Here is a 544,815-nt window from a genome sequence, read left to right as displayed (position 1 = left end):
CTAACACACAAATAAAGTTATTTTGGACTAACTTGAATTTTTGAAATGGTGGCGAAGTTCCATACTGTGTGCATTCGCACACTCTGTGGAAACAATGTTAAAGGAGGCAAAAAGTGAATGGTTAGGCTTTTGAATAGTACGTATTCATAATAAGGACCGGCTGGTATTAACTGATAACTCTACCTTCTGTTTTTAGTTCTGTTTTTCCATTCCCTACCTCTTTGTAAATTACGTATAACTTGAAAAACCACTCAGGTAAAGGCAAGTCATGATTTTTGGAGTTTCAACGGTATGAAATAAACTCTCATTCTCAAGAGTAAGTGTCTGTGTACTGGGGGGGCAGGGCAAGAAATCGTTAGTGTGCTTCCTGACTATGCAAGCGGTGCCCGCTCATTGGAATTTCATCAAAAGGTGGCAAAAGCACGAACAAAGCAAGGCCCACATACAGGAAATTCCAGAAACAGGAAATGTCAAGGTTTGCTTCTTTGGGGCCTGCTTTTCTCATGGGCATCTCTAACCTACACTTCTCTTTTACTATTAGAAGCTTCCTATGTGCATATTTCTGTACCATCTCAAAGGGTTTATCTCAATACTCGTGAGCATTTTTCTGCTTGAATAAAAATCGTTCTAAAATACTGTAAATACTCCCTGCCCAGTTCATCCTATAGATACTTATCATACAACCATTCCCAGGTGTCAGACCCAGAATGAGTCTGCCTTGACACTCCGGAAAAAAACAAGCAACAGTTTATTTCAGACGTGCGCCCAGCTGTGAATGTAGGCACTGGCTCCTGGGTTTGGAGCTTGGATCTCTGAGACGCCTCTGCACAAGCTGATCATCACACAGTGGAGAGGGAATGAGGCAGAGACAAAGTCCAGAGTGAGAAACGCGAATGCGATGAGCAAAGCTTGCTGAGGGATCTCTTCAGTCCTTCAGAGCAAGTCCCCACTCTCAGCGGAGGCTCGTCTTTCTTCCATGGGTATGTCACCTTTCTCTCCGCTCACCGTGACCCACCAGCTTCTGTCTCCTGTAATGCGGTGGGTTCTCTTTCCCATCAAAGGCAAAAAAAATATCAGATCCTGAGACACTTAGTCCCGACCCACCCTCACTCACGCACCCCTCCTGGCCAAGTTCTCTTCGTCTTTGGGATCCAGGCCATCTGCTCCAACAATTGTCCTGTCCCTCAGTTTTGTTACTGATTTAAGTTGCATTGGACTTCCCTTGTGGCTCATCCGGTAAAGAATCCACCTGCAATGTGGGAGACCTGGGTTCGATCCCTGGGTCGGGAAGATCCCCTGGAGAAGGGAAAGGCTACCCACTCCAGTATTCTGGCCTGGAGAATTCCGTGCAGAAGTCCATGGTGTCACAAAGAGTCGGACACGACAGAGCAACTTTCCCTTTACTTTGAGTCGCATGGACCCTGCTTGAGCCCTTGACCAAGCTGGGTTCAAGTAGACACGTAGCGTAACTGAAGCTGAGATTGACCGAGCACAAACTTTATTCAGTGGCCAAAGAATGGAGAAATGGAGACTGAGTTCACAGATCAACTTCTAACCCTCCTGGCTGAGAGAGATTTGATTTCAGAATAAAGACAAAAGGAGGTGGACTGAGGCTGATGATGGGGAAACATATGCCATCTACCCAGGTGGGGTGAGGGCTGTTTCAAGGAAGTGGAGTGCCGCTCTGCTTATGCTGGTCCTCGGTGTCCGGTCATGGCCATTGGTGGGGTATAATTTAATATGCTTATGATGCTAATACAGTAAAATCTGTGTATAATGAGACTCAGGGTCTGTCAGAGATCAGATTCTGCTGCCATCTTGGTCCCAGCTGGTTCCATCTGTCTGTTTGTTCATAGCTTCCTTGCTTATCTCTAGACCCTTTAAGATTTTTGCTCACACCTGCTACAGGTATGATTGGCAGGTTTTGAACAAAAACATGTTCATGTTGCCCTGACAACGATTTGGCTGTCTCTCTTCTGCACTTCCAGCACTGACCCCTTGGGTATTGAGGCTGTCCAGCTTTCCCTGGATCAGAAGCTCTCTGACCAGAAGCTCTGTATCCTTTTGTCCATTTAATTTCCAGAAGTTGGCCTCTCTGTGTTAAATGCCAGTTTAAAATCTCTTGGACTGAGAGGAGTGAAATGGAAGAGGCTGAGAACTGAGCATTCGGCAGGGATTTGAATGACCTCATTGACAAAGTCTAGTGTGAAAGGCTAGCTCTAAGGAACTATAACTTTTCCCTCCCTGGTCATTTCTACCCCCAACTTACACAGTGTGCCTTTGATGGGGTAAACCAGCAGTCACAGTGATGAGCACTCAGCTTCTTTACCTGACTCTTGTCAATAATCCAAGGAGGAAAGTGAGGTCGCTCAGTCATGTCCGACTCTTTGCGACCCCATGGACTGTACCCTACCAGGCTCCTCTGTCCATGGGATTTTCCAGGCAATAGTACTGGAGTGGATTGCCATTTCCTTCTCCAGGGGATCTTCCCGACCCAGGGATCAAACTCAGGTCTCCAGCATTGTAGACAGACACTTTACCGTCTGAGCCACCAGTAATCCAAGGAGAGCTCCTCCTAAATCCTCAAAAGATACTCTGGCCCATAAGAAGTGTTCTTCTTACGACTGCAGGGTAACATGAGCAACTCTTCACCTTGCAAAGCTCATTTTCCTCTCCTACGAAACGAAGAGAACATGAGACAAACTGAGGTCTTTGCAATCCTTTGTTTCAGGGTGCCTGACACACACCAGGTTTCCAAATGTCGAGTGGAGACCGGCTCCTCAACTGACTCTGATACTAACACTGAGTGTGCTTTACAGTTAGACAGGAACCACAGCTACGTGATCTCCACTGGCCTTTCAAGGGTAAGAGGAAGGCCTGAGGGGCACCAGGGCACTTTGATCATTAGAGGTGGGTTTTTAGACTTCCCTGGTGGCTCAGATGGTAAAGCGTCTGCCTGCAATGTGGGAGACCCAGGTTTGATCCCTGGGTCAGGAAGATCCCTTGGAGAAGGAAATGGCAACCCGCTCCAGTGTTCTTACCTGGAGAATACCATGGATGGAGGAGCCTGGTGGGTTACAGTCTGGGGTTGCAAAGAGTTGGACACAGCTGAAAGACTTCACTTTCTTTCTTTCTTCTTTCAGAGTAAACTTGCTGTAATCTTCCCATTTCTTCCAAACAGAATCAATACTGATGGGAGCCACCCTGGGTGTTTTAGACTTTGTTCACAAAACTTTGAACAGTGGCAGGTGTCATGGGGCAGGAGTGGCCAGGGGGAATACTTGGGGCCAGAGCCACCCTTTCCCTGCCCTTTCCCTGGCCCCCATTTTTCTGTGCTTTACACCTTTCTCTAAGTTCCAGGCTGATCAGTGTTTAACCAAAATAATTCACTGACTTTAACGTTGGCTGTGTTGAAGTATGATCCTATGTGGGTTGGGAGAATGTCTGAAATGGAAATGAAGTCCTTGGAAATATCAGGATTTCATTGCTTTTACCTAAAAGCCAGAATATTGGGGGTTTTCTGCTTTTTTTTGTTTTTTTAATTTTTATTTTATGTTGGGATATAGTTGATTTACAATATTGTGTTAGTTTCAGGTGTACAGCAGAGTAATTAGGTTATTTATATATGCATATCTATTCTTTTTCAGATTCTAATCCATGTAGGTTATTATAGAGTATTGAGTAGAGTTGCCTGTGCGTATTATACAGCGGGTCCTTACTGATGATCTATTTTATACATCCTAGTGTGCATGTGTTAATCCCACACTCTCAATTTATCCCTCCCTCTCCCCTTTCCTGTTTGGTAACCTAATGTTTGTTTTCTGTGTCTGTGAGTCTGTTTCTGTTTTGTGAATCAGATTACTTGCATCATTTTTTAGGTTCCACATGTAAGTGATATCATATATTTGTCTTTTTCTGTCTGACTCACTTAGTATGATCATCTCCAGGCCCACCCCTGTTGCTGAAGATGGCATTGTCTTATCCCTTTTATGGCTGAGTGATATTCCATTGTGCACATGTACCACTTCTTTATCCGTTGCTCTGCTGGTGGGCGTTTCGGTTGCTTCCACGTCCTGGCGATTGTAAACAGTGCTGCCGTGGACACTGGGGTGCATGTATCTTTTCAAATTATGGTTTTCTCTGGATATATGCGCAGGAGTGGAATTCCTGGATCACATATCAGCTCTATTTTTAGTATTTTAAAGGGACCTCCATCCTGTTCTCCGTAGTGGCTGCACCAATTTACATTCCCACCAACAGTGTCGGAGGGTCCCCTTGTCTCCACACCCTTTCTGGCATTTACTGTCTAGAGACTTTTTGGTGGAAGATATTTTTAAAAGTGGTTATAATGTCAGCCTATTCTTGTTTTGCTTCCACATGCCTCCATAATGTTTTTTTTTTTTTTTTTTTTGGTGGTGGTTCTTTATTTCTTTCAGGGTACTAAGATATTTATTTTGTGGTCTATTTTAGAATTTTTAAAAAGTTACTTCATTAAATGTATGTTCCAGCTTGATTTTTATTAACCATTGTAGCCATGCATTCTGGACTTTTTTTTTTTTTTTTGCAGCTTCATTTTTTTTTATGACAAATAATAGTGGTTAACATTTACTGGACCCTGAATATGGGCAGACGGCCTGTGAAGCACTTTACTGTGTCAAGTTTACAAGCATGTGGCCTTTGCAACAGCCCTATAGTGTAGATTATTGTTATTATTCTGATTCCACAAAGGAGAAAAAACAGGAACTGAGAAAGCAGGTAATCTGCCCAAGGTCACATCCACCATCTGGCTCCAGAGCCCAGGCCACCAACCACTACACAAACCTGCCTCTCAACTGCCAATGCTTACTGGACAGTGTGGATTAAATGAATTTAATCCTTATAACAATACTAAATAATGTCTTAATACCCCCATTTTAAAGATAGGAAAACTGAGGCATAACCAGCTTAATTAACTTGCCCACAGCCATAGAGCCAGCATGAACCGAAGCCCGTCTGAGCAGGGACGAGCGCCTGCCTCCCCGTCACCAGGGTGTCCAGTCTCCTTGTATGTCAAATGCAGACGTGTGATGGCGGGGCTGGTGTACCAGGTCCAAGAGCAGAGGGGGGGCTGGACTGAGGTGCCTCAGAGAGACGCGGTTCACCTGATACCCAGGTGGACACCCCGGGCCTGGCCTCGGTGAGCAAGATGGGCATGTATAGGGAACTGGGAAGTCCTGCTCTCAGAGGATTACATGGAAAAGGATTAAACACATTAGCCATCTTCGAGAGAGCCAGGCCCTCCTGTAAAGATCTCGTGACGTTCTGGAAACACTGGGACCCCCTCCCCAGTCGCTCTGGGTTTTGCACACCTCCAGCACCAGGGAGAGTCCATTACTGGCTCCTCCGGTGTCCTGGCAATCAGCTCTGAAGCTCGCCATGCCGGGCCCAGGGTCTCAGCTGCCGGGAAGCCAATTTGGGAGGTGGGGTGTGGGGGTGAGCCACAGAGGAGGGGCCAGCAAGCCACAGCGAGGGCCGTAGAGGAAGAGCAGGCTGTTTTGTTCTCTTTTTTTTTAGTTGTGGCAAAATACTGGGTTGACCAATACAAATATTCATACAAGGTTTTCTATAAACTATGAGGGCCCCCCCCTTTGGGGGGATCCGAATAAACTTTTTTGCCAACCCAGTACATACGAAATAAAGTTCACCACTGAGCCATTTTGCAGTTACAGAGTCCAGGGGTGTTATGAGCACCCATGCGGCTATACAACCGTCACCACCGGCCCACTCCAGAACTTCTTTGTCTTGCAAAACAAACTTATCCTCATTGAACCCCAACTCCCCACTCCTCCGCCCCTCCTGCTGCAGTTCTCCTTGCAGTCGCCTCCATCCTGTGATATGGGAGTCCTGGCAGGCGTCCTGGAGAAGTCCTGCCTGTCAGGGGCTCAGCTCACCCCCGATCACAGGCGATCAGTAAGACAGAGCCCGGCTGGCCTGGGGCTCTGAGGGGTGTCAGCGAGGACACAGCCCACCTCCAGCCCCAGCAGCCTTGTCCCTGCTTCCCAAATCCTGCTGACTTCTGACCAGAGCTCCAGGGTTTTTATCTGATGGAACGTTTGGTTCGTGCTAATGAAACTTGGAGGCTCCATACTGTGTGTGCACGCTAAGTCACTTCAGTCGTGTCCAGTTCAGTTCAGTCGCTCAGTTGTGTCCGACTCTTTGCGACCCCATGAATCACAGCACGCCAGGCCTCCCTGTCCATCACCAACTCCTGGAGTTAGCTCAGACTCATGTCCATCGGGTAATGCCATCCAGCCATCTCATCCTCTGTCATCCCCTTCTCCTCCTGCCCCCAATCCCTCCCAGCATCAGGGTCTTTTCCAATGAGTCAACTCTTCGCATGAGGTGGCCAAAGTACTGGAGCTTCAGCTTTAGCATCATTCCTTCCAAAGAAATCCCAGGGTTGATCTCCTTCAGAATGGACTGGTTGGATCTCCTTGCAGTCCAAGGGACTCTCAGGAGTCTTCTCCAACACCACAATTCAAAAGCATCAATTCTTCGGTGCTCAGCCTTCTTCACAGTCCAACTCTCACATCCATACATGACCACTGGAAAAACCATAGCCTTGACTAGATGGACCTTAGTCGGCAAAGTAATGTCTCTGCTTTTGAATATGCTATCTAGGTTGGCCATAACTTTTCTTCCAAAGAGTAAGCGTCTTTTAATTTAATGACTGCAGTCACCATCTGCAGTGATTTTGGAGCCCCCCAAAATAAAGTCTGACACTGTTTCCACTGTTTCCCCATCTATTTCCCGTGAAGTGATGGGGCTGGATGCCATGATCTTCCTTTTCTGAATGTTGAGCTTTAAGCCAACTTTTTCACTCTCCTGTTTCACTTTCATCAAGAGACTTTTTAATTCCTCTTCAGTCCAACTCTTTGCAATCCCATGGACTATAGCCCACCAGGCTCCTCTGTCCATGGGATTCTCCAGGCAAGAATACTGGAGTGGGTTGCCATGCCCTCCTCCAGAAGATCTTCCCAACCCAGGGATTGAACCCACGTCTCTTATGTCTCCTGCATTGGCAGGTGGGTACTTTACCACTAGCACCACCTGGGAAGCTCCTGGAGGCTCCATAGATGGGTTTAAAGGGAACAGGGGACAGATCTGTAAGGCTGCTGTCCTGGTGCCCTCGAGACAGCCTTGCACTGGCCGGGCTCTGTCCTGTTGACCGCCTTTGATCAGGGGTGAGCTGAGGCCCCTGACATGCAGGACTTCTCCAGAAAGCCTGCCAGGCCTCCGACATCACATCCCTGTGCTTCCTAAGGCCGGAGGCTGCTGTGAAGCCTTAAGAGCTTTCTACTTGTGCAGGAGTCAGAGGATGGGTCCAGACGGCGGGCCTTTGTGCCTGGGGACTGTCCTGTCCTCAGCACTGAGTGAAGAAGTGCTTCCCTGGACACTTTCCATCTCACGCACAGCTCCTAAAATGGTCTCTGCCCCCATCACCACAGGCAAGAAGAGTGAGGTGCAGGCCAACTCACAGAACTCACTCTGACAGGTTTCCCAGCTTTGCAATCACCAGCAAAAAGGTGCCGGGATCCATTCTCTAAAGGGTCCCTTTGGGCAGAGAGGACGTTCCCAGCTGCTCCCTGCTGTTTGGCTGATTTCTATCTCGGTAAGACTCATCCTCAGTAAGGTTAACCTGGAGTAAGACTAACCTTCAGTCGGTCATCCATCTTAACTTGGGTCCTTGGTTTGGTTTTCAAACCTGCAAAGAATTCTTCATACATCCCACTCAGCTACTAACAGCACAGCCCATGTGTGTCCAGTAAGTGCTGACGACCTACAGCAGGCGGCCCAGCTGGGAGGGAGCGAAGGAGCCCTCACTTTGGAATTCACGCTCTTAGAAGAAGTGAAAGCTCTCTGCCCCACCACACCGCTGCCCCCTCTTTCCCTCCCTCCTTCTCTCCAGCCCCCCAGCTCCCAGCACCCCCAAGCCAGAAAGAGAGGCCTCATCAGAAAGCCAACCCTGATGGCATCTTGACCTTGGACCTCCAGCCTCTGGAACTGTAAGTAAATGAATTCCTGTTGTCAAAGCTACAGTCTGTGGCATTTTAAGGCAGCACTAATACAGGGGCCAACTGTCCCTGTCTGTCAGGGACTGGGGGTGGAGGTGTTCTGGGACATTCTTGGGCAAACTGGGACAGGTTGGTCAGCCTAATTTAGGAGACAATGCGTATAAAGTGTTCGGGCTTCCTACCGTGCATGGCAAGTAGTAAGTGGGCTATAAATACAATTATTATTTCATCCCTTCAGCTATCTAAGTCAGCACCTACATGGTGCTCAATGCAGTTTAACATACTAGGGGCACAAAATAGATCAAGCATGCTGTCATGGAGGTGGCAAGCATTTACTGAGTCCCCAGACCAGATCATCAAAGTCTAGCTGGATGGGTTGGTGCAGGGATCTGTCAGAATGGGACTACAAAGGTCGAGCTGTCCTGAGCTCTGGGGAGGTGGCCCTCAGACACTTCTCTCTGCTGTCCCCCAGCAGAAGCCACCAATTGAGGCTATCATTTCGGTTGCTTCCTGTTTCTAAGAAACAGAAGCCGTAGAAGCTGGGTAGCACTGGGGTCCTGGTTAAATGACCACAGGTATTTTACCAAATGGCCCTGGGCAAGCCCAGCCCAGATTCTTCCTTTTGACTAAGCAGAAAAGAAAAAAGTGAATTGAAAGTAGCTCAGCCGTGTCTGACTCTTTGTGATTGTCTAGCCCATGGGATTCTCTACTCCAGAACACTAGAGTGGGTCCTTTCCCTTCTCCAGGGGATCTTCCCAGCACAGGGATCAAACCCAGGTCTTCTGCATTGCGGGTGGATTTTTCAGCAGCTGAGCCACAAGGGAAGCCCAAGAATACTGGAGTGGGTAGCCAACAAAGGTCCATCTAGTCAAGGCTATGGTTTTCCCAGTGGTCATGTATGGGTGTGAGAGTTGGACCATAAAGAAAGCTGAGTGCTGAAGAATTGACACTTTTGAACTGTGGTGTTGGAGAAGGCTTTTGAGAGTCCAAGTCTTGGACTGCAAGGAGATCCAACCAGTCCATCTTAAAGGAGATCAGTCCTGAATACTCATTGGAAGGACTGATGCTGAAGCTGAAACTCCAATACTTTGGCCACCTGATGTGAAGAGCTGATTCATTGGAAAAGACCCTGATGCTGGGAAAGATTAAGGGCAGGAGGAGAAGGGGGCAACAGAGGATGAGATGGTTGGATGGCATCACCGACACAATGCACATGAGTTTGGGTAAACTCTGGGAGTTGGTGATGGACAGAGAGGCCTGGGGTGCTGCAGTCCGTGGGGTAGCAAAGAGCCAGTCACGACTGAGCGACTGAACTGGAGCCTATCCCTTCTCCAGCGGATCTTCCCGACCCAGGAATCGAACCGAGGTCTCCTGCATTCCAGGCGGATTCTTTACCAACTGAGCTATCCGGGAAGCCAGGCCATCACAAACTGCTCTCCTGAAAGTTCCCCAGTTTGGCCACAAGATGGCAGAAGAGAGAACACCCTTGGAAAAACTTGGGACGACGTGCCAGCAAAAGGCTTTTGTAAATGTTGGGAATACCTTATTAGGAATGTTTCATGAATGCACATACGAAGGTCTCATCATACACTATGTATTTTTTTTCTAAACGGTTCATTCTTGGGACTGGCATGAATAGACTCTGTTCTCTCTGGAACTCGGGTACAGATTCCAGCAGGGGTCGCTGTTCCCCGATTTGGCACCAGGCAGCATCTGGAAGCCGCTGGCTTTGTGTAATTGGGGAAAAAACTCACATTTATCAAGCGCCGCAGTTTGCATTAACTTACATCCTCATCCACTCATTTATATATGTACGGTACATATTTATTAAGCTTCTCCCATTTTCCAGACACTGATATAGGCCAGATAAACTAATAAATGTAGTGTCAGGTGTTGATAAAGCGCTATGAAGAAAAAATAAACTGAGTGAGGGGTGAAGCCCGATATTTAGAAGGAGCAGCCCAGGAGGGCCTGTCTGAAATGGTGACATCTGAGCAGAGACCTGCATGGAGTAAGGGAGCAAGACAGGGACAGAACATTCCGGAGGATCCTGACAAGAGCAGGTGCTTGAGATGGGAATAGGGTTCATGGGTCTAAAAACAGCCAAGAGGCGCCCACATCCAGAGTGTGGTGAGCAGGGAACGAGGGCAGGGCGACCAGACTGGTCGTGTAGGGCCTTTGGGGGCCGTGATAAGACCTGAGGTTCTTTCCTGTGTGTATCGGGAAGCTGTCAATGGCTCTCAACCTGAGCTCCTCCTTAGCATCATCTGAGGAGCCCCAGTGCCTGTGCCTTCCTAGACCCAGATTCAGCATTCTGGGGTTGTAGCCTGGGCATCTGGGTTTTCTCCTAAACACAGCAGGGAGTATCTGTAACAGAGGCTGACACACAGCTTTCGCTATCATGGAAGAGCACAATAGAAGCTGTCAAACGCAGTGGAAACACTCTGCTTCTGTGTGCCCTTCAGGAACAACTTTGGAGCTAGTGAGTGTATGGAAGCGTGGTGTGGGTCACTGAAGACAACTATTCAAAACTATGAACTTTAGGCTGGAACTCCTGTCTCCCATCAATACTAGCGAATCTTTCCTGGGGAAAATGCAACTTCTAAAGCACCGTGAGTCACTCGAAGGTGTGTGAAGACCAGTGCAGAAAGCAGGATGGTTCAGCTGAAACACGGGCACGTGTCCGTTTCCGTAAATATGTCAGGTGTGTTTAGATGTAAACTCTCCAAGGCATGGTTCCGATTTCCTCGGTGCTGTTGTTAGAACAGATTATCAGGTCGGTATGTTATTTAGTAGTGATTGAGTGCGTGTGAAGCCTTTTGACTGGTCTTTGAAATTTCTATCCTGTTGCAATTTTAAAAAATTTCCAAGAATGGTGGACCTTAAACAATGTGGTTTTAGCAGCAGAGCTAGGAAACAGCACTGCACGAGCCCTTCCTTTGTTCTTCAGTAAACAGTGGTGTGAGGCTTTCAGATTACCGTTCCCTTAGTCAGTAGCTCAGCAAGATTGTGTGCAGAGTGGCCGGCCACCTGCTACCCCAAGTTTATTTTGACAAGATAGAGGCGAGGCACCCAGAAAGTCTTCTCACCAGAGATTTGGGTGCATGAAATCTGCCCTCACCCACCCGAATCAAAATGACTGTCCAAACACAATCCATCTTGAATACTCTGTACTAATGTAGTATATTTTTTTAATTAGCTTTTAAAATCAAATCAGTACATGCAGCCTAAAAAGGCAAAGATCTCTACAAGACTTGTTTTGCAAAATAGCAAGCCACCATTTTCCATCCCCCAGCCAATTTCCACTCCCTAGAGGCACCGCTTTGAACTGTTTCAGTCTGAGGGTTCATCTCCAAATAGCATGCTTACATAATACTTGCTGGTTTCTCAGTTGTTAGCTGTATATATTAGCTTCCTACTGTAGACCAAAGGGATTTAGCTCTTCTTCACAGACCCTGAAGGCTGAGCGCCAAAGAATTGATGCTTTTGAACTGTGGTGTTGGAGAAGACTCTTGAGAGTCCCTTGGACTGCAAGGAGATCCAACCAGTCCATTCTGAAGGAGATCAACCCTGGGATTTCTTTGGAAGGAATGATGCTAAAGCTGAAACTCCAGTACTTTGGCCACCTCATGCCAAGAGTTGACTCATAGGAAAAGACTCTGATGCTGGGAGGGATTGGGGGCAGAAGGAGAAAGGACGACAGAGGATGAGACGGTTGGATGGCATCACCAACTCAGTGGACATGAGTTTGGGCAAACCCCAGGAGATGGTAAAGGACAGGGAAGCCTGGTGTGCTTCAGTCAATGGGGTAGAATAGGATCAGACACGACTGAGCGACTGAACAACATCACACATACCTTACCATTTGCCCCAGCTGCAAATGCACACTTGTATCCACCCAATACAGCTTTAGAGTAATTTTAGTTAGATTAATACTTAGTTAGATTTATTTATTACTATATTGCGTTCTTCCCTGGTGGCTCAGACGGTAAAGCGTCTGTCTACAATGCAGGAAACCTGGGTTCGATCCCTGAGTTGGGAAGATCTGCTGGAGAAGGAAATGGCAACCCACTCCAGTACTATTGCCTGGCAAATCCCATGAACAGATTTATTTAGATTATTATATTAGATTTATTTAGTTAGATTAATATTAATATTCCAGGACTTCCCAGGTGGCTCAGATGGTAAAGCGTCTGCCTACAGTGCAGGAGACCTGGGTTCAATCCTTGGGTTGGGAAGACCCTCTGGAGAAGGAAATGGCAACCCACTCAAGTACTCTTGCCTGGAAAATCCCATGGACGGAGGAGCATGGTTGCTTACAGTCCACGGGGCTGCAAAGAGACACGACTGAGCGACTTCACTTTCTTTCTTTCTTTCAGTATTCCCTGTCACATTATTATGCTCACGTAAATGCTATTTTCACATAAGCTACCTAGTGTACTAAAACTAGTTTTTACTTCTCTGCATAATACCATAGTTTGGTTTCCCTGGAGTTAATTATTCTTTTAAAAATGTGCTTTCTTTTCTATATATTTTTACTAATTCAGCCTCCAAATCTTTCTTGGTTTAGTAAATCGCCTCTCAAAATGGTCAGATACACTAAACGTTCTATCCACTTCATCGTCTTAAAGAGGTTTCTCCTGGAAGCTTCTGAAGAACTCCAATTTGGAAGACAGAAAGAGCCTTTTAAAAATATCTTGGGGTCCTCTTTGCCTCTCTGCTTTGTCACCTCCTATATTGTGTATCCCATGTCTTTTTGTTTTGTTTTGTTTTCTTGATTTACTGCTTTTTTTTTTTTTTTTGGTGGGGAACTTTTCTGTATAGCTTGCTGAGAAATGAAACACAGGGGGGAGATTTTTTTCCTAAGGTCTTGAGTGAAAACATTTTTATTCTACTCTCCCATTTGATTGACACTGAGCTGGGTGTAGAATTCCAGTTGAAAGCCATTTCCCTGGGAACTTTGAAAGCATTCCTCCATTTGAGCTTTCAGTGTTGCTATGGCAAAGCCCAAACCATTCTGGTTATTGATCATTTGTATGAAAACATGTTTCTCTTTAGAAGGTTGTAGAATCATCTCTTGGATTCTAGTAATTTGAAATTTCATGGTGATGTATATTGCTGCAGCATCCATTTATAGCCATTCTGCTGGCGGCTCAGGGGGCCCTTTTTATGCGGAAACTCCTGTCCTTGGGTTCCAGAATTTTCATTCTCTCCCTTGCATGTCCCCTGCTTCCTCTGTGTGTGCATGCGTGTTCAGTCATGTCCAACTCTTTGTGACCATTAACTGTAGCCCACCAGGCTCCTCTGAGCGTGGAATTTTCCAGGCAAGAATACTGGAGTGGGTTGTCATTTCCTTCTCCAGGGGATCTTCCTGACCCAGGGATTGAACCCACATTGCTTTTTCTAGAACTCCCATTATTTTGACGCTATTCCTTCTTGACCAGGCTCTAATTTTCTTATCATGTCTTTCTTATCCTTTCTCTCCTCTCCCTCCTACTTTTTTGATTGTTTTACTTTTGAAAAATCCTCAGTTTATTTTCCGAATTCCCTGTTTATTTTTTCTTAATTCCTACAAGCTTTGATTCAAAGAGTCTTTTTAATTATCTAAATTATTTTTGATGTCTCCAGCACTGTCTTCCATGATGACAGTGTCTTCTCTTCTAGCTTTTAGACTATGCCCAGGGGTGTTTTGAAGAATTCTCCTCCTGTCTTGTCTCTGGTCCCTCCATGCTGCTTTTCCTCAAATGTCTTGTGGTTCTTGGCCATCAGTTCATGTTTAAGAGAAGGGATCTGAAGAGCTGCTTGGAAGTTCTGTGCGCATGGTTTTCATGCTAGGGAAATCTGCATGAGCCATTTTATTGCAGAACCCAGAAGTTGCCGTTTTTAGATATTTTTTGACTCAGACCAGAGTGTGACTGTCCTGAGCTCTGAGTCAGGTGGCAGGAGAGGAGGAGCTTAGCATTCGGTGTGTAGGCCTGCATTTACATCCTGCATGTGCCAGCTGTCCCCAAGCCCTTGACCCTGGATTTCACCCTCTCCAGAGACTAAGCCACCAGGGAGGTACTGGGGAGGAGATGCACCAGCTGCGTAGGAATGGGTGGTGCTGTGCTGTGCTTAGTTGCTCAGTCGTGTCTGACTCTCTTGTGACCCCAGGGACTGCAGCCCGCCAGGCTCTCTGTCCATGGGATTCTCCAGGCAAGACTGCTGGAGTGGGTTGCCATGCCCTCCTCCAGGGGATCTTCCCAACCCAGGGATCAAACCCAGACCTCCTGCATTTCATGCAGATTCTTTACCATCTGAGCCTCCAGGAAAGCCCAGGAATGGATGGTGGGGGGGGGGGGGGCACTTAACCGTCTGATTCCACGTGCTGCCCCACCTTCATGGATGCTTCCTGAGGTGCTAGTGCTGCTGATTCCTGCAATGGGTGTGCGTGTGTGCATGGGCGTGTGTGCGATTTGAGTTATTGTATAGCTTCCTTACTACAAAACTTTGAAGCCAGCTCTCTGAATGGACTAAGTTACTCACCACCCATCTATCTGCTTTTCAGCTTCTAAACTTGTCAATATTGACTTCTCTCCAACTCTTTGAATTGATACATTTTTAAAAAAATTCTTTTTTCACCATCCTCACTGTCATTTATTGAGTTGATGGAGTCGATGTAAATAAGTGTATTCAGTCCTCATCTCTTTCCAGAAGTCCACTGCCTCTGTGAGCCAGCTCTATAATTGCCGCCTGTCTTGTGATTGAACAGACTTGCTGTCTGTACTCTTTCCAACACCTTATTCCAGACGCCTGGAAAAGCTGCCTTCTCCCCGGGTCTAGTTTGGTGACCTGTTCTTCCCAAGCCCTACAGAGGTTAGCTCACCCCATACTCTCCTGCCTTTGGACTTCACGCCAGAAGCCAGTTTGTGGCACCCACTCAGGACGGAACTGCTGGGGCTGAAAATCCTGGGATCCAGGGAGAGTAGAAGTTATTTATCCCCATAGATATCCTGACACTGAGAACCAGGCGGCCTCAAATCCTGATCTGGCCACTCCACATCCAGAGAACTTGTTTTCTGATTTGTCTTTCATTTCCCCCTATCTGCTTAGACTTAGAAAAAAGGAAAAATATTCATCATGTACTTGTCTTTGACTGCAAGTAAGAGAAACCCCAAGCCACACTGACAGAGGTAGCATGGACCTTTTTTTTGGCTACATGCTTGAAAGTCCAGAGATGAGACAGGCTTCCGGGCTGGCTGAGCCAGCTGCTCTAGGACGTCTTCAGTGGCTCCGCTCTCTCAGTGTCTATTTCCTTTCAGTTTCTCCTCTACCCACATCACTCTCATTTCATTCAGAAACCGATTCCCCTCAGGGCTCTAAGGGCTATGCTGGTAGCAGCAGTTCTGCAGTCATGGTCCATTTCAGTGCAGACACGACAGAGAAGAGACTTTCAACTCAAAGTCCTTCCCTTCATGTGTATAGCATGCCGACTGACGACTGCACTCCTCCCTGTCAGCAGAGAAAGGGCACAGGCGGCTCAGGTCCGGGCGGTGGGGAGGATCCTCAGAAGACCGGGGCAGGGCAAAGAAGTGAATGCCCTAGGGCGGCGGTCACGGGGCCAGATGAGAAAGAAGAGTTCTCAGGGGGCTTCATTTGAGGCGATTGGAAAAATCAATCAGGGGAGCGTCTTGGGGGCCGGGAGGAAGGACCAGCGGAGGAGACTTGGTGGCAGGAGAGTCTGGAGGGAGAAGAGACACCCGGGGGCCTGGCATTGCTCCGGCCCTGGTGTGGGTTGAACTGAATCCCCAGAAGGAGAGGGCGTCCTCACCCCATTGCCTGGGAGCGTGACCTGATTTGGACATGGTCTTTGCAGGTGTCATCAAGTGAAGGTGAGGCCATCTAGAGTAGCATGGACCCTCTAGCCAATATGACTGGTGCCTTTTTTTTTCCTTAATATTTATCTATTTATTTGGCTGCACTAGGTTTTAGTTGTGGCACGCAGGATCTTTAGCTGCAGCACGTGGGATCTAGTTCCCTGAGCAGCGATCGAACCCAGGCTCCCTGTCTTGGGAGCAGTGTCGTAGCCAGTGGACCACCAGGGAAGTCCCAACTGGTGTCTTTCTAGGAAGAGAAGGGATGCAGAGACACAGTGTCATGAAGAAGGCAGAGACTGGAGTGAGACAGCTACAAGACAAGCCCACGATGCCCAGGCTGGCTGACCGGCAGCACCAGAAGTTAAGGGAAATGTCTAGAACAGAGTCTCCACTAGAGCCTTCCGAGAGAGCCTGGCCCTGCCAACAGCTGGCACTTGGCTGTTGGACTCCTGGACTTGAGAGCTTTGAGAGAATGAATTTCTGCTCTTCCAAGCCACCCAGTTGGTGGTAATTTGTTACGGTGGTTCTAAGAAACTCACACCCACCCCAGCAAACAACAGACGGCACCCGCAAGGTGGGGAAGTGAGACAAGTCTGTAGGAACCAGAAGCAGAGAAGCATGTGGGTGAGGCTGGGGGGAGATCACTTTAATCAAGCACCTGGTTGTGGTGGAGACCTTACCAGTGTGAGACTGAAGGAGGGAGCAGGTCCTGGAACTCGGAGCCGGCAGCCCAGCTCTGGGGGAGGGCTGAGGCCCTGAGGGGAGGCGGCCAACCCAGGGCCACCAAGGAGGAGAGATGCCCTGACCTCCCTCTCTGCCCCCCAGCCTCCCACTGGCTAAACCCAACCAGAAGCCCGAGCAAGGCAGCCTGGTGGGCAGTTCACCTAGGTAGCCTCCTGGGGCACAGAGCAGACTGGGGCTGGGGTGGGGTGGGCAGAGAATGGACCCGGAGAGGCCCATGGAAAATACTCCTCAGAAAAAATAGAGAATGTGGTTTTAGCTAAGACCTTCTGATGGGCTTCCCCAGTGGTTTGGTGGGTAAAGAGTCCACTTGCAATGCAAGAGACTCAGGAGACATGGGTTCGATCCCTGGTCGGGATGATCCCCTGGAGGAGGGCATGGCAATCCACTCCAGTGTTCTTGCCTGGAGAATCCCATGGACAGAGGAGCCTGGTGGGCTACAGTCCATGGGGTTGCAAAGAACCTTCTGAGAGAAACCATAAATAGGCTGGTTGCCTAACCAGCTGATGTGAACTCGCTTCTTGGTTCCTAGCTGGAATGGGTCTTGGGGCCAGGGGCATGGTGTGAGGCTGGGAGGCCACACCTCCCATCCCAGCTGGCTGCTCCAGACCCCTTCATGGGTCTTGCCTGACTTCTGTTCCAGCCTCTGCAAAAGGTTACCGTGCCTGGGAACCTATTCCCAACAACTCGGCACTCCCTTCACATTTCAGATGTAGGCTTGAAACAACAAAAGGCTAGCATATTACCCTGGAATCACTCAGACCCTTTATTATGGCATAAAAGGCAGAGTGTTTAATAGGCAAATAAAATAATGAGAATTGAAAACTATACCTTGGAATAAAGCAAATAACCAAATTCCAGTTAAAAACAGTGAAGACTGCTGTGCCCTCCATTGTTGTGGGATTTTTTGGTTTGTTTTTATTTCAAATTTGAGCTTTTTTACAAAGTTTTGCATTGTTTGTCATATTTTGCATTAATTTATCATTATGAGACGATAACATTATTTGGGTTCTACACATATCCAGAAAATGAAAAGCAAATGAGAATTTTTTTCTACTTAATTCTGAATTGCCTCAGTGGCCTGTTTTTACAGAGTATTTTATATAACAGCTCCAGTCAACATTAATCTGTGAAGCAAACATTTTCAAGGGCAGAGGACTCAGAATTATAATAGTTCTGATATAGAACAAAGCCATCCATTACTATCCCTTCTGCATAAGTCTTTCATCCTCATTAAATTGTAAAAATGATGAAGTGGTGGCCTCCAGGAGAAACGTAAAGTGTTTTTTAATGAAAAGATACATTTGAGGGAGAGGATTTTATTTATAGATGGTCATAACCATATTCATCAAGTTAATGTAGCCATGTTGGATAGGTGTCCAATAAATCATTCCTATTTTGTAAAAGCTATCCTGAGCTTCCTCACCAACAGATCTGCACATATTAAAATGGCTAGAGCTGGGATTTGGGGCGGGGGGGGGAGGGCAAATCACTATTACAAAAAAGAAATAATTATAAGAGCAATTGCTACCATTTATTGAGCTCTTACCATGCCTGATCCACACACATGAATTCATTGACTCTTCATGACAGCCTTGTAGGGTCTGCTCATTTTACAGATGAAACCCAGGCCCTGTCCAATGACAGGCCATGTTTTGGCCACGATGCATTTCATCCTGCTTTTGAAAAAGGGTTTTCTCCCTTTTTGTGTGAAACAAAATTCAATATATGATTTTAAGAAGAGCTATAGTTCAAGTGCAAACTGATAACCTGGATTACAAGACTGACCATGAGAATACAAAAAAAAAAAAGAAATCTTTTAAAAGTGAGGTCAGAGATTCACCCTAAATGACTTTGTGGAATTGTTGCTTCAGTCGCCAAGTCATGTTTGACTCTTTGTGACTGTGTGGACTATAGCCCACCAGGCTTCTCTGTCCATGGGATTCTCCAGGCAAGAATACTGGAGTGGGAGGCCATTCCCTTCTCCAGGGGATCTTCCTGGCCCAGGAATCGAACCCGCATCTCCTGCACTGGCAGGCAGGTTTTTCACTACTAAGCCACCAAAGAAACTTGTGAAATTAACATTCATGTAAAAATACAAGTTTTAATGACATTAACACTCGTATAAAAATACAAGTTCTTGTTTGACTAATTAACTTTGGGAACTAGGTGAACTACTTCTGAAGTTGACATGAACGAATAAACATAGAAGGACACCAGAAAATCCTAAACAAGAAGACTGCTGAGGAAAGACTCCCCTACAGGACAATGTCAAGAACTGGGAAGAGTGGGAGATTTTACCCTTCTTAAGAGCCAGGAAGCTACCCCACCACAGTTTCATGATGCTGGTAGAAGACATGGGACCCCCAAGTAAATCTGAAGTGTCAGCATTAGTAACGTTTTGCTGTGTGACTTCCCCAAGCCTTAATTCCCAGAGTGACTTGAATTGGCCAGGTGGGTTGCGTGAAGGGAAAGAGACCCTGCCCTCAGGAAGCCCGCATCTTTCATGATGGGCAGGACCACGCATACCCATGGCTTCCAGGAGACACTGCCTCTGTCTCCCAAGGCTGTCTGCTATACACATATCCTTGAAAGACAGCCCAGAACAAAGGCGTCTTCTGCTCAAAAGATGTGCCAAAATGCAAGAGACCCAAAGGAGACTGTCTCCCGGCAGGTAACACATTGTGCAACTCTGTAATTAATACAGGAAATATGGGTCATGAAAAGACAAACCAATGGAATGGGACATAAAGATCAAAACAGACCCAAATAGGGCTCCCCTGGTGGTCCAAGTGGTTAAGAATCCTTGCAATTCAGGGGACACTGGTTCGATCCCTCGTCCGGGAAGATGCCATATGCTGCAGGGCAACTAAGCCCTGGAGCCACAACTGCTGAGACCACAGGAAGCAACTAATGAAGCCCGTGGGCCTCGAGCCAGTGCTCCACAGCTAGAGAGGCAGCACTGCAGCTAGAGAAGCGCCCTCGAGCGGCAGTGAAGACCCAGTGCAGCCAAAAAAGGAATGAATAAGTATATTAAACACAGACCCAGACTTATGGGGACGTAGAATTTGATAAAGGTGTCGTATCAAATATTGGAGAAAAACATGGCTTTTCAACAAACGGTGTTAGGAAAATAGAGGAATTATCTGGGGGGAAATTAAGCTGGCTCCATATGTCACAATATACTCTGAATAAGTTCCAAAAGAAGATATTTAATCACTTTAAAAAATGAAACTGTGGAATCATGTACATCAAAGTCATCATTTATATATATAATATATATACTACCTCTGGGAAACTTGGCTTTATCTGAAACTTTCTATTCTTTTAAAGGCTAGTAAATATAGAAGAAATGATAGAGTGAGACACCTTGCTAGTTTGAACCATCGTCATATTGATTGATGAAAGCTAAAATTATCGAGGGTGCTAAAACCACTGAATGAAAGTTTGGAGAATGCGATGGCTAGTTCTATATGTCAGCTTGGCTGAGCCAGATATTTGGGGCAACACCAGTCTAAATGCCTTTGTGTGGGTATTTTTAAAGATGAATTAACATTTAAATCAGTAGTCTTTGAGCAAAGCGGGTTACCTTTCATAATGTGGGTGGGCTTCATCCGACAAGTAGAAGGCGGTTGGAGAAAAAGACCCAGGTTCCCAGAGGAAGTAAGATTTCTGCCCTCGGGCTGCCAGCCTGCCCTGCAGAGTGTGGACTTGACAGCCCCTGCAACTGAGCGGTTCCTTAAAATCAGTTTCTCTCTCTGTATGTGCGCGCAGGCAGAGATGCTCAGATGCACGTCCTGCTGGTTTGGTTTCTCTGGAAAACCCTGACTAATACAATGGTATTGTATTAGTTAAATTCCCACAACTTAAAAATGCTATTAATTACAAAGGAAGAAAAGGAAACTTTGCAGTTTTGGTTTGGGTGGAGGGTTTTGGCCACACTGTGTGGCATGCGGGTTCTTAGTTCTCTGACCAGGGATCAAACCTGTGCCCCCATGAATTGGAAGGGGGAGTCTTAACCACTGGACTGCTGGAAAAGTCCTCGGACGGCAGTTCCTTGATCACCAGTAATGAGAAGGACCAGCATCACAGCCCCCCGAGGTGGTGCTCTGAGAAGGATCCAACAGCACTGATGTAGATATCCTGCCAAAAAGGAGTGACCCGATTCTGATCAGGAGGGAAGCTGATCGTAATCACGAGGAAACACTCAGAGATAAAATGGAGCCAACTGCTACAAAGCACAAGGCCTGTCCTCTTCAAAAATGCCAGTGGCATTGAAGAAAAGGGCTGAGGAACTGGTCCCGATTAAAGGAGAGTAGGGAGGTGTGACAACCAAATAAACACGAAGCATGGTCCTGGACGAGACCCTGGATCAGAAAAAAGGGATATTACTGGACAGTTGGCTAGATAGTAGGATGGCATTGTTAAAATGTCTCCTGACTGACTCGTTGTACTATAATTAGGTAAGAGAAGGTCTTTGCTCTCACAAGAGAAGGGGAGGGAGAGAAAGCAGGACAGCAAAAGTGAAAATGTGTGAAAATGACTAATTGGTGAATTCAGGTAAAGGATATATGAAGTTCATTATATTATTCTTGTATCTTTTCTGATGGCTGAGATTTTTTTTTTCCGGGATAAAAAATTTAAATTTAACGAAGAATACATAAGCATTGTAAACGTTTTAATCAAATGTTAATAAGCCTGCTTTGAAAAGACAGAAGGATTTCCAATTCATTTAATTACATGGCAAAAAAAATTTTTTTTTGAGCCTTCCTGCTGCTATTCTAGCCACCTAATCAAGATGAAGATGCTGTGGCAGGAAGCTTTCTACTTGCCCTTCCCTAGTTATCTGCTATGAGTTCCCATGAGGGCCCCCCTCCCTATAACTGATACAATGGGTATCATCTCAAAGCCAGGTATTAGGAGGCTTGGTACAAGAGCTGTTTTTAAAAATGCCTGTACCTATGATATGTTTTTCTTCCTTTCCCTGTTTATTTTTAAAGATTTTTTAATTCCAGCTTATTTTGACGTAAAGCTCTGATCCAGTCCCCATTTCCATCCTTAATATGGCAGCTCTCCCATCACTATGGGGTTTCAGCTCAGACGAAATCAGGGGCAGAAACAGCCCATCCTAGAAACCTGGGACTCAGCCGAGGGAGGCGCGTGCAGTGAAAGTTCGTTCTTGTTGGAGAAACTGACAACAGCCAGTAGGGGCACAGGCCCAAGCTCAGGGTTTCAGGGTTGGCTTTGGAGACCCTCAAGACTTAGGAGACAAGGCAAGGTCCCAGCCCTGGAGGATCTCTGGACAAAAGAACTCAGAGCAGAAGTGAGGACAAGATAAGGGTCTGGGTGCTCAACTGCTTATCTGAATAGGGCTGTGCTGTGCTCTGTCATGTCCCACTCTTTGCAGCTCCACAAACTGCAGTCCCCCAGGCTCCTCTGTCCGTGGGATTCTCCAGGCAGGAATACTGGAGTGGGTGGCCATTTCCTCCTCCAGGGGATCTTCCCGACCCAGGAATCAAACCTGCGTCTCTTACATTCTCTGCATTGGCAGGTGGGTTCTTTACCACTAGCACCACCTGGGAACCCGTGGTCGCAAAACAAGTGCCTGGGGCATGGGTGTCCGGTGAACTGCAAGACCAACTTTGTCAGCAGCTCTTGAGCTCACAATTCCTTCAGATATTTTGGTTACCCTTTGATATTTGCCTCATTGTCCCTTCCTCACCCCTCCCCAACTTCCCCATGAACTGTGCAGACTCAGTGTGACAGAGTCCTCAATGACTACAGATGCATTGAATGTTCATTTTCGCTGAATGGGTGTGACTGGGTGTTAACATTGATACCTGGTTGATGCTGAAGCAGGATATCAAAAACCAAGTTCATGGGTTACAAAAATAAAAATCTGACATATCCTCAAAAACAATTTGATTGTTCTTACAAGGTTATATTAAAAAATTTAGAAGTTAATTTTTTGAATTTGACATTTCACTGTTGAAACAATTTCTCTTGTGGTCACAAAACTATATTTTTCTGATATTAGTCACCCAGTTTCAGCAGAACTTGGTGGGGGGAGCAAGATTTCTTCGGCTGAGTTTTGCAGATACTGTGTGCTTAGTTGATTCAGTCAAGTCCAACTCTTTGTGACCCTATGAACCATAGCCCGCCAGGCTCCTCTGTCCAGGATTCTCCAGGCAAGAATACTGGAGTGGGTTGCCATGCCCTCCTCCAGGGGATCTTTCCCACCTAGGGATCGAACCCTCATTTCTTACGTCTCCTGCGTTGGCAGGCAGGTTCTTTACCACTAGCACCACCTTTGCAGGACACGGTACTGATGCTGATAATGCTGTCACCAAGTATTAAGTTTCCCTTCCTCTCCAGTGGCAAGTGACAAAGGTAAGATTTATTTATTCTTTAACACCTGAACCTAGAGATTGATCCGTGGAAATGATGCAAGACCTTCTCGGTGCTCTGAGAAGGAAGCTTTATTACACAGTGATGTGTTATTGAACCAAACCTGGATCTGCTCGCCCTCGAGCAGTCAAGCCAATCTACTGACAGTGGTGGTGAAGGAAGGTGCAGCATTGTTTGCAGGGCATCGAGCAAGGAGTCCAAGGCAGCTTGTGATCAACCCCCCAAGCTCCCCCATGAGGTTCAGGCAAGGCTTTTCACAGGAAAAGTGAGGAAGGGGAGTTCCAGTTCATGTACTGTTCTCTGATTGGTTGATGGTGAGGTCATGGGGCAGGGTCACAGGGGTTATCATGATCAAATGCTCCTGGTCATCAAGTAGTTAACGTCTTCCATATTAGCACCTGCAATACAACTCAGAAAATGTGCATCACATCCTGGTATTACCTAGATACTTCAGAGAGGGGCAGGGGATATGCGGAAGGGGTCTGTCCCAGGAAGGCGCCATAGAGTCCTGCTCCATTACAGATGCCGACTCATATTCCAGAGTAAGTACTCAGGGATGCCAGTGAATGTGAACAGCATTCCTTGGATCACTTGCATCACCCGGCTGACTAGAGTTACTGGGAACCTAGGCACCCGAGGTCCGGGAGCCTGTAAAGAGGAAGAAGTTGCCCGGCTGCACAGCCGAATCACAGATTTGCGCTAAGAGCCAGGGCTTAGCCACCCTCGAAGGCTTCTCTGCTATTGGGTATGTTTCGAGAAAGCTTTTCCGGTCTCTCTACTGAACCTTCTTCAGGACGGTGGGGTGTAGCAGGATTAGACCGCATGCCAGGTGACTCCCGCTGTGCTCAGCTGTGTCGCACTCTGTGACCCCGTGGACTGCAGCCCACCAGGCTCCTCTGTCCATGGCATTCTCCAGGCAAGAATACTGGAATGGGTTGCCATTTCCTTCTCCAGGGGAATCTTCCTGACCCAGGGATCCGACCCACGTCTCTTGTGTCTCCTGCATTGGCAGGTGGATTCTTTACCACTAGCGCCACTTGGAAAGGCCCAGGTGACTCCTGGGGCCCCACTCAAGCCTCTCTGGGGGCTGGATGGCTCTGACCACCCCCACCCCCCACCCCCACCCCTCCAAACACACAGAGGCAGCATCTGTCCTATGTCCACACCATCAGAGCAATGCCCTTAACAAAGCTGACCATCACTCCCATTTTTGTGGAAAGAATGAATGAGTGCAGGAATGATTCGATGTCCAGTCAATGGCAGCAGGTGGCCACATTTTATTGGAGGTCAGACCACCAATCACCTGCCTGAGGACATCCGGCCAGGACCAATCTGAAGGCGGAGAGTTTGACCTTATGATTTACTGGAGATCTTTTCTTGAGCTCTGATTGCTTTGCTAGAAACCCACCTAGGGGCTCCTGAGGGAGGTTTTAGGAAAGCAGGAGGCTGGAGGGAGGCGGGCTCGGGGTGGGGGGGTCGGCATTTCCCGAGGGGCGGTAGGTTGCAAAGAGACTCCTTGTACGGAAGCAGAGAAAACCTGTGTGCTTAAGGCTCCCGCCCCTCTCTTCCTCCCCTCCCCTCCCCTCTCCCCACCCCACGACGTTCCGGCAGCTCGCGTTCTCCTTTGCTTCCCGCTGCAGCCCCAGCGGCAGCCCTTCCAGCAGGGCGTCTTAAATTGCTGTTGAATGGCTCTGACTCATCACCTGACGCTCGGTTTTTTTTTTTTCTCTCTCTTTTTCCATTATAGAAACCTTAGCTTGTGAGTCAGGATCAGAGAGAAAAACGTGAGCCTGGCCGAGGGTGGGGGCGGGGAGGGCGTAAAGGCTGCGAGGGGGGCAAGGAAGGGAGACCGAAGCCCGCCCAGTGAATCCCCGCTTTGCCCCGAGGGTTTCTCTCGCCAGGACCGCGGAGCCCCCTGCCCTCTCTCTGGCTGCAGGGGGCGGGGGAGGGGTGCACAGCTCATCCGAAAGGGGAAACCGCACCCACAACCCGCGGGTTTTTCCGCCTGCCGTGTCCTTGCCAGGCTGGTCCCTCTGAACCAGGAGTCCCCCGACTCCTGAGTCAGGTGTGGGTGGTTTTTTGTTTTTTTAATTAAGGTATAGTTGATTCGCAATATTATATTAGTGTCAGGTGTACAAATGCCGATTCAATGGTTTTATAGATTATACTCCATTTAAAGTTGCTGCTAAATAACGGCTGTTCCCTGTGCTGCACAACATAGCCTCGGTGCTAAACTAGTTTATATACAGTGGCTTCTGTCCCTTAATCCCCTTCCCCATGTTGCCCCTCCCCGCTTCCACTCCCCACTGATAACCACTAGTTTCTCTGTATCTGTGAGCCTCTTTTGTGTACAGTTATTTTGTTAGATTACACATACAAGTGATGTCTCCTTGAGTGTTCAGTCGCTCACTCCTGTCCGGCTCTTTGCGACTCTCATGGACTGTAGCCTGCCAGGCTTCTCTGTCCATTGGATTTCCCAGGCAGAATACCCGAGTGGGTTGTCATTCCCGCCTCCCGGGGAATCTTCCCAACCGAGGGATCGAATCCAGGTCTCCTGCATTGCCAGGCAGATTCTTTACCACCGAGCCACCTCAGAAGCCCCCATGTAAGTGACAGCATAGAATATTTGCCTTTGTCTGACAGGGGTGGCTTTTGTAAGGGCAAGTATAAGTGAAGAATAGAGGCTTACTCCCTGTAACTGAAAGGAAGGGGAAAAAAGCCTTTTCCAACCTCTCCCTTTTCTTTCAAAATTTCTTTTTCTCTATCCTTTCACACTTGGGTAAATCGTTTTAATGGTTAAGGGAGCCACTTGCCAATCTTATGACACAATTGTTTCCTCCAGGGCCTGGAGGTGTCCCTTTGCAAAGTCAGGGAAGATAAGGCCCTGGCTCCCAATGTCCGGGGAGAAGATGGGCCCGAACTGTCATCTGACTCCTTGTTGTGAAACCTGGAGATGTAATCCATGAGCCGCCTAAAAACGAGGCTACTTCCTGTCTGCATCCCTTCAGCAGACTGCCTGCCATACCCATCACATTCTGGTTTAACGCTTGCTCAATAGTCAAACCGTTTTCTTTCTCTTCTGCCATCATGGAGAGGTTTTCGGGCTTAGGAGCAGATTTTGTTTATAACGTATTCCCCACACTTTGCACAGCACCGGGAATGAATCTCAGGTCAGGGACAGGCAGAGACACGAATCCTCCTATTGACCGAGGAAGGCAGTCTGGGCCCAGAGGTCTGCAGCTTCTCTCCCAAAGTTTTCAGCTGCTGATTTTTTTGTAAGACTGATGTATTTATTTCCGGCTGTGCTGGGTCTTCGTTGCCGTGTGGGGGCTTTTCTCTGTGGCGAGCGGGAGCCGCTCTCTGGTTGCGCTGCGTGGGTCTCTCATTGTGGGGGCTGCTGTTGTGGAGCGCCGGTTCTGGGGCTCAGTAGTTGCAGTTTCTGGCCTCTGGCGCACAGGCTCAGTAGTTGTGGTGCTTGTGGTGCCTGGGCTTAGTTCCACATGCTCCTTGGCATGTGGAATCTTCCCGGATCAGGAACAAAACACAGTCTCCTGCATCGGCCGGTGGATTCCTAACCACTGGCGGTGGTGGTTTAGTCCCTAAGTCGTGTCTGATTCTTGTGACCCCATGAACTGTAGCTCGCCAGGTTCCTCTGTCCATAGGATTTTCCAATTAAGAATGCTGGAGTTGCCATTTCCTTCTCCAGGGTATCTTCCCAACCCGGGGATCGAACCTGGGTCCAATACACTGCAGGCAGATTCTTTACCAACCGAGCTGCCAGGGAAGCCCAGGGACCACCAGGGAAGTCCCCAGCTGCTGAATTTCTTACTTGTGGGTTTTGAACTGTAGGCAGAACATGCTCTGTAAGCATCAAAATATTGAGCCTAAGTCTACAGGAAGGGAATTTTGTAAATGTCCCAAGATGGTTGCTGATGGCCCACGTGTTTTGAGTCCATCTCCCACCTGAGAGGCCAGGTGGCTGGTGAAAGTCCTAGGAATTGTGTCACTCCACGTGACACCAAATCCCTTGCTACCTCGTCCCTGTGCAGCCTGCCCTTGGCTGTGGCTGTCCTCTGAGCAAAGCAGTGAAATCAAAGAGGCCCTTCCACTGCACAGGACATAATTTCCTGTGACCCAAGATACTCCCCTCTTTTACTGCCAGCATTCTTTCCCTGGGTCACACCCCAGGACTCCCTGGAGCTGCAGCTGAATGAGCTTTAATCAGCGTCTTCTTTAGAGTTAGAGACGCAGAAGCACCTGGGAAGGCACTGCGGGGTGCGTCACACCTTAACCGGGTTGCTTTTAGCAAATGTCCACAGAGACCTCACAATTACGAAGCTTTGCCAGGAGGAGGTGAGGACTGAAGAAAGATGGGTTAAGAAAACAGTTGTTTTAGAGTTAGGCGTGTAAATGTGGGGAGAGGGGGCACCGTGGGGAGGGGTCTGTTAGGACATTGATGTGCAGTCCCGGAAGCCAGCCAGCTGTGTACGTCAGACTTGTAGGAGGTCAGGCCAGTAACTCTAGCAACCAGTCCAGGAAGCAATAATCATTCTAGCAGTTGGGCAGAAAAAAAATAAAGGGCGGGGGGTGGGCCGGGACTCGCTTAACAACTGCCAGCTTCCCTAACTTTTGTTCTCACTTCCAACTCGCAGCCAACCGGAGAAAGCCAAACGTGGCCCCCAACCAATCACATAGGAGCTCCGCTCCTACTGGCCCGCCCCCAGCTTCCCACGGCCAGCAGCCTCCAATCAGGGAGGAGCCTTCCCTGTTTATATCTTTTCCACCCCTCTGCCTGCCCTTCAGTCTCTGCCAAAGGCAAGTGTTGGCTGCTGCCTCCCTTGCTACAGCAAGAGCTGACTTGATAGCCTCCCCCCTTTCTCTTTTCAGTTACAGTGAAAGTTGTTCTTTGCAACCCCTTGGACTACACAGTCCAAGGAATTCTCCAGGCCAGAATACTGGAGTGGGTAGCCATTCCCTTCTCCAGGGGGTTCTTCCCAACCCAGGGATGGAACCTAGGTCTCCTGCATTGCAGGTGGATTCTTTACCATCTGAGCCATCAGGGACACCCATTTGGTTGCTCTTTATTTCCACAAAGGTCAGACCAGCTGCTCAAGTTTCTGAAGAGAGAATGCTCCATCCGGGGTGGGGATGGGTAGAGTGAGTGAGGGCAGTATCCGCCTCTCCTTCCAGGGTAGGTGCCTCTGATGCATCCAGGGAGCTAGAGATGCTTTTGAGGACCAGGGACGTCGTCCGTGGTCACCACAGGCAAGGCTATGAAAGATATTTTGCCATGTGCCATCTTGGGCCTGAAGATCTTCTTTCCAGAATCCTCACTACCCTCCCCCATGGGCCAGCCACATCATCCCAGCCTGCCCACCCCAGGGGTGGAGAGGTGGGGAGATGATCAGATGGAGGTCTGGGGTGGTTTTCACTTATTTTGGAATCACCTCCCCCGTGTGGGTGCTCCGGTTACTGAGCCATCAAATCTGTGGGCATCATTTTGGAGTTTCAGGGGAAGTGACTCTCTGGCCCATCTCCTTTGGAAAGCAAACAAAATTCCCCCTGGAAGTCACCCTGCGGAGCTGTAGGCGGTGTGACAGGTGGCAGTACAGGCTGGGGGCGGAAAGGAGAATGCTATGAAAGACCATAACGGCATCAGCGGGGTTATGCTTGGCGACTGCTTGGGGTAATCTGATGGCTGATGCTAGCAATGATCAGATACAGAACACAGGCAGCCCGACCACCACCTTCAGGAAAGAATGAATCAGGTTCCCTACTGACATAGTGAATGAAACCTTGTGGAATAGTTTCATGTGCTTTTCCAGCTCTTCCTTCACAAAATAGAATAACTTTCCATGAAAGTATTCAGAGGAGGTGTCCCCTCCCCTGCCTTCATCTTTATGCTAAAGCCTCAGGAAAAACACTCTTATCGCCTTAAAGCTGATTCTCTCATGTTTTTGAGAATGTCAACTCAGCCATATCGGATGTTCTGGGAGTTATAAAGAAGCCTCCCTGAGCAGGCCCCAAAGTATCTGCACCCGTCAGAGACTAGACGAGACACTAAATGTCCTTGCTAACGCCAGTATTGTTCTTGTGGTGGTTTGATTTTGGTTTTGTTACTGTCCATAGACATCCGGTAGACATTGCAAAATTAAAGCACTGGGATGAAAAGAAAGTGAGGTCGCTCAGTTGCGTCTGATTCTTTGTGACCTCATGGACTGTAGCCCTCCAGGCTGCTCTGTCTGTGGGATTCTCCAGGCAAGAATACTGGAGTGGATTGCCATTTCCTTCCCCAGGGCATCTTCCTGACCCAGCGATCGAACCCGGGTCTCCTGCATTGCAGGCAGACTCTTTACCGTCTGAGCCACCAGGGAAAAGAAAGGAATCTACAAAGCATCTGTGTGCTGAGGCCCCTGGGTCAGAGGAGTGTTTAGACTTGACCTTGTCATCAAAATGTGGCCGAAAATGGACGCAGAGCCCTCCCCGTTGGGTGGTGACGGCAGTCACGTTCTCTTGGTCTGAGAATGTTCTCAAATGACACCCATGTGACCACTCAGCCTGGTGAAGTCTCTAAATTCCACTTTATGGACCTCTTTTGAGTTCAGAAAAATGTTTTCAGAAAGCCTTCAGAAGAGAGCGTGGAGCATTATCAAACTCCCCTGTCTCCACCATTATTTTCCAAACCCCTTTTAGCATAATTACTACACTGAAGACCATTGTCAGCTCTGGGAGTTGCCTTGGCCTTTCTCATTTTTAACTGTCAGCCATCACCCTGGAATTTTTTTCACTTCGCATTCCATTTTCGTGCTTACTCATCTTAATACTTGTCTGTTACTGAACCTTATTTTTGCCAAGGTTCAATACAGTGTTCAATGCAATTAAGACTCCATTTAGAAGCAAGCACATGAAAGACGAAACAAAAATGTGCTAACCAGCAGAAACTGCTCAACATTCTCGTTCTGGTGTTCTTTTCATTAGAGGCGCTCGGGAAAGGAAATGAGGCCTCTCTGACCTGGGTACCACTGCATTTTGGAGCACATGCATTGGCCCCATGGTATGAAGATGCTCCAATAAAAACAATTTACCAACTGAAGAGCAATTAGTTGAAAACTTTTTTCTTTGTTATGACGAAGCAGGGTACAACGTTTTTTCTTACTAAAAACTTTTAACTCCTAGGTTAGGTCATATTCCTTTTTCATTTAAAGCAGTGTGTCCTCATTTGGTCTGGAAATGTCAACGAGAGCCTGAATGATGGATGGCGGAGCTGAGGAGAGGCTCAGGGCCCTGCCAGCGCTCCCCTGTGTTCTCGGAGAAAATAGTTAGCCATTCCTGACCTCAGCTTTGCCATCTCGTTTGCTCCTCATCATAGTGGAGAAGAGCAAAGTGGAATTTCAAAATGAATGAGGGTGATGCTCCCCGAGATGGGACAACCAGCCAATCCAAGGCAGTGGGGCAGCTCTAGATCAGCCAGAGGAGCTGTGTGCTCACCGTCTCTGGCGGGTAAAAGCCACTGACATCTGATGTTTTCTACCAAAATGGTTTCTCAATTTCTTACCTTACTCAGCACCAGACAAAAAGTTTTAGATAACAAGCATGCATCCATCACACGGACATTTTCACATGGCTTTGGCACGGTTGCTTCCCGGGACTCTGAGCCCCTCCCAGTCCGAAGCAAACTACATAGTCATTTTCTGCCTCTTCTTCAGCTCCCAATGCAGGGGGTCCAGGTTAGATCCCTGGTCAAGGAACCAGATCCCACATGCCACAGTGAAGACCAAAGACCCTACGTGCTGTAACGGAGACCCAAAAACAAATAAATAAAAGGCTCTCTTGATGTTGGAGCCTTGCCTTTCTTCTGGACTTTGCTCTTCACTCCTGGCATGCAAGGCTTCCTTAACTGCAGACCATCCCTGTTCAGCCCTGGAAGTCGTCTGATCCAACAAGCAGAGGTTCTAGATCCCTGGTCCTGGCTCCGCCCAACATCACCACCTCAGGCACCTCCTCGTGGACCTCTGGCCGCGCATGACCAAAGAGAGGAGGAGTTCCATGACCAGGGCAGGCACGAGGTGGCCTCAGAATCACTGTCAGAATCACCAGGAATCAGCCTCACAAGGCCCAGGTGATATGGTGGCTGTGTCTGGAATCCAGAGTGGTCCCTGGACCAGCAGCGTCAATGTGACCCGAGCGCTAGTTCTAAATGCACAGCCGCGCTCCATCAGAAGCTCTGGGCGTGGAGCCCTTGGATGCTTTAAGAAGCCCCACAGGTGATCCTGACACACGGAACGTGGGCAGTGGGTTTTAAGAAAGGCTTTGCTGACATGCTGGGCCCTTCACACACCTCCTTGTGATCCAGAGTGTCCCCAGAAGAAGGCACAGCCCTCAGCCAGCCCACTGGGCCGACAAGCCGTGACCATAACCCCTGGGATGCATCAGTATGTCGTCAGGCTATCCAAATACAACAGTCAAAAGATTACCTTAAGTAAGATCCTCATGAAGACAGAGGCGATACAGCACAAGCTGTGCCCTGGATGGAAGGCCATCATTGTCTCGACTCCAGAAAACAGACTGCATTGTAGTGGCCCCAGAGGATCCCCCCTGGTGTAGACTGTGGCTGAGCGAAGTTGATCTGAGAAATCCAGGACTGGGGGTAAGTAAGGACACTGATTTTTATTTTTATGCATCAAATAATCACAGAAAAGGAACTTGATGCTTTCCGTGCTTTGGGCGGCAGAGGCTGGGGTTATGGAATCCAAGACACCTTGAAAGGTATAGGTTAGAATAAATTTCGTCTCAAGTTAACAATTCAGTTTTTCCATTTATTGTCTAACATGCTAGGCATTATACTAGGGGTGTCTTGGTTGATCTTTAGAACAACCGTATTTGAAACTGCTGACGGAGAGATGGCAGGCGGTGAAAAGAACTGTGCCTAGAGTCTGACCACTTGGGTTGGGGTCTCAGCTCTGCCACTAAGCAAACTAAGGGATAAATAGTTCTGGATTTGTGGACTTTTTCTGGTGACTCAATGAGAAAATGCCTAATCAGTGCTCAAGAAGTTTTGCTTGTGAAGGGTTACTCCCATTTTAAGGAATATAAGAAACAAAAAGCTTGGAGAGGCAAACCAAAGGTGCTCCATGCTGGTGGCACTTTGGAATCACCTGCAGGGCTTTGCAAAGCCGCCCAATGTTTGGCCAGGGGGGCAGCAGGGCCAGTGGGTGAGTGAGTTGCCCATGATCCCACAGCCGACAGGTGGCAGGGCTGGGACTGGAGCCCAGGTGTCCTGACACTGAAACCCACACTCTGGGTAATGAGCCAGGTCAGGGAAGTGCAGGTAACACCTCCAAGTCACGAGGCAGACGTGGTGTGAAGATGCTGGTCTCTACGGGGCTTTCCTGTGGCCATACGGACTGGTCACAGTGGGGATGGTATTTCTCAGCGGGTCCAGTTCAGAGTCTGTCTCAGGTGGTGCTGATCTCAGCGAGGGTTAACCCTTTGGGGAACAGACAAGTTTGAAGTCATGAGGAAGTGTCGGAAGTTTTCCTACTGATTAAAGGGAATATTTGGCCACTTAAAAAAGAAGGAAAAAAAGAGATAAAAGCTGTTCCTGACGTTATACAGAGCAGAGTACTAAACGAAGCACATTCATACTTATCTATCAGCTCTGTTACTTGCTAGCTGTGTGTCTTTGGGCAAGTTACTTAACCTGTTTCTCACTTTCCTTGTTTGAAAAATTGGGGTGATCATAATATCTATCCCCAAATGTTTCTGTGATAATAGGATGAGATGACTTATGGACAGCTCTGGGAATAGTAACTGGCATATGGAAAGTGGGCAATGATGCCAGCAATTATTGCATTCAGATTTCACAAACTCAAACCAGGGCTTTCTAAGTCTAGGTCTAAAGGTCTGTTCCTTCTATACCTGCGCTTCATCAGCCCTGTCTTCATCGTCTCTCACCTGGGCTATTCAGTGGCTGCCTACCTCTGTCCCTATCTCTAGGCCTCCATCCAATTCCTCTTTCTTCCTTTCTACTTTTAATTTAGTTTGGTTTTATTTCTATTTTATGCTTCATCATAAAAGTAAAAGTACTTCACTTTTCATTGTTAAGTAGCAGTAGCAAAAAGTGTGGGTTAAGAGAAATCCAGCAAGAACCCCCCTAAACTTGATGCACGTCCTGGTTGCAGCTCTGTGTCCTAAGCATACAGTTCTTTCTGCCGTGGTTCTCTTTGGAGTCCGTAAGAACCACCAGGATGACTTGGGTCAAACTCAGACTCCCGAGCTCTGGCCTCAGTTATTCCGATCCAGCGGATGTAGGAGATCTAGATACTTCTGATGGCGTCATCTTTGAGAAACGCCCTCTTGGCATCATGCATGTCCCTGTTCTGTTTCACCTGTTCATGGAAGTGCTTCCCCACAAACACCTTTCCTGGTTGCCTCACGGGCTTCATGACTGTAACTTGGCCTCCACAGGGTTCCATGGGTCCTGATGTTCACTTGTCACGGTGCTGTGTGCTGAGTCACTCAGTCGTGTCTGACTCTTTGTGACCCCATTGGCTGTAGCCCTCCAGGCTCCTTTGTCCATGAGGATTCTCCAGGCAAGAAGACTGGAGTGGGTGGCCATGCCCTCCTCCAGGGGAACTTCCCGACCCAGGGACCGAACCTGCATCTCTTATGTCTCCTGTATTGGCAGGTGGGTTCTTTGCATGGGTATCTTTTCCTAGCTGACCAGCTCAAACTCTGGCTGCGGTTGCTCCGATCTCAGATAAGGGGTGCAGGAATACACCATGCGGCTAAGGGGGTGCACAGTCATTTAGCTCTGATAGCACCTTTCAGCTGAATCTGAGTAAGCTGTCCAGGCAGGTCTGGGTGTGACTAAGCCAAGTGGAGGTCCAGGGTGGAGAAGCCAGACCCAGAGTTTGAGCAGAATCTGAGCTTAACCCACTGGGCACAGTCTGAGTCTGGAACAGGAGACTTAAGACTGTGGTAATTCTAGAAGCAAGTCACTGGAAGAAGACCCCAAACCACCAGGAGAGGGGTTGGGCGGGTGAGGGAGTGGCCAGGGCTCCGTATGTGAGCCTGCGTGACTCCAGGACACAGGGCTTTCCTCGCCTCACGTGGTCCCTGCTGTTAACTACAGTGTCTGTGACTTCTCAAGACTTCTTGTTGAGTTTAATGCAGTGAAAACCTTTCATGCCCACCGACCTACTCATCCATCTGTCCCACACCTCTGGGTTTAAAAGGCCCTCCCTTTTCCTTTGGAGAAGGAAATGGCAACCCACTCCAGTGTTCTTGCCTGGAGAATACCAGGGACGGGGGAGCCTGGTGGGCTGCCGTCTCTGGGGTCACACAGAGTTGGACACGTCCTTCATTACCTGGGTTAATTAATAAGATTATGTCCTCAGCTCCAAAATTTATTTTCTTGGGCTCCAAAATCACTGCAGACAGTGACTGCAGCCATGAAATTAAAAGACACTTACTTGCTCCTCAGAAGAAAAGCTATGACAGACCTAGACAGTGTATTAGAAAGCAGAGACATTGTTTTGTCAACAAAGGTCCATCTAGTCAAAGTTATGGTTTTTCCAGTAGTCATGTATGGATGTGAGAGCTGGACCATAAAGAAGGCTGAGAGCCGAAGAATTGATGCTTTTGAACCGTGGTGTTGGAGAAGACTCTTGAGAGTTCTTCATTGGACAGCAAGGAGATCAAATCAGTCAATCCTAAAGGAAATCAGTCTTGAATATTCGTTGGAAGGACTGATGCTGAAGCTGAAACTCCAGTACTTTGGCCACCTGATGGGAAGAGCTGACTCATTTGAAAAGATGCTAATGCTGGAAAAGATTGAAGGCAGGAGGAGAAGGAGATGACAGAGGATGAAATGGTTGGATGGCATCATCAACTCAATGAACATGAGTTTGAGCAATCTCCAGGTGATGGTGAAGGACAGGGAAGCCTGGCGTGCTGCAGTCTGTGGGGTTCCAAAGAGTCTGACATGACTGAGAGACTAAACAAGAAATATCCTCAGCTGGGTTGATGGAAGGAAAAGAAGCTCATGGCAGAGCATGTTCAGTCATTTCAGTTGTGTCTGACTCTTTGCAACCCCAAGGACCTCTGCCCATGGGATTTTCCTGGCAAGAATACTGGAGTGGACTGTCATGCCCGGCAGTTCTGCAGCCTTGTGGTCAGTGTCCCCTCCATCAGCACTGTCAACCGAAAGCCTCCCCCAGAAGAAAGACGGTCCCTCATCTGGGGCCATGAAGCTCCGCCACGGCCTCCAGCTCTGTTTCCAGGATCCTTAGCATTTCAGGTCCCGAAACTCAGACTCATCTGAGGGTGAAGGGGCCAGACTCCACAAAACCAAAATGCTCGTTTATTAAATTACAATTAAAAACAGGCATGTCTTCATTTCAGCCGGTCAACAGAAAACTATGATCTCAGAAAACCTCACTGAGGTCAGAGTTGCACAGTGAATACAAGATTAAAGTGAGAGAAGCCAGATGCTATAAGAAGTATTTCCACCAACCCGTGGTTCACTGTTGTATCCTGTCCATGAAGACTTCTCCACTGATTCCAGCTCTCTGACCGATTCCTTTCCCTGTCCTTCCCTTCTCGGTGCTGCGAACCAGCTCCCTGAGCCAAGCTCCCAGAACGGTTGTTTCCTGGTCAGCCTTTGGGTGCAGCCTGTGCCAGTTCTGGTGGCACTTCCTCATATGACTTGGTGGTTTTATGACATTTCTGATAGCTTCTCTTCTTGGCCAATTTCCCCTTCACCTAGTCCTGGGCTTCCTGGTTCTCTTGTGCCTTTGAGCTCACATCACTAAGGAAGAGGAGATTTGGAAATATGAGGGCTCGGCTGCCAGGCTTGAGAAACTGGTTTGACAGGAAACTTGCTTGGTGAGAAACAGGCTTTACAGAAAGGGCGGTCGGCATGAAGGCCTTTTGAGCCCGTGGGAATGTATGTCACAGGCACCACGTCAGGGCAGGGGCCAACCCCTGCCAACCCAGGCAGACTGGTGATGTCGGTCTTCATCCGGGCAAAGCTTCTGAATATCAGATTTCCAGGAGCTGATGTCACTGAGGCAGAACCACAGGCCTGGCCATGACACCTTACTTACTTTTTGTGTCCTTTGCAAATGACAGCTTGACATGAGGGACTAGGTCAAGAAACCCATCTTCACTTCTTTTGTCTCTAAAGCAAGGTTTCTGAACTTTGTCATTATTGACATTTGGGGCTGGGTCATTCTTTGCTGTGGTGGGGGTGGGGGTTGTCTTGGGATTGGAGGGTGTTTAGCAACATCCCTGACCTCTGCCCACTAGACAGCAGGCATCTTCCTCCTGTGTAACAACCAAAAGTATCTTCAGACTTCGGAACATATCCCCTGGGGTATAGGTGGAAGCCAACCACCCCTGGTTGAGAATCACAGATAGAAAGGCAACTCTGCTTTGAATCACACAAAGGAGTCAGGGAGAGAAAGCAGCTGTCACTAATTGTCTCTAATAACAAGTGGGTGCAGAGAGAGGGTGAGATTGGAGGGAGGGGAGTGTTGGAGAAAGAATATCCTGAACCAGAGGGCTCAGCTGGTCTGGCCCCCTGCCACTCCCTCTCAGAAACTGATTTATGCAGCCAGTCATTAAAATGTGCTAAGTACAGAAACCTGCTCTTTCATTTTATAGGTTCTGGCCAATTTCAGAGCTCTCTTGACGGCTTCCTGCGTACATTATGTATACTCACTCTGACTCAAACTAACCAGGATCTTGAAATATTTTTTTTAAAGAATAAGGTTTTACTTTTAAAAAATCCTCCAGGCAAAGTTCTCAAAGCCAGAATTCATCACCAGCATCTTAGAAAGTAGTATTTTTGTTGTTGATGTTGGCATTGCACAAACAACACTGAGAGGGATTGAAAAAAAAACCAACCTCTTAGGTCATCCCTCCAAGTCCAAGGCTTTCATTTTTCACTTTCCTTCTAGTTCTCAACTATACAAAGACAAATTTTCCCTACACACTATACTCTTGAGTAGATCCACCTCTTAAGTTCTCAACACCACCTTCTAAATGAACATTTGTGGAGTTGGCATATTTGAGTTGTTCTTTTGGTCTCTGAAGATATTTTAAAGAAAATATAAGGCAACACATGTACATTTGCAGCAATCATTTCAACTGTGGCATAATATTTAGTGGAGGGTGTCCAGGAAGACAGTTTCAGCCTTGATTCCCCAGACGTGTAGTCACTCTAATTTAACGACAGGACTTTAAACCAGAAAGGACCTTAGGAGTTATTCAGTGTTCACTTTACAGATAAGCTAACTGTGGCCCAGTCATGATGACCATTCTGCCAAGATAACATGGAGAGTTAACGGCAGGCATCCTGATTCCCTGACGAAAGCTGATGACTTCAGCTGCCCCCTCCCTCCCCTATACCCGTAAAAGTTTACTGAGGGGAATGACCCGTCAAAGCAAAAGCATGGCATCATAAGGAAGCTTGCACACAGCTGATTTTCACAAAGGATTTAATTTAGGTTCCCACACCACAAGGATTAGGGTTCTGAGTTTGTGGCATTTCATAAAAATGGTTTAATCTGCTTTCTTGTTTTGAATTGTGAGAGTCACTTTATTAAAAAAAATTTTTTTTGGGGGGGGGGGGGCCATGCAGTTCAACTTGTGGGCTCCTAGTTCCCTAAGTAGGAATCAATCCCAGGTCCACAGCAGGGAAAGCACTGCCTCTTAACCACTGGAAATCCCAGTATGAGTTGAATCTGACCTCTACAATTTATGAGCTCCCCGTGGCTCAGGGTTGAAGAATCTGCCTGAGATGCAGGAGACTTGGGTTTGATGGCTGGGTGAGGAAGATCCCCTGGAAAAGAGAATGGCAACCCACTCCAGTATTCTTGCCTAAGAAATCCCATGGACTGAGGAGCCTGGTGGGCTACAGTCCATGAGGCTGCAAAAGAGTTGGACACGACTTAGCGATTAAACAACAAACTCTAGATGAATTACTTAACATTCTCTTAGCCTTGATTTCTTAATTTGAAAAATGTCAATAATAACACCTACCAAGTATATATTGAGAATCTAAAAAACATTATATCCTTTGGACCAATAATCTCCCACTTGGGAAATTTTATCATTAAAAAAAATTCTGGCATACAGAAATAGTATTCCAGGTAATAGCACTCATTTTAAGAAACAGAACACTATCAGAATCCCAGGACCCTCTCACACCCACTCTTTAGCCACCTAAGGTTATCTACTATCGTGCTTCCTAGTGCCACTGGTCACTTTTGCTTATTTTGAACTTCATATAAATAGACTCATACAATATATATTCTTTAGTGCCTGGCTTCTCTCACTTGACATTAAGTTTGTGAGATTCAAGCCTATTGTTGTATGTAGTTAAAGTGGATTCATTCTCAGTGAATCTCATTTTATACACAACAGTGTGCAACGCCATAATTTCTTTGTCCTTCTGTTGATGGAGAGTGGGACACCTTCCAATCTGGGATTATTCCAGCAGTGCTGCTACGAATGTTCGTGTACATATCTTTTATCAGACTCATGTATGCATTTGTCTTGGATATCTGCCTAAGACTGTAATTGGTGGGTCGGGGGAGATGTATGGTAACAGCTGGTAAATATTACCGAATTTCCAAAGTGATTGTGCCAATTTACACTCCCAACAGCAGTGTATGAATGAACGTAGCCAGACTAGTCCTCATTATATTTTTGTCTTCTTTCATTTTAGCCATTGTGTTGAGTTTATAATAGTGTCACATTATAGATTTAACGTGCTTTCATGATGTCTAATAAGAATAAGAGTCTTTTCAAATGTTTATTGGCCATTCTTGAAATCAGACTCAAATTAGTCATGCCACTGGAATTTTATCTAGCTTTGCGTTAGTAAACAGACTCGTGTTAAAACTGAGTGTGGATGCTCTTAGTATCCTTGGTAATATGACACAGAGCTCTCACCCCCATGGTTCAGTGTCAGAGTGGAGTGTGACAAAGAAAAGAGTTCAGTAATTGAAGAATAGGCTTAAAGAACCTCAAGTTCTTGCACTGCGGTTCTCAGACATCATGAAAAGAAATACACAGACTACCAATTGCCTCTTTAAATCTCTTTTACTCTGTTATCCAGCCCTTACAGCTGCCCTGGCATCTTACTTCCAAAAAGGGGGGAAAAAAGAGAGTTACAAAATAATTTTCAGTGGAAAGTCTTCTTATCATTCATCAAAATCCAAAATTCATATAAGATTGATAAACGCAGTCTTGGCCAATAAAACAAACCAAGCCCACAAAGGCTTCTTCATTTTATTTAATGTCTCACTGGAAGCCCTGGCCAGTGCAATAAGGCAAAACATAGAAAGAAAGGGCACACAGATTGAAAAGGGACCCAGATGGTTACTCTGCACAGATGAGACGATTGTCTACACAGAAAATCTCAAGGAAACAAAACCAAAAAAAAAAAAAACTGCTAGATAATAAGTGAGTTTAATAGGTTGCAGAATAAAAGGTCAATATGAAAATCAATCATCTCTACATACTAGCAATAAATCATATACTGAAATGTTTAAACACACACATGTTATTTACAATAGCTTACTCGAAATGAAATGATAAATCTATAAAATGTGTATAGCATCTGTATGCTGAAAACTACAAAACTTTAATGCTGAAAGCAATTAAAGGAGGTTTAAATTGATGGAGTTTTGATAGACAGGAAAGACTCAGTATAATTAAGATGTCATTTCTCCCCAGACTGACCTACACATTTAACATAGCTCTAATCCCAGCAGGATATTTTTCTAGGTACCGGTGAGCTGATTCTAAAATACACATGGAGAAGCAAAGGAACAAGAATGGGAAAAATGATTTTGAAAAAAGAAAAATTCAGAGGAATCATTCCTCTCATTTAAAAAACTTATTATAAAGCTATAGTAAGCAAGACAGTATGGTCTGGCAAGGGAGAGTCATACTGATCAATGGAACAGAACAGAGCAGCTAGAAATAGGGCCAAATGCATATGGCCAATTGACTTTTAAGAAAGATGCAAGGCAAGTCAGTGGAGAATGAATAGTCATTTCAATGACTTTGCTTTGGTAGCTTTGGAGCAACTGAATATCAACACACACAAGATGAGCTTGGACCTAAATCTTACATCTTTTATAAAAAATAAACTCAGAGTGGATCATAGATCTGAATATATAACCAGATATCATAAGGGAAAGTCTTCATGAACTTAGGTTAAGCAGAACTCTTAGGCAGGATGCCAAAGCATGATAAATAAATGAAAAAATGATTAAGCAGACCTCATCAAAATTATACAATTTTGTGTAAAGCACAAAGAATTTTGATTTACAAAGATTATGTTAAGGAAAAGACAAGCCAGATCCAGGGGCAAAATGTTTTCAAATCACATATCCAACAATAGGTTATATGTGGCATATATGAAGAGCACTCTAAACTGAAAAGTCAGAGACAACAGCCTAATGAAAAAATAGGCAACAGATTTGAACAGATGCTCATCCAAGAGGACGTTGGGAAATAAGCATCAAATTGTTAGGGAAATGCAAATTAAAACTGCAATGAGATACCACTACATAGCTATTTAATAGCTTAAATAAAAAATATTATCAGGACTTCCCTGATGGTCTGGCAGTTAAGACTTCACTTCCACTATAGCGGGCATAGGTTAGATCCCTGCCCTGGTTGGGGAACTAAGAGCCTACAAGCCACAGGGTGTGGCCGAACAAAAACATCCTACGGACACCAATTGCAGAGGAAGAGGAGGGGCAACTGTGCTGGTGGGAATAGTTGGTCACTCTGGAAGGCAGTGTGCAGCTATTTAGAAAGTCAAATGTACAGCCCCAAAAGCCCACTCCTAGGAATTTACCATGCGTTCACATCCAAAACTCTTACATGAATGTTTGTTCAGCTCCATTCATAACTGTCGAAAACTGGGAACTACTCAAATGTCCTTGGTGAATGGATAAGCCAACTGTGGTACGTCCATACAGTGGACTCAGCAGTCAGAAGGAATGAGCTAAGGATATAAACACACTTTGAATGAATCTCAAAGGCATGATGCTAAAACAAGCTCCATACAGAATGATTCCACTTATAAAATATTCTTGGAAAGAAGAAACTATAGTGAAAGGAAGACATATCAGTGGTTTCCAGGGGTGGGGAAGACATGCCTACACATGAATGGCACCAGGGAGTCTGTGGGGTGATGGGATTGTCCTGTGTCTTGATTGTGGTGGTGGCGGCTCTACAACTATGCGAGTATAGAACTGTACCCCGAGAAAAGAGGTCAGTTGTATTTGATGTTAATTTTTTAAAAAACACCTTTTGCATGGCCAAAAGAATCATAAGCAAATTCAAAAGACAGATGACAGAGTTAGAAAAAGTATTTATATGACGCATATCACAAAGCACTAGTCACCCTAATATATAAAAAGCTCTTTGGTGTCAATAACAAGACCAAAACACCTGCTTCCTGAAAGAGCTAAGGGTATGAACAGAGTTTACATTAAAATAAATACAAATAACTTAAAAATATAAATAGACGGTCACCCTTGCTAAGTCACTTCAGTCGTGTCTGACTCTTTGCAACCCCATGGACTGTAGCCTGCCAGACGACTCTGTCCATTGGATTCTGCAGGCAAAAATACTGGAGTGAGTTGCCATTTCCTTCTCCAATGGTCACCCATACACATAAGCAAAATGCATACTAAAGCCACAGCAATATACCCCTGTTTATCTATAGGCCTGGCAAAAATGTCAAAGTTCAACAACACAAATTGTTGCCCAGGCACACTCATTTATTGCTAGAGGGAATGCATATTAGAAGATTTAGCACCATAAATATTTCCTTTGACTCAGACATATTTATTCTGGGCAAAATGCAGCATACTCAAGGTTATTCCTTACAGCATTTTTAATAGTAGCCAAAGAATGGAAACTAGCCAAATTCCATCACTAGGGGACAAACTAATAAATCATGGAATATATCCATTTATTGAGCTGCTCTGTAGCTATATAAGAGAGTGAAGGAAATTTCTATGCCCTGATAGTGGATGACTTCCAATATACATTATTGTTAAGTGGAAAAAAAAAAAAAAAACAAGGTGTGTAGTGTATGCTTGTTCTGTGTAAAAGGCGAAGGGTATAAAGAAGGATGGGGCTTCCCAAGTGGCACTAGTGGTAAGGAATCCGCCTGCCAGTGCAGGAGACTTGAGAGACTTGGGTTCGATCCCTGGGTCGGGGAGATCCTCTGCAGGAGGGCATGGCAACCCACTCCAGTATTTTGGTCTGGAGAATCCCATGGACAGAGGAGCCTGGTGGGCTACAGCCCGTAGGGTTGCAAAGAGTCAGACACAACTAAAGTGACTTAGCTGCACGCACACACACGTAAGTAAGGGTATTGGTACTTGTACCGCATACAGAAACTCTAGAAAAATAAACAGGATAAAATACTGGAAGTGCTTATGGTAGGGAACAGAAAGATGGAGAATAAAAGCAGAAACAAAATTTTCAGTCTGTGTCTCACTGTATGGCTCATTTTGGAGTCATTTGTGTAAATTACTTGTTTGAGAAAATAAATTCAGTTGTGTGTTCAAACGAGATAAAGCTTCAGTGATAAATCATCCATTCTCCCCGCTGGATACAGAGCAGACAGAAGAGTACGGGAAAGCTGAGACAGGAATCCAGAAGAAGAAGTACTTTCCTTGCTTGTTGTTTTTCATTCGCTAAGTCGTGTCTAACTCTTTGTGACCCCATGAACTGCAGCACGCCAGGCTTCCCTGTCCTTCACTATCTCCTGGAGCTTGCTCAGACTCATGTCCATTGATTTGATGATGCCATCCAATCATCTCATTCTCTGTCATCCCCTTGTCCTCCTGCCCTCAGTCTTTCCTGGCATAAGGGTCTTTTCCAATGAGCTTGCTTTCAAGAGGTAAAAATGCAGAAGGAAATAGAATTGGTGAAATTTATACAAAAGAAGCAGAAAGGCTGTGTCCTAGAAAGGGAGTGCTGGTGAGAGCAGAGGAAAGTCTTGACCCAGGTATAGGAGAATTGCTTTGGCCCTTCTTTGCACTGACTGGGGTTGGTTGGTCTTCTAAGTTCTCCAAGCCTGCTTTCTCACATGAAAAATGGAAAGAAGAATAAAACCTATCTCACAAGGTGATCGTTACGGTTTAAATGAAAGAAAAAGAAACACCTTGGAACAGGGAATGGGGCTGTGTGCCAACAATGCTGTGTTAAGAAGTAAACACGAAAAAAAAAAAAAAAGAAGTAAACACGAGAGGGACTTCCCTAGTGATTCAGTGGTTAAGACTTTACGCTTCCACTGAATGGTGCATGGGTTTGATCCCTGGTCAAACTTAGTGAACTTAGATCCCACAAGCCCTGAGGCGTCGCCAAAAAGAATAGAGAGTAAACAAAAGGGTAAACAAGGGACACAAAAACCTCCTACCTCTTCCTGCTGCCTCTTTCTTCCTGAGACCTGGGATCTTACACCAAGAAAATCTCGAAGAGAGGGACCTGCAAGGCTGAACCCACCTGGGACGATGGGGAGACAGGAAGGGATAGAAGGGCAAGGTGGGAATCCCTGTCGCAGACAGGGAGGAGGACAGGCCATCCTGTCCCAAAGGACTCTGCTTCCTTACCAAACTCCTTGAGTTTGTTTGTTTGGTGATCAGTGGTGATTACTGTGACCGATTTCAGAGAGTTCAAATGGTAAGGGAAGCCATCTTTGAGGGCTTTGAGTAGGGGTGGGGGAGGGGCACAGATCAAATGTGCTCTGTTCAGAAAGAATGGAGGCTGAACATCTCCAGAAACTGCTGCAGCAATGTGGGAGAATCGATGGTGGTCAGGACTGAAGCGAAGGGTTGGAAAGATGTGGATAGAACTGAGAGATGCTGAGAAGAGCCCAGAGGGTGTTAGAGAGAAACATAGCCAGACAGTAAAGTGGTGGAAACAGGTCTTATTCAGTTAACTACTGGCAGAAGAGGAAACTCCCAGGGTTCATTCTGATCTGTGCAGAGGTGACTGGCTATTTTAAAGGGAAAATGGAGGGGAGAGTGGGGAATGGCAGGGACTTGAGAAGAGTCAGGAAGTGAAAAATTACAAAAAAACAGAAAACGGGGTGGACACGTGTGAAGCCATCTGGGTTTGCTAAATTAGGCTTGTCCCCTCCCACAGAGGCTGGGAGCAGGGTCCTGTCTTCAGGCGTGGCTGCAACAGGCACTTCCCTGGGCAGCCTTGAGTTTTCTCAGAAGTCACTTTAAGGAAGCTGGGGCCACCCTAGGGATGCAACCTTAAGATGCTAGAAACCTTGCTAACATTTGACCAAGTCTTATGGGCCAACTTTTTTCTGCTTTTTGTAATGTCTTTTAAGCAGCGACATTACTTTGCCAACAAAGGTCCGTCTGGTCAAAGCTATGTTTTTTCCAGTAGTCATGTATGGATGTGAGAGTTGGACTATAAAGAAAGCTGAGTGCTGAAGAACTGATGCTTTTGAACTGTGGTGTTGTAGAAGACTTTTGAGAGTAGCTTAGACAGCAAGGAGATCCAACCTGTCCATCCTAAAGGAAATCAGTCCTGAATATTCATTGGAAGGACTGAAGCTGAAGCTGAAACTCCAGTACTTTTGCCACCTGATGTGAAGAGCTGACTCATTTGAAAAGACCCTGATTTGGGAAAGATTGAAGGCAGAAGGAGAAGGGGGACAACAGAGGATGAGATGGTTGGATGGCATCACCGACTTGATGGACGTGAGTTTGAGTAAACGCCAGGAGTTGGTGATGGACAGGGAGGCCTGACGTGCTGCAGGCCATGGGGTCGCAAAGAGTCAGACACGACTGAGTGACTGAACTGAACAATGGGCCAACATTGAGGCCTGACCAAGGAGAGGACTCAGAGGAGCCTGGGTAGAGTCTAGTCAAGGAGAGAATCTCAGTTGAGAATTCGGTGAGTGTCTGATGACCTGTCGTGGGTGAAGGAGAAAGGAGAGACATGATGCCTCCCAGGTTACCCGTGGAGCAGCCTGGTGGGGTGTTATTCCCTGAGACAGAGAAGAGAAGGAGGCCAAGGTTGATGGTGAAAGATGGTGAGTTCAGGTCTGAACATGGCATGGGATGGCAGTGAGGTGCCAAGTGAAGGTGGTTGGTGGTCAGCTGGGCATTAGGGTCTGAACTGAGCATAGCAGTCTGGGCTGGAGACAACCACCTGCAGATATCCATGGAATGTCTGTGAGAGGTGGCAGGGGCCTGTCAGTGGATGTGGAATGAGAAGGACCTGAGATAAAACCCTCAAGAATATTACTTTATTTAATCCTCCTCAAATGCTGTGTAGGGCTAGGAAAGTACATATGGTTCTTTTCACTGGTCCCTGTCAAATAGGACACTGGATCTGAGCCTCAGGTTGTGACTAAAGACAGCCAGTCGTTCCAAAATCTGCACCCCTAATAATTAGCTACTTAATTATTCACCTGTTAATTAACTCACTATTGATTAAGCCACTAGAATATATTTCTCCACTCTTCAGTTCAGTCGCTCAGTCATGTCCGACTCTTTGCGACCCCATGAACCTCAGCATGCCAGGCCTCCCTGTCCATCACCAACTCCCAGAGTTTACCCAAACTCATGTTCATTGAGTCAGTGTTGCCATTCAGTCGTCTCATCCTCTGTCGTCCCCTTCTCCTCCTGCCCTCAATCTTTCCCAGCATCAGGGTCTTTTCCAGTGAGTCAGCTCTTCACATCAGGTGGCCAAAGTATTGGAGTTTCAGCTTCAACATCAGACCTTCCAATGAACACCCAGGACTAATCTCTCCACTCTTAGAACTAGACAACTGTATTTTCTTTATATGGATTTTTATTTTTGAACTATTTTAGTATTTTTTTAAAAAATTTACCCACCAAGAGTTAACAATCAAAAGATAGGAAAAGAGGTAGAAGAGGCCACATGTTCCCCTAGAACTAATAAGAAATACTTCCACTTGTTACCTGCAACATCTCAAACATGCATTCTCTCTATCTTCAGTCCATTGAGCTGGTGATGCCACCCAATCATCTCATCCTCTGTCACCCCCTTCTCCTCCTGCCCTCATTCTTTCCCAGCATCAAGGTCTTTGCCAGTGAGTGAGCTCTTCGCATCAGGTGGCCAAAGTATTGGAGTTTCAGCTTCAGCATGAGTCCTTCCAATGAATATTCAGGGTTGATTTCCTTTAGGATTAACTGGTTGGATCTCCTTGTTGTCCAAGGGACTCTCAAGAGTCTTCCCCAGCCCCACAATTTGAATGCATCAATTCAATAGCATTAATCCAAGCAAAAACATCTGTAAGGGCTGCAGGGTACATTGTGAGAGCACACCGCCAAGGGATGAAATTTCTCAAGGTCTTCTAAAGGCAGCATCCTAGTTCTGTACTCTTGTTAAGTTGTATACGCAAAGGCTGTGGTGGGGCAATGAGCATCTTCTTGCTCCACATTTAAAGTTACCTCTCATGTCCGAAAACACACTTTATAGATTAAAAGAGATGATTAGCCTATCAATGCCTTTCTCTTGGCTTCCATCTGGGAAATTATTTTTCTCAGAATGGCTTTGTCATTTACCATCTTAAACCTATGATACATTGCCTGCAAAATAAAAATCCATTTATCAGTCCAATTAATTTAACACTGTTTTCTCCTATAGTGGGCAGCAATTCAGCCACTAAGATGAGGGAAACATTAGTTTTTATTTCTTTTAGTTTAACCTCCATCATTCCTCATTCACACTCAGAGTTATATATCACAGCCTGTCTCTAGTAAATTTGATTTCTGGGAATTGTACTCTTAAATCCCACTCTGCCTGTGGGAAATCTTTATCACATGTATAGCGTTGAAGGTGAAGTCACTCAGTCGTGTCCGACTCTCTGCAACCCCATGGACTGTAGTCTACCAGGTTCTTCCATCCATGGAGTTTTCCAGGCAAGAATACTGGAGTGGGTTGCCATTTCCTTCTCCAGATAGGGTTGAAAGAGTACACAACCCCATGCCTCCAAATTCATGTCTTTCCTGTAACCTCAGAATGTAACCTTATTGGAAAATAGGATCTTTGCACATGTAAAGTTAAGATGAGGTCATACTTGTAGCTATTGGAATGGTGGTGGTTTAATTGCTAAGTCATGTCTGACTCATACAACCCTATGGACTATGGCCTGCCAGGCTCCTCTGTCCATGGGATTCTTCAGGCAATACTGGAGTGGGTTGCCATTTCCTTCTTCCGGGGATCTTCCCAACCCCGGGATCGAACCCTGGTCTTCCACATTGCAGGCAGATTCTTTACTGACTGGGCTATGAGGGAGGCCCTATCTATTAGAATATGAGTATGCTATTATGGAGAAAATTGAAAACAGCAAGTGCTAATAAAGTCATTGAGAAATTGGAACACTTATGCATTGCTGGTGAGAATGTAAAATGGTTGTAGCCTCTGGGAAAATAGTCTGGTGGCTCCTCAGAAATGAAACATGGAATTAGCATGTGATTCAGGAATTTTTCTTCTAGGAATACACCCAAAAGAGGTGAAAGCAGAGATGCAGACACTCATGAACCAGTTATTCACAACAGCCAAAAGATGAAACAACCCAGATGTTGAAAATGTATGTACACTGGAACATTCAGAGCAGCTACTATTTTTCTTATGAATTTTTCAATTTTGTGCGGCCTGAGTTACTCTATTTTCTGATATTTATTTATTTAATTATTTATTTTGGCTGCACTAAATAAATAAATATTTATTTGAGTCTCAGTTGTGGCATATGGGACCTAGTTCCCTGACCAAGGATCAAACCTGGCCCCCACCCCCTGCATTGAGAGTTCGGAGTTTTAGCTCCCAGACCACCAGGAAAATCCCCTGAGTTACTTTAGTCATCAGAACAAATAATGAATGTGAAAACTTTTAAGTTTCAAATCAGAAATAATTCAGTTCAAGTTGGTTTAAGTTAGGTTGAAATTGGGCTTCCCTGGTGGCTCAGACAGTGAAGAGTCTGCCTGCAATGCAGGAGTGAAGTCGCTCAGTCATGTCCTACCAGGCTCCTCTGTCCATTGGGTTTTCCAGGCAATAGTACTGGAGTGGATTGCCATTTCCTTCCCCAGTGGATCTTCCCGACCCAGGGATGGAACCCAGGTCTCCCGCATTGTAGACAGACGCTTTACTGTCTGAGCCACCAGGGAAGTCCAGTGCAGGAGACCCAGGTTCAATCCCCGGGAAGATCCTCTGGAGAAGGGAGAGGCTACCCACTCTGGTAGTCTTGCCTGCAGAATTCTTGGGGGCCAGCTCTTACACACTCCAAGCCAGAGGTCCAAAAGTATGCTGCTGCCCATGGGCCCCGGCCCATGACACTTGGCTCAGGCCCCAGGTGCTCCTCATTCAGTGGTCTGGACGGGAGACCATGTAGGCATCGGATCCCCTGAGAAGTCCCTTTTATCCCCAGGCTCACAGCTTTGGATGCAACTATGTTCTGAGTTTTTCTCCAACCAGAATGATGGTATTCCCATGTCTATAGACATTCTTTACATTATTTTCTTACCAAGAGTAAGCCCTCTCTAAACAGTGTGGTTTGTACCGACAAATATTTATTTTGCCAGGCACCTTGCTAAGTGCCCTGAGGGGTGGTGCAGTTTTGTGATTAGGACCATGAGATCTAGAATCAGACTGCCTGGGGTTTGCCTCCTGGCTCTATCATTTCTCCGCACTGTGAAATGGGCACATTACCCAATTTCTTCATGCCTCAGTTTTTATATCTGTGAAATGGGCACATTACCCAATTTCTTCATGCCTCAGTTTTTATATCTGTGAAATGGGCATAATATATTTAATCAAGTCTCAGATGTCTTTGAGTAAAGGCATACATTATTTACTTCTCAGAAAGGTAAATGCTGCCATTTAAACTTTGGCATGTTGCCTTAAAAAAAAACAGCCCTGTATAGAGTATGAATTGGTCACAGCAGCCTCCGATGGCTTCCACGTCTCCTGCCGCATTGCTCAGTATGTGGTGGGCATTCCCTTTGTGCCCATCTCGGGAGCTAAGGTGACACAGCTCCATCCACCTTTGGGGAATATTCTCTGTTCCTGAAGACCGTGGTTGTTTCTTTGCAAGAAAGTGTAGAAGTGCAATCATTTCTCCACTAACCATTTCCAGCTCTGTTTCTGTACTTACATAGTCCTGGCAATGCATGTAACTCAGTTGAAATGCAAATATTAACAGCAATGACCGAATCTGTGTACATATAGGAGAAGACAGCTACTTATTGCTGCTGCCTAGTCCATCCTGATTGTAAAATGCCATCAGTTATAAGATGCATCAGGATTCTGAGAGGTTAGTGGAAAAAATATATTTAATACAAACTATATATTAGCATATATAGTTTATATTTATTCATAGCATGTTAGTAGTATTATTAGTATTGCTATATATATCATTAGGGGCTTCCCTGATATCTGAGCTGGTAAAGAATCTGCCTTCAATGCAGAAGACCCTGGTTCAATTCCTGGGTCGGGAAGATCCCCTGGAGACAGGATAGGCTACCCACTCCAGTATTCTTGGGCTTCCCTTGTGACTCTGCCTGCAATGCGCGAGACCTGGATTCGATCCCTGGGTTGGGAAGATCCCCTGGAGAAGGGAAAGGCTATCCAAGCCAGCATTCTGGCCTGGAGAATTCCATGGACCATATAGTTCATGGGGTGATAAAGAGTCAGACACAACTAATCAACGTTCACTTTCATATATCATTAGTATATATATTAGAATTGATGAAATCAATGTGGCCTCCCTCGTGGAGTTTTCTGGTGATTGAACAGTGCCTGGCATGCATTAAGCACTCATTCAGTGTTGCAGTTGTTCTGTTATTGTACACGTGGCTATAACACAACCCCAGTCCTCCAGAAAGGCATGGGTCCTGAGGCTTGGATCTCAAACTAGGTTTTGAGGGACTTCCTTGGTGGTCCAGTGGCTAAGACTCTGAGCTCCCAATGCAGAGAGCCTGGGTTTGATCCCTGGTCAGGGAACTAGGTCCCACATGCTGCAACTAAGACCCAGCTCAGCCACATAAATAAACAAAATAAAATAAAAAATAAAATTGGTCTCCGAAAGAGCTAATATGTGTGTAATAAAGTGAGTAGAATGCTTGTCCTTCCTTCCTATCCTGAGGGATCTCTGTACACCATTTCTCCTCGGATCCAGACACTAAGCCATTGTTTATTGAAGTCTTTCTATGTGAGGAGCTGTGCAAAGGGCCCTCCAGACTCCTGGTCAGCGTGCAACACATCAAGGGCAGGGGTCTCTGGCCGCCCCGGAGCGCCTAAGCATTGCTCATCTGGGTTTAAAAGTGGAAAACGATCAGGAAGTCCAAAGAGCAACTGAAAACAAAGGAACAGTTTGGAGAGAAAGCAGAAAAGATCCCGGCGTTAAAGATGCTGGAAAAATAAAAAGAAGGCATTGAACGGGGAATGAGAACTAATGTCCAGTCCTGTGCTTCTTAAGTCAGCATGATCCTAATATCTCCTTCCAGGTTTCCATTTTGAGCTTCACAAGGAATCATTGAGGTTTTAACGTCCACTTCATTGTTTCACTATGGAGCAATCCAAAGCCTGATTTTCTGTATTTATCAATTAGCTTACAGTGTGCTCTCAACACAATGGAAACACCTAATCTACTGACAGAAAAGTCTCTTAAGCAATATTCCTTTTCATCACAGACTGGGAGGAACAGCTATTGTACAAAGAAGTCCCTGACTTTCAGTAAAGAATCTTAAAAAACAACAGCAAATAAAAAATCTCTAGGTCAGCAACAAAAATATCTTTGTGAGGCAGGCTCTAGTAGGAGAAACATAAACACCAAATAAGGAACATAAGTCACTCTCTCTTTTTTCATTTTTATAAATAGACTTTTGGATGAAAGGGCAAAGGACATGAACTTGCCATTAAAATAATATTTTGAAAGCTGTTTATTGCAGTAAAAATTTTGCTCTAGGACAAAAGTGACACACACATATAATAAATTTGCATGTATATAAAATATTTACATATATTAAATATAGTTCTTTTATAAAAACAAATAAGTATAATGCATATTTAGCTTATAAAGTTCTGGAAATAAATATACAAACAAAAGCATGGCCCAGAATAACACTGATGAGTGACTGAAAGGTCTAGAAATTCTACTGGAAGTCACTTTCCAGTAAAAGCTGAGCCTCTCATAAATTCTAAACTTGTCTTGCTGATAATGTCATCTCCAAATGCTAACCAATCAAAAGTAAATAATTTATCAAAGTTAAAGCTTGGAAGCTCTGAAGGACAATGACCACCAGCAGCGAGGGCATGCTGGGTGACCCAGTTGGATCTTCACGGCAACAAGTCAAGAGAAATTGGCTGATTCAAGCCTAACCCTGCAGCGGGGTGAGTTGAAGATTTAGGAGCAGACCACGGAACCCACGGGTAAAAAGCTTCAGGCCTCCCGGGGGACCTGAACCAGTACTAGTCATCTTTCAGGCCCAGATGATTCTCTGCACTTCTCTGGCTACCAACTTTCCCATCTGTTTTACTCTGTGTGTGTGTGTGTGTGTGTGTGTGTATGTCTTTGTGTGTGTGTGTGTGTGTGTGTGTGTGTGTGTGCTCAGCAGTGTCTGACTGTTTGAGGCACTAGACTGTGGCCCACTAGGCTCTTCTGTCCATGGGATTTCCCAGGCAAGAACACTGGAGTGGGTTGCCATTCTCTTCTCCAGGGGATCTTCCTGACCCAGGAACTGAACCCATGTCTCTTGCATCTCCTGCATCATAGCATGGGGAGAGGAGGCATGGAGGGCATGGATTGGGGGCGGGGGCGGCGCTCCCAGACACCAGGGTGATTCTCCAACCGTGTTGCCCTCTGCCTGTTTCTGGGGATCAGTCCTCAAGTAAACTTTCCATATGCAAACTCTTGCCCCAGGCTCTGCTCATGGGAGGAGCGCAGCGTAAGGGAGTAGCTTCAGCACGCGCTTTAGAAGCATCCAGGCAAATAGCAGAGGCAAAAGCTAAAATTATTAAACTACAATTATATTGCAGCATTCTCTAACTTGGAGCCTGGAAAGGTTCTCTCTTCTCCCCATTCCCACCATATCCTCCTCCTCCTCCTCTCTCATCACTTCTAAGATGCATGTGAACTTCAGAAGTAGTGAAAAGTACAAGGTCATGCATCTTCTTGTGAATCCATAGGTTTTCTGATTGTTTACTCTTTGCCTGCTTCACGCTTGTAATTTCCACCGGAGCAGAGATGGAGTCTAAGGTAAATACTTACCAAAACATAGTAGGTGTTCAACAAGTATTTGTGAGTAGGAGAACAATGGACAGCAAAGAAAAGGGAAGCTGAGAAAACTGAAGTCAGTTTTGGAAGAACTCTAAGAAATAGGTACTTAGTGAAAGACTTGAAGAGGAAAAAAAAAGCTGATTGAATCCCCAGGAACTTGAATGAATAAATAAAGACGCAAGGGAAGGAGAGCCAGGACCAAGAAGTAGCTTCACCAGCCAGCAAAAGACCTAGGGAGGCTGGTTTCCCCGAGGACCCTCCTTCAGTTCAGTTCAGTTCAGTTCAGTTCAGTTCAGTCGCTCAGTCATGTCTGACTCTTTGCAACCCCATGGACTGCAGCATGCCAGACTTCCCTGTCCATCACCAACTCCCAGATTTACTCAAGCTCACGTCCATTGAGTCGGCGATGCCATCCAACCATCTCATCCTCTGTCGTCCCCTTCTCCTCCAGCCTTCAATCTTGCCCACCATCAGGGTCTTTTCCAATGAGTCAGTTCTTTGCATCAGGTGGCCGAAGTACTGGAGTTTCAGCTTCAGCATCAGTCTTTCCAACGAATATTCAGGACTAATTTCCCTTAGGATAACCCTTCTTCACTGGAAGGCAAAGGAGAAGGGTCTGAGAGCTTCAGCAGACGGTAATGCTTTTGCCACAGTCCCCTTCCAGGAAGTCAGAGAATAGGTTCAAAAAGGATTATTTTCATAAGCAGGCTTCCTAACTAGCTTATAACAATTTTGCCATAAATCCTTCGGGCGCTGCTTTTGTAATCCATGAAGGAAATTCTATATCTCAGTTCCTTCCGATGACACCACTTCCTGGATAACATAGTTGGATTTCACAGATTAAGACGATTACTGCTGCTTAATAGAACAATTACTGGGTCAACAATGCCATGCTAGTTAAGGGCAGAACCATTTTCAAAAAAAAGGAAACAGGTTTTGAGATAGCCAAAGGGTGGCCCCAGTAAATGTGCCTTAAGACTCTCCTTTTGGAAAATCTTGTTGGTTCCCCAAATTAGGACCCTGAAAAGGCAGCAGATGCTTTGTGTAAGGAGCCAGAGGGCTGTATATATGGGGGATGGGCTTCCCTGGTGGCTCAGATGGTAAAGCAACTGTCTACAGTGTGGGAGACCTGGGTTCAGCCCCTGGGTTGGGAAGATCCCCTGGAGAAGGAAATGGCAACCACTCCAGTATTCTTGCCTGGAAAGTCTCATGGACAGAAGAGCCTGGTAGGTTACAGTCTATGGGGTTGCAAAGAGTCGGACACGACTGAGTGACTTTTCTTTCTTTTCTTTCTTTAGGAAAATGAGCAGGTATTTTCCCCTTCTCTTCTTTAGGGCACTCAAAGCTGGATTTGCTTTTAGCTGAGTAGAAGAATAGTCCAGGGCCCTTGTCCCAAGTGTCGGGCAGTGACCAGGACTTCTGTTTATCAGCATGAAAAAAAGTCTTTATGGAGATCATTTTAAACATAACAGGCAAAGCTCGAGTTGATTTTGTGGTTGATGTTTTAAGTGGATCTTTCACCTTACATGCAGCCTTTCCAGAAAACCAGAAATAAGCCTAACTCTGGCTTGTGAGCTTGGGTAACAGATGAGACTGGGCCAGTTGAATTTCCTGGTTCAGGAATCTTAGCACCACTGTGTTCCTGCAGGGCAGTGGGGACCCACTGGAGGCTTTGGAGCTGAGGAGCAGCTTGATCTGACCTTTAACTGGAACAGTCTGTTGAGAATAGATCAAGGCACCAAGAACAGAAATAGGAAAACTAACTGGGAGGCCATTGCAATAATTCAAGAGGGAGTTACTGTGTCTTGGATCTGGGAATTGGGTGGGGATGGGTGTGGGTATCCCATGGAAGTGGTGAGAAGGTGTTGGGTTCTGGGTATGTTTTGAAGGTGGAGCCACATGGTTTTGCTGACAGATCAGTTATGGGATGTGACAGGGAGAGTGAAGTCAGCGATGCCTCCAGGGTTCTTGACAGGGAAAGCGGCATTGCCGTGTACTGAGACGTGAAAGGCAATGAGAGGAACAGATTTTGGAGGGGGATCTAGGGCTCAGTTCTGGACAAACTAAGTTTCCAATGCCTACTTAGATATTGGCTTCCCTGGTGGCTCAGATGGTAAAGAATCTGCCTGCAATGCAGGAGACCCAAGTTCGATCCCTGGGTTGGGAAGATCCCCTGGAGAAGGGAATGGCTACCCACTCCAGTATTCTGGCCTGGAGAATCCTATGGACGGAGGAGCCTGGAGGGTTCATAGCCCACAGGGTCGAAAAGAGTCAGACACGACTGAGCGACTAACACTTTCACTTTCACTTAGATCTTAGAGTATAGATGTTTAGTAAGCACTTGGATATGGTCCAAACTCCAGAAAGAACTCTGTTGGAGATATACATTTGAGACTCATCAATACTGAATATTGATCTTACCAAAAATTACAATACAGCTATAATGGGAGGGTGGTGAGAGGAAAAAGTTGACATGTGCATGGACGGGGTGGTATGTAAGAAGTGGAATCTTCATCTGTTGTGGCCAGAAGTTAATGGTTGATAGAGAACTTGGGGGGAAATAATCAAGAAATAGTTGTATATGCATCATAAGAAAGAATCCTCCCTATTACTTCTACTCTGTATCTCCGTATCTTAACATTTTTCTTCATCTTTTTTGGGGGATGGTATGTTTATAACTTAATTTTATTTATTTTTAACAGCTTTACTGAACCATGACTCACATACTGTAAAATTCATCTGTGTAAAGTGTACAATTCAGTATCTTTTAGTATATTCTATCATGACCACTGATTTTAGAATTTTTATTAAGCCAAAAAGAAACTCTGGAGCTTCCCTGGCTGTCAAGGGGCTAAGACTCTGTGCTGCTACCGCAGGGAGTGCCGGTTTGATCCCTGGTCAGGGAACTAAGATCCCACATGCTGAGTGGTGCAGCAAAAAAAAAAAGTCAGATAAGAACCCCTGAACCCCTTAGTCATCAACCTTAATCCCTCAGTCCCTCTCCCAGCCCTAGGCAATCAATCATCTACTGCTATCTTCTATGGACTCGCCTACCCTGTTTCATATACATGGACTCATACATTATGTCATCCCCTTTAACTGGCTTCTTTTATTTTGCGGTTTTGAATTAAAAACAACCCTCCTCCTCTTCTTCCCCAAGTTCTGTCCTTTCAAACCCATCCCCAAATTTCAGATTCTTTGGCCCCACTTTGTTGAAGCTGCTGTCTGTCACTCTGCTCCCCGGCCCCTGGAGCTGTCTTTAGAAAATCCTGCCTCTGCTCGCCGCCCTCCAGGGCAAAAAGACACTCCGCTGTAACTCCACCAACGACTGCCATTCAGCGCTTTGAATGAATCAGAGGTGTTCTGGGGAACCCCTTCCCTCTTTCAGGAGGTGTCTTGGACTCGGCTTCCTGAAATGTGAGCTGCCTGGTGATTTCAGCGTACATTCCAGGCACTATCATCAGCAGTTATCTCTTATCCGGTTGCAAATGATAAGGTATAGAGAGCTTTTGAGGAAAGTCTGCTTTGCATTTTATACTTTGGGTTGGGTGCTATAGCCTTATGAAATACTGCTGCTAAGTTGCTTCAGTCGTGTCCGACTCTGTGTGACCCCATAGAGAGCAGCCTGTCAGGCTCCCCTGTCCCTGGGATTCTTCAGGCAGGAACTCTGGAGTGGGTTGCCATTTCCTTCTCCAATGCATGAAAGTGAAAAGTGAAAGTGAAGTTGCTCAGTCATGTTCAACTCTTAGCAACCCCATGGACTGCAGCCTACCAGGCTCCTCCATCCAAGGGATTTTCCAGGCAAGGAGTACTGGAGTGGGGTGCCATTGCCTTCTCCCTATGAAATACTTGTATCCCCCAAATCCTCTTTTATGTTTGAACCAGTGAAAAGTGTTTTGTTTTGTTTTTTTTTTTCAGTTGAATTTTACAGGCTTGAGTAGTGCTTGTTTCCAAAGGCCTGTGACAACCTGTGGATTACCTATGACAACAAAAACATTTTCCACACTGGCATTTGACTCAGGATTGAAATAGAGTGCTGAACCTATTTTTAACATATTTGGGTATGTCAGATGATGTTCTTTCAAAGAAATAGCCATCACGTCCCGGATAGTCTTCCTAAAACTAAACAAAACAAAGCTAGAAAGAGTTCTATTTTCCATACTGACAACATTTGAATTTTGATTCTTTATCCAGAGGGGTTTCTCTCAAGCTTGCAGAGCATAATTTATGGCATTTTGCAAAGAAAACCATTTCTTTAATACTTGAGGGCCTTTTCCATGCATTTATTATATGAATTAACTAATGACTTGAACTGAGAAATGGTCCCATTTGCAATGCAAATATAACATTCGTACAAAGAAGGACAAAATCAAAGGAAACATTTCTTGGTTTAAGGTACTTTAAAAAAAAATGAAGCTGTCAAATATTTCTGGTCTTAAAAGAGATACAATAAAGATGAAAGTTAGACAAAGCACAACAGTATCTTAAACCACAGTATATTAAAGGCAAACTATACAGAATACACTTTATTCTAAGAAAAACAGGAGGCTATTGGAAAGCTTTTAGTATGTGAGGGATGTGATTTGTTTTGCTATGTGGAGAATCTATTGGAAGGAATCAGAGACAAAGCAGGAAGGTCAGGGGGAGAAATTACAGTGGTTTAAGAGAAGTGCTTCTCAAATTTCACATGCAGGCAAATCATGTGGGGCCTTATTAAGTGTGACTGCACAGGAGGTCTGGGGTGAGGTGGGAGACATGGCATTTCTGACAGGTTCCTAGGTGAATAGGATGCTCTTGGTCATGGACCCACACTTGAGTGGCCAGGGTTTAGCACAGGGCAATACGGCTTCCCTGGTAGCTCAAATGGTAAAGAATCTGCCTACAATGCAGGAGACTTGGGTTCGATCCCTAGGTTGGGAAGATCCCCTGGAGAAGCAAATGGCAACCCACTCCAATATTCTTGCCTGAACAACCCCATGAACATAGGCGCCTAGAGGGCTACAGTCCACGGGATTGCAAGAGTTGGACATGACTTAGCCCCTGAACTACCACCACCAGTAACAGCACAGAGTTCAGACCCATGTAGAGTATAGGATAATAGGACGAACCGATTAACCAGGAGAAAGTGATGCCCAGGTCAGGGATTTTTGAGTGAGTGAGTTTGTATGATCAGATTAGTCAATATTGAGAACAGAGGAGGAGAACCAAGTTTTTGAGCTTGGCAAACAGCTTGATGGATATCACAGACAGTTGACTTTACAAGTCTTGAGCTCAAAAGAGAGGGCCAGAGATATAAATTCAGGAATCATCAGGATAACTTAAATGGTATGTTGGACCCAAGGGAGTAAAGAAAAGTAACAGAATGAGGAGGTCTGGAACTGAGCCTTAACTCATTATGGACCAGAGCATTTTTGCAGAGGCTAATGCCTGTAGCCCCTGGTTTGTTATATAAGTGATACTGATAACGTCCCTTGGGGATGATCTTAATCACTGCCTCCTGTACAATGTCATGAACCTCTGTCCATAGTTCTTCAGGTACTCTATCAGATCCAATCCCTTGAATCTATTTGTCACTTCCACTGTATAATTGTAAGGGATTTGATTTAGGTCATACCTGAATGGTCTAGTGGTTTTCCCTACCTTCTTCAATTTAAACCTGAATTTGGCAATAAGGAGTTCATGATCTGAGGCACAGTCAGCTCCTGATCTTGTTTTTGCTGACTGTATAGAGCTTCTCTATCTTTGGCTGCAAAGAATATAATCAACCTCATTTCATTATTGACCATCTGGTGATATCCATATGTAGAGTCTTCTCTTGTGTTTTTGGAAGAGGGTGTTTGCTATGACCAATGCGTTCTCTTGGCAAAACTCTGTTAGCCTTTCACCTGCTTCATTTTGTACTCCAAGGCCAAATTTGTCTGTTACTCCAGGTATCTCTTAACTTCCTTCTTTTACATTCCAGTCCCCTGTAATGAAGAGTGTATCTTTTGTGGATGTTAGTTCTAGAAGGCCTTGTAGGTCTTCATAGGACTGTTCAGCTTCAGCTTCTTCAGCATTATTGGTTGGGGCATAGACTTGGATAACTGTAATATTGAATGGTTTGCCTTGGAAACGAACAGAGATCATTCTGTCATTTTCTAAATTGCATCCAAGTACAGCAATGGCACCCCACTCCAGTACTCTTGCCTGGAAAATCCCATGGACGGAGGAGCCTGGTAGGCTGCAGTCCATGGGGTCGCTAAGAGTTGGACACGACTGAGTGACTTCACTTTCACTTTTCACTTTCATGCATTGGAGAAGGAAATGGCAACCCACTCCAGTGTTCTTGCCTGGAGAATCCCAGAGATGGGAGAGCCTGGTGGGCTGCCATCTATGGGGTCACACAGAGTTGGACACGACTGAAGCAACTTAGCAGCAGCAGCAGCAACAGCATTTCAGACTGTTTTGTTGACTATGATGGCTACTGCGAAAAGGCAAAATGGTTGTCTGAGCAGTCCTTACAAATAGCTGAGAAAAGAAGAGAAGCACAAGGCAAAGGAGAAAAGGAAAGATATACCCATCTGAATGCAGAGTTCCAAAGCATAGCAAAGAGAGATAAAGCCTTCCTCAGTGATCAATGCAAAGAAATAGAGGAAAACAACAGAATGGGAAACACTAGAGATCTCTTCAAGAAAATTAGAGATTCCAAGGGAAAATTTCATGTAAAGATGAACACAATAAAGGACAGAAATGGTGTGGACCTAACAGAAGCAGAAGATATTAAGAAGAGGTGGCAAGAATACACGGAAGAACTATACAAAACAGATCTTCATGACCCAGATAATCACGATGGTGTGATCACTCACCTAGAGCCAGACATCCTGGAATGCGAAGTCAAGTGGGCCTTAGGAAGCATCACTACAAACAAAGCTAGTGGAGGTGATGGAATTCCAGTTCAGCTGTTTCAAATCCTAAAAGATGATGCTGTGAAAGTGCTACACTCAATATGCCAGCAAATTTGGAAAACTCAGCAGTGGCCACAGGACTGGAAAAGGTTAGTTTTCATTCCAATCCCAAAGAAAGGCAATGCCAAAGAATACTCAAACTACTGCACAATTGCACTCATCTCACATGCTGGTAAAGTAATGCTCAAAATTCTCCAAGCCAGGCTTCAACAGTACATGAACTGTGAACTTCCAGAATTCAAGCTGGATTTAGAAAAGGCAGAGGAACCAGAGATCAAATTGCCAACATCCATTGGATCATGGAAAAAGCACGAGAGTTCCAAAAAAACATCTGCTTCTGCTTTATTGACTACACCAAAGCCTTTGACCATGTGGATCACAACAAACTGAAAAATTCTTAAAGAGATGAGAATACCAAACCACCTGACCTGCCTCCTGAGAAATCTGTATGCGGGTCAGGAAGCAACAGTTAGAACTGGACACAGAGCAATAGACTGGTTCCAAATCGGGAAAGGAGTACATCAAGGCTATATATTGTCACCCTGCTTATTTAACTTATATGCAGAGTACATCATGAGAAATGCTGGATTGGATGACGCACAAGCTGGAATCAAGATTGCCGGGAGAAATATCAATAACCTCAGATATGCAGATGACACTACCATTTATGGCAGAAAGTGAAAAAGAACTAAAGAGCCCCTTGATGAAAGTGAAAGAGGAGAGTAAAAAAGTTGAGTTAAAACTCAACATTCGGAAAACTAAGATCATGGCATCCAGTCCCATCACTTCATGGCAGCTAGATGGGGAAACAGTGTCAGACTTTATTTTCTTGGGCTCCAAAATCACTGCAGATTATGACTGTAGCCATGCAGTTAAAAGACACTTGCTCCTTGGAAGAAAAGCTATGATCAACCTAGACAGCATATTAAAAAGCAGAGACATTACTTTGCCGACAAAGGTCCGTCTAGTCAAGGCTATGGTTTTTCCAGTGGTCATGTATGGATGTGAGAGTTGGACTATAAAGAAAGCTGGGTGCCAAAGAACTGATGCTTTTGAACTGTGGTGTTGGAGAAAACTCTTGAGAGTCCCTTGGACTGCAAGGAGATCCAACCAGTCCATCCTAAAGGAAATCAGTCCTGAATATTCTTCGGAAGGATTGATACTGAAGCTGAAACTCCTATACTTTTGCCACCTGATGTGGAGAACTGACTCATTTGAAAAGACCTTGATGCTGGGAAAGATTGAAGGCGGGAGGAGAAGGGGACGACAGAGGATGAGATGGTTGGATGGCATCACCGACTCGATGGACATGAGTTTGAGTAAGCTCCGAGCGTTGATGATGGACAGGTAGGCCTGACATGCTGCAGGCCATGGGGTCTCAAAGAGTCGGACACGACTGAGCGACTGAACTGAACTGAGCTGATATGTCTCTGGTCAATAATGTTCAGGTAACAAAAGACAGATTAATGCATCTCTGGTCAATAATGTGTTAAGAGCTTCCACTATTTAAAAGTTTGGTAAATAGACTGAGCCCACTGGGGAGCATAAGAAAGAGAAAGCTAAAAGGTAAGAGCAAGCCAAGAGGATTTGTGAGACAGGTGCCAGCAGAAGGGATGGTTGTAAGAAGGCAGTGTAGTCAGCCATGTCAGATGCTCAGATGAAAAGATGAATGTTTTCAAATTGCCCTGGAGATACATCTGCCTCAGTCATTGGTGAATTTAGTACTGCTTCAGAGCAGTGGGGGTGCAGAGATTGGCGAAAACTGTGGAGTAGGTGGGAGTGGGCGCCAGGTTGGAGGGCTTGGGGAAGGGAGGATAAAGTGAGGAAGTAGATCACAGCTCCAAAAGGTGGTCTGTGGATGGAGAGAGACGGTTGGGAGGGTAGCTGGAGGGGGTCCGTGGGGTCAAAGGAAGGTCATTTTTGTATCTTTTAAAACAGAAGAGACTTGAGTGTGTTTAAATGCTGATGAGAAATATTGAGCAAAGAGAAACAGAGAACCAGAGATAGCACAAGGTCACTGTAAAGAGCGGAGGGCGGGAGGAAATGGACTTAGATGCGGGAAAGGGCACGACATCCCTTCTTTCCCCAGAAGGGAGAAGTGGGGCCAAGGTCAATAGGATTGGAGCCTCGGAGATGAGATACTGAGAGATTTCTCATTTGACAGCATCTGTTCTCGGTGAAGCAGGAAAGGAGAATGTCTGCTGAGAGTAATGGGCCAGAAGAGGGAAGAAAGGCCTCCTGGGGTCTCAGAGGTGGTCTCCAGGGAGCCTAGGGTCCCACTGGAGACCGGTGATCTGAGGTCTGCAGCCCGTCCCCCCCCACCCCCCACCACCCTGCCCCGACAGTGAGGATTACCCCAGGTGGTCCACTTCTCAGGTGCCAGAGGGAGAACGTGGACATTTGATTCATCTACGATTAGAGACTTGCCAGGTGGATATGCAAGACAAAGGGCTTCCCAGGTGGCGCTAGGGGTAAACAACCTACCCGCCAATGCAAGCTAGACCTAAGAGATACAGGTTCAATCACTTGGTCAGGAAGATCCCCTGGAGGACGGCAGGGCAACCCACTGCAGTAGTCTTGCCTGGAGAATCCCAAGCACGAGGAGCCTGGCAGGCTACAGTCCAGGGGGTCGCACAGAGTTGGACACAACTGAAGCAATTAAGCATGCACGCACAAGTCCAAAGAGACGCAGAGTTTAGTTTAAGCTGTGGAAAAGAACATTCTGTGGGCTCTAGGGCCTGGTACCCAGTAAGGTCCCCAAGAATTGTGTTTATTATTAGGAGGGAAGAGAGAAAATTCCTTAGCTCCCCAAGCCTTCCACAGCTGCTGCCCGACCACCATCACCTACACACACAGCTCCAACCTCTTTGTTCCCAAGGTATCTGTACAGAAAGTAGAGGGGCTTTCAAAGGTAGATGTGATTTTTAAAAAATATATTAATAGTTGGTCATTTTTCAGTTATTTTCTGTATCCCCACTTCCTTATTATTCAGAGATGACTGTAAAGCCCCAGAAATTGGGTTCTTTGTTCAGGTGTTCAGTTTACCACTGGTAATCCAGTAATGTTATGCACAGCTGATTCTGACTTTCAACAAATGCTTCTGCTTAAGAAAAGTGATCATCAGATGAGCCACAGTATGTAATTTATTATAATCATAATAATTTTTAAAAATTCCTTATGGAGAAAATCACCTTTTTCTAAATATAGCTGGACTTAAGTTCTTTTTTTTTTTCCCTTTAAAGTGTTCTCTTGGTTACAAGTCTATAAGGAACTTTTGGTCTGCTAATCTGAAAATTAGAAGTTTCTATGTAAGAAATAGATTTCAACATAAAGGTCACACCATATATGACTAGTGACAAAACCAGGGACATGTTTTGGTACAAGGAATTAGGAAGTTGGGCAAATAATGTTGACTTCTTTTAGGCTGGGTTTATTCATCTGTAAAGGTAGAAAATTAGAAAATACAAGTTCTAATATCAAGAGTTTATCCAAATGGTAGCTCCTAACTACACGTGGTTACTTAAATTTAAATATATTAAATAAAATTTAAAATTCATTTTGTAAGTAATACTAGCCACGTTTCAGATGATCAGTAGCCATAGGCAGCTAGTATAACTACTGGGCAACCCAGATATAAAATATTCCCCTCACCAGAGAACATTCTAGTGGACAGCTCTGATCTATAATTCTAGTTTTAATATAAGTACAACAGAGGGATGGTGGTAAGATGCTGCTAAAAAGTCATCACATTATAATTTTCCACTTAATTATACTAGGACAACATTTCTAGAATATACCTACAGCTCACCTGGCCTAAAGGAGCAAGAGTGAGTTCAAGCAAACTGAACCTGTTGCAATGACATAATCTCCATATAATGGAGAGATGATACACTCTAGACTCCTCCCACTTTTCTTCCCTCCCTGCCCTTCTTTCTTTCTCATATTTTTTACTGAGTGCTAAGTCCTGAGTTGTCTACTCCCATAAAGTTAATTGGACCTGTCTACTCGATCAGACAGAAATGGGTGATGGTAATACAGTTTATTTGATAAGGAATATGATAGGATCCTTGAGGTTCCAGGGAAGTCTACAGGAGGAATCGTTTGTTCATTCAGTCGCTCAGTCCTGTCTGACTCTTTGTGACCCCATGAACTGTAGCTTGCCAGGCTCCTCTGTCTATGAGATTTCCCAGGCAAGAATACTGGAGTGGATTGCCATTTCCTTCTCCAGGGTATCCTCCCAGATCAGGGACTGAACTCATGTCTCCTGTGTCTTCTGCACTGACAGGCAGATTCTTTACCACCCTGAGCCACCAGGGAAGCCCCGAGGGCTTACCTAACTTTGATAGAGGAGACAAGGGAAAGCTTTCAGAAAGGGTGATACTTAAGGAAAGTGGTAAAGGATGTTTATGAGTTACAATGATTTACAGGTTTGAATATTGTGGTTTGACCATTAATTATGACCCTACTGAAACGCAACAGTGAAAAAAAGAGAAAATTGGGGAAAGTGAATAGCAGCTTTTTATATTATGAGCATTACAAAGTCTCTGTGGTATGGATGATTTTCAGAGGCACTACCTGCCTTCCTCAGTCTTTTTAGTTGCTTTCTCCTTTGCATTAAAACAAAAGTGAGTTGGTTCTGCTCCTATAGGCCCATTCCCTTCCCCAACTGCATTTCTCAAGACTACATTGATTCAATAAACGTTGCATCTCAAATCTCTTAGTTTCTCAGAACAAAATTCTTGGAGTTATTCTTGACTGTATTTATTTAGTTTTATATGTATTACATCTATTCCTTTAACAGATCCTATTGTCTTTGCCTTCAAAATATATCCAGAATAATATCCCTTTTCCCTTTTCCTTGTAATATCTTCGTGGTTCAAACCACATCCTGCCGAGAGAAGAGCAAGTCTTTTCATGATCTTGTCCACAGTTGCCTTTTCACATCAGTTCTCCACTCAGCAGCCAGAGAAACTCATTTAAAACTTAAGTCAGATCTGATCATGTATCTGTTCCAAACTCTCCAGCAACTTGTCGTTTCACAAAGATAAAAGTCCTCATCCCAGACCCTAAGTCCCTACGTGATCTGCTCCAGGCTGCTTCGTGTGTTACATTCTTTCTTGCCTGCTCATCTTTCTCCTGCCTGCAGCTTTAGGCGCAGTCCAAGCACACTGGCTCTTCCAGGACTGCTCGAAAGCCACGTAGATCACCTCATTCAGATGTGTGTCCCAGCGCCCCCAGACAAAGCGGTGTTACTCATGCACTCAGCTTGTCTAAAATAGGTGCTCTGTGTCCCCAACTCCACCATCATTTTTCATCCTTGCTCTGCTGTGTTTTTCCTTCATTGCACTTATCACCGCTTGATGTGTTATCTATTTGTTTACTGGACTGTAGTCTCCATGAGAGCATAGATTTCGTTTTGTTTACTGCAGTATCCCAGGCTCTGATTCAGAGTCCGACTTGTGTATACACAATTCATAATGGTTAGTAAGGGCATGAGTGGCATTTACTTTATCACATCTCATCTACATGTATATGACCCCCATAGACTGTAAGGTCCTAGAATCATGATTACATATTATTATTCCCAGCCACCAGCCCACTATGTGGAAAGTACACTCACTATAAAAGAAATTCCTTGAATGTATCCCCTTCCTCATCTGGAAAACTATAGGTTCACAGATGAAAAAATGAATCTTAAGAGGTGTTCTGGTCTACAGCCATGCCCTCAGGAGGAACATATTTAGCCATTATTCTATTCTGAAAGGTTATCAGGAAAGAAGAATCCATCATTTTCCCTGTTTAACAACTGTTAGTTCTAGGAGACTCTTAAGCCAAATCTAATCTCATTTTTACTCTGGGATCAGGAGAATTTGAATAAATAAAATTGGTTGGTTATACATCAGTTGTACCTCAATTAAAAAGCAAGGTCAAAAAAAAAAAAAGCAAGGTCAGTATTTCTTTTTTTTTCTTTTTCTCTTTAATTTCCTTTTCCGCAAAGAATCCAGATTATTGCAGAAAAACACAAAGAAAAGAAGAAAATTGTTGATAAGGCTCAAAGATAACCTATATTAATAGACTTTCTTATTTATAGGTATGTGTACATGTATATTTGGGGAAGGCGATGGCACCCCACTCCAATAGTCTTGCCTGGAAAATCCCATGGATGGAGGAGCCTGGTAGGCTGCAGTCCATGGGGTCACTAAGAGTCGGGCACGACTGAGGGACTTCACTTTCACTTTTCACTTTCATGCATTGGAGAAGGAAATAGCAACCCACTCCAGTGTTCTTGCCTGGAGAATCCCAGGGACGGGGGAGCCTGGTGGGCTGCCATCTCTGGGGTCGCACAGAGTCGGACACGACTGAAGTGACTTAGCAGCAGCAGCAGCAGCACACACATATATTAGTAAATATTTTATTGATATATAACATATACAGAGAGAAGTACACAAATCATAACAGCTTGAGGAATAATTTAGTCAGTGGATGAGTGTAACCACAACTTAGGTCAAGAAATAGCCTCTCCCATTCCCACACCTAACCATTATTCCCTTTATCTTCCCTAAATTTAACCACAGATGTCTGACACTGAAGATTATTTCTGTCTGTTTTTATTTTAAAAAATTTTTAAAAAATTTTTTGGTCATGTGGCATGTGGGATCTTAATTCCCTGACCAGGACTGAGCCACACCCCCTGCATTGAAAGCATGGAGTCTTACCCATTGGATCCCCAGGAAAGTCCCTATTTTTGTCTGTTTTTTAAACTTCATGTAAGTGGAACTATCCAGTGTTCTGTATGTACAGTATTCTTTTATGTCTGTCTTCTTTTATTCAATATTATGTTTAAGCTGCAGTGTACACATACACACACACACCCCCATACTTTTTCTATTAAATCTCTCTTTAGTTGTATCTAATCAGCGTTTAAACCCACTAATTTCAAAAAAATTCAATTATATTTTATTTCTAGAATTTTTATTGATTCGTTTCTGTAGCTTCCAGGGTTGTAGCAAATTCTCCACCTTTTAATTTCTTGACTATATAGCATGTGTGCGTGCTCAGTCGTGTCCAACTCTTTGCGACCCCAAGGACTGTAGCCCACCAGAGTCCTCTGTCCATGGGATTTCCCAGGCAAAACTACTCGAGTGGGTTGCCATTTTCTGCTCCAAGTCTTGACTATATGGCTAATATTTATTTTCATGTTCCTTCTGATGATAGCTCCTATGAATACGTTTCTATTGTATTTTTCTTCTCTTGGTTTTCTGTCAAGCCTTGCCTTCTTGCATGCCTGGTTATATTCTGTAGGTTCTAATTCACTATGCCTGGTTATTGACTCACCTTCCTCCGTCCATAGGATTTTCCAGGCAAGAGTACTGGAGTGGGGTGCCATTGCCTTCTCCGTGCGCTAGAGAAGTAGCGCTTTGTGCCCAAAGCAAAAGTCTGGATTATTTGCCTGAGTTTATCTTCCTTAGAGGGCACCACAATCTAAACTTTGCCCGCCTGGCCCTGTGAAAGTGCCAAAATTCTGTCTGTTTTGTTTTTTTGCCACTAAATTGTCTCTTTCAAATTAGCAATTGCTTCAAGGGAAAAAGCAGCCCAAAATGCCAGGCTCACCTCTCGGCTTCACTCTCTTCTGGATCTGGCTCCAGAAACTGCCTTGCTAGTTTTCTGGTAACTTCCAACACATGGGATTTTTTTCTTCTTTATTAAGTCTTCTACTAATCAATTTGTCTAGCTTTTCTTGTCATTCTTAATGGCAGGATTGTTCTAAAACAACCTACTGAAAAATCTGATTATACTACATTCCTGTAACTTACTTTTCTTACTTACCCTTATGTGAATCATGTGTATCTCAAATAAATGTCAATATTACTTTACGCAATAATTTAAAACCATTACATAGAATTTATACCATTCTATAAGTGCATCATAATTTTTTAGACAAGCCCTTATAACTCAACTGTTTCTATTTTTTCTCTATTATAAACAGCAACACAATACTCATCTTCGTATATACATTCATAAGTAGTTGTAATTATTCTCTAACTATTATACCTTGAAACAAAATATTTACTTTATTTGAAATAAAAATGTTCAATTCTGACTATTTTAAGGTTTCTGTTATATCACTAAAGATTCCTCTAGGATAATCATACCGATTTACGCTTCTGCCAGCACTATATAAGTGCCAGTTCCCTTATATTTTTAAACATTCTTTTTTTTTTCTTTTTTTAATTTTAAAATCTTTAATTCTTACATGTGTTCCCAAACATGAACCCCCCTCCCACCTCCCTCCTCATAACATCTCTGTGGGTCATCCCCATGCACCAGCCCCAAGCATGCTGTATCCTGCGTCAGACATAGACTGGCGATTCAATTCTTACATGATAGTATACATGATAGAATGCCATTCTCCCAAATCATCCCACCCTCTCCCTCTCCCTCTGAGTCCAAAAGCCCGTTATACACAGCTGTGTCCTTTTTCCTGTCTTGCATACAGGGTCGTCATAGAATTTTTAAACTTGCCTGTGTCTGACATAAATGAATAAGTATTTATTATATGATTCCTCTATTATCTCATACCAGGAACACTCTTGGGATTACAAGAGAAAGAAACCAAACTTGGACCCCGACCTTAATTCTGACCTCGTGGTTCTTCATAGATATTCCATGACTCTCTTTTTATTATGAAGATTTCTTGGTAATGTTCCCAGAAGGCTTGCATCCTCATAGGGAAATTGGCCTCCTCGTATTCTTGCCAGTTATGTCTGTATTTTGAACTCTGCCTTTATCTGTAACCTCAATCATGTATTACAGACTTATTTACAATACACAGTCCAGGATAGTTCCTTGGTCTCAACTCTTCCTATCCATGTGGTGTGGCTGCAGTTTTTTCCTCCTTCTTCCTGTCCTTCCCTGAACCTGTCCTGCTTGAACTCCATTCTGTGGTCTGACCACTCACCCAACTCTCCAAGTTACTCATCCATATCAGGGGTCCACAAACCTGCCAGCTGTGTTTGTAAATGACGTTTCCTTGGAACGCTTCATCTTGGGTTATATGCATATTGTCTGTGCTGGTCTGCTGACAGCAGAACTGAGAAACTGGGACAGAGGTCGTGTGCTCCACAAATGTAAAAACTACCGACTGTTTGGCCCTTCAGAGGAAAGATCTGCCAACCCCTGATCCATGGATCTTTGTGAAAAGATTCTGAGCTTAGTAAGAGATTTCCTGTCTACTAGATTAAGCGGCTGTGCAGAGCAAGCCTCCAGGCCCCCCACTCCAATGGACATAGGTCTCTTGTCTGCTCATTACCATTTCATTTAGTGTACAGTCCCCTCACCCGCCTCCCCTGATGACCTTGAAACTGTCTTCTGTCTCTGGATTCTGATCTGAATCTGACTGAGTTGTTACCTCTTAATGATTCAGGACCGGGATCATGTGTGTGCTTTGGACTCAGTAGGGACAGAGGATGAAAACTTAGAAAATCCACATCTACAGAGAGAAGGTTAGCATTTGTATAGCACGCTGGGCTGGGGCTCTGGGTGTCTTGGTACTGCCCAGCTGGTAATACCTTCAGGCATGGGCAGCTGCCATACAAATGTACCATTGCTCAACACTTAGAAGGTTATTGGTATAAAAAGGCCAGAAAATGCAATGAGATGGTAGCTACTAATTTGTTCTATCTGTGAGTCTGCTTCTTTTATGCTATATTCACTAGTTTATTTTATTTTTTAGCTTCCACATATATTACATCGTACAGTATATTTGTCTTTTTCTGACTGACTTTTTTCGCTGAGCGTCATGCCCTCCAAGTCCATCCATGTTGCTGCAAGTGGTAAAAGTTTGTTCTTTTTTATGGCTGAGTAGTATTCCATTGTAGATATGTACCGTATCTTCTTTCTCCGTTCACCTCTTGGTGGACACTAAGGTTGTTGCCATGTCTTGGCTATAGTAAATAGTGCTGCTTTGAACATTGGGGTGCATGTATTTTTTCAAATGAAAGTTTTTGTGAGGTTTTTTTTGGATTGTACCCAGGTGTGGAACTTCTAGGTCATACGGTGGTTCTATTCTTAACACGTAACATTTAGATGTAGATTTAACATTTCGGCGTAACTGGCCTGTGAAAAGCCACATCTAGATTTGATAAAAGGGAATGTGTATTATCCGGAGCATCTGGACTAGGAAATGGATGGTCTAATTAGAAGGCACTAGGGCTTGACCTGCTTTGGGGAAGAGGTAAGTACATGGTTGGATATGCGTAGCTTGGCTGTATCATGTTGAAGAAGAAATTACATGCATGGAAAAAGAGAACACGTACATGTGCACAAGTGTATGTGCGTGTGCAGGCTCCTGCTGGGCAGTCAAGGGGTGGGATGTATCAGGCCAAGCATCCTTTTTCCCTGGGTAAACCCCCTTCCACACTGCACGCTATTTGTATTGGACTCGTCCATGGCTGTGTCTTCTTGTCCTCTGGTTGGTCTCACAAGAGTGTACAGGCACAAATGTGAGTTTTTCCACTAGATGTAGCCTAGGGACACTGGGCAAGAGGAAGTCACTCTCTCTGGGGTTGCAAGGACCACTTAGAGTGACTCTTGTAGAGAGGACCTATGTGAGGATGAAGCCACACAGAGGTTGGCAGACGTGACAGAAAGACAGAGCTCTGATTTTATTATCATTGTGCCCACCGTCCTGGATATCTCCATGCCTGATTTAGCCAAGGTTGGATTTCCGCCACTGAGCTAAAATTTTCCCTTTGTGCTTATGGAAGCTTGAGCTAGGTTTCAGTCACTTGTTCGAGGGTCTCTGACTGATAGTATCACTAAGCATAGCTTCTTGGGAAACCAAATAAATCTGGGCTGGAAAATTATTGTATGGGACTACATGCTTATCTTTTTGAAGGTGGAGTCTTGACAGGGCAGTATAAGGCCAGTATTTTCATAAGGATTCCAAGTATGTACACTTGGTTCTGTGCATTTTGGAACTCAGGCTCACCATCAATGCCTGCATCTCAGAGGCAGATTTTACCTTTGTGTGGTTACACAATGTTCCTTAATTCCCTAGATCGCCTTGAAGTGAAAATTAAAATCATTTTCTACAGTTTATCTTCCTTGTCACAGAACAGGGCCAAGGGCTTTTAAGAACTCTTACTGTGGTTCCGTGATTGTAGGCTGGATGACATCACCCTTCTGGGGAGGATTTCATTTATGCCTGTTCACACACACACACACACACACAGGAACTATACACATACACATATACCACTTGATGAGTCTTTGTATACAGAAGCCTTTCTAAGCTGATTGGCAGGGTCAAGTGGCCACTATTGAGAGGGTGACGTGCTCGGTTAATTGGCTCTCTGCCAGGCAAAATCGCACAAGAGAATTTTTCTAGTGAGCCTGTTTCAGTGAGTCCTTCTGAACAGCCTAAGTTTCCCTCTTGTGAGCCCCTAGAACTGTCACGCCAGGATCACACAACAGAAAGCACCCTGGGGCCCCAGACGCCAATCCTTCTGGTGAATTGCATCCCCGACTGTGGTGATACTCAGGGGTGAAGGAGAACTAGGAAGAAAAACAGACATTACAAAAGAACAACCTTTTGGCTGAAATGAGTGGTTACGACTTTTAATGTACTCCCTGCAAAATACTCTGAACTTTTTTTCTGATAGGTGTTGCTATGTATTCCAGATGAATTCTCCTAATTAGAAATATTTTATCAAGCAAACACCTGCCACTGCTCTGAGTGGTCCAGTGATTAGAGATGGTGTTCTGGTTTCTGTGCAGCATAAAGTTTAGGGACTACGCCCAGGGAAATATGAAGCAATGCCTCTGAGCAGAAATGTGAAATATGACATGTGTAGAAGGGCCTTGGGAAAAGAGAAAGGAAACTCATGTTCATGGAGCTAAGCCTGGAAGAGTTGCTTAGAGGGGGTGACCAGAGGTCCATTTATAGTGAGAAGGGTGTGTTATGGGCTGAATCGGGTCCCCTCACCTGGTTCATATGTTAAAGTCTTGATCTGAAATAGCTTAGAATGTGACTCCATTTGGAGATAGTCTTTTTGGCTCTGCTCGGTCTTTGTTACAGCGTGCATATGGGCTTTCTCTAGTTGCCCCACAGTACACAGGATCTTAGTTCCCCAAGCGGGGATCCAACCTGCATCCCCTGCGTTGGAAGGTAGATTCTCAACCACTGGACCATCAGGGAAGTCCCTGGAGATAGTCTTTAAAGAGGTAACTAAGTTAACACGAAGTAATTAGGGTGGGGCCTAATCAAATATTATGAGCATTCTTACAAGAAGAGGAGCTCAGGACACATACACACAGATACAGACACACAGGAGAGGCCAGGTGTGGACACAGGGAGGAAATGGCCAGCCACCAGCCAAGCAGAGACAGCTCAGACGAGACCAACCCTGCTGACACTTGGACTCTGGACTTTTAGCCTCCAAAACTGTGAGGGAATGATGAATTTCAGTTTGAGTCAACTAGTCCGTGGTACTCTGTAATGGCATCCTTAGGACACACAGGCAGGATGCAACCCCAGACTGACTTAGAGTCATGCTCTTGTGAGAGCCTGCCCTCTGAGCCCCACACACCCAGAATCAAACTTCATGTGCACCACTCTTCAGTGTAGCTAGATCTTTTCCTAGGGCTTGAGAAAAGCCCTAGGCAGATATATTTTCTTGCTGTCCTGTCATCCGACTGTGACTAGACATGCTTCCTGTATACTGATGTTAATTATCTGTCTTCCTCTTTTGTGTCTTCACCTGCTTAACATGTATAGAAATTTGTTAAGCCTTCTGTTACTTATCCAAGCTACTAATATTTCTCTTTTAAAGTTCACCGTGTGAGTCCTTTTCTTTAATCTGTAAATTTAAATTGCTAATGTGCTACTTGTCTAGCTGTTCTTTATAAAGTGGCATTTGGGGGTGTTTATCTTTTCAACTCAGAAGGAGAAGTGAACGGACTGATTGTTGAATTCTTGTTTTCCACTGAGCTCTGCTGAGACTATGAGCTGGCTGAGGGGAAGTCAAACACAAGGGTTCTATATTTGGAGGGGTATGCAAATGTCCTTTGTGGTCCCGAATATATGTGAGAGCACAATTCATCGCCCAACTCATGTCTTTAAGTCAACACAAAAGACAAAGAGGGTCAGGGGATGAAAATAATTTCATGGGTTAGCATCTCCATGGAGACCAGGAAATGCATAATCTCTATGGAGACCCTCAAAATCTCTCCTTCTGAAATTACAGTAATGTATGATCTGTTGTCATTGTAATTGAGAGTGGAGGCAACGTGACAAGAAGAAGGGGATGAGAGGATAATATTCTTCTTAGTGGAAATTATGGCTAGTGTGGTTCTGATTTTAATCAATCGGTATTGTAAGATTCTGAAGTTAGGATGCTGCGAGGCCGTGTCACCAACGGTGGGATGAAGCACGTGAGGATCTGGTTGTTTGTATGCCCAGCACTGAAGTAGATGTCTGACATAAGTTGGCACTCAAAGAATGGGTTAGTATTGAAATGGATGCAGTGAACAATTGGCTAGGATCTCATCATTGGCTCAGGCCTGTCAATCATCTCTGCTCTGCTGAAACAAAGGGAGGCGGTTACTGTGGGCCATACTGGGGAATGTCTGCCTATGACTGAGCGAAACCAGTACCTCCTTTTTGGTCTCTCTTTTCTCTTTCAAGGAGCACGCGGCTCAGTTGTATATATATGGTCAGAGGAGGAAATGAAGTTTAGTTGGGATGAGGAGATAAGCAGGGAATAGGGAAACAGACCCGCTAATGAATGCAAGTCACTGTGTCCAGATAAATCCTATCCTGTTGTAACCGACATGGGCTTAGCCTCACTAGTCTCTGGGATTCTGAATACTTAAAAAAAAATTATTTATTTGGTTGTGCCAGGTCTTAGTTGTGGCATGTGGGCTCTTTTTTAAAAAAAATTTAATTAATTAATTTTATTTTTGGCTGTTCTGGGTCATGTTGTGCCAGGTCTTAGTTACTGCATGTGGGATCGTTTAAAAACATAATTATTAATTTTATTTTTGACTGTGCCGGGTCTCCGTTGCTGAGCATGGGCTTTCTGCAGTTGCGGTGAGCAAGGACTACTCTAGCTGTGCTGGGCACAGTGGCTTCTCCTGTTGTGGAGTGCGGCCTTTCAGTCGTTCCAGCTCCCAGGCTACAGAACACAGGTTCAATGGTTGTGGTGTAGGGGCTTAGCTGCTCCGTGGCATGTAAGATCTTCCCAGATCAGGGATCGAACCCATGTCTCCGGCACTGGCAGGTGGATTCTTTACTACTGAGCCCCCAGGGAAGCCCCAGTGCGCAGGACGTTTAGTTGCAGCATGCAAACCCTCAGTTGCGGCATGTGGGATCTAGTTTCCTGACCAGGGATTGAACCCAAGTCCTCTGCATTGGGAGTTTGGAGTCCTAGCCACTAGACCACCAGGGAAGTCCCCTGAATACTTTTTATGCCTAGATTACTATGCACCCCTGCCGCCTCCGGGTCATTTGTTGGAAACTAGCCCACTGCAAAGTGGGCCCAAGGGTTCTTTGAATTTCCTATGCTACTGTCTCAGATCAGTGCCTGGATATTCCTGTTCACTCGTCCTATTTCTTCCTCATCTAGCTGCCATGTTATTGGCCTGGTGGCTGACCCAAGTTCAGTTCAGTCGCTCAGTCGTGTCTGACTCTTTGCAACCCCGTGAACACCAGGCTTCCCTGTCCATCACCAACTCCCGGAGTTCACTCAAGTCATGTCCATCGAGTCAGTGATGCCATCCAGCCATCTCATCCCCTTCTCCTCCTGCCCCTCATCCCTCCCAGCATCAGGGTCTTTTCCAATGAGTCAACTCTTTGCATGAGGTGGCCAAAGTACTGGAGTTTCAGGAAAGACCTATTAGCATGATGGTCTCTATTGGTTGAATACTAACTAAAAAAAAAAAAATCATCTTTAATTCCAGGGCTAGCCACTGCTAAATCTTGGGGCATATACTTCCAGGTTTTTCTCTATTTATACATTTACACACAAAATTATATACATCCACATACACACACATATATGAAGGGTTATATATTCAAATATAACTTCATATATATGAAGTAACTTGAGATCAGACTGCTTTCTACCCTGCATTTCCTTAACAATATATCTTGAAAATATTTTCCCGTGTTAGTAAATATTGAAGTACATCACTTTAAATGACTGTAGGAATATATTATCATTTAAGTAAGTCTCAGACTTTTAATCGGTTCCCAATTTTACCACCATCATAAATATCACCACATTGCATCTTTTTATATCCATTCTTCTGCACTTCTCCGTTGTTTCCTTAGGAAAATGCCTGGGTTAAAGATGAACATTTTTTTATATTCACAGGCTTGTCTGATCTGCCGTCTATCTCTTTATGTACGCGTTTTTTGTGTGTGTACACAAAATTTACACAAGCCGGTGAGCGCCCTAAGCATCAGGGTTCATGCTTTTTTTTTAAGTTTGTATTTGCTCTGTTCTCTTCACAGTACTTGAGGGTGGCAGGGTTTCACGGCTCAGTGACGGTCGCACACCAGGGACCACCGTGAGGTATCTGAAAGTATCCTGGAAGATGCTGAGGATACAAAACATGCATAATTTCCCAAAGGAAAGCGGGGAGTAGGTTTTTAAGCACGTCATTGCTTATCTGATCCAGAGCACCGCAGGGAACTCTGAATCCAGTTGACACCTCTGAGAAGAAACACTCCTCATTCGGTGGAGGGCTTTTTAACTTCTTCCAGCGGTCTGCGAACTCTATGGGCTAATTTTTGGAGGTCCAGCCTCACCCAGCCTTGGTGCAACGTCATTCACGGGCACGAATGTAGACGTCGGGGTCCTAGCAACCGCAGCTGCAGCCGGTCCCTTCAGGGGACTGCCGCTGTTGGTCGTTGTAAACAGACTACTACTTTCTGGAGGCAGCAGTGACTCATTCCTTCTTGTTTCTTTCCTCTGGAGTCGGAGGAGAGGTGACTAGAAGGTGGAGGCAGCCGAAAGAGCGGGAGAGAGCCAGGGGAAAGTCTAGACATCGTTTCCTTCCATTGTCTTCCCTTCCTCCTCGGCCCTCCCTGCCCGCTTCTCCCTTCTGGTGGGTGGACGTCCCCCGCCCCCACGCCTTGGTCCGGGGCCCAGAGACGATGGGGTTCAGCCCCCTCACTGTTTGTTGGCTAAGTTCACAGCTCCTAGTATTCCAAGTGCTTTCAAGCAGCCAAAGCACGGGAAACGAACCGCTTTCGGCCTCTCCCCTCCCGGAGGGCTTCCTCCTTGGGTTGGTTTGGAAACTTCACCCGAACACCGAAGAAGCTCCGCCCCGGTAGTTTTGAACCGGCCGCTGGCCGAGGCCCCCGCCGGGCCCCCAGGCTCTGCCCTCGGGGAAGTGGCCTGGGGCCCGTCGCCAGGCCGAGAGGGGTGGGCTTCTTTGGAAGGCAAGCCCAGATCCCCCGGGGCGTCCGACCGGCCCGGGCCTGCAGGGCGGGGTGGGCGCATGGCCCATCCCTGACTCCGAAGATCCGCGCCCTCCCATCTCACCAACGGGGGGGGACCCCTGCCCCCCGCTAACTGAGGCCCCTAGCCCCGCACCCGCCCGCGCGTCCCCCTCCACCTGGTCTAGCCCGCGGGAGCCGCGCGGACCTCTACCCGGCCCGGCCCGCGGCGGCGCGGACCGCTGCGGCCTAGGGCGCCGGGCGGCCGCGAGCCTCCTCCCCCTCCCGGAAGCGCGGGGCGGGGTCCCCGGCCCGGCCGCGGGGGCGGGCGCGGGGGCCGGGCCGGGGCGGGGCGCGCTCGGCGCTCGCGGGCTCGGCCGGCGGTGCGCGCCCCACTCCAGCTCCAGGCGCCAGCGCGCGGGCCCAGGCCGCCCGGTTCCCGTCCGGCAGCAGCGGCGGCAGCAGCAGCAGCAGCAGGGCGGCCGCTCGCAGGGAGGCCCCGCGCTCCTCGCAGCCCGTCCCCGGCGCGGTGCATGGAGACGAGGCCCGCCGCCCGCCCCTGAGCCCGCCGTCCGGCCCAGGACCCACGGGGGGCTAGGGTGGCCTCGGGCTCCGGCCGGCCGGCCCCCCATCTCCCGCCCCCGGCCGCCCGAGGAGGGCTGCGCGCGGCCCGCGGGCCTCGTCGCCCGCGCGGATCGCCGCGGCCCGGCCGTCCCGTCCCAGGAAGTGGCCGTCCTGACCGCCATGGCTCACTCCCCGGTGCAGTCGGGCCTGCCCGGCATGCAGGTACGGGCAGGAACCGGGCCGCCGAGGGGCGGGAGGGATGCGCGGGCCGGGGCGGAAGCGGGGAACTTGGCGGTGTAAACACGGCCGCTCCCCCAACCCCCAGTTCCCCCGAACGCTGCCCCTTCCGGGGTCGCGCCGGCCTCCCGCGCCGCGCTCGCCGCCTCCGGGGCGTCCTGCCCGGCCCCGCGGCCCGGGTCTCGGGGTGGGGTGGGGGCCGTGAAGGGACCTGGGGGGCCGCGGCCCGGAGGCGGCCCTCGCGGGTCGGGAGTCCCGGTGGTCCGGGGAGGGGAGAACGTGCGCTGCTGGCCCAGTCGCCCTCCTCGCGTCCCCCTCCCGAGCAGCAGGCCCCGCGCCGGCCCATCCCCTGGGAAGAAGTGATGTGGAGAAATGCCCTTGGAGGCCCGGCTCGTTCTCGGGGCCCGGGTGCGGGCTAGCGGTGGAGGCCCTTGTCCCTCCCCACCCCCCCTACCCCGGAGAGGGGCCCCCGGGCGCGCCCCGGCTCGTCCCGGCCCGGCGGGCGGAGGAGACAGGGCGGGGAGAGGAAGGGGTAAGCGCCAGCTCCGCTTTCAGCGCGTTGCTCCGCGCGCTTCCTCCCGGTGCAGACGGACGGGAAGGTGCGAAGCCTGGAAGTCCGTTCTGGAAGGGAGGAATCGATCGGACAGCTTGCACTCGGACAGCGTGGGTCCCGGGACTCTGGGCTGGACTTGGAGACTCGATTGGATCCGACCACGGAGAGTCCCTTCCCACTAACCCTCTCCGTGGCTTCTTTGTGGCCTGTTGGCCTCCCAGCGGCTTAATAATTTTTTTCTGGAGTGGGGGCGAGGATGCATCAAAGAAAGTTTTTCGCCTTCGGGGATTATGTTTAGGCGTTTGAAAAATAAAAACCACCTTCCTCGGCTAGTTTGTGATGTGCATAAACGGGTAAATGGTGGCAAATGTTTGGGATTAAAAATCTCACGGAACGGTAACAGTGTCTCTCAAAAGTTTTGTTCCCCCCAGGTTAGCCGGGCGAGGGAACGTACGAACTTGAAGAAAACAATCACAAGTATCCGAGTGGATTATTTGCATTTTAGTGTTCAACGTACTGTTTCGTTTTTTTTTTTTCCTCCCCTCCCTCTTGAGGGCTGAGAAGTATTTGGACCACATGGGAGCCAGGAATCTGCCCCCTCATTGGAGAGAGATCTTTTCTCTCTCTAAATCCGAAGTAGAAAACTCGACTTCATCGTTCAGGTTTGATATCTAGAAAAAAGTTACCGGGATTTTAGCTTTTTTTTTAAGTTTAGTGACAGTTAACATTAATAACTTTACTGTACTTAAAAAGAAAACTGCCCTTGAACCTCCTGTAAAGAGCTTTTAAACAACACGCATTAAAAAACCTAAGCTACTGCTGACCGCTAGGTAGAAATCAGATGTGGTTTCTTGGTATTTCCTAAAATTCCTGCTTTGGTTTGGTTTGAATTTAGAGACAGGAAAGCAGGGTGAACTGGGTAAAAATGTATTTCTGACCAGTAGAGCAAGAAGGACCTCTTGTAATGATTTGGAAAAAAAAAACCCCACCAAGAACCATATTTGCTCAGTACTTTCTTGAGATATACTCTTATGCTGTTAATTAGGTTGTATGTAGTCTGGTACACATGGCTTGCTCAGTACTACTGTGGAGGTGTAGTCAGCCTTTGTGGAAAGTGAATCTATTTAAAAAGGTACTTAAAGCCTCTCTGGCTGATGCCCTCAAGTCAGTATCAGATGGTCACCAGGTCAGGTGGTTATCTAGTCTCAACACTTTTTTTTTTTGTCCTCACCTTTTAATTTTTTGCTTCAGGAGTGTGGGCCAGAATTCTTAAGTCTTGGATAAGGAAGATACATTTCTTCAAAAAAGAAAAGCTTGCCTCCCCAAACATATTTCCTCCTTAAAGTTACAAGGGAGCTGTTTTTATTTTGCTTTCTCAGTATAAAGGCTGGTAAGTTTTTATTTGGTTGAAACAACTAGACTTTCAGCTCTTGCAGTTTTAGGGGCGCGAGGTGGCTTTGGACAGAGTCATCCCTGTGTTTGAAGTGCCTCCATACAATCTATGATGATTGTTTCTGATGTGCCATTTGGGAAGGAATATTCTTTCCTTCTCCCTTCCACTCCAAAAGAAAAACAACACACACATTTTATTTTCTGCTTTGAATCAGCAGCTGCTGCTGCCCAGGGAGGCCTTCCTCAGAGTTGTTATTGAGGATTAACTTAAAGGCACACCTGCCTCGGACTGCTCTCCAGGATAAATCGGGAGGAAAGTGCTAACCCACCTGTGCCCTTGCCCTGTTAATCCCATCTCATTCCCTTTTTTCCTCTCTCATCTCCTGACCAGGATTTATGTGGAGATGGCTTAAAATTTTCAAGAAAGATAGCAGAGTGGATTCAGGCAGCCCCTAGGCAAAGATCCTTAAAAAAAAACCAAAACCTGATTTAAAAGAATAATTGCAGTTAAAACATCCTTCATTGTCTTGCAAATCATTTTTATGCCTCTTGATTCTTACTGGTACCACCTGAGGTGCAGGTGTAATTTATGTTATTGTCTAGATGTGGAAACCAGCAGAAACTAATTGAACTGACCCAAGGTGAGAAGGTGTATTATGTGGCAATTTGTGACTAGAGACCAGGTCTTTCCTACTTTTGAACTCATACTCCTACTGGCCTTGCTGAATTAGTCTTATTACTTTAGCAGAAAGTAACATTTGTTTCATCCCAACTTGGGTTTGGAGAAGAAATTAAAATATGAGACTGATATTTTGTTTGATCAGCAACTGTTACTGAACGCTGTTGTGCCAAGTACTCCATGAGGGGTCGATGGCTGTAAGTCTGAATGAGTTATCCTTTTTAATAACTGTTTCATAAGAGTTGGCAGGGGGAGGGGGGGGACACTTTTCCTTCTTTTTTTTTTTTAACCTCCCACATCCCAGTTTCATTAGCATTGGGGAAAAATGGAAATCACTAGCTGAATGTAGTAGTAACTACAAATAGACATAAAGAAATTAGGTTGAGTGGTAGATTTAATAACTCCCTGTCCTTCATTGAACATTTGTTGCTTCTCTCAATTTAATTCAGATTGAAAGAGGGGCAAGCATCAGCTGGAGACAGCAGCACTGATCAGCTTTTAGTTGCAGAAGTTGTAAGTTAGAATTAGATCTTGGTTTATAAATTTCTATCATGGAATTTTATGAGTCACCTTAAACCTGTTTTGAACTGTGACCCATGTAAGAAATACATTTTACATCAAGACCTGAAACTAAAAGTTTCAGAAGACAGTCCTAATCCTCACTGCTTGTGTGCTGCTTTGCCATGCGTTTTATTAAAGAGAAGAAAGCCGTTGCAAAACTAAATTGATTTCACAGCTGACTGAATTATTGTCGTTTAGTCGCTAAGTCGTGTCTGACTCTTTGTGACCCATGGATTGCAGCACGCCAGGCTTTCGTGTCCTTCAGTATCCCAGGATTTGCTCAAGCTCACTTCCACTGGGTCAGTGATGCCATCCAATCATCTCATCCTCTGACTGAAGTATACCCTGTTGATGTGTAACCCGTGTGTTAGGGCCCAAGTCAGCTCTAGCCTGTGTTGAGGATGTCATACATCCCAGGTGGCGCTAGTGGTAGAGAACCCACGGTCAGTGCAGGAGACATAAACAGATATAGGTTCGATCCCTGGGCTGGGGAGATCCCCTGGAGGAGGGCCACCCACTCCAGTATTCTTGCTTGGAGAATCCCATGCACAGAGGACCATGGTTTTCTGCAGTCCATAGGGTCACAAAGAGCCTTGATTGGAGCGACTTAACATGCAACTACATATAAGATACTCTCATATTTGACAGTACAGACCGTTTACAGGAAAAGCTGGAAAAGTAAAAGTCTCTGCTTGTCACCATCATCCTTCCAATTCTCTTGCTGCTTGGAGAACCCTCCGCTGAGAGTGCCTTTTGCGTGGGGAGCGAGAAACGTTGAATGGCCATTGGGGGTGAGTTGGAACACTTCGCCAGTGCTCTCGCTCCCCCGGGGGACACCCGTGTGCGCTGGCGATCTGGAGACAGAGGATGGCTACGCTTGATTGTGCCTTCAGCGCTGTCTGACTCTTTCCTTCTTGGTGGCCCATCTCCACAGTTCTTTCCTGTTTCCTGTGTTCAGCCTCTTGGCACCCTGCACGCTGAGCAGAGGTCGGCGTGAGTGTGTAGACTTGGAGCACTGGAAGGGAAGGCTGATCTGTGGAGTGCGATCCAGCATTGGGCTGGATGGGGAGCCGCCATACACGCAGTGTGTTTCTGTAGCAGCCCTGGCAGGTGAAGCTGCCTTCTGGCCTGTCCTCAGGAAGTCCGAAGCCTAGCGAGGGCTGATCAGGGTGCTCCGCCCAGGAAGGTTCAGAAGGGTAGGGGGCCGCACAGAGCAGGGCTCGGGGATGGGCAAGTGAGCTCGAGGGGCCTAGCTGGGACCCGGAGCTGGAGGGGTGGCACCCGGGGTGAGGCCCTGCATTCCCCACCGCATGGGGCCGAGTGCTGTCGGAAGCCTGCTTCCTCCGTGCTTTCTCCGGTGGTGGGAGAAGGTGAAAGAATGCTGGGCGCGCTGGTGCCTGCTCAGGAGGTGGTGGCAGCTCTTCAGTGGTGAGCTTCAGGCTTCGTTGCTCCGAGGGATGCGGGATCTTCCCGGACCAGGGATTGAACCCGTGTCCCCTGCATTGGCCGCGGGTTCTTACCCACTGTACCACCAGGGAAAGTCCATAATGGGGCTCTTAACCTTCGTTTTATAGTCTTTATTACTCTTTCATGCCCCTTGCATTTGTTCTGACCTTTCCCCAATGCGATGATGTTACAAGGAAAATAAAGACACATTGCTGTTATTGTTAGTAGCATGTTTTTAAGTTTTTTTTTTTTAATATTCGTTTCAAGACTTCAGGTTTCCTCTTCCCTGTCAGCAGAATTTAAGAAAGTTAAGAATTTGTTTTGCATAAAGTCAGCTCTTGAGGGAGAGGACTGTCAGAAGATTAGAAAAAAGAAAACAGCTTGGAGGAGTCCAGGACGTTTAGGTCCTAATCCTGTATCAGGGAACGTTCTTGATAGTATCTCACGTGGAACCACCTCGACCTTCAAGTAGAAATTGGTCCGATTAGATTTTCCTGGGCTGATAACATAGCCCAGTGTCCTGGAGGAGGGTGGTTATGTGTCCATCGGCCTTTCTTGTTCCTTTCTGTAATTTTTGTGGTCATCGTTCTGGTGTGCAAAATGGAGCTTACTTATTTGACGCAGATTGACACAGCTTTTCAGTTGAACAGTATTTTTCTAGGTCTTGGGTTCAGATTTCTCAGGAAATGAACCCGTTGGCAATGCTGTGTTTTACACAGTCAAACACAGGCCGGTCCAGGAGTCTGAGGGTTTCTTGTGAAACAGGTCACTTCATTCTCTTTTTGGGTAATTTCTCCCAGTGGTTCAGAGTTGCCTGCTGTGCAACTCCATACCTGCAGGAAATGGACCACACCCAACCAGCCCAGCTGGGCTTTTTTGGTGCTTGGGCTGGGCGCAGCATTGTTATCAGTAATGGAATATTGGGGCGGGTGGGAGTGCAGGAAATAAAAAGTTGACTCTGTTATCCCTCCATTGCTGCTCAGAGTCAGGCCCTGTCATCCGGCCAGCCCTTCCCCTCCCAGAACTTAGGTTTTTGCAGTGTAATGCCTTTCAAATTCTCAGTGCCAAATGCTTTGAGAAGGACAAAAACAGGGCTGTTATAGCACCTGGCTCCTGGGTGATGTGGAGTTTCCTAATCCTGAAGGGCTCCCAGGTTTCCAAGGTTTCATTTGTTCAGTCGCTCAGTCGGGTCCGACTCTTTGCGATCCCATGGACGGCCGCATGCCAAGCTTCCCTGTCCTTCACCATCTTGTGGAGTTTGCTTGAACTTATGTCCATTGAGTCGGTGATGCCATCCAACCTCCTCATCCTCTGTCGCCCACTTCTCTTGCTTCAGTCTTTCCCAGCATCAGGGTTTTTCCAATGAGTCGGCTCTTTGCATCAGGTGGCCAAAGTATTGGAGCTTCAGCATCAGTCCTTCCAATGAGTATTCAGGGTTGATTTCCTTTAGGATTGACTGGTTTGACCTTCTTGCAGTCCAGGGGACTCTTAAAGAGTTAGAGAGCATCAGTTCTTTGGCGATCAGTCTTCATGGTCCAGCTCTCATATCTGTACATGACAACTGGAAAAACCATAGCTTTGACTGCGTGGATCTTTGTTGGCAAAGTGATGTCTCTGCTTTTTAATATGCTGTGTAGATTTGCCATAGCTTTTCTTGCAAGGAGCAAGCATCTTTTAATTTTATGACTGCTGTCCACAGTGATTTTGGAGCCCAAAATCTGTCACTGCTTCCACTTTTCCCCTATTTGTCATGAAGTGATGGGACCGGGTGCCATGATCTTAGTTTTTTGAATGTTGAGTTTTAAGCCAACATTTTCACTCTCCTCATTCACCCTCATCAAAAGGCTCTTTAGTTCCTCTGCTTTCTGCCATTAGACTGGTACCAAGGTTGAGAGGAGAGAAATAAGATGTGCCTTGCTTGAGACAAATTATAAAACATCCCAGTTGTGGGTTAAAGGTACTTTGTGTACACCCCACTGGGGACAGCACTCCACTTACAGACCTTCGTATTTTCAGGAGGACCTCAGTCAGTAGAAGAGGCTGTGTGTTCAGCGCCCTGTTGGTATCTGAAGACATTGTGGGAACTTTCTGAGTTTTATATTAACGCTTACCAGATAGTCAGCCTGTGTTTATCTTCCCACTGAGTCCCTTCCTGTTTTTCAAAAGACTTTTCTGGCCCTAAGATTTGAAAGGACCCCATAGGTCCAGATATTTTGTCTTATGTTAATTATTTAGGTTTTTTTTTTTTTTTTAGTTTTTATTTAAAAAGTTATGCATGTGATAAAGGTTGGAACAGAGGCAGTTCCTTGCCCTTTGCTTCCATTTTCTCCTCCCTGAAGGCAGCCCCTTTGCTCTGTGCTGGCAGTTGCTGTTACTTCTTTGTTCACAAAGAGCATTTGCAAATAGGGTTTTCCCCTGTCTGTAGACTTTGGACCCTGACAACTATGAGGGTTTAGTTCTTGAGTCCTTGCCTCCTTCCCTGGCTTGTCCCTCCCCTCCCTGCGCCCAGTGCAGTTACAGGGTAACTTGGTCGGATGCATGTGTGTACATTAACGGGACTCCAGAATCTCTAAGCCCAGCCAGTCATTACTAAACCAGGATTACTTTTTCAAGTCTTGTTTGGAAGTTCTTTTTGGAAATGTAATTGTTTTAGCCTGAGCTGCTGTTACAAAATATCATTAAAAACTCTAGTGGCTTAAACAAACACTTGCCACAGTTTTGGAGGCTGGAAAGCCCAAGGTCAAGGCTCTGGCAGATTAGGTGTCTTCTGAGAGGCCAGGGGGTGGGGGGTTCTCTGGGGCTCTCCTTCCAAGGGCACCGTTGCCAATCCGGAGGGCCCCACTTTCGTGACCTAGTCATGTCCATCACATTGGTGGGGGGTTGGGTTTCACCATACGATGGGATGTGTGTGTTAGTTGTTCAGTCGTGTGCAACCCTTTGCGACCCTGTGGACTGTAGCCTGCCAGGCTCCTCTGTCGATGGGATTCTCCAGGCAAGAATATGGAACCATATGATGGGGTAGGGGGTACTCATAAACGTTTAGTCCTTAGCAGCACTTGGAACTCACTCAACCCCAGCCCCAGACCAGTTGTTGAAACCTTCCCTCGGGGAGTCCAGGTGGAGCACGCAGGCAGTCTGTCTCGTTTCACTTCTTTGGAGACCCCTTCCCATGAGCCTCTTGGCCTGGACCGCTGGCATCCTCAGTCGTCTCTACCTTCATCGCCCGGATTCCTCGTGTTGCTGTCTTGGGTTGGCTCGTGTTCTGTGACTCCTGCCATCGTGGCCTCCACCACCGAGTTGGTGGGACATACCTTGTTGTGTGGCCTTGTGAATGGGGTGCATGGGAGATAGTTTTTTTTTTTTTAGTCTTGGATATCTGCAAATTTCTTCTTTTTGCTTTTCTCCTCTGTTGATATTTTGGCAGGGTATTTAGTTACGAGTAGGAAATTATTTCCTCCAGAATCGTGACAGCATTTCCACTGTTTATATTAATATTAAACAGATGAATAAAGTAGAAGGTGAATTTCAAGGTCAGGACTGCCCAGTCCGTGGTGCAGGGAGGGCCTTCTGAGCTGCTGTCCGCTTCCTCGTGGAATCTTGCCTTCTGGTTTCTCTCTGTCAGAAAGAGGTGGTGTACATATATCCTTGTTTTTCTGTGTGTCTGTCTGTGACCCCCACCTCCCCGACTTGAATACCCCTTTTCCCTTCTGTCTCTCATTTTCTGGTCTCAGGGTCCTGTGGACCCAGAACCGTTTCCAGGGCAGCCCGCAGTGTCTTGTCAGAGAAACTTTTGCTTAAGTTGACTGCTGTTTGGGGCGTGCAGCTGTGGTCCCTGAGTGAGTGTGGGCTTCCTGGGAGGACGGGGGTGGCACTGCCAGGGTGGGTCAGGTGACCGTGGGACCCGGTCGCCCCTGCATGTGTGTCCGGGACAAATGAAGAGCGAGCGTCCCTGTGACCCCGTTCCTGGCTCCATGCTGCTCCTCAGATGCTTGCATTAGTGGGCATGTGGCTCCAAGGCTGCGCCTCCTACTAAAAACAAAGTACCTTTTTGGGGTAGAAGCACATGGTGATAAATGAGTGGAAATGAAAGGAATCTAGAACTTGGGGGCTGGGTGTTGGCCAGCAGCTGTTTTCGGCACAGTTTTCCCAGCATCGCTTTAAAAATCCAGTTCAGCGGGGTTGACTCACAGTTGTCAAACTGGCACCTGAACTCCTGAACCGGGAGCCTGCAGTAGAAGGCCCTGTGTGCACGCTTCCTCCCATGTGTGCAGTGCCCTTTCGTGGTACCAGATGTTTCTTGAGAGGTGATTTGAAAAGAAAAAGGGGTAGGCACGAAGAACTGCTGTCTTCCTCAGCTGTTGTTGCCGGGCGGCGGGGTGGCTTTTTCCTTCTGCTTCACTGGGGAACCTGGAGAGATAAGCAGGGAAAGGAGATGGTTTTTGGGCGTTCCCACGTTGATGCCTGTCAAGGAGACAGTGGGGTCCTTGTAGGAAGGGAACTTTGTTCTCTTGCTCTCCTCCCAAGGGCCCCACGCGGGGGCAGCTCATGCCCTCGGCCCATCCTCAGGGCTTCTGCTGCGAGAAGGGCTGTTGGACCAGTTTTAAAGACCAGAAAACTGAGGCTAAAGGAAACTGGACCAGGGCTCCGCACCTGGGAGCAGAGCCCTGATTTTTAGCCCTCACTCCACCAGAGTGCCTCCTACCTAGCATTTCAGATCCTGCCTCGCTGTCCACATGGCTGCTGTTCCCTAAGGACCTGGTTGCTCCTCCAGCTTCTCTGAGACCAACCCAGTTCAGGGCCAGTACCTGCTGGTATTTGGGGGCACTTTTATTTCCATGATTTTTTTTTTTTTTTTTTTGACTTTTGAAGAGTTTGTTCATGTTCCAGGGCTATTTTTAACGGACTTCCTGGAGTTTCAGAGGGTGGGTATCGGGGGAGGTGACCGGTCCCCATTCTCTTTCTCTCAGTTCTCTCTGCTGAGCCCTTAGGCCACCCTGGGGTGGGAGAGCAGCCTCTGGAGTCTGTTTCTTGCCTCTCAGGGTGTTGCCCTGGTGGTTTTGAAACCTGGTTGTGCCGAAGTAGTAACTGGAGAAAGCAGCCTGTAACAGTGGTTTTTCAGATTTCAGCATTTACCCTCATCCATCGCCTGGAGGGCTTGGTAAAATGTAGACAGTCTGGGGTGGAGTGTGTGTTTCTAACAAGATGCCAGGTGTGCCAGGGCCAGTTTGAGAACCGCTGCACCGCAGTTAAAAACCCTTTTCATGGACGCACACCGTAGTGGTGCCCATTTGCAGAGTGGCTCAGTGGGTAGTCAGTGCTGGCGAGTTGGGGCGTGTATTTCAGAAACCGACTTTGGAAGCACGGGTCTGACTTTGAAAGTTGAATAGGCTTTTCAGTGGAAAGAATTGTTGGACTCTTTACCAACAAAGGTCCATCTAGTTAAAGCTATGGTTTTTCCAGTAGTTGGATATGGATATGAGAGTTGAACTGTAAGACGGCTGAGTGCTGAAGAATTGATGCGTTTGAACTGTGGTGTTGGAGAAGACTCTTGAGAGTCCCTTGGACTGCAAGGCGATCCAACCAGTCCATCCTAAATGAAATCAGTCCTGAATATTCATTGGAAGGACTGATGCTGAAGCTCCAATACTTTGGCCACCTGATGTGAAGAACTGACTCATTTGAAAAGACCCTGATGTTGGGAAAGATAGAAGGCAGGAGGAGAAGGGGATGACAGGGGATGAGATGGTTGTATGGCATCACTGACTCAATGGATATGAGTTTGAGTAAGCTCTAGGAGTTGGTGATGGACAGGGAGGCCTGGCATGCTGCAGTCCATGGGGTCACAAAGAGTTGGACATGACTGAGCGACTGAACTGACTGAACTTAACCGTTTTAGTGTGTATTACACACCGGCTAGGGGGCAGAGGAAGACATGTGCTCCATGTCTGTTTGACTTTGGAACCTTGTTTTTTAAAAAATGCATCTCAGAACTAGCCTTCATGGTTCTTTTGGGAAACTCTGAGCCTGAACCAAGGTCGTGAGCCCGAAGCTTTTCCCCAGCGTTGTCAGGGTCATCCCTCTTAACTGTTTCCATCAAGTTCCCCCCTGCTTAAAACCCTTTGGTGGCTCCTTGACCAGGTACAAACTCCAGCTTAGCACCCAGGACCCCCTCACCCTGCAGGAGACGCTCCCTGCCCACCCTCAGGGTCACCCCTGTGTGACCCCTCAGGGTCCTGTGTCTGGGAGCCCCTGACAAGCCATTAGTGTTGATATTCTGTTGCTTTTTCCTCCCCCCCTTGATTGGATTGTGAGGAGAGACCTGCAGTGAAGGTCCCCATCCTCAGCCTCCCAGCTGGTGCTCGGCCCAGGAGGAGGGGCTGCTGCTGTGCCTGGTGGAGGGTGGGGGGCAGCTAGGAAATGAGTGGACGCCCCTGGGCACAGCTGATGCTCTTCTCTCATAGTTGTTCTGCTTAACACTTAGCAGATCTGCATGTCTCTGAACTGAGAATACTATTCCAGACCAATAGTCTTTTCCATGTTTTGAAGGTCAGAGGTTTTGTGTTTTTGTGTAGAATTAGTTGATTTGATTTTTTAATTAAAAAACAATTGATGTTTAGTCGCTAAGTCATGTCCCACTCTTTTTGCGACCCCATGGACTACAGCCTGCCAGGCTTCTGGGTCCATGGGATTTCTCAGCCAAGAATACTGGAGTGGGTTGCCATTTCCTTCTCCCGGGGATTTTTCTGACCCAGGGATCGAACCCTGAGTCTCCTGCTTTGGCAGGAAGATTCCTTACTGTCTGAGCTCCCCATTAGCGGCCCTTTATTAGCGTGTCCTGTGATTAGCTATACTTGCTTATCTGAGGGTGGTTTTTGGTGGTGGGCAAGGGGTAGGGGACTTTTTAAACTGTGTTGTAATTTTTTTGCGGTTCATTGTACGGGCATTTTCCTGTATGAGGGTGAATGGCATATGAAGCAGATTTAGGGGATGAACTGTGTCCAGAAAGGCGGTTGTGAGGTTTGGGGGCTTTTCTCTTTCCTTTGTTAATAACAGATCTGAAGGGTTTCTTTTTTTTTTTTTTTTTAAAGCCAAAACAAGAGAACTCCTCTTGTGTCATTCAGGGTGCCTTCCTCCCAGTGTTGTCTTCAAGAAAAAATGAAATGCTTACATGGAGTGAAACTGCTTGCATTTATTTCCTGGCCTGCTGACCCAGGCTGCCTGTATTTTTTGTGCTGTGGGTGGGAGGTGCTTGGATCTGAGTGGTGGGGATCTCAGATCACCCTCCCCGGTGGGCCTGGGGCCTTCAGCGACCCCAGCACCAAGGCGCAGCCCCGGCTGTTGCAGGATGGAGTTCTGTTTTGCCATATCGTGAAGCAGAGTCATCTCCTAAAGTGATCACATACATAGTTTAGAATAGTTTTTAGTGGAAAAGCAGTTTTCCCAGGAATCTACACATTTCCTGCTCTCGTGGATCAGTTACTGCTTATGTGAAGCAAACGGTTTCACAAGAGGAGGCCTTCTCAGCCTTCCTCCCCAAATAAATGCATACTGATATGTGTGTGCGCACCTATAAAATGGGTTTTCATTTTTTTACTTCTTTTGTATTTCCAAAAGGAATAAAATAAAACCCTCAGCATCCTGAAAATTAATTGGAGTGAGAAGTTATTAAGTTGGTAAAATACTTGTAAGCCTTTTAAAAATAATTACTTATTTTAATTGGAGGATAATTACAATATTGTGATGGTTTTTGCCAGAAGGCAGTATGAATTGGCCCTAGTTAAACATGTGTCCCCTCCATCCTGAAAACCCCTCCCCCTCCCTCCCCACTCCATCCCTCCCAGGTTGTCACAGAGGACTGGCGTTAGGTGCCCTGCGTCGTACGTCAAACTCCACACTGGTTATCTGTTTTACACTTGGGAGTGTATATGTTTCAATGCTCTTCTCTCAACTCATCCCAGCTTCTCTTTCTCCCACAAGCCTTTTTAATATGGCAAAATTCTCAACATTTTGAGATATTTTATATTTTATACCTAGCCTGTTGCGTCAGTTATTTCTTTATATGTTAGCTGAAGCCATTAAATGAGGCTGTTTTTGAAATTACATGAAAATGATTCTCTCTTGGTCTTTTTTGCATCAGAGCAGTGATGATCCGTCCGGTTCAGAAGGGGTGGGAGTGGGGGCATGTGCTGGGCGGGGCGGTGGGGGGGGGGGTTGCCGTGAGGACTTCTGGCCACTTTGCACATCATGAAGTGGGGGTTTGAGGAGGAGAGTGTCTGACTTACTCATGTTAAGTCCAGAAATGGATGAACACCTTCAGTCCATCGGCCATTAAACTGCTTTTAAAGCAGGAGCGTCTGTAAACCACCTCTTGAATATAGCGGTCTTTGAGTTGTCTCTGTACTCGTGTGTCTTTAAGCGATGGCAGTCACACATAGGTGCACTTCGCATATTGTTTTCCATCTAGAAATGGATCGTGAATATCACGCCCGTTTCCCTGCAGTTTTCCTTGTGACGATTTTAATGGCGTTTCTGACTCACCTCCTTAACGTGGGGCCTGCCCATCCTTAGGACACAGAGTTCTAGCCAGCAACGCGTTCCTGTTTGGCTCTGCTGGTGGAGATGGAATTACCTTGCTGCTTTTTCCTTTTGCCTTTGGAGAAAGAAAAATTGGTCATCCTCCCCCTCCTACAACAGTGTTATTGGAAAGCAGTGGTGGTTGTTATCTAACAAGTTTTTGTTGGTAATTGCTTCACTTAACATGAATGAGTTAGATGGCACTCCTCGTGTTATTACGCATTCACTCTGGGCCCTTTGCCCTGTGACAGATGTGTGTCCTAAAGAGCGGACCCCACATGTGGGCAGGGACCTGCAGAGACCGTGCGTGTGTGTGTACACACGTGTGTGACAGCATGAACTCAGAACAACACAGCCGGTCTCCTTTCCCGACTGCCTGTCCTCTGTGGATGGAGCACAGGGATGGACCTGTGGGATGTGGAGTTCTGTCTGGCTGAATCGCATTCTTCCTGGTTGTACTTCAGATGGATATTCTGTGTATGTGATAAAAAAAGTCCTAGTTTTAAAACAGCTTTTTATGTCCTGCGTGTCTCTTTTTAGTCTTTGAATGAAAAGTTGTAGAAGATGTAGAAATTAGCAGGTGCAGTAATAGGTGCAAATAATAATAGGTGCAAATATTATGACTTAAAAATTTAATCACTGCTGCGAATGAGCAGCCCTCCTGCCCCCCTCCCCCACCCCAGATGAGGATGAATATGTGTCTTCTAGTTTTGTCTTGAGTGATGGGGCCGCAGTCTGTGAAGTCGCGCAGACCGTGGGTACGTGTTTTCTTCCTGCCCAAGATGCACTCCTGAGTGCGGCTCTGCTGGTGGTAATGGTGCCTGCCTTGCCGGAGCCGCTAAAGGTTTTCCTGACATGTGGGTTCTGATCAGTTTAGGTCTCCCCACCTCCAGGGGAGTTACGAAAAACTCTTCATTCCCAGAGACTTTGAGGGTTTGGTTAAGGGGCACTGACCTGCACTACTGGACTTCTACCACGTTTGATGAATAGAAAAGCGTAGGGAAACATACACAGCAATGATATGAAAATATAGCATGACTGAATTTTGCTAGAACTGATTTGCTTTTTTCTTTATTCAGACTTTAAAAAGTTTTCCTTTTTGTGTGACTGACTGTCTTTAGTTATTTGTTTCACTCTTACAAAAGTGATCACAGAAAGGGAAACCTGTTGGGGAAGAGAACAGTGGAAGAAAAAGAGGACGTGTTGTCAGACTTTATAAGAGATCTTTGCTATTTGAAGCTGAAATTCTATGTAGTAATGTAGTCAGTGTGGCCATTTTACTTTATAGTACTTTGTAAAACCAAATTAATAAGGGATTTATTAATGTTTTTATTTGTAATTTCCATGAACACCTCTCTTACAGTTTGATACCAAAAAAAAAAAAAAAGCAGCAGATTGGTTTCGTGTGTCTGAAATATGGGCAGTCCCCAAGTACATTTCAGATTTCGTTTGTAAGTTTATTGGTTGAAGTGCCCCCTGTGTTTTTAACAGAATTAAATTTGTAAACTGGTTAAATTGTGAGGCTAGGCTAGAAAAGCCTAACTGAACTATGAGTTAAGAGTTTCTGGTTCTGCAGGCAGGAAGCTAGTTGGTATAAGAGAGCTGGAAAAGAAGGAAGACTTTCTTTGCTAGTGTTGGTGCAGGCCTGGGTCCATGCAACATCTAAGTTCAGGTTGGTCCCTTGTCCTACTGGGCCTCCCTGCTACCGCCAGGACCCTTGTTCCCCATCCTTTAATGCCTTCCTGATATTGCATCTCTGGCGTGAGTCCCTCTTTGCTACATGTCATTGAGAAGTTCTCAGTGAAAGTTCCTATTCCTATTCTTTGTTTTAAAATTGATTTTAGTTAGACGTTGGGAAAGCATTTATACAAGTTCATACTCAGTGAGAGGAAGAATGTATGTTGATCTAACCAGATAGGTAGAATGTGAGGCAGTGAAGAACTGATGGCATGGGACAGGCATGATGTCTAGGGCTGCAGAAGAGTCTGCCACTGTGCTGGCATTGATGAGGAAGAGGAATGATAACCCTGACTTCAGGGCGCTTACAGTTTGAGAGCAGAGGCATGCGAGTGAACACTTTGCACTGGTACACATGCAGTTGTAGAAGGAAGTATAAGGCCCAGAAGTAGCACAGAGAAGGAAGTAGATATACCGAGAGGTGGCAGTTTGAAGATCAATAAAGGAAATGATGCCTGAGCTCTTTTTTAAAAGAAGGCAGAAGGAATCCGGACTTCCCTGGCGACTCCTGCAGGAGACCCCAGTTCGATCCCTGAAGTGGGTGGGTGGCAACCAACTCCAGTATTCTTGCCTGGTTGAAATCCCATAGAGAGAGGAGCCTGGCGAACAACAGTCCCCGGGGTTGCAAAAAGTCGGGCACGAGTGAGCGACCCATACACATACACACAGAAGGAATCTAGACAGAATAAAGTATTTAAAAGCATAGCGTTTTTTGGTTTTGTTTTAATAGCACAGAGTGTTGGGAAAAGGGCAGGAAATTCAGTTTTGCAGGACTGTTAAAAAACGAGATAGACAAAATTGTAAAGGGGACCAGCTCATAAAGGACTGTGCTTAGCGTTTTGGGCTTTGGTTAAGTGATGCAGCATTGCGGGGAATGTTTGAAGGGGCAGAATGAGACCAGTTTTTGTTTTGACAGTTTGGTGCTTGGACTGGAGGAGGGGTGGAGGGTTGGCTGGTTGACTGTTGATGGACAGAGGTCTCGGTGTGTGGATGGGATTCAGGGAGGGAGCTGTGGGCGGAATGAGCTGGCTTGGTGATGGCCCCTTGGGATCTGGCCTCAGTGTGGGGCCACCTATTGGCATAGACAAATGAGTCATGGGGCCACCTGTTGGCATAGACGAGGAAGAAGCTACCCAGATAAAGAGTTTCTGTTTCAGAGGACTGGAATGCAGGTGGAGGGACAGAATAGGTGGTTACGTGCATGGGCCTGGAGCTTGGGCGAAGAGTCCAGGCTGGGGACCGACCAGACTGCTGATTTATGAATGAGGTCATTGGGATGGTTAGCCTCCTGAGGAGTGTCATGGGCACCGTGGGGAGGGCGGTTGGAGAGGGCGTAGCCTGCGTTTAGCTCTCAGAGGCATCTGCTGTCCCACCCCGCTTTACCTGTTAGGCACCTGAACTCCGCTGCCATCACAGCATCAGGGCAGTCACAGCATCAGTGATTTCCACCCTGGCCCTGGGTTGGGGGGCCAGGTGGGCAGGGAGGGGCACCGTGTGGCTTGTCTGTCTGTCCCCAGCGGGAGCATTTCATGAGCTGATTGTCTGAAAGTCCAGAGCAGCTTGTTGTTGCTTGGGTGATGGGAGTTTGATTAGATAAACCGTATGCCAGGGTTCCAAATACCTAGTATAGACTTAGTTTTGACCCCGCTAGTCTTTGATGTGTAGTTTTATGAATGGCATGCCTGAAGTGGCTCAGAAAATAACTTTCTGAGCTGGAGAGCAGAATTTTGCAAGAATGTCGTTCAGACGTCTTAGACCTCGGTTAAACCTGCAGAAATTGTTGTAGAAGCCCCTTGTTGCTCAGTTGATAAATCTTGTCCAACTCTCTTGGGACCCCATGGACTGTAGCCAGCCAGGCTTCTCTGTCCATAAGCTTATCTAAGCAAGAATACTCGAGTGGGTTGCCGTTTCCTTCTCCAGGGGATCTTCCCCATCCAGGGATTGAACCTGGTTCTCCTGCATTGCAGGCGGGTTCTTTACCGCTTGAGCCACTGGGGAAGCTCGTCGAAGCCTCTAGGTTAACTCTAAACCCAACTAAGCTTTCTTGTTACCCCAGACAGGTGGTGCTGCGTTTCCTATGGTGCTTCTTACCTGGCCTGGTGCAGCCTGGAGAGTAATGGGGAAAAAGGAAAGCCGTGTTCAGGGTGGATTTTTTTGGATTATGTTATTAGAATACTCTTTAATATTTGTACAGGTTAAGCATCCTAAAATGCTAGTTTTAAATGAGAAGGGGATTTTGGAGTTTGAGTCGGTTTACTTTTAGTCTATCTAATCTCTTAAGAGGCGCGATATTTTAGAATACTTGGGGATCTGGGGGGTGTCTGTTTATAAAACTTGACATGTTAAATCAGATCTCCTGTTTTATTACAGTTTTAGCCAGAGGTAATTTTAATAATTAAAATGAAGTGGCCCATTTAAAAATTCCCTTCGGTAAAGAGCGGTGGCCATAAGTATTTTGGGGAAGTATGGGCTGACTGGGGGAGTGGGTAACTGGAGCAATGAAGATTACTCATTTTTAAAAATAAACTTTATTTTTTAGAGCAGTTGAGGGTCACAGCAAAATTGAGCAGAAGATGCGGAGATTTTCCCAGGCCCTCTGTGCTGCTCGTCACTGTCAGCATCCTGCACTGGACTCTTGTTATTTTTTATTAGGGATGAACCTTCCGTGACACATACTTGTCACCCAAAGTCCATAGTTTCCATGGGGCAGTGCATTGCATTCTGTGGGTTTTATTTATTTATTTATTTATTTATTTGGTGTGTGTGTTTTAATAAATGTGTCAGGACGTGTATCCTCCCTTCTGGTATCCTGCAGAAGAGTTTCACTGCCCTAAAACATCAAGGATGTTTTCTCAAATGATGCGTTCTCAAATGATGTCACTTTGATCCGACTGAAGTGGTTTTCTGTGAATGTACGCCATTTCCCAAACCTCATCAGCTTCTGCAGTTTCTGGTGTCTCTTGGCGTGGTGGCCCCGCGGTTGCCTGTGTCCCTGTGACCACAAACGCCGCTCACACTTGGGGTTCTCAGGGCGCCCAGACCAGTGTGCCAGCTTGGGAAGAAGTGAGTGGCTCTTGGCAGCCACCCCCCCGACCCCGACAGGGAGGTTCTGTGACTGCGCTTCTGCACAGCTCATTTCGGTTCTCTGCCCCTTCAAGTACTTTGAGACTAAGTTAAAAATCTAAGTGTCCAAAAACTGAAAATGGAAGCACCTCCTTCTCTAAGTAGGTCTCCCCCCCTTTTTTTTGTCTTGACTCCCTCATCCTGTCCTTTCCCAGCTGGGTTGAGTGGATGGAGCTCTCCCCCAGGGATGGATGGGTGCTGACTCAGCCTCTGTGGAGCTGTGTGTGTGTGTGTGAAGAAGGGACAAACACCCACGTGGTGCACACCCCACCCCACCCCTACCCCCTGCCAATGTAAAGATTCCTGTTAAAAACAGTTGAGCTGTCAAAAATGTTACTTTATTAAAAATATTATAGAAGTAGTGTATAATCGTTAAAGAGAAAAAACAATGCAGGATTGTATGATTTTGTTCCCCAGGGGAGTAACATATGTTGAAGGCAAGGAGTCTGGTTGTTAATTGCAAAGGCTTGTTCACTGTCTTGCGTTTAGAACTGAAGGGAAGGCTGGGAATTCCATTTGACGGTTTTTTCTCTTCGCTTGTGCAGCAGTTCCATCAGAAATGGCACTAACCTCTAATCAGGACCCTTGAAGCAGTTGGATTTCTCCCAGCACTAAAGTGCTTTTCATGTTCCTAATGAGACATGAGACTCATTCGTCAACCAGCAGAGGCCTAGTCTGCTGTGTTAAGGCACCATGCGCTGGGCTGGGCAGGGGGCGAGCTGTGCCTGCTGTCCTTAATGCACTGACAGCTCAGTATGGGCAGGTTCCAGTGAGTGATGGCAGTCTAGGGTGATGTAACTAAAGTGAGTGAAAGCGAAAGAGAGGAGGCCTTAGGCAGTCTAGGGTGCTGTAAGCAAAGTGAGACAAGGGAAGGAGGCCTTCCTGGAGGAGGCGGCACGGAAGTGTGTATTTGAGCGGTTCTTTAAGGTGCCTGGGTCAGGACACTCCAGGCAGACAGGTCTGTTCCGCGAATGGGCTGTAGTTTGGGGTGACTGGTGTAGTAAGGTGACGGGTGTTTCCTTGCCTTCCAATCCTACCTGAGATGATGGGGAAGAGAAGGTATTAGTTTGGAATAGGATACAAGTGTTGAAAAACAAAGGGGAAGTATGATGGGGGCTTCAGATCAGGTGGTCTCTCCTGACTTGGATGGACAATCCAGACCAATCCTGAAGGGGTCTTAGCTTCTTTGTGATTTGCTTGAGGAAGAGAGAATAAGGAGCAACTGGAAACCTGGGTAGGCTTGATACTTACAGTATTCTGTGTGTCTCTTTTTAAAAAGTTGAGCTTAGTCTTCATTCCTGATTCAGAAGAGATGTTTTTGTTTTCTATTTTTAAATTGGGACTGAACACACTTGAAGTACAGTAGACAGTGTTAGATGGTCTCTCTTTTCTTTTTTTTTTTTTGCATAGTTAGAATTGGGCCTCTCAATCGAGACAGGACAGTTTTTGTTTTTGTTTTTTTTTTTTTTACAAAAATGACTAGCAAGTTAGTGATTTTACATAGGAGCCAAGAGCCCTGGGGCTGGTTTCTCTGGTTCAGGAAAAGGATGTCTGGGTCCGTGAACCCTCACGGGAGGCCAGGATATCAGGAAACACAGTTGGACTCGGTGACAGTTAACTGGTAGTTTGTCTTTTGAGAAGACAAAACTATAGGAAGGAGGCTGCTCCTATTTAAAGTGGGGGGTGGGGCGCGGGAAGAGGGGTAGGAGAATCAAGCTTTTATGTTTTCTGAAGAATTTAGTTGGCAACAACCAGTGGTGAAGTTTTGGTGAGTTAGGGTGACAGCCCCTTTTGTGGAGGATGGAACTTGGCTATCATGGAGGACCCTGCAGAGTCACAACTCCAGCCACTAGAAATAACATCTTCATGAGTTAAATGAGTAAGTGAGGTTTCTGTAGAAAAAGTCAGGGTCTTTCAGTTAAAGAGTTGTAAGGGGTGACAGCCTGGTCTGAGGTTCTGCAAGCAGAGGCAGGCAGGGAAGAGGTGTGTGGCTGATGGAGGAAGTCGCCAAGCTTCGTCGATGGTTAGCTGATGATATTCAAGGGGTTGCAGCAAAAAGTCCTTTTCGCTGAAACCTTTGCGTTTCACAGCCTGTATCACCTGTGGTCTCAGGATGGAGCTGCCCGTGCGGTTGTATTAGCAACAGCCTGATTGCAGAGGCCTCTGAGTTGGGACCACTCTGGTCCTAAACCTGGGTCATGATTCCAGGCTTGTCTGCTTACTGTTACTTAGGGTTTGCCTGAGAGATAAGAATGGACACTGAAGGTCATGCAGTTGATTAAGTAGTTCATTTGTGTTTCCTAGAGAAAGACTTGGCATGAGGGACGCGAGTGATGTGTGTATGTGGTCAGACGTGTGCTTTGAGGATAAACCCTTGAGATGGGTCATTTCCTTGACACTTGGTGATTTGTCTGTCCATATGCAGCCATTAGTTGAAATTTACGGGTGCCAGTTGTCTGCATTTCAGCGATGACTGCATGGAATTTGGCAGTCATGAGGCAGAAGAAGGATGCAGCTAAGGCTTCAGGTCAAACTGGAGTGGGAGCCCAGGATCATTTGTTACGTGCAGCTTTAAAAAGTTAATTTTCGTATTTTCTTCTCAGGAAAACTATAGTGTATATATATATATATATATATATATATATATATGCGCGCTTTTCTGTCCTTCTACAGTTGAGTAAACTAAGTCCTAGAGAATCGAATCACTAGTACGGAGGTCGATTTGAACCTGGGCATCTGGCCTTGGGCGCCATGTTTGTTTTTCACACTGTGCCCGGTGTTGCAGTGGACTTCCGTACTGGAGTGGAGACTTAAGAGTGTGAGTTGAGTTCTCAAGGGAGAAGGGAGGGACTGGTGACCCAGCCCCATAGATGGCATCCATTCCCTGAGGGTTTGGTTGTTGTTGTCCAGTTACTCAAAGAGTTGTGTCCGACTCTCTGTGACCTCATGGACTGCAGCACGCCAGGCTTCCCTGTCCTTCACCATCTCCCAGAGTTTGTTCAAACTCTTGTCCATTGAGTCTGTGATTCCATCCAACCATCTCGTCTTCTGTCGTCCCCTTCTCCACCTGCCTTCAGTCTTTCCTGGCATCAGGGTCTTTAGCAGTGAGTTGGCTCTTCTCATCAGCTGGGCAGTGTGTTGGAGCCTGAGGATTTAGCAGCAGATGGTTGAGTGTGGGTAAGACTTGGAGCTGGGGGCCCAATGCATTGGAGGGATTGATTGAAGCTGTGATGCAGACATCTAGAAAAGGTTAACTGTCTGTGTTGTGCTTTTCTTTTCAGCTTGTTCAGTTTTGGTCAGGAGGAGTCAGTAATAAGGCCAAGGTTATTGGGTTGATCGCTAAAATAACTGGGCGCCTTGCAGAGAAAACAGTGATGGGCAGTTAAAGCTGACAGCTCCTAACGTCCCCTCAGCAGACAGAAAGGTGTCTCAGTGCAAATACGGGAAAGCATCTCACATTGATGTTGATGTTTTCTTTTTATGGGCATCTTTTAAATTTCTATTTGTTTTTGGCTGCGCTGGGTTTTCCTTGCGGTGCACAGGCTTCCCAGTGCAGTGGCTTCTTTTGTGGAGCTCTGGCTCTTGGGGCCCGAGAGCTGCTCAGTCGTTGCAGCTGCTGGTCTCCAGAGCACAGGCTCAATGGTTGTGGTGCACGGACTTTGTTGTGTCCTGGCACGTGGGATCTTCCCAGACCAGGGATCAAACCCGTGTCTCCTGCATTGGCAGGCGGATTCTTTACCACTGAGGCACCAGGGAAGCCCTGTTGTTAATTTTTTAATGTAAGAAAATCATGCCTTAAAACAGCCCTGGTGGCTCAGACAGTAAAGCATCTGCCCGAGATGCAGGAGACACAAGTTCGATCCTGGGTTGGGAAGATCCCCTGGAGAAGGAAATGGCAACCCACTCCGGTACTCTTGCCTAGAAAATTCCATGGATGGAGGAGCCTGTTGGGCTACAGTCCATGGGGTGGCAAAGAGTCAGACACAACTGAGGGACTTCACTTCTCTTTAAAACAAGTATAGAAGGAAGGAGCTCTGAGGCTCTTACAGGGCCCCAGGGATCAAAGGTCTAAGAGGGTTCATATGACATGCACAAAGAGTCAATGTGTTATGTCAGTTTTTAATTGAGAAAATCCGTCGTCTTGGCTCTTCGGAGCTTGCTGCTTGGTTCTCGGTGCCTTTTTGGAAGTGAGAAACGGGACTTACGTTTCCAGGCTGGAGGCTGTAGCACCTGCACTTGTGGGGTTGGAGATAAGAAGGCCTGTTTGGGTAATAAAAGGCCCTTGTCTTCGGGGTGGCTGGAAGGAGGCCTGGTGAAAGGACAGAGGGCAGTCCCCAGCGAGCGAGGCCTCCGCAGCCTCTGAGAAGCGCCGGAGTTGGCCTCTGTTCACCGTGTTCTTGGCAGAATCGGTCACCTTGTGGCGATACCATCCACAGCACCTAAGCTTTTTGACAGATCTGATAATTTCATCATTAAAAAAAAAACCGGAAAAATCCAGAAAGCCTTTTGAAATAAATGATTCAAATGCTGCTTGATTTTGTGACATTATTGGAAAGGAGGGAAGCAGGTGTCTGATAGCAGAGGGTGGGGTGTCTTTTTCATCTGTGAGGCTGGCCCCTGCAGAGATGCCTGGACCGGGAGGGACAACCCTGGCAGGAGAAGACCGTCTTCAGGGAGAAGTGATCAGTGCCCCGAGCAGGCCCCCAGAGGGCCTTCGTCGGGGTCTGTGGTGGGAGGCGAACCTCCTCTCATCAGCTGGATGCCTGCATCCGCCTCGCATCTGTCTTGTCACGTCTTGTTCTCTGCCTGGAAGTGAGAAGCCACCTGTAATTAATTGTGCTGTCTTTTAAATGGAACGATGTCATAGAATGTAACTTATTTCTCTTCTTGTTCTCCTTGAGTGCAACCTAGAATGACAAAGATTTTAAAAGGAGTTCCGAATTACCTGTCTCTTGAGGAATTCCTATGGGCTCCCAATTTCTTTACACTCTCATGTTTGCTGTTTTGCTTTAGGAAAAAAAAATTAAGTGGATTTAACAATAAATGCAGATATGGCAGGAATTACGTTTTCTTGAGCTCTGTCAGGTGATTTATTTCTTAGTATTTTTGTTTTGTATATCGGTTCTCCTTATGGGAAGAATTACTTCAAATTAACTCAGTAATTAGTGTTTGGTGTAATATCATTCTGAATGTGTAATCTAATATAGAACGACACTGGCTGCTTTTAGCTTCTTTGTTATTGTCCAGATTGGTTTAGGGTAATGGGGTTAGAGATCTCTGATCTTCTGTAGCCAGAATGCATTAATCCAAGGATTGTGGACTGAAAACTGGAAATCTCCTTCCTGAACTTTTAACACTGGCATTTTTTTTTTTTTTTTTTTTTGGTCTTCTAGTGTGTGTTCTCTTTGTGGTTCTGTTCATTAAAAATGGAGATGCTATTGTTCTGCTCTTAGTAAATTCGCAAAATAAACTCGTTTTAAACAATGGGGACAATGCAGAAAAGCAGATGAAGTGAAACAGAACCACGGTCAGTGTGTTAGTGTATACACCCTTCCCCAGTTTTTCCTGTGAGCGTGTGTGACCTGGCCTCCCCAGTTTTTTCTGTGTGTGTTACCTGGCCTCCTCTGCACTCGCGCGACGGCAGCTGGAGCCGTCCTGCCTGCTGCTCAGTAAATCAACACTATTTTGAGTGGCTGCTTGGTATTTCATTGTGTGACTGCAGGGTAATTCCCGTAATTAATTGATGTCTGCTTAGGTAATTTGCAGCTTAAAAAGAAATTATGGAAATCTCCACTGACTCTGAATCTTTCCACTCGTCTTAATTATTTCCTGAGGATAAACCAGAAGTGAGATTTTTTTTTTTGCTTTTTCCTTATATCCATTTTTAGGTATAATACATATGTATATGTGGAATCATCTTTGCTTCCGTATCCAGCAGCTTCTGTGTTCCCTTTCATCTTCGCAGTTTTTCCATTTTTACACGATTTTATTTTTGTTCTGTCATTGTTTTGGGCAATGTCTTGTCTACTTTTTTGCTGCTCTTAATGTGGCATTTATTTTGGTAATGATTTTATTATCTCTGTCTCCAGCCTTGTTGATTTGGAGATTTTGAAAAGAGAGTCCCAGTTTTCTTTAATTTTGAGTCAAGAAAAGTATTTGTTTGAAATGTCTCCCCTCTCCCTTGGGGATCCCTTCTGCCTATTGCATTCTTTCACTGTCCCTTCCCTCTTAGAGGCGTCTCTGCATGTTTCTCTGGGCTTCCTCTGGCCTGAGCATCTCTGGAGGGGGCAGTTCCGTCTGTCTGGCAGGGTGCCCAGCACAGTGCCAGGCCCCCGGTAGCCTCTGTCCTGCACTCCTATCCTCTGTCCAGTTCGCTCTTCCTCCAGGTGACTCGGCCAGCATCTCCTAGTTTGATTGTAGATGGACCTTTTTTCTTATTTTCATTTTATTAACTTCACTGTGGATCAGAGAAGAGCAGCGTAAACGTGCTTTTCTCTTGCCTTCTTAAAAGACGCTATTTTTGTCTTTTTAATAGTAAAATACATATGAAAGTGTTAGTCCCGCGGTCACGTCCGACTCTTTGTGACCCCATGGGCTGTAGCCTGCCAGGCTCCTCTGTCCCTGGGATTGTCCAGGCAAGAATACTGGAGTGGGTAGCCATTCCCTTCTCCAGGGGACCTTCCCCACCCAGGGATGGAACCTGGGTCTCCCACACTGCAGGCAGATTCTTTACCATCTGAGCCACCGGGGACGCCTTCCTTTACCGGAAGTGTCACCTTAGTTATGTTGAAGCCTGGGCTCCCTCTGCAGGACTGGCTCCTTCGAATGGGAGCCGGGACGTCCACACTGGCCAGGGTAGAACCAGAGAGGACCCGGGAGGAAGTGCAGCTGTGCTTGTGTAATGGGCGGTTCATCTGGGGTGGAGCGCTGCGGGGACGACCTGACTAACGTCCAGCAGTAAACCATCTTGCCGGAAGTCCTGTAGAGACCTGTCCTTAGGTCAAAGCTTCCTTTCACAGTGTTTGCTGAACACGGGGTCCTGTGAGTCCTGAGTCGTTCCGGTGGGTGGGCTGGGAAAGGAGCCTGTGCTCGCAGGGCCTCTGATCCCCCCCTGGCTCTGTTCTGACCCGGCTCGGTCCCCCTGGCCTTTCTGGCAGGGACTTGTGGAGGTTGCCCCCCTGGTCCCCCTCTGGAGATTGTTGGAAAGAAGCTAGCTCTAGGGACCAGCTGTGTGCAGGGTCTGGGGTCTGTATGTCTGCAGCAGACCCTTTGGGCTGCATCTTGGCTATTCCAGTGTGGTATTTCCAGACTTCTCCCCATGGGAGCTGGCTGGCATTCCCACCCGCGCCCCCCCCCCCCCCCGGGGAGGGGGCAGGGTCCTGGGTGGTCCAAGATTCAGTGATGGATGAATCGGGGCACTGCCTGGCATGGCGGGGTCTGTGCCCTGGTCGCCATCAGGTGCCCAGCCTGCTGCTGTGGGTTAGGAGCCCCAGGACTTGGCCTCGCTGAGAGCGTGTTGACGGTGGACCAGAATGTTCTGTGGGAGAGCAGAGAGCCGAGGACCCCTTGTGTGAAGAGCAGCACGTGGGAGTTCAGGCCCGGGATTCGTGACGGCTATTTCTGTGCTCAGAGGCCTTTTTTTTTTTTTTTTTTTTTTTGCTTCGTGCTTCCGGAGAGTTGAGGTTTCTAACCTCTGACCTCCGAATCAAAGCTGGATAGTTGTGTGCGCTTCAGTTAAATATATGCATACTTGCCACCGCACTCCAGCCCTGGAGCGGGTTTGTTACATTATTCATTTGATTTGCCCTTCAAGTGTTAAATTCTCTTTTGTGGGGGTGGGGGGGGGATGCTCAGCTCCGGGGCGGCGCTGAAGGGGAAGCTTTGGAGGAGGTTGGTAGGGGCTGTCCTTTGTTACTCAGCCAGACTGCAGCTCGGAGGCCGACTCCCCACCCCCTCCCCTTTTCCCTGTGCTGGCGTTTTCCGGCCCGGGGCGGCTTTGGTTAGGTGGCTTCCCTGCACTCTGGCCGGAGGGTCTCAGACTTTGTTCTCTGTCCCGTTACCTCCACTGCAAACCTATTCTTGCCAGCCTGTATGCTAATGGTCTGGAGGTTGAAGATTATGGGGGCTGAACTTCAGCTAAGCTGTTGCAGCTGGGAACTGAAAGTTAGTACTCAGACATGTGGATGGAGAAAATACAGTGAGAGAGAGTCAGAAGGTAGGCTCTCTTGTCCCCTGTCCCAGGGGTCTGCGTTTCGTCCCCTCAGTTTCACTGCGTGTTTTCCGCTCCAAGAGAGGGAGATTTGATACAGATGCTCTCCTCCTGGAGATCAGGAGCCAAGAGGACTGAGTTGTGTGTTCCTAACTTAATCTGAAGTCAGTGGACCGACTTGTCCATTGTTTCCTGGATCTGAGAAGTCAGCTAAATGATGGTTTTCTGAGAGTCGGGTGTGAGGGTTACCGTCTTAGCAGTTGCATTGAACTCCAATCTGCAACGCTGGCTCCGTTTTAATGACCATCAGTAAAACAAGGCTGGGAGGAGGTTGGAACCAACCTTTAGGTAGAGTGTTTTGTTTTTATTTTTTGACTGTGCAAAGGATGAGTGTATCATATTTGTCAGTCGTTTGCCCTTTACCTAACATACAGAGAGACTTGGCACGAATGGTCCTTATTCAGCTGTATTTACTCAAGTTTGCACACCTTCCAAAAAGTTGCTTAGTTTGGTGCCCACCCCCACCCAGCAGTTGACCACCTGATGCGAAGGGCTGACTCATTAGAAAGGCCCTGAGGCAGGAGGAGACGGGGACGACAGAGATGGTTGGATGGCATCACTGACTCAATGGACATGAGTCTGGGTAAACTCCGGGAGTCGGTGATGGACAGGGAGCCCTGGTGTGCTGAGGTCTGTGGGGTTGCAAAGAGTTGGACACAACTGAGCGACTGAACTGAGCTGACAGAGCAGTCAGCACCCAGGCTGGTGGACTCTGGTGCCGTAACTCAGGAGCGTTACCAGTCCAGAAAGTGATGCAGGCCTGGGAAGGCCTTGTGGTGTTCAAGCTGGGATCAGAAATGAGAAGCCGTTAATGGCGTGTGATTAGAGGAAATTGGATCACTAATTCCTCCCCTCTTCAAAGACTGGAAAACCACACTTTGTTCAGAGGTCCTCGCCCATGAGCATCAAGCAGGCGTGTGGTGGGGCCTGGCTTTGAATCCATTGGTCTCAGAAGGCCACACCCTGAACCACGACGCCCCACACGCACGAGGAAGCCTTGCATTTCCTGTGTAAACGGCAGGTGCTGGCGTTGCTGAAACCTGGGATTAAGTGGAACAGGCCGCGTGAGCTCCTGCTAGTCTGCTGTGTAGAAGGCAGTCCGTGCTTACTCACGGCTTGCAGCCGTAATGGGACTAGTTCTGGGAAATAAAGCCCTGCATTTCAAAGATTGATGGCTTCTCCTTAATGATCACGGTCTAGCGAAATGCCAGACAGACAGATGGTGCAGAATGCAGGTGAGTCAGGGCTTCACTCACAGCATTTAATTCCCCCGGTACGCTTATTACACTGGGTGCCTCTGAGTCAGAAGCAACAAATCTTTCACGACAGAACTTAAAGATTTATCTTAAATTGCAGTTTTTCCTGAATTGTCACTGTGTTCGAAAATCTGATACTGAGATTGTTCTCTTTCTTCTCTCCCCACAGCCCCAAAGGTTTTTTTTTTTAAATCCTATTTCTCTTCCAAAGATAAAAGGAAAACACTTTTTAAACTTTGAACAGACACCGCACTTCATAGGTAGTTTGTCAAGGTCCTGTCACGTTTGGTCTTGAAGCATCATGAACATGTTGGCCAGTGGCCTCTACAGACCATTCTGTCGGGGTGCTAGATTGGGTGGGGAAGTAGGTGGAGTGTGAAGCTGAGGTTAATCTTGGAGCCGTGGAAGAGGGTGGAGCTATGTTTTGTTTTTCAAAAAAAAAATAAAACATTCCCTGGATGCTGAGCACTCCCTCCGTGCCAGAAATCTGGCAGAGTGCTGGGGTAGGATGAGCCAGGTGGCGTCTCTGCCCTTCCCCGCAGTCACTAGGGAGGCAGGTTAAGAAAGATAACGCCCTGTGTGGTTTTTCTTATAAACAGCCTCGTCATTGTGGCGTCTTTTACGTGTCATAAAATGCCTTCCTTCCAGGTGAACAACTCAGTGATTGAACAACTTTAGTAACTTTACCAAGTGGTAAAATCACCCCCGAGTCAGTGTAGAACGTTCTCCTTCCCCCAGTGTGGTCTCTCATGCTGTTTCTCTCCATCAGTTGGCCTTTTCTGGGTGTTTCCTATCCAGGGAGTTGTACAGCACGTGGTCCCTCATCGCTGGCGGCTTTCACCTGGATAGTGTTTCCGAGGGTCATGACGTAGCACGTGTGCGTAGTTAGCGCCCATTTCATGCTGAACAGTGTCTGTTGTTGTTAATCACCACGTTTCTCGGTCCATCACCAGCTGATGGACATACAGGTGATTTCCAGGTGGTTTTATGCTTAACTTTTTGAGAAATTGCCGAACTGCTTTCTGAAGCGGCTGCACCATTTCCTATCCCTCCAGCATATTGTGGGACATATTGTGGTTTTCGTAGATTTATTACCGCTGCTTCCAGTATAGCGTGGATATGGTACATCAATCAGTATGGCAAAATGGAGAAAAGCAAGCCAATAACCAAAAAGCTGTGATACAGTCCTGACTCTTCTGGAGGCATCTGCGTGTTAGAGCCAGCCTAACCTGCCCATGAGAAAGGAGTGTGCTTCAGGCTGACACAACTGGCGTGAACAGGTTGGAAGTGGAAGTGTTAGTCACTCGGTCACGTCGACTCTTTGTGACCCCAAGGATTATAGCCTGCCCGGCTCCTCTGTCCGTGGGATTTCCCAGGCAAGAAGAGTGGAGTGGGTATCCATTCCCTTCTCCGGGGAACTTCCCAACCCAAGGATTGAACGCAGGTCTCCTGCATTCTTTGCCGTCTGAGCCACTAGGGAAGCTTCTGCTTTGTTTTGGTGGGGCAACTTTTTATGTAAGTTTTGGTTATTAACCCGTTTCTTTCGGTCATCCCCGTGAACCACAGCTCTGGACTCATGTCTACTTGCTTAGTTTTCCTTATGGTATCTTCCAAAGTCCTGACAGATTTTGAGAGGGCAGGACAAAGTGATCCCTTTCCCGTGGTTTTCTGGGTAATGAGGAAATTCTTTCACCTCCGTTTGGGTCTAATTAAGGAGTGAGTAAGAAAGGCTGCTCTGGGGGCCTGTGGGAGAGGTAATGAGCCTGGGAGGTTGAGCAGCAGGTGAGCCACTGTGGGGAACCCATGAGAGCGCGGTGGTTCCCACACACGGAGTGCTCCTGGGCCGCGTGTGTGTCACACAAACACAGGCTGGGAAGAGGAGGAGAAACGGTCCACAGAGACGGGAGATGATGAGACAGATAAGATGAGCTGACACCTCGTCCCTGGAGCCGAAGGTCAGTGTAAGGTGGAGATAAGCCGCTGCCCAGGAACGCCGGTCTCTGCTGAAACCTGAAGTCCACAGTGATCCTCAGGGCGGAGGTTCTGGAAGCGGTGGGCACTTGCTGATTGCCTGTGGACCCGTGACACTGATAAGGGGTGACGGAGAGCAAGTAATCTGTCTGTCGTGATGGTGAAACCGGGGCGGCAGCTGGAGGCCGGGCGGGGCCCACCTACTGTGACCTTGAGCTGAACCCGGGACTGGGCTGAATAAGAGGGGACTGGGCTGAACAAGAGGCGCCTAGTCCTTCCGCATAGATCAGCTCTCAACTCCCCCTCCCGCGCTGCCTTGAATGGAGGCGCTCTTCTCCCCCGTTTACAGAAGAGGAAACTGAGGTCCGGGTCAGCTGGGTGACTTGTCCAGGGTCCCTCATCAGGTCTGGGAATCAGATGCAGGCGATTTTGCGTCTCCCCTCTCACTCCCTGGAGCTTCCCTGGTGGCTCAGGCGGTAAAGAATCCGCCTGCCATGCAGGAGACCCGGGTTCGATCCCCTGGTCAAGAAGATCCCCTGGAGAAGGGAATGGCAACCCTCTCCAGTATTCTTGCCTGGGAAATCGCACCGACAGCCCGGCGGGCTACAGTCCATGGGGTCTCCTACCTGGGAGGCAGCGCTGCCTGCCTGAAGCACCCATCTGTGCAGCTGGGTGCTACCTTCCGGGGAGGCCGAGCAGCCAGGGTGCCCAGCCAGGTCTCTGCTCCGGGGAGAGGGCTCCCGTCTGCCTCCTCTCTGCTGACACTCACTGAGGGTCCCCTCCATGCCAGGCCGTGGGCTGTGTGACGTGAGCCCCTTCTGTGCAGGAGAGGGGACCAGTGGGCACGTGATCTGCTCGGAACCCCCTGAGGTGGCAGAGGGTCGCTCTCGCCTGGACTGGTGCGTGCACCTTGTTATCTGAGCCCCGTGTGAGGACCAGCCTCCTCTACACTTCTTACCTTGTGTGAGTGAGCTGCCCTCTGCACCCCAGGTTCCTCCGCTGTGTGAGGTTCGAAGTCCCTTCTTTGTGGGCTGGCAGCCCCCCAGACAAGGCCTATGGCAGAACTGCTCAGCATGCTCCTTCTCGAGAGGAGCTCCTGGGAACGGGAGCGACAGCTGGTCGTCAGGGTGTCTCGGTGTCAGGACTGGTCAGTGTATTTTCAGTGGCTGGCTTGTTATTTGTGTTTTGGTTTAATAAAGAAGCTGCCAGGGTTCATTCCTCAATGAGCTATATACATAATTTCATTTGGAACACATGGCGTATCTTTCATCAAGTGCTTGCCTAAATGAAACCAGCCTGAATTTGGTCTTTGCTGCAACACCTGGGCCTGCTTGCCACCTCAGAGAAACCCCAAGCCTTTGTTTTCCAGCTGGGGAGCCTCTCACTGCAGAAAAGGGCACCCAGCATCCGCTGGGGGAGCTGGCCGGGGGGGTGACACATCCCTGCGTGGAGACTCTGGGGTGCTGAGCTCTCCCTGAGCTTTGTGACCCAGGGCGAGTTGCACCCCCAAGCCCCTGGCTCATCCTGCAGTCGGGCCTCGGGGTGCAGGGGCTGCGAATGAGGTGACCCCGCCGAGCGTCCAGCACAGTGTCTTGGAGCGTTTGGCGCTGGGCAGGCAGTTGGCGGGGTCGTACCCAGATTGTTCAGTCCATGCTGAGAAAGAGCTTGGCCCTAAGTGAGTGATGGCGGAGGGCTTCTCCAGGCGGCTTCCAGCCTGGATTCCCCCCCCCCCCCCCCCCCCCCCCCCGTCCCGCACCCCAGGAGTGCGACCTGCCTGAAACAAGTAACTTGAGTGTTTGCAATCACTTTTTTCCCCCCTCAGTTTTAATGCTTTTCTAAAAATTGGATTTTGTTAGAGCCGTTTCTACCTTAAACATCCACATAAAAGAATAGAATGCTGTTACTAGGATTCCCTAAATATTAAGAGTTTTAGGAGAATTTCTAGTAATTTGGATATGTAAGTGTAGACATAAGTTCATGCATTTAACATCTCCGTCTCGGTTTTCCTTCTTGTCACATTTTGTCGAGTGTTTGTCCAGGTGGCTGGAAACACAGGTGGGGGAGGTGGGTTTACTGACGGGGTTGTGGAGTGCGTGTCACATGCCTCAAAGCGCTGGGGTGTGAGGCTACACGGGCTGCTCATGGGAGGCAGCTATCGACGTGGAAACCAGCTGCGAGGAGCTCACCCAGAGTGCCGGGGGCTTGATGCGCTGCGCAGGGAAGCCCGTTTCTGTGCAAACCTGGAACTTAGGCCTCACCCTGAAAAAATGGCCTCCCATCAGTTAGCTCGGAGTGAGACTTCTTCTAAAAGACCATCTGAGGATAGAAATCTGCTAATGCTGAGCTAATTGGAGCCACCTGCTATTGAAAGAGCTCTATCTGGTAAATAATGGTTACTGATTCAATGGACGAGTTTGAGCAAACTCCGGGAGCTGGTGAAGGACAGGGAAGCCTGGCGTGCTGCAGTCCATGGGTTGCAAAGAGTCGAGCGACTGAACAACAACAACGGTTTTTATTTTGGAGACTTTAAGTCAGCCAACTGGTTAATGTGAAACACTTGGGGCTAGAGACAGCGAATGGGTGTCCTTGGTGGTCAGCCAGGCGGGAGAGGAAGGGGCTGGAGAGGAAAGACTGGCCACTCAAGCTGGGGGTGGGGGGCCCGCCCCCTGCTGCGCTGTGAGGAGAGCAGGTGAGCATGCTGTGGGGAGTTCTGCAGGCCTGTGACTGCAGGCGGCCTTTGGGGCCAGGCCCCTGCTCTCAACCTTGGCTGCACGGTGAAATCTTCAGGGCGGGTTACAGGGAGGTTAAATAATGCTGGGGCTGGGGCCCTTGCCCCAGGGATTGGGGTTTCCTGGTGGGCCCGGTGCACAGGCAGTCCTGGCTGGTTGCACCTGTGCTGGGAACCACTGGCCCTGCACCCGCCCCCACTTCCCCCCGTGGGGTCCCCCATGCCCTGTGGGTCTCTCGGGGTTGCAGTCTCTCCCCTGGGCCCCGAGTTCCTCCTGACAAGGCAGAGGAGACGGCAGACTCCTCGGGTGGTTCCTTCTTCCTCCTGGCCGAGACAGCCCGTCATGTCTCTGGTGCCTTTGAGGGGTGCGGGCTGATGGAGAAGGAAACCGAGGTAGTTTTGCTCTGGCTCCCCGGGTCCCAAGGCAGCATCAGGGGGTGAATGAGAAAGTCCTGCCCTGAGACCTCTCCAGGTTGGAACAAGGAGCCCGAAGTTCACCGTTCTGCTTGTGTCCAGCCATGTCTGGTGGGTGGGGGTAGGGGTGGGCGCACTGGCATGTGGCCGTGACCCATGTCTGGTGGCTGGATGCCTTCCTAGAAGTGTGGGAGGGGCTTCCCCAGCCAGGGAGAAGCAGGAGGTTCTGCCCCCCCCCGCCAAGTTTCTTTGTGCCTTTGCTCCTGGAGTTGATTGGGGTTTGAATGTTGTAGAGACTCCTGGTTATAGGATTTCTGGGAACATGCCCGTAAAAGAGTAGTTGGCTTTGAGGGGAGGGGTGCTTTTTTGGTTTATTAACTTTGCATTGGCCTTATGTGTATGTATATATATTCCTGTATGTATTTTATGAGAAGGCAGCTTGATTTTTCAGGTGGGCGAGGTGTGGGAAAGACCCTGGTATAGAGTGAGCTTTGCTTCCCCGGTGGCTCAGAGGTTAAAGCGTCTGCCTCCAATGTGGGAGACCTGGGTTCGATCCCTGGGTTGGGAAGATCCCCTGGAGAAGGAAATGGTAACCCACTCCAGTATTCTTGCCTGGAGAATCCCATGGACAGAGAAGCCTGGTAGGCTGCAGTCCACGGGGTCGCAAAGAGTTGGACACGACTGAGCAACTTCACTTCACTTCACTTCACTTGAGCTTGTTAGGAGGGAAACCCTGTTGTAGGGTCAATAGGCTTGATGAGACAAATGGCCCAAGTATACTTTGAGTCCAGAAAGCCTCCTGAAATGTAGTGGTTAGATTAAATTGATGAGGCAAGTTTTCAGGAGTTTTTATTTGTTCTAATTAGCTTTAAAAATATTTATGGGAAGAATAATTTGTGGTTTTTTAAAAAGTGGGAATATGAAGTTAAGCCATACTTTAAGACAATAATTTTTCATCTTGTCGGGGCCATGTGTTATGCATGGTTTGTCCTCTGTGTTTGGGCCGGTGTTTTCAGTTCAGTCGCTCAGTCGTGTCCGACTCTGACTCCATGGACTGCAGCACGCCAGGCCTCCCTGTCCGTCACCAACTCCCGGAACCTACTCAAACTCATGTCCATGAGTCGGTGATGCTGTCCAGTGTTTGCTGGGCCAGTGTCTTATAGTGATTTCTAAAATGTCTCCAAAGCCGAGTGCTGGTTTAAAACTGACCTCACTCGCCTTAGCTGTGCTTGCTGAGAGCCGGCGCCCGCCCTGCAAGGTAACAGCCGTCACCTGCGCTCTGCAAAAGGGTTTGCGGTGGGCCTCGCTTTCCCCTCTGCACTTGGTTGGATTTGATCCTCTGCCGCACCTGTGAGTTCAGTAAACACTCAGGCATTGTTGTTCCCTTTTACCCAGAAGTTAAGACCTTGCTCAAGGTCACGCAGCAGTGCGTTACTGCAGGAGGGAAACCCAGGTCTTTTCAGTCTTAATCTTGTGCTCTTTCTATCGCGATCTGCTGCCAGAGCTTGGAAGACCGTTACCAGTGTGCTCACTCTTTGGAGTCAGACGGCCCCGAGTTCCGTTTCAGCGTCTGTTCCAGGCCCTGTGTCCTGGGGCAGATCCCGTAGCCACCATAAGGCAGAGATAACCTCTCCGTCCAGGGGCGCATTTGGAAATGGAGGGGCTTGCAGAAATGGCAGCCGTCTTTCTCAGGGTTCGTTCCACCCAGGCCAGGTCTGAGACTGAAGAGTTTCACGGCCTCTGACCGCACCTGCTTTGTGACCTGGGGAGCCAGGATTCCAGCTCGGTTATGGCTGTCAGCATGCAGCGGCCTTATGCTTTCAAACCTTCTACAGATTGTTTTGCAAGATTTCTTAGATTGGGGTTTCTGCTCAGAAACGATTAACAGGATTCCTGTTACACAGACCAAAAGTATGTGTTTGTGTGGGGTGTCTGCGTGTCCCAAGCCTCTGCCTTTTGCATCTTGCCCTCTTTGCTGTAATTCTCCATGAACTTGGGCCTGTGTTCCTTTTACCACTTAAAATCCCTTCTGCTCATCTAGCTTGAGCCCCTTCTCCTGAGGCTGCTGATGCAGAGCGGACCCTTCTTTTCTCTTCGAATTTATTTTTGGTTGTGCTGGTCTTCACTGCTGTCTGAGGGCTTCCTCTAGTTGCAGCGAGCAGGGGCTTCTCTCACATGTGGTGCACCTGCTCCTCCTCGCAGTGGCTTCTAGGCTCTTGGACTCTGTAGTTGTGGCACAAGGGTTTTAGTAGCTTCTCGGCATGTGGATTCTTCCTGGGGGCAGGGATTGGGCCTGTGTCCCCAGCACTGGCAGGTGGATTCCTATCCGCTGTACCACCAGGGAAGTCCTTTTCTCTATTTTAAGGGATCTAGTAGTCACCATTATCGGCAAGTTTAAAAGGGAGGTTTATGAAGGCTTGGAAGGTTCTCATAGGCACCATCTTTTGCTTATTTATAGCTCCCAGGAGAAGGAAATGGCAGCCCACCCCAGTATTCTTGCCTGGAGAATCCTGTGGACGGAGGAGCCTGGTGGGCTGCTGTCTATGGGGTTGCAGAGTCAGACACGACTGAAGCAACTTAGCAGCAGCAGCAGCAGCATCCTTTCTTAGCCCTGAGAGCCTCATACTGGGGGTGGGGAGGTGTCATTGCCCGGGCGGCTCAGCATCCGCCCTGGACCCTCGTGTTAGAACACCACCCAGGCCACAGGGCCCTCTGGCCTCGCTGGCTAGTGCACCCCAGGGTGGCTTCTGTACTTGGGAGTTCACAGCTATTTCCTTCTCTCTCTGAGGATGTCCACTCAGGCCTCCTAGAATTCTCCTTGTCCCCTTCCTGAGGGAGGAAAGGGGATTTTAGCTGATTTTAGGATCGTGCCATGGAGGGTATGCCGGTTTGTGAGTCTCGTGAAATGGTCTGGACCTAACAGAAGCAGAAGATATTAAGAAGAGGTAGCAAGAGTACACGGAAGAACTGTACAGAAAAGATCTTCACGACCCAGATAATCATGATGATGTGATCACTGATCTAGAGCCAGACATCTTGGAATGTGAACTCAAGTGGGCCTTAGAAAGCATCACTATGAACAAAGCTAGTGGAGGTGATGGAATTCCAGTTGAGTTGTTTCAAATCCTGAAAGATGCTGTGAAAGTGCTGCACTCAATATGCCAGCAAATTTGGAAAACTCAGCAGTGGCCGCAGGACTGGAAAAGGTTAGTTTTCATTCCAATTCCAAAGAAAGGCAATGCCAAAGAATGCTCAAACTACCGCACAATTGCTCTCATCTCACACGCTAGTAAAGTAATGCTCAAAATTCTCCAAGCCAGACTTCAGCAATACGTGAACCGTGAACTTCCTGATGTTCAAGCTGGTTTTAGAAAAGGCAGAGGAACCAGAGATCAAATTGCCAACATCCGCTGGATCATGGAAAAAGCAAGAGAGTTCCAGAAACACATCTATTTCTGCTTTATTGACTATGCCAAAGCCTTTGACTGTGTGGATCACAATAAACTGTGGAAAATTCTGAAAGAGATGGGAATCCAAGACCACCTGACCTGCCTCTTGAGAAATCTGTATGCAGGTCAGGAAGCAACAGTTAGAACTGGACATGGAACAACAGACTGCTTCCAAATAGGAAAAGGAGAACGTCAAGGCTGTATATTGTCACCCTGCTTATTTAACTTATATGCAGAGTACATCATGAGAAACGCTGGACTGGAAGAAACACAAGCTGGAATCAAGATTGCCGGGAGAAATATCAATAACCTCAGATATGCAGATAATACCACCTTATGGCAGAAAGTGAAAGAGGAGAGTGAAAAAGTTGGCTTAAAGCTCAACATTCAGAAAACGAAGATCATGGCATCCGGTCCTATCACTTCATGGGAAATAGATGGGGAAACAGTAGAAACAGTGTCAGACTTTATTTTTTGGGGCTCCAAAATCACTGCAGATGCTGACTGCAGCCATGAAATTAAAAGACACTTACTCCTTGGAAGAAAAGTTATGACCAACCTAGATAGTATATTCAAAAGCAGAGACATTACTTTGCTGACTAAGGTCCGTCTAGTCAAGGCTATGGTTTTTCCTGTGGTCATGTATGGATGTGAGAATTGGACTGTGAAGAAGGCTGAGCGCCGAAGAATTGATGCTTTTGAACTATGGTGTTGGAGAAGACTCTTGAGAGTCCCTTAGACTGCAAGGAGATCAGCCCTGGGATTTCTTTGGAAGGAATGATGCTAAAGCTGAAGCTCCAGTACTTTGGCCACCTCATGCGAAGAGTTGACTCATTGGAAAAGACTCTGATGCTGGGAGGGATTGGGGGCAGGAGGAGAAGGGGACGACAGAGGATGAGACGGCTGGATGGCATCACGGACTCGATGGACATGAGTCTGAGTGAACTCCGGGAGATGGTGATGGACAGGGAGGCCTGGCGTGCTGCGATTCATGGGGTCGCAAAGAGTTGAATACGACTGAGCAACTGAACTGAACTGAAGAAGCTGCTCAGTCTTGACCAAGTGTTGTCAGAAAGAATAGCTCGGTGTTAAGTACACACAAAAGCAACCGTAACAGCCAAAGTGGTTTCTGTTTACTAAGGAGTGTTCAAGCAGATACCATTCAGGGAGCTTTCCTTAGGTTCTGATTTTATCCTCTCGGCATCCTAGGCAGTAAGGATGTACGTATGTGGAAGCTGGCGGGGTGTTTCCATGACTTGCTGGTAGTAGTGTAGAGCTGAGACCTGAACTCGGGTTGCTTAGAATGCAGGTACCTGTGGCTACCTGGAAGCCTGGATTTCTGGCAGATGATTTAAGCACTCAGAAGGACTGCATTGAATCTCTGTGTTTGGTAGTTTCTCTGGGGTAGGAACGGGGGTGTATCTAGTGTCTTTTCTCTGCAGGTCTTGTCCAGCCGCTGCCCTAAAGGATGCTTTGGAGAATCAGAGCCGAGCATCTGGTGTGCCCAGGACCTTGTAATGTTTTAGGCCATAGCTGCAAGGTTTTCCTTGTCTCCTCATTATGAGCTGAACTTTGGCTGGGTTTTTTTTTAATTTTTATTGTGATGTATTATTATTTTTTAAGATTGACTCATTTATTTTTTGCCTGTGGGGGTCTTCGTTGCTGCTCACGGGTTTTTTTTCTTGTGGCACACGGGAGCTCCTCTTTGTTGCAGTTCGAAGGCTTCTCATTGCCTGACTTCTCTTACTGCCCAGCATGGGCTCTAGGCCCGAGGGCTTCAGCAGTTGCCGCGTGTGGGCTCAGTTGCTCCAAGGCATGTGGGATCTTCCTGGACCAACCAGGGATGGAACTCACCTCCCCTGCATTGCTAGGTGGATTCTTAACCACTGGACCACCAGGGAAGCCCTTGATTTTGCTTTTTTTTTTTAACGGGGCTTGGGTGTCGCCTGCAGGTTCCCGTGCTGCTCATCTCTTTGCTGGGTTAGGTTGGCAGGATCACAAGATAACGTTCTTAAGTGGCAATTGTAGTCTCGAGGGGGGAAATACTCTGTAAAGTGTTGTGAATACGGTTTTCAACCAGTGTCATGAAGCACGTGCCCTGGCAAAAAGGAGCCCTGGGGCCAGGCTCCGGGTTCGCATCAGCAGACGGGAACTTTTCAGCTGTAACAGTGGAGTCATAGCAGCCTCTTTGGGGGCACAAGGAACCAGGTGTAGAAAGGACCAAGAATTCTAGTAGAATCACCCAGTCGGGATGAGGAAGCCCCGGAGTTGACCCTCACTCGTTCTGCCCCTGTAGAATTCTCTATCCACAGTCATGAGTACAGCCTGTAGGCCTGGGTGCTCGTAGACGGTGTTGAGAAGTTGGGTGGTTGGAGGGTCAGTTGGGGGAGCAGCAGGCAATGGGGGTGGGAAAGGGGCTGTGGGCTTCAGCTTCATGGCGAGTGTGTGACTTCAGCCTTGAGATGGTGTGCTGTCCCCACTGGTTTAAGCAGTGAAGGAAAAACCATGAGCTGTGAGGAAGCCGAGCTCTGGCAGCAGGGTGTGCAGGGGGGTCTAGGGGTGTAGCCGCTGTGGGTGAGCCTGGCGTGGTCGAGGGGCCGCACGCAGAGACAGTTTTGGTCGGTGGGCATAAGACGAATTGCAGGGCAGGGGTTTCCAGCTTTGGGAATAACAGATGGTAACATTGCTAATAATATTGGAGAAACCCACGTGGGAAGATGAGGTCGTGGGAAATAGCGCCCGCCTGGCTGCCTTGGGGAGGTGGGGAGAGCAGGGTTCTGAGGCCAACTTGGGCTCCAGGAGGAGAGTTCTGTCCTTCCCTCGGGATGCTTACCAAGTTCAGAAGAAGGAAGGGGCCCGCCTAGTCCAGACCCAGCCGAACCCCGCTGCCCTCTCGTCTGTTGCTTCGGGGATGGTGATGTGATAAGGAGCGGGTATTAGAGCATAGCAAACCTGGACCGTTCCTTTTTCTTTTCCTGGGTTTTGGCTTCAGCCCAGAGTGGTGCCGTGTGCACAATTGTACAAGTAGTACGTTTGAAGCTGAGGGCCTTTGAAGGTTGATTAGTGATGCCAGATGCAGTTTTTCATTGCCAGAAGTGATCAAAAGAACACAGTAATAGCTGTTCAGGTTTAAAAATATAAAATACTTAAGTCATCGCGGAAGTATTTTAATGAGTTCTCTCGATGGATCGTGAAATGGGCTGAATGACCGTAGAGGCCAGAGTTCCAGTGGGGCGCTCCGGTGGGGGCTTGGGGAGCAGGCATCGCACCCCGGGGTTTCTTTTCTCAGGGGGATCAGAATCCTTCCTCAGGGTTCAGGGACCGGACCCCTCCCTGTGCCGCCTGCACGGTGACAGCCACTTCTCCTGCGCTCACTCCTGTTCCCGTCTGGCTTCCGGGAGATCCCAGGCTTTGGGGTAGCCAGTAGCCCTGGCACTTCCGTATCATAGTTAGTGAGAAACATTTGCTGAACTGGTGATCCCAGATTGCCTGGGCATGTTCCCTTGGTTTTGGCTCTTCGATGATCTTGAGCCAGGCTTTCCTGAGCTCAGTGGGGAAGGGACCTTGGGAGCCTTTGCAGAGCCCAGACCTGTGCCTGGACCCCCTACCCCAGGGGAGCCGCAGCGTCTCCATATTTTGGTTGGTTTCAAGGATCCTGACCTTAGGACATGTAATGAATGCCCTGATTTTTCCTAAATTTTGAAGTTAAACAAGACAAAGTATGAGTGGGTAGAAAGGCTTAGAATTTCACTGACCAAAGTTTGCAGAGACAGATGGCTTGGAGTTGCCGTGGTGATGAGGGTGATGGAAAAGACTGAAGCCATAAGAATTAGGATAAGCCAGTGTCATCTCCTGAAAGTTTTCACTTAACCTCCAGGCTCCCCCAGTCGGCTCTTGGGCTGTTTCCTGACCCAGGTGGGGAAGGTTTTGAGGGATGTGGAGAGGTGCGAGCAGAGGAGACGTCAGTATGGGAGTGCCGAGAGTCTCTTACAGACGCATCCCTTGGTTGGTGGCTACCAGATCCCCGCTCTTAGGTGCATGTAATCTGGAGAGGTGCTCCTTTTTCTGTTATTTCTCTCTCCAGTCCTTCCCTCAGAGGGGGAAACACAAACCCAGGGGGCAGTTAGTTCAGTGGGATCACATAGGTTAGTGAGCGAATTTGTGAGACTTACACCCCCTCGGCCATGGAGTAATGATCTCCTGGCTCAGCTGCAGGACTGGGGAAGTTCCACTGGGCATCGAAGTGATGTTCTTGAGTGACTGGTCTGGAACCTGAAGAGCGGGCTGTGCAGGCAACACCGAACCCCTGCTCCCGCCCCCAGTCTCTGCCCAAGTCCCCCAACTCGTTGCCCTAGGAGAGGGAAAGGGTGGGGAAGGGTCCTGGCTTTCCCTGCTCAGAGGAGACCAAGCCTTTGTGTGTCTGACTCCTGCTCAGAAGCTGGTTGCCTTTCAGGCATGTGGGGGACGGGTGGGGTGAAGGGCAGGCCTTTCTAACCTCGGGTGATGACCAGCGCTTGGTTCAGCTTAGACCTCTCTGAAATATCGAGATGGTCGGCAGGATGATACCCCTCCTTCCCAGGAGATCTACAGTCTTCGGAGAGCAGATTCTGGCGGCAGAATCTTGACGTTCCTTTGTGCACTAGGTCATCTCTGGCTTTGATTTTCTGACCGCACTGCACGGACTGCAGCGCTTGGTGACGGTCTTGTGCAAGAACTGCCGAAGGGCGGGGACCCTTGTTTGTTCAGGGCTCTGCTGTCACCATCTTGACAGATGGCTCCCTTCTCCTTTTTACGAATGTATTTATTTTCCGGTTGCACTGGCTCTTTGTTGCTGCACTCAGGCTTTCTCTAGTTGTGGCAAGAGGCGGGGGCTACTCTTGCTTTGCCGTGCACTGGCTTCTCGGTTGCGGTGGCTTCCCTCGTTGCGAAGCACAGGCTCCAAGCTCATGGGCTTCAGCAGTTGTGGTGTGCAGGCTCAGTAGTGGTGGCTCAAGGGGTGTCAAGCGCAGCGTTAGTAGTTGTGGCCCACAGGCTTAGTTGCTCTGGGGCAGATGGGAGCTTCCCAGGCCAGAGATGGAGCCCGTGTCCCCTGGATTAGCAGGTGGGTTCCCATCTGCTGCACCACCAGGGAAGTCTGTGGCTCCCTTCTTGCCAGGGGTGGATTTTAGTTGGATTTATAGCTGGTTGCCCAATGGCAGAGGGTGGAATGCTGCACCATACTTGAGCAGGTGCGAGGCAGAAGACCTGTACTGACTTCATGGGTGCAGATGCTTGGGAAAGGGCCTCAGGGAGGAGGGTCAAGGCAGTACTGAAAACAGTTGTTTTTTCCTAAGTGGTTTTAAATCCAGCACAAGGGAAAGGGGCAGTTGATTGAAATGACGCACTCCTCTCCTGAATACAGAAAGTCTGTCTGTCTGGACCCTGTCCTCAGGAATGGACACTTTTGTCTGGCAGTGGTCAGCGATCTCTGTTGATTTCTGTTATCAGTAGGGTGACATATTGCCCCAGAACTTTGTGCCTGAAACAAATAGTGATTTATTGTTTCTCCCTATTCCTCAGGTTGACCTGGGGCTTTTGCACAGGGCTCGCTTGCTGCTCGTGGTCGGCGGGAGAGCTGCTGGCCTGGCCCAGGTTGGGCAGCGAGGACACTGGGTGTCCCTCCCTGTGCCTGCAGTTGGCCGGCTGGGTGACCCAGGCCTGGGTTCTCCCTGCCGGCAGCCAGCCCAGGCCTCCCGAGGGGCCGATGGAGGTGCAGCTGCAGGATCGCAGGCTTAGCCTAGCCCAGTGCCGCAGGAAATCCCAAGGCCAGCCGGGGTTCGAGGGGAGTGGCAGGCGCAGTGCAGGAGGGGCCCTGGCCTCGGGGAGGGAACGTTTCAAAGCTGGAGGCACGGTTGTAACAGTCTACAGGCTCGTCCAGGTCAGGGGAGGAGGCATCAGCCAGCAATTGAGTCCGGTGAGTCCGCAAGGCCTGGTTAACCCAGAGCCACCCACACTGCCAGCTCTGTGTCTGACCCCTTACTTTCTGTGGGTCTGTGTTCCTGGTCCGTTGTTCTTGCTCCTTTCAGCCCTCCTCCCCACTGCTTCACAGGGAAGGCGTGTCTGTAGGGTGTAGTCTGAGCAGCTCCTCGGGGTTAAGATGGGAAGGATCCCTGGCTCTCCCAAGTGTCAGCGCCACCTCTAACTCCCTCCTGGGGGGTGACAGGTGCTGCCCACGGAGAACTCAGCTGCTCACCCTTCTCTCTGGTCAAGGGAGCTCGTTAGGGTGGGTGCTGGAGAATTTAGAGCTAAACCTTACGAGGTGTAGGTGGTATGTGTCTTTCAGCTATTCAGGTTGGTGGTTACGAGCCTTTAGAAGCCATTTCAACGGTATGATGTTTACCTGATAAAAGAAAACAGTTCCTTATTGTTTCCCGGGATCCGGTTAAATATTTAGGCCAAGGCAGCTGCAGTTAAGTGCAGATGCATGGGGCTGTGTTTGCTGGACATGGCCTGCTCTGAAACAGGCTAGGGTGTCTGTCTTTTTCTCTGTTACATGATGTTGCTGGTTAACCTATGTTTCAGTATATACCTACCCAAATTAAGAAAACTGGGGGGCTGCGTGTAGGGAGAAATGTAGAAGTTTTGCTTAGACATGAGTGATTTATCAATAAATCCATATATCATGTTCAGATAAGTGATTTGATACTTGTTTACTTTATATAAAAGCTGGAGCCTTCCTCACTTCTATTATAGAACTGGGCCACTGTTCCTGTTTGCACATTTGCTGTGTGCACACGCAGGTGAGATTGAGAAATGCTTGTGTCCTGAGTGTGAAGACCCGTGATTACCACCAGCCTGATCCTTAAGTGAGGAAAACGAATCTGGCCTGGAAAGACCGTGGTCTAGCCGTTGTCAATACCCCTGTGAGTTGCTGAAGTCTCCCTTTTCCTTCTCTCCTGCAGAACCTAAAAGCAGATCCCGAAGAGCTTTTTACCAAACTGGAGAAAATCGGGAAGGGCTCCTTCGGCGAGGTGTTCAAAGGCATTGACAATCGGACTCAGAAAGTGGTCGCCATAAAAATCATTGACCTGGAGGAGGCAGAAGATGAGATCGAGGACATTCAGCAGGAAATCACAGTGCTGAGTCAGTGCGACAGTCCCTACGTAACCAAATATTATGGATCCTACCTGAAGGTAAGGCTCAAAGATGCTGCACCTGACTGAGATGTGAGCCGCGGTCCGGAAGGACTTCAATAGAGAGCACAGCAGCCTCTCAGGAAGAAGTGTCCTGACCTTTGCAGTCGAAAGGACCTGGCTCCGATGGTGCTCTCATCTTAAATGTCACTGACGGAAATGTATTTTCAGTAGAAAGTGGTTGATGTTGAAATTCTCTTTCAAATAAGCATAAGGTCTGAGTAAGACCTTGTCATCAAAAGTGCATTTTTTTTTTTTTTAAAGCTGTTTTAATGACAACCACTCATCAACTAATTTTAGCATGGTTTGTGATGAAGACTCAGGCCAACCTAAGAATATGAGTCTTTTGATATTTTCATGTCAAACGTGTTTTAATTTAGTGTTGTTTTTTTTTAACTGCTGAGAACTGAGAATGTTGATTAGTGAGCTGTTTTATCTCTGTTTGACTTCGAAGAATTCTCGGTTAGTAAATAATTACTTAAAGTGGTGGTTACAGTATAATACTACAAATAGTCTTCAACCTTCACGCAGTTCTTCAGGTGGGAAAGAATTCTGTTAAAGATGGTTTCCCAGTTCTGCGTGGAAAGTTTAAGATTGTTCCTTGTGTTTCAGGTTCCTTGACATATATCTGTTTTACTGCATTTTCAGATATCTTAAAAGAGTTGGTGAAAAGCTTTCTGAAATAATTCTTGTGGAAACTAGAACTTGGCAGATAGAAAGAACTTCCTGAGGGGTAGGCAGCAGTACTCCCGGGTAATGTAAGGCCAGGCCTTGTCCTGCCCCGGCTCTGTCCTCTCGGGTTGCCGTGTTGTAGGCATCTGCCTGCTCTGATGTCAGAGGGCTGCTTCAGGCTTCGATTTTGTGGAAATGTGGTAATAAGTATAAGTGGGAGGATGGGATATCGGTGAGCCGTTGATTCACTGAAATGCATATTTAAAGGAAATGAATATTGGATGGTAATGCTATCTTTTTCTCATTGCCTCAAGAGTGGCAGTATGTCGTAGGTCAAGTGCAGCAGTTTGAAATGGGAAGAATAAGTTTCAGAGTCATTTGTCCTGGACTTTGTGTTTAAACTTCCCTGCTTCCTCATTTGTAAAATGGAAAATCATGTTATTCACCTCATTGTGGCAAAGAGTAAATAGAATTGAGTATATGAAAGTACCTGGCGTGTTGTGGGTACTTATTGAGTGTTAATTTCCTTTCTTAATTGGCTGTGTTTATTTCCATTTATCTCAGATTACCTTGCAGTGGAAGATGTATCCACTGAGGTTGGAAGCAAGAAGGGAGGGGGTTAGCAATGACAGTTGCCGTGGGGGAGCATCCAGCTTGGGTCTCGATGGGGCAAAGGGGAAGCGCTGTAAAGAAGCTCTCTCATTTTCATGGTACGAGAGAAGGGCACACGTGACTTCCACACAGGAAGGCAAAGGTCTTCTTGACGTTAAATTTCTATTGAGAGGAAAAAACTAACAGCTGAAGAGACTCATCTTGAATTCTGTCTGCTGATTATCACTTATCCTTTGAGAAATGACTTCAACATAGTTTCGTAGTAAATCCAGAGTTGGGTTTCATGTGGTCTGCAGGCATTGTAATTTTAACATGAATTATGGTCGCTTTGGCAAAGGAAGTGTGGAAGAACCTCACGAATTTTTGCTGATGAATATACCAGCTAATATCTAACTATGGAAGTTCAGGAGCAGTGGTTCAGAGGTGTCCTTTTCAGCCTCAGCTCCTCAGCGGAATTTTTACTGCGTACCAAGTAGATTGCTTTATTGTGGCCAAACGTGGCATCACCACCTTGACTGTGTGTGTCTACAGAGAGAGTCCATCTGCAACTCTTGTCTCACCTGAGCCACTAATCCCAAGTCAGTCTAACCTCGTTCTAGAGTCGGCCAGTGAATGAAGTAACCTCATGTCAGCTGCTCCTGGAATGAACGCTGTAGGTTTTTAATGGCTCAATATGATAGAAGTTTATTTCTTGCCCATGCATAACCTGATCTGTGGCTGGTTTTCCTCCAGTTACTAGGAACCCAGGTTCCTTCTCTCATGTCGCTCTTCCCCTGCCCTTACAGCTGTGTTCAGCTTCCCTAAGTCAGCTCGGGGGTGAAAATGGAGGCTTCTGTGGGGAGTTCTCATGCACCCAGGCCAGGACCCAGGGCACCTTGTTTCTACCCACACGTCCTGGCCAGACTCGGCCTTGAGACCACACCCGACCGGGGAGAGCCTGGGAAGGGCCATCTAGTCGAGGGCTGCAGAGCAGACCGGCTTGGCGCTGAGCCAGGCAGTCCTTTCCAAGGCCATCTGCTCTCAGAGGGAAGCGGAAGAACCCCAGAGGTGACTTTCTCCGCTCCCTCTGCTCAGGCAGGATGAAGAGCGGTAAGAGTTCTGTCTGTGGTGCTTCATGTATGTCACCAGGCAGATTGTCCTGCAGAGAATGTAACTGCCTCAGAAATGCCAGGAATAATATCACTGTCGTGAAAAGTCGCCCTTCGTTTCTTAAACCTTTCTGTCACATTTAATGAAAACCGATGAGCTGCTCTTGTTAAGACAGTGTTAACTACTGTAACTTGAGCAGGACAAGAATCCAGACCCCTGGATTCTCTCTTTGGTGAGAGAGTCACATGAAATTCCTTGGCCCGGGGGAAGATCCTCAGTCATGAGCCAGAGGCTGTTTTCCTACCATCTCCGTAGGATTAGGTAGTTGGATTAGTATGGTCCATACTGTCAGGGGCTTCCCTGGTGGCTCAGATGGTAAAGCGTCTGCCTGCAATGCGGGAGACCCAGGTTCGATTCCTGGGTCAGGAGGATCCCTGGAGAAAGAAATGGCAACCCGCTCCAAGACTCTTGGCTGGAAAATTCCACGAATGGAGGAGCCTGGCAGACTACAGTCCGTGGGGTCGCAGAGTCGGACACGACTGAGTGACTTCACTTTCACTTCCCATACTATCAAGTAGCTTCCCCCGTGGCTCAAGACGGTAAAGAAATGCCTGCAATGCAGGAGACCCTGGTTCCATTCCTGGGTGGGGAAGATCCCCTGGAGGAGGAAATAGCAGCCCACTCCAGTATTCTTGCCTGGGGAATCCCATGGACAGAGAGCCTGGTAGGCTACAGTCCATGGGGTCTCAAGAGTTGGACACGACTTAGCAAATAAACCACAACCACCATACTGTCAAGTAAGATACACTTTAAATTGATGTGTAAGAGGAATGAATCTTTGACGCAAAGTTGAAAATAACTGTGCTTCATGGGGCTGTTCCTGCCTTGTTAAACTCCACATAGCTTTCAGAGATAGTGTTTTTAGTCCTTTAAGTGGCGACGGGGAGAGGACCTCAGGGTTTCACCTTGTGTTAAGGGACTCTGACTCACTGGAAAAGACCCTGATGCTGGGAAATACTGAAGGCAGGTTGGATGGCATCACCAACTCAACGGACATGAGCTTGGGCAGGCTCCGGGAATTGGTGATGGACTGGGAAGCCTGGCGTGCTGCAGTCCACGGGGTTGCAAAGAGTCGGACATGACTGAGCGACTGAATGGAAAAGGGACTTTCACAGAGCGAGACTGAGTAAAGAGGAAGTGAGCAGAGACTGGTTCCTCTCTTGCTGGATTTGCATTAGAAGGGCTCACAATTACGCTTTTGCTTCAGTGTTGTACTTAAGGAGAAATTAAAAAACAATAGGTGAGTGGTCTAAATATACTGAATGTTACTGCAGGTCAGCAGAGTGGAGCCAATTTTGACTGTGTAGCTATAATCAAATCACAGAGTTGCTATGTAGCCTGTCTCCCCTGCCTCGCCCCCATAGTAAAAACAAAAACCACCACCAATTTAGGGAGGAGGGGGAATAATGCGACAGGGAGAACTCATGTTGATGAATCTGAGGCCTGGAAAGGTCTTGAAAATGATCACATGCCACAGGAGTTTCATTCACTGTAGTCTGCTTAATTTGGGGAAAGTTAAAACCAGCTGGAATATTAACCAAACGCTTTTTCGTATCCCAACCGTTATGTAATACCACTGGAACTTTCTGCCACAAAAATACAAGGTCATAATGAAACCGCGTGTGTGGGGAGTGAGGAGTGGTTTGGGTGTGGTGTGCAGGAGAGGGAGACTTCTTCGGCTCTAAGTTACTCTGTGAAGACATAAGATTGTAACAATGGACAGTGAGGTGCTATAGTTCAGTCTAAGCCGGATTTCTTTTTAAGCAGCATTCATTAGAGTCATTCTGTTCAGCATCTCAACTCTGTAGGCCTTTTGGTCTTGGGAAGATTGCCAGCATTTTAGAATCTCTGAGATTCTTGCCTAAGAGTTTATAAACCAGGATTTTAGTCTTGAATCCTAGGTCATGATTACCTAACTGTCTCATATTTTATGGGATTACTGTAAAGATTGAAATCAGATAGGTAAACTGTCTCAGTTCAGTTCAGTCGCTCAGTCGTGTCCGACTCTTTGCGACCCCATGAATCGCAGCACACCAGGCCTCCCTGTCCATCACCAACTCCCGGAGTTCAGACTCATGTCCATCGAGTCCGTGATGCCATCCAGCCATCTCATCCTCGGTCGTCCCCTTCTCCTCCTGCCCCCAATCCCTCCCACAATCAGAGTCTTTTCCAATGAGTCAACTCTTCGCATGAGGTGGCCAAAGTACTGGAGTTTCAGCTTTAGCATCATTCCCTCCAAAGAAATCCCAGGGCTGATCTCCTTCAGAATGGACTGGTTGGATCTCCTTGCAGTCCAAGGGACTCTCAAGAGTCTTCTCCAACACCACAGTTCAAACGCATCAATTCTTCGGCGCTCAGCCTTCTTCACAGTCCAACTCTCACATCCATACATGACCACAGGAAAAACCAAACTGTCTAGCATGTTAGATTTTTAGTACATGCTAATTTAAGAATTTTTTTTTTAATTAAGGGAAAAGCTATCTTGGCAAGTTTTAAGCCTTAACATTTATTTAGCATATTTAAAATTAGGGTTATCACTTTCTTTTATAGTAAATTCTGTAATATTCTTAAATATCAGGCCAGTTTAACCAGTGCAAGTCAGGTGCAAGGCAAAACAAAGCTGTGTTTGTCAAACCTTCACTTTTCCCAGTCATTTCTGTTGTTTTATCGACATGAAGGAAGCATGTCCATTAGTCCTTGTCTAATAGTGCATTCAGATCATTGACTTAAGAGTAAGTTTTTCTTCAGTTCCCAGAACTTTTAGGGTAGTTTTATCAGTTGTATCTGTCAGCAAAGTAATACAGGGAAGTCCCTTCACATGTCTTAGTGTTGTATGCGAGTGTAGACGATTCTGCTCTGCGGTTGAGTGTACGTTAGCATGATGGTTTATTTACCCATTTGGTGGGTGATGACCATCTGGGGCTGTTTCCACTTTCGGGCTATTACGGACAATGTTGCCATGAACATTATTTTCTGGTTTTTGTGTTGACATGCTTGCATTTCTCTCAGGTATATGCCCAGGAGTGAAATTGTTGGGTCATATGGTAACTCTGTGTTTAACACTTTGAGGAACTGCCAGGCTGTTTTCTTTTCCAAAGAACCTGCACCAAGGGGGGTTCTAATTTCTCTACATCCTCTTTGCATTCCTGATGATGGCCACCCTCAGGGATGAGAGGTGGTATCTATCTCATTGTGGTTTTAGTTTGCATTCCCCCTCATGCTTAATGATGTCGGGCCTTATTTTTCTGCTTCCTTGCCAGCCTTGATATACAACTTTAAAATTTTTTCCAATTCCGTAAGTACAATAGAGCATTTTATTATGCTTGTTTGCATTTCTGTCAATAGTGGGTTTGAGTGTCTTCACAAATCCTTAGCCCTTGGGATTTCTTACTCTGTTCAGTTCTGTTCATATCTTTTTAAGTTTTCAGTTGGCTTTCCTGTGTTTTAATACTTGATATGTATATTAGAATGTTATCAGTTTTAGATACCACAAGTATTTTCTCTGACTCTGTTACAGTTCTTTTAACTTTAGGGTGTCCTTTGTTGAAAAAATCCTTAATATTAATGCAGTTATCAATTTTTACCTTCAGATTTCTGCTTTTGGGATCCTGTTTAAGGAAACTTTCAGTTACCTAACGTTAAGAATTATATGAAAATGTCCATCTTTAATCAGCCTTATAATTTTGCCTTTTGCATTTAGCTCTTTTATCTGTCTGGCATACAGTTTGAAGTGAGGATTTTATTTTTCTTCATGTAGAAATAAGTTTTATAATACTGTTGTATAAAATAGTATTTTCCCCACTTACATGTGATGTTATATACCAAAGTCCTCTTGTATGTCTAGGCCTGTTTCTGGATTTTCTGTTTTATTCCTGGGCCAGTATCACTCATGGTCTGTGTGTGTGAGATAGAATTATTGTTACCTTGGCCTTGTTTTGAGTCATAGTATCTATAATGATAATGGTCTCCACCTCTGCCCACATACATCCAAAAACTTTTGCTGTACATGAGGTCTCAGAAGATGTTTTTTCTTCCACATGTCTTAGAATGAGTTTGTACATTTTCAGTTTAAAATCTTACTAAAGTTTCAGAATTGATTTTTTGAGAATTGACATCTTATGTCATCCCATCCTTGGCTATTAATGTCCATTTTTTAAATTAGGTTTTCATATTTGAGCTTTAATGCAATGTAAACGTTTTCCTTCAGAAAGATTGTGCAGGTTCCCAGACACGTTTTTATTCCTGTTTTGAGTGATACATTTTCAGGTTGGTTATTGCCTGTTTAAGGGGACGAGTTTTTGTTTTTGTTTTTGTTTTCCCTCGCCACATCGTTTCTGGCAATCTTGCTGAGCTCTTACTGGTTTTCTATGCATATGCTCACGTCTGTAAATAATGATGGTTTTCTGTGCCCCTGTCCATTCACATCACCATCTTACAGCCTATGTTTTGATGACCGTGACCTCTAGAACTGTGTGGGCTGGCAGCGATTGGAGGGATACACTGGTCTTGTTCTTGATCTTAAAAAAAGCACATTACATTTTTCTTTAAGTAGGATATTTGCTATAGAATTTTGATGTGTGGCCTCTTTTTTTCTTAATAAAGAAAGTCTGCTTCTATTCCTGGTTAAGAGTGTTTTGGTCTTCGTTTTTAAACAAACAAACCATAGCATGTACTTTTTTCCCCCTGTTATTGTAAAGATAGGTATATGGTTTTTCTCTTTCCATCTCACTGTAAGTAGATGGCAAATAGCCAGATCTCCAGCATACCCTTTCTGATTTCTAAGAAAATAAATTGGTTTCATAGAGCAGGGAAAGTCTTCTGTAGTTGGCCGCTGCTGAGAGGCTCAGAGAGTTCCTTTATTAGCTGAGAACTGTCTGAGCCCCTTCTGTTACACGTCAGTTCTCTTCTGTTGAATTCTGCAGGGTGCTCACAAGACAGAACAGGAAAATAGAACCTGACCTTGCCTCGAACAGCGTTCCCATCGCCGACTCCCTCCCCGGGTACTTCCTTCCTGCTCATGGGTCAGGAAGGATGCCGATGCAGCATTTTTGCTGGTTGTTCAGTTGATCATCGATTTTTTTTTTTTTTTTTTGAATCATCGACTATTGACTCCCTTTTGGGCTGGCGGTTCTGCATCTTGACTCCTAAACTGTCTCTGGGTTCTGGGGTGGAGGACTAACTTGGCTCACAGTGACAGAGCTGAGCACACTGTGAACTGGCCAGTGTGTTACGTTGAGGAGACGTCTGCAGTTTGTGGACTGTTTGTGTCTTGGAACCAGCAAGAAGGGGTGGTCATGTGTCGGAGTCACTCAGATGACAGCAGGGAGGTGGTCCTCATTTCTGTGTGTGGCTTGAAACTGTTTCTGCCTTTGCTGGGATTGGTCCGAGACACACGGGTGGACGGCCTTGGTGGGCAGTACATATTCCTGAATTTACTGTAATATTAAGTCTTCTTGCTCCATTGCTTTCAAGTTCCACTTCAGTACTTTCCCTCCATGTTTCAGGCCAGGCAGCTTGGTGGGATGACGTGGCCCCAGCCTGACTGGGAGAGAGGAGTTTGGGGGTTGTGGGGCAGGGGAAAGGCCTGCAGATTTGGTTTCAAGAAAAACCACAAGCGAGCTGGAGATGAAGCCTAGTTAGAAAAGGGGGCGATGGTTTGCCTTGTGTCCCCACTTCTCTGTGCTTTTCTAGCCATTCTGACCCCGAAGCTCGAGCGCTGGAGATACTCTACCTGCTTCTGAAGATGGGGGTCCCAGCTCCGAGTTAAACCAGCCCCGTAGTTGGTCACTTGGTGTTGGATGTGTGTGCAAAACAACAGTATGGACACGTTGATCTTTTGAGTTTTTTTCTGTGCGATTCAGCATGGCTTGCTGTTTAATAAGGCTTCCCTGGTAGCTCAGTGGTAAAGAATCCGCCTGCCAACGCAGGAGACGTGGGTTCAATTCACGGAGCAGCTAAGCCTCTGCACCACAACTTTTGAGCCTGTGCTTTACAGCCTGCAAGCCGCAACAACTGAGCCCTGGAGCCCGTCTTCCAGCAACGAGAGAAGCTACAGTAATGAGAAGCCTTCACGTCGCAGCCAGAGAGTAGCCCCTACTGTCTGCAGCTAGAGAAGCTCGTGCAGCAATGAAGACCCAACGCCTTCAAAGATTAGATGAATAAGTAAAATTATTTAAAAAACAAACATGTCCCGTGCAGATAAATTGCTAGAATCGTAGGTTATTAGAGTGGAAAGGGACCCGGGAGGCTCCCAGCCTCACCTTTTGTTCTCTCAAGCAGAAAACCGCTGCTGGAGAAGCCATCTCAGTGGCTGCCACCAAACAAGGCTTTTCCTCTGGAGCTGGAAGGAGGGCGGGCTTCTGGAGTCCCAGGGCCGGGGCAGAAGGTGGGACAGCCAGCCGTCTGACTGGGCGGCTGCTGTGGGATCCTGCCCTGACGGCCGCCGTGTCTGTGTTTGCAGTGCCTGCCACCAGCACCCCGTGGAACCCGGCGTCTGCTCGCAGCTCAGCCTTTCCGTGGAGACCCCATGGGAAACTTGAGTAGGTGGCCAGATGGCAGACCTGCAGGCCCTGGGTCACCCTGTCACTCCTGTCTTGGTTCTCAGGCTGGAAGGTGTCGTCTCCACGGGGCCTTATTGTCCCCGTGTTGAATTTTTATTTACTGCCCCCTCATTTCCTGGGTAGTCCCACAGGAGAATTCTTGCCTGGCACGGGGAAATAGTTTTCTTCGCTCTCTGAGGCAGAGCTGATGGTCCCCTCTGTGGCGCACGTATGAGAACCATGTGGACTTGGACTTGATGCAGGAGCCGGGGCCCACGTCAGCCTAGACCCAGAGGCCTCGCCCATGCTGCCAAGACCCTTGTGGGGCTGGGCAGCTGGTCCCGGCCGCCCCGCCCCTCCCACTGCTTTGCCCGCGCCCAGCCTCGTCTCTGCCAGGAATCGCCTGGTGGCGTTTTGGTCCCGGCAGCACCGCCGGTCTGTTGCTTTGGCCAAGGGTGGAACACCAGGCGGCCCTCACCTGCCCACTGCCCGAGCCCGTCCCCTTCCTCCTCAGCTCAGCCCTCCCTGACAGCTGGCGTCTGATGCTTTTTGCTCTTGAATCCTGGGGTGGGGCCTTTGTGATGGTGTTGCCTTTTGGTTTGACCCTTGGGGTCTGGAGGATTGATTGCTGGAGAGTTAGTTAGCTCTTGGTCCTTTCAGGAGGGTTGAAGTGGTTGCGATGTTTTTGAAAAACCTACGTATGAAACTGAAAGGTTTCACTGGTACATTTGAGAGTCCTTTTGTCCCGGTCGTGACAATTCATCTTTTTAAAGGGCTTCCCTGGTGGCTCAGAGGGTAAAGCGTCTGCCTACGATGTGGGAGACCTGGATTTGATCCCTGGGTCGGTAAGCTCCCCTGGAGAAGGAAATGGCAACCCCCTCCAGTACTCTTGCCTGGAAAATCCCATGGATGGAGAAGCCTGCTAGGCTATAGTCCAATGGGTCGCAAAGAGTTGGATACGACTGAGCGACTTCACTTTCTTTTTCTTTTAAAGTATGGTGTTGGTTTCTGCCATACATCAACGGGGATCAGCCTATAGGTCTCCCATTTCTCCCCTCCTGTGATGACTCATCTTTAAAGAAGTAAATTGATCTGTAGGTGACTCTCTTCTTCTTCCTCTTTGGATGTCTGAAACGTAGATTTATTAAACTCCTCATGAGCAGGTTTCCCTGCTCTTGTCTCCGTATGCTTGACGCACAGATGACCAGACAGAGGGTTCTGATGTCTGTTAGTCGCATTACTGTGGTGGCAGGTAGCAGATATCCTCAGGCATTTCTTTGAAGGAAAGAGGAATTCTTTTTGAAGAAAAGGAGCTTGGGATGCGACATTCTGTAGAGCAGATGCAGACAGCTTTGCTAGCTGTGCGTTTTAAGTCGCTTCAGTCGTGTCCGACTCTTTGCAACCCTATGGGCTGCAGCCCACCAGGCTCCTCTGTCCATGGGATTCTCCAGGCAAGGATGAGTACTGGAGTGCATTGCCATGCCCTCCTCAAGATCTTCCTGACCCAGGGATCGAACCTGCATCTCTTACACCTCCTGCATTGGCAGGTGGGCTCTTGACCACCAGTGCCGCCTGGGAATTACTGATGTCTTGGCATTGGGTGGCTATTGGCCTACTGCTGGTTGAGTTGCTAAAAGCAGTTTCTATAACTGTTAAGTAGACCAAGCATCATTACAGTGGTTTAGGTCTTTAACTTAGTTGCCTGGATTTTGATGGTTGTTCATTGCCTTAGTGTGAGATTGGCTTTCTGATTATGTGCTTCAATTCCATCTAATGACTTTTCCATGTCGAAATAAATGGGAATCAGTGGAGATCAGCCATTGGTGAGGTTGGCTATAGACCAGTGATTATTGAAGCTAATCACCCATATTTTTTGTTTATATAGAAGCCTTTTTCCACTGCTTTTAACCAGGCTGGTATAGAGAGCCGTGTGGATTTGGGAATCATTATTGGGCACATTTTTAAAACGGCTGTGAGGAGGAGGAGTTTGCAGGTGTTGAAATGTTTGGTAGAAAACGGTTGGTTCTTTAAAAGTAACAGTTGATTTCTGGCTGTGTTTTGAGAAGGAAATGCTCTTAGGCTTGCTTTCTGTCCTGAGCTGTGGCATTCAAGACTCCTTGCCTTTCTCTCGCCCCCTTAACTCACCCCACCTCTAAGTGGAGCGGTATTTCTGGACACTGTGTTTCGAAAATGGATCTCCATTCAGAGGGGGACAGACTTGTCCCTAAAGGAAAAGGGGCATAAATATGCCAAATGCAAAACCACAATGATTTCTTTGGTTGCAGGGACCTTGGGGCCATCTTGCGCTAAGAACTTGCCTTTAGAAGATCCTTTGGTTCCCATCCATGTCTCCCTCTCCTCAAAGGGATGGCAGCCCGATGGACAGTGGGCACATGATCCCCCGCCTCGCCAGACTCCCGCGGAGGTAAGCTGCTGTCGGCGCTGCCCCGACAGACGTGCGCCCTCCATCAGCCTGAGCTCAGCCTCCACCCACAGCTGGTGCACGCGTGTCAGAGGCCCCGAGACTTTCTCTCTCCTGTCTCCAGCAAGGGCTGGGGCTCTGCCTCATCGGATAACCATGCGGGGCTTAGGAATGAGTGGAGTGCAAGGCAGGCCTGGCCGCTTTCTCCTGGTTGAGGACAGGTGTTCCCCTGACTGAGATGGTGGTCTTGAGTTCACGGTCAGCCTGCTGCGGGTCTGTGTCTGTCACTCACTGCACAGTGGACTTAATTCTGGTCACTCAGAGCTATTATTGCTTCAGGGGCAAGTTGCACAGAGTCTCCTGCCCATCTTGCTTGTATCGGGGGTGGCAGGGAGGCGGAACACACTGTTGATGGGATTGCTGTCAACTGTTATGAGTCTGGTGCCGGTGTGTGTGAATTAGAAACCGAGCTCTGACCGTCTGGGAGGTAATGGCTCCGGATCCGGACCCGGGGAAGACCCAGCGGACAACTCCGCGTCTCCCCCGGGAATCGGACCGCAGCCCCAGGGCCGGCTTGCCTTGGCTGCTGGCCGTCCGCATCACTTTACTCTTCAAGGAGCAGAAAGAGCGGAACAAATTACTCTGTTTTCTAGCAGAGTTGTCATTTGTGTTTTTGTCTTGAAGGGCTTAGGTGTCCGGGTTAAAAAGAGGAGAAATTTTAACTTGTCTTCCTTGGAGAAAGGTGCTGGGGGTCAAGCTTTCCTTGGGCTGTTGGAATGAAGTCAGACTTTGGGAGCCGAGGTGTGGCTGTCGAGAGAAGCGGACTTTTTAACCCGAGGGTTGTCTTTTGGACTTGGTGCATAGACCTCCCATCTCCCTTTCCGGCAGTAGCCGGCAAGTGGGCAGGCGGGTGTTGCAGGATGGCCAGCCGTGCAGGCTTGGGAGGTCACGGGGGTCGGATCTTTGCAGGGCTCAGTGCTAAGAGCCTGAGGGTGGGGCACGGAGGGGCTGCTGGTCGGTGGGGTCCCTGTCCAGGGTGATCCCATGTCTGGGGTGGGGCGTGAGGCGCCTCACCGCCACCATTTCCTTTATGACAGCTTGTCCACATTTTCAAAAAAGGAAGCGTCTTCATAGTTGACCTTTGGAGGGGGCAGGTAGCTTCCTCTAACCCGTGAGGCTCACCTCTGCCTGTCTCCAGGATCTCCCTCCAAGCTCCGGGCCCTGTGCTCTGGCGAGGCCCCGGGCCCATGTGGAGAGCGTTAGCAACATCATCTCCTGGTTCTCACGTGCTCTTGTACCTCCCAGGTCCCCATATCGTGTGTACTCACCAAGAGGCGCAGTAAGCCACCTGCAGCCCCTTGCTCTTTCTTTCATGGACTGTGACGAGGCGGCTGCACCTCTAATCAAAGGGAGTCCGTCCCAGCCCAGCGTCCGTGTGAGAGCAGCAGGTTATGAGCTCAGGTTTATTCAGAGAATTTTTAATTCTAGCTTCCCTTCTTGCTTGAATAATGTACCGAGTTTGATACTACCTTTTCCGGTTCGAATCAAGTTTCTGCCTCCGTCTGACATTCGGAAAATTAGAGCCGGTTCCCTGGAGTTGGCTGTCAGCAAGAGCGGCAAGTTCCTAGCCCGGCTCTCTGATGTCTTCTTTGATCCAGGGAGGTTTGGGGCTCTTGGTCCTGCCCCAGATGTGTTGCAGTGTGCAGAGCTGTGTCTGTCTTTACCTCATTTCAGGAAAGCACTCTTTGGGTAAACTGGGATCTTGGGCATTTGGGTTAAGATAAGGACTGGCCCCCCTAGAGCATATTTAACTAGTGTTCACTTGTGCTGTACTGGGGTGGGGGAAGCAGGAAATGTTTGCAACATATTCAGCGAGGTGTATGAGCCTTTAAGGACTTTGAGGTCTGAAGTGTCTTTCCCCACAGGTAACCTGACAGGTGCTTGCTTTTTAAAAACTTTGAACGGTGTTCTGTGTGTGTGCGCGCAGGGCCCTGGGGGTTCGGAGTCCGGCCTCTCCCTCCCGGAATGTGTTCTGACTGTGCCGGTCATTTGTGTCGGAAGCTTGTCCTCCCTTCATGCCGCTGCTGCTGACAGGAGCTCCGTCATGTCCAGCTCTTGGCGACCCCATGGACTGCAGCCTGCCAGGCTCCCCTGTCCATAGGATTTTTCCAGGCAAGAATACTGGAGTGGGTTGGCAGTTTCTTCTCCAGGGGATCTTCCCGACAGGGGATGAATGGAGCCTGTGTCTATGACGTCTTGTCTGCTTTGGCAGGTGGATTCTTTACCATTGGTACCACCTGGCCTGGGTTTTGGGGCCCTGGGCCCCCTCGCGTCGGGTCCAGCCACCCCTCCTGCCACCGTGTCACATGACTTGCTGCTTCTGGGCGCTCGGAGCCCGGCTGCCCTGCCTCCGTTGGGCACGGATGCAGGTGGGGGCCCTGTGCCCAGATCTTCTCGGGTTGGTGAAGGAAGGAGACGTGTGATCTGGCCATTGCCACCCCGAGCAAGTGCTCTGGTGGTCAGGGCCCCTGTCCAGGAAGGGGAGAGGGCATGTTAGGTCAGGGTGAGATGGAGCCTGGCCTTCTGGACCTGTTTCTTCAAGATTCCCCAGCTCTGGCTTCAGACTGCAGAGTCCAGAGAACAGCTCAAAGGCAAGAGACCGCCTGGCCTGGGAGACTCACCCTGGGCCATAGGGCCTGGAGATGGAGCGGGGAGATAGCAGGGGGGCTGCGGTGATGAAGACGCCGACCCAAGGAGGGAGAAGGGAAAGCCACTCGTCTTGGACGGTGACACATGTGACTGCCGCGTGCGGGTCGCAGCACAGGGCCACAGAGCAGTGTCGTCCGAAGCCAGATAACTTGGTGTAAACTGAACTCGCCCGCGTCAGACCGTTGCACACGCTCCTGAGCTTTCCGAGCTTGTTATAAAGGTGGTGTGGTTTCTGCTCCTCAATTATTTTTTTAAAAAATAGACTTAAAGCATTTGGCAGGGCTGGGTCTTGCCCTTTGATGCCCTCCTTCTCTCCATGCCTCTCTCAGCTGTTCTGGTGCCCCTCGCCCCCCTCCTTGCTGCCAGGTAGGTGGAGGGGCGTCTAGGGGTGTGAGGAGGGTGTGTGTGGGTCCGTGTGGCTCTCCCCTGGGGTCCTGCTCTCAGCCGGCCACCTTGGGGACTCCCTTGGTGCTGTGCCCGTGAACCCCACCCCAGTCCCTTGAAAACTGTGTTTCATCACTTTGGTTAATTAGAGACTCAGGAGTTTCAAACCACACATAAGAGGTGTGAATAATGTGATATAAATATTGTTGGAACCCTCTGTTGTGGTTTCCCTATCTTTTTTTTTCCCCCTTCTATTTTCATTTCAGAGTTTAAGCAGTAACATTGAATGACAAGACTCTTTCTAGAAAGACAGGTTTCTCGGCTCATCTGACATGCGTATACAGTTCTACTTATCGTGGATAGTAAGAAAAGGTGTGGGCACCGGAGGGCGTTGAGCTGTGACTTGAAAGTCTAGTGAGTGAAAGTCGCTCAGTCGTCCCCGACTCTTTGCGACCCCATGGACTATACAGACTATATTCTCCAGGCCAGAATACTGGAGTGGGTAGCCTTTCTCTTCTCCAGAGGATCTTCCCAACCCAGGGATCGAACCCAAGTCTCCCGGGTTGCAGGTGGTTTCTTTACCAGCTGAGCCGCCAGGGAAGCCCGTAGAGTTTAGAGGTGTCATGGAAGGTGTGAGCATGCATGGTTCTCATGAATAATGAGGTTGGCCCCCACCCTTCACACTGTATTCGGGCCTGTTGGGTCTTTGTGGGCCGAATCTCCCTGTCACCACATAACTGGAACATAATTGGGCTCCACGGATTGTTGGGGGTGGGGTGGACAGGGAGGGTCTCACATCAGTTGGAGCGCAGGCTGGCTACCTGCTGGAGGGCTCCGAGGCGGGGCTCGAGCCAAGGGAGTGTTTCTGGATGCGCCCCGTCCTGGAAGACGTTGGTAGGTGCTGCCTGGTGAGATGTTTGGACACGCTGGGTCTAGCAGGCTTCTGTTACAGTGTTCTCGGAGCTTTTGCGCCTTGAAGGGGAAGTTTAATATGTGGTATTCCTAAATGTATTTCTCTGTGGGACCCTTCTCTCTGTCTCTCTGTGTTTCTCGCTCAGTAGATTTCAGTTCTGTGAAATTCCCGACAGATCCCTCTGGAAGTAGCTCTCTAGTCAGCACTTGGAGGATAAGCCTTAGGGGACGAGTGTGGTGGAGAACGCCTGGAGACGCCAAGCTGGCCCTAAGCAGCTTTCTGTGGGTCTCCTGCTATTTCGCTGTCTTTAGAAGAGCATTCCTTTCAGTGTTGGTGGTTTAAAGGACCATGAAGCATGAAATAAAAGGCAGTTAATGAAATAGCATGGTAATGTTTTAAACAGTTTTATTTTCCAGTAGTTTTGTGAGTGAGACCATGGGATTTGAGAGGAAATAAGCTGTGAATTATTTGTGCACGTCTTGTTCCGTAGGAAACACAAAGTAATACGTTAGCACACACACAGAGATCACGAGAGCCAAAGTCTACGGTGGATTTAAAATAATGGACAGAAACGGTTGGGGGCTTGGTGGTGGGGGGGGGGTGATTAATAACCACATGTCCCTAAAATCTTTTTGTCTCACTTTTTCATAAAAGTTTGCCAAAGTCGTTCCTAAGGGTTCCTCAGCCCCAGTGGGGGTACAGTTCCCCTTTTGTTCATTGCTTCGTCCCCGAGCAGACAGTGTAACTGAGGGATGAAGGTACCGTCGCAGAAGCCGTCCCAGGCCTGCGCTATGGGCCTCTCTGCCCAGCCTGGACTCTCCTGGGCCCCTGTCTCTCCTGCAGGGCCACCTGCTATTGCCCAGTGTTGGGGCCGCACATGTGCAAGCCTGGTGGGTGGATGGGCACTCCCGCTTCCCCTCTTTGCAGTCCTCAGGGACCTCGACTCCTAATTTGGGGTGAACGGGCCACCCACAAGGAGAGGCTGAGCAGGGTGGCTGCTGCCCATCTGCCTCCTTTGGGCCGGCCTGTGCCTGAACCTGGTGGGGTCAGGAGGAATCTGGAAAACGCCTGCTGGTTCTAGGAGCGCTTGACCTATTGACGTTAGACTCTCAGTGTATTAAAACTTGGAAGGGAGCGTGGACTCTCTGCCAGGAAATGATCCGATTTGTCCATTTTATCATGTGTTTGCGAATCCTCTGGGTCACTTTCTTGGTTTTTGGCTCAAACTGTTTTTTAAACACAGTTGATTTCAGAGTTACTTCCAAATATCTGCCCCGTTCCTGTGCTTCTTCCTTCTGTGTTCACTATTTGTTGGCTCCAGTTAATTTTCTGTAAAGAAAACTGGCTTGGGGCTTATGATTCCACGTGAGCAACGTGGCCATGAGAAGGTAGAGTCTCTGAAAAGGGAGGAAATTCACGCACGTTTTCATAAACGTGAGCAGATGCGCGACTCTCTCGAACCTCCTCTGAGCGGCTGTTTCCCAGATGTTGGATTTTTTTTTTTTTTTTTTTTCAATTTTGTGGATGGGGGAGCCCTAGTGTTCTGCAGGAATGGCCAGATGGTGGGTCCACGCCCAGAGGGGCCCCCGATGCCGGCGCAGGGCAGAGCCTGTCCTGGGCCTGCGGAGTCCTTGGTGCTGGGTGTTTAGTCACTGACTTTGGTTGCGTGAAGGCCTGGCAGTGGCAGCCTGTCCCATGTTCCCCAGCTCTGCGAGGAGGGCCTTTCCCCCAAACGGGAGCCCGGGCCACGGACTGCACACTCTCCCCCCATCCACGTCTGCTGCCTTGTTGGGAGATGGTGCTGTTGACTCCTGTGTGTGGGGACCAGGGTGTCCTTGGCCCTTGTGAGCTGCCTGCCACCCTCGGGCTAGAGGGGCCCTCATTTCACTGTGCTGATCTGCGCGGTCATTCAGCCACGTGGGGGAGCCCCGTGTCCCCTCCACCCGCACCCACACCGTGACAGCCACCCTCCCAGCCTCCGTGGCCATTTGGAAGTCATCTGCCGCATTCCCCATTGTCCTGGAACAGCTGCAGCCTCTGCTTCTGGGAGAGGGGAAAGAACATCTGTTTTCTCTGAGAGTGATTTTTAGTTTGCAAGCATCTGTCCTTGCGTTTCTGGGAAAAATGGAAATGGCCCGGGAGCCCTTTGTATCAGACCCCAGGGTGACCGCGGGTAGAAGCAGAACAACTGACGGGTGGGTGGCCTAAATGAATCCCCAAGTAAAGCTGGCTGTGAAATCCCAGGGGAATATATTTCATCTCACAATCAGTCATGGGGATCGAGCAGTCGGCTCGGCACCAAAGAGAACAGAAAACGTTGAGATGTCTCGAAGGACAGGGACGTGGATTCCTTTCTCTCCCCGAACACACTGCCCGGCTGTAACGGAAGAACATCCCTGCAGACACTTGGCAGCTCCATTTTATGGTTTTCAAGAAAGTTGAATGAATTAAATTTCCAATTAGGCGAAATATTTTACTTCACCAAAAAGAAACTCAGGTCTGTTTTCTGGCTGATGTTACTTACCTATGATTTAAAATAAGCATTAATTGTATTCCTAGTTCTGTTTAACAACCGATGGAAAAACCCAAGTGAACTTTTTGGCCAACCCTTACCTTTTCTGCACATTCAAACCTTTGACGTATCTAAACACAGCTAATATATTTAGATACAATAATTACAATTAATTATGCCATATTGGGCTTCCCAGGTGGTGCTTGTGGTAAAGAACCCACCTGCCAATGCAGGAGACATAAGAGATGCCGGTTTGATCCCTGGGTTGGGAAGCTCCCCTAGAGAAGGGAATGGCAACCCACTCCAGTGTTCTTGCCAGGAGAATCCCATGGACAGAGGAGCCTGGCAGGCTACAGTCCCTGGGGTTGCAGAGTCTAACACAACTGAAGCGACTTAGCACTCACAGTTATGCCATATGCTTTTTTTTTTTTTTTTTTTTTTTAAACTTCTGTTGTCCAAGTTGGAGAAGGGAATGGCATCCCGCTCCAGTATTCTTGCCTGGAAAATCCCATGGACGGAGGATCCTGGTGGGCTACAGTCCATGGGGTTGCAAAGAGTCAGACAGGACTGGGCGACTAATCACATCACATTGTCTAAGTAAATTTCTTGGGGGGAGAAGAAAGGTATCCTGAGATGACAGCCCTTGCTTGGATTATGTAATGAGGAGCTGCTTAGCCTGTAACTACAGAGAAGTTTCCTGTGGGTGAGGGGGATGGACCCCTCCCCACCCATTGTCACACAGCAAAAGCGGGACTTTAAGGTGTTTGGGTGAATAAGGACATCAGAATGCAGACATGGAGTGCTCAGACCAGGCCCTCTTATCGAACCCTGTCCGGGAGCCGCGCGATGTGGCGGTCATAGCTGACCGCAGTTTGCCAATTGCTGGACCAGGGCACTTAGCGTGGCTGCTCTCTGGGCATCTGTACAGAGCTGTGTGTACAGAGCTATATGGCATTTGTATAAATGCCGCGATGGGGTCTTCTGGCCAAGGCAGCAGTGGAGCTGGGGGAGGTGGTAGCTGATGTCACAGTCGGGTGTGGGGGACCAGAACCACCGGTCTCGTCAGTGACCTCGGGTCTGCGCCCCGGGAAGGGGTTGCACGTCTGATGCGTGCACAGCTTGACTGGGTCCAGCCGCCCATCGTGAACAAACTGACTGTAAATCGGGTACCTGCGTCTGTCTGACTGTTACTAGAGCTGTGCAGAAGATAAAAGTGCGTGAGGTGGCTGGGAGGTGTGGAGGAAGAGGAGCAAGAATTTGGGTGGCAGAAACGTCTCCTCAGCACAACCCAGCTCTGAACAGACAGCACACTGAGAAGTCCCTTCCTTCGGAAGCGGTTTACTGTTGGGGTGTGGTGATTACCCTGCAGGATGGAAATAGAAGTATAAATACATAAGAGAATTCGTCCCCTGTGCATTTGAAATAATAGCATCTGTTATTCGTGAATATCCTAATTCCATAAATTGTCTTAACACTTTCGGCTCCTCTTCAATTTGCAAACCACAGTAAAGTCTTCTTTCTCTGCTGTGTTCACCCTCAGGCTCAGTCTTGTCCCATCTTTGGGCTGGACCTTTATCAGAGAATTAATTCTGCACCCTAGCAATCACTTCTTTGGGTTTTATGGTTTTCTCGCAGATATTTCTGATGTTTGCTGTGTTGTCATCATTCAGCCATTCAGTCGTGTCCAACTCTTTGTGACAACATGGACTGCAGCATGCCAGGCTTCCCTGTCCTTCACCATTGCTCACACTTATGTCCATTGAGTTGGTGATGCCATTCAATCCTCTGTTGCCCTCTTCTCCTCCTGCCCTCAGTCTTTCCCAGCATCAGGGTTTCTTCCATTGAATCGGCTTTTCATGTCATGTGGCCCAAGTGTTGGAGCTTCAGCTGTAGCATCAGTCCTTCCAATGAATACTCAGGACTGATTTCCTTTAGGATGGACTGGTTGGATCTCCTTGCAGTCCAAGGGACTCTCAAGAGTCTTCTCCAACACCACAGTTGGAGAGCATCAATTCTTTGGCGCTCAGCCTTCTTTACGGTCCAACTCTCACATCCATACATGACTACTGGAAAAACCATAGCTTAGACTGTATGGATCTTTCTCTGCAAAGTAATGTCTCTACTTTTTAATACACTGTCTAGGTTTGTCATAGCTTTTCTTCCAAGGAGCAGGCATCTTTTAATTTCATGGTCAGAGTCACCATCTGCAGTGATTTTGGATATGATGTGCAATGATACGAAAATCTTTGGCAGAAGGATACTCTTGTAATTATTAGAAACACTTCACTTTTAGGAAGAGTCCATTTTTAGCTTATCATGATTATGGCAGACTTGTTTGACTTGGCAGTTTATGCCCACTGACTGTTAAGTTTGCTCTTGGAGGAGGGGGACGGGGGAGGGGGAGTCCTCTTCTTTCACCCTCCCCGGGCACTCCTTCCACGCTCCCTGTTGTTTTGTTTGTCAGATTTAGGTTGTGAGTTTTATTTCCTTGAGACCCTGTAAGGATCTTTAGGCAGAGTGCTTTTATCCATCTTAGTTGCTACCAGCATTCAGCACAGAAACGTCGCATTAACACATCTTTTACTGTGTTGTGCCAGATTTGTGTTGATGCCAAAGTGCAGAATATCTCAGTACCCGTCTGGGGAGACTTAATTACTGAGACTCACGCACATACATGGCACGCAGTTAGAAGGCAGCCTCTTGCAGGAGAGAGACTCTCCCGACATGAACCCCGAGAAGAGCATCTGGGGGACGGCTCCGTGTCCTTTCCAATTTACTGCAGGACATTAGGGCAAAAGTTCTTCTTCTTGGCACAGGGGAGCGGGGCGTGGGAATGCCGCAAGTCCCAGGCACACATTACGTAAATTGAGGTCCTTTTCAGGCAGTCGGATTAGAGTTGGTTGCTTTCTGAAAGGAAAGCGGTTAAGAGCAGTTATGCTAGAACATGTCTCCCTCGCTGGCATCGCTTAGCAGTTGCTTAGCGTCTGCGCTGTTGGTTCCTGTGGTTCTTGCTGTTTCGGTGTCTGACTCAGCATTAAGTCTGGGGTTGATTCCCAGTTGCCTCCCTGCCCTGCACTCAGCCAGGTATGCAGTTCTGTCAAATGTAAGAGGCTGATGACCTGGATGCATATTTTCTGTGTCTGTGAGTCTTCCGGTTCTGTAGATAAGTTTCTGTGTATAATTTTTTTTTTTTCACTTGACTCCACATGTGAGTGATATCATATGATACTTGTCTTTCTCTGCCTGCGTTACTTTACCCTGTGTGCTCATCTCCAGGTCCATCCATGTGGCTGCAAATGGCATTATTTCATTCTTTTTCACGGCCGAGTGGTATTCCATCGTCTGTACGAGCCACGCCTTCTTTAGCCGTTCATCTGTCGATGGACCTTTGGGTTGCTTCCATGCCTTGGCCTTTGTCAATAGCGCTGCTGTGAACGCAGCGGGTGTATTACCTTTTTGAATGATAGTTTTGTCTGGATGTATGCCAAGAGTGGGATTGCTGGGTCATATGGAAACTCTTCAGTTTTCTAAGGCACCGCCATTCTGTTCCCTGTAGTGGCTGTACCAGCTTAACATTCCCACCAGCAGTTTCCAGGAGGGTTCCAGCAGTTTGGGAGGGTTCCCGTTTCTGTACATCCCCTCCAGCATTTGCTATCTTTTTAATGATGGCCATTTTGACCCGCGTGAGGTGATACCTCATTGCAGTTGTTTGATTTGCCTTTCCCTAGTCATTAGTGGGGAGAAGGCAATGGCACCCCACTCCAGTACTCTTGCCTGGAAAATCCCAGGGACGGGGGAGCCTGGTGGGCTGCAGTCCATGGGGTCGCGAAGAGTCGGATACTACTGAGCGACTTTGCTTTCACTTTTCACTTTCATGCATTGGAGAAGGAAATGGCAGCCCCCTCCAGTGTTCTTTCCAGGAGAATCCCAGGGACGGGGGAGCCTGGGGGGCTACCGTCTAGGGGGTCGCACAGAGTTGGACACGACTGAAGCGACTTAGCAACAGCAGCAGCAGTCGTTAGTGGTGTTGAATACCTCTTCAGGCGCCTGTTGGCCGTTGGTTTTCTGATTTCCTTCTCATTTCCTTCTCTCGCTATTACTTCCGTGGTGTCGGCCATTGATCAGACAGGCCCCTCCTCTGAGCGCCCACGGCATTTTGTCCCACCACAGGCCGCCTGGTGGTACTTACTTGGCGACTTTTCTGTCATGAAAAGTGATTCATTTAGGAAAAGAGCCTGGGCCCTGTCAGAGCCACGACACTGTGTGTATGGCAGGTGTCTGAGTCACTGAGGAATGCTGACGTCCGTGGAGAGGAACAGTTAAACCAGCTTTTGTCGAGGTCAGGGATGGGGTTCTTATGCCTGGAGTACAGTTGGAAGGTGCTGTGATCGTCAGGGCGTTGGTTTGACTGTAAAACAGGGTAGGGGTTTGGCTTTGAAACCAGTGTCTTGCCTGCTAGTTTCACAAGCCTCCCGGTGGACCTGGGTTCAAACAGGGGACACTGTAAAGTCCGTGTGGTCGTAACAGCTCAAGTTCACGGGCACTGTGGTGTGCAGGGCTCGCCCCTGAGGTGGCCGTCCTTCTGTCCCCGGAGCAGATGGGATGCCGAACATGGCTGCAAGCTTGCTCTCTGGGTCGCGGAGCTGGTGAGGGCCAGAGGCAGATCCGAGTCGGGGCTGGGAGCTCTGCATTAACGCCCGGGATCTTTGCAGAAGGCACCTTTGCTTTATAAACCATTCGCTGGTTTACTGAGACCTCCTGCACTGTTGAGACCTCCTGAGCCCAGCCTTTCCTTGCAGCACAGATGCACAAGCAGAACTTACTTCATTTCCGAATTCATGCTGTAAAATGTAATCCTTGTTAACGCCACCGAATCTGCCCCTTTTCTCATTTACCGTGTTTTAACCTTCCCATTGTCTGCATGTCTGTGAATGTGGGGAGTGCCAGCTTTCAGTCACCAACTCCAGACGGCACAGGGCAAGTTTGCCTGTCAGTGGTATCATCGTAGACATCGTGTCCACAGTAAATTAATCTCCGCAAGCAAAAATTGCCAAAAGCAAAATCAAGACAGATGAGGACATTGCTGTGTTTGTGGCTCATGTTACAGGGAGCTAGCTGCTTTCTCTAATATTAGGTCAACAGAAAAGCAGATAAAGGATATAATGGGCTTACAAAAAAGAAAACACACGTGACTCAGACTCAAGTCCCCAGTGTCCTCCGAGGCTTCTCTCCTTGGCTGGGAGATACCGTCTTCCTTCTCCCTGCGCCGTCTTGTGGTTGCCCCTCTGTGAGCCTGGGTCCTAATATCTCCTTAGGAGGACACCAGTCACTTTGGACAAGGCCCACCTTTATGACTTGACTTTACCTTTCACCTCTTCATGAAGACCTTGTCTCCAAACAGTCACATTTCGCGGTCCTCAAGGTTGGGACTTCAGCGTATGACTTTCGGAGGGGGACTACAATTCAGCTTCTAAGTTCCATGACACTGGTTAAGGGATAGAGTGTGTTGACGAAGCAAGGGGAAAAATGAGCACCCATACATTGTTGGAGGCAGGATGAAACTGAGCTGACCTCTTTGAAGAATCATCTGTCATTATCTGTTTAAATTCAAGTGAATTCCTTTGACTCAGCATCCAGGAACTCCTAAAGTGTTACCTATGGGAGGTTCTTCAATTGACAGCTGGCTCATGATAGCAAAAGAATGGTAATAACATTGTCAGCAGGGTGTGGGTTGTTTATGGCTACCAAAAAAAAAAGATTCCTTTATGGACAGGTATAGAGTGCTCTGAGGAGAAGTAAGGTATAGAACAGTGGCTCAGATGGTTAAAAAAAAAAATATCCCGCCTGCAATGTGGGAGACCTGGGTTTGATCCCTGGGTTGGGAAGGTCCCCTGGAGGAGGGCATGGCAACCCCCTCTCGTATTCTGGCCTGGAGAATCCCCATGGACAGAGGAGCCTGTGGGGCAACAGTCATGGGTTGCTAAGAGCCACTAAGACCCTACTGAGCGACTTAGCCCACAACATTGCATAGAGTGTTACGTTTGGATAGAAGTGGAGGAAGGGTTCATAGGTATCTGCAGAAGACAGTCTCTGAGGTTACAGAAAACGTGATGCAAAGTTGGATGTGGAGGCTGTGCAGCCAAGGGCCAGGGGTGAGACGGAAACTTCCCACTCCACAAATTGTGTGTGCGTGTGCCAAGTCGCTTAAGTCGTGTCCGACTCCTTGCGGCCCCAAGGACTGTAGCCCTCCAGACTCCTCTGTCCATGGGACTCTCCAGGCAAGGATACTGGAGTGGGTAAGCCGTTTTCTACTCCAGGGGATCTTTCCGACCCAGGGATGGAACCCACATCCCTTCCATCTCCTGCACTGGCAGGTGGGTTCTTTACCACTAGCGCCACCCGGGAACACTTGGGTACCTTTAAAATGTTCAATCCTGACGTTATTTATAAATAAATACTTTCTTTCCCTTATGAGGAACTTAGAACGTCATTCATAATTGACGTGGTTTGAGGTCATTTTTTAAAAAATGAAATATTCTGATTAAGATCATTCTTATTTTTAGAACTCTTACTTACTTTTCTTGGAGTGCTCCTGCGGGAGGTTTTATGAGGGCACTGAGTGCATAGCTGGATCGTGACTGTGCTGGGTCACCTGGTCAGCAGTTTGGTTCCCAAAACAGGTGCTGTGTACCTTGAGCAGACCTCCTTCTCAAGCACTCTGGCCTCAAGGCTTGTGGGGCAGTAATTATTTTTTCATTCTACCATAGAATGTGTATGAATCAGTGTTCCAGATTTTATTTGGCTCAGAAATCCCCATGCAGGGAAATACTATTTGGCCTTGGTGATTGGACTGCTTTGGTTTTATCAGGTTATTCTGAGGCGCTTCAGGGTGACGCCGTGGCAGAGGCTGATTGCTCTTCGCTTGTTTAGTTCCCTGAGCTTTGTAAAGTGCTTTCACATTCATGATCTCATTTTATTATGAGATGAACTGTGAGGTTTATTATTGCCATCTTTTTCTGGCCCACGCACTCAACCTGGCTGTCTCACAGTGAGTTGGTGACTAGCACCCAGCTCAGAGGCTGCCCGGTGTAAGCTGGCTTAGCCAAGGGCAAGAGGGAGTTGTCGGTCAGCACTGGTGTGCGGTTAACACTTGAGGCTGATGGACATCGATCATGCAGTTCATGCAGTTCAGCGGGGGCGACTTTGGCCCCCAGAAGACCCTGGCCGTGTCTGGGCTTCAGGACTGGGAGGGCGCTGCTGGCCTCTAGTGGTCGGAGGCCAGGGATGCCCCTCAACACTGTCTCAGGCACAGGGTGGTCCCTGGACAGAGGTTATCCCGCCACAAATGTCAGTGCTGCCCAGGATGAGAAATCCTGATGGAGCCTGCAGCCCTCAGGGCCAAGCACGTTGGCTTTCAGGGGAGAAGCACTTTGGGACTTTTGCTTGAAAAGAACCTGGGAAGCCATGGGGCTTCAGAAGGGATGGAAGGAAGAGACACAAGACACAGAGGCTGGGGAGAAGGCTGGAAGACGGGGAGCACGCCGCCCACTGCCCTCCGCCTGGAGATCTCCAAGGAGGGCACGCAGCCTTCCTGGGTGATGGGCCGCGCCAGCCTAGCCACCTGCCCCACCCATGCATCTCAGAGCGGCAGGCCGGAGGGAGGTGGCCCATCCCCGGTGCTGCGCTCCAGGCGCCTCCTGGCTCACCCCCAGGGCCGGACCTGAGTGGCTGCTGCTGGCCTGGCCTGGCCCTGAGGGCCGATTCCCTCCCCCTCCCCCACCCCCCTCCCGCCGACCCTCCTGTGCCCTCCTGTGCCAGAGGGTCACCAGCTGACGTTGTGTGCCCCCCTTGAGGCCCTGGTGCAGCAGGTGTGGAACTGGGTGCAGGGGCTCTGGTGCAGGGCCCCTCTGACACTCCAGGTTTTCCCACACAGCTCTCACTTGCACGTGCCTTGCTTGCTGTTACGTATTTATGAAATTTTCCAGTTCCAGAACCACAGTGGAAAATACCTTTAGGTTATTTAAAGTATTTCTGCCTTTTTTTTTTTTTGGTAAGTTTCATTCTTTTTTTTTTTTTGGTCTTTGCAGGACACTAAATTGTGGATAATAATGGAGTATCTTGGCGGGGGCTCTGCACTGGACCTTGTAAGTATCGCGTTGGATATTGAACATGCAGCAGTGGTCTTGGTTGTAAAGATGGTTCTGTTTACATTTCTATCTCTCTCTTCAGTTGCATGAAAAAAGGGCCAAAATACTCCTTATAACAGGTATTTCTGCTCCTGACATGATGCTGAAAAGTAGAGGTTCCCTTGTGAAGCCAGTTTTTGCTGTATCGTGGGAAACCAGTGAATTCATTCCACGCAGCCACAAAACATGTTGCCTGCTCAGTCTGACCTCAGAACAGTTTCTAATTTTCTAAAACTGGTTTGAAGTTTTGTGGCATTCAAACACCATCATTGTTTCCCGTTGCAGATGGTAACTTCACTTCTAAAACTTGCGTGGAGCATTTTAATTTATAATTCACTAGAATTTTTAAAAATTAAAATTTGGAAAAAAAAATTAAAATTTGGTTTCAGGGGTAAGAGGCAGGCACAGCGTCACATGTGGGAGCGGTGGTCAGGCCACATGTGAACGCACGTTTCCTGGGTGCACATGCCGAGGGGCCTTGCTGTGCCCGCAGTGTGTTTCTGAGGGAGCCGACCCCTGCCAGTGGCGGTGTCTCCTACCTGGCCTTGGACCCAGCTGCCTGGCCCCTGTTCACGGTAGTGGCAGCTCAGTGTAGGATGACCTCAGAGTCATAGTCTGAGATTCATTTCTCATGGTAAAACATGGTTACATGTTGGCCTCAGGTGAGATGCTCAGAGATCACCAGCAGATCATAAGCATTACTTGCGTCATCCTTGAAACACAGTATATGCAAAACAAAGATTTTTGAAAGATCTCACATGGCTGTTTAGCCCCCGACATCTCACCCCCACGTGGTCATGCAGTGAAATCAGCGTAATCAGCAATCTTTTATCCCTGACCGCGGGGGAAGGTAAACCTCTAAATCTGTGTGTATTATAAAAGGCTCTGTACCGAAGTTTAAAAAAAAAAATCACATAATGTTATAAACCATAAAAGCAATTGGTCAAAATAGAGTCTGAAAGGAGATTTCAAGAAAAAATTTAACACAGTCTCAACAATTGTATTTAAATGGAAAAGTGACAAAACAGCTGGATACACTTTGCGACTCGCTTTGCTTTTCCATAAATATATGTATCACACAAAGAGCTTGCTTTTTTACTCTTGAGAACTACTACAGAAATGTAGAAAATTGCCTCATTTTGTATAATTAGATTTACTATTATCTTAAGTGAATTTCATTTGTGGCATGTGTGAAGTTATTTGTGGAGACGCTTTCCCAATGCTGAGCTCTTCAGAGCAGCACTTCTAGCCTGTAGATGCTTTATTCATTCCTAATGCCACCATTGGAGAAGAAAATGGCAACCCACTCCAGCATTCTTGCCTGGAGAATCCCATGGACGGAGGAGCCTGGTAGGCTACAGTCCACAGGGTCGCAAGGAGTCGGACACGACTGAGCAACTTCACTTACAAATGCCACCATAATTGAATTTATTTAGTTGTACCTTTCTTTGGATTTTTGAGTTGAAGTCTGAAATCATGGACACGACAGTTTGCAAGGCAGCGTAGAATTCTCCTCTTATTAGATAAAATTCCATCTGGTGTGAGTCCCAGCAAAGAGCCATCCGCCCTCTTACATCAGTGGCTCCAGGCACCCTTTTTGAATGTCCCCAAATCATCTTATTTTAGTCGAGGAAACAAACATTCAGAAATTAGGTGTCCCAGCTAGCAAATGTCGCTGAGCTTTGCACATTGTTGTGACCAGCTACAAAGCCCTCTTTCTCATTTCTCTCTTAATCTCTTACCTTTTTTTTTTTTCCCCTTTTGCTGTCCTGACTCCAGTCCTCAAAGAAGATACACTTTAATAATAATGAGATACAAGAATTATTTATTTATGTTTTGAATGTTGAAGACTATTAGGATTATTTTGAGAGAGTCTATTAAGTGTTTATACAAGATTTAAAAAGCTGAAATATGGCTGCATATGACGGTAGTTGAATAAACGGGTTTGGGACATTTCTTTGAAAAATTCCACCTTGCTTTATCTAGCGTCTGTGTTAAGGGACACGGTGCTGACACGTGTGTGTGTGTCTTTGGAGTGGCCCCTGTACATGAGGCCCGTCGGGGGGAGATGACCGTGTCTTGTTAGGGCAGCTCTCTGCTGTTTCCTGGAGCAGAACGGTCTCACTGGCGCTCTCCTCGCTTTAGAGACATGACTTCGTCTTCACGCACCGGAGCTGCTCTAACCTAACGCCACAGGCCCGATGGCCTTTCTCACTCTGCATTTTAGACATCATGCCTTTTTACTGAGGCTGTAAGACATTAGTCTCGATGACACCTTAGCCTGGGGCAGGAAGACAGCGCCTTCCTTCACCCAAGATTACCTTTGAGTGTGTTCCATAGCTAACACTTCCTTCTCCTTTCTTTTTATCTGGAGTTGAGGTTCCGAGTGGAGGCAGACAGTGGATTATACTGCTTGTGGGGAAGTGTTACAAGGAAAGGAAAGTAGTGTGAGGTCAGTTGGGAGAAGGGGAATGAGGATTAGCAACAGAGGGTCTGACACAGAGAGATTTTTCAGTGATCACAAGATGTCAGCGTTACAGCAGAATCTGAGGAATCTAATTAAGAAGGAACTGGGCTACATGAAGCAACTGGACTAGGTACGGGGGCTTCCCAGGTTGTGCAGTGGCCAAGAAATGCCAGTGCAGGAGACACGATTCGATCCGTGGTTCGGGAAGATCCCCTGGAGAAGGAAATGGCAACCCACTCCAGTATTCTTGCAGGGAAAAATCCCACGGACAGAGGAGCCTGGAGGGCCTACAGTCCATGGGGTCACAAAGAGTCAGATATGACTAAGTGCACACACAACAAGAGCAAGGCTGCATAAACCGTCATTCAAGCAGGCAGAGACATGATTGACATATTAATGTTTAGGGCAAGCTGCTGTGGTGGCCGCCCCAAACAGTGTCTCACAGCAGATGGGAAATTCAGTTCTCTGCCGCACGTGGGCTCGCTGGCCTTCAGGCCACGTGGTCGTCAGGGCCCTGCTGCGGTGGGTGACTTCCTGTGGTGTTAAGTCCTTGTCCTCTCTGGCAGCCAGTGTTTCAAAGCCAAGACTAGGACTAGGAAGGGGCTCTTCTGCTCATATTCCTTTGGTGAGAGCTTGGTCATATGGCCAGACTTGGCGGCCGCAGAGGCCAGCAGACGTGGTCTGCAGTTGGGTGGCCGCCTGCAGGCTGAGGGTCTCATAAGAGGAGGGAGGGATGACAGACTTGGGAGAGGGATGAGTGGTCGGTCACCCAGAGACAAGGAGCGACTTGCCTGGTGGCTCAGACGGTAAAGCGCCTGCCTACAACGCAGGAGACCCAGCTTCAGCCCCTGGGTTGGGAAGATCTGGAGAAGGAAATGGCAGTCCACTCCAGTACTCTTGCCTGGGAAATCCCATGGACAGAGGAACCTGGTAGGCTGTAGTCCATGGGGTCGCAAAGAGTCGGACACGACTGAGCGACTCCACTGTCTTTCTTAGAGATGAGGAGCAGTCTGCATCCTTCCCCCCGCCCCCCGAATCTTTGTTTTATAGAGATTATTGGAAGAGTTCCACAGTCCTCTTAACTGAAGAGACTGCTTGGAAACGTGTTGTTAGTGGTGGAAAAGGCGAGTCCCCACGAATTGAGGAGCTCTGTGCTCCAGGGAACAACTGGACGCCCTTTACAGTGAATTTCTACCCTCGAAGGACCTCCCTGCTCTGTAAATAGTCTTTCTCTCCCCACCCTGACTGTGAATCACTGGTGGGTGAGGTCTGGGCCAGACCTAAAAGGGCATAACCATCCACGCATCAGTCAGAGAGCCAGCTCTCAAATGGCCCAGGGGAGAGGTTTCAGCTCTTACCTCCCGTGGCTGATGACTCCAGGCTGCCATGCCATTCCTTTCCGGACACTTGATTGTGGGAGGGAGGGGGTCCAGCCAGATGTTGCGGGCTGTCCGCCCGGGTGACCGTGCTGGCGGAGGAGATGGAAGCCCTGCACGGGGACAGCGGTGTGGCCGTCGGGGTGAGCCTTCTGCGCTCTGTGCTGGTGGAGGGCACAGCTGCCAGCTCCTCCGCCTCCTTCCTCTTTTGCCCCCCGGTATGAGAAAAGTGCATTTTTCTTCATCTTGAGTATCTCGACTATCAAAATTCCCACAATCTACGAACTCAGAACTAGACGTGAAGGCAGAGCTTCCAGACTTGTGTGCTTCGGAGCAGTCAGTGTCTTCCTTGAGAACAAGACTCCAAGTCAGATAACTCGGGGGGTGGGGGGGGAATTCGGTTCTGCAGATTGAGGTGTGTAGTGAACCGTCCTGGTCTGTGGTGACGGCAGGCAGGACCCTGTAGGCCACCAGGCTCCTGTCCGTGGGATTTTCTTGGTAGGAGTGGTGGAGTGGGTTGTCGTTTCCTCCGCCAGGGGACCTTCCCACCCAGGGATCGAACCTGTGTCTCCTGCATTGGCAGGTGGATTCTTTACCACTGAGCCACCATGAAACCCCCTGTGTGTGTTCACATGTCATCAGTTCAGTTCAGTAGCTTAGTCGTGTCCGACTTTGCGACCCCATGAACCGCAGCACACCAGGCCTCCCTGTCCATCACCAACTCCCGGAGTCCACCCAAACTCATGTCCGTTGAGTCGGTGATACCATCCAACCATCTCATCTTCTGTCGTCCCCTTCTCCTCCTGCCTTTAATCTTTCCCAACATCAGGGTCTTTTCAAATGAGTCAGCTCTTCGCATCAGGTGGCCAAAATATTGGAGTTTCAACTTCAACATCAGTCCTTCCAATGAATACCCAGGACTGATCTGCTTTAGGATGGACTGGTTGGATCTCCTTGCAGTCCAAGGGACTCTCAAGAGTCTTCTCCAACACCACAGTTCAAAAGCATCAATTCTCCTGCACTCAGCTTTCTTTATAGTCCAACTCTCACATCCATACATGACCACTGGGAAAACCATAGCTTTGACCAGACGGACCTTTGTTGACTAAAGTCTCTGCTTTTTAATATGCTGTCTAGGTTGGTCATAACTTTTCTTCCAAGTTGAGTAAGCAGCTTTTAATTTCATGGCTGCAGTCACCATCTGCAGTGATTTTGGAGCCCCAAAAAATAAAGTCTGACACTGTTTCCACTGTTTCCCCATCTATTTCCCATGAAGTGATGGGACCGGATGCCGTGATCTTAGTTTTCTGAATGTTGAGCTGTAAGCCCAACTTTTTCACTCTCCTGTTTCACTTTCATCAAGAGGCTCTTTAGTTCCTCTTCACTTTCTGCCATAAGGGTGGTGTCATCTGCATATCTGAGGTTATTGATATTTCTCCCAGTAATCTTGACTCCACCTTGTGCTTCTTCCAGCCCAGCATTTCTCATGATGTACTTTGTATAAAAGTTAAATAAGCAGGGTGACAATATATAGCCTTCATGTACTCCTTTTCCTATTTGGAACCAGTCTGTTGTTCCATGTCCAGTTCTAACTGTTGCTTCCTGACCTGCATACAGGTTTCTCAAGAGGCAGGTTAGGTGGTCTGGTCTTCCCTTCTCTTTCAGAATTTTCCACAGTTTATTGTGATCCACACAGTCAAAGGCTTTGGCATAGTCAATAAAGCAGAAATAGATGTTTTTCTGGAACTCTCTTGCTTTTTCATGATCCAGCGGATGTTGGCAATTTGATCTCTGGTTCCTCTGCCTTTTCTAAAACCAGCTTGAGCATCTGGAAGTTCACAGTTCACGTATTGCTGAAGCCTGGCTTGGAGAATGTTGAGCATTACTTTACTAGCGTGTGAGATGAGTGCAATTGTGTAGTAGTTTGAGCATTCTTTGGCATTGCCTTTCTTTGGGATTGGAATGAAAACTGACCTTTTGCAGTCCTGTGGCCACTGCTGATTTTTCCAGATTTGCTGGCATATTGAGTGCAGCACTTTCACAGCATCATCTTTCAGGATTTGAAATACATGTCATACCACATTACAAAAAAAATTCCATCGTGACGGATTTATCTTTCTGCTTTCTTTCCCTCAAGGTTTAAAATTTAGATTTATTAATAAAAAATTCTGGTGCAAGGGTAGCCTTGGATATCTGTCAGCTCCCAGGCCTTTTCTTGACAGCTTGTGTTTTGATACCCGTGGCCTGTGTTAGGACAGAGCCGGACTGTCTGGTCCCCTCCCTGGCAAGCCTTGTGAGGTGCCGGCTTTGGCTTTCTGGCCTGACCTCCCTCCTCGCTCGGGCTGCAGGCTTGGCGAGGTGACCGCCTTTATCATTGGCTTCACTTTAATTCATTCAGCGAAGTCGTTTTCTCTGGTTCTTTTTGTTTTTATTTTTATTTTTTTGGCTAGGAGGGGGATTCCTTTTACATAGGTTTTAACTGTGTGGGCCAAATATCTGTTTTGAAATGAAGATTTCAATCTTGATTATTCTTGTTCATTTAACATTGACTCTGTCCTGTCATCTCATACTTGTTCATCGAATCGTTTAAGTAACCTTAATCTTTTTTTTCTTGTTAGTTAGAACCTGGCCCTTTAGATGAAACCCAGATTGCTACTATATTAAGAGAAATACTGAAAGGACTTGATTATTTGCATTCAGAGAAGAAAATTCACAGAGATATTAAAGGTAAGAAAGCATCCTATTTATGGTCCTTTGAAATCCCTAAGGCAGATAGAAAGAAAGGTTTGTTGTAGCATTTTAACTGTGCTTCTCTTCTCAAGGGAAGTGGTTCTATGGGCACGTGGAGGGTGCCTTCGATGTGCCTGAGCGGGTGGGGACTCTGAGGGGGTCTCACCTGGGATGGGTGTGGGGCTTTGAGGGGGTCTTACCCACTGTTTGCTTTTGTCGAAATCTGATGACTCTGGGGGGCACACAAACCTGTTTGCAGGGGAGTGGATGGAAGTGTCCAGCTGCCAATGTCAGGGCGTCTTCGGTTTTATTTTGCAGCTGCCAACGTCCTGCTCTCTGAACACGGGGAGGTGAAGCTGGCGGACTTTGGAGTGGCGGGCCAGCTGACAGACACCCAGATAAAGAGAAACACCTTCGTGGGCACCCCTTTCTGGATGGCGCCCGAGGTCATCAAGCAGTCAGCCTACGACTCAAAGGTGAGGCTGGCACCTGGGCTTGCAGGGTCTGCGGAGAGCGGGGGCGTCCCTCCCGGGCTCCAGCCTCCCAGCGCATCCTGTTGGGGTGAAGCGGGCGCCTCAGTTAGAAACAGGGTTCTCTTGCCGCCTCATTCAGCCCCTTTTACGTGTCCAGTCCCCACTGCTGATAGTGTCTGACGGGGCAGGGGGCGTGCAGGGGCAGAGGCCTGTAGGGCGCAGGCCTGTGGAGAAGGGCCGGGGGTGCAGGTGGAGCCCGAGGAGTGGGTGAGGGCAGAGGGCCTCGGACAGGAGGCTGAGCAGTATTTCAGGGACCAGGGCAGAAAGGATCCCCAGGGGAAACCAGTCACAAAGCTGGAAGGCCGGAGCCTGGGAGGAAGCATACCTTTCATGGCCACTGCAGACCCTTTCTGTTGTCACATTTAGGGGGATCCCTCCCCCCCGCCCCCCTACACACACACACAAAACTGGGATTGTTCTCAGAGTCTCCTTATTCCGGTCTTTCTTGCCTGTCATGAGCTGCACTGTCCCATTTTGTCCTGTCTTCTCTCTTCCCTGTTGCCCTTCAGCTTGTTAAACTGTTTAGTATGGGCTTAAAAAGCCTACCAGGACCCCCGCCTCCTGGATCTGATTTCACACCTGCATGCCAGGCCACTCTGTCTCAGCCGCCTGGACGCAGCGAAGTCTCCACGTGGGCACAGAGCAGAGGCTTCTCTAAGCCAGGATTTCCAGGCAGACAAATAGTTAACTCAGATACTTCTATGTGCCAGATACTGCTACTTCTCTTTAAGTAGAAATCTTTTCAATCCCTGACCGATGCCCCCACCTTGTGAAACGTAGCACACACAGCGTGGAGTGGCTTTCCCTGGGGACCTCAGCTCCACGTGGTGAGCCATCACATGGTTGCTGAAGTTGCTGGTGCCCCTGTCCATCGGGGCCCAGGTGGCCCTGGCCTTCTTGCTGTTGAGGGCCGTGACTTCCGTAGGCTCATGGCCTTGGAAGCCACTGGCCAGTAATTGAGGGTAGGTTTTCAGCAGAGCTGCCCAGCCTTTGGAGTGTCTGTTGCCCGAGTGCCTTGCCCCGCGGCATGGGTTTGCCCCTGAGGCTACTCTAATCTCTGTTGGCCCTTTTCCTGGAGTCATATCATTTTTAAGACTCTACAGGAATTTATGTATTCAGTTCATTCTATTTTAAGCGGAGGCCCATTTATCATTGGCGTCCTTGGTGGCTCAGATGGTAAAGAATCTGCTGGCAACGCAGGAGACCCAGGTTCGATTCCTGGGTGGGGAAGATCCCCTGGTGGAGGGCACGGCAACCCACTCCAGTATTCTTGCCTGGAGAATCCCATGGACAGAGGAGCCTGGTGGGCTACAGTCCCTGGGGTCAAAAAGAGTCAGACAAGGCTGAGTGAGGTTCACTTTGACTTTTTTTCACTTTCGTTTATCCAGGTTCACAGGTCTAGATTTTTAGGCAGGGCTGGGACTAGAATCCAAGTTTCTTAACTTCTCTGATAACACCCCTGGTGTTTCTCTTTTCTTCCTTACTGATAAGTTAGCTGGTCAACTCCGGCCCCCTGTGACTCAGGATTATCTCTTTTATTCCTCACCGCCCACCTCACACTTCCTCAAGAACTATCCAGCCTTCCTGAGACTCCCCACTCCCCACCTTTCCGCCTGGGCGGGGGGCCTCTCCTCGTGTTTACCAAGGGCAACGCTCTGCGCCATGGAGATCCCAGGACATCAGCAAGCTTGGCTGTCTCTTCCCTGGAGCTGTCTAGATCAGAATGATATTCTGTGGTCAGCAGATGCTGCGGCATTCTTTTTTAGGCAGATTAGAAGATGTTGTCACAGACATACAGGAAATGCACGCTTGGTTGGGCAGCTTGAGGAAACATGTCTGACCTCTCGAAAACCTTTATCCACCTTATGTTAGACTGTGTTGTTGTGGAGTCACTAAGTCATGTCCGGCTCTTTCTGCAACCCCACGGACCACAGCCTTCCTGGCTTATGGCAAAAAGCCGATTCTTTGGTTCGCTTGGATCAGACCCAACAGCCCTTAGCTGGAACTCAGTGTGAAGAAGTTTGTGACATGCGCCTCCCAGGCTTATTGACACAGGAGGTGTGGGAAGCGCAGATAAGGCTCAGGGCGTGAGTGCGGAGCTTTGTCAGGGGCTGCTGGGCTGGCTGGGTCTACCAGCGCTTGTTTGTCCTCGGCAGCGCCTGACAAAGGGCCTCTGCCCAGGGGCCGCCTCCCGCCCGAGGCCCGTCTGGCAGGGCGGTTATGCTCTTGAACGGGCACCTCTGCTCACCTGAGACACACACTCGGCTTCTTGCCGGTGCCCGTCTCCTCCCCGCATCCTTTACAGTCCCCCCGCTGGTCTCTGTGTTACAGGTAAAGAGCGTGTCCCCCGGGGTCCCTGGGGAAGCCGGGTGCTCCTGGCAGTTTCATTTCAGGGCCCACGTCCTGATGGTTCTCAAAAGGGGGCGTGGGTGGGGTGAGGATGTGCTGTGCCTGCTTCCCCAGCGTCTTCATCTCCCTGGGCTTAAAGGGGCACCGGCCTCAGTGTTGTGTGTGTGTGTCTGTGTGTCTGGAACCGGCTTGGCACAGTCACCTCTGGAACCAGTACGTTTGGTCCTTTGTCTTTCGCCCCAGCTGAGAAAGCTGATCTCAGGTCTTGATCTGAGCCCGGCATTTCTAAGCCATGTTAGTTCAGGGGCCTTAAGAACTTTCTTCGTCATTATCGTTCTCTTTCAGGTGACTTAGTGAAGCTTAGTATAAGATGCCCATGGGCGCACCCGTGGAGCCGGGGCTTGGGCTGAAGACCCTTCCATCTTTTCCCTGTTTCTCTAAGGGGAAGGATGTCCGTGGGTGGGCTGGACTGGGGCGGGGACCTTGCCCCCTTCTGTGCTCATTCCCTTCTGCCCTTGCTGTAGCTGAGCCCAGCGCCATGCCAGGTGATTGACGCTTCAGTGAGCCAGTGTGGCGCTGGGCTTCAGGGGCTCTGATTGTGAGCTGGTTCACGGGGCCGAGAGGGTGTCAGGCTGCACAGCTGTGGGCTTCTCAGCCCTTCAGAGACAAGCTGGGAGGAGAGGAGAGACATTTGTGCTGGAATGTCGATCGACTTCCCTGCTAGCAACCCCTATGGAAGCTGAGCAGCCAGCACTGGTGTTCTCCTTGTAAACAACTTTCCCCTTTTTTGGTCTCAAAAGCAGCACTTAGTCTTTAATCTGGAAAATACTGGAAAAAATGAGTGAAGGGAAAAACATCTGTAGGCCTAGTACCCAAGCACAAGCTAAGTTATTTTGGTGTCCAGTCTCGTCCGAAATAACTGTTTGCAGTCACCATGGTGAAGGATGAAAACAGGTGATGTGTTGATGGAAAAATAAAGATGAGTGGAGACACGGTAGGACCGGCCCATCTGTTGGAATGTGTACAGCCAGCTGGTCCACTGGGTACGTGACCAACCCTCCCGTCCCGATGGCAGCCCATGGCCTCCCCGGCTCAATCCTCAGGGCCAGGAGTTTCCACCTCCTGGCTGGGAGGGATGCACTTTGCACGCAGGGGAAGGATGTGAGCGGAGAAAGAATCCAGCTTTGTCCAAGCGCGAGGTAATGGTGGGGCCATGTATTGCTACGGAGTCGGTCTCAGATGGTTTCTGTACCTCTCGTGTGACTTAATGTGTTTCTGAATATTGCATCTTATTAAATAGTTTCTATTAAATCCATTTTGGGCTGTGTTTTAACTAGTTATAACTGTTATTTGGGATTCTCCATTTTTTTTTTTCTCCTGTCTTCCTTTTTTTTTTGGCTGCCCCGCACACTGTGTGGTATCTTAGTTCCCTGACCAGGGATCGAACCCATACTCCCTGCAAGGGACCCATGGATTCTTAGCCACTGGAAGTCCCCCTCTGTGGTTCTTCATAGAATATTTTCTATACATAAATTTTTTTTTTTAATACATAAATTTTAAAATGCCACTAAAGTTGTATTTTGTCTGCAGAGGTGTAGCCAGGTGACTTTTGCTTAACTAAGTGTTACTGCAAGGATTTTGAGAGCTGCTGTTAGTGCCCCACTTGGGTCCCCTCACCCCCACTGCTCATCAATAATGGATAATTCTGCGTTGTCGCTTTTAGGAGAATGCGCCCCAGGACTAACCACATACGGAAAGAAAATCTGTTCACAAGTAAATATCTGCAGTTCAGTTGTGATTTTTTTTTACTTACTCTCATTTTTGAAAACCGCTGTTTGTTTCCCTTAACAGCTAATTTCCCAAACGACGGTAAAACAGGTTTCCTCTTAAACCTCAGTTTTAGTTGCTTGGAGAATGATTGCCCTCTCCCATATAATTCTTATTTTAAAATTCAGACCCATTTTAAAATCTGATGTTGTAAGTCCTAGATACCGTAATAGCCAGACTCAGTTGATTCTCTGTCAGCATCAGTGGTGAATATTTGATACTTCAGTGAAGTTAATGTGTCATAGCAATATAGTCAATCTTCTAAGGTTTTAGCATAAGTAATGCTGTTTTTGAATATTTTAGGCATCCCTTACCATTTTCTAAATATGAAATTTATTTAGGATCGATTCCTAGACGTGAAATTAGTTGGCTTTAACAAGTGTGGGTATTTCTGTGACTTTGACTGCATAATGCCGGATTGCTTGCCATTTATTCAAGTGCCAGTCAGGGTTTCCAAGTTAGTCAGCAGGATGTTAGATATATGCAGGCGGAGCCTGCAGTCAGGAAGACCACTCCGGAGCCCCTCACGGAAGCCCTAGGGACAGAAGACATTTCTGAACTAAGCCGGAGGCAGGAGGGGTAGGTGGGGACTCAGGGCGCCAAGAGGTCAAGAGCCACACACCTGTCAGTTGGTTGATAAAGGAGGAACCAAAGAGAAGTTCCAAGGGTTGGGCCCAGGCTCCTGGCCTGGCCGCCTGGGAACAGGGGTCTCATTTCATCCTGTTGTGGCTTAAGGGCTGGCTTCTAAGCATCTCTGGACGTGGTGGCTGCAAACGTGCTGTGGTCCCCAGACATGCCGTCTCCACTGACCTCAGGTTGCCTGTCCTGTTGACTCAGGGACTTAAACGAACGTGGAACGTCTCCCACCTCTGGCAGCAAAGGGAAGAGGTGTAATCATCAGAGCCAGCTTCCACGTCGAGGCAGAAGATATTATTATTACATGTCCTCCTGTGTGTTGCCTTTTTTGAAGTTACACCAAAGGCTTTATCTTTAACAAATTTTTTTCAGTTAAGAATGAGTATCTTATTCAAGACCTCAGAAGCACATGAGTTTTTGTTTTTGTTTTTTTACCTTCTAGGAAGTACGTTTCTTTGAACCGCCTCCCCTCCGAACGTGTAACTAGCTGTGTTTCGCTGTTGCAGGCGGACATCTGGTCCCTGGGCATCACGGCCATCGAGCTTGCCAAGGGGGAGCCGCCGCATTCCGAGCTGCATCCCATGAAGGTCCTATTCCTTATCCCAAAGAACAACCCCCCGACGCTGGAAGGGAACTACAGCAAACCCCTCAAGGAGTTCGTGGAGGCCTGTTTGAACAAGGAGCCGAGCTTTGTGAGTGTCTTGACCTGGGAACGGGCATCTCCCCCCACGGGGGCCTGATGGGTCTGGATGCGTCTTAGTGGTCTGTTTTCCTTCTCTGCTTTCAGCTGTCTTCATGATCTCATTTCTTTTTCTAAATGGGTATGATTGATTTTTCTGAAGTGGAAATGCTTTTTATTGTTATTTTATCTTTTTAAGGCTTCAAAGTCTACTTACCGTCTTTCAGATTTTCTGGTATCTCCTACCGCATTGAGCTTGAAGACTGTTCTCCTTAATATTCTATGTGGGATCATACATTTTTAATATTTATAGTGGAAGGTTGGGTTATTTTTAGCTGTTGGCGTAACTGCAAAGTCTGGCCGGAGAAACAGTGGCTAAGTAAGTCTTTAAAGTAAACGTTTTCGGTTTCTTCTTGGCATGTGTTAGGAAGGGAAAGAGGAATGAGATGTAAATGTAGTCCCGCCTTGCTTTCCCCTCTTCCTTCTGACTGTCTCTGCTATTGAGTTGACCCTGGCAGAGCCATGTGGCAGAGATGACTGCATGGCTTCAGCCTCATTTTCTCTCTGAATTAGGATATTTCTTGCAAAGTTGTCTGTGTATTTTGGTGTTGCATGTCACACCGTATGTCCTTGTTGGGTTTCTGAATTTTCCAGCAGGGTTAGCCACAGGTCAGGCTGAAATTTCTGAACTCATATCCCCACCCCCACCCCCCTGCTCCCTACAAAGAACTCTTATCTAAAAATACGCTTTTGTTGTTCAGCTGCTCAGTCGTGTCCAATTGTTTGTGACCCTCAAGGACTGCAGCACACTGTGCTTCCCGTCCTTCCCCATCTCCCAGAATTTGTTCAGACTTACGTCCATCGAGTCGGTGATGCCATCCACGCATCTCATCCTCTGTTGCCCCCTTCTCCTCCTGCCCTCCATCTTTCCTAGCGTCAGTGTCTTTTTCCATTGAGTCAGCTCTTCATATCCAGTGGCCAAAGTATTGGAGCTTCAGCATTAGTCCTTCCAGTGAATATTTAGAGTTGATTTCCTTTGGGATTGAGTGGTTTGATCTCCTTGCAGTCCAGTGGTTGGTTTTAATAAGACCACTATGGATTTCTAATACCATACCAGGTTTTGGTAGCGGAATTCAGTGAGGAATGCCAGCATCTTCTAAGACCCCCTTGGGGATGCAGAATACGCCACTCATCAGGTACCATGAGGGTCACTGTGCTTCATGTCCTTGCGCTCTGAACGTTGTCACCAGGAGTTTATTCCAAGCCCTAAGAAGATGCTCGCACACCTTCCCATTACAGATAATAGGTCTGGTATTGCTTGCTGGCCCAGTGCACACATCTCTGGCCCAAATATACCGAGGGGAAGATGAGAGGCTGAGGGTCTGGGCTCTTCTGAGGTGCCTGGAGTTTCACACTCGTGTGGACGGGGACTGAGAAATACCAGAAGTGACCCAGGCTTTCGCACAGGCTTGAGTCGGAGGAGCGTGCCTGGCTGTCATGCAGGAGCTGCAGTGGTTCAGTGCAAGTGGGAATGTGCTCTGACTCGTGTGGTTCGTGTGTTCCTGCTGCCCGCTCCTGTTGGGGCTGCATGGTTTCTCGGGAGGCATGTGCCCTGCAGGTGGTTTGGCCATTCTCAAAGCGAGCAGCAGAGTTCCATGCACACTCACTGGCTGGGGCTGTGCTGAGCCCGGGCCCTGGAGGAAGTCCTCACCCCCATCACAAGGAAAGAGGCAGACCCGGGAAACCAGCGTCTCTAACTCGGGAAGGCTGATGACTTAAGAGAACTTGCCCTTTCAGTATCCACGGAAAAGCTATCTCCTGGCTCCTTTCTTCCAGATGAATCCAAATGAACATTTATCTTCTTGTTTTTGAGGGATGGAGCGAAACAAAAAGAAAGTTAACGAGGTGATATACAGAACACGTTTTTTCTCTTGCCAGCATTAGCGATGGTGGTTGAATGACCTGTGAAATTCTCTGTAACATTTCTGTGTGAATGCATTTTCCTGGGGGAAAGGGCGTCTGCTTTCATTGGACGCTTAGCTCCAGAGTGTTAAGGACTCCAGTGGATACTAGGTACCTGTCCACACTGTGAGCGGGACCCTGCCCACCGATGCGGAATGACAGTCTTTGAATCAATCTTAAAGGAGAAAACTTTGAAATAGGACTCTGTCTGTATGTATTAGAATTGGTTGCTGGACACTTTGAGGCAGAAGCCTGTCCTTTGGGGCGGGAGTCGAGTGGAATGCCGAGAACCTGATCTCATGTTTTCCTCTTCGGTGTGTCGGTTGATGCATTTCCAGAGACCCACCGCTAAGGAGTTACTGAAGCACAAGTTCATAATCCGCAATGCAAAGAAAACTTCCTACTTGACCGAGCTCATCGACAGGTACAAGAGGTGGAAGGCCGAGCAGAGCCATGAAGACTCCAGCTCGGAAGACTCCGACACGTGAGTCGCTTAGCCTGAGTCGTTCGGGGTGTCTGTGACCTGGGGGAGAGGGGAGGCTTCCCCCAGCCCCAGGCTGTGTCTGAACCCCACGCTGTGCGTGACGTGGGCCTGTTTGCTCTTGTCTCCTGACTGGGCTGGGTTTGGGGTTCCTTTTTTCTTTAAGGAAGAACATCCAGGCTGACGGTGCTTCTGGTGTTGGTATGGGTCTGTGTTTGGGAGTCCTTGAGTCTCTCTTTGTTGCCAGTCGAGTTTCTCTGAGTAAATCTGTAACAGTTGTTCACTTGCGTCTGACTCTTTGGAGTCCCGTGAACTGCAGCACTCCAGGCTTCCCCATCCTTCACCATCTCTGGGCGTTGGCTCAGATTCATGTCCCAGATCTGTAAAGAGCTGGACCTGGTTTCTCTTTTTCGAAATACTGGTCAGGTGAAATGACTTTAAACACATCTTTCAGTTCAGTCGCTCAGTCATGTCCGACTCTTTGAGACCCCCTGGCCTGCAGCATGCCAGGCTTCTTAAACAAACACGCATTTTTAAGAAGAGACAAGTGAGGGTATTGGTGATTCTCTGTTGTGTGCCGGTATGTGCCTGGTGTTGTAAAAGCTCCGCCCCAGGCATTTCCTGTAACTTGGTATCAGGTTGAACATCTAGGCGATCTGTTAGCTGAAGAGGTGAACTGGGTCTGGGAGCCCTTTGGGTGCCTAGAGGTGGGGAGAGCTGGATGGACCGGCTGCACTGACTTGAGCGGAGACTGGAGCCGGGAGGGGAGGAACAGGGGTGTGGAGGTGCTCCCAGGGGTGGTGGCTGCTTGCCTGCGCCCCTTCACACCGCAGCCAGAAGTGCAAGCTGACCCCCGGCCCAGGCCCACATGCAGGGCCACTGGGGGAGACCCAGAGTGTGTTTCAGGGTCCCCAGGTGATTCCACTGCAAGGTCGGGGTGAGACCCACAGACTAGGACATGGTTGAGGTCACGGCGTTGAGCGACACTGGTGGTCGGGACAAGGATGAAGAGACGGGCGGTGCTGGGCCGGGGGGTGGTCCTGGACGTTTACAGTTGGGTCTGGGTAATGGGGGGCGTCCAACTTGAGCAGTGTCAGGAGTCCAGTGAGGGGATGGCCCTGGAGACCAGGCTGGTCTGGGGAGGCCAGGGGTCAGGGAGCCGGCTTTGATGAGGGCACGTGTGGGTCTCCAGGAGGATGTGTCCTGTCTGGAGCAGTGATGAGATTTGGCCTTGAGGCGAGAGGTATAGGCAGACCATGCAGGCTTAAAGCGCCACTCTGTGGATGGTCATTGGAGCCCTGAGGACACGCCTGCGGGGAAGGGCCGGGACCAAGCCCTGCGGAACAGCCGCACGAGGGAAGAGCTTGCGGGACCGCTCTGGTGGGAGGAGGTCTGGGTGCTGGGAGCCGGGGGCCTCTTGGGGAGGTCTGAGGGGGAGCATATGCTGCTGAGCCCCCAACGGCATGAGGACAGAGGGGGGCCTTGGTCACGGTGCATGAAGGTACAGGGTGGGTTTTGGGGGTGAGCGGAGGGTAAGGGATGGAGGCAGGAGTGGAGGCGGCTTGTCCAAGCTTGTGACTGAGGGCTGGGAGGGAGCTGAGTGGGCAGGGCTGCGTGTTCCTGTCGGGGTGGATGGAGCTGGTGGTGCAGCTGCTCCATGGGAAGTGATTGAAGCCACATCCCCACAGGGTCTCCCGCCTCTGGGAGGGTGAGGGCAGGGTGGGCTTCCTCAGCCCTGGAGGGACTGGATCAGACATGGAGCACGGGGGGCCCTGTCCCCACCCCCCAACCCCTCCATGGAGCTGGCGCCCACTCACGGGTGTACCTGGGTTTCTGTGTTAAGGGAGACAGACACAGACGGCCAGGCTTCTGGAGGCAGCGACTCGGGGGACTGGATCTTCACGATCCGGGAGAAGGATCCAAAGAGTCTGGAGAACGGAGCTCTCCAGCCATCGGATCTGGAAAGAAACAAGGTGCGTCTGTGCGTGCGGAGAGACTAGCCTTTGCCATCAGGACTGGCGGCGTTTTGGAGCCGCTTTGGCGTGAAGCCTGCTGTTCTCATGGGCTGCCTGTGTTGGAATTTTGCTGTCAGGAAGCCGGCAGATTAAAGGATTCTGTTCTGTCTGACTACCCGGCGAGGCTGGGCCGCGAGTCTGGGTGCCGGCCTGGTTCACAGTGCTCCCGCTGCTCTCTCTGGCCGCACTGTGAGCTCAGCGTTTCTGACACTGGCTTGTAGTGGGTGGGGAAGGGTGGCTGGGAAATGCTCAAGCTTACGAGCTTTTGACAACACTCTGCCTCTGGCGCACGATGGCGTTCCTCATCAAGGCACCGCGATTTGAGGATTGAGTTTTAAGGAATCTTAAACACATCGCTTTTGGTACTTCCCTGGTGGCTTAGGTGGTAAAGAATCCGCCTGCCATGTGGGAGATCCAGGTTCGTTCCCCGGGTCGGGAAGATCCCCTGGAGGAGGGCACGGCAACCCACTCCTGTATTCTTGCCTGGAGAGTCCCGTGGACAGAGGAGCCTTCGGGCTACAGTCGTCCACAGGCCACTGTCGCAAAGAGTCGGACACGACCGAGTGACTGACAAATGTAATTTTCAGTGACTTGGTTTTGTGCCTGTTGGCATTTATGAAAAACTGTATATTTTGAGGGATTGTTTTGAAGCACAGAGGCATAGTTTCTCCCCGGCAGAGCGGACCAGTGGCTGTCCCCTGGCGACCCTAGAGTCCCGCTCTGAGAAGCAGGCATCATTACGTGTTCAGGTGGAGGCTGCAGAAGAGGAAAAAGGCAGCGCTGTCCTGTGGCAGCCCCTTGTGGCAGCCAGCCCTGGCGTGAGCGCTGTCTTTAGGCCCTCTCCACGTGTGGCCCAGTGGTGCAGTTTCAGTCCTGCCCGCGTCCACACAGGACGCCGCTCCCTGGCACGCTGTGCCTTTCTACAGGGGACGGTATCTGTGGTCCCCCGTAGTCGAGCGAAACACAGTGAGGCAGCCCTAGGCAGCTGCCACTGCGGATGTGTCTCAGAGTCCAGTGAACCCCGACAAGTATCGATGTTAAAACATTTCTCATTATGTTTTCTTTCCTCCCAAGATGAAAGACATCCCAAAGAGGCCTTTCTCTCAGTGTTTATCTACAATTATTTCTCCGCTCTTTGCAGAGGTAAGATGCCCAGTGGATGGTTGGGGGCCAGGAGAGAGGGGAAGAAGGGGGCGCAGGCGCTCATGTCTCTGGCAGGGCTGCCTGTGCAATCGGGGAGGTTGGAGCTGCCAGCGCGGTGGGCTGTGCTCCCGGAGGCCGGCTGGGCCAGGCCCTGCCTTCCAGGAGGGCCTCCTGCTTTCCCAGGGTCGTCTTCTGTCCAGCCCGTTGTGCTGGGAGCTGTCGCCGTGGGGCTGCCAGCAGCGTTCACAGGGACTTAGCAGCCTGGCCCCAGTCCACACGTGGACCAGGACCACTTGAACTTCAGCTGTGCTGCTTTCCATAGAACCTGGTTGGGTGCAGCCTGGCGCCTCTGCTTCTGCCAGACTTGGGTTCAGTTCAGTTCAGTCGCTCAGTCATGTCTGACTCTCGATGACCTCATGAACTGTGCAGCACGCTAGGCCTCCCTGTTCATCACCAACTCCCAGAGTCCACCCAAACCCATGTCCATTGAGTCGGTGATGCCATCCAACCGTCTCATCCTCTGTCGTCCCCTTCTCCTCCTGCCCTCTATCTTTCCCAGCATCAGTCTTTTCCAGTGAGTCAGCTCTTTGCATCAGGTAGCCAAAGTATTGGAGTTTCAGCTTCAACATCAGTCCTTCTAATGATGGCAATGTGAAAAGTAGATGTTTACTTTAAGGGGATATCAGATTGCCTGGGGTTCTTAGGTTTCCTGGGGAGCCCCCACAATAGGGGCCTCACCCCGCAGGGCCCCTGATTGCAGCCACTGCATCCTGGTGCCCTCTCGGGGGACCCCGCTCCCTGTAGATGGGTGCGTGCATACAGCATTCAGAGGTGTTTCGAGAGTGGGTCTTAGGGTGAATGTTGTTCTTCATCGGGTTCGTACCGACTAGGAGATGAGTTGGAAATAGTCTCCTCTGACATTACCCTGTGGGTTCTCCTGGCTCACGCCGCCTTTAAGGTAATTCCAAGTGAGCCACCCAGCCCCTTCTGTTCAGGTCGGGATCGGAGCTCTCCAGGGAGACTCTAGCAGGGGCTCCTTGGTCCTGGCTGGGGTATCCTGGGTGGGAGGGACCCACAGGCTCATCCCTGGGCTCTGCTTGGCCTTGAATCCCCCTTGGGGAGTTCCTGGCTGGCAGAGGTGCTGAGGGGACACCGGCTCCCCAGGATTTAGGGCTGCCACCCAGTTCCATGGGCTTCCTGGTGGCTCAGCTGGTAAAGAATCTGCCTGCAGTGCGGGAGATCTGGGTGTGATCTCTGGGTCGGGAGGGTCCCCTGGAGAAGGGAAATCCTACCCACTCCAGTATTCTGGCCCGGAGAATCCCATGGACTCTGTTTTCCATGGGGTCACGAAGAGTCAGATATGACTGAGCGGCTTCCACTCACTTTTCACTGGTTCCATGAAGTCGAGTGTTCTGGCAGCACCCCAAGGCCTTAGCCATCTGCCTGGTAACCCCGGGAGCTCCGAGTTTTCAGCCTGTGCTGCAGCTGTGGCTGCAGACCAGAGCCGAGCAGGCATGGGATGGCTTTGCTGGTGGTTGAAATGGAAGAAGGGAGCAGAGGGAGTGGATGAAGAGGTGCACAGAAGCCCCCCTCCCCTGGGGAAGGCAGAGACTGGGGCCTGCCCAGAGCTCTCGGCCTCCCGGAAGGGAGGGGTCCGGGCTGAGGCTGCTGGGGCCCCATGGCCGGAGCAGGCATGGGCCACACATCATATCACAGATGCCTGTGGTTTCTTATCCTCGGGGGAGTCACGCTGGCCCCGCGTCTTGTGTTCGCAGCTGAAGGAGAAGAGCCAGGCGTGCGGCGGAAACCTGGGCTCCATCGAGGAGCTGCGCGGGGCCATCTACCTGGCGGAGGAGGCCTGCCCCGGCATCTCGGACACCATGGTGGCCCAGCTGGTGCAGCGGCTGCAGAGGTGAGCGGCGTCTGTGCCCAGTGCCCTCGGGCTGGGGCTGGCTGCAGAACCGGGAAAGGGAGGGGGTTCTGCCCTCGAGAAATCAGTTACGGGTGAACTGTGTGACTCTGGGCTCTCCTGGCAGGGCCCAGAGAGCTCTGTGGTTGTAGCACTTGTCTCATAAACACTGGATGACGTCAGGGGGCGGGTGCTCTGAGCTTTCCAGATGCAGCCTCTTGCCCAGCTGGAGGGGTGTGGTCCTGAGCCCCGTGTCTGTAACTCCTTGTTTGGGTTTGTGCTTTAAAGTCAGGAGTCCAGAAACCCCAGAGGTTGGGGCTCAGCAAGAGTGGACACAGCTGTGTTCTTTCTGGGCGGGTGGCTGTACGAGTTCTCGGTTCTGTCTCGCACCCAGAAGCCCTGTGGTGCCCCCTCTGTGGCAGCCTGCTGTGGGGTAGAGTGGAGGGCATCCTGGCCTTGCCAGTGGCCCTGGTGGCATGCCTTCCTGAGTGAGGAGGAGGTGGGACTGCCCATCTGGCCCCCGCCCGCTCCCCTGATCTTGTTTGTTGGGGAGCCTCTTCTGTGGAAGAGGTCACAGAAGCGTAGTCCCCCGGGGCTGCTGCGGAGAGCGGAGGTGGACAGTCCCGCAGCTCTGTGAGCTGAGCTCTTCTCCACACCCAAACCCTTTTCTTTTCCCTGCAAAACACCGGGCAGGTCATTGCTCTGAGGTTCACCTTCCAGGTGAAGTGTCCGGGCTGCCGAGCTCTTCCTAGAGGTTGGCCAGGCCTCCATGGGAATCGGGAGCATTTCAGATCTGTCCTGAGATGTCAGCTGGATGGCACGTGATGTTTGGGGCATGGAGGGTTACTGCTGCCACATGGAAGTGGTCATGAAGGGTCTGCCCGAGTTCCCCCAAAGGGGGCATCAGAGAAAACCTCAGTGCTGACCCTTCAGGTTGGTTCTCCAGAACTCGCTCCCTTGTGAGAACATTCTAACTTCCTAACCTGTTCTCATGTTCAGGCTGGAGGGAAGACTGTTTACTTGGCCACCATCAATTTTGAGGCAGTTGAGGGAATCCAGTATGGTGTTTGGGTAACTCCCCCCCCCCCTTTTGATACTAACAGATTACAGAAATAGAGGAAAATAGAATTAAAAAGTCTCCCATATGCTTACCCAGACACCGTTGTATTTCCCCAAGTTTGTGTCTCCATTCAGTGTGTGTGTGTGTGCAGTTACATTTCTAACATAGCTTTGGTAAAATTATTGGACATTTTATCCTGTGGTAATGTCACGTAGACTTTGCCCTATTTATTTAATAATGGTCCATCTTTCTGATTTCTCTGGTCCTGCTTCATACCTGCTCTTATTTCTCATTTGAAAGATTCTTCGAGTCCAACAGATAGAACCAAACCAGAAACCGGTGTGGTCTTTCGTTTCCTGCGTCTGTGGTGCCCCTCTGAGAACGGAGGTTTTCCACGTTGTCCTGGACCGCCTGAGGTTGTCGCTAGCGTCGCCTGTGCGTGACTCAGTTTCCCCGCAGCTCCAGGCCCAGAGGGGGTGGCCTCTGTGGCTTTAGTTGATCCCTGTGTCTGTTCCCTTCCTGTAGTTGCTGACACAGGTGATCTGTCCTAGTTCTGTTCAATAGAAAGATGGTGTGAGGCACGTGTGTGGCTTTAAATTTTTTAGTAGCCACATTATTAAAAAAAAATAATCTTTAAGAAAGTGAAATTGGTTTTAATAGTATAGTTCTTAACGCACTGCGTCTGAATCTTGTTTCATCATGCAGTCAGCATAGAGGCCTTTCCCCTTGTTGTCGGGCTGAGTCGCAGTAGCAGGTGTGTGTTTCACACTTTACGGCACGTGTCGCTGGGAGCTCCCTGCATCTCAATGCCGGCGTCAGCGTCGAATATGAACCATACGCAACACAGGATAACACGGGTTTAAGTGCCTGCCATCTGCATTACGGTTGGCATTTTATTCCCCATCCTCCCCAGTTCTCTCTTCTCCTCCTCCTCCTAATATTTCCTTATTTATTTGGCTATGCTGGGTCTTTGTTCTGGCCGCAGGATCTTTAGCTGTGGTCTGTGAACTTCTGGTTGCAGCGTGTGGGATCTGGTTCCCTATCCAGGGATGGAGCCTCGGCCCCCCTGTGTTGGAAGCATGGAGTCTTAACCACTGGACCAGCAGGGAAGTCCCCTTCTTTCCTCCTTTGATGTGGGGCTCTTCCCCAGCGCTTGGATGCCCTTGCTCCTGGTGGTCCCTGTCTGGTTCTCTGAGCTCTCTCTCTGTTGTCCCCCATCCAGAGGCCTGGCTGTCCACAGCGGCCTGGTCGTGGCTGATGCCTCAGACCCAGTTGCACTCCCTTTGTTTCATTCTAGTTGGGTCACTGAGGAAATAGGAAGGGCCGGCTTTTGTCTGAAGCATTTTGAAAGGCTTCTGTATGTTTTACTTTGAGTTAGTGTGTGGATCCTTTTGTGTAGCGTCAATCCTCCCATGACTTCAGTTGCTCAGTCGTGTCCGACTCTTTGCGACCCCATGGACTGCAGCACGCCAGGCCTCCCTGTCCATCACCAGCTCCCAGAGTTTACTCAAACTCAGGTCCATCGGTGATGCCATCGAATCATCTCGTCCTCTGTCATCCCCTTCTCCTGCCTTCAGTCTTTCCCAGCTTCAGGGTCTTTTCAAATGAGTCAGCTCTTCACAACAGGTGGCCAAAGTGTTGGAGTTTCAGCTTCAACATTGGTCCTTCCAATGAACATTCAGGACTGATTTTCTTTAGGATGGACTGATTGGATCTCCTTGCAGTCCAAGGGACTCTCAAGAGTCTTCTCCAGCACCACAGTTCAAAAGCATCAATTCTTTGGCACTCAGCTTTCTTCACAGTCCAACTCTCATATCTATACATGACTACTGGAAAAACCATAGCCTTGACTAGACGGACCTTTGTTGGCAAAGTAATGTCTCTGCTTTTTAATATGCTGTCTAGATTGGTCCTAACTTTCCTTCCAAGGAGTAAGCGTCTTAATTTCATGGCTGCAGTCAGCATCTGCAGTGATTTTCTAATCATTTGTTCCCTGGGTGAATGTCATACGTCCTAAATGCTCTTAAAAGAGGACCTGTAATTTGGAATGTTTGCGGCAAGTCCCATCTCGGCCATCTCCTTTGGTTGGGTCAGCCTCAGTTTTGAGGCAGCTAAGGGAATCTTGGTCATCAAAGGGACCTTGCCCCCCATCTTTGTGTCCCACAGTTAGACCATGTGCAGAATTCCTGGGGGAGAGGAGCTGTCCCACCATTGAGTCTAGCCACCACCACAATTTTTGGGGTGTTGAATCGCTTTCCATTGTTGCATACGAGCCGTGAACCTACTCAAATTTTTGGATCATCATATTTGGTCTTTATGTAGAATAAATCGTGTAAAACCAGACATGTATAATTTTGTGTATATTTCTTAATCTGTAGTTTTCATGTTGCTTAAATATTACTATGATTTGTAATCTGTTTCATTCAGCTCACTTTTACTTCACCATTTCTCTATTGTTGGACATTAAAATTGTTTCCTAATTATTTTAATTACTGAAAATCTAAGAGATAGTTTTAGGAAGCAGATTACTTGAACAAGCCATCAATATTTTTGTGGCCAAAAAGGGTTTCTTAGACTGATCAAATTGGAATGCATGTGCGCCCTTGGGATCTTACTGTGTCATTGGGTATTATCAATATTTCAATTTTTAAAAATTGATTGTAAGTAAAGGTATATCATTTACCTGTTTATTTGTATCTTTTTTTTTCTCTCTCCTGGAACACTGAACTAAATTATCTATGAAGCTTTTAGTGTTGGAATTGTGATTTTTGTAGTTTTCATGAATTCTTCATGTCATACTATAATTAGCTCACTGATAGTTTGTACCATTAATTAATTTGTTACAACTTGGAGTTGTCTATGAAAACTAGGACTTTGATCATTGCTTGAAGTTTTGCAAATTAATTTTTTTTTAATGTAGAGAAAATGACATTGACTTACTTCTGTTTCTTGTTTTGTTTCTTCCCAGATATTCTCTAAGTGGTGGAGGAACTTCATCCCATTGAAATCCTTTTGGCATTTGGGGTTTTGTTTTTCCTTTTATTTTTTTCCTTCTTCACCCTCTTCCTTTTCAAAACTCAACGAGAGCCTTTGCTGACTCCGCTGAAGAGGCGCACCATCAGGGGCCCGTTCCCGCCACAGGGTCACCTGTCCAGGGCCCCACAGCCCGTCTCTGCTGGCCTGGGGCCTGATGGACTCCCGGATGGGGTGGGGGAAGGCCAGCTCCTCCAAGCGATTATTTTATTATTCTCGTTTTTAATTTTAACCATAGTGCACATATCAAGGAGAGTGTCTTTGAAAACAAAAATAAACCCTGAAATGTATATCTGGGATTATGATAAGGCGACTGAAGAAATGAAACCTCAGGTATCCTGCTTTACGTTGATAAGCACCCCCCGCCCCCCCCCCTCACCCCCCCACCCCAGGAGACGGAGAAATCGCTCTGGTGGATCAGTGTACAGACTTGTAAATAGTGTCATTTTTACGGAAACCCTCTCGGCGTGCATAGGAATCACTGTGTACACATCGGCCAAGTGCTTCTGTAGATACCGTCAGTGGAGTGAATATTTGACAGGCCATAACTTGTCTATTGCCCTGCCTTTATTACATGTAAATTTTGAATTATGTGACCAGTGATTTGGGTTTTATTTTGTATCTGCAGGATTTGCCATTAATAATTAAATGCCCCTCTTCGGGAACACTCCCTCTGTTTGTACCTCAGCAAATGCAGATTTTTTTTTCCCTCCTGCGTGCCCTAAGACCCCTTCGGTACACTTAGAAGTTGATTTTCCTGTTTTCATTGATGGTACTATTTCTTAAGTGTTTTAAATGGAAACATATCGCGCCTCATGAAGCTTTAAGTTATTTCAAGTTTCTCCCCGATAAAGCGTCCTTGTCTCACTTTGGCTGGAGTCGCGCCCGGCCCGTGTCCCGCCGCACCAGCCAGCCCATCCTCCCAGGAGGGCTTTCTGTTGCATCTTGTAGTGAAACCTGCATATCATCTTTTGAAACCTCAACATGTCTGAATGCTTTCACGAATAAATTTTATAACAGGATTTTTGCACACTCTCCTTGGAACGTGACTCTTTAAGAGGGGGCAGTGTAGCTGCCATGTGTGTGTGGGTGTGTGTGTGTGTGTGCGCGTGCGTGCACCGATGAGGCTCCAGGAAGACGTGCCCACATTCAAGCTACGGAAATGTCCAAGTCAGCTCTCTATGAGACTTTAAAAAATGGCCCTCTGAAGAGATGGGTGACTACTGCTGGTTGGTAAAACTGTTCCGTCTTCCGAGTCGTTTGCTTTTTTCCTTAAAGGAGCGGGTGTCTATCAGTCAGCCAGCCAGGGGTCAGCCAGGTGTCTGTACTTTTCTCAGCCCGTGGCAGGGGTCTCTGGGATGGGAAGTTGAGTTCTGGCCACGATCCTTGACCAATCTGAGTTATATGTGACTTTCTTGTTTGTTGAGATGAGTCGTAGTCGACTCTTGCTGGAGTCGACTTGAGTTGGAATCCAAGGCTTTTTGGAAGGAGGGAGGTTACTGGGTAAACTTGAGGACAGGTCAGTTATCTGCAGGCCCAGTGTCCTGGAAGTCACCGGGAGAGACTTCTGAGGCGTGCTTCTTGTTTGTTCGGTAATAGAACGGAGCTAGTTTTTAAAACTCGAAAATTGTCATGACTTTTTAATTAAAAGTAGATTTGGGTTGTTGTTGATTTCTGTAAGGGATACATTTTGGTTAGGAGACATAGAACCAAATTGCGACTTCTCCTCACGCAAATATGTTAAACAGGAAGAATTGAGAGGATTTTGTTTAGTGTTTTGGAGAGTGGTATGAGGGGGCTGGCTGTTTCCCTACATGAGGCATAAGCCACAGGTGAGTTTCGTTCGCGGGTGGAGAAAAGTATCAGAGGACGGAGCCGTGTTCCCTCGGGGATGTGCCGCTCAGCTGGTCTCGAGAGCCTCGTCACAGCAGCTTTCTGACCTCAAGTTCTTCAGACCTGCACGTGGACAGTGGTTTCAAGACCAGACGCTGGTGTGAGATGGTGACGCTGATGGGTGGACAGGACTCTGGGCTCGGCGAGGTGGTGTGACCGATTAGCAGTCACTGGTGCGCAGCAATGCACATCTCCCAGGGCAAGCGGCCGACTGCTTTGTGATTTGGTTGGAAATATCTTGTTGATGGCCGCCTCGAGGGGGGGGGAAGGTGTGCTTTGACCGGCTTTGGAAAGTGGGTCCCCTTCCCCTGTGCATTCTCCGGCTTGCTTCCGGTAGACAGAGCATCTTGCCGAGGTCAGGGGGCTACCGTTGGCCCATGTCAGGTCCTTTGTTAAAAGACAGACCAGGCACCAGAGTTCCAGCAGGACCCCCTCGGGCCTGTAAATGGCAGGTGGTGTTCAGCCAGAGCTGTGAGCTCAGCACTCGAGGTGCATCGAGCGCCATGCTGGAGCCTCTGGCTGGTGAACCCCGGCAGCCAGCAGCCTGTCTGCCCGCATTGCAGACGGCAGGGGCACCCACGGGGAAGCACAGCCGGCCTTTTTGGGAGTGGAGGCGGTGGGCCGGCCGTGGCTGGTGGCTTACACTTTCAAAGTCGTGTCTTCCGCACGGGCTGCACCACTGCAGTCTGGGGGCCTCGACACCATAATAACCCTGGGGTTGCCTTGCTGTAACCCAGTGCTGCCCACCTTCCCGATCTGACGGTTTTGTTCTCCGATGGGTCTTTTGAAGCATTTTGTTCGGTTCTTTATGCGGCATTTTGTACCTTTTCGGCAAAACATGCGGTCTATTTATAAGCATTTTTATATTTTTCCTTCCTTAAAAAAACATGGCTTCTGTATTTCTGCTATAAAATAATGGCAATAACTGGGGAGTGCTGCTGCAAGGCGTGTTCTTAAGCACCAGGTCTGTATCATGCAAAGGTCAATAAAGTTCACAGAAACAAATTGTTTTTGGAATTGTGTCTGTGTGTGTAGAGGAATAGACGATGTTTGCATTGTGGTTCCGCCCCATTCCCCCCATCCCTGGGTCTGCATGTATGAGGCGGTGGTGGGCCTTGGAGGTTAGCGATGAGGGTGAAGCCCTCAGGACTGAGGTCAGCGCCACAGCAATCCGTCACCCCTTCCGCCACCTGGGGAGATGGTCTCTGTGAGCCAGGAAGCGGGCCCCCACCAGACACCCAGTCCGCCAGGACCTTGATCTTGGACTTCCAGCCTCCAAACTGTTAAGACAGATTGGTTTTCCTGCTTGTTTATTAAGAAATGTGTTTTATATGCAACCCCGTCGATGGTATGTTTGTTAACAGTAGCCTGAACAGGCTGAGGTGGGGGGTGGTCTGAATCAGCCCCGTGATCTGGACTTCGGTTCTCTTTGACATCGCAGAGGGACACAGGTAGGTGTGAACGGAGGGCTGACCTAGGAGACGCCTTCCCCCCCAAGCCTCGCAGAGGTGAGTGACCAGGGAGGCTTCTGGAGATGCTCGGGAATGGGATCAAATGGGCACTGGTCCCCCCATCTCGCCCTCAGCCCTGAATCTTCCAGGTCTCTTGGAAATACTCTGCTTCCCAAGTTGGGAGAAGCAGATGAAACTTATCAGATTCCAAGTTTTTCCAAATACGCTGTCTTTGCGAGCGGTTGTCTTCACCCCTTCCTCCCCCTTTCCCGTGACCAGCCGCCTCCCCAACCCACCAGCCCGAGAGGTAGTTAAAAGACAGGAGACAAGATTGGTTGTTTTGCCTTAAAACTTGAGTGTGCTGGATTGTGGCGTGAGGTATTTTTTTAATTCCCTTTTGTTAGTATTTAAAAGGATCTGTACAGATTGTAAGGCAAGTGATTCACACATCTCGAGTTCCTCATCCATTTGTGTGTTTCCACGTACGCCGGTCACAGCCCCAAGTCAGGCTCATCCTGTCGGGGTCTTGGGGGGGTGATGGGGAACCCTCCCCCTCACCCCCCCACAGGGGCTCAGCAGTATCAAGGGAATAGTGGCCACCTGATTCCCCACGGAGATAGGCGAACGGATTTTGACTGGCGGCCCCAGCGGTCACTGGAACCCTGTTCCCTGTGTCCTCCGACTATCAAGGATGTGCAATGTCACATGTCCGTCCATAGCCCAGGCCTGGGGGTGGCGAGTATCAAAAGGAAAGAATGGTTTGTGAAGACAGGCACGAGATACATATATACTACTATTGAGTGTGCAGTTCCAAACCACAGTTGCGGGAGGACACAGGTATGATTGTGGGGAGTACGGACCACGACTCGGAGCCCCCGCACCCACGCCCCAACACAGCACAGAGGGCCCTGGCCACTGACAGACACGTTCTCATGCTTGGGAAACAGCAAAACACCACGGCTTACTACCCTCCCCTCGACACAGCACTCGGTACACTTGACAGTCCAGAGAGCTTCTCGCAACAGAAAACAACCCACCACACCTCGTAAATAGCCATCACTTCAACAATTTGGTCAACCTACGCCAAGAAGTAGGTCTGGGAACCAGCGTTTCCCTGGAGCCTGAAGCCCCCAGTGGGATACAAGGATGCTGCAAATTGCTCTTTTTATCAAAGAAGTAAAATCCTACTAATTTCCTATCATTATAAAAGTAGAAAGATTGGGGCAGGGAGGTAAACCCAAATCTGGAAATGATCTCATTTGCTTATTAAGACTGCCACGTGTATTGCAAACACTGGGAAACCCATTTTGTAAAAGGCAGCAGCCTAGAAATCAAAACCCCCCAGAGTTTTAAGAAAAAAAAAAGCACTTGCCCTGTCTTTTGGTTGAACGGATGTGTTGGTACTGCTTTAAGGTGCAGCCGTGGAGGAAAAAAATGTCATTTGGCACTATCTCCATGACAGTGTTTTAATACTGGCACGGGCTGGAGAGAGCCCACCTAGGGGACGACGGCCAAGGTGCCGCCCGCACCAGAGATGGCGCAGGTGAAACCCCGTGCAAATGCGAGATTACCGGCTGAAAAAGACAAGGTTTAAAAATGGTCCTGTGGGGACAGGTGGGAGTTGCTGCGAAACCATGTTTTCTTTTGTTTTCCAGACAGGTGTTAATTTTACTAGGCTTCATTAATACAGAAGAGAGGAAACGCCTTCCAAGAGTCACTGCAGCTGAAGCAATCCACACGTGTGTCCCCACCATCAATACACGTGAGATTCCTTGTGACTCGGGGCGTGGGCACGTGAGGCCGAGCTGGTGGCACTTCGGATCACCTCCATCCATCTAGGACAAGAAAGAGAAATAACTGTCAAGGCCCATGAAAAGGTGCTTGCTTTGTTACAGCTCCTGACCCTTGGCAGTTGTTACTCACAAAGCCACACAGTCTGCTGGATAATCTTATTTTAGCAGAAAAGATTGTAAATGAATTCCTAGCTCCCAAGTAAAACCAAGGGGGGGTGGGGTGGGGTAAGGGTTCCTCCTGAGGAACCCACTTTGAGAACCCCTTACTTGGGCACGCTCACCCTGCAGAAGTGCCCGAGGTGGGGCTACAGCGCCCACTCCTAATCCTCCTCAGGACAATGGGTGGGGCTCCATCCTGCTTCGAGGGAATACCATTTTATACATTCAAGTATTTGCAGTATAACCAGTGTGCTGCTGAGCACATCCAAAGCCTCTGGTCCGAAATGTCAGTAGTGCCTGATGGAGAAAACTCGGGGCGGTGGGCCCAGCTTCCTGCCTTTGTGGGCTTAGAGGGCTTAAGAAAAAGAAAGTGAAGTCGCTGAGTCGTGTCCAACTCTGCAACTCCATGGAGTAGCCTACCACGCTCCTCCATCCATGGAATCTTCCAGACAAGAGTACAGGAGTGGGTAGCCATTCCCTTCTCCAGGATCTTCCCCACCCAGGGATCGAACCCGGGTCTCCTGCATTGCAGGCAGATGTTTTACCATCTGAGCCACCAGGGAAGATATTCCCTAATCCCAGGCTCCTTACCACTGCCAGGCTACATTACCCTTGCCATAGCAGCAACAGTATCTCAGTTTCCCAACCCAGAGTCACATTTGAGGACTGCTAACCCCTGGGCTCTCTTTTAGGCAGTGTCGCTTAGGGACCACTGCTCTGGGATGTCTCCAGCACCTTCAACCCTGGTTTTAAACCTCTGTGCTCTCTGCAGCAAGCTAACTTTACTAGGGCTTGTGCATGGATCAGAACCGGTGCAATGATCAGAAAGCCTCGTGGGCTCAGGAGAGAAATACCCTAATAGGGGTGGTTTGGGACTGACAACTGCTTTCACAGCTTGCCCCACGTTGTAAGACCCAGAAGACTCAGAACTTGTACTTGAATGTGGGCAAATGAGCTAGCCTGGCTCCTTTTGTTCTATCATCTCTTGGCTAAAAGGAAGACCTCTGCCCCTGGGTCTCTATACTACGGAGCCAGTCTCATTGGATCAGGGAGCTCTCAGAGGCACTGGGATTTTTTTTTTTCCTCATGTTGTCTTTTGACCTGAAACTTAGCCTTTGGGCCACTAAAGGACTAAGTGGCCCAAAGGACTAAGCTACTTTTGCCATTAACTGAAAAACAAGTTCAAGATCAAAAAGTGTGCCATGCGTAGTGTCTGAACCAGTGTCCAGGTTAAGGCCTGATGTTTCCAGGGAAAGTCATGCTTCCATTATCCTAGGGAAACAAGTGCATTCTTGCATTGGCCAGAGGGAACCCAGATCTTATGAGATACTTTCATTTTAAAGAAGCGGATGTCTGGGCTGAAGGTAGCTGCTGGTAGGATGGCCTTACAACGCTCACTCGCTTGGGAGACCGCCCACGGCTCAGGAGAAGTGTCCCGTCTGCAGGTGCCGAGGAACACTTACCTTTCAAACGTGTATTCGCTTTCGGCCCTGAAGTAGTACACGTGGGACTTGAAATGCAGCTTGAACACGTAATCTTTGTGGATGTCCTCGGACTCCGAGGGGATGGTGAGCGAGTAGCCAAGCAGAGGCAGGCTGGCAAGGGGGTGATTGTCCTGGAAAGAGGGTAGGGGGTGCTCTGGAGAGGCGGCCGCAGGCGTGGAGCCTGCCTACAGCCTCTTACCCTATCATGGTCAGTTTTAGCTGAGAGGTCCTGGCCTGGATGGGTTAGCTGGACACCAGCGTGTCAGCAACCTGTTAAAGCCATCCCCCCTCCCTGGTCCAACTGGCAGACAGATGGCCCTTTTCAAGGTAGAAGCCTCCACTTGGACCTGAGGGGTCTCTGACGGCTGTGCCCTCGCATGGCCTGGCTGGGTGGCTCAAGTTCTTCATCCTTCCAGAGGAAAGCTGCCTGTCCCCCAAGAACAGAGGGTGCTGGGGGAGGGTCTTTCAGCATCCACCTACCTGGTGCGATTTGTAGAAGAAGAGGCAGAAGTTCGTGAAGACCACCCACAGCTTCTGCCACCCGTTGCTGTTTTTGAATTTCCTCAGCAGGTTCCCAGACAGCTGATTCTGCAAGACAGGAAGGCCTGGAAGGAGTACAGGTTGGGGCGCCCCCGCTTTGGGTCCCCAGGTGGGGCTGCGACCCTGAGGATGGGCTTCCTGAGGACGACTTACCAAAATGACCTTTCTCCCTGGTAGGGGGCGAAACCCTCGGGAGAGTGACTATGTGAACCTGGTTTACTTTCCTGTCTGGTTGAATGATGTCCTCCAGTAATATCTTGAAGCCCTAACTACCCCCTCCGGTACCTCCCAATGGGACCTTACAGGGAAATAGGGTCATCAGATGTAGAATAAGGAGGATACAGGCCTGCATCCACTACGGCTGATGTCCTCATGAGAGGACGTGCCTACGTGGACCCAGACTGACTCAAGCGATGTGTCTACACCCCCCAACACACCAAGGCTGGCCTTCAACCCCAGAAGCCGGGGAGGCGAGGAAGCTTCCTGCCTCACAGGCTTCAGAGGGAGCCTGTGCCCCTAGCCACACTGAGTCTGGATTTCTGACCTCCAGGACAACCTGTTGGCAGTGCTTGTTACAGCATCTCTGAGAAAGGACCCCTCCCCGTCCATTCTAAGCTCTCGGGAGCCCCACGCCAGCCAGCGGCTCCTGACCGCCACCTGGTGGCCGTGGCTGGAACGTAGCTTTCAACGCAGTGCCTTCTGGCCCAGTCCTCTGCCCTGCCCAGCACTGGTGGGACCAGGCATTCCTGAACTCACATCACTGTGCACTCCCAGCCGAGTCCTCCCTCCAGAGCCCCCGTGTCACCTCTCAGAGGACCCTAAGAAGGCGCCTGCACGACTCTGATAAGCCAGCAGCTCCTTGCCAGGAAGACTCAACGAAAAGAAGTGGGTGGTGGCGATCGCATAGCCTTGTAATCGACACCACTAAATCGTTCACTTCAAAATGGTGAAATAGGCAAACTCACCACAATAAAAAAATATATATACAATTATACCTGTCTACTGTACTCTCTCCCTTTGGGACTTTTCTGTATTTACTCAAACAGGCACTTTTAATTAACGCCCCTAAGAAAAGAGTTTAAATGGCTCTGACGACAGGTTGCCCGTGGTCTGATGGGCAAACGGAGTGGTAGGCTGAGGGAAGGAAGGAGGCAGAGCTGTTGCCCATGGCCAGGGGCACTGCAGACAGTGTGCTATCACCCCTTCTGGCTGCCACTTGCCCACTGGCGAGAGTTTCAGCAGGTGAGCGTGGCAACCAAGTGGTGCTTTGATGCTTCTGCAACAGTGTTAAGGTTCCACACACGTCTCACTGTGGAGGAAGGAGATTAGCACATTTTTCTTTCTTTATGCTGCTTATTTTTTTATACTGAATCCAATAACTTCCTCCAGACAGAGTCCAAAAAAACCTTTCTCTTGGCTGCAGTTGTCTTTGGAACTGCCACCTTAAAACCACTGGCCTGGGGCTCACTTCCATGGGCTGCAGCCCTCAGCAGATTTTTCCTCCCAAGGATCATAGAGCAAGTATTTGGATCTCTATAGTAACCATTCAAAAATGGAAAACCCCATTCTTCGCTGACAGGCTAGAACCAGGCAGGAGGTGGGCAGGGTCTGGGCTGTGGTCACCACGTGCTGACCGGCTCTGCCACTCAGCCGACCCTGCACACGGCTGACTGACTGACTGTCACCCAGAGGGCTGTGTCTGGGCGGCGTCCTGTGTGCCTCCAGGGATTAAAGAGGCGGTTTCTTACCTAATTCTCTACTTCTCTATGGCCCTGACTACATGTAAAGATGAGCATAAAGTGAGGCAAAGAGGATTTCTCATGCACAGCATGGCCCTTCCCCCTGGCCTCGCCTGGACAGCAGATCTGATCAGTTATCTCTTCAGGGAAGATCACTGGTTCTTCTTCCCTGCTCCTTCCTTGCTGGAAACATCCCTGTTCCCTGGAGGAAATCTCTGGTTGGCAAGCTCTGCCAATAGATGCCCTGGGAAGTATGAAGGGAGGGAGGAGGAGGATGGGTATTTTCTTGGGAAGAGAGAGCCCCCCCCTCTGGAGGGGGGTGTGGGGTGGTTCACTGACAGCCCAGCCCATCCAAAGGCCAGGGACAGCAGGCACAGAGTCCCCTGAGGAGGATTTCAGAAGGAAGCATGGGTTTTAAAACATCTGTAGCAGGGAAACTCAATAAAAGCACTTGTCTGGAACTGACAGTCACTGCCAGAGAATCGTCTCAGACAACCCTATCCATCAAACAGCTTCCCTGGTGGCTCAGACAGTAAAGAATCTGCCTGCAATGCGGCAGATCCCTGGGTTGGGAGAATCCCCTGGAGGAGGGCATGGCAACCCACTCCAGTATTCTTCCCTGGAGAATCCCCATGGACAGAGGAGCCTGGAAGGCTACTGTCCACACGGTTGCAAAGAGTCGGACATGATTGAGCAACTAAGCACATCCATCGAGAAACCTTAGGCATAGTCCCAGTACTGTTGATTGAAAAAGTAAATGAACTGCTGTTCTTGGCTCACCATCTTTTATGTGACATCTTTTGGACCAGGCATACCTGGGCATCCAGAACTTGTCAGGTTTTAGAAAGATCCCCCTGTGCCTCTCCTCCCTAGCACCCCAGGCAGTGGAGTCTCGGGCCACAGCACAGAATCTGATTCTTCAGCAAAACAGGGGCGCCCACAAAACCAGTAAACAGCCTCCCGCCGCCAATGGGCTATGTCTGTAACTTAGCGGTTTTAGAACGTCCTGGGCTTTGTCTTTTCTGAAAGGTTAGGGATTATGAATCTGCACTGGGGGATGCTTACAGAATGGGGTTCGGAGAGTTCTGGAAGGTTCTTGGCCCCAGACACGTCAGAGAGCGGGCTTCTCCCATGACCGACACCTGCCGAGGCCCTGGCTGGCCGCAGCTTTCCGACCATACCGCCTCCCTGCACCTGACTCAGGGGTGGTGGGGGGCTCCGGGGTGCGGCCCAGCCCCGACTTCCCGGTGCCGACACACAAAAAAACCCACACGGACCATCTCTGTCCTACGACTGACTCCACGAGAGAAGAGGTCCGGGGGAGCAAGAGAAAACCATTAGCGTGCAGACAACCTGGGGGTGGACTGAGGCCCAGGCCCGCAGCAGCCCGGGGCGCGGCCCCGCAGCAGCCCGGGGCGCGGCCCCGCAGCAGCCCGGGGCGCGGCCCCGCAGCAGCCCGGGGCGCGGCCCCGCAGCAGCCCGGGGCGCGGCCCCGCAGCAGCCCGGGGCGCGGCCCCGCAGCAGCCCGGGGCGCGGCCCCGCAGCAGCCCGGGGCGCGGCCCCGCAGCAGCCCGGGGCGCGGCCCCGCCGCGCACGCGCAGAAGGCGCGCCCGCCCCGCCCCGGCCCTACCTCCACCGCCACGCTGAAGTCCACCATGGACACGCTGGTGTTGCGGTGCCAGCATACGTGCACCATGGTGTTGCCGCGGTGCGGGGCCTGGCGCTCCAGCGAGGTGCGCGACGCACTGAGGTCATCCTCCGACTCCTGGTCGCCCGCCGCCTCCTCGGGGGACTCTGCCGGGGGGAGGCAAGAAGGGGAGCTGACATCTCTGCCCTCCAAGAAGCGCGCAGGAAGGCCTTTCCCCGCCTGCTGTCGGGGGGCCTACGGCGATGCAGACAGAGCCTAGGCAACCCCCCTGGGTAGGAAGTCACATTATAGCGGCAAGGGCTTGCGCTTGGCCAAGGGGCGTCCCACCAGACCCCCCGGCCCGGGAGCCGCTCATAGTATTTTATCCAGCCCCCCAGATGCTGACAAGCAGCAGGGCTGGCCCAGAAAAGGGGATTTCTCTGCTTGCTCATAACTGCTCAGTTCCTGGATGTTTAGCTTAAAATACAAAAGCAGACCGTGGACATGAGGCACACTGGTAAGGCGATATTCAGTGCCTAGGATGCCCTCCGAGAGCCAGAGCGGTCCCTCTGCGTCCTGGCTAACCCCTCCGGGGCCCCAGGCCTGTGTGCCCCACACTTACTGTTGTCCGGGGGGCTGCTGGCCAGGAACTCAGGGGCAGGGCCGCTGCTTTTCTCGGCCAAGTCGATGGCCATCTGTATGTCTTCCACCCACTTGTCCATCTCCGGCCGAGAACTGGAGAAGAGATGGACGTCAGATTTTTTTCAGGCCACGGGGAGATGGGGGCTGGGGGAAAGAGGGTACCCAGGTCAAAGGTCAGGCTCCCCAAGTTACCTGGCGGCCACCACGATGGACTGGCGCTGGCCCCGCAGAGTCAGGCAGTGGGGGACACCCCATTCCTCTTCACTTTCCTCCATCTGTAGGGGCAAGTGTGGTCATAAGTTGGTCAAGCAGGGGGCGGGCCACACTCGGTGCGTTTTCCAAGTTTCACTGAACTGGCTACAGCCCCGAGGGACCAAGTCAGAAAAATCCCAATCCGGAGGGTAAATGCAAGGTGAAAATGCACTATCTTTTTCTCAGCAGAGCCATAGACTTCTCTCTTCCTGACCACCGAGGAGCATTCGGGGGATAAGCCAGGGAAAGTAATCCTGTGGACCTTGTCTGCCTCGCCCACCAGGGCTCACAGAATGTGGACACCCGTCTACGAGATATTTTGGGGAGAAAGATGGTTTCCTGGTCTTTACTCCCCGTGGGCAGTGTGGTCACAGCCTGTCAGGGCCTGGGGGCCAGGCACCAGGCAGTAAGAGGCACGTCCACTCCACGTGGCCATTACGGCTTGCCTCTTTACCCGACTCCAGAAGGAACGTGGCGTGCACCCCACTGCAGGAGGAGTGCTGTCCCAGGGCCCCTCTAGGGCAGCCCTAGCCAAGCCCAGGTTTTTCACGGAGCCCGTGATGCTCTCACTTCCTTATTAAGTCCCTCTGTCCCTTCCTTCCTCGTTGCAGTCACTGGCTCCTAGCCCAGAGGACCAGGTCCCCCAGCCTGGGCCCCAGGCGCATACTCACGGTCATGCCGTAGAGCGGGAGCTGCCCGTGGACTTTAAATTGATTCGAGGCTGTCAGCCCCCGGCTTGTGTACAGCAAGACGTCATTGAACTAGAGGAACGAGGACAAGAGCAGCTGAGACGAATGGGCCCCGTTTGAAACCAACAAGGGCAGAAACGACTGATACATTTTCAGAACTCTGTGAAAACCCGTGGACCTCAACATCTCCAGTCTGAGCAAGTCTGATTGCTCTTCCTGCCTCCCACGTATGCCTGCTCTGGGGTGGCCGACGCCCAGCCCCGTGCCCCTTGCTGGTTGCACGGGCCCACGTGTCACCGATCGTGGTGAGGACAGACAGCCCGGCTCTCACCACTCACCAGGAAGAACATGCGCTGCTGGAGCCCCTTCCCGGAGAGCTTGCTGAGGCTGCCCAGGCGGATGAATTCCTGCAGAGAAAACACACCTACGAGTTGGCTCAGAGCCTGCAGACCCGTGTCCACGCAGATTCAACAGCCACGTGAGATGCTTCCACCTACCGCGGTCCCTTTCACGCTAAAAATCGTAGCGATCACAGCCCCTGTTTACTGAATGCCCAGCTGTGCTGCCTCTCAGCACCTCCCCTTCCCAGCAACCTGCAAGGCCGAGGCTAACTTCGGCTCCAGTACCAGACGGGAAGCCGGCGGTCAGAGGTCTACAGGCAGCTTCATACTGGAACCTGTCACCGTGCACTTAACCTCCAGGCCCTTCGGGCTTCCGCTGTTAGGAGGTGACCAAGGACCCGGGAGGGATGCAACGGGGCAACAGGGGACCAAGGATGAGATGTATGCCATAGGCGAGAACTATGAGAGATCATCTTCACGATTTAAATGCTGGTTATCAAAAACTGGTAACTGTGTTCTAGAATTAAAGAGCCACAAGCAAGGAAGAACAAAGATCCTACAAGCTGCAACTAAGACTTGGCTTGACTAAATAAATCAGTAAAAATTACAAAATATTAAAAACAATAAAATTTTTATTTTTTAAAATAAATTTATTTTAATTGGAGGTTAATTACATTGTAAAAAACAAAATAAAAATTTTGAAAGTATTAAAAACACCCCCCCCCCCCCAAGCTCCTATGAAATAGGAGAAAAAGAAAAGGCCCTTAATATCCTTAAGCTCAATCGGCTTCCTTCTGGAATGAAATTCACACTGTCCAGGCCTCTGAGTTTTAACCAAATGAACCCCCACTGCATTCCTGGAAGGACTCTTTGGGCACACAATGCCTAGGACAGAAAACACACCCCCGGCCCTGGCTCAGGCCAGACTGTGCTGGGGTCCTTTGCCTTGGAAGAACTCCTGCTTCCAGGACGTGACACCCCCATCTCAGCCTGACTCCAGCAAGAGGGTGGCAGGATTAGGCCCGGAAGCATAGGAATTAGACTGCAGGAGTAGATTGTTAGGAATTAGACTGCAGGGAGTGTGAACATCAGATGCTCACTTATAAATCTCAATTTTTCAAATTCCACATGTAGACAAACCTCTTGGAGCCGTCTTTCCACTCATCAGGTTATTTCAATAATTTTAAATAGATAATCAACTAGCCTCGGTGTGTGGAACAGCCCACCTTAGAACGTGGCCCTCTGAGGGCCTCGGATCCCTCTTTCCCATTTCTGTCAGGGTTGACTTGAAACACTGAGGGGTCGTGAAGCTGGTTGATCCACAGAAGAACATACAGATAAGGCTGGTCCTGCAGTGTGTACCCAGCACCCCAGTTCTGACTTCAGCTTCATCAATAATGATTTATTGGCACATGGTGTGTTCCTGACATGTGCTGGCTGCTTATATTAGGTTCATGCACAAGCCTGTAAATTCGTCCCCATTTTTCAGATAAGGAAACTGAGGGGCCAAATGAGTAAGGAACTTGCCCACACCTGGTCAGTGGGTGAATAGAGCCCGCATCTGATGAAACAAGTCTGTGTTTCAGGGAACATGAGAGTCGCTCAGTCATGTCCGACTCTTTGCGACCCCAGGAACCATACAGCCCATGGAATTCTCCAGGCCAAAGTACTGGAGTGGGTAGCCTTTCCCTTTCCCAGGGGATCATTCCCAACTCAGGGATCGAATCCAGGTCTCCCGCACTGCGGGCAGATTCTGTACCAGCTGAGCCCCCTGGGAAGCCGGCTGCGCTGTGTACATTATACTAAGTGTAGTCTCTTCAAATGAGTGTAGGTGGGAGAAGAGGAAGGTAACATATTTACTATGTTAGTTTTGCAGATTAAGTCTCATTTGATCCATATAACCTTCTTGGACCTTTGCATAGGAATCAAATGTTTCTCTATCATAGGCATGATCCTATGCTAGTTTTAGAAATCAATCCAGCTATTGGGTTTGAGGCCAATTACCTGTGTCCAGTATTTCTGGGTTACCGTGATGAATTTCTACACTCCACGGTGCTAACCGGTTGGCCCTGAGGAAATTTACTTTGAGGGGAAAATGATAAGTCATGTTCAGTCATGATTGATATTCCTCTCAGCTGGCCAATTAATTAATACCTGTGCTGACCCTGGCCATAGAGTTAAATGTTCTTTTGGGCTCACTCAGACTCAATCAGAGTGATGAGCTATGTCTCAATCAAAAACTTAACCTCTCGTCTACCAAAAGGAAAACTCCTGCAACTGTGGGCTGGATCCATATGATTAACACCAGGCTATGGTCATTTGGAGAAAGAAATGGCACCCTACTCCAGTATTCTTGCCTGGAGAATCCCATGCAGGGGAGCCTGGCAGGCTACAGTCCACAGGGTCACAAAGAGTCGGACTGAGTAACTAACACGCACAACCTATGACAGAGAAAGTATGGTCCCCATGTCACAGAATGAAAGGAACATTCCAGTAGGTGAGACAGTCCAGTTCTGGTGGAGCCAGAAACTGAACCCAGGGCCACCTACTCCAATCCACTGCTCTTTTCACAGCACCGTGGAAACTATTTCTCAAAATAAGAAGTTCCTTACAGATGCTCTTGTTTGCCATGTAGAATATAATATGTTAAGTATTTTATAACATCCGAAGTTAAGAGAAAATTATACCAATTCTGTAAGGCTTTAAAGGCTTCTGCATGGATGGGTGAACACGGGTTGTGATGTGCTGAGTCCTGGCAGAATTTTCTCACCAGTAGAGCTGAAGTTAAGTCCCAGCTTTAATTTCCAGCTGACAGTTACCACATAACTCTTCTGACAATGTTTTATAGCTGATACTCTGCTCAGCTTTGTAATTAGGCTTCCCAACAGAAAGACCCAATACCCAAAAGGATGAGGGATATTTGTCTGAAGTTTAAGGCAGGTATGACAGATCAAAGAAGCTAAAATAAAATGCCTTTCTGAATCTGGGTTAGGTGTAGTTTGAGACAGGAGAGCTGGTAGAGAAAGTTCCCATATAGAGATCTGATGAGATGGAGCAAGTATTTTTAATTCCTGGTCAATGACTGTTTCCTAGGAAGAGTTGGAAAAAGGCAGGCTACCTGTATGTTTAAAATGCCCATTGGCCTGGAGGAAGCATGCTTGATATTGCGGTCCTTTACTGTGAATGAGCTACCTGTCATGCGCATGGAGAAAGTGGAAGTGTTAAGTCACTCAGTTGTGTCTGACTCCTTGTGACTCCATGGACGGTATCCTCCGTCCATGAAGTTCTCCAAGAATACTGGAGTGGGTTGTCATTCCCTTCTCCAGGGGATCTTCCTGATCCAGGAATTCAACCTGGGTCTCCTGTATTGCAGGCGGATTCTTTACTGTCTGAGCCACCAGGGAAGCCCCATGGGGAAGTAAAGGTTAAACAGTAAGTAAAATGTGTCTCTCTCCCAGAACTGTGTTCTGGCTACAGTTTTCATTTCTAACTTTCCCACTTACATGGGAATTATAGCATACTTTCGTGCACTAACTTCTCTGCTTTCTATTGCCCCTTCACCCAATTATTATTATTATTTTTTGGCCACACCACAAAGCATGTGGGATCGCTCCCCAACCAGGGATGAAGCCTGTGCCCCCTGCAGTGGAAGTATGGTGTCTGAACTAACCCCTAGACCACCAGAGAAATCCTCTACCCAATTTTTAAAAAAATTCTTTCCTTTTCTTCCATCTTCATTTACCTAATTTTTTTTTTTTAAACAGGCAATCTCAAAGCCTCTCAGAATATGGTGGGGAAAAAGTATATAAGCATATCAACCAATACGGAGAAAAAGCAGAAGATGAGGTTGAAGGATTCACTTATCTTCTTCTGACCCAAAATTTCTGAATTGCCACTGTAATATTCAAGGCATTTTCCCCAGTTGTCTCCCAGTCTGGGGAAGAAAGCCACTTCAGAAGGAGAGTATTTTAATTTGGGGGGTGTCCATATTCAAAAGGCTCCAATGTGTCACTGCAAGTCTTTCTTGGGGTTTGCCAGGTGGCGCTAGTGATAAAGAACCTAGCTGCCAATGCAGGAGACATAAGAGACACAGGTTTGATCCCTGGGTCGGGAAGATCCCCTGGAGGAGGATGTGGCAACCCACTCCAGTACTCCTGCCTGGAGAGTCCCAGGGACAGAGGAGCCTGGCGGGCTGTAGTCCATGAGGTTGCAAAGAGTCAGACGCAACTGAACTGAACTGAACTGAACTGAACTGAAAGTGACTTAGCACACACAAGTCTTTCTGGCTCCACTTCCAGAGCATACAGAGAGAACTTACCCTTCCTGGGATCACAAGATTGTCAACGCCAATCAAATCTTTCTTGAGTTCATGCAGCTTCTGGAAATTCTCCATCTTGATCATCGTACCGTGAAGCTGGGCCACCATTTCCGTGATCTCTGCCAAAGCCGCTGAGGAAGGAAACAGACACAAAAACTGCATCAGTCACAGCAGACGAGGGTCATTTCCCCTTACAGCTTGAAGCTTAATTCTCCAGGGTAATATCCTCTGGTAGCTGAACTATGTTAGAAGCCTTCCTTCTAGGGAAGACACTGCTATTTCTGAGTGATAATAAAAACTGCGTGATTTACTTTATGTATCGATTTGCTTTAGTTTCCCGCAAACCATCTTGAAAATGTCAGTGCCCCCTTCAGAGCTCGGTGGTGGACAGCTGTGCTTCAGTTAGAAATGCTTGTTGGCATAAAGGGGCAGCAGCAAGGGGTTAAGAGTGCCTGGAATTTTGCCCCCAGGGTAGAGATTTTTCTCCCCTCCCTGTTACCTGGAAACAGCAGAGCAAGCAAAGAGGCCACAGAAAAATCCCAGGCAAAGGAGAGAGCTTTCTGGCAGAGGGTCCAGCTGACAGTGTAACACTTTCGGGTAACAAACATTCCAGCGTGTCCTGGTTTTTCCTTCTGCACCCATTTATAGTGTTTACCATGAGCTGCCGAGAAAAACTGCAACTAACTTTTCCAATATTGGGCGCATCTCCCCTACACTGATGGGCATTCAGGGTTGAGGCCTCGAGGGTCAGGCAGACTTGAGCCTTAGAGGAGGAGGAGGATTCTGCCAGGGAAAGGACCAGGAGGTGGTAGTGGGGAGTCCAAGCAGAAGGAATAGAATATGCCAAGGCATGAGGCTGCATGGTTCGCTTTAAAGCCTGCTGTCTAAAGCAAGTCAAAACCACGTCTTGAGCCATTTCTGTTCCCGTTGCATGAATTACCAGTGTCTTCACTGGTGGTGGTATTGGTGATTTAGTCACTAAGTCGTGTCTGACTCTTGCGACCCCATGGACTGTAGCCCGCCAGGCTCCTCTGTCCATGGGATTCTCCAGGCCAAGAATACTGGAGTGGGTTGCCATTTCCTTCTCCAGGGGATCTTCCTGACCCAGGGATTGAACCCAGGTCTCCTGCACTGCAGGCAGATTTTTTACCAACTGAGCCACCAGGGAACAATGTCTTCATTACTCTACGAAATCTTCCCTTGGGTTGCCTTTCTAAAAACTAAGATTAAATTTACATACTTTAGGCAAGAGACACATATCGTGACATACTGACGGGTGTGCAAAGTCTCGTAATCTGTCAAGAACCACCTGGAGAGAGCGCACTGTGTACAGACTGGTGCAGAGTGTCCTGGCCCCCAGGGGCTCCAAGTTCAGGCCAGGGAGCGCAGACGGTAACAGACCACAAACAACATGAGAAGAGGATGTAAGTTCACAAAGACGACGTGTGGCACAGTGGGGAAAGCATGGTCTAGAGTGGCAACTCCCATCTTTGGCCAGCTGAGCAACGCTCACAAATCCTTTAGCCCCTCTGAAGCCCATTTTCTTATCTATAAGATAGGATAACAACCCTTCTCTCATGGGGTTGTTAAAGAAGTAAAGGTGTTAATGTGAGAAAGATACCTGGCAGAGTACCTGGCCCAGGTGCTGAGCGAGGGACAGTGAGTAATATCATCATCATTAGCTGGTAGGGAAGGATAGTCAAGAGTGTGGGTTCTGGGTTTAGGTTACCAGTCATTTACTTTGCAGCTGTGTGACTCTGGGAAGGTTCCTTAACCTCTCTGGTCTCAGCGGTCCCCATATGTAAAATGAGCTCACCATTCATTATCTTATAGGCATTTCTCGAAGACTGAGAGCTGATACACCTGAAATGCTCAGTGTGGTGACCTCACGAATGCCCCGCAGCAATGAGCAGTAGTGTTTATTACCAGCCATTTCCGGTGGCCCATCCAAGGGGAAAGTGATGAGCTTCTACCATGTAGGTGAATGAAGCTTTTTGGAAGGGACGGACTCTAAGTGGAGCTTCTCCAGGGTTCTTTGCACTAACCACCCAGGATAGAGGAGAAAATGCAGGCAAGAGGATGGAGAAGAGAAGCGAATCATTACTGCCTGCCTGACAGGACAGACCAAGAGGGACAGAAAATACCGGTCCAGGTCCTAGAAAGCGAGTCTGCCTGGCTTGGGACACAATCCCAGAGACCTGCCCCCCCACCCCGCCCCACCAACACACCCACCCACTCACCTCGGCAGTCCCTGAAGTCGCTGTGGCTGGGTGGGTAGTGTTTGCACAGTCGCTCCAGGACCTGCTTGTAGTGCATGAGCCGGTGCAGCGGGCGCAGGAGGAAGGTGTTGAGCGGCAGGTAGCACACCTTCTGCAGCTCGAAGTCTCGGCACAAGCTCTCCAGCCGCCGGGAGCCCCGGATGCCGGTCTCCAGCGCCTCCAGCGCCTCGCTGTGCTTCCACAAGTGAGCAGCCAGTTGCTGGTGGGGAAGACATGGGAGGGGGCGGGGGCGGGGGCGGGGCCAGGGAGAGGAGGGGAGTCTGGCTCAGCCACGTGGTCCACCCAGTCTGTCTCTCCCAAGGCATCACCTTTGCTTTCATTATCTCGTCCCACTTGTTTAATCTCATGCTTTTACTATTTCACTATTTAAGTTCTCAAGATGAAATAAAAAAGCTCTATAAAAGCACAGACCAGTTTAAAATACGCAGGGATCATTAAATATTTGAGATGTATATGGAACACTAGAGATTTAAGTGTCCTTTTAAAACAAGACTGGTGAAACTCAGGGGAAATAAATGAATGGGAGTGCCTGAGAGCTGATTACAGTCTCTCTCCCACTGTAAAATCCCCCTGCAGTGTCCCCGCACCTACTGCAAAGGTCCAGAACAAAGTCTGCTCTACCGTCCTTAACGACTGTTGCTGAATATCGTTTTCCTTTAATGGGCGGTGGTGGAGACAGCTGCAGGATAAGAAGTCTGATAGAGCATTCCAGAAGGGATTAATTCCTCATGGCAGCTATTGGCCTTGTCTTCCCCCTCATTCCCAGAAGCTGGCTCACTATCTGTGTGCTGATTCCCAGAACATCTGGATTCCCAATCCTGGCATCTCCATTCCCACAGCCCACAAAGAGCTGAAAATCCAGGAGTCCAGACATCAACCCTGCCACGGCCCCCACCTTACTGCAACTGAGGCTGCCCCCCGATCCTCTCACCCAGGATGGGTGCTCAACACAGAAAAACCGGGAGAAGATTCCAGATGCCCTCAGGTTTTGAGTCCTTCGCCAAGACCTACCGGTTCTACCTCCTGCAAACAGCAACCCTGTTCCTGGCTTCGCCCAGTGGTCACCGCCCTTGTTCTGACCACCGCCAGGGTCTCCATCGGGGTCTCTGCCTCACTTCTGCCCCCTGACTTTCAAGTGGCTCCAAAAGGAGCATCCACCAGTGCAATCGAGCACTTCACCTCCTGCTTGGGATATCCCAAGAACTCCCACCATCTCAGGACAACCTCTAGCGTCTTCAGCAGGGTGCATGGGGCCCTGATGAGTGATCTCTCCAGCCCCTCCACTGTGGTTTCCTGCTACTCACTCCAGGCACCTACTGGATAACCTGCCCTTGACTGTGCCGGGCTCTGGCACGGGGCACTGTGCTCCTAAGGACCCCCTGCAGGCTCAGCTCTGAGTCTTCCCCTGTTCTCCAGGCCGAGTTAGTGACTCCTCCTCCTGGACTTCCTGTCGCCCGTGGCCATTATCATGTGGTCTCCCTGTTGAGTTTATTTGGTGATTTTAAAAATATAAATATACAGATTCATGCGTGCTGTGCTGAGCTGCTTCAGTCGAGTTCGACTCTTTGTGATCCCATGGACTGTAGCCCGCCAGGCTCCTCCACCCGTGGGATTCTCCAGGCAAGAATACTACAGTGAGTTGCCATTTCCTCCTCCAGGGGATCTTCCCAGCCCAGGGATCAAACCTGCATCTCCTGCATTGCAGGTGGATTCTTCACCGCTGAGCCACCAGGGAAGCCCCGTATAGATTCACAGGAAGTTGCAAAGGCAAGTGTAGGGGGTCTTACGCATCCTTCCCCCAGCCTCCCCTCCTGCTCACATCTTGTCTAACTACAGCATGGAGCCCAACCAGGATGCTGACGCTGGGACAGTCCAGCGTTCATTCAGCCAGTTACACACACCCTCAACTTGTCAGTGTGTGTGCACGGGTGTGCGTGCATGTAGCTCTATGCAGTGTTCACACATGTGCGATCCCTTTTTTTGAGAGTGTCCATCCTGTCACTACATACACACAGCCAGCACCGCCAGGAAGGCTGCTGCCCGCCTGCAGTAATGAGTAGATGAACCACTGCAGGCATCCCGCTCAGGCAAGGGTCTTGCAAGGCCCTGAGCACCTGGAGAAGTGGGTGCAAGGTCCTTGGAGCACAGAGTAGAATATGAAGGATGGGGTGGGGTGGGTGGAGGGGTGAGGGATCTGGCAAAACTCTCCAGGGAAGGCTTTAAGAGTTTGGACTGTATTCTCTAAACCATAGAGAAACAAGGCGGGTTTGGAGCCTCATCAGGGTGGCCATGATGTAAATGGTGGCTGGAGAGGATAAGAGGTGAGTCACGGGGAAGAGAACGGAGAGCCAGAGGGAGGGAAGCGCTAAGAAATGAACAAGGAGAGGGGGCAGGAGGTGCCCGGGCCTCAGGGGGAAGGTCACAGCCTAGACGACAGGGGAAGGGTCAAGGTGCAAGGCGAGGGCCTCCTCTGCGTGTGTGGCTGATGCTGCCAGAACATTTCAGCCCGGGTGAGAGATCACCACCTGGGTGCCTGACTTTAGGCGGGATTGGAGCCCTGGCCGGCTCGCTCATCCTGTGTGGAGGGTCTGGGGACAAAAGCCAGTGATGTCCCCAGCCCTGCTGAACATCTGCACATGTGCAGGTGGATGCCCGGGTAGGGGGATGGGCAGGAAAGACTGCAAGCTGGGGCCTGTGCAAAGCACTGTGGACAGAAGTGCCAGCGTTGGCACTTCTCTGGAACCTTCAGCTGCTCCCCTCCACGCTTTATAAAAACTCCCTATAACAGACAATAACAGCCACAATAAAAAATAAAAAGAAAAACCAATTTCTCTAAAACGCTGCCAGAGTCTAAGCCTCCCATCTATTTTTATTTTGTTTGCACAGAGTTCCGCACCATAAATGCTTGTGGCGTTGGCACAGTAATTAAAATGCCAGCACAGCCAAGGAAGCCGACTAAATGCAAACATGCCAGCTCACTAGATGGAGGGGGAAGAATTGCCCTGGGCGGAAATCAGGTCTATTTTTAGGAGGTTTTAGGTGCTAGGTGACCGGAAAGGAGCGTGGATGTCTAGTCTAAGCAAGGGCACCCTTCCGTGGGAGGGTCGCAAGGGGAGCTGGTAAACAGGGAGAACTCCGGGGCTATCCCAAGGGGGTGGGACACTTTCAAACTTCAACAATAACTGTAACTCTACAAGTGCTTTAGACATTGTATGCTCTCAGCTAGTGTGGATGGATGGTACATATAGACAGACGGAAGAATGGTTGGATGGACTGAAGTGGTGACGGGACAAGCAACCTGCCTTCTTCAGGGGGTAAAGAATTCGCCTGCAATGCACGAGACGCAGGTTTGATCCCTCGGTTGGGAAGAACCCTTGGAGAAGGAAATGGCAACCCATTCCAGTATTCTTGCCTGGGAAATCCCATGGACAGAGGTTGCAGAGTCAGACATGACTTAGAGATTAAACAACAAGCTTAGTTATTAGTTAAGGTTGTTAGACAGGCTTCGGAGGCTGAGCTACAGGAAGATTGCTTTAAAATGTTAACTACAAATGTATTCAGGTTTCCCTGGCGGCTCAGACAGTAAAGAAGCCACCTGTAATGCAGGACACCCAGGTTTGACCCCTGGGTTGGGAAGATCCCCTGGAGAAGGGAAAGAATGTTGTTCGGTCACTCAGTCGTGTCTGACCTATGGATGCAGTCTTTGTGACCCCATGGACTGCCGCAATCCAGGCTTCCCTGTCCTTCACTATCTCCTGGAGTTTGCTCAAACTCGTGTCCATTGAGTCGGTGATGCCATTCAACCATTCATCCTCTGTCTCCCCCTTCTCCTCTTGCCCTCAATCTTTCCCAGCATCACAGTCTTTCCCAGTGAGTCAGCTCTTCGCATCAAGTAGTCAACTTCAGCATCAGTTCTTCCAACGCATATTCAGGGTTGATTTGGCCACCTACCCCAGTATTCTTGCCTGGGGAATTCCATGGACAGAGGACCCTGGCGGGCTACAGTCCATGGGGTTGCAGAGTCAGACACAACTGAGTGACTCACACACACAGATGTATTCATATTTGAAAGATAAACTGTGTGAGTTAAAACATTCCATTTTTAAAGGAATTACTAATGGATTCGAACGAGAGGCAAAAATAAAATTTCAGACCTAAGAGGTGGGAAGATTTCAAACAAGAGGCAGACTCCTGGTTCACTCTGTCCCGACATTTTGGGAGACTTTCATTCTTTGGTGTCAGTTAGATATCACTTAATGGTCAAAAATATATTTACCTTATAAACTGACTGAAAGTCACAGAATTGCCTGGAATTCCTACATAGCTCTGAATCCAATGTTTTTGTCGAAGAACCCAAAACAACTGACTACCCGTGAAATGCTCAGTCAACCAATGTTTTGTCTACACAGCTTTTTTCAAATGACTCATAGAGAATACCTGTTGTTCTGGTTACAACACAGAGCGTTGCAAAAGTACTGAACTGGATTTTCTTTTATGCCGCCAAATAAAATTATCCAGGGGAGGCAGGAGTTCCTCCAAGGCTGTGCTATATGCAGATGCGAATCCCAGGTGGGGATCAGAGTCCGAGTTTTCCTCCCAGGGGAGCCCCGCCCCCGCTTCCCCTCTCCCACCAGCAGCTTACCTTCATCCCCTGAATGTTCTTCAGCATCACATCTCCGATTCTTTGGTAATCTCCTCTGATGTGGGCATTCGAGCGGCCTTCCCTGGGAGCAAAGGGTTGGAAACCAAAGCGTTAGCAGTGCAAACATGACTGAATCAACATGCCAGCCCCAGATGACAAACCATCAACCTTCACGTCTTCCAATCCGCTAACCTATCTGTACTTTCCTTTCTCTGTGTGTCACAGGACATCAGCGCTAGAAGGAGATTTCAAAATGACCCCAGTCCTTCTACAGACAAAGAAGTCCACTTGTGCTCTGAAAGTGGCAGGGATGAGCCACATCCTGTTCACCTTAATTTGATCTCATTTTACATTTCTTTTTCCATCCACGCTTGGGTGATTTTCTCAGCGTTAGAACAATGAGGAGATGACTTGCAGGAACAAGCTCATGAAACTGATTCTTTCTCATAGACAGGGACTAACAGACACTTGTAAGAAGCCAGGCTTAGCCTCAAAAATCAAGGTTTTTGCTCCCAAGAGTCCTTACCTGAAACAGACAAAGGGCTGTGTGAAAAGCCCTTGGCAAGAGAAAAATATAAATGAGGGCGTGCAGGAGACCCCCTTACAGAGGTGGGTATGTGAAGAACGACCCAGAAGAGGGCAGGATGGGGTCCCAGGTATTGAGGTGGGTCAGGGGTCCTTCGGACATGCTGGGTGGCGAAAGACAAAGACATGGCTGTTTTGAATGGAGCATCTGGGTATATATTAATTTCTCTTTGGCTCTAGGCTGTATCCAATATTGATAATCTAGGGGCTTAAACAGCAGTGAGTAAAGGAATATTATTAATAATAATGGCAGCTTCGGTTACTGAGCACTGACCACACAGTGCTGAGCACATTACAGGTACTGACTAGTCACTGAATCCTCTTGGCAGCCTTGTGACCAGGTACCGCCATCACCCCCTTTGAACAGCTAAATACTGAGGCACAAAGAAATGAAGCAACATGTCTAATGTCAGTGATCACAAGGCTGGAGCTTGGACCCGAGCCCAGGAACCCAGCCTATACACTTCTAGCTACCATACCTGTGCGTATCTGCCAATTAACCCGCTGAATCTCCCAGAGAAAATTAAAACATGATTTTTCAACAACGAACCTGGCTAATATCTTCAACTGTTCAGGATAGCCAGAAGCCAATTTAAGGAAAAGGGACAAACTAAAAATGAAAAAAAGGTAAGAATCTGGGCAGGGAGGTGAGATGTGCTCAGGGTGGAGTAAATATCTGCAACCCCAAGTGTGGAGGACAGTAACTTACACCCACAGGCGCTGCTGCCTAAGCCTCCAGCACCGGGAGGGATGACCTCCCTCCTCTTGGCATTCAGAGCTTCCCAGAACTGCCGGCTCAACCTCTCACACAGCAAGGCTCTTAGGATGGGGAGAGGAGGCAGGGAGAAAGGGCTTTCCAGGTGGTGCTAGTGGTAAAGAACCCACCTGCCAATGCCCGAGATGTAGGAGATGTGGGTTCGATCCCTGGGCTGGGAAGATCCCCTGGAGGAGGGCATGGCAACCCACTCCAGTATTCTTGCCTGGAGAATCCCATGGACAGAGGAGCCTGGTGGGCTGCAGTCCATGGGGTCACAAAGAGTCGGACTCGACTGAAGGGACTTAGCACTGAAGCGGGTAGAAGCGTCGGAGCAGACAAACAGGAAGCCTGGCTCCTCTCCTAGCTCCCCTCTCCCCACACCAAACAGTGACAACACACGTACTCCACCGTTTATAACTGGGCATGGACTGGGAATTACATCACAGGGGAGACAAGCAGCCAGACCCATCAGGGCATTAAAGCTATAAAATAAAAGGAGCGAGGGTGCCCACGATGTTCCCAGCCCCTGCCAGGGTCTTCTATGGCTGTCTTCCTCTTTTTAAATTAATATTTATTGGAATATAGTTGCTTTACAACGCTGTGTTAGTTTCTACTGTACACCAAAGTAAATCAGTTACACATATAAACATATCCCCCTTTTTTTTTTTGGACTTCCTTCCCATTTAGGTCACCACACAGCAGTGGCCAGAGTTCCCTGTGTTGCAGTAGGTTTTTAGAGGTTACCTATTTCATACAGAGTAGTGGGTATATGTGAGTCCCAGTTTCCCAATTCATCCCACCCTCTCTCTCTCCACGCCCTGGCGTCCATACACTTGTTCTCTGCGTCTGCGTCTCTTTCTGCTTTACCAATAAGTTCGTCTGTATCGTTTTTCTAGAAGGACTGTCCTCTCGTTAACCTATTCCATTCTTTTCCACCCCGATGCAGAATTCCTCAATCCTCCTGCTTCCTCTTAGCTGCCAAAACAAACAAGCTGGCCGATGGCCTCAATTACTATGCACTTCTCTTCTGATTAAAGTATGGCTTCTCTTCTCGCCACTGCCTGAAATGGTTCTGTGCAACACTGCCGCTGACCTCTGAGCTACCTAATCCACCAAGGCAGGTACTGTCACTCCTGCTCCTGGTCACCCACTCGCGGCTGGCTGGTCCCAAACGCCCTGGCCCTGCTCTCTGGTTTCTCTCCCCGTGACATCTTCAGTCCTGTTTGCCAAGCCCTCCTCTCCGGGCCATTCCTAATCTGTTTCTGTGTTTTGAGGACCCATCCCTGGCTATCTTCTCTCTCTCCATCTCTACCTCTAGCAAGCCTTTCTAGTCTCCATGGTTTCAACTCACGATGCCACATCTATGATCTCAACGGGCTATGAAGCTACTGACCCAGGCCCTGAGTTTTATGACTTTCAGAGGTCGCTCCCCGAGTGACCTCAAGGTGGTGGATACGAAGATGCCACAGTGTATGCGGTGGCTTAGTCACTCAGTTGTGTCCGACTCTTGCAACCCCATGGACTGTAGCCCGCCAGGCTCCTCTGTCCATGGGCATTCTCCAGGCAAGACTATTGGAGCAGGTTGCCATTTCCTCCTCCAGGGGATCTTCCTGACCCAGGAATCGAACCCAGGAATCTGCATTGCAGGCAGATTCTTTACCAACTAAGCTCCAAGGGAAGCCACCTCACAGGAATCTCAAACTCAAGAGATTCTGCACAGAGGTATTTATTTGCTGCCAAAATCTAATCTCCTTCCTCCATTTCATTCCTTAATGAAGCAACTGTCCTGCCTCAGCCTCATGCCAGGAGCCTCAGTTATCCACACCCAGTCTCTCTCCCCCCATCCATCGGGTCATTCTCCCCCAAAGCAGCCTTGTGGAGAATGCTCCAGCGTCTGACTTAGACTAGACTCCCCTGGTGGCTCAGATGGTAAATAATCTGTCTGCTAATGCAGGAGACCCAGGTTTGATCCTGCACCAGGAAGATCCCTTGGAGAAGAGAATGGCTACCCACTCCAGTATTCTTTCTTGTTGAATCCCATGGACAGAGGAGCCTGGTGGGCTACAGTCCATGGAGTTGTTGGACACGACTGAGCAGCTAACACTTTCCCTTTCCCCTCCTGAGACAGCATTCGGTTCTCTGCTCATGATCAGAAATTATTCCACCCCATCAGCTACAGGGGTATGGTATCTTTGGATCTTTGGCGAAAGGTTCTTAATTGGGTCACAACAGAGATGTTTATCGTTTGGCTATTCTGTAGATCCTGTGAGTGTGCGGATGCAGTTGTGAATTACAGGTTGCTTCTTCTCCTTACACACTTCACGCAGGAAGGAGCTCCTGCCAGAAACGGAGGCTTCCTGCTGTTCAGAACCACCCAACCTCACACCTTCAGCATCACGGCGAAGCTCTCTTAGGAGCTGGGAAATTCTCCTTCCCTCCCCAACACATCTGAACAACAAAGGAGGACTGAATTGCTGAGCTAGAACAGCCTGGTTTCAATAAAAAGAGGGAAGACACAACTTATGCTTGATTTACAGGTATGCAGCTATCATCTCGGAACCTCAATCACTGACCCCAAACTTCCAAATGGGCGTCCCACTTGGCAACGCACATGAGACAGGTCTTCAGTTCATCCAAAGGACATCATCCAGATATTTTAGTGAGAATGCTCCGGACTGGGTGGAGGGAGAACTGGGGGTCTCGGCTCCCACTGGTACTGAACAATCCTCTGTCTCTCTCTCACAGAGAGCAGACTGACCCACGGGAAACCAGGAGCAGCGGAGCAGGCAGGGAGGAGGGGCAGGGAGCGGTGATGGAAGCCAAGCTGGATTGACTTCACTTCCTTTCTTCCTTTGCCAACTCTTTATTAAAAAAGAAGTGCACTGATGCTAAAACCCAGACGCAAGGGGGACGTTCCTGCTTTGGCTGGCCAGCAGAACCTTATCTGTTTCCCTCAGTTTTCAGAGTCTTTATTTCATTTGGGAAACTGCTCTGGGATGGCATCAGGGATCCTCTGTGCCCAGTCAATCCACTGAGCAGGGGTAGACTGAGGCCACGCAGTGAAACTAGGCTGGCGCACAGCCGGGGCCAGCCCTCCTTGGCCCCAGAGCACGGAGTCAGCCCTCGGGAAAGGGGGCGAGACCTGCGCCCCGGCTGCTCCGTAGAGAATTACCGTCACGCTTACGACGCTTCCTCTGCATGTGAACGCCAGCGAACCCGCAAGTCCAGTGCACTGGCCTTATTGTAAAGAGCTAAAAGGTCACTTGATTATGGAGAACATGGAAAAGTAATTACAGCGCTTCCGGAACAGCCTCTGGATGTTAACCTCACAAGAAAAGGGTCCTTGTTGGGAAGGTGGGGCCGCGTATTCACTGTCTGGCTAATTACTGCGCCGACAATTTCGCGCTGGAAACCCATGTAACAAGAAGCCTCCCAGATGCTGAATTCTGACCTGTGTACCATGATTAGTGTGCTCCAGGGCACAACTGTGTGTTATGTCATCTCAGCACAAGGTTGAACACACGCGCACACACACACACACACGCGCACACACACACACGCGCGCGCGCGCGCGGAATCTCTGACTCTTCCAGACCCTCTGTAAACGTTTCATTCACCACTACAGACAGACCAAGGCTCCGCCCTTTCCTCCCTCTCACAAAGAAGCAAAGCAGCAGCTCATTAGATTAAAACATAAAAGCAAAACCACATATCTTGGAGCTAAAAGGGCTGACTTTTTCAACTCAGCTCTGGGTCGGGGTGCTCTCTGACTCCAAGAAAATAGATTTAACTTTGTGAATTTTTAGGCTTCATTTGCAAAACAGACATCATGGCCTAATTCTTACCATTCCTTGTGGTTCCTATGATTCTAAGTGAGGGGGAAAGAGGCTGTAATTTTGTCTGTGGGTGTGTATCTGTGCTGTTATTGTGCTAAGTTGCTTTAGTTGTTGACCCTGTTCGACGCTATGGACTGTAGCCCGCCAGGCGTCTGTCTCCATGGGATTTTCCCAGCAAGAATACTGGAGTGGGTTGTCACGCCCTCCTCCAGGGGACCTCTTGCATTGGCAGGGGGGTTCTTTATCGCTAGCACCACCTGGGAAGCTATGCATCTATGTATCTGTATGTCTGTGTGTATCTATGTAAATAAAAGAATATGTAAGTGAGCAAATGAGTAAAGACAAATCTTCCACAAATATGTAGGGTAGGAAGGGCAGCTGGGTTCAAAAAGCAACCAATTAGCCAGAGTAACAGATTTCATATGTGTGTGTATATATATATTAGCTGCGTGTAATAGATGTGGATTTCAATATTCTTTGATGAATTTCAATAGCCTTTGAAATCCCTGGAGAGGAGAAACCTCATGAATGTGAATGTTAATTCACACTGCCACTTGCAGGGAAGGCATTTGTGAGGCGTTCTTGCTGGGCTGGGGTACACTATTTCCCCCCAGTAGCGACAGGTATGCGACCATCCTGTCCTCTGGCTAAGGTAGACATGGCAGCCTCAAGCCCTCAGCTACCTTGTGCTTGTCAGCTATGCATACATTATAGATTTGCCTAAAGCTACAGCTTTTCTTCTTCCAAGTTTACCAGGTCCAGTTTAATATGAGGCACAAGAGTTACAGCCCACTCACAGGCAGGCTTGATAGCACCGGATGAGACCTGGGTTTGGTCCTGTTGACGGCCATGCATTAAAACCCAGCACAATAGAAGGGCACTTTCAAACTCATCAGCGGCCTGTGTTCCAGCAGAAATGCACCTGCAATTGGGAAAATCATTTCCATTTTTCTAAACAAACAAACAAAAAGGTAGCTTGCTCTTAAAGCACAGTGGGTTATACAGACAGGAACAAGGCAAACAATTCAAGAAAAATAGCTCTTGCATATGCTTGAGAACAGGCAATTTTACTCCTGTGTTAAAAGGAAACAATCACCAACCACCACTGGCCCCCTGGGCGACAGAGCGAAGCTGAATCTGGGCAGGATACAGTGGGAAGATCCCTGCGTCCTTAAAGTGTTTTTCTCACCTTAGAAACAAAGATGAAATTTTAAATTAATTTATATAAAAAAGTGTACATGCATGGCCCCCCACGGTATACCCACGATCCATATCTTGCCCTAAGTTCCTTCCACCGTGTATTCTTCCAAGCTTTTTTTCCAGGTAGATCACACTGCCTTGTCTCCAGTGAGTTTCATGGTTTAATTTGAAAGTAATGATTTTAAACCCTTTTTGCACAGCCTTCTTTTAAAAACCAGTGAAACTATTTTCAAACAAAAGCTTTTACACAAGAGAAGCAGATGTGCCTGAAGCAGGGAGCAGAGGGCTCGGATGGCCCGTCCTTGAGTCTTGCGTTTTGAATACAACCTCAGTGACTCTGGACAGCTTCCCTGGTGGGAAGCACTAATGGTATTTTATTTTTAATATTAACATGTTGCAGACTTTGCATGTGAATACAGATTTTCTAAGTGTAAAAGCATGGTCTATCATCATTTGCCAGGCGCCCTGCTTTGAGCCTTTGAAACACAACAACAAACTAAATAATCTTTACGATTTACCCCAGAAGAAACCAAGACATTTTCATGAGTTTGTTTCCTAAGTATTTTGAGCAACTATTGTGTGGTGGGCCCTGTGTTTGGTGTAATGAGTACTATTCATTCTTTTTAATACCATTTTTAAAGGCTACAACCCACTTACAGTTACTACAAGATATTGGCTCCATTCCCCAAATTGTACAATATATTCCTGTAGCCGATCTTATACCCAATAGTTTGCACCTCCCGATGCTGTGGAAAAGCACTTTCTGTGATGATGGAAACGTGTTTTACGTCTGCTGTCCTAAACGCAGCCACTAGCCACTGGGTCTAATAACCCTTGAAACGTGGCTCGTGTTACTGAGAAACTGAATTTTTAATTTAAGTTATTTTAAACTGCTCCAAGTGGCTAGTGGCTACCATATGGGACAGGGCACCTTCGATGTCTTCACTTATCCTGTTCTTGTATTGTTTTCTATGTGTTAACTGTCTCAAAATCTTTGTGGAAGATGAAGCATAAAAGAATTTAAGTGAAATGAAGTGAAGTGAAAGTCGCTCAGTCATGTCCGACTCTTTGAGACCCCATGGACTGTCCATGGAATTCTCCAGGCCAGAACACTGGAGTGGGTAGCCTTTCCCTTCTCCAGGGGATCTTCCCAACCCAGGGATCGAACCCAGGTCTCCGGCACTGCAGGCGGATTCTTTACCAGCTGAGCCACAAGGGAAGCCCAAGAACACTGGAGTGGGTAGCCTATCCCTTCTCCAGGGGATCTTCATGACCCAGGAATTGACCCGGGGTCTCCCGCATTGAAGGCAGATTTCTCCTGATAACTGAGTTATCAGGGAAGCCCTAAGTAAAAATGAGCCTTCACAAGACTTGTGACGCAGTTTCCCAACGAGACTCGTTCTAACAGGCACACATCACCTGGAGCTCCACCCTAGACTAGGAGCAGGTCCGCCTGGAGGAAACCACAGTCTTGGCAGATGCTCGCGCATCAGGAGCTGAGATTCCAGGTGAACCAGGATGGGCGGCTCACACAGGAAGGTAAGTAAACGTCTCGGGAATTCAGAGAAGGAAAGACGGAGGTTGGTGGGGAGGACGCAGGGAGGGAGGAGTCATAGCTCACTCAGCCGGGCAGAGTCAGTTTTACAGGTGGAAAATCAATGCGGTTAATCGACCCTGCTGGATTTGAGAGTGACTTGGGGATTTCTGGCATGCAGGGTTGACACCCGAACTTCCTGCTCAGGACAAAAAACTCATTAGGGGTGGAGCTGCAGGAGCAGGTCAGGCCTGAGAGGCAGTGGGATCCCTCGTCACACGAGAACGTTCGTTCCACGAGACAAGGCACTGCAGCTGATTTTACTCTAAACGAGCAAAGTTGTCATTGCCGGTGGTAAACGCACTATGGCGACGACAGGAGCTGGCGCACGAAAGAATTAATCCAACCATGAACAAAGTGTGTGAGGCAGGAATAATTCCCCCGTGAAATAATTACAGGGCTTCTCTGCAGTCAACCTTTACAAATATTTTGATCTTGGGCGACAACAAAAATAATATGGAAATCGGATCCTTTCCTTTACGTGGATGTGGGAAACAGTCCACAGTCATCGAATTCAGGGGGAACAAAGCTTTCATGTCATATAAATGACCTGCGTGGCAGTCAGCCAGCGCTTCACAGTGTGGCAGGAACCACTTGCCACTGGCGACCTCTCAGAAGGATGGTGGCTGGGGTCCGGTCCATCCTCGGGGATCCAGAGATGATGTGTGGGGAGGCGGACTCTTGGGGGTGGGGGGGCGCGTGTCCATGTGTGTGGTACACGTGTGTGCACCTGACTCAACCAACCACAAGAGGGTGCTGTGAGAAACTGCCTTGGCTGGAGGGCGAGCGAGCCACCTTTGGGGGTGGTGGCCAAGAACACGGGTAATGAACAGTGCCTCTTCCCGCCCTGCTTGCAGGAGCCGCCGGCGCACACCAAGCTCATATGACAACAGGCTGTCCGGTCACCAGGCTCCTGACGACCCTCGAGCAGAGGCCAGATAAGACATGGAGTTTATTAACGTCAAAGGTCTCCACCTCGGGATAAAAGTGTCTGACCAGCCGGGATCATCGCCCACCACACCCCTCACTGGGTCACTTAAGAAAGGTTTAAAAAAAAAAGGCGGCCTGTTTTTACTTTCCCACCTGTTTAAAACAAAGCCCACGGACCTCACAGAGCGGTAGGGCAGTTAAGGGAAATAACAATGGGAGTTGAAAAGCACCTCCAAGAATGAGGAAGCTGCTGAGAAGTGAAACTGGAAATGCACCTGGACAGGTAAGCCCTGCCCATGCCAGCTGCATTCTGAATCCCCAAGCTCTGCGGGGAGTAAGATGGTACTCCTAGGTACCATTTTAGCTTCAAACTGAGGTCTTAACGTTCAACTTAATGTCTCAAGGCCTGGCTGCGAATGCTGACTGGGTCAGAATGGAGGCAGTTCAATCAGCCAATACACCTGTCACATAAGGCTCACCTGCCCGCCTCTGTGAGGTTCCAACGAGCTAATTCAGGAAAGCCCTTGGCAGCACTCACAGAGAACCTACAGGCATGGTGACCTTCGTGTGCAAAGCACTGTTTTGAAGTCTCTTGTCTTCTTCTGCATCAGATTCCCTATGATTTTTTTTTTCTATTTTTAAAAAATTGTGCCTAGATAAGGACTGTCGGCAAAGAGACATCTCTTTGCCAACAAAGGTCTGAATAGTCATAGTTTTTCCAGTAGTCATGTACCAATGTGAGAGTTGGACCATAAAGAAGGCTGAGCACTGAAGAACTGATGCTTTTGAACTGTGGTGCTGGAGAAGACTCTTGAGTCCCTTGGACTGCAAGACCAAACCAGTCAATCCTGAAGGAAATCAACCCTGAATATTCATTGGAAGGACTGATGCATGCTGAAGCTCTAATACCTTGGCCACCTGATGCAAAAAGCCGACTCCCTGGAAAAGACTCTGATGCAGGGAAAGATGGAGGGTACAAGAAGAAGGGGGCGACAGAGCATGAGATGGTTGGATGGCATCATCAACTCAAGGGACATGAGTTGGAGCAAACTCCAAGAGATAGTGAAGGACAGGTAGCCTGGCGTGCCACAGTCCATGGAGTAGCAAAGAGTCAGACACAACTTAGTGGCTGAACAACAACAAAAGAGCCCCTGGAGGAGGAAATGGCAACCCACTCCAGTATTCTTGCCTGGAAAACGCCATGGACAGAGGAGCCTGGGGGCCTACGGTCCACGGGGTCGCAAGGAGTCGGATACGACTGGGTGACTTAGAGTTCCTTTTTTCACTATAAAACCTGATCTCTACCACCACTTTGCAAGTGTACAGTTCTGTGGCATTAAGTATAATCACATTGTTTTCTTGAACCCAGCTGATATCCTTCTTGAAAGCTGTGTGCCCAGAGCCTACCCATGTCTCCTTGCATGCCCCTCCCTGGGTCCCAGTTCCCCACCAGCCAAGTTCCATCCCCGCCAGAACCTGGGGCAGGTCTGCATCCATCTCTGGGGAATGACTTGGCCAGTTTGTGCCCAGCACCTGCCAGTCATTTTAGGGCTGGAATGTGGGGCTCCTGCCCAAGGGCCAAAGCTCTTTAGTGGCTTTCTCTGAATGCGTTTCAACAGCTGAGTAAAATGTCCTCACTTTCAAAAGTAAAAGCACAATGAGTGTTTTCAGAAGTCACCGAACCTGTTTCCTTGTTTTTGAAGAAACGGGGTAACTTGGGCTTGGGCCTGAATGAAACGGTCCAGCCTCTTCTCCCAGCATTGACTTGGGAGAATGCACCGTTTAGACAGGTGCAGGTATGTTTGCTGAGCCAGGCTCCAGCCTAATCATACAGGAAAACGTCCTGGTAATTTTTCTGCCTTATAATTTCCCACTGCTGATGGAAGTATGTGACAGCGTAACTTAGGGCAGCAAAGAAAAGCACAGCGGCAGTGACATTTAAGCCCCAAATCTGGGGGACCCTGAGGTACATGGTAAACTTTAGATTTCCATTAACAATAATTAAAAATACCATCACTGGTTAAAGTCTGGAGTTTAGTTAATAATGTAGTGTTAAAAGAGAAAGGACAGGCCCCAAATGGAGTCACTTGGGCTAAAGCCAAGACTTAGTACCTAACCAACCCACAGTCACAACCTCCCCCAGGAGGGTCATCCTAACCAGTCAGCCATTGGTCAGCACCAATGAGGTCATTGGTCACATGGGCCCTCTTGATCCCCAAAGGAAGATGAGGTCATCTGCCACACAGACCCCTGCTGTCTCCCAGGTAGGATACCTACATCTGAAATAACGTGGTTTATTCCTTGTTTTGCTTGTAAAGTTAAAAGTGTTAGTTTTCTAACACTAGTTAGTTAACTAAAGTCGTGCCCAACTTTTTGTGACCCCATGGACTATAGCCCTCCAGGCTCTCTGTCCATGGAATTCCCCAGGCAAGAATACTGGAGTGGGTTGCTACACCCTCTTCAGGGCATCTTCCCGACCCAGGGATGGAACCCAGGTCTCCTGTACTGGCAGGCAGATTCTTCACTGTTTGAGTCACCAGGGAAGCCTTTCCATTTCTGGAGCGCCTCCCTCCTTGCCACCTGGGACACTGCCCATTCATGAATCATTCAATAGTGCCAATTAGACTTTTCAATTTTACTTGCTCAGATTTTGCTTTTTAACAGAACCACAAACACTGGTTTCTTAGGTTTGAGGAATGTGCCCAGTGATGTAAGAAGCTGACATCAAGGGGAGGGTCTGGAAACGGAGTGTGTAGAAACTATCCTCATGGCAACTTTTTCCCAAATCTAAGATTTCAATTTATAGGAGAAGTTTATATTAAAAAATGGTCAGCCTTTCCCCCTTCCTCTGTGGGGGACAGGACACCAAGCCTTTTACAGACACTGTCTCATTTAGTTGGTGTAACATCCTGGTGAGGTGGAGGCCACATCTTGTCTTATAGGTGAGGAAATGAGGCCGTAGACTGCTGGACGTGGACCTCAGGTGTTGGTGTGATGCAGACACTGCCAGCCCACTCTACGTAGGCCAGTCTGTGTTTCCCATCTCAGAATATCAACACACACACACACATATGATCTGTCAATCACCCAGAGCAACCTTTCTTAATAAACTTTATGTGATCCCTTCTTCTCACTGAACATATTTGCTCATGGCCTGCTTCTTCTGTGTGGGCATTAATGGCCCACATGTCCTCCAAGACAGAACTAGCCAGTGATGCCCTTGTTGGACACGGCCCATTCAGCCTGAGACTGCAAGTCTCCAGCAGACGAAGCCTGGCACTTGCTCACTCACCCATGTATTCATTCATTGCTTATAGAAGAAAAAGTTATAAGTAAAATGCAAAACAAAGAATCATAGGGTCGCTGGTTTCTCAGACATTGCACATGAGTTGTTCCAGGAAAATCATTCATCACAGTCATCTTAAGAAGCACTGAAGAAGTCCAAATTTCTGGATCTCACCCCAACGTTCTGATAAACGAGGGCTGGGTACAATGCAGCAATTTATAGGTTTTCAAAACTCCACTGGCCCACCAACCCCAGGTGACCCTAATGCCCTGCCAGGTTTGGGGTTTTGTCCAATAGATAAGTAGCTTCTGGAAATGGGCAACCTCAGCTCAAGAAACCCCGAGGCAGAGGAGCCAAATGCCTTGGAAGGCAGCTTGTCATTGCTAAGCTGCACTTGCTGTGAAACCCTTTTCTATGCTCAGATACAAGGTGCCTCTTCAGAAACTCACTCTTTTGTTTAAATTTTGTCCTCTGGTACAACTAAGATGATGCTGACACCCTCTTTCATACAACCAGCCTGAAAAGAGCCATCTTCTTTTCCAAAATCTTCTCTTTGAGGCCAAATGCCCATACTTCCAACTTTTTTTTTTTCAATGAAATGCATTCTATTAGGCCATTTCAAACATGACACTCAGAACTAGGTACAGTGTTTTGAGGGAGCTCTGAACCCTGAAGTTCCGAGGGGCAATACTTGGTCTCCTTCTAATGAGGCACAGTCTATGGAAGAGGTTCACGACCTTGGCTGGACATTGGAATAATTACCTAGGAAGCTTTAGGAACTACTGATGCTTACATTTCTGCCTCTCAGGGATTCTGATATGACTATCTGGTGTTCTGCCTGGTTATCAAGATACTTTTTTTCTTCAAGGTTCCAGGTGATTTTAATGAGCAGCCAGTGTTCAGAGCCACAGATAGAACCGACATTGCTCTCTCTCTCTCTCTCTCTTATTCTATTGGCTCACACTTAACTCATTCACACTCAGCCTTCTGCTGTGAATCCCTGCCAAGCCAGGTCATTTTTGTCATGCACTTGAGGAACTGATTAGCTGAACTTAATGGCACACTTGGACACTGACTCCCGATAAACGTCATCAGTATGCTGTGGGTCCATTGTCGCAAAGCTACTGAAGGTCAAGTTGATGGAGCTGCATATTGACTGTGTGCGCTCTCTCACTAGCCTTGAGTCTCTAACACGCTTCTGGCATCCTCATGGAAAACATGAATAAAATTATAGACCTTTGAAAGACACGCTACTGAAAATTCTCTGCAGAAATAAATGATAGCAGGTGCTTTTTAAAGCAGCTGGACACTCTTTCACAGATAAAGGCTAAAGATTTATGATCATGGATAAATCCAAGAGCGTGGCAGTCCTTCTAAAATGAAATGTGTTTCATACAGCTCAGCAAAGTTCTCTGGTGGCAGTGTCAGTAACGAGAAGTGTCAGTAGTTACAAGTGAGAAGATCCCTGCCCCTCCATCCCGGACGGGGTCATCCTTCCCTCCTCACTCTGGACACTGGGAATCAGGACATGCCCACAGATCCTCCCTCTTGTGGTCAAGGACCACCCTACAAGTTTCTAGCCTAGTCAGGACCAAGCGAGATAAAAGCACCGGAACAGGTTGCTGCAGGGCACATCAAGACCCAAGAAGTGACTCAGCAACCCAGGGTTCATGACACTGTCATTAAAATAAGTGAGCATTACAGTTTTTGCTCCCTCCCCTCTCCCACCCCGGATTTCGCTTGGGTGCTTATGGGTTGGTGCCTGCACACTAAGGGGCAAGTTATATAACCCAAGGCTGTCAACCAACTTGTTAGTCAAATGACGCACGACCACAGGGAGGGACCACTAAGCTAAAAACTCAACCCTACCCCAATCATGGGCTTCTCAGGAGGTGCAGTGGTAAAGAATCTGCCTGCCAGTGCAGAAGACATGGGTTCCATCCCTAGGTAGGGAAGATCCCCTGGAGGAGGGCATGGCAACCCACTCCAGCATTCTTGCCTAGGAATTCCCATGGACAGAGGAGCCTGGCGGGCTGCAGTCCATGGGGTCGCCAAGAGTCAGACACGACTGACTGCATACACACACCCCCATTGTGGGACTGCTTCTGGTTTCCAGACAGCTCACCCTCTTGTTTTCTCAGGAGCATACTTTCACTTTGCTTAGTAGAAGTCTTGCTGCTGAAAACTGCTCTATGCCTCTTGTCTGAATTCTTTCCCTTGAGGGGACAAGAACGGAGGCAACTACTGTTCTGCCAGCGACAGTGAGTGAGCTGAAGCTGCCACACTGGGCTGCCGGGCACTGCCGACTGAAGACACCTCCTGTGTGTGACCTCACCAACCTTATTTGAATCAGTTGCTATGTGGACCAAATTGCAGTATGACCCATCTCAAGAGGCTCTGAGCTTATGGGAAGGCTGTATGAACAGGCATCTCACTGGCCAGAAAATGAACTGCTGGAATGGTTTCTCCAGAGCTAGAATGTCTTCCGCTCCACGGCCAACGCATCACTCAGCTTTGCATGACTTGAGGAGGCAACATGGCAGAACACGAAAGCTTCCCAGTCAATTTTGGGAACACAGAGTTAGCTGTTACCGAGCATTTTTTTTTTTTTAAATTTCTAAAAGTGGTATTTCTCTTATATTCATAGCACCAATCTAGAGTAAGAGTCTAAACTGGCATTTTCAGTCTTTCATCATCTCCAGTGGAGCTGATTTTTATACCTGTTCTTCCTCAGTCCAAGCTGAGCTCTCCTGCCTGGGGCACGTGAGTAAAGCCTCCCACTTCCTTCTGTCACAGCAAAGAAAGCTGCACTGAATTCTCTCCAGGTATAAAAAACACACAAAGTTGGAAACCTGAGCACATTTGCTTCACAGCACAGTAGCTCTGTGAGCCTGTTACCCAGTGCCCGAATGCCCCGCTTGGAATCCCCCAGGGGGGGACCACCTCATCCAGGTCTCCGGCAGGCCCTACAGTCACTAAAACACCCCTGAGAACACCTTGAACCAAACTCTCACCTGTAGTGAGGATGGACACAGTATGCAGTGGATAGAAAGCTTCTGCTATTATCTCCTGGCATTTTTCAAATGCATGTTTACTAGTCAATTCCTCATGTGTCTATACATGTCTTAAAAAAAAAAAACCTGTAAGAATTTTCTGCAGAAGTTTCCATTTTGGGCCAAGGGACTTTGCATTCTATAGTACAGACGATATCTCCTGATGTTTTGCATCCAGAGATTAATATTTTATATGGTATTGAACAAAACAGACAGTATTTTAATCCAGCCTGCTCTTCCTGAGTATTTAGGTCAGTTCCAATCTTTTAATTCTGTCATGGATATCACTGCCATTTGTCATTTCACATATTAGAATGCAACTAAGATCAATTCTTAGTAGTGGGAATCAAGGTAAAAATGTATGCATGCGTGGGGTACAGGGTTCTGTTATTTCTGGCCATACCACTCAGCAGGTGGGATCTTAGTTCCCCAACTAGGATCAGACTCTTGCTCCTGCAGTAGAAGTGTGGAGTCTTAACTAAAAGACTGCCAGGGAAGTCCCTATGGGGTCTATTTTTCAAAGCACTCTTTATAAACACTGTGCAATACAATACTGAGAACAGCATGAGATGGATGATACTTAAATGACTATAAAGCAAGCACCAGTAAAATATTACCAGCACCCTGAAAGTTCCTCTTCTGCCTCTACTCTTTATAATCGTCTTCAACCTTCCAGAAGACATGACTATATTTGTGGGATTCGTTTCATTATCATCAGAAAACATGCATTTTGAAGAACTGTAAGCCAAAGGGGGGAAAAAAATTGGGGGTGAGATCTAACACATATAGATTTACTGGGAAATCACTGTAGGCTTGTCTTGTCTGAAGCCAGCTTCTTGCTTTATCTTTGCTCATAGCTACCGCTTATAAGGAACAACATAAAAATAAAATGAGAAATAGAGAAAGAAAGAGGAGGGTGGTGGGCATGAGGCAGAATGGTCACCCGGAATTGTACTCACCACAGGGCGAGTCGTTGCTCAATTTCCTTGAGAAAATTTGTATGAAATTTGTGCAAAGGTTCAAAATTCGGGAATATGAGACTTTTCAAGCTTTCAGGCATGGAGTCCTCTTTGCTCACTGTGCTCTGAAACCACTGGGAATAAAAAAGAGGGCGCATTTAGAGGCGTAGAGGTGAAGAACCAAGGTCTGCAGCTCTTCGGAGGTACGGCCCATCACGCTCAGAGACATAAGGGCTCTCCTGCCACATCCGTAGGATTTCAAGAGCGTCAAGAGCTTTGAGGCTTTTCTGTTTTCCCTCCTTTCATTAGATGGAGTAAGAAGGACCATCTCTGCATTACCGCTTCCTGAAATTTGTTACCAAGTACTGTTGAAGCCAGGACACATCTCTGAAGTGAACAGCTACTCAAATCAAAACTTCCATACGGCCAGCTCCCTGGGTCACCCCTGATTTATGCCCCCGGAAGCCCTCAGTTCAGTCCTGAAGAAACTTCTATCACTGTTCCTTTGCTGAAACGCTGAGCAGAAAGGTGGCTGAACCAACGAGGTGATGCCTCTGTAAGCACACACACCACTCATCTCACCAAGCTGAGGCTGGGCTGGGCCCCATGAGGACTGCTGAGCACCTGCTCTAGAGGCAGACACCAGACCATTCCAACTGACCTGCAGTTGGCTAGCTCCTTTCCAGAGCCCAGGGCCATAAAGACATCTGCCAGCACGCTTTGAATTTGTTTCTAAGACTGAACAAGACGGATTAAAATGATAAAAGGCAGTCTGTGAGGCATATTTTGCTGACATGGCTCAATTTATTATCAGAGATAAAACGAGGTTTCCCATGCACCTCTCAGGTCTCTCTCAAGAAAAATATGAGGCAAAACACACAAAGTTCTGCATCAGTGCAGGCAGTGAAACGTTTAATATTAAATTTCTCCACTTTAGAAACTTCCTTCCTTTGCACTTAAAAAATCACAATTATAAAAGCTTTTTAAGGCATATTCCAAATTAAACATACCATTACTGCCTAATTTGTACAACTCAGGACTAAAATCCTTTTAACTGGAGTCAGAGAACCCGATATTTAATTAGATCCAGCTTGTCTTCTAAAGCTGAGTATTAGTCAAGATAAATTATGTAATTTAACGCTTTAGGGGAAATGCTACACATACCGAAGTGATGACTTCAAGATCCTTCAGATATGTTCTCTCAGTGGTGGAGACTTCTTTAGCAATGAAGTATGCTTTGTCAGTTGGGAATCTCTGCAAAATTCATAAAAAGAAAAAAAGATGCAATAATTTGAGCCTCAGTTTCTAAGAGAGTCCTACTTATAAGAAAGTCCTAACTAAAGTGACGCATTGCTAACTTACGATCTTTGGTTGGTTGGTATCAAGGCTAAATAAACTCTTATTCTTTTCGTGCGAGAGGAACTAGAATAAAGAATGAGTTTCTATGATGAGAAAATTATCTAGGAATGTTTTCTTCCAAGTAAATCCCACTGGCAGTGAAAGAACTCAAGTGAGTGTGTCAGTTACCACTGAAGACTGTTCATTCAAAACTGGGCGCCTGAAAATCTAATTAATTAGGATAGTATCAGAGTGATGCAGCCTTCAAGGAAATGAATGAAAAAGAACCAGGGCAGCCTTTGTCCTGGGCATCGTGGGCTGGTGGTACTGGTTTTTAGGAAGCAGAAGTTACGTTGTTCCTGGGAACATGAAAGTGGCTGATCTAAAGGGTGGCAGCAGGCAGGGTCCCTCTGTTAGGTGGGCAGGTGGCACTGTCTTAGCGAGGTCTACCATTGGTTTTGCTTCTCTTTAAACAATAAACGTCAGTAAAAGGAAACAATCCCCTGTTGTTGCCCATCCCGCTTGCTTCCTACAGGAGTCCACCCCATTCCACCTCTGGGGATACACATGAAGCAGAGATGAGACCAGACACTTGTGCACCAGTGTTCCCAGAACATTAGGCAAAACAGCCAGATGGAGGAAACAACTCAACTGTCCATTAGTGGGTGGATGGATACACAAAATGTGGTACCTCCAGACCGTGGAAGACCAGCCAGCCTTAAAAAAGAAGGAAATTCTGATGCAGGCTACAACATGCATAAACCTCGATGTTATGCTCAAGGAAATAAGCCAGTCACAAAGGCACAGACACTGCATGATTTTACTTTATCGCTCTTGTTCTGTCATGAAGTCGTGTCTGACTCTGTGACTCCATGGACTGTAGTCCGTCGGGCTCCTCTGTCCATGGGACTTCCCAGGCCAAGTATACTAGGGTGGGTTGCTATTTCCTTCTCCAGGGGATCGTCCCATACCAAGGATCAAACTCGTGTCCCTTGCATTAGCAGGTGGATTCTTTACCACTGAGCAAATTACTGGAATTTAAAAAAAAAAACAAAAAAATCAACAGGTGAGTGCCTGCCAGTCCTCATACCTTTCTCCGGCCATCATCCTCGTCCTCAGCCCTTGGGCCTGACTGGTCATTCAGCAGGGGGCTGACCAAGGGGGAGGCCTGCTTGGTGTCAGGGCTCAGGTTGGGTGACAGGATGGCATTGGTGGGCGCTGTTCCTCCCTGCGAGTTGATGGACAGCTCTGAAAGGTGAGGGCTGCCAGTCAGGGAGCCTGTTTGGGGATGAGAAGTATTAAAAAAAAAAAAAAGTAATTTCTTCTGGGACCCAGTCTCCACTTAACAATTTTCACCTTTTCAAACCTTTAGAAGCTTAGACTACTATATTACTATATGGCACGCTTAAAATGCCCTCCATGACTTTCTAGTTGTTTTTTCCCTAAGTTGCAGCAGCCCTCACCCTTAAGATACCATTCAGTGGAACCACAGTTACGTCATTAATGATAAGCTGGAGAACTCTGCGTAGAGCATAATTACAATAGTTTAAAAAGCACTGTGTATCTGCAAATAGCATCTTCATCTCCCAACTACTTCCTTAATGTCTTAAGAATTACTTGAGAAAGACACAGGGTCTATCACAAGGAGATGTGGAAAAAGACTAGAAAATAGCGCTATTCTAATAGAAGACTAAAGGACTTGGGACACCCAGGACAGACTACATCTTGGAACAATGGGTCACAGCTAAAGAAAGGGAAAGCAGCTACCTCCCCATTCTACGAAGAACAGAAGCAAGCTGGTTATACCTGGTGATGGCACTCCATGTCTCTCTCACTGTTTGGGACAGAAACACTAGTATCACAATTATAGCAAAGGTGATCATTTAAAAATGCAAAGCTGGAGGTTATCACATTATCACAATTCCCCCTTTATAGTCAAAAATGACAGGTAACTAGTTATTCCTCTGAAAATGATACCAGATCGTAGGAAAATGTATAATTACCCATTATGAGTCAACCAAATGAGATGACATGCACATGGAAACTCTTTGCCAACAGCATTTTGCAAATATCAATACCTCAACCTATTGAAACTAAGTGGGATATTTCAAAATCTACTTCTAAACACAAATGTTTCGGCCTAACAGGTCTATAATTCTCATGCAGACTCATAGAAACTAGGATTAGGATGAACATACTTTAAGTAGCCTGTAGCCCTGTCAGTTACCATCATCGAGAAAAACTACGTGAATGCTTTCTCTATTTTCCAATATCCAGTTTCATGGTTGTGGCTACTCAGCCCAGGATCAAGAAGCTCGGGGAGAGAGGTGAAGGCCAATTTTCTAGGAATTCCCCCAGTTTTTTTCACCTCTATCCTGTCTCTCTGGATTCATTCATATTTGCTTGGACATTACAAGATAGGTCCACCTCTAATGGAGCTGCTGGAGTTGGGTCGTGAACGTGACCCCAGTATGAATGAGCCATGCAGAAACCCCCACCAGGCCCCACCCAGTCTCAGGTCTCCCAGCTAGCCGTGTCACCTACATATGGGGAGAAAGCCACCACGCCCACAAAAACAACAGAAAGCAGACGTCCTGCTCACTGACTATTGGTCAGTACAATCGCCCTTGAAGAACAAGATCAGTAAATGTCAGGAAAAGTTAGATTCCAGAAGTTTGCATTAAAAAAAAAAAAACCCTCCATTTCAATGCCTTGCATTTTCATAAACATGATTATAACAAAGTCCTGATGTTAGACAAAGACCCAATCGCCCCTCTCACACCACCAGACCCAGGAAAACCCGGAGAAAAAGGCCAGAAATTGCTTCACAAATGTCAATTTTATTGACACTAGTGTACATCTGAATACAATAATTTCGAGAGAATTTCAACTTGTCAAATAGAAATAGTGACAATCATAACTGCAATTGACTCAAGGTACTATGCTATTCTCTTAAGGGAAAAAAAAAGAATCACAAAAAGAAAAATGTTATCACTACAAAGAGGAGTTAGAAAAAGAGAAATTCTGGCAGTCTGTCTGGAGATCGAAACATTTCATGCATTTGTGAGTCGCTGCTGGAGAGTCACTTTTTATTTGTTCACATCTGGCACAATGTGGGGGCTTACCTTCAGTTCTCACAGTGAGTGAGACCAGGTGAGGCAGTTTAAGTGAGACCGTGCTGGGCCTTGAATCTGCGGTGACGCGGACAGAAAAAGCACTTGCCTCATCATTGAAAGAGTTGGAGCCAAGAACAAAAAGCAGTTAGAAGGCTAGCGTGGACGAGGAGTGTGGGTGGGGAGATAGTACCAAGGAAGCCTTGGACCACATCCAGCAGCAGATCAAAAACCAGCTGCCACATCGCGAGGGAGAGAAAGAGGGTGAACACTCTTGAGTGCAGCCACGTCCACCCTCCAAGGCCGAAGGCTGCTGTTGCCGCCCTTGTGAATTCCCCCACGGACGCTTCGGTTTGGTAGACCCCGGGGGCCGGAAGGACGATCTAACAGACGAGGGCTCTTGGAGAGGTGCCACGCTGCCAAGAAGGCAGGACACGTGGCAGAGAAGATAGCCATCTAGAAGGCTCCCCACTGGACCACACTGGAGACAGGAATCGGAAAGTGGGGCACTGAGAGTGAGCCCGATGGCAACTGTGCTCCTAGGTAGAGTCGGGGAGTTCGAGAGTCCTAGAGTTCTGGGTCCAGCTACGTTTTCACTTATCAGGTGGCCTAAAGATGTGTGTGCATCACCAACATTACACGTGCAATATACAACTCTGGGGGAGGACCACACTACAGTAGACAAAGTCTATTTCCAGAGAGGTTACTTCAGCTGGCTTCGTGCCTGATCATGGGGCCCGAGAAAGCCAAGGCGATAACAGTAAGACCAATAAATCAATAAATACCAAGCAGCCTGCTCTAGAAATCTATCAGCAATGCTAAGGAGGGGAAGGATCCAAAACTCTGACGCTGGATTTTACCAATGTGAGCCACATCTGTGGAGAATAGCCTCTTTCCTCCCCTTGCAAGAGAACTCCTCAAGGCTTTGCAAGTTCAAGGATGACAGGGTTGCAAACACAAGCAGGTAATTTACCATTCAGCAGCCAGTGGAATATGCAGACGGGAGTCATTAGTAGAATTTGGCAGCTTGATGAGTAATTAAAATTCTCTTTCGGCTATGAGCCAGTGTGTGGCAAGGGTCTGTACAAACTGATGTCCACAAGGGGCCTGCCCTTGTTCCAGTGTGAGGACCTGTGACCCAAACATCAATGTCTGAGGTCACGGTTATCAGAGCTAGACGTAACCAATTTTCACTGAAGTAGTCCATTTTACAAAAAATAAAAAAGGAAGCAAACATGGGGGTGTTAGATAAAATGAGTTTGCCATATTTCTGCAGCTTCATAAAGCCTGCTCTAATCACACAGTCTGTTACCTGCCTTGAAGGCACAGCCCTGCACGCTGAGGAGAAATGGCCACTGGCATTCACTGCTCCCCCTTGAACATATTAATGCCCAGGAATTGTATATTTTTCCTCCTTGACACAGTGTTATACATCTCCTTCACTGACACAATGGAACTTCTTTCAGCAAGGGGCTCTAGGTAAATAACTTGGGGGGCGGTGTCATCTAAGAAAAGCACCTGGTTATTAAGGCAATGGGTAGAAAGAAGTATAAGAGATTAGTAAAAGATCAGTTATATCTTGAAAATCTGGAAGCTTTTGATTCTTAAAAAAAATAATAAAAAAATTTCCCCCTATGTTTAGAAATCGCCCTGCATGTTTTTAGCATTCAGTTATATTTCTGGTTTATAACCGTCAGGTCCCTTACCTGTACCAAATAACTTCCTGACACCCTCCCTCCCTACCCTTCAGCTGTATCCAGTGGGATGAATTTATGTCACTCCCAAGGACTAAACACACCTTCACCAATGTTACTCTTGAGGGAGGCATTTCTGGTAATTGCTTTTAAAAACCCTTTTACATGTACACATTCTCATGGCACAGACAATTATGGAACTTCAAATTAGCACTGCAATATTTATGGACTCCAGTTTATCATCTAGCCTGGAAAATGGCTTATCACTTTAATGTAAAATACATTCATAATTCTTCTCTCTGGCTGCACACAGGGAAGCTGGGTTTGCAGCCTCGCCCGCACCGGGGCATCTCTCCACCAGCTCTCTGGCAGAGGCACATGAACAGCAGGAACATAGTTTATGATCAATGAGCCAGACTCGCACCCTCCTTCCCCTTCTGGCACTAGGCACAAGCCACTGGATAACCATCTCTTCCTCCGACTCTATTAAAGGCTTAAGAGCCAACTCACATAAGCCTGGGAAAAGAGAATTTTCTGTTTTTCAAGTCATTGAAAAATGGCATTTCGAACACCTAGTTGTACCTGCCCTGTTTTAAATTAGCCAATAAATTGGGAATCCTCGCTTTTAATTAGTAAGTGTTATTTTTCCTGTTAAGGAGTGAATCAGAAAACCTGACTTTAAAAACGATCATCCACAGGTTTGTGAAATACGAAAATGTCTGAGATCGAGAATCCTGATGAAAACAAGACCGTTGATGGCTTTCTCAAGTCCTCTTTTCAAAATTTAGAGAGTATAATGATTAAAAAATTATCCATGCAGGTTCCTCAGTATTTCCCCCAGAGTTACACATTTGGCAAGCTTCTAAACGTCATTCTTCCATCATTACTTATCTTCTGTTATTTGGTTCTAAAATATAGGAGATTGTATCTCTATGTACCCACAATGTGCTTCAAAGGCACATGTAGAAAATACATTACAGATGCAGGTTTTCATTTATTTTTAAAAAGGCTCTTTCTAAATCTCCCTCTAAAAGAGAAGACAAACTTTCTTTGGAGATGGCTGCATTTGAAAGCCAGTTATCAAAAAAAAAAAAAAAAAAAAAAAGGTCAGTGTTGTATTGATTCATGGCTAGTTTCCAGAATAAGCATGATTCACTCTAGTCTGATAACGAAGCTGGATCCCACTCCAGTGGAATATGTGAGGGGGAAAAAAGGGCTGACAGTATTTCACTGAAATTACAAAATTCCCTAAGAAAAACCAGATTACAGGATTACCAATCAGAGCAGGGTTGCCTTCTTCTTGACAGCTTAGGTGTTGTGGGAAATGTACGTGCTTCTTAGACCAAGTTCCTTGAAGAAAAGTTTTACAAGCAGCCAAACATCAGCGTTACTGTTCATCATGAAGCAATTCAGAAGAGCAACGGTGACGCAAGTTGTGGAAAAATAAAGAGAAACGCTGCGAACGGGAGAATATGGCAGTGGCAGGGGTCGCAGTGTCTGGGTTGGGGCACATGGTGCTTTGAACCAGTGAAAAACACCACCTTGTACTTAGAACAAAGCTTCAGGCATCAGTAGGAAAGAACAGTTACAATTGACAGTTTTTTACAGCAAGATACCTGTTAGGTCAAGTACAACCCTCCTTCGGCTGAGATTGACAAGAGCTATTAATCCCGTGCATACCCCATGACATGAGTTTGGCCTTCCCTGCTTAAAGAATCACCGAGTTCACTGTTACTGGAGAAACCAGCTACCATCCCAGTGGAATAAATCCATGCTTTAGTGAGATACTGTGCTCAGCCGTGGCGAGAAGATGGAACCAGACAGTATCTGTGAGAGCCTACATTCTGGGTAGACAGCAAACCATTACTCAAACAGCTCATTGGCCACAGGCGCCAGCTAGGGCGGAATCACAGAAAGTTCTCTCTACATTTCTACCTACCCAACTCCCTAACAAAACACACAGCTAAACTCTTATAAGCTATATAAACTTTGCTATTCCCTTGGGAATGGGGTGTGTGTGTGTGTGTGTGTCTGTGTGTGTGTGTGTCTGTGTCTGTGTCTGTGCGTGTGCACGCTTAGCTGCTCAGTTGTGTTTGACTCTTTGCGACCCCATGGATTGTAGTCCACCAGGCTCCTCTGTCCGTGAGATTCTTTTCCAGGCAAGAATACCGGAGTGGTTGCCATTTCCTCCTCCAAGGGATCTTCCAGACCCAGGGATCAAACCCAGTCTCTTGAGTCTCCTGCACTGCAGGTGGGTTATCACTAGCACCACCTGGGAAGCCTATTGGAATAGATGCTCCCATTGAGCAATAGGAAGCCAACCTTTTGGCTAGCTGTCTGAGCTCCCCTATGTAAGCTCCTTCACAGATGCTCTCTGTTTCCATGAGCCCTGCTGTGCCTCCCCCCCACTACAGAGATCCTGCTCACTTCCAAAGGCCACCCACACCCCCACACAGTATGAAATGCAGGCCTGAAGAAGATGAAGTCGGGAAAACGAAGTCCGTTCTGTTCATCTTCTATTTCCCCACCTTTAGTGAAATACGGTACCACTGAGCAAGACCGCTCAGGATGTCTCCGTGGTAAAGCTTGCTGTTTAGTGAGCAGGATCACTGTATTCTAGAAGAAACAGGTATTCCAAGTACAAATTGGTATTCAGTCATGTTAAAAAAAAAAGACGTCAAACAGTGCTCCAACAATGCAGGGAACAGAAGGTACACCATGCTCTGAGGATAAAGACAGAACGTTGGGGGAAAAAAAAAAGCTTTCTTTTAGGTAGGTACATGCTGACCATCCAGGGCATACCATGGCACGACAGAAAAATGTTTTCTCAACTCGATTAAACAAATGACAAAAATGAGAATGAAGTCCCCAGCCTTGTCTACTGTAAAATTAACTTAGCGTATTAGAAATTTTAATAAAACATTAAATATGCTCACAGAAAGAACAGAAGGGAATTGGGTTAATAAAGGCCAAGCTTGTGAGATGGGGTTAGTTAGGTTCTCATGGCAACTTTCCAGGCAGAAAGGAGGTGAGGGCAAGGGACTGAACCCACTGGCCATTCAGGTGCAAGTGTAGACGGCAGCGGGGGTGTGTCCTCTAGGGAAGGCTTATCTTTGGTCTTTCCATAAACCATTGTGGGCAGAGTGACAAATGCTTTCTTTCTTACAAAGGAACTTCCAGGCCCAGGAAAAAGCAATTGTTGGCCTAGTTTCAGGAGCCAGAAAGGTCATCTGTGAAAATGACAGGCCCACCACAGGTTCCAAAATGATCCCTCTATTGTTTCCTATTTGAGAGGCAGTCAACAACCCCAATTTATAATAAAGGAAAAGCATTGCTTTCAAACTCTCAAACTAAAACCTCCACCTCTTTCGATGCCTTTTTACCGCACACACACATCACACACACACACACTGATCCTCCCTCTCTCCTTACTATTTTGGTTTACATTGCATTTGGCAGCGATTTCTAACTACTACTCTTCAATAGCCTCAAGTCTTTGCACTTGGCCCCTAGCAGCAAGCTCACCCAATTCCTAGGACCATTTCCATGGTTACATCAACAGTATCTGCCTAGGAGCTAGCTAACCTTCCACACCGGCTCTTGAGTACACCCTTAGATCAGATAATCCATGTCAACTGCTATGAGGTTTCAATCCTCCTACTTTCAAATGTAAAACCACCCCAAGACATATCAGGGTAACCTGATCTAACACCCACACCAAGATGCCAAGGAGCTGTCTTCTACCAGAAGTTACAGCTAAACACCAGAGGCCAAGAAGGTTGCCAAAGGCTGTTTTCAGGCTAAGCTGTGATGTCTGCACCATTTAGTCCGTCCACACGGAAACGATCCTGAGCAAATCAGGGTCTCTGATTTTTAAAGCTTTTAGGAAAAGAAGATTTTCTCATTACTCCAGGTTCCGCCAGGGTTTTAACTGCTTTTATTGGAAAAGAAAAAAAAAAAGCTCCCCATGTTGGAGGGTTTGTCTATGCTTTCTGGAGTGATGTGTGGTGAAATTTTATGAAGCAAGACCTTTTTTTGTTTCCACAAGACTCAACTCATCTCCTTTCAGATATATCTATGGCATATAAATCAACATTTGCAACTTCCATTCATAGCGGAAATACTCAAAATCTCGCAAGTTTCCCAGGAAACAGTAATAGTCCTTTCCCAAGTATGTGTCCAAACAGGTGGAAATCAGGCCACTTTTGATCTTTGATGTCTAAAATACTAGGCCAAATCATGGGTATTTTTGCTTTTCATGATGATGTTTATTTTTTTATTTTTAAAAAGGCTGCCACATTAAGCGGCATGCTTATTTTGATCCAATAGTTATGGCTTCAATTTAGAAACCAGCAACTGGTGTTAGAGGTATACACAGTGTACACTAGAGACCAGAGTTCCCTGTATTGCATTTCACTTAACTAAACAGAAACAGATGGAATTAGACTAACAAGGAAAACACAGCACCAGTGAATTCTTTAAATGTCACCAGAGGCAAGTTTTTTAATCATTCCTTTCTTGTAGAGGCTCAGCCACTAGTACCTTTCTTTCTATACGTTCTTATGAGCTTGGAAAACATGGCTGACTTTAAAACTCATCTGAGAGCTATTAGCAATGGCTTATTTCAAAACATCCACCTCTTCCAGGTTAAAAGAAACTTACTCTATTGCAGAGGTTGCGCTAGAAGATTCTTCTGCAGTTTGATTTGTAAAATCTGCAGCAAGAGAGCTGACCCTTGGACAGTGCTGCAGGGGTCAGGGGTGCAGACCCTCCGAACAGTAGAAAATTCACATGTAACTTGGAATCGGCCCTCTGTTATATATTTACACTTCCGCATCTGCGGATTCAACCAACTTTGGATTGGGTAGTGCTGTATTATTTACTACTGAAAAAATATCCAAGCGTAAGTGGACCTGCATTGTTCAAATCCATGTTGTTCTTCTAAAGTCAACTGGAGCTTCATCACCGTAAAACTAGAGGAAGGCCAGCATTAGAGTCATTAAGCTCTTCAAAGGATGGATGTTTATACAGTACAAAGGAGAAGATGAAGAACAAAAAAGCCTTTCTTGGGGAAGCAACTCAGAGAGCTCTTTAAATTCTGGTTAATAAAAATAAGGACTCAGACAAAAAAGAGTGATCGAAACAGAAGCAAATAAACTCAAACCTAATGAGGAGGAGGACCCCAAGTTGCTTAATTTAAGGCTGGGCCTACCTGCAGTCCAATTACTCACTAATGACTTCGATGTCACCAAACCCATGAATATTCATTGGAAGGGCTGATGCTGAAGCTCCAATAGCTTGGCCTCCTGATGCGAAGAGCCAACTCAATGGAAAAGACCCTGATGCTGGGAAAGGTTGAGAGCAAGACAGGAAGGCAGTGACAGAGGATGAGATGGTTGGATGGTATCACCAACTCAATGGACATGAGTGTGAGCAAACCGTGGGAGATAATGAAGGACAGGGAAGCCTGGCATGCTGCAGTCCATGGGGTCACAAAGAGTCGGGCACAACTGCGCAACTGAACAATAGCAACATACTGTGCTGAGGTAGGGAATAGCATTTTAAGTGGAAAAAGTTGATTAAAAACATAGGAACGCTGGTTAAAGATAGGAAAAAGGGAAGCTGATATGCATGTTCACCAGTTTTAACAAAATTTAAAATGGCATCTTAATATTTTAATTGTTTCTTCTTTTAGAAACTGCTTGACAACACAGTCAAACTGATTCGAGAGCTAAGATGCAAGTGGGGTTTCTGATTCAACTGTGGACCCGCTGGGTTTTGTATACTTGGTGGAAATTTAATGAGGCTCATGTTATATTTTGGTTTTGCAAAAAAAAAAAAAACAAAACACATTGCTTGGTTTGACTCTTCAAAGTGGTTGTGAAGACTCAAGTGGGAATTATTCACATTGTAAGTGCAGGCCACAGCAGCACAACTTGGTGAGATAAATCCGTGAGAAGTTTCCAAATGAGTCACGCATGCAGGGAAGAATCTGGCCCACAGACGTTCTTTAATTAAATGTCTGTCTAATAAAATGTCATCAATGGCATACAGATGACCGGTAAAGGAGCCAGGGCAACCGGTTGTTGAGTTCTGGAACTCATAAGTGCATTTCTTTATGCCACGAGAATTTCTTGCATTTTTATCTTGCCCCGAATGAGCAACAACAAAGTATCTACCGCAAAAGGGTCTATAATTTACATATTTTGAAATATTACCGAGCGAAAGATACTAATGCAGGAAGGCCATGGAGTAGCCCTGAGTGGCTTGAACATTTCTGCTTCTATATCTGGCTTGTTTTCCATCCGAGGCCTTAAGAAGACATCATTGCATATAGCAGCCACGACGTGAAGACCTGGCTTCCTTGCTGATGCAGGCAACCCCTCCACTGGCTACTGCCTTAGAAAAACTGGCGGACAGGTCTTGGGAAACCCTTTGGAAATCTGAGAATTCATGGGTCTCTCATCTCTGCTGCCCATTCTGTTTATACTCAGGCCCATCTCTGACCTCCCTGCACTTAGTTCAACTTCATGCATGTGTCTGCCCTTCTTAGACCACACAGGGAGATTGCAAAGGCCAGAGAAGGGCTTGGGGACCAGTCTCGCTAGAGGCAGGGAGCATGGAAGGTGGGAGGGTGGAGGCTGTTGGCTTTCCCGGACAACCTAACCTCAGTGAACTGGCTCTACTGCCCGGCTCACAGAATGCTTAGGCTGACTCCCCCAGCAGTGCAGGCAAGCTCTCCCAGAGGCAACAAGTGAATATTCTGAGCACTTCAGAACACGGGGCTTTTGAACAAACTATACCCCTCCGCCTGTGCCCCTCTTTTCCTATAAGCACCATGAACCACAGCAAAATTGCCACTCTCACAAAGACTGGCTGAGAAGCAGAAACTGAGTTGTTTGGCTGGTACAAAACCAACCTGAGAGAAACCCTCCCAGTGACCCTAAAAAAAGCGGAAAATCTTGTCAATATGGAACTGCGCACACCACTGTGGATCAGTTGCTTTCGAAAACACTTTAGATAAAAGCCTACTTCTTCAGGCCAAAGCAAAACGAAATAATTAATGGAATATGTTTTGCTTTGGGATTTACATCTGATGATTCACAGTCTAAGCTGGGTAAGTTCATACCTTTTGCTCCTCCATATTTCATGATCAGACTGCTATATGATTAGAGGTGAAAACAAAACTCATTTGGGCAAACCACCTTCACAAATAAAACCACAGATTCCAAAGGTGACTCCGTTTAACTCACACTTGACTACTTTTTATATAGCAAGTTGACATCTTTTTCTAAGTTCAAAACAGGAAAAGCAAATTGGGATATAAACTGTAAAAATCCCACAAAATAAAAAGCAGAAGTTCCTCTTACCTAGTATGGACTCTTAACAACCTAAGCCTACATGATTACTAGTCTTCATGATTTTAATTATGAATCCACACGAGAAAAAGATAAAACATTGAATCCAAAAGTTCCTAGTGCATTAAGATGCCACAAAGAGTAAAACGCTGAAGTCCAGAGGAAGGCTCTGGTTTTAGCTTTGTCATGCAATAGCTATAGAACAGCACAAAGTCTCTTATCTTCATCAGAACAATGTTTCTCAACAATAAATGAAGGTTTAACCAAGGTGACCGCTAAGATCCCTTCTGGTTTTAAAATTCTGTGACTCTGTTAAATATGTAAATCTAAAGCAAGACATGAAGAGACTACTTCAATGAACATCTTTCAAGCTATCCAGTAATCAATTTGATTCATCAATCATGCACTGAATCAAATGACTAGGAAGATAAAGCCAAAGTGTGCATAAAAATGGATTAAGTTTTCAGAATCTTTAAAACCAATGTCTTGACATTCATGTGGACAGACAGTCACGTGTGAACCACAGGGTCTGTCAATATTTTTGCTTGTTCAACGCTGCTGCCAAATTCTACTCAGTTTTCTAAACATGCTTAGTTAGCGCTTCCTCATGACAAAGCCACATGATGAGTTTTTATAAGGCCACTGGCAAGGCGGCACCCCAGGGATGGATCACTGTTACAACTCTTTCCAATAGTTTTGTAGTTACTTAGGATCTAAAATTTTTGTTCTACAATTTATCTTAAAAAAAAAAAAGTACCAAAGACTAAAAAGTACCAAAGATCAGGCAAAGTTCCAAAACACCAAAAAACATTTCATTTGTAATGCTTTTCTTATTCGGCAAGCAAGCCAACACTTCAGCTAACACCTTCATCACATTCCACTAGCTTCTAGAAGGCAATAGCATCCGGCCGAGAAATGACCCTGGCTGCCTAGCACAGCCATCTGGGGAGCCCAAGAAGCACTCCAGAGCAGTTATATCTCAATTTCTAGGGTCAGGGCTCAGGCAGCAACCATTTTTAAAATGTCTCAGCTGATTCCAAAGTGCCGCTAAGGCAGAGAAGCAATGCAAGTTCAAACCACCTTCCATCTGAAATGCAGGAATACTCGGTGGAAGGCACTAGTATAGGTGGGACGATTTAAAAAGAAACCAAACCTCTCACTACTTCCACTTTCTTTTTTTCCTGCACAGAGAAACAGCCCGAAGTCACTGATCCGGGGAGAAGACACTGTTCCTGAGAGTGTGAATGTTAAGAATATGCATAAAAATCAACCAAAGGCCATGAGACTGGGAAATAGTCCTTCTCAGCAGAGTGCACTATTCAAAGGCAGGCGCCGGGTTTGCTAACTTCTTGGTGACAATCACATGCACCCTTCGAGATCTTACTTTCTCCTGTGTCATCACTCCAAAGCATCTCTGTGCTTCACCAAGAGGTTCTGACAGCCAGTTACAGCTTCTTCAAGCATCACTAACATTTGACTCACGAAAGCAAACTCAAACCAAACCAGCAATCCCACGCCAATTATAGTTCATGAGGATTTATATCATTTCACCGGAAGTCTGCAAAGAAGAGAAAGAATTCCACATACTTCTGATTTAAATATTCATTAGTCTTCACTAATATTTCAAGCATGCTTCATCTCAACAAGCAACCAACTTACACTGGGCCTTGAATTTTGTCAATTCCTCACTTTATGAGGTATAACAAAGCAGTCCTCCTTTTAAAGAAGGGGTTCAAAGTAAAGCCTGCACCTTTTCTGGGACCTCAATGACACTTTAGTCCCAACACTCAACCAAATGGGAGAATGATCTGTGTACATGATTGAACATACGTAGAAAATTTCCAAGTAAATACGACACACTATACACAGGATCAGATTCGTAACAGTATTTCTTCCTCGCCTTCAACCAGAAAGAGAAACAAGCTCTTGGTATAATCAGAGAAACTTGTCATGATACGTGAAGTTTTGTTAGTCTGAAAGATTTGAGAAGTCAGGCATGGCCTATCCAAACCCGTCTGCCCAAAACTCCCTGTGACCAATGTCAATTACCAATTAACAAGCAGCTAGGACTCATCCTCCCCTGGGAAACCCTGGACTCGGGACACCGGGTTTCCAACCTTTGGGGACTGGCCCTCTTGTCTCCTCATTCATCCTCCACTATCTCCTGGTTCAGAGGCAGGCCACCCAAGGACTTCTTTGTCCTCACCCTGGAGGGGGAGCTCAGCACGGCTGGATTGCCAAACACCAGGGGCCGGCTCAGAGGGTTCACCATTTCAGAATCTGAATCGCCGGATTCACTCCCACTGCTGGTTGAGCCCTCAGTCATTTGCAGAGGTGCCTTGCCAGCGGCACCCACTGACCGCGCCATCCTTGAGGTTGGACCCATGAGAGGTGTACCATTAATTAGCATTCTACCTCCTAAACCAGCCAGGCCTCCCTTTCCAAGGCCATCAGGCATATCCATTGCCTCCGGGGTTGAGGCTACTTGGCTAAGAATGAGTGGATCTGTCTCTGACTTGTTATATCTCAGATTCCTTAAGTATGGCCTTTGTGAGCTAGGGGAACCATTTTCATAATGGGGCTCCTGGCTTGGGAAACTCTCTCCTCCCACACTTCTCTCTCTGTGGTCATGTGTGTTTTCAGAAACATAGCCTTGAGACCCGGTCCTGTCCCAGCTCAAACTTGGACTTGAACTCCTGCTGCTGGGAGACAAGGGAGTGGCCAGAGGACTGTGACCGCCTGAACCTCTGAACATCTCGTCTATCAGAGAGCTGTGTCGTGGGAGTCTGGGGCTCCCACTCAGATCGAAGCTGAGGTCTGCTGAGTCATCATCAAGGAATTCTCTGGAAGGGGGCCGGGAGGACTTGGCAGGGTGAGGGGCAGCCCGGGGCCTAGCCTCTATTCGCCTATCATCCCTGGATGGCAGATAAACGCCACTGGTCACGTCAGCCTCATAGTTGTCATTTGTTTGGGACTGGGACGCGTGCTCCCTGAGCAGGTCGGATTCACTGTCTACGTCACTGCAGTCAATGAAAGGAATGGACGCGCTGCTGCCTCGGGCAGCCTCGGATGCTGGACCTGTGCTTGGCTGCGGGGGCCGCGGCCTACTCTGCTGGGGCCTGTCCTTAACCAGCTCCTCGTCTTCCTCCGCCGCCGCCCCGCTGGCCCCGTCTCCCTTCGTGCTCCCGGCCGGGCTCCTGGACGGGCCGGGGCCGCGCTGCCGCTCAGCGTCCTCGGCCGACGCCGTGGCCAGGTCCCCGCCCTGCGGGCAGCTCTGGCCGCCCGGGGGTTCAGAGCCTTCTCCGAGGGTCAGGCTGCCACTCTGCTGAGCCTGGGGGAAGAAGCGGGGTGGGTGGGGTAAGAGAAAGGGATGGGGGGAGATAGAAAAGGGAGCCGTGAGACCCCAGCGCAGAGAGAGCGAGCAAGACGCAGCGTCTAACTGAATAGCAGAGCTTTGCGCACCAAGTGGCCAAGGAAAGCTTGAGAAAGCCTACCCTCCGGTCCTGGAACAAGGCGCCCTGGCTCTAAGTGGGCCCTCCCAGGGGTGTCTTGCCAGGTTCCAGAATGTTCTTTCAGGGTCCCCGGCAGCCCAAGTGAGGTAGGGCCTCAGCATTCTAGGACCCGGGGTCTCCTGAGTTTTCTTTGGAACAAAAGCGCCCTTCCCGCCCACAGGGAGCTTCCCGAGGTGGTGTTGGGGGCAGGGGGCAGAGGAAAAGGCACCCGCCCAGGGTCCCCGAAAGCCAGTTGACACGGATTTCAGACAAATGACAGAAGCCACCTTTGTTTCAATGCCCAAGGGCAGGAATGAGCTGGTCACAGCTCTCTTTGGAGTCACACAATGAAAACCGCCTTCGTGTGCTTCCCCAACAAAGCTCTTATTCTCCTGTAGAGAAAACCCTGAGAGCACATCCAGAGACCAGCTCCAGGGCAAACCAGCTCTGGCCACCCTCAGAGCAAGAGTGATAATGGGTTCGGCTGCCAACTGCGGGCGCTGCCGTGTAACGCGAGCCCTGGGAACTGGCCACCCAGTCCTCTGCCAGCGTGAGGTTCTGACCTTGGCACCGAAGGGGAGCTACACCCATCCCTCGAGAACTACGTTCCTGACGCCCGGCCACAGCTGGAGGAGGATGGGCTTGGCTCTGGGGGGGCCCCACCAGCCCTACGCTGAGCTCAGGCCAACAGAGAAACATCCTCCGGAGCGAGGGCATGGGAGGGAGAGGGGCAGGGATACAGGCCAGGGTCTTGGAGCCCAGGCTTCAGGGGTGAGGAGCGCAGAGCCTGAGTCTGGTCAGGGTCAGAGCACAGAACTCGACTCCCCAGAAAACACCCCTGAAGGGTGAAGCACGAAGACCTCAAAAGCAGACCCGGTCCTCAGCAGAGGACGTCTGGTGGCAAACAGCTATGAGAGCGACTGACACCATCACTGACTTGTTTTGGCACTTCTGAATTTGGCTCTGATGGCTGTGTAGCAAGGCTTCTGATGGAATGGATCTTGCTGTGTTTCCTGGGAGAAATCATACAAGAAAGACCAAGTTAGATGACTTATGGGTTTTTTTGTTGCTAATAAAACAAAAACAAAAACAGCACTTGGTAGTGAAGCACTCAATAGTGAAGGCACCTAAAGTAGTCTGGATAAATGATCCCTGCAAACAGACCCCGCCACCCCTTCGGCAACACCCGTAGGATCCAGGGGTTGCTTCAACCTTGAGCTAGTTCTCGGCATCCCTAGCTTCTGCTGGATTGGTCCAGCTGGTCGGGAGCACCAGCTACTGAACGCCCACTCTCTAGTTATGGGAAATGTTGCCAGGAGGGAGAAGGTAGCTGCACTCGGGAAAGCTCTGAATTGCAAGCGATGGTGTGATGATATGAAATCAATTTGTGTCTCTGGGTAATGATTTTGTAGATCAGTTCTGTAATAGAGGCCACTGGCACTAACTGGCTGACTCCTTCGCAGCCCTCGGTTCAGAGAAAAGGCCCTGCCCCAGGAATGAATATACAGACTCCACAGTAGAAGATTTCAGTGCCACTAACACCTCCCCTTTAATCTTTTCTTTCCCTTAGGTGGGTGGCCCCACCTTCCCAGGGAGCAAGCATTAGAAACCTTTAAGGCATTCACACACTTGTGCTAAGCCACTCAGTTGTGCCTGACTCTGCAACCCCATGGACTGCAGCACGCTAGGCTCCTCTGTCCATGGGATTCTCCAGGCAAGAGTACCGGAGTGGGTTGTCATTTCCTTCTCCAGGGGATCTTCCCAATGCAGGGATCGAACCAAGGTCTCTTATGTCTCCTGCATTGGCAGGCGGGTTCTTTACCACTAGTGCCACCTAGGAAGCTCATTCATACACATGAAACTGCAGAGAGAATAAATTCCATTGTCTATCCAGCTTTTCTTTAAAATACTCCAAAGTAACACACCAAAGCTCTGGAGCACCCACATTCTGAGTCGGAGAGAGCAGGGCCCCTTCTCATACGATCCCCAAAAGCCTAATTTAAATCATCTGAAAAAATGATGGGGTTTGTTACATCTAGATAAACAGGCAAATAACCTTCTGAACCTTATGTCTCTGGATACGGGGAGGGAGAAACAAGCCCAGTTCTGAAACACGACAAATATACAAGGATGGTCACGGCAGCGTGTTTGTTTCAGCAAAGCAAAACACCCAACAACCTGAATGTTTGTCAACAGGGAATCAGATAAATTAAAAATAATACTTTCATGATACCATGAAACAATGAACCTAGATCTCCAACTCAGGGTAGGGTTTAAGAAGCAAGATGCCCAATTATGTACAATGTAATACTGCTTATTCAAATGAAAAAGGACATCCCTAGGGCAATTCTGCCTGTTCTCTTGGGTGCATGAATATTTCTATTAGAAGTAACATGAATCAGGTACTTTGCCTCTGGGGAGAGGAGGAGGGGCATAATGAAGGCTGTTGCTTAAAGAGGATTTTTCACTACATCCATAACCACAATAGCTACGAATAAAAGAAGAAATAAAACCCCAGGAACAAAATATTAAAAATGTCACTAGCTAATTCTAAGTAGTAGGAACATGCATGCTTGCTGTATTCTCTGTGTTTTATTATGCTTTTTTAATGTGTTCAAGGGAAAAAAGAAAAACATTAAAACAAACACTTGTAATTCTCCAGGTAGGAACACCGGAGTGAGTAGCCATTCCCTTTCTCCAGGAGATCTTTCAGATCCAGGAATTGAACCCCGGTCTCCTGCATCGCAAGCAGATTCTTTACTGTCTGAGCCACCAGAGAAGCTCTGTTACTAAACAGTCCTTGGTGAACCAACATTTCACCCCTTTAACCCTTTTCTTTCAATAGCACCCCACTCCAGTACTCTTGCCTGGAAAATCCCATGGATGGAGTAGCCTGGTAGGCTGCAGCCCATGAGGTCGCTAAGAATCAGACACGACTGAGTGACTTCACTTTCATGCACTGGAGAAGGAAATGGCAACCCACTCCAGTGTTCTTGCCTGGAGAATCCCAGGGATGGGGGAGCCTGGTGGGCTGCCGTCTGTGGGGTCGCACAGAGTCGGACACAACCGAAGTGACTTAGCAGTAGCAGTAGCAATAGGCAGAACAATGCTGAAGGGAAATGGGCTCTGGAGCTAGGTGACCTGGGCGAGTTACTCAGCATCTTTGAGCTAACGTGTCTCAGTCTTTAAAAAGGGAAGAAAACAGCACTGACCTCACAGAGATGGTATAAAGACTCCAAGAGTTCATATGTCTAGGGGACTTGGGACAAGGCCTGGCATATGACAAGAGCTACCAGCATTTGCTAACAACAATAATAATAAATTCTGTTTCTCTTCAATCAAACTTCATCGAGTTAAAAACTGTATGGAACTCTACTCAGTACAGTACTCTGTAATGACCTGCAATGTAGATTCTATGGGAGTAGGATACAAAAAGAGGAGATATGCGTATAACTGATTCACTTTGCTGCACACATCAGAAACTAACATTGTAAACAACGATACTCCAATAAAAATGAATTAAATAAATAAACTGAAGAAAAGGGTTTGCAACTTTTCCAATTAAAAAAGATTTCATAGAAATACTGTCAGTTCAAATCCCCGAATATCTAAGGACTCAAGGGTGAGTAGGTTTTCACAGCGCTGTATCCCCTCTGTAAGCTCCTGTTCCTCCTCCATCCCTGCCCCCTGCCCGCTTCCTCTTACCCCAGAGTGAGGGTCTGCAGCTGTTCTTAACACTGAACAGGCAGGGCCCACCCGTGGCCCACCGAGAACGATTCCTCTCCAATCAGAAGCAGCACTGACGTTTCTCTTACCTTTCAAACTGCACTTTCTTATGTCCACCTTCTTTAACATAGTCGAGAACCTGCTTCTGAGTCCGACCACTACAACGAAGACCGCGGGCGGGAAGGGAGAAGACAACAAGATGTTCTCAGGTCACACTCAGCCCAGCCCTGTGCCATCTTTGCCTCCCCTCCTCCCGTAAGCAGTCCCAGGAGAACCTGTGCTTTGCTGTCCCTTCTCCGTCTCGATACATCCCTTATCCATATAACAGAAAAAAAGTCCAACCACCCAATAATCCTGTGTTTGGTTATGGAGCAACCATCCCAAGAGCTTGTATACTTCACGAAAGCAGGACAGTTCTAGTCACCGTACACGCCAATGCCTAGGATGGAATCTGACACGGAGCAGACTCTCAAGGATTGTTGAAAGACTGAGAGAAACTGAAGCAACGATGGGCAAGTCTGCACAGCCTTTGGTGAAGATACAGCAAATCTTTCTTTAAGTTGTTTTTTTTTTCACGTGGACCATTTTTCAAGTCTTTATTGAATTTGTTATAATATTGCTTGCGTTTTCGGTTTTAGTATCTTGGCTAGTGAGGCATGTGGGATCTTAGCCCCTGAATCAGGAATCCACACCCGCTGCTTTAGAAGGCGAAGTCTCAACCACTGGACCGCCAGGGAATTTCCTCTACAGCGAATGTTAACGAGGCACTTTTGCTTCCACCTAGAAAGGGAGTTCTTTGTGCATTAGAGAGTTCCACTGGGAGCTGACCGTGGCTGGGTAGACAGCCTCGTGGCCATCTAAGATTCAAAGAGAACACAACTAGGAGCCTTCTAGGATGACCAAGCAAACACCCTATCTGCCAAGCTGTCTTCGAAGATAACTTGAAAGTCTTAGGGAAATGAATCCATGATAAACGTGCAGATGGGAAGTATAATCCTTACCTGAACCGAAACGATGACCCTCGGCTAAAGAGAACGGGCTTGGGCTTGGGCTTGGGCTCTTCGAAAAGTCTAAAAAAGGCATGATGTTCAACACAGATTTTCCAGAAGGACTTGCAAAAATCCCGACTGGCCATTAGGAATTCCAAGGTATCCTGGTACGAGCTCTAAAAAGAGAAGAGAGCATCATGGGTTTTCCCATTTCCACAGACGTTCAGTTGAAAAACAGGAAAGGGGGCAGAAAACAAATTTGTCCCATTAAGTTTTAGCCGTGTTATTTCATTATGGCATGACCATAAATCCACATACTGAGTAAAATTACAGGTGTTCCATTATGATGCCATATTGTCACCCTTCAACCATTTTCTTCCCCACTTAATTCCTTAGAGGAACAGACAGACAACGGGACACTTGGCAGAAATCAACATTCCCTTTGACTGAATTCATAAACAAATTCTGTTCACTTGGCTTACATTTCCTTCTTCAAAAAAACCCCAAGTATCAAAATTCCTTTTATGACTCCTCAAATGAAACAGTTTTTCTTTCCATTCTCTCTCTGGTGGTTCATGCCAACTTTGAATATTGTGCTTAAGCCTTCCTTCCATTAAATATCGTAAGATTCCAGCCTCCAGGTGGCCCCAGGACCATACAGGAAATGAACATTTTTTTTTTTTTCTGGAGCACAAAAGTATCAGTCAAGGCTGAAAAATTCATGTCCTTTGATTTGAGAAAGGGGATATGGTAATTTTCTAGTCCTAGACTGAATGCTCCCAATTTAAGTGGCAAGCTTATGTAAACAAAGGTTACCACAGTCCTTAACATTCCCAGCAGTCCCAGCTATTTTGGGGGAATCTCACAGCTCTGTTTCAACTTACAGACAAGTCAGGCTGCAGTATACAGTCTTTTGGACTCAAAACACATTTTCTCATACAAAACAACTTCCAAGGGTGCCTGCTTCCCAGGTCAGGTCATAAAAACCCATTTCATCCATACTGTATCCAAACTACTATAAGCCTTGTTGTTGTTCAGTCGCTCAGTCACGTCCAACTCTTTGTGACCCCCATGGACCAAGGCATGCCAGGCTTCCCTGTCATTCACCATCTCCCGGAGTCTGCTCAAACTCATGTCTGTTGAGTCAATGATGTCATCGAAATATCTTATCCTCTGTCGACCCCTCCTCCTCCTGCCTTCAATCTTTCCCAGCATCAGGGTCTTTTCCAATGAGTCACCTCTTCACACGAGGTGGCCAAAATATTGGAGCTTTAGCATCAGTCTTTCCAATGAATATTCAGGGTTGATTTCTTTCAAGATTGACTGGTTTAATTTCCTTGCTGTCCAAGGGATTATAAACCTTCAGTTCAGTTCAGTCGCTCAGTCATGTCCAACTTTTTGCAACCCCATGAACTGCAGCATGCCAGGCCTCCCTGTCCATCACCAACTCCCAGAGTCCACCCAAACCCACGTCTATTGAGTCGGTGATGCCATCCAATCATCTCATCCTCTGTCGTCCCCTTCTCCTCCTGCCCTCACTCTTTCCCAGCATCAGGGTCTTTTCAAATGAGTCAGCTCTCCGCCTCAGGTGGCTAAAGTATTGGAGTTTCAGCTTCAGCATCAGTCCCTCCAATGAACACCCAGGACTGATTTCCTTTAGGATGGACTGGTTGGATCTCCTTGCAGTCCAAGGGACTCTCAAGAGTCTTCTCCAACACCACAGTTCAAAAGCATCAATTCTTCGGCACTCGGCTTTCTTTATAGTCCAACTCTCACATCCGTACATGACTACTGGAAAAACCATAGCCTTGAGTAGATGGACCTTTGCTGTCCAAGGGACTATAACCCTAGACTGCCATTTATAATCTCTGTCCCGCCATGGGAAAAAAGTACTCCAGTTCTGGCTGGGGACACCAGTGCTCTGTCATCACCTCCTCCATCCCTATTTATGGTGGAAGGAGAAGATGCTTTCTTCCTTTTTTGACCCAGTGCCATGTGAGTAACATCTTTAGAGGGTCTGTGGGCAGCCTGTGTTGGAGGGGCTGGGTCAGTTCCTGAGAATGCACTGTCGGGGTGGGGGGCCCCTGGATGGGCAGAGACAGGGCCTGGAACACGGCAGAATGCTGAACAGGATCAGGAGTGGCTGAGGCTGGAGACACAGCAACTACAAAGCGGGGTTGGGGAGGGGGGTGTCAGATGTGCACACGTCTGTGCACAAGGAAGTGACTCCTCCCAGGCACACATCTGTGCCCTGTCTACTGATGGCAGTTGTAGAGTGGCTCAGCCTTTGGACACACCGCACAGACTAGCAGAATCCTGGAGGGCTGCTGGCTGCAGGTTCCACCTGCGCCCTAGTGAGACCCACTCCACCCCAAGGTGACTCAAGTTCACTTGAGGAACATCAAGTCCTGTCCCCACGGAGGTTCCTGAGAGGCACTTACGTTCACGTCTGGGCGGAGCTTGATAAGAAAGCGCTTCCTCTTGAAGCTCAGCTTCCGCACCTTTGCCCAGTTGAAGGCGTTGATCTTCGTAAAACCCTGAGAAGAGAGGCATCAGCTGGTGAGCCGGGAACTGCATGATAAGCAACACGGGAGATGGTCTGCTTTGCTCCCAGGGATCAGAAAGGAGAGCTGATGTGACCGTTCATAAGAATGCTTCCTGCTGCAGAATTCCAGGGCTCTGTGGCTGTGAGTGATACCCGCTCCCTTCCTAGATTCATTGTTTTGCACGAATTCTATGATCTGACTTTCACACTTAAGTCTGCCTCCAGGGAAAGAAGAGGCTGACCAAGTGGCTGATAAAAGAGAAAGATAAATAAACATAATAACCATGACAACCACCATAATTATTAGGGACCATCACTGAGCAAGTTCCAGGCACGGTCCCAAGTCCTTTACAGGCCTTTTCTTGTGAAACCTTCCATGAAAGCCCAGTGAGCTGGGTTTATCTTCATTCTACCCATGTGGAACTTGCAGCGTGGCAAGATTTTAATTTGTTCTAAATCATACGGTCCCTGCAGCAGAATGAGATTCCCAGGCATGTGCCTAAACCAGGAGCCAGAGAAGCAACAGACCAGCCGGCAATCACACTTTGTCCACATCGCTCTGCCCCTGGACCCGGCGGGCTTCCCGCAGCATGGGACAGAGGGAGACCCCACCCTCGGGGTGTCTCTGATACCAGAGAACAGTCTCTGGGAGGGATGCATGTATCTTCATCTTCGATCGCCAGGTGGGATGTGGGGAACCCATAGAGGGGAGCCCCCATATTCCAGCTCCCATCTGTCCCATCCTCTCAGCTGAAATTAGAATTCCTCCAGCCCACTGGAACACCAGGACCATTTGTTTAAATTGGCTGGAATGAAGCAATTAGGCACTGGCAGGAAGATTAATTCCAAGACACAGTCCTTGTACATGATTACATTACTGAGCAGTTCTCTACATTTCAAGTGTCTCAAACACAATCAAAGCAAATTAATTCAATTGTGAGGCACGTCTTACCCGGCTCCCTACCACTACCCTGATCTTTAGAAATGTTGAAGGGTTTTAATTTTGAAATGGGAGGCTAGGACTGACAACTACATTGTTTTATTGTCATTTTTTTCCCCCCTTCAGGGACTCCTAGATTATGTCTATGGGTCAAGAACTGTTAGGGATAGTCACCTCCTCAGACGCTACACTGCTCTTAAAATATTGCTTCCTACTGTCTCAGAGGAAACCGACTTCAACTTCTCTTGGGACATGAATCTGTAGTGATTAGGGTTCATTGTAAACATCTGAGGGCTTCCCAGGTGGCTCAGTGGTAAAGAACCCACCCTGCCCAATGTGGGAGACTCAGGCTCAATCCCTGGGGTCAGGAAGATCCCCTGGAGAAGGGAATGGCTACCCACTCTAGTATTCTTGCCCGGAGAGAGGAGCCTGGCATGGAGTTGCAAAGAGTTGGACACAACTGAGCAACTAACATACAGATGCAGATAAACACCTGATACAGGAGAGACAGAATCCCCGGTTATTTTGGTAAAATACAAAGGGGAGATGGAACTCAATCCAGCAGAGTTCAAAAAAGTTTTAGGTCATGCATGAGTTTACACATTCGAAACAGCGTGAAATCTGACCCTGCTTCATGAGCCAGGCAGATGCTTTCTTTATATCCCTTTGAAACCGAAGCACAGATGATCCACTCTTGTTTAAAAGAGAAGCCTTGAGGGATGCATTGCCCAGCACAGGGAATCTAGCCAATATTTTCTAACAGCTTTAAATGGAGTATAATTTATAAAATACTCAATCACTGTGTTGTGCACCTGAAAGCAATATAATACTGTAAATCGATTATAAAAAAGAAAATTAAATTAAAAGTTCTTCAATTAAAGAGAAGAAAAAAGTCTTGGGGAAAAGCTTTGAGGTGGTACATATGTTCCCTGTCTTGATTTCATGGATGGTTTCATAGGATATACAAGGTTAAGAACTTACCCATATTGAAGAATGGCACACTTTGAATGTTTGCACTTAACTGCATGTCAATAATACTTCAATGATATTATTAAGAAAAAGAGATGCATTCATCAATAACACTACAGCAGCACTGTGATCAAGGGTGCACACATTTCCGAATGCAGAGTATTATGTCCTTTCATAAAACACAGGTAAGGGTCCAAGAACAGTATGTTTTGCTGCAAAATTACAGCAGGACATGGACACAGCTTCTAGGAATTCATAAAGTTGCTGTATCCTCTAAGTTAGGTAAATGCGAAATCATAAACAAGCTGACTTAGGTAAAATCCAAATCCATTCAAACAAACAAACAAACTCAAATTAGGTTAACAAATAAGATGAATATCATGACCAAGTGTGAAAAAGGTGCTTACTTTGTGGATCTGAAATCTCGATTCCATTCAACTATGTTCTATGTTAGGTCCACAGAGAGATACAGATATCTGTGATCCTACAAGGTCAATGTGCTAAGTCACTTTGGTCGTATCCGCTTCTTTGCAACTCTATGCACCATAGCCTGCCAGGCTCCCCTTTCCATGAGATTCTCCAGGAAAGAACTGATTGGGTTGCCATGTCCTCCTCCAGGGGATCTTCCTGACCCAGGGATCAAACCTGCATCTCTTACATCTCCTGCACTGTCAGGCGGGTTCTTTACCACTTGGGAAGCCCACAAAGTCACTAAACACAAAGAAATCTGCAAGCACAGATTCCCCAAGCAGAGCAAGGGCAAAGGAAATCCAGTCTGCAAGTGTGAGGGCATGGAAAGAAACAGGAAACCCAGTAGCAAGGTTTGTCTGTTCCCTTTGTCATCTAAAAATAATTATCGGAGATCTTAGCCTGGACCACCCAACATGGAATCAGAGTTGAAGGTCAACTCTTATCTCTCCATCACCAAGGGAACCGAGCTGGTTCTAAACGCTCTTACCTGAAACACTAGAATCCCCGTGTTGGCCACAGCCAGGTTGATCTTCGTGCCTTCCCGGTCCTTGGCCGGGTGCAATCGGACGCCGTACATCTCCAGTTTGCGGGCAATCTCTAGGAGCTGGAAATCCGATTCTGCTGGTGTCTGTCCACTGAGAATACAAAAAAATCAAGAGAAAGGCCAGGAGATTTGAACTCCCTGTCTATGAACTCAAGATTAAGCACCTTCTCCTGGTAAATAAAAAGGTGTTTCATCACTAACAATGGGGCTACCTGATCAGACGACACCCAGCCTCCAGTTCTTTATAACTCACAGTCAAGCCAGTGGAACAAAAGCTGTATTGCCTGTGTAACACAAAACCCCCAAAGTCAATGTCATACTTGGCCAGTTTTTTTTTTTTTTTTGAATCTCAAAGAGTTTCCTTTAAGGTCATATGAAAGCAAAACTCCATCATGCTGAAACAACTTTCTAGTCACTTAACAATAGCCCTAAATTTGCAAAGTTCACAGCAACACTATCAAAGGCAACTATCAACCAGGACTCAAGTGCTTTCCTTGAAACGCAGTAACAAAAACAGGAGGCACAGAGGATAGTTGAAGATATTTTATGGATCAAAGGAAAGAAACCAAAATGGAGGTGAACAAAGGTTCCCCATTTCCACACTATTCTTACGTCGTCCTGACTTCCTGATTTCCTGGTACTTGGTCTTACACTCTTTCTCTTACTCAAAATCACAGGGTCCTAAAATGCCAGTGTTATTCTTATCTCACAAAAAAGCAAGGAAGGAGTCCAGGGGTTTGGTCTTGAGTGGGTAACCTGCACCTCTGAGAGTCCAGGATAAGTGAGAACACTGATTAAGCCTCTGGGCTCTCCTCCCTCCCTCTTTGTATATTTCTTCCCAATACTTACTCTGTGCGTGTGTACAGGTACTTAATGAGTGTCGGAGGACAGAGAGAAACAGCTCAAAGGAAGCAACAAGGGAGACTTACATGTGGTTATGGTGAAATTCCACGATTTTGTCTTCTAGCGCATCTTGCTGAGGTATGTACTTATTTTTCGCTAAGTGCTCTCTGTCCGATGCCTCATCAAAATCCCCAATCTCAGCTACAAAGAAAGGGAGAAAGAAAAACCAGCCACATGTGATTAACAGTTCACAGTTTGTTACATTCCCAGTGGACTGTTCCCCAGCTAGTAAACTGGAAAAAGTAGCCAAGAACATAAGGCGATCCCAGCTGGTGAGTATCCTAAGGGCGAGATGTGAGAAGCTGTGGACGGGAGGATGGATTTAACAGCTCTGCCAATGTAAGATGACAGTTTCCACTTTTTCTCTTCTTTACCCGTTGGAAAGAAAACTTCAGAATCATTCATCTTTGGCCATCCACGTTCCTGGTTTTCCTTCCTCCCCACCCAACTAGGGGTTGCTTCTACTTTAGGCAGTAAATTCTAAACAAGCGGATCAAAACATTCTGACTTTCAGGGCTTGACAAAATCGACTTTGGAAATGCACATATAACAATTAGTGAAATGTAGAGAAAAGATGATTGTAAATAGGGGTAAAAGTATATAATGGGCTTCCCAGGTGGCTCAGTGGTAAAGAATCCACCTGCCAATCCAGGAGACATAAGAGATATGGATTTGATCCCTGGGTCAGGAAGATCCCCTGGAGAAGGAAATGGCAACCCACTCCAGTATTCTTGCCTGGAGAATCCCATGGACAGAGTAGCCTGGCAGACAACAATCCATGGGGCTGCGAAAGAGTCAGACGCAACTAAAGAACAACAATGAAAGGTACCTAATCTAATTTGGTAAAAATAAATGGCTCTTATTATCAGAAATGACCCAACAGACTGCAAATCCTTACAAAATTTTCATCGACAAGAAAGAGGGTGCCTATTTTTCTCATGTAACCTCAACACAGTCCCCTAACTGCTCTAACCTGGAAAATTAAAGGATAGAGCTTTAAAGTAATCATTGTACCTTTAACAACACTGACTCCAGGTCAGTTTATAGCAATTCAGTACAGATGGGACAGTGTGCCTTATCATATAGTCTGTGTAACAAGCTTAATAAAATGAACGGAGCCCAGCTGTTTAGAGGAAAAGCAAGTTAACCGTTGCTATGAAACCCACCCTTCACTTTGTCTTGTGAAGCAGCTTGTCACACTTTGGGCAACGCACCCTGGTAATCACGCAGGATATGCACTATATGTTGCTATAATTCACAGGCCCCGAGAATATTTGCTTTGCACCCAACAGTGCCAACTCGCCTGGCACCAGCTGGGCCACTGGAACAATCAATCACTCACTAGCTTCCGACTGCTATGGCAAAATCAATATTATTTCCTAACTGCCCTTTCTTAACAAATTTCCTCCTCCCTAAGTTGCCACTTTCTATCACAAAGGACAACATGGAAGTGGGGGAACCACCACACTGCCACCACCCACTGGAGGCCTTGATGATGACGGCACTGTCTTTTCGGCAATCTCTTCTATCCTGGCTCAAAAGAGCCCAGTGCATCTCATTATTCATAGTAACAGTGTTCTATCAACTCCCTATAAAATATCAAATTAATGAATACCAAACCATCATTCCCAGGGGAAATAAGAGCTTAGGTTCCTCTAAGAACCTTGAAACACTTTTTCATCAACCAGCCGAGTTTTCTGTATGCTTCTGTAGAAATACATCCTCTTTTATGCACTGTGTTGATTCATTAACATTGAACCCACAGCCAACAGCGCTGTAACTCAGGCCCGAATGAAGCATATCTGCACCCACGTGTTTCTCCACGTGTGCGTGTGGGCTCAGCCGCTGTCATGTCTGACTCTTTACGATCTCATGGACTGTAGCTTGCCAGGCTCCACTGTCCAAGGAATTTTCCAGGCAAGAATACTGAAGTGGGATGCCATTTCCTCCTCCAGGGGATCTTCCCAACCCAGGGGTCGAACCTGCATCTCCTGCAACGGCAGGCAGATTCATTACCACTGAGCCACCTGGGAAGCCCTTATTTCTCCATAAGGCACGTCAGAACCTTCCCGCACTTGTGGTTCAGCAACGATACTTGGGGGCCATTTAAACAGGGAAGTCACCAAAAAGCACAGAAACGCAAGAAGTGTGGCACTGAATGGATCATGAAAAGGATACTTGTTTCCAGTATGAGAGCTGAAACCAGAAAGCAGAGCATCACCTTCTCTGGCCCCCAGCTGGGGAGGTGTGTGGGGGAGGTGACTCAGATGTTTTTACCATCTTGTGCATTGTCTGCACGTGAACCTGAAAGCACCAAAAATGCTAATTCTGGGGCTACAAAGAAACGTCAGAGAGCAGGTGCATTTGCAAACATGAAATCTACAGATAACGAAGACTGACTGCATATGGTGAGGGCGGGTGGGGACTCACCTAAACCCTGAATTTTTTTTTTTTTTTTTAATGAGTTTTGAGTTTGGGTTTCTTAACATACATGGATTTCAAAACACAGTCTTTTCCATAATTCAGTATAAGAGTTAAGACTTCCAGTTTGTCCTCTGGCATCCAGGTCAATACACCTGAACTGTCTTTTCCTTGGAATCACTTGCCCTTCAGCTCCTAAAATGCAAGGGCAACATGACTATGAAATTTACTTTGTCCCACATGCTTTCTTCTTGGAATTAGAAAGTGGCACCTGCTTATGTCTGGAGAGTTTGAGAATTGATGTGTTCAAGATATGACTTGCTATTTTTTAATCAGAGATGTCAGATTAGCTGATGCGTGCAAGCTAAATCGCCTCAGTCGTGTTTGACTCTCTACCATCCTGTGGACAGCAGCCCACCAGGCTGCTCTGTCCATGGGGTTCTCCAGCCAAGAATACTGGAGTGGGTTGCCATGCCCTCCTCCAGGGGATCTTCCTGACCCAGGGATCAAACCCATACCTCTTATATCTTCTGCCTTGGCAGGAACGCCACCTGGGAAGCCCTTATATCAGCTGATGTATATACTGAATTCCTTATCAGTCTACTCTCAGCAAAAGATAAAAAGAACAACTCCAGATCTTGTGATTTTCCTGAACTCTCATGAAGATGTGCTTGGGCAAACTTGTGCTTGTACAGCCTCAGACTGGATGCACACACAACCTGCTGAAATGCACCCCAGTCGGCCTCCACACTACATGAGAGGTCCTCTTATAAACAGGCCCACCTAGTGTTCGAATCTTCTCTTCATCAGCTTCTCCTACTGGTCTTCTCAGAGTCGATTAGGGAAAATTAAAAGCTCAAAGTTTGTACAGGGGATATCTAAGACGAGCAACAAAGGAACCAATGAAAAATATGTCTGAAAGATGACAGTGCATTCAAATGAAAAGAGGAAAATTTTTAAAAATCGGATTGTGTATATAGGAAAAGATGAGATGAAAATACAGCTCAGTAGAGAAAATTTTCCATCAGCACTAATATCACTTTCTGCAGAAGGGAGATGAACTGACCCCTTCTACAGTACTGATCATGTAAATAATGATCAGTCATTTCAATGAACACACCATTCACAGAAGATTCTCCTTTGTGACACGGTGTATGGTTTGGTTGCTAAGTTGTGTCAGACTTTTGCAACCACCTGGACTGTAGTGCACCAGCTCCTCTGTCCATGAGATTACCCAGGCAAAAATATTGGAATGGGTTGCCCTTCCCTTCTCCAGGGGATCTTCCCAACCCAGGGATCTAACATGGGTCTCCGGCGTTATAGCTGGGTTTTTTACCAACTGAGTCACCAGGGAAGCCCAATAAATGTATGGGATGCTCAGAAATACAGAAACAGGGTTTTGCAAGTATAAGAATATTGAAAGTGTGTCACCAAACTGCGTATCAGAGAGAACGGAAATAGCAGGAGTACTTCTGGACCCACCTATTTCACCTCCTGTGGAGAATTCAAGATTCAGGGGATTTTTGAGCCCTTGTTGATGTCTGGGGGTGAAGGGTCCCCTGGAGCGAGCACATGGCTTTCTGGACTTCAGTGACCCTCCACTTCCCATGTGCGTGGCTTACTCTAACCACAGACTTTAAAAAGGAAGGGGCCTAAGAGAAAGCGGCTACAAGACTAAATGGCATCAGAAATGGTTGAGTAAATTTTTCTTCTCTCACCAAAAGTCCAGGGTCGGAGACATTTCCTGAAGTGGCTGTTCCAATAAGGAAGTTTTATTTCAAAATTTCCCATTGTTTGGAAAGGGAGGGCCACAGGTGAGTGATAACAAAGAGAGGTGGATGCGTTTATTGAACTCCTAGCATATTCTGAATACTGATGCTATCATTTCATTTTCACAGCTGTAGGAAACAGCTTCTATTAATCCCCTGTTCCAAAGGAAAGAGAGGTGAGGGACTTTGTAACTTGCAGGCTGATCAGTCAACTAATAGAAACGAGGATTGCCTGATTCAAAACATTGCTCACTCCACTGTTACTGTAAGAAGACAGAAGACCAAACACATGAAAGGGAAAAGTTAGGTAACTGTCTGCACCGAAGTGTCCTCAGTTTAAAATGGGGAAAACAGCACTGAGCTCATGGGAGTTGTTACAAAAATTAAATGAGATAATACACAGATCTGAGATAATACAAAGAACTAGAACATAGTAAAGTCTAATAAAGATTACTTTTTTGGGGGGGGGGTGCCTGTCCTTTCTTTTTCACATTTTTTTTTTTCAAATTAATAAGAAAACACCCATCTATTAAGTCTGGTAGATATTCAACCATGCCCATGTACAAAAAGGGCTTCCCTGGTAGCTCAGTTGGTAAAGAAATCTGCCTGCAAAGCAGGAGACACCAGGTCGATTCCTGGGTTGGGAAGATCCGCTGGAGAAGAGATAGGCTACCCACTCCAGTATTCTTGGACTTCCCTTGTGGCCCAGCTGGTAAAGAATACGCTTGCAATGTGGGAGACCTGAGTTCAATCCCTGGGTTGGGAAGATCCCCTGGAGAAGGAAAAGGCTACCCACTCCAGTATTCTGGTCTGGATAATTCCATGGACTGTATATATAGTCCATGGGGTCACAAAGAGTCAGATATGACTGAGCGACTTTCACTTTCATGCACACACACAAAAGACGATAAGCATGGTTTCCACAAACACCTGGTCATTTTGGACTAAAGTAGTTTGTTGACTACTAGGAGTGACCCTTCCTACAAACCTGGAGTCTTGTTAACTGGGCACCTATGTGGACAGGCTGGGCCTGATTACATGGGATTGCTTTGTATACAATGGAAATTTTAAAATGGTATGATAGTATTTATATACTAGTGTTTCTATATGTTGACCCTGGTCTATGTACATACTACCCTTCCTGAAACATAATGTGTGTATTTAAAGTAACTTCTGCCTTACCAAGAGAAAAAAAAATGCCTAGGTGGGTAGTCAGTAAGCCTTAGAATGAGCACAATCTAATTATCCTTTATTTAGTGTAAGAAAGTTAAAATGTCTACTTCAAGCATCACTTGGATTCTATCCAGGGTCATGTGTCTTGGTTTACTGAACTCTTGAGCAGAGTACAGGAAGGGAAATCTTGGACAGTTTTATGTCTTATGTCTGAATGCTAAAGTGTCATATTCAATGATGAATATTAAATCCAAGAACAGGACTGAACTAGTTTCGTCTACTTGGCCACCATCCATTCAACTGAATCCGAGTCAGTTGAGTTTTCAACAATTACATCTTCCATCTTGAAAAGCATGGCAACCACCAGGACACAGAATTCCCAGGTCAACATCTGGGGGAAGAGAGTGAAAGTGTTAGTTGCTCAATCAAGTCTGACTCTTGGTGATCCCGTGGACTGTAGCCCTCCAGACTCCATGGAATTCTCCAGGCAAGAATACTGGAGTGGACTGCCATTCCCTTCTCCAGGGGATCTTCCTGACCCAGGAACAGAACTCAGGTCTCTTGCATTGTAGGCCGATTCTTTAGCGTCAGGGAAGCCCACGGAAGGACAGGAGTATTAAATGATGTTAAGAGTGCTACTTTCCAGCCTCTGGCTTTTGTGCTAATGCAACATCAGCCGAAAACATTGTTTGCGGTAGATGTCATTTCCCCTCACCAAGCAGATGGCTGTGTATTTCCCACACACTTCCTGAAGGAGATCAAAAGAACTTACATTGTACAATGTGCGAGATCAGGAGGGCAGCACTGTTGTCATTACATGCCAGCCTGCCTTGAGCCAGGTCCTGCTTCACCTGCAGAGCGAAGAGGTACCTACAAACAGAAGCAGAGACGGGCGTCATACACAGAGAGGTGGGCGTCCAGCAGAAAGGGCACAGAGTTTCCACAACAAAGTCAGGCTCAACCGTGGCAGTTTGCCTTTACAGCAAGGACGTGGTGAAAGGTACATAAACCAGAAAACAAGAAAAGTCTGCACAGGTGGGAGGAATTCCTGGTGCAACTGGCTGCAATGTAAATATTCACACCTCCCTAAAAACACTGGGAGACATATGCCGCAAGCCTCACACAATGAGTAATGCACTTCATTTTATATGGAGAGATAACAGCCATAAAAATTAAGACTATAACTTACCACCCTATATATTTTTGTGGTGTATAGCATGCATTTAAACTTTTCTCACAGATCAGTCAAATATACTAAAAAATGGCTCTATGGCCCAGACAATAACAGTAGGCTATTATGGTTAGGAAAAGCCTTGTCGATGGAACTGGAAACACATGAGTGTCTTTTTTTGTGGTGGAACAGTCACTCAGCTTCTTCCATAAGCTGCCAGATGTGTAAAAATCCATTTATTTAAAATTTCTTTTCTTTACGTGGTAGAATAAAGCTAGTAAACATTTTTAGTGAAAGAGAAAAATGGATTTATAAATCAAAGAAATTAAGTAAAACCAGGGTGATGTTAAAATCGATTTGAGAATATCAATTATCAACTCACAGATTTGTAGGAAGATATTTGCTAGTTTGGGGCTTCTCTGATGGCTCAGACAGTAAAGACTTCACCTGCAATGTCAGAGACCTGGGTTTGATCCCTGGGTTGGGAAGATCCCTGGAGGAGGGCGTGGCAACCCACTCCAGTATGGTTGCCTGGAGAATCCCATGGGCAGAGGAGCCTGGTCGGCTAGAGTCCATAGGGTCGCAAAGAGCTGGACACGACTCAGCACAGTTCCTTCCTTCCTTGCTAGTTTTGTCCACTGTCAAGAAGAAGCGTCACACTGGCAGCAAGCAACCCTCAGCAGCTAGATTCTGGCTCTCACACAATTACTATTTGAAGCATATAAAGGCAGGGAGAAACGGTCGATTCCAGTGAGCCTAGACTATCTAGGTATGCCAGAGGGCAAACAGCTTGCAAATATAAATAAATGGGCTCTATTATAAGGCGGAAAAAACCTGGAAGGGGTGTCCACTGGCCAACACTGTGACAACTTGAACAGCAACATGAAGGATTAAAGTGAATCAAAACACATGGAACTAATGAAATTTCATGAGTACTAATGAAATTTCATAATTTTACATTATAATACTCAGGAAAAAAAAGAGAGAAAGCAGAAAAAGTGAACTGTATTAATACTTGAGGAGTCTATTAAAGCATTCTGTATTAAAAGTTGGTGATAGTAAAAGTTGCTCAGTCATGTCCGACTCTTGGTGACCCCATGGACTCTATTCAGTCCATGGAATTCTCCAGGCCAGACTACTGGAGTAGGCAGCCTTTCCCTTCTCCAGGGGATTTTTCCCAATCCAGAGATCTAATCCAGAGGTCTCCCGCATTGCAGGTAGATTCTTTCCCAGCTGAGCTATAAGGGAAGCCCAAGAATACTGGAGTGGGTAGCCTATCCCTTCTCCAGCGGATCTTCCCAACTCAGAAATCGAACCGATGTCTCCTGCATTGCAGGCGGATTCTTTATCAACTGAGCAATCAGGAAAACAAGGAAGCCCAATATCAATATCAAGGAAGCCCAACAAAAAATTGGCAATCTAAGGCAAAAAACTGGGCATGTAATCTGTCTCTCCTGTAGGAAGAGTATTTCACGATATACAGATAGGTGGTTCTAGCGGTGAAGAACGCGCCTGCCAATGCGGGAGACCTAAGAGGTGTGAGTTCGATCCCTGGGTTGGGAACATTCCCTGGAGGAGGACATGGCAATCCACTCCAATATTCCTGCCTGGAGAATATAGAGGAGCCTGGTGGGCTACAGTCCATTGGCTTGCAAAAAGTCAGACACAACTGAAGTGATTTAGCATGCACAGATAATCCAGCTGGATAAGGCAAAATTCTACTTTACAGAAGAACACCAACAAAAAACACAACAAAATAACAATTATAAAACATTCATCCTACGGCCTCTAAAGAAATTATTGACTCTGGCAAGGATTGTTCTTGGCGTAAAAACCACTTAGGAGTTTGGACATTTGAATGCAGACAAACTCACAAGACTTTCCTTCAGAAAGGAAAGGTCAGAATGCTACCACCCTAACTCAGCGATCAATCTCAGCATCACTAATGAAACAGGAAGCACAGGACCCCACTTACGAGGGGATTCTAGTCAAGAATGTGTAACTCATATCTGTCAAGCTTTTAGAGCTGAGGTCTAGTTCGCAGGGAGTACAGAAGACAGAGAAATAAGTTATACAGGAAGCAATCAGACAAACTTAGGAGGTAGGTTATCTCACAGTACAGCTGGTCCAGTTTTTTCAACAGGATGGTATCACGAAGAAAAAGAGATTCTGCTAGATTAAAAGGGGTTCAAAGGCTGTAACAACCAGTTGCAATGTGGGGTCCTTCGGTGAATCTCACTTTAGATGAGCAGATATGAATGACATCTGAGCAACAAAGGGGGACATTTGAATACAGCCAGGGTATTAAACGAGATGAAAAGCACACATATAGACACAGAAAAAAAATCAGAAAAGCTCTCCCTGAGGGGCTAGCAATGCTCAGCTCTGGGCAACAGGTACATGGTAGTTTTATCTTCTTAGTCACATTTATCTAGATATTCTAACTTTCTACACTGTACATGGATTACTTTTGTAACAACAAAAGGGTCTTTTTAATTTTTTAAAGAAGGGCTTTTAGCAAGACTCACCACAGAGGTGTTGCGACGAATTCAATGAAATAACACACGGAAAGCACAGTGACTAGAATAAAAGCATTCAACACAAATTAGCAATTTAAAAAAGCTGAATAAAAATGAATCCCCTTTAAGTCATTTGTGTGTGTGGTTAATTGCTTCAGTCATGTCTGAGTCTGTGGGACCCTATGGACTGTAGCCCACCAGGCTCCTCGGTCCATGGGATTCTCCAGGCAAGAATACTGAAGTGGGTTGCCACGTCCTCCTCTAGGGGATCTTTCTGAACCAGGGATTGAACTTGTCTCTCTTGAAGTCTCCTGTGTTGGCAAGCAGCTTCTTTACCACTGCTGCTGCTGCTAAGTCGCTTCAGTCGTGTCTGACTCTGTGCGACCCCATAGACGGCAGCCCACTAGGCTCCCCCGTCCCTGGGATTCTCCAGGCAAGAACACTGGAGTGGGTTGCCATTTCCTTCTCCAGTGCATGAAAGTGAAAAGGGAAAGTGAAGTCACTCAGTCGTGTCTGACTCCTAGAGACCCTATGGACTGTAGCCTACCAGGCTCCTCAATCCATGGGATGTTCCAGGCAAGAGTACTGGAGCGGGGTGCCATTGGAGGCATTTCATAACCAGAGACACACAAACACCCAAAGGTCTACCAGTTGACAACAACCTTTCCCCAAGCCCCCATAATGTTCGTTCGTTCATTCATTCATTCATTCTCTTTCTGTGTCTCCCTGGGAAGTCAAAGCAGAGTAAAACAGAGCATATAAAAATAATCATAACATCAGCACACACGTTTAAATGGGAAGAGGTGACACAAACCGTCCCTCTGGATTGGGCTGTGGTTATTGTTTTTTGAAGCCAACACTTCTTAGAACTACAGGCTTTAATTCTTACCTGTTTAGTTAATTTCCAGATAAGCAGGAAGAACCTGTGTTTTAAAAGCATGACATTCGGAAGGTAACCAGCTATCAGTTTAAACACAGGGCCCTGTGGTCCAGAGACAGAACTCAGGGTTCAGGGCCTCTGGGGAGGGTCTCTTGTGGGTGCGGAGAGGGTGTGGGGTTCCGAGAGCTCCCCTCTTTCATTAGAGGGCAAAGCCCGAGCTGAAGGATGCAGGAGGAGCCTGTCACTCCCTGATTACGCTGACTCTTCCTGTCCTAAGGCCCTGGTAATCCCACTGGGCACTGTGTCATCTTGTAATGACAGCTGTAAGTCAGGCACACCGGCTGCAGGGCTAACTTCAGAAATTCAGCAGCACTTTCTGCACCATAACTGAAGCAATTCCCATCGAATTCACACAAAGTGCTCAGAGCAGAATCAACTGTCCTTGGCAGAAGGGTAGGCGTATGAGGGGGGAGGCGACAACAGTGGTGGGGCCAGAGGGCTGTCACTTCCAGGGACCTCAGGGGAGGAAGTCAGACCCCTCGGAAGCCATGTTTTAAACACGTCTGTTTTCATTAACTTCGTTCGGGAGCTCTCACTCTTTCTGCCACTTACTCAACGTACATGACGGTGTCCCAGCCAGCCAAAGGCAACACTGCAGCAGACCCTGCCCAGCAGCAAACTCAGACAGGTGCCCTCCGCGTAGAAGAACACAGCCAAGGGGCTTCCTTGGCCGCACAGTGGTTAAGGCTCCGCTTCCACCACACGGGGCAGGGGTCCAATCCCTGATGGGGGAACTAAGATCCTGAGAGTCATATAGTGTGGCCAAACTGCCTCCTCGCAAAAACACAGCCAAGCAGAAACTAAATCCTACTTAAGACGCGATGCTCAGAGAGTACTATGTCTGACCTCACCAGCAGAGCCAAATAATTCCCAGCTAGGCCAGAAGAAAGCCTGGTAATTTTCTTCTCAAAGACCCCTCCTAAGTGGTTTTAAATTTGCACCGAAGAGTCAGTACTTCGCTCCTTCCAGATGCTTGAGACCTGGTGTCAGGAGAGTGAGAGATTCAGCGAGAATGTAGTCCAATAAATAGAAAGGATTTCAGCCTCTTGTTTAACAGCGAGATGCAATTCAATCTTCGATCTATACAGACGGGGAGCTGCAAGCTATTCCTGGAGGCCCGAAGAATTAGCTCCAGCTCGAGTGCACTTCGAGTCCGCTCAACTGCAGGCCCATTTCCGTCTGTCTCGCTCTCATCCGCACGTCCCTCGCCTGAAGTACTGTCCCTACGGGGCTTCTCCCAGATCCTCCCTCCCTCACCATCTGCCATGGAAAACTGCCGGGAGTCTCAATGGTCACATTATTAGATTTCTCCTTAAACAGGACTCTGTGGGAGTGTGGGAGTTGACCCCTTGGATCTGGAAGGTCGCCTTCCCATCATATCTTGCAGCAAAGAGGAAAGTGACGCAGAGCTTCTAAACTTCCGATCAAGTTTATCAACCCTGAGCCAAAGGAATTCCCTCGTCCGGAAAGACTTCTAAGATGTCAGTTAACTCTGGGAGCCAGAAAATGGCAATAACAAAACTCCAAACCTGCTTGTGGCCGTTGAGGAATTTATCAGATTGGTCAGAGCAGCTGTCAAGATACCAGGAACACACACACACACAGAAGGCTGACTGGTCACAAGCTGTATGGAATTTTATAACCAGGACCAGAAGGGTAGAAAACTCTCAAGTTTCTAGAGACGAGGATTCACAAAAACTGAGAAGGTGCAAAACTCATTGCAAAGTAGAATGGGGAGAAAGGTGCGGAGAGTGGAGGTGGGGGGAGGGGGCGGGATTTAATGCTGCCAACTCCCTAAGCAGGATGAAGGCCCAGTGAGATGCAGGAGAAAAAGGCCCATTACTGACCAACAGCTGGGCTCGCCTTTAGATTCATTTCAGTGCTCTGAGCTTCGAGCAACGTACATTCCAACAACAGGAAAACCAGGCCCAGAAACTGACACACTAGCCCAATAATGACACGGCGTGAAGATGCTACTGGGGTCGGCCCTCCAGCCTGGAACTTGGGCGGGGGGTGCAGCCCCAACTGCTTCTTCACATGAAGGGTCCCAGCCATGTGGGTCCCAGAAGGCTGACGGTTTCTACACGTCCTGGTCACGTAACTGCTGCTTTCAAGGGATGGAAATGGAGGAAAACAACCAGTGGTGACTCACTGAGAACACAATGGGCTTTCATGGTGGTCCAACCGTTAATGAGTCCGCCTGCCAATGCGAGGAACACAGGTTCAATCCCTGCTCCGGGAGGAGTCCCCCTGACGAGAGGCGGTGGAACAACTCCACTGCGCCCGTGCTCTAGAGCCTGGGAGCCGCGACGAGAGAAATCCGAGTGCCTTAGAGCCCAAGAGCTGCAACCCCTCAGCCTGTAGCCTGCAACAAGAGAAGCCGCCACAACGAGAAGTCGGGCGCCACAACCAAGAGTAGCCCCTGCTTGCCACAAGGAGAGAAAACCTGTGCGCAGCAGTGAAGACCCAGCCATAAATAAATAACATGCAAAGCCACGGGAAGGGGCTTCCTGGAATCGCACATTCAGGTACCCAGTGCCCCTCTTGATGCAGCCCTGGGATGCTCGGCAGGGACCTCCCACATCACCTGGCAGCACCAGGCTCTCGACTCTCCACCCTCCCCAATCCTCTACCTTCCCTCCACCTGTCCTCATTCTAGTCATCACCCACCTGGTCGCTTAAGTCCAAAACCTAAGCATTCCCTCCACTTCGCTCACCGTCTCCACTTCCCACCCATCACTAGCTCAGAACGACTCCACCTCCAGCACACGTTCCACAAGCATGCGTCTTCCCCACTCCCACTCGTACCACCTCCCCTGCCACCATCATCTTGGCCTAGGTAGCTGCCATTTCTTCTTGCCATCCTCCCCTTGGTATCCACGGCAACTGGTCTCTCAACACTACTTATCATCCGGCCTTGGTCCCACCTCAATGCACTTCGCTCTCCGTGTGCCTGCCACGAGAGCCCTCTTTTTGGTCTTTGAACATCAGGTGCCTCTTGTGATCTTGCGCACTACCTAACTGTTCCTTCTACCTGGAAAGCCTGTCCTGCGAAAATGATCCTTGTTGCTTTCTCAGCCCCAGCATCCCGGATCCCACACTGTAAGGTCATCAGAAGTCAAGTCATCACCAGTCTCCTTCTATCACATAATCTTCTCCATTACCTAAAGGCGCTTACCATTATCTGATATTTTTCGTGTTTGTTTAATTACTGTGTCTGGTCCCATGTGAGTCAGGCCTGTCTTTTCAACCAGTACGTCCCCCGTTCCTGGGACAAGGCTTTCACACCATGTACATGTCATCACTATTGTTGATTGACTGCCTTTGCCCTTCTGATAAATCATGGTCAACCACCCAAGATACTGTGCTCTGTACCGAGGGATGAGAAAGATACGACAGCCTTCGCTGGGAGCAGCTAAAGCTGAAAGGCAAGTGTGGCAACAATCTGGCTGGTCAGACTAGCGTACTTAGTCTTGAAAGGGAGGCATTTTATCTTCACGTGCTGCCACCAGGCTCTGCTCTCTTTTAGAACAGCATGTGTCTTGCTTCAAATTATAAAGTGGGTAACGTAATAGTAGGGGTGAGGATGATGGCATCCCTACTGGGTTCAGAAAATGACTCCCCTGGCAGTTCACAGATGGTAAAGAACCTGCAAACAACACAGGAGACCCAGGTTTGATCCCTTGATCGGGAAGATCCCCAGGAGAAGGGCATGGTTACCCACTCCAGTAGTCTTGCCTGGAGAATCCCATGGACAGAGGAGCCTGGTGGGCTAACAAGTCCATGGGGTCAAAAAGAACTGGACACAACTGAGTAACTAACACACTTGTCTGATACTGGGTTCCAGGTGCTCTGTGTATATTAGCGCTTATCCTTAAAACAACCCTGGCAAAGCAAGTGTTGCAGGCACATTGACATGGCAATGAACAGAAGTGCAGGGGGATTAAGTAACTAGCTGGCCACACAGCAAGGGCAGGGCTAGGCTACGCTTTCGAAGAAACGGACAGTTCACAGCCATTCGGCAGCCGCAGCAACAGACAGAAACTCTGAGTTTACATCTTGGCTCCACAGAAGAGATTCATTTCCCAAAACTGCCTTGTGATGTGACAGACAGAAGAGGGAGAAATATGACAGTAACAGATTACAGGCCCAGATACTTCATAGCACAGCTTTTAAGAGATCAGCCTGCAGGGAAACCGTGGTACTTTCTTTCTTCCCATGCTTGTAAACACAACTGGGAGAGAGGAAGGTTAAACTGTCTGGCAGAGAGCACACGCTAGCGGGTCAAGGCAACATCATCATAGTGTTTCACCAGTCGACTTGTAACATTCACTCTCTCTCTCTGTGGCACCCACAGCAACAAGCACCCCGTTTCCAAACCACTAACCTTGTGAGTTCTTCTTGGAGTTGAGTGTGGTCAGGTGGAAAGAATTTCACCACAAACTTGACGACAACATGCTTCGGCCCTAAAAAGGGGGAAAAAAGCAGCAAAGCGTTTATGGATTTATCTTGTAAATGCCATTAAAGAAAAAGACACAAGAGGCGATATTATACACCTAATAGTGAGTCTCGTTCCAAGCTGCTAACAGGAGTTCTGCCGACATGCAAGTCACTTAATTAGTTGGTTAAGTTTGGTTATCATTCATATTTTCACATTGTGGGGAGACAAACAGCTCTTTTTTAATTAAAAAAAATTTTTTAAATTATTTTAAATTAAATAATTTAAATTAAAAAAACAAAACAAAACAAAACAAAACCAAAAAACCTCATGGCATGGGGCATCTCGGTTCCCTGACCAGGACTGAACCCAGGTCCACTGCATTGGAAGTGTGGATTTTCAACCACTGGGCTGCCAAGGAAGTCCAGATACCTGTTTTATAAAAATACTGTGACAAGGGTATTACACTGAGGCATCAGACCTTTTCCTCTGGAGACTTAAACTATATCCAGATTTTCAAGCAGACATGTTTCCAAATGGCGCTAGTGGTAAAGAATCCACCTGCCAGTGCAGGAGACATAGGTTTGATCCCTGGGTCACGAAGATCCCCTCGAGGAGGGCATGGTAACCCACTCCAGTATTCTTGCCTGTGGAATCCCACGGACAGAGGAGCCTGACAAGCTACAGTCCGTGGGGTCACAAAGAGTGGGACACGACTGAAGCAACTTAGCCTGCATGCACATTAGCCCAAATATAGGCTTTAGACAGCTTAAGGAAAACATAATGAAAAGGTATATCAGTTATGTAATTTATTATTTCTGTCTCCAAGCCACAGCAACTAATGTACTCACTGCTGTTGGTCAAAGCCTTTGTTAAGTGTCTGGTATACCGTTTTATTAATAATGCCCAACAAAATTAAGAAGCAGGTCTGGAAGCGGGTGGGCAGGGTGAGACTGGGAATGAGATAGGGAACTTCACAGAATTAGAATATCAAATCGATGATAAAATAACCATTTGTCACCTGAGTCAGAGTTTATTTTGCTGTATAAGCCACAATGCAAAAGCAATCCTACAGGTTTTGACATTTAGAATAACAGCAATAAGTTTATGTTCTATAAAATATAAGGTATTATGATGAAATCCAAATCTTAACAGCAGTGGTATAAAAGCAGAAAACGTCTTTCTGATCCACTTTTCACTATCACAAAAAATAGATGTTGTGCTATCGTTTCTATGATAACACATTCAAATATACAGAAAACTAAAACGATGTATCCTAAGGTGATGTTAAGTGATTTGTACAAAATGGAAGGAAAACAAGGCCCTTCAGCACTGAAGCCAAGAGCAGCCAGGCTTCTTTCCGCTAACCACTCCCCAAATTAACAGAAATTGAAATTTATTACAATTCCAGCTCACGGAAGAACAAGAACAAAATGGGAGAGACAGGAATGTCTAGCTAATTCCGCACAGCAATTTTCACAAATGGGGATTTAAACAAGGCTACTTGGATCCTTAGACAACCCGAGGCTAGGCAGATGCTGGTACTAAACGGAGAACGACAGCCTTGTCACACGAGGCGAGTCACAACTCACAGAGCTGGAAAACTGAACCTCTGCTCAGGTGCTGACCCAAGCCACAGCCGCGGTCCCGGCTCTGACATCCATTTCCACCATTTGCAGGTCCCATCTTGGGTTCCCATCAGGAACAAATGTCATCATTCGAGATGATACGCTCCCTCCAGCCTTCAGGCCTGGGGGCTTTTCTCAGCCATGTGTCCTGCACACTTAGTCCCTGGCCAGCTGCCCAAGAAACGCTGAACAATGGCTGTTTTGTTTTCTGCATTAATAATTGCTTAATTTCAACGACAGAAGATCAACACCAATTTCAATTGCATAAGGGCCCATTTAACACAGTGCGCCTGTTTATTACACTCACATAAATTGCTGTAAGTGGCCTGGTGGGGTTTCTTAATCAGACATAAAACCGACCCCACGAGGTACTGCGTGTTTCATGCTCAACTAAAGGCATGCGGCCTGGGTACCATTCTCAGACTCTTGCCTGGTGTCTGGCTGCAGTGAGGCACCATGTGGGATGAACTGGAGAACAGAGCTGTCTCTGAACCTGACCCCTCCAATCAGAGGGAGGGGAGAGCAGTTTGGTGCTGCTGCACAATAAGAGGAAGGGGAAATCCAAGTGTGTCTTTTTCTAACTTATCTCCCAGACCTCCTTAACCCTTTCTTTGACAACTCTGTTTAAATGCAGGCCAGACCTCCTCTGTTTTGCTTACCATTCAGACAGACACATTTTGGGGCACCTGTTCCCGCCCCCCCAATACCACTTGCACTCTAATTTCACAGGCTTTGAAAAGGCAGCACAGAAATCCTAATGGCAATATTATGAATAAATACTTCCACCTCCCTCTGCAAAAGTGACAATAAGGAACACAAGCACAGACAGAGACCAGCTCAACTGCTCTGGGCCTTAACAGCCTGCTTCAATCATTAATCAAAATGACATTTGACTTTTCCAGGCAAGGTTCTGATTACCAAATTGTTATATATTAAAATCGCAGAAGATGCATTTGAATAGCACGTAAATTAGCAGATGACAAAGCACAATTGTAAGGCAAAAACAGAAGAGGTGGCTCCAGGGCTACTCGTCTGCAGGGCCGTGGACGTCTAGACAGGGCTTACATCTGACATCACTGTTAAACAGGAGGGGCGCATACTTACTTCTAATCTGCTTGACAATAGGTTTTAAGAGATCCAGCCACACCTACAAAGGAAGAAAGAAGACACTGAGACACAAATTCTCAATGATGAGACTCAGAAGTATTTTGAGACTTCACTAGGAGCTGTTCAAAATCAAAATAATTTTGAGGGTTTGAGGCTGCCTGTGCTTTTTTTTTTCCTTCTCTCTAGAATGCTGTAACTTATATTGTCTCCCACATTTATAGAACAGACCCAGATTTGCTAAGAGTATCCCTGAGCTTGAAAATCAAAATCTCTCCTAGACGCAAATAGTTCACATGGCTCACTAAGAAGTTTTTATTCTCACTGGTACTTTTATCACAGTTCACAGTTTTATTCAGTAAACATTAATGCATCATTGCATGTCTGGCTATAAATGGAGTAAAATACACACGCTCTTTAGTGAAACAAAATTTATGTATGTAGACGCATCTACAGAACAGCACAGCTTTGAGGGGTATAGAAAGGGAGCATTTATAGAACACACCTCTGCACCAGACACCATCCATAAGCTATCTACCTCTCAAAGCAAGGCCAGAGGATTCCTGTTACTCAGGAGAGAAATCTGAGACTTGCAGGGGTTCAATAAATATCCCAGGCCCTCAGCTAGAGAGTGTGTCAGGGCTAGGACTGAAATAGGTCTGTCCAACTTCAAAGTCCAGACTCTTTTCACACACAGTCTCCTGAGCATGCAATCTCAATAGCAAAATTTTAAAGAGAGAGAGGGAAACCAATTGCCCTCCATAATACAGTGTAAGTTGACTCTTGAACTTGTGATCTTGTGAAAGGGTTCTACTGAAGCTCATATTTGCATATATGATAAAAACAAGGTTAATGGGCTTAATGGAAGAGGGGGTTTTATAAGCAAATACAAAAAAGAGAAACACTCCTAGAGAAAACCATGCAAAGAATAACAGGGTAACTGATGACAAAAAAATGCCAATCGCTCACATGAAAATGTCTAAGTTTAGAAGTAATTTGCACTATAAGTGCAATATCATTTCAATATCATTTCCACCCACTAAATATGCAACTAGATGTGCCTGTATGCAGTGCATGTGTGTATTTTATAAACCTGAAGTTGGCAAGGGTGCCAGGAAATGAACACTGCCTTACTTTACTGGTAGATGCATGAATCGGTACCATGTTTCTGGAGACCAATTAGGGAATGATTATCCAAAGCCTAAAAAGTATTCACAAAGATACTCTTTCATCCAGTAACTTGACTTTCGATGAATATTTGAGAGTGTGGGAAACTTTCAGAGGTGAGAAAGTGGGTTATTTCCTCTTTTCTTCTGCCTTTCTATATTACCCATATTATCTTCAATGATCATCGGAATTCTCATAATGAAAAAGGTAAAAATTTTAAGTGTTTACTTATTCAGGTTAATCTTCCCCATCACCTTTTCAAATAAATATGTTTTCCTAATGAAATTCTCATTTCTCCGTTACGTGAGAAAAAAAATAAAGGCGTTAAATTGCCTTAGGATCATCTCCACTGTCACACTCATAAGACCCAACCTTAAATGAGAGAGAATAACCATTCAAAACAAGGGTCCTGTGAGATGTATTATTTTCCTCTCAAGAATCTTAAAAGATGGCAAAAAATCCTCACTGATAGATGAAGAAACTGAGATTTGGAGCACGGCTGCCCAGGGTTGTTGGGATTCGAACCCTGTTCTTCAAACTCATTTATTCATTCAACAACACACCACTGTGTCCTTCTGCTGGGTTCTGGGAATGCAATGGTAAGAGACCAGTCACGGTCCCTGCTTCATGGAGAGTAGGGTCTAGTGAGAAAGACAGGAACCAAAACCTTCCCAAGAAAAGTAAAGAAATACCTAGGACAAAAGCACTCTGCCGACAGAGGTCCATATAGTCAAGGCTATGGTTTTTCCAGTAGTCATGTATGGATGTGTGACCGCCGAAGAATTGATGCTTTTGAACTGTGGTGTTGGAGAAGACTCTTGAGAGTCCCTTGGACAGCAAGGAGATCCAACCAGTCCGTCCTTAAGGAAATCAGTCCTGAATATTCATTGGAAGGACTGATGCTGAAGCTGAAACTCCAATACTTTGGCCAGCTGATGTGAAGAACTGACTCATTTGAAAAGACCCTGATGCTGGGAAAGATTGAAGGCGGGAGGAGAAGGGGACGACAGAAGATGAGATGGTTGGGTGGTATCACCGACTCAATGGACACGAGTTTCAGTAAACTCCAGGAGCTGGTGATGGACAGGGAGGCCTGGCGTGCTGCAGTCTATGGGGCCGCAAAGAGTCGGACACAACTGAGCAACTGAACTGAAGACTAAAGAAACCAGGAGGAGTCCCAGTTGATTCTGAGCGTCAGGACAGAGAGGTCTGACTCAGGTGGAGATGAGGCAGGAGGAGTGCTTGCCTGAACGTGACATTGTGCTGAGATCTGCAGGGGATGAGAGAGGTGAGGCGAGGCTACGAAGACCTGCAGCAGAAACACCCTTCCAGATGGCTCACCATCGTGATGGGAGACCAGCGTGGCTGCACAACAAGGCTGGTGGGACAGGAAGAGGCCAGACCCCATGTGAAGGCACTTCACTGTTATCCTGAGAACATGGCGAAGACTTCTATAAGTACAGGGCTGATACAATCAGATCGACACTTTGAAAAGATTAGTCTGGCAATGCGAGAACAGACCAAGGGGTCAGAACGGATGCAGGATGCCTCCTGTATTCGTGCAGGAAAAAAATGAGGGTGTTTTGGATCCGGAGGGGAGGAGGCAGACTCGAGAAAAATGTTCAAAGGTAAAATCCAGTGGGACTGACTGGTGGGCTAGATGAGGTGGCCGAGCAGCAGGCAATAACCAGAACGACACTGAGGTGTCTGCCGTAGGCGTCTGGATGTAGGCTGGTCCATGCCGAGACGGGCAGCGCTGCAAGAGGGCTGCTCTAGACACTTTCATTTTAGGAGGGGCCTTTGGATTTCATGAGGAAGAGAGAGCGTGGGAGCAGTGGGACACACACACCCGAAACTCAGAGAAGCCTGGATGGGAGATCTCCCAACGCCTGACTCCAGGAGGACAAGGCGGCCTCGTGGAGCCCAGAGGATGAAACGCATCGGCACTGATGACACGTCTACCAGAGAAGGGCCAACGGGAGCAGATGAGGACAGAAGGAATGAAAGGGGCACGGGATCACGGTGTTTCCGGAAGGAGGAAGAGCAAGAACTGTTGGACTATCAGACAAGGCGGGAACTACAGGATCTGTGGGTCAGTGGACTTGGAGATGGGTCTGAGAGTCGGGTGGACAGCAAGGAGACAGTAAGGATGAAAGGTTTTCCCAAGAAGCTGGGCTGTGAAGGAAGAAGCCAGAGACTGGGAATGGGGAGGTGAGAGAAGAATCAAACAAAGGTACTGTCTTTTAAATTTTTAATTTTTTAAAATGGGAGGATAACTGCTTTATTGCGTTACAGTGTTGTTAGCTTCTGCTGTACAACAACATGAATCAGCTACATGCGTACACACGCACGCACACTCACATGCATATATATCCCCTCGCTCTTGGACTTCCCTCCCACCCCTGCCCCATCCCAGCCCTCTCGGTCATCACAGAGCACCGGGCTGAGCTGAGTTCCCTGCATTATACAGCAGCTTCCCATTAGCTGCCTGTTTTACACATGGTTGTGTATACACGCCAACGCGTCTCTCGCAATTTGCGCCCCTCTCTCCATCCTCTCTGTGTCCCCAAGTCCATTTTCGACGTCTGTGTCTTTATTCCTGCTCTACAAACGGATCCATCAGGACCATTTTTCTAGATTCCATGTCTATGCGTCAATATATGATATTTGCTTTTCTCTTTCTGACTTACTTCACCTCTGTATGACAGACTCTAGGTTCATAAATGAAGGTACTGTTAACTGCTTGTCTCCCAAAGGAAAGACCTGCTGTGCCTGGAAAGGGGAGGGTTTGAGAATATGAGCAAGAAGGGATAACCACTACCCTAAGACATCTGAGATGGTGTGAAAAGACAGCTTGAGAACACAGGGCATTGGGGAGGGAGCAGAAAGTCTAATGGTAGACACGTCTGTCTCCACTTCTGCGTCGGGAAGATGAGACAGTTCCTCTGATGCCATCTGTCTACCCCTGTAACATCTGAGGGCTGGAGGATCCAGGCAAATGGAGAAACTCTGACACAGCTGTGTTTGCTGGAGTTGAATTAACTGGAGAATTCTAGAAGTGTGTCCCGTGACGGCTGAGCGCCCACTTACAAGCCTGCCAGGCTGTGTTCTTGTGGCCTCTGGGGCTGCCTCAGGGCCCATTCTGATGTCTCTGAGCTCATTCACCATCACCGGCTCTGTCGCAGAATCTGCCTAAACTTCTGCAAACCCGCTCAGGACCCAACAGCTATGCTCTGGCGTGGTAGCTGCCAATTTTATGAATTGTTTTGAAACATCTCTCTTCTGTTTTTGGCATTCCTGCAGAATGCACCAAATACAAGCACCCATTTGAGCCAACTGAGCATGTGGTTTTAGAACATGGAGGTCTGGGAACATCAGACTGGCCCGAATGAGCCTGTCGGGTAGAGCTCTACAGCGATGATGCTCCAGGGCCTCGGTGAGAACACTGGGCCTAAAAGAGCCTCTGTTTACCAATGAGATCGATATTTGCAGGGCTGAGAGAAAACACCTTGCCCATGGAGGATGCAAACCACTCTAAATGGATGAGCTGGAGGCAGCAAGAAGGAATACAGGGTTGCTGCTCGACTAGTTAACAGTACTGAAGCTTGAGATATAGAGAGGGCTCTGGTGTGCAGGGTCGCTCAGCCGTGTCTGACTCTTTGCAACCCCATGGACTACAGCCCACCAGGCTCCTCTGTCCATGGGATTCTCCAGGCAAGAATACTGGAGTGGGTTGCCATGCCCTCCTCTAGGAGATCTTCCCAACCTAGGGATTGAACCCAGGTCTCCTGCATGGCAGGTGGATTCTTTACCGTCTGAGCCACCAGGGAAGCCCATGAATACTGGAGTGGATAGCCTAACGCCTCTCCAGGGGATCTTCCCAACCCAGGAATTGAACCAGGGTCTCCTGCACTGCCAGCTAATTCTTTATCAGCTGAGCTATCAGGGAAGCCCACACAGAGGGCTACAGGGAAGCATTTGAACTAGACCAGGTCCTCCTAGACAACTCACTTGTTCCTTCAGCCTAAGAAGAAGAGATGTGGTTAAAATGCATGGGCTTCCAGAAATGCCACATCTGCTCAGGAAGACCTCATGGAAACAGAAAACTTGCCCCACTGGGCCTGGAAGGCCTGGAAGTTGAGAGTTAGCTCAGGCTGCCATCACGAAGGGCCACAGATGGAGCGGCTTAAACAACAGATCTATTTCCTCCCAGTTCTGGAGGCTGAAGGTGCCCCAGGCCTGGTTACCCCTGAGGGCTCTCTCACTGACTTGCGCACAACCCCCTTCTGACTGTGTCTTCAGCGAGTCCCCCCTCTGTGCACATGGGCCCAGTGTCTCCCAGGGATCTCCTAGCTTCCTCTTCTTAAAATTGATACGGTTCAGACTGGACTCGGAGAAGGAAATGGCAATCCACTCCAGTACTCTTGCCTGGAAAATCCCATGGACAGAGGAGCCTGGTAGGCTACAGCCCATGAGGTCGCGAAGAGACGGACACGACTGAGCGACTTCACATTCAGACTGGACTAGGGCCCGCTCTAACATCCTTATTTTAACTCAATCACCTCTCCAAAGGCCCTGTCTTCAAGAACAGTCACATTCTGAGGTGCTGGGTGTCAGAGCTGCAACATACACATTTGCTGGCGGGGCGGGGGTGACATAATAGAGCCCACAATACCTATGTTCCACAATTTAGTTTCAACACAGCTTTTCAGCCCCATTTTGCTCTGCTTGCCTGTATCTCAGCCAGCCTCCCTGTTTTCCTTTGATCTCCTATTAATGTTACTTTCCCCTTTTGGCATGTGTTTTCTGCCCTGAAATACACTTAGAGAAGAAATGCTTTAATGCCTAGGTTTCAAAGGCAAAGCAAGATGAATCGCTGTCCCCAAAGCCTTTTTGTTCTTTTCCTAAACATCTTTTTCCCCTATTGTTTGGTAAGAGGCATTTCAGGTGGGTTTTGTAGGCAACTGAAATATTTGAGGTACTTTTAGAAGGGGTCTTATGAAAAGAGAGTCACTTAGGAACTTCCCTGGCAATCCATTGGTTAAGACTCTGCACTTCCACTGCAGGGGGCATAAATTCAATCCCTGGTCAGGGAACTAAGATCCCTAAGATCCCCCTATTGTGCAGTGCAGCCCCCCCCCCCCAACCCCGCAAAAAAGAGTCACTTAACATGAGATTAGGCAGAAGGACAGGCAAGAGGTGATTTCATGATTTCTGTGTGCCAGGCACTGGATAGGTACTTTATACACTTTCATTTAATATTCACAACAAAATGGTGGTTTTACACACGAAGGAAGCCAAGTTCAGAGAGCTTATTTAAGTTGTCCAAGGTCAGACAGCTGGGATTTGACCTCAAATCCATCTGACTCCACACCTGTGCTTTTTCTGCAACATAATATGCTGCTCCTGTAAAAAGACTCAAACGTTCATCTTTCTTTTTCTTAATGTCAAAGCTGCATACAACAGAAATATTTCACCATCAACTATAAGATATATAGGAACCAGATAAAATCTGACACAAAAAATTATCCGGTGTCTAGAACTCACTGCAACAAATTAATCTTCCTGCAGGCTGGCTCCTGTAAGAAATGACTTTACTTTGAATTTTTGTTTGTAATAGTTTGCTTGAATGCAATTTTTCGTATTGATCTTAATTGGTGGCTCAAATGGTCAAGAATCTGCCTGCAATGCAGGAGACCCAGGTTAAATCCCTGGGTTGGGAAGATCCCCTGGAGAAGGAAATGGCAACCCACTCCAGTACTCTTGCCTGGAGAATTCCATGGACAAAGGAGCCTGGCAGGCTATAGTCCATGGGATTGCAAAGAGTTGGACATGACTGAGCGACTAACTTTCTTTCATTTCATATATGGCTATATATATAGATGATATTAAATGTGTCTTTCTTTTTAAAAACCTACCAATTTTTAGAGAGTTCTGATCAAAGCAGAGTAACAGGAACTAGATTTATCTTCCTACATGAAACACCAACAACAAAAAGAAAAAAAAATCATTACATCTGAAGATCTGAAGACCAGTGAGAAACTGAGTCATCCCCGAGGAACAAGAAACTAGAATCACGACCCTGATGACTACACCGGCCTCTGCCTTGAGCACGTCTTCAGGATATGGTGCAGAGAGAAAATACAGCAGAACCTGGCAAACTCCATGAGCCGAAGGGATGGGGCTGAGCATGCAAGGCATCAAGGCAGACAGGGTTTGCAGGAAAGTAGGAAACACGCAGGAGAGGGCAGAGCGTTACCAAGGAAGCAGCAGAGGATGCATCAGTGTGTGCTCACGCGGAAAGGAGCCAAGACGCGTCAAAAAATTTAAGAAACAGAACACAGGAGGATTAGAGGTAACAGGCTTGGTGCTCACACAAGGCCAGGAATGCTACCTATTCGCTCTTGATTCATGAACACTGGGTAGAGTACTGAAGGGTCATCGCTAAGGAGTAGGGAATAATTCACCCCAGATTGCACACTACACCGGTCCTACCTAACAAGAATTAAAAGCCAGTTCTGACAGGACTAAATTATTTCCAAATAACTTACACGCACCTCCCTCCCCAAACTCAGTTACATTCATAGGAATGCAAAATTACCCAGCACTCAACACAGTAAAATTCACAGTATCTGATATCCAATTAAAAAAAAAAAATCACCAGGCATACAAAGCAGCTGGAAAATATGACACATAATTGGACAAAACAAAAACAATCCAATCCAATCTAGAAAGAACACAGATGTTAAAATTAGTAAAATAAAAAGGATACAAAGACAGTAAGACTGTATTCTCCATGATCACAAGGTTGAGATATGGAAGATTTTAAGAGGAATCAAACTAAACTTTGAGATGAAGATACATAATGTGACATAAACACACACGTGCTCAAGATGAGACATGGCAGAAGAAATACTAGTGAACTTGAACCAGCAATAGAAGCCATCCAAAATGAAACAGAAAGAAAAACGACCAGAAAATTAACAGTGTCAGAGAACTGCAGAATACCTGTGGGCAGCCTAACACCCATGTAACTGGAGTCCCAAAGGAGAAGAGATGGCAGGGCAGGAGGAAAGAAATGAAAAAATACTAAAGACATAATGATCATAAGTTTTCAAAATTTGATAGAAACTATAAACCTACAGATCCAAGAACCTAAGCAAACCCCAAGCGTCAGAAACATGAAAAAATCTGTATGGAAGCACAAGCTATTATATGATCAAATTATTCAAAAATGATGATAAAAAGAAAAAATTGTACATCAGCCAGAGGAAAAGAGATATTACATACAAGGGAGCAAAGGTAAACACAACTTTAGCTTTCCTGACAGAAACAATGCAGATGAAAACGCGATGGTGAAAGATTTTTCAACATACTGAAATCTTAGAATTTCACACTCAGCAAAATACATCTGTCAGAAAGGAAAGCAAAATAAAAACCATTTCCAATGAAAGCTCAGAGAATTTATTATCAGCAGAGCCACATAAGAAGATATGTTAAAGGAAGCAGGAAAAAAGACAGTCTCAGATAAGAAATCTGTATCTACACAAAGAAATGAGGAACACCAAAATGGCAACTTCATGGTTAATATGTTTTAAGAATTTTTAAATTATTTAAGGCTCCATAGACGGTAACTGACTGGTAATCAAGTATACTTCAATAAAAATATAACTGGTAAACAAAAACAATGTAATACAGGTTTCATAACGCATGTAAAAGAAAAACCAACAATAGCAAAAGGGTCAAAAGAGAACGGAAGCATAATGCAGGCATGCTAAGTTGCTTCAGTCATGTCCAGCTCTTTGCAACCCCATGGCCTGTAGCCCACCACGCTCCTCTGTCCGTGGGATTCTCCAGGCGACAATACTGGAGTGGCTTGCCATGCCCTCCTCCAGGGGATCTTCCCAACCCAGAGACTGAACCCAGGTCTTCTGCACTGCAGCTGAATTCTTTACCACTGAGCTATGTGAAAAGAACCAGTATCACTTGAAGACAGGCTGTGATAAGATGAATACTATTAACCCTAACACAACCATTCAGGTTACAAGTCAAAGAGCTGTAGCTAATAAACCAATAAAGAAAGTAAAATGAAATAAAAACATTCAATTAATCAAAAGGTAGACGGAAAAAAGGAACAAAGAGGGATAAGAAACAGAAAACAAACAGTAAGATGACCCATTGCACGATATCAATAGTTAAGAGTAAATGTAAATGGTCTAAACACCTATTTACAAGCAAAGATAGTAGATCTGATAAAAAGGCAAGATCCACTCTATGCTGGACTATAAGAAACACACCGCTAATACAAAGACACACATAGTTAAACACAAAAGGATGGGGGGAAAAAGCACATTATGCTAACATTAAGAACTCTTAAAAAATTGAAATGGTTACATTAGTATCAAAGTAGACATTAGACTAAAGAATATCATCAAGAATAAAGAAGGTAATTTCTTAATTTAATGGTGGAGAAGTCAACGAATTAAGAGAACATAAAATCTTAGGTATTTATATGTTTAATAACAGAATTTCAAAATACATGAAACAAAAACTGATCAAACTGCAAGGAGAAAGAGGCAAAAACACAATTACAGTTGGTGATTTTAATACCACTCATTCAATAACTATGAGAACATATAAGACAGAAATTCAGTAAGGATAGAGATGATTTGAACATCACTATCAATGCATGTGGCTCACTGGTAAAGAACCTGCCTGCAATTCAGGAGAAGCGGGTTGGATCCCTGGGTCAGGGAGATCCCCTGGAGAAGGAAATGGCAACCCACTCCAGTATTCTTGCCTGGAAAATTCCATGGACAGAGGAGCCTGGTGGGCTACAGTCCATGGGGTCACAAACAGTCGGACATGACTGAGCGACTGGACACACACATATCAACCGATATGATCTAATTGACATAGACGGGATACTGCATTCCACCCACCAAAGTTTACATTCTTTTCAAATACACATAAAACATTTACCAAAACAAACCACATTTGGGGCCATTAAAGGGATATCAATAAATTATTTAAAAGCCTTTCATGTCATACAAACTACATTCCCCAACAAGCAGAGAATTACATTAAAACTCAGTAACAGAACTGTGGAAAATCCCTATATTTGGAAACAACATACTTCTACATAACTAACTTCTGTGTCAAAGGGAAACCAAAAGGAAATTAGAAAGTACTTTAAACTGAAATGAAAGCAAAAACACAATAAATTAAAATTTGTGACATGCTCCTAAAAGCCTCTTCATTTAAAAATAATCTATTGGTACAGAATCATCTATATGCAAGCTACAGATAATTATAGATAATTCACATAAGCAAAATTTTAAAAATTACAGTCTACTACCGAGAGATCATGATTAACACTTTAATGAAATTGTTCTCAGAACTGAGCTTGTATCCTCTGTGATGACCTAAACGGGAAGGAAATCTAAAAAAGAGGAATATATATGTATCCTAATAGCTAATTCACTTTGCTGTACAGCAGAAATTAACACATTGTAAAGCAACTATACTCCAATAAAAAGTATAAAAAAGGAAAAAAAGAATTGAGCTTGTATCACATTCACCCTAAGAGTTTGTTAAAACATATACCATAGGTATAACATGAGCCTGGTGGGCTGCAGTCCATGGGGTCACTGAAAGTTGGACACGACTCAATGACTTCCACTTTTCACTTTCATGCATTGGAGAAGGAAATGGCAACCCACTCCAGTGTTCTTGCCTGGAAAATCCCAGGGATGGCGGAGCCTGGTGGGCTGCTGTCTATGGGGTCGCACAGAGTTGGACACGACTGAAGCGACTTAGCAGCAGCAGAGTTCCTTATCTGGGTGAGGACCTGAGAATCTGCATTGCTAAGGTGATACTGAATGCTGTTGCTGCTTGTTGGCCTGGGGAGTGTGATTTAAGACCCACTGCCTTCGTGTATATCTGTTCTACATCTTCTACGAGCAATGTCCCTGGATACAAACATATGTATACTTTTTAAAATCCCAAATGAGGTCATATTGTTTATAACTTAGTTTTTGCTTTTTAGTCAATGATGTCTATCTTTCCATTCTGTAAATTTTTCCTCACCAAATACTCACACTACTCAAATTTTTGCATATGAATAAAGAACATCCTGAATGGTCTAGTGGTTTTCCCCACTTTCTTCAATTTAATTTTGAACTTGGCAATAAGGAGTTCATGATCTGAGCCACAGTCAGCTCCTGGTCTGGTTTTTGCTGACTGTATAGAGCTTCTCCATCTTTGGCTGCAAAGAATATAATTAATCTGATTTCGGTGTTGACCATCTGGTGATGTCCATGTGTAGAGTCTTCTCCTGTGTTGTTGGAAGAGGGTGTTTGCTATGACCAGTGTGTTCTCTTGGCCAGAAACCTGTTAGCCTTTGCCCTGCTTCATTCTGTACTTCAAGGCCAAATCTGCCTGTTACTCCAGGTGTTTCTTGACTTCCTATTTTTGCATTCCAGTCTCCTATAATGAAAAGTCTTGTAAGTCTTCATAGAACCGTTCAGCTTCTTCCGCATTACTGGTAGGGGCATAGACTTGGATTACTGTGATATTGAATGGTTTGCCCTGGTAGAAATGAGAAATAGATTTAAGGGACTAGATCTGATAGACAGAGTGCCTGATAAACTATGGATGGAGGTTCATGACATTGTATAGGAGACAGGGAACAAGACCATCCCCAAGAAAAAGAAATGCAAAAAAGCAAAATGGCTGTCTGAGGAGCCCTTACAAATAGCTGTGAAAAGAAGAGAAGCAAAAAGCAAAGGAGAAAAGGAAGATATACCCATTTGAATGCAGAGTTCCAAAGAATAGCAAAGAGAGTTAAGAAAGCCTTCCTCACCGATCAATGCAAAGAAAGAGAGGAAAACAACAGAATGGGAAAGACTAGAGATCTCTTCAAGAAAATCAGAGATACCAAGGGAACATTTCATGCAAAGATGGGCTCTTCGCATGAGCCCATATAAAAAAGGACAGAAATGGTATGGACCTAACAGAAGCAGAAGATATTAAGAAGAGGTGGCAAGAATACACAGGAGAACTGTACAAAAAAGATCTTCATGACCCAGATAATCACGAAGGTGAGATCACTCACATTCACCTAGACCTGGATATCCTGGAATGTGTAGTCAGGTGGGCCTTAGGAAGCGTCACTATGAACAAAGCTAGTGGAGGTGATGGAATTCCAGTTGAGCTGTTTCAAATCCTAAAAGATGATGCTGTGAAAATGCTGCACTCAATATGCCAGGAAATTTGGAAAACTCAGCAGTGGCCACAGGACTAGAAAAGGTCAGTTTTCATTCCAATCCCAAAGAAAGGCAATGCCAAAGAATGCTCAAATTACCACACAACTGCACTCATCTCACATGCTAATAAAGTAATGCTCAAAATTCTCCAAGCCAGACTTCAGCAATGCGTGAACCGTGAACTCCCTGATGTTCAAGCTGGTTTTAGAAAAGGCAGAGGAACCAGAGATCAAATTGCCAACATCCGCTGGATCATGGAAAAAGCAAGAGAGTTCCAGAAAAACATCTATTTCTGCTTTATTGACTATGCCAAAGCTTTTGTGTGGATCACAATAAACTGTGGAAAATTCTGAAAGAGATGGAAATAACAGACCACCTGACCTATCTCTTGAGAAACCTGTATGCAGGTCAGGGAGCAACAGTTAGAACTGGACATGGAATAACAGACTGGTTCCAAATAGGAAAAGAAGTATGTCAAGACTATATATTGTCACCCTGCTTATTTAACTTCTATGTAGAGTACATCATGAGAAACGCTGGGCTGGATGAAGCACAAGGTGGAATCAAGACTGCTGGGAGAAATATCAATAACCTCAGATATGCAGATGACACCACCCTTATGGCAGAAAGTGAAGAAGAACTAGAGTCTCTTGATGAAAGTGAAAGAGGAGAGTGAAAAAGTTGGCTTAAAACTCAACATTCAGAAAACTAAGATCATGGCATCTGGTCCCATCACTTCATGGCAAATAGATGAGGAAACAGTGGAAACAGTGTCAGATTTTATTTTTTTGGGCTCCAAAATCACTGCGGATGGTGATTGCAGCCATGAAATTAAAAGACACTTGCTTCTTGGAAGGAAAGTTATGACCCACCCAGATAGCATATTAAAAAGCAGAGACATTACTTTGCCAACAAAGGTCCATGTAGTCAAGGCTATGGTTTTTCCAGTAGTCATGTATGGATGTGAGAGTTGGACTATAAATAAAGCTGAGCACAGAAGAATTGATGCTTTTGAACTGTGGTGTTGGAGAAGACTCTTGAGAGTCCCTTGGACTGCAAGGAGATCCAACCAGTCCATCCTAAAGGAGATCAATCCTGGTTGTTCATTGGAGGGACTAATGTTGAAGCTGAAACTCCAATACTTTAGCCACCTGATGCGGAGAGCGGACTCATTTGATAAGACCCAGATGCTGGGAAAGACTGAGGGCAGGAGGAGAAGCGGACGACAAGGATGAGATGGTTGGATGGCATCACCGACTCAATGGACATGGGTTTGGGTGGACTCCGGGAGCTGATGATGGACAGGAAGGCCTGGTGTGCTGCGGTTCATGGGGTCGCAAAGAGTTGGACAGAACTGAGCGACTAAACTGAACTGAAGAAATGTCTTTTCTGTGAGCTGTTAAAACTAACATCCAATCCAGGACCATGCTTCATATCTGCTTATGTCCATTAAGTCTCTCTTAATCTAGACTCATCCCTTAAAGAAAAAAAAAGACTGGTGAAGGAACACATGAATAAAATTTGAACTGAAAAAATGAGAATGTACTTATTTACAAGGAAAGCTTTAAATAAAAGGGAATTAAAGACAGATCTGTAAACCAAAGTATGAGATGAAATGTATAAAGGTATTTACACATTAGTCCATTAAATTCACTAGGCAGCATTTGATATCCCAGGTGTATGCAAAGGGAGCTTACCAGGTGGCGCTAGTGGTAAAGAATTCATCTGCCAATGGACTGGCAGGCAGAGGAGGAGACATAAGAGACATGAGTTCGATCGCTGGGGTTGGGAAGATCCCCTGAAGGAGGGCATGGCAACCCCACTCCAGTATTCTTGTCTGGAGAATCCCATGGACAGAGGAGCCTGGCAGGCAGGTCCATAGGGTCAAAAAGAGTCAGACATGACTGAAGCAACTTAGCACTCATGCATGTATACAAAGGGAAGTTTTGGAAAAAGAACTAAGAATATTATAATCCAATGGCTGGGGCTTCAGAGGACCTTAGCCTGGAGGAAAAATTTAACCTTTGGGAATCTCAACTTTTAAAGAAGAGCTCAGCAGTAGACCTTAGGCATGGTACTCAGAACACATCAACTACTTGGTTTTAACCAATTTAAAATCATTTGTTCAATTTGCATTAGCTTTGAAAAATTCAGTTCAAAGGATTTCATTTGGGCATTCTGGCCACTTAATTGGATATTCCTCCTTTAATCTGTAGTTTGTTTCTTCTGTTTTAATTTTTTCCCTCCATTTTAAAGCTGTCTAAAATAACATACAAGTGCTTAAAACTACTGAAAACAAATGTATAGCTTAGTGAATTATTGTATCAACCAAGGCAAGAAATAGAACTCTGTCAGCCAATCAGCCGTCTTATCCTAAAACCAACCCCCTCCTTCTAAAAGGCACCACTATCTAGATTTTTACAGTAACCATCTACATTTCTTGATGTTTCACTTCATCAAGTGGTATATCTCTATATATTAGTGCTTATTCTTCCTTATTTTCAAAAATGTTATGTCCTTCAAGCGTCTTTTCACCTACAGGTTCTTCCTCTACCCCTCTTTTCTTTATAGTAAATCTGCTGATCTGTGGAATTTTCCGGAGTCTGGATTTTGCACATTGCATATACTCAAGGGTATCATTCAACATGTTCCTCTGTTCTCTGTATTGAGTGCAATTTGGCACCTGCATCCAGTTGGTCACTTTGGTAAGGTTATATCCATGGTGTGTTGGGAACAACCCACTTAAGGTGTTATTTTAAATATGACTGTGATACATTTATGCTGCTCATTTTTATGTGGAAACTGTTTTCTAACCTTTTGAGAAGAAGGTATGGGTCACGGTAGCTTTCCTAACCTCCCAGAGCTTCCTCTTCTATTGATTTTGGGCCATGCTTTTTTAATTTTTTAATGGCGGCTTGCTTTCTGAGATCCCCTGGCTCTGTTTCCTCCCTCTATTATTTGTCTCCATTGTCCTGACCTGACTCAATTTCAGTTCCATTCTCCATAGTTTCTCCTAAGTGGTGGCCTGTCCTGGAAGATTAATTACTCCAGCTCACTGGAGCTGGACTGATCCAGCCTCTACGAGCTCCCAATTCCCACCGTTCTTCTCAGACTGTCCCCGGTGCTTTCCAGTGGCTCTTTGAGGGTTCCCTTCTTTGGTCCATCGAATGTCCCAGTGCTCCCATCTGTCTCCTCCCGTACAGGCCCTGATACAGCACACAAGACCTTGTGTCCGACTTACGCTTTGTTTCGGGTTACTTGTACTTCGGGGTCTTGGGCTGACACTTTGACACCTAGCTTTGCCACAAATGTGGTTCATGGGTATTTTGATTTTGCCAAGTAGCTGTTTCTATGTGGGATCTTGGGTTTGTGAAGATCCAAAAACTATGATTCCACTTCCATCTTCTCAAGACTATCCATTTAGAAAGCCATTTCCCTGTATTTCTTTCTTTAACCAAACTAAGATGAGGGTCTTCATTACTCACATACTGTGGGGTGAGGAGATGACTGCCATTGAAAAGAGAGTTTGTTACTCATGGTCTCCAGGAGGAGGAGACACGTCACAGCATGCAGGGCCACGTGGGGAGGCACCAGGGTCGGAAGCAGAAAGGGCAAGGACCAAGCACGCGCAAGAGGCATTACCGCGGTTTCCATGGGGAAAGGCAAGCTAAGTCAGGGTGAGAAGCTTGAATCCTCGCAGTGGGCTCTGGGGTGTCGGGCCATCTCTAGGTATCTAATACCTGGAATAATTATGGGAAATGAATTCTGTCTTCTGAAGCCTAAGAGCCAGACAGAAGAGGGGCATTGGGCTCTGGATTCGTTCACTTGCATGTTGGAGGTGTGCTGGCAGGGGAACCATGTGCCATCTCTAAGAACTGGCCTGCTCTGGGAAGGGCAGTCTTTTCTCATTCAGCGAGGCCCCAGATGCTGAAGCATCTAGAACATAGAAAATAAGAAAATACTGAAGGGAAAAAAAAAATCAGTGGTTCTTAGGGGCTCAGAGGAAAGAAAGGGCTCAATACACAGAGTAGAGGGGATTTTTAGGGCAGTGAACTCTTCTTTACAGTACTGTAAGGATGGATAAATGTTATCATACATTTGTCAAAACCTACAGAAGGTACAACATGAAAAATGAACCCTAATGTGAACCTAGAACTGTAATAATAATGTATTACCACCCCAATAAAGTAAGATGTTAATAAGAAGGGACACGGTGTACGGAGAGACAGCACGGGGGACCACTCTTGACTTTCTGCTCAATTTTTCTGTAAACATAGAGCTTTTCTAAAAAATGAAGCCTATTAAATAAAACACAAAATGGTAACAAACAAAAACCTCAGATAGCTTTCTTCCAGTCTAAGAAATGGAAGATTATGCATAGCTGTATTGTTCCAGCAAGTTGCCCTTCCCCCGATTCTCTCCTGGAGGAAAGCTCTGCCTCCTCTGGGACCTGCCCTGTCACCTGCCAGTCAGATTGAACCACGGGGCTGCTCTACCACCCCACCTCTGCTGGCTCATCTGTTCTTAAGCCTGCAATGTTCTTTACCCTTTACTCCTCGCATGTTCTGTAAGGAGCCCCTCCTGGTTTCAGATGTCCGTAGGACCCCAGGAAGAAGCAAGGTCACAAGGCTGCAACTAAGAGATGACGGACATCTGCCCAACCCTAGAAGAGCTGGACAAGGAGCAGTAAGTGAGGCTGTTATCCCAAGTAGCTGTGCTCTCTGACCTCAAGCACTAGAAAGCATGCTTGCTGCTATGGACTGAATTGTGTCCTTCAAATACCTGTGTTGAAGCCCTAGCCCCCAAAGTGGCTGTATCTAGAGATGAGGGTCTTTAGAAGGTAATTAAGAACGTGGCTCTATCTAAAGATGGGGGTCTTTAGAAGGTAATTAAGGTTTAATGAGGTCATATAGGTGGGGCTCTGATCTATTAGGATTGTAGCCTTGTGAGAAGAGAAAAAGAGATCTCTCTCTTTGCTGCTTGAGGACACAGTGAAAAGGTGGCCGCTGACAAGCCAGAAACAGAGTCCTCACTAGAATCTGATCATGCTGATACCCTGATCTCAGACTCTAATACTTAGAGAAATGAAATGTCTGTTGTTCAAGCCTCCCAGTCTTTGGTATTCTGTTACGGCAGCCTAAGCTAAGACACCTGCCAATGGCAAAACTTTTTTCCCGGCATAAAGAAGATTATAAAATGAACAAAAGATTCTTCCTGAGCTTTGAAAGTGAAAGTCACTCAGTCGTGTCTGACTGTTTGCGACCCCATGGACTGTACAGTCCATGGAATTCTCCAGGCCAGAATACTGGAGTGGGCACCCTTTGCCTTCTCCAGGGGACTTTCCCAACCAACCCAGGGATCAAGCCCAGGTCTCCCACACTGCAGGCTGATTCTTTACCAGCTGAGCCACAAGGGAAGCTCAAGAATCCTGGAGTGGGTAGCCTCTCCCTTCTCCAGCGGATCTTCCCGACCCAGGAATTGAACCAGGGTCTCCTGCACTGCAGGCAGATTCCTTACCAACTGAGCCATCAGGTAAGCCCAAGCTTTACCAGTATTTATTTATATAAAACAGGGAATTTTTTATCAGGTCTCTGAGCATCATCACTTTCATGAAAGATGGGTGAGCCAGCCACACCGGTTTCTGAGCTAGAATGTAAGAAGAAAATCCAACAGATATCTGAGTGTCTTGCTATGCCAGAAATTCTGCTGGGCTCATTATTATAAAGCATCTGAAGAATTCCCATGATAACCTTGTAAAATAGTCATTTATTAATCCCAGTTTTCAGATAAAGCACAAAAATCAAAGACATTCAGAATCCACCCAGCTGCTAAATGACAAAGCAAAGGTTTAAACAGATTTACAGGCTGTAACACAGAGCTGTTCACACTCTCCCCAGTAACCACAAGATAAATCTTAGATACACACCCATCTCTGCGGCCTGGTGGGCACAGCTCTTTGCAGCGGGAAGACGCAGCAAAGGCAACAAGTGAAGTAAGGAGAACTCGCAACGCCTGAGACAGGTCTGCCTGTGACTCACGGTCACACAGTCCACACTGAATCTGCTCATTGTAAAACGTGGATGATTAAACTCCTACCTCGGAGAAATGCGGTAAAGCAGAGATTGGTAAACCAAGGCCTATGGGCCAAATCCAGCCTTTGATTGGCTTTGCTACAGTCCAAGAGCAATCACAGGCTGTTAAGTAGTTGGGGAAAAAAACAATGTATTTCATGACATGTGAAAACTCTATGACATTCAAATGTCCATGTCCATGCATCAAGTTTTATTGGAACCCAACCACCATCATCCATGTACACTGTCTATGGCTGCTTTGCATGGCAGTGGCAGAGCTGAGGAGTCACCACAGAGACAGCACAGCCTGCAAAGCCTAACGAATTTATTCTCTGGCTCTTTTTGCCAACCCCTAAGGTGAAGAACAAGGAGATCAAATTAGTCCACCCTAAAGAAAATCAACCCTGAATATTCAAGGGACGGACTGCTGCTGAAGCTGAAGCTCCAATACTTTGGCCACCTGATGCAGAGAGCCGACTCACTGGAAAAGACCTTGATGCTGGGAAAGATTAAGGGCAGGAGGAGAAGGGGACAACAGAGTGTGAGATGGCTGGATGGCATCACCAACTCAATGGACCTGAGTTTGAGCAAGCTCTGGGAGATAGTGCAGGACAGGGAAGCCTGGCGTGCTGCAGCTCACGGAGTTGTAGAGAGGCAGACACGATTTGGTGACTGAACAAGGTGAAGAACAAACCAGGTGCATTTAGGTTAATAGCAGAGTGCACGGCACACCGTAGAAGTTCAAGGACAGTGAGCTCTCTGAGTCCACTGGCAACCCAACCCCTCTGACCTTTACCAGCCTTCAGACTCTAGGTACCCACTAGCTGGCATGTCAGGTAGAGGGTCCTGATTCCTAAGATCCATAGTGTCCCTGCCATAGGAAGGCAAATCAATGGTGGGGAAAAAAGCTGATTGTAAGATTTCTCTGCTCCTATGGGGCAGTCCCATGGGTCAGCTGTTGGACTCAAGGACAACATGGGCCTGACTTGCATGTAAACCATAGCAATCAACTCTATTAACAGACAAGCCATGGGGCAAGTCTAATTAAGCATAGAGCACAATTGATTACTTACTAATTATCACTGGTTTATTCCCAGTCTTAAGAAACACATCTTAGACAGTGGAATGCATTCATTCTTAAGTGCTTAAGCTTTTTCAAATCCTTACTATGAAGAATGCTCTGATGTGGGCTATTTAATGATAGAAATGATGAGAAAAGGGTGGGAGGCTGGCTGAGCTGCAACGTGAATTGCCTGGCCTTACCACCTGGGGACAAAGGTTCACAACCTTACATGCTGGGGACCTTGGGGGAACAATTAGTTTCCAACACATCACATACAGATAAATAAAAGTAGTGACAGATAGCCCAGGTCTGGGCATTTGAGACCAACCACGCTTCCTGTTGAGCTTCCCAGACGGCATTAGTGGTAAAGAACCCGCCTGCCAATGCAGGAGACAAAAGAGATGTGAGTTCGATCCCTGGGTCTCAAAGATCCCCTGCAGGAGGGCATGACAACCCACTCCAGTATTCTTGCCTGGAGAATCCCATGGACAGAGGAGCCTGCAGGGACCACAGTCTTTAGGGCTGCACAGAGTCAGACACGACTGAAGCACACCCACAAGCTTCCTGTTGGTTTGTCAGTTATGTGAGCAGCCTCCCAAATGAAGCCTGGCAGAGGTAATAATCACAACAGTAGTATCAAAAATAATAATGACAACCCACCCATGTTCATTGCAGCATTATTCACAACAAGCAAGGGGGAAGCAACCTAAATGTCCTTCGACAGATGAGTGGGTAAGGAAATTGTGATGGCACCAACAACGGAATAGTAGTCAGCCTTAAAAAGGAAAGATATTCTGACACACGCTTCAACATCAATGGACCCTGAGGACATCACGCCAGGTGAAATAAGCCAGACACAAATGAACAAATGCTGTGTGGTGCCACTTACATGAGGTATCTAAAGTGATCAAACTCATGGAAACAGAAGGTAGAATGGTGACCACCAGGGGCTGGGGGGAAGAGGAAGGGAACTAGTTGTTGATCGGGTGCAGAGTTTCAGCTTTATATAATGAAAGTCCTCTCCAATGCACAACAATGAATATACGTCACACTACTGTACTGCACACTTACTTAAAAATGGCTAAGATGGTACATTTCGTGGTTATCTATTTTCGACCATAGTGAAAAAAATGGTTATGATGATAATGATAACAATAAAGTTTTATTGAAACAAATCCATGCCCATTCATTTACACTACAAGGGAAGGGCTGAAGAGCTGGAGTGGAAGCACTCTGGTGCGTAAAGTCTATTCTAGTATTCACTATCTGGCCCTTGAAAAACAAGACTTTGCTGCTTAGAATGTGGGCCTTGTTCACTACTTAGTCCACAGGAACTAGAGCACTCCGGTGTGCGGTAAGCTCTCAGGTAGTGGCCTCTATTTGTAACAGTTAGCTTCTATGTCTTTAAGCCGTCATTAATGGGTTTAGTGAATTTTGCAGTTGAACACACTCCAAAACAATATAATAAGCAAACAGTGAAATCCTAAAAATCAAGCCTGATAAAAGCTGAAACAAGTCATCTGTGAAAGATCAACAGGTTTGTAAACCCTAGTGAAAGAGAACCACCCACAGCCAATACAAAAGACACCAAGCCTGAGGTCAGAAGATGTGGTTAGAATCCTAGCTCTGCCGATAGCTAATTGGTTGACCCAGAAACGGAACAATCCTCTTGCTATCCAGTCTCGGTACCCTCACCACTGCCAATTTACCGTTGAGAAAAGAAACTTCAGGAGGATCAGAACAGGATAAGACTGGAGTCAGGAAAACCACAGGCAGGTTGTTAGAAATAATGAGAGAAGAAACCTTCAGGTGTTTTGAGAACCATTACTGTAATACAAAAACCAGTCTAAGAAACAATGTTCCACTGAAGTTGCTACATGGTATGATAATTATTTGTTTCCTTATCAACTTTCCTAAGCAGGCACCTCTAACGACTGCAAACAATAACTATTGCTGACAAGCTGTCCCTTCAAAGCATGTGTCTTCTTCTATATGAAGTTTGATGCTGGGCTTGGCATTGGCACAAATAATTGTTAGATGCATAAATGAATGTGGCATTAGTTGTGGCCCCTCTGTGGTCATCTGTCCCATCAGAAAGAGGACTGGGAGTCAGGGCAGCTTCGATTTAATGTGAGCACCAGAAAATGGCCAAGAAGGCTTAGAAAGGGAAAGTTAAAGTCGCTGTCACGTCTGACTCTTTACAACCCCATGGACTATACAGTCCATGGAATTCTCCAGGCCAGAATACTGGAGTGGGCAGCCTGTCCCTTCTCCAGGGGAATCTTCCCAACCCAGGGATCAAACCCAGGTCTCCCACATTGCAGGCTGATTCTTTACCAGCTGAGCCACAAGGGAAGCCCAAGAATACTGGAGTGGGTAGCCTATCCCTTCTCTATCAGATCTTCCCGACCCAGGAGCTGAATCAGGGTCTCCTGCACTGCAGGCAGATTCTTTATCAACTGAGCTACCAGGGAATCCCAGGAGGCTTAGAGGTTAGAAGTATGTTGAGAAAACCTAGTTTGTGCCCATCTTTAGATATATGTTAGATCCCCCGGTCTTCCCCTAATCCAATCCAGTGACAGTTCTCTTTCTACACCATAAATCAGATCATGTCACACTCTCTTTAAAATGCATTTACAGCTTCCCAAACGTATTAGCTCAGTACAGAGCTGTGCTGTCCCCACACACATGACCACCAAGCACTTGAAAGACAGCTGGTCTGGCTGTGACTGTCACATATATATCGGATTCAAAGACTGAGCAGGGAAAAAAAAAGTAAAATCACCCATTCATAGGTTTTGATGTTGATTTCATGTTGAAATGATAATGATTTTGGATGTTTTATATCAAATTAAATAGGCTATTAATTTCACTTACTACAAACTTTTAAAACATCAACTGCTGGAAAAATTGAAATAAAGTTTGTGGCTCACATTCTATTGCTACTGGGCAGTAATGGTACAGAAAGCCCTTTGAAATAGACCCGGCTCCCTGCTCACCTTTCAGGGCTTTTATCCTTCCCGCCTTCAGCAGAGCCCTCCTCCACCTACCTCTAAACTTCAGCCTCATCTGCAGGTTCCTGAATAGCCTACTTGCTACCTGGGCTTTGGGCATCTGGTGCCCACCTCCCTGGAACACCCTATCAGGTCAACTCCCACTGGCCTCAGAGGACTCCGTTTTGCAGTATCTGGGAGGGATTTCCTGAACACAAGTGTCGTTTGCTGTCCCCAGTGCCCCACGCCCCCTGCTTCCAGTGGACTGTGTGCCACACGTCTTGAACTGGTCACTGACTCAGTTTGATGGTTGTTATTGCTGTTGTTTAGTCGCTCAGTAGTGTCTAAAACTTTGTGACCCCACAGACTGTGGCCCACCAGACTCCTCTGTCCATGGGATTCTCCAGGCAAGAATACTGGAGTGGGTTGCCATTTCCGTCTCCAAAGACTCAGTTTGATGCCCCACCTGGATCCTACGTTCTCTCCATCTCACTCCTGCTGGGTCTGCAGTGACCAGCAAAAGTTCTAGGCACTCAGTGTGGACTGAATGAAAAGGTAAATAGAAATGCAGTCAATAAATTTACACCCTAAAAGGGTGCCTCTTAAGAGGCAGACGAGGATTCAACCTTGAGAAAGTGCCATCAGCCAAAAGAGAAAGAGTAACAATAAGTTATATTCTAAACTTTGGGATCAAGTCAATGAAACCTTTTTAAAGACCTACATGACATATTTAGCAACCTTCAAATGCTTGATCAACAACACTCTAAAGCAGGCAACTATACTCTAATTAAAAAAAAAAAGGCTTGAACTCATAGATGATACAATTCTGTGCCTTTGGATCTGAACTGAGATAAATCCTTGACCATGAATGCAAACACGAATGCATCAGTATGTTCACTGGAGCATCATTTGTAATAGCAAACAATTTAGTACAATCTATGTATCCCACCCTTTACAGCAAAGATTGTTAAGTGATGGTATATCCATTCAGTGGAATAGTACGAAACCGTGAAAAGGAAGGAAGTAGACTATGTGCTGAAAAGGAAAGGCCTCAGGATATAGGCATAGTGTGTTGCTTCTTTACATTATCATATTTCAAAAATAAGTGTTTGTGTGCACATATACACAGAGTTTTATAGGAAGGAAACCCAAGACTCTGGTGCTGGTGGCTCCTGGAGGGAGAGGGAGAGGGAGGCGGCCTGCACTGCGCACTCTCTGTGGACCTGCTCATCATGCGCACACATTCCTTTCAAAGACAGATCATCAAGGGCTTCCTGGGTACTTTTTCTGGTGTACACTTCCGTCAGGCCCAGAAAGGTCCCAATTACTCCCCTCTCTTAAGTCGAACAGATGGTAAAACAGCAACATCTCATGGACATCACCTACCGTGATCTTCTTGTGGTCGGGAAACTCGAGGCCAAAATAGTCTCCTTCCACGAGGTTGAGGTGGTTGCACACGGCGTCCAGCAGCACTTTCCCGGGGGCTCTTTGCTGGGAACAAAAAGAGCAGGCGTTAGGCCCTCGGAGACAGGCAGCTACGGAAACAAACCACGGCTCCCGCCGCAGGAGGCCTCTCGTGCCCGGGTCTGTAACAGCGCCGCACCCCCCAGCCCCGCCTGTGCACACTGCTGGTTCCCGGCCCACGCTGCTCTCATGCTTCCAGGCTGACCTCTGCCAGCTTTTCCTCACCCCAATGCCGAGCACTACGCCCCTTAAAAAACGGACAAATACCATACGAAATCACTTGCATGTGGAATGTAAAATATTCCACAAATGAACTTGTCTACAAAACAGAAACAGACTCACAGACAGACAACAGACTCGTGGGTGTCGAATGGGGGGGCACAGATTGGGAGTCTGGGATTAGCAGATGCAATCTACCATACAGAAGATGGAACAACAGCAAGGTCCTATTGCAGAGCACGGGGCACTCTATTCAATATCCTGTGATAAACCACCATGAAAAAGAATTGTATATATATGTATAACAACCCCTTTGCTGTATAGCAGAGGTTCAGGGTAGGGGAAAGCACAACATTGTAAAATCAACTTCAACACAATACATTTTAAAAAATACACTTTATTTTTTAGAGCAGTTTCCAGAAAGTTGAGCAGGAAGTGCGTACGCAGAGTACGTGTGTACCAGGTACCCTCCACACCCGGGGTCTCCTCTTACTGACATATTGGAATAGCATAGTACATTTGCTACAACTGCGGAGCCAACATTAATACATTATCACCGTGAGAAGACCACAGCGTACATTAGGATTCACTGTGTCTATAGCTTATGGGTTTTGACAAAGGCGTAACATCATAAAGCCCCCATCACAGGATCACACGGGCGAGCTTCAGCAGCCCTAAACATCCACTGTACTCCCCTCTTTCACCCCTCCTCCTTCCCCTACCCTGAACCCCTGGCAACCACTGATCTTTTTACAGTCTACAGTTTTGCCCCTTCCACGCCGTCACACAGCTAGAACCGTACAGTATGGAGACTTTCCAGATTGGTGCTTTTCACTTAGTGTCATGAATTTAAAACTCCCCACATTCTTGTCATGGCACGCTCATCATCTCTTTTTATTGCCGAATAATACGCCACTGCCCGAGGGGACTACCGTTTGCTCAACCATTCATCTACTGCAGAATATCTCAGTGGCCCAAGTTTTAGCAATTATTAAAGATGCTACAAATATTATTTGTGTGCAGTTTTGTGTGATGGTAGCCTTTATGATCCCATGCCCATTTTGTGACAGCTGAAAGCCTGTCCCTGGGTCCTCTCCCTCCCCAACAAATGTGGCAGAATGCATGGCTTTCCTCTCTAGACTTTGTACAGGCTCATCTAGCCTTCATATGCATGAGCGTAAAAGCCATAGGTTATGTTTCTATTGATTTAAATTAAAAAACAATTTTTTTTACAATGTTGTGTTGGTTTCTGCCATACAACAAAGTCAGAAAGAGAAGAATAAATAGAGTGTTTTTAAGGCCATAGGTTCTTAACTGCCTTACCCAGAGTGCCCAGTGAAAGAAGACATAAACACAGTCACTCATTCCATCATGGTCTATTAATATGCAGTTACGTATCCGTAAGTCTGTCTCTCTAATGAAACTCTGGGCTACGTGGTCACCTTTCTGTTCCTCCTGCCAGAGTCCCTGGCACTCCTTCAACATCTGCTGAAATCCGTATTACACATACATATTCTATACCTTGAGTCTATAGTGAAAGGGAAATAATATGCAAGAATCCATTTTCTACCCTCAACAGCTTAGCATCATATGCCTCGGTTTCTTTTCACTCTCTGGTCAATTCTTAAAGGAAAGAAAGTGAAAGTTACTCAGTCGTGTCTGGACTATACAGTCCATGGAATTCTCCAGGCCAGAATACTGGTGTGGGTAGCCTTTCCCTTCTCCAGAGGACCTTCCCAACCCAGGGATTGAACCCAGGTCTTCCGCATTGTGTGCAGATTCTTCACCAGCTGAGCCACTAAGGAAGCCCCCCAAATATGGAACACTTCACAAATTTGCGTAATCTGCTAATAATCTGCTAATCTTCTCTGTATCGTTCCAATTTTAGTGTATGTGCTGCTGAAGCGAACACCAATTCTTAAAGACTCACTTGCAAAAGAGATGCAATTCCACCACACAGATCAAACCCAGCAAGAAAAAATGTTTCAAAGACCTTGTCATCTCCAGTTACTGGTTTTATACTTTCACCTCCCTTCTGCGAAGACCAGAGCAATTTAGGAGCCACTTAGTAACCCAAGAGACTAAAGGCAGGAGGAGTCAGACCCTGACAAGCACAACGACAGGCACGTCCATCAGGCTGCCCAACAGTGTGACCTGAGGAGCCAGAGATAAAGAATGTTTCTTTTAAACAGATACCACTTTATGCTCCTATATTCCTCGTTGGAATTCATAAGATGCTCACAGCTATCTAAAGGCACGCAGCAGTCTCCATGCATAATCTCAGACTCACAAGGCTCTAGACACCGAATGCCTGGTCCAGAGGTAACTGGGAGAGTCGTCTCAATTACCCCGCTGGCACAACTAACACATGATGGTGTGTAAACCCCATTCGTGTCAATCAAACCGATCCCCGCCACCCTATCCAGCACACACACGCGTGTCCAACTCTGCGACCATAAGAACTGTAGCCCACCAGGTTCCACTACCCATGGGATTTCCCAGTCAAGAATACCGGAGTGGATTGCCATTTCCTCCTCCAGGGGATCTTCCTGACCCAGGGATCAAACCCGTGTCTCCTGCATTGGCAGGCAGATTCTTTACCACTGAGCCGTCTGGGAAGTTCCCCACCCAGCCGCGTGCGCACATGCATACACACACACACACACACACACACACACACACACCCACACCCACACCCACCCACACCCACACACACCCACACACACACACCCCTGCATTTATCCAGTGTTAACAGCTGCATGGATTACTGGTCACCAATCTTTTTTCCCACCTCCCTGGCAGAGCAATATCATATTAAGAGCACTTGGGAATTCACTAGCCAGGCCCATGGGGTCCTTGGGTTCAAATTCTCACACCTGCCTCCATAGAGTTACATGAAGAACTTAGACACAGCTCCTTGTTCAGGGGCCTCCTCTCCATCCAGCAGAATCTGCAGACACCAGCTAATAAAACCATGATAGGAATGTGTTGGGTGCCGAGAAGTTGTAGAGAAATTCCTGTATCGTTAAGTTTATTTTTTAAGAGAAGACCACATTCTAGTTTCACAATTCTTCTTTCTCACCATTCCTGACATTTCCTACTTGTCTTAAAACGCAGCACCGATTATCTGACCAGCTGGCAAGCACTCACTGTCTTCCAAAGAATTCCTGGAACTAAGTGAATCTGATAACTTCATTTGGATTTACAGGGGCTGGGAAATGAGATTTTACAATTCAACGCTGAAAGTCTAAACAAGTTTAAAAAAATCAGAAATCAGCATACCATGAACACCTTTACAGAACGATGATCAACTAAGCATTTGGTGGAACATACCAAGGAGAGAGAGTATTATTACCGCTGAATTAGGTCCTTGGCGGAGTTGACAGGGATTTTTGTGACCATATCGAGCACACACTGGTAATAATAAGAGGCTGGAAATAGATGCTCAGAGTCAGCCTAGTTAACACATGATATAAGTCTTGTCTCAAGCCTTAATAATTTCCTTAAAATTTATTACTTTGTACAAATTTTGACACAAAATGACTTTTCAATGGGACCCCAGTTTTTATATAAGGAGAAGTGAATTTCAAGTTTGGGCTTCCCTGGTGACTCAGACAGTAAAGAATCTGCCCACAAATGCAGGAGACGCAAGAGACGTGGGTTCGATCCCTGGGAAGATCTCCCGGAGAAGGGAATGGCTACCCACTCCAGTTTTCTAGCCTGGAGAATTCCATGGACAGAGGAGCCTGGTGGGCTACAGTCCATGGGGTCGCAAACAGTCAGACATGACTAACACTTTCATACTTTTCACTTGACTGATATTATAGCTCTTAAAATTGGCCTGTAAAATAGATGCCTTTAATGCATTATATGAATTCTCCCGTCAACACCGGCTATCTTCAGGGATATAAGGAAAGCCAGCGTGTAGCATTACTAGAAAGTACTTCTAAGGGTTGGAATGCAGTCAGTACATGACAACTGCATGGGAAAATGGACATGGCATTACCGTCTCAATGCACACCAGGCAGCTATGCCTAAAATGTTTCTAGACATCACAACAGCAAAGTTCAGGGACCCTATTCTCTTCTAAGAGGTAGTGTAGAAATGTGTGGGTTTCATTAATGCACCCAGAGCTGAATTCAGCTTCAGAGGAGGCACCTCAGAGAAGGGAAGCCAGAGAAGTTTAATCCACGTTCTTTAAGAAAAGTCATCCCCTCCTTCCTTCCAACAGTGGATTTACTCCATTAATCATCAACATCCTTCATGTTTGTCTCCAAGGAATTCTTTGAACTTCACATTCTAAGTAATTCTGCTCAAAAATCACACCACGGAATCTAAGATGGATGGTTGCACAACCCTGTGAATGTACTTAACACCTCTGAATTGTACACTCAAGAATGGCTAAAATGGTAAATCTTTTACTGTGTTCATTTTACCAAAATTTAACAATGCAGAAAAAGAAGACCAGGAAAAAAAAAAAAGTAAACAGAGGATGGTATTCATAGCTACAAATGATCGAAGAGGGTTACTCACAATAGAGCCTGTTTAAAAACTGTCTTTAAGAACAACAAAATAAAGAATCCACTTCCTTTATGTTAGATCTTAGAATAACCCTGAGGGCGGTGGGGCCCAGCTCAAGGTGAGTGGCTGCGAAGAGCCTTATCACATGGGGGAAATGAGCGATTATCCATGCGTGCGACGAAAGGGCTGTTAGTATTTGACAGCACAAAGGGCTCTTTTACCTGTCTGGCAAAAAAAAAAAGGGGCATGATATGAACATTGTTGGAAGTAACCACAAACTGTGCACCTGGGGCAGGCTTTGCACTGATGCAAAGATGCATTAGACGGATGATGGGATTCAACACCCACAAGTCCACCAGCCCTCTGCGGCTAAAACAAACCTGTGAGTGAGTCAATACAGTCTGGACGTGGGGAAAAGTGGCAAAAGCACAGATTAAGCTGTCAGAACACAAAGAAAAGACGCTCAGAACATTCATCTGTAAAGGCACTTTCTCAAAGAGCGACTTCCTTTAAGAAACACAGAGACTTACATTTACGACTGCACAAATGATCATACATGAGGAAGGAAAACCACGTCACGTAGGCATCGTTTGAAAACCTATACGTGTTAATAGTGGTTTAACATGAAAGGGACCTTACAATGAATGTTTTCCTAATTGTTCCCAAGTGTTTCTATTGGGGATGAGAGGCCAGACCTCTGAGACTCTCAGAGCCTTTAAGAAACTCAGGAAGAGTCTAGCCGACCCCACACATGGCCAGTCTGGATTGAAATAGTCCAGAAGCGTACTCCTTACAGAGAAGAAACCAAATAGTCATTTTATGTTATATTTGAGAGAACAAACTGGTGATTAGTGAAACCACATAATCAAATTTTGATCATTTTTTCTTATTGGCTACTTTCAATTATGCTCCAAGAGGCATGTGAATTTTAATCTGATGCACAAATAAGGTGGCTGATTGCTTACTGGCGTCCCCACCGCTTTCTCCATTTTGAACAGGCTTTTCATGCAATCCTATAAAATTAAATTTTAGGAGGAGGTTTACATTCTTGGGGAGTGTCTGGCGACGAAGCGCTGAATAATAAATAGTACGAATTCACAGAGCTTCAAGCTATTAAAAATGGTGAATCAAAGTCGCTTTGGTCTTTTGTGCCTTTAAAATATGTCTGTGCCTTCAGGTTATTTCTGTCACCTCAGGTTTTATGAGGAAGTATTTTCTTTCTCCTCTAAAAGAATAAAGACAATTCTTTCTGGGTTGGGAGTGTCTTCTACACCCTCCCCACCTCCTCGGTAGGGCTGAACAAAGGAGTCACCTCACTTGACAGAAGCTAACGTCTGCCGTGCTGAAATAATCTCATAGATGGAAATGGATGGAGATAACATTTGACCAAGTTCACAAAATGTGCATCTGCTGAGGTTTCAGAGAGTGGTTTCTGGGAAGTATTTTGTTTTTCTCTCATTTGGGATTAACGTAACCATGACAACCAGGGCTTGCTCTTCTCCTGCAAGAGGAAAAGGCTCTCTCAAAGCCCTCGGCCCCTTTTTGCTACCTTCATTACCCATTAGAACATTGTTCCCATTTCCATAGCCCACTAACCCTCCACACAGGCACTGTTAACATTGCAAATTCTCCTCCTGCCCCTTTGGCAGGTTTTGAACAGCTGGGTGGAAGTATTAATAGCTACAGTGGCTTAAGAAGCCTGGGGTACGTCTGTCAAGTGAGTAGCCACATACAGGCACTGTGCTAGGGGCCGAGGGAATGGAGATCAATTCAACACATCTCTCTCTCTCTCTCTCTGAGTCAAGGGTCAGACACTAAAGCGACAAAGCGACTAAATTAGAAGGTATGATGAGTGCTAACTAAGTTAGAGAGGCACACACACATGCAAAGTACACGCACACTCTGATGTCATTTCTTAGAAGGATACTAATCCTATGCGATCAGGGCTACACCCTTATGACCTCATTTGGCCCAACCTACACCTCCTTATTCCAAATACAGCCCCACTGGGAGTCGGGGTGGCCATGAACGAATTACAGAAAGCGGGGACACCACTCAGCCCATGGTACATGGAGCCATGAAAAGACTGGAGATGCTGTTGACCCCTTAGGATCAATGCGAGAAAGAAATAAAACTCTGACTGCAAATTATGTAGCAAAGAGCCTGGCACTGAACACGAGTTCTCTGGCACCGTAGCTTCCACTGTGATGGGGAAATGCTAGCTGATAGAATAAAGGGCAGGGGGATGGGTTGACAGTGAGGAGGATATCCTATTTCCCAGCCCCATGGGCATGTCTCTGCATGGTCGCGGGATGGAAAGCCCATGTCTGTGCTGCTGGGTGTGTGACCATGTCCCCAAGGGCAGAGTCCAGAGGTGGGTATGCTTCCTCTGCCCTAGAATTCCACTGGAAGTGACCAGGGTGGAGCCTCTCCCATCTGTGGGCCCAGCAATCAGCTGAGGACCCTGGTAAGCTACAGGAGCTGATTCGGGAGGGCTGGGGTGAGCCCGGAGAGTCTGCATTTCTAAGAAGCTCTCAGGGATGCTGCAAAGGCTCTGCTTCGAGAGCAAGGTGCCAGTCATATCACTACATGGACATGGGGCTGTCTGGTGGCTCAGATGGTAAATAATCCGCCTAATGCAGGAGACCCAGGTTCGATCCCTGGGTTGGGAAGATTCCCTGGAGAAGGGAATGGCTAGTCACTCCAGTATTCTTGTCTGGAGAATCTCATGGACAGAGGAGCCTGGCAGGCTACAGCCCATGGGGCTGAAAAGAGTTGGACACGACTGAGTGACTTAACACTCACTCACTCACCAGGCAGGGCTGGCCTTCTTGGAGGTCTCTGGCTCCAATCTACATTTGGGGATAACTTCAAGCTTGAGACTCAACCATAGCAAAAAATACCAAATCTACTGTTATGTGGTGAAATGTGTCTCCAAAAAACAAACAAACAAATAAATAAAGTGAACTGATGGTAAAAAATAAATAAATAAAGGCAATACATGGTTCCAGTTTGACCCTGGATAGAATCTTGAGATAAGGAGGAAAGATTGCTTTAAACAAAACAACACAACTTTGGGACAATTAACAAATTTTGCAAATGGAATGTAAATTGTAAAACAGTATATACAGGTTAAATTTTCTGAATTGGATAACCCTACTGTGTTCATGTAAGAAAATGTGTTTGTCCTTAGGAAACAGATCTGTAGTATTTAGGAATAAAGTGAAAAGTGATCTCTAACTTACTTCTCAAATGGTTAAGACAAAAATAATGTTGATCTGAGTGTGGGTGTGTGTGTGTGTGTAAAGAGAAAGTGAGAGAGAAAGACAGAGATTTTTTGTTTACAAAAAATCAACAATTCGTTATTCTGGACCAAGAGTATCTGAGACATCTTTGTACTACTACAATTCTGTAATTTTGAAGATAATAGAAATATAAAGTTAGAAATACTATTTTTTTTTAAAAAAGATATGATGTCCTAACTCGTGGTCCCTGTGAATGGAAGCAGGGTCTCTGCAGAGGTGACTGAGTGAAGTTGACGTCATTAGGGTGGGCCCTAGCCCAACATGATGCACGTCCTTATGAGATGGTGTGAAGACAGAGACACAGACACACGTGTCACGGACAAGGCAGAGACAAGCGATGCAGTGGTGAGCCGAGGCTCAGAGGGACTATGGTCCCGCAGATTCCTTGATTCTGAACTTCTAGCCTCCAGCACTGCAAGAGAAGAAATTTCTGATGTTTCAAGCCACCAGTTTGTGGTTCTTTGTTACAGCGGTACTATCCAACTCATACGGCCACCTTCCATGGGGCTGTTAGTGACCTTTCAGGCACGTGGGGGCACAGATCACACAGTTACATGATGAACCACACTGTCCCTTGTAAATGAAGAGATAATAGTGAAATAATAACAGGATAAGTGTGAAATAATAACAGGATAAGTGGACTGAGGGTAGCATAAACATTCTGGCCTTGAACATTCCTCCAACTCAAAAATCAAATAAACTCATTAAGTAGTAGACTAATGATTTCCTGCTAATTACTAAAAGGTGTTCCTCTTTTTCCTGTTGCTGTGCTGTTGGTCGCTCAGTCCTGTCCAACTGTTTGCGACATCATTGACTGCAGCCCGCCAGGCTCCTCTGTCCATGGGACTCTGCAGGCAAGAATGCTGGAGTGGGTTGCCATGCCCTCCTCCAGGGGACCTTTCCGACCCAGGGATCAAACCCAGGTCTCCTGCATTACAGGCAGATTCTTTACCGTCTGAGCCACTAGGGAAGCCCAAGAATGCTGGAGTGGGTAGCCTATCCCTTCTCCAGGGCATCTTCCCAACCCAGGAATCAAACCAGGGTCTCCTGCATTGCAGGCAGACTCTTTACCAATTGAGCTATCAGGGAAGCCCCGTTGCTGGTCTAGATATGAGCTGTGTTCTATGATCAAAATTCTTTTTATATTCTAGTCTCTTCTGGACCCTTCTGCCCATGAGTGGGGAGATGCAGAGTCCAGGCTGGGAGGTCACCCAGCTCACACATGCTCTCCCCATCCCAGCCCTCCATCCAGGGCTCCCCCTTCCTGATATAGCCAGGAGCTGCCACTGAATGAAGCAGAGAGCCAAGAATACAACCCAAGAAATCCCCTACGAACTCACTGATCTATCCATAAATACATTTTTCTTAGAAATTTTACAAGGCTATTGCCAGACTGTGTCTAATAGAAATGACTGGGAAGATGATACTTGGATTTCCCTGGTGGTCCGGTGATTAAGAATCCACCTTCTAATGCAGGGGACATGGGTTGGATTCCTGGTTCGGGAAGATTCCATGTGCCATGGGGCAACTAAGTCCACGAACCACAACGACGGAAGCCTGCAGCCTGCACACCCTAGAGCCTGTGCCCGCAACAAGGAAGGCCACCACGAAGAGAAAGGGGAGCACCACAACGAGAGAGCAGCCCCTGCCCTCAAGTAGATAAAGACCGTGGGAAGCAACGAAGACCCAGCGCAGCCACAAACATGTGCGTTCAGACGTGTCTGACTCTCTGCGGCCCTGTGGACTGTAGCTGCCAGGCTCCTCTGTCCATGGGATTCTCTAGGCAAGAGTTCTGGAGTGGGTGGCCTATCCCTCCTCCAGGGGATCTTCGCGACCCAGGGATCGAACCTGTGTCTCCTGCATGTCCTGCATTGGCAGGCAGGTTCTTTACCACTAGCGCCGCCACCTGGGAAGCCCAGCCAAAAGGAAATAAATAAAAGAAGAAGTGGTTAAAGACGGCAGACTGAATCCTTGCAGCTTATCTCCACAATACCCAGAAACCCTGCTTAAAAAAAAAAAAAAGTAAAGAAATGAAACAAGGAATAAATTCATAGAACAGGTAAAATGAGAAGACAGACAGCAGGTGACAGATTTCCCCCAATTCTAGAAGATGACAGAGGAGCAAACTGCAGCCTAATTACAGAGGAGAAGAGACGCGGCAGTAAGGGAGCAGCCTAATTCCGCAGAACTCCCCAAAAGGTCAGGAGTGGGAGACGCCAGGTACTTCCGCTGCTGCAGGGTAGAGTTAAAAACTTTTAAAAACACTGTAATTTGTATCCTCATATAGCTCAGAGTTTATAAGGAACATTACCCCAGGAGGTTATAAAAAGGAGTATTTGGTTAAGGAGAAAGAGCTCTTAGAAGGAAAAAAAAAAGCAGAGTAGAAATAAAAATGTCACGGGGAGAGTTTAAAGACACAGTTGAAAATTCTCCTGGAAACCAGACCAGGTGACAAATGAATGGGAGCGAAGGGAGGAGATGAAGCATTTAGAGGGTCAACAACTGAAGCAACCCTGGGACCCCTGCAACAGAGAGACCCCAGGGGAAGGGGGACGATGCAAGAATAACATAAGGAAGTTTCCAAGACTGAAAAAGGGTCAGAGGGTATCTCGCAGAATGAATGAGTGTAATCTATTTCAAGGCAAATCACTGGAAAACTTGGGAACACCAGGAAAGACAAAGGATTCTAAATGTAATGAGCGTGTGTGCGTGCTAAGTCGCTTCAGTCGTGTTCAACTCCTTGTGACCCCATGGACCGTAACCTGCCAAGGTCCTCCATCCATGGGATTCTTCAGGCAAGAATACTGGAGTGGGGTGCCATTCCCTTCTCTAGGGGATCTTCCCAACCCAGAGATCGAACCCAGGTCTCCTGCACTGAAGGCAGATTCTTTACCAGCTGAGTTTTTTTTTTTTTAACCACTAGTGCCACCTGCTGCTGCTGCTAAGTCGCTTTAGTTGTGTCTGAGTCTGTGCGACCCCATGGACTACAGCCTACCAGGCTCCTCCGTCCACGGGACTGTCTAGGCAAGAGTACTGGAGTGGACTGCCATTGCTTTCTCCGGTAACTGCATAGTGATACACTAATTCAAACTTACTGCTATGGGGGAAAAACACCATTTAATGAAAAGTGAAAGTGAAGTCGCTCAGTCGTGTCCAACTCTTTGTGACCCGTGGACTGTAGCCCACCAAGGTCCTCCGTCCATGGGATTCTCCAGGCAAGAATACTGGAGTGGGTTGCCATTTTCCTTCTCCACCTGGGAAGCCCAAAACTAATGAGAAAAACAAAGCCTAGTGAATTGGAAGGGCTCAGGATTTCTGGGTGGTAGGCTAGAAGCCAGAACAGAGTCCCAACCATATCCTCTTATGGGATATCACCAATAATGTCTGTGTGCAGGAGTCAATGAAGATGCCCCTGCCCCGGGATGTGTGTGTGTGTGTGTGTGTGTGTGTGTGTGTGTGTGTGTGGATGGCTGCCTCTGCACTCCCACGACGCACCTAAATTGTACCCCAGGGACACTCCAGGCTAGAGGGCATGGAGTCGGCACCATGGGCATGCTCACTGTGGAGCTGAGGTTCCAATGCAGCTTCAGAGAATCTGCTCCCAAGGCTGTATTTCCCTCTTTTCTCCTCTAAGACTTTCAAGCCCAGTTTTGAGGACACAAACTGTCCTGGAGAAAACGTGCTGATAAAACCAAAGGAAGAGACTGCATTTGCCACTGTTGCAACTTGGGGCACCCAGGCCAGTCAGTATGGCACACGGGCTGATACACAGTTAGTATGACACAGCCCCCGCAGGCAGGCTTAGTGTAACATAAACCAGCAGTGACCTGCTGCAAAGGCAGGAATCCTCAGTTAACCAAGAAATCGGACAGTTGACATGTGGGGGATATTTCTCATGCTGTGTCTCCAGCCCCTCGGGGGCCTTAGAGAAGAACTGTAATAAAATTATGAAGAACACAAACTCAGGGGCCATGTGCATTCTTGCAAATCCCATATCTCCACTTCAGGCACGGTGACCTGGGATGTGTTAAGTCTTTGGGCCTCAGCTTCCACTTCTGTAGAATGGGCGCATGACTGGAACACTTCCTAGGATGTGGGGAAGATGAAACAACTTAGTATATAGCAAACCTGAGGACAGTACAGTACCCAGAACAAAGCAAGCTCTCCCAGGTATTAGCTATGATGGGGGGGAGGGGGAGGAAGAGGAGATGGAAGAAGGCGAGATGGAGGAGGGGGGAGGGGAGAGGGGGAGAGAATGGGGGAGGCGGTAGGGGAGAGGGTGGGGGATCGAGGGGAGGGAGGGGAGGACAGAGGAGGAGGGGAGGAGGGAAATGACTCAAAGCCCAACAGCAGAGCCAGTGGCAGCCTCGACTGCGAATAGTGTGATCTGTGATCTCCGTTGCTGTGAGATGCCAAGCAGAGCAAGAACAGGAACCACAACGGTAAAACCAGAGTCTGTGGAGCCAGGACAAGGCTTTCATTCTGGGAGAATGGAGCTAAACGTGGAGGCCAGCCCAGCTCCTGGGCGCACAAACACCTAATTCTTCCTTGGCACCGCTGCTCCAAGGGTGGGCACAGCGTCTGGCGGGCCCACACTGAGCTCCTGTTCCCTCTGCACTGAGCCCCCGCGTTTAGAGTGCTCATTAAACACTCTTCAGATTGGGTTTCAGAGTCCCGGCTCTGGGCTGCAATGAGAAAGGGTCCTTTCAGCAACTTTGCTGCAATTTAGCTACGTTAAAACTGCCCACCTTCCTTCACCCCAAGACATCGTGTGTGTGTGTGTGTGTGTGTGTGTGTGTGTGTATACGTGTCCACATAAGGTGAAGGATTTCTGCTGCTTTCATGCAAACCTGTTATATGTGAACAAAAAAAGAAAAATATTGATGGAGAAATTGGCTACTCATAGTGCAGGGTTTGTCTGCCCCTGATGTTGAACAATTCACTGTCTTTCAATCACTTTTCGGAGTAGAGGAAAATGAAAAAGTTTGAGATTTACTGACACTTTGTTTCTTTAAATACCCACTAGACCCTGGAAAAAGGATCCCACAGGTAATGAAGGAGCCAAGTGTAAACCAGAGGGTTTTAAGAAAAAAGCACTGGACCCTTTCCAACAGCAGAAATATGCTCGCCTATTTCTCATGTCTCTGCAGTTTGGTGCTTGTCTCCCTGGACTCGATGGTCTAATTAAACCTCAAAAGTGCATTCAGCCCCTTGTGCCTAAACTCTCTGAAAATACACCTAATATCATAACTTAGCCTCCAAAATTTCGCTTTCACTTTTCATGCATTGGAGAAGGAAATGGCAACCCACTCCAGTGTTCTTGCCAGGGACAGGGGAGCCTGGTGGGCTGCCATCTCTGGGGTTGCACAGAGTCGGACACGGCTGAAGTGACTTAGCAGCAGCAGCGGCAGCAGCCTCCAAAATTAGTACCCCAAAGGAAGAAGAAAAGCAGATATTTGATTGAATTTAGCTTAACATTTTAACAGAAAGGTGAAGACTTTGTAAACCCAAGTCACCGAATGACCCCTGTGGTTCTTGGTTCTCGTTTTTTTCATGTGCAGACAGCTCTTCGATCGTGTTTCTGAAACACAGCAAAACCAATCTCTTGGAGAACCTCTAAGAATGTCAAGTGAAAGAAAAATCATTTTGTAGGTTTACAGACACTTTCAGCAGAAAACATTTTTAACATTTTCTAGTTAGTGGGGAGAACTAACCCGACTTAGTTCTAGAAAATGAAAACTAACCATTTTTTCAATCTTGAAGAGGAATTTTAAAATTATCTCTTCCGCAGAGGCTTTCAAATTTTAAAAATATGTAAATCAAAGGGCAAAAACATTGCTTTCTGCACCCTCTAAGAATCCTCGGCTCTGGGAAATTCCCGGGTTGTCCAGTGGTTAGGGCTCAGCGCTTTCATTCCCCACTAGCTGCTACTACTATTTCCCCATCTTTTTGATCGTCTTCTTAGGCTTGAGAGTCTGTTAACTGTGGAAGTGACAGGGGTAGGGTGGGCCCTAGCCCCAGGTTTATGTATTTTGCAAGGAGGTCAGAGTTTCAGGCGAAGAGCTAGGACTTCTTCTTTGAAAAACTGGAAAGCTCAGATGAATGGGAAGCACAGAGGTGCTAGACTTAGGGAAAAGAAACAAGGAAAGTCAAACAAGGCAAGTTGGTAACAAAAATACAAGATACATATCTGAGAGGCCAAAAGTAGAACGGAGGTCCCCAGGGGCAGGGAGTCAGTGGGGACCTTGATTAACGAGTACAGAGCTCACTCTGGGCAAAAGGAGGGAGATCTGGGGCTGGATGGTGGCGAGGGGTGCACTGCCACTGAACTGGATGCTTAAAACTGCTATAAAAGATGACAAATCTTATATGTTCATTTTTGGTGCATTTCATCATGATAAGAATAAATGGGGAAAATTTATCTTTTTTAGCTCTGACAATCTATGGAAGGAACTGCTAAGTTTAGGGGTGAGGGGTAAGAAAAAGGCAAGGACCATAGAAAGCACTTGTACCACAAAGGCAGAGGGGAATCTAACATTTGCGACATTTCCAATGGATGAAAACTATCACTATTACGTATTAAAACACAGGCTGTGGTGTCAGTCAGGTTACAACTACGATGCCTGGCTGTACGGCCCAGGCTGGACACTGATCTCCCCTTTAGAGCAACGGAGGAATGATGTCCTGGCAAGAGGTGGCTGGCGGAACTAAATGAAGGAAACACATATCAAGTGCCAAGCACCAGGGCCAGTGTTCAGCAGAGACTCAGTAAATCATAGTCAACCATTAACCTTCATTTTTAGTGGAAACCTTTCCCAAGTTATTTCCAACTTTTGGGAGCTATGCAAACTCCCTCTAGAGCATGTTTATGCCTCACAACACATTCACCACTACAAAACAAAATTCTCCTTTGCCCTTATATTCCAGTTATCTGATTTTTTCAATATACATATTGTTGCCTGGGTCTTTGTTGCTGCGGGTGAGCTTTCTCTAGTCGTGGCAAGCCAGGGAATACTCTATAGTTGCAATGCACGGCGGGCTTCTCATTGTAGTGGCTTGTCTTGTTGCAAAGCACAGGCTCCAGGGCACAGGCTTAGTTGCCCCACAGCATGTGGGATCTTCCCAGACCAAGGATTGAACACGTGTCCCTTGCACTGTCTGGTGGATTCTTTATCACTGGACCACCAGGGAAACCCTCCAGCTATCTTCTGATGAGGGGCTGGAGAATCCATATCCATTGATATTAGAAGATTGATGTATAAACTAGGAAAATACTAAAAAGCAAAAAAAGACAAAAACAAAAAAACACTCCAAAACTGTATGTGTTCACTGTTGTTAACAATCCTTTTCTGCCAGCAAGCTGCCAGAGTAAGACAAAATATGAGCACACAGGCCCTAGACTTCAGCAAAAGAAACTTACAAATACATATACAAAATTACAGAAAGCACATCTCAAAATACTAACATCTATCAGAAGGACTGAAAGTCTGAATAAGATGCATTTTCTCTTTAGGTATCAGACAACAAGCTCCTTGAGTGTACCACAGTGCTGACACACAAGATTTTCACACAGATTCTTTAAGTTCTTCCAAACTTCAATAGAAAGGAATGCTGATCACCAGCCTAGATGTAATTAAGGCACTAATTCCAGTATAGCAATGATTCCAAAGGGACCCTGAAGATCAGGTTCACCTGGAGACATCCAACCGTTCACATTCTCTATTCCCAGGCCTCCCCAGAGAGTCACACGAAAATGAAGAGTTTGGAGATGGAATCTGCCCTCTCCCCTACCGCAGGATTCTAATGAACACACACCTCACACGCATTTGTGGCACTCACAAACCTGGAAACCATTCAGCTTACCCTTTTACGGCATTCTTCTCAAATTCACCAGTTTGAATACCTTGCTGAATTTTTTTTTCATGACAATTCCTTCCATTTCCCTGCTGCTACTGACTGCTGTCACTTCTGGTTACCATCTGACTCATTAAATACATAAATAATTACTAAATAGCTTCTCAAGTCCATTCTATTAGAAACAATTAATTGACTAAATTAGATGTTGTCACTCCTCTGTTCAAAACTCAGAGTAAAACCAGAGTCCTGACAATGCAAAACAAGGTCCCAGGGGGCAGTCCCACCCGGCGCAACCACGCCGCCCCAGCACCGGGGCAGTTCCACACCGCGCAACCACGCGGCCCCAGCACCGGGGCAGTTCCACCCCGGGCAACCACGCCGCCCCAGCACCGGGGCAGTTCCACCCCGAGCCACCACGCCGCCCCAGCACAGGGGCAGTTCCACCCCGGGCAACCACGCCGCCCCAGCACCGGGGCAGTTCCACCCCGCGCAACCACGCCGCCCCAGCACCGGGGCAGTTCCACCCCGCGCAACCACGCCGCCCCAGCATAGGGGCAGTTCCACCCCGAGCCACCACGCCGCCCCAGCACCGGGGCAGTTCCACCCTGCGCCACCATGCCGCCCCAGCATAGAGGCAGTCCACCCGGCGCCACCTTGCCGCACCAGCACCCATGTGCATGCATGCTATCACTTCAGTCGTCTCTGACTCTTTGCGACTGTACGGACTGTAGCCCGCCAGGTTCCTCTGTCCATGGGATTCTCCAGGCAACAATACTGGAGTGGGTTGCCATGGCCTTCTCCAGGGGATCTTCCCGACCCAGGGATCAAATCGGTGTCTCTTTCATCTACATGCATTGGCAGGCGGGTTCTTTACCACTAGTGCCACCTGGAAGGTCAAATCCAGCTTCTCTCCCCCTTGTTCACTGGCCTCCAGCCACTCTGGGCACACCAGGAAAACAGCAGCCGCAGGGCCTTTGCACTGGCTGCTCCCTCTGCCTGACAGGCTCTCTCCCTAGAAATCTACATGGATAATTCTCTTACCTCTTGGGAATCTGCACAAACGTTAGCTCCCCAATAGGGCAGACCCTGAGCACCTAAGTTTAAAACTGCAATTTACCCCCACACCTCCAACCTCTTATTCTGGCCTATTTCTTTCATTTTTCACTTTCAGTTATCATTCTCTAGCACCCAACACAATGTATCTCTTCATAATATCTCTTGTATTTATCTTTTGGCTGCTTCTCAGCATGTGGGATCTTAGTTCCCAGACCAGAGATGGAACCCCTGCCCCCTGCAGTGGAAGCTCGGAGCCCTCACCACTGGACTGCCTGGGAATTCCCCATCATGTTCCTTATACGATACACGGCAATCTCTCTGAAAGGACACACGTTCTACCAGAACATGCATCTTCATCTGTTTTGTTCACTAAAAACAGCATGAAACACAGAAGGTGCTTGTCAAGAACTGCTGAATGGATGAATGAATGAGATCATTTTAGAACCGCAATTTTGACAGAGAGACTGTAATAGCACAGTCCTTAGCAAAAACAACTCTAAAATGGGGGTCTGGATTCTAAAGTCAGTTGGAGGATATATTCTGATTTCAAGAAATTGTTGTTCCAAGAGTTGACATCTTCCAAAAAAACATACGTGGAAACCATTCAGGAAGGGCCAACCTTACGGGAAATGTTAGAAGGAAAACAAGAAAATGAAAGAGCACATTCTGTTGATCAGGAAATACGTCAAAGTGGGCATGATACATGACAAACAGTCACACGGCAGTCGCACAGGCACAGAAACACCTACAGGAAGAAACGCTGTGCACCGCACAGTGAAACTGGCACATCACAGACAGCAATCGGCCAGGGGCCTCTCTGAATACACTGAATGAGTGAGTACAAGTGAAGCCACGATAAACCTAGACAGCAAATTAAAAAGCAAAGCCATCTCTTTGCCGACAAAGGTCCATCTATTCAAAGCTATAATTCTTCCCGTAGTCATTTTCGGATGTAAGAGTTGGACCATAAAGAAGGCTGAGCACCTAAGAATTGCTGCTTTCAAATCGTGATGCTGGAGAAGACTCTCAAGAGTCCCTTGAACAGCAAGGAGACCAAACCCATCAATCCTAAAGGAACTCAACCCTGAATATTCATTGGAAGGATTGATGCTGAAGGTGAAGCTCAGCTGCGGCCACAAGATGCGAAGAGCCGACTCATGAGAAAAGACCCTGATGCTGGAAAAGACTGAAGGCTGAACGAGAAGGGCAGCAGAGGATGAGATGGTTAGGTAGCACCACCGATGCAACGGACATGAGTTTGAGCAAACTCTGCGACATGGCGCAAGATAGGGAAGGACATGTGTGCTGCCGTCCAAGGGGTGGCAGAGTCGGACACAACTTAGTGACTGAACGAGAACCAACAAGTGAAAGAGAAGGAGGGCTTGCATTCTTTTAATGCTGTTCAGAGACCAGACAAACATGCTGGCAACTCCTGATGCAGTACTCCTAGGGAACCTGGAATTCCGGTTTTCTTCTGAACTGGTTCACTAACTTCTTGTCAAGAGTATTTCAAAATTTGGTACAGAGAAAGATGCCCTGCGTTTAGTGCATTCTTTGTTAATTCACACTGGCTCTCAGCTTTTGGCTTGTTGCAAGCCCCCTGTGACAATACCTTATTTGGAAGTATGGGGTTGGCTAAAAAGTTTTTTAGGGTTTTTCTGTAACGTCTTATGGAAAACCCTGAACATACTTTTTGGCCAACCCCAAAGGACATCCAAGCAATCCTCATTTTAGTGATCCTTCATTTTTCTGTACCATCACAGCTGTTCAGAGTGAGTGGTGCGAAAATAAAAGGCAAATAGATGTAAGGTCTATAATTAAAAGCACAGGTAGAGATTACTTCTTTTAGACGGAATCCTGCCCAATTCTAATTTAGTATTGTGAGCAGCCTATGGTCTTCCCAATGTAATCATCGAGAGAAAGGCCATATTGGAAACATGTACAGACATTTCTGAAAAACAAAAACAACAAGAACTGTTCGCTACAGTTTAAAAACATTCGAAACATTCACCTGCAATGGGGACAGACAAGAAGGGATGTGCAAACTGAAAACTCAGTGAGTTTCCCTTAATCTGAGGTTATTCAGGATGACAGCATTCTATCAATGCTGTGGACTCGTTAAATGCATTGTGTCCATATTTGCAAATTATTACATTAGTGCTAAAGCCAAATTAAACTAGAATACTGGAGGTCAATAAGCATGTTTCTGAGAATCTGTCATCTGTTGAAAATTAAATACACACTGATAAGAAGAAATAGAGTTCACAGGTTTGCCTAGAAACTGAATAGTTAGACTCATTCTCACTGAGAAAGACAGAAAAAAAAGGTCTAGTTTTTAAAGGTTGGATCAGTCTTTCGCCGCCTAATTTCTTCGTTCACTATGCAAGATGACTTTAACATATTTTAAACAGTGATGCCAAAAGAAATGCTAATTAGAGCTCCCTACACTCATGGGTACATGCTGGTTCTATTTTACGAAGCCTCTGTGAAAATTACGGATGGTTCTCTTTCCCTTACAGGCATGATGAGCCCAAATTGCACAGAAGCAAGAGAGAAGATTCAGAAATGAATATTTAGGAAAGAAAGCAGAGAACACATTCATAGAAACAGAAAGCAGAACAGTGGTTATCAGAGGGGAGGGGGATAAAGATCCAGATTTGCAAGTTGAGAAAGTTCTGAAAAGGAGTTTTACAGCATTGTGAATATACTTAATGCTTCCTAGGTGACAATCTCCATGCAATGCAGAAGATGTGGGTTCGATCCCTGGGTCGGGAAGATCCCCTGGAGAAGGAAAGGCTACCCACTCCAGTATTCTTGATCACGTACGAGAATCCCATGGACAGAGAAGCCCAGTGGGCTACAGTTCATGGGTGGTAAAGAGTCACATTTAGGACATGACTGAGTACACAACCTCACACGCTGACACACACACCAGATTATATACTTAAAAATGGGTAAAATGGACCATTTTATATGTTTTTAACCACAGTTTGAAAACAGAAAAGAAAGCAAGGAAGACTAAATCTCCAAGTTTGAGCCTGTGAAAATGAATCTTTCCTTCCTTAAGGATACTATAGGCCAGGCTGGTTTATTAATTGCACGGAACACAAGCAGAAAGCAGAAATAAAAGGCTAAAGGCAGGTGACACACCGGCATTTGAATGTTCTCCGGCGTGTTTATTCATTACCAAGCAGAGGGAGCCATTTGTGTCTTTATGTTTGATTTTCATTCATTTTTCAAAGCAGTCATCTACTGACGGATTGCCCGATGGAAAAATTTCAAAGGCATTTATTATATCATTAACAGCTCCATCTCAAGCCCAACGTGCATCCAAGCCTGTCAGACAAACCTGTGAAGAGCAGCGATAAAACAAGCTTTGTTTTCTCAACTGAAACGCCCGGTGGCTCTTTCAGGGTATTAGGAACAAAGCAGAGCTTTCAGACTCAGTGGTTCCAGCTTTTACTTTTTTAAACACACAAGACATTAACTCTAACCAACACACTACGTTGACACACTACGTGTTAGTGCGCTGGCGTAACACACTACGTCATGCCAACTCCCCAGCTACACTTTCTTCTTGTCGGACGGCTCTAGTAAGACCAAACTGGAAATGCTACAAACAGTAAGATATACATCCTTGAAGGATCTTCTAAGCATGTGTTCAAGAAGGTAAACCTCTCCGATTTGTCAAATGACATTTGACACGTGTAATGTTGAATTTAGGGAACCTGATTTTGCCTTCCCAGGTACGACAGCAAGATAGGTAAGCCTAGCATTTTCCCTGGATCTCAGCTTGTAACCCTCCACCTAGAAGTCTGCAACAGTTCACGGATAAAGAAGCTGGCAGAGCGCCGATAAGACTGTTTACTCCAAAATGACCAGTCTAACCTGAATTTAATCAGCAAGCCAGTGAGGCAAGCAGGAGTTTTCACTTTTAGAAACATGGTATGGTTACCCAAATACCACTAAGAACAGTACATAAGAGAGAGAGAGAGCAAGAGGAGCAAAGATCAATGGTTTTATTAATCAGATTGATAAGCTAAGTATAAAGATGGATCTAATAATATTGTGAATATATATATCTATTTCTAGAAGTACTGCCTCAGTACTTATGGGAAGACAGCTGTTGAAATATAGGAAATAATTTCTCCCAGAACATCAAATGCATAAACTCAACCTGCCTGGTGCAAAAAATCAAATGTACGTGTCCTCCCCAAATCAGTAAGTGAAAAGTGAAAGTGTTAGTTGCTCAGTTGTGTCTGATTCTGCGACTCCATGGACGTAGCCCACCAGGCTCCTCTGTCCACAGGATTTCCCAGGCAAGAATACTGGAATGGGTTGCCATTTCTCTAACCCAGGCATCCCGCATTGCAGGCAGATTCTTTAGTGTCTGAGCCACCGTGGAAGCCCACTCAAAAGCCATACATTGAAACCTAAGCCCCACTGTGATGGTATGGGGAGGTGGAGCCTTCATGAGTGGGATTAGTGCCCTTTTACAGAAGGTCCCCTAACCCTAAATTTAATGTTCTCTTGTCCCTTCCTCTGTGTGAGGACAGAGGGAGAAGAAGGCAACCGTCTATGAGCCAAGACTGGGTTCTCACCAGACACTAAATCTGCCAGCACCTTGATTTTGGATCTCTGGAACAGAGAGAACTCAATTTCTTTTGTTTATAAGCCACTCAGTTTATGATTTCTGTTACAGTAGCAGCCCAAACTAAGACCCTTGGGGGCTATATCCAAAACAATTTTACATTTGAAAGAAGAAAGTTGGGAGAGAAACTTTACTCGTATTATCTGAAATACATCTGCTTCCTGCAGACAGGTGTCATGAGTATGGAAAGATTCATGAAGAGAGGTAAGGGACACCAAGATTTAGCAGGCAGCAGAAACAGGAGCTGGCCAAGAAAATTTAACGTTAGCAACATTAACAACACATCGCTCTCCACTTCCTAAAAACAGAAGCAGGAAAGCAAACCCTGGACCATTCCAATGACAAATACTGTGGACGCAGTTGAGTCCAAACTCAAGAGCAGCCAACCCCGAGGCTGATAACAGAGACGCACTCTGCCGGTTCAGCCAGAGAAACTGGACAGGGCTGCGGCTCAAAGAATGAGGGAAAGGAAAAAATATTATAGAAAAGGAGACTTTAAGCTTAAAGAGAATGAGTATTCCAAAGTAAAAGCATTCAACTGCATAACAGTTTATCTTGGAAAGCAATGAGCTGTCACCTCCAACAGGGTTTAAAGATATATGAGATCAGAGGGAAGATGGGGGCTTCAGGAAGAAGGTTACAACTATAAGACATCACATGGGGCAGGATATTCTCTATCTAGATAAGTTCAGGTACCATCAGATGTGAAGACACTGAGATCTAGTGGGAAAACAAAGTCACTTGAAGCAACGTGGTACAAGAAACTCAGAAGGCATGAAGCCGACCTGTTAATTAATGGTGACCTGCATGTGTGTGTGGGAATGTGCGCACGTGCCCACAAACGATTTGCACAACCAAACTTACAAATGGCCTGGCGCTCTCTATCTTGAGTAAATATTTATCTCGTAGGAGACAGCTGGTTTCCTACTGTGCCGATTCGTCCCCTCAGCATCCAGAACTCAAGATCTTTCCACACTCCTTCCACACATCATCCCCCACCACCACTAAATAAAAAATGTTACCGTTACTATGTAAAAGGACATGAGGCTTGCCACTTTGTGAGGGGGGAAGAAAAGTTCCACTAAAGCTTAGTGAAGTCTAAGAAGGGACAGAATTGAAAACATATGACAGTAAAGAGACCTCTGGAAAAAAAAAAAAGATCTAAAGATTAGTAGGATTAGTAATAAAAGGACTGAAGGAGGAGGAGGCCCACAGTTTGGGCTTTCCCATAAATTGGATCCAATTTTTGGCCCCGAGGGGAAAGAGGAGACTATCAAATGAATTATGTTTATGGAGAGACTAAATCCCTTCGATGTTTCCCAGCTGAAAGAATAAAGTACTGTGATTCATCACAGTCATTTTGGTCACCACCCCAAAGAGGTCACTAAATTCTAGTAGGATGAACCCCTCTAAGGCACTTCACCTGATATTAAGGGCTTCGGATGCTCACAAACATACTTCAGCTTTGCAGGATGAAAAAAGTTCTAGGGTTTGGCTGCACAACAATGTGAACGCACTGAAATTCAAAGGGGTCAATTTTGTGTTACATATACTTTACCACAATTAAAGACATTTTGAAAAGTGTATTAGTGTGAGAAAGACAGACAATACTAAATGTTGGTGAGGATGTGGAACGGACAGAACTCCTGGGAAACGAAGCAGGTACCACTCCTTTGGGAAACTGCTAGACAGTTTCTAAGTGGAACACAGGCAGAGACCCAACATTTTCATAAACATGCATCAGAAATCGGTATATACATTCAGCAAAAGACACTGCAACAGGCCCAAGTAAGAAACAAGCCATCATCAATAGAATAAATTGCGGTGTTCATTCCAGTAATCAGAATGAACACACTGCGGCCAGAGTGACACCAGGCACGAATCTTCCAAACATAAGGCCCAATGAAAGAATTCACACAAACGGACACGTGCTGTTGGCCCTCTGAATTCACGGGTTTCACTTCTGCCAGTTCAACCAACACTGGATATGGGGAGCTGACTGTCTTCCGCCACTTTATATAAGGGACGTGACCATCCATGGATTTTAGTATCTAGAGGAGGGGATCCTGAAACCAATCCCCTGTGGATAACAAAGGATGACTGTAATGGATGCCACCGATTACAAAGCCCCTTGCCATACTAATCGACGGTGTTACAAATCAGGATAGTGGCTACCCAGGGGAGAAGCAATGATCCGGAGAGACTTGGGGTGGGTTTGAACATCTATTGTTTGGTGTGGGTGAAGGACGCTCGAGTTGTCTACCTTGTGATCTGGGCATGCTTCTGTATGAAATGCATTTAAAAGTTTTTACTATTATCACTTGCTAGAGCTCATTTATTTTTATGATTGACCTAATTCTATGCTCCTAAAATCTGACAAACATCTAAATCCTGGGTTCTTACTCCTCCAGCTGGGTTTCTGCCACATTAACGTTCAATGGTTCTGAACAGCAACCCACCACAAGGGCCCCACACACTGCCTGCTCGAGGAATGTCGTCTGGACAGCCCCAAGAATGCTGGTTCTGTCCTGTCCACAGCTTCTCCCTGCTGCCTTCTGTGGGTTTCTGCCAGGATCCCTCCCAGGCCTGGAAAGAAAAAGTCACCAGCCAGGGAAGTCCTGTTCACCCTGGGCTGTATTATGGAAACTTGATTTCCCAGAAGAGGAGCTCTAAAGTGTGGATAAAAGGGTGTAAGGACCACTCCCCAGCGCTGACCTTCTACCAAGGCATGTGTTCCTTGGCGAGCAAAAATAATAAAAATCATATGCGTCAAGGATTTCTAGGACAAACGGAAAACACAGGACTGGCAGAGCTGCTGTAATGTGCTAAAGGAAACCCTGTAACATCATGAGGTTTCAAGAGGGTGTCGTTTATTATTCCATAATAATAATGGCTATGCCATAGCCAGCAATTCTTTTTTTCATTTTCACAAATGTTCCTTCTAAGTTATTTGCCAACCAGGCTGGGAAAGCTTCATTGGCTCTCAATGGTTCACAACAAAGTGTCCAGAATTGCTTTACCAGTATCCATTTCACTTTCTCTACCCAGTTTGGCTAAGAAACTTCAATTACATGTTAACGTCTCAACAAACAGAACCCCAGGAGGCCCTGCATGATCAGTAGGAAGGCAGCCAAGAGTCACGGAAACCAGCAGGTGGGAGAGTCTGTCTTGGATGGTGACAGAAACATAGACCCTGACGACCTTCAGAATGGGGTCCAGCCCACTGCGACCTGATGCTTCCAAGGGTCTTACTGGCCCAAAGCCTTGAAAAAGGAAAGCAGTGAGGGAAGAGAATGGTTGTGAAAGAACAGGTCATGGAAGATGGTCAAAATACACAGCAGGTTTGGTCAACATGCTTTGACCACAAAAAATAGACCAGTGAGGTCTTCATATTTTTTCTGATGGTAGTAAACTATTTTCTTTTGAAGGCATTAGAAAAAGAGCTCTCTAAAAGTAACATATCAAAAGTAGACTCTTTCCAGAAAATGTCAAATCACTGTTACATCAAACTATTCAGACTCCACAGATGAATCATGAATTTCAGCTTGGTAACAATTTGCAGACAGTTATAAATTAAATGTGAAAACTCCGAACACCCAGGTTATCCACTACAAAATAAATCTTACATAAGGAGCAGTAAGAACTGTGCTTTCCTTGTCTGTGCTGCCAAAATACACAGGCTGGTTCAAATGTAACAAGACTTCCTCCTGAAAATGGGATTTCCTTCAAGAAAGGCTAGGCAATACAGTCTGAAAGCAACTTGACCCTTTATTCTTTCCAAGCCACAAATTATAACAAAGAAAACTACGAGTCACCTGCAACTGAGAAAACATCTTTGCAACCAAGACTATATCAAAATTCAAATTTATAGATGAAATAAAGCTTACTGGAACCCTTAGATCACAGACCTCAAGAGCAAACTTTTCCAGTACACTGAACATATTAATCAAGTGCTACAACTCTGACTTATATGAAATTCTTTAGACACAGTTCATCTGTGATGCAGCTCAGAAGGTATATTAGTTATAAGTACAAAGGCGACTAAATTCTCTTCTGATTCTTGAGTATTTAATCGTTTTGGAAATTAAGCAAAAATAAACAAATGGGACCTAACCAAACTTATAAGCTTTTGCACAGCAAAGGAAATCATAAACAAAAGGACAACCTGCATACTGGGAGAAAATATTTGCAAACGATGTGACCAATAATGGCTTAATTTCCAAAATGTACAGACAGTTGATACAACTTAATATCAAAAAAGACAACCCAATCAAAAAATGGGCAGAAGACTTAAATACACGTTTCTCCAAAAAAGAAACACAGATGGCCAACAGGGACATGAAAAGATGCTCCACGTCGCCAATTACAAGAGAAATGCAAATCAAACTACAATGAGGCACCACCTGACATGGGTCAAATGACCATTGTTTAGAAGTCTACAAATAATAAATGCTGGAGAGGATGTTGAGAAAAGGTAACCCTTCTCTACTGTTGGTGGGAATGTAAATTGGTACAGACACTACAGAGAACATTCTGGAGGTTCCTTAAAAGACTAAAAACAGTTATCATATGATCCAGCAGTCCTGCTCCGGGACAGATGCCTGGAAAACATGAAAACTCTAATTCAAAAAGACACACGCACTCCAATGTTCCTAACAGCATCACTTAACAATAGCCAAGACATGGAAGCTATCTAAATGTTTACCAACAGGTGAATGGATAAAGATGTGCTACACATACACAATCAAGTATTATTCAGCCATAAAAAGAATGAAACATTGCCATTTGCAGCAATATGGATGGACCTAGATTTAACATACTAAATGAAGTCAGACAAATATTATATATCACTCATATATGGAATCTAAAAAATAATACAAGTCACTTATTTACCAAGCAGAAACAGACTCACAGACATAGAAAACAAAGAGTTATCAAAGGGGAAAGGGGACAGGGAAGGATAAATTAGGGATATGAGATTAATAGGTAACACACAGCTATATGTAAAATAGATTAAAAAGGATTTATTCTACAGCACAGGGAACTATATTCAATATCTTTTAATAGCCTACAAAGAAAAGAGTCTGAAGCTGTATACCTGAAATGAACACAATATTATAAGCCAACTACAGTCAACTAAAATATATATATAGAGAGAGAGAGAGTACTGCGCTAGGTACAAAATATCAACCAGCCTACTTTCTTGGCTTATATGAATTAAATATAATAATGAATTCAGAACAATGAATAAATTATAGACAATACCAAAAAAAGAAAAAGAAAAATTAATGCTATGAATTTGCAAAAAAAAAAAAAAACAAAAACAGAAAAAGGGATGAGAACAGTGACTGCATTTTTTCAAAGGTCATTGTTGGAGGAGTTCTGACTGAATGACTGCTTTAGGACAATTCTGTTTACAATTCAAATTCCAACAAATACTGAAGTTTATCTAACGGTCTAAGGTGTCACTGGGACACCAAGGGAGCAAGTTGAATCTGCTCATTCTTATCTGACTTAAGAACCCACCTGAACAGCCCATTAGGCACTGACTGTGCCATCAGCTGCTGGGATAAATTAGGGATATGAATCCCAGTTCTCCCTTCCATTTCATCCTCATCTTCTAAAGATGATCCTAAAAATTCAGCCTCACAAAACTTAGGATGGGTACAGGTAGCCAGTAAATTGAGCAAAACTATAAGCAGACAAGCCAAAACAAGCCGGCAAGAGGGGCACCTCCAGATCATTCGGAGGGGAGAGGGTTGGGTGCAGAGACAGAGGGCGGGCGGCCAATCAGAGAGCCTTTTTGGGGAATTTGGAACTGCAGCTGAGAACATGACCTTGCCTCTCTCCTGGGGGCAGGGCTGTGACTCTGGGCTCATGTCCCAGGGTGGGCATCTTCCACCTTCCACGAGGCCTGGCGAAGCTGGGAATGCAGGTCAGCAGTTAGAAGAAAGAAGGCAAGCCCACGAGGGAGAGAGACGGTGTCTGAGCCCCAGACCAGGTTCAGGTAACATCAGAGTCCTCAACTGCACTCCCAACCTGGTGTCTGAGATGCCCTTGGAGCCTGAGAATCTATTTCCATTTTCTACTTAAGTTCTCTGTTTACAGGAACTCAGAAATGATGATTTCTGCCCTCTGAACAATCTGGAGATCCCTTGCTGCCTGGATTTTGTCTGATTATAGTTTTGCCCAATTTGCTGGCTACCCGTATCCAGCCTAAGTTTTGCAATTCAGTAATTCTCTTTTGTTGATGTAATTCAGAAATACATTTTTAGTCTTTTTTCCCAACTGACTTCCAGAAAAGAATGTCTTTTTCAGTGAATATAGGTATCCAGATTTCAAAAATAAAGGTGAGGCTTGTATCTGTTATTAAAAATATTCTACCATATTTTTGCCCTGGAGGGTCCTATGACAAGTGAAATAAGACAGGCAGAGAAAGACAAATACGGCACAGTATCACTTATACACGGAATCTTTAAAAAAAAAAAAAAAGTCAAAGTCATAGAAAGAGGCTCTACTGCAGGTTTATATATAAATTTATGGTAGGAAAATAGAGAAATAATGAAGACTGTAAGCTTATTCTTGGTTTACCATCATGGGTTGCAGTTTTCTCTTCCTAGTATATGGGGCTTCCCTGGTGGGAGACCAGGGTTTGATCCCTAGGTTGGGCAGATTGCTTGGAGAAGGGAATGGCAACCCACTCCAGTATTCTGGCCTGGAAAATTCCATGGACAGAGGAGCTTGGTGGGCTACAGTCCATGGGATCGCAAAGAGTTGGACACAACTGAGTGACAAACACTTCCTAGTATTTACTGTTTAAAAACTAAACTCCAAAGGGTGTACTATAAATACGTCTGAAAACATATGTATCCTAAATATTACACAGATGCACAAATGAAGCAACCACACACACACACACACTTTCCATATGCAAAAGCCACCAGAGGCTTAGACAAGCCATGGCAACCCCATCACCCACTACCTGGGACTGAAGGCAAGGCAGGGACTCTAGAGGAACACAGCAGATGGCAAAAGAAATGGAAGAAAAGGTGGGCTGCTTAGTAGGGGAGCTGCTGCAGCCTGGGTACCACTCCAGGTCCCCCCCCCCCAGCTCACCTCACCACCCAGGAGCACGCAACACCAGGCAGGGAACGTGGCAAGAAGCCCAGGAAAGCAACAGCCACCTTCAACTGTTAGATGCTAGGGAGACACAGGGGGATCTGGCTACCTCCCAGTCTCTCTTCTCCCTGATTACACGGCTTATGGATAAAATTGTGTGTCCCTGCAAAATTCCTGTATGTTGAAGCCCCAAATCCCCATGTGGCTAAGTTTGAGGTAAGCAAGTCATTATGGTTCAGTGAGCTCAGAAGGGTGGAGCTCTGGTCTAAGAGGATTAGTGTCCTTGTAAGAGAAGCCACCAGAAAGCTCTCTCTCCCTCTCCCCGTCTGCAAGTCAGGAAGAGAGACCTCACCAGGAACTGAATCAGCTAGCACTCTGATCTTGTACTTCCCAGTCTCCATAATAGTAAGAAGACACATTTTCATTGTCTAAGCCACCCAGCTCGTGGCATTTCCTTATGGCAGCTGGAGCTGATCAAGACAGCCACTTATCCCCAAAGATGGAGGGGATAAACGGGCAATTTCATCTTTACCGTCGTTGGAAAACAGGTAGACAGAAACAAAACAATCACCTTCATAGTGGAAAGGGGCCTTAGGGAAATCTTGTCTCAAGAATAAGACTTCCATTTCCAAATATATTTATAGAGTAGATGTCTCCATTTCTAAGCAACAGCACAGACCGTTCGAGGTGGGGTTTCACTAAAAATTTCTCTCGACCTCAAGATTTCCTTTACGCTTGTGTATGTTGTGTTAGTCTGCAGTCATGTGCAGCTCTTTGCATTGTGGTGGGCTGCAGCTCACCAGGCTCCTCTGTCCATGGGATTCTCCAGGCAAGAATACTGGGGTGGGTTGCCATTTCCGTGTCATTTCGACCCAGGGATCGAACCCATGTCTTCTACATTGTAGGCAGATGTTTTACCATTTGAGCCACGAAGGAAGCCCTTTGTACTGAACTTTGGTCAAAACAAGAAAGCATCTTTCCCAGATGCATTCAGGACAGGGAGTGGGAGCTGGCAGAAGCTTCCTGCATCCAGTACAGATGAGAATCGAGGGGAAGCCCAACACTTACCCTCAGAGTTTCTGACGCAAAAACTTAACATTGGGGGATATTTAGAATCAGCCTTGGTTTACCAATCTACCAAGAACAGGTTACAAAAAAGGATGAAAAGAACACCTATTTGATTCCCACTGGTTACTTCTAAGCAGGTCTTGACTCTTTACAATGAATCTCCTAATCACACATGTTCAAACATCAGGCCTCATTTGATCTCTGCCTACATCACATCACTGGCCACCCAAATGCCACTTTAAGGAGCAAGACCCATTTCACTTAAATTTCCCGATAATATAATCATTGGAAAAAATTATAAACAGACTTGAGATGTAGTCTTTTGGCATCAGCTTGTTACGAATGGAACTTTATAGCTCTGTTCACAGACGGCTTTGGCAATGAAGCCAGCTGTCACTCAAAGGTGTCCCAGTGGGGAAAGAAGGAGGAGGGGGTGCGCCTGGCTTGGGAGGCCCTGAAATGAGAGGAAGGTGACTGCAAATGCGGGGCTGCTCGGAGCTGGCTGCACCCTCTGGGTTGATGGTCTCATGGGTGTGGGGTAGAGACATGACTTAGCAACTGAGCACACACTCAGAAGTTCACAATCAGCAGGGGCTGATAACAAGGCGCTACGGGTGGGTGTCAGTGCCCGTCAGTGGTGGTACAGCTGCTCTTCCAGGACGCCCATGTGCTTCAGAAGCAGGACAATAGCCAGAGGCCAGGCAGGGGCTGTAGGGTGTGGGGCAGAGGGTCCCAGCCCAAGGCGGGACAGCCCTCTCTGCTGAGAGAATCCAACGGACAGGAAGAAAACTGCATACAAACGGGACCAAGACAAAAATGTCCAAGGGTGGCCACTGGATACAGGGATACCAACCTCATCCCAGGCCCAGCACAGTCCCAGGGGTAGGACCAGAAGGAAGAAGTGGACACGATTCTGATGCTCCGGCCTTGGTCCCGGAACAGAGCCAAGGCTGCAAGAAGGAGCTGAGCTGGTGAACTTGGGGGTGGTGTGGGGCTGCTGTCTCTGCCCGGAGAGGTCACCTTCCCCAAATCCATCCCACCCAAGGGGAGCGCTTCCTATCCCGACAATTGTGTGGGCAGCCAAGCACCTTCCTAAGATTCAGACTGACAACAAATCCTGAATTAGAAGAGAACCCAGCCAACACTGACAGAGACGGGCATTCAATCCCTGCCAGCGGAGTCCATATCATCCACCCGAAACCACCTCCTCTCACGGGCTCCCCCGCACTCCCTGGCCCCATTACATAAGATCGCATTTATTTTTATAGTTGAAAAGAATTGACTGCACTACCCGTAGGAGGGATAGGCCTGAATTTGCTAAGCATCTGAAACTATCTCAGATTATTAATGGTAATGAGGTGCTGAAAAACAAAGCTTTAAGAGCTATTTTATTTGAGGATAATAATTATGACTCAGACTTGAAACCAAGATCTGCCCAGCATTTTGTATTCCCCGATAGCTCAACAGCTGCTCAGAAAGCCATCAGTGAATTCTCCTCAAGATGGTGACTCAAACCTTAAGAACAACCTTTACATTGTAACTTCCCTGTAACATCACGAGGGGAAAGCAGGAGAAGCACAGACGTGTATCACTGGCTGGTACCACTGCCTGCATTGACCGTGATCTCCCAAAAGCAGCCTGACTCTCCTACAGCACACAGTCCTTTGATATAAGGCTGTGTATTTCCTAGTAGCTCAGTTGGAAAAGAATCTGCCTGCAATGCAGGAGACCCGGGTTTGATCCCTGGGTCAGGAAGATCCCCTGGAGAAGGGAATGGCAACCCACTCCAGCACCCTTGCCTGGAGAATTCCATGGAGAGAGGACCTGGAGGGCTATACATGTGATCACAGAGTCAGACATGACTGTGTGACTAACTTTCCTTTTTATCCTCATATTCATGCCCTGAAACTTCCTCTGGATGGGGAAATGGAAGGGCACAGGTAAGTTACTTGAATTTTGATGTTCACTGGCTTCAGTCAGATAAGCACTTGACAATACTCGGCCATATTAATAGAACATCTTTGCTTAAAACATTTCATCCTTAATTTGCTATCAATTGTCATTGTGCAACCATCTGCAAAGGCCCAAAGAGGCGTGAGCAGAGCCCCAGCGGCTCTCCACTCCCCTTTGTCCATCTGCCACTGGGCCCCTGGCCACTCTCTCCCCACATCACCCTGGTCCCCTTCTGGAATCCTCGCTCCAAATCTGCAAACCATCTGCTGCCTTCAATCTGAGGCTCCAGGAAACAAGAAGTTTTCTCTCAATGACACATCAACACAGCATGTGAAGATGGTCTGCTGGGCTCTCTTCCCTAACCTGATCAACCTCCTTCCCCAGTGGCCAGGTTGCCCCAGGAAAGGGTACCCTGTATTTGAGATTTCCTTACAGCAGGTAGTGCAGCCACATCAAATGACACAGGAATCCACCAGAGGCTTTTCCCTCTCTTTTTTGAGCCATCTCCAATTGCAAAATTAACAACAGTACTTTGAAGAATATAATAAGTACCACTTAGCACCGTCCCTTACAGTCTAGTATTTGATTTTTAGGTTGCCTGATGTGAAGAAACGAAAAACTAGTATTTATTGAGCACCCACTGAACGATGCAAATTGTACCAGACGTGGGCAGACCCCGTTTCACTGCACTTTGCCTTATCGTGCCTTGCAGATATCATGTTGGTTTGGTGTCGTCATTGTTGCTGTTGTTTTTAGCAATTTAACGTCTGTGGAAACTGCGTCAAACAAGGCTATGGGCACCACTTGCTCGCTTCATGCCTCTGTGTTACACTTCGGTAACTCCTGAAATATTTCAAACCCTCCACCAGCCAAGAAAATTGCAGTTCACTAAAGGCTCAGAAGGTTGTTAGCAATTTTTAGCAATAAAGTCCTCTTTTAAAGAAAAAAAAAAAACACATTTTTTGATGTGGATCATTTTTTCTTAAGTCTTTATTGAATTTCTTACAATACTGCTTCTGTTTTGGTTTTCTGGCCCCAAGGCATGTAGGATCTTAGCTCCCAGGGATCAAACCCACACCCCTTGTCCTGGAAAGCAAAGTCTTAACCACTGGGCCACCAGGGAAGATCTTATAAAGTCCTCTTAAATTATATATATTTCAAGATATGATGCTATTGCACACTCAGACTACAGTATAAATATGACTTTTACATGCACCGGGAAACCAGGACCATTCCTGTGACTCGCCTTATAGCAATATTTGCTTTACTGCAGCAGTCTGCAACCAAACCCTAAGCATCATCAAGGTCTGTACCTTATATACCTGACCTTGTGTATCCTAACATTACACCAAAAGGTAGGAATTATTTGCGGGAAATTTTAATTATTATTAGGTCATGTTGGAAGTACTACGAAAAATCACTGGCTTGGAAGTGTTTCTAAAAATTAAAGCAATACATTTTGGTGCCCAGCAGAGCACCAGATGTACCGCAGACTCTTGAGAAAATGCTCATGCCTTCTACTTTCTTAGCGGGGCTGTTTCACAGCGGCCTCCACACTGCACATGGAGGACAACAGCCAAGTTCAACCCCAAGTGTACTCACCCCTCCCTGGTCTGAACCAACTCCTCGTGCACACGGACCTTCCCACCCGACAGGGCAGTGGACCCAGCCTAGCCCATCACACACGCGGACACTGTGCTGGGGGAGGTCTTGGGACAAACAGGAGAAGGAGTCACCAGCATGTGACCCTCCAAGTCCAGTCTCTGTTTAGACCCTGACGACTCTCACAGTAGTTCTTCCTGACATGTACATCCTTCCCTAAAAGTGAAATATAATAGGGCCTCTGGTCTGGGGGGGGAGGTGGGCGGGTGTAAGTGGCCCTCACAGGCAGGCTGATGGGGTCTTCGCCTTTCTCCCCTTCCCGGTGCTGTGTGAGGCTCTTTCTTCCACATTTCTCGTCCGAAGGCTACTTTTCCCTTCGTCACAGAACACGTGTAGACTGACGCAGCAGCCTGTGAGGGTTGTAAAGGCGGAGGTAAGTGCCCGCAGCAGTCTGATGTGGGAGGTATGTATCAGCTTCCTATGGCTGTTGTGACAAGGTACCAGAAACTGGGCGGCCCCAAACAAAAACTTTATTCTGTCACAATGCAGGCGGCCGGAAGTCTGAGATCAAGGTGTGGGCAGGGCTGGTTCCAACCGGAGGCTCAGAGAGAGAATCTGGTTCTGGCTTCGCTTCCTGCCTTCTGGGGTGTCCAGCCATCCCTGGAGCTCCTCGGCTTGGAGACAAATCACTCCAGCCTCTGCTCCGTCTTCACCTGGCTCTCGGTTGAGTCTCTCTCCTCCTCTCGTCAGGACACTAGTCATACCTGATCAAGGACCTACCCGACTCCAGTCTGACCTCATCAGAGCCCATATCTTAATTACATCTGCAAAGACCCTTTTTCCAAACAAGGTCACATTCACAAGCACTTAAGGGTTAGGACGCCAACAGGCCGCTTGATGAGGGGCACAATTCAACCTCGCTTTCTGAACAGCCCATGAAAAATTCCACCCATTCCTCTTCTTGCCCTATTTATCCAAATTTTGCCTGCAATCAAGTCAGAAAGAACAACATAAATATATGAAGGCAGCTGGTGACACTGGCTGAGACAAAAGGCAGAAAGAGCCCAGTCTGGCAGGTCAGACCCTAGAGTAACCCAACAATAGCATTCAACTCTGTTCTGTGTCAAAATTCACTCTCACTCTTATGCCAGAGATGCTTCCTTTATTTTCTGAGTTTTCTTCTTATAAATAATGTCCCCAGCCTCCACATCTTCCTAAAACAAGGCAAAACACTCAACCCTGCCCTGGCTGGGAGTCACTGAACTATTCCATTGAGTTATGTGAACCTCTTTTCAAGTGGGGGAGGAAAAAAAGCATTCCAAAATGTCTTCACACATCATCAAAATTAGAACCAAAATGCTAGAAGAAATCTACCTTTTCTCCATCTCTAATCTTTATAATTTGGAGAGCAAACAAGAACCTTGGCAATGTAGCAAAGACCATCTTAAAAAGAGAGGTGAATTCGCAAGCAAGGCAAACAACATCATTACAAAAGGCCAGTCCTGCTCATCAAAATTTAGTTTTTAAAGTACAAGTTCTTTCTGGGAGCTGAGAGTTATATATAAAATTTCTCTTAGAAAGAAAAGATTTTTTTTTAGGTCGAAAAGGGTTACCTACCAAAACACTAGAATTGCATTTAAAGAGCTATCATTTTACCAACACACACACATACACCTGATTTACCAACTGTCACTTTTCCTTCTCTTTGTTGGCTGAAGGCTTCCCTGATAGTTCAGTTGCTAAAGAATCCGTCTGCAATGAGGAGACCCTGGTTCAATTCCTGGGTCGGGAAGATCCGCTGGAGAAGGGATAGGCTACCCACTCCACTATTCTTGGGCTTCCCCTGTGGCTCAGCTGGTAAAGAATCCACCTGCAATGTGGGAGAGACCTGGGTTTGATCCCTGGAGAAGGGAAAGGCTACCCACTCCAGTCTTCTGGCCTGGAGAATTTCATGGGGGTTGCAAAGAGTTGGACACGACTGAGCGACTTTCACTTTTCGCTTTGAGCTGGCTGAAAAAAGGTTTAAGAGAGCTTGTCATGAAACTAAATGACACTAAACATTTTAAAGGTCAAAATTCATAAAGTCAACGGGGGTGGTGGGGTTGGGGGGCTTCTGATCAGCTGGTGCTTTGCCAATCACATTCCTTCTGGAGTGAGAAAACCCGAGATAAAATTCCATTCAGCTGCTCCTTGGCCGTGACGTTGATACAGCATTCATCTTTCTGGGCTCCAGTTTCTTTGTCTGTAAAACGAGGATCATACAACCTCCCCTGCAGGGTGTGAAAGGGTGAAACTCTCACATGTAAAAAGTGTATTGAGGGGCACCAGGCCTACAGCGGAAGCTCAGCATCCAGCGTTGATGCTGTTGCTGATGGGTGAGTGGTATTGTTTCTGCTGTAACTACAGCTATCACTGATAATACTACCAGATCGTAAGGCCAGTCTCCTGCTAAACTTCCTACCTGCCCCTTCCAGACCTTCCACGGGCCTCTAAATGTGGCACCCTCTTATTCTCAGAACCCTGACAATTTCTGGGAATGCAGGTCCTTGCCCTTTAACCTCTCCTTCTCAGGTGATTGAGAAGAGGGATGGGCTGACCGCTGACCCCAAAGATGCCTCTGACTCCTTTGCAAGAGGGGTGAGCAGGAAGAAGAATAAATAAAGGTTTTTCTCAAATGCAAAATTTAAGACAAAATCTCAACAATCTCAATGAATAATTCGAGTGTAGTTAAATACCACGTGCCGTGCTAGCTGCTCCGTCGTGTCCGACTCTTTGCAGTCCTTTGAACTGCAGCCCGCCAGGCTCCTCTGTCCATAGGATTTCTCAGGCAAGAACACTGGAGTGGGTTCCCATTTCCTCCTCCAGGGAACCTTCCCGACCCAGGGGTTGAACCTGCATCTCCTATGTTTCCTGCATTGCAGGAGGATTCTTTACCCACTGAGCCATCTGGGAAGCCCCACTTAAATACTATATATATATCAATCACTTTGCTGTACACCAGAAACTAACAACATTGTAAATCAACTATACGTCAGTAAAAAATTTTAATACTTTATTTCTTGGGGAGATAAAGTTATTGCTTAAAACAAATCTATGTGATGACCCACTTTGCCACCACCTGTTCAGCTGCTGGTTACAGACAGCCCTTGCAGGTAACATTTCTTCCCATCACCCCAAATCTACAGTTTTCCCACTTCTGGCTCATATCCACCGCACTTTCAAATCTCAGGTTATAACGTCCACGATGAAGAAGCTTATGCGTTTGTAATTTTTAAATTCCTCTTTCCCCACATTTTCACTCTGTCAAGATCAGATGCACATTTTTGATCAATGACCAATCACATCACATCTTGCGGTTTCTAGGTGGTGGGTCACTGCCCACAGTGCCCGCAGACAGCAAAGCCTATGACAGTGTGACCTCCTCGTCTCCCCATGATAAATCCATACAACGTTTCACAAAAATGGGTCACATCAAAAGGGACTGACACACAGGAAAGTAGAGGCAAGAAGTGAACATAAAAGATGATGCAAAGTGAAGCAAAACGTGAAGGAACATACAAGATGTCAAAGAAATAGCTGGAACTAGTTGAAATAACATTCAACACAAGAATGCTGATGCTGCCACCACATATGAGACTCTAAAAAGGGGCAGCCAGAGATATCTACGGGCATAAATGAAGAAAGTGGTTGTGATGAAAAGGATGAAGCTGTCCCAGGAGGAGAGGCTGGAGAGAAGCTTCACGTGAAAGAAATTCTCAGAGATACATCTTGACGTCGAAAGCGCAAAGGATAAAGTGCTGGAAGCTGATCCAAACATTAAGAAAGGAATATGACAGCGGACGAAGGCAGAGCAAAGATGCTCACGCGGCGTCGTGTACTAATGACAGGACAAGGAGGCGGCAAGCACTGTTCAAACCTCTCTCATTCGTTTGAAAATTCTCACCTCATCCGTTTGAAAATGTAAATTATGGCATACTAAATATGTATGAGTGTTTGCTGTTTTCTTCATTTCCCTCTTCATTTATAACGAACAGCAATAATGTTTTTCATGTATTGATGCCAACTTTCAGAGGTCACAGAACAACTGTAATTTTAAATTCTGGCTCTGCCACTAACTGTGTGACTTGGGCCAAGTTACTTAATAAATTCGACCATTATAAGTGTCTTAACTCAACGATTTTTAGTAAATGTAGGTGGTGATACTACTATTACCACAATTCAGTTCTAGACCGTTTCCATCTCCCCTAAACATTTCCCTCAGCCGGTTTGTAAGTGGTTCCTGCTCCTGGCCCCGGACAACCATTTGCCTTCTGCCTCCATAAACTCACTTCAAGATGTAGTCATTTGGACCTGGCCTGGCTTCCCAGGTGGCTCAGTGGTAAAGGATCTGCCTGCCAAGCAGGAGACCTGGGTTCAATCCCTAGGGTGGGAAGGCCCCCTGAAGAAAGAAATGGCAACCTGCTTCAGTGTCCTTGCCTGGAGAACCCCATGGACAGAGGAGCCTGGCGGGCTACAGTCCACGGCGTCGCAGTGACTCAAACACGACTTGGCGACTATGTGCGCATGCATCCCTCACTTAGCATAGTGCTGTCTGAGGTTCACACATGTTGCGATGTCCCTTCAAGGGAAATTTTATTGCGATTTCCTTTACAGTCTAGAGCCTGCTACCCAGAGAGCAAGTCCAAGAAAAACTGTACCGAGTCAACTGGTCATCTCCAGAACCTCGAGCAAATACCCCAGGGGCACCCCAGCGCATCCTGGTTCCATGATCTCCCCCCACCAGGACTCCGGGGCCTCTTGGATCATTTATTCAGGCAGGCGTTATCACTTGCCTTCCTCTCCATCACCCTTGATTTCAAAGCACCCACAGCTGCAGATCAATACCTACCAGGCTACTCAGCTTGCTAATTTACTGGAGAGAAAGGATATATCCCATAACTCAGAACTAATGGCTGTATTTTCACCCTAATGAGATATGGAAGAAGTTCTTCCTTACTCTTCATCTTACCTTTTCTCTTGTCTGGCAAACAGGGGGAAAAGATGGTGTTTGCCTGACTATGCCTCTCAAGGATAGGTCTGGTAAACTAGATCCGCCTGTGGTTGGAAGAGGAGGCTTAGGGAAAGCAAAAGTGGCCATCTTTGGTGATTCGTGGCTGCAATGGTTACAAAAAGGCGGCGGGCGAGGGGGGAATGGGCAGGGTGAACGCATAAAGTAGGGAGTACAGGACTGAATGTGAGATACAAATTAATTCTTTGCTAGAGGCAAAATGACAAGCATCCAGAAAAAAGACACGCATCAGTTAGCACTGGGTACTCACAGGAGACTCTACAGAAGAGGATGAATGAATTTCTTTAAGTGCACTCCCCGTGTTTTTCTGGAGGCGTGACTACAGCTTTCCATCCAGGAGCAGAGTCACAGTTAACTGGCTGGGCCCTGCTTTTGTGTCAGAAAAAAAAAAGTGGGGCAGCAAAACCCAAAGCATGGAGAATTCCTTTCTGCTTGCTGGTTCTCAGCAGGGTCCACAGAGGATCTAGAGAGGGGTCAACACGGAGGTATGTCTACAATAAGTTTTCCTTACACAGAATCTGGCTTCCTAAGGGCAAAGAATGTTTGTCTGTGAATGTTCGTGGCTAGAGCCAGGCTGATCTGTTTTATCTGTGAAATCCGGTCACCCTAATTAACCAGGTTGCCCTGAGCAACCTCGTAGCCCTGGCCCAGGCTTGTGCTCAAAAGGGCAGTTTTCAGTTTCTGCTTTTTAAAGAGGTCTGAGCCATATGCCGCTGAGCCCATGTGCACTTGAATAAACAACGAAAACATTTGGTCCTTGAGCAGGTTAAGCGTTCCTGCGTGTGTTTTCCATGTACCACCATTTCTTGGCTTGTTTCCACCCCCTCCCCTGCCCCCCAAAAAGAACCCTGCCAAAACATTTCTACCATCACGTTAATTTACTTTGTTGAAGCGCCTCTTCTTCAGGCGTTAGCCCCTAGGAAGATTAAATGATACACTATAGTCTAGAAAACGCTAAGCTTTGAATAATCCAAGTCCCAGGAATGTACTGGAAATATGGAAGAGTAAACAAAGACATGTTGAGAAATTACTGCCAGGAAAACTCTAAATGAGAGAAGAAAACGAGCCACACATTTTTAACGTGGCTTAGAAAGCTGACACCTGTGTCCGTGGTAACTGCAGATTTCTCACACTTGGCAGCACACAATGGAAGCTCTGTGTCCTTGAACTGAGCCCATCAGACTTATCCCAGAAGCAAGCTCCTCCATCGCTTCACCTAGAAAACCTGCAGATGGCACGTGATCAATGGAAGCGGAGCACGAGCCAGAGAAACTGCAATCCAACAGGAGAGCGGAGCCTTGAGACAGGAAGGCAGGAGCCGAACCGGTGCACACCCTGGCTTCCTCCACGTGGGAGTGCCCCGACCTTCACACGACTGACACTTCAGATGGATAATGCTTTGCTGCAGTGGGGGGTCTTGTGTATTGTGGGCTGACTGGCAGTCTCCCTGGCCAGTGCCCACTAGATGCCATTAGGAGACAAGAGAACAGTCTTCAGACGTTCCCAAGTGGCCCCCAGTCGAGGACCACTGGGCGAGACCAACTATAGAATCATCATTTTCAGGGTTGGAGGGATCTGGGAGACCACCAGGGCCAAGGCCTTACTGTTTAGGAGGAGCTGATGGAGTCTGAGTTAAGGAGTTAAAGGGGCTAAGTCCTGGACTTCCTGGTGGCCCAGTGATTAAGGCTCCATGCTTCCAGTGGGTTTGATCCCTTGATGGGAGGTTCAGCACGCCATATGCAGTGTGGCTAAAAAAACTCTTTCTAATTTAAGAAGTTAAAAATAAAGGGGGCTGAGCCCCTACTCCATGGCAGCACAGAAACCAGACACCAGGGTACCTGAGCAGACCACCATTTTTGCAGAAGCCTTTTTCCCATGAAATGACTGAATATAAAGTGCATCATACATCTTCAAAACCACCGCTGGGTAAAATAAAATAGTATTAACAATGCCAGTCTGTCCTTCCCTATTTTACAGAAGAAAAAGTACAGAGGAAACAAGGAGAGGTGGCCCCGTGGGGACACCCCAGCTGCTGAGATGGTGGATTGGATGAGGCCAACAATCAAGAGAGCCCTGTCAGAGCACAAAAATAGCACGTATTAAAGCCGTTTTGTATACCTTTCTAAAATTACTTTGATGTAGTACAAAATTTCAATCCACTCCAAGAAGTGAACGCATACACATTCTAGATGCATTGTAGGCAGATGCTTGGACAAAAGGGGTCCCAACCACCCGCCATCCTTTCACCACTGTTCAAAGAACAGACTACTAGAAATAAGGGAATGGGGTGGTTTGGATAGTTACCACCACCTAGCCACAGGGCACACGCATGCCACCACGGCCCAGGACCTAAAGAATATGTTTCCAGCAATTGCCAAGTGACTTACGGTAAAGCCTGCAGCCATCACCAAACCAGGACGCCAGCAACTGCTAACCCGAGACCTATTTCCTCCTTGCCTAAACAAATCATCTGAATCAGGATATAGGGCTCTCAGGCATAGGTGTGGGCGAAGTCTCAGTCTGGTGGCATTCTTGCCATGCCCTGGGGACCTAGAGGGAGTTGATCAATGAGTTCTTTAGAAGATTATCTGGGAAAATACCAGTGACTATTGAAAGGTGAGCTCAGAAGAAGAGAGGGGATGTTCAAAGCTCCTGGAGTATTTTAGTCCCAATTGATTAGCACATTTTAGTCCCAAATGAAGCATCAGATAATCCGCGAAGCAGAACAGCAGCAAAGACGCTATGTAAAACTATTTCAAACCATTTAAAAATAAGAAAGAGCCAGAATCAGATGCATGGATGACTAAAGCAGGAATGATTTCAGGACACGTTTTTTGGTACAAGCAGTCATGGTTTACAGCCACATTGCTCCATCAAGCAACTTTTTGTTACTATTTTTTTCCATTGAAACTCTCAGATAGAATGATTAAAGAATTACATTTCTTGTTAAGGCTGCTCCTAGAAAAGGACAGGAGGGAGGGACTTCTGTGTAGCGTTCTTATAATTTGTGAACTTTGGTTTCCAAGTGGATTATTGGAGTTAAGACTTTAGTGTAATTCTTTTGGGTGGGACCAGATCTTTATAATTTTCCCTCCTGTAGTAATTATACTGTCCTCTCAAGGGCATAATCTACACCCAACACTCAAGGCTCCTGAGTTTTCTGTAGAAGAGGCAAGGAGAGAAATTGTGAGAACACAAAATCCTGCCTTCAACAGGCAGCCCCGACACTTTCATCCACTTCACCTGTTGGGATCTAGCTTCCGAACGGAGCTGGTCAGGGCACGCTTCTAGGTCTTTTAACCAGTAACAGGCTCATTGTCGAGGCATAGCAGAGATGGTATAAAGAGAAGAGGCTGCTTTTAGCAAAGCTCCAATACTTTGGCCACTCGATGCGAGGAGCCAACTCATTAGAAAAGACCCAGATGCTGGGAAAGATTGAAGGCAGGAGAAGGGGACGACAGAGGATGAGATGGTTGGATGGCATCACTGACTCAACGGACATGAGTTTGAGCAAGCTCCAGGAGATGGTGAAGGACAGGGCAGCCTGGCGTGCTGCAGTCAATGGGGTCAAAAAGAGGCGGACATGAACAACAACAATAATATTAATAAGATGTCCAGTGCAAGGAAAAATGGACACCAAAATTTTATAATAGTGGTCAACTATGCATTGTTGGGCTTCCCTGGTGGTTCAGACAGTAAAGAATCCGCCTGCGATGCAGGAGACCCAGGTTTGATCCCTGGGTTGGGAAGACTCCCCCGGAGAAGAGAATGGCAACTCACTCCAGTATTCTTGCCTGGAGAATCCCATGGACAGAAGAGCCTGGAGGGCTACAGTCCATGGGGTCGCAAAGACGTGGACGTGACTAAAGCAACTTAGCATGCATGCATGCATAGTAGAATTTCTTTTCCTTTCTTTGGCTTCAATTTTTTAAAAACAGGAACAGGTATTTCTTACTGTTCTATTTAAAATTTAAAAAAAAAGAAAAAAAAAGGATTGTTATTTTCCGAAGTTGTGAATTGTGGAGTCATGCCTGGGCCTGCTCACCACTCTCCCAATGAAAGCCCTGTTTCCCCATCCTGTCTCTCTGGCCAGATGGCATCTACTAAGCAGGACGCCTCTGCGCTTGGCAACCCACCCCCACCTTCAACACAGTGGTCTCAGTGAGCACAGTCTGAAAGCTCTTAGAGAGACACATAACCAGAGAATTAACAAATGTCTGAGGAAGAAAAGATTCTGGAAGGTCAAGAGCATAACACACAGATTAAAAACCAAATGAGGAGTGTGCTGTATTCCTAATAACAGCTGGCAGAACCAACTCACGACAGTTGAAAACCACAGGGATGGCTCAGTGGGTAAAGAATCTGCCTGCAATGCAAGGGACACAGGAGACGCGGGTTCGATCCCTGGGTCGGAAAGATCCCCTGGAGGAGAGAAAAGGCAACCCACTCCACTCTGCTTGCCTGGAATCTCATAGACAGAGGAGCCTGGCATATAGTCCATGGGGTCGCAAAGAGTCGGACCTGACTGAGCGACTAAGCACGCATGAAGAAAGCAAAAAGAATTTAAAGCTGATGGTTGCACCCAAACCAAACCTTTCATAGCAGCTGATGGTACAAAATGGAAAACAAAGTGCAAGTTCATGAGAGAGTATATCTACCGCTTTAGGACCTGGGTTTTCTAGGTGAGTCAGTTATATTTGACAAATACTTCCTGAGCCCCATCTCTGTTCGGGTATAGGGCCACCGCATGGCAGGCCCTTTAAAGCATGATGTTTAAGTATGAGCCACAGTTTCTTCCCTTGTCTTTGGCAAAATGGAGATAACCAAGTATCTTTCAAAATGCTGATATAGAAGTTAAAGCAAATGCTAGAAGTTAAAGTAAATACAAGGTGCCTGGTATATGACAGGTGCTCAAAAAGTGGGGTACACCTAGGGCTACCGTGTAACTCAGCTTTGGGGCTGTGGGGCATTCCCATCACAGTCTTGGCTTTGCAAGCAAATCCTGGATCACCCTTCTTCTTAACATCCAGCGCTGGGTTCATTTCATTTTCCACCTCTCTGCCTTTTCTCATCAGAAATGTTCAACAGGACGATGGCACAGCGGACCCCCATGAAATACGTGTGTGTGAGTTTACTCAGTCGTGTCTGACTCTTTGAGACCCTAAGGACTGTAGCCCACCAGGCTCCTCAGTCCGTGGGATTCTCCAGGCAAGAATACTGGAGTGGGTTGCCATTCCCTTCTTCAGGGGATCTTCCCAACCCAGGGATCGAATCCAGATCTGCTGCATTGCAGGCAGATTCTTCACCATCTGAGCCACCAGGGATGGCACACAAAATACAAGAAAATGGATCATTTAGAAAGGAGCAGGCTTCTGACAGAGATCTACTTCTATGTTGTAGAAAAAAGACAAGGAACTCGTTTAAGATCTGTCTTTAACTCCCAGACACAACTGACCACTTCAAAGAAACATGAATTGCTTAATCCTCTCATTTCTTTTGCAGACATGGAGGTGGAGGCTCCCAGGACCCTTTTGAGAATCTGATGAAAGAGAGAGGGCTCCTTCCTCCGACCCCAAATATACACATATATCCAAATTTTGCTTACATTTCAGGCAATTCAGAAACACACATCCCCGCCTATAGCCCCTCCCCCACAGCCATAATACAAGAGAATCAGGTCGACCTTCTCATGATTTCAATACAGAACAAGCTGACTTAAGATTATTGTACAGACAGCTGGCTGCAGTCCCAATAATTTTCTCTCTAGGTTGGGTTAAGATTCCAAGGAATAAAACAGCATGAAAAAAACCCTGGGAAGTTTGTGCAGTCAGTCTTCAGTCCAAAACGCCTGCTGCTTCACCAAATAATTAAGTCATTACTTCATTTCTGTTGCACACCTGCAGCATAATTGCTTCACAGGACCATGTTCACAGATGGCTTTGAGAGGCGTAAGTCTACATAATAAAAGTTCATGGGGCAGCTCAGCTATTTGCACAAGGTTTTGGAATTAGGGAGATGCTGCCCGAGGCAAACACATCATCTAATTAGCTCCAATTGATCAGCTGAACAGGATTTTGCTGAGACTGGGTATAGGGGGGAGGGGGTTGCGTATCTACCTAGAGGGTAAGCGGATGCCTTCTAAACAATAAATAACGCAAAACATCCTGCATCCTGACTGAAAGAAGAACAGAGTCTACAGAATGGTGGCATATGAATACCCAGGTGCTGTCATTTAATGATCAAAGCCGATGACAACTGTAAACCACTTGGTGTGTGTAAAATGCTTTGCCCTTTACAAGTCTTTAGTGGGGCTCAGAAGGAAAGGCAGCAAGCATCGCCAGTCCACTCAGCCGTTAGCTTTAGCAAATGCTTTCTGGACTCGTTGAGCTGGGCGTGAAGGATGCAGGTGAAGAAGGGTGGTCCCTGTCTTTCAACAGCCATGGAAAAGAGGGCCAAGTCTGTCTCGGGGAGGGAGAGGGGTTTTCACAAGGGATGGAACACTAAATCTGGTTCTTAGGGGGAAGCGATTTTGTGCAGAGAGCTGGAAGGGGAGGAGATCGGAGAAAACACAATCAAGGCAGAAAGAACAGGGAGAATACAAAGGGAGAGAGAGCTGAGAACGGGCCTGTGCCAGGGAGCAGAAGGAGTGATGGGGACGGACGCTGGAGAAGTAGATGGAAATCGACAAGGATCCTCTCTGCAGGTGACAATGGCCGTTTTTATAGGTGCGGTGGTCAAAGGCCCAGATCTGCTGAAATAACTGTTCTCAAAGCAAGACGTGCATTAAGTCCCCATGGGGGAGCTTTTTTAAGTGTACTGATGCCTGGGTCCCACTCTCAAAGACTCTGCTGCGGCATCAGCACTCTCTTTAAAAAACTCTCTAGGCAAGTCTACTGTGCAGTTCATGTACACAAGAGGTTAGGTAGCCACCTAAGGTCATGCACGCTCAGGGCTCTTCTAGGACTCTGAATGCTGCAACGATTTCCCTTTAATCTTGTATAAAAGAATGCAAAAGAGGGACTTTCCTGGTGGCCCGGTGGAATCCACCTGCCAATGCAGAGGACACAAGTTCGATCCCTGGTTCGGGAAGATTCCACATGCCGTGGGGCAACTAAGCCCATTAGCCTCAACTACTGAAACCCCCACGCCTAGGGCCCCATGCTCTGCAACAAGAGAAGCCACTGCAATGAGAAGTCTGATTTTAGCACCACAACCAGAGAGTAGCCCCTGTTTGCTGCAACTCGAGAAAGCCCTTAAGCATAGCAACGAAGACCCAGTGCAGCCATAAATAAATAAATAAAATGCAAAAAGAAAAAAAAATTAGGGTGGGAAGAAAAGGCTCCTAGAACAACCCACATACACATACCTCATTCATTACAACACAAAATGCTTTGTTATTTGTTAGGCAAGATGTCCTGATTAATATGAATGTTAACAAATCTGAACTGACCTTTGCTTGAGGAGCATGTGTTTGGACTGTGTTAAAAAACAAACAAACTCACTCAAAGTCTCTTTATCCCCTATACCTTTTTTTAAGGCCTTGATGCTTTGCTGAACAATATCAACAAGTCAAATAGGGTTCCTGGGCTAACTCACCCGCCAGCATGATGCAGGGGCAGAGAAGGTGAGCTGGGAGGTGAGGTTTATCTAAAGGACAGCAGAGCTTTCAAAGACCATCATATGGACAAATCTGGAGTTCATAAGCAGGCCAGGTGAGACAGAGGGAATGACCCCACAAACCTCCGTAAATCTAAATGGCTGCCACTCCCCAGGTAGTGCGGTCAGCGAACCTGGTCATGTCTCCTGCCCCTTGGTCCCTCTCACGGCCAACAAGGCCACTGCTCATCACAGAGCTGCCCGCTGTCTTTCTACACGCCGCTCCAGCAGCTTACTGTGGACCAACCAGACTCAGCAATGGAATCAAACTCGATTTGTGATCCCTGCCTTATGTATGACTTAACACCACTTTAAAAAGAACCACTCACAAGGGCTACTTTGAAAGAGCACCAATTAATACCAGGCAAGAGCCCAAGACATTGATTCTACTCATTTAAACTAACAAGACAGCCTCTGAGATTAGGAGAAGAGAACTTCCAAAACAAAAAACATTGGTAAATATAAATGTGGGGAAAGAATGAAATGCTTTTCACTGCTGCCAAAACAAGAAGAAGAAATAAGGTGGGGGGAACCCCTCAATCTCAAAACAGCCTCTGTTACTAACCTCTGAACACACTCTCTCCCAAAGTAATTCCGAGGACTCACCTTCATGCCAAGGGCCAGCTATTTAATTATGTAGCTATTTAATTATGACCTTCTCTGTAATCACATGAAGAAGTAATGAAGGTACTGCCTCTTGTGAGTTGTTCTGTGTGTGTAGATTCTTGGGTGTGTGAGTTTCTTTCATTGCTCAACATTAAATTTTTCTTTTAATGCAGTGTGATTTCTTTACAGTGTTGCATTAAGTTTTTGCTGTACAACAATGTGAATCAGCTGCAAGTATACATGTGCCCCCTCCCTCTTGAGGCTCCCTCCCACCCCTCTGCTGCTGCTGCTAAGTCGCTTCAGTCGTGTCCGACTCTGTGTGACCCCAGAGACGGCAGCCCACCAGGCTCCCCCGTCCCTGGGATTCTCCAGGCAAGAACACTGGAGTGGGTTGCCATTTCCTTCTCCAATGCATGAAAGTGAAGAGTGAAAGTGAAGTCGCTCAGTCGTATCCAACTCTTAGCGACCCAATGGACTGCAGCCTACCAGGCTCCTCCGCCCCTGGGATCTTCCAGGCAAGAGTACTGGAGTGGGTCACCACTGCCTTCTCTGTCCCACACCTCTAGGTCATCACAAAGCACCGAGTTGAGCTCCCTGTGTGGTACAGCAGCTTCCCAGTGGCTAACCATCTTACACGTGGCAATGTATGCATGTCAATACTTCTCGCTCAATTTGCCTCACATGCAAGTTTATTTTAAAATTAACATCTAGAACAACTCAACTGCCAGTTGAGTATACAGTTTTTAAAAATATTATACTGATATTTATCGGACGTGTGATAAGTGATGGTTGACCCTTTCAAGCCACCTAGGAATTCGCGCTCTTTAAGTTCACCGCTTTTGAAGTGTGTCATGGTGCTCCTGACAAACATCATGTTGGCATCACAGAGCTGTGCTCCCCCAGCCCTCATTGAGGAGGAGGCTGAGGGTCACGTGAGAGTTTAGCAAGACAACCCTGGGGCCAAAATGATGCTGGTCAACATGTGTGTTTATCCCATCCTTTCAGAAAGGAAAAATGATCAGCATGCTGAGATGGCTCCCATCTGGGGGAAATGGTTCAAGCCTACCGAAATTTCGCAAGATGGGTTTCTCCACGTAAAAATACACTGGCTGACTGTCTTTGGAAAGAATAAAGGCCAAGCAGACCAGCGTATCTTGAGGCATCACCACATTTATCTCATGTTCTAAAAGATGCCTGGAAACCCAGCCATGATCAAAAGCTTTGCTGACTCAAGAATGATCACGAGATGTAGGGAACAAAGAGGCCGTCTTGGCAAATCTAATGTCCTACAGTCCCCTCTGCCGGGTGGCCAGCAGGCTGCTGGTCCCCTCCCTCTGGCCCAAGAACATTTCCAGGCTAGCCTGGTCAATCCTGGTTCTGTCCTCGTCCAGACCCCACCATCACTGTGTGTCATTTCAGTACCCCTGCCCCAGGCTCATTCAACACACATGCTTGGTAAGTTGCAAACTGAGACCCTTTCATCACTGACACTGACTACATTTCAGGTTGTTTATTGACCGTTTCCCTTGTGTCACTTGAGCTGCTCCCAGACCTCTCCGTGGGGGGGTGGCCTCACACCCGGAGTTCTCCCAGGGACGCTGGGGTCACTTGAGGCATAGAACTGAGCACCCCAGGGAGTGGGGGTCCCACTTCCTTAACGGTCCCATCTTGGAAAGCCCAACTGCCCTCTGTCAGGTGGCCTGGAGTCACCTCCTCTGCAGGGTCCCCTCCAGGCCCTGGGGCAGCAGCGTCGTGAAGCAGCTCAGCTATGAGGGGAATGCACCCCGCACCCCGGCACCCCCAGCCCAGTTCTGCTCTCCCAGGCCCAGACAGCTTAGTCAATATTTATCCAGCAAGTCCAGCCTCAGCCAAAGCATGATAACCACCCTTAGCCTGCTTTTCATACCAGAAAAGAGAACAACTGACTCTGTTTAAACGTCACTGATAAATAAGGTGATAACATGTCGGTAATCCACAGTCCTGTTGAGAAAAGATCCCTCCGTCCGGTTAGCTTTTAATGAAAGTTAGATAATACTATCTACATGGGATTTTAAAGCGCTTCCTTGGTGGCTCAGATGGTAAAGACTCTGCCTGCTAATGCAGGAGACTGAGAGTTCGATTCCTGGGTCAAGAAGATCCCCCAGAGAAGGGCATGGTAACCCACTCCAGCATTCGTGCCTGGAGAAGTCTATGGACAGAGGAGCCTGGTGGGCTACAGTCTATGGGGCTGCAAAGAGTCGGACACGACTGAGTGAAACACACACATACACAGACACACGATTTTAAAGATGCCCTCTGCTTCTGCTTCCCTTCCAACATCTTAAGACATCATGGATTTAAACTATTCCATTGCCTTTTTACTACGATGGGTTATACTTCTATTGAAGAGTCTTGCAAAGAAGTGAGCACAGTACCTACATGGGCAACTTGTTACTGTCCTCAATCAGGGTTACCAGAGAAATAAACGTCCAAACCGAAGGGCGAAAAAAACCAGTCCTCACCAAGCACTTGCACCATTTTACAAGGTCATATCATTCTACAAGTGTGGAGATTTTCTTCAAGCCTCTCAACCCCTTCCTAGTCTCAGGCAGATTCAGACAGTGAATGAAATGTATGATGCTATTATAGGTGGTCCGTACTTTACAATGTAGACCAGCACTGCCCAGTACAATATTCTCTGATGAGGGCGACAGTCCAGTAGCCATGAGTCACGTATGGCTGCAGAGCACTTGAAGATGGCCAGTGCGACTGCGTCTTTAACCAGATTTCATTTAAACCAGAGCACTCACGTGTGGTTAGTGGCTTCTGGACCGGATGGTGTACTTCTAGGCTGTGAGATACATTTACGATTCCTTTATTTAGTAACATGTTTTAGCAAATACATTTTCCCCCCAACAGCCTTCCTACCAACTACTGACTAGCATCTTCTATCACTTAGGGTCCCCAGTTCTCTAAATCGAACAGGTCTCCTGCACTGCAAGCAGAATTTTTACCAGCTGAGCCACCAGGGAAGCCCAAGAATCCTGGAGTGGGTAGCCTATTCCTTCCCCAGCCGATCTTCCCGACTCAGAAATCGAACCGGGGTCTCCTGCATTGCAGGCAGATTCTTCACCAACTGAGCTATCAGGGGAGCCTGAAGCAAATGTTAAAGGTCGGTTTAATGGAATAACAGGAACCAATTCAAATGTGAGGTTTCGAGTTAGCGTTATTGACGGTCTATATTGAATTCAGTGATTCTTTCTCGTCCCACCTCTGTGATAAATGGCACTTTTTAGACAAGTCACAGCCTGGGGGATACAGCAAGGGGCTAAGGATGCACCCACATCACACACTCTGGGCACACTCTGCACACACTTGGCTCACGAACAGGAAACATGAGCAGAAAAGGTCCGGTGGGGGAGGAGAACTGCATTTGGCCTCCCACTCTTGGGAAAGCCTTTTCTGTGTCCACCCACCGAGTTGACAAGAACCTCTCTGGAGGGCAAACTCAAGGAACACAGGAGCTTTTGTTCCCTCCACAGCAACTTTCCTCAAGCAGGGCTCTGTCTCAATGCCTGCAAAGACGATCACTCTCGGAGAAAATGCCGCCGAAGGACTGGGTCAAGCGTGTCCACTTGGAGCATCTGCACATATTGCTCCTGAATGACCAAGGGTCCCTGGGCACCAAAGAGTGGAGACTCACAGGCGGGGTCCCGGCACCCCCGTTTCCACACTCAAACAGGAGAAAGCAAGTGGTCAATGAGAGGGACTCACCTTGATATCGAGAGTGGGAGGCAGGGGTAGGGAGGAGCTGGCTGGGGGGAGAGGTAACCTGGCAGGTGGGCGGTCCCAGGGAATTACACTCGGTAACGGGGCACAGCATCCTGCTGAGTGTCAGGAACACGTGGGCTGGAGTGAAAAGTGTCTGCTGACAGAAACCTGCCCTCCAGGAGACTTATGATGCGAGCCTGGAATCCACCCACACACTGTAGGATCACAGTCCCCTGCTGGGATGGGACACCAAAGCCAACTTCACAGACTCAGACAACCTCGAAAATCAGGCAATGATCATATTTCAGAGATGCACATCCTTTCAAACAAAGCTCTTGTAAGGAGCAAAGGACATACGTAAGATTCCGGGACCAACGTCCTTTTCCACGCGCTCGCCCCTTGGTCTGCCCCTTCTCAACACTGGTGACTCCATTTTGCCAGCGGCTCAGGCTAAACCCGAGAAGTCATCCTCAACTCCTCTTTCTCTCTCCTTTAATATCTAGTTCCTCAGCAAATCTGGCCAGATCCACCTTCGAAATACGCCCAAGACCCAACCACTAACCACCACCGTGGCACTCCTGGGTGACCACAGCAACTTGGTAATTGACCTCCTCACCCAGCCCCTGCTGTCTGCTCAACTAGGCAGGTGGTGTGATCCCTGTACGAAGTCAGGTCAGACTGTGTCTCTCAAAATAAAATCCACCCACTGTCTCGGGCTCACCAGGCCCCGTTATTTTTCTGGACAGCTCATGCACTGCCCTTTTATCCCCTGCTCATTCTAACCCACTCACTGTGCTTGTCTTTCAGTTCCTCAAATGCAATGACCGTGCTCTGGCCTCAGGATCTTGGCAAAGCCTCTTCTGTCCTTTGAAATGACTTTCACCTCTCAAATGTAGGGCTTGTTCTCTCAATCCCCTAGGTGTGTGTGTTAGGTGTTCAGTGACATCCGACTCTGTGATCCCATGGACTGTAGCCCACCAGGCTCCTCTGTCCATGGAATTCTCCAGGCAAGAATACTGGATTGGGTTGCCATTCCTTTCTCCAGGGGATCTTCCCAAACCAGGGATCAAACCCAGATCTCCCGCACTGCAGACAGATTCTTTACCATCTCAGTCACAGGGAAGCTGTCACTCCATCCAAGGGGTTTCCTGGACAAATTCTAAATAAAATATGGACACATAGACATCCATCCACATATCGCTACACTCTCTCCTTTCTCCCTTGCTTCATTTTCCTTCTTAGCACTAAGTACCATCGGCCTACGATGTATTTGGTTCTGTTTCTTTTCTACTGGAATATAGGTTCCATGGGGACAGGGGTATTCTCTGCTTGGGTCAACAGTATATACCCAGGCCATACTTATTTAGCACATACGAGGTATAGCTCAGTTGGTAAATCATCTGCCTGCAATGCAGGAGACCCGGGTTTGATTCCTGGCTCAGGAAAAGCCCCTGGAGAAGGAAATGACAACCCCCTCCAGTGTTCTTGCCTAGAGAATCCCACAGACAGAGGAGCCTGGCAGGCTACAGTCCACAGGATCCTAAGAGTCACACTTGGCTTAGCGACTAAACCGCCACCACCAGGGGCTAAGTATCTGAGGCTTTTCTCCTTGAATATTTTGCTTTCACCTTCATGAAACAGAGTTCTCTCAAAATGAGACTCATGTGACTATACAGAACACATCAGGAGGTTAACACAAATAAGTTACAGATCATAAAATCACTAATTTATACAGCTATTTAACTTACACAAAGCAAATGAATTTAAGACAAAACGGTTCTGTGTAACTGGATCTGGACTCAAATTTAGGTTCACTCGACTCTCAACTAGTTCTTTGAGGCTCTCCCTTGAATTCTCAAGAGGAGAGAACGCATCTACCCACCAGGCAGCTCAAGTCAGAGGGGGACTCTGGCTGGCCCCACCCCATCTGTGTACAGTGAGGTTTGGGGGGTCCGTGTAAACGTAAGGTCTGGGAGTCCTGGACTGTCCTCTCCTCTTGAAAAAAGGGATAAGTCCAGTGCCTACATCTACGTCAGAGGGTGGCTAAGCGACAAGGCACGGGAGTGAACACACACATCGTCTGTCACTCACTTTTGTATCAGAAAGTCCATTCAACAGGCACTGAATTCCCTTCTTCTCCATCAGCAAGGGGGGCTGTGTGCTTCTCTAGGCCTGCTCCCGGCTCTACCCTCCCCCCTCCCCAGGAGGCTGTAAACCCCATGAAGATATCAGACTTGTCCTTTCGGGTCATCTGACCTTCCATACCCAGGGCCAGGAACATTGCAGGGACATCAACAGAACGTCTGCGGAGCGATGAAGATGCCGGTTCAGATCTGGGGGGGAGCCATAGCTGCTGCTGCTACTGCTAAGTCGCTTCAGTCATGTCCGACTCTGTGTGACCCCATAGACGGCAGCCCACCAGGCTCCCCCGTCCCTGGGATTCTCCGGGCAAGAACACTGGAGTGGGTTGCCATTTCTTTCTCCAATGCATGAAAGTGAAAAGTGAAAGGGAAGTCACTCAGTCGTGTCCAACTCTTCACGACCCCATGGACTGCAGCCCACCAGGCTCCTCCGTCCATGGGATTTGCTAGGCAAGAGTACTGGAGTGGGGTGCGAGCCATAGCTAACCTGTCCCTAACAACCCTCAGGCTGAGTGGACTCGAAAGTATGTGAGATGTCATGGCAGACAAGGTTGCTTTGCCTCTTTAGAGAAAGCTGAACAAGTGTTAGCTGCTCAGTCATGTCCGATTAGGGCAACCCCTGGACTGTAGCCCGCCAGACTCCTCTGTCCTGGAATTCTCCAGGCGAGAACACTGGAGTAAGTAGCCATTCCCTTTCCCCAGGGGATTTTCCCCACCCAGGGATTGAACCCGGGTCTCCTGTATTGCAGGCAGATTCTTTACCATCTGAGCCACTAGGGAAACCTTGAAAAAGTTGGCCACATGGCAATGCTTTGGTCGTTCATTTTCAGGACAGCAGTCAGCGTCTCACTAATAGTCCCTCTGCTCTCTCTACTCGGGCTCATTGTAATCCCATCTCGTCGGTTCCTTCAGTAATCAACGCTGACAGTCCCAGCTGCCAGGCCCTCGGCGATAGCATCCACTTATCCCCTCCAGACTAATCTAAACATCTTAACCTCCAGGACAGCGGGTCTTCCTCTAGAGTTTTGCAAAAGAGGAAGCATACAGCACAGGTCAGGCCAACAGCCACACAAAAATCACTGTACTCAGAGCATCTCTTTACCCAGATGATGGAGATCTCCTTGAGAGCAAGGGTTTCTTTCCCATTCACTGTGGGCCCAGGTGCCTCACAGGAAGACCTACACCTAATAAAAGCTTGAAAAGTGTCTCTGGATGTGGTAGGTGCCAACCAACCAAAAATTAATAGTTAACCCAACAGTGTTTACTGCACAAGGATGGTTCAAATGAATGGTTCCAATAAATATCACTGGGAAAAGATGCATTTTTTTTTTCAGCATCACCCTATGGTGTTACCAGAATTCATATTAAGTATACAATCTTAGACACCATACATGCAGCCAGATTTGCACTCAGTAGGAATAAAGTTGCTTCCCATTTTCTAGGAGGAAAATCTCTTAGAATTTCCTATGCTGTGCTTAATTTAATTAAGTGCTGTGCTTAATTTAACTCAGAGTTAAATTAAGTTAGCCAAAGAAACATTAAAGTTCTTTCTTTGGAGAAAGAAAGATCCAGTTGGATTTACCTGCCACCATGTACATTTACCAGGCCAAGCATGTGGTTCCCATCTGTCACTGGATACATGGTGCTTAATTCTTGGCCAGTATAATTATAGAATAAAAGTACATTCTAATGGTCCATGGGATCAGTTCCAGTGGTAGCTGATGGCTAATCCTGAATATTTGGGTACACAGGATCACAAACATTAATGAGTTATAAAATATCATCCCACTGAGTCAAATGGCTCATTTACGGAAAAACAAAATAACACTAAGACAGCAATTCCTACAATACCCAGAAACAGAATTCATAACATATGATGGGCCCAATTAAGACATTTGGGAGCTTGGCAGAGATAAATAATTACATAATGGACAACAATTCAGAATCAGAGAATTCAAATGGCATGAAGTTCAAATATCTCACTGAATACTGAGGTTTCATTCGTCAGATCTCTGAAGGGGGTTTATAAAGTCTGACACTTATGGAAACCAGATGGTACTACCCACTTTGGGAGGCATTAATGAGTTATTAATGAGTTATTAATGTGTTCCATTGGTAGGCAGCTCTTACCATTAGACTTATCAAGCATCTGTTACACACTAGATGTCATGTTAGATTCCAAGGACAGAAGACATCATTTCCATCTTCAAGGGTCTCAGAATCTACTGGAGGAGAAAATAAATTCTATACCATCAGCAAGGAGACACAGAGGCCACAGGAGCACAAAGGAGAAATAGCACACAGAAGAAACTGGGAAAGGCTCACAAGAAGTCACAGTCCCAGCTTGAGGTCCACACTGAAGTTTGCTCAAGAAACAAAGGGCCAAGATGCACAAGGCACTTTCCAAGAAGCACAGACAGGAAACCCAAGAAGTGCAGCGAGCCTGGGGGATCTGTAAGTCTATTAATTCATCCTAGTTGGTTCATGAAGGGCCTTGTGTACAGGCTAAGGAATTTGGGGTTTTATCCCAAAGATGAAGAAAAACCAGTGAAGAATGACATGCTCGGGTATGCATAAACACAGCTACAATGCTTTCATCATTCTTGATTGGGCTGCTTACTACTTAAATGTCAATTCTTCCTCATAAACCTTGAGCTCCCTAAGGGCAGGGATTGAGTTGGCTTCAAACACCCATGTGTTCCTATTACGTAATAAATTGCCTGGAACAGGGAAGATATTGGGTGGACACTGAATGGATCAGTTAAGCCATCCATCCATCCATCCATCCATCCATGGGTGGTCTTGGGGAAGGGTGGGTTGAAAGGGGGAGATCTGAGGGAGGCAGAAAGACCAGCCAGTTACAGGATCGCTCTAAGACTGGTTAGGGGAGAATTCACAGATGCCCCTCGGTATGGTCTGTGGAGCTGAGTGTAAGGAACAAATTTTAGAGACAAGTAAGGGAGAGTAAGGGGCTTCCCTGCTGGCTCAGTCAGTAAAGAATTCGTCTGCAGTGCAGGAGACTGCCTGCAACATAGGAGACCAGGGTTTGATCTCTGGGTTAGGAAGTTCCCCTGGAGAAGGAAATGGCAACCCACCTTCAGTATTCTTGCCTGGAAAATCTCATGGACAGAGGAGCCTGGTGGGCTACAGTCCATGGGGTCACAAAGAGCTGGACACGACTGAGTGACTAAACCACTGCCGCAAGGGAGAGGAAGTTCCCTTTCAGACAAACTCAGCTCAGAGTATCTGGTATCTATGGAGCAGCCAGGGGGAGCTATCAAGTCAGACTTGGGTCTGCCTAAATGGGGTGGGGGAATGTGGCCTAAATCAATACAGGTGGTCATTAAAGGGGCCAGGAGGTCACCAGTGAGGACACAGTAGCCTGGAGAGAGGCTTTCATCTAGATGTTGTGAACCTGGGACGGTTTTGTGCCAAATAATGACTCCCTTGGAGTTCACTGTTATTACCACGAACCATCTTGGGAAAGCAAAGACTGACCTCACTGAGCAACTTGCTACAAGCAACTCATTTTCAACTCTGAAGACTGCCAAGAGCTAAAGCTTATATCCACAAGGAAGTCAGTGGCTTGAATGCTGGCTATGGGGTTAAAAAGCAATTTCGAACAAATATGCATAACAATATTACCCTAATGTCAGATGCAAAGAGGACAATGATGACTCTTTTCACTACAACCAGGATCCAGCCAGGGTTTTGGGTTTCTCTGAGAACAGGGGGACAGATGATAGGAAAGAGAATGAGCATGTTTTAATGTCTGGCACGCACCTGGCTTTTTCAGACGCTAGTGACGTCACCAAGCAGCCATGCATCTTCACGGAGCCTATTTGAGAAAATGCTCAGAAAGTTCTGAATAAAATAAAATGAATAGCTGATCCAGGCAAAAAGGAAATGCAGCTGAGATTCAGGACCAGAAAATGTAAAGTAACCTGTTTTCTGCCAATCTTGTTAACTCCTTACTAGTAAGGTCTCCAAGTCCATGGTGGAGAGAGAATCTCTCAATAGAACAAATTAAGGGGAAAAAATTAAATGTGTACATTTTTTCCCTTCAAAATTAAAACAGCTTTGTTAAGTCTGATAAGGGGAAATGTACCCTGTTACCACCTGGATTGCTACTCACAAGAGTCTTCTCCAACATCACAATTTGTGAAAATATTAATTCTGTGGTACTCAGCCTTCTTTACAGTCCAATTTTCACATCCATACATGACTACTGGAAAAACCATAACTTTGACTATACGGACCATTGTCAGCAAAGTCAGGTCTTTGCTTCTTAATACGCTGTCAAGATTCATCACAGCTTTTCTTCCAAGGAGCAAGCATCTTTTAATTTCGTGGTTACAGTTACCATACTTTTTTTGGAAAATAGCAACGGAGGCAACTTTCAACATCATTCGTTCTGCAATCAGATCAAGAGTCAGCTCATGTCAGATAGATGCCCTGTGGATTTCAGGCCCAAGGGAACTCGTTTCTGTTACAGGAATAACCATTCTCCTCTCTACCCAATAGGGAAAGAATACTCTCAACATCACCAAGATGTGTGCTTTAACAGGAGAGTCAATAGTTAGCAGTTGGTGATGGAAAAGCAGTTCCTGTGCCTGCTTTTAATCTCAGGCGCAAATCACCCCGAGACACAAAGAGCCTCATAACGTTAAAATTAACCTTTTCAATTCACTATGGGACCAAGTTTCTCTTGCAAATATAATCAGAAAAAGACAGCGAGGAAGAAAGGAGTCAGCAATCTGATATAACTGGGATTCGTATTTCTGGAACGTCCAGGAATCCCTAGTACAATTAGGAGAATAATAAAAGCAATCCATTCAACTGATTCTTGAGATTTTTTGTAAAGAGTTATTATTACTATTTTTTCCAAGCATCCTTATGTCTGCTGAAGCTAACTTGGCCACCTACTTCTGGGGATCAATTTCTAGTTCATTTCTTATACATGCATGCTTCTCATGAAATTTTTCATTGCCTAGATTCTACTGGGAGATGATGACAGAACTAGGGCAGGGCACAGGAGGGGAAATTAAGGTGTGTGCCTCATCTGACTTTTTAAAGACATTTATACATAGAGGGGAAGTGGTGACAGTGGTTATCTAAAGTGCTGCCCAACAGAGCTTTCTGCAGTGATAAAAATGTTCTACGTAAATCTGCCCTGTCCAGTATGGCAGCCACTACCCATATGGGGCAACTGAGAACTTGAAACATGACTGTTATGAACAAGGAACTAACATTTAAATTATAATTCAATTTAAAAAGCCATATGAGGCTGCCATATTGGACAGGGTAGCCTTTGGAAAACACAACCCAACTTCTTTGTGACTTGCCCATCCAAATACAAAACTCTCACCTTGAAAATGTTAGAATTTTATTAAGGAACGTATATTTCCTTAGGAATGGTCAGTAAAGGGCTTCCCTGACAGCTCAGTTGGTAAAGAATCCGTGAAACCCATATTTGGGGAGTGTGTTTTATGAACGAGCCAATTAATTAGCTTTCATTTTCAGAGATACACAGACTACCCATATGGAACAAATTTTCAGTTTACAGGTGTATCAATTATGTAAAAGCACAAATCTTTAATTACTTCAAAGTAAGAGCGAATACCTAGAAAAATTATAATGAACTGGCAGATAATATCAGGAGGCCTATTAGCCAAAAAGATATTTAAGGTAAAAAACCAAAACCAAGCGTTAATGTCTTAGAATCCCGTAACAGCCTCAGGCTCGGCTACTGTCAAACCACATGCCCTGGAATCTGTCTGGTTCCGTGGCCTTTTCTCCATTCTCTGGCTCTTCTACACGGTCTTCTGGGGGATACCCGACACCTCAGTGAACTCTGTTATACTTCCTTAGGCATTCAGAGGACATACCAAGGTTTTAATCACCACGCAAAACGCTTTCCAAAAGGACTGCCTGCTGTATTGTATGTTCTAAAGAGCTTGAGGATAGGTCAAAACCCCAAGTAATTTTAGCCTTTCTTGTCATTCATTTTGCATAAATAGCTTCCCCTCCAATTCCCCTTTGGTTTTCTCCTTGGAATGAATAAAGATGTCCTCATTTTCCTTATGAAAATTTCAAACTAAGTCAAATTACAGGAAAGCCATTTTCATTCACCGAAGCACATACACAGATTACAGCATTTATGTAGAGTTATCTTGTTTAATCAAGAAAAATGATCCTTTCTAAAGTATAGAAAGACAAATTCTCTCAAGTGCACATAAAGCCCTTCATTATACAGAGAAATGCATAATAACATGTGCATACTTAACATAATTTTAGTAAAATGCATCTTCTAAGAGAGAGTACAAAGGCATCTCATATTTACATTTAAAAAAATGAAGCATTCAACAGGAGAGAATTTTCTAGAACTTCCCTTTTATGATCAAATCTTTCAATCCTCTTTGATAGAAGCCATTTCTTAATATGTTTATAAGTCCTTTAGTTCTGAAAGAAAGGAATTTTACACTTTTCATTGAACATGCATTATTACTGCTGTCATTACTACTACTATCCTGATTGTAGCATTCGAAATACCCATGCCTGCTTCTGAATTACTATTTACTTCTTCAGAGTCAGCCATCACCCAGCTATCTGTTCTCTGCCTAGTCTTCTGACTGCTAAGCTTCCAGTTTTTTCTGTAGGGGAAACAACAGCCCAGCCTCTGTAGGTTAACTGAGTTAATCATGCTTTGAATGGGGAATAAGAGTGAAGTGCAGGACTGTGGGGGGGCGGCCTTCTGCCAAGTGAAGCATTCAGAGAAAGGGTCACTGGTCCCCTCCTCCCACCCGCCACCCACATCAGAATTTCACTTGTGCTAAAAGAAGCTGAGCAGGCCAGAACTGGTGCCTCCAAACACCGAAAGTCCAAATTCCAATGAACATAAAATGAACTGGCTAATTTAGCCTTAGCCAGAATTAAGTTTCCTAGCTGATTCCTGTAATAATCGCAGAGGTGCACAGCTTATCCGCAGCTGAGAGACAGCTTCGCTGTAAATCTTTAAATACAAAAGCCTTATCATCTTGAATGGTGACCACAGGGCAAATTTTCCGCGTGCTGTTGGCGCCATTGAACTTTTTCTCATTAAAATGAGTGGGGGTGAATACACTCCGGGGCTTGGGCTGGCTTCCTGGGCAGGTGGACACAGGGAGTGAACACACGAGGCTGTCAGGAAATGCAAGCCAGAGGGCAGACCCCGCGCTCACTCGGGAGAGTGGTGGGGAGCAGACTGAGTGCCACCAAAAAGCCATTCCTCTGAAAAGTTTCTTTAAAAGAAAAAAAAAAAAAAAACACTATTTTTATCACCTGTGATCCACTAATGTTCATTTCTGCTTTTATTATTTATAATTGTCCCAAAAAATTTTATAACAGTATTACATGAAGTCCTCTAAAAACTCACTCATACCAAAGGCAAGCCTCTGTATAGTTTTCTTTTTATAAGGGGAATCTAGCGGTCTAGAATAATCTAGATTGTTCTAGATGCATTCATAGCCATCTGTGAATAACATCCAATGGGCCCTGAGTGGGTGAATAGTACCCTGAGTAGAAGAAGGTCAAGTACACACTGCTATATTCAAAACGAATTACCAACAAGGACCTATTGTACAGCGCATGGAATGCAACTCAGTGTCTGTGTGCCAGCCTGGAGGGGAAGGGAGTCTGGGGGAGAATGGATACACGTGTTATATATGGCTGAGTCCCTTCGCTGAAACTGCCACAACACCGTTTACTGGATATACCCCAATACAAAATAAAAAAACAGAAGCTTGAAAAAAAAAAAAAGAGTACCCCAAGTAATAATGTCTTTTTGGAAAAAGAAAAATTTGAATCGAGTCAATGACATTGAGTAATCAGTAACTAAAGTCCAAGCAGTCAGATTTTCTGTTTAAAAAAAAAAATCATTAATTTATCAAACTTAGGACTTACAGAGATGTGAGCACAGATGGAAACCACCCCAGGGTTGAATGAAATGATTAACTTAGTCATGTCACTCATTCACCAAACACAGTCACAGGCCAGGCTGTGGCTCAGTGTCCCGCGAGGCACTGCCAGGCTTGGGAAGGCAACAGGGAAATAGGAGTGCTGGGGACACGTGACCTCTCTGGATGGGTGGGAGGGCTTCCTGTAGGAAGTGGCATCTAAACCATCACAAGAAGGGATGAGACCTGGATGAACTGTGGCTGAGCTCCGCATCACCCTGATTATCTCAGTGTTCTCAGTGAAGGGAATCAACATGGAATATAAAAATAAAAACCGTTTTGACATTCTCTTGAAGATACAAAAGACTCAAAGAACCGTAATTGAAGCAATAAATTTCAACCAGCATTGCTTTGCCAGCATTTTTTCCATTCTGCTTATCTAAATTTACTATTCATTTATTATGCTGCCAATGTGGATAAACAGCACTAAAATAATGAGAAACACTGCAGCCTGGTCATAGGGGGTGTCAGAAAGTTTTCCAAAATGTTCATAATTCATTTTTTAAATTTACAGTATAGTCCATAAAACCAAGCAGCATAAAACCAGAATTGAGGAACTGCTCAAAATAGCAGTTAGGGATTGTTAGATCTAACAAGTCCTATGGGTTTTTAATACAGGTTTATTGATGGATAGTAGTAGTTAACACCAATAAATACATGCCCTTAATATTCAAACAGTTACACTGTCAGGGTAGGGATAGGTTTGGAATAAGAATAAAGCACCGTTTGCTTTATTCCAAGGTCAGCTGGGGAGTGTCTCTCTCTCTCTCTCACACACACACACACATACATGCAGGCAACATTACTCATTTACTCATTACTCAAACCCAGACCATGCCCATCCAGTAGGTTGGGGATGGGAGGTGGGGACAAGCACTTATATTTTTTAAGAGCCCTTGAGGGGATGCCAACATGCAGAAGGAACTGGAAACGACATCAGGGATTAGACAAAGCTTTGCCGTCATTTATGTGCTCACATTAAAGCCTCATTATGGACCCATGGGAGCAAACACAGCCCTTCTTAAAAGTCACAATATTTTCCTTAAGCTCAATTTAAAGCAATATCCCATTATCAGCCAAGTCACTGGATTTTAACCCTTGCTGTGTGTTACAATCATCTAGAAGGCTCTTTAAAAATTCTAATGCCCAGGCCCCTTCCTGACCAACTGAATGAGAATTTCTGGTGGCAGAACTGGTGTGTGGTGTGTGGTGTGTGGTGTGTGTGTGTGTGTGTGTGTCTGTCTGTGTGTGTCTGTCTGTGTATTTTACAAGATTCCTAGGGGATTCTAGGAGGTAGCTAAGATGGAGAAACCCTGCGCTGGGTAAACCAAATGCCTTATTGCTTGGAAAATTGAAACAGCAGCCCAAATATGCCCAGAGCAATCAGACTCATTCCAATGAATCCATCTAAAATCATGCCACCAGTATAGGAATTTATCCCCGAGGCTGTAGCCAGGAGATGCTCTGGACAAACCTTCACTCAGCTCTTAATATCACCATCTCCCACCTCCTCACAGAACATGGGCAGCAATCAGCACTCAAAAACTGCCTGTTGAATCAAATGGAACCAATTGATCTGGTTATGGATACTCTTTTTATAAAAGGTGAGTAAATTAAAATCTTTCTTTCGAGAGGAAATACAAGAGCCCAGAAATGCTTTGAGACCATGTCCTGATTTGATCTCCCAAATCACTTGGAACAGACACAGAATTTTTTATTTATGATGGGGAGGCTTTCCTATCCATCAGGTTTGACCGTCAAAACAAAATATCGAAAAAATCTTATTAAGGACAGAACAGCAAAGAAACCTATCTGTGAACAGCTACTGGAATGCCCCTCCTCTGCCAACCTCCCTCTCCCTTCCTGGCCATGCCTGCTTTGCTGGAAATATACCACGTGTGGATGGGTGGTGGGGCAGCGGCCAGAACCCCATCCCCCTGCACAGGATTTGAGAGGTGTCATCCAGGGCCTCCCTGGTGGCTCAGGCAGTAAAGAATCCGCCTGCAATGCAGGAGACCCCGGTTCAATTCCTGGGTTGGGAAGATCCCCTGGAGAAGGGATAGGCTACCCACTCCAGTATTCTTGGGCTTCCCTTGTGGCTCAGCTGGTAAAGAATCTGCCTGCGTTGTGGGAAGCCTGGGTTCAATTCCTGGGTTGGAAAGATCCCTTGGAGAAGGGAAAGGCTATACTCAACTCCAGTATTCTGGTCTGGAGAATTCCATGGACAGTATAGTCCATGGGGTCACAGAGTCGGACACGACTGAGCCACTTTCACCAATCCAGGTCTTGGGAAAGACATGGGCAGACCCTAAATCCTCTTCACTGACATCATGGAACCTAACCACTATTTAAACCATTGCATCGGAAAATTCCATCCTTGGAACTTTCTGAATACCAGAAAGTTAACTTATTTTAGTTCTTTTGTAAACAAAGAAACCAAATGTAAAAAAACAACTTAAAGGGCAATTTTAATCACGAAAAAGAAAAAAAAAATTAGCCATATTCCCTTTACCCAAACACAATGACATACTGGAAGTTTCCTAGCATCCCCAAAGCAGAGTGTTCCTAGGAAAACTTTCGTAAATGGAAACATCATAATGCAGAGTATCCCACACTTTTGTTCGATCTCTCAATTAGCAACAAGAGGCACTAAATGTAAGGTCTTTTGTAAAAGTGAAGTGGCCTAACTCCACCCTTCAGAAGTCAGGGGATACCTGTATTTCTAAGTGTGTTTAGTTCTTTGATTTTGTTTACTGGTACAACATCCTCATACAGCTTTTGTAGATGTTGTGTATATACGACGTAATCATCTCATCTTCCACCTCTGCTCTCATACAGTTAGAGTATCACATGGTGAAGCAACAGTTCTACGGAACGGGAATTCTCCTTCAACATTTGTTACAAATCCTGGACCCCCCAGACAAAAATCAGCAGGCTCTGAGGCTCCTCTAGAAGTCTTCTTCAGAGACTCTGATACGCTCAGTAATCTAGAAATGGACCTCGTCCTTGCCATTTGGGGCTCCATCAACCACAGGAATAAAGGGAGGGCTGAACGCTGCGCTCCAGCGTCCTGTAACGTCTAAGAGCACTGGTGATAGGCACGGGGCCATCAGGCTGGCCGGACCAGCCACTGTGAGCCTCTCAGCACGTTACAGGGAGCAGCCAACATCACACCAAGCGACTCCGCCGCCTGCAGGACTCAAAAGACCAGCGACTGTCAGCATCACTGAGGATGTAGGATGCTTACAGGCAGCATGTCCTTCACCTCTGTTAGTTTAACGTGCAGATCGGAATTCCTGCAGCTTCTCATGAAAACACTTTTATGATGCCTTGAGAGATCACGCACGAAGGAGTGTTTTGTGTTTCTCAACTGTGCTTAAGCACCATACCAATCACACTGCCTCCTGTCCAGAGAGTGACCAGGACGTTAGCTGTCACCCATTCATCACTTTCTTCTCGTCGCAGGCCTGAAACTGACCAGCCACCAATGCCAACTGCTCACTGGGAAAGTGGGATTTTTACCTTAACTAACTGTCACCATACTTCAGCTCAGTTTCAGAGACACAAAAACTGCTCAGACAAGCATTTTCCTTCCTAGAAACCTGTCAGATTCCTGCCTTCGAACATAACTAAACCTATGAACATTTTTTGATTGTAGCATATTTTAAAACATGTATCAAATCTGCACCCAACCTCCGTGACAGTCAACTCACTGGCTGTTGCTACCTCATTTATCTCTCCAAAAATACTCATACATCCATGCTCTGTGGAAGCAAAATCATTTATTTTATGCATCAATAGCGGAGTGAGGGAATTCCCTGACGGTCCAGTGGTTAAGATGCTGCACTTCCACTGCGAGGGGCACAGGGGTTCGATCCCTCGCCAGGGAACTAAGAGCCTGCATGTCACCTCATAGCTTTTAAGATAAGCTGCTTCCATAAAAGTGGGGAATGAATAAGCAATGATCCCTGCTCAAGAACAGGAAACCTGGGGTTAGTCTGTGAAGCTCTGCATTTCAAAGAGAAACCTGAAGGGTCAGCATGCCTTTTCTAAGTTAAGCCTGTCTGTGTGCCCCTCAGGAAGTGCCAAAGAATCTGGCTGAATACCTGAAGGATATCTTGTGTCCTCAATTATCATTTTTCAAATCTTTAAAGTTTTCCCTGTGGAGATCACACTGACAAAATGACCATGCCTAACACGGATGCCATCTGAATAATGATGAAAGGTGATGAGAAAGAAAAATCCCAGAAAAAAGCAGCGAATATACAATGAATTAGTGGAAACGGTGTTCAATCGAAGGGAAACATCCTTGGGTCCACACCTCCTTGGAAGTGACTGAGGCTAACAGGCACACTCACAAACTTTTTTTTTTTTTTAATGCTTTTGCATAGGTTTTGCCATTTTTTAAACAAAGAAACTAGTTATAAGTGGCTAAAATCTGTCACTAGCCCACATGATTCTTGCCTGTCTTCTGTAGTACAAACAAGATGAGCAATGTCAGGAGATGAACCTATGTTCAAATCCCTGCTCTGCTGGTCTCTCTCTCTGTTTGACCTTGAACTCCTTCCTAAAGGTCAGAAACAGCCATCACAAAGTTTAGTTGGTGTCATCTCTCTACTTTAAGTCCCTGCACAAGACTGTTGAGAGTCCCTTGGACAGCAAGGAAATCAAACCAGTCCATTCGAAAAGGAAATCAACCCTGAACATCCAATGGCAGGACTGATGCTGAAGCTGAAGCTCAAATACTCTGGCCACCTGATGCAAAGAGCCAACTCACTGGAAAAGACCCTGACGCTGGGAAAGACTGAGGGTAGCAGGAGAAGGGGGCAACAGAGGATGAGATGGTTGGATGGCATCACTGACTCAATGGTCATGAGTTTGAGCAAACTCAGGGAGACAGTGATGGACAGGGAAGCCTGGCACGCTGCAGTTCATAGGGTTGCAAGAAGTCAGACACGACTTAGCAACTGAACACCACCACACAAAGGAGCACTTTCAACTTCACAGGTGCTATATAAGCAACAAACTTGACAATTTTATTCCACGTTAATTGACAAATACTTATTGAATGCTTACTGGGTCAGACACTATTGTAGGCAAAAAATCAGACTGGGCCCTGGTCCGTGCATAGATTAAGTGTGGCCTGGGCCCTCCCAGCTCTACACAAAACTGAAACTATTTGTGCCTCACGCCCCCTCTTCATCCTGCCAGTCAGTGTCTTCTTTCTGGCTCCATCCTCAGCCAGTCCTTTTAACTGTCACTTACTATCTCTCAAATGTGAGCTGATGGGCGCTCCAATCAAGGCCTGTGCCAGCTCGGCAGCCGACTTCACTTATCTAGCACAGCACCTTCGATCCTGAGCTCCAGCTCCAAGCCCTTCTGGAAAAGACACTCTGAGCAGCCGCTACCAGTGGTTACAGAGTTGGCAAAACAGAACCGACTAATCAAAGTTCTTCCCACATAGCTGTACTTTAATATCAGGCCCCTGAAGGCTGAAATATAAAGACCCCTTAAGCTGGCAAACACAAAGGTCAAGAAAGGAATTAAGGGAGAAAAAAATGAAGAGCATGCCTGTCATATGAGTTGATCCAAGTTAAAATTTCCTCTTATCTTTTAATTAAAATCATTCTCTGTCATGAGTGTTGGGCTTTTTCTAAAGTGCAAACAGGGCTATTTGAGGTACTTTTAAAACCATATATATACCTTAGTGGGAGATGAGATACACTCCAAGATGTAAGATGTGTCCATGAGACTAGCTCGTCTTAGGCTGACAAGGCTGACTCGCCCAACTGCTAAGTGGAGCAGTGAGTGAATGGCACCAAATTCACCGCTGTCGCCTGGACTTGAAAAACTGCACCCACTTGTGTAATCATCTGTAGAGTGTCTTATTTCTTCCAAATTCTACAGTTTCGTGAGGGCAGATTCCAGGTCTCCTCTGTTGAGTGTTGTTTCCCCAAACAGCTATGTGGTTTAGCATAGTGTCTAAGCCACAGCAGACTCTCAAATATTTATAAATGAAAGAAACAGCTCCTCCACTTCCTTAAATAATCTCAAGTAGGCCATTTTCAACTCTTCTGTCATCCTTACTTGGGAAATCCCTGGGACACCAGCAAAACCTATAATAATATACATGAAAAGGGTTTGGACAACTTTGACCTTTCACTTTGGTTTGTTTTTAAATACTTATTATTTATTTACTTGCTTGCCCTGAGTCTTAGTTACAGCATGTGGGATCTAGGTCCCTGACCAGGGATCGGACCTGGGCCCCCCGGGTTGGCAGTGCAGAGTCTTAGCCACTGGACCACCAGTGAAGTCCCTGACTTTTCTTACTTAGTGATTTCTGATTTGGAGGACAACAGTGTGAAACTATGAGGAAATCATGACCCACAACTACTCAGAGTAGCCTCTAGATTCGCACATTGACTGGTCTTCTGATCTCAGGCCACTGCTCTCTGCAGGTCGCCATGCTATCTCCATACAGCACCTCAAATGAATGGCCCACTAATTTAAAAAAGAAAAAATTAAAAACACATTGTGTTTCAGTTTTTGAGCTGTTCCAGTTCTCAGACTAAGGAAACCATTCTCATCAAGATTGGAGACTTGGCTACCTACCTCATGTAGACCAAGACAATATCCACATGTTGATACATAGCTGATACAGATCATGACAATACTCATATGTGCGCTATGTAACTGATACACATCATGACAATATTCACAAACCCCCATCTTCCCTAGCAGGTTTCATGAAGCCAGTGTCTGTGAACTCATCGGACGCCCATGTACACAGCTGCAAACACAAAGAACTATCAGACCCCACGTACTGCCCCATGTCTAGGAGGGGAACGCAGCCAACATGTTGAACGTTTAACCAAGTGGATACTTTCAAGAAAAATATACTGAGCGTTATAAATCATGAAGAGTTTAAAAACCAAGACACAACCAAGCCCATGGACGCACGTATTGAAAACCAGATGAGCAACCTACGTCGCCACAGAAAATTTAGGGCAGTCTACGAGAGTTCTGAAAAAATAGGCACAAATGAATGGAGACAGCAGCATGGCAACATATACGCTACCACATGTAAAACATATGTATATATGTTTTATACATGTATACACACACATACATATATACTACCATATGTAAAACAGATAGCCAGTAGCAATTTGCTGTATGACTCAGGGAACTCAAACTGGAGCTCCGTGAAAACCTAGAGGGGTGGGACGGGGTAGGAGGTGGGAGGGAGATTCAAGAGGGAGGGGACACATGTACGGTTTAGTCGCTAAGTCGTGTCCGACTCTGCCACCCCATGGACTAGAGCCTGCAAGGGTCCACTGTCCATGGGATTCTCCAGGCAAGAACACTGGAGTGGGTTGCCATTTCCTTCTCCAGGGGACATATGTATACCTATGGCTAATTCATGCTGATGTACAGCAGAAACCAACACAGTATTGTAAAGCAGTGACCCCTCAATGAAAAATACAATTTAAAAATATAAGCACAAAACACATTTTGTCAGATTTACCAGTTATGTGTTGTTGAACATACATGAACAGCTTAGGACCCTAACCAAATGAAAGGATTATTATGGCTTATTACATGTTTCTCTCTAGTAGTCAAACGTGAAACACGCCATTGAGTAATAACCTAGGTTTACCTGACAATAAGGATTATGTATTTCCCAATCTATAAAATTTCCTGTTCTCAAAGCCTTTTGATTAGAAGCAGTAAGCTGGATCCATAGTAAATATTAAACAAATATTAATTTACCTCAAACCAGATTTTTTTTTATCAGTACCCCTACTCCCTCAGGCAATATGATCTAAATATCGACCTAAGGGGGAAAAGATTTAAGTAAATTTTCCCTTCTTCCACCTCTCCCTTAAGCAGCAACAAGGCAAAGAATCAAGCCGTCATTAGCAAGTTAAGTAACAGGTTGGCCCATAAGAAGGACAAGGCTCCTGCTTATCTCACTATCCCAAGAAGTTAACATCAGAATGGGGTTTATGTTGTGGTCAAAAGAATATCCTTATTTGGGGGAGATGTACTCTAGGTATTTAAGAGCAAAGTCTTTGTGAAAACCCATCAAGCTGTCATTTGTGTAGTTTTTTGGTACATATGCTACATATTTCTATTAAAACTTTATTGAAAAAGAAGAGTGAGAGAATCTGATGTCTGTAATTTACTTCTGAAAGGTTCAACAGATATAAATAGGTTGGATGGATGGATGGGTGAATGAAACAAACATGGAGACTGTTAATTGTTGAATACAAGGATCTTGTATTGTTGAATACAGTTATCTACGTTTCTATATGTTTTTCTTCTTTGGGGGGGTGGGGGGGTGCTGTGCCACATGGCTTGTGGGGTCTTAGTTTCCTGACCAGGGGTTGAACCTGCGCCATTGGCAGTAAAAGCAAGGAGTCCTACCTGCTGAACTGCCAGGGCACTTCCTCGAATTCTTATGATAGAACTGGGATGACCTGCTTCAGTTACAGAAAAGTTGGAAACAGGAGAAAAACGGGTAAGAGGGAGAAAGAAGAGAGTTACTTGAGCAACTGTGACAACCAGGAGGAGAAGTGTCTACACACCTATCGACACTGTCTCTAGGGAAGGAGAGAGGAATCAGGTACTGTATAGACGTACCCGTCTATACTCACCTTCTATGAAAGCAGAATTCTCGCTGGGGGGAGTGCCTGTATCTGAGCCTTTGTTTCTTAATCTGAGCCCCAGTTTTGACTCTTCTGCCTCTCAGAGCCTGACTGATCTCTTCTGAATCTCATTTGCCAAAAGCAGAGGCCAATCTCTGCTCCGTCCACCTTAGAGGGCTGCTGTGAAGGTCATTCCAACAGCAAACAGCTTGAGAAACACAACTGGAATCATTGTTGGGGTTTCCCATCTTAATGTTTGAATTTCATGAATGGATAGGGCTTTCAAATTCAAGCTCATTTTCTTCTCCCACCAGAAGAATCTATTAGGATTTTATTGTTTACATCTGTGTTACCCCTGTAACTAACATCCCTTTTCATGGATAATTAAAACCGAGAAAGAGTAAAAACGAAGCTCATTATATTCACCTGCAAAGGTCGTCATTAGATTTGCCAAGTGAAGAAGATTCATTTCTGTGGAGGTGAATGATTCAAAGTAAAGGGGGTGATAAGATCATCAAGGGTCACAGCAGCACATTTTACCATAGCTTTTATATTAAAACATGAAGCCAATGAATCAGCAATATTTATTAAATACTACAGATGTACAAAAATGCTATCTACCGGGCACCTTAAATCAGTTACAGGAGAGGATAAACAGAACTGCAGTCAACTAGACTTGCTTTGCGGGAGGCAAACTTTTCCAGTAAAGGGTCAGACAGTCTATGTTTTAGGGTTTTCAGTCCTCATTATCTCATCACAAGCACTAAACTGGCCACAGCGGCAGGAAAAACTGCCCCAGACAAGAGATAAATGAATGGGCAGGGCTGTATTCCAACAGGACTTTCAACAGGGACACTGAAAGGTGAAATTCATGTCCTTTTCATGAGTCATGAAATACACCTTTTACTCTTCAACCATTTAAAAAGGTAACTGGGCACAGAGAAGTAATTTTGCAGGATGAGAAAGTTCTGGAGGCTGGCTGTCCAACAATATTTAACACTACTGAACTCTACACTTAAGAATTAGCGTGGTTGATTTTATGGTATTTTTGTGTATACTTATGCGTATTTTATAATTTAGAACCATTCCTGTCTGGTAGGTGGGATCACAAACCCTTATGTAATCCCGCTTCCTCATTTCATTTGGAAGTGAGACATGAGGCGTCCAGCAGGTTAACGAAAAGCAGGAGGAAAACGGCAGTCCGCAATCTCTAGATACCGACTCCCAGCACAGTGAACTGGAGTCTGGGAGTCCTTTGTGCCTTTGAGGGCACAGACATTGCTTGGATTCTTGTCATATTTCTGTTGACCAAGCCTGAGGGCTTGTGAACTCAAAGGCACATCCCTTCAGCCTCTGTGAACCTAATCAATTGGAATCCTTTCCCACAGTGAAAAAGAACTGGATTTGAGGAAGGTCCCCACAGGCCCACCACCCCTACCCCAGGAGCCATCCACCAAGCCCTTGATGATCCTGGGCCAGCATCCCAGCGTGGGAAGGGGCTGGCCCAACAGAGGACTCAGAGCAAAGCTGATACCGGTCTGAGCTAAAAGTCTGGGGCGTGGAGGCCAGACTTGGAAAGCATTTACCTCATCACCAAGGAGGGAAATGGACCGTATTTACAAAGCCCACACTTCCCACGTCCACACCAATAGCCAGATGGAGGCGGGAGGCCAAGTCTTCTCAAAGCAGCGCCTGTGATGCAGGAAACCAAACTCTTAGGACAACCCCATGATGCCATGAACCTGAGGCCTTAGGCCAGAGGGTGAGGGATTCTTTAAGAAAAACACAGGGCCCTTGTTTGGGAATGAGCCTGTGGCTAAAACTTGCTGTTTATGCAAAGATATTTTTCCTATGATGTTAATTTGCTGAACACCTTGGTTAAAAAAGAAAAAAATTATGCCTTTTTCTGTGTCTCTCCTCTATCCATTTCTAGTTTTCAAAGGTTTCATTAACTATTAGAGTATCTGGGGATCGCCTTCCCTCTTTGATCTACATGTACTAGCTGGACATTTTGCAAACTGGTTTGCAATCTGCGACTTCAGAAAACTTTCCAAAGGAGGTTGTTCCAAAGACTGACTCACAGCTAACCTAGACCCTGGCTTCTCCCCTGAGCAAGTGAATGAGTAAACCGTGTGTTAATGTTCAAACTGGATTAAAAAGGGCTGATGTTTATTTTGTGTGGAGGGTGGCGCTCTGGGCCCTGGGGCCTGTGGAACATTACTGCTTTCAAAGGACAGAGCGGCTGTTGTGAATCCCATTGTACAGAGAGGGACAGCGAGACCCAGAGAGCAAACCTGCCCAAGACCACAGAGCCAGTACTAAGTGAACTGGGATCTGAGCCCAGATCTTTGACAGTAAAATTAATGCTCCCTCCCACCATTGCTGTCTTGCTGCCTTTCAGATGGATTCAACAGAAAAGGGGTCCATTAATGTGACAATCATTGCTAAAGTGAGATGGAAAACCATTTTAGACAGAACACCTACACCTCGGTTACTTATGCCTAAGTCTCACTCTTCTTATCAATAAAGGACTGGGTGGTATGAATAGCATCTATTAATATAACACCTCTTGACACCAATTTTGCCCTCATTAGTCAGTCACACATGTCAAGGTGGGGAAAAGAAATGGAAAAAGGCACTTAAAAGTCACCGGGCACTTTTTAGCTTGCTTTCTCCTGTCACACAGAATGATCACTATCACCCCTGGGAATCCAGGGGATGATTCTGGCAGGACAGAGAACTTTATAACATGCAGAGAAAACCGACCCTTTTCACGCGGGGCTCACATTTACATCTGCGACCAAGCATACACACACACAGCGTCCACATCTGCCTCGGCCATCAGACTGTGAGCTGCAAGATGCTTCCCCCAGCACCACCACAGGACCCACGGCCATCAGCAGAACAGAAGCCCAGTGTCCCCGTGTTGTCAAAAATAAGGTTGAAATAAACACCTCTGGAATGCAGCATCAAGAGCTGGTGTAGCTCAGGAAAGCACAGCTGAAATCAGCTCTGGATGCGCCTAAACAGTTGGATGTGAATTCACTGGACTTCCAGAAATTCACTAGGAGATGTGTGTGTGTGTGCGCGTGCGTTGTATGTGAGTGCATGTGTGCAAGCGTGCACACGCGCCACACTATGACCGGCATTGCTGCTGTTCAGTTGCTCCGTTGTGTCCAACTCTTTGGAATCCCAAGGACTGCAGCATGCCAGGATTCCCTGTCCTTCACCATCTCCCGGAGTTTGCGCAAACTCATGTCCACTGAGTCGGTGATGCCATCCGACCATCTCATCATCTGTCACCCACCTTCTCCTCCTGCCCTCCATCTTTCCCAGCACCATTGATCAGCATTGCTAAGACAAAAAGATCACATTCTACGGTCAAGGTAACACGCCCACATTCAGCTACATTCAGTGATACCACCTTTCCTATACTTAGCACTTTCCTATACTTTTCAAAGTGCCTTGAGTTCAGTTCATTTCCACCCTTTCTGAGCACCAGTATGTGCCAGCGCCCACACTTGGGACCTCGTTGGGTTACAACATTAACTAGGACCAGCATCTTGCCTTTAACAAACTCAGGTCTGACAGGTATAGTGCTATGGAAGTCAGTGGTTATGATACCATTTATGAAGTTCAATAACAAAGCACGTGTTAGACACAGATTTGCACAGACTTCCCAAATAAGATAATGTGTGAGCAAGGTTTGGAAGGGGAACAGTTTTCAAGATGGGGCTAAGGAAGTAGAAAAGAGCATGCAAGCAAGGCATTCTAGAAGCAGAAAACAGCACGTGAAAAGGCCCTGGTCTACTGCACCAGGTCAGGTGTCTGGGGAACCAGAGACGGACTTTCTTCACTGCAGGGGCAACGAGCAGAAAAAGGCAGAAGCTATCTTTGGCCAAGTCTGGGCATTTCCCCACATGCTCCCTAAATGGCAAGACAAGAGGCAGGAATGATAGTTTCATGTTGCTGAACAGGAAACCAGGACCGAGGCAGGGCTGGCTCCATGGAAGGTGATTTATGGAAGGTGATTTATGGAAGGATGAAGGGAGGTGATTTCCCCAAGGTCATTGATCAATCAGGGTTTTAGAATCAAGGATGCGCCAATGCTCATAACAAAAGCCACTGTATTTCCAAACTGGGTACGAGTAACTAACAAAAAGTTGGGGGCGGAAACCTGAAAAGAAATGGGAAAAGGAAAACCAATAGAAGAATGGCACAGTATAAAAGGTTTAGACTCATGATGAAACATGAGCTCAACGGTAAAATCATAAGTATTATGCAACACTTAGAGAATATTTTGCTTCATAGCTATGCCACGATTTACTCAATCATACTGCTAGACATCTATTAAGGTCAGTTTTTTGCACACAGACCAAGCTATTCCTTAGAAGAAATTCCATTATGGAGTACTCACCAAACAAGTGTATACTAATGTTATACACTAGTAGGATCTTAGTTCCCCAGGCAGGGATCGAACCCAGGTCCTGGCAGTGATAGCGCTGCGTCCAAACCACTGGACAGTCCAGGATTTCCCATACAGTTATGTACCTTTATATAAGGACACAAGAGAGCTTTATCTTCTTTATATTGTCCAACAGTTTATGACTTCTGAATAATGGGCAGAGATTTTTTTATTTACGGGGAACGGTTTTTAAAATAGGGTAAAGAACAAAGCATAAGAATAAAAGCATAACTATATATCCACCACCCCAGAATGACAATTATTATTTTGTCACATTTATTTCAGGTCTCTTTTCAAAAAATAGAAAAAATACACTATGGACAAAATTATTCCCATTCCAAATTCCCTTCTGAGAAATCAGTCACTATATTTTATGGATCTTTCCAATCTATTTTACACACGCATACATTCACGTCCCACATCTACAGAAATGTAGGGAACTGCATGTACTATTTTAAAAGATAAATTAAACCATACTCTTATACCACTCAACAATATGTTCTTGCACTCAATCTATGTTGGTTTCTATAACTGCAGTTTACTCATTGAACTCTGGCATAGCATTAGTTTAAATATTCCATCTTCTATTTATCTAGCCTATTAATGGATATTTCAGTTTCTAATTTTTCTCTGGAAAAACAATTCAGTAATAACTATCCTTGTATTTGTCTTCTTGGGAGATGGCCAGAGATCTGAATATATTCTCTCTGGATATAAACACTAATAAAAATAATGTTTAAGATAAACTATAATTAGGAAAGTAATAGGAAAAAGTGGCTGAGATAGTAAGACGACTTGGTGAATGCCAAGTTCATTATAAATGTTTCTAAATCAATGTTTATATAACACCACAGTAATACTTGGGCTCTCAAAATAAATAAATAAAACCACCCAATACTTCTATAGACTCATGAACAATAATGGAATGATCTGGTAAATTAACCTCAGATTATTGGTTTTATTCCTTATCCTCTACCATGGTTCCAATTTTACTTCTTGATAAAATTTTCAACTAAAATTCATATGCAACTAACTGATCAAAACGCCATTTTAACACACCAACTCAATGCTAGTAATGCAACCAGGTTACCTCCAATGAACACAAAACTGCACAAATCCCATGAACATATGGAATGACCAGTTTCCATAAACATTATAATTCAATGTTTTCTATTTTAACTAGAGAGCTTTGCTCATCTCTTCAATTAACTCAGCTTTCCATGATCTTAAGTGGAAAAACACTTGATTGCCTCACCCAGCCCAGAGGCAAATCATATTTTTATAAGCTGCCCTCCAGCTGCTTAAATGTGGCTAAAGTAAGCCAAGCGTGTTGTGCATGACACATTTGGAGCCTGGAGGAAGAGGAATCATTGGCAAATGAAAGTGATGTGGTATCGACCTGGAGGAAGCCAAGTCAGCACAAAGAGAGCTGGTCAAGGAATTCTCCACGTGGAGAAATTCAAACTGTGTGCTATCGCCTTTTCCGCGCCCTCCCCCACTCCCACACGAGCACGTCATGTATCAGAAAGCCAGCATCTGTGTAACTCACTGATATTTTTCCAAACACCCAAGAATGTTCTTCCTGGGACACCATAAACTCCTTCCCAGACATGACTTTCTTACCCACCCATCCTTGTTCCAAGCAAAGCTCCCCACACACACACAAAAAAGCATAAAGTCACACAGATTTATGGGAGCTGATTTAAATCTAGGAGGAGGAAGGCAGTCTGGTCAAGCAGAGGCAGAGGTGACGGTGAGGGTCCGGAACAGAAGGTCACACTCCGCGGGGAGGGAAAGGCAGATGGACGCCAGGGTTTCTTTCTGGAAGGCAGGCATTCCTCCACCGCCAGGATGAGCCAGGTCTCAGCAAATCCCCCCACAGCTCAGTCACCCAGAGGTGGGGGCCAGAGCTTCCCCGGGGCCCTGAGCAAACCATCTCTTTGCCTCCGTCTCAGGCCTCACCGATAAATCAGGCACAAGGGGACGGATGGGGAGGGAGTTTGGGATTAGCAACTGGAAACTATAGGCTTGGCCAAAAAGTTTGTTAAGGATCTTCCAGGAGATCTTGTGGGAAAACCCCAATGAACTTTCTGGCCAACCCCCAAATCATAACAAGAGTGGATAAACAAGGTCCTACTGTACAGCACAGGGAACTATATTCAATATCCTGGGATAAAGGCCAGAATGGGAAAAAAATATGAAAAAGAATGCATCTGTATGTATAACCAAGCCACGCTGCTGTACTGCAGAAATGGACACAATATTGTAAATCAGCTATACTTCGATAAAACAAATGACAAAAAAAAAAAAAAGGCAGGAGGCCACCCACACTCGAGCAACCCTGGGTTCCCACCATATCGGTGAGGATGGTGGAATCCCACTGTCCCACGGGAACCGCCACACCGGTCTGTCCCTGAGACCTAGACATCCTTATAAGGCCTCCAATGGCACAGGAGTTAACTGCTTTAAGTCTCTTCTCTGGCCCCTGTGTCGAACGGATTCAGAACGAGAGCCTTGAGTCCCCCTGGCCACCGGGCCCGGGGATCACACCCAAGCCCCCTGCTCCCTGCCCTCGGTCTGGTGACCCTGGCAAGCAAGTTAACGCTGCCCTCAGCCTGGTGACCCTGGCAAGCAGCAGGTAAGAAGTGAGTCTCAACGCTGGTCAGCTTCTCGGCAGAACAAGGTGATGAAAGCCAGAATACAGTTTTCATGTTGGAACTCACTGCCCTGGGAAAATATGAAACAGGCAGTTCTATCGAAAGCATCAAGGATTCCAGGAACAAGAGCCTAAAGGCACGTGGAGGGGGAGAGGGTCCGGGTAGTTTTAAGAAAACAAGCACTGTGGGTGAGCTTGACGTTAACCCTCATGTTTTGTTTTCTCAGGCCCAGAGTTGAGCTGGGTTGGCTTCCAGACCTCTGAATACCATACATAACCTTGATCTTTCAGGTGATTGCATAGTTCATGTGAGAAGTAGGGAATATTTGCGATGGCTGAGCTCAATGTGTAAGGTGGCAATATATGGAGGAAGGGGGCAATGCCGGTTGAAACTTATTTTTTTAATGGAATAGATGGAAAAGAGCAAAGAAACATTTTAAACAATGCAACGTTTCACCAATCAATAGGCAGCACAGGATTAAGAATATAAGGCAAGCTCTAACATGTGATGAGGGAATTCTAACATGATGATAAGCATCCTGAAATATAAGACAAGTTTTACGTATTTTAGACAGATGAATGATGCGTAAGTTAACACACAAAAGAACATATTTTGCCTTTCCCACTGTGTCCAGAACCACTGATGGCAACTAGTTAGTATCCAAAATCAGAAATAAGGAAACGAATAAGGAAGAAATTTATTCAACAAGCTAACATCAGGCACACAAAATTCTTTGGGGGGTAGAAGAGATCCATAATTTTATTAAAGTAAGAAACGTCCCCTCCCTAAAGCAGGCAATAAGGCACTCAGCATTTAATTGAATCGTGCAGCAAAAAATATATATATATTATGAAGCCTCATGAATTTTTTTTTTCAATTGCATTTAACAAATGTAAGGCTTCCCTGGTGGCTCAGACGATAAAGAATCTGCTTGCAATTCAGGAGATCCGGGTTTGATCCCTGGGTCAGGAAGATCTCCTGGAGAAGGGAATGGCAACCCACTACAGTATTCTTTTCATACTGTTTTCCTGTCAGGGGAATTCATGGACAGAGGAATCTGGAGGGTGACAGAAGTCAGACGTGACTGAGTGACTAACACTTTTACAAGGAGTGGTTATTCTAGAACTTTCCTTGAAAGGAGCTGTCTACCTAGCAGATGTAGGAGTTTACACATCTAATACAGTCCAGAAGCCAAACGGTTAAAAGCAGAAAAGACCCTTCATTCCAATTCCCTTGTTTTATCAGCATCAAAGTTAACTGGCCAGAGGACACACAGATCTTCTCAATACACACACACACCTACAGAGACACGCATGTACATACACATGTGCATACACAGATACCCTTTCCAGGTGTTCTTGAATTTCCCATTTCTCTGGCTCTTGCAACATTCCCCAAGCAACCTTTCCTTCATTCAATCAGCATCTTTGGTCTGAAGAGTAAGCCAAGCTCCATCTCTCACCAGGAACTCTCCCTTCTCCTTACAAAGTGTGCAAACAGTCAAGTTCTCAAGAAACTTTTGGAATATTAATTTCAAAAAAGTAGTGCTACCATTTTTATAATCAAACACCATGAAAGAGGGTGCTCTGAGTGGCCAGTGCCTGGCAACCTTGGGACTACAAACCTCTGGTCCCTCGTGTTGGGTCTGGGGATGGCCCAACGGGGAGGCAGGTGGGCAGAAAGATGGGCTGTGCAAAAGCCCCCCCGCCTAATACATTCCTGAGACATGTTACAGACCAGCAAATGTGTCCGGATGATTAGAAGAACAGCGGAAATCAAGAACATCTTAAATTCTTGAATTAGTTACCACATGAAATCACAAAAATACATGCAAAGAATCCTACCAGCTGGAGCATTCCTTAGTTGCTTGATCAAGAATTCGCCACTTCATCCTGAGGCCAAGAAACTACAGCCCTGGCGGAGAATGAGAGAGACGCAGCAGGCAACTAGTGACGGATTTTGGTTTTCTTCCTTTCTTACTATCTTTGCAAATATTTAGGCTTTTCACCTTTACCTGTTCTCTTGGCAACTTGACCCCCTCAGGTCAAGTGATACCTGTCGAAGGTGACAAATAAGTGTGATGCTCAGGTGGTCTAACGCATCTTCAAGAGGTACTGACGTATCTTGACACGAAAGCATTATGACTGTACAAATGCCAACTACTATTAGTTGGTGTCAATGGTATTATTGCTTAGTCACTGTATAAACTCCAACTGTTATTAACAGTTTTTAAAGGAAAAGGTGTAGTCAGCGTGGGAGGGCTTCACAATCTGCTCTTCTCAGGTCCTGTTCATTAGGTCAGTAATGAGTAAAAGTTCATTCTCTGGCAGGTCAAAAGCTCTAGCACGGATACCTTCTCTACAGCCACACATCACGTATGGTTTTAATTCTTAAAGAGGAATTGAAACAGATGGAGAGCAGGAAAATGGCAATAGAGGACGAAAAGTTATGGAAAACAAAAGAGGACCAAAAAAAATGAGTATTTTTATTTTGACATGATTAGGGTTAAGCCATGTCAATAAGAAAACCCTATCCCTCTCTCCCTCCCTCATCATAAAATCCCACCATGTCCAAAAGCCTCCAGAACACTGATACTGCCAAAGCCAGTGGTGCCTTAAACACACAGATGATTCCATCTCCAAAAAAGCTTGAGGAATATAAGAATAAGAAAATACTGTATTTTTTCATCAAAAAGCTTTTCTTTGCATTCAGTGATGTTAAGGAATTTTTGTTAAGTATTTTAGTCATAATGATGCTATAGTAATGGGGCTGAAAATACTTGATCTCCTAAGATAGTGGTCCCCAACCTTTCTCCCATAAGGGTTCGGTTTTGTGGAAGACAATTTTCCCACGGACTGGGGTCGGTGGGGGATGGTTTCAAGACGACTCAAGGGCATTACATTTATTCTGCACTTTATTTCTATTATTAGTACATCAGCTGCACCTCAGATCATCAGGCTTTAGATCCTGGAGGTTGGGGACCCCCTGTTCTAGGAGATATAAACTGTTTATAAACAAAACCTATAGTTCCTTCAGAAAAATCAAACTTTTCATTGATGAGTGCTGCCTACACATACATTTTAAAATTATTCTCCATCATTCATTTCCTTACGAACTGTGGTACCATCACTTACATAGAAGTTTCCATTTTTATGCGGACAGTTCTGTGGTATTAAGAACACTCTCATCACTACGCAACCATCGTCACCACCATATCGTCAGAACTTTATGCATGTTGCAAAACTGGACCTGTAGGGCTGCCGTGATGGTAGAGTGGAGCAGAATCGGCCTGCCCATGAAGGGGACACGGGTTCAATTCCTGGTCCGGGAAGATTCCCCACGCCACGAGACAACTGAGCCCGAGGGTCACAACTACTGAGCCTGCATGCCGCAACTACTGAAGCCCGCGCACCGCAACAAGAGAAGCGACCACGACAAGAGAAGCCCGCGCACCGCAACTGGAGAAGGTCCGTGGGCGGCACCGAAGACCCAGCAGCACCGAAAGTTCATTCATCAATGAATTATTTAAAAAAGAAACACCACCTGAGCGTCCACTAAGCAGGGACTCCCCTCCGCCCTCCCTCGGGTCCCTGGCAACCACCCCTCTAGTTTCTGTCTCTACCATGCATGCGTTTCCCAGAGTTCCCTTTGTTCCACCAATTCAGAATGAATAATGCAATACCGAAAAAAACCTCCCTCACATTTCAAATACTGCTTCATCACTTAAAATGCAGCATACTAGAGGCATTCCTGGAGAAGGCAATGGCACCCCACTCCAGTACTCTTGCCTGGAAAATCCCATGGACAGAGGAGCCTGGTGGGCTGCAGTCCATGGGGTCACAAAGAGTCGGACATAACTGAGCGACTTCACTTTCACTTTTCACTTTCATGCATTGGAGAAGGAAATGGCAACCCACTCCAGTGTTCTTGCCTGGAGAATCCCAGGGACGGGGGAGCCTGGTGGGCTGCCGTCTATGGGGTCGCACAGAGTCGGTCACGACTGAAGCGACTTAGCAGCAGCAGCAGCAGCAGAGGCATTCCATTTTATTTGCAATAAAAATACTTATCAACATTTCAGTAGTTATGTAGAATTCTATGTACAAATAATCATTGAACTGGGCAAAAGGTATTATTATTAACATCCCTTTCATGAACGTCTTTTGCTGGGCTTCTTCCTTCTACTCACTTTGTAAGAGCACTTCCCTAAAATCTGCAGAGCTAACCTTGGCACATTTTTAAGATTTCTGACTCATTGCCAGAGTGCCCTCCAACAGAGTTGCTGCTTTAAGTTTTGGTGAAGCTTTTACTGTTCAAAGAGATGGTTCTGGATTTGAGGGATAGGAGGGAGGCCAGATGATGCTCAAACAATGGCCTACAGTTCCTGCTAAATGTTCCTACACACACCCTTATCCCATGGTTATAGTAAGAGATCTTTCCCTCACCATCTCTGACTTATACAGGGTTTAAGAAATCTACAAAGATCATAAATGGTTATGAGCCAGGATTCAGGTTTTCCAAAGAGGACTTCTTTTAAAATTAAGTTGAAGGTTATCCTTGGTGGCTCAGTAGTAAAGAATCCATCTGCCAGTGCAGGAGACATGGGTTCAAAGCCTGATGCAGGAAGATCCCACATGCAGTGGAGCAACTAAGCCTGGAGCCGCAGCTATTGAGCTTATGTCCTGCAACTACTGAAGCCTGAGCACCCTAGAACTTGTGCTCTGCAACAAGAGAAGCCGCTGCAATGAGAAGCCCATGTACCACAACTAGAGAGTAGCCCCTGCTTGCCTCAACTAGGAAAGAGCCCACACAGCAACAAAGACCCAGTACAGCCAGAAATAAAAATAATAAATAAATAAGATTTTTAAAAATCAGGTTGAAGATACAACATCACCCTCTACACCTCTGAAAAACATTTGCTGCATGGGACTGTGAAAGAGGCAATAAGCAAAGCACACGTTTCCACCTTATTCTCATTACCAACATTTTTTCAAAACCAACCCATGAAAGTAAAGGCAATTAAAAAGAGCGTTGTTTCATATTTTAAGGTATCAGCTAATCAGCAGATTTTATGGTCACACAGCAACCACTTTTGCATTTATAAGAAATCTGCAAAGCCAACAATATTTTCTCATTTTATGTCCTGTCCATTAGTTAAGCTTCTTCAGGGTGGCCAAAAGGGGCTCGAAAGGGACTCCCCATACTTGCTTCCTCCTACACCGTTCAAAATTTCATTTCTCAAACCCTCTGGTTGTGCAAATTTATTGATCCAAAAAATGTCCTCTAGAAATAAAACTGTCTTCCTTTGCTTTTCAGGGCAAAGCAACCCTTTAAAAGAGAGAATGCCATAAAAGGAACTTTGTACTAAATGTATCTTTTTCTTTGCCCCAGTGGTGGCCAAGCCAGCAGCTCTCCTCCCTGAAGGGTTCCTGAACATCCCATGGTTACTTTTCCCATTTCCCGACTGTCATCGGTTATTCTCACATGTGTTTTCATTTACAGCACCATGGATATTCTCTAGACAGTCAGTCTGTTGGAAAAAAAAAAAAAATTAACCCCAGCCATGAGCTTAAGATCCTGAGCACTCAGCAATTTCTTGTGAATTCATGGTAAGGCTATTCACGCTGAGGCTGCATCTGAATGTATAAACAGCTGACCAGAGCTAAACTGTTATGCATTTGGCTTATTTGGCTTAAATCCTATTCTGCATTTTGAGCAACACAAGCAGAAGATTACAAGGCTCATTGATAGATTTCAGACAAGTACAACAGACAAACTTCCGACAATAGCTTCAGAGTCAATCACTGAGACAGAACACCTCCTCTTTACTGAGCACCTACTAGAGGCACAGAATTACCTCATCATTTTACCTATGCTCTCTAGTCCCTCTGCAGGCCCCACTGCTAACTCAAAAGCAGGCCTGTATTATCCTCATCCACATTTTACAGCGGATGTAACTGAGATTCCCCAAAGTGAAGAAGTTTGTTCGAAATCACCCAGCTGCTCAGAGTGGAGCTAAGGTTCGAACACTCACTCCAAATGCAAAACCCTAAGATGATACCAGCCCCAATACTGGCACGTCTTAGCGTGTCATTACGTGACGGCTGTTTAGGGGCAAGGGAGGAGGACACAGAGCCTTCCAGGGATGCCCACTCCCACCATCACTTTGCCCAGAAACTCAGGGGTCCCCATAACGACAGGAGAGAGAAGGTGATCTCAGCACACAAGTGCAATGATCACAGGGACCAAAAACATAGAGTGCGATTTTCAAAGATGTTCACAACCATCTCATGTGCCCCATTCTGTGTCGTGAAGAATGAGACAAAATCGCCAATTCATTCCAAATCCTAAGCATACACACACACTCACATACACAACGAGGAATGCTGATCTCGAACCCAGAAGTTCTGCCCGCTTGTTACAGCAAACCTGAAACAGACCACGAGGCCCAGTTTGCTTGAAAACTGGCTGTGAACAGACGAAGGACTGTGCAAAGAGTACAAGCAACACACACCTGGGTTTGAAACTGAGCCCAACACTTCCCAGGTGGGCGACCTTGGGCAACAAGCTACGCAGACTGAATGCTTTGAAAGCGCTGTTATCGACCCCACACACGCTATCTCATTTAATACTCACAACCACCCTCTGAGGTGGGTACCACGACCCTCCTTCCAGTAGTCATGTATGGATGTGACAGTTGGACTGTGAAGAAGGCTGAGCACCGAAGAATTGATGCTTTTGAACTGTGGTGTTGGAGAAGACTCTTGAGAGTCCCTTGGACTGCAAGGAGATCCAACCAGTCCATTCTGAAGGAGATCAACCCTGGGATTTCTTTGGAAGGAATGATGCTAAAGCTGAAACTCCAGTACTTTGACCACCTCACGCGAAGAGTTGACTCATTGGAAAAGACTCTGATGCTGGGAGGGATTGGGGGCAGGAGGAGAAGGGGACAACAGAGGATGAGATGGCTGGATGGCATCACTGACTCGATGGGCATGAGTCTGAGTGAACTCCGGGAGTTGGTGATGGACAGGGAGGCCTGGCGTGCTGCAATTCATGGGGTCGCAAAGAGTCAGACACAACTGCATAACTGAACTGAGCTGAAACCCAGGTCACAGTTAAAAAGTGGCAGAAGCAGGATTTGCATCCAGTGATTGGTTAACATTGTATCTTTGATGGGGCTCCCCTGGTGGCTCAGACGGTAAAATATCTGCCCGCAAGCAGTAGACCCGGGTTTGATCCTTGGGTCAGGAAGATTCTCTGGAAAAGGAAATGGCTACCCACTCCAGGATTCTTGCCTGGAGAATGCCATGGACAGAAGAGCCTGGTAAGCTATAGTCCACAGGGTCACAAAGAGCCGGACGTGACTGAGAGACTAGCACTTTCACTTTTCATATGAATCTCAGGGTTTTTTTTTAAAGATATATCATTGCAATATCCACCTCAAGAGGGTTGCTATGGTTATTTCTGAGACAGCATCCCCCAAAGTCCTCTGCAGCTGCACTCAATGAGTAGAGTAGCTACTGATATCCTCATTGCCACCACCATAATCATCCGATCAGAGAGGCTAAAATGCTCACCCGAAGGGCACTGCCCATAAACACTGAACAATATTCCCTTAATGCTTCAAACTATTTTTATTTTCCCTACGCACCCTTTCCAAAGCTTGGAAACTTCACATGTTTCTTTGCAAGTAACAAAGAACAAACTCAGCTTGAAAATCGCTTTTGTTGCCTCCTAGATCAACATGCAGCTCTTAATTCATCACACTCCACACTTGCAGTTATCTGTGCCAGCCTTTGGAATTCTATCTAGTCATAACCAAGTAGCTGGTTTTATTTTGATAAAGAGCTACTTTAAAATCCCGGGGATCGACGCTTGCCAAAATCGAGTTGGAAAATGTTGGTGTCAAGCTATTTGGAAAGGTTCTAAAAATAATACCCTGAGACTCTGAGGCAGTTATGAGCTTCCTCTGAAGTATAAATTATCACCAGGGCTCAGAGAGTCATAGACTTGAATATGAGAGTGGGCTTAATAGATAATTTAAACCCCAATACCAGACACTTCCTTTAACACCGACTTACACACAACGTCAGACCCTTAGAAGGCATAGACGACTAAGTGGGCTGGTTATGAAAGATAAAAGTCTTCAGAAGTGTTTAAAGTATAGAGATAGCTGGTATTTTCTGAGGGCACATTCTAAAGCAACCTGTGAACACAGAAGCACTGAGCTTTCTGTGGTACCCAAGAGATCCAGCCAGCCTGTCAGCCGCTATCACACCTCTCCTGCCCATTTGCTGGGCACTAATGGCTCAACTTTGGGTTCATGTCAAAGTAGCCTGACAAAATCACCATGCGTGTATATGTGTGTGTGCCTGAGGGTTGGGGTGGTGGGAGGTGGGTCAGAATAACCTCCAAATACCAAAACCTAGACCCTGCCCTTGGCAAATGCCATCTTTTGGAAAACAAGCAAAAACTCACGTCACAAGCCTTATACTCAGATCTACTGAAGACCATCTGATGTCAACTGGATAAGGGCCACATCTGACATCTGCAGTTACTGAGTGATATCGCACGCACTAATCTTCTTTTAGCCTTGTCATTCTCACACTGAATAATCAAAGAGCTTGTACAGACCAATGTGGGAGGGGCCATACCAGGAGGACTGTGTTTTTACTTGGATGTCTGTGTTCCTGCTCGTTAAACTATATGTACTCATTTTATATATAGCTCTTTTGCAAATATGCCATATTTCACAATTTCAAGTTTTAACAGACTACATAAGAAAAAAAAAGGAAAAAAAGCATGTACAAACCCCCAAAATCAGTGTTATAGAACACTACTTTAGAACCTAAAGTATCCAAGACATATATAGAGCCAGATTTTATCATAATAGCTTTGAGGTGACTTGAGATGACATTTTAAAGACCAACAACCTCAGTTTCAGTTTAATCTCATATTTTTTTTTCAAAGTGTCAAAGTTTTCCATTCAGTCAATGGATAGCCCCCATGTCTGGATCGGTAAATTTCATAGATATATTTCAAGTAAAGTATTATTTACTACAAATGAAAACACACACTTTTCTCTCTTTCATCAAGTGCCTATCTGTTGCAGCAAGTATTTCGAAAAACTCCACCCGACAATAAAGTCGCTGTTTAAACTTTCCCAGTTTTCTATTAATAACAGTATACAGACTATTAACATTACTAAAACTACATATACATATTTGATGATTCCAATCTAGTCTGCTCTCTTAGTTGACCAGGAATCTTATTACATGAACACTCTAATGTTCTAAATTTGAGGAATTGCTGCAGTTGTGTGTTCGCCTCTTTCCCCAGGGGTGAGGTTGCTATTAAGTTGAAGAAAGCCATTCCCCTCTTGAACAAAACCACTGAGAGGGTGCCCCGTGGCGCAGTTCGCAGACTACGGGCCAGCAGGAGATGCACACGCTGGCCCCACTTTGGCCACCATTAGCTAAACGACGTTGAGTGACGCTCTCATCTGTCTGAGAGCTTTTCTAGTTTCGTCACTTTTCTAGTTAGTAAATGGGCACGTGGACTGACCCTCCGACAGCCATCCATGTAAAACTCATGTTCCCATAAAACCTTTCGACATTCCCTATCTATCTTTCATGATTATTCAAATACACATTTATGTATCTTAGCCATACATGAGAAACTTTTTTTTTTACAAGAATAAAACATCTCTATTCATTCATTTCATCCATAAACATCTATTAAACCCCTGCTATGTGCTAAGGGCCATGCTTGAGGCTAGGGACAGATCAGAGACCAGAATCCACACAATTCCTCTTCTCAGAGTTAACTGGGAAGACAGACATGAAATGAGTAGTTTAGGACTATTGTTTAGAATCACACACATGTTTACGCTATTGTTTAGAATCACACACATGTGCGCCAAACCATAAAGAGAAGCAAAGGAATGATTAACAGGAAATTCAGGCTGTGATTATTTCTGGGAGAGAGGGTGAAACAATGGGGGAGGGCCCCATACCAGGAAGGTTGTACTATAAACCTGGATGTTTGCGTCATTATTTATTAAACTACATGGGCTCGTTTTACAGCTTCATTTGCAAATGTGCCATATTTCGCAACTTAAAGTATTAACGGATAACATAAAAAGAAAAATCATGTACAAACCCCCAAAATGGCATTACAGAAAATTTTTTTAGAACCAAAGCATCCAAAACATGTATAGTGCCAGATTTTAGCATAATAGCTTTGAGGTGACTTGAGATGACATTTTAAAGAACCACCTCCTCAGTTCTGATTTTGGTTTAATCTCATTTTTTTTTTTCCCAAAGTGTCAAAGCTTTTCCATTGAGTGAGTGGATAGCCCCCATGTTTGGATCGGTACATTTCACAGGTACACTTCAAGTAATGGAATATTTACTACACACAAACACACACACTCTTCTTTTATCAAGTGCCTACCTGACGCTCAAAGGCTTGAAAACTATAATCACCAAAAATCAGGTTTTCAAGAAAGGCAACACAGCCTATAAACCCTGCTTAATTTTGAAGACTTCCAGAAGAAACCTGGGAAGGAGCTGTCATACATCACATATGTCACTGAAAGGACAAAGATGGGTAACCAGAGGGTTCATTTCCCACTGGAAACTTTTTAAATACCACCACTGGAAACCGTCACTAAAAAATGGTTCTGCGCCAGGCTTCCTTTGGTCTTTTCCTTCTCTAATGCTCAAAGACAGGTATAAACACAGGACTTCTGTGACCTTTCGTAGACATTCATCTGGTTACCTTCCTTCCTCCCCGAGATGCTGTCTGCTGTGCTATCAATCATTTCAACTGTCAAACAATTTAGGTCTCATCAAAGGACTGTAACTTGGGTGGAGAACATGGGGGGGAACAGAAACTTCTTTTATTAAAATATCACTCTCCACATAAGGAAAAAGTTAGACTGGCTAGATCAAAAGTTCTTTTTAACACAGTATTCCTCGAGCAAAAAAAAAAAAGCAGAAGTCCTCTTCCCTAAATAAAAGGGTCAGAAAATGACCTTTGTCAAAAAGGTCTTATATTACAAATGTTTATGTTCTTATCATGCCAGGTAAAAGAAATACACACATGCACAGTGGACCCCGTATATCACAACTGAAAGAAAGCTCACACCTCCTGTTTAGGACTCGGTGGCCTCCATTCTGTGAACAGGCTTCCTTCTTGGATGCACTTTACCGCCTGCCTTGGTCTTCCTTTGGGCTTTTCTGGTGGCTCAGATGCTAAAGAATCTGCTGGCAATGCAGGAGACTCGACCTGGGTTTGATCCCTGGGTTGGGAAGATCCCCTGGGAAAGGGAATGCTAGCCACTCCAGTATTCTTCCCTGGGAAATCCCACTGACAGAGGAGCCTCGCGGGCTACAGTTCAAGGGTTGATAGAGTCGGACACGATGGAGCCACTAACACTTTCACACACTTTCGGTCTCCCTTTTTTTTAACTGACTTTCATTTTACATATCTGTTCTCTTGGCAGTCACCTGTAATCCCTTGTAAAGCTGGGGAATGGGCTTCCCAGGTGGCTCAGTGTTAAAGAACCCGATGGTCAATGTGGGAGACACAGGAGACGTGAGTTTGATTCCTGGCTCAGGAAGATCCCCTGCAGCAGAGAATGACAACTCACTCCAGTATTCTTGCCTGGAAAATCCCTTGGCTGGGGGGCCTGGTGGGCTAGAGTCCATGGGGTCCCAAAGAGTTGGACGCAACTGAGCGTGTGCACACACACACACACAACTGTGTTTGTGTGGTGAATAATCCGACCTCTCCTCTGCATTAGGGAAGGTCTCTCTGCTGCTTTTGGTCCCAACAGAACCCTCTTTGCCTTCCCGGCCATCACTCCATGTTGGTCCAGGCCGCTCTTGGCATCTCATTCGGCCACCTATCCTGCCAGGATGCTCCATACCACAAAGCGATGGGTTTTGACAGCCCAGGCCAACCCCACTCAGAACTAGGGTGTCCATGTTGGTGACCTAGCCTGGCCACGTGACTTTCTTCAAGAGCAGTTCCAGAAGTCATGTGGGAACCAAAGTGGGTCCAACCAAGCCAGCCAGGTGTGTGGAAGACTGCACACCACCAACGCTGGGAGCATGCAGGTGTGTGCAGAACAGGCTGTCCGCTGGAGAAGGCAGGCGTGCGGGACACAGGAGTCTAGGCTCTGAGCTCTCCGCAGAATGTGCCGAGGCAGGACTCATGGGTTCCGTGAGCAGCTGGATTCTTTAACCTAATTAACTAGTAATGTTCCATTTCAGTGCTCTTGTCTAGAAAAGCTCAGACAAAGCCTCTATTCACCCAAGTGGCTGGGTGCTTAGATGACGTCATCTGGTCTGTTTGTACTTTGAGTACCTGGTTAAAATTAAACTCTTCTAAATGCCCCACTTGGAGCACTGTTTCCATATCTGAGACTAAGGACTTTGAGCTTTCGAAATTATCCCCAGGGAAGGAGATGGAGGAAGGGGAGTAGACACACACACACAATCCTACTTCTGAGAATTATCTAACACAATAATTAGTCAGCTTTCCTAGATAAAAACTATTAATCTCATTTTATAAAAGTTACAAGAATGAGAAGACTAAGCATAGTCTTCTGATTTCTCCACGACACTTAAGAATTCATTTCAAAAGTCAGAAGAGGAATGGGAGAGACCTCCGTATTTTCTGTGTTATTTGAAATAGTTACTGCCAAGTAATCACAATCTACCTCTGATCACCAAAGAAGTTTTTCTTCTGAAGAACTGTTCTATCAACCCTCAAAAGATCATGCAAGCACTAATACTGAAATCAACATCCACTATTCTAACTAGTTCTGGAAAAGGAAATGGTAACTCACTCCAATATTCTTGCCTGGGAAATCCCATGGACAGAGGAGCCTGGTGAGCTACAGTCCATTGGGTCACAGGAGCCAGACACAACTGAGGGATCAAACCACCACCACCATTCTAACTAGTTCAGGTTTAATCATCTACTTTACTCTGGGAAGAAAACTGGAGGGGGCTTTTAAAAACAAAGCTTTGAGTTTGTACAGGTAAAAAAACATCACTATACGTTACTCATCTGTTTCAGTGACACCATTTTCTTCCTATTACTTAGGTACTATGACTATCATAGAAAACATTGAATTAAACATGGGAGCTGAAAATTTGTTCTCATCAAAATTAACTGCCCTCATTAAAAAACGCTTATCAAGAAACTGATAAGGCAGATGAATTCAAGTAGATACTTGGTTTTATGAATCTTTCTAAAAGGCTTTACAGCGAATAATCCATTATTTAAATTTCAAAAACATCTTATGCAGGAATCACAATAGATTTCTCAGAACAGAGTAACATGGTAAATGAGCTGTTCCTTTTATATTTAATACCTTTCAGGAATTGAACGGCAAGAATTCCAATTAACATTTTAAAACTAATGAATCTAATTAAGGGACCACTTGGGAAAAGGAGATGGTTTTTAACTTCAGCACTAGCAATAAACCAAATTCCTCTCTTTGGTCTAATTTATGTATGGAAGAGAAGAGAATGTCTCCCCAAAATCAAACCACCCAGAGCGGGAAGGCCTCTTTCTTCCCCTTTAAGGGGATATAATTCTGAGATAGCTCAGCTTCTCTCCCCGGTATCTAGCTCCTGATTGGCTGTCTTTCCTGGAAGGGGGCTTCACTGACCTGAAAGTACACCTCCATCTACATCAGCCCAGCAGAAAAGTAACTTTTATTTGGCACTCAAGTGTGATCCTAAACACATTTCAGTGTAACTCCAGCCTTGGCCAATCACTAGCTTCCAGTGAAATAATGACACAGGACTTTAGGTCCTAACTCAGTGGAGAGAAGGCAGCTCTTCCTCAGTGATTGCGCCCCCTAAGCCCCTACCTTCAAGGCCCATTTATGTAAGAAACTCAGCCTTTTGCTCAGATGAGTGAAAAGGCAGCTCTCTCCAAACTTTGCAATGATGTGCAAATGGTGGTTACGTGCTTGGGTGCCAGAGGGCCACAAAAAGACCCAAGTGGATCAGGCACTTGGAGGGAGAATGGGAAGAGGCAGAATAGCATCCTTGGAAGGAGAACACATGCTACTTCCCTTCATCATGATCAGATACAGAAATGTCTCATTGCACTTCATAGTATCCAAACTGCTCAAGGCTTTTTTTTTTTTTTTTTGGCTGCACCACACAGCCTATGGAAACCTTAGTTCCCTGATCAGAGACTGAACCCAAGCCCCCTGCACTGGAAGCTGGGAGTCTTAACCACCGGGGAAGTCCCACACGCTACTTCTCTTGAAGTAACACTTACCAGAAACATCAACCCGCCAACATACAATCAGCTAGAAATGCAGGATTACTGTTGTTTCCACCATCAATTCTGTACCCAGTTCTATTCCACTTTAAAAGTATGCAGAATTCTCTAGTAGTTACGTGAGTATATCTAATTAATAAAAGGGCTCTCTGAAATTTTAATCAAGTTCAAACTGCCCCAAAGGAAATAGATCACTGATACTCTTTGCAGTAGATTGCTGATTAAACAAAGATTCTGGAAATAAGGTGGAGTGAGGAAAACTTACTTCTTTTGTAATTATTTAATAATAAGACTATAAGCCTCATGTACTTTAAAGAATTTGTTTAAAATTGCACTGAAATCCAACATGTGTGTGCAGGAGTTGGCGGGTAAAAATTTAATACTCCTCTCAAAAAAAGTCTTCCCTGGTGCCTCACATGTAAAGCATCTGCCTACAACGCGGGAGACCTGGGTTTGATCCCTGGGTCGGGAAGATCCCCTGGAAAAGGAAATGGCAACCCACTCCAGTACTCTTGCCTGGAAAATCCCATGGATGGAAGAGCCTGGTGGGCTACAGTCCATGGGGTAGCAAAGAGTTGGACACGACTAAGCGACTTCACTTTCTTTCACTTTCAAAAAAAAGTCAACAGTGAAGTCAATTTGAAGTCCCAGTTTTTGTTACAAAAATATAGTAACTGATAATTAATAGATCCTTTATCAAGCTAGATAAAAAGGGGAGAATTTATTATCTAAAGGGGCAGGGCAAGCTATATGTTCCTCTTCCTTAACAGAACACAACAAAAGTATCTCCATGTGACTGATTTTTCATTGTGTAGAACTGAATAATGGATTGAAGACGAAACACTCCACAAGGCACTGAGTCCTCGTTTATTTGAAGTGCTCAAGAAAAATATTAAAACTAATAACAAATCAACATCAACCTAAACTTAAATCTTAGACTGGGAATCAACAGATGTCAATATGACTTTTTTGGAGCTGATGCACCTTATCACACATTTGATTTTATAATATTGCGCTAAACATCTCTGAAAACTACTGCTCATCACCTATAAGTCCACAGAGAACCATCACAGTTCCTCATGAAAACAAGGAAAACCTTTATCCATAAAATATAATGAGTCTTTTTCCCCCATTGCAGGAAAAACAGCAGGCTTGGGACAGAAACATTAAAGTCAAAACTGAGCAGTGCAAGTTTCTTTTTCACTTTCTCTGAGCTAACTGTCTAAAACCTAAATTCTTCCCACAGTAAATCCACTTTAGCTTTGACTTCTTAATGAAATTCATAGACAACATATACACAGTAAAAGCCGAACCTCTAAAATATATTTGTATGATTAAATATAAGAGTCTTCCATGAGCTTTTCATGCATTATAAAATATCCTTGAAGAGTGTTGTTACTATGCTTTTCAATATTCTTGCATCTTTGAAAGAAACAAAGGAAATACTATTATATATCCACATACATAGTTCTGTAGGTATTTCCCCTCCCTTTGAGTCAAAATAAAGTCTTCTTTGTAATTAAAACCAAACAGTTTTTGAGATTAATTACGCCATAGGTACAGACCTTAGATTGAAGGAATATTTATTTTCGTGTGTGTATATATAATATAAATAGCCTTACATACACAAATGCATACTGAACTTAGGTTCACTAAGAGAAGTCCACATTTTTCAAACCCCTCTTTTCCATGAAAAGCAACCCCCCTGAAGAAAGTCTCCTATTCAGCTTGTGAGTGTTTAGTACTATTTCAGACTAAAACTTCTGGCAAACCAGTTTTAGTGCAGGTAGTTGACACTAGTTTTCTGCCTTGTGGGAGGAGAGAACACTAGAAATATTTATATATTAGAGAAATACGTTTCTTGAACAGATCTAAAACAGAACTTTCAGGGTGGTCCAGGCAAAAAACCAGGTCACGATGGAACGCCAAATGACTTTAAACAGAGCCTGTCAATGCAAGACATTACTACGCCTCTCACCTAAAAGATGAAAAGAAATAAGCTGTACAGCAAAGAACGGAACGCAGGCTTGCACTTTCCCATCCAGCTGCATGGAGTACACGCGCACCACAAAGGAGTTCCCTCCCAGTTATGTGTAGTGTGTCAAGTTCATCCAACACAACAAGCTGGTGTGTAAGGGCCTTGCCCATCACAACTGCTCGACATCTCCTCGCCAGGCAACCTCCCCGTATGGTGCTTCCGGCCCCGCCCACACATGGCACAGCTCTCCCTGGAAGCTCGCTGGCTCCTTCCTGCCAGCACACACGCTGATAGCCAAGGAACTCTGCCCACTGGTTCATGGCTCTTTGGAAAACTTCACATTGGGCTTATCTATGGCAGAAAGCCACCCTAATCCTCAGTTCTTCACATCACCAGACTCTGCATTCTGCCAGCACACATGAATTTCGATTTCACCATTCTCTAGTCACTTACATTTGCTCACATTTTTACACTCCAACTATCCATCAACTGTTGCATGTGTATGTGTGCTGCTTAGACTCTTCACTGGGGTAGGCATTTTGTCTTCTCATGTCTTTCTCCTAATTTACCTCCTAGAGTCCTGCCTTGGCATCTAGGACATGATATTCAGAGCCTGTTGTTGTTCAGTCGTGTCCCACTCTTTGCTACCCCACAAACTGCAGCACACCAGGCTTCCTTGTCCTTCACTATCTCCCTGGGTTTGCTGAAACTCATGTCCATTGAGTCAGTGATGCCATCCAACCATCTCATCCTCTGTTCACCCCTTCTCCTCCTGCCCTCAATCTTTCCCAGCATCAGGGTCTTTTCCAGTGAGTTGGCTCTTTGCATCAGGTGGCCAGAGTATTTGAGCTTCAGCTTCAGCATCAGTCCTTCCATTGAATGTTCAGGGTTGATTTCCTTTCGAATGGACTGGTTTGATCTCCTTGCTGTCCAAGGGACTCTCAACAGTCTTGTGCAGGGACTTAAAGTAGAGAGATGACACCAACTAAACTTTGTGATGGCTGTTTCTGACCTTTAGGAAGGAGTTCAAGGTCAAACAGAGAGAGACCAGCAGAGCAGAGATTTGAACATAGGTTTATCTCCTGACATGGCTCATCTTCTTTGTACTACAGAAGACAGGCAAGAATCATGTGGGCTTTTGACAGATTTTAGCCAAACTCTGGGAGTTGGTGATGGACAGGGAGGCCTGGCGTGCGGCGATTCACGGGGTCGCCAAGAGTCGGACACGACTGAGCGACTGAACTGACTGACTGACTGAACTGAATCAGTTTCTTTGTTTGAAAAATCTTCCACTGAAGATTCAGGGTGGATTTCCTTTAGGAATGTAACTCACGGTAAGTCAAAGGAGAAAATGCAATGTCTGACTTAAAGTAATGCTGAAATTCTCGATTATACCAAATTCTTTTCACTCTTCCCTACCTCTCCCAATCCTACAATTTACACTATGAACAAGGACGTATGGACTGGAAAACTACAAAAACCACTCTCACTCTCAGGGGGAATGTCTGTCAGGATGGCGATCTTGTTTTTCAATAATTAAAATGATCATTCTCAGCTGGACAGAGAGATCAGGTCTCCTCACGTGACAAGTCTCATGACCACAGCTCACCTCCATGTGACCTCCACTCCAGTCTCCCCCTAAATCCCTCCTATCAAATGACCTCTTCTCCACTGTACCTCAGCGCGAATGTTTTCATTTTCCAAAGACTCAAGAGAACCCACGGACAAAAGGCTCAGTGCCATGACGTATAATTTTGTTCACTTGTCAGTCACTGAAATACAAGAAAGCATCAATTTGCTTTTCTTGTCTGCCCCAGAAATATCCTGCACTTACTTTCTTCTCTCAAAGCAGCTGAAAGGTAACATTCATGCTTCGGCAGACTAGACACACCCCTTTCCCTCCGTTTTTTCTCCTGCTCGGCTCAGAACATCACGCATGTGATGAGGCAGATTTGCCAGGAAGCAGGAGAAGGCAATGGCACCGCACTCCAGTACTCTTGCCTGGAAAATCCCATGGATGGAGGAGCCTGGTAGGCTGCAGTCCATGGGATCGCTGAGAGTTGGACAAGGCTGAGCGACTTCACTTTCACTTTTCACTTTCATGCATTGGAGAAGGAAATGGCAACCCACTCCAGTGTTCTCGCCTGGAGAATCCCAAGGACGGGGGAGCCTGGTGGGCTGCCGTCTATGGGGTCGCACAGAGTTGGACACGACTGAAGTGACTTAGCAGCAGCATGAGCTTCTGGTGGTCACTCGCTGACACTCCCAAGCCCTGGCCCTAAATTTTTATTCATAATTTTCTGCTTATTTTTTAAAGGAAAAGCCCCCACAAAAAATGTATCTGCCCTGTTATAAAACTTATGCTTTATCCATTAGAAGGCATCATGGTCCATGTGCCTCCAGGCCCTGAGCCAGTGGAATGATGGAGAGGTGGTCCAGGCCTTCTTCATCCTCCCTTCCCTGCAGTGGCCGACCTCCCTGCCAGCATCTCCCTGTCTCTTCAGCATCTCTGTCTGAGGGCGGGGGAGTCTCCTCCTTGCTGAGGAGCTTTGTCCACAGCGACTCTGGGCTCACCCTTCCTCCTCTGTTCCTAGGACAGAAGCACAGCCTCACTCACTCTTCCTGGAGAAGCTGGGGCCCAGCATAGACCAGCATCCTTGCCCCGTGCCCAGGACTCAGGCTGCCCTCCTTTCTCCACGACATTTCACCTTAACTCCAAACGACTTTGCACTCCTCCGCCGTCCCCAGGAGCCCTGCACTAGCTAACACCATCAACCCCTGAGTGGCCCAGCCAGAAGACGCTTGAGCATCTTTCTCTCCCCTAGTCCCGGGCCACACCTGAGCGCCTTCCTCTCTCCTGCACACCAGCAACCCCCAGTCCCAGGTCACATCCTCTATACCCAGGTTCCTGCTGTTCCCACGGCTTCTTTGTTCCAGCATGGACCCCACAAGGATTCCCAAACCACTCTGCCTAACCTTGACCTCTTCCCTGGTGCTCAGATGGTAAAGAATCTGCCTGCCCTATAGGATACCTGGGTTCCATCCCTGCATTGGGAAGATCTGGAGAAGGGAATGGCTACCCAACTCCCATATATTCTTGCCTGAGAATTCTGTGCTACAGTCCACAGGGTCACAAGGAGTCGGACACAATGGAGCAGCTACGTGCTAACCTTGACCTCAGCCTTTTCCTCGCTTGAGGATTAGCCCTGATTTTAGCATCTCTCCCTAAACCGCCTAAAATCCTCCCACAGTACAGAAATCATCCAAATAACTAAAAATGCTGGATAAAACAGAAACAACATCTTTTTCAAGGCATGGCTGCAAGAAAGTGAAGGAACTTGGATCCAGGGAGCCTGGATCACAAACAATAAATATGAACTGTAGTCGCCGCCAGGCTCCTCTGTCCAAGGAATTCTCCAGTAAGAATACTGGAGTAGGTTGCCATTTCCTTCTCCAGGGGATCTTCATGACCCAGGGATGGAACCCAAGTCTCCTGCATGGTGGGCAGAGTCTTTACTGTCTGAGCCACCAGGGGAAACCGATAAATGTGGCAACAGCAACTCTTGCTCAGATGGCCTTGGCTGAACCTGGGGCACCCAGGGCTCCTGTTATGATGATGCAGAAAAGTGAGAAAGACAGACAGGGCCTGTCCAGAGAAGGGAGATGAAGAGGAGACACTGGCAGAAAATGGGCACACATTCCCTTTGGGGTTCTTTCTGGACGTGGTAAATAATTTAACTGCACCAGCTTTTCTCTAGTTGCAGAAGTAAAGTGTTTGTTGCCCAGTCCTGTCTGACTCTTTTGCAACCTCATGGACTATACGCCTGCCAGGGTCCTCAGTCCATGGGATTTCCCAGGCAAGAATATTGGAGTGGGTTGCCATTTCTTTCTTCAAAGGATCTTCCAGACCCAGGGATCGAACTCGCGTCTTCTGCATTGCAGGCAAATTAGAGCGGCGGCTATTCTCTCTAGCTTTGGGTGTTCGGGCTTCTCATCGCATCCAGGTCCAGCATCCACAGGCCATGGTGTACTGAGTTCTAGTGTTACCTATTTCCCCACAGCTGAAATAATATGCTAACCCAATCTGAGGACAAACTAAGCCATAAGGAAGTCCAACTCTCTATGAGGCTTAAAAAGGAAGATCTGATCCATCTGTCCCAGACAGGAAATGGGTTTTCCCCTGAAAATAATAAAGGCAAAGCCTGCTTTCTCTGTTACCTGCTCTGCAAATCCAAGTATTATTTCAGAATGCGTGGAGGAGATGCTGGCAACGTTAATGCATTTTTTTGCTCCACTTTAGTAAGTCTTGGACCAGGTGTAATATGACTATATTTATGACACCATATGGCTTTAATTAAATCTCTTGTTTGGAAGCCCATTTTTTTTCTGAAGTCTTCAGGCAAGTGGCACTTAGACAGAGATCTTGACATCTTAGCAAAGTCTGATGTTCCTGGCTATAAACTAAGATTTTTTTGAAGAAAAAAAAATGCCATTGAATTGATTGTTATGGTCAAGCAAACTTTTTTTTCATCAGTTACACGATGAATTAATCAATGATTTTTTTTTAAGGCTTTTGGGAAGCCAGTCATGAAAGGCCACATATCTTATGATTCCATTTACAATAAACATGCCAAAATAGACAAATCTAGAGACAGAGAGTGAATTAGTAATTGTTAAGGGCTGGGGGTGGAGGGGCAGGGAGAGGCTGCAAATAGGCTTGAGACTTCTTTTGGAGACAATGAAAATACTCAGAAACTGATCGCTGCATAAATAATGAGCGATTGTATGGTGGGCAAATTACAGTAAATAGCACAGTTTAAAGAACTGGGCCTGGGTGTTTTTTCGAGGCTCAGTGGTAAAGAATCCACCTGCCAATGCAGGGGACATAGGTTTGATCCCTGATTTGGGAGAATCCCACGTCCCACGGAGCATCTAAGCCCATGCATCAAAACTGCTAAGCTTGTGCTCTAAAGCTTGTGTTCTGTAAAAAGAGAAACGACTGTGATGAGAAGCCTGAACACCCAAAACTAGAGGGAATAGCCCCCGCTCTAATTTGCCGGCAATGCAGGAGACGCGAGTTCGATCCCTAGGTCGGGAAGACCCATTGGAGAGAAAAATTGCAACTCACCCCAGTATTCTTGCCTGGAACATCCCATGGACCGAGAAGCCTGGCAGACTATAGTCCATGGGGTCACAAAAGTGTCAGACACAACTGAACAACACTTCATTTCTGCAAGTAGAGAAAAGCTAGTGCAGCAATGAAGACCCAGCACAGCCAAAAAATTTTAAAAAACTGAATAAATATTAAAAACTAAAAATTTAAAAATAATAAAAACATAAAGAACTGGGCCTAGATGGTTGGGAGGACTCGAGGAGGGTGAATGGGGGTTGCTTCTCATCAGGTACAGTTTCAGTGTGCAAGATGAAAAAGTTCTGGAACTTGGCTGAACAATAGGAATATACTCAACACTACTGACCTCTACATTGAAAAAAACGGTTATGATGGTAAACTTCATATGATGTTGTTTTATGGGCAGGGGGGGCACCAGTGGAAATTTTTTAAAATAATTGTTTAGTGTGGAAGAGAGAAGAGCTGGAAAAACACCCCAGGTGGTTCAAAGCTGCCATCTACATTCTGTCTTCCTGTCAAGAGCATCGGTCTAGCATTCACAAGCCATGGAGAGAGGAAGTTCCCTTTATCACATCCCCTCGAGTTCTCTTATACTAGAAATATCAGGCATAATCAAAAGGTTACATACAAATTACTTTAGCAGAATTGCCCCTCAGATAGTGCCTCTGAACTCACTGGTGGCTGTTTTAGACTTTCCAATTCCATTAGAATATTACACTGGACTCCTTGGGGCTCACAGCTGGGGTAGAGCAGCAGGGTTCATGCCCGTGAATGTGGCTCTGGGGGTTCAGCCAGGGAAAAATCCTCACTAAACGGATGCTGAAACTGGGCGGCGAGGGAGAGCTGAAGTTCTGAGCGTCTGCACTCCAGGGCGTCCCTGGTGGCTCAGCTGGTAAAGAATTCACCTGCAATGTGGGAGACCTGGGTTTGATCCCTGGGTTGGGAAGATCCCCTGGAGAAGGGAAAGGCTACCCACTCCAGTGTTCTGGCCTGGAGAATCCATGGACTCTATAGTCCACGGGGTTGCAAAGAGTCGGACATGACTGAGCAGCTTGCACTTTCATGCCACAGGGTGAAGCAAGCCCATAGGTGGAAAACACGGTCAGGGACTCGGAGCTAAATGACTTCTTCCCTTGCCAGCTACGTGGCCTTGAGCAAGTTACTTAACCTCTGGGTACCGGATCTTTCATGCTGTAAAAAGGGGAATAATAATGGTACCTCCCTGAGAACTTAGAATAGTACCTGGCTCTGTAAGTATACGCTGCTATTATTGTCGGTATTAGGCAGTATGCTAATTTTAAAATTAGTATTCTGTTTATATGTTAGTCTGCTCAGGCTGCCATAATAAGATAGCATAGATTGGGTGGCTTCGACGTCATAGATTTGGCACTGTTTCGGACACTGAGAAGTTCAAGATCAAGGTGCCGGCAGACTCGGGTCCTGGGGAGGGCGCTCTTCCTGGCTGGCAGCCGGCCGACTCCTTGCTGTGTCCGCACCAGGGAGCAGTGGGCAGTGGGCTCTATGGCGGCTCCCCTGATAAGGACACTAATCCTATCGGATTAGGGCTCCATCTTTATGGCCTCACTGAACTGTTAATTATTTCATTTGATTTTTTTTTAAGTTTATTTGTTTTTAGCTGCACTGGGTCTTCATTGCTGCATGCCGGCTTTTTGCGAGTTGTGGCAAGCAAGGGCGACTCTCTCAGTTGCTCTGCGGCATGTGGGATCTTCCCAGACCAGGGATAGAACCCCTATCCCCCACACTGGCAGGTGGATTCTTTAACACTGGGCAACCGAGGAAGTCCCTTAATTACCCCAACACATCCACCTTAGGAGGTTAGGGCTTCAACATAGGAACGCTGAGGGGGGCAATGCAGTCCACAGCATACATTAAGAATGATAAAACAGAAACTATAGGTCACAAAATACACACAGCACTCATAAAAACAGTGTAGAGTTTGGTTATACATACCAGCTTCAACTTCTTGGTAAGGACACACACACACAAAATGCAGTGGTTGTATAAGGATCTTCTAAAACCTACGTAACCTAACTTACAAGTGTCTAACTCAGAAATTGCTTATTCTTACTACATATAAGTTTCTAACAATATCTGCAAGTTTTATTTCCCAAATAGTAGATTAGAAGTAGCAAATCAGTCTTGGAAAAAAAAAATTCTACGGTCAAGAATAAGAACAGTAACAAAAAGAGTTAGTGACCTCAGAACATTTTTTCAAAATCTGACCCGTCAATGTGAAAATAACAGCAGTGTAATCTCATCCATCTATATTCAGCACATGCTTAGGTACCTGTATGAGCTGAACCGTGTCCTGCCCAAATTCATATGCTGAAGCTCTAACCCCCAAGACCCTAGAATGTGACCTTTTTTAGACATGGGGTGATTGCAAATATAACAAGGGAAGATGAGGTCCTACTGGAGTAGGGTGGGCCCTCAAGCCAATTGGACTGGTGTCCTTATAAAAAGAGGAAATTTGGACACACACACGCACACAGGAGAACATCACGTGAAGACTGGAGCAATGTTGCCACAAGCCGGACGACCACCAGGGGCTGGGAGAGGGACCGGGAACTGACCCTTCCCTGGAGCCTCCATAGGGAGCATGGCCTTGTTCTTAGACGTCTAGCTTGCAGAATAGTGAAAAATACATCTCTACTGTTTAAGCCACCTAGTTTGTGGTAGTGCTGCAGCAGCTTTAGAACACAAATACAGTACCTCCATTCCATGCATGGTCAAAACGGATGGGACGCAACAGTGACCAAAAACACACATGGTTCCACGGAGCCCAACCATTTAAAGACTAATCCAACTAATAAAACCACATGCAATAGTGAAAAGTTCATTTAGGGTTGTTTTTTTTTGAAACCAGTGTACACTGTACATGCTTCATTAACACTGCCTCAGAACTATCTGGGCTTCCCAGGTGGTGGTAGTGGTAAAGAACCTGCCTGCCAGCGCAGGAGACACAAGAGACCCTGGTTCAATCCCTGGGCCAGGAAGATCCCCTGGAGGGGGGCGTGGCAACCCACTCCAGTATTCTTGTCTGGAGAATCTCACGGAGAAAGGATCTGGCAAGTACAGTCCATAGGGTAGCACAGAGTTGGACACAACCGAGGTGACTTAGCACGCATGCGGAACTATCCAGAATGATTAGACTGCATTCAGAACTGTATGATCGCTATTACAAAATAGGTCACAGGGAAATGAATGATCCTGTTAGAAGACAATCAGTTAGTATCAAGACGTTTTTATATTTATGCACAATGGCTTTCCAGGACTGCAAATAAACACACCTTCTCCCTGAAAAGGTGCCCCCAAACCTAACTCTCCTTTTCACTCTGAAACCAAGACCAATCTATGGAGCAATGTTACTGCCGAAGTTGAGAGACCCCAAAATGTTTGATCTGTTTTTTCTAATCATTCAATGAGGAGCATGAGAAGAAATCTAGTTAGCCATGTTTATTTATCCTCTACATAAAATTTCTTTTGGTTAATATCATTAGAGTTGAAAGATGCTACTAATCCGCAGCTTAGGGAAGGCATTATTATAAATCCAGTTTCTTAAAAGTATTAAAGAAAGTAGAGAAGTTGGAAATGTCTCAGAGCATTTTGGGCAGATATGAACCGATGGGCTAAGTGGAACTTCCCAGGCCAATTTGCTGTCTCCAAATGAGGCTGTTGTGTTATAGATATACTTTCAAAGAAATACTACAAAATCCTTGAGCCACATGTTTGGCTAATTGTCCATACTTCTTTCTTTGTTCCCAATCAATACTTAAAAGCAATGTATTTCAAGGACTTCCCTGTTGGTCCAGCAATTAAGACTCAACCTTCCAATGCAGTAGGCGCAAGTTCAATCACTGGTTTGGGTATTAAGATCCCACATGCCTCATGGTGTGCCCCCACCCCCAAACACTGTATTTCAGGTTTAACTTTATGCAAAAAAAGAATTTACATTATTCCAGTAATAATGAACACAATTTCACTTTGTCAGGTTTCACTAGGCAAAGCGTTATTAATTAAATATGTGAAGATTTCTTTCCAGATGTTTATAGTAGTATTTAATGACATCAAAGTGTTGTGACATCAAGGTTCGTTGAGTATTTAAAAATATTTGAGATTTTAGCAAATGTCTTTTTTGATCACTAAATTGCTATATAGAGGAAAAAGCCAAAATATTCATAACAAATATATCTCATAGCACCTGTTCTGTCAAATTTTTAATTGAGCAGCCTCTTTTCCATGTATAGATCCCAAAACAAGGAAGAAGAGTTAAACATTTGATTTTAAACATACTATAGGGAATTCCCTGGTGGTCCAGCGGTTAGGACTCCACACTCTCACTGCCAAGGGCCTGGGTTCAATACCTGGTTGGGGAACTACAAGTCTGTGGCACAGCCAAATAAACATTTTAAAAAAATAAAATAAAAATAAACATACTCTGGCCTGTCTTTGTAGACGTGACACTTAAGCATTAGAAGATTCAGCCACTGGATGAAAATTCAAGAGTGACTTAGTTTATGAGAAGACAATATTACACGTGATTCGACCATTTCTAACTATATCTCATAAATCTAACTCGACAAAACAGCGATAAATAGGGGCACTGTCAAAAACCTACTTTTATTGCGTAGGCCATTATTTTCAAAACAACCTTATTTGCAGTTAATTTGCTCATTAGCATTTAGCAAATCTTTCTACTACACAATCCAAACATAAAAATCGGGTGGATGCCTTGTCAGAATGAAAACTTGCATATTAGTGAAACCCAAATTAATGAGCTTTTATTGTAGGAGAAGACTGTCAACTGTGTGAACATCAGTACTGTGCCCATGTCTTTCAAAATATTTTGAGCAATAATAGATTACAAAAGTTTTCAGTAAAGATAATCGTTGCTAATTTTAAGTTCATGTGTATACACACATATCTTTTATGGAAATGAAAATATGCCCCTTGTATCAGAGTTTCCCAAAGTAGAGCTTGCAGAAGCATCTCCTGGAGAACTTCTGAATGCACAGATAACTGGGCCCCACATACGTGGATTGGGATTCTATGGCGGGAGGGCGGGGGGCGTGGAGGGGCAGGGCTTGTAAGAATCTGCATTTCTAACCACCTCCCGGTGACCCAGGTGCTGCTGGTGCATGGGTCACAGTCTGAGCACCATTGCCATAGACGCCATATGTGTCTGCATGCAGCACCACTGTCTACGAGATTAAAAGCTAGGCTCTTCTGAAAAAAAGTGGCACAGTACAGTGGAACAAACATAGGCGTTGTTTGGACTTAGATAGTGTGCTGGTTAATTTCGTGTGTCAACGTGACCGGGCAATGAAGTGCCCAGACATCTGGTAAAACATGATTCTAGATGTGCCTGTGAAGATGTCTTAAAATAAGATTAACATTTAAATTGTAGACTTAGTAAAGGAAATTGCCCTCCCTAAGGTGGGTGGGCCTTGTTCAATTAGCTGAAGGCCTCACTAGAACAAAAAGGCGGCCTCACCCACAGGGGACATTGGCTTTTTTCTTGATTGTTGTTCAGCCGCTGAGTCATGTCTGACTCTCTGCAACTCCATGAGCTACAACACTCCAGGCTTCCCTGTCCTTCACTATCTCCCAGAGTTGGCTTGAACTCATGTCCATTGAGTCAGTGATGCTAAGATATTAAACACTGACACTTGAAGTCTTTTAATAAGCCTATTCAGATTCCTTGGACCTATCCTTTGGAGACCTGCTCTAACAGCTAACAGTTCCATTTAGAAGTTCTGCCATTTTGTAATAGTGAGGTTTCTGTAAGCACATATTTCAATACTTCATTGCAGTCATTTCTTACCAGTTTCTCTGCAAACTAGTGTTTCGTGTTCTGAGGCCTTAAATGGAAACATCAGTTCCTCCTGAGTATCAAAAGCCTGCCAGCCTTCAGAGGAAGGGATACCACGCACTCTCCCAGGTCTCCAGCCTGCTAACTCACCCTGCAGGTCTTGGGGCTCATCAGCCTCCACGATCACGTGAGCAGAAAACCGAAGCTGTGAGTGATCACTGCAAACAGCAGCTTGAAACACCATTTTGACAGAAAAGCTGGAAGATCTCCAAAGTCAAATGTGGAAACTATGGGAAAATAAATTCTAATGCTGTTAAGAAAGATCTTTAGGTACATTGAAAAAAAGAATACTTCCTTCTCTGAAGGTCCAACAGCTAATATACACACCTGTGAGGATAAATCACCTGTGAACAGAGTCCACTTCGGAGGACAACTTTTTATTATTTCCTTGTTGCTGCTGTTCCAAGTTCTTTCAAAGAAATGATGAATTTCCCTTCCCAGCCCGGCCACCCTGAACAAACACAACTGCTGAAAACAGCCAAAGATACTAGATGCAACTATAAAATCATCTTTTCAGCTGCACTGCTCAACCTGCCAGAAAGCAGAGCCTCAAAACAGAGAGCAGGGGAAGCAAACAGCTGGTGGCAGCCCCAAGAGCTGCAGTGGAACTGGGGCCAAAGCAGGATGAGCCACAACCACAGATGGAGACACCATCTCCCACCGACCTTAGACCAGCTGGCCTGGGTGTTTCTGTCCCCAAGTGGGAAGGGCCCAAGGGAGAGCAGAGAAGAAGGGGAGGAAAGAGCGCACAGAATCAGTCACAAGAGCCCCCACGCCCAACCACTCCCCTCAGAGGTGGGGGAAAGTCAGGTTCAGACGAGGCTCTGAGTTCCTCAGACAAGTGTCTGCTTTGTCTCCGCATTTCTACACGGAGGACAAGACCTCTACATTCATATAAACTCTTCAGAGTCCCTTGGATAGCAAGGAGATCAAACCAGTCAATGCTAAAGGAAACCAACCCTGACTATTCATTGGAAGGACTGATGCTCAAACTCCAAAACTTTGGCCACCTGATGTGATGAGCCGACTCACTGGAAAAGACCCTGATGCTGGGAAAGGTTAGAGCAGGAGGAGAAGGAGGCGACAGAGGATGAGATGGTTGCATGGCATCACTGACCCCATGGACAGGAGTTTGGGCAAACTCCGGAAGACAGTGGAGGACAGGGAAGCCTGGCGTGCTGCAGTCCACGGGGTCGCAAAGACAGTGACTAAACCACCACCACTACCACACTGGGGCGTTCTTAAAAGCCAAAGAGCTAAATTACTTACTAAAGTAACATTCCTTGAGATGTCTACACAGAATCTCAGTAACTGAAAACACAACTACTTGTTGTTTTTAAGAAATGACGCCAAATGATTAGGGCTTACATTTTAGAATACGGCAGAAAATGAGTGTGTATATGTGTATATACAATGCATACTTTTCTAAGAGTGTTTTCAAGAGTCTGAGAATTACTGGGCATAAATAAATATTATCAGACACATTCCTCAGTTCAGCCTACTCAAGCCCCTCCCCGTCCCTCTATCCTTACCCAACCACCCTCACTCCCCAAAACAAGCACTCCAAAAAATCAGCACCCTTGCTTTAGCGCAAATACATGGAAAGATATGAATTTTCCCTCTTTCCTTTCATCAGAACAGTAGTCTGGATCTAGATTGTTAATGCAGAACACTGGCAAAGTAGGTTACAAGAACAGACAGAATTTAAAATCAGGCTGGACAAAAACCATCCTAGGAAACCGCTCAGTCTTATTGTGTAAATTAAGGTCACAGGAGGTAGAGAATGCCCTGACTACAAAAAGCTCTGGTCTACTGTGTCAGGAAAGACAGGGGAAATGCAGCAAGGTACCCAGGATACCTGTGAAGAGATGGGAAGCCAAGATACCAGTTCTTAAGCCAAAAAGGGCTTTCATTCTCAAATCCACCATCTACTTGACTGGCTCCACGGTTTAGCTGCAATTGCACAGTTGTAAATGAAATTTCAATAATTATAGGACTAATGCAGCAACTTCAATTTTCCCAAGTGTCGACAGCATCCTCAGGGAATTGTTTTACTGACATTAAAAGCACAGTTTATGAACAACGTAGAACATGGAGAAGTGATTATAGATATAAAGTGATTAGACCACAGCAATGCGTCCTCGTTGAAAATCACTCTGGGATGTGGGGGTGGTCAAGCTAAGTTGAAGGTGGTGTATTTCCAGCAGGAAAAGCAAGGGGAATGAATGAATGACTAGGTATACATTACTCATCTTTTTCCTTATTGTCTCAGTTTCCTGTATAACCCCAAAGCTATATAAATAGTTCACCAAATGTTTTCCTAATGTCTTTTTTATGTTTAGCGCTAGACCTTCATTTGATCTCAAAGGTTTTCTTGTACCTAGTATAAAACGAAAAGATTAAATTTTTCTTCCAAATGAATAGCTAACTCGGCCAGCACCATTTATTAAATAAACCATCCCTTCCCCACCAATGTAAATGCACTTTTACCATCTATAATTTCCCAGATGTCCTCAGGCTCTTGATTCTATTTCTGTGCCAAAACCTGCTGTTTTAATTATAGTGGCTCCAAAATTCTAACATCTGAAACAGCAAGGCCCATTTTAAATATTTCAAAAATGTCTCGGTGATTCTTAAACATTCCTTCTCCCACATGAACCCTTTTGCCTGCTTCCCCATTCCCCAAAGAGTAAGAATGCTCTGACTGAAGGGGTGTAACAGGTGTAAACGCCTTCAGGGAAGACTAGTATTTTCTTTTGGAAGACTGAACATTTATTTTATAAACCCATGGTGTATGAAGTTAAAGCATTCGACGATCTTCTGCTTGGATCTAATTATTTTCCATCCATGGAATTCTCTAGGCAAGACTGGAGTGGGCAGCCATCTCACTCCTCCAGGGGATCTTCCCAACCAAGGGATTGAACAAGGGTCCCTGCATTGCAGGCAGATTCTTTACTGTCTGAGCCACCAGGGGAGCCCAATTATTTTCCACAGTTTTATGTAAACATAGCATATTATTTCAATAATAATTGCATATAGTCACAATGCATGCGTACTCAGTCATGTCCAATTCTTTGGCAACCCTACGGACTGTGGCCCACCAGGCTCTTCTGTCCATGGGATTCTCCAGGTAATACTGGAGTGGGCTGCCATTTCCTTCTCCAGAGGATCTTCCCGACACAGCAATCAAACCTGTGTCTCCTGCCTTAATAGGCAAATTCTTTACCACTGCACCACCTGGGAAGCTCATTAATCATAATAAATAACAGTCAGCAATGGCTAACCTCAGAATTACTATATGACCTATGTACTCTAAAATAAACTGCCTATATTTTAACCCTAGTGAGCCTTTTATAAAATAAAGTCATTTGCTCTGTCACAAAAGGGCTGAGTCTTCAGGATTCAGCACTGTGCTTAGCTGTTTCCAGCTTCTCAGTTCATCCTCTATCTGACCATTTACATCCTTCAAAATGGATTTAACAAATATTAACCAACTATTTTTTAATTGAATTAGACAATTTAATAGACATGTCTATGACACCTTTTTGTCTTACAGTATCCTGTTTTGTTCCAGAGGCAGTTTCTGCTTACTTAGGGACAAGCATTTTACAGTCTCCCCACCCAGGAGTACAGCCCACTCTTCCACTATTCCCATCTTCTTTAAGTTTTACATTTTTCTTCCCTTTCGGGCATGTTTCTCTTTGGTTAAATCAGTATTTTGTTTACCCTTACTCACAATTTTGAACGTTCTCCCATCTCTAAGCTTTTATTCCAAGGATGAAAAAAAAACTATTCGTTTCTTTTATTTCTTTTACTTAGTCATCCAAATCCATTTCATTTCAAAAGCATTAAGTGTTAAAGTATTAAAGTATTATCTTAGGTTTCTAAGTATAAGATAACGTTTGAAAACAGAAACAATTTCTTTACTTTTTTGCCCAGCCTTTTCAATTTCTCGTTGTATAAGCTAACATCTTTAAAATACTACTGAATAATGTTTAGGTGAGAGGGAAATCGCATATCCAACTGATTTTAATAGGAATAGCTACAGTATTTTATCATTTAATAGAATGTTGCTGGATTTTGGTAATCAGTCTTCATCATGTTTATGTAATTTCTATTTACTATTTTAATCAGATATTTTAAATCACAGCTACAAACAACTAGAAACACTTAAAAATCTAAGGATACTTTATTATTTTGAAAGACTTCCTAATATTGAACCATCCTTGAATTCATGGAATAAACCTTAGTTGGCCTGACTTTTTAAAAATAGCACACCTGGTTTTAATTAAACTATTTATAATTCTTCCTATATTCAATAGTAAAATGGGTACTTTTCTTACTGTACTTTCCTATATTATCTATGTTGGACTTGTTACATTGTAATATTATATATTAAATTCTTAATAATAGGGAAGGTATCAATAAAAATGTCAGATGGGCTGAAGGCAATGCTTTACCAATGCCCTGAACCATCCATACCTTGCTAAAAAAAGCCTAACCATTTGGCCAGAGTTAAACCCAAGGCAACACTGCTCACTTAGAACAACAAAAAATCTGCAAGCAGCAGGCCTAGGAGGATAACGCACACCTGCAAACTGGGGTTCTTGAATATCTGAGTTCCTAACCTGACCTGCCTCTTGAGAAACCTGCATGCAGGTCAGGATGCAACAGTTAGAACTGGACATGGAACAACAGACTGGTTCCAAATAGGAAAAGGAGTATGTCAAGGCTGTATATTGTCACCTTGCTTATTTAACTTCTATGCAGAGTACATCATGAGAAACGCTGGGCTAGAAGAAGCACAGGCTGAAATCAAGACTGCCAGGAGAAATATCAATAACCTCAGATATGCAGATGACACCACCCTTATGGCAGAAAGTGAAGAACTAAAGAGCGTCTTGATGAAGGTGAAAGAGGAGAGTGAAAAAGTTGGCTTAAAGCTCAACATTCAGAAAATGAAGATCATGGCATCTGGTCCCATCACTTCATGGCAAATAGATGGGGAAACAGTGTCAGACTTTATTTGGGGGGGCTCCAAAATCACTGCAGATGGTGACTGCAGCCATGAAATTAAAAGACGCTTACTCCTTGGAATGAAAGTTATGACCAACCTACACAGCTTATTAAAGAGCAGAGACATTACTTTGTCAACAAAGGTCTGTCTAGTCAAGGCTATGGTTTTTCCAGTGGTCATGAGAGTTGGACTGTGAAGAAAGCTGAGCACAGAAGAACTGATGCTTTTGAACTGTGGTGTTGGAGAAGACTCTTGAGAGTCCCTTGGACTGTAAGGAGATCCAACCAGTCCATCCTGAAGGAAATCAGTCCTGAATATTCATTGGAAGGACAGATGCTGAAGCTGAAACTCCAATACTTTGGCCACCTGATGTGAAGAGCTGACTGATTTGAAAAGACCCTGATGCTGGCAAAGATTGAGGGCAGGAGGAGAAGGGGATGACAGAGGATGAGATGGTTGGATGGCGTCACTGACTCGATGGACATGGGTTTGGGTGAACTCTGGGAGTTGGTGATGGACAGAGAGCCCTGCCATGCTGCAGTTCACAGGTTTGCAAAGAGTCGGACACGACTGAGCGACTGAACTGGAACTGGAAAGGACAACACACCACAAAAGCCCTTCATGGGGTCCATACTAGATCTTCCATAAATGAAGAAACTATTATGAACATTTCCTGGTAAAATCAGACAGTACTATAAAAACTTCACCCTAAACACGAAGGTTCAGAGCACTGCATTCTCAGTAGGAACATAATTTTAAGTATATGATCTTTATATGTCTTATTAATTAGGCAAATTAATTAATTAGGGCAATATATGAAATCTTCCCTTAAACACGGAAACTTAAAAACCATTTCCAGTAAACACTCTGTTTTTCCTACGAACCCTAACAGTTCTCTAAAACAGTAAATAAAATCTTAGAGCACATTAAGCTTGGTTTGCAACCAAGATGTAAATGGCAAAATAAGACTATGTGAAAGGAACGATAACAAGCTCTTAGAGACACAAGGAGTCATTAGTTAAGCAAAAAAAAAAAAAAAGAAAGGGAGGGAAGGGCAAACTGTGTGCCTTACAATAAAAAGAAAAATACTCTAATCCCATTATGACTGCTAAAGCTGCCATAGAAATGGGTTACAAGATAGTATCTAAATGGGAAAACGTACGTGTGGCCCTATACACTGCTTTACTGCTTCTGTTCCCCTCCCCTGACTGCCAGTAAACTTGTTCAGGGTTTTACTTTTCTCCTGTCACCTTTCTACCCCTCTCTGGCCCATATCTGAAGTCTGGCCAAATATCAGGAGTGGTCCACAAAGTGGGGGGGGTTAGCCTTGCTCCCGGAGCTCATCACAGGAAACTGTTAAACCACTACCTGTTAATCACACGGCTGCTGACAGAAAAAGAAACAGAGCAAGATCGAGGTGATTTTCTCTGCGTGCGCCTAAGCCCCTAAATTCTTCCTCTTTGAGAATCTCTCCATTCATCACTAACACTCTTATTTCCAAAGAAGACAGAATGACGCTCACCCAGCATGTCCTGGTTTTATAAGAAGATATTCTAAAAGACAAATGGGGTGGTAGCCTGGCTCACAAGAATTCACCTCTCTGCTATCTGGCTGAAGGGAGCTGCCCAGTGACCTTTCAGCAAGCCCCCTGGCTTGACTCACATGAGTCAGAATCTTGTTTACAACCAAAAGACTTAATTGAGGAAATACATAAAACAACCATACATAAGACCCATGAAATATCAATACTGTTGTCTGGTTGGATGATTTTAAGTTTTCATGCACATTCTTGGTTTTCTACCATGGAAACAGATCGCTTTAGGGATAAGTAACTTAAATGATGTTAGGGTTAATTTCTTTTAAAGATCAAGTGTTTCCCTGGTTTTCACTAAACCTCTTAAACTGTTCAAAGATGCCCAAGCCTCTAACGTTCAAAGTCATCATGTTAACAAGCAATTATTAAAATGAGCTCTTATGACAGTTTCATGGCTAATGACCATGGGCTCCACGATGCTCAAATAAATCTCTTTTTTGGGGGAGACAGGAGGTACCCAGTTCTCTAAGGCAAGTAAGAGACAATAGCTCACTGATTTCATGACCCTGTGGAGGTCACAAAGAACCCACACCCAGGATTCAATCCTTGGTTAGGGCGCTAAAAGATCCCACATGCCTCAGGCCAAAAAAAAAACAAACAAACAAAAAACAGAAGCAATACTGTGACAAATTCAGTAAAGATGTTTAAAAAAATGGGACGACAGAGGACGAAATAGTTGGATGGCATCACTGACTCAATGGACCTAAGTCTGAGTAAACTCCAGGATTTGGCGATGAACAGGGAGCGCTGTGTGCTGCAGTCCATGCGGTCGCAAAGAGTCGGACACAATTGAGCGACTGAACTGAAACCAAAAAATATCTTAAAAAAAAAAAAAATGCCCATAATCTTGGACCTGACCTGTGACCATCACATAACCTGCTAGGAAATGTCATTAGACTATCATAACCTGGCTTTTAAACAATATTTACTGAACACTTTCCTAAACCATTCATATCCTAAAAGCAATATGTTCAACCTGCGTTTTCTTTTTCCACTTCTCTAAGCTGTAATGGGCAACACAGTAGAGAGAAATGAGGCTGAGTAATCCAGGTGAGATACTGCAAGTTCCAGGGCTTTCCACAGTGTTGCCGGCATTTCGCTTCCATCAAAAGCCGTGCTGTGAGCTTATCTGCAAACAGAAAGACTTCTGAGATTATGTTACGTGCCCCGTTGCTGCCTTAAGTTGATGGTATTTTACAAGGTTATTCTGAGGCCTCAAGAAGTGATAAAGCACAAGGAAAAAGGATTTCACAATGGGGAAAATAAACCCAAAAGCTCTACTTTAGGGACAAAAAATTCAGAACTTTTGGACTTCCCTGGAGGTACAGTGGATAAGAATCTGCCTGCCAATACAGGGGACACAGGTTTGATCCCTGGTCCAGGAAGATCCCACGTACCACAGAGGAACCAAGCCCATGCACCACAAGTAATGAGTCTGTGCTCCAGGGACTGGAAGCCGCAGCTACTGAAGTCTGAGCGTCTTGAGCCTGTGCTCGGCGACAAGAGAAGCCGCCGCAATGAGGACCCCTCGCACAGCAATAAAGAGTAATGCTCAACTGCCACACTAGAGAAAGCCCTTATGCACAATCAAAAATAAAATCAAAAGTGAAAAGCACAACCAAAAATAAGATATTTTTCTAAAAATTAAGACTCCTTGTAAGAATTTCTGAGGTACAAATTTCTAAATGTTGCAACACAAGCAGAATAAATCCCATCATGATTTGTTTCATCTTCAGTCAGATGAAGCTCCGCAAAGGAGGAGAAAACGTGGGCAGAAGGGCAAAGAACAGAAAACTTATCATTTGCAAGGAATTAATTAGAACAAGGTCCAAATGGTATGTCTTGGCAGCTATCTGCTTAGAATGTCATCTGTTATTCAAAAACAGTATTTAACTGCAGACCTGCGTGCCAAGTGCAGCAAGAAGACACTCCTTGGCCTGCTGCCTTGAATGTATGTTTCATATGCATATTAAAAGATTCAGTTTCTGAGGGTATGAGAAGCTTATTATTCAACTGGTCAACTCACATAGAAAGAGCTACAAAATAAAGAATGCATAACATGTTGGTAACTTGAATATCACCTTGAAATTTTGTCTTTGCAAAGTGTTCTCTGTCATTAGTTGGCCCAAGACCCAGTAGATCATGCAACTGGAGGTGAACCGATGCTTAGAATAAAATGATTTGCTGAAGCTACCACAGATGAGCCAATGAGCAGAATAGGTCTATTAACTCTTTACCCCTGGTATGTGCAGGAAACTCCTTAGTGCTGTGGAGATTACAAAATAACCCAGCCCCAGTTTTAAAGGAATTTACAGTCTTTCTGGCAGGCATAAGCCATAAAATGATAATGAAGGATATACAAACAGAAGATAAACACCAACACCAACACCAAATGATGTTGTAAACACTAGTGAAAGATGTTACCTGGGATGTTTTCAAAGCATCTTCATCAGTCATCTACAGAAATGAGGTCATAGTACTTTTGAGCTAGTATTTAAGTTTATCAGAATAAGTTTTTTCCTTCCTCCAAGGTTTTTGGAGAGTTGGACTGAAAGGAAAGCTGAGCGCTAAAGAATTGATGCTTTTGAACTGTGGTGTTGGAGAAGACTCTTGAGAGTCCCCTGGACTGTAAGGAGATCCAACCAGTCCCTCCTGAAGGAAATCAGTCCTGAATATTCATTGGAAGGACTGATGCTGAAGCTGAAACTCCAATACTTTGGCCACCTGATGCGAAGAGCTGACTCATTTGAAAAGACCCTGATGCTGGCAAAGATGGAAGGCGGGAGGAGAAGGGGACGACAGAGGATGAGATGGTTGGATGGCATCACTGACTCAATGGATATGAGTTTGAGCAAACACCAGGAGATGGTGAAGGACAGGGAAGCCTGGCGTGCTGCAGTCCATGGATCACAAAGAGTCAGACATGACTGAGCGACTGAAGTCTTCTTACCCACAGCTGAATCTATTTCCGTATCCCCTGACACCCACCTGATATACTCTCAGTGTTCAACTGAAGCATGGAAATGAAGGTCTGGACTAGTTTTCTCAAGAGCTGAAATCAGTTGTAGCTATTTCAACTTGTCTCCAATTTTAAAAAATATATGGTTTCTTAAAATTCCATAAAATTTATCTTAACCATTTTTAAGTGTTCAGCAGTTCAGTAGTGTTAGATTCACAGAGATCTCCAGAACATCTTCAACTTTCAAAACTCAAACTATATTGCCATTAAACAACGACTCTCCATTTCCACCCCATCCCAGTTCTTGTTGTTTTAGTCACTCAGTCTTATCCGATTCTTTGCAACCCCATGGACTGTAGCCTGCCAGGCTCTTCTGTCCACAGAATACTCCAGGCACCAACAGTGGAGTGGATAGCCTTTCCCTTCTTCAGGGGATCTTCCTGAGCTAGGGATCGAACCCAGGTCTCCTGTACTGCAGATTCTTTACGTCTGAGCCACCAGGGAAGTGATTAAACAGCAACTCTCCATTTCCAACCCACCCCCAGCCCTTGGCAATCACCATTCTGCTTTCCGTCTCTATAAGTATGATTCCTCCTGGTAACTCATGCAAGTAGATGCATACGATTTTATCTTTTTCTGACTGGCTTAGTTCACTTAACATGATGTCCTCAAGGTTCATCCATGGTGCAACATTTGACAGGATTTCCTCCATTTTCAGACTGAATAATATTCCATAGTATGCATATTCCATGTATTATCCATTCATCCATCAACACAGGTTTGTGTTGCTTCTACTTCCGGGCTATTGTGAATTACACCATTTAAAGACAGGTGTACACTACCATGTGTAAGAGGCTTTCGCAGTGGCTCAGTGGTAAAGAATCTGCCTGCTAATGCAGGAGATTTGGGTTCGATCCCTGGCTGAGAAGATCCCCTGGAGGAGGAAATGGCAACCCACTCCAGTATTACTGCCTGAGAAATTCCAAGAACTGAGGAGCCTGGTGGCTACAGTCCATGGGGTCGCAAAAAGTCAGACACAACTGAGCACGCAGCATGTGTAAAATAGATGCCTAGTGGGAAGCTACTGTAGGACACAGGGAGTTCAACTCGGTGCTTTGGGATGAGCCCGAGGGGCGAGAGAACGGCTCAGGAGAGAGGGGATGTATGCATGCTGCTGCTGCTGCTAAGTCATGTCAGTCGTGTTCGACTCTGTGCGACCACATAGACGGCAGCCCACCAGGCTCCCCCATCCCTGGGATTCTCCAGGCAAGAACACTGGAGTGGGTTGCCATTTCCTTCTCCAATGCATGAAAGTGAAGAGTGAAAGTGAAGTCGCCCAGTCGTGTCCGACTCTTTGCAACCCCATGGACTGTAGCCTACCAGGCTCCCCCGTCCATGGGATTTTCCAGGCAAGAGTACTGGAGTGGGTTGCCATTGCCTTCTCTGGGATATATGTATACTTATAGCTAATTCATGTTGTTGCACAGCAGAAATACAACACAGTCAAGTAATTATCTTCCAATTAAAAAAAAATTTTTTTAATAAAAATAGGTATATCTCTTCAAGATCTTACTCTCAATTATTCGGGGTTGATACCCAGAAGTTTAATTTTTTGAGCGACTGTTGTAATCTCTTCCATAGCGGCTACCATTTTTACATTCCCACCAACAAGGCACAAGGGTTTCAGCTTCCCCACATCCTTATTAGTTGTTGTTATCCGTGTTTTGTTTTGTTTTTTTTAATAGTAACCATACTAATGGATGTGAGGTAATATTTCATTGTGGTTTTGATTTGCATTTCTCTAATGATCAGTAATGTTCTTTGGCATAACTGTTGGAAGACAAAGGATGCTGGGAGGACAGTGAAAGCTGACTTTTTTCAACCTGGACCAATTCATCAAAAGAACGGCTCTCTGCCAGAATTAGAGTGAATGATGTTGGGAGATACTACGTGGTGATTTTCAAGCCAGCTCTCTCCCGTTACTGATTCATGGAAAAATTCTGGGGGAGGAAGGAAAATGACTCCAAACCAACCCACTCCTACGGTTCACTTGACTGAAAGAGTCATGGTATGTCATGCTGTATGACTACCCACACTACAGTTCCCATTTTAATCATGCATAAACGTGATTTAAGAAGGTGTTAAGTGATCAAGTTCTCCTCCACCTACTAAGGAGATGTCCCATTCTACACTGTGACTAAAGGAACCACAGAAGAAAACTGGTCCATAAGTCGCCCATATAGAAGTCACAGCAGTAAGTGGCCCAACTTTTTCTCAAATGATGTGTCATAAAGAAGCCAAACAATGAAGCTTGCTATATGCATGGGTTGAATTGTATCTCCCCAACTGTATCCTATCCCCCACCCCTCAGGAACTAGTGACTTTATTTGGAAGATGAGTCTTTGCAACTGATCAAGGTACGATGGCGGTGGGCCCTACACTAGTGTGTGAAAGTCGTGGCCGACTCTTTGCAACCCCGTGGGCTCTACACTCCATGGAATTCTCCAGGCCAGAATACTGGAGTGGGTAGCCTTTCTCTTCTCCAGTGGGTCTTCCCAACCCTGGGATCGAACCCAGGTCTCCCACATTGCAGTGAATTCTTTACCAACTCAGCGATAAGGCAAGTATGCTAGTATGGCTGTGGCCTTACAGAAGGCAGAAACCAGGACAAACTCACGGAAGGAGAAGGCTAGGTGAAGAGGAAGGCAGAGATTGGCAGAGATACATCTATGCACCAAAGGACACCAAAGATGGCCAGCAGGCTTCCCAGGTGGCCGCAGTGGTAAAGAACCCGCCTGCCAACGCAGAAGACAAGAGACGTGGGTTAGATCCCTGGGTCAGGAAGATCCCTTGGAGGAGGGCGTGACTCCCCACTCCTGTATTCTCTGGAGAATCCCATGGACAGAGGAGCCTAGTGGGCTACAGTCCCTGGGGTCGCAAAGAGTCAGACACGACTAAAGCAACTTAGCACACAGCCCACCAGAAGCTAGCAGGGAGGCCTGGACAAGACTCTCCCGCAGAAGAAAGCAACCCTGCCCCACACCCTGATCTGAGTTCCAGCCTCTAGAACTGTGAGACAAGCATTCCATTGCTCCAACTGCCCATCCGGGGAACGCGACAGCAGCTCTTGCAAACTGATGTATTTGTCAAATTGAGCTGCCGAGTGATGGAACAGCCAAGGGGGTGGACCACAAATAAAGCCTAACGTCAACGTCAGAGTACCGAGTGCTGCTGGTAGGCCTCAGAAACATCACCGATGGCCTCCAGGGTTCACACGGGTACAGGGCCCAGAGAAAAAGAACGTGCTTTCATCTGTACCTTGTGTACCAGAAAATAAGGACCAAAACCAAAACCAAATCCCCAGGCCTCCCTGGGCAGGCATTTCTGGAGCCAGACAGAGGGCAAAAATAAGTTTGGAAGCTACACACTGCGACCGGTACCCACATAAATCTCTAAACAGCCCTGGGTTGGCAGGATGCCCCAGGGCTGCTGGCAGTGGCTTGGTTTCTGTTGAACCAGTTTTCTGGAGAAAGTGAGAACTTTATTTTCTAAGGCTGCCATGTACCTTTCAGGAGCTTCAAAAGAGAAGGTAGCTAAGGGCAGGAACTGAGGAAATCCACCTTAGAGAAACTATCCTTGGAACAGAAGGGGTGGGGCGCGGAAAGACAGATTCACCTTGTTATTAGGGATTCAGAAAGTTCCCAGAGAGCCAACATTGAGACTTCACTTGGAATGAAGGTTTCCTCTGAGATGGGAATAATGGCTGCGAGCTTAAACCAGGAGACCCCTGAGCAGGCACCTTGTTGTGGGGTCAGCAGACATTTCTGATCACCTCCATGAAACCTACCCGGATGTGTGAGCCTCTCGGCCCACCTGAAACCCAGTTAACTATGGGAAGGAGTAATTCTTGGTGCTCATTATAAAACCGGACGTTCCATTTAACCGCTCTAATAAAAATCTGTTATCCTGGTACTTAAAAAAATCTACATCAGGCAGAGAAATGACAGATGGCCAAGAGTAACATCTAAGTTTTGTTCTAACTCACATACTCAGCAGGTGCTACAGCTATTGCACCTCCATGTCCTGGTCATCGTTGGGCTTCTAGTATTAAATTGTCTATAAATTAAAACAGGCACAAGAATCACAGGACTTATATGCGAATAAAATGAGTTTTTGTTGCACCTACTGTGTGCAGCACATTGTCCCACAGGAGACAGGATGAAGGCTGGAGGGTCAGAGGCAAGGCTGCAAGGGTGGAAATGAAGGCAGAGGGAGAGAGGAGCCTGTGTTAGGAGATACGAACGTGGGGGCCCATGCCTGTGGTCTTCATTTTCTCTGGGAGTCTTGGGAATCTGCCAAGAGACGGGGTATCCTCTTGCGGTTCCCACTGACTGGTCTCTCCAGCCTGCTCACCTTGGGCTCCTCGTTCGTGGGTTTCTAATTCAGCAACAGGAAATGCTAATAGGGGATGGGTGGCCCAGGGGAGAGGAGGGCGACTCACCACCTGCCCCCACTCTGCTCATCGCTCCTGCTGGCCAGGCTGCAGAAGGACCTGCTTGAGACCCACCTTCTCTCTCTTCCTACAAGACCAAGGACGATACCCGCTCATGGGACGGCAGGGATATGAGAGCTGACCAGCAGGGACTGGGAAGGGCTGCCACAGCCACCTTGGGACCCAGGGAAGCAGTGGCCAGGGGAGCTCTTGCTTTTCAAAGCTTTAGACACTCAGCATCAGAGCGAGCGCCTAAAGCATCACAGCTTTACCAGCTGACCTTCAAGGGCTTCCCTCATAGCTCAGTTGAGAAACAATCTGCCTGCAATGCAGGAGACCCAGGTTCGATTCCTGGGTGGGCAAGATCCCCTGGAGAAGGAAATGGCCACCCACTGCAGTATTCTTGCCTGGAGAACCCCCAAGGACAGAGGAGCCTGGCAGACTACAGTCCGTGGGGTTGCAAGAGCCGGACACCACTGAGCGACTCAACCGCAACACTAAACCACATCATAGCTAGAGCAAAGGTAACCGAGCCCTTGAGTTCTGTTTGTGGACAGAAACCTTCCAACAAATGGCCATGGAAGATGACACGACAGTCAAACACGCTTGAGAGTTCATAAGTAAACGGAATTAAAATTAAAGGGCAGGCCACGCCCCCATTCCTTTCAAAGGCTTATGAACTTGAAGACGCTGGGTGTCAATGCTTTCCCAGCCAGGCCTTCAAAATGAACAGAGTAGCTCCTGGGATGACAAATTAATTGAAATGCAGAGAGTAAATATAATTTTCCTAATACAAATGGGAAGCAAGCAATCAACCTCCCTTTGATACTTCCAGTCTGTACAATCTCCATAATCAGTATGAATCTCAGAGGTTCATTTACAGAGTCACAGATTCTTCGTGATTAGAAATGAAGCAGTGGCTTTTATTAGGAACATTAGCAACGCGTCTTTCATGTCAACTGAAAAAAAAAAAAAGACATCATTTCCAGTGCAACAGCTGTCATAGAAAGGCCAGCTGATGTCCCAATCCTCCGTGGCGGCAGGGAGCCCCCAAGGTGTAAATCTAAGGAGTGTCTGTGTTCCCCTCTCTTTGGGCGCTCCCCTCCCACGTGCTGCCAAGGCCTGTCAATCCCACCTCATCAATTTGTGAAAACTTAACTGATGCTACAGGACGGTGCTTTAAATAAATATACTTGACTGATGGGAGGAACAAAAAACCTCTACCTTCTCAGTTTCCCTTGTGTCTGACAGCTCTCCAACATGCCATCTGGGGCCCTTAGCAGCCACCACCGTGTCTATGACCTTGGGAGGCCCTCTGGTCCCTGGGTTGTCCCTGCTGGTCTCAGCCCTGTTAATCCACCCTACCCGCTTCGGAGTATCTATCCTTGGCATCCGTCTCAGGGACCAGCACGATCACGTTGACGGGCTGTCCTCTCTAAGGGATCCCTGTGGCCCAGGACCATCAAATGGCCTGGTGAGAGCAGGGCTTAAGTAGAGGCAGGAGCTGGGCGGGAAACCCTGGCTTCCTGTCCTCAGTCCTGTGACCTAGATCAAGCCACTTCTGAGCTTTGTGCTCACTGGGCTCATTCATGCCCGCCTCACAGATCCACTGAACAGCTGTAAATGAGAGAATGTAAGGACAGACGATAGGACAAATTCTGGCACACAGCAAGGGGTTTTTAGAAGGGCAGCCATTATTTTTGCTCATTGTCTTATCATCAGCAGCCCCTTGCTGTGCATGTCCAGAAATATATGTGGGACACATATTAGGTTTCCAAGATCATGTTCCATAAAACAACACCAGCGCTCCCTGAATTCCACTCTGGGTATCAAGTCTAGCTTCCTGTTTATATAAATGCGGAAAGAGAAACCTATAAAGCTCTCACTCACAACTACAAAGTATGACTTTCAGAATTGCTTTTACACAATGACTTTCTCTATAGATCACAAACTGATAAAATCATCCCAATATCTATCTCTGGTGTGAAAACCATGATGTCCAATGTTCAAATTGATAAAAGACAGCAAATAAGTGAATCATAAAAAAAAATAGCAGATAATTTAAACATCACTGTGATTTATATGTTAATATGTTTCATATTCACATTTAAACATAGAGGTTCCTAGCCAGCTAAATGCTTCCTTCAAAGGAACCCACAGAGAAGACCCATCCGAGAGGGTCCTAAAACCATCCACCTTGAGATCCTACATTTAGCCTGTGCCAGAGGGAAGCGAGGTACTCCTAGGAAAATCCTGACTCTAGGAAAACAGAGAGGCTTTAGGCTACATAAATGTGTGTTCAGGCACTCAGTCGTGTCTGACTCTTTGTGACCCCATGGCCTGTAGCCCACCAGGCTCCTCTGTCCATGGGATTCTCCAGGCAAGAATACTTGGGTTGCCACTTCCTTCTCCAGGGGATCTTCCTGACCCAGGGATCGAACCTGCATCTCCTACACTGGGGGTGGAGCCACCAGGAAAGACAGGCTAAGTAAATGGAGAAGACCAAAAGCTCAGTAAAACCAATATGCACGTAAAACATTTAAGCTTTAAGAATATCCCCTCAGTGTTAGAGCCACCAGAACTGAAGCTCTGAGGAGCTACCGATAGACTGAAAAAAGGGAGGAAGTGTGCTTGTGGGAAGCTGAGACTTCATCACACCTGTCCAGGTGGCGCTTCCTTCTCATAGACCCTCGAAAGCCACCTGGGAGCCTCATCTCTGTTTCAGGAAAGACGCATCTGAGACGACAGAGAAAGCTGGGGGAGTTTTAAAAAAAGAAAGAAAGAAAATTACTCCACCTGACGCAAGTATGCTTTTTTTTTATTTCAAAATGTTTTCATATGCTTTCCTTTTTCCACTTCACATACCCAAAAGCCCTACAATAAAAGCACAGTCTCAATCCTGCTAATAAACAAGAGAAGTAAAGTTTAGCGCTAAAGGAAGAAAAACAACTAGCTTTTAGGGTAATCTAATCTCCATCTAGGACTCTGCAAGGTATTTTCTCAGAAGGTATTTACCTGAGCTTCCCCTCAGCCCCGCGAAGTGTGCGTTCTTCTCCAGATTCAGAAACAAGGAAACAGGTTGAGAGGGGTTATCTTCTCGCCCACAGCCCCCCAGCTAGTAAGCCATGAAGCCAGGACGCACTTCTAGCCCGATTTTCCCCTTTAACCACTGTTTCTTATAATTAGGACAATTTATTATCTCCACTTAAAAGAGGGGGGAAAAAGCAGCTTCTCAAACTCCCTACATCTCCCCAGAATATTGGCCCAATTTACCACCAGATACAGACATTCTCAGTTACAGTTTATTCCTTTTATTTATTAGTGTCTACTGAGAGACTTTTCAGGGAGAAAATAGCAAACAGCTGTTAGAGAATTCCTGCCATCACGTCAGAGCCACAGAAATGACTTTGATCAAGCGTCTACAGTGAAGTTGAAAGGGGCACACAAACATTTTGGGCCAACATTGAAGTTCCACTCTCCACATCTAAGGAACCAGAAAGGAAAGGCGAACAGGATTTCGCTGAAATGATTTATGAAAAAAAAATTTTTATCTATTAAAATAGCCTTTAAATTTAACCTCAAGAGACCAGACCCAGACGGACCATTTATCACTCAAGTTAAATAAAACACAGAGTGGACCGTGCAAAAGCAGAGTGGACATAAATACTCTTTCAGAAACTCTGCTAAGAGACAGAGCCAAAAGCAACACTGATAAGGGGAAAGAAATATTGACTCATGTTTAAAAAGCTTGAGTGAACTTGTGAAATTCCTTTCCCTCTTTCTGGTTCAAACTGCAGCTGCTTAAGAGGCAGTTAATGGAGCTCTGGGCACACACAGCTCCCTTCTGGTTTTAAATGGTCGATTAAATTTTATTTAGGTCTCAGTATGGCTGCCACCAGCTCTTATGTGCACTTTTATACAAAAGAAGAAAATAAAGGAGCCCCGAACTCATACCTCCCGTCTAAGATCGTATAATCCAACCAACTGCAAGGAATAACCCCGCTGCCGGGGATGTGTGATTCCAGGGGAGAAGCAGGACACATATTAAAAAGAAAGATATACTAATACTTCCCCCCCCAAGATCTTAGGTTAAATATACATTCCACTTCTTTGGGGGGAGGAAAAAACAAAGACATTCAGCGGCTTTAGATCCAAAAGGGCATCGTCTCTAAGATGGCTAACATAGAAATTAAACAGGGAAACAAAATCATTCACAAGACAAAGATGGAGAAAAGGACCTTGCTTTTCTACAGGCACAGTTGCTGTGAGCTACCCAAGTCCAGCTCCAAGCCAGTAGCCTCCCTTCTTCCTAATGTAAATAAGGAAAGTGAACTGAAAGTGTTAGTGGCTCAGCCGTGTCCGACTCTTTGTGACCCCATGGACTGTAGCCTGCCAGGCTCCTCTGTCCACGGGATTTCCCAGGCAAGAATACTAATGGGTTGCCATGCCCCCCTCCAGGGGATCTTCCCGACTAGGGAATCGAACCCGGGTCTCCTGCGTTGCAGGTCGATTCTTTACCATCTGAGCCTCCACGAAAGCCGTCGATGTTAACTAGGGAGTCCCCAAAAAGACAACACAGAGCTTTTTAAAGAGATAAACTTCTGCTACATCCTCTTTTTCTGAGCACCAGCTTATAAAGACAGTTTAAAAATTCTCCAACCACTTAAGACCTTTTGCAGAACCACAAAGCACTTGGAGGAACAAGCCCCTGACTAATGTCAAGGCCAGGTTTCAGTGAAAAATAAATGATTGCTTCATTTCAAAAGCTAAGAAAATGAAATAAAGGTTTAATCATTTATGGACTGACCATGCCAGACTCCTAATTAGGTCTGAGATAATACAGGCACTTTTGCCCTCAGTTAAAAAAAAAAAAAGGAAAAAGAAAAACTTTTGCAGTCTCTCTTATTATGACATGCGAACTATTTTTCTTAAAAATTTTAGATGTCCGTTTCAAACGAAGTTGTTTGTTCCTGCTAATAATGTGTTGTCTAGCAAATATCTGATTTCTTTCTGTCTTCTCAAGTGGCATGAAGTTTAGCCCAACTTAGTTCAGTGATACTTAAAGTTACCCCACCCACCTAGGCTTCCCTGGTGGCTCAGACGGTAAAGAATCTGCCTGCAGTGCAGGAGACTCAGGTTCAAGCCCTGGGTCAGGAAGATCCCCTAGAAAATGGAGTAGTTACCCATTTCAGTATCCTTGGCTGGAGGATTCCACAGACAGAGGAGCCTGGTGGGCGACAGTCCATGGGGTCGCAAAGAGTCGGACATGACTTAACATACACACACAACACACAAACACACATTAAATCCTAACATTTCCTGATGCCCCATAAGCATATTTGTTGCTGTTGAGTCATGTCTGACTCCACGACCCCATGGACTGCAGCACAATAGGCTCCCCTGTCCTTCACCATCTCCTGAATCTGCTCACGTGCATGCATGCTTATTCACTTATATTTGATTTGAGCACTTACTAGTTACACGATAACTGTAAATACTATCTCCGATGAGGCTTTTGTAATATTTCTTAGATTAAATCCCTTTTGTGAAAGAGTTTACTATTTGCCTGAGGAATTAACAAACATAATCATGGAGAGGTAATTCATCAACAGAAGATGTCAATGCAAGGCGCCGACTTTCAGAAAAAAGAAAGGGAGGGGGAAAAAGCGTAGATTATCATCTGAACCAAACTCTTCATTTTGCAGATAAGGAAACTGAGTCTCAGTAGGGTTATAATTAGAGGGAGAAACAAGATTAGAGCTTCTGATTCCAAGTCTAATTAGAGGTACGGACAACAAGTAGTTTAAGACAGAGATGACCCCCATCAGGAGCCCTGGGGAGAGGCTTGGATGGTTGGGGGATCTCGACAAATTTGTTGGTGGATGTTGGGCGCTGTTTACAAATACGAAAGGAACCAGAGCAGCTGGAAGATGAGAGTTTGCAAGGAGCCTTGGAGGCACGTTTGGAAACGTCGAATAAGGCAGCACAGAAGAAGCCCACAGATCTTACCCAAGGCAGCAGCTCGGGGCGAGGGAAGGCGGACAAAGTTGGGGTCACGAGGGCTGGGTTCCAATCACAGTGCTATCCCAACACCATACAAATGTGAGAAGGTGACTCGAAGAGGGCTCCAGGGGTTCCCCCTCATCTTAAAGAGATGACAGCGCCACCCAGCCTTCCTCATCTGTGAGAAGCACATGAATGAACAGAGGTGCGGGCAGTCGGTCACAGGTTATGGCATCATCAGTCTGAGGCACAGCGGAGGAACAGAATATAAGGATAAATAAGAACCAAAGGGGCCAGGCCCCCACAGAGCTCCCATTCTACCTGCAGGAAGTCAAAACTAAGCATAATAAGCAAGTCAAGAGAATTTTCCAGCTTGAGATGCTAACGCAGAGGATGAACCAACCCAGGACAACGGTGGAGAATAAGGAAAAGGTCACCAGAGCGCTCGGCCATCCGCCCGTCCCCCGGTCTCTCCAAACTAAGAAACCCACACTTTATCCTCAGGCACCCGGGAGCTGGAAAGGCTTCTTAGGAAAGCCTCGACAAAACACCAACACAAGGGCAGGATGATTAGCCCCCGGGATGGCGGTGGCTGACACAGAGCGCCCTGCACCCACACCACAGCCACTCCGGCTCCCTCTTCAACACAGGCCAGGGGCCTTCCCATCACCTGTGAGCATCTTTTCCAGGCCGGCTTCCCAGGGCTGCTCAAAAGCAGCAAAACACGGCTCCGTTTCAGTCCCTCCACTCTTCTCCGCTCCTCCTAGAGCAGCCTTGCTAATGAAAACACAGAAACGGAATAAACACTTGGGGGAAGAAGCCATCTGCTTCATCCTGCAAACGTCAGTAGGAGCAGCGTTTTGTTTACCAGCAGGGTCATGAGGACAGGACACATAAAACCTTCTCAGGAACCTTCTTGGGGGGTAGGGGCGGGGTTGGGGGGGTCGTTTAATCCTTTCAGATCCACACGAGTCCCTCGAGGTATACCCTCTGATTGGAAAGGAACACCGCAGACACCACAAGCCACAAGGTGAGGCTTCTCTGCACAGCGTATTCCACATAAAGACGATAAAATGTCCTGGAAGAATTTACTATAAATATTGCATCTGAACTTTCAACTCTGCAGAAAAAAATACCTAAAAAGACCGTCCAAGCTTAAGAGCAAAGGTGACCGGGAGAACGAGCCATGGTGTAGCGAAGTCTGAGGCTCCATGCCCAGGCCTCTCAGAGGATTAAACTCTTTGATAAGACTCCATTTGAGGCTGTAAGTAATGATGCAGACTGGTGTGATTATCTGGGCCAGGAAGCATTTGGAGAACGTGCATTTTAAAACGATGACTTTACCTCCATCCATCCTCCAAAACGAAAGTATCAGGAAAAGACCCAAGAAACTCACTCCCTAGGGAACCATGTGGTTCACGGAGGAATGTTCCCCAAAGGGAATGGTAATGACTTCCGGCCAAGTGCCTGCCCATCTGTGTGACAAATGTGAATTCACGGGGCGCCCAATCCAAGGAGGGAACAAGGGTGGGTGAGAGGGGCTGCGACACCTGGCCTCCATGAATTCACAACAGGAAGTTTTAGAGCAAGGTTTAAAAAGCAGTTGTGGGAAGCTGCGTCTCTTGCAATCCTAGTCCCTCCTCTCTAAACGCAAGCACAGCGGTTGAGTCACCACGGCCAGCTTGCTGCCTCCCAGCTGCAGAGTCCTGGCCCATTCTCTTCTTAAAGACCACAAGGTAGCAATTTAGAATCAGCACAGTCAATAAAAATGCTGATCGCTGACTTTCTACAGGCAGTTATGGAAAACATCTGTTGCCCATGGGTTGAGAAGGAACATTCTGACCCAACTCAAATAAGATTTTTAAAAATTAAACATGAATGGATGAGGCATGTGGAAAACTCACAATAACACGAATTCTCCTTGTCAGATCAACTCACCCTAATAGTGAAACTTTTAATGAGCACCTAATACACGCAAGGCGCTGTGCTAGGTGCTGGAGATGAGGCAGCAAGGCAGGACCCCGGCCAAAGAAGCCAGCAGCGAAACGCAAAATGCACATGGGTAAGGCCTCCAAAATCACTGCAGACAGTGACTGCAGCTATGAAATTAAAAGATGCTTGCTCCTTGGAAGAAAAGCTATAACCAACCTAGACTGCATATTAAAAAGCAGAGACATCACTCTGCTGACAAAGGTCTGCATAGCGAAAGCTATGCTTTTTCCAGCAGTCACATATGGATGTGAGAGCTGGACCATAAAGAAAGCTGAGAACCTAAGAACTGATCCTTTCGAGCTGTGGTGCTGGAGAAGACTCTTCAGAGTCCCTTGGACAACAAGGAGATCAAACCAGTCAACCCTAAAGGAAATCAACCATGAATATTCATTGGAAGGATTGATGCTGAAGCTCCAAGACTCTGGCCACCTGATGTGAAGAGCTGACTCACTGGAAAAGACTCTAATGCTGGGAAATATTGAGGGCAGGAGAAGAAGGGGATGACAGAGGATGAGATGGTTGGAGGGCATCACCAACTCAATGCACATGAGTTTGAGCAAGCTCTGGGAGATGGTGAAGGACAGGGAAGCCTGGTGTGCTGCAGTCCGTGGGGTCACAAAGAGTCAGACATGACCGAGTGACTGAACAGCAACATCATCATCAATCATATTACGTTCCAAGCTCTTTGTATGTGCCAAGAGTTGTTCGTTTGTATCAACTCTTGTTCTTATGAAATAAGGTAGGGTTTATGATGAGCCTCATTTTACAAAGGAGAGAACTGAGATAGAGAGATTAAGTACCTTCCCCAAGGTGATCAGTGAGTCGGTAGGAGAAGATGCGATTTAAATCTCAGTGGTCCAGCTCCACCCTGACATACCTATGAGTGAAGAGGTCTGAAGGAGGGAAGAAAAAGTCCCACCTACTGTCTCAAGAAGTTAGCCTCTGGGTAAAACATAGAGGACCTCTAAGGGTGCATAGGAGTTTATAGGGGGGTGGGGGGAGGGAGCAGGTGGTCTAAGAAACCTTTCAGGTAGAGGAGTTACAAATGGAAAGCATGGACATCAGAAATTATCAAGTAAAATCATTTTAAAAGATACAAACAAACTTCTATTCCTATTTTCTCAGGCAGAGAGTTCCTATCTAGTTCCTAGCTAAACAGTAGCTAGGAATGGTTTTGACATTCTTTGCTTCAAGGAAACAAGAATTGCAAATGAATACATACAATGCTCCCTGTGTACATAACACCAGTGCTTGAAGGCCCTTTGGTCCAAACCCATATACGGGAATACCATTTAAAAGAACACACTGCTAGAGATTTGGGCTCAGAAATCCTTAACAGTAGCAAAGGAGAAACACTGAAACCAAATACCTCACCAAACCAGTCTTGCAACAAAAAGAAAGTGGGGGAGAGCGGGGGTGGAAGGGGGTAGGACTTGTTCCAGAAGGTCTGAGTACCAGGCTGGCAGGTGTGCCCCTCTATGTTTTACAATTTCAGCAGATAAGCAGCAACTCTGTTCCTCAGAATATGAAGTCCCCAAGTCCTTGAAGAGATAGAAATTCCACAACGAGAAAATTAGAAAGATACAAAGGTCGTTTGCAATGTGTGATAAATCGGCAGGTTTAAACATAGCTCTTCTGAGGTTTGTCTTCCCTGAGACACTTAATGGTAATTCACACTTTTAGAACAATAGTCTTGGAAATGAATACGATTGAGTGACTCATATCACATAAACGATAAAATGATGGGTTGCAGACGTTAATGCCGACTGTTAAAATTTTAGTTGCTCTAGCCAACAGGAATAATAGACGGATTGTCTCCACTTTAAAAACAGGTTACGTTCACAATGTTTGTTTATAATTGGGCTGTTTGGAATTCAAGAGTTATTTTTCACCCCCACACGCAAGCAGCATGAGATACGGTGTTTAGCACCCAAGAAAGAACACAGGGAAAAAGCCAGAGTGTGCTGTGAATTCTATGGATGCTAATTAATTCTTGTGAAAAGTGCCATCAGCATTGTACAGAGGTGAACACACGTCCGGACTCTACCTGCCATTGAAGAGATCCTCTACCTGCACGTAACTGGTGGTGGTTTCTGAGCCTCGAACAGGAGTGGGATTTCAAGAGGAGACTGAGGAGAAGGATGGGAAAAGTGGGGAAGGGGCGACAGGGCAAAGTTCCAAGGAAAACAGCAGAACCTTGGGGGTGTGCAGCTCCAGCTGATGAACAAGGCAAGCCTGCTGCTCCTTCATCTCTGCCTGCCTCCTGGACACCTCTTTTGTCCACGACCCTCCCACCCCCAGCCCCTGGGGTGGGGTCTCTTCAATTCTAGGGCTGCCGGCCTATAGCCTGGGTTCAGGGTTTTTCTTTACCCCCACTCCCTACCCACAAACATGGTCAGCAAGTTCTCTCCTGATGTCAGAACGACTTCTCTTGCCACAGAGAGTAATGGAGTGCTCACACACATGCACTGATGTTTAGAGGAATTGCTTGTAAGCAAAGTTCGATCCCAGAGTTGGGAAGATCCCCTGGAGAAGAGAAAGGCTACCCACTCCAGTATTCTGGCCTGGAGAAGTCCATGGACTGTATGGCCCATGGGGTTGCAAAGAGTCTGACACGACTAAGCAACTTTCACAAAGAGATCAAACGAGTCAGTCCTAAAGGAAATCAACCCTGAATATTCACTGGAAGGACTGGTGCTAAAGTGCCAATATTTTGGCCACTTGATACAAAGAGCCACCTCATTGGAAAAGACCCTGATGCTGGGAAAGATTGAGGGCAGGAACAGAAAGGGGCAGCAGAGGATGACATGGTTGGATGGCATCACCGACTCAATGGACATGAATCTGAGCAACCTCCGGGAGATGGTGAAGAACAGGGAAGCCTGGCGTGCTGCAGTCCACGGGGTCGCAAAGAGTCGGACATGACTGAGTGATTGCACAACAAAGGAAATTAAACTGAGATTGAAACCACAATTCCCTCCAACTCAAAAATATAAGTAACACATACATAGGCATATACACCCGTGTCTTAGTATATGGGAAGTCAGAGTAAAATTCAAGTGACACACCCACTGATATCACTTGTACTCGGAGCATGCAATCAAAAAATCAACACACATCAACCAAAAAATCCATAGCTCGGACGGAACCAAAAGGAACGAGAGGAGCACGGTGAGGGTGGGAAGAAGGCTGCTGAATACACAGACCGTCTTCCCGCCACCGTGCATCACAGGACTGAGATGAGTGCCCCCATGCCAAAGGCTGCCCCCAACTTACTGGAACTTCAAAGGCCTCCTGGGTATCATCCAGCATCTGGATCTTGATAGACATGAGTTTTCCTGAAGGCGTGGGGGGCGGCTTCTGCCCATGTTCCAACGTACTGATCCCCGAATTCTCTGGGGCCCCCAGTCTTGATCCTGGAGTTGGCCTCTGCTCTATCTCTCCCATGATGAAAGCAGATTATACACAGTATCTACTGGAAGCAGAGAAGAGAAGAAAGATACATGAGAAGACAAGACTCACTGAGACCACTTCAGTAACATTTGTCCTCTATGCTCTTCATTGTAGGAATCCCCTCTTACCGCCCCCCCCGCCCCCCGCCGGAAACACATGAGGGCCAGTCAGCCCCCCACCCCGCCAGGGCAGCGATCACCTGCTGAGGCTTCAGTTCAAGAACAATGTCACCTTTAGCCATGCAAGGCATGCTAATATTTGAGCATATTTTATTCTTCTGCATATTTTTACATAGCTTATCCTTTTCTAGTTTTGCACTCAGCTCTTAATTATTCACACGATAGATTGTGTTCTACATATTATTACTATTCAGGCTCTACGAGGAGTCAGGTACCACTCATCACACATTTCCAGTCCGCTGGGAAGATAATGAGCAGTACCTAATCTGTATGATTAGCATCCACTAGTTAGCTTTTATGGATCCAGGAACAGACCAAGCAATGCAGACATTAGCAAGATAAACAGATAAAACATATCTTGTGGCTCCCAAGCTTACAATCTGGTTGAAGAAACTAAACAGGCACTTGCCCAAACACAGGTGACACTAGGTAGGGTCTTTTCTCTCAATTTCTTGTTGGTTCCCGTGTCAATTACCTCCTAATTAATTTCTTTCGCGCCACACCCCTCCCTCAATTGTTCCCGCTTACCCAGGAAACCATCCTACCTATTATGGTACTGACAAGCTCTCTTCTCCACCATTCAGAAGGTAAACTCAGTTGAGTCTCAAATGTTGGGTAATACTTGGAAAGAGACAGAAACACACAAGAGAAGGAATTCCAGGGAAGCAGAACAGCACAAAGAAAGCCACGGGACAGAAATCAGGAAGCATTCAGGAAGAGGAGTGAGACTCACTGCTGCAGAGTTAAAGGTGCATTTGGAAACCAGGTTGGCATCAGACCACAAAGGACATCAAAAAGCCTAGCTGAAAAATATGGTCTTCACCCTGCTGGGAGTCACTGAATAATGACACAACAAAAGTAGAACTTGAGAAAAATGAACCTGAAGATGATATATACTAAGGGGTTGGAAAAACAGATGAGCTGGCGGGGCCTGGGGTAGACCAGTGACAGAGCTATTGCAACAATTTGAGCTTGAGGAGATCACTTGAACAGTGGTGGTGGAAATAAAAAGATGATGCTATAAAATGCATGTTCGTGGAAAGATTAACCTGATGTTGTAAACAGTGAGCTCCTGGGAAGAAGGAGATTAAAGTTTAACAATGAACAGCAAGTTTTAAGTCAGGACAGAAGGGAAGAAGTGGGAGGGGAAGGGGTGTGTGTGTGATTGGGGTCACTGTTGAGGGTTGTGAAAGGATGGATATCCAGTAAACTGTAGGGGAGGCGGAGCTGAATGGGCTATGGGTTCAGAGCCCTTGGAGCTGTAGAAGTGTAAGCCAGGGTGAGAGAGAATAGGAAGGGGGTGCAGTGCAGTGGGAAAGGGGTGGGTGGAACATGGCAATGAAAAGGCAGAAAGAAAAACATATCCAACCATGGGGATTATTATGGACTGAACTGCGCCCCTCGCCCACACCAAATGCTTATGTTGAAGCACTAACCCCAGGAAACTCAGAATGTATATTTGGAGGGAGGAGACTCAGAAGAGGTGGCTAAGTGAAAACAGTCATTAAGGAAGAGGGAGGCAGAGGGTGAGATGGTTAGATGGCAACTAACCATGGTTAGTCACCAACTCAATGGACATGCATCTGAGCAAACTCTGGGAGAGAGTGAAGGACAGCAAAGCGTGGTGTGCTGCAGTCCACGGGGTCGCAAGAGGTCAGACATGATTTAGCAACTGAACAACATCACCCAATCTGACTGGCGTCCTTATAAGAGGAGAAACTTTGGACAAAGAGACACCAGGGATACACAGAGTAAAGGCCACGTGAGGACACGGGGAGAAGGTGGCCTCCGGAGAACCCATCCTGCCAATGCCTCGATCTAAATCTCCAGCCTCCAGGACTGAGAGAAAATAAATCTCTGATAAGACACCTGGCCTGCAGGACTTCACTATTGCAGTAAATTCACCTGAGGGTCGATGGAGAAGAGGCAGAGAAAGGGTGACCCTCTGTCTTAGTGACACAAGGTCACAGAAGGGACACTCCTGGTCACCTGCAGTGAGAGGTATGGAGCTCAGGGCTGTTTCACACACTTGTAAACAAGTCGTCCTTTTCAGGATAAACCGTGCTTATTTTGCAGGTTCTTCTTGCCCAAGGCTCTTCCTTCTCCTGAAAGGTAAGCCAAGTTCCCAGGAGCTTCCCACTAGATTCCTTATGGAAATTTCTCCCTTCCTCTCAGTGAACCTTGAACTTTCTCACTGTGACACAGAGGACTGGCCTAGAAGCCAACAGATTAGAAACTGTGCAGTCACTCAATAAGCTGGGTCATTGACTCAAAGCACTTTGGCCTAAAAAGACACACCCTTTAACTGGACAGGCAGAGAGTCTGACTACCACCCAGGACACCTCATTAACTAAATCCTAAAAGATGATGCTGTGAAAGTGCTGCACTCAGTATGCCAGCACATTTGGAAAACTCAGCAGTGGCCACAGGACTGGAAAAGGTCAGTTTTCATTCCAATCCCGAAGAAAGGCAATGCCAAAGAATGCTCAAACTACCGCACAATTGCACTCATCTCACATGCTAGTAAAGTAATGCTCCCAATTCTCCAAGCCAGGTTTCAGCAATACGTGAACCATGAACTTCCAGATGTTCAAGCTAGTTTTAGAAAAGGCAGAGGAACCTGAGATCAAATTGCCAACATCTGCTGGATCATCGAGAAAGCAATAGAGTTCCAGAAAAACATCTATTTCTGCTTTATTGACTATGCCAAAACCTCTGACTGTGTGGATCACAATAAACTGTGGAAAATTCTGAAAGATATGGGAATCCCAGACCACCTGACCTGCCTCTTGAAAAACCTGTATGCAGGTCAGGAAGCAACAGTTAGAACTGGACATGGAACAACAGACTGGTTCCAAATAGGAAAAGGAGTATGTCAAGGCTGTATATTGTCACCTTGCTTATTTAACTTCTATGCAGAGTACCTCATGAGAAACGCTGGGCTAGAAGAAGCACAAGCTGGAATCAAGATGGCCGGGACAAATATCAATAACCTCAGATATGCAGATGACACCATCCTTATGGCAGAAAGTGAAGAGGAACTAAAAAGCCTCTTGATGAAAGTGCAAGAGGAGAGTGAAAAAGTTGGCTTAAAGCTTAACATTCAGAAAACTAAGATCATGGCATTTGGTCCTATCACTTCATGGGAAATAGATGGGGAAACAGTGTCAGACTTTATTTTTTTGGGCTCCAAAATCACTGCAGATGGTGACTGCAGCCATGAAATTAAAAGACGCTTACTCCCTGCAGATGGTGATTGCAGCCATGAAATGAAAAGACACTTGTTCTTTGGAAGGAAAGTTATGACCAACCTAGATAGCATATTCAAAAGCAGAGACATTACTTTGCCAACGAAAGTCTGTCTAGTCAAGGCTATGGTTTTTCCAGTGGTCATGTATGGATGTGAAAGTTGGACTGTGAAGACAGCTGAGCACCAAAGAATTGATGCTTTTGAACTGTGGTGTTAGAGAAGACTCTTGAGAGTCCTTTGGACTGCAAGGAGATCCAACCAATCCATCTTAAAGGAGATCAGTACTGGGTGTTCATTGGAAGGACTGATGCTGACGCTGAAACTCCAATACTTTGGCCACTTCATGCCAAGAGTTGACTCACTGGAAAAGACTCTGATGCTGGGAGGGATTGGGGGCAGGAGGAGAAGGGGACGACAGAGGATGAGATGGCTGGATGGCATCACCGACTCGATGGACATGAGTTTGAGTGAACTCCGGGAGTTGGTGATGGACAGGGAGGCCTGGCGTGCTGTGATTCATGAAGTCACAAAGAGTCGGATATGACTGAGCTGAACTGAATGTTTGTCCCATGCTCACTTTCCCCACCAACTTTCCACCAAAGCCTGTTAGACCTTTTTATTCATTCCTCTAGATCCTTTGAGGTTGGACTTCAATGTCAAGTCCACACTCTTTAAGGACCAGCCTTTTGAGACCTGCTTCGTTTTCGAAAGGCCAGGTCTGATTCCATAGGTCTGCCACACGAGCCACTTTCTAATTTCTGTCCCAAGCTTTTTTTAAAGAACATAATCCCAAACTGTTTTAGTTATGTTTTAGTTATTTTGCTTAATCATCTCCTAGTCTTAAGAAAGACAACTAGACTTTGCTCATGTACTTTACACCGAAGTGAAACAGATCACCGACCTTGGTTCAATGAACCACATGTGGGTGGCACAGATCTAATTATGACATCACTGTGTTTAAAATAATCTTCACAAAGCAGGAAAATTACTCCCTTACATGTTTCCTAAATGGTGTCTCATGGTTAAAAATAAACACAACTGCCGAAAAAAACTGCTATCAGTCCAGTTCGCCTTCTCCATTGCCAGCCTCCTCCTTGCACTCTTGCCTACTCTGGTGTTGATCCCTCTGTGCCTCTGGAAGCATCCTCCGCTGCCCATCTCCAACCTCACCTTCTGTTCCCTGCACTCCATCAGAGTGGACAGGCCCTGCCCTCAATCACTGGCCCTGAGCCTGAGCACACGGCTTCCTATTGCTGAGTCGGAGCAGGATAGGTCTGGTGTGGCTCTAATGCGCAGCTAGAGAGGGAGGAAAGGGTTTGTCCTCTCATGTCACCTGACTACAAAGGTGTTCCAGACACATTTGCTCTGTGTGCGACCTAAGCAGAGAGGAAGGCTCCCATCCTCTAAATGGCCTTCCTTTCTCTCCACGCTGGCCCAAGATCCCCAGGTAAACACTGTAATTTTTAACAGCTTGGCATTTAAAAATTAAATTGAACTACTGACTTAATAGACAGTACCTTAACTTCCTTTATCTGTAGTCTTCAAATGACCTCATGCCTGGATTATTTCTACTTCTGGATATTAACGTTTCAATAAAGCCTGTCACACTTTCTTTTTGTTTTGATACTTGCAGGCAGATTGTTGCTGTACATGGAAAGTGCTGTTTAACTCAAACATAAATCCAGCCAAGAGTTTCAAGCTGAGCAGCCTAAGAATGTCAAGGGAATATCTGAGGAACGCTGGCAAGGCATGAATGGGTAACCATAACTGAGGCAGGATAGCAAAACTGGTGAGTCCGGTAATAAAACAGCCTTCTACATACACATCTAAGAAGCCTAAAGGCCTGAACCCATGCTTGATTCTGACTTTACCTTAACTTCTTTCGACTTCTGAATTCCTAAAGACAAATAGACAAGGTAAAAAAGATGAAAATTTCTTTCCTTGTGGCAAGTTATTACTAACGTGATCATTCCAGACCTAAAAGTACAGAGCTGTCTGTGAAACAACTTTCTTCTTTAGGTCTTTTTGAAAAGTTATTTTAAAGGCAATAACAACTACAACAAAGAAAGCAGTGAAGATTTTAGCTGGCAAAGAAAAGATAAAAAACGGGAATTGTTTTGTTACAGTCTCTTGGCGTAAAGACTTCCTCTTGGAATCCACCCAAAAGCAACAAGGAACATGAAAACGCAAACTGCATCCCAGAGGAAACTGGGAGACATCTGTAGCTTTGAACCACGCAACGGGAGGTGGAGTTGCCACACTCTGCAGGCAAGGTCAGACAGAGGAGAAGAAAGACGCTTGGAGAGGCTGTCCATGCCTGCAGAGCCACGCTGCCCAAATAGTGAGGATATCCAGCAACAAACCCAGCAGCAACTTTCTGCAAAGGGCAACAGACGGGCAGGTAGCACTAAAAGCTTTCCTGGGCCCGGCATGGTGAGAGATTTCCAGAAGCAGGAAAGGTCAAATTAAATGAGATGCTGTACAGGTAAGACATATTAGCAGGAAGCAGTCTGTTGCCAAGGCAAGGTGAAAAAGAGAGACCCCACTAGGAGCACAACCAGTCTCTGCAACCTCGAGGAAAAACAAGAGTTGAAAGGATCACACACACACACACTCAGGTCACAAGAATTCCCGTTGGCATGGGATATGGCCCTGTCTCCTGCCCAGGTAAAGTTCCTATAAATAGCTACTTCATAAAGAACTCACCTAATCACAAGAAAAGAAAACCTTCACAGAGATGCCACAAGAAGAGAAATATGAAAATGAATGGCAGACGAGAAACACCCACTAAAGCAATGTTACATGCAACAGATGAAAATCTTACCCAAATGTATTTTCATAAATTAACAAAACAATGAAATAACTGATTCTGTCTACAAAAACAGAGTAGGATTTACAAGAGTTCAGGGAAGCAAGCGGAGAAGGCAATGGCACCCCACTCCAGTACTCTTGCCTGGAAAATCCCATGGGCGGAGGAACCTGGTGGGCTGCAGTCCACGGGGTCGCAAAGAGTCGGACATGACTGAGTGACTTCACTTTCACTTTTATGCATTGGAGAAGGAAATGGCAACCCACTCCAGTGTTCTTGCCTGGAGAATCCCAGGGACGGGGGAGCCTGGTGGGCTGCCGTCTATGGGGTCGCACAGAGTCGGATACGACTGAAGTGACTTAGCAGCAGTAGCAGGGAAGCAAGAGAAGGAAATAGAGGAGAGACCTCAAGATGAAAAACCGGAAGAATGGTTACAAACGGCACTACTACATAATGAATGTTTGTGTCATTCTCAAACTCAGGGACTGAAATTTAATGCCCAGCATGATGATACCTGGAGTCAGGGCCTTCAGGAGGTGACTAGAGATTGTAAGGGTGGGGCCCTCATGAGCGGGGTTAGTGTCCTTATGAGAAACATTCCGAGAACTCTTGTCTCTTCCACTATGTAAGGAAAACATACCACCCAAGACAGTAATCTATGAATCAGGAAGTAGGTCTAGACACCGAACCCACTGACCATTGACCTTGGATTTTCCAGCCTCCAGGACTGTGACAAATAAATTTCTGTTGTTTTCCTGTTTATGCTACTTTATCTGAGTCCATCTGGGTTGCTATAACAGACACCAAAATGGAAGTAGCGAAAAGGAAATACACACTGGTGAAAAAATGAGAGTCTTGAGGGGAAAAAAATGGGGATTAAAAAAAAAAGCAAGCAGATTTAAAACAGGAAAATCGTAAGTAGGGAAGACAAACAGAGGAGACCCAACACACCCTTAGCAGGTATCCCAAAAGAAAAAAAGAACTAAATAATGGAACAAGAAAATACTTTTAAGGTATAAATCAGGAAAACCTTTTACAAATAAGTCTCCATAATAAACAAACACATCATGTCCCAGAAACAACTAAACTGATGAACACATGGAAGTTTCCTGTGTCATCACAGAAATTCAAACATTAAGAAGGAATCATTTGAGCATCTAAATAAAAGTCAAAAATATATATATTTAGTTTTTTGACTTTTATATATATATATATATATATGAGGGGACAAAAGTTCAGACTCATTCACAACAGCTGTAACCAAGCAGGACTCATAATGAGTTGTTCTACATCCCCTCCTGCAGCTCCTCCCTATATCGCAGGCATCTTTCCTGAGTTTTTCAGATGCTAGAAACCACCACCAAATGGAAGGAATTAGCTACTTGATGATCATGAGCATGTGGACCTCAGATCTACTGATGCCTAAGGACTGATGAAGTTAGCCACCCTGTTACCTCGCCATGAACCAATCAGAAAATGTACACAAGATGCTCACATACCCTGCTTCACCTGGCCTTTGGATATGCTTTGCTGAAACATGGATGGACCCAGAGATTGCCATACTGAGTGAAGTCAGACAAAGAAGGAGAAGTATGGTATGATATCCAAGACATGTGGGATCTAAAAAGAAACAATACAAATGAACTTACCTACAAAACAGAAACAGACTCAAGAGACTCAAAGACTCAGAGAATGAACTTACAGTTGCTTGCTGCTGGGGAACGGGAGGGAGTAGAGAATGGGAGAAGGGATAGTTAGGGAGTTTGGGGTGGACATGTACGCACTGCTGTATTTAAAATGGATAACCAACAAGGTCCTACTGTTTAGCACAAGGAACTCTGCTCCATGTTATGCGGCAGCCTGGATGGGAGGGGAGTTTGGAGGAGAATGGATACATATATTTGTATGGCTGAGTCTCTTCACTGTTCACCTGAAACTATCACAACATTGTTAACTGGCTATCCTCCAATACAAATTTTTTTTTTTTAATGCTTTGCTGAGACCCTTTGGGAAGTCTGGGAGTTTTCTGAGCATGAGCCACCTGTCCTCCTTGCTTGGGCCTGCAACAAAACTTTCTCTGCTCCAAACTCTGACGTCTCAGTTTGTTGGGCCTCATTGTGTGTTGAGTACACTAACTTGCACTCAATAACATGTTCAATGTTTAAATGACCAAACTGTTCCAAGAAATAAAAGATGAATCCAAACATGAAATCTAGCTGAACTTTCGTTCAAACATTTAAATGAATCAAGAACTCAGACCCTTCTGGGGTAAGTTATTAAAGGATAAACTGCACAAGAGGCAAAGTGGTGAGACGAGGGAAAGCAATTACTGGGAAACTTTAAATCCATGTATACAGTAAGAGGAAGGCTAAAAGCACTAATGTATGCAGAATATTATAATTCCTGACAACACAGAAATAAATTTAAGAACTGGCAAAGGAAGGAGTTGAGATGGCGAGAGGCTTGTAGGTTAATTGTTACCATGTTACCTTAAGACTGATAATAAATAGGGAATTTAAATCCCCAAAGATATACAACTGGTTAATAAGCATGCAAAAATATGTTCAACACTGTTCTCCACTAAGAAATGCAAATTGCATCCACAATGATATTTCACACCCACTATAACGGACAGTAACATGTGTTATTGACAGTGGGGAAAAAAAGTGGAATTTTTCATACACTGCTGATGGTCGGTGGGAATCCTAGAAGGGGCAGACTTTGGAGAATATTTGCGAAGCTTCTTAAAATTTAATCATAAATTTCACATACAACCTAGTGATTGGGTTCCCCTAGTGACTCAGATATTATACTCCTAGACATCACCCCAAGATAGATGAAAATGTATGTCTTCACAAAGACTTGTGTATATAGGGACATTCAGAGCTTTAAAAAAAAAAAAAAAAACCAGCACATGGAGATAATCCAAATGATCACCACCCAGTGAATGGATAAGGAAAACATGGTATATCCACACAAGGGACTACTATTTAATAACAGAAAATGAAATGCAAATATACACTACAACACAGATGAATCCCCAAAACATTCTGTTAAGCGAAAGACGCCAGATACAAAGGACTCCACAGCATACGACCCTACTTACATGCAAATATCCAGGTAAGACAAATTTAGTGAAACAAAGTTGTTGCTTGGGCTGACACCAAAGGGCCTGGGGGATGGAGATCTTTTGGGAGGCGATATAAACGTTCTAAAACTAGATTGTGGTGACGGCCACATAAATCTGTAGATTTATAAAAATCCTTTGAATTGTACATTTCAAAACAGGTCAAAGGTAGAACATGTAAACTGCACATTAAATACACGATATGTAGGTGGACACACACATGAATACTCTTGGAAGGGCAGAGGTAGGGGCGCTAGGTCCATGGAGACAACCAACCTTCGGTTACGAACAAGAGTGAGGAAGCTTTGAGAAACGCCTTTTCGCTGTATACTTTTGGGGACCTTTAACGTTTTATACCATTCAGAACAAAATCAATACAATTGTTAAAATTTCACTTTCTAAGCGGACCCATTCCTGCAGTCCAGCCGGGTCCCCTTGAGAATATGAAACCGCGTAAGATGAAATCAGAGCAAACAAGGTGTCAATCATCAATCAAAACAAGCTGATCAAGAGGAATTTTGGCAAGAGGTCTTCCTTACAGTTTTAAATGTAAGTCACTGGAAAATTCCAGGCAAAGAAAGACTCATAGAAAGTAACTAATTCACAGAAGCAGGAGCCCAAGGTAATGAGTGGGCAGCTACAGACTTGGGTTCTAGAGACTCTGGAGAGTCAAGGGCTGATGACTGGGGAGGCGAAGACCGACCATGTGAAACTCCCAGGAGGGCAAAGGCTGTTCACGCCAGCTTAGCAGTGGGAGACAAAGCCACCTTGGGCTCCTGTCCCCGCGGAACCACAGGCCAGGGACCAGGAAACATGCCCCAGAAAGGCAGGCGGCCCAGCAACTCCGGAGCACAGATGGCCACAGCTGGCCTTTCACGAGATTCTCCAGGCCAGAATACTGGAGTGGGTAGCTTTTCCCTTCTCCAGGGGATCTTCCCAACCCAGGGATCGAACGGGGGTCTCCCACATTGTAGGCGGATTCTTTACCAACTGAGTTATCAGGAAAGCTTCACAAGACTTAGATATGGGGTTTTAAGAAAGTTCAAAACACAGCTATCTGGATGGACAGATTTGCTTATTTCAAAAAAAGTCTGAACAGAAGTACCAACTGCAGATCAGCTGTTTTACATCAACCAGACACTTCAAACAGGCGAGGGGCTGACAGGCCTGCTAGATCATTTGGGAGAAGAGGGACCAGGGTATCAACTCTTGGCAAGTAAAGTCAAAGTTGCTCAGTCATGTCCAACTCTTCCATGGACTATACAGTCCATGGAATTCTCTAGGCTAGAATACTGGAGTGGGTAGCCTTTCACTTCTCCAGGGGATCTTCCCAACCCCAAGGATTGAACGGGGGTCTCGCGCATTGCAGACGGGTTCTTTACGAGCCGAGCCACAAAGGCATGGGCTAAATTTCACCCGCAAAGTAGGGAAAAAACTCAACTGTGGAAACCTGATAAAAGACAATTTCTTCACTGTCTTGCCTCTCCAATCCCAGGGGGAAAAAGTTAAGCAGACTCTCTTAAATACCTCTAACAGACCCCTGCAAAGTACTTCAAGGAACACTCAGAGCAAAGGAGAAGGCTTCTCACATTGTAGAGATTATTTCCAATGTCTAGTTTTAACCACACTGCTTTTCTACTCAAAAGCACGAGTCTTACCCACACCAAGATAAAAGAAAATTCCCAGCCGGGCATTTCAAGGACCTGCCCCCATCTCTCTCCTTGTAAATAATAAACTGCTTTGTAATCCAACTGGATTCTGTTCCACATGCCTGCATTTTCCTACTGCTATGTAGTTGCTTCCTTCTGTAAAATATTCTACTTTACAGACAGCTCTGAGGTTACCTCCTCCGTAAGTCTCCCTTGGTCTACTTTCAGAGGGGAAAAAACCCACCTGGCGTCACTCTCCCTGGCATTTTGCTTGTCTGTGGCTTACATTTCACTTGCTCTCCAGGCCTCTCTCCTCTTTTCCTGCACTGTGAACTCAATTACAAGTCCAGAGGGGCAGGACGAGTTTGGCTGCAGTTACCTGGCAATGTGACATTCCTCTCCTGTCGTAGGGCGAGAACCCGCCCCACTTGGGGGCTGTAAAAACTTCAGGAAGTCGTGTCTCCACTGCAGACCTCACTTTCCTAAAAGATGGCGAAAAAGCCCACCTGTGCATGCAGGGCTTCTTAAAAAGTGGCTGCAAACTGGCAGCATCAATACCACCTGGGAGCTCATGAGAATGCAAATTATGGGCCTCGGCGCAGGCCCCTTGAATCAGAAAGAGGGGTGGAGTGGGGTTAACAAGCTTCCCAAGAGACCCTGACGGAGGCTCCATCCCAGGGCCACTGCCTCTTCCTAGGGTCCCCAGTGAGGATCAGCTGAGGTCAGTAAACCCACCTGACACCAATCAAGCACTTACCTGTTAACGTCACCAAGAAAAAACTAGGAAGATTCTCTCAATAGCTCTTGGCAAGAAAAAGTGGCATTCCTTTTCCCTTACGATTTTCATTTGTATTCCAACCTTGTCCTGAAAACGGTTTAAGACAACGCTTTTGTTTGCATTTTCACTGATCTGGTAGCACCTATTTCCTCCAATGAAATAAACAGGCAAAGACAAAAACATAGGATGGGGGTGGAAGGAAATAAAAGGCATGGGGAAGAGAAGGCTCTTACTCTAGTAGGGGGAAAAAAAAATCAGGAAACCAGAAAAAAAAATCTCCAATGATTCACATTTTCATGATGTCCATTTCTTGGTGATTCTGAGAGTATGAAATTAAACTTTAGCTGCCCCTCCATTTTTCTCTCTAATTAACAGCCCTGGGTAAATAAAATGGAAGGAGAAAGGCAGTCTTCTGTAAGATAAGAAACCAGCTGGCAGCTTCTTCCAGTTCCCACAGAACAATGGCTCTGCAGTGGACCCAGAGGCTGTATTTCTGAGGCTGTAGTCAAGCTCACTCTACTTAACACACATCATTCTTATCCATTCACTAAGGAAAACCCTCTTGTTCGCCAACTGACACTGGCCAGCTCTCCAAAACCCTCATCTCCTCCGCCCGTAAGGAGGGTGCAGTGTATATTACTGGATCTCCTTACTCTACGTCCTTGAAAATGACAGACTGTTTAAAGAATACTATCACTGAAATATCACAATAACCGGTATCACTGCCATTCACAAGCATTCGAAGGACCTGTTATAATCCAGGGACTACATTTGGGACACCAAGCAGGAACACTGAACCATACAGTTCATCCCTCAAGAAGAAGAAAGTACTCTGATAACTGTTGAAGGCAATGTTTTTATTCTGACAATAGGTACAGTATTAGGTGAACTGTAAAAGCTACAGAGAATGTCAAGGAAGTCACCTGTCCTTGGGAAAAAACTAACAGTTTTTGAGTAGCCCTGAGGGCAGACAGAAATGTATGGAGAACACACACAGTCTTGCCGGAGTTCACGCCCACATACAGTAAGGAAGTGTCCGCCCAAGGCCAGGAGCTGTGCACAAGATGGATACAGACCAAGAGAGGCAAGAAGACAGTGAAAAGGAGAAAGCAGGTGGGGCTTCTTTCACTCTGCCTGAAATAACAGGGGCCAAGGGATAGGAGGCCCATCTGATGGATCAGGACGAGCCACTGTGGCTTTTAAGACAAGGTAAACCCATGCAACTTTAAGAAAAAAAATTGGCAGGGAATTCCCTGGTGATCTAGTGGTTAGGACTCAGCACTTCCACTGCCACAGTCCTGAGTTCAATCCCTGGTTGGGGAACGAAGATCCCAGAAGGTGTGAAGTGAAGTGAAAGTCGCTCAGTCGTGTCCAACTCTTTGTGACCCCATGGACTATGGGCCACCAGGCTCCTCTGTCCATGGGGATTCTCTAGGCAAGAAAATTGCAGTGGTTTGCCATGTCCTCCTCCAAGGGATCTTCCCAACCCATGGAACAAATCCAGGTCTCCCAAATTTCAGGGGGTTCATTACCATTTGAGCCACCAGGGAAGCCCCCCGCAAGGCATACGGTGTTACTAAAGAGAAAAACCAGAAAAAATCTGGCAGTAAAGTGTTGGTTAGATGACGACATGGGTCACCTCTTAGGAAACGACTCTTAATACTCCATGCAAGAAAGGATGGTAGCCACAATGAGAACAGAGAGAAAGGAGGCATATTCTGGGAAGATTTTGACATTAAGAATTTTTGCAAATTGATGACAAATTAGACGTGGGAGAAGAAGACAGAATTATGGGCAAATCCGGAACTTCAGTGTTAGTGAGAGACAGAGCTCAAGGACAGGCGGAGAGGAGGTCCATGCTGTGACTGACTGAGATGACTGCAAGACAGGAAGGTGGAATGTCCTAGAATATTCTAAAGGTCATTCTCTCCATTTCGTCAATGCCCACCCTTCCTTGTCCCCTGGCTGAAGCCTCCCAAATGCTTTCCTCAAAGTAACTGAGCAGAGGGGCCTGAGGTTCAGGAAGGGGATTTTAAACCCATCCATGTATAAGTCAGAGGTGACATTGTGCCAGTGGGTAACATTTTGGAGAGCCTGGAAAGGGCACAGAAAGACAAAACCAAGATGGTACCCTGGAGTGCACACCAAGACTCACGTGCAGAAAGAGGGAGTAAGAAGACTTGGTGAAGGATTCAAAGGTTCTCAGAGTTGGAAGGACTTCTGGAGAGCCCTGGGGCTTCCCTGGTGGCGGCAGTGGTAAAGAACCCGTCTTTCTAATGTAGGAGACATAAGAGACGTGGCTTCAGTCCCTGGATTGAGAAGATCCCCTGGAGGAGGGCATGGCAAGCCACTCCAGTATTCTTGCCTGGAGAAGCCCCATGAACTGAGCAGCCTGGCAGGCTATCATCCATAGAGCTGCAAAGACTGAAAAAGCTTAGCAGGCATGCTGGAGAGGATGTATGACCACCCTGTCCCTGATGGATAAATCTCATATTTATAAAAGACTGAGGCTGAAAATCCATTCCACAATTATAGCAGGAAGCCAAGGAGGCAAGAGCATCACCAAGGCCTAGAGAGGGAACCACAGTGCCGAATGCTCTTGGGGCAACAAGGCAAACGAGGAGTAAGAATTAAAGTTCGTTCACTAGATCTGATATGACTGGGTATTCACTGGTATGAAGAAAAAAGTTATCTGGGGAGAAATGAATGTAGAGCCAGAGGGATTATTAATAATGCAGAGAGCAAATATATTAGCCCATACTAATAGCAGAGACATTACTTTGCCAACAAAGGTCAGTCTAGCCAAGGCTATGGTTTTTCCTGTGGTCATGTATGGATGTGAAATTTGGACTGTGAAGAAAGCTGAGCGCCGAAGAATTGATGCTTTTGAACTGTGGTGTTGGAGAAGACTCTTCAGAGTCCCTTGGACTGCAAGGAGATCCAACCAGCCCATTCTCAAGGAGATCAGTCCTGGGATTTCTTTGGAAGTAATGATGCTAAAGCTGAAACTCCAGTACTTTGGCCAACTCATGCGAAGAGCTGACTCATTGGAAAAGACTCTGATGCTGGGAGGGATTGGGGGCAGGAGGAAAAGGGGACGACAGAGGATGAGATGGCTGGATGACATCACCGACCCAATGCACATGAGTTTGAGTGAACTCCAGGAGCTGGTGATGGACAGGGAGGCCTGGTGTGCTGCAATTCATGGGGTCGCAAAGAGTCGGACACGACTGAGCGACTAAACTGAGATGAATCTGTTTTTAATAGACTTAATTTTTTAGAGCAGTTTTATGTTTTTAAGAAAATAAAGAGAAGGAGTCTGGGATTCACATATTCACACTATACATAAAATAGGTAAACAAGAATCTACTGTATAGCAGAGAACTATACTCAGTATCTTTTAATAACCTAAAATGGAAAAGAATCTGAAAAAGTGTACATATGTATGTGGTATGTATAATCACCAGATCACTTTGCTGTACACTCGCTAATTCAGTTCAGTTGCTCAGTCTCATCTGACTCTTTGTGACCCCATAGACTGCAGCACCCCAGGCTTCTCTGTCCATCACCAACTCCTGGAACTTGCTCAAACTCACGTCCATCGAGTTGGTGATGCCATCTAGCCGTCTCATCTTCTGTCGTCCCCTTCTCCTGCCTTCAATCTTTCTCAGTAACAGGGTCTTTTCCAATGAGTCAGTTCTTTGTTAGGTGGCCAAAGTATTGGAGCTTCAGCTTCAGCATCAGGACTGATTTCCTTTAGGATTGACTGGTTAGGTCTCCCTGCTGTCCAGGGACTCTCAAGAGTCTTCACAGTTCAAAAGCATCAATTCAGCACTCAGCTTTCTTTATGGTCCAGCTCTCACATCCATACATGACCACTGGAAAAACCACAGCTTTGACTAGACGGACCTGTGTTGGTAAAGTGATGTGTCTGCTTTCTAATATGCTGTCTAGGTTTGTCATAGCTTTTCCTCCATCGTTTAATTTCATGGCTGCAGTCATCATCTGCAGTATTCTATACAATGTTGTAAATTAACTGTATTTCCATTTTTTAATATTTATTTATTTATTTGGCTGTACCAGGTCTTAGTTGTGGCACACGGGATCTTTACTTGTGGCATGTGGGATCTAGTTCCCCGACCAGGGATCGAACCCCAGGCCTCCTGCACTGGGCATGCAGAGGCTTAGCCATTGGACCACCAGGAAGTCCTATACTTAAATTTTTTTTAATCATTAAAAAAAAGGAAAAAACTCAGTGCTGCTGGATTGAGTGTATTAACAGATTCAAACTTTGCAAATACAGCTGATGAAAATCTGAAAATCTTAAAAAAATAAAACCAAAAAAACAACCCAGAGAGTTCCTAAATACCCCTTCTCCCCATACAGTTTTCCTATTAACATCTCACATTACTGTGGTACATTTGTTACAACTGATGGACCAATACTGACAAATTATGATGAACTCAAGTCTGTAGTATATATTAGGGTTCACTCTTTGGGTTACACAGTTGGGGTCTAACAAAGGCATACTGTCATGTATCCACCATTACAGTATCATGTAGAATCCTTTCACCACCCAGAGGTCTTCTGTTCTCCATCTGTTCACTCCTTCCCCCTTATGTCCCCTGACAACCACTGTCTCTGTAAGTTTTGCCTTTTCCAGAAAGTCATCTATAGTTGGAATCAGACAGTAGGCAGCCTTTTCAGACTGGCTTCCTTCACTTAGCAATGTGCATTTAAGATTCCTCTATGTTTTTTCCAGGCTTGACAGCTCAATTCTTTTTACCACTGAAAAATATTCCATTGCCTGGAACGGTGTTGCTGGTTAAGACTCTTGAGAGTCCCTTGGACGGCCAGGAGAGCAAACCAGTCAATTCGAAAGGAAACCAACCCTGAATATCCATTGGAAGGACTGATGCTGAAGCTCCACTACGTTGGCCCCCTGTTGCGAAGAGCTGACTCACTGGAAAAGACCCTGATGCTGGGAAAGACTGCGGGCAGGAAGAGAAGGGCGGGGGGAGCAGAGGATAAGGTGACTGGGTGACATCACTGATCAATGGATATAAGTTTGAGTAAACTCTGGGAGACGGTGGAGGCCAGAGGAGCCTGGTGTGCTGCAGTCCACGGGGTCCCAAGGAGTCGGACATGACACAGGGACTGGAAAACAACAACACCACCATTTATTGATTCACCCAGTGGAACAGGTTGCTTTCAGCTTGGGGCTACTCTGAGATGATTTCCAATTACAGGCATGGGAGAGTGTAGCTGTCACCTCTAACAGTAACCAGCTCCACTTGAGACTAGAAACTTGAGGTGAGCAAGTCCTGGGGCTTAATGGACAAATTTGCTCTCAATTTCAGGCTCAGTCAAGCCCACATATTGGCAGGCAATTTATCTCAAAGGTCCCATGAGAAACCTTTCCTCCTTTACTTCAAGATACAGTGACAGGACTTAATAAATAACTAAAAATGTTTTTAGAATGAAAAAAAAAAAGGCACCAGGCATTCTCCTGAATAAACTCTAAAGCATTGTTAAGTTTGTTTTCAACTAAGTCAGAATATCTCCAACAACCTCATTATTTAATAAATAAATTTTAAATAAAAGAGTTAACTTACCCTCTATCATTATCGGCTGCCGTTTCAAACACTCAGATAATGATGCTTAAGAACTAAATGGCAACACTGAAATGTGTCCTATATCCCGTGTAACATTCTACTGACATCTTTTCTAGAGTGAGTAACGACATTATTTCATATAACTTGAAGAAAAAAGAAAAGCATTTCCTAAAGCTGACCAAATCCAATGAATCATAAATGACAGGGCTTCCCTTCAGGGTGGGAAAAGGAAAGCAATTTCTATTAAACCATTAAAGGATCGACTGTGAAATTCTCTCACCCTTCCAATATTATTTGAGAAATACACTGGGTGCGATTATCACAGACCGAATGATACAATAAATTAGAACAGAGTGTAAATGGTATCAAATTCTGTAAACGCTTTCCCTAGAATTAATTATTAATCAAAACAATGAAAGTTCAAGGGGGAAAAAAAAGAACATAATAAAAAAGTGAAACCTCTTGTGAAAACAAAAAGAATTTAAATGTCAGCTTGGTTAATAAATAAGGTATTTAATTAAACAATGTTGTCCATTAATAAAATTAATGATGATGAATAGCACATTTTTGCTGTGGAGTGTTGGAAGAGAAAAGATTTAGATATCATCCATCAGACTGCATATCCATCAGGTTCTAATCCTCATTTCTGAACTGTGAGTGTATGATAAAATTAACTTTCCTGAATTTTAGACTTGTCATTCACAGAATGTGGAGAAATCAACTAAGCACAGAACAGAACATTTTCATTTAATCAACACTTATGTAGCCCTTTCTAGAGCAGATACTGTTCCATGAGCCTTGTAAATATGAATTTACTTAATCTTCAAGACCACCATTATGTGAATACTACTAGTGACCCCTTTCACAGATGAGAAAACTGAGGCAAAGAGATTAAGTCCATTTTCCTATGGTCACCCAGCTAGTAAAGTCACAGACAAGGGACCAGACAGCAGACAAGCTGGTTTTACCACTTGTCATGAGCCCTTCTGAACAAGATAATCTGTAAATTGTCACCCTCTCTAATACTCAGTGACCTTATGTCTTAGTCATTTTAGATGAAATCAAGTCTTCCCCAAACTTCTCACCTTTTCCAGCACAGAGATGTCAATCAAACTAATCCCTAGGCTAATCACCCATGTAAGCTGCAAAGGACACCAGTGGAGAAAACAAATAATCAAAATGCTTACTGAATTATCATTAGACCTACAGAGAGTATAGGGTACTTTTCTTCTGTGACAGATTTTATTTTCTTGGGCCCCGAAATCACTACAGATGGATACCTGCAGCCATGAAATTAAAAGACACTTACTCCTTGGAAGGAAAGCTATGACCAACCTAGAAGTGTATTAAAAAGAAGAGATACCTTTTGCCAACAAAGGTCCATCCAGTCAAAGTGACGGTTTTTCCAGTAGTCATGTACAGATACGACAGCTGGACCATAAAGACGGCTGAGCACCAAAGAACTGATGCTTTTGAATTGTGGTGCTAGAGAAGGCTTGAGAGTCCCCTGGACTGCAACCAGTCAATCCTGAAGGAAATCAACCCTGAACATTCATTATAAGGACTAATGCTGAAGTTCCAATACTTTGGCCACCTGATGCGAAGAGCCAACTCATCAGAAAAGACCCTGATGCTGGGAAAGATTGAAGGCAAAAGGAGGGGATGGCAGAGGATGAGATGGTTAGATAGCATCATCTACTCAATGGACACAAATTTAATCAAACTCCAGGAGACAGTGGAGGACAGAGGAACCTGGCATGCTAAAGTCCGTGAGGTTGCAATGAGTAGGACACGATTTAGCAACTGAACAACAATTTTTTTTTCTATCTTTTAAAAATTAGAGTTGATTTATAATGTTATATTATTTTCAGGTATACAGCATAGTGATTCAGTATTTATACAGATTATATCCCAAAGTTATTACAAAATAATGCCAATAATCCCTCATACTGCGTACTATATCCTTGTAACCTATTTATACATAGAAGACTGTACCTCTGTCTCTTACCCCTATCTTGACCCTCCCCTTTTCCCTCTTCTCTCTGGTAACCACTAGTTCGTTCTCTGTATCAGTAAATCTGTTTCTGCTTTGTTATATTTACCAGTTTGTTGCATTTTTTAGATTCCACATATAAGTGATAGCATAAAGTATTTGTCTTTCTCTGTCTGACTTATTTCATATTTTCATATCCTCCAGCTCCGTCCAGCTATGTTGTTTCAAACGGCAAACTTTCATTCTTTATTACGGCTGAGTAGTATGTCAGAGAGAGAGAGAGAGTTTGTGTGTGTGTGGGTGTGTGTGGGTGTGTGTTACACACATTTATCCATTCATCTGTTGATGGCACTTTTATAAATAAATAAACAATGCTGCTATGAACATAGAGGGTAAAGAATCCACCTGCAATGTGGGAGACCTGGGTTCGATCCCTGGGTCAGTAAGATCCCCTGGAGAAGGGAATGGTGACCCACTCCAGTATTCCTGCCTGGAGAATCCCATGGACAGAGAAGCCTGGTGGGCTACAGTCCATGGAGTCGCAAAGAATGAGACTGAGCAACTAATACTTTCACTTTCGTGAACACTGGGATGGATGCAGCTTTATGTGTTTTCATTTTCTTTGGATACGCACCCAGCAGCAGAATTGTTAGGTCATGCGGCAATCGTATTTGTAGGGTTTTGAGGAACTTCTATACTGTTTTCCTCAGTAGTTGCACTAATTTACATTCCCACCGACAGCAACAGTATAAAAATGCCCTTTTTCCCACATCATCACCAACATTTGTCTTTTTGTCTCCTTGATGACAGCCATTCTGACGGGTATAAGGTGATATCACATTGTGGTTTTGATTTGCATTTCTCTGATGATTAACAATATTGAGCATCTTTTCATGTGTCTCTCAGTCATCTGTATATTTTCCTTAGAAAAAATGTCTGTACAGGTCTTCTGCCCATTTTTTTAATAAGGTTGTCTGGTTTGGGGATTCCCTTGTGGCTCAGCTGGTAAAGAATCTGCCTGCAATGTGAGTGACCTGGGTTCGATCCCTGGGTTGGGAAGATCCCCCGGAGAAGCAAAAGATTACCCAGTCCAGTATTCTGGCTTGGAGAATTCCATGCACCATACAGTCCATGGGGTCACAAAGAGTCGGACGTAACTTTTCGGTTCTTTGTTTGGGCTTCCCTTCTGGCTCAGTTGGTAAAGAATCTGCCTGCAAGGCAGGAGACCTGGGTTCAATCCCTGGGTTAGGAAGATCCCCTAGAAAAGGGAAAGGTTACCTACTCCAGTATTTTGGCCTGGAGAATTCCATGGACTGTATAGCCCATGGGGTTGCGAAGAGTCAGACATGACTGAGCAACTTCACTTCACTTGGTTTTGATTATTAAATTGTACGAGCTGTTTGTATAACCCCCAATCAATTTGCAAATATTTTCTCCCATTTGGTAGGCTGTCTTTTCATTTTGTCAATGGTCTCCTGTGCTATGCAACAGATTTTAAGTTAATTAGGTCCTATTTGTTTATTCTTGCTTTTGTTTCTTTTGCTTTAGGAGACAGATCCAAAAAAGACTGTTATGATTTATATCAAAGAGTGCTCTGCCGCTGTTCTCCTCTAGGAGTTTTATGGTTTCCGGTCTTATATTTAGGTCCTTAATCCATTTTGAGTTTATTTTTGTGCACAGTGTGAGACAGCATTCTAATTTCATTCTTTTACATACAGTTATCTAGTTTTCCCACGGTGCATTGTCTTTTTATGCTTCTGAATTATGCATTTTTAGCTGTCTTAAATCATTTCTCACTTCTACAAGGGACGACTTTTCGAAATGTCTATACATGCAGTGGAGAGCCTTCATGGAACACCCGTGAATTAGCTGAGTTCTCAGCACTAAAGACCGTTGGCGAGGGCAGGCCAAGGCCTTCAGTGTGAAAACTGCCAAGCATCAAGGGGACCCTCCTGGGCAAAGTCAAAGAAAGTCCAAGGGCAAATCAAGATAACGGCTCCTCTCCCAATTCAAACCCTCCGTTCCCATGGAGCTCACGGGGCGACTGAAACATACGAAACCAGACCTAATCCATATACCACGCAGGCACACTCGACACTAACATGGGGCTGAGGACTGGGCTCCATCAGTCGTCAGCTCAGAGGACACGTCACCTTGTGAAACGAGACCTCGAAGCACAGTGCTACGGTTTCTGTCACTGCTGAAAAATGCAAGTTTTCATTCCAACCGTTTTGTTTTCTCACAAAGCGCTTTCGCCTAGTAACATGTGCCATCCGTTAAGCACTCATCTGCATGACTTTGCTTACTAGTCACAATTCTACAGAACTGACCGCTACCCTGGGCAGATACCTGCAGAAGGAAGTTTTACTGGGAGAGGCTGGGAAAAGCTGGAGAACCGAGAAGGGCAAACAAGAGGCCAAGTGAGCTCTTGGCTGAATGCCAGGCCCTGGTCTGAACACTCACTTCTACAAGGGGTCTCCCGGACCCTCCTCAAGGCTTAAAAGAAGGGGCCACCAGCTGTTTCCCAAACGAGGTGCCTGGGGCTCATTTACGTAGCAGTCAAAGTCTAGAAGTCATCAACATTCTATTACCTGCCAAACAAGCCAATAATTAAAGAAATGTAAGTGTAACCAGAATACCAGACCATCTGACCTGCCTCCTGAGAAATCTGTACGCAGGTCATGCATGGATGTCAAAGTTGGACCATAAAGAAGGCTGAGCACTGAAGAACTGATGCTTTTGAACTGTGGTGTTGGAGAAGACTCTTGAGAGTTCCTTGCACTGCAAGGAGATCCAACCAGTGCATCCTAAAGGAAATCAGTCCTGAATATTCATTGGAACAACTGACGCCGAAGCTGACACTCCATCACTCTGGCTACCTGATGTGAAGAACTGACTCCTTTGAAAAGACCCTGATGCTGGGAAAGATTAAAGGCAGGAAGAGACGAGGACGACAGAGGATGAGATGGTTGGATGGCATCCCCGACTCAATCAATGGACATGAGTTTGAGTAAGCTCTGGGAGTTGGTAATGGACAAGGAAGCCTGGTGTGCTTCGGTCCATGGGATTACAAAGAGTCGGACATGACTGAGCAACTGAACTGAAGTGTACCCAGTACAACAAATAAGGACAGAAGCAACACTATCTGGACAGCAAGAAATGGCAAATAAAAGAACATACATTTTTAAATATTACAGTCCATTTTTTCAAATAGTAACAGTTTTTGTGTGCGTGCTCAGTCAAGTCTGACTCTCTGCAACCCCATGGACTGTACCCATCAGGCTCCTCTGTCCATGGAATTCTCCAGGCAAGAATATCGGAGTGCGAGGTCATTCTCTTCTCCAGGGGATCTTCCCAGCCCAGGGATCAAACCCAGGTCTCCTGCATTGCAGGCAGATTCTTTACCACTGAGCCACTGGGGAATAACTGTTTTGCTGGAACACAAAAATCCTCCTACAACAAGTTCTGTGTATACAATATATATATCCCTAGATCCTACAGCATAAAATTTGAAAGAGAACAAAGCAAAACTCAACCAATTATTTGCAAACACTGTTTTATGGAAAGACAGTGAATGAAAGAAAAAAATTTTAAGTTACGAAGAATATTTCTAACATTGAAAATACAAATATAAGTAAATGATATTTTACCAAAGTCCCACTGAAAGGAAAATGGACTGTTCTATACACCAATATAAGCAAGAAAAATAGTCTTTACCTAAAGAATTTTGAAGCTGATGAGCTTAAACAGAAAAATCAAACAACAAAAAAGTATATCATCTGTTACAGAAAACTTGAAGAGACCAAAAAAAGAAAAATCAGAAAAAAAATTATGGAATCTTCCTCTCCCCCAAGTCTACATAAATAAACACGCCTGGGAAATTTTTCCAAACTTTCAACAGATAAACAATCTTTTCTTTTAAAAACAAAAGGTTATACTCCCAAATTCATTTTACTTGAGCCCAAGCAAAACATTTCAAAAGAAAGTTATACTCAAAAATTATTAAAAAGCCTAAATAAAGAAAAAAAAGAAAAGCTACTATAAATAAGTAATACATACTTAAACTGGAAATTCTGAGATGGAGTAACTCATGGAAAATTAACCACTTAACTCATTATCATTGGAAATGACAGTATCAATCCTATAATAACTACTAGATATTTAAAAAGGCATTTGAAAATTGAACTTTTATTCTTTATGAATATTCCTAAATGTATATAAGCACTGAATAGCAACTGGTAGTAGATATATCAAAGGAGGTTTTGGGGAGAAGTGAGATTAGAAACAATTTTTATGTTTCCTCTTTTTATTGTTGCTGTTCAATAGGCTAACTCACATTTGACTCTTTGCAACCCCATGGACTGCAGTATACCAGGTTCTTCTGTGCTCCAATATCTCCCAGAGTTTGCCCTGATTCATGTCCGTTGAGTCCGTGATACTCTCTAACCATCTCATCCTCTGCTGCCCTCTTCTCCTTTTGCCTTCAATCTTTCCCAGCATCAGGGTCTTTTCTAATGAGTCGGCTCTTCTCGATAGGTGGCCAAAGTACTGGAGCTTCAGCTTCAGCATCAGTCCTTCCAATGAATATTCAGGCTGATTTCTTTTAGGACTAACTGCTGTGAACTTCTTGCTGTCCAAGGGACTCTCAAGTCAACATGAAGTGGATCCCCAGCTGAAGCTGTGAGGGATTCAGGCTCTCTCAAGGTCAAATGGCAGGAAACCTTTCTCAGTCAACCAGAAAAGGCAGATGTGTGTGCCTGCAAGGAATACCTAGAAGAGCTACCCGGTCATCCTCCAGAGCAGGTCACAGTTCTAGAAAGGCCCACAGTCAGTACCAGGTAAGAGAGCTGGCCTTCAGCGGGAGGTGAAACCTGGGTCAAGTCAGGGGATGCATGGCTGTCCACCTACCGAGGCCGCCATGGACACCTGACTATATGGCTGGGTAAAAAGAAATTACAAATGTAAGCTCCAACTCCACGTGCTAAGGAATCTGTGCGTGTGTGTTAGTCATTCAGTTGTGTCTGACTCTTTGTGACCCCATGGACTGTAGCCCACTAGGCTCCTCCATCCACGGTATTCTCCAGGCAAGAACACTGGAGTGGGTGGCCAGTTCCTTTTCCAGGGGATCTTCCCGACCCAGGGACCTAACTCAGATCTCCCACGTTGCAGGCAGATTCTTTACCATCTGAGCCACCAAGGAAAACACTGACTTAGTGGCTTAAAGTTGTTATTATTTTAAAACAGAAAGGTGACCTTAAACATATATATCATTCCAATGGTGCTATATCTGGAATTCAGACATTTAGAACTTAGTGTTGGGGCATTCTGACAAAGAACAGAAAGTATATGATCCCTCCTCTTAAACCCGATTCTGGGACCTTCTTAGTTTCCAGTGCCCGTTGCTGCTTTGCCTAAATAAGTCACAGGGAAGGCCATGGGTGTTATATATGGCATATATTTCATGTGTAACCCAGCTGCCTCTAAGTGGGCATCGTACAAAGGGCAACTGTGTGGGACTCCACTTGTCATCAGCAAGGATGTATCCATATGCCCCCCCAGCCCCGAGAGCAGCATATTGACCATGCTTTACAAAAAAAGGACAAGTTTCAAAGTAGAAAGCCCTTACAGTTCTCTATTTATTAGGACCATTTATTAAAAAATTATAAGTATTCCAATAGTAACTATTTCATTTCTATTCATGTTTTAAGTTGTGATGAATAATTATACTGATCAATGCTAAAAATCAATGGCATTGAACGAGCAGTTAACAAAAGACACAGGTAAATGGGGAGAGAACCCTGTTAGTGTTGAGAAGGAACCAATATGGTAGCTAGGACAATTTTCTTGAAATGAATATAAAGATTTTTCTGCAATATAAAAATCCATGCAGAATATTTAGAGAGCATGACAAAGCCATAGAGAATTCATCCAGAAAATAAACAGGCAGTGAAAGCAAAGGACATATTCATTTTATGTCGTTGTAGAACTTAAAATGCACTGCTAAGGATAACTGTCAAGATGGATCGTTATAAACTGAGAGGAATTGGAAAGGGAAGCAATGATCACTAGAAGCTAAAATGGCTTCATTAAGAACAAATCAGGCCACAATCACCTCCCCTCTGTCTTTGACAGATTTCTGCTCTCAAAGATCAGGAGACTGTGAGAGCGATAATCTAGCTGGAATTTCAGCTAGGCATTTGGAAAAAATGTTTAGGATGTGATTATGCAATAAATGGAATTAAGAGGAGGGTGAGAGTAAAGTTATCGTTACGTTCATCTGCTATTGAACACTGTGCCCGAAGAGTTCTGAATAATTGAAGAACATCTCCCTAGGCGCTGAGTCCCAGGAAAAGGCCCCACCCTCGCAACTTAACAGCTATCCTTTATTAATTGCTCCAGTGAAGGTTTTAACGGCATGCAAATGGTATTTATGGATGACAAAGCATTAACAAAGAGAAATGCCAGGAGGAAATTTAATAAGAACGTACTAAACGGCCCACATTACATCTTTTTATAGTGCATGATATTACTACTCCGCCGGATCGCTCTGAATAAAGAAGTCAGCTGACTGCTTCTACTTGAGCACACATCTTCTCTGAAAGGAAATGGATAAATGTAAGAAGAGCCAGGTTTTCTGTTGGCTCAGCTACTGTAATTATCAGAAGCTCAGGGTTTCTATGGGGTCGCGCAGAGTTGGACACGACTGAAGCGACTTATTAGCAGCAGCAACAGGGTTTCAGCATGGCATCTTCCTAGGAAAGACTCCTGAGCCCCGATCAATCTATTGACTGATCTGTCCATCTATGTACAACTTGTTGCATAGGCAACGCACTGGAGAAACACAGACATCTCATAAAATCTGCTTTGCTTGATAAAATGTTCACTGAAGCCCCATTGAGGGACAGAGTCCTTTCTTATTACTCACATGGGCAAAATTCTCCGCATTCATCATTTTTCTTGTCAGTCTAAAACATCTGACTGTAAACCATGGTTCTTAAAATGTCAAAAGAAAAATTGGGCGAGATTTTTTTTGAAAGTAGAATCAGTTCAGTTTAGTGACGTCCAACCCTTTGCAACCCCATGGACTACAGCATGCCAGGCTTCTCTGTCCATCACCAACTCCCGGAGTGTGCTCAATAACAATAAATATAACTTATTATTATAATATTAAGTATAACTCAAAGTTACCTTGCTGGTGTTGCTGGAAATATGCCATAACACTTCTAGAAACTAGTATGTCCTAATATCATAAATACTATGGAGTGCCTATAATTTGTCACTTATAAGAATTTATCTTTGGGAAAACATCCCAAGGAATGAAAAGACTACAAATACAAAGGTGTTCTTTGTAGCCTTGCTTACATAAATGTCAACTCAAAATACCCCAAGAATGGTTAACCAAACTATGGTATATCTATGGCCTGGAACAGTAAACACTCAAAATTTATAAACATGAAGACAGCACAGTATGGAAAAATCAGCTCGTTATATTAAAGCTAAAAAAAGAGAGAAGGTAAAATCACTTCTGCACAATGATTATGGACGCCATAAGCAGGGCGTGGGTGTCAGATGCAAAGAATTCGACTCATTTGCGGTCGTTTTTCTCCTTTGACAAGTTGGCTTTATTGCTACATTGTAGGAGTGGGAATAAAGAAATACTAAAAATAAAATAAGACTTCCCTGAAGGTTAAATGGTAAGGAATCTGCCTGTGATGCAGGAGACCGGGTTCAATCCCTGGGCTGGGAAGTTCCTCTGGAGAAGGGAATGGCAATCCACTCCAGTATTCTTGCTTGGAGAATTCCATGGACAGAGAAGCCTGGCTGGCTACAGTCCATGGGGTTGCAAGGAGTCAGACACGACCGAGCAACTAACACACACACAAATAAAATAAAGGAGGAGAATCTTCTACAATGCCTTTGTAACTGGGATTACATTCATCTTGGTAGACTAAAGATTATAAACAGGTTGTATTCCATATCCTTTCTCCCATAATGATGAATATTTGGAACCCCAAAAACATTTTTCACTGTTACATGGTGGAAGGGTTCTCAAACCAACCTTGAAAGGCCATTTCAGCACACTGAAGCTCACCAACAGTCCAGACAAGTTCTAACTACAATTTATAGTTTCATTTCTATTGAGAAGTACATCCTGTAGCCCAAAGCCACTGCCCATTTGACCTGTTTCAGACAGCTCCACTAGGGGTGGGGGGTAAGGGGGAGACCAGCCGAGCAGCGTCTTAGATGTTGAGAACACTTTTAGATTCCCAGGCGTTAGTAGGGTCAGGGTTCTGCGGGTCGGAGCTCTCCCAAGCATGAAGAACTGGGAACCACTGTGGGGTACCCAGCAGGGCAGCAGCAGCGGAGGGAACGTGACAACAGAAACAGGACTGGGGGGTCCCCTCATCCTCCAGCAGTGTGGGGCCGGGGAGGAAAGGTCCTGACCATGTTGGTTGTGTCCGCTCTTCAGGAGGGTTAGGGCACCGATGGGTGATAGAGACAGGAGCCGGCCTAGAGACAGGAAGTGGTAGGAGGCCAGTGTTTGCATATTTAGAGTATTTGTAATTGGCATTCTGGAGTCAAGGATACCTATGTAACAGCATGGAAAAAAAACCAGAAAGGAAAGAAGCTCAGTGCTACAGACTGTATTATGTCTCCATAATATTCATTTGCTGAAGCTCTAACCCCCAATGTAACTACATTTGGATATATGGCTTCCGTTGCTGTTTAGTCCTTAAGGATGCCCAACTCTTGTGACCTTTTGAACTGTAGCCCACTAGCCTCCTCTGTCCATGGGATTTCCCAGGTAAGAATACTGGAGTGGGTTGCCATTTCCTCCTCCTCCAGGGGATCTTCCCTACCCTGGGATGGAACCCACATCTCCTGCATTGCAGGCAGATTCTTTACCACTGAGCCACCTGGGAAGCATATGGCTTTTGGGAGGTAATTAAAGCTGAATGAAGTCATAAGGTGGGGTCCTAATCCCATAGGGTGGGTGGCCTTTTAAGAAGAGAGGGATCTCACCTCCCATGTACACCTACCAAGGAAGACCACGTAAACACGTGTGAGAAGGTGGCCGCTACCGGGGGGGGGGGGGGGGGGGGGCGGGGGGAGCTCGTACCAGGAATTAAATTAGCCAGCACCTTGATCCTGGACTTCCCAGCTTCTAGAACTGTGAGAAATATATTTCTACTTTTATGTCATCCAGTCTATGGCTTGCTGTTTTGGCAGACTGAGCTAAGACACTACAGTTTATAGATTTACTTGAAATATCATGACTACTATTATTAATATTTATCAATTTATCTGGGTAGGAAGAAAATGAACTCTACAAATTAGCTACCCATCAACCTCGATTTTGGTTCTAATAAGTTTGAGAGAGAAAAAATAGATACAAAAGGAACACAGAGTTAAAAACTTGGAGGTCTTCTTCAAACATTGATCTATAATGAAAGGGTCTGGAGAAAGAATAGCCTAAAAAGCAAGGAACTTTCTCAGAGTATTATGATTTATTAAGATGGTACAGAGGTACAACAGAGGAAAAGGGTTCACCTAAAAAGTTTTGTGCAGTAATTGTTCATGTATCAATGCAAAATATCCTCGAAGAAAAGAGACCATTGTAAAATATTTTTGAAAGACAATAACAAAGCACTGGAGATTGCTTTAATCCCATGACCGCTGCAGACACTGAGGCATTGCTTAGCAACATTTCTTGAGCAGCTCAGCTCAAAAAGAGAAAAGCTAAGAAAGGCTATTACAGACAGGGTCAAGATAACCAAAGGGACAGGGGCAGAAGGGGCGTGATGGTGGCAACAGGCAAAAGACAGCAAACCTCAGCCACCAAATAAAGACATTCTGGTAAAAGGTGAAAGAAAAAAGAAAAACTATTACATAATGTGAAGATGGAGAACTTACATGATAAAGAAAAAAATAAGTTTTCCAACGAGAATCACCCAGAAGGTTTCTGTTCACAGAAGTCACAAACCTCGGCTGTTGCTCTTGAAACTGTGATAATAAACTAGGTACGCTTGAAATCTCTTCTGGGGAGCTGAATACAAAAATTCAAAATATATTTATTAGTGCCATCTTTCTGCATTCCATGTATATGTATATTCCATGTACAACGTATAGTATTTGTTTTCTCTGACTTATTTCACTCTGTATAGTAGGCCCTTACATTACCATATGTAAAATTAGATAGCCAGTGGAAATTTGTTGTATGACACATGGACCTCAAATTCGGTGCTCTGTGACAACCGAGAGGAGTGGGGTAGGTGGCAGAAGGGAGGTTCAGGGAGCGGGGAGAATTATACCTATGGCTGATTCGTGTTACTATATGGCAGAAACCAATACAATATTGTAAAGCAATTATCCTCCAATCAACAATAAATTTTAAAATATACATATGTATTACATTAGACCTCAAGTAGATTTTAAGGTAAAAATTCACTATGCCCAGCTTGAAATGTCTTTGCAATATGCACGGCGATAAGTAAATATTCTCTCTATTGAGCACGTATTTAATTTTAATATTACATCTGGTTAGTGAGAGAATTTCTATTTCTATGATTTACATAATCTGGCCAACTAATGTATCATTAATTCAAATCTTTGTCAGTACTGCTCATTATAATACCAAATGTCTTAGCAGAATCTGTAATTATTCTCAGATAATCAAAAGCTCTTACTGTCTACCTGTGACAATGACCAAATTGTGGCAAAAAAAAAAAAAAAAAAGAAACAGGCATCCTCTGTGAACTTGTCTACAGTTCACTAATGATATTCGTGAACTAATAATGTCAACTAATGATATTCTGGGTAGACGTCGAACAGTTACTTAACAATGTATTATACTTCCCTGGAGGTCCAGTGGTTAAGAGTTTGCCTTGCAATGCAAGGGGACACGTGTTCCATCCCTGGTCAGGGAATTAAGATCCCACATGCCATGAGGCAACTGGGCCTGTGCGCTTGGGAGCCCGTGTCCCACAACTAGAGAGAGCCTGTGCACATGATACAATGAAAGCTTGCCTGTCACAACCAAGACTCGATGCAGCCAAATAAATAAATAAATAGAAATAAACATTTTTTAAAAAAGAATGTATGAAAAACTAGAAGTTTGTAATATAATTTAAATGCTATCATTTTTTCATGATCACAAAAGAAAAAAAAAAAAAAACACCTCATTTCTGACCATCACCATCTTAAGAAGCCTGCCCCAGCTGCCCAATCTATTGGGTTGGCCAAAATGTTCATTCTGGATTTTCGTAACATGGTATGGAAAAACCCGAATGAATGTTTTGGCCAACCCAATACTTAAAACCCTTCAGAGGGCATGAGTTCGTGCACCTGACCATCCTGTCACCTAAATCTTGTTCCCAGTCAGCGAGGACATCTCCACCAGCCAGCACCCGTCAGGCTACAGGGTCCTGCTCTCTTCCGGGGAAGACAACAGGAAGTGGTCATGCGTCACACAACAGGCAGAGGTCATGCGTCACACAACAGGCAGAAGAGGAAGTGCTCTCTCTACCACCCCGGGGAGAGGGACGCTGGGAAGCCGATGGAAGCCTGACACCCACCATGCTGGCAAACCTCCACGGGCCATATCTGTTTGCAGTCCACCTAGAGTTGCAAACCTGGAAATGTCCTGTTGAAGTAGTTGTTCAGTCACTGAGTCACGTCCAACTCTTTGCAACCCCATCGATTGCAGTATGCCAGGCTCCCCTGTCCTGTCCTCCCATATCTCCTGGGGTTTGCTCAAATTCATGTCCATTCATGATGCTAACTAACCATCTTGTCCTCTGCCACCCCCTTCTCCTTTTGCCTTCAATCTTTCCCAGCATCAGGGTCTTTTCCAGTGAGTCGGCTCTTTGCATCAGGTGGCCAAATGCTTCAGCTTCAGCATCAGTCCTTCCAATGAATATTCAGGGTTGATTTCCTTTAGGATTGATTTAGGGTTGGTTTCCTGATGAAGTGTGAGTGGTCATGTCACACTCTTTGGGATCCTATGGAGTGTAGCCTGCCAGATTACTCTGCCCATGGGATGTCACAGACCAGAATACTGGAGAGGGTAGCTATTCCCTTCTCCAGGAGATCTTCCCCACCCAGGGATCGAACCTGAGTCTCCTGCACTGTAGGCAGATTCTCTCCTGTTTGAGCCACCAGAGAAGCCCCCAGTGTTGAAGAGGCCAGTGCTTTTCCCTAACCACACACAAGGTTAATGTCAACTAAAGCTGAACCCACTTGTTGTATCTTCGAAAGCCAGGACAAGCACTCCTATCTGACACTACAAACAGTTCTGAAGGAAGGCTACTCAGAAACTCATCTCTAAAAAGGGGTTGCAGTGGCAGGGAGCGTGGGGGCATGGTGGTCTTCAAAGGGCCAGTTCAGCCTTCACTGCTCTCAAGTTCACAGTCAGGGCTGCAACAGACCCTCAAGTAAACTTGGCCAGTTCAGGCAAAGTCAAGGCACTAGGGCATCACCATAAGCTTTTCACAGATCATGCCCTCACCTTGATATCTTGAAACTCCTTTCATTCAACAAGTGTTTACTGGGTCTTCTTTCTTACAAGAACTCTTCTAGACATTCAGGAATGAAATAAGGTCCCTGCCCTCAGGGGTCCTGCCAAAATGTTAAAGTCTTACCAGAAAAGTCCACAGGCCATGAAGGATGACCAATGGCCAAGTTCAAGCTGGTAATACCGCCAACTCAAGTTCACTAGAACACACATTGCGCGCATTGGAAAGAACTTCAGAGCTTGGAGATATTTGTTTTCACGGTTCAAAAGACCACATCTGAACACTTTCCCCCTCAAGTTTTGTATTTTATTTTTCTCAAGTCACAGCTAACTGTCTTAATGATTGGATGAACTCCCTAAAGAATATTCAACACATGTACTGTATGCTGTATTTAATAGCAGGATTTAAATAATGGTAAAAAACCAACGGACAAAACTTGACCCAAACTCTGGTCATGGAAATTAATTACATCAATAAGAGGAAAATGGGAATAAGAGAACTAACTTTCCATTTCTCCATCAAACCTCTCCATGAGATTACTTCAACAGTCAAATGGCTTTTGCAAATATAATCTCCAGCTCCACGTGGTATCCATCCAACTGCCCAGATTAAAATGTTTTTGACTCAACTTCCTAATTATTTTCCTGGATTTCTGCCAGGACCTATGCTCTTCAGGTTAATTTTGCCTATGATATCTGCCTAGTGACAATATTACAGAACATTCCCACCAGCGCATGGCCCTTTCTAATCCTGTGTTCAATCGCATCTCGCTGATAGCCTGAAATTGGCCACGGTGGAGATATTTACACCACAGGAATCAGTGAATGCTCTGAACCAGAGTACTGTTCTTTTTTTTTGCTTTTCAAGATAGCTGATCATTAAACAGTTCTTCCCCATCCAAAGCACCTCATCAAAAAATTATGTACCTTAAAAATTAGTCATAAACTGAAAGATCACCAACTATTAGCCAAAAACATAAAATGAATTTTACTTCAATCCCCAAACCAGAGGAGGTTCAGTAACTGAAACAATCTTTTAGAAAGATGAGTTTCTCACAAATTCTTAGGTCTTATTAGCACTGAGATATTCTAAAGGCCCCAGAGCCTTCCTACCCACAGCCATCACAGGGAAGAGCAGCCTGATCTTTACAAATCTAGGAAATAACATTTTGGTATCTTTTTTCCTTCAAATATCTTTTAATGCACCAGTCCATACTTTTCTAAGAAGCAAAAACAAGATCACACCACACACCCTGTTTTATAAGCTGCTTTTAAATGTAAATCTAGTGTGAATAATTTTCCATTGATCAAACAGTCTCCCATACCCTTATTATAGCCTGAACCTTTAAAATGACATGTTAAAATATTTTTTAAAAGGGAAGGAAGGGGCTTCCTTGGTGGCTCAGTGGTAAAGAATCTGCCTGCTAATGCAGGTTAGACTCCAGGTCTGGGAAGATCCCACATGCTGCTGAGCAACGAAGCCAGGTGCCACAATTATTGAGCTTGTGCTCTAGAGCCCGAGAACCACAACTACCGAGCCTGTGTGCCGCAACTAGGGAAGCCCTCGGGCCCTAAAGCCCATTCTCCACAGCAAGAAGCCACCACAGGGAGAAGCCAGGGCACCACACTAGAGAAAGTGTGCACAGCAATGAAGACCCAGCACAGCCAAAAATAAATAATAATAAAAAACCCTGCAGGGAGATTCTTTTCAAGGTATAAGAAATAAGAGAATGGGAAAAAGGACAGTGGGTGAAATGCACATGAGTAGATGTTTCTTCGTCCTTCCCACCCCAGCCTTCTGACCCTCAACATCTCCTACACATCAGCCCTTTTAGCAAATAGCTCAGCCTCATTCAAATATGAGTGCATAGGGAGCAGGAATGCAAGCCAGAGACAGATGATAATACGCACTAGTAAAAACAATTACCAGGAGCAGGGCTACATCAGGAAAACGCAGGGCCCCTTTGTTCAGGAATTACTGGTAATTTCAAGACAGTGAGAGCAGCGTGTGATGTAAGCGTAGGGCCCTGAGCAAATGTACAGATCACATGCCCAGGAAGCCGGCCACAGAAATCAACAAAGGTAACAGACCCAGAGGTCAGGGAAAAAAACAGTTCTCCCTTCTCTCCAAACTACTCAAGGTAAAATCGCCTCTCTAAAAAAAGAGGCTAAGAGACGAGGTAAGAATTGGTTATCATTTATCGAAGAGATGTTAAATGGACTGATAAGGCTGAAGAGATGGGAGTTTTGGCGCTAGTGGTAAAGAACTCACCCGCCAATGCAGGATACCTAAGAGATGTGGGTACAATCCCTGAGTCAGGAAGCTCCCCTAGAGATGGAAATGGCAACCCACACCAGTATTCTTGCCTGGAGAATCCCATGGACAAGAGGAACCTGGTCACCAATGGTCCACAGGGTCACAGAAAGTCAGACATGACTAAAGTGACTTAGCAATCTACGAGATTTTAAATGGACTGATCAAGCTGAAGAAATGGAGTCTACTAATTTATTTTTACATGAAACAAAGATGAATATTTTTTAGTGATAAAAAGTACAATTCACAAAGAAAATACACACCATAAATCATTAGACACCTAACAGCAAAGAAACACACATAAAGCAAAAATCAGAAAAAAATATAAGGGAAAAGATATATATATATAATCATAGTGAGCCATCTTAACATTTCTTCTAAAAATAAAGAATGGAGTTTTAAAAAAAATTATAGGGGACTTCTCTGGTGATCCAGTGGTTAAGAATTCGCCTTCCAATGCAGGGGACAAGGGTTCAATCCCTGGTCAGAGAACTAAGATCCCACATGGTGCAGGGCAACCGAGCCTGCACAGCACAGAGCCCGAGCACTAACTAGAGACACATGCGTGCTGCAACGAAGACCAAACACAGCCAAAATTAAGAATGAATGAAAGAATTATAGAATGGAGCCACACAGCCGCACCAATAAACAGACAGTAAGCACCTGAAAACACAAACACACACAGGAAGCAAACTTGAGGAAATGACTCAAAGTAGGAAGAAACAATCATCGCATGAAGGACTGCAAGAACAGACAGAGATCTGGAAGACAAAGGATACAGAACACAACTGCAGTTCTTGAAAAGTGAAGACAATCCAAAATACATACAAAGTGTTAAAAGGTCTAACCATGAAAAACTTTCTGATAAGAAGACTGGGACTTCCCTAGTGGCCCAGTGGATAAGAATCTGCCTGCCAATGCAGGGGACACAGGTTCGATCCCTGGTCTGGGAAGATCCCACATGCCTCAGAGTAACTAGGCCTGTGTGCCACAACTTCCGAGCCCCTGCTCTAGAAACTGCTCCTCAACAAGAGAAGCCACGCCAGTGAGAAGCCCCCACACCGCAAGGAAGAATAGCCCCTGCTAGCTGCAACTACAGAAAGCCTGCAGACACAGCAAGGAAGACACAGCGCAGCCAAAAATAAATAAATTTTAATATTTTTTTAAAAAATAAAAGAAGACAGACCAGACGCTGCAGATACTGCAGGTACAGTAAGTCCCAGGAAAGGGACACGAAATAGCCATTGCTCAGAGAGGCTTAAATTCCAAAAGAAATGCAAGAACGCAATGGGCATGTCCAATGGAAAAAGCTAGTCAGTCACGTGCAAGAGAGAAAAACATTAACCTGGCCTCTCCTAGCCTTCCTCTCCACAAATACCCAATGCTAAAAAAGAAGGGAGAGTAATGTTTGCAATTCCAAGGTCAAGAAAGGGTGACCTCAGAACTCAACCCTCAAACTGTCTTTCAGATATTAAGGGAAGAACCAGCCATTCTGAAGCAGTTCAGAACACAGTATCCATGAGGACTTCAACCTGATGATGAAAGGCAGCCAAGCTAGAATGAATCACAAATTTTTTTTAAAAAATCTCAAGAATGGCAAAACCACAGGTGGGAGACTGGCGATCAGGCCTGAATCCGTGGGAAAAACGGACTAAGGGAAAAGAGCTATGGAAATTGTGGTATTAGAGCAGAAAACAAACGGTACAATCTTTTCCATTTTAAAATTCATAATTGACAAAAAAAATTGGAACTGGGGAGACGGGGGGACCTAAGGTCAGTGCTAATATTTTACTTGCAAAAGAGGAGTCAACATGTCTCCATTTGCAATAAATAGATTATAAGAAATTGTTCTAATCTCAACATCTTTTCTTATAGTTTCTTAAAGATACCTCTAATCTCTGTCTTGGTGAGGAAGTCAGCAACTCTTTCAGTCTTGCTTAAATTTCCTTTCCTTTGTTTTAAAGTCAGTTTTATTTTATACCTTCATGTAAATAACACGTATGATAAGATTCCAGCCATCCTTCTCATTTGGCCTGTAACACCTTCCCACATAGAATTTACAAAATGTCAACACAATTTCTAAATAGTGAAACCTGGGGTACTTTTTTTTATACATTTTTCCTTTGTACTATTTTGTATGATTTGACCTTCTATAACAATAAAGTTGGAAGGACCGATGCTGAAGCTGAAGCTCCAGTATGTTGGTCATCTGATGCCAACAGCCAACTCACTGGAAAAGTCCCTGATGCTGGGAAAGACTGAAGGCAAAAGGAGAAGAGGGCGTCAGAAGATGAGATGGCTGGATGGCCCATCGATGCAATGGACATGAACCTGGGCAAACTTTGGGAGATGGTGAGGGACGGGGAGGCCTGGCGTGCTGCAGTCCATGGGGTTGCAAAGAGTCAGACAAGACTGGGCGACTGAACAACATACCACTGCCCTACAACAAGTTAATTTTCAACAGCAAAGAATATCTTATCATTACTCCCTAAAAGAGTAAGTTCATTGGTTTTGATCTTCTCCATGCCTGCCAGGCAGGCAAAAACCTAAATGTTAGTCTCTCCATTTCTTACTGTTCCTATTATCTCCCTTTCATAGGTGAAAAAACGGAAACCCAGGGAAGTTAACTAATCTGCCCAAGAGCACCCAGCAAGGATGTGACCTTAGATCCCCACCTTCACTGCAGGTGGGCTGACAGAATTCCTGGAGTTAACTTTGTTTCATTCAGGAGGTGTGTCTGTGCCTACAGCAGCAGGGAGAAGTCTGATCTACAGTGAAAAGGATACACTCATCCCTGTCTGGTGGTTGCAGAAACTGACACAACTCTTAGAAAACAAACCGGAAAGAAGTATTCAAGAGTCCTTAAAATGCTTATATATTTTAACACAGTAATTCTATTTTCAGGAATCTAATGGAAGAAAACAATCATATGGAAAAAAGTACATAAATAAAAACACTAAATGAAGCATCACTTCCACTATCAAAAATTAGCAATACAATGTCTAACAACAGAGGACTGGTACAATAAAGCATAGTAGAATCATACACGTGATCACTATGCAGGCATTAACAGGCACACTACAGAGGAATACTAAGTGCCTCAGCAAGTAGAGAGCCCTTGAGCATTCCTGGTTACGCAATACAGATTACATTCAGGCACTCATGTCTATTTCCTCGCTAACCACCCCTGACACATACACTTCAGTGGTGGTAATCAAATTAAAAAGGTGAGGTCCCACAAAAAGGAGTCAGAAGCGAGACAGAAGGGAACAAGAAGATTTAAGCAGAAACATTTTAAAAGAAAGTGAACTCAAGAATGTTAACTGATGTGGAAGAAAGTTGAACCTATCCCTGAAAAGGAAGATGACAAGAAGCAGTTCACCAAATTCTAAGACAAACCCTGAAAAGCTCAGGATCTGTAGGCATCAGACACCGTGAAACCAGAAGGGGTGAACACAGGAGGTCCGGCCGAAATTTAGATCTCCCACCCCTGGCAGATGCAGGCCATTTCCCACATGTGGAGATTGAACCTGGAGGTCCCCAAGAAAAAAAAAAAACAGGTTCCCATCCGTTAGTGTACAAGCCCTATCAACATCTTCAGATTTCTGCCAGCTCCTGTTGAAAGAAGTGTTTCACTCTTACATATCAACAGCCTGAGGCAACCAGATATTTTAGGAAAGCTTCCAACATGAAAAATGGGAACAAATCAAACAAAGGAAAATCTAGAATTACCATCCTAAAAGAAAACTGACAAGTGATCAACAGGTCTTTACATTGATAGCTCATTCAGTGGACGCTCATTCATCTCACTGGCTCTCATCAGAGATGCTCTGGTACCCAGGAAGAGAAACCCACACACAGCATCTTCACACATCCCACACTGGAGGTGTCTGTGGAGACTCTGCCAGTGAGTTTCAGCTCATCTTTCAAACTAGCTGGTAAAGTGATAAACCTAAATCTGAAAAAAGAAGTCAAGGAATTATATATACTACTTTATGATTACATCTGGTGAATGATCAAGAATTATAATCACACAAAATCCTATAAACAAATTATTTTAAAATGTGTAAGATAAACATGAGAAAAATAAGAGTTAAAATATTTGAATCCGATCACCTCTGGGTATTAAAAATTAGTTTGTATCTTACTTTTTCTTTGTATTTCTTTGCCTGTGTGCTTTTTATTTTCTGCCCTGAACACATATTACTTTTAAATATTTTAAAAGTGTGTGTTTCAGAATAACCTCTATTGCAAGGGCTTCCACAGGAAACTATCAGAATGTGTTGAAAAAGGAACACTAGGTGAGGCAGTTGAAAGGCAAATGAAGAAGAGCCTTTCAAGAAATTCATCTGAGAGTGAGAAATAGGTCAGAGGGGAAGGTCTGGCAAAGAAACTTTTCTGTTCACTATTTCTTAAAATGAGAAAGACAAGTCTGTTTACAAAGTAGGAGAAGCCAGCTAAAAAATCAGCCTCTTCTGGGGAGATTTCCATCTCTAACTTAAGATGGCAACTTATTCCTCTCCCAAGGTAAACACAACCATGCCAACTGAGTTATTTACAGGGACTCTGTGGAGAATTATATAAATTTTCAGAGAAACTAACTCATATCTCAACTTTGGCTGTGAATTCCTTGAAGATGGAAACCATGTCTTACACTTCCTGTTTCTGAATGGCCCACAAAGCAGGTCCCATTAGCAAAAATGAACTACATCCAACTGCCCAGCCATCTGCTACTCAAACACTTGCTGCAGAAATCTTCAGCAACACCCTCAACCTGACTTTAACCTTGAACCACCCCCACTCACTCATCCACTGACCCTGGTTCCAATCAGAGGTAGGTAGTGGCTAAGGGCACAGATCAGTAGCTACCCTGGTTTCAAATCACAGCTCGATGGATCACCGGCTGTGTGACTCTGGGCATGTTGCTTGACCTCTCTGCGTCTCAATTTCCTCCTGGGTGATAGTATCTACTCTTCAATACTGGTTTGAGAAAACAAATTAACATTGTAGTGTGCTTAGAAGCATGCCTGACATATAGCAAGCACTCTCAAAGTGCTGGTTATTATTATTCAAGGAGGGAAAGTGGCAATCGGACGGGAGACAAAGCAGACAGTTCAAGTGCTCCATAAAAGTAGGTCATTTTGCAGAGCTTTCTCTGAGAATTGTCTTTGCCAAAGTTAACAGCACAATGCTTCTGCACAATGACTCACCAGTCCTCTCCTCCCCTCATCCCTCAGTTTCTGTCAGTTCTGTCAAAGGGTTATTTTATTCACTTTCAAGCCTTCCAAAAACATTTGGAATCTGCACAAAAGAAGAAATATGAAACTTGCAGGCAGTGATAAGCAGAAATTCTAAGCTGCTGCTCCAGGATCTCCCTGCAACTCTGACTAGAGTTCCTGTCACACACTTCACATGTGTTTGAGAATTTCTGAAGCATGCTAGACTCAGCTATACACCTGGAACTTTCTCAGGTGCTTCAAGACATCAACCTTTGAGAACATTCCAGATAAACACTAATATATGGACATATTTATACATACAAAGATGTATTTTAAATATATATTCTTCTACTTTAAAATACTGGAATGTCTCATTGGTGATTCATTTGCAAAATTACAGCAGAAAGGCCATCTCCGCAAACCGCTGCTAAATTTGACACTTTGGTTGATTGATACTTTGGTTGACCTGTTTAAGACTGGTAAACAAAAGTTGACCACATTTCGGTCAATTTTCTTGTCTCTACCCTGTGTATTTTTAAGGTCTGAAATAAACATTCTGTAATTGGAAAGAAGCAAGCCTGGTCTTGGGCCCTGGATGCACACGTCCACAGGTGGTTGAGTCTTTCCCAACACCAAACTCCAAGATCACGGCTGTGGCGAATCCCTAGCTTCCAGTTCAACAACTGCCAACAGGACTGGCAGCATCTTTGTCACAGCAAATGGGGGAGGGTGCCGGGGCTGGAGTCACGACCCATTATTCTCTCTGGATTGGAGGGGGCAGTCCCCTCCACTAAAAGGGACATTTAAATTAAAGTAGACGTTACATTTACAAGTACATGGGGTTTCTAAAGCCCACCACATCACACCCCAAAAGCAGATCTGCCAGGATACAGAAACTCTACTTTAAAAAAATTTTTTTATTCTTTTTTTTTAAAATTATGAAAGTATGGTAACACATTTACAGGAAACTTGGAAAATACAGAATAAAGTTACATATATTTCCACTATATGATACAATCATTTTTCAAATAGATAAATTAAGATTTTTACTTGGAGTTTTAATACCAAACTCTCAAAATTTAATAGAATGAATATACAGAAAAGTAGAAGGATACAGTAGCCCTGAAAAGCACCATGAACTAGTTCAACATGACTTATACAATGTTCACACAACAGTAAGATACAAATTCTGTTCAAGTTCCCATAGATTGTAAACCAGGAGACACTAGAACATATCCAGGGACATAAAACATGCAAAAATTTCATGGTCTAAAGGTATTAAAATCATACAGAGTCTGTTTTCTTATCACCATGGAATTATGTTAGAAATCAATATCTAAATAATATTTGAAAATAATCCACATATTTCCAAGTGCAGTGTGACATTTACCAAAAGAGATCTTTGACTTAAGCCATTGAAAGCCTCAATAGTTAGAAGACTAAAAAAAACAGAAGGTGATTGCAAAGAAAACATTTAAATAAGAAATATCAAAATGAGAAATAATATCAAAGATACTTTAAAAACCCCACGTAATTGGAAATTAAATGTCCACTTTTAAATGATGGGAGTATCTAAGAAGCCAAAAAGAAAAACTAGAAAATATTTGTAACAATAAAAATGAAAAGAGAATTTATCAGAATTTGTTGCATGCAGCTGAAGTAGCTCAAAGCAACTAAACACAATAAAAACGAACCCTGCTTCTTTCACTGACTAAAGGCACATGTAATAAATGGTCAACAGAGCCTTCCAATCACACCCAGGTGAGAAGGCTCTGGCCAAGCCAAATAGGCTTGGATGCTTTCCTGGATTTTCAGGAGAGGTGACCCCCTCCTACCTCCACCCACAGCCCCCCTAACTGTGGGATTCTGGTTACAATCTTGCAGAAATCCTGAAAATAGCTCACAGGAATGCATTCCAGGGTTACAAACCCCTTAGGGGTCCAAAGACTCCAGGTTGAGAGGCAAAATCCCAGAGTAAATGAAAATGAAAACCTGAAGACGTTTCACCCAGGTTGATGGATATCCTAAAATATACAACATTCCTTCTCAAGAATTTGCCTAAGTACCACCTGAAATGGAAGGCGAGCCCTGGAACGATCTGCCATTGACTTTTCTATTTATGCCAACTGCCCATAAAAATTCCTCTCCTGCTTTGCAAGGACAAAACTCAGGAACAAATGACCTAATTAAGCAGGAGATTTCCTGGCTTACAGCTACGAAGAAGACTAAAATGCAATGAAACGATGCTAAATTTGAAAGGGGCTGTAAGCCAAACCAATAGAGCGAACTGGGTTTGCTTTTTTTTTTTTAACGTGTGTACCCAACGCCGTCGGAGCTCAAACCATGAGCATGACAGCCATCCTTAACCACTTTTATTTATGAAGCAACCAGAATGTGTTATTTCCCCCCACTTATCGGCTGCATATTTTTCAAAATGTGATTATGCAGCACTCTGAATGCCTCTTCTTGGCACATTTTGTCGGCCTGCCTTTGCTACGGGGTTGTTGCCAACGCAACACAATAGAGGGGGTTTGCTGTCTCTCACTTCGGCTCTCAGAAATGTGCTCAATTACCCCGTACTCTCACTGAGCTCTAAACTCTCCACCCTCTCTGATTTTGCACAGATGTTCAAGGAGAAAGTTGGTTTTTTTTTTTTTTTTTTGCTTTAAATGAATGTCAAGAGCCTGGCACAATACTGTACAAAGAAATGCACAAGTCAGCACTGTCCAAAAGCTGGTTATGAGCTCACTTCCTCTTTCCAGCTTCTCCACGTCCCAAAAAATAAACATGGGAACGATCATGCTTGCCCAATGTCTAAAAAAAACAACCAGGAAGTGCGCAGGTGAAGCACTTACAGGTAATTTTCCTCGGCTCCTTTGTGCTGAACTTTAAGGAGCTGGGTGGTAAGCTCAGGGTGCTTTGCCAGAGGCCATCCTGGTTCTTTTGGCTACCCCCAAACCCCCCCGGGAGGTGAGGTCATGGGGAAATTCCGAGGGGGTCACATAACTGCTCCAAGGAGCCTGAGACCATTTCCATCCGCCATGCCCACCCCCATGACACCCTATTTTCAGAGCTGTGTTGATTCTGCCAGTTTCTCTCTCCTTCCCAGCACTTCCTCCCTGGGGTCACCGAGATCTCCCTCAGCGGCCAAAATTAAACCAGTAGCTGGATTCCAACTTAGAAACGTCTCATTTCTGGCTAATCAGAACTAGGATTCTCGTACTCTTGCATGTCTGGGAGCTATCAACAGTGACAAGTCTGTTTCATCCAGGAGAGAACTGCTAACCTGGTGTGAAGCTGGCAAACACCCACAGGGAGAGCGAAAACATCTGTAGTCAAACAATTGAAAAAAAAAAAAAACTCTCACACAGACTGATTTTCTGTGTGATGGTGAGAAAACTCAGACAGAAAAATGGGAAGGTATGAGCTGGTACAAACAGGGGCACGTGTATGTTTGAATGGCAAACCTAGATCATAACAACTCACAGACATTCTCAGACTGATCCATAAATTAGAGTGAATCTGCACCCTTGGAAAATGAAAATTCTGCAATTTTTGGAACCATTTTGGTCTCATGTATTATTGCTTCTACAGTAAATTTTTTATCATTTTACATTTCACCTTGACAAAATAAAACAAACTTTGAGCTGAACATGGCAGATAAACCACATGCCAGCAACACCTCTCCCACCAAAAAACCAACTGAAAGGATAGTAAACGTATCTTTTTAAAAGGACAAAAAAATACAGCAGCAGAGAAGAGAACAGACAAAACATTCACCTGACACTTGGATGGGAAGCAGACATGTAACTGGTGATTTCGCTCATAAACGATGCTCAGAGAGGATCCAACCAGCAGGCCTGTCCTACCCGTCTCCACTCTTGAGTCTATGGGAGGCTCCCGCTGAAGGGAAGGTGGGAGACGGCGTGAAACAGAGGGTGATGGTCCAATACAAAGAGGATGGACCTTGGGGCTCCCAGTCCCCTCCTCCTATCTGCCCCAAGCGCCAGCTAAGAGGCTTATTATCCAAACAAACTGAACCAAGATCAGAGATGACAGACGGCACAATGAGAAAGTGATGGGATTCAGGGCTGAAAACTCAGAAAGACGGTGGGAATAAGGGAGAGTCTACTGACTACCCCATGGGATCCACATCCCCCTCCTTCCATTCTGCTTCCAGATGCTTCTGGAATACTCGGAGCTGATCCCAGCCCAGGCTTATCCAAGACAAGGCTGGTGGAATTTTTCTCTGCAGAACCTGAATGAACACACATACGAACATTTGAGAAGACCAGCTGTTGCTTCATTGCTTTAAAGAAACATCAACAATTGACAAGCCTGTTCACACGCACAGAGAATCAGATCTGATTTTTTGTATCTTACTTTTAATACTTGCTGTTAGTAACAGCCAAGGCTGAGCAAACCTTTACAGAAAGCCTATGAAATGAAAGCTGGGACCAAAACACAGAGAAGGGAAAAAGCCCCGTGAAAGTATGCAGACATTACAGGGGGTGGAGGAAACATATAGAAAGAGATGCTATGAGAAAAACAGCTCTTAGAAATTAGTCATACGGATAATTAAATTTGTTAATTAGAGGAAATTTCATAAAAACTAGAGCAAAAACTAAATACATGGAAAAATTTTAAAGATAAGTAGGGCATCTTCTGGAAGGCCTAATCCTCAAAACATAGGAATTACAGAAAGACAGAAAGAAAAAAAACCTAATTCAAAAAGTGTCCCAGACTGATAGACAAGGTTTCCATACAAAAAACAAATGCCCAGAATAATTTTTGAAAGGACCCACTGAGATATACGCCAAAAACTGTGAAACTTTGAAATATGGGAAGTGAAGATCCCAAAATGTTTCACAGAAGAAAAAAATTAAATCATATAACAAAAAATGTTAGAAGACAGAGCAATGTTTTAAAAATGTCAAAGAAAGTATCTTCAGTTTTTAATTAGACATGTGGTAAAATTATCAAGCAAACCTAAGCTTGATAGAGACATTTTTAGATGTAATGACTCAAAAGGAATTTGGCTACCTTGCACCTTTCTGAGAAAGCTACTTGAGTATGTGTTCTATCAAAACAATGGAGTAAATCATGAAATTAGAAGATGTGTAACCCAGAAAATTGTGGGTCCAGAAAAGAAATACAGTGAAGGAAAGTCCCTGAATGATGGCTGTGTAATAGGCCTCGAGTACAAGCTATCTGCACAAGAGCTGAAAGAGAGGGCTCCAGACAGTGTGCACCAGGGGAAAAAGATGGGGAAACTGAATGGTTACGTGATGCACTTTTAAAGTTTGGGGAAAATTAGTTGAAAGAAAACTGGCAGGTCTGTTGAAATTATTTGATAGAAGTTAGCTATGGGTATACTGCAACTCAGGCCAATTTTTAAGAACTGAATTATCTCCAGAGAAATCAAAGTTTTTGAAGGAAATAATCACAGGACAGTATTTGACCCAGCAGTGAACACACAGTGAAAACAACAGGCACACTGACTAATGAGTTAGCAAGCCCTGCACCATACCACGCGGGGAGCGGGAGGGAAGGAGAAAGGTGGCGGGACGGGGTGAGAAGAGAACTCAGTCACTGCCCACTGCGCCCTGGGAGTTTTAACTCTTTTTTTTTTAATATTTATTCATTATTCTTCGTTGCTGTGTGTGGGCTTCTCATTGCAATGCCTTCTCTTGTTGTGGAGCACAGGCTCTAAGTATGCGTGCTTAGCAGTTATGGCACACGGGTTTAGTTGCCCGACGCCATGCGGGATCTTAATTCTCCCAGAACAAGGATCAAACCCGTGTCCCCTGCATTGGCAGGTAGATTCTTAACCACCGGGCCACCAGCGAAGTCCCAAACTCCTTTCTAAACAGCCTCTCAACTCATCATCCAGTTTCCAGATCTTCCATCCAGCCTACAAGTCCTTCCCAGACTTTGAGGGAGGGGTTCCACCAAAATGAGGCGGAGGACATAAAACAGAAGAGAGAGGCTCCAGAAAACAGATTTCAGGAAGAGAAGTCGGGGGGGGGGGGGGGGGGGCGGGGGGGGAGGGGGGCGGGGGGGGGCGGGGGGGGGAGGGGGGCGGGGGGGGGCGGGGGGGGAGGGGGGCGGGGGGGGAGGGGGGCGGGGGGGGGCGGGGGGGGAGGGGGGCGGGGGGGGGCGGGGGGGGAGGGGGGCGGGGGGGGGCGGGGGGTGGATTCCTAGGATAACATCAGAGATCCTACACCAGGTAACAGAGGTAAAGGGGATGGCCAGGAGATGTAAAGGAGATGGCAGGATGCTCACCAGGAAAGAGACAAAGCCAGGCCAGACTGGAGCAACTCAGACCTCCAGACAAATCCCTTTGAGGAGTGGGGATAAAACAGGGACTATCTGAGCATCTGATGAATTTGAATAAACTAAGAGGGATTCAGGCAGGAGATGAGAATATTGGACTGAATTAGGTAACTATATGGAAAATGAAGTGGAAGAAAAGTTAGATAATAAGTCCAGGGAAAGGCAAATTGGGCAAAAATGGAAACTAGCCACCTTTGACTCTGACATTATTCTCTGAACCAACATAAATTAAAAAAAATAAACCACAAAGTTCTAGAAGAAGTTATGAGACTTTAAAAAATGCTCTCAGACAGCAGAAGCTCTCTCCAAACATGACCTAGACCCCAGACGCCAAGGAAGCAAAGAGTGACGAAGTGCAGAGCCAAAAAGCAAAGCACAGAGCAGGACAAAGCATTTAAATACACTGACAGAGGGCTAATCTCCATAGGCAAAGGCACTCCTATATATCAATCAGAAAAATGGACAAAGGACAGAACAAGTAGTGGATAGATACCCCAAAAATGTCCAAATGGCTCATCAACATCTGAAAATGTCTCCAACCTCAAAAAGCAGTAAGAAAAACACAAGGGATCATTAAGAAACCCTAACATTTCTCACTGATCAGATGAGGAAATGCGAACACTGGACATGACTGTGGTTGCTCATTGGAACAGGCAGTCAGTGAGATGATTCAGAGGGTTCTCTGGATTCAGATGGCCTGGGTTCAAGTCCTAGCTCACCACTCACTGGAGCTGGTTGGAGCTGACTCTTAGCCAGCTTACATCATCTCTGTGACCTCAGTTTCCTTTATCTGTAAAGATGTGATAACCACGGTACTTCTAAGAGTTGCTCTTAGGATTAAACAAGTTAACATCCACAAAGTACTTGAAAAGCATAAAGTAAGAACTATGTATGAGTTAGTACAACAAATGAATGAACTCCTGAAGGGCAAAGTGGCAATATCTATCTACATTAAAAAGAAATACACCCTTTGACTGCAGACCCCACCTCTGGGATTTATATTTCGGATGTACTCACAAAGAGACTTCAAGAACCTTTACTGCAGCATTGTTTATTAACAGCAGAGCATTTGAAATATAAATGTCTATCAACAGGGACAACTTTACGGGTAATGAAAGGTTCCCCATAAAATGAAATGTTCAGTTCAGTCGCTCAGTCATGTCCGACTCTTTGCGACCGCATGAATCACAGCACGCCAGGCCTCCCTGTCCATCACCAACTCCCGGAGTTCACTCAGACTCGCGTCCATCGAGTCAGTGATGCCATGCAGCCATCTCATCCCTGCCAATAAAAACTGAGGCAGATCTGTATATACCAATATAAAATAATCTTCAGGGTGTGTTAAGTAAACAAGATACAACATAATATCTAGTATATGCTACCATTTGTGTTAAATGGCTATGCATAAAATATTTCTGGAATGATATGCTTTTTTTTTAAATGATGGGAGGTTATCATATAAAGGTCCTACCAGGTTTGTTTTTAATGGGTAAGAATCAAAAATGATTCTTTCCAAAGTGTTGGAAAACTCTTCTTAAAGAGAGTAAACGTTCCCCGTATAACTGTAGTTTCACTATTTGCTCTACAAACCTTGTTCCCAAAGCATTGAGTTAAAACAAACTTCAGCCTGACGGAGTTCAAACTGCTGTGAGCCCTGAATTATTGGGGTGGAAAACCAAGGCCTGATGGTCCACGCGCAGAGCAGCATGGCCACAATACCTACTTCGGGCATTACAATTTGTCCTAAAGCACTGAGACGGCTTTCACTTCGTTCAATATCAGCATGATATGCCAAATTACAGTACACTTAATTTTTAGAAAGACAAATAACAAGTTCAAAATGACAAGATTCAAACATGCGCTCTCCTGTTCACAGCAGCACTATCCACGATAGCCAAGACGGGGAAGCACCTAATGGACACCTAAAAAGTGTCCATCAACAGATAATAGATAAAATGTCGTACATCTATATACGATGGCCTATCATTCAGTCATAGAAATGAATGAAACTGTGCCATTTGCAGCAACATGGCTGGACCTAGAGATTACCGTACTAACTGAAGTAAGTCAGAGAAAGCCAAATACCATATGATAGTGCTTATATCTGGAATCTAAAATATATATACATACATATGTATCATATATTTATAAATGACCTTATTTACAAAAAAGAAATAGGTTTACAGATGTGGAAAACAAACTTAGAGTTACCAGAGGGGAAAGTACCGTGGCGGGGGCGGGGGTGTGATGCGGGGCCGGTGGCCAGGGGGGGGGGGCGGTGGTGCGGGGACGGGAGTAAATTAGGAGTTTGGGATTAGCATATACACACATAAAATAGACAACCAACAAGGATCTGCCATATAGCACAGGGAACAATATCCAATGTTTTGTAATAACCTATAGTGGGAAAGAATCTGGAAAGTATATATGTGTATATATCTGAATCACTAAGTCAACTATACTCCTATCTAAAATAAATTTTTTTTAAATTCTTTTTTTGAGTATTTTTTTAACCACCTTTTTTTAAAGACTGAAGTATAATTTACAACGTTGTGTTAGCTACAGGTATACAGTAAAGTGATTCAGTTATATACATACATGTATCTATTCTTTACCAAAGTCAAAAAGAATTTAAAAATCAAACTAAATTTCAATGTATTTTGAGGATGAATGATACAATTCCTGATGGAACCTCTTGGCCTGCCAGACGAGCTCTTTTTCAGAGAGACAGAGAAGACTTTCCTTCCACACAAAATGCACAGTGGAGGACAGAGCAGGAAGATACACTGGTGGTGAAGTTTGCTCTGCAGCCCTTAAAACAATTAAGAATATGAACTTGGTTCATATTAAACCAAAGCCTAAGCTCTATGAAGATTAGTAACGCCTCCACTGGATTCACAGCAGCAGGTAAAAGTGCACACAAAGGGAAAGTCACCCATGTGTCAGTCTGCTGTGTAATCAAACACAAATCAAAGGAGTCAAGAGATTCGGTGAGGAAAAATCAAGACACTTCAGCAGAAACCCACAAAGAGCACCCCAGACTTTCTGGCTCTTTCAGTCTCAAGTGAAAACGTCTTTTTCCACAAAAACAAGAGTCCCTGAAATGCTGACCAGTGGGTGTCAGGTAAACAGAGTCCAGATGTTCAACCAACCTTCATCTGGTTAAGACAAATGACACTCCTTAAAAAGAAAAAAAAAAAAAAAATATATATATATATAAATGAAGTTATTTACAAAAATAAATTGGCCAAAGCCTGAAAGGGAGGAGAGTTATCTGGGGGAGAATGCACACATGTATATGTACAGCTGAGCCCCTTTGCTGTCAACCTGAACCTATCATAACATTGTTAATCAGCTATATTCCAATATAAAATAAAAAGTTAAAAAAAAAAAAAGAAATTGGTCTAGGTAGCCAGCCAATCAACAAATATTAATAGAGGCAAAATACCCACATGGCAACTTCCTCATGCTTTATTCACTCCTCTCCCCCGCAGTCTTAAAGGCAATTAGGTACACTTACTGTTCGCTAAAAAGTAAGACTATTTCTGGAGTTGGTGCCAATGGCATTATTCATAGATTCAAACTATCCAGTAATTTACTCAGAATTCAGCTAAAGAGGGGTAATTAAGACTATTAGAAAAGACCATCCTAGGTTTAATTTACAGACCAATAATGTAGGATATCATGGCCCCCAAACAAGTTCTTTTTCTCCTCTAGGTGAGTATTTGTTGTCAAGCACCTGATGTGCGAGGCACCTCTGCCATTCACAGAACAGGAAGCACCTCTAACTTCCCAAGAGGCTAAGCAGGCCTGTGTCTGAGAGGCTAAAACCAAGGCCGGAAGCTAAAGGACGGGGATGCTAAAGCAGATAGTGTCAGAGGGTAGTTCAGTTCAGTTCAGTCGCTCAGTTCTGTCCAACCGTTAGCAATCCCATGGACCGCAGCACGCCAGGCTCCTCTGACATCACCAACTCCCGGAGTTTGCTCAAACTCATGCCCATCGAGTCGGTGATGCCATCCAGCCATCTCATCCTCTGTCGTCCCCTTCTCCTCCTGCCCTCAATCTTTCCCAGCATCAGGGTCTTTTCAAATGAGTCAGCTCTTCACATCAGGTGGCTAACGTATTGGAGCTTCAGCTTCAGCATCAGTTCTTCCAGTGAATATTCAGGGATGACTTCCTTCAGGACTGACTGATCTGATCTCCTTGCTGTACAACGGACCCTCAAGAGGCTTCTCCAACACCACAGTTCCAAAGCATCAATTCTTTGGTGCTCAGCCTTCTTTATGGTCCAACTCTCACATCCATACATGACCACTGGAAAAACCATAGCTTTGACTAGATGGACCTTTTCTGGCACAGCAAAGTCTCTGCTTTTTAACATGCTGTCTAGAGGGCAGGGTGAGGAGTAAATTTGGATCTGCCATCAACACGCAACTATAAATTCAAGGCTTTTACAGACCATGGGAGCCCAACAGCTGGTGAGAAGGTCGGCTCAGGTTTAAGAGGTTCAAGGTCATTTTAGCAACAAGGCCCCAAAGAGAGTCTCAGTTCTCTTCATTCGACAAAGATTTAAAGGCTACTGACGATGGCCACAGCCTGTGCCAGGCAGCAGTCCCACAGAAATGAGCAAACTAAACCAGTGTCTACAGGTACACCAGTGAAAGGTGTTTCTTCCCAGCACACACCACTGAGAAGGCAGTCTGTGTTCCCGGATCTCACCCACCCCTTCTTTTGGAAATCCTGCACCACTTTCAACCCCCTAACCTGGCAAGCAGGCAAGCCCCGGAGCGGTATTCACTTCCAGAAGCATCCGTCAGAGTTAGGTGTTTCTGGAAACACTCCTGCTACAGTTCTATTTTCTAACTCATGAGGAAGGCTACACACTTCTAATAGAAAGTAGATCCCAAGCCCCCTGCCCGCAAATGCCATGAGGAAAAAAGAATCTAGAGATAAGACAGGCAGAAGCAGTGAGTCTTCATCAGGCCCCTACATCCTTATAAGGACATTCTTCGCAATCTCCACATGATAAATATTCAAAGGGCAGGTCATCCAGGGACCACCCCCCCCCCCGCCTCCCCACTGTGAGCCCAACTGCATTCCTCTGAAGAAAGGTCAACAGGAAGTGACCTCATGAGACCTTTGAACTTAACCACATTAATTTAAGGACTACTGAAGCAAGGTTAAGGGGGGAGAAATTCACAAAACAAATGTATATTATAAAGTTGAAAAAAATTAAACAGTAAAAAAAAATTTTAATGTAAGGAAAATGTTGGATGTTGGTAATGGGGGAGGTAGTAGGTGAGGAAGGGGTATATAGGAACTCTGCTTTCTACTCCATTTGCTGTGGACCTAAAACTGCTCTTAAAATAACCCTTTTTTTTTTTTTAATTAAGCAAAGGAAAGAAAACTATGTAAAGCAAATATGAAGAGGAGAACAATCCGTGTGTGGGTATGTGTATTTGCCAAACCACTCTTCTTCACTTTTCAAAATTTCTACAATGATCCTATTATTTTACAATTAAAAAAAAGATATGCAAAAGAAATAAGGTGATTTTAAAAAGCTTTATTTAAAAAAAAGGATTCAGGGAAGCACAGCTAATTCCCATGTGAAATACATCAGGCCAGGCTTCTGATCTGTTCGGGTTACCCAAGCCACTCTGCAAGCAACGCCGGGGAGAAGTGGGCAGCCATCCCCCTGCACCAGGCTAGTGCAGCCACAGCCCTGAACCACACGAGCTCTGCCAGCAGAGCGACAGTACTCAGTGCCAGGCTGGCATCAGCACCCGGGAAAGCCTCATGGCACAGGTCCTTTGTCATGTGGCTATTAAGCTGAAAACAGATCTCCTTCCTGTTGCAGCTCCCAAACATCCACGCCGAATGACAAAACACCACTCTCCAAAACTCTAACAGGCCTTCATCAGACCTGAGCTTCAGGGTCTCAGAGCTGAAATTATGTAAGTAACCTTGGAACCAACCACTGTGTCAAGCTGGGACAGAGCAGCGATGGCAAAGGGCCAAGACGTGTCCTCTAAGACTGGTGACTCGTCCCCCAAAATGTCTCAAAGGGGAAAATAAAATAGTATCACAATGCTGAAAAGGATGCTGAACTCCTGTGAGCTGATCAGACCTTCCTCATTCTGACTCCAGAGCCACTGGCTACGTGGGGTCAAGGGGAGGCAAGTGAGGCATGGCCCTGGATGTGAAATTTAAGGGGATGCCAAAACTCACAACAACTAAGATCATCTTTTATTTAATTAATTTTTAAAAAATCAAGTTTTTTTATTTTAATTCACAATGAACAAAATAACACACTGTTAAACAGATTCTTTACCATCTGAGCCACCAGGAAAGGCTTAAACTGTGCTGCTGGAGGAGACTCTCGAGAGTCCCTTGGACTGCAAAGAGATCAAATCAATCCTAATGGAAACCAACCCTGAATATTCACTGGAAGGAGTGATGCTGAAGCTCTAATACTTTGAACACGTGATGCGAGGAGACGACTCACCAGAAAAGACCTGGATGGTAGGGAAAATCGAGGGCAGGAGGAGGAGGGGGCGACAGAGGATGAGATGGTTGGATGACATCACGGATTCAATGGACATGAGTCTGAGCAAACTCCAGGAGATGGTGGAGGACAGGGAAGCCTGGCGTGCTGCAGTCCATGGGGTTGCCAAGAGTTAGACAAGATTGGCTGACAGAACAAGAACAAAACAAAGACAGCATCTGATCCTGAACTTGCAGATCCATCTCACGTCGCCCTAGTCTGGTGTGCCTGCCTACAGCTGTACTAGGAGAAGGTCCCTAACTGAGACTTAAGGAAAGCCTGATTTCACTGATACACTGTGTATGACCGTGGGCATGTTACCCAGAAATCTAAGACTCAGCTTCCTCTTCTGTAAAATGGGGACAACATCTTCCTCATTGAGAAAGGACCAAACAAACGTGCAAGCACACACTGCTTTAAAACTGGCAGCCCAAATCCTGATTCCAAGAAGAAGCCGAATGATTCCTAGGAGGACTTCTAGCCCATGCAGGAGACTTTCAAGCAATTTTCTGGGGATAGGTTTTGCTGGGCTATTGAGTTTTCCCTACCATCACTCTGGTGATGGACTTTTCTCTCTCTCTTTTAATATTTATTTATTTGGCTATGCCAGGTCTTCCTTGCAGCATGCAGGCTCTTTTAGTCCTGGCATTCGAACTCTTCGTTGCGGCAAGTGGGATCTAGTTCCCTGACCAGGAATTGAACCTGGGACCCCTACACTGGGAGTACTGAGTCTCAGCCACTAGACTTTTCTTATCTGCATCTTCAGCTGGCAGAACTGAGGGCCATTCCTAGCACTGAGCTATGCCAGGGGAAGACAGCAAGTGAGAAGAGAATGACGCCTACCCTGGTTAGCTCCTCAGGATAAGCAGGAAAGTGGCACCCAAACATCATGGCACAGTGAGCAGACAGACCACCTCTGTGTCTCTCAGATTCCCCTTCCTACAGCAAAGCGCAGGCATTATTTAAATAAAAGGAATCAAACCACCGGGAGAATTTTTCAACCTCTTGAAAAATTGACAATTTTTCAACCTTCAGTCTTTGCCAAGGTACCTACCACCCAGGGAAAAGCCCCTGTTCCCCTGCCACAGGCCTTGACCCTCACCACCAACGGTGGATCTGATAACGCTGACTCTGGGATTTCATTTTTTTTTTAACACCAAAAACATTTTGTATTGGGGTACAGCCAATTAACAATGTTGTGACAGTTTCAGACAAACAGTGAAGGGACTCAGTCGTACATAAACATGTATCCATTCTCTGCCAAAACCCCCTCCCATCCAGGCTACCACATAACACTGAGCAGAGTTCCATGTGCTATCCAGTTGTGGGGGCGGGGGGCAGTTATCCATTTTAAAAATAGTGTGTACATGTCCTTCCCAAAGTCCTCAACTATCCCTTCCCCCCAGCAACCAGGAGTCCGTTTTCTAAGTCTGTGAGTCTCTTTCTGTAACACAGGTCCCTCCAGTCCCATGGGAGCCAGCTTCCAAGATGGCTCCCAATGACCCTTGCCAACTGGCACCCCCACTTTTGTGTAGTCAACCCCCCACTGAATCATGGCTGGCCTCTGTGATCAAGAATCTGTGGACGTTGGAGAAGGAAATGGCAACCCACTCCAGTATTCTTGCCCGGAGAATCCCATGGACGGAGGAGCCTGGTGGGCTACAGTCCACGGGGTCGCAGAGAGTCGGACATGACTGAGCAACTTCACTTTCACTTTTCAGTATCTCTGAAAACCTGTTAAGTAAGTAAAAGTTTTGTATTAGGGTGAAGATAATGCTAGTCAAGAGATTTCTTTAGACCTGACCTGTTCGTCTTGTTGTGATAACACATAACATTAAGTTGGTCTGGGAATATCATATATGACCTAATTCATAACTTCATAGCTTAAAAAAGAGCCAAATTTTAAAAGCTTGAATGGTCAGGATAGTATTTATCAAATTTTAATAATTACTGAATACATGAAAATACATTAATTTCAATGTTACTAGAAATTAAACAATACATGAATAATCAGCTTATTCAGCCAGAAAGCATGCATCTGAACAGCATGTCTTCACTCATTAGAGATGTAATCGTTGATTACATGATTGTGAAATAGGATTGTTTTGTAGAATTCTGGAGATGGAGTTGAGCCTTTTCTGTAACCTCAAAGTACAGTAGACACTTCTCTGTTGTGGGCCCAAAGCCACAACCACTGAGAGCTTTAAACTGTCAGCAGCTGGAATCCCAACAAACAGCTGGATCAAACTTCATTAGCTAAGAACTTACATAGCCATGGGGAAGAAATGATTCCATGATTCCTGTACATAATAACTGGCCTGCCATCATTTGTGGAATACAGTCAAAAAGTAAAAAGGACTATTAAAAATCTTTGAACTTAAAAAAAAAAAAAAAAGAATCTGTGGAAGTGACCGAGTAGAACTTCCCCATCTAGGTCATTAACGTCAAGGCAGTTTCCACCTTGGTCTCCTCACGAACTACTCGCTCTGGGACAACCTAGCCACCACGCTGTAAGGACACTCCAGCAGCCTACCTGAGATGCTCCCTTGGAAACAGACCCTACCACCCCAGCTGACATCTCTACTGCAAATATCCAAGCCAGAACTGCCCGTCTAAGACAATCCCAGAGTCCTGCCCCAGAGAAGCTGTGAAAGTGAAAGTGAAAGTGAAAGTGAGGTCACTCAGTCGTGTCTGACTCTTTGCGACCCCATGGACTGGAGCCTACCAGGCTCCTCCGTCCATGGGATTTTCCAGGCAAGAGTACTGGAGTGGGATGCCATCGCCTTCTCCAAGGCGATGATGACATTATTTACTATTGACGTGTGGGTTAGTCACTAGGTAGCGTCTGACTCTTTGTGATCCCATGGACTGTAGCCCGCCAGGCTCCTCTGTCCATGGAATTCTCTAGGCAAGAACACTGGAGTGGGTTGCCATTCCCTTCTCCAGGGGATCTTCCTGACCCAGGGATCGAACCTGGGTCTACTGACATAAGTCACTCAAATTGGGAAAAGTGTGTCACACAGTAGCAGATAATTAATCCAGGCCCTGAAGCCTGTGCTCTTTCCTCCAGGTCTCCACTGCCTTTCAGTTGCTTCTATAATTCTTTTAATCATTATCACTGTATATTCACATACAGAATTAACAAGATACTCAAATCAAACCTCCACACCCTATCAGGTCTCTGAGCTCAGTATCTATGCCACATGCTGCTGCTGGGCCACATGCTACTTACCTCTATTTCTTGCCCGCATTGTTACATTCTGAGCCTCAGCTTTCATATACACAATTGCTCTTTTTGATTCATCCCTTCCAAAAATGGGCAGCTAACAGAGTTTATTAAGCCTCTGCTTGTAGGCTTCCCTAGTGGCTCAGTAGTAAAAAATCCACCTACAATGAAGGAGACACAGGTTCAATCCCTGGGTTGGGAAGAGCCCCTGGAGAAGGAAATGGCAACCGATTCTGGTATTTTTGTCTGGGAAATCCCATGGACAAATGTTAGGGAAATTAAATAAATAGTCTTCTTTAGGCTTCAGAGACAAAGCAGAACAGGCCTCTGACCTTGCTCCTAACCTGCCGGGACACTGCCCTGACTGTAACTGTTAGTGACTGCTTGCTGTTGAGTGCAGGACTTGCCGCACCACAGATGAGATAGTCTTGAGATTGTTGAGCCCCTGGAGGGGGTCTGGCCAACCAAGCCCCAGGCTGAACAATATTCCAAGTTTTTCAAGACAAAACAAACAACATTAGCATGACACCAGAGTTGCTATTTGCTCACAGATTAATGATGATATCGGTTTTCCTGCCGGGATTATGAACAGGGAACCGAACTGCAATCTTTGAAGTCTCACCCCCAGAGCCAATGTGCTGCCTGGGACCTTTTCCCAGTTGAGACTCCAGATGTGCTGTGTCCCGGGACTTCCCAGCGCTCTTTGAGTCTGGATGTTGGTCTAAACCCAATTTGGTGAAGTATCCTCTGCCGTTTCTCTTGTCTTTTCATGTTAGTATATTGAAACTAAGCTAGATAATTCTCTAATGAAAGTGAAAGTGAAGTCACTCAGTTGTGACCGACTCTTTGCGACCCATGGACTGTAGCCTACCAGGATCCTCCATTCATGGGATTTTCCAGGCAAGAGTACTTGAGTGGGTTGCCATTTCCTTCTCCAGGGGATCTTCCCTACCCAGGGATGGAACTGCGATCTCCAGCATGGTAGGCAGACGCTTTACCGTCTGAGCCACCAGGGAAGTCCTAATTCTCTGATAAATATTGGTATTATTTATTTGTATATAACAAGTGCCTTATTTTGTTAACAAATCCTTTGAACCTGAGATGAAAGTGAAACTTCTCAGCAAAACAACAGAGAAACCTGGCAGGCAATACAGTCCATGGGGTCGCAAAGAGTCAGACTCAAGGACTCGACTTAGTGTCTAAACCACCACCATGTAGCCCAGGAAAGGATCTAGTCAATATCTTTGAATAAGCCCCTCCTATACTGATGTTTTCTCAGCATGTTTTGTTAAACAAAAAATAAAGAGCCATGCTGACACACCACTACACACCTGTTCAAACAGCTACAAAGAAAATCACGGACATCACGTGCTCGGGAGGACACCACTTCTGGGCACCTCCCGGTGAGAAATCACACCCATATTAAGACCTGCACGTGAAAGCTTCTAGCAGCTGCACATGTAGCCATTCTATTTACAATTGCCCCAAACTGGAAACAACCCCAACATCCTTCAACAAGCGAATGGCTACGCAGACTGTGGTACATCCATACAACGGAACAGTACTCGGCAACCGAAGGGGAAGAGTGATGTTAAAAACAACTCAGAAGAATCTCAGAGACGTTGTGTGAGTGAGTGAAAGAAACCAGTCTCAAAAAAGGTTCACGCACTGTGATTCCACTTATAAGATGTTCTGAAGAAGAACAGATAGTGACACAGCAAAGAGGAGCCGGTAACAGGGGTGGCGGGAGGGGACAGGGGAAGGTGAACCAAAGGAAAGGAACAACACATGGGAATGTTTTGAGCTGCCCAAAATGGTCCATATCCTGGGGCTTCCCCGGTGGTTAAAGAATCCGCCTGCCAGTGCAGGAGACACAGGTTCGATCCCTGGCCCGGCAAGATCCCACATGCCACAGAGCAACCACGCATATGCCCCACTACTGAGCCTGTGCTCTAGACCCCGGGAGCTAGAGTCCACGCGCTGCACGTGAAGCCCACGCGCCCTAGAGCTTGTGACTGACAACAAGCCGCTGCAGTGAGAAGCCCGCACACTCATGCAACTAGAGAGTAGACCACGCAACAACAAAGACCACACACAGCCAAAAATAAATAAACGTGTTTTTTTTTTTAATTCCATATCCTGACTGTGGTGTTGGTCACACAAATCCATACACGTGGTAACACTCATAGAACGCTACAGGGGGCAGAGAGGGCACTTTTACTGTAAATATATATATATTTTTAAATTTAATGCACGTGTGATTTCCTTCCAACGCAATCTCAACTCCTTTTTCCCCTTAACTGTGTCTTGTTAAATCACCTTCAGGGCCTAGAGCCCTGTTGATTTTCAAAGCTTAAAAAAAAAAACTGCTGGTCAAAAGGACTTCTACCAGCAAGTTACTTGGAATCTGCTGATCTGTATCTCAGGAGTCCACCATCTCTCAAACAATTCCATTCATTATTTTCCTCCGGAGGACAAACCTCCCACTTGTATGTCCCTGCAAACAGCCTTGCCTGAGAGCAAACCATCTTTTAGGAGGACACAAACACAGCCTCACGGACTCTCAATAAATGTGTCCAGTGGGTGAATGATGGGGTACATCCCTGAAGTCACAGGACCCAGACTATCCTGAAGGCATATGACAGCCTCAGGGGAAAACCAGCCCCCACCCCCCAAAACCCCACTTTGAGCCAGGCTTCCCATACGGCTCAGTGGTAAAGAACCCGCCGGCCAATACAGGAGAATCAACAGACCCAGGTTCAATCAAGTCAGAAAGAGCCCCTGGAGGAGGGCATGGCAACCCACTCTAGTATTCTTGCCTGGAGAATTCCATGGACAGAGGAGCCTGGCGGGCTACAATCCACCCAGCTGCAAAGAGTCAGACACAACTGAGCGACTAAGCACGCATGCACACACTTTGGGCCACTCTCTGAGCACAAGGGTGACCATCCACTTAGACGCCTTTTGTTCTGACACCCCAGGCAGTTAGCGACTTTCAGTGTCAAAAATGTCTCAATTTGGACCTGTATATACACACTGTCCCCTTGAAGACGAGGATTTTTCAGCCTGTTTTATTCACTGTTGTCAATCTCAGGAATAGTGCCCTCAGGGTAAAAGGTGCTTGACAGACCTTTGTGAGAAATGAGATCGGTTTTATTCTAACTTGTGAAGAGTTATTGAGACTCTAATGAGTTGTGATTTTTCCAGCTGCCTGAGATCCTATGATAAGATCCTCATTAATCCATCAAAGAAAGACTCTGTTTTAAGTACCCAGAAAGTAGAACAGAAGTTTTGAGACACAGCTCCTGACCTCCAGAAATGAACTCTGAGGGAAAAGGCAAAATCCACACATCAGGGAGTAACTAATGATGCGAGCTACTCTACGGATGAAACCAGTCAGGACGCCGTTGGCAGCAGCCGCCTTCGGCACTGCCCTGGGGGCTCGCCAAAGCCTCTGTGGATAATCTCCAATGGTAAGCCAATGGAACTGAGACAGAGACACTGCTTTGATAGGGAATTAGCAAAACGGGCACGGCTTGGCTGGGTCACATATGGGTATCTTCTCTCTCAGCATATGGTTGTCCCGAAACAGTCCTGTCTGCTGGGGACTGGTTAGGGCTGCCAGGAGCTAACACCCTTGCTTACTAAGTGCCTCTGACCAACAACAGAGAAAGGGAGCACACGGAACTTCCCTGATGGTCCAGCAGTTAAGAATTCACCTTCCTAATGCAAGGGATGCAGGTTCGATCCCTGGATTGGGGAGCTAAGGTCCTACGTACCACGGGGAAATAAACCAGGAACAAGAGAAGCCCAAAGGTTGCAAGCAGAGATGGCCTGCGTGCCACAATGAAGACCAGTGTGGCCAGAATTCAAGAAGGCAGGGGGCACCTCGAGAGTCATCACAAGTGATAAAAAAGCGTAGAGGCACTCCCATTCCAGCCTACCTGGTGGGCTTCTGCAGGGGCCAGCTTTGCTACAGACTCACCCTGAGCAAGCTTGATCGAGTTCCACCTCTCTCCTCCCATTCTGGATGGTGTGTCTGAATATAAGCGAGAGGAAGGTTGTTTGGGGCTGATATCTAACCACTGTGACGCCGCTCACAAGGGACCACTAGGTTAGAACTGCAGCTCTCGGTGCTCAGACATCAATCTTGTCCTCCAGCTTCAGCACAGCCCCAGGAGGTATGGACGGTGCCCCTCCTTCCTGTCCCTGTCCCTCCTTCCCCGCTGGGCTCTCCCCCAGGAAGTTATTTCCCTTATTTTTGTGTGTCAATCCTACCCACTTGGAAAGGCTGCTGTTCCCCATCCCCTCCCCATCCTTGTACACCCCTCCGTCACAAGAGGGGTCCCTCATCTGGCCAAAACGAGTCCTTTCCTGGGGGGGGAGAAGGGGGTTCAAACTTCAACTTGGTGAGTTTCAATCCCAGCATGACTGGCATGAACGTTTCATCCCCGGGAATGGAACAAGCGAAAAGGTGTGATGAATCACCAGCATGATTGGGGGGGTGGGGGTGGGCAGGGGGTCGCTGCCTGACTTTTAAGGTGGGGCCGTGGATGCTATGGGCTTCCTCGGTGGCTCAGTGGTAAAAAAATCCACCTGCCAAGGCGGGAGACACAGGTTCGATCCCTGGGTCAGGAAGATCCCCTGGAGAAGGAAATGGTAACCCACTCTGGTAACCCTGCCTAGGAAATCCTATGGACAGAGGGGCCTGGAGGGCTACAGTCCATGGGGTCGCAGAGTCGGACACGACTCAGTGATTAAACAACAGTGGATGCTACAGTTCCTGCGATGCACAGGGCAGCCCCACCAGCACCAGCAAACTGTCCCAAAACGCCAATGGAGAGAACCAGGAACATGAAGCCAATCCCACAGGTCGATGGAGTCTTCGCAGCCAGGTCTCAATTCCTGAGACGATTCACCTTGGCCTGTTCTGGGGTTGGTATTGAGAGCTACCAGATTCCCCATTCTACCTCTTATGACTCAAGGTGGGTGTCTGCCCCTTGCAACAGAAGAACCCTCTTTCCACTACAGATAGACACGGCACTCAAATATTGCAAGTGGGAAAAAAAAAAACAGACCAATAAAGGGCAATGTTAGGTATATTATGTAGAATTATACAGGAAAACATTATAAAGTCATTAAAATTTTCATTTCAAAGAAAACTCAATATGGAAAACACTCAGCGGTTAAGGCGGGAAAGTGGCTTCTAATTATACACGCATTGTTCTCACAATTTGTAAAAAAGGTATGTCTGTATGTAGAGAGACAACTACTGGGAACATACTGAATATGCCAGAAGTCAAATGGAAATAAATCAAATTTTAATTTTCATAAATTCTGACCAGCAGGATTGCAAGGAATTTTTCCTTTCTGTTTTATACATGAATACTTTTCGGATCCTGTTACAAAAAGCAGAGTACGAAGGGAATACTAAAATGAGCAAACAAGTTAACAAACAAAAACACACTTCTTCACTGAAAGCTCAGCTTAAACGCAACTTCCAACCAGAACCCAATGTCTTAATATCTGAACACTTCCACCATTACTGCACCTTTTGCAAAGCTCTTGTCATATTGTAATTATCTAGATAACTTCTCCAATCTGGTCTGGATACTACACTCTGACAGCAGAGAACTGGGCCCTAATTTTGTGGCAGCAATAGTAACTAGTAATTCAACACAGCTGGTCAATCAAATACCTGTTAAGTTGATTAATCCTTGCACAAAATGAAGTAAAAATAAAATGGCAGTGAATATGCAAATTACCCTGGTCACCTGACCAACTTGATAGTAAGGGGTGGGAGAATGACCAGATTTCTTTTTTAAAAGTCATATCAATCAAATGAAAATAGACTGGAATCTTCTAATTCTATATTCTGCAAGTTCTTCACTTGGATATTTTCCATTCAATTCATTTGCCTGGATTAAGGTTATCAGAAAATCATTCAACCTTTCTTTACAGGGTCATAAATACCTGTGTCTAATTTTTGAATGTAGTAAATCTCCAGTTTACCCAAATCCTAACATTGCCAGGCAGCTCCTTCTACTAATAACATTGGCCCCCAATAAGATTTCATGCCAGAGAATCAAAAGATTTGGCAAGATTATAAAGGAAGACATTAATCTCTGATTAATAATGGCCTCACAAATCTAATCCAAACTCCAAATGGTCAATTCTAAGCAGATGTCTTGCAAGGCCATCATGAGAGGAAAAGGTGAAATTTATGCAGATATAGTGACAAGATTCGCACATGTTATCAAATACCTACAGTCCTTAAAAATCGTTCATCTTTCACAGCAACTTGGTATGATCACTAAGCCACTTTCCACATAATTAACAGTAAGAAACTCTTTTTCTCATAGATAATGTCAAATGGCAGATGAAAGATCAAGTCTTCCAACCTGTCAGAAAGGCTCTCATCAAAAAAACAAGAAATAACAAGTATTGGTGAGGATGTAGAGAAAAGGAACCCTCCAGCGCTGGAGGTGGGAATATATTGATAAATTGGTGCAGACACTATGGAAAAGAGTACAGAGGCTCCTCAAAGAATTAAAATAGAACTATCATACAATCTAGCATTTCCACTCCTGGGTATTTACTTAAAGAAAATGAAAACACTAACTCAAAAAGAAACACACACCCCTGTGTTCACTAAAGCTTCATTCACAATAGCCAAGACATGGAGACAACCTAAATGGCCACTGACAGAAGGGCAGATAGAGAAAACACAGGGATAGTACATAATGGGCTGTCACTCAGCCATCAAGAAGGAAAGTTTGCCATTTGTGGCAACATGGATGGACCTACAGGGATCAATGCTAAGTGGAATAAGCCAGACAGAGAAGGATAAATACTGCATATTTTCACTTATATGTGGACTCTAAAACACAAATGAATAAATATAACAAAACAGGAACAGACTCACAGGTACAGAGGAAAAACTGCCGAAAGGGAGGAGGGGTGAGGCAATGCGCAAACCAGGTGAAGAGCATTAAGACGTACAAATGTTCTGTTATAAAATGAAGTCACAGGGATATAATGAATAGCACTGGGAATACAGTCAATAATATTCTAATAACCCTAGCATGATGCACAATCTACAAAAATATCAAATCACTATTTTGTATACCAGAAGCTAACATAATATTGTAAATCAACTACACTTCATTTTGTTAAAAGCAGACCAAAAAAGACAAGATATTTTTTAAAAAGAAAGGCAAAGTCGTCCAATGAATGTATCAGTCACGATGCTTTGGACGACAAGAACAGAATTAGAAAGTGGGTAAATTTATTGTTTAATACACTAAGTCCAGGTTGGCATTATTTGGTATACAAAACTTGCTATTATTTAGTATACTAAGCTCCAGGTGCAGGAAGATTGGTGAGTAACTGATGCCCACAAGAACTCTGCTTCCATCTTTCAGCCCATCATCCTCTTGGCCTCATCCCAAGGCTGATCACAACATGGCTGCTGTGATTCCAGACATCACATTCAGTCCGGCTATCGGGTATCTCTGTGAGAGTACAGAAACACTCCCCGGATCCTGCTTCAAAGACCACCAAATGTCGGCAGCTTCTGAGAAGCACTTTGATTAAGGACAAAAGGAGTGTGAAGAAGGCCGTGCCATTATTTCCTGACGACAACAAATGTATGACACTGAGCGGGATGGAACCGCAGCAGCCCTTAGTGGTAACAGCTAACCAGGCTGCAGCAGTGCCATTAACCCCTGGGCAACAAGCCTAAGTACAGAAAGCAGCAAGCTGGGCATGGCAGGGTAGAAGGACAGAAAGAACTTGTGTCCTGGGTGATGCTGTGAGCTGAGACACTGAACCAGGGACCCCTTCCTTTCCTCTTATTTGAGGCAACTAATTGGTGACTTTCACTGCCATAAGTCAAAGATTCTATCACTTGACGATAAATGCAATCTTGAAGGCCCCTTGAGGTTTTAGGGAAAGAGCACCAATAACTTGCCCAACATCACAAAGATGGACAACATACAGAAGGGCCGATCTGTCTCATTTTAATATCTATATTCCCAACTCTTCTTATCTTTAATACCAATCTCTAACTTCCGTATCCTAAAATGCCATGGAGTTTTCAATACAGAAAATTTTTAATTTATTTATGTATGTACTTCACTTTTCCATTATGGTTTAGCACGGGATTTTGAATAGAGGTCACTGTGCTCTACAGTAGCACCTTGTTTATCCATTCTATGTATAGTAGTTTGCATCTGCTAACCCCAAGCCCCCAGTCCACCCTTCCCCACCCTCCTCCCCCTTGGCAACCTCAGGTCTGTTCTCCGTTTCTGTGAGTCTGCTTCTGTTTCAGTCATGACACAAATTTTAATTCAAGTCAAGCAATATTTATTTACCTTCTATGAGCAGGAGAAACAAAAATCAGGAAAACATGCTTTCTGATCTGACAACGCTTGTTATCCAGTTCAGAAAATGAGGAGAATACATAAATAACACGATAAAATTCACACCAATATAGGAACACTAAACTGCTTTTACAAGAACCCACATATGCCATTCTGACCTCTTTTTAGAATGTTACATCTTGCGTTTTCCTAGGGCTCCATTTTTTGGTGTTGATTTTGAAAATACTTCTTGTCCACAATCCTTCTGTGTGCTAAAAGAACAAACAACTCAATTTTGAATTTTGGAAATCTATTTATTTGATCACAATCTTAAACCCCTTGTTTCCTCAGATTTTTCAAAACAAGCAGGGTTTTGGTTGGGTTTTTTTTTTTTTTTTCCTCCATTTTCTTGTCTTTTCAACTCAGTTTCAATTAGGAAAGATCAGAACTGCATGAAGTAAATGGGGTCTGACCTCCTGAACAGAGTGATATTAGTGTATGTCTTACACACAAAATTGTGCTATTTTTCCAAAGTTGAAAAAAATTCTCTGACCTTTAATAAGCTCAATAAGTGGACCGTGTACAATGTTTTCCTCATAAATTTTGCTCTTCAAAAGATACCATTAAAAAAAGAGACGGTTAAAAAATAGCCTGGTGAATATATTCATATTTATCTAACAATGTACTTGTATGCAGAATATACACAGAAGTCTCATAACTGTAAAATAAGATGACGTTAAGTATGTGTGGTTTCTTACATGTCAGTTACACTCAAAAGCTATATGAAACAATCAGACAAAAATCAATGGAAAAGAACCAAGTGTGAATGGCCACGTCACGAAGGAAGATAGACAAATGGCCAAAAGGCACAGGAAAACCTATTATTCTCTTTCAGGGAAATATAAAATTAAACCACAAGGAGATACCACTGACACATCCACCAGAATGGCCAAAATGCAAAAGATGGGTAATTTCAAGTGCTCATGAGGATTACAGTAAGTGGAACACTCGTATATCATTGGTGGGAATGTAAAATGGTACAAACACTTTGGAAAGCAGATGGCAGTTTCTTATAAACATACACTTATTATAAGACCCAGCAATAAAAAGGAAAACAGACCTCCGCACAAAGACTTGTTCACAAATGTTCACAGCAGCCTTATTCATAACAGCCCAGACTGGAAACAACCAGAGTGGCCAAGGGTGACCAGACCAACACAGAGCAGACACTGAAATACTCAGGGCAGCAGAAAGGGGCACACTGATAAGAGGATGGAGGGAGGGGGAAGGAGGAGGGAGAAGAAGAGGGAGGAGGAGAGAGAGGAGTAAAAGGAAAGGGGAAATTACACCTAGGCTTTGTGAAACTGCAGAACTCCAAAGGGTCTTAAGAGCAGCCAGAGAGAAAAAGAGACTATTTACAAATAACAATTAGCCTGACAGCGGACATAACAGCAACAACAAACGGACCAGAAGACAGTGGATTAACACAGAAACAATAATCCAGAATTGCACACCCAGCTAATTCATCATTCTGGAACAAATCTCAAGGCCCACAAAAATTGAGGTTACCCTCTGGCTTGGGAAGATTCCCCTGGAGGAGGAAATGGCCACCCACTCCAGCATTCTTGCCTGGAGCATCCCGTGGACAGAAGAGCCTGGTGAGCTGCAGTCCATGGGGTTGCACGGAGTCGGACACGACTGCAGCAACTTGACGCAAGCGCACAGCCCAATAAACGCGCTCTCGTGGAACTTTCAAAGAAACATCTCTCAGGAAGAAGGAAAGTTATCCCAGAAGCAAATTTTTCAGGTAGGTTTTACTTTCTTCTTCATGCTTTTTTGTGTCAGATTTCTTAAAAATAAGTCTGTATATTTTTAAAATACCTAACTTTAAAGGTTAGCTTCAATGGTTAAACTAGATCAAAACAGAAATGAAATCAAATATCAAATTTTCAAGTTCCCAGAGAACAACAACTTGTCAGGGCTAATATCAGATTTCCCCTAAACATTTTAAAGGCTAACTTGAAAGGACATGAAAATGAGGTTTATACTTATTCACTCAGCAAGTATTTAGCAAAGATTTGTTGTGTGCCATGCACTATATGGCAGATCCTGAATTAATACGATGAGAACAAAAAGTGAAAGGCATCATAATACTGGATTTATGTCTTCTCTTATACGATACCGTTACGGAAAGCCCAAAGTCTACACATAGAGTGCAGTTGCTCTTGTGGATGAAGAATTTTACATAATAGAAAAAAGATAATCTAATTTGGCCCAAGGCCCTTCAGTTTGAAAATGTATGCACAAATATGACCATCTAACACATGAAATTAATTCAGTGTAAATGATGAATTCTCATATTAATTTAATTGCCAATCTTGCCGTCTGTCTCTAATTTCCATCCCATATTAAATAAGAAAACTGCCTGAGTTCATGGGCAGCAATGAGCATGCGCTCACTTTTAGGCCCCTTGTACCTATGGTCCCTGGTTTATTTCACAAATATCAAAGGCTTAGAGCTTGGGCATTTAATATGTATCAATTGTTCTCTTTTGCTCAAAGTATCCACTTGGCAAAATATTTTTCACTGGATTAAACCTGGAGGAGGGAAGCCTATTAAAAGACAGTTTCTCCACTTTTAAAATAAACAGTTTCTGGAGGCTTCTTGATTAAAAACAAAGGCGGCATTCGGCATGAAATGGTGAAATCAGTATTTCGAGTAATTTGAATGGAAACCGTTGGGCTCTGATCTTTCCCGACATGTGGAAGTGCTTAAGCCAGCAACCTGGCGGAAATAGAGTGAGGGGCCTGTATGATGAAGTGAGGCCACAGCAGAAACTCTAACCATTACAAAGCAAGGAGAAAAAAAAAGTTGGTCCACCATTGCCCATTCAACAGTCAGGCTTGGTGAGCCCTCCTTTCAATCAAAAGCACCAAATAATAGGAGAGGTGCAGCCGTGGGAACCTTGAAAATCCCACCCTTTCCCTTCCCAGACAATGGTAAGCAACACCTGGAACACCTGGGCACTCAAAAGTATCAACAGAAAGGACTCCAGTGATTGTACTTTAGGATTACAAGTGCACGCTCAGTCGCTTCAGTCGTGTCTGACTCTTTGCGACCCCACAACTGTAGCCCGCCAGGCTCCTCTGTCCATGGGATTCTCCAGGCAAGAATACTGGAGTGGGTTGCCATGCCCTCCTCCAGGGGATCTTCCCAACCCAGGGACCGAAACCCAGGTCTCCAGTACTGCAGGTGGATTCTTTACCCTCTCTTATCTGTAGCATCTTCAGTACAAGGGGAAAGTGCCTTTCTCAAAAACACTAAGCAGCTCTCTGAAACATGCAAGGTCAGTTGCAAAAGGTTTGTTTGAAATGCCTGGTTCACCATGCTGTCAAAGCATCAGCCAAGTACCTACAAATTCACACAACTTCCCTCATCCTCTGGGAAACCCACATTCCATCTTTCCTAAAGTGTTCAGCAAGCAAAAACTGGGCTTCCATCTCTTCTTTAGTGTTCTCTAACCTCCTCAAGGATGGAAAAAAAGTGTTCATTTCTGATGTCTATCACATGCATATATATTTATATATCCTTACAAATATATACCATTCTCCAAATGAATTAAACTCTTCTATGACTATTAGAGTTCAATGAATGCTAAAGGATGAATTCCACTTTAAAAAAGTAACCCTTTCAATACTATATTCAATTCTTATCTTCTTAGAAACCATTTCCTCCAACAGTTTTTCAAATGAAAAGAAAAACAAAAATGCTCACCCAAGTTCCTCACAGTCTTCAGATAATTATGACATAACTGCAATACACCAGAAGAAAATTATCTAGGGTAGATTTTAAGTCTCCTTTTGGTAAATTTGGCCACAGAGTAGCCTTAGTATTCTATTATGACCTAGGGAATTCAATCCCTGTATAAAATTCCAGGAAAAGACTAATTGTGTGAAAAGGGACACTATAAACCTCGCTTCAGGATTCCCAAAGGGGAAGCCCTCCTGGAATGAAAAAGCACAGCCCAACTTACAGGGGACACGCAGGAGTCTGTGACCCCATGGAGAACAGCTACATCATCACCAGATACTTCAAGTTTCTCATCCACAAAGAAGAAAGAAGAGATTATGGGAAGCGCTAGGCTAGCAGCTTACTATTTCCACCAACACTTCGCCCAGGAAGCCAGCCACTGGCCAATCATGTGTCTATTTATTTTACCCAGAAGCAGATCTATTAGCCAGACATTCTAAAAACACAAACGTTCCGTTGTGCTTGGAGTAACTCCAATATTGGTGCCTTGCTGCAGAAGGATGCTGCAGGAATATAAAGTGAGCCATGTGGATGCTGAACCCACATCTAGAGAGAGCATTGTCAGAAGACCAACCCTACGGAAAGGCTGAAGGTAAAGCCCCAACCAAAAGGCTGTGGAATGTGGAAGACAGCCAAAAGCTGGAGACTTCAGAAGGGCCTGCCTGATCACAACAGTGAGGACAGTTTTTAAGGCAAATGTCCCAAAGCTCTCAGGACCGAAAAAGCCTTTCTTCCTGCTTTCTGTCCGGTTTAGACTGAGTAAGAAAAGCAAGACAATGCTGGAAGATGTTCTGAAATGGGCTTGGCCAAGTCACCAGGCGCAAAGCACAGTGAACCTAACCCACAGGGTTTAGGCTGGGGTTTGGCTCCGGCTGAAGACGGTGCCTGCGGGGTGGGAGAGATGGGGGTCCCCAAAAGCCATGGCTCAGGGTGGAACAGTAATACAGGGGAGGGCAGGGCTGAGCAAGTCAAACCTGGGAAACTAACAAGCAAGACATTAACCAGGACCATAAAATGAAACAGCCAGAGGCCACCATGGTACTCCAGAAGGATCACAGAGACAGGCTGAGCCGGCTAAACTGTTCCAGATGCGAGGCAATCTCTCCGTATCTCAAGCGGAGGATCTGATAACCAGGGTCCTCAGTTCGTGCGTCGCACCTCGCTTGTTTTCTGGGAGACCCTGCACAGATTCCAGAGCTGGGCTCCCACGGCCAGACACGACATCCAGACTGATGCCCGGGAACGCGTGTTTCCCCTCGAATAAAACACACACACATGCACACACTCAAAGGGTCTGGCCGCATCACACAGCTAAAGTTTCCGGAACTTAAATCGTAAAACCACAATCAGAAGTTGTTTTGAAACGCTCACCACAAAAATCTGTGTCCTTTGCTTTTAAAAAAGCGGTGGGGGGGGGGGGGGGGGAGAAAACTTTGGTCTCCATAAAGGCTGGCGGTAATGAGGGACAAAAATGCAACTCGGCGAGAGGGCGTGTTCCTCTTTGTCACCCACCCGGGGTCCCCGCGCCGCGCGTGGGCGAGCCGCGAGCACCCGCGCCAGCGGCCACCCCCCGGCCCACAGGCGGCCTCGGGAGCCCCGATTGCGGCCGGAGGTCCGGAAGCCGCGTCGGGCGCTGTCAGCGCGCCGGGTGGGATGGGAGGAAGCGGGGGGAGGGCGCCGCGGGGCGGGGAGAGGAGAGTAGGGACGCGCGCGGAGTCCGCGGCTCGAGTCCGCCGAGGTGAGAGGAGGGCGCAAGGGGCGGCGCGGGGCTCTGAGGCCCCGGAGCTCCGGCTATTGTTGCCTGGCTGGAGGGCGACTCTCCCGCCTTAGTTAAGAGGAAGCCCGATGCCACCCGCCACACCTCCCGTGGGCAGGACCCGCGGGCCACGCAGCTCCTTCCAGCCGCGCCCGGATCGGTCGGCTCCCGGTGCCCGACTCGCACAAGTTGCCGCCCGCCCGCCGCGGTCATTGTTCGCCGCCCGCCTCCTACCTCCACGGCGCGGGCGGCTCCGGCTCCCGCTCCCGGCCTCCGGGCTCCGCAGCTCCGAGCCCCGGGCGGCCGAGGGCGCGGCGGCTCCGGCTGCGCGTGCGGTGAGGACGCTCGGCTATTAATACCCGCGGGCGGCGGCAGCGGCGCGGACGCGCGCACGGGGCTGGCGGTGGCCGGCCGAGGTCCGAGCCATCAAAGGTGGCGCGGGGCGGAGGGGAGGGCGGAGCAGGCGGGGTGGGTGGGGAGCGGACTCAGGGTCGCCATGGCCGCCTCGACGCCGGGCCGAGCGCCGCTAGCGCGGGGAGGAGCGGCGCAAAGCGGGCGGCGGCCGCGTCCCCGCCCCGCGCGCCAGCCGAGCGCTGCCCGCAGCCCCCTGCGCCCGCGCCGGCCCCGCCGCCTCCAGGCCGGGGAGCGGGAAGTGAAGGCAGGCGAGCCCCTCCCCGGGCTTGGGCCGGCCCCTCGGCGAGGGGCGGGGGAGCCCCAGCGCCGCGCCGCCCGATCCGCGGGGACAGCGGGAGAGCCACAGCCCCCTCCAGCGTCCGCGCCCGCGCCCTGCGAGCCGGCGCACCCCGCCCCGGCTCCGCTCCGCCCCGGGGGCAGGTGCGCCCAGGGGCTGCCCGCCGCGAGCGCCCTCCCCGGCCCGGCGAGCCCACCTCCGATCCGCGCCTTACTTGGTCCTGCGGCCCGAGCCGGGCTCGACGCTCGGCCGCCGCCCGGCCTGAACGCAGGAGGCGCCGGGGAGAGCGCCGAGCCAGCAGGGACGCGCCAGTCCCGCCGCTGCGGTCGAAAGCGAGATGAGGGCGCGGGAGACGAGCGCCCGGGCGACACCGCCAGCCGCTGGCGGAGGATCGGCCAGGATCGGGACTCTGCGAGTCGTGCTTGCGGTCGTTCAAGAGGGAGCCCCGCCCGTGTGCCCACCTCCTAGGACTTTCCGTCTCCGCGCGGGCCGCGGCGCGGTGCGGGGACCCACGGGCACCTCCCCTTCCCCGGGCCACTGGAGCGGGCTTCCGGCACTACCCTGGGCCACGAGGGACTTAATCCCGGAGAGGGCAGTGGCCACCTCCCCTCCCCCGCCGCGGCCCGGCGTCCTCCACGCCCCCTCCGGGGACCCGAGCGATGCCCGCGCACGGGAAAGGAGTGGAATAGGTCAGCTGTTTACAGATTCTTGTGGGGCCTCGGAGCTCCGGGAACTCGATGCAGGCGGGAGCAAGATTCAAGGACCCAGCAGGCAGGGACCTAAGAGGGAAAAGTCAGTGGTTCCCATCCTCCAGCTGAGAGCTATCGCTTTACACCTCCATCCCCCATCCTCAGCTCCGGGTCTTGCCCTTTCTTCTCCTCTTGGATGGACCCTCTACACATGGAGGGCAAAGGATTGGAGGCAGGTTCCAAAGGAAAAACCACCCTCGGCTAGATCCGGAGGGCACCCACCCCTGACGGCCACCGGCTCCAGCGCCCTGGCCATTTGGCGCCTTAGAGAAGTTTTCCGGGCTTACCTGGTAACTCAGCTGGTAAAGAATCCGCCTACAATGCAGGAGAGCCCGGTTCGATTCCTGGGTCGGGAAGATCCCCTGGAGAAGGGATCGGCTACCCACTCCAGTATTCTTTGGCTTCCCTGGTGAAACGGTAAATAATCTGCCTGCACTGCGGGAGACCTAGGTTCCATCCCCAGGTGAGGAAGATCCTCTGGAGGAAGGCATATCAACCCACTCCAGTATTCTTGCCTGCAGAATCCCCATGGATGGAGGAGCCTGGTGGGCTACAGTCCATGGGGTCGCAAAGAGTCGGATACAACTGAGTGACTAAGCAGAGCACAGAGAAGCGTTGGACTTCCACCCTCCATGCAGGGTTCTTAGGAGAGGCCGCAAGTGAACTGGAAGGGGTGGGGGGCCTGTCTGTAGAAGAGTGGGTCCCCATGAGAACAGGGAGCATCGAGGGAGGGCAAGCACCCATGCATAGCCAGTGTGAGCATTTTGAGTCTGGGGTACCAAACTGTTTCGGGGGGGGGGGTTTAATATATTTTTTTAATGTTGTATTTATTTGGCTGTGTCTTAGTTGTAGCATGTGGGATCTTGTTCCCGAACCAGGATCGAACCCCAGCCCTCTGCATTGGGAGCTTGGGATCTTAGCCACTGGACCACCAAGGAGGTCCCTGTTTTTTGTTTTTAATCCCTTTCTATTTGGTGAAGGGGGCTTCCCAGGTGGCGCTAGTGGTAAAGAACCTTCCTGCCAATGCAGGAGACATAAGAGACGTTGGTTTGATCCCTGGGTTGGGAAGATCTCCTGGAGGAGGGCACCACAACCCAGTCCAGTATTCTTGCCTGGAGAATCCCATGGACAGAGGAGCCTGGCGGACTACAGTCCATGGGGTTACAAAGAGTTGGGCACGACTGAAGAGACAGCATTTGGTGAAGGTGGAATTAAAAAGGGTCATACAGGCCTCAAACCCAAAAGACCGGCAGATGGGGAGTTTGTGGTGAAAGAGAAGAAATACTGGGTTGGAGGTATGGCTCTGAAGCAGTCATAGATCAGAGGGTTCCCTGATTCTGCACATGTGGTTCTCAGACCTGCTACAGGAGCAGCACTTGGAAACTTTAAGAAATATAAATTCTTGGGCCTGCCCACTTCCCAGACCTATCTTTGCAGGTTCTCCCACCTCGGTGAACATCAAAATTGCCTGCAGCACTAAGTCAAAGACCTCCTGCATCAGAAACTCCAGGAAAGGGAGTCTGGAGTGAGCTTAAGCATGTGTGTTTGTAAGAGGTTCTCAGGTGGCACAGGGCCCACACTTTGAGAACCACTGGTTTAGGGTACTGAGTCTTGGAATCACAGAATCACCTGAGATTAAAGAGAAGAACCTCAATGTCCAAGCTTCATCCCAGCCAAATATACCAGGATTTCTGGGGTGAGAACCCAGGCATCAGCATTTTTAAAGTTCTGGAGGTGATTCCAATGCATGGCCAGGTATGCGGCAGACCTGGAGACCGTGGTAAACCTAGATTCCAGCTTAGTAAGCTTGAGACACATTTCTAACAAGCTTTCTGGTGCTCTCTTTTGCTACTCAGGGCACTTCACTGAGCGGAAAGCAAGGTGCCTTGCCATACCTCATAGCTAAAACCAAAAAACTGTAGAAATCGCAGAAAATTAGAAAACCAACTTTTACCTAGTCACTCTAGAATGTTTGCTTCATCTTCTTTCTATGTCTGGAGTAAGGTTTGTGTTGTTTTGCTCTTAACATGCCTATGCTCATAATACATGACATCTGATGCTGGTTACTTGTTTTTTGTTTTTGTTCTTTAAGGGAGTGACTGACTCCCTTGGTGTCTGACTCTTTGTGACCCCATGGACTGACCGTACAGTCCGTGGAAGTCTCCCGGCCAGAATACTGGAGTGGGTAGCCTATCCCTTCTCCAGCAGATCTTCCCAACCCAGGAATTGAACCAGGGTCTCCTGCATTGCAGGCGGATTCTTTACCAACTGAGCTATCAGGGAAGGTGACTTTTAAAGGACACAGTCTGAGGGGGTTTACAGGCAGAGGGTAGTAGCCTTTGGAGAGGAAGGAAAAGAGAGGAGGGTGAGGGCAGGGACTTCGCGGGCAATCCAGTGGCTAAGACTTCACTTTCCAATGCAGAGGGTCTTGGTTTGATCCCTGGTCGGGGAGCCAAGATCCTACATGCCTCCTGGCCAAAAAACCAAAACAGAAACAATATTGTAACAAATTCAATAAAGACTTTTAAAATAGTCCACATCAAAAAAAATCTTTAAAAAAAAGAAAGGGGGCTCTTACTGGAGGAGCAATTGCCCAGATCCCTTTCTGTTCTCACAAACATTCTGGGTTTTGTAATTAAGCTCATTGAAAGCACTTTTTATATTATTTTACCTAAAATCCTGATGCTGGGTAAGACTGAGGGCAGGAGAAGAGGGCAACACAGGATGAGATGGTTGGATGGCATCAGCGACTTAATGGACATGAGTTTTAGCAAACTCCAGGAGATATCGAAGGACAGGGAAGCCTGGCGTGCTATAATCCATGGGATCACAAAGAGTCAAACAGGACTTGGCCAGTGAACAACAACAACCAAAAACCAGGGATATCTGGCCTGGAAAATCTTCCACCTGGAAAATCAACCCCCAAATAATTGAGGTGTTTCCTTGTCATTTTGTGTCATTTATGCCTCATTTTCAGATTTTTAATTATAAAATGATATAATTACCTAGTCTCATTTATAACTCATGCCATCGGGTTATTTAGAAATCTCTCTGAATTAAGTAGTTCTCCTGTTCTCAATTTTTACTTTTATTAATTTTAGCTATTTTTTATTACAATAAATGTGTGTATATGGCAAGTTAAATAATTAAACAGTACAAAAGGGTATTAAGTAAAACATAAAGCATATAAGACACCCTTGCCCGCATTCCCAGTCTCACTTCTCGCAAATCATTTTCCCATCAGTTTTTAGTCTTCTAGAAACTTTCTAAGCTTATACAAGTATGTGGGCAAATGTTTTATACTAAAGTGATAACATGTCACAGTGAAATGAAACTTCTTATTCCACAGTTCCCACCCCCTCCCCCATGGCTCAGATGATAAAGAATTTGCCTGCAATGCGGGAGGCTTGGTTTCAATCCCTGGGTTGGGAAGATCCCCTGGAGGAGGGCATGGCAACCCACTCCAGTATTCTTGTCTGGAGAATCCCCCTGGACAGAGGAGCCTGGCGGGCTACAGTCCATAGGAGTAGCCCGAGTCAAAGAGTCAGACACAACTGAGCGACTAAGCACAGCAGAGCCCCTAGAACACACCACCAGCACGTTGCTGGGTCAGGGAAGCCTCTCTGTTTAGGGCAGTGCTGACCTATGGACAAGAGAATAGGAACTGTCGATTACATGAGGGCACCTAAGTGAGAGGCTACATAGTGACGCTCCAACTGACAGTCTCAGACCAGGAACCAGGGAGGAAAGAAGTGTTTAGAGAAGGCCTACTCCAGCCCTCTCCCGATGCTCAGCCATGCTGGCCACCTCCTGCCTTTTTGGTCCTACCAGCTAAGGGTTCAGTTCAGTTCAGTTCAGTTCAGTTCAGTCGCTCAGTCATGTCCGACTCTTTGCGACCCCATGAATCACAGCGCACCAGGCTTCCCTGTTCATCACCATCTCCCGGAGTCTACTCAGACTCACGTCCATCGAGTCCGTGATGCCATCCAGCCATCTCATCCTCTGTCGTCCCCTTCTCCTCCTGCCCCCTATCCCTCCCAGCATCAGAGTCTTTTCCAATGAGTAAGCTCTTCACAGGAAGCAAAGGAGAGCCACCCCTGCTGTGCCCTTTCCAAATTCCTGATCCACCAAATCCATGATGAAATTACTTTATGCCATTAAAATGAATCTGAAGCTCCAATACTTGGGCCACCCGATGTGAAGAGCTGACTCATTGGAAAAGACCCTGATGCTGGGAAAGATTGAAGGCAGGAGGAGAAGGGGGCCGCAGAGGATGACATAGTTAGATCGCATCACTGACTCAACGGACATAAATTTGAGCAAACTCCAGGAGATAGTGAAGAACAGGGGAGTCTGGCATGTTGCAGTCTGTAGGGTCACAGAGTCGGACATGACTTAGCGACTGAACAACGATAACGCCATTAAAACTTGCATGACTTGCTGTTAAGCGATAGATAACCAGGATACCCACTAACAAACTGTGCTTGGGAATGCCTACTACTTACCCTTTAGTCCGTGCTGGGTCCTGGCAAGCTTTTAAAATTTGTCTGTTTCATAGGTAAAATGGATTTTTATTTTAAAATTATCCATTGACATTTCTTTATCCATGAACTGACTTTTTAAAAAAAATATTTATTCACTTGGCTGCACCACGTCTTAGTTGCAGCACTCAGGATCTTCCAGTTGCAACATGCAGGATCTTTAGTTGTGGCATGTGACCTGTTATTTGCAGCATGTGGGATCTAGTTCCCCAGCTAGTGATCAAACCCGGGCTTCCTGCATTGGAGTGTGGAGTCTTAGCCATTGGTCCACCAGGGTAGTCCCCACGAACTGACTTTACATTCTGTGCTCATTTTGCCATTGGTTGTCTTTTTTTGTTGATTCTTAATATCTTTGTCTGTTAAGGAAATTAGCCCATTGCTAGCATATAGTGAATTTTTTGTCTTTGACATTATTTACAGTCCTTTTTTGCCACAAGAAGTTCTTGATTTTTGTGTTGTCAGATTTATCTGTGTTTACTTTTATGATTTCACATTTTTGCATCATGCTTGAAAAAGTCTTCCCTATTCAAGGCTTTTTTAGAAATCACTGTATTTTCACACTTTAACAGTTTATTTTTATATTATATTATGAATCTATACAGTATTTGTTTTGGCATAAGAAATGAGGCACAGATCCACCTTCTCTTTTTTCCAAGTGGCTAAATAGACGCTATTTAAATAATCCACCCCAGGATTTCCGTGGTGGTCTAGTGGCTAGGAGTCTACTCCCAAAGCAGGAGGCCCAGGTTCCATTCCTGGTCAGGGAACTAGATCCTACATGCTCCAACTTAGAGTTCTCATGCCACAACTAAAGATCCCACGTGCCACAGCTAAGACCCATCACAGCCAAATCACATAAATAAAAATATCTTTAAAAATAATAATAGTCCATCTCTTCTACATTTGTTTGAAATACCAATTTTGTCACGTAGTAGAGTCCATATTCTTTTCTAATGATCTGCCTGTTTGTGTCCCAGTAACAAAATGTTCATAATGTATTTTACTCTTTGATAGAACTTACATTCTATAATTTCAAAGTTTGCCTGGCTAGCCTTAATGTTTGTTTTTCCAGATGAATTTCAGTATCATTCTGTCAAGTTCTAAAACTAATCGTATTGCACTTTGATTAGAACTGCATTGAAATTTTAACCCTCAGCTTCAACTCCTTCTAGTTTCTTTTCTATTTACAATAATAAGAATAGCTAAAACGTATACCTGTTAGAGGGTTTCCCTGGCAGCTCAGCTGGTAAAGAATCCACGTGCAATGCAGGAACTCCCAGTTTGATTCCTAGGTTGGGAAGATCCCCTGGAGAAGGGATAGGCTACCCACTCCAGTATTCTTAGGCTTCCCTGGTGGCTCAGATGGTAAAGAATCGGCCCGCAATGCAGGAGACTTGGGTTCGATCCTTGGGTGGGGAAGATCCCCTGGAGGAGGGCATGGCAACCCACTCCAGTACTCTTGCCTGGAGAATCCCATGGACAGAGGGCCCTAGTGGGCTACAGTCCATGGGGGTCGCACAGTCAGACATGACTGAGCAACTAAGCACAGCACACAGCATACCTGTTAGAACTTAGTATTAACTCATTTAACTAACACATCAACCCTATAGAGTAGGAGCTATATATTATGATGTCCATTTTACAGCTGAGGCTAAGTAACTTAGCCAAGTTCACACAGGTGGTAAATGGCAGAGACAGTGATTCAGACTCAGGCAAGCAGACTCCAGCAGCCACACTCTGAGTGATTATGCTGTGTTTTGCCTTTATATCCATAAATCAAGGACAGCTGGAGAAATGCATTAAGCATATACTTCTTTTAGGGGAGAAAATAGAATAGGATAAAAAGTAAGGACTCTAGGTCGTATTTTTTCCACTTTACTTTCAAAAGGAGACATTTAGGAGGAAACCAGAGAAAGGTCATAGATTAGAATCATTTTTAATCTGGCCTGTGACTTCACCTTTTGATTCTCAGAGAAGGAAATGATACCTAAGGGGAAGCTATATCACTGTTGATGGTTATGGGAAACATTTTTCATCGTTCAGAAATGCATTGAGGGTTGAAGTTGGAACAAGTGGAAAAATGTGTGTGTGCGTCTCCATGGTCAAGATAGCAAATCCCTTTGGACTGTTGATCTCATGTGTAATGGCCCATACAAAATCACTCTAATGCTTAAAAATCAGCACTGGGAATTCCATATGTATTTGCTTAATTATCCCCTTTTAAAAAAATTGGACCGACACACATTTTAAGGTAACAATAAAGAAAAATGTTCTTGGCCACCCCGCACCCCATGCCCACTCCAACAATTGCTGCTAAAATCCATAGGTCTAATGCATGCTGAAGGATCATCAAAGGATACATTTAAAAAGAAATCACCTAGTGGCTGGGCTTTCCCTGTGGCTCAGCGGTAAAGAATCCACCTGCAATGCAGGAGACGCAGGTTCAGTCCCTATGTTGGGAAGACCCCCTGGAGGAAGGCATGGCAACCCACTCCAGTGTGCTTGCCAGGAAAATCCCATGGACAGAGGAACCTGGCCGGGTGCAGTCCATGGGGTTGCAAAGAGTCAGACACGACTGAGGGACGGAGCATGCACACAGGCGCCTGGTTGCCCCGACCTGGGCAGGATGACAACTGGTCACAAGGACACCTGAATCTCCCAGCTTTACTTCCGTCTTCCCTCAGTGTATCAAAGAAAGTGAAAGTGAAAGTGAAGTCGCTCAGTCGTGTCCAACTCTTTGTGACCCCGTGGACTGTAGCCTACAACGCTCCTCCGTCCGTGAGATTTTTCCAGGCAAGAGTACTGGAGTGGGTTGCCATTTCCTTCTCCAGAGGATCTTCCCAACCCAGGGATCGAACCTGGGTCTCTGAGCCACCAGAAGCTAAAGGCAATCAGTCCTCTTCACCCCCATATTACCATCTCTGGGGGGGAAATCTTTTTGATGAACTGGGGACTCTTTATCCTCCTGCATGGAATCAAGTGTGCTTAAGTGCAACTCCTAATTCTTGAAAAGAAAATGAATTCAATCTATAGACACACCTTTTCCCTAAGTAGTGGGGTGGTGCTTTTCCCAGCGAGAAGAGCCCTGTTCTTTAGCTCATCAGTAAAAGGGCTGAAGATGCACAAACACAGCAGTAAACTGGTACTTGACTGAATTATTCCTTTTTATCCTTTTCATACATATTGAGAATACTAGTGGAAAGGAAGAAATAAAGCATATCGCTTGTGAAATAATTTCTATCTTTTAATAAATTAAAATCCCTGTCATACATCCAAATATAACCTGGAAGGGGATGAATTGGGAGATGGGGATTGACATATATACACTATTGATACTATGTTAATATATAAAATAGATAACTAATGAGAACATCCTGTATGTTTGTTTCCCTGTAACAACACAGGGAAATTTATTTAATGCACTGTGATGAACAAACGGGAGGGAAGTCCAAAAGGAGGGAACAGATGTATGTGTATGACGGATTCATTTTGCTGTACAGAAACATTGTAAAGCAACTATATTCCCGTAAAAATTAACTTAAACAATAAAAATGAAAATAAGCTAAATAAATGTGCAATGCCTCATCACAGAACATTTCTTAATATTTCTGTTTTTACTCTGAATAAGGAGTAACCAAGAAAGATGGGCTTAGATGACAATAATCTGAAGTTAATTTTCTTATAGTCTGAAATTTTGCGATACTGAAGACAGAGAAAGAGAGAAGGTTTTTCTTTCCTAGAAATACTTTAAAATAGAGTAGATTTATATATTATTAGTGGTGGTTCTTCAGAACTGGCCCATAAATCAGGTAGTAAAACTTTCTAAAATGGGCAAAATATTTGAGCAGACTAAAGAATATTTGAGCACACTGAAGAAGATTTATGAACATTCAGTGACTGGAGAGTTTACTCTTAGTCTGGGAAACACAAATTAAAGACACAACTAGACCCTCTACACACCCACATAGAATTGCTAAAATTAAAAAAACTGCCAACATCAAAGTTTGATGCGGTGGGTGTGAAGCAACTGAAACTTACATGTGGCAGATAAGAATGTAAACTGGTACAACCACTTTGGGAAAAAATCTGGCAGTTTCTTATAAACTAAAAATATACACTCACAGCAAGACTGAAAAATTCCGCTTCTATGTATTTCAGTTCAGTTCAGTCACTCGGTCGTGTCTGACTCTTTGTGACCCCATGAATCGCAGCACGCCAGGCCTCCCTGTCCATCACCAACTCCCAGAGTTCACCCAAACTCATGTCCATCGAGTCGGTGATGCCATCCAGCCATCTCATCCTCAGTCATCCCCTCCTCCTCCTGCCCCCAATCCCTCCCAGCATCAGGGTCTTTTCCAATGAGTCAACTCTTCACATCAGGTGCCCAAATTATTGGAGTTTCAGCTTCAACATCAGTCCTTCCAATGAACACCCAGGACTGATCTCCTTTAGAATGGACTGATTGGATCTCCTTGCAGTCCAAGGGACTCTCAAGAGTCTTCTCCAACACCACACTTCAAAAGCATCAATTCTTCGGCACTCAGCCTTCTTCACAGTCCAACTCTCACATCCATACATGACTACTGGAAAAACCATAGTCTTCACTAGATGGACCTTCGTTGGCAAAGTAATGTCTCTGCTTTTGAATATGCTATCTAGGCTGGTCATAACTTTCCTTCCAAGGAGTAAGCGTCTTTTAATTTCATGGCTGCAATCACCATCTGCAGTGATTTTGGAGCCCAAAAAAATAAAGTCTGACACTGTTTCCACTGTTTCCCCATCTATTTCCCATGAAGTGATGGGACCGGATGCCATGATCTTCGTTTTCTGAATGTTGAGCTTTAGGCCAACTTTTTCACTCTCCTCTTTCACTTTCATCAAGAGGCTTTTTAGCTCCTCTTCACTTTCTGCCATAAGGGTGGTGTCATCTGCATATCTGAGGTTATTGATATTTCTCCTGGCAATCTTGATTCCAGCATGTGCTTCTTCCAGCCCAGCATTTCTTATGATGTACTCTGCATATAAGTTAAATAAGCAGGGTGACAATATACAGCCTTGACGTACTCCTTTTCCTATTTGGAACCAGTCTGTTGTTCCATGTCCAGTTCTAACTGTTGCTTCCTGACCTGCATACAGATTTCTCAAGAGGCAGGTTAGGTGGTCTGGGATTCCCATCTCTTTCAGAATTTTCCACAGTTGATTGTGATCCACACAGTCAAAGGCTTTGGCATAGTCAATAAAGCAGAAATAGATGTTTTTCTGGAACTCTCTTGCTTTTTCCATGATCCAGCAGATGTTGGCAATTTGATCTCTGGTTCCTCTGCCTTTTCTAAAACCAGCTTGAACATCTGGAAGTTCACGGTTCACATATTGCTGAAGTCTGGCTTGGAGAATTTCGAGCATTACTTTACTAGTGTGTGAGATGAGTGCAATTGTGCAGTAGTTTTTACCTAAGAAAAATAAAAACCTATGGCCACAAAAAGACTTGTACAAAAGTGTTCATAGCAGCTTTATTCATAAAATTGAAAAAAATGGGAGGTCAGGAGACAAATGCTCATCAGTAGGAGAATGAAAAAGTCACCAGTGGTCTATTCACACCCTGTGGACCTACAACTCAGCAAGAGAAAGAAATGGACTCCTGATACATGTAGGACATGGATGAACCTCAAAAACAGTTTGCTGAGTAAAAGGAACTTTGCATACAAAAAAGAGTACATATTGTACTTTTCCATTTGTATGAAACTTAACAACAAGCAAACCAAATACATGGAGAAAAGCTCAGAATAGAGGTTGTCTTTGAAGAGCAGAAGGTGAGGGCTGGAAGGGTACATGAGAGAATTTTCTGGAGTGATAATAATGTACTTCAATAAAAAGTTTGGGTCAAACAGATGAGTTTGTCAAAACTTAGGGAATTTACACTTAAGATTTGTGCAATTTCATCATATGTAAAGGTTATTGCAAAAGAAACAAAAATATTGAAGTCTAATCTAGCTAATGATATAATCACTGAGATATTTAGAGGAAAAGTATTGATGTCATTTACCTTGAAATGCATTTTAAAATAAGCGTAAAATGGACAGAAGACCTACATATACACTTCAAAGAATAGATACAGATGGCCAACAGGCACATGAAAAGATGCTCAACACTAATTGATAAAGAAATCCAAATCAAAACTACAATGAGGTACCACCTTACATGGGTCAGAATGGCCATCATTTTAAAAATCTATGAAGAACAAATGCTGGAGAGGGTGTGGAGAAAAGGGAACCCTCCTACACTGTTGGTGGGAATGTAAATTGGTAGAATCACTGTGGAAAATGGCATGAAGGTTCCTCAAAAACTAAAAATAGGATTACCACGTGCTGTGCTTAGTCGCTCATTTGTGTCCAACTCTTTGCAACCCCACGTACTGTAGCCCGCCAGGCACCTCTGTCCACGGGGATTCTCCAGGCAAGAATACTGGAGTGGGTTGCCATGTCCTCCTCCAGGGGATCTTCCCAACCAACGGATCTAACCCAGGTCTCCTGCATTGCAGGTGGATTCTTTACGATCTGAGCCACCAAGGAAGCCCAAGAATACTGGAGTGGGTAGCCTATCCCTTCTCCAGGGTAACTTCCTGACCCAGGAATCAAACTGGGGTCTCCTGTATTGCAGGCTCAGATGGTAAAGAATCTCCCTGCTATGCAGAAGACCTGGGTTCAATCCCTGGGTTAGGAAAGTCCCCTAGAGTACTACCATATGATCCTGCAATTCCACTCCTGGGCATATATACAGACAAAAGTATAATTCAAAAAGATGCATTCATCTTCTATGACCCACCTCCCAGAGTAATGAAAATAAAAATAAATAAATGGTACCTACATCTTGGAAAGTGAAGTCAAGTGGGCCTTAGAAAGCATTACTACGAACAAAGCTAGTGGAGGTGATGGAATTCCAGTTGAGCTGTTTCAAATCCTGAAAGATGATGCTGTGAAAGTGCTGCACTCAATATGCCAGGAAATTTGGAAAACTCAGCAGTGGCCACAGGACTGGAAAAGGTCAGTTTTCATTCCAATCCCAAAGAAAAGCAATGCAAAAGAATGCTCAAACTACCACACAATTGCACTCATCTCACATGCTAGTAAAGTAATGCTCAAAATTCTCCAAGCCAGGCTTCAGCAATATGTGAACCGTGAACTTTCAGATGTTCAAGCTGGTTTTAGAAAAGGCAGAGGAACCAGAGATCAAATTCCCAACATCCACTGGATCATGGAAAAAGCAAGAGAGTTCCAGAAAAATATCTATTTCTGCTTTATTGACTATGCCAAAGCCTTTGACTGTGTGGATCACAATCAACTGTAGAAAATTCTGAAAGAGATGGGAATCCCAGACCACCTAACCTGCCTCTTGAGAAATCTGTATGCAGGTCAGGAAGCAACGGTTAGAACTGGACATGGAACAACAGACTGGTTCCAAATAGGAAAAGGAGTACGTCAAGGCTGTATATTGTCACCCTGCTTATTTAACTTATATGCAGAGTACATCATGAGAAACACTGGACTGGAAGAAACACAAGCTGGAATCAAGATTTCCAGGAGAAATATCAATAACCTCAGATATGCAGATGACACCACCCTTACAGCAGAAAGTGAAGAGGAGCTAAAAAGCCTCTTGATGAAAGTGAAGGAGGAGAGAGAAAAAGTTGGCCTAAAGCTCAACATTCAGAAAACGAAGATCATGGCATCCGGTCCCATCACTTCATGGGAAATAGATGGGGAAACAGTGGAAACAGTGTCAGACTTTATTTTTTTGGGCTCCAAAATCACTGCAGATGGTGATTGCAGCCGTGAAATTAAAAGATGCTTACTCCTTGGAAGGAAAGTTATGACCAACCTAGATAGCATATTCAAAAGCAGAGACATTACTTTACCGACTAAGGTCCGTCTAGTCAAGGCTTTGGTTTTTCCTCTGGTCATGTATGGATGTGAGAGTTGGACTGTGAAGAAGGCTGAGTGCCGAAGAATTGATGCTTTTGAACTGTGGTGTTGGAGAAGACTCTTGAGAGTCCCTTGGACTGCAAGGAGATCCAACCAATCCATTCTGAAGGAGATCAGCCCTGGGATTTCTTTGGAAGGAATGATGCTAAAGCTGAAACGCCAGTACTTTGGCCACCTCATGAGAAGAGTTGACTCATTGGAAAAGACTCTGATGCTGAGAGGGATTGGGGGCAGGAGGAGAGGGTGACGACAGAGGATGAGATGGCTGAACGGCATCACGGACTCGATGGACGTGAGTCTGAGTGAACTCCGGGAGTTGGTGATGGACAGGGAGGCCTGGCGTGCTGGGATTCATGGGGTCGCAAAGAGTCAGACACGACTGAGCGACTGAACTGAACTGAATTAAATTTAAAAGTTTTTGCACAGCAAAGGAAAACATAAACAAGATGAAAAGACAACCCTCAGAGTGAGAAAAAAACAATTGCAAGTGAAGCCACTGACAAAGGATTAATCTACAACATATACAAGCAGTTCCTGCAGCTCAATATTAGAAAAACAAACCCAATCAAAAATGGGCAGAAGACCTAAACAGACATTTCTCCAAAGACATACAAATGGCTAACAAACACACGAAAAAAATGCTCAACATCATTTATTATTAGAGAAATGCAAATCAAAATTACAATGAGGTATCTATCACCTCATCCAAGTCAGAATGGCCACCATCAAAAAAATCTACAAATAATAAATGCTGGAGAGGATGTGGAGAAAAAGGAACCTGTGGGGCGCTACATGGAAAACCTTAAAAAAAGGGGGCTAGCTTTTGCGGTTGGAAGCCAAGGTGGCGTCTGGAAGAAGAGATAGGGGCGTGGTCCACGTTAAAGTTTTTGATTGGCTCTCTTAACTTCTGTACACGTGGACAGTGCGTGATTACCATAGACTCCTGTTAAGCTCATGACGACTTGACCTTATATGCATATTACAATTTGACCTTTAATGTGATTGGTGCAACTATAGAAAGTCCCTCGCAAAAACCCCCTTGCTTGCTTATATAAACCAAGAGTTTGTGGCAATACAGCGGAACTGCTTAGACGGAATCCCTGTCGCGTTTGATTGTCTCTGGCGCGCTGAGGGGCTGGGTTGGCGGACACCAGGCTCACCTCTCCTCGGGACCCCTCGGCTTTGCTGAGGGAAGTTCCACTGCCTCTCTCTTTCTGCGGAGCGCCCCCCCCCCCCCCCCCCCCCCGCAGGAACCCTCTTGCACTGTTGGTAGTAATGTAGATTGATGCAGCTATTGGGAAGAGCCCCTGGAGAAGGGAAAGGATTCCCACTCCAGTATTGTGGCCTGGAGAAGTCCAGGGACTGTATAGTCCATGGGGTCACAAAGAATCGGATACAACTGAGCGACTTTCACTCACTATGGAGAACAGTACGAGATTCCTTAAAAAACTAGGAAAAAGACTACCATATGATCCAGCAATCCTACACTATGCATATACCCTGAGAAAATCATAGCTGAAAAAGACACATGTACCTCAGTGTTCATTGCAGCACTCTTTACAATAGTCAGGGCACGGAAGCAACCTAGATGTCCATCAACGGATGAAAGGATAAAGACGTTGTGGTACATACGTACAATGGAATATTACTGAGCCACAAAAAGAAATGAATTTGAATCAGTTCTAGTGAGGTGAATGAACCTAGGGCCTGTTATACAGAAAGAGAAAAACAAATATTGTATATTAATACATATATGAAATCTAGAAAAATGGTACTGACGAATCTCTTTGCAGGGCAGCAATAGAAACACATAGAGAACAGAGCTGTGGACACAGCGGAGGAAGGAGAGGGACAAATTGAGAGAGTAGCACGGAAACATATACGTTACCATATGTAAAACAGATAAGTGAAAGTCACTCGGTCCTGTCCACTCTTTGCAACCCCATGGACTATACAGTCCATGGAATTCTCCAGGCCAGAATACTGGAGTGGGTAGTCTTTCTCTTCTCCAGGGGATCTTCCCAACCCAGGGATAGAACCCAGGTCTCCTGCATTGCAGATGGATTCTTTACCAACTGAGCTATCAGGGAAGCCTAGTCAGTGGGAATTTGCTATACAATGCAGGGAGCTCAACCTGGTACTTTGTGACAACCTAGAAGGATGTGATGGGATGGGATGGAGGTTCAAGAGGAAGGAGACATATGTTCCCTACGGTACACACCTACAGCTGATTCATGTTGATGAGTGGCAGAAACCAACACAATATTATAATTATCCTCCAATTAAAAATAAATTTTAAAAAGATACATGCACCTCTATATTCATAGCAGCACTATTCACAATAGCTAAGACATGGGAACAACCTAAATGTCTGCCAACAGACAAGTAGATAAAGAAGACATGACACACACATATGATGGATGGGCTGCCCTGGCGGCTCAGTCGGTAGAGAGTCTGCCTGCAGCACGGGAGACCCGGGCTCAGTCCCTGGGCCAGGAGGATCCCCTGCAGAAGGGAATGGCAACCCGCTCCAGTATCCTTGCCTCGAGAATCCCGTGGACAGAGAAGCCTGGCAGGCTACAGTCCATGCGGTCAAAAAGAGTCGAACACAACTGAGTGACTAACACTCAGTGTACAATGGAACACCACTCATTCACAGAAAAGAATGAAATACTGCCATATGCAGCAACACAGAAGGACCTAGAGATGATCATACTATAATGAAGTTGGAAAAGGCAAACACCATGTGATATCACTTATATGTGGAACCTAAAATATAACACAAATGAACTTATCTATAAAACAGATTCACAGACACAGAGAACAGACTTGTAGTCGCCAAGGGTGGGAAGGTTGGGGAGGGATGGAGGGAGAGTTTGGGATTAGCAGATGCAAAACTTTTACGTATAAAACAACAAAGTCCTACTGTATAGCACAGGGAACTGTGCTATAATATCTGATAATAAGTGATATCCTATAATTTCAATATCCTATAATAAATGATAATGGAAACGAATATAAATATATATATATAAAACTGAATCACTTTGCTGTACAGCAGGAATTAACACAATACTATAAACCATGCCTCAATAAACTAAACTTTTTAAAAAATTAGGTTGATAATTGACTGGAGGGATAAATAGAAGGATAGTATCTAATGAAGGAGAATAAAATCATCATAGCAGAAACTTGGTGGTGAGAAGCATGTTCACTATAAAATCCAGCTTTGTTATATGTTTGAAACTTTTGTAATAAAATGATGAATTCCACTACGAGGTATGTGCCAAGAGAAATGAAAACATATGTCCACATGAAAACTTGTACAGAAATGTTCACATGAGTGTTATTCATGACGGCCAGAAAGTGGGAACAGCCCCAGGGTGCATCAGACGATGGGTCGATAAACAAAACGTGGTCTATTATTAGGCAATAAAAAGAAATGAAATACTGATACAGGCTACAACATGGATGAATCTTCAAAACGTTACGCTAAGTGAGAGAAGCCAGTCACAAAAGACTAAATATTATATGACTCCATTTAGATGAATTGTCCAGAGGAAACAATTATACAGAGACGGAAAGCAGATTCAAGGTTGCCTCTGGCTGGGAGTGTTGGAAGGACACAGGGATTGACTCTTAAGAGGCGTGGGTTTCCTTTTATGGTGATAAAATTGTTCTAAAACTGACTGTAGAGATGACTGTGAGACTCAGTAAATATACTAAAAGCCACTGGATTTTACACTTTCATTGAGCGAAATGTACAGTATGTGAATTATAACTCAATAAAACTGTTATTAAAAAATACTGGAAAAATTATTAGAATTAGCCCTATTATCACACAATTAATCACCCTGTCAACTACAGATGTCTCTGCTTCTTTGTAGTGATGAATAATATAAAGTCTTTATTAATTTGAATTTGACTCACTAATTGTTCATGCCACAGATTTTTCTCTCATCTCTTTTTTTCAGATCTCTTACTCTAGCTTAAGAAAAAAATCCTTCTCATACATTCTAAAATGTATATTTTGATACACATTTCTTAATAATGAGTATCTAAATACATCAAACACATGAACCTGGTATTAATCTTAACATTTCTCAAGTTGACTCTTACTAGAGGACTCTGATATGCTAGTAGACGGCTTTTTGTTTGCTTGTTTAACAATTCCTGGTTACAAATGTCTCACAGGCATATCTATGCCTTTTCACTCCCTGCTGGTCGCCCAGGTCCCAGAGGGAGAGAAAAGGTCACTTTCCTCCCATCTCATCCCCCTGTGACTCAATTCTCCTCCTGCCTCCTACCCCAAAGAGGTCACCAGAAAGAGAGAAACACGGGGAATGAGTGTGTGTAAAATGGGGAAGTTATTACTTATGTGTATATTGAGCCACACGTTTTCACACTTGGGTGCATGTTGGAAACACCTGGGGGTTTTAAATAAAACACTGGTGCCCAGGTCCTCCTCCCTTGCTCTGAGATCCTGGTATCTGGGGTGCAATCTAGGCATCAGAATTTTTTAACACCACCCTCCCCCGCAAGGAGATGCTAGCAGCAACCAGGCTGAGAACCACTGATCTAGGGCAGCATCCTGAGCTCTAGAAGAGCCGGGTTGGATCAGAACCTAAATCCAAATAGTGGGGTTTCACTCCTCTCTAGGTGGTCCCAGGACACAAGAAGCCCCAGCAAGGAGGAATGTACGTCAAAGACAACAACATGACATCGTCACCTTTTAATTTTTCAAAAAGAGAATGCATTACCTGATTCCAAGTCCAACTCTATTAAAAAGTATTTCATAAAAAGTTTCCTCCTATCCTGTCCTCCTGAGGCTCCACTCTTATCCCCCGTCCCAGTCCCCAAAGAGGTCACAACTACCAATGGTTTCTTCTTCACCTTACTAGAAACTCAAGTCAATCCAGGTGTATATTTTTATTTCCTTTATTTTTTAACAGAAAAGGTAGAATTTTATGCTATTTTTTTTTCTGGGAAAATCTTGGAAATAACTTTGTATCAATACTTATTTTGTGGGACTTCTCTAGTGGTCTAACTGTTAAGAGTCCACCTACCAATTCAGGGGAGATGGGTTCGATCCCTGCTCCAGGAGGACCCCACATGCCTTGGAGCAACTAAGCCCGTGCACCACAACTACCGAGGCCACACCCCGGAGTCTGAGAGCTGCAAGAGAAGCTACTGCAGTGAGCAGCCCACACACTGCAACTAGAGAAAGCCTGAGCAGCAAAGAAGACACAGCATAGCCTAAAATAAATACATAATTTAAAAAACCTTTGTATCAAGAGCATCCTCATTTTTCTACCTCTGCCTAGTATTCCGTTATACGGAAGCACCAAATTTTATTTGAAAAATCACTTACTGGTGGGCATTTAAATTATTTCTTATCTGGTACTATGAGTACCAACGCTCCCGTGAGTAACTCTGTCCCTGCCCATGCACATGCATGAATGTAACCATGGGAGAAATTCCCAGGAGCAGAATGTCTGGGACAAAAGGTGGTACATTTATAATTTTGATGAACGTTGTGAGATTGCCCTCCACGGCATTGCTGAAACTGATGCTCAGGCCAGCAATGTGTAAGAGACCCCCCTCTCCACTGCCTCACCACCGTGAATGGTCACACTTCCAAGTTTTCTGTTGATTTGATAGGTTAAAAACTAATATTTCAGTATACACTGGTTTGCTCCTCTTTCCCCTTTCTTTGAACTTGTATGTCTTTCTCTATTTTTAAGATTCCTCTCCTATCACTGTTCACTCGTTGGTCACTTATTATGGCTGACCGGTGGCATAAAAGAAAGATAGGATCTCCTTCAAAGGTATGGGTTTACCTCTGTCCATACCATCCCTGGTGGCTCAGATGGTAAAGAATCTGCCTTCAATGCAGGAGACCTGGGTTTGATCCCTGGGTCTGAAAGATCCCCTGGAGAAGGGAACGGCTACCCACTCCAGTATTCTTGCCTGAAGAATCCCATGGACAGAGGAGCCTGGTGGGCTACAGTCCATAAGGTCTCAAAGAGTCAGACACGATTTAGCAACTAACACTTTTACTTTCACACTACCCAATAAGTTAACAATTCTTCTGGGAGGAACAAGGTGTTGGTGGACAGATGGACAGACAGAGAAGTGGAATCTCTCCAACCCTGACAAAAGGGACTCACACTGTTTACATGCCCAATGCATCACTACACACAACATTTTGTTTATTCCTATAATATTAATTGAATGCTTTCTATATGCAAAGCACATTCTCTGGATGAAAGAGAATAGAGGAATTAGGATTTACAGCTCAAAATTCCACTATAATTATAGAAGCCTTTCTACCCATATTGTATATTGTCACTCTGCTTATTTAACTTATATGCAGAGTACATCATGAGAAATGCTGGGCTGGAGAAAGCACAAGCTGGAATCAATCTTGCCAGGAGAAATATCAATAACCTCAGATATGCAGATGACACCACCCTGATAGCAGAAAGTGAAGAAGAACTAAAGAGCCTCTAGATGAAAGTGAAAGAGGAGAGTGAAAAAGTTGGCTTAAAGCTCAACATTCAGAAAACGAAGATTATGGCATCCAGTCCTGTCACTTCATGGGAAATAGAAGGGGAAACAGTGGAAACAGTGGCTGACTCTATTTTTCTGGGCTCCAAAATCACTGCAGATGGTGATTGCAGCCATGAAATTAAAAGATGCTTACTCCTTGGAAGGAAAGTTATGACCAACCTAGACAGCATATTATTGAAGAGCAGAGACATTATTTTGCCAACAAAGGTCCGTCTAGTCAAGGCTATGGTTTTTCCAGTGGTCATGTATGGATGTGAGAGTTGGACTATAAAGAAAGCTGAGCACAGAAGAATTGATGCTTTTGAACTGTGGTGTTGGAGAAGACTCTTGAGAGTCCCTTGGACTGCATGGAGATCCAACCAATCCATTCTGAAGGAGATCAGCCCTGGGTGTTCACTGGAAGGACTGATATTGAAGCTGTAACTCCAATACTTTGGCCACCTGATACGAAGAGCTGACTCATTTGAAAATACCCTGATGCTGGGAAAGATTGAGGGCAGGAGGAGAAGGGGACGACAAGGGATGAGATGGTTGGATGGCATCACCAACTCAATGGACATGGGTTTAGGTGGACTCTGGGAGTTGGTGATGGACAGGGAGGCCTGGCATACTGCGGTTCATGGGCTCTCAGAGTTAGACATGACTGAGCGACTGAACTGAACTTCTACCCATATTTCTACATGGTTCTTTTTTATGGGTATTGATGTGCAATGATACTATCATTAGCCATAATTAAACTACCATTTCGTACTTTCACATTTTCCTTGTATTAAGTTACTCCAAACTGAGCTAATCATCCAAAATTCAAAACATCCTATGCATGCAACTTTTACACTTTTAGCATTTTCCTCACAACCTAAAAGTACAAAACTTCTGATTTATATTTTGCTACTTCCCCCAGGCCTTTTCTAACTTGAGAATTTTTTGTGTGTCTGCTCTCTTAGTTTGGTTTCTGTTGGTATAAATTAGAAGACCTAATAAGGACTTTCTAATGGCATCTAGTCAATCCCCCAGGCTCCTTGCTAGACAAAGGCTCTCAATCTTTCTTGTTTCAAAGCATTTCCAAGGAAAGCACTTCCATGTTCTCAATAATTCTCCCATTCCAGTGTTTATGATCCAGCCATCTAAATAACTTTCTATCACCTATCACCTCAAAATGATCTCATTGACCATCTTAACGGAATGAGATGCTGATTACTCCTAAATTTTTCTTCAGCTCTCATCAAAACAGATGCACACTGTAATTAACTTATGACTTTGATCTTTTTTTCTGTAGTGAAATTAACAGACTTTGATTTTTTTTTTTCCCATGGTGGAAACTCCATATTAGTTTCCAAATTCAAGAATGCAAAAAAAAAAGCATTTAAATCAATTTTAACCATTAAAAATATTCATCTTTTCTTTCATTTAAAATAAATACATTTTCAAAAAAAGAAAAAATAAATCAATTTTTATTCCAAACTTCATCCCACTAGGCAGGAAGAAACTGATAGGGGATTGACCCCAGCCCCTCCCCTGTACCTCCTGCAGGCCTGTAGAATCCCAGCAGCTCAAGTAGCAGAGGTATTAGGAGACCCTCTGGGGCCCACCCAACAAAAGTCTGTATATTGAAAGCTATGGTTTTTCCAGTAGTCATGTACAGATGTGAGAGTTGGACCATAAAGAAGGCTGAGCGCCAAAGAACTGATGCTTTCAAACTGTGGTATTGGAGAAGACTCCTGAAGTCCCCTGGACTGCAAGGAGATCCAACCAGTCCATCCTGAAGGAAATCAACCCTGAATATTCATTGGAAGGACTGATGCTGAAGCTGAAGCTCCTACACTTCAGCTGCTGCTGCTGCTAAGTCGCTTCAGTCATGTCCGACTCTGTGCGACCCCAGAAACGGCAGCCCATCAGGCTACCCGTCCCTGGGATTCTCCAGGCAAGAACACTGGCGTGGGTTGCCATTTCCTTCTCCAATGTATGAAAGTGAAAAGTGAAAGTGAAGTTGCTCAGTCGTGCCCGACTCTTAGCGACCCCATGGACTGCAGCCTACCAGGCTCCTCCGTCCATGGGATTTTCCAGGCAAGAGTACTGGAGTAGGTTGCCATTGCCTTCTCCGATACTTTAGCTATCTGATGCAAAGAGCTAACTCATTAGAAAAGACCCTGATGCTGGGAAAGACTGAGGGTAAGAGGAGAAGGGGACGACAAAGGACGAGATGATTGAATGTCATCATCAGAGCAATGGACATGAATTTGAGCAAACTCTGGGAGATAGCACAGGACAGGGAAGCCTGGCGTGCTACAGTCCATGGGGTCAAAAAGAGTCGAACACAACTGAGTGACTGAAGAGCAACGACACGTCCCTGCCCTGGGCTTCATGTGGGATCAGTGCAGCGACTCTGCACTGCTCATGTGTTGCTTAGGGCAGGGGCAGTTCTGGCAAAGCTGGCGGCCACAGGTGAGATGAGGGCCCTGCTACCTATGGGACCACAGACTCCCTCTTCCTTCTTAGCTTGGAGGAAATCCCTTGTCTTTTCTTGTTTCCTTTGGAAGCACTACCTCTCGTCAGCTTTTGAAAATCTGAGCATCTCCAAAAAATTTCCATCATCCATTCACATATCCCTCAAACACATGAGAGTACATAGTGGGCAGGCCCTGCCCAGGAAGAGGCACTAGCTGGCAGAAAGTATGATACTGCGAGGTAAACGCCACGAAGGTGGGACTCAGGACCGGGCAAGCACGTCTGCCCATACAGACAGGGCATAAGAAGCCTTTGGGAGGAAGGTCCAGTAAGCTGAGACCCAAAGGGTAACAGAGAAGAACAAGTCTGACTCCATGTTAGGTCTGTTTCTTTTCCTTTAACCCTTGTGCTATGTTGCCTGGGCTGTCTCGTTGCCTCTGCCGCTGCTGCCAAGTCGCTTCAGTCGTGTCCGACTCTGTGCAACTCCATAGACGGCAGCCCACCAGGCTCCCCCGTCCCTGGGATTCTCCAGGCAACAACACTGGAGTGGGTTGCCATTTCCTTCTCCAATGCATGAAAGTGAAAAGTGAAAGTGAAGTCACTCAGCTGTGTCCGACTCTTCACGATCCCATGGACTGCAGCCCACCAGGCTCCTCCATCCATGGGATTTTCCAGGCAAGAGTACTGGAGTGGGCCACCATCGCCTTCTCCGCGTTGGCTCTGCACCTTTTCTAAAAGAATGTTGCCTATAGCCTAGAGACTAGAAACCTGACTAGAAGTTTAAATCCTAACACCTTCTTGCCTTGTGATTCAGTTCTGACAATCACAGTCAGTGTTAAGACAGAGCACTGATGTATTGTTTTAGAATATCTACTGATGAAACTGATTCTTCAGTAGTCCATAGAGAGCCTCTGACATGTCAAGCACTAAACTAAATGTTCCAGAAACAGAGACCACCACCAGCACCTGACAAAATACATAAATAAAAATCATTACTGTCTTTAGAAAAGCAGAAAGCAGACTGCAATTCAGTCAAGGTCCCACCCAACAAGTTCTGCGCAAGAGACCAGTGAGATCCTGACTCTCTAATTCCAAGTTTCTAAGCTTCTAAATAAGATCCTATTCCCACTGCACATGCAAATTTCATTTTTTTGGTACCCTCATTTATTCCAATCTCTGTTTCTGAAATAAACACTTTAGTTTAAAAACATATTATGCAACAAATGACATGAAAAAGAAACAGAGGGGGCCTGTTTTAGATTAGAAAAGACTTAAGGGACAGAACAAAAGAACATGTGTGGAATATGTTTAGATTCTGAAACCAAAAAATGTAGAAATCCAGAAATCTGAATCCAAGGCAGACGTGGAAAACTTTTTGAGACACCAGGGAATTTTTTTTATGGTCTGGGTATTATGATTCTAAGAATTATTGTCAATTTTGTGAGGTGTGATAAACAGCCTTGTGATTATATAAGAAAATGCCCATAATTTTTAGAACTATATTATAAAGTATGCAGGGAGAAAATGACATGAAACCTGAAATATGCTTTAAAATATTAAGGGGAAAAGCAGGAAGCAACTATGACAAAATCTTGATGATAATCTAGGTTTTGTTTTATGGGAAATTATTCTATGACTCTTTCTCTTGAATTTTTCATGGTAAATTTAGAAAATATATCTAAGCAAAACACCTCTAGTAGTTATCACACAATAACCTGTCTTTATCTACGATAACAGAAACTCAAACACGCATTTTGCCTTGGACCATTTATCACGTGAGTTTGCCGGCTCTCTCAGACACAGCAGCATATTTTAGTTCGATAAAAGCCTTTAAAGCAAACCCCAGAGATCTTGTCATTTCGCCCAAGCATCCTTCTGGGCGGTTTGCTCAAATGAGAAACGAAATGAAAAACTGCTGGCTTACGGAGGTTTCATCCTGGTGAGGGCCACTGGTGGTGGACAGCAAGTCGAGAAACCAGTAGATAAAAACGTATCAGGTGGTAAGTGTTAACAAGAACAATAAAGCAGGACGAGGGAACAGAGAATGGTGGGGCAGGTACAGTTTCACACTGGGTGGTCCAGCATTGCTTTCCTGATGGGTGATACTGGAAAAGAGCCTTGAACAAGGTGAGGAAACGGGCCACGTGGCTGCGAGTAGGGGGCCCTTCAGACAGAGGGAACAGCAAGTGTTGGTGAGTCAGGAGACAGTCGTGGGGGCAGCGTGACAGGTGATGAGACCAGATGATGGACCAGATGATGGAGGGCTGAGCCAGGGGTCCCCAAGGCCACCCCCAGTTTCAGGGATCCTCAGGAGGACAGATGGGCTCCATCCACACTCATACCCATGGATGTGATTTATTACACTAAAGGATCCCAAGCAAGGTCGGCAAAGACAAAAGGTGCATGGGGTGAAGTCTGGGAAACCAGCTGCAGCTTCCAGAGTCCCCTCCCCGGTGGAGCCACACGGAACACCCTGTATTCCACCAGCTGTGTGTTGTGACAAAGCGAGTGAACTCCTGACCCCCAGGGAAACACACTCTAGACACAGGGCTTTCACGGAGGACTGGCCATGGGGTACCCTCTGCCCATCAGGTACCCACAACCCAGACTCCCAGAAGGAAAGCATGTGCTCAGCATAAAGCATATTGTTTGCACCAACAGCTTAGGGACAATGAGCCACTCATGTAAGTTAATGGTGGGAACCTTCCCACAATCTAAGTTCCCAGGTGCCCGCCCAGGGCTAACCCTGCAGGGTTAGTGGCCAGGATGGCGGTGCTGGCTCTTTCTCTGCATAAAGGCCTTGAAGGCAGCAGGAAGGCTTCTGGAGCACGGGAAGGAGAAGGTGGAAGTGGGCAATGGAGGATGTCAGGGTTCCCCATTTCTCCCCCCTCCAGGGGTAGAAACACGAGGGGGAGCAGAGAACCAACCCCCCTTCTGAATGCCAACGCTAGAGTCGTGCTTCCCTGGGCACAGCCTGCCCCAGGAAGCGTCCACAGAGTCCCTCCGTCAATGTAGAGCATCTACTCAGAGCAGAAAGGAAAGCTTGTTCTACATTCTGAGGCCAGAAAAACACAATGGCTGCACTTGACTCTCAAAAGCCAGTGGCAATGTGTCCGCCCGGGGCTTCCAGAGAAATGGAATCAAAGGGGTATACGTGTGGGTAAAGAGATTCATTTCAAGTTATGGGCTCTATGTAGCTGACCAGTGTGAGATCTGTAGGGCAGGCCAGCAGGCTAGAAATTCTCCCACTGCAGCTAACGCTGCAGCCTTCAGGCGGGCTTTCTCTTTTGTCATGGAAACCTGGATTTTATTCTTAAGGCTTTCAACTCATGGGGAGAGGTCCACTGAGGCTGCAGGGCACTGGTGGTGGGGCGGGGGGTGATCTCCTATTCTTCAAGTCAGCGGATTGTAGATGTTAACACATTCATCTACAAAACGCTTTCACAGCAACACCTAAGTCAGTGGCTAGTTGAATCTCTGGAGACCAAGGGCCAGTCAAGTTGAAATGTGAAACTAACCGCTGCAGATGGGAACAGGAACCTGAACAAGCAAGTCAGAGGGGTGATCTCCACGCACGCTCAGCAGGCTGGAAGTGGACTGTGGTACAACCAGGTGAAGTCAGGCTGGTCAAGGGCCAAGCCCATGAGTGCCTTTGAAGACTTCTTGAGATGATTTGGTAAAGAATCCGCCTGCAATGCAGGAGACCTGGGTTCAATTCCTGGGTTGGGAAGATCCCCTGGAGAAGGAAACGGCTACCTACCCACTCCAGTATTCTGGCCTGGAGAATTCCATGGATGGAGAAGCCTGGCAGGCTATAGTCCATGAGGTCGCAAAGAGTCGGACAGGACTGAGCAACTTTCACTTTTCAATTTACATATTCTGTGCTTCCCAGGTGGTACTAGTGGTACAGAACCCGCCTGCTCATGCAGGAGATGCAAGAGACACAGGTTTGATCCCTGGGTCGAGAAGATCCTCTGGAGTAGGAAATGACAATCCACTCCAGTATTCTGGCCTGGAAAATCCCATGGACAGAGAAGCCTGGCGGGCTACAGTCCAGGGGTTGCAAAGAGTCGGACACGACTGAGCAACTACCACTTGAGATGATAAAGGTTGAGAGAATCAGGGACCCATGCACTCCACATCTCTCCTGAGGTTGCCCATCCCCTTATGGCTTCTGCTGAAGGCTACCCCCTCCCAGAGAACAACCTCAGTTTGAGCTGAACCCTAACTCCACACGGAGGAGCACGGCTTTCCCATTATACACACACTCACAACCCCAGCCAGGTGAATTCAGAGGCAAGGGGTGTACGTGTGGCAACTAGAAGTTTATCACAACTTAACACAGTTCTTGGCACATCGTGGCTGCTAATTAAATGCTCCTTCTCTCCCCCTTAATTCCAAATGAGATGACATATAGACTTTCCTGTGTGCACTTTTCAATGTTCTGGTCTCTCTAGTTTGTCAGATTTTTCTTAAAATGTCTGGCATCCAAAACCTGACATAAACCACTACAATACTGTTAAGTAATTAGCCTCCAATTAAAATAAGTAAATTAAAAAACCCAAAATCTGACATAATGTTCTTATTAACTTTATTAACAAAATCATTATTAATAAAATCGGTTATTAACAAAAGCAAAAGAATTATTTTCTGCGATCAACTTTGCTGTTCAGTCACTAAGTCATGTCTGACTCTTTGCAACCCCATGGATTGCAGCACACCAGGCTTCCCGTCCTTCACCATCTCCCAGAGTTTGCTCAATCTCATCCTCTGTCATCCCCTTCTCCTGCCTTCAATCAACTTCTAGATGCCTATCAATTCAATTAAAGATGCAGCTGGGTTTTTTTTTAGCTCTGCATCTGTTCACTCAGCAAATATTTTTTGAGTACCTACTATGTGCCAGGGACTGTTCTAGATATTAGAGACACAGAGATGAACAAGAGGTTACATTGTAGCAGGGAAGACAGACATTAAACAAATATGCAGGTAAGTAGCTCAGTCATTTCAGATAATAAGGGCTAGGGGAACAGAACTGTCCAATGTCATAGGGAGTGACCAGGAATGGGAAGCAGTGCTGGACAGGGTGGTCAAGGAGGACCTCCCCAAGGAGGTGGCTTTGGAGCCTGGACCCGAGTGATGACAAGTTGCTACGTAGACAGCAAGGTATCATTATTGATTCATTAACCCATCATCCAACAAAACAAAGCCAAACCTATACTTGTTCACATGAATTATTAAAGCTGATCCTCCTGGGCTTTCTTCAGCAAGAGATTTACGTGTTGTGTTTTCATAATAACCGCATTTTGATGCTTTGACAACTTGAGGCCTTGTGGATCCTGGAGGGACAACCCCCTTCAAGGGCCAGCCAATTCCTGGAGATGGTAAATTCTCCTGCCAGCACGCCTTCCAAATGCAAACCAACCAATCCACCAACTGCTGCCTCTACTGGGCCCTCACACTCCAGGCCACTATTCCCTTGCCTTAATCACCCCAGGGCCAGGCACCAGACAGTAAGGATGTCTCCTACATCCCAGAGCCCACTGGGATTATCCAAACTAGCCAATCCTAAATCAGCTCGCCACTCCCCTCGCGTTGCCTTTCCCAGAGAAATCACAATAAAGGCTCCTGTGCACATTTTCCTCTGCCCCTGTCTGCCTCTTGAGAACCCTGGTGTTTCCCAGTGTGGCCTCGCATGGCCTGGTATGGCTTGTCTCCTGTCTCCAGGGGACTTCAAATATAAAAAACAAAAAAACTTCCACCTTCATAACAGCCATCTCCATGTCTTCATGTCTTATTTAATAAATCCAGGTATGTTTTTAAACAGTTGTCTTCATTAAATTTCTTCCCATTGTTACCCTTGGCCTTTGGGGCTTCACCAGTGGCTCAGCAGGTAAAGAATCCACCTGCAATGCAGGAGACTCAGGAGATGCAGGTTTGATCCCTGGATCAGGTTTGATCAGGAGATCTACTGCAACCCACTCCCGTATTCTTGCCTTGGAAATCCCACAGACAGAGGAGCCTGGTGGGCTACAGTCCATGGGGCCGCAGAGAGTCAGACATGAGAGAGCAGCTAAGCATGCATGCAGTCTTGGCCCGGGGGTCCAAGATGGGAGCTAGCTCTTGGCTTGTCTCCTTTCACGCTGGGCATCCCTCCCATCTTTGCATTACCTACAGAGTGGCTGAATGTCTCCTGCATGTCGTGTTCACGTTTATCTCACATCACATCACCTGGAGCAGTCGTGGACCGTGCCTGTGAGGTTCCCCTGGAGACCCCCTAAGTTAATGCACCCTGGAGGCTCAGACAGTAAAGAATCTGCCTGCAACGCGGGAGACCTGGGTTCAATCCCCGGGTTTGGAAGGGCATGGAACTCCACTCCAGTATTCTTGCCTGGAGAACTCCCTGGACAGAGGAGCCTGACTGGCTACAGTCCCTGGGGTTGCAAAGAGGTGGACATAACTGAGCAACTAATCACACATCATGTAATCTAGACATAGGGTCAACTTATTCCAACTTCCCTACAATCTCCGCATTTGTCCATCTATAACATACAAGCCAATGTTAATTGCCTGGGAAAATTAAGATATTGGACCATAGCTTGCCTCAATGTCAACCTTAAAAAATGGGATGAATATCATGTGACTTATGCTTAGCTGATGCCTATGGACTTCCAGTAATCATCATGTTATTTTTAAAACGCCTGTCAGAAATTGTAGCTAAACATATTCTAAGGGTCCTGGAATTTCAACTTACCTCCTTTTTAAAAAACTGGGACACTCTTTACTGTAAATTCCCTGGTGAAGTTACAGTAAAGAATTCTATGCACAGAGGGGGTTGGGGGGCTACAGTACCTGGTGTCACAAAGAGTCGGACACAACTGAGTGACCAACACTTACTGTAACTAAGATTCATTGGTTGTTTGCTCCATAAAAATTTCATTTTACTGATAAAATGTATGGGAATTTGGGAATGACACATGGCAATGATATTCATTCAGAGCAAAGATGTAATTTTTGGTAAATCATGATGTAATATTCCCAACATGTTAAAATTAATAAATTCTGGGCACTCATTAGTACCAAAATTAAGAATATTGCCCATAGTTTAAAGAATTTAAAAGACAAATTAAAACTGAGGACTATAAAATTAGAAGGAAAGCTATTTTTTCAAAGAGCTGCTAATTTTTTCCACCTCTACACCCACTTCAAACAATAAAATATTTTCACATTTCCCATGAATGCTTCTTAAATTAGAGCATAGGATGTGTTAAACTGATACATGTTTTTATTACATATTTTTATTATGTTGTTTTAAAAATAAAATTAGTCTTAAAACGGACTTGGAAATTCATTTTTTTAATTTTTAATTTAAGGGCTAGAAACTAGAAGGTACTTTACATCAATTAAAAAGAAATTATTATACTCTGACTATTCTGTGCTTTATTGCACTTGAGGACTTTTTTCCCAGTACAACAAAGAAAACATCCAAAAGCAAGAACTTTTGCAGTGTTTTCATTTGGAAAAGTCTTCAAGTTTTGGTTGCTCTTACAAATTAATAGCCTTCCAAGATTTAGCCCTTTACCCAGGAAAAAAATTTAATCACCTTTTTTCTTGATCCAAAATAAGTGCTTTCCTCCTTGTTATTCTAAAATGAGGGGTCAGCAGACTTTGGAGCCTGCAAAGGAAGCCAGAGGACTCAGAAGTGTGGTTTCAGTGACGATAATTCAGTAGAAGCCTTGCTACTGGGCTAAAGGAGAGAGAATTGACAAAGATTAAGTAGGCCAAAAGCATGAGGAACACAAGAAAGAAGAAAACCAACCCTTAAAATATTAATGCTGACCTCATTTCAAGGCAGGTTGATAATAAAAATGCTATTATAATACCCAGGGAAAACAGTATCAATTTTCAACTCCCATGCTGAAAACAGGGAATGCTTTTAAGGACTAGGGAGAAAAATATTAAATATTTAGGAACCAGATGACATTTCTGTGTGGACTGATTCTGCTTCATGAAATGTATACATTTAATTGCTTTTAAAGGTTGGTGTGATTTGAATCAATAAAGGTTTTTGTTCTAAGTGACTTCAGAGAATTGAAAAATGAATGTCAAGGCTTTGGTGGCCTTGGGCTCTTGGGGATGCGGGAGAGGTTACTCAGCAGAGGAATGAGCAATCAGAACTGGGATGACTGTGAGCGAGGAAGGGACTTTATCATCACTAGATGCTGTCCCTTCTTAGGGGAGGGACCGGAGAGTGTTTGCTGATTTATTTGTTCATTTATCCATTCATTCATTCGTTTTATGGTTTGTTATGAAAACTTCAGGAACATACAAAAGTAGAAAATAATATAATGAACTTGCAACGACCGACTTCAACACTGACCAACTCTTGGCCAATCTTGTTTCATCTATAATCCTATACAGCCACCTCTCCAAATACACACAATCTGGCATTATTTTATATATACACACACACACATACGTATATTTAATGTTTACTTATTTGGCTATACTGGGTCTTAGTTGTGGCATGCAGGATCTGTGGGATCTAGCCCCCTGACCAGGGATCAAACCTGGGGCTCCCTGCATTGAAAGCTTAGAGTCTTAGCATTGGACCACCAAAGAAGTCCCCCAGACGCTTTTTTTTTTTAACTTCTTTTTGGTCACATTTTTGTCACTAACATTTTATGATAGAGCTCTGTATTTTATTCATTTATTTGCGCATGCATGCTCAGTCGTATCCGACTCTTTGCAACCCCATCCCTGGGATTTTCCAGGCAAGAATACTGGAATGGATTAACATTTCCTTCTCCAGGGTATCTTTCCAACCCAGGGATTGAACCCATGTCAACGGCATCTCCTGCATTGGCAGGCGGATTCTTTACCACTAGTGCCACCATTTATTTTTATTAAAGATTTATTTTCATTAATTTGGCTGCAACAGGTCTCAGGTGTGGCATGCAGGGTCTTCACTGCAGCCTGCGGGACCCTTAGTTGAGGCGAGCAAACTCTTAGAGCATGTTGGAACCAGCTCCCTGACCAGGAATTGAACCCAGGCCTCCTGCATTGGGATTGTAGAGTCCTGGCCACTGGACTACCAAGGAAGTCCCAAGCTTTTTATTTTAAAGGAGTGGATACATTCAACAGCATTTTTATGGTTTATAAAATTTTTTATGGTTTAATTTTATAGCTAAAGAAATTAAAAGTTTAACATTCATGTACCTTAAAGTGCTATTCACCTACCAGTGAATTCTCTGCCTTTAAGTGAAACTACTGAGAAATGTATATAAAATTGGGCATTATTTTGAAGTGACTTCTAGATATCATATAATTTCTTCTGTAAATATTTTGGTGTAGGATGCATGAGGGTGTGTGGGTGTATGTTTATTTTTACATATAGTCACAATATCATTATTTTCACTAAAACTATTCATACTCAGGTTTCTTCAGTCGTCTCATCAGCGTTTGTACACCTGACCTGTTGGAGGCAGGGCCCAAACAATCTGCACATTGCATTTCATCAATATGTCTCTTTTTGTAAAAAATATTTTCTTGGTCACACCGCATGGCCTGTGGGATGTTAGTTCCCCAAATTAGGATCAAACGGCGCCTCTTGCCTCGCAAGTACCCCTTCTACTTGACAACCAGGGAAGTCCCTTGTCAATATGTCAATTATTTTAATGCACAGGTTCTTTTTCTTGTTTTCTTGTAATTTTTTGCTGTTGGAAAAAATCAGGTCATTTGCCTTGTATACTGTAGTTTCCCACATTCTGGGTTTTGTGACAACATCCTCCTGGTATATGAACATGCTCCTCTGACCCCAGTACTTCCCATGGTTTGTAGTTAAAGACTTGATCCAGTTCAGTTCAGTGGGTGGGAGAGGGGCAGAATATAAGTGGAAATTGTAAGCTTCCAACAAGAAGCAACTCACATCTGGTTGTCTCTTTTTATGCAGTTTGTGACCATGCACGATCCTTGTCTAAACTCTATTTCATTCGCAAACACCTGGACACCAACTGAAGATTTTTAGATGTGGTAGTGAGATCATGGCCATGGGTCAGAAAAAAAAACAATAACAGTTTTATCTTTTAGAGATATATACTGAAATATTCACAGATTTTTCTATCGTGTAATCTTGTATCTTCATTTACAGAAGCTGAAAAGCTTCTGGAAAGAGAAATATCTATCAGAAACAGTTCATATTCGAAGAGCAGATCAAAAGGCTCACTCTTTCCCCCTTATTGACCAATTTTCAAACCAATACATTGATTCTATAGGGCTCCTAGGATGGTGAGTTGGTTTTTTCAAACAATTGCAATGTGGACTCATGGCTTTTAATATCTTTAATATGTGACATGGTCTCTTTTATCCAAAAATGTTTGGGCACTGCACCTACACCTACATAGCTGTAAAAGCAACTTTCTTATGATAATTATTTTTCAAAAAAGCCACAGTAAAAAATAACGAGGTGACAGGAGAGGGGACAAGAAGGGTTTTAAAATGTGGCCTAAAGGACAAACGCACTAGGGACATTAAGCAAGGATGTTCCAAACAAGGAAATCTACTGCTCAGTTCCCCAGGGATGGTGAGTGGTGGGACTGAAGTCTGACCAGAAGGAGAAGGTGTGAACTTTGACCTTGGCTAATCCGAGCTCCCACTGTTTGGGTCCATAGTGAGTCTTCTGATATGAATAGCCATTCTTTCTTCCCCTTTATAGAAGGGGTTATGTGGGATAAGAGAACTAATCCCGCAGCCCCTGCAGTTCTCTATGTAAGTCAGGTAGGAAATGAGCTGTGTCCTTAGCGTAACCCCACATCTAATAACCAGGAATGATAAGACAACGGTCAGTGTTCTTTGTTAATTCTTCCATCACCTGGTGACTCTACGGCTGATGGAGCTCATCTGAAGGAATTCATTAGCATCCTCTTATTAGCTGGGTAGCAGACACGCTCAGCTCCGCCCACCCAGACAACAGTGGGAGGGGAGACTGACTCCAGGATGGAAATCACTGCTGATGCCACCACGTGGCAGCTCTCAAAACCCAGGGATTCTGAGACCTTAAAAAACCACACCCAAGGGTGCTGCAGAAAGATGAGCAGACCCTTATTAAAGGGATAATTAGTTACCCTTGAATCTGCGGCAAATGGAGCCCATTAATAATTCATAGGCAGCCATGCCTCCCCCGCCCCTTCCTGGAAGACAGGCTTCCTGTGTCTTTAAGTTCTTAGGGGAGCCCAACCGAGCTGTTATTAGTTATTAGGGAGATGAGGGCAGCGGGCCTGAGCTGGCGTGGGAAAGCTGCAGAAATCCTACGTGGCCCATTGGGACCGGCTGTTTGATCCCAAGAGGAATTGGTGGCAAAGAGAGAAGTATATGGAAATCAGGCAAGAAACTAAAGAGATACAAAATACCAAATGAATAAAATCTGAGAGATAAAGAAAGGAACTGTGGATGTTTTAGGGGTGTTAGTCCTAAAGTAGGTAGGGACAGTGGAAGCAGATGAACTGAAGGAAATAAGGCCCAGAAAAAGCCATACCAATAAATAATAGCAGTATCTATATTTTTATATAGACCTTCACCATTTTCAAAGGGCATTATCTCAATTGAGCCTAAAAGCATATTCTTAGGGTAGGTGTGATGTAGTCTTTTTTATAGCTATATTTGTTCAGGAAAATATTTGTCATACACAGGGGCCAGGTTTCAGATGACCCAGTTATCAGATGGCCATGCCCCGGGGTTTATACACTCCCTTCTAGTTCCTGGTCGTCCAGATCTGAGCTGGGCAAATAATTCAATAATGATAGCGGAGGTTATTGCTAATTATGAAGTAAATCGACTTAAAATAATGTGCACACACCCACATTCATAATAGCATTATTCACAATAGCAAACAGGTGGAAACAACCCAAGTGTCCACTGACAGATGAATGGATGCACAAAATGAAGCATGTAGACACAATGGAGTATGGCTCCACCTTGAAAAGGAAGCTCATTCTGACACAGGCTACAACATGGGTGAGCCAGAAGACAATATGCTCAGTGAAATAAGATGGCCACAAAAGGACAGACACTGTATGATTCCACTTATATGAGATATCCAAAGCACGGTCGATGGTCGAAAGGATGGCTGAGTCATTCAACACGCATTCACACTTGAAAAATAAGTTGGGTTGAATTCATGGGTGTCCCCATGAAAAGATGTGTTCAAGTATTAACTTCAGATATCTGTGAATGTGATCTCATTTGGAAATAGCATCTTACAGATATCATCAAGGTAAGATGAGGTGATGCTGGAATAGCCTGGGCCCTAATTCAACATGACTAGTGTTCTTATAAGGAGAGGCGAGAGGCATAAAATTGTTATAGACTGAACTGTGTCCCACCACGAATTCATATGTTGAAAGTCCTGACCCCCAAAGGGATTGCTTATAGAGATAGGGTCCTATAGGAAGCAATACAGTTAAATGGGAGTTTACCAGGAGGCTGAGTGGTAAAGAAGCCACCGGCCAATGCAGGAGATGCCAGAGACATGGGTTCGATCCCTTGGACCAGGAAGATCCCCTGGAGGAGGAAATGGCAACCCTCTGCAGCATTCTTGCCAGGAAAATTCCATGGACAGAGGAGCCTTATGGGCTATAGTGCATGGGGTTGCAAAGAGTCAGATATGACTAAGTGACCGAGCACAAGGTTAAATGAGGTCGTAAGGGTGGGGCCCTAATCCAAGAGGGCTGGTGTCCTTAGAGCAGAAGGGAGAAACACCAGAGAGTTCCCTTTCTCTCCAGATGCCTACAGAGAAAAGGCTACGTGACGACAGAGCAAAAGGTGGCCACCTATCAGCCAGCAAGAGAAGACTCAGACGAAACCAACCCTGATGGCACCTAGATCTGGGACTTCCAGCTTCCAGAACTGTGAGAAAAAATTGCTGGGGACTTTCCTGGCGGTCCAGTGGTTAGGACTGTGAGCTTCTACTGCAGAGGGGACAGGTTCAATCCTTGGTCAGGGAACTAAGATCCCACGTGCACATGGCACAGTAAAAAATAAATTTCTGTTGGGTAAGTCCCTCAATCTGTTGCGTTTTGTTATGCCATCCTAGCAGGCTGATAAACACAGACACACAGAGAAAACACCCAAAGACGAGAAGGGGGTGGGGTGATGCATTTGCAAGTCAAGGACAGCAAAGATTGCCAGCGAAGCAGCAGAAGCCAGGGGAGGAGCCTGGGACGAAGTCCCCTAGGCCTCCAGAGGGAGTCCACCCTGTCAACACCTAGATTTTGGACTTCTGGCCTCCAGAACTATGAGGAAAGCTTTCTATTGTTTTAAGCCACCCGATTTGCGGTACTTCGCTATGGCAGCGTCAGGAAACTAACACAGCGTAGACCTTGTTTCCGAAGAGAAACAGCTCAGAAAGAAGGCAGACTTATGAGCAAAAGAGACCTGGGGACAAATCCAGCTCTGGCACTCACCGGTGCTGGTAGCGCCTGTGGCAAAAACTAGCCCTTCTCATTTGTGGGGGGCAGGGCCAGAGGGCAAAGAGAGCTCCACAGTCCATGGGACTAAGTCCACCAGAGTCACAGCCAAGCCAACAAAGTGCTGAAGTCAACATGTTCTACTGCTTACCTTGCAAATATTCCTTCATAAACCTCAGAAGGCCAGATTGTAATCCAGAATCTTGGGCTTTCCAGAATATTCTGGCAGCTTGGAGAAATTGCCCCTCTCACTCACACTATCTCAGCTTGTTAAGAGTTAATTACAGGACTTCCCTGGTGGGCCAGTGGTAAAGAATCCACCTGCTGGTGCAGGGAACATGGGTTCGGTCCCTGATCCAGGAAACTCCCACATGCTACGGAGCAGCTAAGCCCTTGGGCCACAACTGCCGAAGCCCACACGCTGCAACAAGAGAAGCCACACACCGCAACTAGAGGGTAGCCCCTGCTGTCTGCAACTAGAGGAAGCCTGTATGCAGCAATAAAGACCCAGGGTGGCTAAAATATCAATCAATTAAAAAAAAAAGGACTCCACCCTTCCAGGGCATGGATTAGATCCCTGGTGGGGTAATTTCTGCATGCTGTGGGGTGTGGCCAAGAAGAAATTAACAAAATTTTTAAAAGATTAACGTTTTTATAAAAAGAGTTAATTACAGCTGACCCCCGAACATCCGGGGGTTAAGGGGACTGATCTGTATGCAGTTGAAAATCTGTGGATCATTTAAAGTCAGTCCTCTGTATCCATGATTCTACATTTGTGTTTTCAACCTATCTCGGATCACGTAGTGCTATTTATTATTGGGGGAAAGAATCCATGTATAAGTGGATTTGTGCAGTTCAAACATGTGTTGCTCAAGGGTCAAGGGTACTTCTCGCTGAAGAACCTGAACATGACTGTGGGTAACAGGCAGCAATATGACCCACGGAGTCCAGGCACAGTCTACTGTGCTCCTATCCCCTCCATACAAATAACCCTGCGCAATTTTCCCCGAAGTGAGGCACAGAAAAAAAAAAATCTCTTTCATTTTCAATTAACAAGGGATATGAAACCCTTTTTAACGGTTTAACTAGACCTCTGGGTCAGATTCTCTCTTTCAAAATAATTAGACTACGGTGATACACTGAAACTAGCTTTCTTCAATAACATTTTCGTTTTGTAACAGTTTTAACAGAATTCAAATATTCATTACCACTGATTTCTATAACCTGAGCTCATTTACCCAATTTAAATGAAAATCTAAGTAGGTTAGTCAGGAGTTAGGGGACCTTTTTGAGGCATCTGGTGTTTGGAGAAGAAGCTAGAAAATATTCATATTAGAATCATATTTCTGTTCAGCCTGGTATATATAAGTAAGCAGAGGGCAGGGAAGCCAGCCTGAATTTCCTTGACCTTGAATGAACATGAGGGCTTTGTCCTCTAGAACAGAGATCCTCAATCTCTGGGCTGCAGACAGGTACCTCCCGTCAGATCAGTGATGGCATTAGATTAGAAATAAAGAGCATGGGGCAAGGGGGCTCTGAAGGGGATGGGGCTTCCCTGGTGGTCCAGCGGTGATGAATCTACCGGCCAACGCAGGCAACACGGCTTCGATCCTGGTCTGGGAACTAAGAGCCTGCATGCTGCAGGGCAACTAAGCCCATGGGCCACACCTAACGGAGCCTGCACACCTAGCGTCCGTGCTCCACACAAAGAGAAGGCACTGCAACGGGAAGCCTGCACACCACAGAAAGAGAGTAGGCCCCACTCTCTGCAGCTAGAGAAAAACTGTGCACAGCAACAAAGACCCAGCACAGCCAAAAATTACGTAATTAAAAAAAAGAAAGTGCACGATAAATGTAATACTCTTGAGTCATCTTGAAACCATCCCCCACACCAGTCGGTGAAAAAATTGTCTTCCACGAAATGGGTCCCTGGTGCCAAAAAGGCTGGAGACCCCTGCCCTAGAACAAGGATCTCCATGGACTGGTACCCGCTGGGGGCCTGTTAGGAACCGGGCTTCACAGCAGGAGGTGAGTGGCAGGTGAGTGAGTGAAGCTTCATCTGTGTTTACAGCTGCTCCCCATTGCTTGCATCTCTCTGGTCCATGGGAAAACCATCTTCCACAAAACCATTCCCTGGAGCCAAAAAGGTTGGGGACCACTACTTACATATTGCATAAAATCTGAGAGTGAAAGTGAAGTCACTCAGTCATGTCCAACTCTTTGTGACCCCATGGACTGTACCTGCCAGGCTCCTCCATCCATGCGATTTTCCAGGCAAGATTACTGGAGTGGGTTGCCATTTCCTTCTTCAGGGGATCTTCCCCACCCAGGGATCGAACCCTATATAAAATCTAATGATTTTGAAATACAAATAATGAGAGAAAAAACTCCCCAAAGGAAAAATATTAGAAATGTGAAGATGTCACGTATGTTTAATATTACTTTTAGTATGATAAGCTTGATAATTTTTATGACCATTACCTAAATGAACTTAACATTTAGCTTGTAGGTTTGCATGAGTCATGTCCTAACCTGATGCTGCCATTGCTTCAGTTCTATCCATGAAACTTCATAGTAACTTCATGGTGGACAGCTGTCCTTTCCCAAAGAAATTAACGTCATTCAGAGTGGATAACTTAGTTAGCACTGTGAAACTTCTCCTTCTGTTTTGCCTTTCAGAATGTATCTGGAAAATGATAGCTTTATATACTAGAAAGAAAGAGAAGTCCAACTCAATGATTATCAACTACTCATATTTTTAGAAAAGACGTAACTTCTTATAAAGGTTGAACAGGGACACTTATGATGTTGTTACAATACTGAAGGATGAAAGAGAATCTAAGTGACTATTTGCCAATGCATTTTGTTGTCGTTGTAATTTATAGAAACAGTCCTTTTGTGAGACAACATCAGAATGTTTCTAAAGGACAGACAAGGAGAGATAATTGCTGTTTTGGAAAATAAACTCAGTGAAAGACAGGGAGCCATCTGGGAGGAACCTGATGGTACATTGCACAGCATCTCAGTAATTTATCAGAATCCAGAATCTCAAATCTGATACGCCATCTTATATATTTTAAAGCACAATGTTGTTTTGTGCTAACCGAATTCAGAAGAGACCAGAGTGTCAACTCACTAATTTCTGATGATACATGGACTGGTTTATTTGCATTGTTTTCCTCATGCCTCTGGGAAGGCATAGTGGTCCAACCTGCATTCTTATTCTCAGGCATCATGGATCTTGGGAAGCTACATGACTAACCAGGAGGTTGCTTGGGAAACACAGAGTGAGAGCAAAGAACAGCAGATAGTTTTGAGGGCAACTCTATTTGGAGAAGGCGATGGCACCCCACTTCAGTACTCTTGCCTGGAAAATCCCATGGGCAGAGGAGCCTGGTAGGCTACAGTCCAAGGGGTCACGAACAGTTGGATATGACTGAGCGACTTCACTTTCTCTTTCCACTTCCATGCATTGGAGAAGGAAATGGCCACCCATTCCAGTATTCTTGCCTGGAGAATCGCAGGGACGGGGGAGCCTGGTGGGCTGCTGTCTATGGGGTCGCACAGAGTTGGACACGACTGACGTGACTTAGCAGCAGCAGCAGCAGCAGCAGCAGCTATTTACATTATGGTGACTCAGAGCTGATGTCTCCTGATCAGATTGCTACTATTCCCTAGAGTAAATATTTTATAGTTTGAAATTCCTTTTCATCTTGTATTATGTGTGTGTGTTAGTCGCTTAGTCATGTCCAACTCTTTGTGACCCCATGAACTGTAGCCCACCAGGCTCCTCTGTCCATGGAATTCTCCAGACAAGAATATTGGAGTGGGTTGCCATTCCCTTCTCCAGAGGATCTTCCTGACCAGGAATTGAACCCGGGTCTCCTGCATTGCAGGCCAATTCTTTACCATCTGAGCCACCAGGGAAGTCCTCTTGTCTTATGACCCACCACCATGATCTGAATGGATTGATGTTTATTCAGGATCCCATGTACTTATGTGAAGTCAAGGCTTTAGAGCTGTATCACATAAACAATACCATAGATATATGTAAAGACACAGATATATTGTTGGTTACATTTGACTCTTTTGAATCCATCCTGTGTGACTGCAGACAGTAAACAAACACAACCCTGAAATGCTGGAGACTCGGAACGTTTTACTGCCGGACAGTAACTGATCAGCTTATCCCAGAAGTGTAAAGAAGTGTTCTGATTGACCAGTTAAAAGTTTAAAGGCCAGCCCTTTTGCAAAAAAGAGGAAAATTGTTGGGGCAGAGGAAGGAATCAGAATTCTGAGAAGATCAAAGAAAAGTTTAGAGAAGAGAAGAGCAGACACCCATATTGGAAGCTTCAGTGGTGGGTACAACAGCAATGATAACTGGAATATGTCACAGATGGGAGAGAATTTCAACAGAGTGACCAAGAGGAGAGCCTTGATGTCTGGGGATGAGGGACTCACCATATACTTCTCAAACCTTAAATCACATGCACTTCCAGGACACATCACAGAAGCAAACGCATGTTGCTTTCCTCTTTCTTCTTCCCTTTAGATGCTATTTTTCTTTTTGTGTTTAAGTATACTCTGTTGTCGTTCAGTCACTCAGTCGTGTCCGACTCTTTGCGACCCCATGGACTGCAGCACGCCAGGCTTCCCTGTCCTTCACCATCTCCCAGAGCTTGCTCAAACTCATGTCCATTGACTCGGTGACGCCATCAAACCATCTCATCCTCTGTCGTCCCCTTCTCCTCCTGATTCTTTCCCAGAATCAGGGTCTTTTCTAATGAGTCAACTCTTTGCATCAGGTGGCCAAAGTATTGGAGCTTCAGCTTCAGCATCAGTCCTTCCAATGAATATTCAGGACTGATTTCCTTTAGGATTGACTGGTTTGATTGCCCTGTAGTCCAAGGAACTCTGAAGAGTCTTCTCCAACACCACAGTTCAAAAGCATCAATTCTTTGGTGCTCAGCCTTCTTTACAGTCCAACTTTGACATCCATGCATGACTACTTATTGGAAAAACCATAGCTTTGACTAGATGGACCTTTGTTGGCAAAGTAAGGTCTCTGCTTTTTAATATGCTGTCTAGGTTGGTCATAGCTTTTCTTCCAAGGAGCAAGCGTCTTTTAATTACATGGTTGCAATCACCATCTGCAGTGATTTTGGAGCCCCCCAAATAAAATCTGTCACTGTTTCCATTGTTTCCCCATCTATTTGCCATGAACTGATGGGACTGGATGCCATGATCTTAGTTTTCTTAATGTTGAGTTTTAAGCGAGCTTTTTCACTCTCCTCTTTCCTTAATCAAGAGGCTCTTTAGTTCCTCTTTGCTTTAGTAACTTCGAAAAGTCTTTAAAAATGGGGTCCACATACAGTAACTTACATACTTCAAAAAGGTGTTAGGATTTCCCTGGCAGTCCAGTGGTTAAGACTCTTAGTTACCAATGCAGGGGGTGTGGGTTCAATTCCTGGTTGGGGAACTGAGATCCCACATGCTATGGGGTATGGCAAAAAAAGTCATGGAGTAATGAAAAGCTGTGGCAGTTCCTGAAATGTTAAATGTAGAATTACCATATAATCCATCCACTTCTAAGGATATACCCAAAGACCTGAAACCAGGGTCATGAACAAATAGTCATACACCCATGTTCACAGCCTTATTAATTATAATAGTCAAAACTGGGAAGCAACCCATGTTCACTGATAAGTAAATGGGTAAGTAAAAATCAATATATACATAATGATGGAATATTTTTAACCTTAAAAAGGAAAGAAATCTTGACACATGCTTCAATATGGATAAACCTTGTGGATATTATGCTCAGCGAAGTAAATCAGGCACAAAAAGACTATATGATTCTACCCATCTGAGGTACCTAGAGTAGTCAAATTCATAGAGACAGAAAGAATGGAGGTTGCCAGGAGCTGGGTGAAGAAGGACTGGGAGTGAGTGGTTAGTGTGCAGGAAGTTACAGTTTGGAAAGATGAACAAAGCTCTGGAGATAGATACTGATGACCTTTTCATGACAATACAAAAGCCACTAATCTGTGCACTGAAAACTAGTTAAAATGGTAAATTCTGCTATGTATATTTTACCACAATAAAAAAGGATGCTTACTGCTTTTGAACTGTGGTGTTGGAGAAGACTCTTGAGAGTCTCTTGGACTGCAAGGAGATCCAACCAGTCCACCCTAAGGGAGATCAGTCCTGAATATTCATTAGAAGGATTGATGCTGAAGCTGAAACTCCAATACTTTGGCCACCTGATGCGAAGAGCTGACTCATTTGAAAAGACCCTGATGCTGGGAGGGATTGGGGGCAGGAGAAGGGGACGACAGAGGATGAGATGGTTGGATGGCATCACTGACTCGATGGACATGAGTTTGAGTGAACTCTGGGAGTTGGTGATGGACAAGGAGACCTGGCATGCTTCAGTCCATGGGGTCGGAAAGAGTCGGACACGGCTGATCAACTGAACTGAACTGAACTGATTCCTTATTTTTAAAAAGCGATGGAGTGAAAAGAAATTTTTCCTCCTATTTCATTTTCACCCAGTTCCAAAGTTGCAGTTGTTGGGTCAGCTAAAAAGTTAGTTTGGATTTTTCTGTAAGATATTATGGGAAAACATTTACAATAGCCAAGACATGGAAGCAATGTAAATGTCTACTGACAGATGAAAGGATAAAGACGATATGGTCCATATATACAATGGAATATTATCTGGCCATAAAAAAGAATGAAATAATGCCATTTGCAGCAACATGGATGCAGCTAGACACTATTATACTAAGTGAAGTAAGTCAGAGAAAGACAAACATCATATGACACCACTTCTATGCGGAATCTGAAAAGAAATGACACAAATGAACTTATTTATGAAACAGAAATAGACTCACAGCCATAGAAACTAAATCTATGGTTAACAAAGGAGAATGGGGAGTGGAAGGGATAAATTAGGAGCCTGGGGCTAACACAGACACACTGCAATGTAGAAAACAGATAATCAATAAGGACCTACTGTAAGTACAGGGAACGCTACTCAATATTCTGTAATAATCTAAATGGGAAAAGAATCTGAAAAAGAATACACACACACACACACACACACACACACACACACATATATATAAATCAAGCACTTTACTGTACACCAGAAATCACAGCACTGTAAATCAACTATATGGGTGCCAAGTCGCTTTAGTCATGTCCAACTCTTTGCAACCCCATAGACTGTAGCCCATCAGGCTCCTCTGTCCATGGGATTCTCCAGGCAAGAAAATTGGGAGTGGGTTGCCGTGCCCTCCTCCAGGGAAATCAACTATACTCCCAATATAAAATAAAAAATTAAAAAAATTAAATATTTGAAAAAGAAAGAAAATAGAAAACAGAACTTCTATCGTTTGAGCCAAGCAAACTAATACAGGAGACTACAACTTCTAGGGACAATCCCTTCCTTTCTGACTCCTCTGGTGGTGAAAAAGTTCTTTTCTATGTGGAGTGAAATCCTCCTCTCCATAACTACTTTTATTTCTGCTTGTTAGAACAACCCAGAAGAAATCGGCTTTCACTTTTATGTGACAATGCTCAATTATTCCCAGAACCAAAGAACTTTAAATCTACAAAGTATCTGAAGAGATCACATTGGGAGCCTCGCCAGAGACGTACACCCCATTGCTGGTACACAAAGGCGGTTGGGTGAGACCCCGGGTTTTTATATCAACTATCAAAGTGTAAAAAGGAGGCTGCCAACAGTGAAATGGCCTTCTTGGAAAAAGACAGAATTTTAGTTTCTGCCCTGCTGTAACCTGGTTCTTTGATAGCATGATTAGAGAGAGAGCGCATTAAGAACATAGTCCTTCCTTTTAGCTTTTTCAGCAAGCAGAAGCTGAGATGGAGTTAAGAGTGCCAGCAATTTCTTGGAGAAAGGGGTGGGAGGAAAGCCTGGAGGAGATAAAGAGGGAAAAATGAGAACCAGGCAGGGAAAGCTTTCAGAGCAGGATGCTAGCCTGACCCTTGGCGAAGGAGAGGGGGAAGCAAGTGGGACTGAGTGGAAAGAGCCCGGACTGCGTGGCAGGCCTCAGAGTCTTTTTTCCTTTTTTTTAAAATATTGATTTTTAATTGACTGATGATTGTTTTACAATATTGGTTTGATTTCTGCCATACATCAAGGTGAACTAACCATAGGTGTACAGATCTCCCCCCTAGATTCTCCCTCCACCTCCTGTCCATTCTCACCCCTCTAGGTTATTACAGAGGGTTATTAACTCAAACTCAGAGGCCCCGTTTGAGTCCCCTGAGTCATACAGCAAATTCCCAGTGGCTGGCTATTTATATATGTTGGTATATACGCATCCTTGCTACTCTCAGAGTCTTGCCTGACCCAGCTAAGAATGCCACGATTTCCCAGGAGAGGCGTCCTGCACTGGGCAGAAATGGCCAGGCCCTCGTACTATCCGGGAGCCCAGGCATGGCAGAGGGCTGCCTGGGCACTTTGTGTGTGTGTGTGTGTGTGTGTGTGTGTGAGCCGCTCAGTTATGTCCCACACTTTGTGACTCCATGGACTGTAGCCCGCCAGGCTCCTCTGTCCACGGGATTCTCCAGGCAAGAGTACTGGAGTGGGTCGCCATGCCCTCCTCCAGGGGATCTTCCTGACCCAGGGGTTGAACCTGGGTCTCTTGCATTGCAGGCAGATTCTTTACCATCTGAGCCACCAGGGAAGACCCAGGGCACAGTGTGGCTTCATCTAAAGGCTGAGTAGAGCCTAAAGGTGATGTGACTGAAGGCTCCCAGTTACCTACATTCCCTGAGACTGAAGGGCAAGTCCTTCTTGCAGGGCAGTCCCAACTCTACAACCCCACGGCTGCCGCTTCCGCCTACACCCTCCGACTCTCCAGGCTCCTCTAAGATTAGGGCTCTGGAGTCTCAGCATAGGACTGGCTGTGATGGAAGGACCGCACCTGTCTCTGCCCACTAGTGAGCTGGCTGGAGGCTGCATGGGGTTTTCCAGCAGCCTCGTCAGCCTGTTGGTTTGTAATTAGCTCACAATCAGCCCTGTTCTGCCAATCCAAGTTTCGCTCCTCTCTTTCTGGGTTGTTGATTTCAGTACCCAAACATAGGCATTTCATATTTTGACCAAGACCTCCAAGTTATCTATGAACAGCCACTGATGCACATGTCAAGATTTTTGCTCTTTATATTTTATATTTATATATTATAGAGACCCTTTATATTTTATTTGTAAAGGAAAAAAAAACACAGGATTTTACAGGTACGAAGTAGATTCTTTAGCTTTGTTCGTAAACCTAGGAGAGTTTACACAGAAAGTGAAAAGTGGAAGAGATTAGTCAGGACCTAGTAAATGACTGGGCTTCCCAGGTGGTGCTAATGCTAAACAACCCACCTGCCAACATCGGCAGATAAAAGATACGCAGGTTTGATCAAACCACATTCTTGAGAATTGGAAGGTTGGTTGGTCACATTCTGGGTTTTCTACTGGGTCCGTCCTAAAGGAAATCAGTCCTGAATATTCATTGAAGGACTGATGCTGAAGCTGAAACTCCAATACACTGGCCACATGATGCAAAGAACTGACTCCTTAGAAAAGACCCTGATGCTGGGAAAGATTGAAGGCAGAAGGGGATGACAGAGGATGCGATGGTTGGATGGCATCACCGACCCGATGGACATGAGTTTGAGCAAGCTCTGGGAGATGGTGAAAGATAGCAAAGCCTGGCTCGCTGCAGTCCATGGGGTTGCAAAGAGTCGGAATGACCGAGAGACTGAACTGACCTGAACCAGGTCCCACTGCAGACAGAGAAGCAACTTGTGCACTTACTACGTGTGAGGCTTCTTGTGGTAAGCCACGCACAAATAAATATTAAAAATCTTTCTTTCCAGTGATAAACTGGGTTTAATAACTGGTTTATAGAACCAAGTGCAATTGCTGGTAGAGGGGGATTATTTTATCTACTATCCAAATGTTAACAAAAGCTATTCCAATGCTATAGTTTCAAAAAGTTGCCATGAAATGCAGCTAATGTGAAAAGCCTTTTCACAAGGATTTAAGGTCAATGGCAGGCTGAGTAGGAAGTTGAGGTAAAGAATGAGTACAAAAGAAATATTCCCCACAGTATAGTCACAGATGTGATATTTTAATCAACCTGTTTCGTCATTCTTCAAACCCATATGACTTGTCAAAATGGGCTAATATTTTGTTATTTGAAAATAAGAATATATGCTAACACAAAAGGTGCTCTGTAATAAATATTTTGCTTTCACTAAGACACCTACCCCTTAAAAATCTTCCCTCCACAGAGGCAGCTACTGATACTTCTCTCATTCCAGAAGTGTTCCCTCTGTGTGTGTGTGTGTGTGTACACACACTCCTCCACGGTAAAGTGCAGGACTCTGGCACCAGGCACCTGGGTTTGGACCTTGGCTCAACTAGGAACAGTGAACCACTGACCAAGTTCAGGTTTCTCACTTGTAAAAAGAGGATAACAACATAATCTCCTAGTAAGGTTTTTGGTGGATTAAATGAATTAATGCATATAAGTGCTTGGAACTGAGCCTGGACTATTTCAAGATCTTGTAAATGCTAGATATTTTTACCATTATGTATGAGTCCCTGTGCTTACATAAATAGAAGTACACGTCAACTCACCTAATGTATCAGCGCTGAGGGAATCAGCCCCTCTTCACAGCAGCGATGCCCATGGTGTGGGTGGGCCCCATGCTATTTACCATCCCCACCAGGACAGATATCTGTTCTGTAACCAAGATTTTGCATTTATAGACAACTTCGCACCAAAAATTCCTGCCTGTGGGTCGCTCGTTCCACGTGCCAGTGGATCTAGAGGGTAAGTTCTCCAAGAAGAATCACTAGTATGGCGTGGTGATAATGGTTTAGTCACTAAACTGTGTTTGACTCTTTGAACCTCGTGGACAGAGGAGCCTGGTGGGCTACAGTTCCCAGGCAAGAATACTGGGGTGGGTTGCGATTTCCTCCTCTAGGGGATCTTCCCCACCCAGGGATCGAAACTGTAGCTCCTGAATTTCCTGCGTTGCAGGTGGATTCTATACCGCCCAGCCACTGGAGAAGCCCCACCAGGTATGGCACGAGGCATTAAGGTCTTTAACACCCGTAGAGAAAACACACAATGAATGATGTTTGTTTTTGCTTATACTGGACGTTTGTCACTATGCTTAGGCGCCCTCTATGAATGATACCATCCCTGACAGCTTGGCGTCCCCCCACAGTGCCCAGACACTGCACACTGCTCTTGCCTGGGGACAGTGCAGTATTTCTGGTTTATTTGTCTCCAGGGTGAAACACCTTTGCTCCCAACTTCAATACAACAAGAACAAAATATGACGTGAAGGAAGAATGGAAGAATGGGGAAGGGTTGTGAAATGGTTGTGTTTTTTTAAATTGTTTTTATTTCACAGTTCTGGGCAAAGAATGGAATGATTTCCAACATCCAAACAAGATGGCAGGTTGAATATGCTCATTAATCTCCCCAACTTCCTAAATCCTCTTAAAGGAATCTGTTTTTAACCAAGGAGTAAAACAATCAGGACAAAGAGAATGAAAATGGAAACACCAACACACACAATTTTGGAGGCTGGAAAGGACACATAAAACAAACTGATTTGCTAGAACCAAGAATTCTGTCTCATGAGCCAGCAGTGGAGAAAGCTGAGAAACAATCCCAAACCTTCAGAGGTTCCTCTACCAAACTGTCATTTTCATCTCTAGGAGGTGAATGAGGGGCTAAATGAAGGATGACTGGAGGTTGCTCAAGAATCAGAAAGTCCCCAGTTCCCTTCCCGTTCGCCTCTGGGTTGTGAATTACCAGGCAGAGGTGAGGGCAGGGTTACCAGATAACCAACAGAGGGATGAAGTGGAAGGTCACATGCAGAATACTGTAACTTACCCACTTTCTCCTGAGCCCTGAATCTGGCTCCCCAACCCTGGCAGGAATCATTCTACCCTCCAATCACGAGATTATAAAGTCCTCAGAGGAATCTGATCTGATGACAAGAGAAGCTCACATACAGACCTGATGCGAACCAAGCCACACCCTCTACCTACCCTGATGCCAACTGTAGACAAGCTTAGCCATGTACACAGAGCATTCAGTTAGTCCTATGGGGCCCCTGTGATCAGAGAGCCAACTCCCCAGCTATTGGAGGAAAGCCCCCATCACCGAAGAGAGTGGCCAGGAAATAAACAAACAGAAAGCAAAGCATCCTGGGGAAAACAGACACAGTGGAGAGATGGAGAGAAAGAGACTTTAATTATAATACCTAGAAATTTATAAGAAGATACTGAACCATCAATCGACAAAGATAGGATGCTATTCTGTAAATTACAGAACACAAAAGAGGTCTTGAAAATTAAAAGTGGAAAACCACAAACAAAAGACCTAAAAGAAAATTTGAGAGATACATTTGAATGAATTTTGATAGATAAATTTCTGGGAGCAGAAAGCAAAGAAAAAAGAAAAATTTAGAAAGTAAAGATAAGAAAATAAAGGCCCAGTTCAAGATTCTCAACAGCCGGGTTATGGAAATTCTAGAAAGAGAAAACAGGAAAAAAAAAAATAGAAATGAGAAAAGGCACTGGAAAAATAAAACAAGAAAATTTCCCAGAACTGAAGAATCTAAGTCTTCAGATTGACATTTAAGGGTTATCAGTCTTTATGCTAAGTCCCATTTAATCATACTGCCTTTCTAATCCCTAAATATGAGCAACTGAACAGAGGAACAGAAGCTTTGACTTGTAGGGGAAGAATGCAGCTTTAGAAAATGGAACACTTTGGAAGTTCTGTAGCTTCGTCAGGGGGTTAATTATTTTTAAATTTTATTCATTTATTTTGGCCACACTATCCAGCAAATGGGATCTTAGTTTCCCCAACCAGGAATTGACCCTGTGTCCCCTGCATTGTAAGCAGGGAGTCTTAGCCACTGGACTTCCAGAAAGTTCCCCTCAGGGGTTTAAAGTAAGGTTAGTATGAAGGCTGTCAGCACACATGCATCTACAGAAATGGGAGTGTAAAGGAGGGGTACATTAAGGGGGCTTTGTCAAACATCTTTGAAATGGGCAAAGTGTTTCTAGTTTTGCCAACAGAAAAACGGGGAGGAAATTCTTCTCAACAACTCTGTTTATACCACAGGCCTTTTATTTATTTTTTTAACCAGCCCAATGGTGATAGTATCAGGCACAGAGGACATAAAAAAAAAAACTTGTGGGTCAGCTTTTAAACTTTACCATTAATCACAGTAAAAAAAAATGGTACTGTCATGTTAGAAAACCATTTAGAGTTTCTCAAGATAATTAAAACACGTCCACAGAAAGACTTGTGTGTCAATGTTCATAGCAGCATCATTCATAATAGCCCCAAACTGGAGATAACCTAGTATCATCCCCCAGTGAAACAAATTGTGATATATCCATACAACAGAATCCTGCTTAGCAGAAAAAAGGCCTGAATTACAGGTACCTATACACAACATGTCTGAGTCTCAGAAACAGCGTGCTCAGTCAAAGCGGTGAGACACAGAGGAATACATACTACGTGAATCCATTGGTACAAAGTCATGGAACAGGCAAAACCAGTCTGTATTATAGAAAGCATATCAGTGGTTGTCTGGGGCTTTGTTAAGGGGGGGATTAACAAAATAATTTTTTTTTCAGTGGTGGGAAATGTGTAATGTATCTTGATGCGAAATGATTACATGGTGTGTGTAATTGTCAAAACACATGTATGCATGCATTCTAAATGAGTGTATTTTGAGTAAAGTATATCTCAGGATAAAAAAAAAGGTATTCAAATTGAAAAGTTCCCCCCAGTACCCAGGACCCGCACTAAGAGACATTATTCTGAAATTTCAGAACGATGGGGACAAGGAGAAGATCCTAAGAGCTCCCTGGAGGGAGAGTAAGTTTACATACAAAGGACCGAGGATCAGAAGAGCAGACTTTTCAGTAGCCACATTAGAAGTTTGAGATCATGAAGAAATGCCATCAAAATTCTAGGAAAAGAAGATATCTAACTTTGAACCTGGTACCAGCCCAACTACCCCTCAAGAAGGAGAACAGAATCAAGACATTTTTAGGTCTCAGAAGAATTTACCTTCCAGGGAGCTAATGGATAATATGTCCTACAAAAACAATAGTTAACCAAAATGTAGTAAAACATGGGATGCCAACAATAGAGGAAGATGAGGGAATTCTCAGCATGATGATCAAAAGAAATCTCAAGATGGCAACTTGCGCAACTAGTTCAGAGATCAACCTGTCTCTTTGGGAGCATGTTAGAATACTCTAGGTGAAATTTCTTTCAATAGGGAGAGAGGGAAGGAAGAAAGGGAGGCGGGGAAGAGAAGGGAGAGAACGAAACAGAAAGAAACCTAAGGCACATAAAAACGGTAAGAGGAGATTTATTACATAAATGGGGGAAAGTTTGGGGATAAGAATATAGAAAACTTGGATCATACGAAGTATCTTTTCCAACCACAATGGTTAAATATGTGGAAATTAAACACCACGTTCCTGGAAACCAATGGGTCAAAGATGAAATCAAGGGAAAATTAAAAAATATCTTGAAACAAGGGAACATGAAAACACAACGTATCAAAACTTACAAGGTGGGCTTCCCTGGGGGCTCAGTAGTAAAGAATCGACGTGCTAATACAGGAGATGCGGGTTCAGTCCTCGATCTGGGAAGATGCCACATGCTGCAGGGCAACTGAAGGCCCTGCACCCCAACTACTGAGGCTGCTGAAGCCCCCAGGCCTAGACCCCATGCTCCACAGCAGGAGAGGCCATCGCAATCAGAAGCCAACACGCCGTGACCAGACAGCAGCCCCTACTCGCTCACGCAGCAACCAAGACCCAACACAGCCAAACACAAATAAATAAATGAATGAAATTATATTTTAAGCAACTTATGAAATACAGCAAAAGCAATGCAAAGAGGGAGGTTTACAGTGATAAATGCCTACATTAAGAAAAAATGGTCTCACTTATGTGGAATCTAACAAACTCATAGATACAGAGAACAAATTGGTGGTTGCCAGATGCAAGAGATGGGTGCAAGGGGTGAAGGTGGTCAAAAAGGACCAGCTGACAGTTATAAAAGAAGTCCTAGTGATATAATGCACAGTATGCTGATCACAGTTAATAATGCTGTATTATATATTTGAAAGATGCTAAAGAAAAGATCTTAAAAGTTCTCATTGAAGAAAAAAATTTTCTAACTATGCATAGTGATGAATGTTAACTAGATTTATGGTGGTGATCATTTCACAATACATACAAATATTGGATCATTACACTGTACACCTGAAACTAATACAGTATTATATATCAATTATACTCCAATTTTTAAATTAAACTGAAATGTTTTAAAATGAAAAAAAAAGAATATAGAAAACTTGGGATATTAAAAAACTATCATTATCCCCTCCAGTTAGAAAAAATTGTATAGAAAAGGAAAATAACCAGAATTCATTGCATAACAGATGTATCAATTGCAATTATATGGTCTTAAGAATGTGACCATAAGAAGGCAATGGCAACCCACTCTGGTACTCTTGCCTGGAAAATCCCGTGGATGGAGGAGCCTGGTAGGCTGCAGTCCATGGGGTCGCTAAGAGTCTGATACGACTGAGCGACTTCACTTTGATGCACTGGAGAAGGAAATGGCAACCCACTCTGGTACTCTTGCCTGGAAAATCCCGTGGATGGAGGAGCCTGGTAGGCTGCAGTCCATGGGGTCGCTAAGAGTCTGATATGACTGAGCGACTTCACTTTCATGCATTGGAGAAGGCAATGGCAACCCACTCCAGTATTCTTGCCTGGAGAATCCCAGGGACGGGGGAGCCTGGTGGGCTGCAGTCTATGGGGTTGCACAGAGTCAGACACGACTGAAGTGACTTAGCAGCAGCAAGAATGTGACACTGAAAATTATTCTAAGCAAAATTACACTCTTGTTCTATTAGGACGATAAGAAGGTGTAAGAGGTGCAAGACAGAGTTAAATCCTTATATTCCATGGCAGGAAGTCAAGTGTGCGCTCAGTTGTGCCCAACTCTTTGTCACTCCATGGACTATAGCCTGCTAGGCTCCTCTGTCCATGGAATTTTCCAGGCAAGAATACTGGAGTGGGTTGCCATTTCCTCCTCCAGGGGGGTCTTCCCAACCCAGGGATCAAACCTGGGTTTCCTGCATTGCAGGCAAATTCTTTATCAGAGAGAAGAAAGTCAACAGGTACTGCTTAAGGTTGAAGAAGAAATATCAAAATAAGCATGCTATGTAAAGAGATGAAGAAAAATAAAATAATCAGTTAAAGAACTAAAACAGTGACCCCTGGAGAGTGAGAAGTTGAGATGGTGAGGTTGTAGGGAGACTAATGTCAATAGTTTTATCCATCAGCACTAAATAAAAATAAAACTAGAAAAAAAAAAAAAAACAGAGAATGTTACACAGCTCACGAGTAGACCGGCAGAGTGTACATATCACTGTCACATTTCAGGTTTTCTGTCCCACGGGTTACTTGGACTTCAGTTTGAAAACACTTTTCTTAGCGGTACTTACACACCTGTTGGTCAACAAAGTGCAGTGGGCTCTTGCTGTGAGTCACACATTGTGAGTTACAACATGTTAATAACATTGGGAAGGGTCTCAGAGGGTATTGTACCCAGAGATCCTCAAGTAAGGTGATTAGCAGGTAGGAGGTGACATTTTTATAACATTATTAAATGGCAGTAGTCAGAAAATATCTAGCATGGCGAAACACTGATCAAGTTTTTCCAAAGAATTAACATTAGCCTAGGTGAAAGAAGGCAGTCTCAGAAACTTATATACTGTATAAGTTCATTTATGTGACGTTCTGGAAAAAGCAAACTCCAGGAAGAGAGACCAGATCTGTGGTTGCTAGGAACTGGGGAGGGAGGAGGTGTTGAAAATGAAGGCGCACTGGGGGACTTTTGGGGACGGTGGTAGTTCCAGAACCATATATATTGGATTGGCCAAAAAGTTTGCTCTTTCTCTTGAACTTATTTACAGAACAGAAATAGATCCACAGATGTAGGATAAAAACTTATGATTACCGAAGGAAAGGGATAAATTAGGAGGTTGGGATTAACATACACACACTCAGTTCAGTTCAGTTCAGTTCAGTTGCTCAGTTGTGTCCAACTCTTTGCGACCCCGTGAACCGCAGCACGCCAGGCCTCCCGGTCCATCACCAACTCCAGGAGTCCACCCAAACCCATGTCCATTGAGTCGGTGATGCCATCCAACCATCTCATCCTTTGTTATCCCCTTCTTCTCCTGCCCTCAATCTTTCCCAGCATCAGGGTCTTTTCAAATGAGTCAGCTCTTCGCATCAGGTGGCCAAAGTATTAGAGTTTCAGCTTCAGCATCAGTCCTTCCAATGAATACCCAGGACTGATCTCCTTTAGGATGGACTGGTTGGATCTCCTTGCAGTCCAAGGGACTCTCAAGAGTCTTCTCCAACACCACAGTTCAAAAGCATCAATTCTCCTGCGCTCAGCTTTCTTTATAATCCAACTCTCACATCCATACATGACCACTGGAAAAACCATAGCTTTGACTAGATGGACCTTTGTTGACAAAGTAATGTCTCTGCTTTTCAATATGCTGTCTAGGTTGGTCATAACTTTCCTTCCAAGGAGTAAGCGTCTTTTAATTTCATGGCTGCAATCACCATCTGATTTTGGAGCCCAGAAAAATAAAGTCAGTCACTGTTTCCCCATCTATTTGCCATGAAGTGATGGAACTGGATGCTATGATCTTAGTTTTCTGAATGTTGAGCTTTAAGCCAACTTTTTTACTCTCCTCTTTCACTTTCATCAAGAGGATCTTTAATTCTTCTCCACTTTCTGCCATAAGGGTGGTGTCCTCTGCATATCTGAGGTTACTGATATTTCTCCTGGCAGTCTTAATTGCAGCTTGTGCTTCCTCCAGCCCAGCGTTTCTCATGATGAACTCTGCATATAAGTTAAGTAAGCAGGGTACACATAAAATAGATAACTAACAAGGACATACTGTATAGCACAGGGAACTATACTCAATATTTTATAATAACCTATAAGAGAAAAGAATCCGAAAAAGAACAGATAAACGTGAATAAATGAATCACTGTGCTGTCTACCTGAAACTAACTCAACATTGTAAATCAACTATACATTAATAAAATTTTAAAATTTATAAATTTAAAAAGAGAAAAAAAAGTAAAAGAAAAAACTGAAACCTGTGGATAGTAAAAAAAAATGTATCTAGGAAAAATACGGTACCTGAAGTTTTATACGCAGTGCAAATGGAAAACCACAATTTGTATAATTTGTAGCATTATGTGAAATTTGTTTGAGGTTGAATCTGGCACCTTAGACAACGTGGCCATCCTGACATCCTGTGTGAAATTTTTAAGAGTAAATTACAGTTGATCCTTGAAGACCAGGGGTTTGAACTGCCTGGGTCCATTTATGCATGACTTTTTTTAGTAGTAAATATTATATACTGCACCATCCATGGAGGTTTGGATCTGCACATGCAGGACCTGGAATGCTGAGGTCTATAATTCATACACGGAGTTTGACTGTGCAGGGGGTCAGAGGGTGGACACATCTAATCCCTGTTCAAGGGTCAACTGTATTTTGGAAGACATCAATTATGATAATGAAACATTTATAATATTAAACATTTAGTGAAAATATTATTTGATTATGAAAAACAGACTAGGAAGTTTAAGGACATATTAAGTTTTCTGTGTGAGAATAAACTCAGGCCTTACATCAGCTAGAATATTATGCCTTTTTTTTTAATACTGCTAAAATATCATAGAGAAAACATAAGTCTTTTTAAACCCAAAGTATCAAAGCAGTATAAGTTGAAGATGAATCATACTTATTAGCATTACCTGCACTTGCTCTTATACAATTTTTCTGTATTTATATACCAAGATCTTCCAAATCTTTATATTTTCTTGCAAAGTTGTGGGGGGTTTTAGTATATTATTTTTTAGCTTGAAAACAACTTGTATTTTTCTTGCCTTTTAACCTTATAATTTAAACATGTAAAGGCAATACTTTAGTTTATGGAGATTGACATATGCTTGTATAAATCAACACAACATAACCCAAGAATACTTAGAGAAAAAATAAATTTTAACTCCACATGCTTACAAAGGCTAGTCCTTTGAAAAAGCTCAAATACTTGATATACTGCAACTCAGAGAATTTTTTAAATTGCGTTTATCCATCTCCACAAATCAATCGGAATGGGAGCCCTTTTAATTTAAGAGACTTTAAAGTCTAATTTATTAACCTCCTCCAGAGCTAGCCAAAGATAACAAAAATCGATTTGTTCAGAAATCTCCCCAAAACCCTGCAATGGGAAAATCGCCTTAGGCAAGATAAGGTAACTAGAGGCTTGTGCAGCCGATTCCTCATGTTTGTTCCAGGCTGTTTTATGTTGTACTTGTTTGCAAATAATGTTAGTCAAATCAAGGCCTCAAATTTATTATTTATTTCAACGCTGCTATCAAAACACTTTAGAACAAAGGAATAAAGACTTCTGAATACCCAATCTTCCAAAAAAGCAACAAGAACACCAGCAAAAAGGGTCAAAACAAAATTTTTCAGAGCTCTGAAAATTAACCAAAGGCTTGCAACAATCCAAAAAGTGCTTCTTCAAGAAAACAGGCTGAATCTTGGTAAGAACCATGATCTTCCTGGCATTTTAATTTTCCTCACTCTACACCCTCTCTCAAGCTCTGCAGTAGTCTTGGAACCCAACAGTCTTAGAACCACAGTCAGAAAAGCAGTCCCTCAGTCCGTGGAGGAAGAACAGCTCTAGAGCTCCCCCAAAGCCACTTTCCCAGAGGATCGTCACTATGTGACCTGTCGCCCTGCTCAATGGCCACGGACATAGTAGAACCAGACTAGGCCAGGAAGTAGAAGCAGTGGGTAAGATGTACAGCTTAGGACTTTCCCTGGTGGCACAGTAGATAAGAGTCCTCCTCTCATTGCAGGGGACACAGGTTCGATCCCTAGTCTGCGAAGATCCCAAATGCCTTACAGCAACTAAGCCCACACCCCACAACTACTATGCCCATGCTCTAGAGCCCACAAGCTGCAACTGCTGAAGCCCGTGCGCCCCAGAGTCAATGCTCTGCAACAAGAGAAGCCACTGCAATGAGAAGCCCAAACATCGCAACGGTCGCCCTCGGTCACTGCAACGGGAGAAAGCTGGCGCAAAGCAATGAAGACCCAGCACAGCCAAAAATAAATCAATCACATTAAAAACAACAACAACAACAAAAATACAGAGCTTAACTGGCTCAGAATGACACTCACCAGAGGGACCGAGAGAAAGCAAGCCAGGACTCCAGGGGTCCAGCTGAGGTGTACACGCAGAGTGCATGCTTCTCCAGGCTCCCTTGAACACACAAACAGAAAGATCTCAGCAGGCCCTTCAGGAAGAATTGTCAAAGGGCAATTCAGAGAAATGAGTTTCGTTAAAAGCCCAGCTGAAACTGAACTTTTATACACAAGGAAGATTAATTGTCTATAAATCAAATGTCACTGAGCCAAGTCAGGCCAAGGTTTATAAAGTAAAACTCACAGACTATCTGTGGACCAGAGATTGCCCTTAATTTTTTGGTCTTTGGGAAAGCTGATGAGCTGAAAACTGCCAAGGAAGACAGTCTGCCCTGGAGCAGAGGGACATACTTGAAGGGAAGGCGATTTTAGTAATTTATGGGCTTTCCAAGAGAGCTTGTGATCTCTGCTGTGGAATGGATGTGTAGTCGAGACTAGTTACCGGTACATTGGCACCTACGCTTTAGTTGTGTCAGATGGCATTGTAGCCTTAATGGTCCTTGATCATGGCATGATGTTAGGAGCATACACTTTGAGTCTGTTCCATCAGGCCTGTCATTCTTACCCATGCAATACTGACATGAACGTCCCCATCTGAAAATGCAGATAATGTCATTTACATTGCAGCACTATTTGTATGATTGAGTCAAATGATATTGGTTTGTTTTTTTTTAATGCTTAACAGTATCTCCCGTATAAGAAACACTCAACAAATGGTAGCCTTTATTATAAATTATGGGAATAGCTCATATGTGTCAGTCAGGGTCCAATCAGGAGAAACCACACAGTAATCCAAACAGTGAGAGTTTAATGTCAAGAATTGTTAACTAATTACCTGAAAAGGTGTGGGGAACAGCCACTACCTCCAGGCTGAGGCAGAGCATCTAAAAAAGGAAGAAACCTGAAAGATGGACCCATCCCCAGCTCAGGAGGGATACAGACCTTGTTGAAGGGGGTATGGCCATGCCTAGTGGGGTGATGGGGAGGTTTGCTAAGGTTCCACACTGGTAGAACTCAGCGAGTATCAGCCAACTGGGATGCTGGGCAAAAAAAGCTCTCGGACAGACGCTACATTGTGGAAATCACTAGGAATCCACCCTTGAGATGGTGATGCTGGCTTGTTATGCTGGTCTACAACCATAAGGACAAGTAAAGAAGCTTTTCCTATGGGGCCATCTTGTTATTTCCTTTAACCACTAAGCCTGTACTGTACTGTGCTAAGTCACTTCAGTTGTGTCCGACTCTGTGCGACCCTATGAACCGTAGCCCGCCAGGCTCCTCTGTCCATGGGATTCTTCAGGCAAGAATACTGGAGTGGGTCACCATGCTCTCCTCCAGGGGATCTTCCTGATCCAAGGATCGAACCCGCTTCTCTTAAGTCTCCTGCATTGGCAGGAAGCTTGCATACTTTAATAAATATAGAAAGGGAACATAACGAGAGCTATAATTCTCGTGTTCCAATCCCAGGTTAACCACGCAGTAGCTGTGTGACTTTGGGCAAGTGTTTTAACTTTCTGGGGTTTGAAATTTCATCTTAAAAAAAGGGGTAGTAATAATAACTGCCTTTTAGTCTAAAAAAAATACAACAAAAGGGTGAATATAACAAAAAAAGAAGCAGACTCACAGATAGAACAAATTAGTAATTACTAGTGGGGTGGTGGGGGGCAATGCAGGGGCGAGGAGTTGGGAGGCACAAACTATTAGACAGGCTACAGGGATGTGTTACAGAGGGAAGAGAGCCAATATTTTGTAATAACTATAAATGGTAAGTAACCTTTAAAAATCTAATTTCACTTCAGAGTAACCTTTAAAAATCACCACTACATATACTTTAAACACCTTCTAACTTTGTTTGTCAATTAAACCTCAATAAAGCTGAAAAAAGATTTTTTTAACTAGCTAGAAAAAAAAGACCTCCATTTTTGTGAGGATTTAATATGTTAATACCTATACAGTGCTCAGAAAAGTATAGGCAATGAGTTAGCACTTAGTCTACTGGTCATTATAAAGTAGGTTCTGTTATTATTACAATCCTATTGTTATAGTAAATAAAAATTATTAAATATAATGTATTAGCAAGTTAGTGTGTTTTTCCTTCCAAATAATTTCTTAATCTAACTAAAATAGCACAGTGCTCATGGTGTTTTGTAACAGTGCATCTTAAGATACATATTTTAGATCCTAAAATGTTCCTGTATTTTACAACTCCAAATGCCAAGAAATAGATCTCAGGGTATTAATCTGATGACCACAGAAATGGTTGTTCCATAACAAATACCTAAAACACTGGCCAGCTCTTCAGTAATAAAACTCATGAATAAGTGTATTTTAGCAACGGTATTTTTTGCAATAATTTATTGCTAACCAAAACCAAAACCAAAATCACTGCAGATGGTAACTGCAGCCATGAAATTAAAAGACGCTTGCTCCTTGGAAGGAAAGTTATGACCAGCCTAGATAGCATATTAAAAAGCAGAGACATTACTTTGCCAACAAACATCCATCTAGTCAAAGCTATAGTTTTTCCAGTAGTCATGCATGGATGTGAGAGTTGGACTATAAAGGAAGCTGAGCAGCAAATAATTGATGCTTTTGAACTGTGGTGTTGGAGAAGGCTCTTGAGAGTCCCTTGGACTGCAAGGAGATCCAACCAGTCCATCCTAAAGGAGATCAGTCCTGGGTATTCATTGGAAGGACTGATGTTGAAACTGAAATTCCAATACTTTGGCCACCTGATGCGAAGAGCTGACTCTTTGAAAAGACCCTGATGCTGGGAAGGATTGAAGGCAGGAGAAGGGGACGACAGAGGATGAGGTGGTTGGATGGCATCACAGATTCTATGGACATGAGTTTGAGCAAGCTCCAGGAGTTGGTGATGGACAAGGAGGCCTGGCGTGCTGCAGTCCACGGGTCACAAAGAGTTGGACACGACTGAGCAACTGAACTGAACAAAAACCAATGTTGGCAAAGAAAATCCATAAAGCTCCAGAGTGTAGCTATTGTTAAAGGTTCTTTTGGCTTTCTTTGGAATATACTTGCTTCCTTCAGAAATTAAAAAAAATAGGTTTCTTTTTTTACAGGCACAATATCTCCTAGCCTCTTAAGAACTTGTGTTTTCTGTCTTACAGAGAATATGCCAGAACGGTAGCCTTCTGCTGTCAAGGCTTCAACACCTCTCTCTGTGGCCCATCCTCTCCTTTCCACACTCTTTGGTGGATGTCCAAAGGAGCCCAACTCTGGGGCTCAAACCGCAGCCAGTTCTCACTCAAGGAGCTGAGGACCCCTCCCCGGAAGCCACAGGGAACCAGGGACCACGTCAGGGGAGATTTTAATTTGTGTCTGTCTCTTGCTGCTGTCTTTTCTCTCTTCTCTTTTTTCAGGAAGCAAGACCTGCCTTTCAGAGCTTCGGGGGTTCATTAGTGGTTTAGGGGATGCTGAGCCAAAAGCAGAAATAGCAGGCACCCAGTGGACAATCCCCACTGCTGGGTTTGGCTTTGAAAGCCCGAGGCTTTGAAAGGCTGGAATGAGAGGTTTAGGGAGAGGTGCTCCGAGGCTCCCCTGGACTGGCCAGGGGGGTGGTCTGGGGATTCCTGCATTTAGCAGACATGCCAGCTCCAAGGGGGTGGGAGTGGAATTCGAATATGGACTGCACCCCGCGTGGGAGCAGCAGCAAGGATCTCTGTGGGTGGCACTGGCGGCAGGGGCATGGGCCGTGGAAAGGCTACCAGCCTGAGTGCCCACTCACCTCCGAGGACCCGAGTGCAGCTCCTGTCCTGTAGGTCCTCCAGGCACACAGGTCTGACCCCTGGCCAAGCTGTTTCCATCCTCCGAGGCAGGAGTGTTGTGATTTGTAACTCCTGGCAGCTGTACGTAACATGGCACTTTAAAAAAATGCCAGAAAACCAAAGAGATTAGCTGGTAAGAGGCAAAAATAGAGTGGCTGAGCCATACACAGATTTAATAAATGGGTAATTTAAGCCTATAAACACAGCTAATCCCAATGCATTTATATTACAACAAGGGTTGTCTTATTTGACTGCCAATTCCCTCCTCCTGTGGAATTAATAGCTTTCTAAAACTTTAATTTTTTTTTTGTTTTCGGTTTTTTAACTTTTAAAGTTTATCCAATCGTTTGTTACTTTGGTTAACCTTTTGAGGAAATGATCATTTGTTTAAATTCTCTTTTCTTTTTTTAAGTTTCTAGTTTGTTCAGTTCTGTTGAGCAATGCTTAATTACTTTCTTTTCTAAATCCCTTATGAGATCTATTTTCTATCTTTTTGCCTTCTTATTGATATATTTAGAGAAATGTACTTTCTTCTAAATAACATTTTGCACTCATGGATTTTGGTGGACGGACTCCAGTGCTCTTCTGGGGAGTTTTTAAATGCTGCAGGGTATTCGTGAAGGCACTTCTGCTTACTGGGTAACTTATGCAAAGGGAGAAAGTACTAGAAGGTTCCTGGGACAGCCCTGAATAGAAAAGAGCTCAACAGCAAAATCACTGCAGATGGTGACTGCAGCCATGAAATTAAAAGACGCTTACTCCTTGGAAGAAAAGTTATGACCAACCTAGATAGTATATTCAAAAGCAGAGACATTACTTTGCCGACTAAGGTCCGTCTAGTCAAGGCTATGGTTTTTCCTGTGGTCATGTATGGATGTGAGAGTTGGATTATATGCCGAAGAATTGATGCGTTTGAACTGTGGTGTTGGAGAAGACTCTTGAGGGTCCCTTGGACTGCAAGGAGATCCAACCAGTCCATTCTGAAGGAGATCAACCCTGGGATTTCTTTGGAAGGAATGATGCTAAAGCTGAAGCTCCAGTACTTTGGACACCTCATGCAAAGAGTTGACTCACTGGAAAAGACTCTGATGCTGGGAGAGATTGGGGGCAGGAGGAGAAGGGGACGACAGAGGATGAGATGGCTGGATGGCATCACGGACTCGATGGATGTGAGTCTGAGTGAACTCCGGGAGATGGTGATGGACAGGGAGGCCTGGTGTGCTGCGATTCATGGGGTCGCAAAGAGTCAGACACGACTGAGCGACTGAACTGAACTGAACAACAGCCAGCTCTCAAATGCAAGTTAAGTGCCTGGGAGCACTGGCTGGGGCTGCCTCTAGGGCACCCCCTTGTGGGCTTAGCTGGGAAATCAAGTCAAGACTCCAGATAGCTCAGGGTCAGTTTTGAACAGCTGGAAGAGAAAGTCTGATTGGCTCACCTTGGGTCAGGTGTCTGCTTCTGGGTCCAGTGGGAGGAACATCAGAGACAGGGCCCCTGACATGTGGGGTCACAGAATAAAGAACTGTTGTAAACTGAGTGGCCACCTCTGTGTATACCGTGGAGTCACTGTCATGTCCTAGTAAGGCCTTTGGGCAGTTACTTAACTTCTCTGCTTCAGTTGCTCCACTTGTAAAATGAGGATAATAATGAAATCCACTTCATAAGGTTTCATTTAATGAAAATTAAATCAGTTACTATTTGTAAACATGCACAGAGAGAACAATGCCTGTCACATAACAGACACCATGCAAGTGTTTGCTATTATATTTCTAATTTTATCAATATATGTGCTGTCTGCACATTCTTTTTATTTACTTGAAACTTCTCCGTCTATGATTATCTTGAGTGTGAGAGAAACTCATACACATTTTGAAAAGGTAGATTCTCCAATGCATCTAATTGTCTAAAACTCTGTTAATCCTACCTTACTAGTGATGCTGTTGCGCTCTGAATCTTTAGAACCAGTCTTTCCTGTATGTGATCTGCCATATTCTGAAGCGAAGTTCTAAGGAATCCTAATAGATCTTCGTTGAGTGCTTCTTGGATCACTGTCACCTTTTCATTTATACATTCTGCAGTCAGGAAGTTCATGGTACCCTACGAATCTGCTGTGTTTTCATTACTGTGCCTTTCATCATTCTGACATGCCAACGTGGCTATTGCCTCTCGCTTTTGCTTAAGTCTGTGTTGTCACAGCTCATTTTTTAAACTCCTGCCTGTCTTACATTGGCACAGGCATTCTTTTAGTTGGCCTTTTTTTTCTTTTTCTTTAAATGGGTCTTTGGATATAATCCCAAATCCATCAAATCCTTGGACTTGGTGTTTAAATGCACTCGGTGACTTTTTCTTTTTAGAGGAATCGGTCCCTGTCATAACTGTCACGTGTGTGTTTATCTTCGTTAAGATGGTCTTTTCCACAGCCGGATGTCAGCTGACCCCTGGTCCACTTCACCCTTGCTCGCTCTTTGTTTGGCCGTGCACTGCCTGCCTAGATGCAGATCTCAGCTATATCTCAGACACATACCCTGCCCCAACCCACGCCCACCAACCCACGCACACTTAAGTGCGCACATTACCCCCCCACCCCGCGGCGACCAAGACCACGAGCCTGCTGATTGGAGGACGCGGGGACGGACCACGTGACCTTTCCCGCAGCATGCTCTCCTGTTACTCGGCCTCCCATCCTCTTCGAAGCCTCTGTTCAGCTGTCTCTTCCCTGGTGCTTCTGGTCTTACCTCCTGCCTAGAGCACTTAACAAAGCATTTCTCCCAAAGGCCTTCTCCTTTGAGTCTCTTCTTCTTAGTCTCATCATATTTGTGTTACTAAGTGTCAGGTATCATAAAATAGGAATTTCCCGATTTCTTCCACGTGAGAGAGATCAAGATGAAGTTATCTAATGGACCTCGCAGTGGAAATTCTTCCTCCTCGAAGTGTGGCCGTTGTTCCAGGAACGTGAGCATCACCCGGGAACCTGTGGGAATCTCGGGGTCCCATCCTTGACTTACAGAAGCGGACTCTGCAACTGAACAAGCTTCTCCTACACATAAAAGGCCGAGAAATTCCAGTCTGATGAACTTTTCAATGCTTCCAATTTTAATACATTTGGCACCTGATAAAGAGAACGTACCACCTTCTTTATGCCCTAAAAGCCCAGCCATCCAAGTCAGAAGCCATGGGGACCCCACTTCAAGTCCACCCACTACCTGCCCCCCACTTCAAGTCCAGTCGATGACCTGCTGATTCTCTTTCCTTAATGTAACTCATATCTGTCTCATTTTCTCTCTTCTAGCACCACTGCCTCCAGGTCCTCAGAGTTTTCCTTCTGGATTGCTACCTCATCTTTCTACTTGCCCTCCTAGCCTATAGTTGTGTTCCTCTCCGTGAAGCCAGAGTTATTTTCCAAAACTGTATCTGATCCTATCACTCCTGGCCTTAAGATCCTCCAACATTCCCCGCTGCCTTCAGAATTAGGTCCAAACTCTTCATGTGGAATACAAGAACCTTCTTATCCAAACGTTGCCCACCTATCCAGGTACAGCCTTCTTTACCCTAAGCTGCAGCCACACCTGCTTCATGTTCTATGGCCCTGAATCTGGGTTTTCTTCCTTCTGCCTGGAATTTCCCTCTTTGCCTGAAAAACTCCTCTCTACTTTAGAAATTTGGAAGTAGGCCTTCCCTCTGCTGAGGAGCGTTTTCTCTCTTAGTCTGGGGGCAGGTGCCCTTTCCTGGTCTTGTGTAGCTTGAAGAGCACCCCCTGGCACATGGTGCAACCTTTTTTGCTTGTCCATCTGCCTTTGTAAGCCTGTGGGCAGTTTAAGGGCCAGGACTGCCCTGAATTGACCTCTCTGAATGCCAGCTTCTAGAATGGAGCCTGATCCATAGTAGGCACTCAGTAAACAGTTGTTGAATAAAGAAATGAATCAAACATTACTCTTGCTATTTATGGGTTTTAAAAAACAGTGTGAAGTTCCGTTAGAGGGACGCTTAGTTTCACTGTCATCTTTCTATCATTGTTAAATCATTAATATCATTGCTTTAAAACCTTTTTAGTTCCTTTTTTATACCTTGTTGTTACATATTGTATTTTCTATTAAGACAATTTAATTTGCACCAAGTTTTTCCTATTAGTTATAGGGAAAAATTTATCTTTGCTCTGAGTCTACTTTTGAGATGCAAATTCAATTGTCCATTTTTAATGATCCTTGAAGTGAATGGTTTTTAATGGCAGCCTGTTCTGTTTTTGAGGATTTACAAATGTTGCTTTTCTCCTCTCAAAGCACAACAACTTGATGGGATAACTGACCTTGGATGGTGATGCTTGGTCCTAAATTTCTCTGTAAATGTCTTCCCTGATTTTTTGGTTGTAAAATTGAGGTGTTCTTGTCTTTGGCCTCACATAAATAGAAAGAAATGGAATCTGGACGATTAACTGCACCTAGAACAACCAAGATGACGCTGGTCAGACCAACCTCAAGATGACTGCTGCTGACCAATCTCAAGATGACTGTCCGGGAGGACTGGGCTGTTTCTGCATGTAACCCCGTCTCTCTGTCTATAAAAGCTCTTGCCCAATGACTGTCAGGGGTGGGAGTCGGCCTTTGGACAGGCATCTGTCCTCCCTGCCAGAGGCCGGCATCCAAAATGAAGCACTTTCCATCCCACCAACCTGGACCCTATTGGCTTTTGAGTGGTGAGCAGCTGGACCCCACTTTCAGTTGCATATCCACTGTGCAAATATCAGAGGTCACTGTGACCTTGCCAGGCTCAGTCCAGGCACCCTGTCTCATTTTTATCTTATCCTTGAGGCTTACAGACTTACCCAGCACGGGGTCTGTCTTCATTAGGGAAGACCTTTCAAGGGAAGACCAGTCATTCTTGACAGAGCGGCCACGCTGGCTGCCACCTTCCTGGGACCAAGAACTCTGGGTGCGTAACCTGCTCTGCTGGGTGTGCTCAGTAAACGTAAGGGGAGGGATCAAGCCTCTCCCTTGACTGTAGACAACAACTGAAAAGAGCTTCAGCTGTTGGCAAGCTGAATGAAGACAATCAGATTATTTCTTGATTCTTAACAGCTGTGTCAGAGAAGAACCTGGCAACCCACTCCAGTGCTTTGGCCTGGAGAATTCCATGGACAGAGGAGCCTGGTGGGCTGCTGTCCATGGGGTAGTACAGAGTCGGACACGACTGAAGTGACTTAGCATGCATGCATGCCTTGGAGAAGGAACTGGCAACCCACTCCAGTATTCTTGCCTGGAGAATCCCAGGGACAGAGGAGCCTGGTGGGCTGCCATCTATGGGGTCATACAGAGTCGGACATGACTGAAATGACTTAGCAGCAGCAGCAACAGCTGTGTGATGAACCTTTGAAACTAACAACTCATTATTAAATTGGAGGAAGTGGAGGAAGACGACTCTGCTTCAAGGCAGAAAACCAATATGAGCTTGTTTTCTTTGCTTCAGAAGGTTGTTTTGGTCAGTAAGGATCCCTGGAAAGATAGAATCTTCCTGCAACGCTACTTGTCTGGACATCTGCTGTCTCTGTGGCTTGGGGGCAGCCGGAAACAGGCCTTGGTCATGAGTTCAGTCCCCATGTGGACCCTTAACATTGCTCCTAACACAGTTATTAATACTAACTGTACTTTGATTTCAGCCCTCTTAAAAATGCATGTCACTGACTCTGAATGGGTCTGGGTGAGATGGCGTGGGTACATCCGTCAGCACGATTGGGAAACCAATTTAAAAGAACATGGTTCAATAATCTTGGGTTTTCTATGCTTTCTTCGCAGGTGGAGGACAGAATTAGAGGACTTTTGAGGAACCAAGGTGGGAGAATTAAATAAGGACACATAGTGAATATTGTAGTTTAAATGGGAGTCTTTCTGTTTCTGTTTGTCCTTTCAGGAGGACAGTAAGTAGTCATGTAAAAAAAAAAATGTTAGAGGTATACCTACCAGTAGTAGGGGCTTCTCTGGTAGCTCAGCTGGTAAAGAATCTGCCTGCAGTGTGGGAGACCTAGGTTTGATCCCT

General features: G+C 45.8%; 2 protein-coding genes, 1 non-coding gene and 1 pseudogene across 5 annotated transcripts; 2 read left to right on the top strand and 2 right to left on the bottom strand.

Annotated features, from left to right (window-relative positions):
* Positions 1 to 76,422: 76,422 nt before the first annotated feature.
* STK24 (serine/threonine kinase 24) lies at positions 76,423 to 173,062 on the top strand. Its single transcript, XM_052649894.1, has 11 exons — positions 76,423 to 76,550; positions 119,659 to 119,889; positions 145,889 to 145,945; positions 152,449 to 152,557; positions 152,879 to 153,036; positions 158,412 to 158,597; positions 160,885 to 161,030; positions 162,871 to 163,000; positions 164,117 to 164,185; positions 165,961 to 166,097; positions 170,123 to 173,062. The coding sequence occupies exons 1-11, from the start codon at positions 76,509 to 76,511 to the stop codon at positions 170,157 to 170,159; spliced, it is 1,302 nt and encodes a 433-aa protein (XP_052505854.1). The 5' UTR covers positions 76,423 to 76,508; the 3' UTR covers positions 170,160 to 173,062.
* An 808-nt stretch (positions 173,063 to 173,870) lies between these two features.
* Positions 173,871 to 478,492, bottom strand: FARP1 (FERM, ARH/RhoGEF and pleckstrin domain protein 1). Of its 3 annotated transcripts, none has more exons than XM_052649975.1 (27): positions 478,389 to 478,492; positions 408,496 to 408,694; positions 279,428 to 279,532; positions 255,481 to 255,523; positions 252,698 to 252,776; positions 244,453 to 244,550; positions 238,344 to 238,458; positions 237,358 to 237,505; positions 234,387 to 234,482; positions 231,958 to 232,121; positions 231,046 to 231,114; positions 228,168 to 228,243; positions 226,818 to 227,070; positions 212,665 to 212,852; positions 211,401 to 211,490; positions 210,237 to 210,370; positions 194,037 to 194,118; positions 189,356 to 189,593; positions 187,116 to 187,246; positions 182,795 to 182,863; positions 182,439 to 182,528; positions 181,708 to 181,790; positions 181,496 to 181,608; positions 180,877 to 181,040; positions 177,448 to 177,555; positions 176,947 to 177,098; positions 173,871 to 175,366 (listed from the first exon to the last, which is right to left on the bottom strand). In XM_052649975.1, the coding sequence occupies exons 2-27, from the start codon at positions 408,664 to 408,666 to the stop codon at positions 175,285 to 175,287; spliced, it is 3,141 nt and encodes a 1,046-aa protein (XP_052505935.1). In that variant the 5' UTR covers positions 408,667 to 408,694; positions 478,389 to 478,492; the 3' UTR covers positions 173,871 to 175,284. The 3 variants fall into 3 exon arrangements, with proteins under 3 accessions (XP_052505935.1, XP_052505936.1, XP_052505937.1); XM_052649976.1 differs by having other exon boundaries at positions 408,496 to 408,691; positions 478,389 to 478,474; XM_052649977.1 differs by lacking the exon at positions 478,389 to 478,492 and adding an exon at positions 409,585 to 409,643.
* LOC128057907 (uncharacterized) lies at positions 281,536 to 281,636 on the bottom strand (annotated as a pseudogene).
* Positions 317,218 to 317,288, top strand: TRNAG-GCC (transfer RNA glycine (anticodon GCC)). The gene has a single exon. It is a non-coding gene; the product is annotated as a tRNA-Gly (tRNA).
* Positions 478,493 to 544,815: the final 66,323 nt, after the last annotated feature.

The sequence above is a fragment of the Budorcas taxicolor genome, chromosome 12 (genome assembly GCF_023091745.1).
Source record: "Budorcas taxicolor isolate Tak-1 chromosome 12, Takin1.1, whole genome shotgun sequence".
Taxonomy (NCBI): domain Eukaryota; kingdom Metazoa; phylum Chordata; class Mammalia; order Artiodactyla; family Bovidae; genus Budorcas; species Budorcas taxicolor.
This window is presented reverse-complemented; position numbering and strand designations above follow the sequence as displayed.

Coding starts and splice junctions, on each gene's coding strand:
- STK24 (XM_052649894.1), top strand. CDS start 76,509: ATGGCTCACTCCCCGGTGCAGTCGGGCCTGCCCGGCATGCAG. Junction 152,558..152,878: donor AATTCACAGAGATATTAAAG/GTAAGAAAGCAT, acceptor TTTATTTTGCAG/CTGCCAACGTCCTGCTCTCT. Junction 161,031..162,870: donor AGCTCGGAAGACTCCGACAC/GTGAGTCGCTTA, acceptor TTCTGTGTTAAG/GGAGACAGACACAGACGGCC.
- FARP1 (XM_052649975.1), bottom strand. CDS start 408,666: ATGGGAGAGATAGAGCAGAGGCCAACTCCAGGATCAAGACTGGGGGCC. Junction 255,524..279,427: donor CCGACCACAAGAAGATCACG/GTAGGTGATGTC, acceptor CTTCCTTTGTAG/GTGTGGCTGGATCTCTTAAA. Junction 252,777..255,480: donor TATTGTCAAGCAGATTAGAA/GTAAGTATGCGC, acceptor CCCCCTTTTTAG/GGCCGAAGCATGTTGTCGTC.